Genomic DNA, 494,438 nt, shown 5'->3' with positions numbered 1-494,438 from the left:
ACGATTTTGAAGAAATTTAATACAGAGATAGACTAGAGCTTGGAAAATGTTATAGGCTACCTTTTAGGGTTGAAATAGGGGATGGAAGTTTGTATGGGAATTCGTCATTTTCGGAGATAAAACTATAAAACTTTGTATTTAGGCACTTGATAATAAGCAATTTATAAACATTTGTTCGAGCATTTTTGAAACTTTGACCTACATGGAGATGAAATAAGATATTAAAGATTGTAAGGAAATACTATTAGAGACTGTCCACAATGACAAGGGATATCCGCTGAATCCTAGAAGAGCGCCACCAGGACCGTAAAGAGCAGTTTGTATGTGTATTATTTGCAAAGTATCCTAAAAAATTAAAATGATGTTCAAAGTAACTATTCCACGCGGACGAAGTCGCGAATAAAAGCTATTAAGAAATATTTTATTGAAACATTGTCTCTGTGTTGGTAAAGAGGTAAGAACATAGTCAAAAAAACATAGTAAAATGTTTCCAGCACTCGATATAATCTTCATTACAACTGCAGAAGCTTATGACTAGATACATCCTCATTCACTCCCATCTAGTGAATGGAGTAGTGAGATTAAAAATAGCCTGGGGGATATTTGCACAATGACACCTCAATGAATGGCGCATCCGGTATAGGGCACACCCCGCCATAAATAGGGCACCGTGTCGAGAGTGACGTAGCGGATGACGTCACATGGCCCATGAAATTGGGTCACCGCCGGATGACATCTACAAAGATAATACTGTGATTGTAAATGATTTTAAAGCAGACTTTTGAGTGCCACTGAACCTCGGATGAAATCTGATGATAGTATACTTTTAAGTACAGAATTTGAAAAGGGGTGCATTTAGGGGTAGATATATGTATTGGTTTTATGGTAAAAGTATTTATTTACTTTTGATACTAAATTAATCTATGACACTTGCTAAATAACTATAATTATTGGTTCTACTTGTGAGTACGCGGATTTCTACTATTAATTGGTTAAAAAGGGTACTCGGACCAGTCCTGTAATGGTTATAGACAAATGGTTAATGGTAACTAGGACCGGACCGATCAATGGTTACTCGCGTACTGCCTTACTAAAGGCAACACATGGTAATTAGTAAGTACTAAGCAATATTTGTAATATAACGCTGTTCGATGGATTTACTTCGAACAGAAGTTTTTTTTTATTTGCAGTCATTTCGGGATAGGAAAATCTTTCCATTTTGTAATGGGTTTTCGTAGAACATGGAGCGTCAAATATAATATTACTTTAAAGATAAAAGATATTATATGGAGTTCTAACAACTCAGATATCAATAATAAAACATTTAAGTAAAAAGATTATAACAATATCAACAACTAGCCAAGCATAATTCGATGTCAACTCGGTATAAAGAATGCGCATTGTAAATCCTATTGGAATAAACCATTTTTAGATTTCCGTACCAAAGATCTGTATGTATTTGATGAGCCTAGCTATCAGTTGAATTGTGTTGGATGTTTATAACAACAAATAATAAAATACAAAAATGGCCGCTTTGCAAATTTATGTGTACAAAAGTGTCTAACAAAATCCTGGTGTTATTTTATAACATGGTACAGAATTTTTGTGTTTAAATCCGACTTGCACTTAGTTGCTTAAGTTTAGAACAGTCTCTTTAGCATCACATAAGATTATTTATTAATAGCATAATATTAGCGGGAGGCTCCTTTGCACAGAATGCTGGCTAGATTATTGCTACCACAACGGCGCCTATTTCTACCGTGAAGCAGTAATTTGTAAACATTAATGTGTTTCAGTCTGAAGGGCGCCGTAGCTAGTGAAATTACTGGGCAAATGAGACTTAACATCTTACGTCTCAAGGTGACCAGCGCAATTGTAGTGCCACTCAAAATTTTTGGGTTAATCAAGAATCCTGAGCGGCACTGCATTCTAATGGGCTGGGCGTATCACTTACCATCAGCTGAACGTCCTGCTCGTCTCGTCCCTTATTTCAATAAAAAAAGTAATTAGTTATTATTCCACGCAATCTGGATACTCATGAATGAAGTTACCTATTTTTCGAGTTAATCTGTATTTTATGTATATATATGTTATTTTCATAAAAAAATATTAATAAGATAAACGATACTCTGAAAATGCTTATCCCAAATACTTAATAATAAAAATATGTCACGAGTTTGTTTGTTATGCATTCAATTGGGTAACTTGACACTCAAAGATTTTAGACACCCGGGTAGAGAAATCTCGAAATTTTAAGAGCCCCCGAGACAGCGCAATCGGCAGTTAAAGCGGACAGAGTGACGAGCATAAGTTAGTAAAATAATACTGTTAAGTAAGAAATATACTCTAGTTAATAATTAAAACGAAATAAGTTTGGCCTAAGTCATCACAAAAATATAAGATAAGCTTTATAATGCAAAATATAAAATGGTTTTTTCTTTCAACAATATTTGCGGTTTATTCTTATGCAATCCAACAAGTGCCTAGCTTGGTATACGAGAATTTCTGTGGCAAAGTTTAACTACGATAAACAGTTCTAAAGTTGAAGAAAAGAAGGTTCTTTAAAATGTGACATTTTTGTTTTGACGAGGCATTCATCATTATGAATGTACGTATATCCTTAGAATTCTAATGAGGTACCGACAAAAGAGGTTGAAGCACCCAAGCACACATCATTAAGAAAAAATACAATGTAACAATGTCTACATAATATACTGTATTAAAATTTGTCTTAGAATGTTTAATTTCCCACACAATAAAATATTATTTGGCTTGCTTTCATAACCAACACGGGAAATAATTGACAACACGGGAAATTATCTACCAAGTCAAATAATATGAAATTAAAGCAACTTTTTCTCATTGCGACCATGTGGAGTAAATAATAGGAGTATGACCCCTGGGTGTCGATAGAAGGGACTAAGGGCTTTTTGTTGTGCGTGACTACGATGGGATATCGCGGGGTTATCCGAGGTCCCAAGAACAGGGCGAGGACTCGACTATCCTAAATTCCGGACACATGCTCTACTTCCGGGAGGGCGACCAACTGTCCCAGAGTGGTGTCGGATTCCTTGTGCACAAGTGTCTCGTCAGCAACGTAACTGAGCGTGTCGAATAGAGTAGCGTACTTAATACTTAGAATTACTGAACGGTATTCGCTGAAGGTCATTATATTCAGGTTTGCGCTCCGACTTCGACACACTCAGACGAGGAGACCATGTATGAGGACATCTCAACAGCCACTCACACTCCTAAGACCCGCTTCAACGTTGTCATGGGAGACTTCAATGCAAAACTGGGCAAACGTAGCTTGACGCGCGGCGTTGAGTTAGAGTGGGGCAATTTGGTTATGGAAATCGGAACGAGGCCAGATGCTGGCCGACTTCATGGAGAAGGAGGATCTCTATATAATATACTCCTTCATGAAGCTACAACTAACGCAAATGGAATTGGATCAGCCTCGGTAGTGCCACCAAAGTTGAGATTGACTACATTATGTCGACCAAAAGACAATTCAATTATGTCTTTTTCACCAATCAGTGGAAACTGGGAATGATCACCGCATTGTAAGAGGCACATTGAATATCAATCCAAATCTAGAGAGGTCTCAAGTGGTGATCCAGATATAAATACCCAGAAAACTTTCAACTCGAATTGCAATACCACTTCGAATGCCTTGGTGTCTGCGTTGACGTGGGCTACTAGGCAGCGTGGCAACTGTTCAAACGGCAGTGTCTTAGTTCTTTAAGGCCAACCGTTCAAAAAGAACCAGGAAAATCTCAGACTCTACCCTTAAATTGATGGATGTAAGACGCCAATTGGCCCTTCAGTCCCCGGATGATACTTCCCAGTATAAGCAGCTAAATAGACAGATCTCCAAGTCATTGACTCGCGATATACGCCGCGATAACACTGATTGTGTGAAGGCGGCCATAGAGGGGGAGGCCGTTGTCCAGCAGTGAACGTCTTCCGGCTGAAATGACTATGATGATGAATATAACTTTATGAATATAGAACAAAAAATAGTTGTATTTTGTATATTTAAATACAGATGAAACGGATAGCAGGTTAAGCCAACTACCACATATTTGAATATCAGCACCAATATTCAGCGGTTACTGCTAAATATTAGTGCATCGCACGAAGCACGTTTGCGTAGGCGGCGCGTAAAAGATCAGGTGGACTAAGACTGATACTGATCTTTTGTTGATGAGCTATAACTTGATTGTAAATTTAAACCAGTAGTAGTTAATCTTCAACACCAGATCAAAAAAGTAGAGGAGAAGAGACAGAATCAGGTAAATCTCGCAAAGTTCATGACACATTTTGGGATTGCTATGATGAGGTAGCAAATGAAAACAATTCTAGCCAGGTCCAATATGAAGAAACAAACGGGATAGCATATCAGCTTGATTTATATCTTAATACACACTGAAGAAGAATTAAATAAACTGAAAATGAACTAAATAAAATATAATATCATTAACTAAAAATGTATTTTTATAAGCCAGTATTTAGCTGGAAAAGTGCAAGTTTTTGAATGGTTAGATAGCAGATATCTGTTTTATCAATAATAGTTAATCTTTATATTATAAATTGATGGAGTTTTCACTTCTGTCATGTGGTCTTAAGCACAGATCATTTAAATTAAATTTGTAACCAAAATTTATGCACAATGGAGGACTCGAACCGGCGACCTCTTGGGTTCTGTCCAAGCGATGTTTTACTTATTATCTATGTTTTACCTTTTTTGATATTTTTGTTTTTGTAAGTGCTAGAGTACTCGAAAAAGTGATTAGAACGGCTTAATCATATGCTGCAAACCGAGGCCTAGTATATAACTTGAACAGCATTAAGCAAAAAATTCAAAAGAGTCTGATAGAGAATATTTCCTTCCGATTCCATTTTTAAAATTTCACTACAATTGGTTAATTTTTGAATGAGGAAGTTGCCAGAAACACAACCATATTTTTTTAATTTTTAACTCTTCTTTTTTAGTTGATGCTGCTTATCCTACTGATGATTGCTTTACTTTAGGTGGACATCATGAACCTCTGTCACTGTTATGACGTTACTATTTACATATTCTGTTGAGCACTCATTCAACAACTCATGTTTATACTGTATAAAAGTATGGGGATGTTACAAGAGTGATCTTTCTTATTTTTCTATCATGATACTATAACCAACACATTTAAACCAACATCCGTGTTTTAATACCCCTTATTACACAACAGTTGCATAAATAACTATTAAAACTATAAGCTGTACAGTAAAAATTTGTATAACATTTTAAGCATGTATTTGTTGTATATTTTATGGTATAGAAAATTTGAATTTAGTTGGCCATTTGCACTGTTTGAATGTCCAAACATTCAAAATAACTTCATTATGTAAATACTTCTTAGATTTGAGTACCAATATGTAATTATAATAACTGTATAACATTTTTGCAAGATTGTTAAATAATTATTTAAAGTAAGATATATTTCGTACCTTGTATTGTTAAATAGTTATTTTAAGTAAGGTATATTTCGTGCCTCTTAATGTAAGTTACAACATACTTACAATGGTATAATGTTCTCAATGATAGAGACCATGTCTCTGTTATAAGATATTTAGGTAACTGCAGTTATATATATTTAAAAATTGTGATTTTTGGTACACCTAGATATGTTAAAAACTTATAAATATATTTACGTGTCTATTGTCTAAGAATCAAAGTAGTAAAATAGTACTGATAGAGGATTCTGATTCTGACTACATAAAACTTACCGTTTTCTCTTTGTTATTTGTGTTGATGGTCGCAGGAGGTTGACACTGACCTTCTAAGTTCCAAAACTCAAATCAATAAGTAGCAAATTTAAAGTTCAAACCACAAAGTAGACTCACAATTCGCGGACGCGGTTCAAGAAAGAGATACAACTTTTATAATATATTGAGTGAATTCAAGTTTTGACGATTCTAATAAACAAATTTATAAAAGATAGTTGATACGCATAACTGATAACTATTGATATTACTAAAAGTATTCTTTTCTTCCTACTGTAACTGTAACTTCTATGGAAGACACAGTACACACCACAAAATAATAAAAGTAACACTTCTTCAACAGTCAGTCTTTGATAGTTTTTGTACAATTAATAACATTATTTTCAAATTGTAATTTGTAATTCCTAGCTTTCGATTTCATCTCAGTACTTTTTTCTGTCAGCTGTCCGGCTGACACTGACAGTAGTTCAAGATTATAGAGTAAATAGTAAATACATTCTTCGCTATAGTTCGTGGTTAGCCGGACTGCATTCCATAGTCAGCTGTCAAAAATGGAAAATAATTAGATATAATGACAGACTTAGGATATGCTAAAGGTCTAGATAGAGTGAGCCGTAAATCTACCTACGGCTAAAGGTTATAAAATATGAGATGAGCAAATCTAGATTCGCCTAAATGTTAATCAAATCGAATTTATTGTCAATTATTATTAAAAAATCAGTCTAGTAAACAAGATGCATAATTTAATTATAAACAGTAAACCTTAAATAATTAATACGTCTTGAATCTAGAAATCTAGATAGTCTCTTGCTGGTAAACAACCGATAACAACAGGACAGGAATAATACTTTAGTAAGTTTAGTGTATGTGACAAACTACGTTTTACATCCACGAAATGAATGACACTTTGTGTTAGTGTGCGTGAATTGCTCAAAACCATGAACTCTTATTGCGATTCAATTGACAACCTAAAATGAACTGCTTTGCTATTTCGTACCACGATGTGATTAGAGCTATCTAATTTAGGTTTTTTTTATGGAATAGGAGGACAAACGAGCGTACAGGTCACCTGTTGTTAAGTGATCACCGCCACCCATAATCTCTAGCAACACCAGAGGAATCACAGGAGCGTTGCCGGCCTTTAAGGAAGGTGTACGCGCTTTTTTTGAAGGTACCCATGTCATATCGTACCGGAAACACCGCACAAGGAAGTTCATTCTACAGCTACGTACTACGTACGTGGAAGAAAGCTCCTTGTAAACCGCACTGTGGAGGACCGCCACACATCCAGATGGTGAGGATGATATCCTAACTTGTGGCGTGTCGTGCGAAGGTGGAATTCGGCGGCAGGAATTAGGTTAAACAGCTCTTCGGAACACTCCCCGTGATAAATGCGGTAGAAGGCACACAATGAAGCGACGTCTCTACGCAACGCCAAGTGATCCAGCCGTTCACAGAGCACTGGGTTCCCGACAATTCGAGCTGCTCTGCGTTGCACGCAACGTTGACGTCAAATCAACTGATTAAATCGCAATGATGTCAATTGAATGTCAAAAATGATATCAACTGTATCGCAAACTGATTTAGTTCGTTCATTCATTCGTACCATGAGGTGTTATTTCAACCTAAACTGGATAGCTTATTTGTCAAAGTAAGCGATTCGAAAAAAGTTGCTACTTCCTTAGAGGAAAGTGAATCATGTTGTTAATAACTTTTAATAAACAGAGAAAACATACAGAAAAGGAATTTTATTGGTGAAAGATGAGATGAGAATACTTTATTGGACTTTTTTGTAAAACAAAATACTGAAAATAAATACCTAAAATGAAAATACTAAAGACGAGGCAGTAAGGGCCCGGGCTATAGTCTATTCGCAAGAATTAATTAGAAAAAAATGTACTCTGTGGTCCTGTCAAATCAAACATCAATGGAGGTGCGTAATGCGTTCTTATGAACTCGTTATGTTTACGAAAACACCTTAGCAAACATTTAATTTGTAATTCAAAGAACTATATTTATTTATATTACTATTATTTAATAAGTAGAAAAAAGGGCTTAATGGTTTATAATTTGACAATATAAAGTGATTTTAAAATTTGTTTGTTGTATTTTCTACGCAAAAAAACGCTAAAATCATATCATTTTAGGTTTCGAAACGCAATTTTATTCTTCTATGCGATCCAAACGCCATTCAGTAAAAGGCAATTCATGGTACGAATTTTAGTGATTCAGCTTAGGTACCTAAACTGAACTGCCTCGGATTCGCATCGATTATTAAAAGTTAATGGTAGGCCCTCAGGTTGGTTCTAAGCTCAATTTTTTTCGACGTTTTCACAGCTGTCATAGTCTATCTAGACGTATAAATGATCTAAGCAGTAAACATCTCCCTCTTCTAAAATTATTAATATATGTAAAACAAGTAGTAACTACTTGTTTTACGTAAGTATACTATATATTACGTTTTTTAGAATATGTAATACTTTTAGTACAACTTAATTTCAAAGTTTCAGCTTGTAATATTACATATTCTTTGGCCATACACCCAAGAATCGATTTAAATAGAAGCCACAATAATTATGATTTATGACTACTTGCAGCCAATTCATACGTCAAGGGTCAAATAATAATTAAAACAAAACGGTTGTCTGCACGTTTTATATTTTCTCACATATATATATTACGTCTCACATATAAATTATTGTAAAACAATAACAGCAAAATCACTGCCATCTTTTGAAATCCAAGCTAACTTTATTGAAATTTATAGTGTGAATGAAGAACGCTTAGAAGAACCATTTGATGTAAATTGCTAAAATTTGTACAGATGGCGCTATTTCGCTAAGTTTTGCCAGGGTGATTTTAAAATAATAAGACATTCGAGAGGATGTACATTATTTAAGTTATCTACATTTCAATCTTCGATTAGAATGATAAGCACCGAACTTGTCATATGCAAATTTGGTTCCGATGAATGAAAATGCAAAAATAAACACTAAGAATAGTGCACATATTATAGGACATAAAATAGCGCCAAGTTTGTTGGTACGATCAGAATGATCCGATCCAATTTCCGAGTCAGTTTCGCTGTTGTGTTTAGAGTCCTTGGTCATAGTTGCCTGCAAAGAAGGTGTCATTATACTTACATACTTCAAAACACTGAAAATATTACATTTGGTACAGTTATGTTTGGTTAGCAACTAAATAAGAATTAAACTATTTTAATATATTTTTTTATCAAAATACACATTAGATAATATAATTATGAATATCCTTATGCGATAGAGGTACGCAGATATGGAGTATTGCTATCATCTCTAGTCTGGCGCACCCCAGAATCAGCTCGATCCTTTTCACCACGTACAAGCAGCTCGAATTTTCGAGGACCTGTGCTCTGTGAATGGCTGGATCACTTGGCGATGCGTAGAGACGTGGCTTCATTGTGTGTTTCCTACCGCATTTATCACGGGAAGTGTTCTGAAGAACTGTTTGACCTGATTCCTTTCGCCGAATTCCACGGTTTTTAAGTAATGAGCTTGTCTCCAGGACGATACGACATGGATTTGATTTTGATTGTTTTCTCTCTTTAGTATAGTATTTTTGTAACGCTTTAGATTAAATCTGTAATGTTACATTGAATTTAATAAATACACAAATAAATGGGTAGCTTCAAAAAAAATAGCGCGTACCGTTTTTTAAAGGACCGGCACCGCACATGTGTTTCTTCTACTGTTGCAAGAGACTGTGGGCGGCGGTGATCATTTATTATTAGGGGACCCGTACGCCCATTTGTCCTCTCTTCCATAAAAAAAAACATACTTACCCAAAATCATTAAATTTTATAACATCTTATAAATAATTTTACACACTTGCATTCTAGTAGTAGGTACCCTGAGCACACGAGTAAATAAAACAGGTTACTCATGTGCTCTGAGTGTAAAAAAACATTTTTCTTATGAAAATAAGGGACGAGACGAGCAGGACGTTCAGCTGATGGTAATTGATACGCCCCTTCACATTACAATGCAGTGCCGCTCACGATTCTTGAAAAACCCAAAAATTGCGCTGGTCACCTAGAGACATAAGATGTTAAGTCTCATTTGCCCACTAATTTCACTACCTACGGCGCCCTTCAGACCGAAACAGTAATGTTTACACCTTACTACTTCACGGCAGAAATAGGCGCCGTTGTGGTACCCATAATCTAGCCGGCATTCTGTGCAAAGGAACCTCCCACTGGTATACATATCTGTCTGTGAGGCAATTTCGTATATCTGGATGTATCATCATAATACATAAGACACTAAACACTATTGATGTCGACGTGAGACATTAAAACTTTTAGAAAGAAGAATCCTAGCTCTGGTAAACTAAATTAATTTTAACAAACCTCTTATGATTTAATTTAGTCTCCAAGTGTCTTAATATAATGGTACTATCGCTCCAATCCTGTGCAATACAATTATTTTGCATTAAATTTAAAACGTCAAATGAATAATTTTAATCAATCAATTGAAATTATTTTCTCACTTCGTAAGTTGGTTTAAAAAAAAAGAGGCTTGTGACATAGACTACATAGGCAGCTAACTGTTTTTTATTTATGTACTTCATAACATACTTTTATTTCATACGAACAAATGAATATATAACAGGATGCCGCAGTCGCTCGTCGCACCGTTTCATACTTTTATTTCATACGAACTAATGAATATATAACAGGATGCCGCAGTCGCTCGTCGTACCGTTTCATACTTTTATTTCATACGAACAAATGAATATATAACAGGATGCCGCAGTCGCTCGTCGTACCGTTTCATACTTTTATTTCATACGAACAAATGAATATATAACAGGATGCCGCAGTCGCTCGTCGTACCGATTCATACTTTTATTTCATACGAACAAATGAATATATAACAGGATGCCGCAGTCGCTCGTCGCACCGTTTCATACTTTTATTTCATACGAACTAATGAATATATAACAGGATGCCGCAGTCGCTCGTCGTACCGTTTCATACTTTTATTTCATACGAACAAATGAATATATAACAGGATGCCGCAGTCGCTCGTCGTACCGTTTCATACTTTTATTTCATACGAACAAATGAATATATAACAGGATGCCGCAGTCGCTCGTCGTACCGATTCATACTTTTATTTCATACGAACAAATGAATATATAACAGGATGCCGCAGTCGCTCGTCGTACCGTTTCATACTTTTATTTCATACGAACAAATGAATATATAACAGGATGCCGCAGTCGCTCGCCGTACCGATTCATACTTTTATTTCATACGAACAAATGAATATATAACAGGATGCCGCAGTCGCTCGTCGTACCGTTTCATACTTTTATTTCATACGAACAAATGAATATATAACAGGACGCCGCAGTCGCTCGTCGTACCGTTTCGCTGCGGCGATATATATTTGAGCGAAGCGAGGTAAACTAAGTCTGTGTACATAAACAAAACAAAATTAATCCAAACAAAAACGATAAGAAGAATCTATCGCCAAATTGGGGCAATATGAGTTCAAAAATTTTAAATTTGGTCCAGAAATGGCCGAGAAACAATTTAACACAGAAATCAATTGGAGTCACCCGGTGGGAGCTCCGCTCAGCTTCGCTTAATAATAAAATGAAATAATAAATTCCAAAAGAAATGTATGACTTAATGTAAGAGTATAATATGTATCATAATATAGATATAAACATTGATAATACAAAACCAAAGCCTGCCTTCATATCAAGAGCAAGGCTATAAATCCAATTTATAGATTTATCGACTTATTAAACGTCCAAAGCAAAAATCATTGTTATGAGAACCTTTTACATTTGTTTCGTCACAAATTGATGTTGAAGCGATTGGTCCTATAAAGTATTTAATAAATATAACATATTCCGACAGTACGTAACAGAGTTAGTGGTAGTCTGGTAACGACGCGTTTAACCCACATTTTAATCCCTGGCTCTATGCCTTGCATTCTGCATAGGTAGGTACATAACGGAATTAAAACCGAAGATATTTATCAATCAGTTAAAATATTTGTTTATTTCCACAAATCAATAAGTGCTTCAAAAATTATTCTGATTTAAATTGTAATGCATTTTTTTTATAAAGTACAGGTCCGCCGAGTTTTTTGAGTTCAGGTTTCTCAAGCGTTAGGCATATAGCTTTACCAGTAGGAGGCTTCTTTGTACAGGATGTCGGCTAGATGATGGGTACCACAACGGCGCCTTTTTCCGTAGTTCCTGTTACGTTAAGCAGTAATGTGTAAGCATTATTGTGTTTCGGTCTGAAGGGGGCCGTAGATAGTGAAATTATTGGGCAAAAGAGACTTAACAGCTCATGTCATGTCAAGTATCAATTACCATCAGCTGAAAGTCCTTCTCGTTTCGTCCCTTATTCTTATAAAAAAAAGCAGATTTTGTTCGTGACATTCAATAAGTGATTCTTAAATCCTTTTTTTTATTAAAATTTGAAATGGAAAGGGACTATTCTGAAAGTAAATGTTTTGAAATGAATAAAACTTGTGCTTATGAGGTAACATTAGCTCAGGCTTTAATGAGATTATTAACGCGGGCAAGACAAAAACCATGAGTAAAAAATTCGAATGTTTAGTTTTCTGATATTTCATCTTCTAAAATTTAACCAATCGTTACGAAATTTAGGAAACCGAATGCTTCTCTTTCTGATAATAAAGAAATTATTCGGCCTGTTTAAATTTTCCCGCTTATTGCGGTTGGATTTGCTAGGCTTCTGTTTAAGGCCCACTGACCTCTACTATATTCCACTGGACTGGCGGTCGTCAAAGTGCGTTTGTGCCTGTCTGATATTCGCCCTTTTGGCGCTGTTGGCCATGTAGCGAGAGTCTGCGGTACTAAAACTAGTGATGACAACCTCAGTAAACATCGATAGATGGTGGGAAACTATTTACAAAAAAAAATGTGTACTTTAGTACGTTGATACTTGAAGTTTAATTCAAAATGCAAAAATAATTCTGAGTATTGTACGTTCCTTCGCAGCCTTTGTATTATACGTCAAAATTAGTTCTCTGGACGCTCGCGAGTGGCGCAAATAGGCACAATAAATTTGCTGTCAAATTTAAGGAACAGCCTGTCCAGTGTTATTTATACAGGTCAGTGTTACGGTCTTTATGATTAAGCTATTTTAGGTACTTTTTGAAGTAGGTAATGTGAAACTTACAAAAACAAATTATTAAAAAAATCAAAAGAGGCGTCAGTTACATCACTTATTACGACTATTATTCCGTCAATTACAAGGGGTAGCACTATTGTCTGTGGTGGAAGGCCGCTAAATCTTTGAAAAGCGGGACTAAGGCTTCACATTCGAAGAAGTAATTTTTTTATAGGGATGTTTTCCTAGATAGGCGACGTCTCCCAATCTACCTTCAAAAAATCGATGCAAAAGGCACTAAAATGCATCCAAGTCAGGGTAACTTATAAAATGTGTCAACTTACGCAAATATACACCATGGATCTTAAACTTATTATACTAGCATAATAGACAAACAGTAGCCTCATTTTGGCGAGACTAAAAGATCAGAATTGAAGTAGAATCAGTAAGTAAAGTGTGAAAGCTTTCTTTAGTTGGATTGTTGCTATATGTGAAACACAATCAAACAATAACGATAAAAACACTAACCCCTTTATTCATAATAGTCTGCTAACTTAAAGCATTGCTAATTCTCACTCTGTCTTCTTCTATTGACCTAAGTCAGAATGAGAAAAAACACTCCTAAGCGGCTGTTTAAAGTTAGCGGACCATTATGAATAAGGGGTAAAACTAAATCGCGGTCCAAATTGACAGGAGGCTAATGGACACGAAATTGTTTCAAAATGATTTCATGGTCTTCATCTATCCCGTCTCTTTCTCACACCTAGGTTTTTATGTAAGGATAGTTATCTCACTTTTACACAGGGTTCGACTATAATAGTAGGTATACCTAGTTTATGCCATCGACACGTACTTAGCGGCTCTGATGTGCAGCCCAAATTATGTGGCGTGATTCACACAATGCACATATTCACATGCCACAATTTACATGCAATGTCAATAATGTGCATGCACCGTGACTTAGAGTATGCAAGTTACATACAACAAACGGGGGTGAAATTTCACTTACTGTGATCTGTATTCTCTGTGCCAATATGCAATGTGTCATATATTTTAAATATTGCATACAGTATTTAAATTCTCTTTGATTGCATCTTAATTTCAAGCGAGATATTAACAATTTGCAAACAATCTTCTTTTACAATTAAAAGCATTAGTTTGTGCTGCGCACATTGTTGAAGATGAAAGTGGAATTATATGTCTTCGTGTTTTCCTTCATGACTGTTTGTTTATTTATATCCCTTATCTTCCTGATGATACACATTGATCCTGGATTGAAAGACTTGCCGAAAAAAGCTGCATTGATGATGAAATTTTATTCAAAAGAGAATATCGATACAGAATTATTGGTAAGAGTGTTGTTTTTTGTGATTATTTCTCTAAAAGAACATAAAAGAACTGTTACTGAAGACTACAGAATGGAATTCAGTTATTATAAATAACGAAAAGGCTTCATCAAATGTCTAATAAGCTATATATCTTCCACGAAATAAGGTGTTAATTGGAATGAATGTCTTAATAATGAGATTGTGAGTTTAGTTGTTCATTGCACGTCAATGGTATCATGAAAATTCTTATGATACAATGATCATCATAAACTGAAAAGAGGGAACAGTACAGGTAATTATTTGACATCTACCAACGTTACAGAAACTTACAACGTAATTAAGAAGACCGGTTTAATCAAAAATTTGCACACGCATCAAGGACTCATATTTTAAAATACCAACACACACGTTAAAAGAAACAGTCTTTTAATTACGAGTATTTTGATGGTGTTTCGAAACTATTTAAAAGAAATGCCACATTTTATTTTTAATATATCTCAGGGCGATAAACTGTTTTGAGGAACTTTAGAACTATACCACTTATGAACCATGTATGCAAGCTGTTATCTAGGGCTATCACGAATCGTCTTGTGCGGAGGTTTGACAAGTTCCAGCCTCCCGAACAACCCGGATTCTGACAAGGCTTTAGCACCATAGACGACATACATACGCTGCGGCAGGTTATACAGAAGACAGAGGAGTATAACCAGCCACTATGCTTGGCGTTCGTGGACTATGAGAAAGCCTTTCATTAGATCGAGATCTGGGCGGGGCTTCGATCTCTCCAGAGGTGCCACATTGATTATCGGTATGTCGAAGCGCTGAAGTGTTTGTATGGGAATGCCACCATGTCAGTCCGTCTCAAGAATCAGTTCACGAAGTCTATTCGACTGCAGCGGGGTGTCAGACAGGGCGATGTCATATCGCCGAAGCTGCTTACCGCTGCGATGAAAGATGTCTTTAAGCTTCTGTACTGGAGCGCACTGGGTATCACTATCAACAGAACGAATACATTACTCACCTTCGATTCGCAGAGCATATTGTAATCATGGCTGAGAGCATGGAAGATTTATGTCATATGCTCGATGGCCTTAATATCCCAAGGAGTAGGTCTCAAAATGAACACGGACAAGACGAAGATCATGTCTAATGTCCATGTCGTACCTACTCCCATAACAGTTGGGAACTGTACTCTCTAAATTGATGACGAGTACGTCTACCTTGGACAAACAATCAAGTTAGGCAGGGCCAATATCGCGAAGGAGGTCACTCGTCGAATCCAACTCGGATGGACAGCGTTCGGGAAACTCCGTAAAATGTTCTCGTCCTGAATACCACAGTCTGTAAAGACGAATATTTTTAACCAGTGTATGTTGCCAGTGATGAATTACAGCACACAGACGTGGTCGCTAACTATGGGCCTTACGAGAAAGCTCATGGTCGCTCAGAGGGCAATTGAGAGGGCTATTTTTTTATGGAAAAGAAGACAAACGAGCGTACGGGTCACCTGGTGTTAAGTGATCACCGCTGCCCAAATTCTCTTGCAACACCAGAGGAATCACAGGAGCGTTGCCGGCCTTTAAGAAAGGGGTACGCGAGTTTATTGAAGGTACCCATGTCGTATCGTCCCGGAAACACCGCACAAGGAAGTTCTTTCCAAAACTTTGTAGTACGTGGAAGAAAGCTTCTTGAAAACCGCACTGTGGAGGACCGCCACACATCCAGATGGTGGGGATGATATCCTTACTTGTGGCGTGTCGTGCGAAGGTGGAATTCGGCGGCAGGAATCAGGTGAAACAGCTCTTCGGAACACTCCCCATGATAAATGCGGTAGAGGACACACAATTAAGCGATGTCTCTACGCAACGCCAAGTGATCCAGCCGTTCACAGAGCACTGGGTCCCGACAATTCGAGCTGCTATGCTCGGAGTCTCCCTGCAAGATCGAAACAGAAATGAGGAGATACGTAGAAGAGCCAAAATATAGCCCAAATAACGTAGCCCTGTGATTGTAAAACTGAAGTGGCAGTGGGCAGGGCATATAGCTCGACGGACAGATGGCCGTTGGGGCAGCAAAGTCTTCGCGAATTGCGAAAATTTATTTTTTACTCTTTAGTTAATTATTTTGTTTCAAGGTATAATATAAATGTAATAAGCATGTGAATTATAATTTCAGCCTTCTGAAATGTACATAGACTTACAAAACATGGAGCTAAGCAATAAAACATATTATAAGGAAATGTTGAATACATTTTAATAATAATGTCGAATATAGATATTATAGTAATAAAGACAATTTCTCAATCAGAGTGTTTTATTAAAAACTGGCTTCCATCTAAGGTGTATATGTCATGATTATCTATTATATTATTTATATCGAGACTCTAAAGTCTAAACAGTTCAGTAGCTTTTTATAAGCTTCTTAGACTCAGCAATAAATTAAAAAGAATTTTGTTTGAAATGACTTGTCAGGCCTTTTATCTCCCACGAATCTTTGGATTTACGCAATGTGAGGTGTTACGCCATGGGAAATCTTGTCAATGCTTGTTCTAGTGATTTAGGAGACTCGATGTCGGCGTATCGCTTAGAGCCATGTCTTGTAAAACTGACCATATTTTGTTGTCCAAGAGTTTTTTAGAACTAGGCAAGACAAGTCCCAGACATCAGTAATTCAAAAGCCAGTCAAGGTGGGTAGTTCCCGCCTTATGACCAGGACCAGTTTTTTATTATGAACAGACGACGTCAACAAATCAGCTACTGAACGTAGTGGTTTGATTCTCTTTGCCAGCTAGTATATAAGATAGAATTAAAGACATGTGTTTATTACCTAGGTACACTAATAAATGGAGAGAGCCGTTTTTTTCATTCAGTGTGTAGACCCGAAATAATTTTCAGGTGTATGCGATAACAATCGTGCTAATGGTGTTGTGTTACAATTAATATCGTCTTTGAAATTGAATACGGTGCTCGAAAGTATTAAATCGCCTTCCATGACGCATCCGGCCTCAGTCATTCCTTAAAATTCTATGGAAGGACATCAGTGTTAAAATTTTCTTTGTGGAAGGAGAGATAGTGAAAAATTAGGAACAAACTCTAAACTCGTTCAATTTTGTCTAAACCACAAATTAGAAATGGATCACCTTTCAAATGCATCGAATCTTCTCTGTCATGACAAAATTTATGTTGTATCTTGTCAAATGGTTCGTAAAAAATAATTAAATCATGTCCCGGGGCAAGGCTATGATCGTATCGTTTGCTATTGTCCTACTAATTACATTTGGAGTCATGGTATTTCTGATGACCACAATTAATCCTCAGCCAGTACCCAACGGACGAAGATTTGAGTTCGTAAGTAGACTATCTATAATCTATCTATAACCCAAATCATATTTGTATGTATATGATCTTAGTATATCACACTGCATTATATATTTCAATAAGGGCACAAGGGCTGATCAGGCTTAGGTCGGCTTAGGCTAAAAACATGCCGACGATGTCTCGCGGTCGCAGTCGCCTCCTCGATACCTCGAAGTCGATCTCCCGATTCCTACCTGGTGCGAACAAGTCGGTTCAGTCACACCAGAATTTTAGTTAGCAATAAATGAATTAACAGCTTACATGTTGATCCACATGCTAATGTAACTTTCTTCCATTTCTTGGCTAAAATGTATCTGTTGTAGTGCTTTTTGTGCCGCTTACTCATACATCTACAAGCACCTTCTTTTCCATTATATAATTTAAATAATAAATTAACCAAGCACGATAAGCCAAGAAGGATACATAAAGGAAAGTATTCGGGGCCTGAAGTAAGCAACGGGAGTATCAGATCTTTCTTGGGTGGGAGGACCGATTTGATCAATTAATTACAAGCCAGATCACATTGATGCTAGAAATCGGTCGCGATTTAAAAACAAAATATTTTGTTTTCACGTAGGCATCTTCATTTGAAAATCGGTTTACAATATGCATTTCTAATTTAGTTTTTACAGCCTTCTATATGGTCGCGTCCTTATAGAAGCCTACTTCTCCTACCATGTAACATATTTTATGGTATAATAATATTTTATTTCAGATTGTTGAAAAATATTACGAGGGTGACGCAAATCAAGATGATGGATTTCAATATGGACTAGAAAAAGTTTCAAATGAGTACAAATTATCTGGCATTGATATTAAAATAGATAATGCAGCGTATAAGCACGATATCATTTATGATAAAAATATTCAATATGTTGTTCCTCCGATATGGCCGGATGAAAACGATACCGTATTCATACAAGAAAAGGGAAATAAAGTCAATAAAACTTTAAAAGAATTTAAACTTGTGCCACCGATAAAAGGTTATAGAAGATCTATTCAAGACAAGGTTCACAGAAACCGAAATTGCGCAAATTCATTGGTCCTAAAAATAGTTGACGACAACGGATACCCAAAAATAGAGATAAAGATGGGTAGAAAATATAATAGCAAAAATAGTTCTAAAATATATAGGCGTCAACGTGATAAGAACGAATTTAATAATTTATCAAGTGCTATTCATAACAGTGATTATATTGAGGAAAATTTCATACCAGTGGAAGTCAATGATGGTATAGTTCTAAATATTGTAGGAGGTTCAGATGAGTTTTATACATCTGACGAATCAAGCGATAAATTGGGAAAAACTATTGATTCAAAAGAAAATGAACGGGTAAGTGAAATAGAGGAAAATCTTCAAGGAAATCAACAAAATACTACTGATTTGTCAGTTAATTTAAGTATAAGCTCTGTATCACCGAAATCAAGTAGAAGTAGTACTAGCAATGAAGTAACAGACCAGACAACACTTTATACTGATTCAACAAACGATACAATTTCTACCAGCAAACATAACGTGTTTACTTATACTGATAATAATTCGATGAACATTATTAGCTTGTTATAAAAAGAAAAACAACGGCTCACACTTAAAAATCGATTAGATCCACTTCATAATTAACCGTTTTAAATTCAGCCATATTATAAATTTTTGATTTTTTTTAAATCGCTGTTTAGACATGTAATATAATTTTAAATAACTTAGTAATGCTTTTTACTACGAACAAACACTATCGGTGTGATAACAAAAAAGTTAAACACATGTTTTAAAAAAGTTCCATTACATATGTACAGTGGCTTTCTGTTGTTGAGCGTCAATCTTTTGTAGGTTATAAGTTGAATATATAAGAACTAAAATTGTGAATTGTGATTTGTTAAGCGATTGCCACTGTAATAATTAATAAAATAAATCTACACATACAATAAAACAGTTTTTATATATTAATTATAAATTGTAAGCTGTAGCTTTTAGTGTTAATTAATCCTTTTTAGATATCATAATATTGAAAATACTCTATTTAATTCTAAAAATATGTAGCAGTATTTAATATTTACGCCTGAACTTCTGAGGCGCCTACATTTGTTGCGGTGTGAGTTTGCTATTCAAGTTTTCGTTAAGTTAAAAATTAATTTATTATTTACCGGATTAGGTCATATTAAGTAAATTAAGCAATTGACTAAAAAAATATTTTAGACTATTTTTTATAAAACACTCGCCTATATAATATGTAAAAGAAATTCTAGATGTGAATTTCAAAGACAACCGTCAAATAGAAAGAAAAAAATTACCAACTATGGTCAAGCTCCTGAAGTAAGTCGTGCGTTTTAATGCTTTTATCAATGACGCAACTTAAGGTTAGCGGGATAATATATCTATAGACACCACATTTATGTGTAAAAAATACAAATTAGACCGGGGTTGATAATTTTTGAATCCAATAAAAATAATTGGTTTGAAACCCATTGGAAAAGGATGAGAATATAACAAAAATGAAAGGAAAAATAAATTACAGGCGATCTGGGATCGGGAAGTGGAAGAGGGGGATTTAAGGGTAAAAAAGGTTTAATCTCGATTTCCGAAACTACCAGTCCTATGGAAAAAAAGTTAAATAGCAAAGTTGTAGGTAATAAAAAGATCTACAACTTTTGTGTTTACACTCTTTTCACTTAACCTCAAAATTTATGTGAAAATTTTTAATAACCAAGTTTTTGGTTTTAAATTTTTACCTTTTACAAATAAAAATCCACGAAAATTGGTTTAGAAGTTGTCTGTTTTATAAAATACATTGTATTTTTTTTAATATTTATTTTTTCACCTTATTTTGACTTAATATTGAAAAAGAAAGTTTCGACAAACCGAAAATTCTCACGCCTAAATATAAGCAAAAATGTAGTTTTTTGTTCTCTACTTTTCGACGGTGTTAAAAATTATACATACTAATAATATTTTTGGAATGGGCGGTAGTTTTTGACTATCAATAAGTGATATCGCTTCCTTCATTGAATCAAAATATTTGAATTTGAATACATAATATAGTATGGTAAATATTATGTATTCTCAGAAAATGCAAAGAAACAAAAAAAAAACTCGAATCCGTAAAAATTTATTTTACATACAGTACAACAATTTTGTGGTATTTATTAAAATTTACACTTTTTACGTATTTGAAAAACGTTAGATTCCCTGTTACACTAATAACCAAAATTAAACCAAAACATGTAATTCGAAAAATAAAAATATACAACCAAATAAGTTATTAAAGTCAATTTTTAATTACACATTTACTTAATTAACTTATATACGAGGCATGCCTTTTCAGTTTTGTCGTTTGAATAAAAAAACACAACTAGAACCGTATGGTACTTTTTATTGTTTTTCAAAGTATTCACTGCGTAGCTTAATACACTTTTCCATTCGCTCTAACCAGTTATTATAATATTTATTCCACTTTAAAGTGACGTGTTCAAAATGGCTGACTCGAAAGCGTCGACTGCTTCTTCACCGGACTGGGACCTTTGACCACGAACACTTTTCTTAAGTTTAGGAAATGTAAAGATATCGTTAGGGATTAGGTCAGGACTGTATGGAGGATGGTCAAGGATTTCTACTTTTTCCTGCTTTTAACACTCAATCGTTTGACGAGCGCTGTGTGAGCTTGCGTTGTCGTGGTGCAGGATGATGCGTCGCTTTGAGTTAGATTTTCGAAGTTCGGCGATGACTTGTGGTAAACAAACTGTGGTATACCACTCTGCGTCAACTGTTCTACGATCTTCAAGTGCAATAGTCGCTACATGGCCGGTTTTTCCAACGAACGTGGCCACCATCTTCTTTGAAGTGCTTGGAGGACAAACAACTTTAGTCGGCTTTGGCTCGTCTTGAAAGACCCAGATTGTAGATTGTTGTTTAGAATCAGGATCGTGGGTATAGATCAAAGATTCGTCACCACAGATGATGTCGTAAAAGTGATTTGCCTTTCAGTTGAACCTTTGCAGAGTTTTCTTACACCATCTGACACGGGCCGTTTTGTGATCGTCGGAAAGCAGATGCGGTATCCAACGACAAACTAGCTTTCTCACACCAAGCGTTTCATGCAAGATCTTCTGAATGGTTGTCCCTGAGATGCCTAATAGAGCCTCTATCTTTCGATACGTGACATGACGATCATCGAGACTTAGTTGTCTCACAGCAATGCTATATCGATAATCGAAAAAACAGGCGTATCGAACCTGGGTTGAGACCCTGGGCTCAAAAGATCCGAACTGAAAAGTTCTAAAGAAGATATATATAACCGTGCCTCCATATTCTTTAAGCGGCAAATTGTCAAAGTAAGTTGTCAAGATCGGCGAGCAGCTTTCCAGTTACCCAACTGGAACATGCAAGTTTTGGTCGTTGTCGAAAGCTGCTCTTGGTAACGTCAACCAGCCGTCCCTGCCGCCGTTGCACATGGCCCATACGGCAAAGGAGAAAACCGATCTCTTGTGCGCTCTTTTCGCCTACAACTCGACTATTGACGACAACAGAAAAACCATCCTGTTGGACGTCAAGAAGTCGAGCACGCTGGATGGCATTTCTCCAATCGTGCTTAGAACGTGTGCCCCTGTGTTGACGCCGGTGCTAACGCGTTTATTCCAGTACTCTTATTTAATAGGCGTAGTACGGCTTTCGCCATGATGCCGTATACACGGGCCATGCAGGTATCTCTCGGGAAATCGTTGACTAGTGCCAGTAGAAACTTGTGTCTTCTACCGAGTCCTCTCTTGAGAAGGTCGCGAAATGCGGTAAATTGAACTTTTTCCAATTTCACCCCCAGAAGACTCAAGTTTACGCTTTTACCACTATAAAAACACCATTTGTTGTATCACCGCTCTTCGACAACACTCCCCTTAAGGTCTTGCCTAGTATCGGAATACTGGGTCTCGAAATCTCGAGCGATTGCATATTCCGCGGCCATCTTGAGGGCACAGCCAAATTGTCTTCAAAGAAGCTGGGTGTCATTAATAGAGCGCGGCAACACTTCAAGCCAGCCCACATTCTAGCGCTCTACAGAGCGCACGTCCGGCCACTCATGGAGTATTGCTGTCATCTCTGGTCTGGCGCACCCAAGTATCAGCTCGATCCATTTGACAGCGTGCAACGCAGAGCAGCTCGAATTGTCGGAGACCCAGTGCTCTGTGAACGGCTGGATCACTTGGCGTTGCTTAGAGACGTCGCTTCATTATGTGTGAAGACAGTTGTGTGCGGTAGAAGTACCGCATTTATCACGGGGAGAGTTCCGAAGAGCTGTTTAACATGATTTCTGCCACCGAATTTCACCTTCGCATGACACGCCACAAAATAGGATATCATCCCCAATATATGGATGTGTGGCGGTCCTTTACAGTGCGGTTTTCAAGGAGCTTTCTTCCACGTACTTCAAAACCGTGAAGTGAGGTTCCTTTTGCGGTGTTTCCGGGACGCTACGACATGGGTACCTTCAAAAAAGCGCGTACACCATCCTTAAAGTGAGAATGTGGGCATCGGTGATCACTTAACACCGGGTGATCCATACGCTCGTTTGTCCTCTTATTCCATAAAAAAAAGATAGATTTGCTAACATTTTATAATGACAAACTTATTTATTTAAGCGTAGGTGGGGCAAATGGTAGACCCGTTGAGTTTGACACCGGTGCTCCTAGTGAACCTCGATTCTCGCCACCAATGTACGATCTCTAACTCATACGTGTACGTTTATGCGACGCTTTATAAGGTGGACAATGCTCAAGAGAGTTTAGGGAGGTGACCCGTACAATAAATATGCTCGCTTTTCCTTCTCTTACTTTAAAGATCTAAATAGGCATTTACAACGTACTCAGGTACTTTTTTTTTTTAATTTATTTAATCATAAATATATGCACAGTAGGTACTTAAATTTAACATCTCGCTAAACTGTTGCAACAGTTGGATGGTGAGTTAACGCTCATAGACAATTCTATATAATAGAATTGTCTATGAGCGTTGTGCATCTATAATAAACTAGCTGACCCGACGAACTTTGTTCCGCCTTAGAGGCAATAAATGAGCAGATTTAATTAATTTAATTTTTTTATTAGGATAATAAATATAAGGACTTAAAAAAATCAAGTTCGTTAATGATTCTTTATTGGCTATGTATTTTGGTGCATGAGTTGCACTCTTCAGTGAAACACCTTGTGATACACGACATTTACAACGGGCGTTCTAACCCGCGAACATGCCACATATAATTAATTGACCATGGGATTTTCTAGATTCAGACCACAATCTTTCAAGAATTGGCCTTGAGATTTGTTAGTGCTCATGGCGAATGCAAGACGGATCGGAAATTAAAGATTTGCGGGCTAACTCGACATGCAAAATGTTCATGAAGTAGTTGCTGCAGATCATGAAGAATTGCTATTATCATTGCTGCATTGATCTCTTCATGTCGTTGTTCCTCCATGGTGCCCATGAAATATAATTGTTAAAATGTATGGTGTGCATCTTCGAGAGATTGCAATGATCCAATTCGATGGTGAATCTGTCCGTGTATCTACAAAATCAAAAACAAAGTCCGTATTACTGATTTGTAAACACTTATTTTTAGAATTAGCATACATAATACATAGGAATAAGTATAGTAGGTATGTTATTCTTCTACTGTATTGTGTGTAAGAATATAAATAAATTAATACCCTGAATGTCGGAATAAATCGTCGTTCTTAGATAATGTCTGCCCCAAATGAGGACATTTGGAAACCAACATTGTATTTTTGAGTATTTGCTAGAAAATGTCGTGATTCGGTAGTTTCCCAATAAGGCAGCACAATCCTGGCGTTTCTCTGAAAAATACTTGCAAACAACGTCCATTGACCCAATTTGAACGCTAGTATGCAAGCGGTAATCAGTACTGCAATCGTATCGAAACGCTGCTCGATTCATATCAGTATTTCATAAATTTCATCTTGTGCATCGAAAATTATCTAGTTGTTGATCTCTGAGGTTTACTGGCTGCCTCGATTTGCTCTTGTGATTCAGAAACACAACGTCGAGCCCATACTAACGCAGTGCTTTTTACCTGCAATTTCTTGTTCTTCGTCAGTCCAATTCGCAATGTGTCGAATCCTAGTTGCATTACGTCTATGTCGGGAAAGATGGCACAGTAAGCTAATAGAAACTCGAAACAAACACACCCACCCAATGACATTCTATACATAAGAACGTCATTGCACCCACCAGTCAATTTTAATAACATCACGTGCACTGACAGTTCTATTTTATTTACTCATGTAGCGTGAAACTAACAAAAAACTTCATTGAATTCTTTCTATTCTCGACATGTCGTAAAAATGCCAATCCATACAAAATGTATGAGAAAATAAATGTTTTAATAATAATATTTTTTGTGATTTTTTCGATATTTTATTACTTTATTATTCGATACTTATTATCCTATTCCGGACTAAGAGAAACCCAAAAAATCAAAACAACAGAAAAATTGATCTAGCCGTTCTTGAGTTATAAATGGTGTAACTAACACGACTTTGTATTATATATATAGATTATACCTAATTTGTTCGTTATATACACTACTAGCTGATTACCCGCGACGTCGTTCGCGTACGTATTTTTACACCTTGGGTTACATTACTGGACTTTTAGTAGGGATCCCAAATTTTTTGAAAATATGATATAGCCTTTAACACCCGGGGATAATGTAGCTTCCCAACAGTGAAAGAATTATTCAAATCGGTTCAGAAGTTGCGGAGCCTATTCAATGCAAACAAACAAACAATGAAATCTTTCCATTTTATAATATTAGTATAGATTACTAATTCACATATAACATTACACACATATCATTACTTAGTTATCAGTTCATAATATTCCTAAAAACATAGTAAAATCTTACCTGTATACATATAACTAAACTGTACTACTTTAAATATTAAGACTCACTTATTTTTTTTCTTATGTACTAATTTCCGTAATATTTCCCCGTAGTAGTTACATATTTTTGGTATTATATACATATTCCTGTTATTTTTTCTAAAATTCTCCCTCAGATTAATAGGGTTTTTGAATCTATTTGCAAAATAAATTTCTTTTGCTATTAAATAGTTAACTTGGCAGTATTTTTAAGTCTTTAAATATATTTTCATAATTTTTTCTAGCGAGTATGGAAATTACGATGATAAACGTGATTGCACTAAAGATAGATTGGGTTTATGTTAGCTTCAACTGGCCTGAGAATACAGATACTTCACGGTTTTTAAATTAATTGTCGTTGTTGCTTCGTTATCCTGTCGTATTATTTATTAAGAGCGCTAATCATATCGACACGGAGACTCGTAAATTAGCCGCTTAGTATTTGAGATTGTTTCTTTGTTTCAAGTAAATACAGTGACAGTGTCCGTGTGGCAGTTCGCGATCGGAGATTGTGTCTACTGCGAAGTTCTCACGTGCGGAGTGCGGCCGACAACCGGCCTGCCTTGGACGGCCTTGCCAATTTACTTTTGCTTGATATTGCTCATTCGTATGAACATAGTGCGTACTTTATTACATACTTATGGTCGTGTTATATATCTCTCTGGGGTCGGTCCCTCATGTCTGAGGATCGTGGTCAGCATTATGGTTGCATCTGGAGTGGATGACCTGCCTTCATCGGATTCTGTCTAGCGTGTCTCTCACAACCGTGGAGAATTCGGATAACGAGTCTTTAATCCGTCCATCATTTTGGAGAACAACCGCATCAATTTATGCCTCCCTTTTGTGTTCTATATATATATAAGTAAATTTATCACTGTAAGAATAAATATAAAGTTTTTTAAGCATTCCACGACTGAATGTTCGCTTTAAGAAAGTAATTCTTAATCCACGATCCATTATCAGACCATTTATGAAAACAACTAATGGGAAATTTATTGTTAGGGCAACATCTTGTAATCTTTAAACTAAGTCGGTACTATACCAGTATGTAACAATATTTTAATTGAATCTGCTACACCTCTTACTAGGTTTCAAAACTTAGAAAACCCTATCAAAACCCAAATAAAGTCTTTCTTTAAATTAGCTAGTTAAAATCTCACAAAAGTGGTTAATTTTCTTGTGATGTATAGCGATTTATTTATCATAGTTGCGAGTGCCTAATTTCTATCAGTCAAATTTATTTTATGCTTGATATATCTTTTCTGCATTTATATGTCAATACTTATATAATATCATTATTTATCGCGTATGTTAAGGAAACTGTCAAAAGTTCTAAATAAAAACTAATGGCAAACGTTGTTTTGCCATATAAATTATTTTTAGAGTTAGACCGTTTCTTGGACATTGCAATAATACTTTATTTTTCTAAAACAAAATAATTTTTCTAAAATAAACGCAGCCTAAGTTATTCCTTATTACATCTGCTACCTGCCAATAAAAGTCCCGTCAAAATCGGTCGAGCCATTTCAGAGATTAGCCGGAACAAATAGACAGACAGACAGACAAAATTGTATAAAAAATATTTGGTGTATGTATTCATATTAAAAATGGTTATTTCAATATTACAAACAGACACTCAAATTTAATTCATATCTACATCAAACAATAACCGGTAGTACGTAATCTTCGAGATGTAAAATTCCAGATCAATATAAAATTCACATATTATGATATTTAAATCCACAACTCATATATCTGTTGCCTACCTACTAAATATTAGATATATAACAAAAAATATTGATTAAATCGATAAAAGTTGTTATACATATTTACAAATGCACTTTGGTTGTGCGAACGGTGTTTAGCGAGCAGGTAACTTTGTTGAGTGAGTGTGGCGACCCCGTTTCTCAATTGAACACTTTTTGATCTTGTTAATGTCTGAAGTACTTTGTATTAAATTATTTATTATTTCTTATTAAGGCTTTATCATATTATTTTGCTTGAATGTTAGTTATGTGAGCTTGAATGATAAGAAAGAATTAACTTCAAATCGAATTGAACAGCGAAAAGGTGCCGTTTTTTAAGCAAACTTCTTCGGTTTTTTAGTTAAAAAGAGGATAAACGAGAGAATAGGTTTTTTTATGACAGAAATGGACAAGACAAGTAGGGCGTTCAGCTGATGGTAATTGATATGCCCATTACAATACAGGACCGCTTCTTGAGAACCCAAAAATTCTGAGCGGTATTACAATTGCGCTCGTCACCTTGAGACAGTCTTGTTAAGTCTCATTTGCCCAGTAATTTCACTAGCTACGGTGCCCTTCAGACAGAACCACAATAATGCTTACACATTTTTATTAAAGATACTTACCTACTGATTTTAGTATCAAAAAACGATAATAATCTTATTGAATCTTATTTTGAATTACTACTGAATTACTGATTTGCGTAGGTATAGGTAATTTGATGGTGTCGGAACATCCATATAAATAATGACAAGCACTGTAATGTCAAAAAATGTAGATGTCAACTGCGCAAAACGTTCCGTTAGTACAAGATGACTTATTATTTAATAAATTATAATATTTTATTTTTTTTGACTCACATATCTTAGCGCCTAAATATTTTTTGTATAAACATCGTATAAACTTAAGTTTATAATTAACTAGCTGCCCCGACAGACGTTGTTCTGTAGATAATAAAAAAAATACTGTTTTGTAGGAATTTGCAAATAATATTTCAAAACATCAAGAATTATTTCGTAAAAAATGCTCCCTGTTGTTATAATGAAATTGTTTCACAGCAGAACTGTCAAACCGCGCGTCAAAAATACTCTCACAGAAAATATGTCCAAACGAAACAAATATTGGAAATAAAAATAATTATGGGTCCCAAATCGAAATAAAAACTATCCTATCTCTTAAGTTGGACTAAACTGCACTCCATGAAGTAATCCCCATTGAAATCCGTTCATTAGTTTAGGAGTCCATTGAGGACAAACATTGTGACACGAGATTTATATATATTAAGATATAAACTTGTACTTGTACGATGCCTTTAAATTATGTGGGACCATTCTCGCCATCCTCCTTTGATCAATTGCCACCAAGTGACCAGTAGGAGGCTCTTTTGCAGGATGCCGGCTAGGTTATGGGTTACCACATGTAATGATACCAATGAGACCATCTTATGTCTCAATGCGACAAGCGCAACTGTAGTGCCGCTCAGAGTTATTTTTCAAGAATCCTGAGCAGCATTGTATGCCCATTACATTAGGGCGTATCAATTAATATCAGCTAAACATCCTGATGGTATCTTTCCTTATTGTCATAAAAAAAATTACGTAGAAACAGCAAGATAGAAGAAGAAAGCGAATAAATAGCCACTGTAACCGATTTTACGGAGAAGTCGTAAACAGATAGAAACCCATGGCATTTTATTTTGAATTGGTCACGCATTCTCGGGCTGTCAAGTCGTCTATATGATAGAATGTTGATATAAGAAGAAAAGATGGTGTAGAAGTCACAATTATTTTATGAAATGCCACATAGAATTGCGCTGTTCACTAAGTACTGTTCCCCAACAATTTGATTTTAAGTTCATTTTGAATAAAAAAGATCGTATAATATTGTTTTCCTTTTAAAGTCAAAGTCAAATGAACTTTTTTCAATTATAAATACATAAATTCATTATATTTAATTATATATAATTAATTCAAGTATAAATATAAATTATCGTATATTGGATGCATCAACCTTTAGAGTTTGAACTCATTGTTTGTGTAAGGATGCTTCGTGAACATGGTCGTGATTACTGTCACAATTAGTAATTGCATTCATCAAATACAATGATTTATTAACTATAACAGGTCGTCCTCAAGCAGCACATATTTATGATATAAACATAAGTTTTATCATTTTAATTAAAATATAGCCTTAGGCTAATAAGTAATTTAATTTTAATTTGATTGATTAAGTAGAGTGAAACTAAGAAAGTGTCACTTTTCTTATTGTTTTTTTTTTTTAATAGGAGGAAAAACGTGCCTACGGCTTACCTGTTGTTAAGTGATCACCGCCGCCCACAATCTCTTGCAACACCAGAGGAATCACAGGAGCGTTGCCGGCCTTTTAAGAAGGTGTACGCGCTTTTTTGAATGTACCCATGTCGTATCGTCCCGGAAACACCGCACAAGGAAGCTCATTCCACAGCTTTGTAGTACGTGGAAGAAAGCTCTTTGAAAACCACACTGTGGACGACCGCCACACATTCAGATGGTGAGGATGATATCCTAACTTGTGGCGTGTCGTGCGAAGGTGGAATTTGGCGGCAGGGATCAGGTTAAACAGCTCTTCGGAACACTCCCCGTGATAAATGCGGTAGAAGACACACAATGAAGCGACGTATCTACGCAACGCCAAGTGATCCAGCCAACAATACTAGGCGAGGCTTTCTATTAATGGGAATACACTATGTCATTGTGTTCTTTACACTTATCACATGTTTGTTCACTGTTCACTGAACTACATTACACTTGCTTTTCACTACACTAACTCAGTCAGGTTTATTTAGATCTTTTGAGTCTTCTAACTAGGTTCGTGTTAACTAGGAGCTGGATTGCTTCGGTATTTACATGATGGCGAAGTCTTAGCAAATGAGGTTTTTTTTTTAAATAATTTTTACGACCTAATCTACCTTGAGGTCACGATGAAGGTCGTCGTAAAATAAAAAGTAACAAGAATCTTAAAACAAAAATAAAGTAAGGTAGTTAAATGATTGATGAAAATTAAGGTCTCACTGAGAATTATAATAATAATTATAATATTGACACACTTTTCCACAAATTATCTTGTCCCAAACTAGGCATAGCCTGAACTATGGGTACAAGGTAGGTCTTGTTACCATAGGTGGTAACATACATAAATACAAATTAACATCCATAACTCGAAACGAAACATTCATATTCATCATATAAATGTTTGCACCTACCGGGATTCGAATCCGGGACCTCTAGCTCAGTAGCACTAACCACTGGGCTGTAGGGGTCGTCAAATGTTTTAATTACAATAAACCATTGTAGTGTATATCACTCTATCGTAAAATCACGTGTGTGATGAGTTTAAAAACCCCTGAACAAAAAAGTTGAACACTTGTTTTAAAAAAAAATCTATTACAAATTTGTGTCTTTCTGTTGTTCGACGTTCAACAACCTTTAGACATTGCTTATATTTAAACACGAGTCGAAGTTGGTCTAAGGTGTGTCTAACGGATAGATCATATTCATATGGGAGACTTATATGATCACAGATAAACAGCTGACAAAAATTTCATTCCGTTCCGGAGCTTGGGTTCAAACCATTAAATACCCGACAAATATTTTTAATAAATTATTTAATTAGTTATTTATTACAACAAATTATTCACAAAACCCGCAGAACTTAAATTAGTTTATAATAATACTATTTTGTAGAACTTACGTCTAATAACGGATTTACAATATTTAGTATTTTATTTTATGAATAAGTAAAGAATATTATATTTAAATTTTTAATTTGTTAGGGTTGATTAGGGTAATAATGTAGCTAGAAAAGCAAGGGCGGTAAGAAATAAAAAAAAAACTCTTCACTCTTTCAAAAAGTTCGCGTACATTTAACCATCATACTGGCAATAGACATCATGCATTCAGCCCGAAATTCAATTTCGTTCTTGAAAAAAATAATTAAAAAAAAAAGATGAAAAAAGGCGGGAATAGAAAACTTTTACTTTAAGTATTGTTTGTTTTTGGGATTTTTTTATAATTACGTGCTAATTAGGAAAAAAGCATGAGTTCTGCAAGTGATGAAGATATATGCTGCACTCCCGATTCATTGAAAATGGAAGCTGAAGCAGCAATCAACAATATTTTATTATTATAATGCCAGTTTTTTTCTACTTACCTCACAATCGAGATGTAAAGCATAGTAGTTAGCTCGGGTGTAAGCATCAATTGCACCCTCGAACTATAGTATATTGTAAATATCTCGGGCTGCAATTGATGCCTTACAGACCTTGGCTACTAATCTACTATTATTTCCAATATTATTAATTGTTTTGTATGGAAATATTTTCTATTAGATAATTTATTGACGCACGGTTTGACAGTTCTGAAACAATTTCATTATAACAACAGGGAACATATTTTACGAAATAATTCTTGATGTTATGAAATATTATTGACAAATTAATAAAAAACAGTGTTTTATTTATTATGTACAGAACAACGTCTGTCGGGTCAGCTAGTAGAGTATATAAGACTATATATAATTTTCATAATATTACAACTTTTGTCATCGGTTTTTGGCGTTCTACTAGTTACAACACAATATTTAAAGTATAAATTTTATTTGCTTTTTGTACCGAAATTAAAAATGACATTTCCAGTAAATTCATTTCTATTAAAACGAACCACTGATGATTTTGCACACTAGCTATCCTTTCTTTCTGGTATCGATGTGAAAGGGCTTTACCCACGAGGTAGAGCCACGCCTACTCCGCTTCTATCTATTTGGACTGTATGCCCTTAATCCAATTTCTTTGAATTTAGATTTCAAGACAAACTGAAAACCATTTTGGTATAATATGATTTGAGTTTTCAATAGAAAGTTTTACTGAGGGCGTATTAATTACCATCAGTTGAACGTCTTGCTCGTCTAGTCCCTTATTGTCATAAAAAAAATCAAGGCCCAAACTAGACAGCAACCCAAAAAAGCGGTAATAAAAAGAACAACGGTTGGATGCAAGTTTTGAAATATTCACAATTTATGTTTAAGCCGCACCGGCAAACATCTATAACATTTAACAAAAAACTTTCAAATTATAAAACCTTCACATACCTCGTATGCATCGTCCAATTTATTGTAATGATTTATTGAAGGTTACAAAGTAGTGTTATGTGTGCGTAAGGCTATTTGGCTAGTATAGAGAGATCGATAGAGTTACCCCGTGGTACAAACCCCCCCGTTACCCCATTCAAATTCAAATTCAAAATTCAATAACACTTTATTCATGTAGGTCACGGAAATGACACTTATGAATGTCAAAAAAAAAATATTGTTTCTTATTGAATTTACCGCTACTTCGTAAAGGGTTGAGCTAATGAGAAGAAGTAGCAAGAAACTCGTTGCCACTCTATCAAGTCAAGATTTACATTTTAATTGTTTTACAAATCATTTCAGTTACAATATATGCAAAGTGACGCAACAAAAATACTCAAATGTCAAAAACTGAAAGGCTTACACGAGTAAGTCAAAAAAAGAAAAAAAAAGTAAATTAATACTTATAAACACACGAGTTAATGAGTATAGTAGATGCATCAATACACACATACCGTAAATAAATAGAGGCATTATGTGAGCATTTCATAAAATAAAATATATAATAACTTTAACTTTAAAGGAAATAATAATAATAAAAAACACATCAAGAACACCTCCCGGTAACAAGACCATTAAAAGGTTTTGTTTAAAAAAAACTATTTTGAAATGTGATCTGCTGACATGTTCAGTTTTTTTATAGATTTGATAAAACTCGTGAGCAACTTGCTTACTAGACACTCGACTGATTCACGCCCTCGGCTACGGCTCGGGCTATAGCCCACAGCCTCGTGTATATTGAGCAACTAAGCTCATTTGTACCATAATATACTAAACATTTTTTTATGTTTTTAAAGTGATAACCCTTCTAGGATTAATACACAAATTAAATTTGAAAACAAAATTTAATGAACGATGCGGGACTCGAACCCACGACCTCTGGCGTTCCGTGCCGGTGCTCTCCCAACTGAGCAAACCGTTCGAGTGTCGTGTCGTCATAAAATCTTGTATGCTTTGTTCAACTCTCAGGTTGTGGCTTCATCTACAGGATCTACTTTGCAGTTGATAACCTGCCCAACCCCAATATTTGGGTTCGAGACCCGCATCGTTCATATAATTTTGTTTTCAAATTTAATTTGTATAATATACTATTACAAGAAAACAATTTTCATTCTGTCTTAATATTGAAATGAGATCAGGTCAGTAACAGAGCTTATTAGAATGTTTTTAATTAGTTTCTCCTCAAGTAACGTGCTTTGTTTTCATCTCCGGCACGTTAATAAATATTCATTAGGGTTTCACAGTTTTGCTCTCATCATACGAAGAAGATGAATTGAATTTCTTCTTTATCTATAAAAATTTTCGTGTCACTTTATTTGTCCGCGATGAATCGTCATGCTTGCGGCGGGAACGATGGCTGGTCCATGCATCAACTCGTAAACGGGTGTTGCTTGTGGTGCCTGGTGGACCTGCAATTACTAATTATGACATTAATCACGCCTAACATGTTACTACACTACACAATACAGGAATCCACGATAAATGGAGAATGGTACAAAACATTTCAACAAATTAAATTTGAAAACAAAATTTATGAACGATGCGGGATGCGAACCCGCGACCTCTCGCGTTCCGTTCGAACGCTCTTCCAACTGAGCCAACCGTTCGAGTGACGTATCGTTGATAAGTCTTTTGTGTCTTGTTCAACTCTTAACTTAACTACTTAAACTAACAAAATCAGTAAGTGAAACATATTATTACGACCCAAATAAAATAAAAGTAAAAATATCCGTTATTTTTAACCGACTTCAAAAAGCCTCCTCATTCTCAATTCATCGGTATGTTTTTTTTAGGTTTGTTACCTCAGAACTTTCCATTGAGTGAACCGATTTTAATAAGATTATTTTTTATTATACTTCAAAGATGGTTTGGTGAGAATTTGGTTCGTTCCTAAGTATGACAAAGTAATGGAACTCTTCAATTCTTAGGAGCAAATTAAAGATACTCAGCCGATTTTTTTTTATGCTATCTGGATATTTGAATCACCTACCGTAACGTCGTTATGGTAAAGTACCTGATTGTCGTAGTCGAATATGATGATCAATGGATCTCCTAAATTACTTACTTACTCCATAACTTAGTAACGGTGCGATCTGTGGCAGAATTTCTGTCGAGTTGTAAAATTTTGTAGATCTACACATATTAAGACGTGTACATCAGATTCACTAAAAATAAGAAAATAAATAAAAAAAAACCGACTTCAAAAAAACTATTCCAAGACAATAACCAATATATTTAATATATCTAATAATTCTAGTAACGATTATTGTTATTTTTGAATCGGTGTCCTCCCGCCGCGGCCCCGCTCTCGCCTCTCGCCTCCTCACGTCACGCGTGCGATATAAGCACATCTCACCTATAACTATGTATGTAGTTACAAACCTAACTTGGCTGACAGCGACTCCAAAAATAACAATAATCGTAACTAGAATTAGATTAATTAATTAGATTGTGTAAAAATGTGCAATTATTTTTATACTTTTTAGTGCATATTGTATCTACTGTATTTGAAAAGTGTTTTTGAAGTCTGTTGTTTTTTTGTATTTTTTTTTACTTCAGTAACATTAGAAACTTATTCTAGTTCCAATTTATAATAATATCCGGTCGACCGAACCGCGGTCTTCTGCTTTCCGGATCACCCAATGTCCCATCTGAGCTATTATAGTCTTGTATATAGTGGCCAAATTTACTTTTGTATTATAATGTTATTAAAGCTGTTTCTCATTAAAACACGGATAAAACTACATTTTTTAAAATTGAAACCTATTGTTATATATATATTGATCGATTTATCGCCCCCGAAATTCCCTGTATACTAAATATTATGAAAATCGTTGGAGTCGTTTCCAAGATTCACATTATATATATTACATATACAAGAATTGCTCGTTTAAAGATATAAGATATAAGTTATTCCAGTTATTTAAAAAGGTAATTAAATTAGTCCCTTACGGTCGTTACCTTCCCTACAATATGGCCGATGTCCGTCATGATCGTGAACAGGGGCTGATTAGAGACTGTAGTGTACTGGATGATCCTGCCATCAGACACTCATGTTGTTCAAATTAAAGTTATCTTATACAGCTGGACGCTACGATGGCAACACTAGATGAACTCACGAGTAAAGAAAAAAAGCTACTTAATCCCAAGAAATCGCCAAAATAGCGCATAGTTGAAACCATTTCTCGACTGTTTATATAAAGCTTTTTTTCTTATATGAGAGGGGGCAAACGGGCAAAAGGCTCACAGGATGGGGAGAGGTGAGGCAACCGCCCATGGACATCCGTAACAACAGGTGTGTCAAGATATGCGTTGCCGGCCTTTAAGGTGGGAGTATGTTTTTTTCTTGAAGGTCCCTAAGTCGTATCTGTTCGGGAAGACCGCCGCCGCCGCTGTTCCGATGAAGAACAAATCGCGTGGTTGTGGAATGCCAGACGTCTACGTGGTGCGGGTGGTACTTTGCACGTAATGTCCGGTGGTGGAATTCGGCCGCTGGAATCAACCCGAACAGCTCCTCTGAGCACTCCCCGTGATAAATGCGGTAGAAGATGCAGACAGAACCCACATCTCTACGCAATGCCAAAGAATCAAGCCGATCGGAGATGACTTGATCGTCGATTAAGCGATTGATCGAAGCTTATATTTTTACAAAAATATAATTATAATTTATATATCTACAGAATATGAGAAGAAAATTCATTTTTCCATTACATTTCTATTTTTTACAAACAGTGCAATAAAAAATCACCAAAATACCCCTTACAGTTGGATGGCTCCATGCTAATCACACAATCTAGATACAAATTGTACGAACATTTATTAATTGTATACTATTTAACATGACATAGTTTTGTAAAGAAAATTGTATTGTGTATGTAATAAATTAAAAATGCTTCTAATTCTGAATTAAAATAATGGCGATCTTGTACGGGAGAGGGAACCTAGCCCCGCTCGATTTCTCAAGTCCGTCCAGGCTAGGTCCACAGCCTTAACCTAAACCATAAAAAAAAATACATGACTCACCTTTTGAGGTGTTTATTTGTAAGCCGATTTTGCTTATAAGAGGCGCCATGTAAGTCTGACTGTTATTGAGCAGAAGTCAAAAGTAAGGTATCTGCGGGGGGCTTGAGGGATGAAGGGCGAGTTTGCGTAGTGCCGATTGGCGCGCAAGTCGTATTCCGTCCCCCGTACCGATACGGCACCCCGGCAACTTCCAGTGTACAGTCATGTTCTAAATTGAATTGTTATTTACTGTTATTTTATTGTTGTTTATTGTTAAGTATGAGTTTGTTTGTTAAATACACACACACTCAAGCACACACGCGAAAATATACTAAATGACATAATATCAGTAATTAAAATCAATAAAATATCCATTTTTCTTTTGCCTCTTCGTCATTTAACTCAACCAATAATTTTGAAGGCAAGTCGTTTTTACTTCGGATACAAATTCAAATAATGATTCAAAAGAGTGGCAATGAGTCTTTTGCCACTTCTTCTCGTTAAAGCTCAAAGTTTCCCAAAGTGATGGTAAAATTGTAAAAAGCCGATGTGTTATAGAATCTTACTTTGTAGATTTGTAGAGGTATACAGTTTATGCGTAAAATATAGCCAGCGTATAGGTACTTGCCAGAGAGAGTTCGTTGCCTAAAAACTATAATAATATACATGGAGTTGGAGAATAAGGTAAATAATTTAGACAGGACAGAAGAGATTTACCTGTGACTTAAGATGGGATAAGTCAGTATTGAAATCTCCATCTATTGTATAAATAAAATAAAGCAAAGATTGACTGCTTGTCAATAACAGAGGTTAATAAAAAGCGGTTGGTTTTCAAGTAATACTTCTCCTTATAAACAGTTGATATCATTTTCAATCTGCAGACGTCGAGCGAACTATTTCAAAAGTTATAAACTAGCTTCTCAATCAAATAAAGATTATTATTTATTTATTGATATATATAACTTCATTCACTCTCAGTTGAAGACGATTAATTTGATTTGTACTTTTAGATATCGTTAGTCTTCCGAACTCGATAGAATAGATGATATTATCAATCAAATGTGGATAAAATAATGATTTTTGTTTTTTAAATAGTCTAGAGCTACAAGTTGAAGACTAGATCAGATTGGAAAGTGCCTGACTCCCTTTGCTTATTTGAATAATTGAAAATTCCAGCGTTTTCTTCTATACCTCTTATTTAATTTAGACATTCCCTGCCATGGCTATATACTTTTAGGCCACACCGTGCATGCGTTATATATAACTAGGACGAGGATTTACTTTATTTCAACTTGAGAAGTCACGTCAAGTTAATAAATATACTTTCATCTTCTTTATAATTACCTGGTAGCAGTAGCTCATCATCATCTAGCTCATAGTAGTCCGCAATACAGTTTTTAAAACTAGTACGGAGGGTAGATTGAAATCTTTTTGTTGCACTATATAGTAATTTATTATTACTTCTTTTGTAACTGGCTTAGTAACTCGATCGGAACGTTTATTATATAAATGCAATTGTTTTTCTAGTGAATATTTGGAAGTACCAATGTCTTAGTAAGTACCTTTTTTTCGCAATGTTTTATATCATTTCGTAATGAGACGAAGTGGCAAGAAACTCATTGCTACTCTTTTAAATCTAAATTTACAGCTTCATCTCTTTACAAATCATTCAAGTTACAATATATTATGTAAAATGATGCAACAAAACTACTAAAACGTCAAATACTCAACACCTTACACGAGTAAGTTAAAAAAGGAAATGTAAATTAATACGTAAAAACAAGAGTTATTGAGTACAGTAGATGCATCAAACCACACACACCGTAAATAGATAAGGGCGAGCATTTCATTAGCGATTATAAAAAATATAATAACTTTAATTCTAAAGACATAAGGCAGAGTTTCTGTTTACAGGATGATCCTGCCACCACAAGTAACAGTAGTATAGTCGACCATATTTTCGGGAAGGGAACGACCCTTCCCACGGCGTCGCCACAAGCAGGATAAAACCTGTCACGAAAACGCAACCAAATAACAAGAAAATAATGTCTGGCGTGGCTGACTGCTTACGCCTTGACAATCAAAATCACTTACAGTAACAATAAATTCGCTTTCTTTTTCTATCTTACTGTATTGATTGAGACAGCGTCAGTTCACAGCATACCTTCGATCACAGACTACATAAATACATAATAGTCAACAGTGCGTACTTCATCCTGCAGGAAATATTTTACAATCATAAGATTGTAAAAAAATATATTTTAAATATTTTAATTTGTAAACGAATGATAATTGTAAAAAAAAACAATTTAAATAATTTTTCGATCTTAGATTAAAGATAGCTGTCTCAGCTGCACTTCAACAAAATACCGCAGGCGTAGTCGCATAGTGCGGCAACTAATACTATGCCCACGTGGGCGTACTCGAGCCAGTCTCGAACAACGTGTTCTGTTAAAATTTACTATTAATAATTGAAACTAAAATGTCGGGATGCGTGGTAAAAGTCGTAAACACAATTATACTACTAGAAATAAGAAAGACCCTGTGATATCATATCATCAGTAAGTATTTTGTATTTTATTAATTTCAATATAGAACAACACGAAGCGTATGTTACAAAATTTAAAAGATGCCATTGAGAGTCAAGATGCCGCGCACACAAGCATCTAATAGTTGCCCTAATAAAGAAGCTATAAGCTAGTTATAAGGTAGTTCGGTATCTAGTTGCAGCGTAGCGGAGACATTTACTTGAAGCGGAAACGGAAATAAAAAAACACCTTTTATTATATACGTCAATAAGACTATATCCAGGCTAACTGCTACAGCATCAGAAATTGCCTTGTTACTGAGTAGCTTATCCTACGAATAAATAACGATATCTGTCAAACACGTGGCGATCAGTAAAGCTGCATCAACTTTACGTAATCTGTACAATATATCTTATTTAATTGCATTTAAGATAAGCGAGATACACGTTTCAATTTTCATGCTTCATTTATGTTTTATGTTTTCGTGGCAGATTTTGGGTAACTGGAATAAAAAATAAACAGTGAAATTCTGTGGAGCTCTTACGGAAACATAATATATTCTTGGAAGTTATGGAAACAAGGCAGTAGGAGGCTCCGTTTTACATAATGCCGGCTAGATTATGGGTACCACAACGGCCCCTATTTCTGTTGTGAACCAGTAGGTTATAGGTTATAGGTGTGTTGTGAAGCAGTAATGTGTAAGCATTATTATGTTTCGGTCTGAAGGGCGCCCTAGCTAGGGAAATTACTGGGCAAACGAGACTTAACATTTTATGTCTCAAGGAGACGAACGCAATTGTAGTGCCCAGTTTTGGGATTTTCAAAAATCCTGAGCGGCACTGCATTGTAATGGGCAGGGCGTATCAATTATATTTGGCGATCATATATTAAGGCTGGTTTGCACGAACTAACTTAAGCAATAACAATCATGTTAAATACCGGTTATGTATATAATTGAGTTGCGCTATTTGAAAAGTTTTCGATGACGTCATAGCCTTAACATTACTTAAGATTGGACGGTTACCCGTCCAATCTTCGCTGGTTTAAGCTATTATTAATGTTAAATAGCTGAACAGGAACCTGTCAAGTTTCAAATAAATATTCGATATTGATTTGATATTTCACTTTTTAACTTTAACTATACCGAGGAATACGATGGTGCAACACATTCTGCAGTTTATGTTAAAGTTAGCGTTACTGTTAACGTTGAATTTGACTTAAACCTTAACATTAACAGCTAATGTTATGCAACCCAACACTCACCTCATATATTTATACGCAAATTTGTTCACTATTAAATACCTAATTTTATTACATAATTAGGGGAATCGAGTAGGTAAGGGAACTTTTAATTCTCCTTGAAAAATTTTTTGACCATGGATTATTGTTCATTGATCTGTCCTATAGGCAACTGAATGAACTGACCGTTTCTTGGACATTGCAACATTAGTTTATTTTTCCAAATAAGTCCCGTCAAAATCGGTCCAGCCAATTCAGAGATGAGCCGGAACAAACAAACAGACAGACAGACATTTTTTTTATAAATAGGTTATTTTGGTGTATTAGTATTGTACCGTATATATATAATATATTTGCATGCAAGTAGTAGAAATCAATATTACAAACAGACACCCCAATTTTATATATATGTATAGATAAGATATAAAATCAGTGCACGTTAAAAACTACCACCGATTCGAGATAGTATGCCTCAGACTTGACAAGAACGCAAGAAACTCAGCGGGCTTTTTTTTAAATTTAGTTACAATATATGTAGTTAATAATATCGTACAATAAAATTTATAATTAAACAGCTTGAGGGCTCTCGCTCCATTCCCATTGGTATCAAATCGTATATGTTATAGTAACCTTTACCACACAAACGATAGTTAACAATTGATAGAAGCTTGTAGTAACAATGACAGCAGTACGGTCAGCAATAATTAATTCTCTTCAATGGATTTCGTGTCTTTTATTTAGTACTAATTATTCTTGCCGAGTGTGAGTGAGAAAGAATGATAAGCGACGCCATTTTTGATTATTTTGTCTATCGATTCGGTCCATATCTACATGTATTTTATTATTATATAAAAAATACTTTTCAAGTTTCAATATTATGAATTGTCGTACATGGTGTCAAGACAACACGCAATGGTCATCTAAGGCCAGATTTCAGTCATTGCACTTTGCAATTTGTTTTGAATCACATACAATATTCACTCCAGTTAACGCCCTTATGGCCTAAGAAATAAAGTTCTTTCATTTGTAGTTAAGTGCGTTACTATCGGAACGCGTGTAATTTTATTGGTGTAAATAATCTATAGATTAAGTTACAGTCAGAGGTCAAAGAGTTATTAATGAATTAAGTAAGCAAATAAGTTTATATTTAATCTTCACTATTACTTTACAAATAATTCAGAACATTTGATGAATTTGATTAGAAATCGTAGAAATTGGCTCAACTATAATGAACTTTAATTAGTACGAGGTCAACAAAATCATGGTTACCCTAATTATAAAAGCATTACACCAAAGTATACGTCATAGTACAAGTCATACTCAGAATTTAATAAACAACAAAATGACACTGGTTTTTATTATTACTTCAATGTATGATCCAAGTTGTGGTAAGATCTGTATGTATATAAGTTCTTGCATGCGTTCCAAGCCGCTCTCTGAACACAAGGAATTCCGTCAGTTGCCCGTCTTTTAGAGGAAACAATTATGCTCAGGCATACTCTAGACATCATCATCATCATCATCAGCCAGAAGACGTCCACTGCTGTACAAGGATTTCCACGACGATCGGTCCTGCTCTGCCCGCATCCAACGTTTTCTGGCGATCTTGACCAGATCGTCGGTCCATCTACCTGGGGGCCTACCAACACTGCGTCTTTCGGTACATGGTCGCCATACGAGGATTTTACTGCCCCACCGGCCATCTGTCCGTTGAACTATTTGCTCTGTCCACTGACACTTCAGTTTCGCAATCATTTGGGCTATGTAGCTTGAAAGACTCTAAAATTGGAATTATAAAATGTTTTAATTTGAATTAGATAAAAAGCTTCGAAGAGAAATTATCACGGAGTTGCGAAGACAATAGGGCGCTGGTGACGCCTTGCGCAGCAGAATTCTAAAAAATATTATGTAAGCTGGGGCGCCAGGGTCAAATATTGATGACCGTATGTAGAAAATATTATGTGAGCTGGGGCGCCAGGGTCGAATATTGATGACCGTATGTAGAAAATATTATGTGAGCTGGGGCGCCAGGGTCGAATATTGATGACCGTATGTAGAAAATATTATGTGAGCTGGGGCGCCAGGGTCAAATATTGATGACCGTATGTAGAAAATATTATGTGAGCTGGGGCGCCAGGGTCGAATATTGATGACCGTATGTAGAAAATATTATGTGAGCTGGGGCGCCAGGGTCAAATATTGATGACCGTATGTAGAAAATATTATGTGAGCTGGGGCGCCAGGGTCGAATATTGATGACCGTATGTAGAAAATATTATGTGAGCTGGGGCGCCAGGGTCAAATATTGATGACCGTATGTAGAAAATATTATGTGAGCTGGGGCGCCAGGGTCAAATATTGATGACCGTATGTAGAAAATATTATGTGAGCTGGGGCGCCAGGGTCCAATATTGATGACCGTATGTAGAAAATATTATGTGAGCTGGGGCGCCAGGGTCGAATATTGATGACCGTATGTAGAAAATATTATGTGAGCTGGGGCGCCAGGGTCCAATATTGATGACCGTATGTAGAAAATAAGGCAGTCATACTATTAGGAACTGTCAGGAAGGAAATAGGCATTAATGTATTTAGCTCCGCGTAAGTTTTGAATAATTTATTTTCAAATATTGTTCAAATTTATTCATTCAACATCCCGGTCGTTCTAGAATGCGCCGTCTCGAACATTGAACCTGAACTGAAAAACAAATTTAATATGAAATATTCGTTCTAGTTTAGACAACGGTTATTTACTCGTATATCGACGTACGGACTCTTAAAATGAATTGTAATTTAAATTTGGCTTGTTATGAATTTACCATTAAGATAAAAGCCACATTTTGTGACTTTTCGTTGTCATAAGGTGATGGTTCTGTAGCAAGCTAATTAATAAAAATATTGTATTACAAAGAGAATTCAAAATACTAATTAGCTTAACAACGGGTATTGCGTAAAGCAGCGGCCATTTTAAGAGAGAGAGCACAGATTAGATATAAGTATCTTATAAATTGAAACAGACAGATTTGGATCATAGATGCCTGACAGATCTCTTGAGAATTATTATTGATATCCAATGAGATTCTATGAACATATAATCTATACACATATGGCATATTATTCGCAGTCTGATAGTAGAACGGCAAAAGTGTGCTTTATATGCGTTCACTGTTAAAGACAAGTTAAGCACACTTTTCTCCGTAGTCGTGTGTCAATTGTCACTGTCCGAATCGGGTTCTAAATTCAACAGACGTAACCTGAACTGAACATGTTTTATGCTCATTGACCAAGACCAAGTAGTCGAAACTTATTAGGGTGTAATTTGTGGCATATTTCGATTTTGTTTTTCTAAGACCTGATTTATTTATAATATGTATTGAAATTCATTGTTGATATCAATTATATTTGATAGAATTCTTCACAGAATGCCTACTAGATGGTTGCCTCAGTGCGAGCGGCACCTTTTTCTTGTGTAGCTATAATGTACAAGCATTTGGATACTGGTTTACACTTTACATCTTATGTCTCAAGGTGACGAGCTCAATTATTGGGATACTGCCAAGAATTTTGTGTTTTTCAAGAACCCTAAGCGGTATTGCTTTGTTGCAGATCACTTACCATCAGATGATCATATTGCTCGTGACGTCAGTATTTCTCATAAAAAATCATCTACTGCTTTTTTATATAAGAGGGGGCAGGATGCTCACGGGATTGGGAGACGTGAGGCAACCGCCCATGGACATACGCAACCACAGGAGTCAAGAGATGCGCTGCTGGCCTTTAAAGTATGCTCTTTTCTTGAAGGTCCGTAAGTCGTATCGGTTTGAGATAACAGCAGCTTGTAATTGATTTCACAAAGTATCTGTGTGAGGTATGAAATTTCATGCAAAATGCGCGGTTGTGGAATGCCAGACGTCAATGTCGATGCGGATGGTACGTTGCACATAATGTCTGGTGGTGGAATTCAGCTGCTGGAATTAACCCGAACAGCTCGTCTGAGCACTCCCTTTGATAAATGGGGTAGAAGATGCAGAGAGAACCCACATCTCTACGCAAAACCAAAGAATCAAACCGATCGGAGATGACTTGATCGTCGATGATTCGAGCCGCTCTTCGTTGTTTGCGGTTAAATGGAAGAAGTTGGTGCTGCCGCCCAAAGGTGGGAACAGTACTCCATGTGAGGCCTAATTTGCGCCTTATATAGTTGCAGGCGGTGGCTCATACTGAAGTACTGTCTTGCCTTACTGAATACACCATGCTTTTTAGAGGCCTATAACCAGTTGTGTCAGACCATATGCTAAGGCGAAGGCGTGAACAGATCTCCCTGCATAACTAATATTCCTGGCCTGTTTTTATCGCTTGTCTAACAGCTGTCTATAAATTATGTAAGGAATTTTAATTATGAGATTGATAAAATTTTAAAAGAATACTCGGCCTAGTTTTGCCCACAAATAGCTAAAATGTTTATATTACCATTTTAATGTTTAAAATCATGTGTAGTTATAGATCGCCACTAATTAGTGCTTGACTAAGCATGTTTTGCAATTCTGATTATTGCACGTTAATTGGACAGCAAACATTTAATTGCTATCAGTCATAGTTACAAATACTTGTGTATTTGCTGATGTCGTAACATAATGCACCATTTATATTAATTTGTTTCAGCCGTCAGCTAACCTTGTAAAGTTATTCTGTTTAACAACAGGATAGCTTTTTCCCAGTGGGATACTCCTTTGCACAGGATGCGGGCTAGATCATGGGCACCTCAACGGCGCCTATTTCTGCCGCGAAGCAGTAATGTGTAAGCATTATTGTGTTTCGGCCTGAACTTAACATCTTATGTCTCAAGGTGACGTGCGCAGTTGTAGTGCGGCTCAGAATTTTTGGGTTTTTCAAGAATCCTGAGCGGCTCTGTATTGTAATGGGCAGGGCGTATCAATTACCATCAGCTGAACGTCCTGCTCGTCTCGTCCCTTATTTTAATAAAAAAACTACTCAATTCCTCCCAATAAAAAAGCAAAAAGAGCGCAAAAAAAGAATGCGTTAAAGAAAAAGAAAGACGCGTCTTCTTCGAGAGAAGAAGTTCTTCTTCTGTGAGAGATCAGAGTGCCATTTCTTTCCGAAGCGGTAGTAGTATTAGAAACGACATCAAAAAGAATTCTAAAGGAATCAATTTTGAGAAAATAAATGCCTTTAAAGGCGACGGTCCCGGTCGGTATCCGGTCGGAAGTATTATCCGGCTAAGTTTGAAGGCGAAACGTTTATATACGAATATTTATTTTTAAATATAATTTTTTACCTCGGCCGAGTTGTCAAAATATTTGTAAAATAAGGGACGAGACGAGCAGGACGTTCAGCTGATGGTAATTGGTACGCCCTGCCCATTACAATGCACTACAATGGCGATCGACACCTTGAGACAAGTTGTCAAGTCTCATTTGCTCAGTAATTTCAGTAGCTACGGCGCCCTTCAGACCGAAACACCATTATGTTTACCGTTACTGCTTCACGGCAGAAATAGGCGGCGTTGTGGCATCCTTTGCAAAGGAGCCTCCCTGGTATGTTTTTTAAATCTTGAAACTGAGTAAACTTTATTGAATCGATCGAGAGTATTTGCTTGTGTTAGATCTGCGTAATAAATTGAATAATTTATTTGGAGCAGCCCGTTAGGACAGAACAGATGTATATTAAACGGTTTACGAAACACGCGCCAGTTGACGACAACATAGGCTATGATCACACTGAGAGAATTTGTAAATGTCTGAAGGAATAGTCACTTTAAGTATAGAATTAACGGTATTCATTTTTATATAATATGTTTTTACAACTATCATGTTTAAGAAGCATCCTTACACAAACAATGCATCCAATATGCGATAATTTATGTTTACAGTACATTCTTTATTACTCTTTATGAAATGGCCTTTATTAATCCAAAAACAGTGACTATTTTCTTAATATACAGCGATGAATCTTTTTAAAAAAGGAGCATCGTTTTTTTAATTAATACTAGCTGACCCAGCAATCGTTGTATTGCCATATAAAGTAATAAGAATCAAATCAAATTTTTGGGGTATAATAAATAGATAACGACCGATTCTCAGACCTTCCAAATATTAAGTCGTATATAAAATCTACCAACCGTAGGTAACTAAAATTAAGTTTTTTTATTACCTCCGGAGAAAGTTAGAACGATATAAAGATTTTAATTAGTTATTTCATTTCATTTTAAACTATTCTTTCAATTTGATTTCTGAACGACGGGGCACACATTAAAGGAAAAACAAAATTATTGTTTTTATTTAATTCCGAGCATTTTCATATTTATTGACCTTTTAAACCTTCTCTGGACTTCCACAAATAATTCCAGACCTAAATTAGCCAAATCGATCTAGCCGCTCTAGAGTTTTAGCAAGACTAACGAACAGCAATTCATTTTTATATATATACATATATACTGATTAAAATATGTTAATAATAATAATCATGGCTAAAGATTACACCACGTAAATAGCAAATCATTGTCATATGTATATTATTGAATTTAATTGTATGCAGAAGGAAACATATAAAAGACACACCGTCCAGTACAAAATAATCTGATTTTCTATTTATACTCTCCATTAACGGCTATTTTTATACTTTAGTAATATTTCTAGTAAGACACCTACGCACCGCTTTTATATAAAAATATTACGTTCATATAATTTAACATCAGGTGTTTAACCGTGACATAAACGCGACATAAGTGCCCCTAGCTTTATATATTATGTCAATATTTATTTGACGTTTGAGTGTGTTTGTTGCATCATTTTACATTTTACATATTATATTGTAATTGTATGTAACAAATTTTTAATAGTCTACTATCTCTCAAAAAGATTAAGTCGCTAAAAACATTTAAACGTGAGTTATCAGACTATATTGTTACAAAGTTTTTATAAAACACATGTCTGAAATTATTTGTTATGTGACAGTGACCTCTAAAAGTGTGTAATCATAAATTTTGTGAAGAAGAATAAGTACTATAATGTATATATAATATTTACTGAACATCTAAAGAACGGCGTATAAATTATTACATCATATTTTTATGTTCTCATGTAAGTGACGATATTATGTTTTTAATGAGAAATAAATATCTTTAAACCTAATATTGAAATGATTTGTAAATCTTGATATAAAAGAGTGGCAATGAGTTTCTTGCTACTTCTTCTCATTAGCTAAACCCTTTACGAAGTAGCGATAGATGCAATAAGAAAAACTTTTTGTTTTTTGACTTTCATAAGTGTCATTTCCGTGACCTACGTGAATAAACTGATTTTGAATTGATTTGAATATGAAATTAGTATAACACTCAGATTAAGGATTGGTCTCCGCTGCTCTCCAACTAGAGAGGCGTAGTCGCACAAAGTGCGGCAACTAATACTACGCCCAAGTGCGCGTACTCGAGCCAGTCTGGAACAATTTGAAACGCTGACATGCCAAATGTTCTGTTAAACTTTGCTAATAATTGAAACTAAAATGGAGGGTTGCGTTGCAAAACTTTGTAAAAATAATACAACAAGAAAGATACAGGGATCACATATCATCAGTAAGTATTTTGGGTTTCACTAATTTCAATGTAAAATAACACGAAGCCTATGTTATAAAATTGCAAAGATGCCTTTGAGTGTCAAGATGCCACGCACACAAGCATCAAATAGTTGCCGTAATAAAAAAGCTATTGTTGTATAGTGCGATATCTAGTTGGACCGCAGCGGAGATCAATCCTTAATCTAAGCTATTATATTTAAAACACACACTTACGCAGGTATCGCATAGAAAATGTGTGGAAATAATAATTACGCTAATTGTTTTTCGTGCTGCAAACTTTATAAAACTGATTTGCAAATAGCTACACTTACGTTATCAGTTAGACATTGTCAGCTGAGACTAAGCACGTGTCAATTGTAAACTGATAACCAAATACATTCTCAATACATCTCGGTTACGTAAAATATAATACGTAGTGGACCTAGAACTGAACCTTGTGCCGTGCCCTCCGTAGTTATTTCGGCGCTAGTAATGAAACTATTGAACTTGATCTTAAATACTCGATGTAGTTTAGTATTAGTTTATACTCTTGACCCTCTAGGAATAACGGGAAGTATCGTCACACAGTAATACCACCACACGCAACTTATTGTTTCAACAGCATAATGCAGAAACATTTTTGATTTAGCTTGATCACTGGAAATGAAAAATGGGTTATATAGTTATCCAAAACGCAATAATCTTATCTAATATATAAAATTCTCATGTCGCGGTGTTTGTAGTTAAACTACTTCGAAACGGCTTATTGGGTAGGTCTGAGAATCGGACAACATCTATTTTTCATCCCCCTAAATGTTAAGGGTGGTCCACACGAATTTTATTTTTTTATTTTTTTGACATTTTATTTTAAATTTGTTCGATTATGAGTCAGCATTAAAAATACATACAACTTAAAATTTTCACCCATCTACGATCAACAGTTACTTTTGTATCGCGATTTTAATATCGGCAATACAACGTTTGCTGGGTCAGCTAGTATATATATAATATATTCTCGTAGACTTAACAATAATGATATTCAATATCTTATACTCGTAGCTCAGCAGACAGGAGTCTATCAGGAGTCTGGAGGACATCTAGATTTATGTATATCTAGATCTATATATATATATATATAATAAAAATGGTCTTTGTTTGAGGCTCTTTCAAGCCACTGATCGGATGGACATAAAACTACCAAAATTCGATGCAAAATTTATCCTATATGGTTTATGGCTACTTATTTTAAATTAATATATCAATAATAATATTATTTTATTTTAATTCCTTTTAAAATTCGCCCAGCGAAGCGGGCGGGAACGGCTAATACCTATTTTCACTTCAAATAATCCAGTCAAAAAACTGAGGTGATCATAGACACGAGTATTATGTTCAACAGTAACAAATATAGTAATTAATTAGGTAATAATGACAAGATATCGTGAACAATCGCTACTGGCTAACTGGCTGTGAATTTATTTAGATATAATATATTCCGAATTTAGTATCTGTTATGGTTCGCCCATTATTAGGCAGCCATGGATTATAAGGTCGATAACCAACTAATAAACATAATATTATTATGATAAATACTATACTGATGCATAAATTTGGTTTTAGTATTGGAATCGGTTCTAAATTTTTTATTACATTTCATTTAAAACATTTATTTATGTAAAACATCACAAAATCCACAGAAATTAAATTAGGTTATAATAATACTATTCTGTAGAACTTAATTCTATTAATGGATTTACAATATTTATAATAAGACGTGGTATTTGTGCGTGTGGTTTGGTGAGAGTGCGCGTGTGTTGTATATGTGTGTGTATGTGTGTTTGTGAATTACTCTTAATTTAGCCTTCCTTTAGATTTTTATTAATGTCTGTATTGAAGTGTGTATATTCTTGTAAATATATTTGAAGTAAGAACTTCTTAAAAAATGTTAAACTCGCATCAGGACACGTGGCCTGATCGAATATTCGTAAGACATTCGTTGAAATTATGGATGAAAGATTTATTCATCTAATTATAGTTCGGCTATTTCAACTTAGTGATCATACTGTCATTGGACCAGTCATTCATATGGTGATCAATCATTATCTCTTGCATTGTGTCGAGGGATCGAATCTTAGCCGTGAAATATTTTTACTGTTTAATTATTTGGTTTTCAACCTTCGTCATTAGCGAAGACTCTCCCTAAGGCGATAGTTATGCTTGTATTTCTATGTAAGTTATTATTTTTATAACTATTATTGAAGTTATACTTGTTTAGGCGCGTTATAAAAAAATGATGAGAGTGAAATTTTAAGATGCGCGCGCATTACTGTAGCTCAAAAGTAACAGGTTGAAATTGGTTCCTATAAATTTCTGACGTTTGCGTCATTCGTAATTTTTTTTGGTTCATCCATTATTAGGACAGGCAAAGGGTTCAAGGCCATACAGCCGTATTCATTATTTAATTAATGCCATCTTTGCAAGATTTTTACAAAATAGTTCTTTCTAAAAACGTAGAATAGCACGTGGAATAATGATTTTTGCTTCGTTAGGCCAAAGAAGCATAACTTCTTGCGTGCATACATAAGTACACACACACTTTTTTTGTTGTATAACTTATGATTCAAAATTCTCAACAAAATCCTGAGATTTTCATGTTGTTTATTGAGTTGTGGTTCAAAATACTTATTTTCAAAAGATTTTCAAGAAATGCATTCCCGATTGATCCACATTCGAATGTCAAGATATGATTATCAGTTTGTGAATCTCCACTTTTGAAGTTGTTTATTTATGATAATATAAATTATCTTAACATTACATAAGAGATGATAAGGTAGTGCATATACATAGCCAGGAGGTAATCAGGTTTACTGTATCTAACTATAATCAATTATTTAAAAGAAACAAAAATATGCAGTTAAAATAACATTTTATGAAATAATTTATATTATTTAAACACGACTCATATATTAGATGCAGCACCTTACCAACTAATTTGTTACGTATATTACAACCATTGTAAAATACTCTATTTGATTGAAAAGAGCCGTTGAGTTTCTCAAATGTTCTTCTCATGAGCTCAACTTTTACGAACATAATATGGTTAATTCAATTAATAAAAAGAAATATTTGTAATGACGGTTCAAAAGCGCTTAGTAAAAGCCTAAGTTAATTTAATTGAATAAACTTTATTTGACTTTGATATACCCCGTGTTTAAATATTGTGGCAGCTACATGAATTTTAATGTAATATGTCTAGTACTATTATTATTAGCTTTATATATAAAAATTTATGGTCACGTTGGTCGTCCGCGATGATCTCCTAAACTACTTAACCGATTTAAATTAAATTTTGCACACTATGTGCAGTTTGATCCGATTTGAGAGATAGGGTAGTTTTTATTTCGATTTGGGACCCATAATTATTTTTATTTCCAATATTTGTTTTGTATGTATATATTTTCTATGGGAGAATTTATTTACGCACTGTTTGCAGTTTTGCTGTGAAACAATTTTATTATAACAACAGGGAGCATATTTACACAATTACACAAATTACACAAATAAAATTTGAAAACAAATTTTCATGAACGATGCGGGACTCGAACCCACGACCTCCGGCGTTCCGTGCCGGTGCTCTAACCAACTGAGCCAACCGTACTAGTAACGATCGTTGTAAAATCTTGTATGCTTATTTCAATTCTCAGGTTGTGAGTATGGTGGTGAAATCAACATTGTTTATAAAGGAGTATTGTCCGCATAGACTTACCATACAGGGTGGTTTTTTGAGAAGGGCTGTGATAACCAAGTCGGAAACAACGAGTCTTAGATCTCTCTAAGTCGTGAAAGGAGTCATGTCCTCGATTTATAAGAAAACAATAACTGCATATTTAGTTTTTAAAATTTTCTTGAACTGTTGACGGAAATCGACCCGAATGATTTATCAAAAAAAAATGACAACCTGTTTTATTGAACCTCTGTTGCTGATAAGAATCAAACTTTGCATAGATAATATGAATAAAGGCATTCATCAAAAGCAAAATACTAAACACCCAACTAACTCACTAACACATAATATAGAAACCTAGCACACATGAACATATTAAATTTAGGTCTCGCCGAAGAATGTTTGTCTATGACAAAAATCAACTAACAAGTTACGTATCGTCATTATAAACACAGCCTTATCAATTCGCAACTAATTAAGATTGATGTGTTACTATGTTAAAACATTAATAGGACTTAAAACTACGTTGGTACCTGTCATCAGGATATTTGCTTCATAAGGTAGTCCCTTGCTTTATTAGGTAAACAGTTAAGAGTTTAACACACGATCAAACTTAGTTTCAACTTATTAAAATCGAGGTCTTATTTCTTTGATTTTGAATTGAGAATTACATTATATTTCGACTTTAGATTAAAGATTGGTCTCCCCTGCGCTCCAACTAGATACCACACTACCTAAGAACAATAGCTTCTTTTTACGGCAACTATTAGGTGCTTGTGTGCGTGACACCTTGACACTCAATGGCATCTTTCAAATTTTGTAACATACGCTTCGTGTTATTTTAGATTGAAATTAATAAAATACAAAATACTTACTGATGATATGTGATGCCAGTGTCTTTCTAATTTCTTGTAGTATTATTTTACAAATATTTACTTTCAATTATGAGCAAAGTTTAACAGAACATGTGGCACGGCAACGTCACAAATTGTTCGAGACATTATAATAATAAAATCATTTAACTCAATAACTTTCATTACACATTTCCAATGGCTTTAGACTAAATTATTCCCGAATACTTATATATTTTTTTTAATACATTTTTTTATTAAATTAATTAAAATAATATATATTTTTTTTCAACGGACAGAACAACGTCAGATCGATTTATTTGAATATATTATAATCACTATGTTTGATTAATTAACTATCAAAGTGTGCCTATAATATAAAAAAGTGTGTATGTATGCACGCAAGAAGTTATACTTCTTTGGCCTAACGAAGCAAAAATCATTATTCCTCGTGCTATTCTACGTTTTTAGAAAGAACAATTTTGTAAAAATCTTGCAAAGATGGCTTTGACAATTAATAATTAAATAATGAATACGGCTGTATGGCCTTGAACCCTGCCTGTCCTAATAAGGGATGACGAAACCAAAAAAAATTACGAATGACGTAAACGTCAGAAAATTTTAGGAACCAACTTCAACCTGTTACTTTTGTGTTACAGTGATACGCGCGCATCTTAAAATTGCACTCTCATCTTTTTGTTTATAACGCACCTATAGAAGTATAACTTCAAAAATATAAGACTATGGTGGGTGACACTGAAAGTTTTTAGAACTGGCCACTTAGAAACATTGCTAATGAAAACTTTTTTTGAGTTAAATTTTAGAGAACCCTTTGGTAACCTAATGTAGTTTATTGCAGTCATTTTTGTGAATTGGCGGCAAATCTAAAACTCTTGTTACAAGTGAAAATGAACCTAACGCGAGAAAATTTAAGGTCAATGATTTAATATGACTTTCGTTGTAGGCTTACTTAACAATAAAACTATGATACGCTGCGATTTGCATTTCTTAATGAAGCCCCATCTCGTGACACTATTCACAATTGGTTTAAGGAGTTTAAGCGTGGACGTAGCAGTCTCAATGATGGTCCGCGTGAGGGACGTCCTTTTACAGCGACTACTGAAGATAACATCAGTGCTGTGCGACGCATGAAAGTGGAAGATAAGAGAGTTACCTATCAGCATATACGGGCAAGCCTAGGCATTGGTATGAGTCAAGTTCAAAAAATATTACACGAACATTTAGGCGTTAGGAAGCTTTGTACCAGATGGATTCCCCATACTTTAACCGACGACTAGAAACACCTTCGCATGGACTGGTGTCGCCAAATGTTAGATAATCGTCATCATCACAGATGATGAAAGCTGGATACATTGCAACGAACCAAAAGGCAATCAGCTCACTGGGTGTTTCCTTTCGAGGATCGGCCAACTAAGGTAAAGAAAGGAAGAAGTCAAGGAGAAAAAGATCATTGCCTCATACTTTGGTCGGAAAGTTCATTTCGCGACAGTTGCGCTAGAAGGTGGAAGGACAGTTATTGCACCATCACTAAAGACAGTGACAATATAAAAAAGGCTTGCATTGCTATCATAATAGTGTTAGCATTAAAAAAGCGTGTGAAGGGAAAGAAATGCTCAAGATATTAGCTTCAAGACAGAGATAAATTTACGCATGAAAACCTGTTGAATCAGATTCGTTTATACAAAGAAATTGATGATTATGAAAATTATTTGCGCATATCTGATGACTGCTTTGAAAATCCACTTCAGTTAATAACGCCATGAGAAGGGCAATTTCTGTGAGAGAAAAGTTCTCTTTAGTTCATTTAAACTATCTTGACTTAAATTGTACCAAACCTCAGCTCGAAGATTTCTGGAGTTTTAAGCTCTATTCAAACTGAGGCTACTACAAACTGGGGTGGAAGTCGCTCGCGCTGATTGTGTCAGCTAACTTGTATGGACTCGTTCAAATTGACGCGAGTAGTCGCTCAAGTTCAAGCGAAACAAGAACGGGTCGCCCGGCGGGATTCTTTAATCTCTCAATACATGATGTTTCTCCACTGAAGAACCAAAAATGAAACGGAAATGTCGCGTCAGTTCGAGAGGCTAAGCGAGCGAGCGAATTGCTCTAAAACGCGTCCCGCGCACTATTCGCCTCAGTTTGAACAGAGCTTTAGAAATCCAGCGATCCGTGATACATTTTACTACACACTCGATAAATATCGTGATCCTGGATCGACATCCATATCGTGCAGCATTCGACATTAAGTAGGGTTAATATATTTACAGAACACTCTTCCAGTGTGTCATAATATGTTAAGAAACTCTCAAGTTTCTTAACATATTATGACACGAATGCTGCACGATATGGATGTCGATCCAGGATCACGATATTTATCGAGTGTGTAGTAAAATGTATCACGGATCGCTGGATTTCTAAAGCTCTGTTCAAACTGAGGCGAATAGTGCGCGGGACGCGTTTTAGAGCAATTCGCTCGCTCGCTTAGCCTCTCGAACTGACGCGACATTTCCGTTTCATTTTTGGTTCTTCAGTGGAGAAACATCATGTATTGAGAGATTAAAGAATCCCGCCGGGCGACCCGTTCTTGTTTCGCTTGAACTTGAGCGACTACTCGCGTCAATTTGAACGAGTCCATACAAGTTAGCTGACACAATCAGCGCGAGCGACTTCCACCCCAGTTTGTAGTAGCCTCAGTTTGAATAGAGCTTAAAACTCCAGAAATCTTCGAGCTGAGGTTTGGTACAATTTAAGTCAAGATAGTTTAAATGAACTAAAGAGAACTTTTCTCTCACAGAAATTGCCCTTCTCATGGCGTTATTAACTGAAGTGGATTTTCAAAGCAGTCATCAGATATGCGCAAATAATTTTCATAATCATCAATTTCTTTGTATAAACGAATCTGATTCAACAGGTTTTCATGCGTAAATTTATCTCTGTCTTGAAGCTAATATCTTGAGCATTTCTTTCCCTTCACACGCTTTTTTAATGCTAACACTATTATGATAGCAATGCAAGCCTTTTTTATATTGTCACTGTCTTTAGTGATGGTGCAATAACTGTCCTTCCACCTTCTAGCGCAACTGTCGCGAAATGAACTTTCCGACCAAAGTATGAGGCAATGATCTTTTTCTCCTTGACTTCTTCCTTTCTTTACCTTAGTTGGCCGATCCTCGAAAGGAAACACCCAGTGAGCTGATTGCCTTTTGGTTCGTTGCAATGTATCCAGCTTTCATCATCTGTGATGATGACGATTATCTAACATTTGGCGACACCAGTCCATGCGAAGGTGTTTCTAGTCGTCGGTTAAAGTATGGGGAATCCATCTGGTACAAAGCTTCCTAACGCCTAAATGTTCGTGTAATATTTTTTGAACTTGACTCATACCAATGCCTAGGCTTGCCCGTATATGCTGATAGGTAACTCTCTTATCTTCCACTTTCATGCGTCGCACAGCACTGATGTTATCTTCAGTAGTCGCTGTAAAAGGACGTCCCTCACGCGGACCATCATTGAGACTGCTACGTCCACGCTTAAACTCCTTAAACCAATTGTGAATAGTGTCACGAGATGGGGCTTCATTAAGAAATGCAAATCGCAGCGTATCATAGTTTTATTGTTAAGTAAGCCTACAACGAAAGTCATATTAAATCATTGACCTTAAATTTTCTCGCGTTAGGTTCATTTTCACTTGTAACAAGAGTTTTAGATTTGCCGCCAATTCACAAAAATGACTGCAATAAACTACATTAGGTTACCAAAGGGTTCTCTAAAATTTAACTCAAAAAAAGTTTTCATTAGCAATGTTTCTAAGTGGCCAGTTCTAAAAACTTTCAGTGTCACCCACCATAGTCTTATATTTTTGAAGTTATACTTCTATAGGTGCGTTATAAACAAAAAGATGAGAGTGCAATTTTAAGATGCGCGCGTATCACTGTAACACAAAAGTAACAGGTTGAAGTTGGTTCCTAAAATTTTCTGACGTTTACGTCATTCGTAATTTTTTTTGGTTTCGTCATCCCTTATTAGGACAGGCAGGGTTCAAGGCCATACAGCCGTATTCATTATTTAATTATTAATTGTCAAAGCCATCTTTGCAAGATTTTTACAAAATTGTTCTTTCTAAAAACGTAGAATAGCACGAGGAATAATGATTTTTGCTTCGTTAGGCCAAAGAAGTATAACTTCTTGCGTGCATACATACACACTTTTTTATATTATAGGCACACTTTGATAGTTAATTAATCAAACATAGTGATTATAATATATTCAAATAAATCGATCTGACGTTGTTCTGTCCGTTGAAAAAAAATATATATTATTTTAATTAATTTAATAAAAAAATGTATTAAAAAAAATATATAAGTATTCGGGAATAATTTAGTCTAAAGCCATTGGAAATGTGTAATGAAAGTTATTGAGTTAAATGATTTTATTATTATAATGTCTCGAACAATTTGTGACGTTGCCGTGCCACATGTTCTGTTAAACTTTGCTCATAATTGAAAGTAAATATTTGTAAAATAATACTACAAGAAATTAGAAAGACACTGGCATCACATATCATCAGTAAGTATTTTGTATTTTATTAATTTCAATCTAAAATAACACGAAGCGTATGTTACAAAATTTGAAAGATGCCATTGAGTGTCAAGGTGTCACGCACACAAGCACCTAATAGTTGCCGTAAAAAGAAGCTATTGTTCTTAGGTAGTGTGGTATCTAGTTGGAGCGCAGGGGAGACCAATCTTTAATCTAAAGTCGAAATATAATGTAATTCTCAATTCAAAATCAAAGAAATAAGACCTCGATTTTAATAAGTTGAAACTAAGTTTGATCGTGTGTTAAACTCTTAACTGTTTACCTAATAAAGCAAGGGACTACCTTATGAAGCAAATATCCTGATGACAGGTACCAACGTAGTTTTAAGTCCTATTAATGTTTTAACATAGTAACACATCAATCTTAATTAGTTGCGAATTGATAAGGCTGTGTTTATAATGACGATACGTAACTTGTTAGTTGATTTTTGTCATAGACAAACATTCTTCGGCGAGACCTAAATTTAATATGTTCATGTGTGCTAGGTTTCTATATTATGTGTTAGTGAGTTAGTTGGGTGTTTAGTATTTTGCTTTTGATGAATGCCTTTATTCATATTATCTATGCAAAGTTTGATTCTTATCAGCAACAGAGGATCCTGGATCGACATCCATATCGTGCAGCATTCGACATTAAGTAGGGTTAATATATTTACAGAACACTCTTCCAGTGTGTCATAATATGTTAAGAAACTCTCAAGTTTCTTAACATATTGAGTCTGTGGAAGCAACTGGCATCAAACTTTCAATTCGATCATGTGAACAGTGAGCGGTTAGAATTGACATTGAACCCACCTTGGGCTTTCTAATTTGCGATGGTGCCTTTAGGCAAGTGTATAATGTCAAGTCTACGATATCGTAGATTATGTAGAAATTCGATTTACACAATTCTTATTATAACATTTGGGCGAAGGATCAATTGTGAAACAGTGGGCGGCTCCTTTGCACAAAATGCCGGCTAGATTATGGGTATCACAACGGTGCCTAGTTCTAACGTGAGTCAGTAATGTGTGAGCATTACTGTATTTCGGTCTGAAGGGCGACGTAGCTAGTGAAATTACTGGGAAAATGAGACTTGACATCTTATGTCTCAAGGTGACGAGCGCAGTTGTAGTGCCGCTCAGAATTTTATGGTTTTTCAAGAATCCTGAGCGGAACTGCATTGTAATGGGCAGGGTGTATTAATTACCATCAGCTGAACGTCCTGCTCGTCTCATGCCTTATTTCAATAAAAAAAGTAATTAGTTATTATTCCACGCAATCTGATACTCATGAATGAAGTTACCTATTTTTCGAGTTAATCTGTATTTTTAAATTTATCTTTTAAGTTGTTTTAATTAATCATAGGATAGGGTTATAAAAGAAACACAATGTAGCTGTTTATCACTTTTTTATAATTTATTTTCACAACATTTTTATTTAGTTTTCTTGTAAAATTTACAATAGCTTAAAACTCTTCACAAATATAGTAAACATTATGTAACCCAACGTAGCAACGCCTCCTATCGAACAAAAAAGGCAAATTGGAAGAGAGAAGTTAATAACTAAACATTATATTTTATAAAACTATAAGCTACGAAATACGTCATAAAGCGCTCCATACACTACCGAATGCGCTCGTCGAAATATTCGGCAATATAGCGATCATTTTGACGATATCTATTTGATGGCATAAACTATTCCATTACTCAACAAGGTTTTTCATATTAATTTGACTTTTTTATAACAAGTAAGTTGCTTAATTCATTAAAAAAAATTCACAGTTTTTGATTTACAATAATTGAAAGCAATTTGATTGTGCTGGTTACGTTGTGATAAAAATTCTCATAACAAAGATAACAATAACTTGCTATCTAATATTATAACTAACAAACTTTGAAGACAACATTCACTGAAAATTTTCGATCAAATAGTTAACTATAAAAGACTTCTATAGATAGATCACTATTACTATGTTACATAAAAATTACGAACGTTTAGAATACCACCGCTAGTAATAGATAAGTTTACGACGGAGAGCTTTAGCCGTTGTGTTCTAGCGTCCTAGAGAGTCTATAAGTCACGTTGTCGCTTGGAACATATGAGCGCACGCGACCTGGTCACCTCGTCTGGAGGCTCCTTAACAATTCGATATAACAATAACATGTTATTTTTTCTTAGACCTGGATCCAAATAAACTATACTCAGACCCATTAATCATTCCAACTCTGCTGGGTTTAAAAATAAGCCAAAAAGTGAATCTGCTTTAGACCTAAATTTAAATATATTAGAAAGAAATTTGTTATATCGAATCATTAAATTAAGCTCAGAACGAAGTCATGCTTATTGGCGTCTGTGTGGTCCATATAGATATCCTTTCCCTTTGTTTCAATTTAAGTCCATTCATCATACCGAAAACGTATATGCATAATTTTTGTCTTTCTCAAATTCTAAAATTAATAACAATTTCAACAAACATGGATCACACAATCGCATTCAACGCAGTAATAAAATTAAAAAAAATATTAAAAACATAACTAGCTGAAAACTGATGGTAACTATAGAAAACTAAAACCTTAAAGCTAAGATTGCAATGTCTCTCTGCAATAACGTGTACAAAGAAAGTATTTAGACCATACTGGAAACTTCGTTAAGTATTAGGAAGAGTTCAATACCAGTAATCTATGTACCCTAATCGAATCCTTATAGAGTACAATTACTTAAAATGACTTCAAAACTGACTAACTGTAATGCATACTATTGTTATTGACATCAAACATATTAAGGGCTCTTCATACAAAACGCTAGTGCGATTTATCGCCGCATAATTTTAAATTTAAATATTTTTGCATTGTATAAGCACATTTATTTTGCCGATGCATAGGAAAATATTTTGTATTTTTTTATATATCAGTTTCATTATACAACATCTAATCGACTGATAATTTCTTATAACATTATATTGTTTTTATTATATAACATCCATTCGATGAAGAGTTAACGGTAGTGTAGTACAGATTATACACGGAGGTAGTTGCATAAAATAATATGCCAATAGCTCATATAATAACAATCACAGAATTTAAAATCTAATTACTTAAGTAATACGGTTGACAATCAGAATATAAAATAGATAGAGTTGCCATTCTACTAATAAACACAATAATGATATCTTTATGAAGATATTTAAATTACTATAAATGCAGTTTTAATTATTCTGCTCGAAATATGCATACAAATATATTACTTAATTAATTAGATCGAAATTTATAAACAACCATTATAAAGATAATTTAAAATATTTCAAAAAAAACACGATCACAACTTAAGCCTGTCTCTTATATAGCGAGCAAGGCCTTAACATATTGAGAGTGGAAAGTCTAAAGGCAAACGCACGCTTAAGCAGCACGGTGTGTATACCTTTATCTTTCGACTGAAATCGGCGTACCTCAAGCGTAATACTAGTCATAATATTAAAATGGAATATAGGTTAATTTTCGTTAGCTATAATAATATTATATACTAACTACGTTACTAAGTACTGCTGGTTGTGGCTAAAAAATACAATTTCTTTTAAAAACTACTTCACCAAACGGCCGAACTGCGCTCCTTCGATCATAAAATACGGATCCATGTTTAAATAATTTCACCTCTATGTACATATTAAAAATTTGAACAAAGTCGTTCAAAAAGCAGAGTTCATGTTTACAAAAAGCAGAACGCAGTCTCAGCAAAAAATAAAATGATCAATAAAAATTCATTTGCAAAACTAATTAAATGAGATCTTAAATTTTGGTTCTATAGTGAGCAAGTAAGAAAATTCGTTCATTAAAATCGTTCATCATTGCGATACATAACTGATAACAAGTTGTACTTGAACAACCTGAAGGTCATTTCTGTCACACACAAAACAGCTGCGGTTAAATTTTGGTGCATAATTCTTCCAAACATGATTAAAAATCTTAGTCTTAGTATATAATAATATTTTTAGATTGTGCAAACCTTATCATTCATTGATTTTAATTCAAGTGGAATTAAAAAAAATTATCAGTTCGTTTTTATGCACAAATAAAAAGTATCTTTAGAGTATGTGAATCGAGCTCATCTAAATTGTAGGGTTGAAATAACATAAGCAGCTCAATTAAAATAATATTTTTATTGTTAAAAACTCCGTATGAAATAAAAGTAGCCTGAAGCAATAAATATTGGCTTTTTGTGTTTTATCGATTTCATTTGACTTTGATTTTACATTGTATAAGACGCTGGCATATATTAAAAGGCTGTCCAGGTGCATTGTAAGCTTTTGCATGCATAAATAGCTTAGGTTTTTAACTTGGTAAAACAAAATAACAAGCGATATTTCATAAACATAGCAACTAAAACCGCAGCCTACGTCGTTTTTGTGAGACATTTTTTGACGCTGAAGCAACTAGTATACGAGCTAACATGAAACTTACAATTATATTATACATTGTATACATATATCTTTAGGCGTTGGCAAATATAAGAGATGCACGTATTGGCCGGATATTGTTTATAAAATTACAATGATAGCACACAGAACGCTATAATAATGACAAGAGAGCGTTTAGAAACAGCACGAACATCGCAATTTAAAATATAAATTCAGACGGCGCAGATAATGTACGCTATCTGTGTGGATATGCCATTAGCAGATTTACAGTGAGTAATTTCGTGTTTCCAGAGATTTAACTATAAATAGCTTGGGGTTATTTTGATAATATGTCGCTATTTTAAAATCGCATGCAATTTGTTCGGTGCCGTTGCGTACTGCCCTCCTGATAAAAAACATTCGTACGTGCTATCATTCTGAAATAACACCATTCGTAAATCTATTTTAAATACAACAATAATATAACTCTACTGTTTAACTAGATAATAACTGTTAAGTATATAATAAACGTTAAACCTCGACGTTAGTCTGTACAACAAATAAATCACATTTCGCGTAGTTATACCGCCTCTATTAGGTATTTTTAAACACGTCACTAAGTACTCTGTTACAATCAATATATGACTTCTAGTTGTAAATGTTCTTAAAATATTTATGGTTCATAGAATCAACTGTAATATTATACATGGCTTCCTTTTTATATAAAATTTTTAATATTTTTTATTTCAAGCCGTGTAGAATACTAGAGTGTCTACAATAGAAGTGTATACATACAATTTTATAGATTAATAAATATTTAGTAAAATAGGTTATTTTATATATTTTGTAAGGAACGGAACCATTTGACCTTAAGCCGCCGAATTCAATACCGATTAGTAACATTTTTAGAGTCGTGAAACTTTAAGAATTATAAATTAGTTCAAGGTATGTACATATCTGTTTTAAAATATATCTTCGTTTCAATATAATCTATTATCGATGAAACGGGTGCCAGAACGATGAATTTTTGTTTGCTACTGTTTAGGATTTTTAGTGAGTTACGTTAGTATCTATATAAGGAATGAATTTAACGGCCTGTCGCTGTTAGTGCGAAACCAGTTTCCACTCAAGTCCATTTAAGACAAGTAAAGTGCTCACGCAAGGCTGTAAAGATTATCAAATGGAACAATTCCGTATTACGTAATTTACGGAGACTTTGTGAAGAGAGACATGCCACTATTGGAGACGATCTATAAAATTAAATGGCTTAGTATAATAGCTGGCTGATTTACAGCGTTACATACACGGTGAGCTGTTCGCCATACGCTGCAACACATGTTCAGCGTAAGTTAAGACATCACCAGTTCAATGTTATTGTTCTAAGTTAAATGCTTAAAAATAAAAGTAACTAGTCTTTTATAGGCAGACCATCGATTCAGGCTTTACATACGGTCGTATCAACCACGTGAACCGTAATTTTCGTACTGCCAACATATTAAATTATCAACACGAAAGGAGTACGACTAGAAATTACTTCACGTCTCGAGGGACCAAGTTACAGAGCGATAGAATGTTCGAACATCATCATCAGATTTATATCACATTACTGTCTAATTTAAATATCGCAGTCCAATTCAGTTGCCATACAAAATTTAGTCAGAACTAACTTAATGTCCACGAAAATGTCAATTTTAGACAACTTTGTAATCGCATATTACATGATCCAATACAACTTTCTTGTTATTGATAAAGTCGAACGACATCTGTAACTAAGTTCCAAGCCGGCTACATGATAATTTGGAATAATTGGCAAAACATGAGCGTCGCGTCGGGATCGGTTCTGCGGCGAACGTAACGCGAATTGACAAGAATTGATCCGTGACGAATGAGCAGGATCGACGCGAGCGCTCCGAGAGTCCGAGTCGGTCACGCGAGCCGGGCGCCGGCAATCTCACATTATATACATTGCGCGTCGACGCGTACATATACATATATTATATACATTTGGCACTAAATTCATGGTCGACCGGCGCGGCGGGCTCGGGGGGCAGCGGGGTCACGCCGAGCACAGCGCCGGGCCGCAGCAGTCGCAGCAGGCCGCGCACGCGGCGCACGCGGCACAGGCGGCACACACGCACACGAAGTACGGCTGCGGCAGCGGCGGGCCGTATGGCAGCAGCAGCGGCGCACGCGCGCACAGCTCGCGGCACGCCAGGGCCTCGATGAGGGCCAGCGTCTGGCGCCGCTCGTGGCCCATGAGGCACACCGTGGACTCGCGCACCACGCCGTGCAGCAGCGTGAGGTACCTGCCGCAAACGTACACACGTCAGGGACGAGACGAGCAGGACGATCAGCTGATGGTAATTGATACGCCATGCCCATTACAATGCATTCGGGTCTTGAAATACCCCAAAAATTCAAATGTGGTACCCATAATCTAGCCGGCATCCTGTGCAAAAGACCCACTGATAAAAAGTTTAAGGGTTTCTAATTTAGCAGCTGTGTCGATAACAAATCTGAACTGGTTATTAACTAGTCTAAATTAATTCTGGAATTCAATGTCATTTTAAATGATAAACCAGTAAAACGAGTTTCATGAAGATCTGGGAGATTGCGCTGATACAGATTTAGACGAATAAACATAAAATACCAGCATTAATTTCATTTATTGTTTTAATTAAAGGATCTACTGTTCAATGCAAATTTAAAAGGTTTTAGATTCAAATAAACAGTTTTTTACCTGTGCTTTAGCGTCTCCTCTTCTCGTCCCACGAAATGGTTTCGAAGGTAGGCCTCAAGTTTGGCTCGTTGTTGTCCCAATTCTGGGAAGTCTATAAAGAACCTCGAGCACATGTAGCGCTCTAGGATTTTTATTTTGTCGGGCCTCGCCGGCCTGTAGGCCTTCGCGAGCAGTGCACAGTACTTCAGGAGGCCGCCACCCCGGATTTCTTCCGGTTGTCGCGTCGCGATCAATTTTTCAGACAAATGCAATAGTGCTTCGTGAAAATCTCCATATACAGACTCGCCGACCACGGTCGGGTAAAAGTTCTCTCCTATCGGTAATTGAGCACATTCGTGGAATGCAATCAGCGAGTCCAATGCGATCTGGAAGGAGTCCACAGAAAACTCAAACTGGCGCCGCATCGTGTCCACGAACTTCAGTTCCACGGATTTATGGCCGCGAGAGTTGCCCAACGATATGAGGGACCAGCGATCACCGTCGGAGTTCACCCGAACCATTTTGGAGACGTAGGCTTCTTTGAGGCCGGCCGGGGTCGCCCGCCGCCGGGGAGTGGTCGGCGGCAGCAGCGTGGCGAGGTGGCCGAGGACTGCGGCCTTGACGCGGTCGCAGTGGCGCGCCGTGGGCAGCTCGGCCGTGAAGATCAGGTCGATGTCGGAGTAGGGCTGCGGGCAGTCTCCGAGCACGTGGCTGGCGGCGCCGCCATTGAGCCGCACGTCCCGCACGGTCACGCCGGCGCCCCCCTCGCTCTGGGGGGCCCGCAGGCGCGCTCGCACGCCGGCGACCAGTTCCCGCAGCCGCACGTGCAGCGTGGGAAAGTTCCCGCGGCCGGGGATGGCGACCACCTCGTCCATGACGTCGTTCAGCCTCCTGACCTGCTCGTAGCTGAGCACGGCGTGCCTCTCGCCGCCACCGCAGCCTTCTTCTGAAGAGGTGTAGCTCGATTCGCTCTGCAACAATAATAACATGGCGTAAGGTTGGTTTATCTTTTAAATAGTATAACAGTTACAGACGCCTTACGTAGCTACGACTTCATCGAAAGTTTCAGATTTAAGTGATTAACAAATATATTAATTGACTTGATATTACTTGATAGCTCTTATGCATATTACCTGACTACTTATTAATAAGAACATTAATTACGACGTTATTAATAATTTATAATAACTGTATTTATATGCCAATGCCATACTACCAATTAGAACAATTTGAACAATACATACTAAATGATATTAGTACTGCTTTTTAGATCTACAAGAATATCATTTAGAACTTAAATTTGGCGTGGATGTGGGACTCAAACCCACACCTATATTACTATAATATCACTTAAAAAATAACTAACTGATTAGATTTGAGAAAATATTATCTCAAGTCAATTCCCTATTATACAAATATTGGGGTTGAGCAGGTTATCAACTGTAAAGTAGATCCTGTAGATGGAGCAACAACCTAAGACTTGAACAAGACATACCAAGATTTACGAACGGTACGTTACTCGAACGGTTGGCTCAGTTGGTAAGAGCACTCGACCTACCCCGAGAGACGAGTCGAGAATAGTCCATAAATTTTGGTACAAATTAAAGCACATCAAAAACCTTCCTTCCAACTATCGATTTTCGTATAATAATATTTAATTATAACCATAACCAGGCGTTAATAAGAATATATATAGCTAATAACAGCAAATATTTAACATTCCAATGAGTTAATATTATAATATATGTTATTTAAATTAATGAAAGTAATCCAAGTTGTATTGCGCTAACTTAATTGCGCTAATTAAATGTTAATGCTTGTTTTATGGTCATTACTCATTATACTGACAACCTTCATTGCGCAAACTCGACTCACTACTCAAATAGGAATTGTAGCAATTCCCTTTTAGAATCCAAAATTGTTTAATATCCAATATAAGTACCAGTAAAGCCTTAAAAACAACAAAAGAGCGAGGACGAGTTTAAAGCGCGATGAAATTTATCAGCCACAAAATTGTTCATCTGGTTTGTGTCAGACACCTCCAACAAATATCATTAATGTATATTAAAACTTAACAATTTATGTATCGCAGGGAAATGATAATAACAGAGATTTGGTCAATTCCTTAAGTGATTTGATCAAATCACGGAGTTTGTTTAAAGAACAACACGGTTTTATCAAACAAATCTAGTGATTTGATCAAATGCCAGGGTTGGTTCCGTGAAATGACAATGAGTGACGCGACTAGAAGAACTTAGAATGTAAAAGCGAGGGAAGTGAGCTTCAGACTTAAGTCATACCCCGACCCGGACAGGTTAGGTGGAATGGGTTGGCGGGCCATGCCCGCTCCGAGGTTTCACCAAATAACTGTTTTTATCATATCCCTGCGATAGATATCTTCCTCGAGAATCTCCCTATCTATTCGTGAAAACAGCATGAAAGAGGGTATAGAAGTTTTTGAGTTCATCGAGAACAGATAGACAGACGCGGTGGTCGAATTTGTTATATAATATATAGTGATGACGTAACAGCTAATGTAAATAACATGTTTACGTCAGTCGTAAGGCAGATCTGACGCAAACAAAGTCCACTCAAGTTCAACCATTAGAATTTGATTCCATCGTTATTAGAATTTAATTATAGAAAAAAATACGTATCACACCCAGTAAACAACCAATCGTGTTTGTTATTCTATTAATACAAAATAAAAATAATGAAATCAGTTGTTATTCAAATGCTATTGTTGGCATAAGAAAGGTTTGAACATTTATACGTGGAGATAGACTATGACAGCTGTGAAAACGTCGAAAAAAACAGATTTTAGAACTACCCTCAATTTTGAACAATTCACGCAGATTTTCAAAGTGTCATACAAATTACGAGTATAAGACGTAGCTTGTCACGCACACTAAACTAATATTCCTGGCCTGTTTTTATCAGTTGTCTAACAACAAGAGACTTTATCTAGACGTATTAATTATCTATGGTTCTGAATTAAAATGCCCGAAGTGAAAAATAAAAAAGCCATAGGCAAAGAATATATAATAGTAAAAGTACCCATAGCCAATACATAACGTTATGTTAGGTACCTTAATTTAATGAGTTATTTACAACAAAACAATGTTTTTAACTATATTTACAAAAAACGAAGTAAAAACTATCATGATAAATAATATTGGCAGCATTTCCGCATTGGATAGCTAGGCTGATTGACCGAAATAGCTGTCAGCGCTTGGGATTCCAGAACCTACCTCTCTCTATTGGGTAGATACATTCTCTGGATGAATCCCACGTGTTTCGACACTAAACGGCACAAAGATGTAAGTCTCACTGAGCCCGACATATATGTGACGTTGTAACGTGACAGCACTAATTGAAGTAGTTTGTACATGAGATGGAGCCAGAGTATCGACGGAAGTCGCGTCCCCGCACCAGTGCCCTACCCCATGTCCAAGGCACAAGCGTCATACCGTCAGTGGTGCTATTTTCGTCATTTCAAAATCGTTGAAGTTAAGTTTAGATCCATTTTTTTATGTAAATAAGGGGCGATAAGGGATAATAAGACGAGAAAGACGTTCAGCTGATGGTGGTGCAGTGCCAAGATTCTTGAAAACCCCAAAAATCCTGAGCGGCACTACAATTATTGCGCATGTTAACTTGAGACATAAGATGTTAAGTCTCATTTGCCCAGTAATTTCACTAGCTACGGCGCCCGACAGACCGAAACACAGTAATGCTTATATACTGCTTCCAGGCAGAAATAGGCGCCGTTGTGGTACCCATAATCTAGCCGGCATCATGTGCAAAGACGCCTCCCACTGCAACACTTTCCGCAGTCTATGTTAAAGTCAGCGTTAAATTTGACTTAAATCCTATACAAGTTTTGCTCTAGATTCGTATTCTCCTATCATTTCCCTAGGACGATATCTTAATCGGAGCTGCGCGTCAACGACAAGCTAAACTAAAAAAAATCTACTACTATTAATGGGTTATCTATTATATAATGTTTTAATGTGTTAACTCAACCAAACGTCAAAATTATGCAAAATAAGCATCTCCCAGTAATTGACGTCCTATCTTGTTACGAGACTGTTCTCGTCGTGCAATTTCGCTAAATCGTAACGTAACAATGAAGATCAGGATCGGAACTGAACCGTCAATTTGTGTTAGAATCACTGACCTTTATCATACTATACGAGTATACCACTGGACTGGCGGCTATCAAAGTGCTTTTGGCCATGTAGCGAGAGTCTGCCCTACTACAACTAGTGATGACGACCTCAGCAAACATCGATAGATGGTGAGTAACATTTACAAAAAAAATTGTGTACGCTATTACGTTGATTCCTCAAGCATAAATAACACGTAAAACTAATGAGATTAATTTAAAATGCGAGTATTGTACGTTTCTTCGTAGCCATTTGTATTATAAGTCAAAATTATTGCTGTGAACGCTCGCGCGTTGAACGCGAGTGGCGCTTCAAATAGGCACAAAAAATTTGCTGTCAAACATATGTCACTCTATTGTTGAGACATTAAGGCAGAAGGCTGAAGCTGACAAGGATGATAAAGCTGTTAAAAACCGTTCTTTTTGCTCTATGAGTCTGCATTATTGTCTTCTGGTTTCACACTTGTTGAGCCTCAGGTCCATGCTTCACGTATCTACAGAATGATCAAACTGGGTCTTGGAATTGATGAGAATGGACCTATTCAGGCTGAGCAAGTTGCAGCTGGAGAAGTACCCCACTAGAAGGTGATGCTGATGATGCGTCACGTATGGAGGAAGTAGATTATAGTGTCCTGTCTGAATAACCTGATGATTTTTTGTGATTTTATTTGTGCGCTGGTGTTGTACAGCCAAAGACTGATTTTAGTTCAAATTCCATATGTAACAGTCTGTCCAGTGGTATTTATCATATCAGTGTATAACAGGACAGTGGTTACAAGAATACGAAATTTGACTTTTTGAAATAAGGTCGCTTTGATGCTTATTCTTGTTTTGTTACGAGAATTAGCCTACTGGACGCTTGCCATCGTGATCGAGCTCTAACATTACTGGTATATTAAGAGCGGCAGATGACTTCATTGATGCTTCCCATGCACCTCTCACAGACTAGTAAAAAAAGGTAGACTCCGCGCCGTGATATTAGCAACTGAAGCACCGTAATGGTAGTGTGTGTGCGGTTACGGGGGATACTAGTAACACAATTTTTTCTCCCTTGAATAATCATATATGCCCACAAATACTTATATAGTATCGTATTACACTATTTCACAACGCACGACGGCATTTTTAAAATATTTTATTGAGACGCAAACAGATCTGTCACAGACGATGACAATTCTCATAATGGCCGCCTATCGCCCTGTAGTAAATGTGTGCGTGGGGCTATGTATTTACACGTTAATCGGCTTCTTTTAGTGCTACACTGTTATGTAAGGTGACACGGAGTCCTTATATTTTTACTAGTCCGTGGTACCTCTAAATTAAATTAATCTTAAATTCATTTCGAATATTACTTAACTGTTGCAAATAGACTCGATTGCTATGACCTTAACAGTCAGTGATTACAAAAACATGTGATGAGTTTAACATTTGCATTATATCTGTTTAGCAGGCGTGAAGTTGTTATTCTAGCTTATTACTAAAATAAGTCTATGTATATATATCTAATGTTTAATTTCTAAACATTTTGCCTAGAGTAAATAGTTTTTTAAAACACCAACCATCGCTGGAATTCCTCGTGGAACGAGATTTCGTTTCGGCAATGAAACATTAACTTTTTAAGTTGTGTTGTTTTCTAATACTGTTTTAGTAATGTTTATTTTTGAGATAAAAGTAAATATTGATAATTTATTTTATAAGAAGCCGGATTTGATTCCGATAGTTTCCGAGGGATTCTTAGTGACAGATTTTTGTGCAACTTTACGAAGACTTAATGTAACTACATACTAATATTGTGTTGTTTATGTACAAAAATTAGATTAATTTTCATATGCATTTGTTTATATTTTTTTTAGGATATGGTTATCCTACTTTGGTGTTCATCAAAATATTATTACTGATTTCGCGCGGGTCTCTCATGTAAAGACAACGCAATACCTATTAGATACTGCATATTCAATAAATTAAAGTTAGTCTAACATGCAACATACCAGTGGGAGGCTCCATTGCACAGGAAGCCGGCTAGATTATGGGTACCACAACGGCGACTATTTCTGCCGTGAATCAGTAATGTGTAAACATTACTGTGTTTCGGTCTGAAGAGCTTCGTAGCTTGTGAAATTACTGGGCAAATGAGACTTAACATCTTATGTCTCAAGGAGACGCCGAGCGGCACTGCATTGTAATGGGTAGGGTGTATCAGTTACCATCAGCTGAACGTTCTGCTCGTCTCGTCCTTAATTTTCATATAAAAAACATATATCTACATCTATTAATATACAAAATCAAAAATACTAATGATTACTTTTAAACCTTCAATCATAGTACAAGTTTGTTATGGAACAATATAAGACAACTATTTTAAAGTTATTTACATAAAACATATTTTAGTGTCAAGGCACAATTAGTAAGTAAATCGTTATGGATAACACTATCGTGGTACAGATAGCATAATATCTGGAAAATAATTTACATTTGGCAATAAAATTACGTGATAAAATACTGATAATGTGGCGGTTGACCTTTCGTAGATATTAAAATGCAGGTTTGAATTTTAAGCAGTTTTTATAAATAATTTTATAGGTCCTTATTAACTTAGATAATTTAAATACGTATAGAAGAGTATCTTGTTGCTCTTAATAGTGATTTTCATTATTATAACACTAGAAATAAGGGATTGCTTGTAACTAATTCTAGTACGCTTCATAAGATACATAATAGCTTATGTAAATGTATACACTTCTATAATAAAGTCCCAGCCACTGTTCAGGCATTATCTATAAATAAATTTAAATGTTTTATAAAAAATGGCTCTGTCGTAAATCCTATTACTCCACTGCTGAATATCTAAATGATCGGACAGCCTGGGACTAGATTGTGATTATTTTGTAGCGATAGAAATGATTGTACAATATTGTATATTTTTATTGAAAAGAGGGCAAAAAAAAAAAATTGTTGGGAGAGTTTCTTGCGCCGCTTCTTCTCTCTCAGAGCGCCATTTGTTTCCGAAGCGGTAGTAGTATCTAGTTGTTATTAGGAATGACATCAGAAAGAATTCTGAAGGAATCAATTTTGAGAGAATAAATGCCTTTTATGCCTCTTGCTTTTAGGCAACGCATTACAACAGGCCAGGCGTGACAAGCGTGAAACGTATTGTACAATTTTACCTGCGTAGGGATCCACACTCACTCATTAAAACACTGACACTCACATTAAAACACTATATTCACTCTGATAAAGAACAACAACATAAATTCAAACCAACTAATTAATAGGGCAAAACGTTACATATCTTGTTAGCGCGAAGTAAACAACTACTAGCGCCATCTATCAATTTTTATACAAACTTTATATGAGTAACATCGAAAATCAGTTAACGCAGTTAGACATTCCGCCCACCAAGGATTTATCCTTTAAAAACTAAGAGCCTTCTAAACATTTTAACAACATATAATTTTACAGAAAACATAGAACAGCTGGTTCATAATAAATTACTGAACCGCCCACCGTGAACATCTCACAGAATTAAATACAAAATCCAAAAAAAACTAAACAGTTTGTGATGAATTGAACTACTCAGACAATCTAATATACTTAAACTATAAAATTAAACCTAACTAAATACCACAATCATTTTCAAGTACACTTATTTTGCTTAAGGGTCTTTTTATAAAACCATTTTTACACTTAAGAGTAACAACCCTAGTTACATTGTCAGGTCCAACATGTTTCTGTGTAATTTTGCCTAAAATCCATTTAGATGGTGGAATGTTATCATCTCTTACAATGCAAACATCATTAAGTTTTGGTTCATACAATTTTGACTGCCACTTATATCTTTGATTTAAATTACATAAATATTCTTTAGACCACCTTTGCCAAAAGTCTCTAACTATTTTTTGAATTAACTTCCATCTATCTAATCTACTAGTATTACAGTCAATATAACTCTCATCACTAACATTTAATAAAGACTCACCTACCAAAAAATGACCAGGAGTCAATGGGAGAAGGTCATCTGCTTCATTACTAATTACGGAAATAGGACGCGAGTTTAAGCATGCTTCTATTTGTGATAGTACAGTAGCTAGCTCTTCGTATGTAAGAGTACTATCCCCGATAACTTTCTTCAAATGATTTTTAGCGCACCGTACTCCAGCTTCCCATAAGCCTCCAAAATTTGGTGACTGTGGTGGTATAAAATGCCACGTTGTAGATTCCAATGTTAATAGCTCGGCTATTTCATCTGGGAGGTTCGATTTAGCTCGATCGAACATGTCGCGTAATTGATTATCAGCACCAACAAAATTTGTGCCATTGTCGCTATATAGATCTTGACAATGCCCACGTCTAGATGTGAATCTTCTAAATGCTGCAATGAATCCCTTAGATGTTAAATCCGTCACAGCCTCAATGTGTATAGCACGTGTCACCATACAGACAAATACACAAATATATCCTTTGTAGGATTTCGCACCACGTCCTGGCGAAAACTTGATATTAACTGGTCCTGCATAATCTACCCCTGTTGCCTTGAATGGCTTGCATGGCTTTAACCTTGCTTCAGGAAGTTGTCCCATTAGCTGCACTCTATTCGCTTTTGAATGTCTTAAACAAGCAATACATCTCCTGAAATGCTTTTTGACCTGATCTCTAGCCCGTATTATCCAATATTTGGAACGAATGAAATTTAACATAACTTGTGGTCCCCCGTGAAGCGTTTTGCTATGCGCATCCGATACTAATAACTGTGTAAGATGAGACTTAGTCGGTATAATAATCGGATGCCGCGCGTCATAGCTTACGTTGGCCAAATCAATACGTCCACCTACCCTTAATAACCCCTTTTGATCCAAAATTGGGCAAAGAGTATGAAGAATGCTTCGTTTCGGTATTTCCTTTCCGTTCGCTAGTAACGTAATCTCTTCATTAAAAGCAACTTTCTGAGCTTGTTTAATGCACTTGTCTAATGTCTGATTCATTTCCTTTACAGTAATAAATCTAGGTAAAGCTTCTCTCTCAGTCTTTGGTAGTATTATTCTCCAACAGTACGAAATCACTCTTAACAATTTCGTTAAACTTGAAAATCTCATCCATTCAAAATCTTCTTTACTCTCTGTAACTTTCATTGAAATTATTCTTTCTTCTTCATGTGTCTCGTCTAGTTGTAGGTTAGGTACATTAATATCAATTTCTCTCAGCCACTGAGGTCCATGCCACCATAAATCATGTGATACCATTTCTGATGGATTTAATCCTCTTGAAGCGCAGTCTGAAGGGTTGGTCTCGGTCGAGACATGTCTCCATTGATCGTAGTCCATTATAGATAGAATTTCTGACACACGATTACTAACAAACGTTGACCATTTACTTGATCCCCCCTTCAGCCAAGCTAATACTATTGTCGAATCAGTCCAACCATATAGATTTTCCTTTGATGTAGGGATCACTTGAGATATTTCATTTAATAATTTCGCTGCAAGAACTGCGCCACACAATTCCAAACGCGGAATTGAAACTTCCTTCTCTATCGGCGCAACCTTAGTCTTAGCCGACACTAAATTCACATGCACAGATTTATCCTGATCAATGACCCGAATAAATACTGCTGCTGCATAAGCAGCCCTCGATGCGTCTGAAAACGCATGAAGTTCAACTCTGCTATCGCGTGAGCAACACATCCATCGAGGTATTCTAATTCTTTGAATTTCTACCAACTCCTTCCGAAATTGGAGCCACATTTCACTCAAGTCCTCAGTTAATGGATCGTCCCAATCTAACTGTGATTTCCATATTTTTTGGATTAATATCTTTGCTTTGATCACTACAGGTGCGATCCAACCCATAGGATCATATAGTCGTGCAATGTTTGATAAAACTTGTCTTTTTGTGATTGGATATTTTACTTCTGGAATGTTGACAACGTACTCAAAATTGTCGGATTCTCGATTCCATTGAATACCCAAAACCTTCACCATATTATCTGTTTTAATAGGTAATGTGCTGCATTTATCGTTCTTATGATTGTCATCTCTGATATACTGCAACAGCTCTTGACTATTACTGCTCCACTTTTGTAATTCAAAACCACCAGACGTCATAAGTGCATTCATCTCTTCATAGATAATTTTACCTTCTTGAATCGTTTCACATCCAGTCATAAGATCGTCGATGTAGTAGTCATTTTTTGCAATTTCTGAAGCTACAGGAAACTTACTTTTCTCGTCTTCAGCCAAACGTTGTAAGCTTTTAACCGCAAGGTACGGTGCACATGCTGTTCCAAATGTCAATGTAAGTAGCTTGTAATGTTGGACGGGCATGTCTCGGCTTGGCCTCCATAAAATTCTCTGAAAATTGACATGTTTCGGATGAACAAGCACTTGCCTGTACATTTTTACCAGATCGGCAACGATGCAAATGGGATGTGTGCGCCACCTCATCAATATGTGTCTTAAGTCCTGCTGTATCTTGGGTCCAACCATAAGATTATCATTTAGCGACACATCATTAACACCTTTGCTCGACGCGTTAAAAACAACACGAACTTTTGTTGTTTCCTTGTCATCTCTAACTACAGCGTGATGTGGCAAATAGACAGCTTTAGGATTGTCCACATCATCTGCTTCGACTAGAGCCATGTGATTAAGAGTAACATACTCACGTAATACTTTTCTGTATTCTTCATACAGCCTCGGATTTTTGTTTAGTCTTCTTTCTAAAGCCAGTAGTTTTCTCATTGCTATATCCTTTGATTGTCCGTACTGACATTCAGGATCCTCATTAGTAAACGGTAGTGTAACAATGAACCTTCCATCCTTGTCCCTTATAGTTGTAGCTTCATAGAGCGTTTCGCACATTTGCTCCTCCTTAGACAATCTTTTCTGAATTTTATCTGGTTCAGCTTCTAACTCCCAAAAACGCTTGAGATAATCGTCGTTGTCCTTGATTTGCAAATGCAAGCTTGTTATTTTAGTCTTAGCCGAAGATGAATTGGACACTTGTCCCGATAAAACCCAACCAAACGCCGTATTTTGCGCGATGAGATTTCCTTTAGGGTGTTTTATCATGCCCTCTAACAAAATATTTGCGTAAACTTCAGCTCCTAGTAAGATATCAATCTTACCCGGGGTTGCGTAATTCGGATCAGCTAACTCCAAGTCCTCAATCTCTAACCAATCAGGTGAATCTAGCTTTTCACATGGAAGCATTGATGTAAGCGAACCTAAAACATATGCGTTTACTTGAATATAAAATTCTGGATTGTGGCGCGACTCTAAATATAACATAACTAAATGTTTAATATGCATTTGACCATCTCCCAGACCTGATACGAACCCATTAACAGAAGTACGTTTTAAGCCAAGTAATTGAACCGCAGATTCTGTAACGAATGAGGCTTGCGAGCCTTGATCTAACAAACCACGCACTAAAAGTCTTTCACCATTACTTGATCGAGCCTTAAGAAGTGTTGTCGCCAGTAGAACATTATTACTCTGATTTTCACGCTTCGAGAAATTAGCCACGATTCTTGGTTCTGCTGTTGACGTACGTGCTTGAATAGTATTCTCAATCCCTGTTTTGGTGACTTCTTGTGAATTATGAGTGTTCTCTATGGATCCTTCTTTATCAAAGTGCAGCATCGTGTGGTGTCTTCTCCCACATTTCTTGCAGCATGTGGATTGTCGACATTTATTAACCACATGAGTGGGCTGCATGCAGTTGAAGCACAGACCCTTAGCTTGTACTAATTCTCTTCTCTGTTGTGTTGTCTGTTTTCCAAACTGCTTACATAGATTTAAGTAGTGATTATCTCCGCATAAAGCACACAAAGTATCCGGCTTCTTGCTCTCTTGTTGAACTGCTGTGTGAAATGATTTAGTTTTAGTGATTTGCTTTTTAGGTTGAAAACTTGTTTTAACTGTTTGCTTTCCGGAATCAATCATCTCCAAACTACGAAATCTAGCTTCAAGAAAGTCCACTAACTGCGACCAGGTAGGCAATTCCTCTGTTAGCATGCTTACTTGATTTTCCCACTGTTTGTGAGACTCTACGTCCAATCTAGAAACCACTATGTAAATCACTATTGTATCCCACGACCTTGTGTCGATACCCATATTGTTCAACGCCTTTAAGCAAGCGGTAGTTGTGTCCAGTAGTTGCTTGATAGAATGCGAAGACTCTGAAGTCGTTTGTTTTTGTGCGAATAATACTTTCATTATGGCATTTGTATTGTAACGTTTGTTGTTGTAACGTTTAGTCAGTTGCTTCCAAGCCTCTTCATAATTTCTTTCAGTGGTCGGAAAATTACGCAGCAAGCTTTCCGGTTCTCCAGATATACTACTCTTAAGATAGTGTAGTTTTTGCACTGCAGATAATTTCTCGTTTCTGTGTATTAGCGACACAAACATATCGTGAAATGTTTGCCACTCCTCATATTTGCCAGAGAAAGACGGTAATTGTATTCTTGGAAGTTTGACTTCATCATATATCGGATTATTAGTTACTGAACTAGGTTTCTCTTGAAATATGTCTAATTTTTCTTTAAGTTCTGACACATATTCGGTATATAATTCCTCAAAAGTATCAAAGTCATCATTCTTGAAATACGATAAGCCATCTACTTGTTCAGTTGTAGCAATCTGAATAAGCTCTCTATGATTATTCTTAAATTCCGTATATAAATCTTCTAAAATTGTAATTCTTGTCTCTACATATGATTTGGTAACTCTTGATTTTGGGCTCTTCTTAAAGTTCGTCAATGATTTTTCTAATCTCGCAATTAATTCTGCTTGACTTTTAATTAATTTAGCAGCCATGTCTGCGTTCAAAATCACCAATAATCAAAGAATTAAATCAATCACTTATTAAATTTATAAATGATTACAAGTCCAAAATCGATCGAAACTTTTCTAAGTTGATGATATTGTAAATTCAGTAAAATATTACAAGTCCTAAATTGATAGAATTTTTCTAAGTTGATGATCTACTTGTATATTCTGTAAAATATTACAAGTCCCAAATTGATCAAAACTTTTCTAAGTCTTTGAAATACACAAGAGTCCAAAGTCCACTTTACAATTATCCCTGGTTTCGGCACCATGTACAATTTTACCTGCGTAGGGATCCACACTCACTCATTAAAACACTGACACTCACATTAAAACACTATATTCACTCTGATAAAGAACAACAACAAAAATTCAAACCAACTAATTAATAGGGCAAAACGTTACATATCTTGTTAGCGCGAAGTAAACAACTACTAGCGCCATCTATCAATTTTTATACAAACTTTATATGAGTAACATCGAAAATCAGTTAACGCAGTTAGACACGTATGTTACTTTGTTTTTAAGATATTTGAATGTATTTGGCGATAACTTCAACTCAAATTCTTATAAGCGATGGATAAATTATTTAATAAAATGAAACTATGTGTAGTTATAGTTGATATCCTCTATATTTACTTTATATACTAATAATTGGAGTCGGCTATACTGTGAAAGCTACTGAACCGATCGGAATAATACTTATACCATAAGATGGAGCGTGGTTTGGAGAGTTTTGGAAGGAATCTATATTTTTTAACTTTGAAAATATAGTATAATATGAGAAGTTATACGGAGAGAAAAAAAGAGAAGAGGAAAACTTGAATTTTTTTTTAGCTGTTTTTAGCAGGATGACGTTTTGCACACAAGAATTAAAATAAACCAGGCAATCTTCTTTATTTCCAAGCCCTGGGCGATCAAATATTACTCAAATTTGGGGTCACTATCTGATTAATTCTATATTTAAAACATAATAATATATATAAAATAAAAAATAATGTTTAAAATTGTATGTCTGTCAGTAATATCTTTCGTATAAACTGCATAACAGCTGGACCGATTTTTATTGGGATTTCCACCGGCATAGCCTTTATAAGGAGTAGCTTGGTTTGCTATTAATTTATTTAATGTAGGCAAAAGTGATTTAAATATGGACGTACAAAGTACACATGTCAGAAGTGAAACCTGCATTGCGCAGGAACCTCTAAACTGCATATGAAGTCCTAGTACATGTCGCTAGGATGACACATCATTTCAACCGCTATGAAAGATATTACTATCACCGCTACCACATTTATGTTCTCCTGGTGCCTATGTAGTAGTAATACGTCGTGCGCTTGACGTCATAATATATTAAGATATACTCGCGTCATAAATAAGACAGTCTCTTCTTCGCCAATGATCACCTGCTATCAAGACCCTGTATAATGCTTCCTTTCTCAATTTCTCTCACGTTAAATCTTATAAATTAATGTGTCTGTCTTTTTTTCTGTCTCGCTATTTCGTTTCATCGATTTTCAAATCACAACGATGCTAAAGAAGTTTCCTCTTAAACAAGGATTCCGCAAACCTACAAGCACTCTATAAACTGATAATAGGGATTTACTTAGCTGCGTTTCATTCATTATGAAAATATGTGTTTACCAGCAATATTCTACGCTGAGCTAAATAAACAATAATGTTATAGATAAATGAAATACCTTTTATCATATATGAATTTTAGCACGCATTTGAAACAGAAACAAATAATATGTTTATTGCGTTACAGAATGCTTACAGATACGTGCCTATTTTTAATTATTTCATTCAATGCATTTATTTACCGAACGTGATTATTGAGTGAATTGTCTGTAAGCCATTTCGCCACATCGCTGTGCGGCGTTCGAAATACGCAATGGACTTTACTGGATATCATACCTAGTTATTTACTTTTGCAGCAAATATAATGCCAGTAGGTATATGGGGTAACGAATATACTATAACATGCAATAAATTAATTACCAGTAGGAGGCTCCTTTGCACAGGATGCCTTCAATATTATGGGTACCACAACGGCGCCTATTTCTGTCGTGAAGCAGTAATGTGTAAGCATTACTCTGTTTCGGTCTGAAGAGCGCCATAGCTTGTGAAATTTCTAGGCAAAGGAGACAGCGTCTTAAGGCAGAAAACACGCAAACATGGTGTTTTTAGACAAGTTTTGTGGTGAAAGTATAACATTTCGAGCTATGAACACTACTTAATCCTGTTACACATATCCTTAAGTCTTATTTGTAGGTTGCTAATGCTTGTTGTTGGCTATAGTTAACACTGCCGAGCCTTTTTGAACTACTACATTTATTTGAAGTTAAACAGGTTTTTGGCATGCTGTGACGCATTTTTTTGGTACTTCTCTCAGAAAAGTTATTCTCGTAGCTTGTACTCTTTTGTGTAGGTTCATTTATTCAGATTAGTAGTGAATAACGAGGATTGTAAGCATATAAACTGTTTTCCACGCAAGAATTTTGAAAATATTGGCTTTGTTACATAGATGGCGGGCCGGCAGCCGTGAACTCATATCGCTCAAGGTCGCTGGCATTTAGTGTCGCCTTAAGTCTCAAGGTGACGAAGCGCATTTGTCGTGCCGCTCAGATATTTTTGAGTTTTTCAAGAGTCCTGAGCGGCACTGCATTGTTATGAGCAGGGTGTTCCAACTACCAAGGGTTGAATGTCCTGCTGCCTCATCCCTTACTGCTATAACTTCAGAGGTATAGTAATTAATGTGTTGCAAATATCGGATGGGCGGACACATACTGATACGTCCCACAGTAAAACAGATATAAATCGAGTAGTGAACGCGATACCGATCGTGAACTTGTGTTTCGCGTGTGAACATAACGTGTGAACCGCAGCACGAACGTTACGCCGTCTCTGATTTATAACCAAACAATGATACCAATACAATATAGTTTGACGACCTCAATGAAAGTGCAAGTCCATTCGTTCCGTAGTTAGGTAATGATGACGTCACGTCTCTAACGAAAGTTAAGGCCCGAATCGACTTTGAATATCGAAAATTCACTCTTTTTATAACCGTTTTTCTCTGAATTAATTTAACTAGCAGTTCTTATAAAAATATTATCATTCATTCATTTAAGTTCCTGTATAGCTGGGGCAGAGGGCATGTCTCTTAATTTTACTCCAGGTGTTTCCGATGCCTTTCGCTTCGTATATGGCGACCACTATAGTCCAGTGGTTAGTGACCCTGCCTACTGAGCTAGAGGTCCCGGGTTCGAATCCCGGTACGTGCAATCATTTTCTATCAATCAATTTTTATATATTTATGTATGTTTAAGTAAGTATATTGTATTAAATATATATTGTTGTCTTGTACCCATAGTACAGGCTATGCCTAGTATGAGACAAGATAATTTGTGTCAGAGTGTGTCAATATTATAAAAAAATGACAATCCACCGCAAGGTTTTCTTTGTATGGCCACGTTTGCGTTTTCCTTGAGGGTCCCAGTCTAGGGCTTGCCTCGGTATATGGTTAGGATCCCTCCAGAGTGTGTGGCATAGCCAGCTCCATTTATGGTATTTGATAGAATACGTCTGATAGTTATTAAAATACAGCGCAATTAATAATAGTTAAAATAAATAAGCCATCCTATGGCATCAAAAAAGACATAATATTTAGTATTATAGAACAAAATTTAAACTCGACTCAATTATATCTGGATATTTCTAGAAAACTTTTTAATTATGCATAGGCATAAGTAGACAGTTATAAGCTATGTATCTGTAATCCATCAGCGGATTATTTTACTTTCAATAATAAAGATAAGATAAACGAAATGATATCACAAAATAGAATTATGAAAATCCATCAGAAACACTGTTTTCATGACATATCTTTGAATTTGTATAGGAGAAAGAGAAGATTAGAATTATTCATTTAAATAAAACACTTTTGTAATTGTATCGTTGTTTTAGATTTTTGTAACTTTTGGAGTCGGTGTCATCCAAGATAGGTTTGTTACTACATACATAGTTATAGGTGAGATGTGCTTGAGTCGTGAGGAGGCGAGAGGCGAAAGCGGGTCGCGGCGGAAGGACACCGACTCCAAAAATAACAATAATCTTAACTAGAATTAGATTAATTAATTAGATTGTGCAAAAATACGCAATTATTTTTATACTTTTTAGTGCACATTATATTTATTGTTTTGGAATAGTGTTTTTGAAGTCGGTTGTTTTTTTGTTAATTTTTTTTTATTTTAACATTGGATTTTTGTGTAAAAGTTATATTTTATTATTATTTTAGCTAACCCGACATATTGGGCACCTTTCTAGAACACGTTTTCAGGGGGACGGAATTACACGCGTTTTAATCCTTTAAAAGTGTTTTATTTCAATGTGAAACACTCGCGTAAATCAAAGAAAATGCTAGAATTCAATTAAAATAATATTATATTAAGTTGTTCACGGCTTAAAAATTAACTAAGTATTTGGTTTTGAACAGCCATGCATCGAAATAACAAGAAATCTAAACAATTTGTTATATTTTTAAAGTGATAACCCTCACTCCTAGGATTAATACACAAATAAAATTTGAAAACAAAATGTTCGAGTGACGGTATCGTCATAAAATCTTGTATGCTTTGTTCAACTCTCAGGTTGTGGCTTCATCTACAGGATCTACTTTACAGTTGATAACCTGCTCAACCCCAATATTTGCATATTAGGAAATTGACTTGAGATGTCGCTATTGTATATCTAAACAATTTGTTATGTTTTTAAAGTGATAACTTCAACAAGAAATCATTGACTTTGAAACCTAATTAATGATTCAGAAAAACCATTGTCAATCAAATTCTTGTTCTTGTACAAGATTTACGTCATAATATTTTATTAGTACAAGTGTTTTTAAACAGGCGCGGGCGTAAACGAATAAAATACGTCTACAAACTATTTGTTAAAAATATTTGTTCTTTTTCTGCGTAGTAATAATGAAAACTGAAGGTCACGCCTTTGATAGTCTGTGAAATTGGAAACACAACTAATAAATTATTTCCGTTTCAAATTTCGTTAATAACTTAGATGTAATTTCCGTTTAATAAATAAATAAAAAAAAACGTTTTAAAAATAAAAACCGTCTAAACCTTCGTTAATAACTAAGATGTAATTTCCGTTTGAATAAATTAATAAAAAAAAAACGTTTTACATATAAAAACCGTCTCAATCTTCGTAATGTGTAACTTCTATTAGAATAAACAAATAAATGAACATTTTAAAAATAAATATATATATTTTATATTTTAATTTCAAACATGCTTAAAAAGTAGGTAACGAAAGCGGTGGAACAAAAAAAACAATAACATATAATATTAATTAATTAATATTAATCTATACTAATATTATAAAGCTGCAGTGTTTGTTTGTTTGTTTGAACGCGCTAATCTCTGGTACTACTGGTCCGATTTGAATGATTCTTTCAGTGTTGGGTAGTCCATTTATCGAGGAAGGCTATTGGCTAGGTTTTTTTTCCAAAATTAGGGATCCGTAATAAAATTGCTATTTTGTAACACAAGGTGTAAAATCGAAAACCTATTTTTGCGTGCGCTGCAAAAACTATTGACAATAGAACAAAATGATGTACAGGCTATAATATAGGCAATATTTTATTACTTATAAAACTATCGCGTGAATTATACTTTATATGGCAAAACAACGTTTGCCGGGTCAGCTAGTATTATATATTTTTGTGCAAGCATTTATATAATGAATATGGATGTTTGTTTCGGAGTCATGGATGTTTATATGTATTTATGTATGTTTATTTGTATTTTTGTATGTTTAAGTAAGTAACTAAATAAATCGTTGTCTTGGAACCCATAACACAGGCTATATATGCCTAATTTGGGGCAAGATAATTTGTGTAAAAAAGTGTGTCAATATTATTCTTCGGTCGAGGACGCGTTTAACCCTAAGCTCTAGGCATTATTTTTTAATTATGATACTGTAAAAGCAAATATCGAATTGTACACCTTTTCCTTTTTTTGAAGTCGGCTGGAAAATAAAAGAAGATATTTCCAGTCGAAATAGTTATATCAATAATTTTTACCGTTGTTATTCGTTCTCGTAACAATATAACATATTATCTCTTTCTAACATCATCATCATCATCATCAGCCGGAAGACGTCCACTCCTGGACAAAGGCCTCCCCTAAAGATTTCCACGACGATCGGTCCTGTGCTGCCCTCATCCAACGTATTCCGGCGATCTTGACCAGATCGTCGGTCCATCTTGTGGGGGACCTACCAACACTGCGTCTTCCGGTACGTGGTCGCCATTCGAGGACTTTACTGCCCCGACGGTCATCTCTCCGTTGAACTATGTGCCCTGCCCACTGCCACTTCAGTTTCGCAATCATTTGGGCTATGTCGGTAACGGTAACTTGGGCTATGTTAGTTCTCATGCGGATTTCCTCATTTCTGATTCGATCTCACAAGGAAACTCCGAGCATAGCCCTATCCATTGCTCTCTGAGCGACCATGAGCTTTCTCTTTCTATGAAACCATTCAAATGTGCTCAAAGATCTGTATTGTTATATTCAGTCGGCATACCTTTTCAAATACCTTAATCTATATCTATATATATAAAAATGAATTGCTGTTCGTTAGTCACGCTAAAACTCGAGAACGGCTGGACCGATTTAGCAAATTTAGGTCTTGAATTATTTGTGGAAGTCCAGAGAAGGTTTAAAAAGTGAATAAATAGGAAAATGCTGCTAAATTAAATAAAAACAACAAATTTGTTTTTCCCTTGATGTGTCCATACATAATTTCTATGAGAGAATTTATTGACGCACGGTTTGGCAGTTCTGCTTTGAAACAATTTCATTACGACAGCAGGGTGCATATTTTACGAAGTAATTTTTGATGTTATGATATATTATTGACAAATTCATATAAAAACATTATTTTATTTATTATATACAGAACAACGTCTGTCGGGTCAGCTAGTAGTTGATATAATTTAAGAGGTTATTTCTGTCCTTGAAAAGGTTTTAAAATTGAATTGTATTTCACAACATTCTTACTGTGTTTTTATAAGGAAACAATTGGTGGAAATTGTCTTGCTCTGGGAAAATTGAGTTCTATAAACAATGGCAAATACAAAATTATAGCAGTTTTTACTGGTAATATTGTTTTCCACTTGAGTCATTAATTCATTACATCGTCTAAAATATAAATCTCAAGATAGGTAAAAATTTTAATTTTAATAAAAATAACAACTTTTGTTCATAATTAGATACAAAATATGTGTGTGCACTATTCTTATATCTTATGAAAGTTTTAACTTTTAAGTTCGGTCAACCGTAAGATAATTTTTTTTAGGAATATTACAAAGGCTTGAAATAGACTAGAGTATAGCAATATTGTATTATAAATTCAATTTTAAACCAATTTTTTAGTCGTGCTCAAATGAATTTCGCTCCATAAGTCGCCAATTAGTGACGATATTAAAACTACTTTCAAATTTTAAGCTAAGAATTACTTCTGTTTTTTTTTGGGTTTCGAATGAGGATTGTCCGTTCGTCTATGAGACAGCTGAACAGCTTGGAGTAATACATTGTGAAAAATCTAAAAATCTTGCTTTCGTAAAAAATCATATTGCTGATACTAATTTTCAATAAACTTAAAGGAGGAATGGTGTGAATATGTAACAATAAAATGGATCGTACTTTTTTTACAATGATTGTGATTACCAGTGGGATTACCTTTGCACAGGACGCCGGCTAGATTATGAGTACCACAACGGCGATTTTTTCTGCCGTGGAGCAGTTATGTGTAAACATTACTGTGTTTCGGTCTGAAGGGCGCCGTAGCTAGTGAAATTACTGGGGAAATGAGACTTAACATCTCATGACTCAAGGTTCAGAATTTTTGTGTTTTTCAAGAATCCTGAGCGGCACTGCATCGTATCAATTACCATCAGCTGAACGTCCTGCTCGTCTGGTCCCTTATTTTTATAAAAAAAAACATCTGCCATTCACAAAAAACTTCTTTTACAAATATTTATGTATTATTTTTTTTGGAACACACACTGATCGAGACAATACAAGTACTTATACTGGGACGGATATCCGCGTGCACTTTGCGATAACGTAATACAGTTTGCATAGATGCTTTCGATTTCAATGAAACAGCAGAAGTAAAGCGACGTGACTCCACGGCACGGAATACAAATACGTGTTGCTTCATACTTTGGTCTAGACATCGTATTGTTTATGGCACTCGTAACACTACCGACGAAACTCACAGCTGATTATAACGACGCAACATTTGTGTCTGAGTCGGAGGTAGCAATATTCTAATGATAATAATCATTATAATATTGACCTACTTTCACACAAATTATATATTTCTTTATGCCAATACAGGACGAGCAAGACGTTCAACTGATGGTAATTGATACGACCTGCCCGTTACAATGCAGTGCCTTTCAGGATTCTTGAAAAACCCAAAAACTCTGTGTGACACTACAATTGCGCTCGTCACCGTGGGACATAAGATGTTAAGTCTCATTTGTTCTAGACCCAGGTTCGGTTTATTGTGAAGGTCAAGTATCTTATTCTTCATGTGCATCTCCATTACTAGAGGTCAGCAGTCACTTTTTTAAACTTCTCCTTGTCCATGGATAAGCGGAATAGTTCTTGGACTGTCTTGATGGCAGTCCAGCCCCTTATGATTCTGAGCCATATACACCAGACAACGATATATTTAATACTAGCTTACCCGGCAAACGTTTTTTTGCCATATAAATTGTATTGATCTTTTGCTTGCTAGTTGATAAGAGATGGCGCTAGTTGTATTCATTAGTAACAATCACACTTCTTTTATATTGTGTATAATTCACACTATAGTTTTATAAATTATAGCCTATTTGTTATTCTGGTGTGTAAGCTATATTATTGTAAAGTTTCATCAAAATCTATTCAGTAGATTTTGCGTTAAAGAAGTTCAAACATACATCCAGACATACAAACTTTCACATTTATAATATTAGTAGGATAATATACTTACATAATTAAACATATATACACACACGTATACATTTATAATCATCCAACAAACATTGCACCAACGGAATACCAACCACTTGAACTTGGAGAACGTTAAATTTAAATTGTACTTAAAATGGACGAGGCGGGACTTAACAACTCGGACGGTTGCCTCAGTTAGTAAGAGCGTTCGCATGAAACCAGAGAGGCGCCGTTTCGAATCCCGCATCGTTCATAAACTTTGGTACAAATAAAAAAAAAATTCCTATATTTAATCCCAGAAGTAAGAAATATCGAACTGTTTAGAGAACATCAATTCTTCTTGGATGGATCAATAAAAAGTAAGAATTCGTAATATGTTTTCAGTTACTTTTATTTGTCGATTAAGTCGCCATTACTTAATACCCTTGGAATATAATAATATCAGACTTTAAATTCCTATAGTTAAAAACCATTTATGCTTCACACCACTAAAACCCTTTTCTTGTAGGGACTACGGTTACATATTCGAGTTCCAGTCCTTTCCAATAATCCTTAACCAACAGGCAAAAATCTTGAGGGGCTAGGTCATTTGAGTATTTATTTAGGCATACAAACAAACTACAATAAATTTTGAATTAAATAATATAGTATACAAAATATATATATATGTATTTACATATCTGTATGTAGTTCACTAATAGCGTGCACAGCATGCTTTTTACAAAGGTAACAAAATTTTAGTAAAAAGTATGGAGTAGGTACATGTCAGATAGTCTTTATAATATTATTCAGTGAGCTTAGGATTAAACGCGTCCTCGGCCGGAGAATTTATTCAAACTTAATTATTATTATTTTAGAAAATGACTTATGCCCACAAATTGGAATTGCGGAGAAAAACCGGTTCAAGGGTCAATGTTCAAGGTCATGCAAACTAAATCTACGCGGCTTTACAGTGGAAAGACGAAGTTATGGATAAAGAAGTAATTCAGTAGCTATTATTGAGTGTTTAAATAAAACACTTAAAGGATTAAAACTCCTGTAATTTTCCAGAGCACGTTTTCAGGGGGACTGGTCTGGAAAGGTCACTAAGCATCGGGTTTGCTAAAATAATAGTACAAATGTAATTTTAACGCAAAATCTGTTGTAAAAACACAGTTACGCGCGTTTTAATACTTTAAGAAGTGTTTTATTTCAATGGTTAATCAAAGAAACTTCTTGAGTGTCAAAATATCAGAGCGCATCGTTCAATGATGTTCTTCAACACGTTACTCGCTATTTGACGTACTTTCGATTTCGTGAGGCCGCGGCTAGTAATTAGCATGGCCTCGGCATACGTGAACTGCGTAATACGGAACGGAACTAGAACCAATTCAGAATACCGTCGCGGACTTGAATACGAGAACACTTACGTACAGATTATGGTATAGGTTTTCATTACGGACATAACTTCGATGAAGAAGAGGTTTACACTAAGGACGCTGTAGACTAGTTTTCCTTTTTGAAGTGAAAACTTCTTTAGCTGCGTTGGGCACTTTTTGGTACGGGAAAATATTATGGGTTCGCGTCACCGACGTGCTCATGACTAGCGCCCGCGATAAATAAATTATTAAAAAATAAATATTATATATAGTTGGTTTGATATTAGGACGTGTCACTTTTCCGGTGAACGTCTTGATATCGTCATGTTTTCAAATAAAAATGGCATTTGTTTTGTAAATCCAATTTTGTATTTTATTAACTTTGGCTTATCAAAGAATGCCTTATCAATTCCGTTTTGATAAACTCATTAAGTCGTAATTAAGTATATTGATTATCTTAGGTACATGTGTACTTAAAAAATTTACGAAAAGTAATTTAATATATGTATATACAGGATGTCCCAAAGTTATGGGACATGAAGGGAAAGTACCTTAAATATCGTAGATAGGGTATTTTACTGAAAGAAGATTTTATCTTATTTTTAAAAGTTAGTAATTCTGCATTCAAAGATTTTCTAAAAATTACTTGCCTCGTCTGGGAATCGAACCGACTTAAATGTAAAAAAAACACCCCTACTTTTATGATATGTAATATGAGGAAGTAGTCAATTAAGTGGGTATTTTTTTGTAAATTAATTAATTAAATGCTCAAAATGTGATCCCTCCTATCTTACGCAAATTGCCAATCTTTTAATGAGCCCGCAGCCTTTTGATTTTCTTATAATTTTATGGTGAATACTCGATATGGCACAATTCTGTTTGTAACTCGCCCACGTTCTCGTATCGCTTTTAAAGTAAAAAAAGACTATGCTATAAAGTATTTTAATTATGAAGTGGGTACTTGTTTACGAATAATCAATGCTATCTATGGAATGATAATATCTCTACTTTTCGGACGTCGTCGTCGGCAATAAATAACTTTCTTGAAATTTGACTCAAACATTTTACGTTGCTCCTTTCTTTTAAAATACTATGTTACTTAAGAAGAGTTATTAGTTTTTGGCTATTCTTTCGATTGGCATCGCAAAAGTAGGGGTGTTTTTTTTTACATTTAAGTCGGTTCGAGTCCCAGACGAGGCAAGTACCTAATTTTTAGAAAATCTTTGAATGCAGAATTACCAACTTTTTAAAATAAGATAAAGTCTTCTTTCAGTAAAATACCCTATCTAAAATATTTAAGGTACTTTCCCTTCATGTCCCATAACTTTGGGACACCTGTATATATGAGCCTTAGTTGAAGCGTTTCTTTATTTATTACCATTTTTCTAGGGTAACCAGGACATACATACTCTCAATAGTCGTTAAGTTGGACAAATAGTGATTTGTTCATCTGTCAGTCCCATTCAAGAAAGAATTCTTAATGTTTTTGACAGGATAAAAATCCAATTCCGAAAGAGATTATTGTTATTATATACTTCCTTCACGAATGTTGTGAGAACTTCAAACACGCTATTATTGCGAAAGATAACAAAATACTTATAATATGGAATAGACAGAGCCCATAAAAATAAAAAATATATTTACTTTTGTAAATATTCTAAATCGTGTTTTTATTATGGCTCCTAAACTGATATTCTCGTAACCGTATATACAATTAAGATAATTTATACATCTGGATAGTCTCTTGCTGTGAGACAACCGATAAAAACAGGTCAGGTTTAATACTTCAGTGTGCGTGAGAAGCTACGTCTTACACTTGTGATTTGTATGACACCTTATGTAAGTGTGCGTGAATTGCTCAAAATACAGTTCAATTTTAAATTCTGATTTTTCGACGTTTTCACAGCTGTCATAGTATATCGAGAAGTAGAAAAGATCTTAGGTTTACAAATAGTATTCAGATGGAGTCTCCAATGAAGTAAATAACATTTGCTTGGAGATTGATGAAACATTTATTTTTCGCGTATGAACTTTGAAACTCATGCAAATGAATACAATTGTTAAATATTATAATACAATAGTTTTGTTGAATGGATCACCTCTGGTAACAATCTATTTATTATTAGGCGCCGTGAATTTTGTGCACACTTCGATATCTATAGACAGAAAAGAAATGGCGGATTTGTGATCTACCAAAAAGGAAGGTTCATGCTGGTACGGTAATGCTGGTAAAAAAACGTTGGTAGGGATCCAACGTACAGGAATATACCTAACACTAGGTGCTATTTTTTTAACAGTTTTCTTTATTTGCGTGGCAGCCATTTTGAAAATACAGGTTTTTATTTTAGATAATTTATACATATAGATAGAGCCTATTGCTGCTAGACAACCGATGATAACAGGCCAGGTTTGTTCCTTAGGAGTGTGTCTTTGATTCCCGATTTGTATGTCACTTTGTGTTGGTTTAGTGCATTGCTCAAAATAGAGGTTAACTTTCAACCTCAATTTAATATTCAAAGACGTATAAATGATCTAAGGTTTTTCTGTATAGTTTTTGTGCTTTATGTGAAATAGCTCGCTTCGAGATGGACTGCAGAGTCTTAGTAAAAGAGGCCCCGTTGATTACTCTTTAGATACGGAACCCTGAAATGTCTTTATAGCAACGTGTATTACGATCGTTAAAAACATTCTAAAATCGTAAGTTATGACGTATTATGTCATCAACGTAAAATGTATAGTAATACCAACTTATCTGTGAAGTGGCAGAAATAGGAACTACGGTCGCCATGTTAAAATGTAATTCGACTGCCAGTGTCTACTACTTTCGAGTGTTCCGTGTGTTTTATTGCGATACTTCTGAATTTTAAGCGTTTAATATATAATATTTAAAATAACAAAATATTAATATAATTAGCAACACTAAAACGAAGATGGCAACACCCATCAGTTCACAGATAAGTTGGTGACACTGTACTGACTCAGCTCGGTAGCAACTGTCACCTGTCACGGGCACAAAACATGACGTTAAGGGCATGTTCCGATATGCACTGCGACCAATGTACAGTGTGACGTCAATTTAGTATACTGTGAAGCCGTTCCTTTATAGTTTGTTATACTGGTTACTATTTAAAACGGAACGCAGTCCCGTATACTTTCAGCCGCATTTTTTTGTCGTAACATTCAATTGAGTGTATTAAAGTTTTCTAGTTCATTAAAAAGAAAAAAGTTGTTGGAGTACTGTCAAATTAAAAATATTTCAATTAATATTAATTGTAAATTGAATTTATAATATAATAAAAGTAAGTAGTTTTTTATTAAAAAGAATATGTTTTGTAATTCTTCCATTTTTTATTTATTAATCCAAATTAACTACAGAACTTTATAACTTTGGGATTAAACTGTAGGTATTGTTTATAAAACGTTAGGCGCTCGAATGGTTTTGACTGATCACGTGATCAAAGTACTGCAAGTACCTTACCTCGAAAACGCCAGTGCTCACAGTAGAATATAGCGGCGATTTATGACGTCATATATTTCCCTAGGGTACTGCGGCAGTATACTGGCAGTCCATAACGGAACGAACTTTTCTACAGTGATAGCACTGTCAGTGCTCGCAGTGCATATCGGAACATACCCTAAATAGATAAAAAAATAACAATAGCACAGATTGAACATTTACAATATAGTTCTTTATTCAAACCATCCTATGCCTTTTCGGTTTTTACAGATTACATCATTCATTACCATACCGGGCTTTATGAAACTAAACAAGTTTGGACCGTTCTACATTTACATTAAAGGTTAAATTCCATTATTTCTAGATGTGAATATGTTGATTATCACACTAATGGTAATTTAAGTTCTTATGAAATGTCATTCTCTTTTGTGTTAAATCGTATGTTATTATTTTGTAGAATTTGATTTTTTTATAAAAATAGGGGACAGAAGATTAGGGCGTTCACCTGATGGTAATTTATACGCCCTAACCATTACAATGCAGTGCCATTCAGGATTCTTGAAAAAACCCAAGAATTTTGAGCGGCACTACAACTACGCTAGTCACCTTGAGACATAAGATGTTAAGTCTCATTTGCCCATGTAATTTCACTAGCTACGGCGCCCTTCGGGCCGAATCACAATAAAGCTTACACATTACTGCTTCATGGCAGAAATAGGCGCCGTTGTGGTTCCCATTATCTAACCGGCATTCTGTGCAAAGGAGCCTCCTACTGGTAAATGTACGCAAATAAGTTTAAAACAGATTCAAATCTGGGTTCATGGCATAGGCCTAGTTGATAGAAGAAATAATAACTGTAGGCTTGTTCTAGGATTTATAGCGGTACAGTTGGCAAAAAAAGTACACTTAAAATTCAATCGATTCGATCCGATCTTCAATTGACCTAAAGATTTTGTGTAGGTAATTAATATATTTTTATTGCACATTTATGATTAATTAATCTCTATTGACTCGGCGTATACTAAATTAAATTTGTTTAGATTGGAAAGAGCGACATCTCAAGTCAATTTCCTAATATGCAATCAAATGGGTTGAACAGGTTATCAACCGTAAAGTAGATCCTGTAGATATAGCCACAACCTGTGAGTTGAACAAGACATTTACGAACCAAAACCGTCACTCGAAAGACTAAAGGAGAAGAAGCTGGCCACAACTTGAGTTGCAAAAAATCTAGGTGAAAACAGGTTCTATTATTTAGTACATAATATTACCTCAATGCTTATTATATTGTTAAAAAGTAATGAAATATAATCATTATTAATTAATCGTTACTTATTCACTGACGCAAACTTATTAATGCTTCCAACTTTGCAACACGGACGTAATTTGTAACACTGCTTCAACAGTCAACGAATTTTGAAATGAACACTAAATAGAATATTTCATGATTCTTCTAAATATATCCGATGGTTTTGCGTTTTAAAACTAGTTAATATTTATATCTTGCCCATTACAATGCAGTACCGCTCAGGATTCTTGAAAAACCTAAAAATTTTGAGCAATCGTAGTAGGTAATTTCGTTCGTGATGAGATATGTCTCAAGGTGACTAATGAAATTACTACTAGATGTTAAGTCTTATTTGCCAATTTCACCAGCTACGGCACCCTTCAGACCGAAACACAGTAATGCTTACACATTACTGCTTCACGGCAGAAATAGGCGCAGTTAAGGTACCCATAATCTAGTCGGCATCCTGTGCAGAGGAGCCTGATGAGTGGTGAGAAGGTAGAATTTGGTAGGAGAAACATTTCAAACACCTCTACGCAATGCGTTATAGGCATATCATCTACAATGGAATTGGGCATCTACCTACTTAAGATCACAAAAGTTAGAAAAGTATATCAGGACCATAGGAATCTATTGATGATGACTAAAACAAACAGAGCAGGGCCATGAATGGAGCTACCAGGAAACGAAATTCTAAAACCGTGTCTCGAGTATTAAGTTTTTTCAGATAACTTGAATTGAGTAAATTATACTTGAGTTGTCACATAAATCTCGAGGCACGCGATTCTCACTAGGTCGTAATTGGTATTCATTCACAATACAGCTGATTTTCCTGTACATGACCCCTCGCGGCGTAAGGGCATTTATGTTACGAAATGGAACTATTGCTAAGAAGTAATCGTACCCACTATTTACCTTTAGTTGAATCAAATTAATCATCTATTTGTTCTGAGCCAATAAAATTTAATGGATTACCAACACTACGTCTTCCGGTATGTGGTCACCATTTGAGGACTTTACTGAAATATTCATACAAAAAAATTTAAATAAAAAAAATTAAGGCTCTCGGATTGAAATAAAAACTATATCACATGTCTCAAGTCATATAGTAAATACAGTGTGCAATATTTAATAAAATCGGTCCAGTAGTTTAGGAGTTCATCGCGGATAAACAACGTGACATGAAATGTTTGTATATACAAAGATTAAAAAAGCAATCTATAATCTTAAATAATTTCTACATCTAGATAGAGCCTCTTGCTGTGAGGTACCAGTGGGAGGCTCCTTTGCACAGGATGTTGGCTAGATTATTGGTATCACAATGGCGCCTTTTTCTGCCGTGAAGCAGTAATGTGTAAGCATTATTGTGTTTCGGTCTGAAGAACGCCGTAGCTAGTGAAATTACTGGGCAATTGAGACTTAACATCTTATGTCTCAAGGTGGCGAGCGCAAATGTAGTGCCGCCCTAAATTTTAGGGTTTTCCAATTATCCTGAGCGGCACTGCATTCTAATGGGCAGGGCGTATCAATTACCATCAGCTGAGCGACTCGCTCGTGTCGTCTCTTATTTTCATAGAAAAAAGGTTGCGAAAGACAACAGTCTTCAGTCAACTTCGCGATACATAATTCACATAGTTTTTGTGTAGTGATAATAGGGGCCAGCAGTTCGCCGCTATCTTTTCGACATGTTCATATCTGTCACAGTCTTTCTAGATGTATAAATTATTTAAGTCTGCTATAGTATTTTAATAGTCAGTAACACCTGCGCGGTTAATTATCTACAGTGTGTTGTATTATTGATTATACATTTAATGAATATCAATAGAGTATTTATGTGATTAAGTCCATTAATATAATATGGGTGATTTGTTAATATAATTCTTGCTAACGTTCGCGTCATTTCAGTTATTTTTTAATATAACTGTTTGCTGTTGGCACTTGCCTTAAACTGAAATAAAATAGTTTCATATTCTTTTACTTACTTAAAGTAGCGCTTAGCATTTAATGAGATTTTTAGTGAATAAGTAGCCGGATTTAAATAAAAATAAATCAAAAAACTTGTTTCTTTTATACAGGATGATCTAAATAGTATTTTACACTACTTCCAAAGCAACCTTCTAACTATAAACACATCTAAAATCCCGTACAATTTCTTTAAAGCAACAAACAAAACTATTATATTCCTCCTTCCACACATTTAAGAATTTTACAAATCAAACAAAAAGAATTATTTATTTATTTTAGAATTTATTAAGTTTTTGGTTATACTATTGATTCTACATATTGACAAAATAGAACAAAGTTATCATCTTTTATTGGTACGTCGCAACTCGCCAAACATTTTCCGATCCATTCCACGCTGCGTCCGTTTTATATTCAAATTCAAATATTTTTATTCAACACAGAATTACTACCACCCATTCCAAAACTAAAGCCTCAGACGTATAACTTTACCTTTACGTTAATATACGTTACCTTTACAGGCGTATACTCAATAATTGCGATTAATTATTTTAATTTAAGTGGGTTGTTTTGTGTATTTCCTTACTAGCTAACCTAAATCAGAACTTAGCTGAAACGTAAGCCGAAGTTATCATGGTAAACATCGTTATTAGGAACGTGTATAAGTTTTTCATTAATAATTAATGCTTTATATTTTAATCAAATTTGATTGCAGCAGTATATCGTTACTCGTAAATCTCGCCTTAAATACTTTACAATCTCTTAACATTGAACGAAATGACCTAGATTTAACGCATCCTGTGTATTAGAAAACAACAAGGATGAACCAATCACGACGCTGAATTATCGCGTGATCTTAAATTCCTCGAATCTCTGAGCAGCCGTATAAAGGCCAAACTTGTTGATATTTTTATGTGCCTTTGTTGATAGTGTTACACGATTGAAATTTTATTTCACTTTAACAAACTTATCGTTTTTTTTTTACAGTAATTTACATTTTTTTCAACGATTCCAACGAGAATATATAAAGAATATTTGATCCTATCTCAAACATTAATGAATCTAATGATTCAAATAAATAGTTGTTTAAAAATTTAAAATTTTTAGGACAAGTTGATTATTATAAATTTATTATAATTAAATGAGATACCAGTGGGAGGTTACTTGCACAGGTTGCCAGCTAGATTATAGGTACCACAACGGCGCCTATTTCTGCCGTGAAGCTGTAATGTGTAAATATTATTGTGTTTCGCTCTGAAGGGTGCCGTAGCTAGTGAAATTACTGGGCAAATGAGACTTAACATCTTATGTGTCAAGGTGACGAGCGGAATTGCATTGCCGCTCAGAATTTTTGGGTTTTCCAAGAATCCTGAGCGGCACTGCATTGTAATGGGCAGGGTGTATCAATTACCATCAGCTGAACATCCGGCTCATCTCGTTCCTTACTGTCATTAAAAAAAAAGAAAGTCCAAACAACTTGTTGGAGGACTTTTCTTTGATCACGAATATTGGTTGTATTTTACATACCTACATGTCGCTCAGTCACAGAGATTTATTTAAGATATAAGACTTAACCTACGACTTAGAGATTTAAAAGTCAACATAGCCGTTTTACAGTATTACGTAGTAAATTTAATTCCCAATTGTCTGCTAAAATGCAGATCATATTGTTAATCATTCGAAGAAAGTGGTTTTAGACATTTAGAGGCCGATACCAAAAGGATGAGCAATCTTCCTGCAAAGTGTCGAGGTGCAGTTGGAATAGCCAGTACAAATAATATTAAAAAGTATAAATGACCTATATTTCTATACATTTCAGCAATCCTAAATTTGATACGATTTAGCGCAGCGCGAATTGATAACATACTTCATTTTTAATCGTAAACAAACAAAAAAAATCGGGTTTAACCTAAATAGTCTGACTAGACTCCATATAACAAATAAAACTGAAAACAAAATTTTATGAACGATGCGCGACTCGAACCCGCGTCCCCTCGCGTTTCGTGCGAGCGCTCTTTCCAACTGAGCCAACCGTTCGAGTGACGTATCGTTTATAAAATCTTGTATGCTGCGTTCAACTCTTAGGTTGTGGTAGTTTTATTTGTGCATTAAATCCCAGAAGTGAGGGTTATCACTTTAAAAACATAAGAAATTGTTTAAATATATTTAAAATAAGTAAAACTTTTAATGTATTTTAATTTCGAAGAATCAATTTATTATGGTTATGATTACATATTTAAAGGTGTCTTTTGATAGGTAAATTCTTGATTATAGAATCGAATTGAGTCGCAAAAACAGGTTTAACATTAGCGCTATTATCACTATTATATAAAGCTATATAATATATGTATAATATATAAAGTTTATTACTTTCGATAAAGTAATAATATCAGTTACGCCATATCATTTCATATCACCGTGCCGTTATTTTGCTTACATTTAATTATATTTTATACAAAAAGGCGTGTTCTTAATTTTTTATCTAGAATATCGCTATAACACTTTAATAGATAATATTAACATTTTCATATTAAAACGCTTAGATCATTTATACGTCTAGATAAATTGTGAAATCGTCGAAAAAATTAAGTCTAGAACAAACCCCTATTTAGAGCAATACACGGACACTAACCCAAAGTGTCATACAAATCGCGAGTGTAAGACGTAGCTTATCACGCACACTAAACTAATATTTCTGGCCTGTTTTTATCAGTTGTTTAACAGCAAGAGACTATCTAGACGTATAAATTATTTAAGTAATAACGATTTAAAGAAAGGTTATTTAATAGGATATATTTAAAATTGTTTATGTTTTTCACAGTACATGCTGCTTTTTTGTTACCGTACGGTCGAACAAACAATATATTTAAAGGCTTTATATATTTTCGAAATAGCACTTTAAAATCAATGTACGTCAAACTATACCACTTTTTAGATAATATATGCAAATAGCGTCGATAAAAAATATCTTTTAGGTATTTTGTTATAAATAAATTTCTTAATTGAGGCAAACAGAGGCCCATATTTTATTAGTTACAGTCTTGTAATCTATGTTTGTATGATACAATTTAATTAATTTTAATAGGATAAGATTTGCTAAATATAATTCATAATATGGTACATAATAAACCTCGGAAACAGTCTGAGACAGCGTGTTTACCGGACAAGTACTTGAATGAATCCCTGCAAAATTGGCGAATCTAGTTTTCCCGCTATCATATTCAGGATATTGTTTGAGATCGAACGCAGCCTTACCAGGACGGATGATGTCCTTTTCTTTACGATAGCATGGCAATCATCCGTCCATGCATCAGCATACATGCCTGACGCTGAACAAAACCGCGGCAAGCCCAACAGAATCCTGAAACTATTATTACACTGCACCCTCAGCGTGTCGAGTGCCTTTTGAGTGTAGTTAGTCGACAGGCCTCCCGTGTAGAAGGTTTTACAGTAGGCTTTAAAAAGCGTAATTTTTGCTTCCTTGCTACATCAGACGAACCTGCGGGCAGGCAGCGGGCGAAATTATCTATATAATATCTATTATTAAAACTGGCTTTATCATTCTTTTACATAAACTTCTTCAGCCCATTTAATCTTATCTGATGCTATTTATCATAAAGTTCATCGTTTAGTGCATATCAATGATATTTTATTTACTTTTGTTTATTAATAAACAAATGAATAAGATTTTCTGTTTTCTAGAAATAAAATAAGTATATTTAAAGGGCTCAGTATTAAATCTGTATGAAATAAATAACAGGCGAATTAAGAATTTGATATTTTCTTAAAATATCGCCAGAAGATATAAAGATAGATAATACGTTATTCCAACAATCTCTTAGTTGTAATGGATTTCAAAATTGCCATTCTAATATCTGAAAGTGCCATTTTTTTGTTAAAGATACGAAAACAATCAGACGAAAAAATAACTAATCAAACATCATTTCAGAACGTTTTTGCTTAAATAAACTATTATTTATTTCATACGATGAGTAAGCTGAGGGTCAATGATGAAACTGATTTAAATACAATAACTATTCTAAAAACAATACATTAATGAATTAGCAGAATATATTGTGTAAGAACGTAAGCATACGGCGATATAATATATTGCAACTCGAGGCGATCTAGTCTAATAGCTAATGAACTATTTTCCTGTGAATGATAATGCACGAATTACTAGGCTGCATGCCACTTGCTGACAAACGTACGCGTTCTCACGTACCTCCTGTTCATACCAAACCGTAATCGTGTCAAACCACTGATAAGGGAACCACTTCCTTTCGTTACTGATTTTCATTTTGCTTCTAGAAATCGTCCCAGTACAAATTATTATTGTTAGCACATTAAATTTTGGTAGCTCTTCTTAAAACGATGAACATTTGAGAGAGCATTAATCAAATTAATAAAATAGAAAATATACTAACATGTGTCACAAAATTCAAAAGAGTTGTTAAAACATTTACGGGTAGGTATGGTATAAATTTCACACGGTTTGGGAATGGCGTGACCACCTTCAGTGGCCCACAAGCTATTTAATTACTAAGTTCATTTTATTGTCACGAAATTTTATTAAAAGAAGAGATCCGCTGAGTTTCTTTTACTTTCTCGACTTTAATTCAATTTTGAATAAAAATATATTGATTTGAATAATTAATTCATTAAATGTGTGGCAATCCGTATCAAGATACGGCCTTTTTATTGTAAACATTTATATTTTTAAGCCCGAAAAACACTAGAACTATGACAAAAGAACAAAAAATGACATGTAATCAAATGCATTCTTGTCATTGGTTTTCGACTTAGTTGCTCGAGAGGGGTTGGCCATTTTATAATTAAAAGATGATTGACACTTTGAAATTGCATTAGTTTTTAAAATTGATGGAATGGATGGATGTTCTTTTAAAATCACGTTTCATCAGTTTGAAGCAAACTTTATTAATTATTTGGCAATGATCGCATTTTGATCGTCATTCTCAGACGGATTCATCCTTAATACTACATATTACAACAGTGTTGCCTACTCATTACTAATCAATTGTATAAAATCGAATACATTAGTAACTTTCATTTAAAATGAAGACTCACGAAGCGCGACAAATCGCGTCGTATAGCCAACTTATTACAATGTTAATTAAAAGGAAATGTTTACTAAACACTGAAAACGGTAAGAACGCTTTGTCAAAACTTATTCTTAGTTAAAAGAGTTCAGAAATTAGCAACCTTATTGGAAATAATAAATTGAAAATTAAAGCATCGTTTTAAAGTTTATAACGTGATTTACCGCCACAGTTTTTGGCATTCGAATCGCATGGCATAGGTCTACGAGCTGTACGCTCCGAATATTTGAACAGCGTTCGAGACAGATCTCGTGACAACTCACCGTACATCCCACACACGCTAATTAGAGAGACAATTTTCTGTAATCGGCGCTGAATTGGATCATTGCCTAATCACATGATAATTCTTACCTTCAGGTCATCGAGCATATCACAGGCAGAGATGAGGGACGCGGTGTCCGGAGTCACTTTGATAACGCCCATCGTAGTCACAATACTTGAGTTAACAGAGAACCGTACGGACCTTTTACGAGAACGGATAAAAGCTTAATAGCTATCTATTTTTATGCGAGTGACGCGTGGTTATTTTTCGGGACAACGCGTGAGACGTACTCACGCAATGACCGAGCCGCGCGGACTGATTACTGTGCGACCGCTCCGAAGCGACGAACGACTTGAGTCTACTCGCGAGTCGCGACTCGAGTGAAAGGATCCTGACGTCACGGCCGTGATAACGCACGCCGACTTGTTGCTACACCTTCCCTCTCTGTCATATTCACAAGTGCATTTCTATTTATGTCTCGCTCACATTAGTTATTTGGTTTTACGTATTCACATACTGAAGTGCGGATTAAATGGTAGCTGTTTGTAAGTTGATTTTCTATTAGGTAAAATTATAAAGCCGACTAACTAGGGTACGTTATGTTATGCAGCTCCTGGGCTAATTTACAGGTTATGAATGGCGTAGCACGTGTTCCCTGCTACATTACTACGATCGTAGTTGGTTGTAACTTGAAGTTGCAGCATTGCCATAGACGAACAAGGGGGACTGACTATTTTTGGTCCAGCATGTTGTAGAAAATTTGAACTTAAGTTGAATAAAAAAATATTACTTAAAATGTATTATTTTTTTGTTGGAATTGTGTATTTTCCACAAGCGTCTTCGTAAGTAGAATGGCTGAGAAGGCAGTGAATTAGTCTACCGTAAAACTGTAAATAATTATCAATGTAATAAATAAGTGTTTTTATGTCATTCGTTTTGTGTTTAAACTTAAATATATGAGAATACTCATATGCTCTTCTAACGAATGATTAGCTGATAATTTACGTTTGTTATGTAGATATGTAACAACAAACGTATTTAAGGACTATATTTGTCTGACTCGATTAAAAATAACCTCAAGTTGAATTTAAGTTGATTAAGGGCATTATTCAGCTGTTTATAAATGTAGCATTAAACCAGTCCAATACTTGATATTTTTGTTTAACAAATGACGCTCTTTTGGACACTGTTATTTTATCAAAATCTGGAAGGCCAACGATGTATGGAAGATGGTTACTTTTGAAACGAGTTTTCAAAATATTTTATTACTTTAAAAGTTTATAGTCATTAAAATTAGACGCCTTAATATAATACACAAAGTAAAACCGTACATTGATATTATTTTAAAGAATACTTGATAAATATTCTATAAACAATGTCGAATCTATAAAAGGTGTTTATATAATTTTTGCCTGTTTGTCCGTTTTTATGTGTGGGTAAAACGCAAAACCTACAGAGTAGTTTTAATTCTATTTTTGCATGAATATTAACCAGAGATCGCGATAACATAAAGGATACATATTATAATTTTATCGTGTCAACGCCGACCACAGATCGGTAGGGCTGTTGGGGTTGTTTGTATGCTATATACGAATATTATTCGGTATTTGTCATAATATTTGCTTGTTTTGGAAAGATTCAGTGTTTTGTTTTGCCTTTAAGGTGGGAGTATGCTCTTTTCTTGAAAACAGCAGCTGGTAATTGATATGTCAAAGTCGCTGAACGAAGAAAGAAATAAATAATAAGAATAATATTTTTTATACAAATAGTAAGTATATATTTATATAAAGTATTGCCCCATATAGATAAGAATATAATATATATATATATGACACCTGTTGTTGCGGAAGTCATTGGGCGGTTGCCTCACCACCCCCATACTGTAAGCCTCTTACCCAAATGCCTCCTCCTATATAAAAAAATAATGTGTTTATAGATATTTATGTTGTAACAAGTAAAAAAGTGTCAGCTTAAAGGTATGAACAAAATACTGGATTTAGTTGTTTGTGGAAAATACCAAGTAGGTTTAAAATAACACCTATCTCAAAGGTCTCCATATAAAAGTAGTATGGAATGTAAATCTTTATGAATACTTGTTGGGACAAATAAACTAGAATTGAACCAATTAAGTTCAGTTTGTGTGTATTTCTTATTATTTTTATTTTCTCACTGGATTGATTGTAATTATCTAAAAGCAATTTATTACATTATAATAGTTGTTGAATGAGGAATTTATATAACTCAAATAATTTTGATTTTATTTTGTTTAAAGGCCGTTTATGTTTCGTTATCTTTAAAAGGCCCTGCACAAGGAAGTATCAGTCACTTATTTTATGAAAATTGATTATTTCAGAATCCATTTTTACATTTACCTTTATAACAACTACCACCGCTACAGAAAAAAATGGCGCTCACGGAGACAAGATAATGCGCAACAATCTCTGACAGTATTTTTTAGCGCTCTTTAAAAATCTTACTATAGTATAACTATAGTGTAGTAATTTAGTGTGTTTGACTGTTTAAACATTCAAATTTTTTGACGCAAATCTCATTTTCCACTCTGATGAGCTTCTTTAATATACAAGTGTTTTATATTATATTTCTCATTGTAAAACAATGTTAGGTTAATACAAGCTTCAAATTCCAGTTATAGACCAAGAGGTACAGCTATATAGTTGAGCTATTGACTCAATCTATTTTTAACTGAAAATTGTAAAATTTCAAAACAAAATTTTATGAACGATGCGGGACTCAAACCCACGACCTCTTGCATTCCGTGCCAGTGCTCTGCCAACTGAGCAAACCGTTCGAGTGACGTATCTTCATCCAATCCTGTATGCTTTGTTCAACTCTCAGGTTGTGGCTGCATTAATTTATAAATTTTTTAATCCTAGAAGTGAGTGAAAGTTATCACTTTAAAAACATAACAAATCGAAAATTGTAAATAGTCACAATATATTGTATAATAAATCATGTGTTTCTGTGTGTTAAGGCAACAGATAATTTCGATTATTTAATGAATGAGGTTTATCATTGTCGTTAAGTCAAGAAGACCTGCTACGCCTCTTTGGTTATAAACAAACCTGCTTGGTTCCGGTGCTCTCAAAGAGGTTCAACCTGATGAGACTACACAGAGTCAAAATACGTAAAATAATAATTGTTGTCACCGGTCACTGTCCCTTGAACAAGCCTCTATCTATCATAGGTGTAAGCTGTGTTACCAGAACACTTAAAAGCTGAAACTAATATAAAAAAAAATATAAGCTCATTGAAAATTTACTTTTGGAAAAAAGTTACGACCCTCTATTGTTCATTGCTATGCCTTACGAGGAGCATGTGATAATTATTTAGTACTACAATTTGTTTAATCGCTAAGTCACATGTAGCGCAATTTAAATAAATAAAATAAATAACAGACAACCCTTTGTGCAGAGGATGCATGGAGGCAGGAGAAACGCAAGAACACGTGCTTATGGAGTGCAGGAGTGTGGCAGAAATACACAAATACTCCAATCATCAACATTGCTTCCGGATGCCTACAGAAATTTAAAAAGACTACTAGACTTCTGGAACGTTCTGGGCTGATTGGAGTCAGAAGACATACAAACACGCACAATGGGCCAATCAAGAGGCTAAGTGTGTAAACAGCCCAGCTAAACTAACTAAATAACTAACTGCTTGTTTAAACTAAATGTTATAATAGAACTTATTTTATTAAATGTAAACAGACCATAAATCATAAACCCGTATTTGACGAGAATATGCGACATTAACGCCATTTACGTCCGTGACGAAATGAGAAACAATTTTCATATTTTCGAGCGCTTAAACTTGTCAGGTTACATAGTCCCCCATCAATCATATGGATTGGTTGACGCGATAATACATTCATATTAGCACGGTTTATATTTACTAAAACACAAATTGTTTCAGCAATAAATTGATACATTAACACAGTACTTTGTTTTAAATCACCAATTTTTTAAATTACTACTCCCAAGGCACCTTTAAGCAAATGACTAATTCCCTTCCGAAAGTCCTTTTCGAACGTTAATTATAGCAAGTTATTGATGCGGGTATTCCGCGCTACCGACATGATAGTGACAATATCAGTATATCAATTCTTACATTTCAATTCCATCTTGAAGCCTTACGTTGTCATGCTTAATAGCTAATCAGGTTTTGAGAAAAATTTCATAGAAAAATATTTATACATATTATGTTGAAGTCGAACTTGGCACCACTAAGTGTGATTGGGAGTGCTTAGTCGCTCAACTAAAGTAAGTACAAGAGGGAGGCTTTACACAGGAGCAGGCTAGATGGGTAGCACTGCCGCATTTACTTCTGACGTCCAAGAGTAGAGTGCAAACACTATTTGTGCCACAGCAACTAAATATATACAAACTAAACTCATTAAAATGCTGTAGGTACTGTTCATGTGTTTGAAGTTTTTGAATATTGTTCTCAGGTTTGGAACCCTTAATATGAAGTTCACATTAGACTGGAGAAAATTCAAAGAAGTTTTTTTTATATATAAGAGGAAGCAAACGGGCAAGAGGCTCACGGGGTGGGAGTGGTGAGGCAACCGCCCATGGACATCCGCAACAACAGGTGTCAAGAGATGCGTTGCCGGCCTGTAAGGTGGGGGGAGTATGCTCTTTTCTTGAAGGTCCCTAAGTCATATCGGTTCGGGAAAACAGCAGCCGGTAATTGATTCTGGTGATGAGTTTTTTAAGATATTTACAATATAAGTGTTATAAATATGATATAACTATAATGTTATGATGTAAAAGGTATCACATACTACGATTACAATACGACGTCAAATACGACCTTGAGCGATATGATTTCACGGCTGCCGGCCCGCCATCTATGTTACAAAGCTAGCAATATTTTCAAAATTCTTGGGTGGAAAACAGTTTATATGCTTACAATCCTCGTTATTCACTACTAATCTGAATAAATGAACCTACACAAAAAAGTACAAGCTATAAGAATAACTTTTCTGATAGAAGTACCAAAAAAATGCATCACGCCGTGCCAAAAAACTTGTTTAACTTCAAAGAAAAGTTCTATTTCAAAAAGGCTCGGCAGTGTTAACTATAACCAACAGCAAGCATTAGCAACCTACAAATAAGACTTAAGGATATGTGTAACAGGATTAAGTAGTGTTCATAGCTCCAAATGCTATACTTTCACCACAAAACTTGTCTAAAAACACCATGTTTGCGTGTTTTCTGCTTACTCTTCGCCTTAATTTTATAACGCTGAGCCATAAATTAATTAATCTCTATACTAGAAAAATGTATGTATCTGCTGTGATGTTATCATAGGTACAGTTGGAATAATTCAGGTTTTAGTTTAATCGATTTTATAAGGATTTTATTTGAATATTATCAATAATTAACTGCTGCCCGCATTGTCCTTCGCGTGGACGCTATAGAGCAGTAAAAATAGTGAAGATATATATAAGTGTATAAGTGTTTTGCCCAGCCATACAAACAGATAAAAAGACACACGGAAAAACAGGCAAAAATTCTACAAAGTATACTTTTTTTGCTTCGGTATTTTAACACTACAGGCATTTATAAAAATATTCAATGCAGGCATAGTTTTATTTGGTTATGATGTCATATGTAGAGATACATACTGGAATACCAGGCCTTGATAATTTGACAACAGAGACAACGCTTACTTCAGTAAGCGTTTAAAAGCTATCAATTAACAGAATACTCGTAAAACAAGAGCACTTAACTCTTGATGCCGTTCTCTTTAATCCAATATTTTGACAAGATTAAACTGTCAGGTTTTATTATCCGAATGGATGATATTTCATAAAGTTACGTTCAATTAAATTTTATAACAAACGTAGGCTCATTTAAACACTGAATGTGATGATGTAATCCGCGACAATTTGTGTGAATTTTATCCACAATTACACACGCTAAGTAAAATTTTTCAAAGTAAACCGTTCAAATTTAATTTGTCTAATTTATCCCAGAAGTGAGGGTTATCACTCTAAAAAAACAACAAATTGTTGAGATTTGAAAGAGCGACATCGAAGTCAATTTCCTAATATGCAAATATTGGGGTTGAGCAGGTTATCAACTGTAAAGTAGAACCTATAGATGTAGCCACAGCCTGAGAGTTGAAGAAGACATCAAGATTTATAAACGAGACGTCACACGAACGGTTGGTTTAGTTGGAAAGAGCTGTTCCAACAAAAAAAAAAGTTGTTGTAAAAAGATGTTAAGTCTCATTTGGCCAGTAATTTCACTAGAAACGGCGCCCTTCAGACCGAAACACAGGAACGCTTCCACATTACTGCTTCACGGCAGAAATATTCGCCGTTTTGTGATAATTTGATAAACTTCATTGGTTTTTAGTATTGACGGAGCCTTGACTTGCGACCAATAAAAACGAAAGTATAGTAGAACTGTGTCAGCAATGTTGAACCAAGGTAATACGATATATAGGACATACGCGATACATAAAGTATAGCATATTATCCGAGTTAACTGGGCCCTTCTAAACTATAAGGTTTAAATAAACTATTAGTAACATTGTTACACCGTTTGCTTATTATTAAAGTGCAAACGCAGCGTTAACTGGACTTTGAAAATAACGCATGTGTCTCGAGACAACCGACATAAGTGATAACTTAAATGAATCTTAGTTGAACTACTCATATTCAAATTGTTTAACTTGATATTACTTAAAAGGTACTCTAATTATTTTTAACACATGCTTTTTTGTTAAATTAAATATTAAAGTTTTTTTATAACACCAACATTACAAAGCAAAAATATATAGTTTGCATTCCGTGCCACTAAATAAATTAAAAAATAATTACAAAAAGGATTTTCATTTATTTTAAAACAAAAAAAAACATAAATATAATAAAAAAACTATGTTACCGACTTCAAAGCTATCAATATGTAGCACATACAAATAATAGTATTTTATTAATATTAAAGGTCAAGGTTTGCATAAGAGGTGTGTTAAATTAAATTTTTAGTTATTTGATACTTTTCAGTTTTTGAAGTCGGTTTTTTAAACGTAGTTTTTTTTATTATTTACGTTTTAGTGTCAGTTAATAATCATATATAATCAACTTGAATGAAAACTTCAAAAAAACCGTATACAGAAAACAATTATGTCATCCAGGTAGACGAAAATTTTCATATAAATGTTCATAAAATGAAAAAACTACTAGGCCAAACTATGTAAAATTTATGGGACCAAATGGCATCTATTTCGCATCAAACAAAAAAAGAATTACGTAAATCGAATCATAAATCACAGAGTAATCGGTGTACATACATAAAAAAAATAAAGATCGAATTGATTACCTCCTCCTTTTGGAAGTCGGTTAAAAATACAAGTGAATGTTATTCTTATAATAGAACAATAAATACTTGACAAGTCCTTTTACGTATATTGATATGATAGTTGTAAGGAAATATATTTTATTCTTTGTTACAATTATTCTTAAATAAGTCCGTTAGAATTTTGTGTACCTATATACATTAATATTATATTTATTTAATTATATAAAAGTATTGGCACAATTGTTTTATGGCAACAATTGGCTTATGGTAGCTAGTACAAGCAACGAAATGTTTACATTGTGTGTCATCTAAAAATCTTGCAAAAACGGCTTTGACAATTAAATATTGAATATAAACGAATATATTCCTATATGGGCTTAAACCCTTTGCCTGTCCTAATAATGGTTCATAACAGAAAAAAATAAAACGAATGTGGCAAACGTTAGAAAAATTCTGAAAACTTTTATATAATTTTTACAAAAGTAGTTATGGAAATCTTCCTTAAAATATTACTGAGTAATTTGACAGTGTAACAGTTATTTAAAACCATTAAATTATAACGTTTAAGAATTGTTTCAATTGTGTTTTTCTGACGGAAGTATAGCGTTACTTAACAAAGCGGGGTAACACTGCTAATCTCATAAAAGGTTTTCATTTCAAAAGTTTTCTTTTTAAAACAAGCTATATCTTATTCTGAAAATTCAAATATCGCTCAATTTATACCTATTTGAAAGGGGTGAATAAAAACTGGTCCGCAATCTTTGGGAGCCCGCCATATTGGATTAGCAATGACGTCACTTAGATGACCATGCTTAATCAACGAAACTTCAGTTCAATCAAATCAAAAAGAACACTAAAAAAGGAGAACTTTTATTATTGCTCCATTTAAAATTGTGACAGAATAGACAACTTGATAGTATTCAAGGTTGTATTAATGAAGTCCTTGTAAATATTTATATATACCTACAGGTAAGAAATGAACAATGGGCTCCATGAATTCAAGTAGATTACACAAATAAAATTTGAAAAACAAAATTATATATATATATATATATATAAATTAATACACAAATTTATTTGTGTATTAATCCTAGAAGTGAGGGTCATCACTTTAAAAACATAACAAATTGTTCAAGTAGATTGTTTGAATGACTGCTGCGAGTCCTTTTTTTTATTTTATTTTGTGTTATGTCAGGTTGAAGTTATAACTTTTACGAAAGTAAATAAAAATCTGGGGTGCGCCAAGTTAATCTATTTAATTCAAACTTATAAGATTATTAATATTATATGGTCACTGTACCATTTTGTGATGTTAGCTAATGACGTTATAACTTATGAAAGAAGGACCCTTACGTAGGTAAATAAATTAACTGTCTTGGTATACAGGATGTCCCAAAGTTATGGGACATGAAGGGAAAGCGCCTTAAATATCGAAGATAGGCTATTTTACTGAAAGAAGACTTTATGTTATTTTTAAAAGTTAGTACTTCTACATTCAAAGATTTTCTAAAAAATACTTGCCTCGTCTGGGAATCGAACCGACTTAAATGTAAAAAAAACCCTTCTTTTATGATGCCAATCGAAAGAATGGCCAAAAACTAATAAATCTTCTTAAGTAACATAGTATATTACATGGATCTCACAACATTTTACGGTAAAAGTGCTCTTCTTCGGTGGAAGAGTTGCGAGATGTTTTTGATGGCTATGTTGTAAGAGTAACGTCTTTCCATAAGAGTCCTAAACACTATTAACATTAGCTAATTTAAAGGAGTCACGATTATGTATCATACGAAGAAGGAAATTAGAATATAATATAATTCAGTTCGTAGTCAAAAGTACAGAACACTCAAACATCGATCAAGGAAATTGCTTAATACCAGTTCTCTTAATTGAATAATTATTGTGGTAATAAAGTTAAATTACTTGAATATGTACAACAATGTATCAGATATTTTAATTGTTATTTTAAGCTTTAAAAACTGGCTGTGTTGCCGTGTGCGTTGAAGTCAGCTTTATCAAGGTTGCTAAGACAAAAGCCATTAAGGAACAGTTGAACAATATGTCAATAAATATTTTCCTATTCAGCTTTGAACTTTGATAATTAAGACTTCGACAATTCGACCAGATAATAAGATAACGAAGTAATTAAGTTTTGAAAATAAATCCACGTTTAAACTCGATTGATAGTAAAATGAAAGCGAATGCTACGACTAGTTTTTTTATAGGTGGCAAACGGGCAACAGGCTCATGGAATGGGGAGAGGTGAGCCAACCGCCCGTGGACATCGCAACAACAGGTGTCAAGAAATGCGTTGCCGGCCTTAAGGTCCCTAAGTCGTATCTGTTCGGGGAAACCGCAGCCGGTAATTGAATCCACAAAGTATCTGTGCGAGGCAAGAAATTTCTTGTAAATTTCTTGCAAAACGCGCGGTTGTTGAATGCCAGACGTCAGCGTGATGCGGGTGGTACTTTGCAAGTAATGTCCGGTGGTGGAATCCTCTGAGCACTCCCCGGGATAAAGGCGGTAGAAGATGCAGAGAGAACCCACATCTCTACGCAACGTCAAAGAAGCAAGCCGATCGAAGATGACTTGATCGTCGATGATTCGAGTCGCTCTTCGTTGAATGCGGTCAAATGGAAGGAGCTTGTACTGGGGAGCACCCGCCCAGAGGTTAGAACAGTACTCCTTGTGATGCCGAATTTGCGCCTTATATATAGTTTCCAACCAATATTTTTATAGGCCAGGTTGGCCTTCTCTACCAAGTGACCACGGAACTTTCATCGGTTTTTCGTCACCAAAAATCCTAAAGTAATAAATTTGGTCCAAATTTTTTTTTATAGAAGAGGAAGGCAATTGAGCATAGGGGTCACCTGATGGTGGAAACCGCAATCCATACTCTCGTGTAGCATCAGAGGAAACACAAGAGCGTTGCCGACCTTATAAAAAAATCTCAGTTATGTGTATATATATACAATCATATAATAATTTAAATTTATACCATGTTTCTTTACGTCTATCGAATTTTAGTAACAAGTTCGATGTACGCGAATACAAACATAATATATTTAAATAAAACACTTTCAGAATGATTAAAATGTCTGTCATTAATTGATTGAAAACCGAATTAAAAAAATTGTCGTTAGTAGAATTCTTATTATTATACGACTAGTGTGTGACGAAATGTTAATGTCCTGCAATGATAATTATAATTCTGTTTGTACAACTCGTAGCACTCTAGGATGGCAAAGTCTTGGACTTTTGAGGCAACCCATAAAAACAGGCGTACACTCGCGATTTGTATGACGCTTTGTGTTAGTGTGTGCATTGCTCATAATAGAGGATAACCCTAAACTCAATTTTTTTTTCGATGTTTTCACAGCTGTCGTAGTTCATTGTATCTAGACCATAAACTAAGTATACTAGCGTAATAGACGATGCCCTGTGTGTAAGTGTGATAACTATCCTTACATAAAAACCCAGGTGTGAGAAAGAGACGGAATAGATGAAGACCATAAAACCAATTTGAAACAATTCAGTGTCCATTAGTCTCCTGTCAAATTGGACCGCATTTAATTTTAGTGGTTTTATCGTAATTGTTCTGTGTTTTCGTGAAACCCTTTTAAAATCTGTCTCGGTGAAATGAGGAGAGTGCTTGTATGTTACTCGTACGCTTGTATAATAAGTTTATGATCTAGACGCATAAATGATCCAAAATCTTGAAGTTTAAATCTAATTTATTAAGCACAACTAAAAACTTTAAACTCAATAATTAGTCCAATTTCTCGCCAGGATTTAAATTAAGAAGGCTTAGTAGCCGCACCTCTCACGGATCTCTTGGCTGCCCTTGAAAGGACAGCCCACACGCGGATACGAAACCTTTGCGTAGCTAAACAAGCTTTAATGATAACGTAAATTAAATTGTTAGAACGATGACAGCCGTTTGATAAATGAACTTCATAGAATAGACCAAGAATAGAGAAGTGACAAAGAGTAGGTATGTATAATAATCAAAGAATCTATATTAAACATAATAACTATCAAAGCGAAGCTTTTAGGCCCGATATCCACCAAAGCGGATAGGAGACGAGAGGAGATAAGCCGCGAAGCTGTCAGGTTATTTCCACCAGAGCGGAGAGGAGATGTGAGCTGTGTTTATAGGAACGCAAAGCGCACGAGCGAAGCTAAGCGGAGAGGAGATGTGGAAATAACAAAATCTGATTGGTCTTCAAAATAAATCTCATCTCCTCTCTGCTTTGGTGGATACCGGGCCTTATACGGACTTTCGGGCCACTCACCGCGCGGGGTATCTACTCGAACTAAGCGACACATTTAAGCGATACACGAGAGTGTCAGATTTGGGACCGTTACACGATATACATAAGTATTCAGAGTGGCACTGCCACGTGCTAACTAAAATCAAAACGTAAACAGTTTTCGGTATGGAATGACGGTTTCGAAAACTATTTATTTAAAAAAAAATTGAATACCTCGAGTATTTAATACCTTACTGAGATATTCTTATTTATTCATGTAGCAGTGAAAGTAATTAATTATTATTAAGTAAAAATTGCAGTACCAATAAGCGCCGGATCACAAACACTTGACTTTGTGAATGAATATATATACCTAGGAAAGCTGATATCCTTCAATAAAATAAGTCATGAAGAGGAAATAAACCGACGAATAAATCTAGCCTGGAAAAAATATTGGAGCCAGAAGGAAATTTTAAAAGGAAACTACAGCTTGGAATTCAAAAAAACGGTAATGGAATCCTGTGTTCATCCAACTTTGTTATATGGCTGCCAAACATGGGTGTTTACGAAGAAAATACAACACTTAATTAGGACATGTCAGCGCGGAATGGAAAGAAGCATGCTTAAATTAAGAAAAATTAATAAGATACATAGCCAGAAGATAAGGAAGAAAACAAAATTAACTGATGCCTTAAATCAAGCATTAAAATTAAAGTGGCAATGGGCCGGACACATTTCCAGACTAACAGACGCTAGATGGACCATTCAGACCACAACATGGAAGGGACCTGTAGGAAAGAGAAATGTGGGCAGACCACATAAAAGGTGGACCGATGAGATAAGAGAGACTGGCGGAACTAATTGGCTCGAAAAAGAAAAAAATAGAAAGGAATGGAGGAGGCCTTTACCCAACTGGGATCCATTTGAAAATAATCAAGAAAACTAACATAGTGCATGCATTATAACTTACTAACATAAAAGTTAATAATAAAATAATCATGTTTGTCGACTAACCGTACTAACATACTAACACTAAAATGTAGAAATCAAATGGAAAATCATTAATAAAGGCTTTATTATTATTATTATAAGTAAAAATTGCTACTCATGAAAATTATATTTTGTTGCCGCGTCAAAATTTATTTTGACATTCCTACCATGATATATCATATGCGAACATCGGTTCCCATTTATGTACTTGAAAATTTGCATCCATATGAAGCACCGATAACGATACAATAATTATATAATTCAGGCGTATTATCCTAACCACCTTCTCAAAAACAAAGGAAATGAACGATAGCAGACAGAAATCATAGTGATTACATTTTTGCACCTTATCGCTAGATGACGGTAGAAATAAAATAATTTTTATGTTCTCTGAAAAAGCTTAATGAAGTTTTCATATTAAATTCTTGCCTAGAGTTTGTTATTTAACTTTTTGCATGCTGAAATAATAAAGTAATATCTGAATCATAAGAAACTTTAAACAACATATTTTACTTTATATCATTCATTGATATCTATCATTGAATCCGGAAATAACCAACCTAAAGATAGAGAAAAAAAAATTCTCCTCACCCTAACGTCAACGTAACAACTAACGTCAGTACATAATATTATTTAAATGCAAATTTTTATTAGAAGCGCTAAAGTAAATGAATAAAATATATACTTACTAATATCTTAATTTATTATCTCTAGTTATGACGACATTCCTTTTTAAATGGATTCCACTTTTCGCTTGAAGTGTAAGAATGTTATATCTTGTAAAATTGACGCATGGGGCGGTCTACCAAGAAGCATACGGCGCGGCGTGCAATAATTATAAGTTTGAGACTTAAAAAGAAGAAAATAATATAAATATTAGTTTCTAATAATAAAAAACACATCATTAGATTTTAAAGCATTAGCAAATATAGAACATTATATAAGAATTTTCAATCAACGTAATTTTTTTCTGCTCCGCTGACAGTTCATGAGGGATCCAACGAAAACAAAGCTTTCGAACTTTCAATTCTTCATGAAAAATTTTCTGAATTTGGCTCATACCAATCCCCAATAGTTCTCAAATTGTCTCATAGGTACCTAAGCCGCGGGTTCTTTAATTAGCCGCTGAACAGTAGCCACATTATTTTCGTTGACGGCAGTTGAAAGCCGCCCTTCACGAAATTCGTCGTGTAAAGAAACCCGACCTCTCTCAAATTCAGCAAAGCATCAATGTGATCAAGCAAGGTTCTTTTTTCCCAAAAGCATTTTGAAGACGAGCGACTCGGTCTTGCGGAGAGAGAGTGAACTTTTAAGATCATACAAAATCATCGCTCTAAAATCTTTTCGACTTTATACCATTTTCGTTGCGTACATAGAACTTTGATGTGTAATAAAAGAAATTGACAAATGATTTCCCGCCAATAGTTTTTTTTATTATTAAGAAGGTTGCAACGTTTCAAAAATATAACATTCGAAATTCAAATAGTTCCCATTAGGTAGAAGTGCAAATCTTTTAGTGTGCCCCATGTGTACAAATATTGGGGCCTACTTTAAAGTTGATAGCCTACGCAGGTTATCAACATTAAAGTAGATCCTTAGATGATTCCACAACCTGAGAGTCGAACAAACACATATCAAGTTTTATGAACTTAATGTCACTCGAACGGTTTGCCCAGTGGAAGAGCAAGAAACGCGAGAGATCGCGGGTTTGAATTCCGCATCGTGCATAAATTTTGTTTTTTAATTTGTGTAATTAATTCCAGAAGTGAGAGGTATCACTTTAAAAAATTGCAATTTGTTTATATTATATTTGTTAAAGTGTTAAAAGATTCATTTAAACGATTCAACAAGTAATGAGACTTCGCCCCTTCAGTATTTATCATTCCACTTTCAGCTCTCGAGGCTTTAGTAGGTCAGAAGCTAGAGCACTGGCATTTAGATGTTTACTCTGAACCATTTTCAAGATAACGAATGAATGAATAATTTAAAGTAACAGCTGTAACCTCGAATATCTAATCGTGCGATTTATATTACACATGATAATTCGAAGTAGGTACAATATGTTTTTGCATGTAACTTAACATTGACCCAGTTTTCGACAGTGTGGTTAAGTATTAATTTAAATAATCTTTATAAATATTAATGATTTAAGGCTCAGTTCGAACTTTGTAATTGAATTATTTAATAAGTTTTTAACTGAAAGATGAATTATTTTCGTTTGAGATTTGATCAACTAAGAAATAACTGAAGTTTATATACTTTTCATTAATTAATTCTAAATGAAAATTGAAAATATGGAAGTATTTAACGACCCCTATATACTAGGGGTATAGGGGTAAGTGGTTAGTGACCCTGCCTACTGAGTTAGAGGTCCCGGGTTGGAATCCCATTAAGTGCAAACATTCATATGATGAATATGGATGTTTGTTTCCGAGTCATGGATGTTTATATGTATTTATGTATATGTATGTTTAAGTAAGTATATTATATATGATATATCGTTGTCTTGTACCGATAGTACAGGCTATGTCTAGTTTGGGGCAAGATAATTTGTGTAAAAGTAAAAAAGTGTCAATATTATTATTAATATTATTTAACATTAACTTTAATTTACTATCATAATGGGCAAGTATGTCATACGGTTATATTTCAATTAAACTTTAATTCACTTCGAGACATTAAAACTTAAATGAAAATGGATTCTAATATCTAGCTTGAAGTATGTAGGTAATATTGATTCCATCTTTTACTGCTATTATAATATAATAAATTGGTAATTGAAAATGTTCGTCGCATTGCCGACTATAAAATAAAGGTACCTAGTTAAATGTCTAGACTAAAAATGGAGTCATATTGGAAATTTTATAGCGATAAAAATTGTGAAAAAAAGTGTATGTGTTAGCTCCGTCGCACGACTGCAGTTTACTCCTCAAGAACGATTGTCTTTGAACAGGTACTAATCAAAATCAAGTCTAATGGAGTCGGTAACAAACAAACATACAGCAGAAGCTAATAAAAGCGTATTAATTAAAAAATCAAATAAATCCTTAACGCTCAAAATATGTCAGAAAATGCCCAAACACAACTCCTGTTAAAAGCGGAACTCAAAATTCCAAATTCCATTTTGGCACACCCTAATAGGTATATTGTACTACATGTGTAAGCTATCACGAAGTATACTATGTATGCTGGCTAAGTATATATACACACACACACAATTGAGGTGAAAGGTGCGCGAGAAATGATCCGCACCAAAAACGTTACTATCCCATTTGATGAGTAGGTTTTACTATCCATATTTTTCTCATACCGGGCGCCTTATATGAAAGTCGATTCTTAAGGAGTAAACTCCAATAATAAATAAATGACGTTGGAATTAAGAACAAAGAACAAAAGAACTTAAAACTTACAGAACGATGATTTAATATGATCAACAATCTCTTTAAGTTGATCATCCCAATCTACCTTTTTAATACGCTTTTATTAGCTTCTGATAACGTATGTTGGTATGTAACGGAATCTTTTAAAATGATTTTGACCCTCTTCAAAACGTCGGATTAACTCGAAATTTGGCATACTTATTAAGGACCGATGACAATTCAATATAAAAAAACTAAAAATTGAAAAATAAATAATAGTTTAAAAAAATCTAAACACATACGCCTTTATAGAAAATCCTAATAAAAAATAGAAAATAAATCTTAATAAATTTGAATTAAAAATAGTGTAAGAAAAAATGTTTATATTGTAAAAAAAAGCGTGGGGTGCTTTTCAGGATATTATCAAAATAACCCTTCTACTCATATCTGTTCATAAAATATTTATAACTATTTGATACCATGTACCCCGCGTTTTTTTTTACAATAAAATCGTTTTTTCTTACACAATTTTTAATCTAATATTTATTTTCTATTTTTTAGTGGGTAGAGATAATTCTCTAATAGCGTATTTTCTTAGTTTTTTTTTTAACTATTATTTTTTTATTAAATATGTAAAACGTATGATCGATCGTTAGAAACACTAACGATCCTTCTTGCTATTAACAACATGTTGTCGTTAATATAAACGTAATATTGTGATACTGGCCGAACAGGATTCAATTCTTGTTATGTAACCTTCACAATTTCTAAGCCTTTGACCGGAACTTGGCATACTGGAATTTGTTACAGCAAAACAATTACATAATTAAGTATTATAATCTATATATATAATGAAAAAGGTCTTTGCTTACGATTCAATCACGCCTTAACCAATGACCGTATCGACATGAAACTACCATCATTCGTTGCGAATTTTATCCTAGATGGTTTATGGCTACTATATATATATACTAGCTGAACCGACAGATGTTGTTCTGTAGATAATAAAAAAATTACAGTTTTATAGGGATTTACCAATAATATTTCAAAACATCAAGAATTATTTCGTAAAATATGCTCCCTGTTGTTATATAATGAAATTGTTTCACAGCGGAACTGTCAAACCGTGCGTCACTAAATTCTCTCGTAGAAAATATGTCCATATAAAACAAATATTGGAAATAAAAATAATTATGGGTCCAAAATCGAAATAAAAACTATCCTATCTCTGAAGTTGGACCAAGCTGCACTCCATGAAGTAATCCCCATAAAAATCCGTTTTTTAGTTTATGAGTCCATCGAGGACAAACAACGTGTCCCGTAATTTATATATATTAAGATAATTTTTTATTGTTCAATTTATTTCCTTTACAAATTCGCCCAGCGAAGCGGCGGGAACGGCTAGTTAATATATATAATCATTTAATTATTACGATTAATGTAAAATACTTGTTATTTCCTTTTATAGTGATATCATTAATTATAAAAATTAAATTTGTAACCAATATTTATGAACGATGCGGGACTCGAACCCGGCGTCCTCTCGGGTTCCTTCCGAGCGCTCTTACCAACAAAGTCAACCGTTCGATTCACGCATGGATGATCTTGATATGTCTTGTTCAACTCTCAGGTTGTGGCTCCATCAAGAGCGCCACCTCAAGTCAATTTCTTAATATACAATTATTGGGGTTGAGCAGGTTATCAACTGTATAGAAGATCCTGTAGATGGAGTCTGATGTTACCTACGTGACACACCGTGCCCATTACAACGCAGTGCTTTGGATTTTTGATTGAACGAAATTCGAAATTATTCAAATTCAAATATTTTTATTCAAAATAGGATTTAAAATCACTTATTGGACGTCAAAAACTACCCACCCATTCAAAAGAGACTGCCTCAGACCTGAGAAGAATGGGCGCAAGAAACTCAGCGGGCTTTTTTTTAATATAAAATATGGATTACAATGTGATATCGTACAATAAACATTTATAAATAAAGAGCCTGAGGGTGTTCGCTTTATTCCCAGTCCGTGGTGTCATTAAAAAAATCGTTTATGCTATAGTAACCTTTCCCGAACAAACGTTGTTTAACAATTCTTTTAAATTTCGTAACACATTTGTATTGTACATTTTCTGGGATCATATTGTAGAAGCATATACATCGCAAAAGCTAATTAACTTAATAAGCTCCTTAGTATAATGTATGTTAGTATTACGGCATCCTTCAAGCCGAAACTCATGAATGCATTTGTTTATGACAATAAGGCACGAAACGTTCAGCTGGTGTGGTAATTGATACGCACTGCCTGAAGCATGTGCATATAATGTGCATACACAAGTTACTAGAGGAAGGCTTCTTTGCACAGGATGCCGGCTAGATTTTTGGTACAACAACGGCGCCTATTTCTGCCGTAAAGCAGAAATGTGTAAGCATTATTGTGTTTCGCTCGGAAGGGCGCCGTAGCTTGTGAAATTACTGGGCAAATAAGAGATAAGCGCTATTGCGGGGGCGCTCAGATCTTTGGGTTTTTTAACAATCCTGAGCGGCACTGCACTGTAATAATGTAATAAGTATGTAAGTGATGTAATAAGGAGTAACTTAGGCTACGTTTATTTTAGAAAAAATCTTTTATTTGAGAAAAATAAAGTAATATTACAACATGCAGTACCATTACCAGTGGGAGGCTCCTTTGCACAGGAAGCCGGCTAGATTATGGGTACCACAAAGGCGCCTATTTCTGCCGTGAAGCAGTAATGTGTAAACATTACTGTGTTTACTGAAGGGCGCCGTAGCTAGTGAAATTACTGGACAAATTAGACTTAACATCTTATGTTTCAAGGTGACGAGCGCATCTGTAGTGCCGCTCAGAATTTTTGGGTTTTTCAAAAGAATCCTGAGCGGCACTGCATTGTAATGGGTAGGGCGTATCAATTACCATCAGCTGAACGTCCTGCTCGCCTCGTCTCTTATTTTCATTAAAAAAAATGTCCAAGAAACAGTGAAACTAAAAGAAACGAAACTCTAAAAATAATATATATGGCAAAACAACGTTTGCCGGGTCAGATAGTTCTAAATATTATTAAACAATGTATCTAAGCCGCCGACTGTGTTGAATGAATATCTATTTGCTTCGCATATTTCCCAGTGGTACTGATACTCGCACAATATAGAACAAAAAACAAGGCCTATTAGGAAAACAAGGCCTCAATGAATGTCAAACAATAACAGATCGGAAATTATTAACGAGACCAGCGCCAGTTGTTGTAAAGATTCAATCATTCTGAGAATATATCGCATGATATTTTGTTGTTTACGCAATCATTAATTAACTCAACCTTGCTTAGAGAATGCATTTATTATGGGGGTTAGGGGATTAATCATAACTAAATGTGTCAAATGTGTTAAAGTTAAGCCTTAAGATTAAGAACTGGTCTCCGCTGCGCTCAATGTTAATTAATACTATGCCCAAGTGGGCGTACTCGGGCCAGTCTCGAAAAATGTGTGACGCTGATGTGTCACATGTTCTGTTAAACTTTGCTAATAATTGAAACTAAAGTGCTGGATTGCGCAGTAAAACTTTGTAAAATAATACTACAAGAAATAAGAAAGACACTGGGATCACATATTATCATCAGTAAGTATTTTGTATTTTATTAATTTCAATGTAAAATAACACGAAGCTTATGTAACAAAATTTGAAAGATGCCTTCGAGTGTCAAGATGCCATAAACAAGAATCTAATAGTTGCCGTAATAAAAAAGCTATTGTTCTTAGGTAGTGCGGTATCTAGTTGGAGCGCAGCGGAGACCAATCCTTAATCTAAGAGTTAAGCTATGTTTTGTAGTATTTTGCTTGTTCCGCGGTTATCTGGATGGCAAGACCAAATTATCCTTAAGGTATCCGTGGGGTAATCAACGGGGCAGTAAAGTCCTTGAATGGCGACCACGTACCGGAAGATGAAGTGTTGGTAGGCCGACGAGATGGGCCGATGATCTGGTCCAGATCGCTGGAATAGGTTGAATGAAGGCAGCACAGGACCAACCGTCGTCCCTTTGCGGGAGGCCTTTGTCCAGCATTGGACGTCTTCCGGATGATAAATATGATGGATGACAATGGAGCAAATCATTATACCAAGCCACATTTGAACGCTTTAAATGTCGCAGGTCATGCCACATATAAGGGGCTATTTCTCTCAACTCTGATCTTGTGCATCCTTGCGTGCAAAGTCATGGCATCATTGTGTGTCAGAGCATCTTGACCTGATCCTTCCATCATCATATCGCGCGCTACAAAATTTTCTGTTAAAAAAATTCCTCTGTTATGTGGGCGGCAGTAATCACTTACCGTCAGTTGGAACGTCCCCTGTTTGACCTTTTATTCCGTCAAAAGAAGAAAAAAGATAATTATATCATTATTATTCAAATATTATACTTTTTGTAAGTATCGATAAAACACACCTTTAAAACAACTTGTTTAAATTAATTTGGTTTTTTAAGAATAGCATAATTAAAGACATTTAATAGATTTTACGCAATAAGTATTCATTTTTGAAGTGAACACTTCGTTAGCGGCGTTGAGCACTTTTCTTCGGATGGGTATAAAATGTTAACTCGCGTCAGGACACGTGGCCTGATAGAAAATTCGTGAGACAGACATTGAAATTGTGGATGTAAGTTTATTTTTCTGAGAGATAAACTTTTTATTGTAAAATAATTGTAATAGTTCTCAAGTGATAATTTTTTATTTAATATAAGTTCACAAATAAAATTTTGTTTAAAAACGATGCGTGATTCGAACCCATGACCTGTCGCGTTCCGTGCAAGTGCTCTCCGTTCGAACGGCTAGCTCAGTTGGAAATTATTCGTTCACGCGTTCATAAAATTTTGTTTTCAAATTTTATTTGTGGTTTTATCCGGAAGTGAGAGTTACCACTTTAAAAACATAACAAATTGTTCATATAAGTTTTCATTTTTATGTACGATAGCGCAATGAAGCATTTCGTGCGAAATTATTCAATAACCATTCCAAAATATTCAAAATCCACAACGTTAATGTTCAAGTTTTTACTTCTTCGGGTACTCCCGGAGTGCAACCCGTATTTTTTAATTAGAGGGTCAAACGGGAAAGTCACTCACCGACAGCAAGTGAGATAGTCGCCCTTTGAGATATTGTGTTGCCAGCCTTTGAAAAAAAAGTATAAAGGTGTAGATCTATAAGTAGTATCAATTCGGGAATACTTTAAGCGGCAGATGATTTAGACTAATATATAATAGTACATACAATAATAACGCTCAGAACCATAGTTTCATTCATAGTTCCTGTCAATATAGAAGTAACATTATAATTAATGTGTGCGTGAGCGTCACGTACTTACATTCGCCAACACGCACACAGACAGCCAAATAGACAGGTTACAAGTGAATAGACATTTATGACATAGATTTAGGGAACTAAATCAGTAAATTGTAAGCAATACTAGATTATATGTAATAAAGAAAGAAGAAATAAAATTTGAATAAGGAATTTAATTTAATATAACCTAGGATACGATATCCATATTGTTGAAATCATAAATTTGCGTGACGGCCATCTTGGATTTAAGAAAACAAAATGGCGCGTAACCGAAAATCGTGACGATTTCCTATAAAATTTCTCTCATATCTCGACAAAGAAGTTTCACTTCAAAAACATACCGACGTATCGAGAACCTCTTCCTTTTCTGAAGGCGGTTAAAAAGATTGGCCGTTAATGTTCTCACGAGCTCAACTTTTTCCAAACAAATGGTAAATTCAGTAATTTAAAAGAAATATTTATAGTGACTATTCAAAGCGCTTAGTTAACGTAACTAATTGAATTAAGATTATTTGACGATTAGATTATGTGGCGTCGTACATTATAGCCTCCTTTCAATATCTACCAATAAACACAAAAAAATATCCCAGCGGAGGAACTCGGGGTATGTAGTACTTTCATAGCTGGCAACATATTTTTTAAATGGCGTCTGTTTTGTTTACAAAATATGTTGCTGTTTTGACGGATGTTATAAGCTTAAATTAGAAATTGTGAAATAGTATTTAGGAGTGAAATGTGATTTCCTTATCATAATTTTTATTATAAGACGCTTCGTGACTTTTTCTCTGCACAGTCACGGACGAGTAAAAAAAGAAGGAGTCCGCTCCGTGATATTGCTAATATCACGGAGCACTATGCTAGTGTGTACTGTTTGTGCGGTTACGGGGGATACTAGTTACACAATTTTTTCTCCCTTAAATAATCATATACGGCCACAAATACTTAAATAGTATCGTTTTTACAATTATTCACAACGCACGACGTCATTTTTAAAATATTTTATTGAGACGCAAATTGATCTGTCAGAGACGATGACAATTCTCATATTCTCCCGCCTATCGGCCTGTAGTAGTGTAAGTGTGTGCGTGGGGCAATGTATTTACACGTTAATCGGCTTGTTTTGGTGCTATACTGTATATATGTAGGGTGACACGGAGTCCTTATTTTTTTACTAGTCCGTGTGCACAGTTAGTAATTTTTCAATTAAATTTCGCGCACTGGTTGTACTGGAAGTTGAGAGAATGTTATTATTCTAAGTAATAGTCTATATACCCCTCAATAAAGCTTAGTATGTGTTAAAACTGTAATCAAAATCGCGTTGACCATGACTGTGAAATTCACGTGAATGTTCTGATAAAAACTGACAACTGATAAGAAATGATAAGCGGCTTCGTAAGTAATAGTAATGACTGTTCAGTCAAGGTCAATGGAATTTTCTATACAACAGCATAGTTTTATAGAAATAATCATTTCGCAAGCGTATTTAGAAAAAAAGTAATTGCTTCTAGATTTGAAGTTACTGTGTTATATTTATTATTGTTAACTCAAAATGGAAAACACCATGCTGTAATCGAAGATACATAAGAAGATAAACATGAGGCTCACACCATGGAAGACGCCATGGAAGTTTCCGCTTACCACCAACTGAATTAGAAAAGTGCGCAAAAAAAAATAAAATGTTAAAATTTGATAGTATTAACATTTAAAACAGAGCAAAAAAGAACACTGGAAGAGTTTTTTGCGCCGTTTCTTCTCTCAAAGATCGCCATTTCTTTCCGAAGCGATCATTGAGCAACACGGGCTATCGTGTAGTACGCGATGTAGCCGTAATTGAATCCATAATTAAAATCACAATTTTTTTATATTTCTACATGAACAAATTTTTTAAATTTATATTTACTTTTTTTTGGAAAAGATGGACAAAGGAGCGTACGAGTCACCTGGTGTTAAGTGATCACCCCCGCCCACATTCTCTTGCAACACCAGAGGAATCACAAGATGTTGGCGGCCTTTAAGGATACCTTACGCGCTTTTTTTGAAGCCATGTCGTTTCGTCCCGGAAATCGGAAGCTCAAATTTTAAATGTTTGTTTTATATCTTCAAACATATATTATATAGCTGATACCCCGCGACGTCGTTCGCGTACATATTTTTACACCTTGGGTTACATTACTGGACTTTTAGTAGAGATCCCTAATTTTTTGAAAATGTAATATAGCCTATAACTCTCGGGCTACTATAAAGCTACATTATGTAGCTTTCCAACAGTGAAAGAATTATTCAAATCGGTTCAGTAGTTTCGGAGCCTATTAAATGCAAACAAACAAACAATCAAATGTTTCCTCTTTATAATATTAAGTATAGACTAGTATAGATAAAGACCGGTATTGCATCTCTTGACGATCGGTGTTCCGGAATGCGTTTCCGGATCCGGTGCCTAACCACTTCCGAATACGTATTCCCTCTCCATTCCCTCTTGCCCGGATGACCCCCTCATATAAAAAATAATATGTGTAAGTATTTTTTGTGACACGTCCTAATATTCATTAAGTAATTTATTCGTTTCTAAGATTTTACATACCCCCTATGTCGTACGAAATGGGGACTCGTTAATTGGTCACATGTCAAGTCGACCTGTTATAGCTGTTAATAAAACATTGCATTTTTTGGATGCGATTACTAATTATGACAGTAATCACGACCATAATGTTCTCAAAGCGGATGCTTTCTCAAAAAGGATCTTACACAAGCAATAAATTCAAGCTCTAAGGGTCGATGCATCCTGTGTAAGATACTTAATATATTCATTATAATGAAATATTTTATATTTAAAACTAACTAACACGATTCATATATTGGATGCAGCACCTTACAAACTAATTTGTTATGTATATTACGGTCATTGTAAAATATAAAAAAAAAAAATTTTTTACTAAAGAGTTGCCGTTGAGTTTCTTGTATGTTCTTTTCACGAGCTCTTAGCTACTTACTTACTACTTAGCTACTTTTCCGAACATATCTTGGAGTGCAGATACTTCACGGTTTTTAAATTAACTGTCATCATTGCTTCGTTTTCCTGTCATATCTTATATCTTTAAACGAGCAATTCTTGTAGATATATATATATATATATATATATATATAATCTGAATCTCGGAAACGGCTCCAATGATTTTCATAAAATTTCGTATACAGGGGATATCGGGGGCGATAAATCGATCTAGCTAGGTTTAAATTAAAAAAATGTAGTTTTATACAAATAACATAATAACATAATGCAATTCGATAAAAGGATTTATTGCCCATTGTAAACTTATTTTTTTATGGAAGAGAGGACAAACGTCATCAACATCACCGCTCTTCGACAACACTTCCCTAAAAGCCTCGCCTAGTATCGGAATACTGGGTCTCGAAATCTCGAGCGATTGCCAATTCCGTGGCCATCTGGAGGGCAAAGCCAAATTGGCTTCAAAGAAACTGGGCGTCATTAATAGAGCACGGCAATACTTCAAGCCGGCCCACATTCTAGCGCTGTACAAAGCGCAGGTCCGGCCACACATGGAGTATTGCTGTCATCTCTGGTCTGGCGCACCCCAGTATCACCTCGATCCATTTGACCGCGTGCAACGCAGAGCAGCGCGAATTGTCGGGGACCCAGTACTCTGTGAACGGCTGGATCACTTGGCGTTGCGTAGAGACGTCGCTACATTGTGTGTCTTCTACCGCATTTATCACGGGGAGTGTTCCGAAGAGCTGTTTTACCTAATTCCTGCCGCCGAATTCCACCTTCGCACGACACGCCACAAGTTAGGATATCATCCTCACCATTTGGATGTGTGGCGGTCCTCCACAGTGCGGTTTACAAGGAGCTTTCTTCCACGTACTACAAAGCTGTGGAATGAACTTCCTTGTGCGGTGTTTCCGGGACGATACGACATGGGTACCTTCAAAAAAAGCGCGTACACCTTCCTTAAAGGCCGGCAACGCTCCTGTGATTCCTCTGGTGTTGCAAGAGAGTATGGGCGGCGGTGATCACTTAACAACAGGTGACCCGTACGCTCGTTTGTCCTCCTATTCCATAAAAAAAAACGAGGGTACGTGTCACCTGATGTTAAGTGATCACCGCCGCCCACATTCTTCTGCAATACCAGAGGTATCCCAAGGGCGTTGGCAGCCCTTTAAAATAATTGTACGCGTGTGTAAATGAAAATAAATAAATTTTAATAAAATACTACCTATTGATAGGGGTCTAAGTCGGTACCTGCCCGCATCTTTTGTCAATAGGTAGTATGTTATTTACATTTAAGGTGTCAGGTTTGCATAAGAAACGTTTTAAATTAAATCTTTATTAAGTTATTTTATACATTTCAGTTTTTGAAGTCAATTTTTTTAAACCTTGGTTTTTTTATTTTTTACTTTTTAGTATTTGCAATAGGTTGTTCTGTAAACTACAGTAAGATTTCGTTGCTTTTTATATATTATATTTTTTTTTTTTAAGTAACTATGGGTAGGCCTACAAAAGGTGCTGCGCGACTTGAACAATATAGATCCCAAGAAATAGGAACAGCAAAAAGCAATAGACTCCGAAAAAATGCTGTTTAAAACTCTATTTCACGTTCTTGTGAGAATGAAATATCGTGAAGAACGTTTGTTAGCTTTGAATGACAGGTAGCCTAACACCCACTTATCGGGACACGGGTTAGTACTTAATAATATATAATCAACCTAAATAAAAAGTCCTAAAAAATCCGTACACAAACGCTAATTATATCATCCACGTACACAAAAATATTCATAAAAAATGTTCGTAAAGTGAAAAGTACTGGGCCAAATTATGTCAAACTTTTATAGGAGACATTCCGCAACAAACTAAAGATGAATCATGTAAATCTGATCATAAATCTCAGCGTAATCGGGTATATACATACATAAAAAAATACTAATCGAATCGAGAACCTCCTCCTTTATGAAGTCGGTTAAAAATTGCCGTAATAAAAAAGCGCTGCGGAGACCAATCCTAAATCTAAGTAAATAAGATTCATTTTTGAAAATCCTAACTAAATTCAATTATTTTAAAACCTTATATTATGTTAAAACTGGTAGCAAAGCTCTAATTTAGCAGATTTACCTTTGAAAAATTGGTAGAATTTATTCTCGCAAATATTGAATATTATTAATTTCCAGAACCTCGCGTCCCTCAGACAAAAGTCTTCACAGATAGAAATATAACTCCGTAATTCTATAAGCGTTTCTATTTCTCTTACTAATTCTATTTCTCGACTAAAGAACCTTAAAAATATCTAAAAGTTGTAAACAACGCGTCACAAAGACCGTGTTAAGTCTACGCATGCCCTAATTAATTCCAGTGCAGTAGGTATGTGTAGTGAAAGGCCAACCGAAGGTCAGGAGTCGGGACTGCTCCGAACAACTGATATCGAAGTTGACAGTTGAAGGGGAACAAGTGACCTTACTATAATAACTCTCTATATTATGCTTCATTAAACCTGATTTTCTATAGTTTCTATAGGCTCTGAATAAATTAAAAAGGAGACGGATTTCTGGGCTAATTTGTAATAGAATCGATTAATGTGAATGTGTTTAATCAATTTAACACAAAACCAATTCAATAAAAGTACATAAATCAATTAACATAACTTCGTTGTTAGTAAAATAAATTAAATATCAACAATTATAAAGAAATCTTAAAGTCGATTTTTATTCTCGTTTTAGTGACGAATAAAATGGAACATTGATTACTATAATCGATTTATGTAAATGAGGTTAAACAATTGAATAGAAATGTACAAGGATGTCAGCAGCAGCCCTCTATGAGAACTGTCAGCTTATTATTCTTCATGGCTTCTAAAAGGACGCACTCAGTCAAGATATATAAGTTGAAAAACTTATTTTGATTATATTTTAGTATACAGCTCTTGAAGAGAAAGGGAAGCAACACTTAAATATTATTGAATTGTATTTTAAGCAAACAGACGGCAGGCTGTTGTGCACATGCAATGTCTATAATATGGGACATTAGTTGGGCAAGGTACCAAGATAATAATACTACTACCACAATTCTTAGATGATATTCTAATTTTATTAGAAAATGAATAAAAGATATATTTTTTTTAAAACATCGTCTTTATCGTCGTCATCGTCATTTTACAATAAATAGTTATATGTCTGCAGAATATGAGAAGAAAATAAATTTTTTCATTACATTTCTTTTTTTTATAGGCAGTAGGAAAAAAAAACTCACCGAAAAACCTTTTACAGCTGGAGCCATGCTAATCATTCAATATAGATAAAAATTGTACGAAAATTTATTAATTGTACACCAATACTATTTAACATGACATAAGTTTGTTAGTTTTGTATAGAAAATTGTATTATGTTTTATTTTTTTTTATATGAGAGGGGGCAAACGGGCAAGAGGCTCACGGGATGGGGAGAGGTGAGGCAACCGCCCATGGACATCCGCAACAACAGGTGTGTCAAGAAATGCGTTGCCGGCCTTTAAGGTGGGAGTATGCTTTTTTCTTGAATGTCCCTAAGTCGTATCTGTTCGGGAAGACCGCTGCCGGTAGTTGATTCCACAAAGTGGCTGTGCGAGGCAAGAAATTTCGATCAAAACGCGCGGTTGTGGAATGCCAGACGTCTACGTGATGCGGATGGTACTTTGCATGTAATGTCCGATGGTGGAATTCGGCCGCTGAAATCAACCCGAACAGCTCCTCTGAGCACTCCCCGTGATAAATGCGGTAGAAGATGCAGAGAGAACCCACATCTCTACGCAATGCTAGAGAATCAAGCCGATCGGAGATGACTTGATCGTCGATGATTCGAGCCGCTCTTCGTTGTATGCGGTCAAATGGAAGAAGCTGGTACTGGGGAGCACCCGCCCAGAGGTGAGAACAGTACTCCATGTGAGGCCGAATTTGCGCCTTATGAAGTTGCAGGCGGTGGCTTTTAGTGAAGTAATGTTTGTAATTAATTCAAATTGCTTCTAATTCTGAATTAAAACTATGGCGATCTTGTGCGAGAGAGGGAACCTAGCTCCACTCGATTCCTCAAGCCCATCGGCTCGGTCCCCAGCCTTAATCAGCCCATCATACCGAAACACAATAATGTGTGCACATATTTTCAGCTCCACGGCACAAAATATTTACATAGTCTGACGATATAAATTAATTCTGTACATGTACATATATGCACAATTATTCAAATTAGCATAAACCTTGGTGCTAAACCCTTCATTATCAAATCCTGTGCGTCAAATCATTACCTGTATCATTATTACCCGACGCGTTAACTGTGTATCCCTAATAATTCTAATTAGCATTTAATGTTAAGTTACTGAGATCAATGTCGGAAGTAGAAACGGTGTTAACAGCTTGTTTAAATACTTTAACTAATTGTTTTAATCGCAACTATAATTAATGTTTTAAGGGAATAACATAAACAGGTGTCTATTTCTTAAGTATGTTACAAAATATATATTGTGCCACTCAGTCTGTCACGAATTAATTACTTATTTATGAACGGCACCTAAAGTTTTACGGCCTTACAAATAAACTTGGTATAAAATAATACCTGAGAATATATACATACATACATAAAATCACGCCACTTTCCCGTAGGGGGAAGCAGAGACCACTTCTTTCCGCTTGCTACGATCCATACCTACTTGTTTCGCTTCGTCTACTTTCATTATTCCTTTCATACATGCTCTCCGGCTTAGGGTACTCTTGACCTGGACTTTTTTCAAGACGTCCCTGATTTGATCTTGAAACGTCCGCCTAGGTCTACCCCTTCCAACACTTTCATTCACACTGGCCTTATACACTTTCTTCGTCAATCGTTCTTCATTCATTCTCTCGACCTGTCCAAACCATCTCAGCATATCTGAGAATAAACCAAGAATATGCAACATGTTGACTATTTCACTGACAACACTGTCCATACAATGATAATTCTGAAGTTTTCCGAATGACAAACAGCCTTGCAAATAAACGCGGGAAACGCTATTCGTCCGAATAAACTAATCGTAAGAAAAATGTCTATTTGTAAACATTTTGCATTTTCTTTGTTTATTCGCGGTTATAACTTTATGCCGTTGTTTGTAAGGCCGTATACGTATAATTCCTATAGATATAGATACAGGGCGTAATATATAAGTATGTATGTATAGCGATCAACGATATACAATACTTTATTTAAAAGATTGAAGATATATAGGTATTGCATGTGCGACGTGAACGATGGCTGGTTCACTCATGAACGAGCGCTGCTTGTGGTGCATGGTCGACCTGTTATTGTTTATAAATCATTGTATATACTTGATCGTATTACTATAATTATGACATTAATCACGACCATCATGTTCACGAAGTATTCTTACATAAACAATGAATTCAAGTTCTAAATGTTGATACATCCAATATACGATAAGTTATATTTATGAAATTTATTTTTTATTGCTTTTTATGTTATGTATATAAATACAAAAAAATTAAAACGCTTTTTAATGAACATGATTCATTTTATATTGGATGCAGCACCATACAATTTTTTTTTATGAATATTATAATTATTGTAAAATACTCATTTATTTTAAACTTCTGTATTAGACTTCTGCCTTTTCCGAATATTCAGTAATTTAAATTAAATATTTGTAATGACGATTGAAAAGCCTATTTTAATAAAGTTTATTGATCATGTGGTCTTTGATTTTAGTTACTGGCTTATTGAAAATAAGTGGACAGTTTTAGTACTTATGGTGTATTTGATTGCATAGATAGTAATTAAAATAACTTGTAAAATGATGAATTTATAATTATTGATTTAAAAGTGGGTGTTCAAGTTTATTGTGAGTTCTTCTTATTGCAGATATACTTTTACGAAGTAATAGTGATTTATTATTATTATAAAAATAAGGGAATCGAGACGAGCAAGACAGCAACAGAGTCAGCTGATTGTAATCGATACGGCTTGCACATTACAATGCAGTGCCGCTCAGCACTAGGTACGGCGCCCTTCAGACTGAAACATAGTTATGTTTACACATTACTGCTTCACAGCAGAAATAGGCGCCGTTGGTGGTACCCATAATCTAGACAGCTTCCTATGCAAAGGAGCCTCCCACGTGTAAAATGTATGTCATTGACCTCCGTATGCACTGACCTTACAACACAGCAGACTCCTAAAAGTATATATATGCAATGCATACAATGCAATGAACCAACTGAACGTTAGCGGGCGCGGAGTACTGATTGCTCATTGGTCATGTAACAATCGCAACATAACGTTATTGGTCAGGACTGATTCAAAAGGTATCCTTCAGACCTGAAGCCTTATCCACGGCAGTCCGCGTCCCGCGCTACCCACTAATACAAGTACGATTTTTACATCGATTCCTTCGTTTAAAAGTAGTTTTCCGTAAGTTGAGGTACAATTTTTGAAAGGTTTAATATGTTAATATTTTCCTGCAGAAAAAACTGCCTTCATCCAAATTTAATATATCTTAACATCGATTTCTTTTCGTATATAAAAATGTTTTATAGGGTCAGATCATATTAGCACTTCAATGGGATGTTGATGCCACTAAAAACAGAGCCCCATCTAGGTACTCATCTAGTCATTTATATTTAAATAATATAAATATGTGTGTACTTATGTAGACATGTAAGAAGTTTTACTTCTTTGAAATAGCAAAACAAATACGGCTCAAAAGTTGTAAGATATACCTACTTTTGACGACTTATGACTTGAATACAGACTTATCGCAACAATATGGCCGCAGCACAAATTAAAACTATTTTTATAAATAGAATACTCTAACGTCTTGGTTCCTATAGTTATTTATTTATATTATGTGTCAACAGTTTCACTTGCTAAATAGATATCTTTTCACAAGAATAATGACGCAAAATCGCGTATTTTGTAAAAGATAGGTAGAGTACCTTATAGGTAGAGTACCTTATAGGTATATAGGTAGTTATCACATTTATCCCAAAAGGAGTTTAATTAGTTGATTACACGAAGACTGTATAACTAAAAAATAATTACTATACAATAAATACAAGAAACAGACGAATCACAGACGGCCCCATAAACTAACGACCAGTAAAATTGTCAAAATATAATTGCCTTGACATTACAACACTGACCTCTACTATTTATCACTGGACTGGCGGCTGTCAAAGTGCTTTTGTGAATGTTTGATATTCGCCATTTTGGCGCTGATGGCGATGTAGCGAGAGTCTGCGGTACTAGTGATGACCTCAGCTAAACAAACATCGATAGGAAAACTATGTACAAAAAAAAATTGTACTTTATTACGTTGATTCCTGAAGTATAAATAACACGGAGAACGACCGAAATTAATTCAAAATGCATTAATACTTCAGAGTACTATGCGCTTCTTTCGTAGCCATTTGTATTGTATACGTCAAAATTAGTTCTCTGGACGCTCACGAGTGGCGCTTCAAATAGGCACAAAAAATTTGATGTCAAACATATGGAATAGCCTGTCCAGTGTTTTTTTTTTGTATTTATACAGTGCATTACAATGCTACTAAAACCAGGCCGTTAATTTGCAAGAAATGACATTTATAAAGATGACGCCACAAGTCACAGTTAACTTTGACATCCGGTCGAGTTCAACGGACATTCCGACATAATTACCGATTGTCACTCGCGGGCGGGGCCGTCTCTATGGGCACAACACAATCTTACGATGTTTTTAAATTTGTTATCTGTTTTATAACAATATACAATATTGTGGGATGTTTCGTTTAATTAATTATTATTAGAGTGCAGACATTATCAGGTATTTTTTCCATATTCTTTATTCAGGCTAGTAAAGGACGTGAATCGGGCTCACTTAATAGTATGAGGTCATGCCCCCTGCATAATATCAATACTGCGGATAAAATACGTAAAACATTAAACAACTGAAGCCGAAAGTACATTCGGAACTTCACAGTCATAAATTTATTAATGGTTGGATAAAAAACTTTAAAATACCACAAAAACATTACAAAAACCCAATAAATATATATCATACATTAAATACATTATTTCAACACCATGAAATAAGATTGTCAAACATGATAACTATTTGAACAATAAAAATCATAAGTGTTATTCACAAACTACTATTTTATAGTTATTTTCTTTTTAAATCCTAGATAATATCTATTATATAAATTGCCGTACTTAATATTTATACTTGTCAGACACCTATTCTTAATCATAGTCTAGAATCTCGTTACGGTTCTAAAATGGCTAATACAAAAACAAAATCAGTTCCGATATCTCAATGTCGTCAATACAAAATAGTCGACTTTACTGCAATTGTGATCGAAGTTTCTATTTCCTAATAATATGTTAAATAAAAAATGCAAAGGTCATCGTCGCAACGATAAATGATACGCTTTCAGAAGTCTTACAGTAAAATCTTTAAAAAAAATGTTAAACAAGGTTCAAATTTCCGTGAATATAGTCAACCTTGGACACCGGCTTCTATTACTAATGAAAGGTGAGACCACAGGCGACTTTCGACATTACTATACAGGGACAATGGAAATATGATACATAAAGTACTGAATTGAAACACGTTCAATTTGCAGGGATTTTTGCGTAAACACTGCAAGGTACGTGCTTTTTTTAGATCGGCATTGAAGGGAACTTTTACTTATAAGTCTTGGGTTGTTTATGTCGGTCAACCTAAATAGACCAGACCCTGTCATGCGGAAATGCATCTTTGTGTCTAGTTTCCAGACCCAAACACTCAAACATTGTTCCACTTAGATGCCTTCGGCGAAACAGAATAGCGCATTATCTCACGGCATTTGCGCACATATTCCAGTCAGAAATCTGTAAAAATTATATCTGTCCTAGTACACACGCCCGAGGCAGTATTTTTTATATACATAATATGATGACTTCTACTACATTAAAGGCTGTAGGTGTAGTTTAAGGATGGGCAGACGTAATAAGTTACAAACTTGAAAAAGCGGTCATATACGAATATGACTTCCTTACAGATGAAAACAAAAATTTTACTAGAGTCTATTAAATTCGCGAAATAAATTCTGCGGTGCGACATTTTGCCATCAATATCGTTGCAGGCGCTTTAGGGATTTTGAACTTGAAGTTTGCTTTATTGTGACCACAATGTGCATAAATAAACTTGAAAATAACACAACGATTTTCGGACTTTTTACCCATCAAATAACAGGATCCCAGATGGATGGGAAATAGGAAATGTATCATTTGTGTTCGTCGTGTGGTAGCTTGGGTTCGTGAAGTATATTGATTTTTGTATTTTTAGTATTAGATGACGCTTTGAAGATTAAGGGTTGACACATACCGACCGGTAATCTTAAAGGGCTATTTTTACACAAGTATATAAACGACTAGCTGACCCGGCAAACGTTGTTTTGTCATATAAAGTATAATTCACGCGATAGTTTTATAAGTAATAAAATATTGCCTATATTATAGCCTGTACATCATTTTGTTCTATTGTCAATAGTTTTTGCAGCGCACGCAAAAATAGGTTTTCGATTTTACACCTTGTGTTACAAAATAGCAATTTTATTACGGATCCCTAATTTTGAAAAAAAAACATTGCCTAAAGCCTTCCTCGATAAATGGACTACCCAACACTGAAAGAATCATTCAAATCGGACCAGTAGTACCAGAGATTAGCGCGTTCAAACAAACAAACAAACACTGCAGCTTTATAATATTAGTATAGATAAAAAAGAAAATGAATAATAACAAATATCAATATTATTATTACTATTGGGGAAAGTAGCGCTCAAATTTGTGGATCTGTCCCCTACATGTGCTGAGATGGGTCTCAGCACATGTAGGGGCACAATAGGTCATCGTTAAGACGTGGGCGTCTTAACGATGACCTAACTCGATGAGGTGGGGAGATTTCCCTTGCATAATCGGTGTTCTTAATTGTACCTAAATCACATCCTCAAGGCCTTTGTATGATGACCTTTAGGAGGCGCAGAGGGCTCAAATGGGTTAGATCCTCTACCTGGAGTCTGAGGCACCCCTCTCTCACTGTGGCGATGGCATTAGGATCTTCGTAGGCCTTTTGTCACAATCTGCATGGGGTGGATAGTTTACAGTGTTCTGAGAAGAAACCTGTGGAATTTCCTAATTGATCCTGGTTAACTTAATGTAAAGCCTTGCCCATCCCCGATTGTGGCCTACGTAAGAGCAGCTAAGCTTGCTTAGCGCCTTGTAACCAGAGCCAATGACAAGCTGCATCGCGAGTTTCCTGATTATCATCATGATCATGAGTCTATGGATTAGGGATTCACAGAAGGGTTCAGGTCCCGCGAAGGTTTTATAAACTCCTTTTCCAGCTCATCGGACATCACGAATCCTTTGATATTGCGTAATTTCTTGTTTACAGTGCCGCTTGACTGTCTAATATTATTGCGATATTCTTTGACCTATAGGTTCTGTCAAGGTTCAATTGTGGGCACCTGTCGATCGCATATAGCTCAGCTTAAAATGGCCTCCTTGCCAAAAACTTCATAGTGTTTAACTTCAGGGCCAAACACTCCAGCATCGGTACCGTCTCTTTTTCTGCAGCCATCCGTCAACCACTAGATGGTGTGTTTTTCAAAGTTTATTGCGGTTAAATGTAAATGTAATGTAAATAGCAAGAAAACGAAATGTATAAAATTTACCATACCAAATGTAAAAAATGTGAATGCGTGTGTCTTGTTAAATGGTGAGGTAATAAAACCGGTGGAATTTGCTATATTTCTTGGCATTGCTCTGGATTCAAAATACAATGGGGCCCAATAAATTGGTGAACAGACTTAGGTCTGCAGCATACGCGGTTAAAAAGATTAGACAATTAATCGACGCAGATATAGCGCGACTAGTTTACTTTAGTTATTTTCATAGTGTTATGTCCTATGGTATATTGCTATGGGGCAATGCTGCCGATATCAATACCATCTTTGTGCTGTAGAAAAGGGCTATTCGCGCTATTTATAACCTGGGTCCTAAATATATTCTTCATAATGTTATGTATGTACATAGTACGTGTCGTGCGAAAGTGAAATTTGGCAGTGTATTGCGGTTTTCTGGCATGTTTGGTGATATTCATCATCATCATCATCAGCCGGAAGATGTCCACTGCTGGAAAAAGGCCTCCACCAAAGATTTCCACGACGATCGGTCCTGCGCTGCCCTCATCCAACGTGTTCCGGCGATCTTGACCCGATCGACGGTCCATCTTGTGGGGGGCCTACCAACACTGCGTCTTCTAGTACGTGGTCGCCATTCCACGACTTTACTGTCCCAACGGCCATCTGTCCGTCGAACTATGTGCCCTGTCACACCGCCACTTCAGTTTCGCAATCAATTGGACTATATCGGTAGCTTTGGTTCTCCTACGGATCGCCTCATTTCTGATTCGATCTCGCAGGGAAACTCCGAGCATAGCCCTATCCATTGTTATTTGAGTGACCATGAGCTTTCTCATAAGGCCCATAGTTAGCGACCACGTCTGCGTACGGTAAGTTTGGTGATATTATTAACATAAAAATATATACTAGTCACCTTTAAGTTTACGACACAGAAAGTGAGAGGTATTTACCTCACTGAGTCAAGCGCTAAAGGATTTTACTCTAATGGTCAATAATCAAATTCTATTAAAGTTATTAACTTCAGTCATTCACGAGACGTAAATGGTTTGAAAGGTTAAGAGCTGTTAATAATAATATTATCTCATCACTGTACAATGTTGCATGTTTACTTGTCATTGGCTATCAATTTAAAAATACTTGTAATTGTGTTGTATTCATTTAGATAAGATGAATTAAAGTTATATTATTATAGCACTTACGTCAGTAGATTGGATTGTCGTTATTTTGCCATATTATCTTACCTGAAAACAATAAATTATTTATTAAAAACAATAACAAGAATTATTCTTTTTCAAATACTCATCTTTTTAACCGACTGTAAAAAGGAGGAGGTTCTCAATTCGTCAGTATGTTGTTTTTATATTTGTTACCTCAAAAGTTTGGACTGGGTGAACCGATTTTGATCATACTTTTTTTATTTGAAAGCTGGTGCTTCCCGTTTGGTCCCATTGTAATTCAATCCCGTTTGGTCCAGATCTGACAATGGCAACCATGAGAAAACCATAAAAGTCTTTAATTTGCTATAAGTATGTGGGCGACAAATTTACGAATAATTCAATATCGCGCCAACCGATTTCGATAATTTTTATTGGAAAGGATATTCTTCAAAGGAAGTTTGGCGAGAGTTTGGTTAGGTTCTGATTATGGGATCCATGACAAAGTAACGAAACTCTTTAATTCTAAGGAGCGAATTCACGATAGGCTGGCGGACACCGTCCCCAAAAATAACAATTATCGTTTCTAGAATTAGATTGTATATAAATACGTAATTATTAACATACTTTTTAGTGCCTATTATATCTATTGTTTAGGAATATTGTTTTTAATTCGGTTGTTTTTTTGATGAAATTTTTTGAATGTTACTTTAGTTGCTGTTGTTCGTTTGCTAGTTCGGGTAAAGCCGGGTCGATTTGACAAGTGTCTGACTTGTCAAATAGAACCGAGGCGAAAGACAGAAAAAAATTTACCAGAGCAACTTATATTATACTACCTCATACCCGCTACTTCGTCCGCGTAGATAATAATAATAATAATAAAGCCATTTTATTCCGACCTAAAAAACAATTAAGATTTGAAAAACCAATAATCTTAAGCTATAAAGTAACAACTATAAAATGTCTATTAGTTCGGCGTGCCGATTGGCAAAGGCAACTCTTCTCCAGTCAGGTTCTGCTGTCAATAGTATTAGCGTAGATAAAGGGTTTTAAAAATAATAAGCAAGTTTGGAATTGAAGATTATCTCGTGTCCTATTCCAGTTCCGGTTCCCGTTTTCGCTCCCGTTCCTGACATTATATGAATCTTATTTAGAGGAAGATTGCTATGGCAAACTAAACCTACTATTGGTATATGTATTATATAACTCATCGGCGTGAATTTCAATTTGAATGTTTGAATCTCCGTTGAAGCATTTTAACAATGATACTAAGCATCTTAAGAATGATACATCATTCACTCAGATATAAAAATAAACAATTTAAAATTTTGTGTCTAAATTGTAAGTTTTTTTTTCAGCACATTGCTTCGGAACCCGAGAGATCGCGGGTTTGAGTCAGGCATCATTCATACATTTTGGTTACAAATTTAATTTAATTAATATGAAGCTGAAATATATCCTAGTCTATGCTAACGAAGTAGCAGGCACAGCTAGTTACATATAAGCCTGTAGACTAATCAGTAATTTAATTTGACTTAAAAAAATAAAATAAAGTTAATTATAAAAGGCATAAAAGGCATTTATTTTCTCAAAATTGATTCCTTTAGAATTCTTTTTGATGTCATTTCTTATACTACTAGATACTACTACCGCTTCGGGAACAAATGGCGCTATGAGAGAGAAGAAGCGGCGCAAGAAACTCTCCCAGCATTCTTTTTTTTGCGCTCTTTTCAATAAAAATATACAATATTGTACAGTCATTTCTATCGCTATAAAATAATCACAACCTAGTCCCAGGCTGTCCGGTAATTTAGATACTCAGCAGTGGAGTAATAGGATTTACGACAGAGCCATTTTTTTATAAAACATTTAAATTTATTTATAGATAATGCCTGAACAGTGGCTGGGACTTTATTATAGAAGTGTATACATTTACCCTTAAAGCTATTATGTATCTTATGAAGCTATATAGAGATACATTAGCCATGGTTGCCGCACTTACACACGTCATTATCTAAAACTAACGAAGAAAGAAAGACATAATACATTTTATAATGTCAGACTGACATATATCCTAGCCCTATGACACATATAAACCTGTAGACTAATCAGTAACATATTTTAGTAACTGACTGTTAGCGTTACCAACATATTTATAATTTTAATTCATTTAAATTTCTATATTTGAATGATTTTATTTAATTAACATGATTTATTTAATAATCAATTATATTGTTAAATTGTAATAATCTATTCAAATGTAAAATGTAGACAGTCAACTGACAACACCAATTTGACGTTGTCAGTTGACCACGAATACAGGCATTCAAATTGTAGCACAGGTACGAGGTGGTCGATTAAAATGTTTTTAATTCTATTAATTATTACAGTAATTTGTTACTAAATACGATCTCTAATAATCATAATGTTTGATCTATCTAAAACAGTGAACGGTGCTAACAATTTATTTCATCTCTCAAACACCAGGACAAATACTGGTATACGTACGCCACTGCACAGAATGTTTGCTCTCCATAACTCTAGATTTAATGATGTAGATATGTTTTCGTGTTCCTCTAAAACTTACAAACTCAGAATAAAACAAATCCTGGCACAAACAGAGTAAGCTAGAAATCACGTAATTTTATCTAAATTGTAACAATGTCTACAACTGCATTATGTTAGATTTATTTATTAACTGGTTGTCTTCAACTAAGTGTAATGTAAGTGTAAATTTAAATATTAAGTGTACTTAGTGAAACTGTTTAAGGAGAGATCCTTGTGTTCATATTTCTATTTTTACTTTATCTACTTTATGTTTAAGGATGTATCTGTATTTGTTTCCAAATAAATAAAAAAAATAAAAATATGACACACATCGATTTAAACTTTTAATGTGTTCCTATAATTCAAGAATGGTTTGACTAATCTTAGTTAAAATAAGTATGTACATATAAGATTTTATAATTGCGCAAGGTATAAGGTACCACATGAATCATAATCCATGTGGCATATATTAATGAAAATCAAAGTAAGATTAGCTCAAATCCTATGGAATCTATAGCCATTTTTAATATAATGCTAACAGGGAAGACGCAAGTCTAATAAGCCACAAGAAACTGGAACAGGACTTAGGGAACTAAATGTATAAATATTTTTAACCCACCTATGTAATTGGGAAGAGACGTATTTCAGTCAAGCTTTTATTATAAGCGAAACCGTAAAATGTACTTCATTTTCATAAATTTGAAAAAACTTTCTATAGGTATTTACCCCTTAAATAAAGGGACTTAGTGAAGGCACGATATTACAGGCCTCGGTGAAGGCTTTATCAAGTCAGTGTGTTTGCTTTTTATCCCCTACCTTCAAATAATTATATCCTTTGTTAAAAATGCGGAGGCCTCTTTGGGTACCACTATATTTCTAGAGTTATATTTTTTTTATTACTTGGAAAACTTCTTTAGGTGCCTAAACGTGCTCACGTCACCAACATGCTCATATAAATGTATGTCGGTAGCTATATAACTTGTCTCGTAACTGAGTTTTCATTTTTGTCGTCATTTCATTTCATCATTTATTTGTAGTCTTATGATGTTACAAATCACAATAAAAGTTCTCTATTTCTTGCCCGCATGCTGTGACGTACAAATAATTTGAATTAATAACAAGTTGTCAAAGAAATAATATGAATGTACACAATGTCAGTAAATTGGTAAGTATCTAAATAATTGAAATGGTATGATATAATGTCAAGTGATTAGTAAAACATTTGTGAGTAAGCTTAGATTAAGGATTGGTCTCCGCTGCGCTACAACTAGATACCGCAGGCGTGGTCGCAAAGTGCGCTGATAATACTACGCCCAAGTGGCCAAACTCGAGCCAGTCTCGAAAAATGTGTGATCTTGACGTGCCACATGTTCCGTTAAACTTTGCTAATAATTGAAACTAAAATGGCGGGTTGCGTAGTAAAATTTTGTAAAAATAATACTACAGATTTCAATAAATATTCGTTTTTACTATGATAAAAACATTATAAATAACAAACTTTCATAATTTAATTTTGATACATGAAACTGGCCTATTTTAGAATTAAAATAGTGACAACCCTAGAGTAACAAATTTAGGCTGAAATCGATGAATGGAACTGCGGAAGGTCACGCCAGACTTGCAATGACCTCTAGCGACCTTGAACCCAACATTTATGCACCTCCACTCCCCGACCTCCCACCCGCCGAGAGGCTTCAAATATCAAAGTTCACTCGTAACCGCTACGCTCGCGATGATAACAATTCGCTCGGATATACCAATGTAATAACACAGGTAGTCTATGCTACGTCATATCCGGTCACCCAATAGCGACGTATTATAATCAGAATATTTCTTTATTGGTGGCGATAAGGGCAACCACAAACTATGAATATAGTTATAATATTAACATCATCAAACGGAAGACGTCCACTGCTGGACAAAGGCCTCCCCCAAAGATTTCCACGACGATCGGTCCTGCGCTGCCCTCATCCGGAATACGTTTTCCGGCGATTTTGACCAGATCGTCGGTTCATATTGAGGGGGGCCTATCAACACTGCGTCTTCCGGTACGTTGCTGAAATCGAGTAAATATTTGAGTTTTATTTATATCTATGTAATTACACTTTGATTCCGATGAAATACATAACATTTTTAATCAATACGTACAGTTTAAACTTTTCAATGTTCAAAATAGTTTCAAAAATGTTGTTTTAAAGAAACATTTTTGTTTCTTTTGATCTAAACTTGATATTAAATATAACCAATTAAATCGTCATAAATAAAATTAAATAACAGTAACCAGAACTAAACCTTGAGTGAAAATTTAAGAAGGTATTTATAATCGGATTTTTAGATGATAAATATGTTAATTACTTGTATTATCACTTCAAAACTCTTTTGTAAACAAGCGGTAAAAAACCACTATGAACATGCAAGCCGAAGGTAAACTGTTTTGTTTTGAGTCTAAAAACAAACAACGGAAGGCGATTTATAGGCATTTAAGACATTAGTGTTGGGGTTGTATCACATAACGTTACACCATAAGTCTCCTTCTTCATGGAACAGAAAGACATATTACCAAACATCGCGTCACCTGATGGTATATGATCGTGTTACCGACCGTTAAAAGCGTTACCGACTTTACAAAACAAAATTTATAATGCTTTACGGCTCGAGTTATAGTACTTGTTGTCGGAAGATGATGTAAACTAAATTTCGTCGAATTTTCCGTCCTATAAAATAATATAGGATGTTACAAATGTAAATCATAAAAAATGCCTAAAATAGCGCGTAAGTTCCAGTAACACTAGGAAAAGCCTTCTAGAATTGTGAAGATACATCTTCAACTGAATATAGGGAGTTCTCGCAGGAGTTGTGCCCACATTAGTATCACTAGCAACAGAATTCTACCACCGAGATTACGTCAAAATGCCAAATTCCAGCAGCGGCATTCTACAACTGAGCGTTTTTGCGAGGAACTTCTTGCATCGCACACTTGCCTCTTCCGAACCGATGCCACTTAGGAACCTTTAAAAATAGAGCATACTTCAAACTTTCAGGCCGGCAACGTATCTCTTGATCCCTGGCTTTGCGGATGTTCAAGATTACTTTACATTAAAAAGTTTATCTCTCTGAAAAATCAACTTTCATCCATAATTTCAACGACTGTCTTAGGAATTTTCGATCAGGTTACATGTTCTGACGCAAGCTTAACATTTTATACCCATCCCAAAAAAAGTGCTCAACGCCACTAAAGAAGTATTCACTTTACAAAAGCTGCAACTGTCCGTAGTTGTAATAGAACAATGAAACGTTTAGAAAATTGTACACGACACATTCAATGTACAATTTTCCAATCGTCATACAGTATTACTTTCTGAACTTTCACCTTAAACAGCCGTCAAAATATTGAAGTATAACTTTTAGACTATCGACAAGTTTTGGTTCCATCCCTATGCCCACCAACTGAATGGCGTAGGCGTCAATGGAACCGTAGGCGGATAGACAGGGATAGCTGTTAGCATAGTACCGGTGTGTGAGGGAGGTAGCGGCTGGGGGGTTACTCCCACGTGAATGGAGGGTGGATGAATGACGCAATCGAAGCGATGCTATAAGCAGTATGTATGTAAACACCGCCTCGCTTCTTACGAGTTGAATAGAAGCGATTATTAAAAAGAGATTAGGTTTATTACAGCGCTGTCGTGGATTTGTGTCGGTATTTTGATGGATTTACGTTTTATGACTCGCGGATTGACGTTCAGTTGATTTTGAACGCGGGTTAAATTCACTCAGATCGTTTTAATGAAAATGGTTAAATAAGAACGCATTTTGACATAAACATATATTTCTCCAATTATTTATTTTTTAATTTTAAACAATTTTTCTAGCTTTATTCCTTTCATTATAAGCCTTATTCTCTTAAAAAAAGAGCTTCTATACTCCGCCGAATACCAAGCCGCACTAACAGTCATATGAAGGTGATAGACGACAGCGGGGACTGTCCGTATGTTGGCCATATAATAGAAATAAATATGTCCCTTCGTAGTTATAATTACTAACACAATTAGATTATAAGTTTACTAACAATGGATCTCTCAAAATAAACGTTTTATTTAGTATTATTATTAGGTAGATAGATATTATTTTGACCAGTATGGAACTCTAAACACTGTACCTAAATTTGACTCACACTTGGCTGGTATATTATAGAGTTTCGTCTCCTAATTGTGAAATTTTTATACAGTAACAGTAACTTATACAATTAACTGATCAACAATATTTCCAAGTCGTTTTTTAAGTTAATGCTAATAACCATTAACTAATAACCAGCCAGTTCAATGTTGATAAACGAAGGCAAGACCTAAAGTGATCCCTTTTATCAAGTGACTGTGGTACGTTTTAAATGGAATGTCGGAACGACGGCGGAACTATTTCACTTAAACGTACGTAATAAATCTTGTGGTGGTGGTTTTAAAAAATGAAATAGGAGAAGAATAAAGGAAATCTATGAGTATGATCTGGAATCTCTAATTCGGCATCGGTTTGGGATCTTTGAACTTCTGAAAAAATAAGTTCGTTCAGAAGTTTTTGACTTCCTCTTCTGATGAAACCTATTCTAGTTCTATATATAGATCTCTATTTACGATATCTATCACCTTATTTTCCCAAGGTCAAAAGATTTCACGAGACTTCGCTAAAAACGCCAAGCTAATACAATGTTTATTGTAAAAGCAATAGAGTCCATAATCTACGTACGCACGTAACTACGCACTTCTGTGTACGTATTTTGGCATAGGCCGTGACGTCACGACGCGCCCTCTTACGTCATGAGTGCGTCAATTCGCCGAATAACATAATATACCAATTTCACTTAACATATAACATCACATATTTTGTTTAGAAGTAATACAACATTTAAGCGTAAATAATAGTGATTGATATGCAAAGCAAATTTAATTATAAATCAGTAGTGTTCTAGGGAAAGGTTTAGGTTTTTTTTATGATAATAAGGACGAGACGAGCAGGACGTTCAGCTGATGGTAATTGATACGCCCTGCTGGATTTTTTGAAAATCCCAAAATTATGAAAGGCACCACAATTGCGCTAGTCACCTTGAGACATAAGATGTTAAGTCTCATTTGCCCAGTAATCTCACTAGCTACGGCGCCATTCAGACCAAAATACAGTAATGCTTACACTGGCAAAGTCAGAAGGTCAAAAGATTTTAAAATCCGAACTAAAATTACATTTATGGTGGACTTCTTAATAATATGAAATGCTTTGTGCGATTACATAACTTTGAAAATAGAACACATAATATGGGACGCAGACATTGAAAAGCTATGTGGGTAGTAATCATGATACCACACTAAATTTTTTAGTATAAGCGCTGTAATTTATATCATATATATATATATATATATATATATATATTTTTTTTTTAAGTGTAGTGTTGGAATGTATTTGAATAATAATATCGCAATGCGGGAAAGGAAGGACTCCGCGCCGTGACATTATCAAGTGAAGCACCGTTATGCTAGTGTGTGTGCGGTTACAAATACTTATATAGTATCGTTTTTACACTTTTTCACAACGCACGATGGCATTTTTAAAATATTTTATTGAGACGCAAACTGGTCTGTCACAGACGATGACAATTCTCATAATGGCTGCCTATCGGCCTGTAGTAGTGTAGGTGTGTGCGTGGGGCTACTACTTTTATTTTGCTCCCTAAATATTCATTCAGCACTCATTATTATATTGTTACACTTTTATTTTTAATTAACTCTCTCGTATTATTAAGTATTTAACATTGTCGTACAGCGGGCAATGGAAAGGGCTATCCTCGGAGTTCCCTTGCGAGATCGAATCAGAAATGAGGAAATCCGTAGGAGAACCGAAGTTACCGATATAGCTTAGATGGTTGCGAAACTGAAGTGGCAGTTGGCAGGGCATATAGCTCAACGGACAAATGGCTGTTGGGGTAGTAAAGTCTTTGAATGACGATTACATACCGGAAGACATAGTGTTGGACCCCCACAAGATGAACCGACAATCTGGTCAACATCGCCGGAAATCTTTGGGGGAGGCCTTTGTGCAGCGGTGGACGTCTTCCAGCTGATGATGGTGATGATGATACATTTAAAAATTTTCATCTATATAGATATTAGTAGCAAAGGTTAACCCTTCTAACTTTGAATTAAAAAAAAATCGGAATCCGGTAAATTTATGTTAAATGTTACTTCGTGCATCTAATACAATGAGAGTCTGTGGCGCAGATGTTATCCCGATTGTGACGTAATCTAATCTGCTGGGAATAAACGCGCCTGCCTATTTCTGTTTCCAGGGTTCCGTATTAGACCAGGATTGATAATTTTTTAAACGAAAAATATTAGGATGAAAGCCATTGGAAGAGAATATATGAAAATTATAGGAAAAATAATTTACGGGCGGTGTGAGGCTGGGAAGTGGAAGTTGGAGCTGGTTTATCTTTTATATAGTTTTTTTTAGTTACAGAATAAAAATATAAAACCTTCAAATTTTCGCATAAATTATGTGAAAAGTGTGTAAAAAACAAAAGTTTACCTACAACATTACTATTCAACTTCTTTCCATAGGATTTGTAGTTTAGGCAGAAATCGAGATAAACCGTTTTTTACCCTTAGCACAGATAGATTCCAAGACAGTATCAAAGTTCAAATAAGATCATACTCTAATAAATTTCTGTTTAATCTGGATATTGTCTGATTGTGTGTAAATGATAAGGAAATAATATAAATATTATTGCTTAGTGATGATTAAAACCAGGTATACTGCACATAATATTTAGATCTTTAGTTAAAGTAACTTCAATATGTTTCGTGTGAGTCAGTTGGCCCTTCTGTCATTTATTAGCATTAACGCGATTAGACGTGACCTATTTAAACTAGAGCGCAGGGTTTTCAGTATTAATTACTTATTGTAAATTTTAATACGTGAAAAGTCTGCCCAAATATAATGATAGTGAGAATTTCGGGTAATTTTTATAACTACCCCGTCTACACTACCAGTGGCAGGCTCCTTTGCACCGGCGCCTATTTCTGCCGTGAAGTAGTAATGTGTAAGCATTACTGTGTTTCGATTTAAAGGGCGCCGTAGCTATTGAAATTACCGGACAAATGAGACTTGACATCTTAGTGTGTCAATATTATTATTATTATTATGTCTCTAGGTGACTTGCGCAGTTTAGGACCGCTCAGAATATTTGGGTTTTTCAATAATCCTGGGCAGCACTGTATTGTAATGGGCAGGGCGTATTAATTACCATCAGCTGAACGTCCTGCATGTCTCGTCCCTTATTTTCACACACACCTGTCCGTGGATTTATAAATAGCTCTACGGACCTCGTAGCAATGTGGCGTAGCAAGGAATGTCTAACACTGTATGGAGGTTACTAGAAGATACACATTGCCAGTGTGTACTATCGAGGATCAATTTAACTACGAAGAAACCACAATATAGTTAAAGAACAGTAGCTTAAGTCAGAGGTCTCCTTGACATTTATATCTACACCTGGGCGGTGCGCTATGGTTGGTACATGGAGGATGGCGAGAATGGACCCACATAATTTAAAAATTAAGGAAGCATCGTACAAGTACAAGTTTATATTAATTATAAACATAAGTTTATATATAAATTATATAAAAATTATTGAGTCAAAAGAAATAAATTATAATAATTTATCAAAAAATAAGTCATCTTGCATTAAAGGAACGTTTGACATCTACATTTTTTTGACATGACATTCATTTTATATGGATGTTCCGACACCAACAAACTATCTATACCTACTCAAGTCAGTAGTTCAGTAATTATTAAAAATTAGATTCAATAAGATTATTATCGTTTTTTGATAGTAAAATCAGTAGTTAAGTATCTTTAAAAGATTCGATACCAGCTTGAAAAAAGAATGAATTGTGAATCCTCAATAATTAGCACTTGGCCAACCTTCCACATAAATATTATTTTATCTTTTAGCAGATAGTAATTAGGCATAGATATAAGATACAAATTATTGATTGAACAATAGATTTAGATTAATAATTTTAGGTTATATTTTACTTTTAGCTGTATCTTTTTACTCCCACTTTTTAGACTTACTTACGATTTGCTTTTTTGCTAGTTTTGTAACGTTCTACAATTTTTAATAAGTTTCCATGATGAACGCCACTTCTTTCAATGGGTCTCAAAATACATGAATCCTCCATCGCCATCCTCCTTTACCCCGGACAGCGACTTGTCGCGGCAGCCGACGACGTACGGCGTGGCACTCAATAGTTTTGTCTTCCCATGATTGCTTAGCGGCCGCGTAAATCATGTGTATGTGTGCGTGCGTCGGTGATGTTGTTAGTGCTCATATGAAGTTTAAGTACTACTGTTCTACAACTGTATTATTAAGAAAATTTGTGTCATAAGTGGACCAAGCCTACTCCAAGTCAGTCCACATTCTAGTGCTCAAAGCGCATAGTATTGCTCTAGTGTCTGGTCTGCTGGATCCCACCAGTTCGAAGCATTTGACAGCGTGAAACGCAGAGGTACTTAAATTGTTGGGGATCCAGTGGTCTATAACTTGGAGCACATAGCCTTACGTAGGCTTGTCCCTTCATTGTGTGTCTTCTACCACATTTATCATTAGTATCTTATTGTCCCGATTTCTCTTCCACGAATAACCAAAATACTGAATGAGTTTCCTTGCGCGGTGTTTCCTAAATCAAAAAAAAAGCGAGCACACATTCCTAAATGGCGGGCAACGCTCCTGTGATTCCGTTGGTATTGCAGGAGAATGTGGCGGTGATCACTTAGCATCAGTTAGCCCGATCGTTTGTCGTCCTTTTTTATAAAAAAAATTAAAGGCAAACTGCTTGTCAGATTTTCACGCGCCTTTTATTATTTATGGACTATTTTTATTAGCAACGAAGCTAGGCGTCATAAATCATGTATCGCTCGCTTAAACTCGGGTTAATAGAGAAAAAGAAAATAATCTAAAATTGCGGCTAGTACTTGCAGTTACATGAGTACAGTTAGCAAAAATAGTAATGCTTGCTTTTATCTCAATTATGTGTCATTTATTTTGTATTGACTTTAATATATTTTTATATTAAATTGAATCAATGATCTTGCTTAGGTAACTTTTTTTATGGAAAAGGAGGACACACGAGCGTACGGGTCACCTGGTATTAAGTGATCACCTGCGCCCACATTCTCTTACAACACCAGAGGAATCACAGGAGCGTTGCCGGCCTTGAAGGAAGGTGTACGCGCTTTTTTTTTAATGTACCCATGTCGTATCGTCCTGGAAACACCGCACGAGGAAGTTCATTCCACAGCTTTATCATTTGACAAATTTAAATATAATCAATGCAAAGTAACGGAACAAAAATACTTAAAGATTTCAACTTACTTGAGGAAGTAAAGAAATAAATTGTAAATAAAACATGTGTGCAATTCACAAGAGGTAGAAGTGAAACCTTCAAAAATGATGAAGAATTTTATTATGAAAATGACGAAAAAATCTCTACAAACGTTTCATACGTATAAAAAACAAAACGATTGTTGTGATGCCTTTTTCATGCTTTGTACTACGCATGCGCACACAAAGACGTATTAACACAAGTACAAAGCTGAGGCCCAAGCAACCACTGGGAGTTTTCCTTGGTAAACACGAGAGGAGGGGGTATGAAGCAGAGCACAAATAGAACCACGACCACCATTGAACAACAACGGGTCAGCACTTGAATACTAATTTTAAGATGTGCATTGTGTATGAACCTCTAAACTGCATATGAGGTCCTTGTACATGTTGTCACATGACAGGATGACACATGATTTTAACCGCTATGAAAGACATTACTATCACCGCTACCATACGAGGGGCACACTGAAATGATCGGGAATAGAATATTTCTGATTGAGTTACAATAAAACCTTTTCTTAGAATTTGAATACTGGCCTCTTAGAACCTTAATGACATTCATACAATTAAAAAAAAAGTTCAAAAACAAAAACTATGTAGGTTTAAAGTTGACACGTCGTTGACAGAAATGGAGCTCACGCGTGAACATTTTCGTGCCACAATTTATCACAATTTTCGTCGCGGCTTATCCCAAGGTAAATGTCTCAGTGAACTTGTTTCGATTTATGATGTTGAAGCACTGAGTCAAACGACAATATACCGCTGGTATGCCGGGATCCGACGCGGTCGTGTGTCGCTCAGCACTGTTTCTTCTGCAGGTCGACCAAGAACAGCGGTCACGCCTGAAAACATCGCAGCTGTGCGAACTATTGTATTAGTTGACCGTCATGTGACATACGAGCAGATTCAGGCTATTATCAGTATTTGAATGAGTGCAATTCAGTCGATATTACATAATGAACTTTGTGTGTCTGACGTCATCGCCAGAATATATCAAGGTATACTCGCGGTCATACATAAGACAATCTCTTCATCAACTATGATCGCCTGGTACCAAAACACTGGTATTTTCTTCCTATTATTATTGAATCCTATCTCATTTTCTTCCAAGTTAAATCTTATGAATTTATGTGCCTGTCTAATTCTCTCGCCGGCTGAGTCCTATACATTTACCTGTTTGTGTCTATATCGTCTCGCTTTTTCGTTTCATCGAGTGTCAAATCACAACGATTCTAAAGAAGTTTCACTTAGTAAAACATAGTTATTGCAGAACGTACATGCATCGATCCACGTACTCTGAATAAAGTATTATTATTATTAAAAAGGTATAACATGAACATTTTATAAGTCCTAAATGTACAGCTAGAAATTGAAGCTGTGTTTTTAAATCATAGGACTTCTTCATTTTCGGAAACTTGCTGATACCTAAAGCAACAAATCTTTTTTTATAAGTATACACAATTAAGGTAAATTACGGCTTCGGTCTTTCTATTGATTATGATTTATGAGTAGGCCATCTGCTTCCATAATATTGTCAACTACTTGACACAAAAAGCTGAATAATAAAGGTAATTCATCAGTTCGACAAAAGTTTTATAAATGGTGTCGTGTTGTGTTGTGACGTAGGCAGTAAGCTTACAATAAAACAGCCTGTCATTGCTATTTACATAATGACAATAGTTATAGCGAACTCTTGACGTTTTCCAAACTGTGGGATGAGCACAAATGCAGGTTGTGTATTTATTTTATTCAAATAACACTCGATAAAACGCGACAATAAGCACCGAATAAAGATTCCCATGTTCTTCAGTTTCATATTAAATTATCGTCAAAAGCTGATTGAAATATAAATCAAAGAAAAGGTATTCACTATTTAATTCAATAAATCAATTTGATTATTGTCAACCCTGACGGAGAGTCAGTAAATTCGGTTTGCTACGTTTTAAAACAACGGGAACCAGGAAATACATTTAGCAATGATACGGCGTTCGTAAGACTTAAGAATCTCTAGTGAGGGGAACATCACTATCGATAATTTGTGGTATAGATGAGGATATGACACAAGAGGATTGCAGACCTTACTAAGCACCATATAAACGTACATGTAAATTGAAAAAATAAAAACACGCCATTTATTTTCGATAGTGAGGATCGATCTTTGGGTTCCGTGGCAAGAGTCTACAGTTCTACTTACTACGTGAAATTACTGGGCAAATGAGAATTAACAACTTATGGGTTAAGGTGACGAGCGCAGTTATAGTGCCGCTCAGAATTTTTGGGGTTTTTCAATAATCCTGAGCGCCACTACATTGTAATGGGCAGGGCGTATCAATTACCATCAGCTGAACGTCCTGCTCGAATCGTCCCTTACTTTCATATAAAAAAAATTAAACAACAAAATCCTCCATCATATCTAAATCTGGTGTGTGGTGGAATGCTCACCTTTCCATTGCATTTCCCGATCACTCAAAGACTCCTGTAAAATGCCATTATTGGGAGACATGGGTTATGGTACCTTCCTTTTGGTCCCTTGTAACCTTTTCCGTAGTGGTGGTATTTGGTGAAATGTTATTACCTATGACATTCAAAAGAGTCATTTTGTACCCAATTGAATAAATCTGATTTGTTTTATTTGTATATTTGAGTCATCAAAGTTATGTTAACAGTTGTGAATTTAGCTGAACAGTGAAGAACTTTTGAAAATGAAAATATTCATGAAGTTTGTGCTGACAGTCTTTTAATGGATTTTTTTCAGTACTAGGTATGTGTTAATTTTTGAGGGTAGTACGCAATATTAATATTTAATGCTCCTGTTAAAATATTTTAAACGAGTATCTATCTTACTTAACGTTATAATTGAAGGGTTTTGCAGAAACTGAATAATTACCGTACACAAGCGTGGGTACAACATTTAGGTCGTCTCTGGTCTCCGATATCGATGATATATTGTCGCTGGGCTATCGCCACACCCACACACGAAAGCCCAAATTAAACATAAATCGTGTTTTGCTCTGAAATTGTTTAAGGTCGTCATTTTCTTGTTCCATGGTTTTGAATAACGGAATTTAAATGCTACGAATTTGTCCAGTTTAATTATTTAAATACGCTTAGCCAATATCGATGTTAATTAGTTTTGAGACTTTGGTTGAGTTAGAATTATATTTTTTATTAATATAACATTAAACTCAAAATAGTTTTATCACTTATTTATTGTTATTAATGCCATAAATGTAATGTAAAATATTTAATGTTTTTTATTAAAATAAGGGACGATGCGAGCAGGACGTTCAGCTGATGGTAATTCATAAGCCTTGCCCATAACAATGCAGTGCCGCTTAGGATTCTTGAAAAACCCAAAGATTCTGAGCAGCACTACAATTGCGCTCGTCACCTTGAGACATAGGATGTTCAGTCTCATTTGCCCAGCAATTTCACTAGCTACGGCGCCGTTCAAAACAAAACACAGTGATGTTTAGAAATAACTGCATCACCTTAGAAATAGGCACCATTGTGGTTCATAGACATAATCTAGCCGCCATCCTGTGCAATGGAGCCTCTCACTGGTAAAACAATAGACATCTAAAGATATGAAAAAAAAAAACAAGCACATATTAAAAACAGAAAATGAAATATTATGATGATGCAATCATTCATTACAATTAACATAAATACATGATGTAACTGGATACATATAATATACAAATTAAAATGGCTATCTTCATTACAAACTTTGACACTCAACAATATTGCTTTTTCTGACACACAGAGTCCTGTATGATTTGCCGATAAATTACCCTGAATACATAGAGTTGCCGACACGAAAATGAACACGCAACAGATATAGAAGAAAATATAGTTATTATTTAAGAATTAAAATAAGGTTATCGATGACAGCATTATTCAGCCTCCGCAAGTAGATCCCGTTTACGAGTATGACGCATAGATTCATCGCTTCAATACCATTATATGCGATACAGGTGTTTGGGCTCAAACTCTAACAATTAAAGATTACTACGTCAAGGAATCTACTCGCAAAATTTCTTGGTTCTGGGTATTTGAAAGTACTCAATAGAATTCATTATCGTTCAGAATTTACTAACCTGATTGATCGATAATAAATTCGATTGTCAATATACTATATATATATATATATATATATATATACACATCAACTAAAGATACTAAAGAATATATAATAAATAGTACAAGTTACTTGTACGTTTGTGTTTTTTATCGATGGGTAAGGTACAACCCTAAAGCTATTTTAGACTTTCATTCAATAACTTTACGTTGTTACGAGTTAAACTTCTTACAATCGAACCAACATAAATATTGGTTTTGCTTTTTAGCTTCCAACTTCATTTAGTGACGTTACTGAAGGTTGACAAGCGACTTTATGGAACTTTAAACAAGTATTTTTAGTGGCATAACATATTCGTTTTAGTTGACCTATGTCTATCAGTATTTTACGACTAAGTAAATAAATACGTACATATATACAGCCTCTATTTGGTTTGAATAGTAAACCTTCCAAACAGTAAAAAAATATTACAGATTACTCTCCTTAAAACCGTATTAATTTAAGTCCTCTCGTTATGGATGTACGGTTTCTTATACTTGCAACCAAACTCTGCCAAAAAAAAAAACAAAACCAATCCCTCTGATGTTATAAGAAATATACCAGCAGGGACATATGTTCATAGAAAATAAAACCTAAACGGAGGTGACGTAAGAAAATCCTAATAAATTCATCGGGCAATCTAGCCCTAACACAAACAGCAAGTTTAAAAAACACGTGTTTCAATACTCGTTGGGAATAACTCGTGGATTGTGGTGACAGCCGGAATCCATTCGGAATAATACAATGACAACAGGGACCGGGAAAACCAACACGACGTTTGAAGGAGGTTAAGCCCATGTGTACCGTGAGTGGTCACGTACGCTGCTTTGAGTTGCTGAGTTCTGGCTGATTTGATGGAATCCTGAACAATTTATTGCCTTTTTTGACAAGTTACTTTCAATGGTTCGAGAGTATTTTACAAGGTACCTCGATTCTATAGAAAAATCAAGAGAAAAATTAAAACGGGGAAAGAATTATTTAAAGAATAACAGTGGTGGTTCCAGATTATCCACTTAGATTTCCACGTATATAGTCACTCATCACGAAATCTCTGGAACCATTAGAGCTAAAGACTTGAAATTTGGTAGGAATATCCTTTTCACCGAGTAGAGGTCAGCTAGGAACGGATTTTCCGTCTGTCTGGTCAGCTAGTTCTTTTATATGATAGATGTTTGTATGTAAGAGGAGGACAAACGAGCTTACAGGTCACCTGATGTTAAATGATCACCGCAGGCTAAATTCTCCTGCAATACCATTACAGGAGCGTTGCCGACCTTTGTGGAAGGTGTAAGCACTTTTTCTGAAGGTACCAATGTCGTTTCATCCCGAAAACACCGCACAAGGAAGCTCGTTCCATAGCTTTGTGGTAAGTGGAAGAATGTTCATTTTGATCCGCACTGTGGAGGAACACCACACATCCAGGTGGTATCCTAATTTGTGGCGTGTCGAGCAAAGGTGGAATGCGGCGGCAGAAATCAGGAACAGCTCTGCGGAACACTCCCCGTGACAAATGCGTTAGAAGACACACAATGAAGCGGCGTCTCTAAGCAACGCCAAGTAATCCAGCTGTTCACAGAGCACTGATTTCTGACAATTCGAACAGCTCTGCGTTGCTCGCGGTCAAATGGATCGAGCTTATTATGGGGTGCACCAGACGTATATGTGGCCGGACCTGCACTTTGTAGAGCGCTATTTAATATATTTTATTTAAATAAGTAATATATTATTTAATTTATTAGGAACACAAATAGCTATAAAAACTTAAACGATACTTAACATAATTATGAAGAGCCAATTTACAATTATGAGTAGTAGTTAACATAACAAGAACTGAGACTATGAAGGTGCGTATTGTAGTCTATTACTGTACAGAAGAAATCCCTATATAAAAGTATTGGTTGCTCACCAAGTTCAAATTCAAATATTTTTATTCAAAATGGAATATGACATCACTAATTGAAAGTCAAAAACCACCCATTCCAAAAAGAATGCCTCAGACTTGAGAAGAACGGGCGCAACAAACTCAGCGAGCTTTTTTTTTCATAAAATATATGGTTACAAAGTAATATCGCACAATTTAACTTATTATTTAATAGCCTGAGGGCGGTCGCTCCATTTCCAATTTGTGGTATCATTAAGAAAGTCATTTATGTTATAGTAATCTTTAGCATACAAACGTTTTTAACAATTCTTTTTAATATCGTAATTCTTTTGTTTTGAACATTTTCTGGGATCTTGTTGTAAATGCATATAAATCGCCCCAAAAAGACTCACTAACTCGAATTAGCCGAGTAATATTCATTATAAGTTTATGTCTGTTCTTGCTGTTAACATTGTGGTTATGACAGTTTCTAGCAAAAGTATTTCTTTAATAGTTTGGGTAATTATAGAAATCTTAGTAAATCATGCTGTCGTAATTATCAAAAGGAATATTAAAAAGGTGCTTGACAAGATTCGGAAATATGTTTTACGATATCATACCAGTGGTAGGCTCCTATGCACAGGATGCCGGCTAGCTTATGTATACTACAACGGCGCCTATTTCTACCGTGAAGCAGTAATGTGTAGACATAACTGTGTTTCGGTCTGAAGGGCGCCGTAGCTAGTGACATTACTGGGCAAATGAGACTTAACATCTTATGTCTCAAGGTGACGAGTGCAGTTGTAGTGCCGCTCAAAATTTATGGAGTTTTTCGAGAATCCTGAGCGGCACTGCATTGTAATGGGCAGGGCGCATCAATTACCATCAGTTGAACGTCCTGCTCGTCTCGTCGCTTATTTTCATAAAAAAAATCATAATGGTAATTATTTTCAATAGTAATCGACGGTTGATTTATCAGCAATACAATTTCTTATAAGAATCGGTAACAACGAAAGAATGAAGACCAGAATACACTGGTTGTAGTGGTATTTTAATCATCTAGCAATTTTTCAGAAGTCATCATACAATAGAGTTTCATTCAGACGTAGAGCGTAGCGGATTTAGAACAGCCGCCCACCTACGGTTAAATATAGAACCTCACACTCCAGGCAGCGAGGGCGCCGTAACCGGTGGGGAAATGCAACTCTTGATCTACGAGAGAGGTTTTTGCATCTGTTATGAATGTACAAGATATGTGAGAAAAAGTGTAGGGTTGATACAATGATTTTTCATATTAATTATATGTTTCGTGTTAATAAAGTTTTCTTCTTAATCACTAGATGTTATAAAACAAACTCCACCGCCGCGTCTGTCTGTCTGTATATTCGCGGTAAACTCTCTGTCTGTATGTTTGCGATAAACTCGAAAACTTCTTTTTTTCTATGAAAATAAGGGATGAGACGAGCAGGACGGTCAGCTAATGGTAATTGATACCCATTATAATGCAGTGCCGCTCAGGATGCTTGAAAATCCCAAAAATTCTGAGCGGCACTACAATTGCGCTCGTCACCTTGAGGCATAAGATGTTAAGTCTCATTTGCCCAGTAATTTCACTAGCTATCCTTCAGACCGAAACACCGTAATGTTTACACATTATTGTTTCACTGCAGAAATAGGCACCTTTGTGGTACCCATAATCTAGCCGGCCTCCTGTGCAAAGGGGCCTCTCACTGCACCTATCTTCACACTGTTTTCACCAATGAATATTGTGGTTCTCGAGAAAGGTTTTAGTATATAATTTGTTGAGTTTTTATATACTTTTTCGTATTAATTAACGAAATTTGGTGCAGATGTCGGATAAAATATGACGTCTGGGAGCTTTGAACAAAAACGCTGTCTAACCCGTTTGAGATTTAACAAAATAATGTATGGTGGAATTATGTATCTTATATATGTCTACCAAAAAATCCGCGATGGAATATATCTATCTCTTAAGGATAGCATACTTAAAATTGAAAACATAAAAGTAATTGTGTTAATAATTTTCTTTTAAATATTTTTATGTCTACTTAGTTGATGCCAATATACAATAACAATCAATATTAAGACCAATTAGTAACATTGAGAGAGTTTAATTATCTGAAATTGAACTTGAACAACCATTCAACCCAAATTGAGTCAAAGTTTAACTAACTCCCGAGACAATCAACTCAATAATCGTACGTGTTAAATCCATCTTACATTATCTAGAGAGATAAAAGATATTCAAATTTATGTGAGTCATCGGCAGGTCAGCATGGTGAAACCTGAAGCGATTAGTCTTTGAGACAAGTGCTTTTAACAATCTTTTCTATAGACTTGGTTATGCAGCCCCAACAACAGAAACGCGAATGAAGCCCTATCATTGAGCAGAAAAAATCAGGGCACTGTCGCCTAGATAAGCGCTTCAGTGTGGTCGGAATAAAAAACGAAAGAACTTGCAGATTTTTCCCCGAGACCGATGAAACGCCTCTTCATCTCTGCAATTGGGGTCCACTAATGCGTAAGCGTAACACCATCCTTGGTAACTACACCCTGCTCCCAAATGATGTTTAATACTCGCGTCAAGAAGATACTGCGGTTCGTAAAGGCTGCAGCACTTGACGACGAGCTATAAGTATGAGTGGTGAACACAATAGTTAAAATCTGGACGCGGTGTTACTAGGACCCAAATAGGACTATCCAAATAGCCACCCTGTGCAAATATTAAGAATAATAATAGACTGATATATACATGTATGTTGTAAATTTTAAAATTTTGGCATATACAATTATATTTGTTCCAGCTTTATAATGGCCCTGTTGCGGCCCATACACTACTGAACGGGGCTGCGCTTGGACCAGTGGATAAAACCTTATATAAGCTGTCCGTAATCAACCTTTGTGGAATCATTGAATGTATATCAAGTAAGTACCGCATCATCCCATTTCATTTTATTAATATCTACCAGTGCTGTGAAACATATTATTTTTTTTCGTTAATCTATCGCATGTCGCATTACAGGCGGCCGCGGAGTAGGGGTGATGTTGAATCATCAATTTCAACTACTGCTTCCAAGTCAGGCTGGCCGACTAGTCTAAGGCGCCAGATTTAAGCTGTGGTTGCCGAGGGGCTAAATATATATTTATAAAAATATCTTTGAATGATTAAGTTGATATTAATGTTATTTCGTGGAAAATTTAAAAATTAAATTAAACTAAATTTAAAAATTAAATAACTAATAATTATGGTTAGTGACCTTAAAACTTAACTTAAGCTTAATTTTATAAGAATTTAAAAAAGAGAAAAAGTTTTATGTTCGTAAGTTTTGTCTTTCTAATTTTTTATTTTATTCTATTCGTGAAAGTCCATGTTTGACATTCATATAGAAGACAGGGTAATAAGCATGTGTCAACTATAGTTTTCTCCTCTACTCTCAAATAATATTTATTATAATTAGCAATCTTTAGAGATTTTATTCTAATAACCCGAAGAGCTGTTTAACCTGATTCCTGCCGCTGAATTCCACCTTCGCACGACACGCCACAAGTTAGGATATCATCCCCACCATCTAGATGTGTGGCGGTCCTCCACAGTGCGGTTTTCAAGGTGCTTTCTTCCTCGTTCTACAAAGCTGTGGAATGAGCTTCCTTGTGCGGTGTTTCCGGAACGATACGACATGGGTACCTTCAAAAAAAGCGCGTTCACCTTCCTTAAAGGCCGGCAACGCTCTTGTGATTCCTCTGGTGTTGCAAGAGAATGTGGGCGGCGGTGATCACTTAACACCAGGTGACCCGTACGCTCGTTTGTCCTCCTATTCCATAAAAAAAAATAACCTAATATACTTATGTATACTTTACGTTTATTGTAATTGAAATGATTCGCAAAACGAGTAAATGTTAAGTTTTTTACCACTTATTCTCTTTAAAGCTCAGTCTTTTCCGAAGTGTTGGAAAATGTAAGAATAATGATTGTGACTGATCATTAAGTTATATTGATTTGATTTTATTTTTATGATTACATTACTATAATTTTTTTGGGATTTATTTAACAGAGGCAGACAATCACATTCTCTTGCAAAAGCCGTTATTACTTCGTATTAAGTAAAAAGCGAATTCCATCCAAAGTTATGCTACATTACCCAAAGTCTGTAATGCGGTTGATGGACGAAATTTTTAACAAGCTTTTGTGAACGGCGATTAAAAACTTACGTTCGAACTATCACAAAGGTAAGCATTTAATGCTATTAAACCGGTTTTAAATTTTAATGGTTTAGGTAATGTTTTTAACGAGTCTTTCAATAATTTTATCTTTAATTTAAGTATTCCTACAGCCAAGACCATTTTGATGAAAACAGAAAGAACCATTTTGCTAGAAATCCTACATACGTTTTTCTTTGCACACGATCTTCTAAAGCATTTATCACGGGGAGTGGTCAACCTTCGCACGACACGCCACACATTACGATATCATCCCCACCATGGATGAGTGGCATTACTAGACAATACGGTGTTAAATGAACTTTCTACCACGTACCAAGCTGTGGTATGAGCTTCTTTGTGTGGTCTTTCCAGAACGATACGATATCTTCAAAAAAAGTGAGTACACCTGTCTAAAAGGCCGGCAACGCTCCTGTGATTCCTATTCCATAAAACGATTGGTAGCTAGGTGGGTACCACAGCGGTGTATTTTCTATCACCAAGCAAATATTAGCGTTTCAGTTCGAAGGGTGCAGTAGCCAAGGAAATGTCTGTGCAGCATGAGCTGGAGAGAAATCAGAGCTGAGGACAAATCTAAACGACGATGCAGCGGGCAAAGAACAACAGGCTTACGTAATGGAACGTGGTGATACCACCGCCCATGGACATTCGCTACACCAGGGGCCAAGAGGTGCGTTGCCAGCCTTTAAGGTGAGAGTATTGTCAACGTTTAAAGGTCCCTACGTCGTATCGGTTCGGTCAAACTGCAGCCAGCAAAGAAGTACTGTGAGGCAAGAAATTTCTTATAAAGCCCTCAGTTGTTGGTCTAGAACATAGTTTCTCAACCTTATTTTGCTCACCGCCCACTTTGAGATATGTTTTTTCTAGAGCCCCCATCTTAATTTTAAGTGTATTTTTTGCCTTTTTAGACTATATTTTTTAATCTACCCACGCCCCATCTGCGCCATCTTAATGCCCCCTAATTTTCTCTGGGTCTTCTACTGCCCCCCCCCGAAAGTCTCAAACGTCCACAAGGGGGCGTTATCGCCCATGTTGAGAACCTATGGTCTAGAGTTTTAGTGGATTCATAACTCAGATGATATGCAAAGACATAAAAGTGAACGTTGGTAGTAAAAAGCCTTTTGTGTGTGAAGTATATTCATAGCAAAACTGCTTATACCTTTCTAATAAACTCAAATAAATCTTATAAAAGTATTGTTACGTACAAATATACATAAAAAAGCAAACTTTTGTATAAAATGCTCCGGTTCTTATCTTATACTGGATAACAAATTACTAGAATAGCTCGGTTGCACGCTTTTTCAATTAGCTAAAAGGTAAGCTTATCAGTTCTAGAGGCTCATCCTCTACGTTCGTGTTATTAAATTATCGTTCACCGGGAAAGCCTTTTGATATTATCCTTTGTTCCTGAAACACATTATCCAGCAACTACTTCGTCTTCTGACCATTTTAGATTATGTCCGATCAATAATATAGAGGATATTAATTGAACCAACGCCACCACAATAAGCAGTATTATAATAAATGCATATTGATAAATATGGATATATTTTGCTGTAAGATTTACCAAATAAACGTTACCTTTTGCTAATCTTAACTTTTGTAAAGGGAACAAACTAAAATTTGTAAATGGAATATGTACACAAATGTAAAACATTCCTTTGACCATATACAAATCAAATTCAAATATTTTTATTCAAAATCACTTACTGAACGTCAAAAACTACCCATTCAAAACAGACTGTGAAGAACGGGCGGAAGAAACTCAGCGGGCTTTTTTTATAAAAATATGGATTACAATGTAATATCGTACAATAAACATTTATAATTATAGAGCCTGAGGGTGTTCGCTTCATTCCCAGTTTGTGGTATCGTTAAGAAAATTGTTTATGCTGTAGTAACCTTTCCCACACAAACGTTTTTTAAAATTATTTTAAATTTCGTAACACATTTGTTTGTACATTTTCTGGGATCATATTGTAGAAGCATATACATCGCCCAATCAAAGACTTACCAATTCGAATTAACCGAGTAGTAAGCATTACAAGTTTAAGTTTTTTAACCGCATATGCTGCGGAATTAAGTCTATTCGCCAATCCTTCAATATGGGGGCCCCATTGCAATTTGGAACCAAGAGTAATGCCAAGATATATAGCAGATTCCACTGGTTTTACCACCTCTCCGTCTAATAAAATATTCGCATCTACGTTTTTGACATTTGGCGCGGTAATTTGTATATTTAGTTTTATAGCTATTTAACAACAAGTTATTGGCGCTAAACCAGTACACGATGTCAGATAAAGCATTATATATATATATAGTTTATGTCTTTTCCCGAGCTCTAGACTATCGCTGTACCAAATTTTAACAAAATCGGTTCAGTAGCTCCGGCGTTAAAGCGTAACTAACAAAATTACATTCACATTTATAATATTAAGTAGGAATGAGAGCAATATCAAATTATGGATCTTCCGAATGAAAAATTAATCAAATTTGTCTAGAAACGACGGTGTTCATGGGCAACAACATGAAATACACACAACCTCATATTTTTTTTTTAAAGTCGGTTAAAAAATTATTTTTAACGAAAAAGTACTGGCGATACTTTATTTTATTTAATTTATTTTTTTTAAATATGTGAAATTGAAATGGAATGAAATAATTGTATATTTATAATTAAATCAACTATGTAGTAATATGAGTTCAAGACAAGCCACCATTCAACTTTTTATATATTTCACCATTTTGTTATGTTTTGTGTTCTTATTAGAAAACGCATGTGTGTGCTATTTACAATTTATGTTTTAATTTATCCTTTTAATTTTAGTATTTACTTTTGAACTGTCACAAACTTGGAAACTTGTAATTACCATTAAAAATTTCGTGAAGTAATATGTAATATTTGAAATGTAAGTTTTCCTAAAATAAAAAAAAAAACCTTATTATGCATGTCATCTTTGGACATGACTTGCGAATACAGGTTGCAACTACAAGTCTTACGGCCATTCCCAATATACTATCTACAGATAGAGATAAATTACTTCATTCTACTGTCAGTAATTAGCTGTCAATAATCTGAGGCTGTCCCAATATAAGCGATAAGTCATTCTTATCGCCTTATATTGGGACGCGTGAATTGCAATTTCCATACAAACTTCTATCGCCGGTAAGTTATACGTCGTCCCATTGATAGACAGCGTGAGTTACCGTCGATAAATTCATTGGGACAGAAAAGTCAACGATAGTTACGATTTTTTATCTCAAGTAAGAGATAGACTGAATATTGGGAAAGGCCGTTAGCCGCTCAGCAGCATTAGTGGGGTTCTCATTATGAGTAAATAGTTTAGTGTAGTGAGGTAGTGAGGCAATGTGTTCGAGATCTGACCTTAAGACAGCACATTCACTGGCTTTGTAACACATGCAGCTCGCCTCGCGCGTACATACTCGATCGTATCACCTGCACCTCAAATTATATATTTCAAATGGAATGTGGATTAACTAATGTGATTATTAGTAATGCAGAACTGATAGCAAACTGTATATAAGTAAATTTAATTTATATACTCGCGGGAGGGATACGTCCCAGCGCTTTAATCACTTAGCCTACGGTCCAAATGACGCATTATCCATAAATCTTGGTGTGTTTGTTCAACTATCAAGTTGTGGCGCCATCTACAGGATCTATTTTACAATTGGTAACCTGCCCAACCCCAATAATTGCAAATTAGGAAATTGACTCGAGTTCTTGCTTATCTAAGCAATTTGTAAAGTGAAATCCTCACTTCTGGGATTAATTATATTTAAAATTTGTAACCAAAATTTATGAATGATGCGGACATTTGAACATTTTCTGGGATCTTGTTGTAAAAGCATATACATCGCCCCACAAAAGACCTACCAACTCGACTTAGCCGAGTAGTAGGCATTATACGACTATGTCTATTCCTGGTGTTAACATTATGGTTATGAAAGCTTCTATCAAATTCACTTATGTGCCTATGAACATACATAACATTATCAAGAATATATTGAGAGGCAACAGTTAAGATGTTTATTTCTTTGAATTTTTCTCTCAATATTTCTATCAGTCTTTTACTTTTGTTACAATTTAAATAAGATAACAATATATTAAAGAATAAAGCAACTTAAATGATGAAATGGAATGGAATATTCCGTGTTAGAAGCTGAACAAAGGTCAATCTACTCTCAGTTTAGTTAAAATTATATTTTCTCGTAATAAAATGTTCTTTAAGCACAAAAAAACTGACAGAAATTCTTCAACACAGATCTAAAACGGATGGAGCTTGAAATTTTGCATAATGATTTATTAAATGTGGGAAGACTATTATAGTGGGAGGCTCCTTTGCACAGGATACCAGCTATTTTATGTGTACCACAATAACGCCTATTTCTGCTGTGAAGCAGTAATGTGTAAACATTGTTGTATTTCGGTCTGAAGGGCGCCGTAGCTAGTGAAATTACAGAGCAAATGTGACTTAACATCTCATGTCTCAAGGGCAATTGTAGTGCCGCTCAAAATTTTTGGATTTTTCAAGAATCCTGAGCGGCACTGCATTGTAATGAGCAGGGCGTATCAATTAACATCAGCTGAGCGTACTGCTCGTCTCGTCCCTTATTATCATAAAAAAATTACAAGTCAGAACATATAGCAGGGTTTTACGGAAATTTCACTCCTAAGGAACAGATGAACGGTTTTATGAAAGTCCGTAATTTTCAAAGTAAGAGGCACAAAGTTTCATACACCTGCTTATAGTTAGAAATAAGGTGGTTGGTGCTGCCTGGTGCTGATGTGGGCAGCGGTGATCACTTAAGGTGGAACGCTCGTTTGTCCACCTCTTCCATAAATTATACTTAATTAAAATGTTTGCGTTTTTTTTTAAAGTTTGTTTAAAATTCTTTACGAGAATAAATATCTGAATCTAATTATTACACTTTAAACGATTGAGGAAAATTTTAAAAATTATTAATTCAATTCAACAAAAGGCACTAATGCGGAAAAGAATAATTTTCCGCATGCTAAACACAAATGCTACCTATTGAGCAAAATGTAAAAAAAAATGTGTGGAATATTATCTGCCACTAAGAGTGAAAATATTATCTGAGTCATTACGCATCATAGAAGAACCAAAGCCATGGCATAATTCAATATCACCACGAGTACATGGCTCTGCGCCCGTCACTGCCTGCAACATTTGATAGGATCCACCTTGATAATATTTTGGAACAACAGAACATTTACGGCTTAGTAGGATAACTGACCCACTTACACTGGTTGAGAATTCTACATCTCTTTAAGGCAATAAATAGGCTTTGAGGAACTAACTGAGATACTATAAAAGTCCATTTAGGGCGGTTCCCAATATACTATCTACAGATAGAGATAAATTACTACCTTCTACTGTCAGTAATTAGCTGTCAATAATCTGACGCTGTCCCAATATACCCGATAAGTAATTCTTATCGCCTTATATTGGGACGCGTGAATTGCAATTTCCATACAAACTTCTATCGCTCGTAAGCTATAGGTCGTCCCATTGACAGACAGCGTGTACGGATAAGGTATACCGTCGATAAAATTATTGGGACAGAAAAGTCAACGATAGTTACGATTTTTATCTCAAGTAAGCGATAGTCTGAATATTGGGAGCGCTATATCAAAGCATTAGTCTCGATTTCCATTCCAAAAAGGGTGTCAGAATTAATGGACGTGCGATAAGCAGATGCACATAAGCACCACAACCTAAAACATATTCGCTGCTTTGCAAAAAAAATAGACGAAACGACTGTAATGCCCCTTATGAATACCAGCTGTCTCTCAGATATACAGAAATAGCAGACCTTCATTTGCACCGATCCTGACATGGCTGCCAGCTTTATTCTACTAGCATCAAGCTTGACCTGGTCCCTTTTAAAAACATCAATCTGATCGTGGAATTTACGTCCAAGGTCTATGTTTCAAACCCTACCTTCACATTTGACCAATAAATATCAGAAATAGAAACATATTTATTTACCACTAGCTGATACCCCGCGATGTCGTTCGCGTGCGTATTTTTACACTTTGGGTTACATTACTGAACTTTTAGTAGGGATCCCTAATTTTTTGAAAATGTAATATAGCCAATAACACTCGGGGATAATGTAGCTTCCCAACAGTGAAAGAATTACTCAAATCGGTTCAGTAGTTGCGGAGCCTATTCAATGCAAACAAACAAACAATCAAATATTTCCTCTTTATAATATTAGTATAGATATTATTATTATAACACTAGAAATAAGGGATTGCTTGTAACTAATTCTAGTAGGCTTCATAAGATACATAATAGCTTTAAGAGTACATGTATACACTTCCGTAATAAAGTCCCAGCCACTATTCAGGATTATCTATAAATAAATTTAAATGTTTTATAAAAAAAAACGGCTCTGTCGTAAATCCTATTACTCCACAGCTGAATATCTAAATGATCGCACAGCCTGCGACTAGATTGTGATTATTTTATAGCGATAGAAATGGCTGTACAATATTGTATAATTTTATTGAAAAGAGCGCAAAAAAAGAATGCTGGGAGAGTTTCTAACGCCGCTTCTTCTCTCTCAAAACGCCATTTGTTTCCGAAGCGGATCAATTTTGAGAAAATAAATGCCTTTTATGCCTTTTATATAGAGTGACAATAACATAACATATTGCAACAACAATTAGTAAGCGTCATGATGTTACATCAGTTTGTAAAGGGGCTTTGACATGGGGAGAAGAACTGATAAGAAACTCCGATCCATCATTTAAATCATATATTAACAAAACAATTTGTTATGTTTATAAAGTGATAACCCTCACTTCTGTTCTTATTCTCAATTTTATTACACAAATAAATTTTGAAAACAAAATTTTATAAACGATCTGGGACTCGAACCCGCGATCTCTCGCGTTCCGTGCGAGCGCTCTTACCAACAGAGCCAACCGTTCGAGTGACGTATCGTTGATAAAATCTTGTATGCTTTGTTCAACTCTCAGGTTGTGGCTTCATCTACACTCTACAGGATCTACTTTACAGTTGATCACTAGTTAATATTAAAAAAATTATAAACGATGCGAGACTCGAACCCGCGACCTCTCGCGTTCCGTGCGAGCGTTCTTACCAACTGAGCAAACCGTTCGAGTGACGTATCGTTGATAAAATCTTGTATGCTTTGTTCAACTCTTAGGTTGTGGCTTCATCTACACTCTACAGGATCTACTTTACAGTTGATAACTAGTAAATATTAAAAAAAATTAGCGTTGAGCTATTGAATTGTAGTTGGCCTCGGCAGAACCATTCATCATTATCTCCTATATTAACTGCTATTCTATAGTTAGCCTTCTCTGTCAAACAAGTATAAATAATTTCCTAAATTTGTGCTAAGTGAGTCCTAGTGTACTGTCTGGTATTTTATTAAATAATGAAGGAGGGCCCTTAACCCTAGCTAACCTGATTACACGTACTGTTTATAATTTACTCTTGAATTGAATGAATTCAGATCACTAGTAATAGGCCTTTTATTCGTATTTTTTTTTTATGAAAATAAGGGACGAGACGAGCAGTGCGTTCAGCTCATGATTATTGATACGCCCTGCTCATTACAATGCAGTGCCGCTCAGGATTCTTGAAACCCAAAAATTCTGAGCGGTACTACAGCTACGCTCGTCACCTTGAGACATAAGATGTTAAGTCTCATTTGCCCAGTAATTTCACTAGCTACGGCGCCCTTCAGACCGACACACAGTAATGCTTACACATTACTGCTTCAAGGCAGAAATAGACGCCGTTGTGCTGTGCAAAGGAGCCTCCCACTGGTATATTGTGAGAGAAGGTTTGAGAGAATTCACTACATATTCTTTGTTATTTTTAATGTCACCTACAAAATAAATCAATTAAAAAACTGATAAAGGAATTTACCTCTATTTTTATTTTACTATTTAATTTTTGCATAGTTTATGAGATAGTATTCTAAATATGATACTTAAAAGAATGATAAATGGACGCGTGATCGCTAGGCATCCGGTTTCGAGCGTAAACACAACATCCTTACATTTTGCTACTTTTTGTCAACAACCAAACCCACACTATTACAATATATCAACAACAAATGTCACTCACGGAAACCCGGATACTGGTTGCGGTCAGTATTATACACTCTATACACACAGAATAGGGACCAAAACTTCTCGGATGAGGTGCGAGTTATAGCGTTTTGCTGCTGATAAGTTTCACTTCAATGAATGTCAAGGTTCTTATAAAGCCTATAACTAAAGGAATCGAGTTGAATCTATAGATTTAAGCAGGTGAGATGCACTACAAAACAAGTTCTGGCAAAATATAACACGATACAGCGTTCTGAACCGGCGGTAAACCCGAAATATGTAAACTTGATTTTTATTTTCGTATATTACCATAACTGGTATTGAACAACTTGCGAATGTTTTTATTTGTGTATTCGTATTTGGTAGATCGTAAAGCGAAACAGGTGAATTGTTAAAATTTCAACGATAGATGCCAGTTAATTAAAAAATCGTAGTCGTCTTATCTCCTTAACCCAATAGGTGCAGGAAGTTAACCAGGAAAATCTTTGTACAACCTACTAAACTGAACTGCTTGTCGGAATTTGTAGTTATATCTTTCCTAGAATGACCATATAAGGCTACACTAACAGGTTTTCATCGAAATTGGCTCGGCAGGGAGAGTGACACGAGCAGTAAATGCAAGTACATCGTAAGGGGTTAATTAATAAGCTGACAACAGAGTCTCGGGCACTATTTGGAGTGGCTCGCTCAGGCACGCAATAGGCGAAAAAAGTAAGGTAAATAAAAGAAAATCCCACTGAGGTTCTTGCGTTAGAATTAAAGACTACGAGATTTTAAAATCCAATTTTAAAGCAATATTGGAAGAAATTATTTCTAAATAAATTTTTATATATTATTTTTAAATGTCAAAACCCATGGACATGCAATACAAGAAGTGGGAGTAATACTAAGATTAAAGGCATTCATTCCAAACTCTGACTCTGTCAGTACAGAGTATGACTATTAATAAGACACGGGACTCTTATTAATAGTTCAAAATCAAATCAAAAATGTTTTATTTCGTAGGTAAATTGCATAAAACTTGTAATTTTTTCATACAGCTCGTTCGGAAGGCAGATTTCCTCAGAGAAGAACGAGCAAGAAACTCTAATGTTGCTCTTTTCAGAATGGTATTACAGGTTCTTATCTTCAAATAAATTTACAAATCATTTCATTTACAATATATGCAAAGTGATGCAACAAAATACACGAACGTCAACTTCTAAATGTCTAACATGAGTAAGTCAAAAAAATGTAAATTAATAAGGAAAAACATAGTTGATGAGTTCCCTAATTATTATTCTTCGAGTACGGACACTGATGGTCAAGACGCAAGAGTATCAAAAATAATAAAACAGCGTCAGGAGGCAGGAATGATAAAAATATTTGATTGAATTTATTGCCCGTTTTAATATTGATATAGATAAGGCAACAACAGACTCTAGAAAGCATTATAAGGTGCGGTGAGACAAGGACGACTGGTTTTAGGCGAGACACACACGTGCATCAAACTATCACGTACACATATAGCACAAGGTGACCGAATTATTAACTTGTATTTATTACACATATATTTAAGTGTTTCGTGCAAATCTAAAATTAGTTGTTAGCGTAATTATTGCATTATATTTACATCAGAATAGATAGTTCTGTACAATATTTTACGATTGCTTATTTTTTAATCATAAGTTTTATTTTTCTTTGTCTTTCTATATATTTACCTTCTTCAACGGCACCTATTTCTGCCGTGAAGCAGTAATGTGTAAACATTATTGTGTTACGGACTGAAGGGCGCCGTTGCAAGTGAAATTACTAGGCAAATGAGACTTAACATCTTATGTCTCAAGGTGACGAGCGCAATTGTGGTGCCGCACAGAATTTATGGATTTTTCAAGACTCCTGAGCGGCACTTCATTTGAAATGGGCATGGCATATCATCAGCTGAACGTCTTGTGAATAACAACCTAAATACACAGATTTCTCAGTAGCGACAGAGCTTGTAAAAAATCTATATGCGGGATCAGCGACGCAGTGGGGGCAGGCACTGTCTTTCTATAACCCCATACTTTTGCAACACCACTTTATAATAGAAGTAAAATAAATCTCATTGACGTACCATACACAACTACACTCCCAATGGCCTATCAAAACGTCGTCAAAAAACGTCCGAGCGGCGTTGTATATACGAATAAATTTAAATATTGATTCAAATTAACACCTTATTTCGTGGCAGTAATTTTCAAAGTCTATTGAATACGCTCATTAGAAGTAACACTACGTCACGCGCGAGACGGACGCACGAGGCTTGAACATTTGTTTTACCAATTGAAATGTAATTATTTTGCAAATTGATTGAAAACGTTAAGTTACTTCAACAATTTTGTTCATTTGAACCTGAAATACGACACTCCATCCTTTTTAAGTTTGAATATGCTGTGATTTGGACAGTTCTTCACTGAACACTTTGTCATTGCGTGGCGTTGTATTCAAAGTGCGGTCGAAACAACGAAAACTCTGCCGTGTAGGCAGAGTAATACATAATAGACACGTAAACAGAGTTTTGCTTTAGAGTGAGTTTTGTTTATTGTATGATAAATTCTATAAAAACTAAACGAATCTTTTTTCATAAAATGTATTACAACCACCTAATATTATCTGTGATGCTGAACAAGTCTCATTGTATGTATTTGTCACAGCTCATTTGTACAATACAAGTATTCATAATTGCGTATCCGGTTATTTGTAGTCAAAGAATCGGGGGTTCCCCGGCACTAGCGATAACAAAACAAGCGCTTACGTTACAGAGATGTTAAACACATCGCTATCAGTTGGCGAGTCATCAATGTACCTGAAATGATAAACCTTTATTAAATAGCTATTCATTTACGATTTAAGATTGTTTACACTATGTATTAATAGGGGGCAAGGTCCAAAATACCCTGACTCCTTAATATATGCTCAGACATCGGCTTAGAAATGAAACGAGAGGAATAGAGAGACATACCAGTGAACTTTTATATTTTTGAAGTAAATCTTCTTTAGAATCGTTGTGATTTGAAAGTCGATGAAACGAAAAAGCGAGACGATAGAGACATGAGCAGGTAAATATGTATAGGATTCAACCGCTGACAGAGTGTGATAGAATGCATTATACAGTGTTTTGGTACCAGGCGATCATGGTTGAAGAAGAGATTTTTCTTATGTATGACGCGAGTATACCTTAATATATTCTGACGTCATGCGCACGAAGTATTACTACATAGACACTAGGAGAACATAAATATAGTAGAGGTGATAGTAGTGTCTTTCAAAGCGGTTGAAATCATGTGTCATCCTTCTACATGTACCAGGACTTCATATGTAGTTTAGAGTTTCATGCACAATGCACATCTTAAAATTAATATACAAGTGCTGAACATCTGGGAGCCAAAATTTTTGAAGGTTTAATTTCTACCACGAGTGAATTGCATTGCAGTGTAGTGCTTTCTTCATTCTTATATTTATAAAGAGGACTTACACTAGGTCAGGTAAGGTCGGTAGTCCTTTTTCGAATTGTTCGAATTGTGTAATGTAATCATTACACATTACATAAGTCATAATCTATACAAGCTCACTGAATTTAAAATTTAAGAAAAAAAATATACTGAAGCGTCTTTGAATATTGAACATAATCAAAACATATAGAATATCTAGTTGAGTTTTCGTAAGCTAGGAGTCGTTTTTAATTGGCTGCCACATTGACACGACATAAATTTGAAATTGGAATCTCGTATGATTGGTGGATACTCGCGGGACGACCCTTATCGGATGATTTATAATCTGTGCCTTCATTTACGCAGTTTACTAAAATGGCCATGAAATTTGTAATTAGCTTTCTTATAATTGAAGCAAATACTTGCCTATCTATAAATATTCCAATTGCCCATTAAAGAAATCAGCCGGACAGGAGGCAACAAGGTCTGTAGGCACAAGGTCTGGTGAGTTGGGCAGATGACGGAGAGCTTCCAACCCTAGTTCTTGCAACTTGGAGACAGTCTGCTGTGCAGAATGAGGTCGCGCGTTGTCGTGCAGGAGCAGTGGAGACGAGCGATTGACCAATACTGGTTGCAGTGAAAGCAAAGCTGTGATGAATCACACCGGCGCTAGACCACCACACAGAGACCATCACTTTTCTAGGGGTAAGTTTTCGTTTAGGGCATTGTTTAGGTGCTGAATCAGGATCCAACCAACTTGCTGAGCGCTTGCGGTTATCAAACCGAAACCATTTTTCGTCCGAGGTAACAATGCGGTTCAAAATTCCTTCATTTGTGTGTCTGTTGAGCAGTGCAAGGCACGTCTCGACGCGTACTTCGCGCTGGCGATTTGTCAAGCTTTTTTACCTTGCCAATTTGGCGCAAATGGACCAATATTATTTTGACGCTAACGTTGAAAGCTGCTGTTAATTCAGCCGTAGATTGTGTATCATCAGCTTCCACAATCGCCTTTAATCCGTCATTGTCGACCAAAGTCTTCGGACGACCGCGAGGTTCATTTTTCAGGTCGAAATTTCCAGAACGAAAGCGCGCAAACCAATAACAGGTGGTGCGTTTGTTTGTAGTGTTAGCTCCGTAAACGTCGTTGATGCTGCTTACCGCTTGTGCCGTATTGCTGCCACGATGGTACTCATATTCCATAATTACTCGAATTCTTAACGTATCCATGATGACAAAAAATATTGAAATGCGATGAAAATGTAACACTAATCAATAAACAAATGACTACTTTTGGATAAAGAATTCCATGTCTGTACAATAAAATTAATTTGAAATTAGAATTCTTAGCCAAACAAAAATTATTTTGATTTTAAATGGCCAGTAATGCAGAACGGCAATTTCATAGGTAAGGCCTTTTATTATCCTAACCATCTGGATTAGTCTAATTTCTTCAGTTTGGAAATTTTGGATTTCAAACAACTTTATTCGTATACATAGTTAAAATTAATTTAAAATTTCTTGTTAAAATTGAACCATAGATATACAAGAGCCTCTGTATACTTATAGCTACAGCTTAGTAAGCTTTTTCTTGAGAGCATGAAATTGGAATCTAAAAATAGATGAGGCGCTAGTTTGCACCGCTAGCGTGCGGGTTCTGATAACAGAAACGTTTTAGGGTTGCGCAGAACGTTGCTGAAACTTCTACTTATTTATTTATTCAGGTTTTGTGATTGGAAACAATATAAATTAATAGAATAATACATGTAACAAACAAATATAGTATAAAAATAACATCTACAAAGAGAGTGAGTGCTGATTGTAATAATTTATAACAGGGGGTAATTATTTATAAAAAAAAATGGCAGCCGCAGATAAAGTATATGTTTAAAGTATTGATTTGACATTTTGCAATTGAGTTGTTTTCTACAGAGATATTTTCTATGTTGTCTTGTATGTACATTGTTTAACGGATATCCATGAAAACAGATAGATACCTATCTGTTATCACAAGTATTTAAACACCGAGATTAATGGCCGCTGGTTAGCACGTTGTGTGCTGTTTTTATAAGAAAAATATTTATATAAAAAAACCAAGCATGGCCTGATCGTAAGTTCTATTATAATGCAGTGCCATCAGGATTCTAAATTCCAAAAATTTTGAACTGCATCGAAATTATGCTCGTCAGTTTTTTCATAATGGTCCGCTAACTTTAAACAGCCGCTATGGAGTGTTTTTTGTCATTCTGACTTAGGTCAATAGAAGAAGACAGAGTGAGAATTAGCAATGCTTTAAGTTAGCAGACTATTACGAATAAGGGGTTAGAGTTTACTCAAAATTAGTAAAATAACTTAATCCTTAAAGTATTAAACATATTTTTGAGCACCCCAACATTATATTTTGTTATAAGAATCAGACAGAGAGTATGTGAACCCCATCCTTATAACCCAACTCGTCCTTATCCAATTTTTTAATACATTTAGCAATGAGTTTAAATTACGCCTAGCTGACCGAGTATCTACGAGTATATTGCTGATCTGGAATAACCAACGTTTTGCGTGGGCTTGCTTTTACGAGTATAGGTGGTGTTTTTTGAGATATTATTTAACTTTACTAGAACTAATGTTAATTTTAAATACACTGTTGTGTGAGGCATTTCTTTTCCCAGGAAGCGGAAACTTATAATTTTCATTAAGTGATTGTAAAATTTAATTTTAAATAAAGATATTTGATTTACAACAGGTTAAATGCTTACTTATGTATATAGTATAGCCGAGTGGTTAGCGATCCTACCTACAAAGCTAGAGGTCCCGGGTTCGAATCCCGGTAGGTGCAAGCATTTATATGATGAATATGGATGTTTGTTTCCGAGTCATGGATGTTTAAATGTATTTATGTATGTTTATATGAATTTATGTATGTTTAAGTAAGTATATTGTATTAAATATATCATTGTCTTGTAACCCATAACACAGGCTATATATGCTTAACTTGGGGCAAGATAATTTGTGTAAAAAGTGTGTCAATATTATATTATTATATATTATTATATATAAAAGTCTCATATAAGTTTTTTTTTGTTTTTGACTGTATGTATAAATAACTAAAAAATATAATAAAATTATATTCTGAACAAATTAGTTTACAGAGTATTGATTACATATTAGTAACTTTTCAATTTTATATGTGACCAATTAATAGCTGTTATATTAGCTAGCCAATTATTGTATTAAATATATCATTGTCTTGTAACCCACAACACAGGCTATATATGCTTAACTTGGGGCAAGATAATTTGTGTAAAAAGTGTGTCAATATTATATTATTTTATATAAAAGTCTCATATAAGTTTTTTTTTTGTTTTTGACTGTATGTATAAATAAATAACTAAAAAATATAATAAAATTATATTCTGAACAAATTAGTTTACAGAGTATTGATTACATATTAGTAACTTTTCAATTTTATATGTGACCAATTAATAGCTGTTATATTAGCTAGCCAATTACATAATTATATGACGAATCATGCTTGATTGGTCACCGTTTATTTCATATTTATTGTTTTCAGCACTAAAGTAATTTCTTAATTTCAATTTATTGCAATTACATAACTACATTCCTTGAATATAGCATCTGTATATATAAAAATGAATTGCTGTTCGTTAGTCTCGCTAAAACTCGAGAACGGCTGGACCGATTTGGCTAATTTAGGTCTGGAATTATTTGTGAAAGTCCAGAGAAGGTTTAAAATGTGAATAAATATGAAAATGCTGCTAAATTAAATAAAAACGACAAATTTGTTTTTCCTTTGATGTGTCCATACATAGTTTCTCTGAGAGAATTTATTGACGCACCGTTTGACAGTTCTGCTGTGAAACAATTTCATTACGACAGCTGGGTGCATATTTTACTAAGTAATTTTTGATGTTATGATATATTATTGACAAATTCATATAAAAACATTATTTATTATATTATACAGAACAACGTCTGTCGGGTCAGCTAGTTTGAAATAAATGATTGTACAAAGTAGTATTATGGATAGCCAGTTTGGGTGTCGCAATTTCGTCTGAACAGCAAACCGGAGACCCATATATTTATTTGAGTCGTCAGTAACATCGTTAATGGCTCAGTAGCACCTTTCTAATATTTTTTTAAATATCCTATTCAATTCATATTATCCAAAACGGCGGCACATACTGTTTTCAAAAGAAAGCCAAGATCCAATAAAAAATATTGTTCTTTCACTCTCTTATATCACATCTTAGTTTTTATTCCATATTTTATAAAGATAGGATGTCGATAAAAATGAAAAACGCTTTATTTATGAAACTTAGAAAGTAAATAACTGTTTTATTATGTTTACAATAATTAAGTACACAGAAACATCACAAAGCATAAATAGATCTTGGCTCTAACAATGCCCATTATTTTAATTATTAATGTATTTTTGTTCTGTCGTTTTAACTTGTTTAGTTCTCAGATTAACAATAAAATACTACATTCCTACCCTACAGGCAAGCCTAATTTACTTAAAAATAATTCGAACTTTTATAACATTTGCACTGAAAGGTCGATTTAATTTTGGGAAGTCCGCTACTCCCGAAGTTTTATATCGCTGGGGAAATTTCATAATAATTGTCACTTTTGTGGATTCGCTTTTGAAAATCAGTGCTATTAAAGTTTATGTGTTTATAAGAGTTCATTTGATTACTTCTTTTCTCAGCGAATTCTTTTGTGTAATTCAATATTGAGTCAACAGGAAAGAATGGTCTTTTATTTGTTTAACCTATAAAGAATATTTGAAGTCAAACATATGACGGGTGTACAAATTTAAACTGTAGTAAAATTTATGGACGATGCAGGACTCGAACCCGCTCCTCTCGGGCTACGTCTCAGCGCTTTTACGCCAGAATTAAATCCCGGTGAAGTGAAAAATATAACTTAAAAATAACAAACTGTTTATAATAAAAATTTAAAATAAATCATGTGGTGTCGTGGGACACCGGATAGGAAAGAAGTTCTTATAAAAATATAAATTTTACTGATTTACTAAAACAAAAAGGCAGTTTCCATTGAATTCCACTGTCTAAAATAAAAAAAGTGTGTGTATACTTATGTATTCACGCAAGAAGTTATATACTTCTTTGGCATAACAAAACAAATCCTTAAAATTATTTATTCGTCGTGTTATTCTACGTTTGTAGAAAAAACTAAATTGTAAAATACGTGAAATAAATTATTGAATATTTACGAATACGGCTGCATTGCCTTGAACCCTTTGCTTGTCCTAATAATGGATGAAGAAACAAAAAAAAAAATGTCGCAAACGTCAGAAAATTTCTGAAAAATTTTATTTTTAGATCTTCAATAACATCAAAAAGGTACTGTAAACGTCATTATGTTATGCTTTTATGTCAATGTAATTTTGCAGTTATAAAACCTATTTAAATATGATTTAAATATTCGCTTATTGTATTTTGGTATGATTTGGCCTTGTTACCAATGCTATTTGTCAGAAATGTGTCAAATGTCAATAATTGGTACTTGTCAATTATTTATATATAAATTATAATCAGCTAGATATTTTCACGTAGCAACGCTTCGACGTACATGAAGAGAGTTACGTTCCGGACTTTTCTTCCCGGTTAGGGTACCCCTCCGTATCGTCCCATAATCGTCGCGTATGTCTGTCTGTCTGTTCGCGATAAACTCAAAAACTACTACACTGATTTTCATGCTGGTATCACCAATCGATAGCGTGGTTCTCGAGGAATGTTTTAGATAAAGTTTGTTAAGTTTTTGCATACATTTTTGTATTCATTGACGAAACGGACGGGGCTTTCAACGAAAACGCTGTCTAAAATCTTTGAGATATACTCAGATAGATATAAAGAGTATGATGGAATTGTGTATATTTAACAGAAAAGTCCGCGAGAGCATATGTTAATCTCTTAAGTAGCTATAACATACTATATTCATTTTAATACTTAAAAATTGGTAAAGCGGTATTATAAGAACCAATAATTTCCGAATCAAATAGCATATTAAAATACAATTCAATTTTGTATATTATAGTACCTGGTTAATGGCGCTGGTTGAACTTAATCCAATAACACACGTATACAAGTCAGCTTTTACTAACATCTGTCGAAATACTAGACCCACCCAAGACCTAGATCGGAAGGGTACTAATTTACAGCAATAACGGGCGGTGCTTGATTTTATATTATGTACGATAATAACTGTTCAATGCTCTTTCGAATTACCAACGTGCAGAGCTAAATGTTAATCAAATCACTTGCTAAACGACAATATTCATATTCTCTCTGTTATGTACTTAGTTATAGGGCTTCGATATATTATCGTGATAACCATCAGCTAACCAGAGGGAGGTTCCTTTGCACAGGATTCTGTCGTCAAGCAGTAATGTGTAAGCATTATTGTGTTTCGGTCTGAAGGGCGCCGTAGCTAGTGAAATTACTGGGCAAATGAGACTTAATATCTTATGTCTCAAGTTAACGAGCGCAATTGTGGTGCCAATCCTGAGCAGTACTACATTGTAACGGGCAGGGCGTATCAATAACCATCACATGAATGTCCTGCTCGTATCGTCCCTTATTGTCATAAAAAAATAATCAAACTAATCCTTTGCGCTCAGGATTCTTGATATTTCCCAAATGTGCTCATCTTTGAGACATGAGCTTAATCTTAATCTCACTATCCCAATAATTTCTGTTCAATCTGGAGCTGTTCACACCGAAACACAATCTGCATCCTGTCAAATGAAGCGTCCGATATATAGAGTACAATCAGATCATTTATACGTGTAGATAGACTGTTTTTTATAATTGAGGATGACTGTTAGCCTCTATTTTGATCAATGTATGCACACTAACACAAAGTGACATACAAATCGCGAATGTAACACGTAGCTTGTCACGCACACTTAAAGTATTAAACCTGGCCTGTTTTCATCGGTTTTCTTACAGCAACAGGTTTTATCTAGATGTATATTTATACGTTAGATAATTTTATCTCGCTTCATAATATTATATGCTCTAGTTTTCACGAAAAGTTATTCATAACATTTATAATATTATATAATAGTTTGAAAAAAACTAAAGATCACGCTAAAGAGCAAAAAATTTTCTCTTTAGTATTCGATAATATCCTAATATTAGATAAATCGGTTACAGATAATGGTTGAAATTTAAAATTAACATCGATTCCTGCCCTATCGACGATATATTTACAAATTGAAAAATGGAATAATTTTATCAAATCAATTAGTATTGTCATCGGTCCTCGATAAATCTATGAAGTTTGAACGAAATCTGGCCGTTTAAATTGGGTCAATATCGCGCTAAAATGAGTCGGTTACAAACAAATATACATACAGGTGAAGCTTATAAAAAGATGGCTTTCATTGTCAAAATGAGTAGGATACAGAATATAAATTTATCGTAGAACACAAACTGAACTGTTTGACTTTGGGTGACTTTGAACAAAAGGCCGGCACCGCACACGTGACTGAAGCGAATTGATGAGATTAACACTAAATAGTACTACAATTATATACACAGCCTGTGTTAACTATGAACATGCTCTCAAATAACTCAATTATTATCCTCAATGCGTGATTTCATCCCGTGAGTAATTAGTTTACAATCCTTACAAAGATAAATATATTCTGATAACAGCCAATTTATGCCTATTCAAATGGAAACGCAGTGAGGCTTTGATCGTAAAATAACAATAAACATAATATAGTTTTAATTTGAACTAATTTTACTACTATAAATATTACTTTTGAATGTATACAAATGTATATATGAAATCGATACCGTGCGATGTCTATATATTGTTTTGACATTTAAGCGTATAGGATTTAAATTTACCTTTATATAATTATTATGAACTAAATTATTTGTATGTTTATGTGTATTTTGTATTGGTGGACTTTGAATAAATAAATAATTAAATAAATCCTCTATAATTTTATTTATATAGATTTCAGAATCACACGATTTCGTTTCTTGACATAATATATACTAACAAATACGTTAGATATATTTATTATATAAATATATAAAAACTAGTTAATTATTAACATGGATAAACTTCAAAAACGTTTTTGCAGTGATATCAAAAGAGGTGGACCTCTGACTCCGAAACTAAGTTAAACTCTGTATCTTCCACTGATTCCTCGACAAATGACAATGATAAATAAAACATAATTATATTATTATTAATAAAAAATTAATATGTGAGTGTTTCATTCTTAGTAAGTAGGTTACTGTATGGGTTATTAATATATATGTCGCAGGTATATTGTCAAAGCAGTGATATTACAATTTCACTAGTGATATTATAATTTTACCGGTAGAGTGTCAATCGACTTCATTTAACGGCCTGGCTTTAGTGACATTGTAATTTCATGGATACACTATGTCTACTGTGCTATAGTGATATTAAAATAAATCTAGATAGTAACAAATGAAGTTAGCAGTGTGAGACGTCGAGCGTTCTGATTGGTCAATTGTTTTAAATACGAAATTTGCATAACAATAATAGTAAACATTGGAACGTGTATGCAATTTTCCATCTGTGATTATTGTTGAAATAGCAGTGTCCATCCGGATTTATCCGGTAGCCTCAACAAGGTCAAAATTGATAAAACTATTCAGCATATAAAGCAGGGGCGTAGCTACCGCCGTATCAGCCGTATCAATTATACGAAAAAAAGGCAAGGAGGGTCCCGGCCAAGGCACGCTACGCGACTAGAGTGAAGTGATGATAACCAGCGTTTTCTACTGTAGGTGTCTTTGCTTTCCATTTGATAAGAACCACCGATCGAAATGTCCATACTAAGCGGGGCCCTTAGCCCTCTATCTTATTCACATCCGTATGCGTGACGCGTGCTGTCAAAGAGCGTTGATCCGACAAGCACGGTATTCTTCATTATTTACGCGCAAGATAGACACACTAATATGCATAATTACTAAAATAAAAATAAAATAGCCTTCATTATTACTAGTGACTTAATTTTTCTTATAAACAAAACTTAGATTAGCTTAACTAGTAATTTGTCTCTCAGTAAAGGCCTACTATAAGGACTTCCACTTTATTTGGTCTCTAGCTACTCTCATCTAGTCTGGTCCTGCTATCCTTTTAAATTCGTCCTCCCACCTTCTAATCTGCCTACCTTTCCTTCGTTTCCCGTCTCTTGGATGCTATTATGTAACGGTTTCTTTCTTTTCCCTCAGAATGTGTCCAGTCCATTTCCACTTTTGCTTTTGACACAACTTGTGCGCGTTTTTGAATTGTGTCCGGCTCTTAATGTTCTCTAACTTTACTTTCTACGAGACAAAGTAATATGCAAAATTAGTTACTTATAAATACTTAATCATCATCAGCATCATTTTACTGCTTGACAATGGCCTCCCCCAAAGACCTCCATGACGATCGGTCCCGAAGACCGATCTATTACATTTTATATACCTATTCCGGCGATTTTGACCAGATCGTTCTCCTACGGATCTCCTCATTTCTGATTCGATCTCGCAAGGAAACTCCGAGGATAGCCTTCTCCATTACCCACTGAGCGACTATGATAAATACTTAATAATACGAGAGAGTTAATTAAAAATAAAGGCATAATAGTATAATAATGAGCGCATGAATATTTAGGGACCAAAAAAAAAACTGTGGTATGCCCAGCTGTTCACTAAACACAGCTCAATTAGAGGCATAGCACTAAATACGAAATCCGATCAACATTGCAAATTATATGCTGATTCTGACAACTAATAAAGGATTACCCGCATTGCGATATTATTATTCAAATATCTAGTTACGAACATAATCTAATTTAGTTGTTTACATTACGTTTTATTTGGTATTGCAGGCTTTTATTGCAATAACTGAAAAAATAGGGTTATTATAACTACAAATTGTTAAATTTATTAATTAAAGTGTTAAATTTATGATGAAATACTTACCTATACCTATTACTAAAATTATATATAAAGATTCAATAATATTTAGTTCTACATTCTTAAAATCATAAGATTAACATTATATTATGTACATATATAATTTCAATGTATATATGTATTATTTGTTTTGACTGATCACTCCCTATCAGAACGAGCGTGACAGCTCAGTGTCATTCCATTTTCTATAAATTGTTCAGTGCGCTCAAAAACGTTTACTCTTCAGAAAGTAATGGTTAATAATTTATATCGAGTGAGCACAGAAAAGTCTTATAATCAGTCTTACCATCCGTTGAGACCTATGGCCTTTCTTCTATTGATGAAATAAATAAAAACGATTTTTATCATACGCTTAAAATACACGAATCTCCATTTATATATTATATTTAAGTAGTATACAGCGTGATGCTTCAATAAAACAAATTATAATAGTTTAAAAGATAAAATACCTGAAAACGGAATTAAAGAAGAATTTGTGAACGTTAGAAGGAATCATCGGATTCGCATCGAGTGTCATATCTGGCGCAATATTCTATGACAGCTATCTATTGATGAGTGGATTATCTCGTTAGCGTCAGTAATCAGTTTATTTAAATTGCCACGGTTGAAGCAAAGGTTATATTATGTAACACGTACATATTAAGGTTTGTTATTCAAGTCGCTAAACCATTTACACAATAATAAATGTCTAACCAATTATTAAAGATTAAGAAACCACTGTTTATAGGTACGTTACTAGAACACATAACTTTCAGTTTATACCTCATAAAAATTACGTAACGATAGCATAAGCAAAATTGGATTTTAAAACAGAAATCTGAATTAGAAGCATATAAAGTGTTAACGAAACCGCAGCAAAATAATAAAAAGTAGGAAATATAGAAAGCGACAAAACGAATGCACAAAAGATTTACAACAGCAGAACGTCCGTCGGTCAGTTGAGAATTTCGTAACGTCGGCCCCGGAGGTCAACGATGCAATCTGAGTCTGGGTTATTTTGTCTGGGTGAACTTTTATAGCTACACGACATTCCGTTTTTAATATTTTATTTTATTTTATTTTGGCATCAAACAGTCACAAAATTACAAATTTAATGTTATATAATTACTGAAGAGGAGACATATAGTGCCGAAAATTTTAATGTTAAATTAAATACCTAGTGCTAAACATAAACATAAAGAGTTAACAATTAAAAAGAACGTGTACAATACAATAACTTAACTATATTTTATTAATTAACTAACAATAACTATATTTTATTCTCTATTCGTAACAAGATTACAAAAGTTTGAGAATTAATTTCTTTCTAAATTCTTTATAAGGTAACGCAAAAACATCCATATCAGAAAAATCTTTATTATAGGAGTTAGTGGTCGTGGTATAAAGCTATTCAAAGTATTTTTTTTTTGTGTGTAGCGTGGTGGAACAAAGATATTTAATTTACGACAGGAGCGGATGGGAAGTTTGGCGCGTGATGTAAATGATATTTTAGAAAGTAGATAAGGACAGTCAATCTTATTATTAAGAAATTTATAGATAAATATAATATCGATGAATTTACGACGATTAACTAAGCTAAGAATATTATATTTTTCAAGTGAGTCTGCATAAGAAGGAGTCGTATTATTGGAGTGATAGTTTAAAGTGTTTATAATTTTCTTTTCTATTCTTTCATGGAACTTATAGTTAGTTTGATGTCAAGAAGACTTGATGAATTTCTTTGTCCACTTATATGCGAACACTAAAATTTTCTATACCCCACCGTGTAGATCGAATCTAGGCTTACAGTCCACGGTCAAGCGCATTCTTGAGGAGTACAATTTAATAAATGGTCGCATTGAGTTGGACGTGTTTCATGACTCTTTATATAGTTTTAAACTAAAGATTTGGGAGCATTTAAGAATTTAGTTTATATTATTGTTATTAATTATTGTAAAATTTAAAGTCATGTAGTATTTTTCAAGTCTTTTAGCAAAGCTATGTGCACCGTAATTGTTGCCGATATCAGACTCGTTACCATGTATGTATAAAACTAGTTTGTAAGAATAATATGTGTAATGTGGTTGTACTTAATAAATAAATTAATAAAAATAAACGCTAGAGGTTGCTACTTTAGGATAACTTAATATGTTATCCGTACAAAACAAATGCTGTGCAAAATTCAAAAGAATAGTTAATAAAGGATTGTGTAGGAAAGGTTACTTCCACACTTTAAATTGCATCATAGTAATTATGGCTTAAACTCTCCCCTACAGCTAATGTTACAATTATATAATAGTATTTTCAATATAAATGATCTTCTTTTGAAATTTTCTTATTTAAAAAAAAAAAAACAAATTTATATTGCTCTCCAAAATTAGTAGATTTTCAAATATCACATGTAATTAGTATAGTAATGTTGTGCCTACCTATAATTTAAGTACATTTAAACTATTTTATTATATTTGTATAATTGTCAGTGCATAAGTTAAAAAATTGTATTTAGTTGGTAAGCCTTTGTGAATAAATAAATAAACATAAATGATTTTCTTAACGATACCACAGTCTGGGAATGGAGCGGACGCCCTCAGGCTATTTAATTATAAATTTTATTGTATGCTACATGATACATTGTAACTAAATTAAGATGCGCCCATTCTTCTCAGATCTGATGATCAGCGGCGGCGATCACTTAACACCAGGTATCCTATGTCCTCCTTTTCAATAAAAAAAAAACCTGAGGCTGTTCTCATTTTCGAAAGGATGGTGGTTTTTGACGTTAGATTAGTGATTTTAAATCCTATTTTGAATAAAAATATTTGAATTTTAATATCCTTCGATAAGGAATAGACATAAAGAATAAAACCGGTTCCTGTGATTCTAAGAGATTGTGACAGCCTTATCAAGTAGGTAAAATAATGTTCAATAAAGTATCAACAATTGATATACAAAATAGGATTTTAAATCACTTATTAACTTTAAACTTAACGTCAAATACTACCACTCTTTCGAAAATATATGCATCAGACCTGAGAATCTTTTTTTGAATAAAATTTCGTTACAATTAATTTATTAAATAAATAGCTAGAAGGCGGTTACCCCATTCCCAATTTATAGTATCCTTAGTAAGTAATTTATGTTGTAGTAACCTTTACCATACAATCGGTTTTTCAACAATACTTTTAAATTTCATAACATATACACCCAACTTAAAGAGTTTGCAACACTGAACTGTCATAATTTATGTACAAGTATACATAAAATATTATGAAATTGCCGTAAGAATTTAATATCGTGGTTAACATTATTCAAAGGCCAAGCATATATGACTAGAAAGGTGAAAATTTGCATATCGATTCTCTCCGAAATGTTCTATTTCAGGACCCTTACTGCGATTTTGAAAGTTTGAGGGAACACCCACATCAATTTTGTAAGTTTGCTGTTACTTGTTTGCTGGTCAGATGTCTATAGTGTAATTTTATTTTTGAAGGTAGTTCTCAGTTCGTCTTCTTGATATTACCTTGCTTGTATATCTTCTCCAGGATCACCAGAGAACGAAATTCTCTATTCTTGTTCCACCATCTTTACTAGTAGCATTGCTATCTATCCATCTTCACGACTTAGATATGATGATATGAGATAAGTCGTTTTGGGAAGCGTTAAAATTTTGACAATATAATGAACAGATGCTGCCGTCTCAAATCTGATGTTGTTTCTGCCACCACTTATTCCAGTAATAAAATCTGCTCTGGTTTCAGCTTCTTCGTCCACTTCGGCTATGTTATGTTGAGTCTGTACTCCATGTGCTTCCTTCTACTTGTTAGGTTTAGCATCTCTAGGTCTATGTCGCCAAACTCTCCTAATAGGAGAATTGTCTAAAAAATTAAAAAAAAAAATCCAAAAAATGAAATACCTGTATTCTCCAAAGATTCGTGTTTAGTTCAATGTGAATCACTGGGCACTTTTCGGTAGTAGTATTTTTGAATGAATTTGAAGGGCTTCTATAAGATAATAGTATTTATAATAATAATATTGACACACTTTTACACAAATTATCTTGCTTCAAACGAGGCATAGCCTGTATATATTTAATACAATATACTTAAACACACATAAATACATATAAATATCCATGACTCGGAAACAAACATCGATATTCATCATATAAATGATTGCACCTACCGGGATTAGAACCCGGGACCTTTAGGTTAGTAGTCAGGGTTACTAACCATTCGGCTATGTGGATCGACAGAATTTGATACTAGAAATATCCTTTTCAGCGGATTCATGAAATTTTAATCACGCAGGCATGCAAATACAGCATTCGGGGTCTAATGTTAACAAGGATAATCCTATGCCAGTACTCTGGGTCTCCTATAACTCGAGGAGCTCTATATCAAAAGCGACCGAGTTTTTCAAACTGATAATCGAGTATTATATTATACCAAACAAGAAATTAAAGTCTGAAACATATTGTATAAATTGGCAAAATAAGCTATTCTGGTTTACAAAATATAACAACGTCGAAGTACCCGCATCTCAAACGATCGATGAAGGCTTACGTGCCCTGAATCATTAATATCTATAGCTTGTTTATGTCGTTCAACTATTTAAACAAGGCTTGTAAAAATTGTATAAAATATCTTTCAACTGCTGCCTGCTGGTTGTAATTTTTACTGTGAGTTTCCCGCACGGTTTATTCTTAATTTAGAAGCCATTGACCGCCTTCAATAAAAGAAGAGGTTATCAATTCATGTATATTTTAACAATTGTAAACACCGTTCTATATGGAACGATTCGAAAATGTTTTCTATGTTTAAAAGAGTATTTGATGTATAAACCAGCTCTGATAAGAAAGTGATACGGGTGAAATATGTGAATTTATCACTATGGGATTTTTTCTAATGCGCAAGCTACTAGGCCGTGACGATGCCGTGATGATTTCTAAAAGGCTTTTAAAACTAAAAAAATATTGCGTAATAGATATTTTTTATTTTCGTATGGCATAACCATACGACTACGAGTCTTATAGAACTACGAGATGATTCCAGAAGATTATTTCACAGTCGTTGTCATTATCATCTATATTTCTACAAATATGATGATTTTGTTAATTAACGCAGCAGATTTTAAAGCAGTAATATTATTTTTGACTCGTTTCTGATACAGCAGATATCCGTTGATATGCCTCATCAAAATAACCAGGTGTTATTAGAGTGAAACTAAATATAAAGTTTATTGTATAGATACGGTAGACCAGATGAAGAGAGGGTTTGTGTTGTATTCAAAAAGATATAAAAGCTTCCAGGGAATAAATAAGGCCGATTGGGTGCTACAAACATTGCGCTGTGAGTGCAGCTGTTTGTTGTGTTAATTCCGATATTTTACAGCGAAGAAGAATCCACTTATATAAGGGGTTCGTAATAATTTTTAAAATTTAAGGCGCTAATACATGTCAGTAGCCTTGCACATAGGACGCGGGCGGGTGACCAGGGTTTACTCACCAGATATATTTGTTGGATGCAATTACTAGTTGTGACAGTAATCACGACCATCATGTTCACGAAGCATCCTTACACAAACAATGAATTCAAGCTCTAAAGGTTGATGCATCCAATATACGATAATTTATATTTATACAGTTGATTCTTTATTACTTTTTATGAGATAAATTATATTATTTAAACACGATTCATATATTGAATGTGGTAGGTACCTTACAAACTACTTTATTGTGTATATTACAGCTATTGTAAAATACTCTATTAATTGAAAAGAGTGGCCATTGAGTTTCTTGCATGTTTTTCTCAAGAGTTTTTTCCCACGTTTTTCGAACATTTGGTAGATTCTGTAAATTAAAAGTATTTTTTATAGTGACGATTCATAAACGCTTAGTTTAAGCGTGATTGAATAAAATTTAACTTTGTCTTTGACTCTGAATGGACTATGAGTCCCAGAGATTGTATCCAAAAGATTTCAAAGTTAGGGTGAGGTGATGTGTAAACTAGCTTAAAATATTTATTTACTTATTAATTACTATCAAATATCACATAGTATAAGAATTGTATTGTTATAGTTTTTCTGTATGGGTATTTGTACGTGTAAAAATTTCTAAGTGCACATAACTGATAACATATTGATTGATAGAATGGATACATGGTAAATTCTACGGGTAGATAACACAAGACCAATGAACCTTAGAACTAAATAGAAACAATATCTAGAGAATATCTGAGATATAATAAATCTTAAGCCTTGTTTCTTGTATCAGTTTAGCACATCGCACTAATCAACCCATTTTTTTATGGACGAAGAGGAAAAACGAGAGTACCCACCCACATTCTCTTGTAACAGAGGAGTCACAGGTTGCCGACCTTTAGGGCTATATTTCACCGGGAAACTACTTGGTGTGCTTTAGCTGCCAAGCTAGACACCATACAGACACCAGTGTCTTGACGCCTCCGAGCTGGTCACGTTACCAAATTTGTTGCGCAACCAAACGGGACACCAGGTGAGTAACTCCCTATAGAGCTGAATACATTTTGTTCGTAGAGGCGACTGGTTGCGCCACCATGGTGGCGCCACCATGGTGGCGCAACCAGTGGTCCTGGTGAAATATAGCCCTTAGAGAAGACCCATTTTAAAAGAGCTTCGTATCAGACAAGAAGTTTCTCCGACAGTACAAAAAAGAACAATTAAAATGTTTGGACACTGATTACGACACGAAAAGTCTGTAGATCATTTTGTTATACAAGGTCGAATGTTGGAAAAATTAAATGGGAATGGAAAACCATTGCGATAAGAACAACTATTCAAATTCAAATATTTTTATTCAAAATAGGATGTGACATCACTTATTGAAAGTCAAAAAAACTACCATCCTTTCCAAAATGAATGCCTCAGACCTGAGAAGAATGGGCGCAACAAACTCAGCGGGCAACATAGTAATATAGTACAATTAAACTTCTCATTTAATAGCCTGAGGGCGGTCACTCCATTCCCAATCTGTGGTATCATTAAGAAAGTCATTTATGTTATAGTAACCTTTACCACACAAAATCAGAAAGAAAAACCTTCTGCCGAGATTGAACAACTAAGGAGGAGGAGTCCTTGGCTCTCTGATCATTGTCGAGTGTTCTCACAACCATCAGAAATGGATTCATTTGAAATTGCACTTTGCTAATCGATTTCGTAAAGGAAGAAGTTTCTATTTATCAGTGGGAGGCTCCTTTGCACAGGATGCCGGCTAGATTATGTGTACCACAACGGCGCCTATTTCTGCCGTGAAGCAGTAATATGTAAGTATTACTTTGTTTCGGTCTGAAGAGCGCCGTAGCTAGTGAAAGTACTGGGCAAATGAGACTTAACATCTTATGTCTCAAGGTGACTAGCGCAATTGTAGTGCCGCTAACAATTTTTGGGTTTTTCTAGAATCAGAGGCAGAGCGTATCAATTACCATCATATTAAAGTCCTGCTCGTCTCGTCCCTTATGGTCATAAAAAATAATGATTTAATGCATCAAATCAGTGTGAACTTTTCTTTACCTAACAGTTTCTTTTTTCTTTTTATTAATCAATTTTATTTTTTTTGTACCTAGTATGTTAACTGTTTATATCTTTATCTACACCTATGCTTTAAATCCTCTATTAAAGTTGCTGAAACAGTTAGCTTATTGCCAACATTAAAACACCCAATGTTCTAATAACCATTACATCACCCAAACGAGTGTTGTAATGTTGTACTGAATTTAATAACAACACTCCTATGTTTTTTTTTCGATCCCTTCATGCTCAAAGAGTTTGAACAGACAGCCACATTCTTATTGCTCGATGCGTGGTATCTATATAAATTTCAAAAAAAGAACATTTACGTTTCCGCGCGTTCCACACAACCAGAACGTCGCACGCCGTAAAAAATAAGTAGGTTATTCGAATTCTCGCCATTTTTCTTCGATATTTTTACTGTTTTGTTTACAAAAAATTAACGATTCATTTTAAACGCTACAAAAGAATATTATATTCGAGTGAATTTTAATTATTGCTCTATACAAAATGTAAATTCATACTAAAATAATTGTTTCATAATTACTTTGTTTATTTGTATATAATCAGTAATGGGTGATATTAGGTTACTACTACGACTGGTGTTTTAATGTTAGCAATAAGCTGCTAACATGTGCAGAATCTTTTAGAGGATTCATATTATGGGTGTAGATAAAGTCTTGTATGCAACTGTTGATAATTAGGTATTGAAAACACTCATGTGATACATAATAAATCCACATTCGTGTTTTAATACCCCTTATTTCACAAATAAATAACTATTAACCCAATATAAAACTTTTAATTAATAGAAGTAGGCACATGTAAATATTTAGCAGAGTTGGCAAATAAAGATTATTAATCTTAAAATATACTGTAGGTACAATCATCGTTGTGAATCACTGTATGAACGAAACCGCATTAAAATCAGTTTAGGATTTTTTGAAAATAGACAGACAAACGCGGCAGGACAATTTGTTTTGTTATAATATGTAATGACACAACGCCTTGGGGAACCGCGCCGCCAGGTTCCCTCGTGAAATTAATTTTGATTGTAATCCAATTTGGTGTTTCGTGCGTGTATTCTTCTCAGTACTGAGTTTTGATTTTCTAAATGATTGTAGATTTTTTTACAGTAAGAAGTAGTAAATTTCAATTTTGGAAAATAAATTATATTGAAACACTTTTAAACAGATTTTCGTGCCACAAACTAGTCATTGGCCTGTGCTATGGGTTCGTAAGACAACTATATATCTAATTCGATAAAAAAAACAAGGTGGTATTGTTTGCGGATGACACTTCACTTATATTCAAAGTGAAACGAAGCCAAGTTTTATATGACGAAATAAACAATGCTCTATCTGACATCGTGTACTGGTTTAGCGCCAATAACTTATTGTTAAATAATCATAAAACCAAATATATTAAATTCACCGCGCCAAATGTCAAAAATGTAGATGCGAATATTTTATTAAATGGTGAGGTGGTAAAACCAGTGGAATCTGCTATATTTCTTGGCATTGCTCTTGATTCCAAATTGCAGTGGGGCCCCGATATTGAAGGATTGGCGAATAGGCTTAGTTCTGCAGCATATGCGGTTAAGAAAATCAGACGGTTAACTGACATAGATACGGCGAGATTTACTAATCTAATACTAATCTAAAATAACTAAAGTATACTTACTTTAGTTATTTTCATAGTATTATGTCCTATGGTATATTGTTATGGGGCAGTGCGGCCGATATTAATACTATCTTTGTGCTGCAGAAGAGGGCTATTCGCGCGATTTATAACGTAGGTCCTAAAGAATCATTAAGAGAAAAATTTAAAGAAATAAACATTTTGACTGTTGCTTCTCAATACATTTTTGATAATTTTTTGTATGTTCATAAGCACATTGAGGAATTTTCTAGAAACTGTGACATTCATAATGTTAACACGAGGAACAAACATAAACTTGTTATGCCTACTACTCGGTTGGGTCGAGTTAGTAAGTCTTTTGTTGGGCGATGTATATGCTTCTACAATATGATCCCAGAAAATGTACAAAACAAATGTGTTACGAAATTTAAAAGAGTTGTTAAAAAACGTTTCTGTGGGAAAGGTTATTATAGCATAAACGATTTTCTTAATGACACCACGGACTGGGATTAAAGCGAACACCCTCAGGCTCTTTAATTATTAATGTTTATTGTACGATATTACATTGTAATCCATATTTTATATAAAAAAAAAGCCCGCTGTGTGATATGTGATACTAGTGTCTTTTATATTTCTATTTATTAGTGTCATTTATTAGCAAGGTTTAACAGAACATGTGGCACGTCAACGTCTTACATTGTTCGAGACTGGCTCGAGTACGCCCACTTGGTCGTAGTATTAGTTGCCGCACTTTGCACAGGCGTAGCCTGCTGTATCTAGTCGAAGCGCAGCGGAGACCAATCTTTAATCTAAGTATTTTAATTACATGTGCCGTCAAACTCAACAGCAATTATTAAGCAGTTCAATAACTTACATCAATTATTCTAAGGTATTATAGTGCTCTTAAATAATAATTAGAACAAATTATTTCAACAAAGGCCTTTGCGTTATAATTGTATATTATTTATCAACTATTTACCCGTCAATCAATTTTAACAACTTAAATGTTTTATCAACCACAAGGCTATCTAAGTAAGCATACAATTTGAAAGTTGAATGCCAAGCAAAGGTGGAATTAGGAGAAACTGGTTTTCTTTTAATTCCATGACTTTACCCACATGTTCATCTTGAAAATTATTTAATTGGATTAAAAATTATATAAAATGAAACCATAACTAGGAAGTAGATGAAGAAATTTCTGAAATTAGCAAGAACAAAAATACAGAAGAATGGGATCTATGTTAAGAATACCCTAAAATATAGTTTCATATATGTATATAATTTAGTTCTACAATACTTTTAATCTTCAAAAATACTAAGCCTGAATTTATAAATAAAATATAATAATTAACACCTACGTCTGGCACCCGGACAGTAAGCATGGCATAATGCATATTTCGTATATATTCCTCTTTTGTTTCTACGGCATATCTTTATCCTTCATTATTTCTCTAAGATACCAAAACCACTTTCAAGTATTAGTTATTCTTCGTTCTATTTCTTTATTCATGCAATCATCTGTAGTTGCTCGTAAACATATTATATTTGTTTGTTGCTGTTTGTTGAGGATTCGTCATGATTTTGGTTTTAGTTAAGTTCATTGTCAGGCCGGCCTTAGCACTTTCGTCGGATAGTTGCTGCAACATTAGTCCCAAGTTCTAGCGTCCTCTGAGAACAAAATCAAATCATCCGCAAAGAGTAGATGGTTGAGATACTCGCTATTTATATTGAAGCCATTTTTGGTCCAGCTTAGATTCATAAAGATCATCTCCAGCACTGGAGGATATAGGATCTCCTCGGCGAACACCTCTTTTAAAAGCTAATTCGTTGCCCTTAGATTCAAGTTTAACTGGTGCCGTGCTCGCTGTGTATACGTTTTTTATTATTCTGCCCTGATATAAATAGGACAAACAGACAAAATCCTATTATATACTTTTTTGGCAAGAATTCTTTTAAAAAATATTCACTCTACAGTTATTAATTTGTTACGTTATTTTTAATATATGTAAAGATTATATAATTACTATGACAAAAGCCTCCTTAATCTTATATTATTTATTAATCTTATAGTTTTCAAACTGTAACAAAAAGGACATTAAATTCATAAAGACAATATTTATTTTACGAAATGAGAGAATTAGAAAAAATTACGAACTTTGATTTATCTTGAAGAAATTCAGGAACTAATACAAAATTCTGAAGAATAAAATAATCTGTTATGGGCGGAATTTTCCCATGTTGAGAAGTAACATGTCTAAGGCTGTGTGGGTGGCAGGGGTCGATGGCCGGATGCGGGTGGTAATTTAGCGTCCTGAAACTACTAGGGATGGACAACGTTGCCAATTATCGATGATGGTTTCAAAGATATTCTGATATTTATCGAACTTTATGTAATATTCAGATGAATCTTTGACTACTACTGTGTTTTAGGTGTGTTGTAATGTGCTGTACCATCGACAAATATGCTTTTACAGGACTAATTTGAAATTGAGAGCATTTTGGTTTTTAAAACTTTAGTAATGACATAAACATAATAATATGATTTTGAAAATAAACTACACATAAAATTATCTGAGAAATAAAGACATTAAACAGATTTGTTGTTTTGACAATTTAGGTCAATTTTCTCTATCAACACAATCTTTGTGTCCAATTTAATAGTAAAAGCAAGAAATTTATTATTAATAATTTAATTTATTGTAATTTTTTAAAAATAAAATGTTACCGATAAAGATTTATTTATTTAGAAGCATTGTTTCTTTGATTTTTAAATTAACGGTATACTTATCAATATTACCTATGACTTTTTTTCGTATTAAGTCACAAATGTACTTAATTGGAGTTTGAAAGAAAAATCATACATTTTGCTTTTACAACGTATTGCTAGCAACAATCGATATATTTTTCGTGGTAAGTCGATTTTATCGATATTTCGCAAAGCAACCGCTTCACTGGTCATGTGCAATTGATTGAAAAGCATCCCAGTAGGTCGGCAGCTGATTATATCGCGATCAACACAATGTGTTACACAATATCAGATGGAAAACTCTATTATATAACAGTCTAGTAAAATTACGAGAAGATATATTAGACTATTCATGATTTGTTTTGAAGAGCTCGTGGTATCATGGTTAGGATAGGGATTTCATTCCTTTAATTGACAGAATTGTAATTTTTTTACGTCTGGATGTATGTGTTCTTACTCGAGTCAATGCTGTTAGATACTATATTAATTAAATAATAAATAAACATTTGCACAAGTAACCGACATATCAACGCAACTATAATGATGGGCAAAATAGAGAACTAGCGACGCGCTGGACTAAGAAAGAAATTATGGCTTCGAAACATCTGAGGATGGACCATTATCGATAGAATAGAAGACGGTTGGCTTGTGACAAGAGAGAACGAAACTACCTTTGACTATGGCCAACCTTTTAGTAGTCGAGAGGCACCTGAAGAATAAAAAGAACAATTAACTTGAATATCCTAAATGCTCTGAGTAAAAATAAATAATCGATAATCATTATACAATTGATAATTAATTGGATGATCACCTACTATAGAAAATCATTCGATGACAGTATTCATAGCTGTCATCATTGAGTGTTAAAGTTTACATACTATTACGGCGCGTTTGTACGAACTTACATATTTTGGAACTAGAATGAATAATTCATATCATCGAAGCTAGATAGATCAAATTCATAAGAGAACTTAATTTTAAGTGTACGATATTACTTTGTAACCATATTTTTTATGAAAAAAAGAAGCCCGCTGAGGCATACTTTTTGGAATGGGTGGTAGTTTTTGACTTTCAATAAGTGATATTATATCTTATTTTGAATAAAAATATTTAAGGCCAAGAACTGATTATCACGATCGGCTGACGATGGTGAACAACAAGTAATATATTTAAGTTCAATGAACTGAGAACAGCAAGAATATAAAACTTATCGAGCAGTCAAAGATAAGCGAAACGCAATTATTGAGTTTAACAACGTGGTAATGCTTCCTGCAGCTAATTGCAATTGCCTTTAGCACCGTGAGTGACTTACTAACTGTGAGCCGGGCCACGAAATATTACCCCGAGCGGGATCTGGAATAGAGTTGTGATCGACATCAAACACCAACATAAAACTATTAGTTTTGCGGAGTGCACGGAGACAAGAACTACATTATTTCAGAGTCATGTGCGCCTTAATTGTTGCCATATTGTAGACTGTCTACATATTTTACAGCAATTATTGAACCAGTAAGCTAATTATCCCTACATAAATACCAAAACCTACTGTCTGTATGAGCCGAGATTAACATACGAAGTCCTAGAAAAATCAACTACCTACTTTCTTCTTAAGGTGTACTTATGTACTTAGTACTTTTTAATATTTTGTTTAAATTTATGTATTATATTAAAGTGGTTAATATAATAGGTGTGTTGTAACTTGAACTTGGTTTTGTTGAAGTTTTTGTAGATTATATCGTGCTAAATTAAATATTTGTATGCAAACTGAGGCAAATAGTGATAAAATATATATGAATTACTATGAATCTCTACAAAGAATAATTGACTTTAAATTTTAATAGATAAAATATTTAAATAAAAGAATACCTGCCGGATAGACCTGTTTATGACCACTGTCCCAGAACAACATTATACCTAAATAGTAGCTACGCAATGTGTATAAAATTGTTTAAATCATCTACCTCTAATAGACAATTTTTTTTATAGTGTTAAGGATTAAATTTTAAGTATACTTTATGCATGCTAATTTAAATTAGCCGAATAGAAGAAACTACAATAAATTTAAGATTTATAATGTATACTGTATTCCACGAAATAAATAAAATTCATTTCAGAACTACCGTTCAAAAAATAATAGTAGGTGTTACGACTCAGTTCAATTGTCAGTGTAATGCTTTTTAGTAGTCGCTTACCGCCTCTCTCTTTTCCTCGAAGTTTGTGGCCACACAGTAACTGAGGTAACGAGTCTATGAATGAACTATTAACACTTAACAGGTGCCGTAAGGTCATACAAACTGCTGATTTCTCTATTAGGCTATCTATTATCCAACTCGATAGGAAATAATAGATTATTTCCTATCGAGTTGGATGAGAGTGATATTTTTTTTATTTCATGATAATTTTTTAAGATATATGTTTGATATTGCTGATAAATTTGTTTTCTTAATTTTTGCAACAACTCACATCGTTTAAAGCCGTAATCAGTCATTTTAGAATATTAAAACAGAAGGAGGCTTTTCACTTTAAACCCACATCTCTTTCGTAGTCGTCTCATCTTTATCGTAGATGTTTCGAGCCGCTCTCCGTTGTATGTGGTCAAATTGAAAAAGCTGGAGCCCTATTACCAAAATCGAAATACGAAGTTTCGGTTGACGGATCGTACATTTTCCTATTTTGAAAGTGTTTCGGATCCGAAATTATTATGATCCCAACTACAACTTCACTTTTTTTAGTTATGTCTATGGTTCCCAAAATAAATCCGTCCGCACTATTCGGATCTGATGTAGTTTGGTAATATGATTTAATTCGAAGTTCTTTCGTTTCGGACCGAAACTTCGACTTTCGATTTTTGTAATAGACCTCCTGGTACTGGGGAGCGCCCGGCAAGAGGTAAGAACAGTACTCCATGTGAGGCCGAATTTGCGCCTTGCATAGTTGTACTTTGGCCTGTAGTAAAGTTAAAGCTCGCCTTTTTTAAGTAAGTATATTGTATGAAATATATCGTTGTCTTGTAACCATAGTATAAGCTATGCCAAGTTTGGGGCAAGATAATTTGTGTAAAAGCGTGTCAATATTATTATTATTATAATTATTATTATTAATAATACACTTGGACGTAATTTTAACAACAATATTTTGACGAATATCCGGTCGGACGTCTATCTTTGGTATAAATAAAATATAATATTAATTTTCATAATAATTAATGTAGTAATTATACGTATGTAGTACATTTAAAAAGTGTTTCCTTATTATTTATATGATCCGCAATAATAATGTATACCCAACAATACCGGCCTCAGTTGGGTAATTAATTTTTAATTGTTCCGTTTGCATTCGTATACTCGTGTCAAACTAATTTAATAAGACGGACTTGTAGAATTATTTCGCTCTATTAACTAATTGTTCAATTTCTGTTAAAAATAACTCTTTAGTTTCAAATATACTCCAGTTAGTTGGTTGTTGAAGTAACAGAAACTTGGATGAAATTATTTTTAAATTTAACAGTTTAGTAAAAATTATTAAACATAATATTATTATGTGGGTATTACATATTGTATACTACTAATTGGTACAATCATTTACTTCAAAGAAACGTAGTTATAGAACTGCAATAAATTGAAATTGAAAAAATTTAATTTGTTTTTTTGTAAACCAATTATCTCATTTTTATATGAATGACCTGAATTTAAGTAATCACCGCCGGCCATTTTCTTTTACGCACTGATGCGCCTATTAAATAGTTCTGTACGCTTTTATTTTGAAGGTCGCATCATCATGGTACAATGGTTTATAGGATGGTGCCAAGTGAGGGGAGCATTGGTGTTCCGGATCGGGAGGGATTCTTAAGTAATATAAGTAAGATACATAATTGATTATAATAATTGCACACTTTTATAATAATGTCCCAGTCACTGTTCAGGCATTATCTTGAAATGAATTTAAATGTTTTAATAAAAAATGGCCTGTCGTAAGTCGTACTACTCCACAGCTGAATATTTAAGTGATCGGACGGCCTGGGACTAGATTATGATGATTTTATAGCAATACCTATGACAGTACAATATTGTATACTTTGTTAAAAAGAGCGCAAAAAAGAATGCTAGAAGAGTTTCTTGCCGTTCTTCTCTCTCAGAGCACGAGTGGTATCGTTAGAAATGACATCAAAAAGAATTCAAAATAATTTTGAGAAAATGAATGTCTTTTATGCCTTTTAATAGGATGCTCAAAAGTATAATTTGTGATGTGTAAGTAAGGACCGGTCACCTTGTCAAAGCTCTAGATATGGTTGTGACGGACCATAGGATTATTCTCTTTATTACAATTTCATCTTATTTTCTACATTGCATATTCGGTTTTCAATATGTATCCAAATCCAATCCTCCAGGTCAATGATATTTAAGAGGCGCAGTATCCTCAGTGGACACAGGTAGGGAAGGTCTCCCTGGATATTGAGGGCCTTGTGGCAACCTGCCCTCATTGCGGCGATGGCCTCACATTCCAGAAGGCTGTGTGTGGGATCCTCATAGGCCTTGGTAAAATCAACATAGAACGGATTCACTGAGACCTATTTTTCCGAGTGACCTTTGAGTTTGCAGTGCCCAGAGAGAAAGCTTGTGAAGGTTTGTAGCTAACTCCGTGACCATAGGATGTGCTATTTACAAAGTTGTGGTATGAGACGAATATTCGCTTCGTTGAGTCATAACGAATAACATTATTTGCGTAAATGTAATTATGTAGTGACTTACGGCCGTTCCCAATATACTATCTACAGATAGAGATAAATCACTACATTCTACTGTTAGTAATAAGCTGTCAATAATCTGAAGCTGTCCCAATATACCCGATAAGTCATTCGTAAGCTATACGTCGTCCCATTGACAGAAATCATGTGCGGATAAGGTGAGTTACCGTCGGTAAGTTTATTGTGATAGAAAAGTCAACGATAGTTACAATTTTTATCTCAAGTACGAGATAGACTGAATGTTGGGAACGGCCGTTATAATTATACATTGACGTCTCGTTATTATTGTGTGAAACACTTTATTATTTATCACATAACATTTCCTAGAGTATAGTATTAATATAAGTAATAAGTAGCTCTGTCCAGTAAAAAGAAACATATTATGTATTCAACAGAATATTTTATGGTGCGCAGCATATCTTCAGTTACATAACATAGATTGCAACATCAAAACATCTTTAGCAATACGATTTACACAAGCATTATCCAAATCAACTAGATCTTATCTCTCACATACCAAGCGCTGCTTACGTAAATACAAGCGTTTAGTTATTAATTATACGCCGATTACAATGTGAGACATTCTAAATTTTTAGTTGTTGACTTGTTCAATGGTACTTCTAGTAATATTTCACTAACAATACAATATCATTTATAGAACGGTGTGTGCTTTGGACCACACAACAAAAGTGAAAACTTAATGATATAAAGTATTGAATATGACGGCGTTTACGTTAAACGTCAGGTTGAAAACTGTCAGTGTCAACCTTGCGAAGCGTTATTGTCGATGGCAGTGCGGGCGGACATCTTGACTTCACTTTTGAACGAGACGGCGCCCGCGCACCACGCTTGTGACGAATCGCTCGGAATCTTCGCCATCGCGCTGTATTACGATTTTAGTTGATTTGCTGTAGTAGTCATCCCTAATTGCCTAATTACGTTGTGATTTCTTTGACAGTAATTAAAATACGTCGGTTGTGATCCAAAGACATTATTTTATTGTTTCCGTGTTCACCTACCCACATAATTGGAAGAAGATGAATCCTGGTGAGGGGCCTGCAGGCCATCCTGGCTTTTCAAATATTTTGTGAGCTTGTTATAGTATTTATACAACAGTTGTATGATGAGGGTCAAAAAACACGAGTGGCGTGGGTTGCGATGTGAGCCAGAGGCGAGTTAGTGAATGACGCCACTAGCGTTTTTTGACCTATTTCGTAATTAACTTACTCGTGTAAGGCGTGAGTAAGTTGTATTTGACGTTTGAGTATTCTTGTAGCATCACTTAACATATATTGTAATTGAAATGATTTGTGAAATCGATGAAGTAGATGTGGATTTGGAGTGGCAATGGTTTCTTGCCACTTATTCTAAGTTGTAAGTTGTTCCTAAGTGTGTTTCCTGTAATTATTGATTAAAAATGCGAATTTGTTGTTGGCCGCTTTTTCTCTTTAATGCTAAGCAAAGTTGTGGTAAATGTATTTCAACTTTGACATCCATAAGTGTATTTTTAACCAACAGGAATTAGTATTTTTTTATTTTGAATCTTGTAATTTTATTTTTAACATAATCTTCAAAATGTTTCCTCGAAAACATAATAAATATCGCATTTGTAGGTAAATAATAATTAATATCCAATAGCTACTAGGTAACTGTAGTCCTCTCTGCAACGTGACTGCTTCGGCGCGTCTCAATACAAACAACAACTTATAATTGCTTTGGGAGTTGTCTCAAGAGCTCTCGCACAATCTGTAGGGTTTTGGTTCAGCTGATTGAACAAGATCTGAGAGAACCTATAGTTATGGTTATCTCACTCACCCACACACCCAAAACTAAACACATTAGTATACAAAATATACATTTCAAATAACACGTCCGGTTTTCTTTTCTATTTTTAATTTTTCGTTATCAAATTACTTAACTCTATTAATAAATAAATGATAATTTAATGTGCACTTACAGTAAAATACAAACGGAGAAACACGAAAAATGTCGGGCCTTGATATTTGCTGTTCTTCCTGAACTTCGTTCACAGATTCCTCAAACAACATCAGGTTACTTAAGACTGTGCACAATTAAAGTCTAACGATCCTATAATATATAAACATATCCTATCCTAAAAAATATAAAATGTTGAGAGACACTCGCATCGTACGACCTATTATGAACAGCTGTAGTAGGAATGAGGTGAAATTAATTAGAATTAAGATTTTTTTTTACAAAATCATGATCAAAAAGTGTTATACAGAAAGGACTGTTCTTATTAGTGGTTCAGTAGAAGTTTCAAATCAGCTGAGGGTATTAACGATTAGTTTTCAAGTAATTTGGGGAAACTGTGAGATTTGTTTACTAAAAAGTATAGTAACTAGTAGTGGACAGCATTACACTTCTAAAGAATATTATCGCAAAAAGAAAATCTCATATTTTTTTAAACAATGCTGATTTCATATTAATAAAGTGAGAAAAATTACTTGGACGCTTATTAGCCCATGATGCGTATCGGAAATATTATGTTTTTATTAATTGTAATCAATTAGTTACAAGTATTGAATGATCAATGAATGACCAATGGTCTCTATTTACTTTTACATACTAACTTATAAGTAACTTACAAATTAACGACTGGAAGCTTTCATCGTTATCCCAAAGTCCATGTGTCAGACTGTTAAAATAACTCCAATCTTTAGTATAGCTGATGTCTATGAGTGGCGGTAAGTTTGACATATCTAATATGAAAAACCATCCCCTTATTAATCAATTTGTAAATAAAACACGTCCATAAAGCAAATAAAATAAAGAAGCTATATAATCTTTAGCACTGCTCTGCGTGGACACAGACCTTTATTTGTGGTTAATCATCATTAAATATTTACACACGAGTCGATCATTAACTTAATTGGAGTACTTGTTGTTATTCGTCTCACATATATTTGAATATTCCATAAATTTCAGTTATTCCAAAGGACATTTAGCTGCGAGTATTTTAGATTGCTTGTTTTTTTTTTAAACATTGTTATAGTTACGGTTAAGTTAAAAATAACTACGTCTAAAAAAACCGACTTCAAAAACTGAAAAGTATCAAATAACTAAAAATTTAAATTAATACACCTTTACCTTTAATATTAATAAAAGACTTTTATTTATATACCTGCCTATTGATAAGTTTGAAGTAGGTGCCAAGCCCTAAACAAAATAAAACTTAATATTATAAATAGCTTACTTACTGTAATTATTTAGGTTGTTTGGCCATGCGTGTCTAACCGCGTGGGTTGTTTTATTCTAGACGAAGCTATCCCGCTCAAAGTCACGGGTGTCGAGTGTAGGTACCTTTATTACATTTGGTTTGGCACCGACTTCAAAGCTATCAATATGTAGCACATACAAATAATAGTATTTTATTAATATTAAAGGTAAAGGTTAGCATAAGAGGTGGATTAAAAAACATTTTTAGTTATTTGATACTTTTCAGTTTTTGAAGTCCAATTTTTAAAAGATTTTTTTTTTTTACTTTTAGTGTCAGTTAATAATTATAATATATATTCAACCTGAATGAAACCTCCTAAAAAGCCGTACACAAAAAACAATTATATCATCAAGGTGAACAAAAAATTTTCATGAAATGAAAACTACTGTGCCAAACTATGTAAATTTTTATGGGACCAAATGGCATCTATTCTGCATCGAACTAAAGAAAAATAACTTAAGTCGGATCATAAATCTCAGAGTAATCGGTGTACATACATAAAAAAAATACCAATTGAATTGATAACCTCCTCCTTTTTGAAGTCGGTTAAAAAGAGGAATGACGTTAAGTTTATTTTAAGAGATTGTTGTCGTCCTAGTATATATATAGTATTATTCCGAGAGTTAAGAAAAAAGACAACTATAGAAATGTAGTGAACCATTTGCTTAAAACTGATTTCAGAATGATTTCGTCACATTAATAAAATGAAATCCATATTTCCCTGTATGTATGTGAAAATGTATTTAATCGAATACAATGCATCCTCTGTACATCACCAAAATTTCAAAATACTTTTGTAACTAAGCATAAGAAAAGGACCAAAAACCCCTACTCAAAAATCTCGCATCATTAATATATGTAATTCATTTGAGTTTAAAAATATCATAATCAGTGTAGTGTCTTCAGCGCCACAAAAGTACAGACATATTTATATACATAGACCGATAAATACAACCTTTCCGACGCGCAGAAGGCTTATAATAAGTACGATTGTTTCAGTGTAATTAAATCAAGCATTAGTATCGATAAATGCGTATTATGAACGTTTATGATAAAAGCCTCCGGCAATAAAATATAATGTAAACACACTGACTACTTATAGCAGAGGTTGAGCGTCTGATATTAATGATACTTACATTCTTAGATGTTCGTTTGTTGAAAGTAATCTTATATTATTTTAACCTTTATTTATTCAGGCTACCAAAAATATTTTAAACGGTGCCTCAGCCCATCCACACCTTTGCCACGCGAGATGCGGAAATGTTGGAAAATGCAGTAATTTAAATTTTTGGGGTATAAATAATAGATGACGACCGATTCTCAGACCTACTAAATATATCGTACATAAAAATTTATCGTACTACAATAATCATTATATTAAAATAGAATAGAATAATATTAAAATCGCGATACAAAAATAGGTGTTGATCCTAGACGGGTGAAAGTTTGAAGTTGTGTGTATTTTTTAATGCTGAATCATAATAAAATAAAAATAAAAAAAATTGTCAAAAAATATAAAAAAACATATTAAGGTATGAAAAATAGATGTTGGCCGATTCAAAGACCTACCCGATATACATACAAATTGGTTTAGCCGTTTTGGAGGAGTTTGGTAACAAACACCGGCACACGAGAATTTTATATGTAAGGTTGTATAAATAATAATACGATCGAAAACTCGAAAAAGTAAATTATAATGTGCTTTTATTAAATGTTTTTGCTGTATAATTCTAAATTATATGTTATGTATTTTTTTTTTATGTCCCGGTATTTATTATTAGTTTTTAATATTAATTTTGATATTATTATCATGAAAATTTTAAGTACAACTACTACTAGTAAAGTTTCGTCATACCTCTGAAAATCTATCTGGTTTTTCGATCTGGTGTGTCTATTGACTAATAAAGTTGAATGCTGTTCAGCGGGTTCCCTTGTATTATTGTAGTGCTGCCAAAGACGACAAATAACACTTCTATGAATGCCCAAATGCCGAGATACCTGAGATTGATTACTTCCCGCTTGCAACATCCCCACAGCTCTTTAAATTTCATTTGCCGTCAAATTACGTCGCTCCAAGATGTAAAGAATATCTAACAATTCAACTTTAATTAAACGGTTGGTAAAATTATAAAATCGAGACTAAACTTAGAAATACAAACGCACTTAAATTCAAACAAATTCCCTTTCATTTAATTTTATGAAAAAAAAAAACAAAACTATCGTTTTTTTTACAACCAGCCAATATGTCATCAATAACAAAAAAGTTTACATACCTTTGCACTTTGAGTGAATAAAGACTTAGAAATTAATTACTTAATATAAATGGTAAATTTGTAATATCATGCATGTTGCTTAGACTTTTTTGATGTGTATATCTTACATAAATACACCGTAATCAGAAGAACCTTTTTCCTATATGTTGTGGTTACTACCTAACTAATAATGATATATTGTGATTGTTAGGTGACCAATAATGATATTTGTGATTGTTACCTAACCGATAATGATAAGTTATGATTGTTACCTGACGAACAATGATACTTTGTGATTGTTACCTATCCTATAACGGTATGTTGTGATTGTTACCTAACCAATAATGATACTTTGTAATAGTTACTCAACAAATAATGGTATGTTGTGATTGTTACGTAACCAATAATGATATGTTGTGATTGTTACGTAACCAATAATGATACTTTGTGATTATTACCACCTAACCAATAACGATATGTTGTGATTGTTACCTGACCAATGAGCATTCAGTAACCCGCGACCTCAGTAAGTAAGTAAGATCTTTAATTCGTGACAAGGGTAATACAATATGTCCGAAGAAACATGTCCTAACTGAACTTGTCCAAAGTGAACATGTCCTAAGTGAACATGTCCTAAGTGAACATGTCCTAAGTGAACATGTCCCAAGTGAACATGTCCTAAGTAAACATGTCCTAAGTAACAAAAGTGTTATAAGCACGCATAATATGAGAAAAAAAAGTCAATTTGATAGGTTAATAACTTCATCTAATGCATAGTTAATGTTTAAAATCCTTTTGACAATCTAAGCGTGATCAAAAATTACTCTAAACGTGTTTTGCATGTTCATGTATTATTTATAATAATCCTACCTATTTCTTTGCTACCTCACGCCTTAAGTTGATAATAATTATCTGGTATAATAAGAGCAGGTACCACAACCGCTAGTTGACCTGGTGTTTGCAATTCAAATTTATTCAAAATAGGATTTAAAATCACTTATTTAACGTCAAAAAACGCCATCCATTCGAAAAAGTATGCCTTAGACTTGAGAAGAACGAACTCAGTGGGCTTCTTTTATTTTTCATAAAGTATCCTTATAATTTAATATCATATAATAAAACTAGCTGTCCCAGCGTTGTATTGCCGATATTAAAATCGCGATACAAAAGTAACTGTTGATCGTAGAAGGGTGAAAATTGAATTTGTATGTATTTTTTAATGCTGACTCATAATCAAACAAATTAAAAAAAAATATCAAAAAAACTTAAAAAAAATTTCGTGTGTTTGGACACTTAACATTTAGGGGGACGAAAAATAGATGTTGTCCGATTCTCAGACCTACCCAATATGCACTCAAAATTTCATGAGAATCGGTTAATTAACACTATGACATGAGAATTTTATATATTAGATTTATTATTTAATAGCATGACCTGAGCAGCGACCGCTCGGTCGCTCCGTTCCCAATCTGTGGTAAAACTTTCCCACATAAACGTTTTTTAACAATTCTTTTGAATTTCCTAACACATCTGTTTTGTACACGTTCTGGGATCATGTTGTTAAAGTATATATATCGCGAAATAAAAGACCTACTCGTTTGAACTTAACCGAACAGTAGGCATAACAAGTTTATGTTTGTTCCGCGAACTATATCGGAATCCCATCAAAAACTCACATCATAGATGTTTCAGGATATCCTTAAAGTGACTGTATCTATATCTCAGTATATTTATATACATTATGATTCCTTATATGAGATACAATCGAACAATTAAAATTCAGATAAGTTACTTATTGAGTCTCATAACTTACCATTCAATTAAAAGTATATGCCTCAAAACTGAGAAGAACGGGCTCATGAAACTCAACGGCGTATTTAAAAAAAAAATAGGATTACAATTAATTTTATTCATCAAATAGCCTCAGGGCGGTCCTTCCCAACGTTTAATATAATTTCGAAAGTCATTAATGTTTAATTAATAAACTTTTCCAGCAAAGATGTTTTTAACAATTCTTTTGAAAATTTATTGAATTGGCCGTTATTTTGCGGAAGTACACAACTTTCCGAATGTTAGAGTTATTTCTTCAGTGTTAAATCAGATAGGATTTTACTGTAACTAATTCACACATTCGAAAGGGCTTACTAACTAACCATAGTCGCATAATTACAAATATAAACATACACCAACACATATACGACCACTATTCCAAATCAAATCAAATCAAAATCACTTTATTCATGTAGGTCAAGGAAATGGCACTTATGAATGTCAAAAAAATTTTTTTTCTTATTGAATCTACCGCTACACCGTAAAGGGTTGAGCTAATGAGAAGAAGTAGCAAGAAACTCATTGCCATTCTTTTAAATCGAGATTTACATTTTCATTGTTTTACTAATTATTAAATATTAATTGGACGTTATTCCAGAAAAACGTTCCAAACGACAATCATGTCGAAAGTGAGTTAACACACAAAACTAGTCCCGTGATTCATATTAACAGACCGACAAAAAATGGTAGCCCTACTGTTACTCTTTAAATGACATCATGACATAGTAGCCCAACCCATATGTATGGAATACACTAATATTTATTCAACTTTAAACATGAATTCCTTAAAATGTGATATTTGTGGCTTGGCACGTTTTTCAGGAACTACATCCAATTACCACATGTTTTGTTCTCAATTGTGAAATTATTTTGGCTGCGGCTATCGAATCTATAAGATCACTTTAGAATATATATAAAAAAATTAAAAAACAGCCTATTGTAACCTAGGTATCTGTTAGGTTTAGGCACGTTGACAACAGGGTGGTGTCGGCAATTGGCAACAGGCAACCTAGATACAGGGCGAGCTACCCACGACAGTCGCCACGCCGGGCCGGCGCCGGTATCGACGTCTGGTGATTACAGGCTTCAATTATCACGACGCCCTCGCCCATCCGACCCGACGCTACCCTTCCCTACATTTAAATATACCAACTTCACCAGTGGGAGGCTCTTTTGCACAGGCCCGATTATGGGTACCACAACGGCGCCTATTTCTGCCGTGAAGCAGTAATGTGTAAGCATTTTTGTGTTTCGGTCTGATGGGCACCGTAGCTAGTGAAATTACTGGGCAAACGAGATTTAACATCTTGTGTCTCAAGGAGACGAGCGCAATTGTGGTGCCGATCAGAATTTTTCAGGGTTTTTCAAGAAACTTGAGCGGCAGTACATTGTAATGGGCAGAGCGTAGCAATTACCATCAGCTGAACGTCCTGTTCGTCTCGTATTGTCATTGAATGTATTGTCATTTAAAAAAAGTAAAGGATACTACTAGGAGTCTCTACTTTTTTTTTACATAAGAGGGGACAAACGGGCAAGACGCTAACGTAGATGAGGAAACCGCCAAGGACATCCGCAAAACCAAGAGATATCTTGCTGGCCTTTTAGGTTGGAGTATGCTCTGTTTTTGAAAGTCTAAGTCGTATCGGTTCGGGAAAACAGCAGCCGGTAATTGGTTCTACAAAGTGGCTGTGCGAGGCAAGAAATCTCTGGCAAAACGTGTGCTTGTGGATGCTAGACTTCAACGTGACGCGGGTGGTATTTAGAATTTTGACGAAATGCCCGGCGGTGGAATTCAATCCGAAGAACTTCCCGTGATAAATGCGGCTGAAGATGCAGAGAGAATCAAGCCAATCGGAAATGACTTGATCGTATATAATTCAAGCCACTCTTCACTTACGAGACGATGCTTCATTGTGTGTCTCCTACCGCATTTATAAAGGGTCCTGTTCTGAATTTATGGTTGTGTGGCGTTCTTCGATAGTGCGGTTCTCTAAGTATTCTTCCACGTACAACCAATCATTGACAAACCAAAAAATGAAAAGTATTTAATTATTAGAAAAATTATAAAACAAAAAAAGTGAGGCCTTGTTTAAATGCATCGACATGGGAGAGAACTTCACCAGGGGTGGGAACAGGAAATTAGCTTCCCTTAGCAGAATTTGTAATTCGGTTTTGTAGTGTTATTACTTGTATTTTGTCTTGATTCTAAACGGCATCGGGAAGGTCGTGTCATCATTCATATCATAAAAGCCTAATTTTTTATTACGGTTATCATCTGCATTAAACCTAAAGGATACAAGTAAATAAGATAACCTACTTTCTTCCTTCTTGGGATAGATTTACTGACGAAGTCGATGTGTATTGTAGATATTGCTACGCGGCTATAACAAGATCTTACTTAAGAACAATTTCAGTGGAGTTGACATGAACTAGTCATAAACATATTCAGAGTATCCACAGGGTTCCTACGTTCCTATGTAGGTCGGGGTAATGACGTCATTCTATTAGCAGACAAGTACTTGACGTCAATGAAAACAATCACACTTGAATCATTCGTAGTGAGTGGGAGGGCTATTACTTGATTACTATTGGAACAAATTAACATTTATACACAAAGATATACTAAAACACTTAGGCTCAATCCAGCATAAAGAAAAAAATTGAAAGAAAATAATATCCACAAAATTTAGTGTATTAATGTACTAAAACAGCATCAAACGATTATTGTTGCACCTCCATGCATTCAGTACTTTTGTATGTATAGAGATTATACTTGAAAGTTCTTTTAAGTGTTATTATGCGAAGTATAATATTTTATTATATTTATTACATAGTCCAAACGATTGTGAAACTGAAGTGGCAGTGGGCAGGGCACATAGTTCGACGGACAGATGGCCGTTGGGACAGTAAAATCCTCGAATGGCGACCACGTACCGGAAGACGTAGTCGTAGGCCCCCCACAATATGGACCGACGATTTGGTCTAGATCGCCAGAATACGTTGGATGAGGGCAGCGCAGGACCGATCGTCGTGGAAATCTTTGGGGAGGCCTTTGTCCAACAGTGGACGTCTTCCGGCTCATGATGATGATGATTTGAAGAAGTGTCTCACCTGGTCGAAAGTAATAAATGTATCCTTAATACCAGACATCAGAGTATGCTCTGGGCTTGAACGTCCCTAAGTAATTTCGGTGTGATTAATTTCACTAAATGGCAGTGGGAGGGTAAAAGTTCCTTTGTGGGTTAAATTTAACATTTTGTCTTATTTTATTTTTTTCATTGGAAAGGAAGACAGACGGGCGTACGGGTCACCTGCTGTTAAGTGATCGCCGCAGTCCCTGCTTCTCTTACAATACCAGAGGAATCACAGGAGTGTTGCCGCTCTTTACGGAAGTTGTACGCGCTTTTTCTGAAGGTACCCATGCCGTATCGTCCCGGAAACACCGCACAAGGTAGCTCATTCCACAGCTTTGAAGTAGATGGAAGAAAGTTCCTTGAAAACTGCACTGTGAAGGAATCGGCGGCAGGAATGATCCACCGATCATTCCATCATTGATCACCATCAATCTTAATGTCCAGGGTTGAAAATCGTCTGCTAGTACCCTGAACAGGTACATCACCTGTGATATATGCCGTAGAACTGCCTTTTTCTCTTTTTAGGTATACGGTTTTCCATATAAATAAAATGATAAAGGTTTCCATTTGTGCGCACGACGGAAAAACTACTGGGATGATTTACATTAAGTCTTCTAACTTTAATTCCTCAGACACTTGGCCTTAATCATAATTTTATTGCGATATCCTCATTAAACATAAGGTTGTTAAAGTTTTAAAGTTGTTAAAGAAACAATGATTTTTATAAGCACAAGCTAATAATATTTAATTCGTTACGGTAAGCATTGAAACTCCTTAACGTGCAATTAATACTTTAAATGAATGGATTTAAAGTGTTTTTGAAATTTGAGATTCAGAGCTCCAACATTTTTAAATTAAATTAATTTATTCATTTGTAACATAACAAGTGTGCAAACTTATGGAATACTTATTACTTTTATATGTATATGCAACTAAAAATGCTATTGCCCCACGAAAATGTCGACCTGAAATGGCAACGAAATATTAATGGCAATTATTTACATTACATTTAGTTGATTAGTATTGTTGAAGATTAAAATAATTTAATTAAATTATTCTTACAAAAAAATCCAGTCATTATAAAATTTAAAATGATAATAATCAATAAAATAAAAGTACAAAATACGTCATTCGGATGGCCGATTATTGTTTCATTTTACAATTAACATGAGTTAACAGAAACATGAATAAGTCACGGCTCAAAATCGTCATCGCGACGTTTGAGACGCAACCAATAATAATGATATATGACGCGTATTCATTGATGATAAAAATATGGAAATTATTCGTTTTTATGGATAAATGAGCGTACTGGTCACATGATATTAAGTAATCACTGCCGCCAACCTTGGATCATTTATACGTCTAGTTAGACTATGACAGCTGTGAAAACGTCGAAAAAAGTAGTCTTAAGAACTAACCTCAATTTTGAGCAATTCACGCACATTAACACAAAGTGTCATACAAATCGCGACTGTAAGACGTAGCTTGTCACCCACTTATTCTTGAAAGGTTGGCAGTCAGCTTTGTAATTTTAAATTTTTGTTCTTCGCGAAGCGAAATAGTTCTGCCGCACTCGCGATTACTGTCAACTCTCGGATGTTGCGCAGCCAAGACTTTGTTCTGCTCCTCTTCTTCTGGCAACTTTCCCCATCATAATGAGTTGTAGGAGTTCGTACCTCACGTGCCCCAAATATGTGACTTTCTTCATCTTGATGGTTTGCATGAGTTCTCGTTTTTTATTAACACGGCGCAGACCTTGTGAGTCCAACTAATCGCCAGCATACGTATGTTGGTGATATGTATAGACGTCTATATGCCCACATTTAAAAGCTTCTATACGTTTCCTGAGGTCTTCCTTAATAGTCCACGTATCACATCCGCATAGAAGCTGGCCTGCTTTTACCGGTTGTCTAACAGCAAGACACTATCTATCTAGAAGTATAAATTATCTAAGCCGCCAACATTGTCTTGCAACACCAGAGGAAACACAGGCGCGTTACCGGCCTTTTAAAAAGGTGCTCGTGCTTTTTTGACGGTACCCGTGTCGTATCGTCCTGGAAACACCGCAAAGGGAAGCAGAGCTTAGTTGTAGGTGGAAGGAAGTTCCTCGAAAAAAACACTGTAGACAAACGATATTATAATTTATTATTTAATTAATTTAGTGTATTAAGTTAACCGTTTTATCTTTTATTATTGAAGTGAAATCTTCCTTAGCCGCGTCGGGTACTTTTTGGACCTCGTGAGTTCGCGTCACCGAAATGCCGACAGCAGTATATCTGTAGCTATACAGCTGACGTATTTTGCAACGTTAGAGCTGTGTATATCTTATAAGTTAAATTCAATGGATTTAGTGAACATTTCAAAGTGTATATTATACTGTGCATTGTTGAAATAATATTTTTGTTAGATTAGCATGGTAAATAATGTTTAAAACATTACGAAATTTCATATGTTATAAACATTATGAAATTTCAAATTTTACTACTAAAACTTCTAAGTTTTCTTACTTCTTCAACTTCACTCTCTACAAATATAAAATGTTATTTTTGCAATAAAATTAGTTGTCACGTAATGGTATGAGTGTAATATAAAATATAATAATAATAATATTGACACATTTTTACACAAATTATCTTGCCCCAAGTTAAGCATATATAGCCTGTGTTATGGGTTACAAGACAATGATATATTTAATACAATATAATTACTTAAACATACATAAATACACTATACAGGTCGACATGTCCCAGAGGAATCCAAGATCTATCTACCATCATGACTATTCAATTATAATAACGCTAGTTTAAATCCTTTAGAAGCATTCTGAAACGTACTTACGTCATTAATACTATGTAATGAAATAGTCAACAGAATAACACACTGCCTTCGTTTAGTAATACAAATCGCCCGCTGGTATACTAGCTGTTAAATTAGATTAACACATCAATAACTATTACATTTATTTGATCATTTATCGTCAAACGGCCGTTCCCAATATACTATCTACAGATAGAGATAAATTACTACCTTCTACTGTCAGTAATCAGCTGTCAATAATCTGAAGCTGTCCCAATATACCCGATAAGTCATTCTTATCGCCTTATATTGGGACGCGTGAATTGTAATTTCCATACAAACTTTATATCGCTGGTAAGCTATACGTCGTCCCATTGACAGACGGCGTGCACGGATAAGGTGAGTTACCGTCGATAAGTTTATTGGGACAGAAAATGCAATGATAGTTACGATTTTTATCTCAAGTAAGTGATAGACTGAATATTGGGAACGGCCGTAAATTGATTAACTTTCTCCTCACGCCTTATAAACTTACATGTAACCTTACTTATAGACTTTTGCATAAATTAATTACTCCCAATGGCCTATACTGTGTATTTAATAACTGTTGTAGTCAGTCTAGCGAAACTCTCTAAGAAATAAAAAATAACTACGTTTACAAAAACCGACTTCAAAAACTGAAAAGTATCAAATAACTTAAAATTTTATTTAATACACCTCTTATGCAAACCTTTACCTTTAATATTAATAAAATACAATTATTTATATGTGCTTTTGATAGGTTTTAAGTCGGTACCAAGCCCTAAACTAAATAGAACTCAATATTATAAACAGCTTACTAACTGGAATTATTAAGGTTTTCTGGGAACGCGTGTCTGTCCGCTTGGGTTGTTTTGTTCTAGACGAAGCTATCCTACTCAAGGTCACGTGGGGCGAGAATAGGTACCTACTATTACATTTGGCTATATATAAGTAATTATACTTTTTATGAGAAATAACATTTCTGTATTTGATTGACGTAGTGATTGATTTCAAGCGCGATACGAAATTAACCGCAGACGAAGTCGAAGACAGAAGCTAGTTATATGTATGTTTAGTAAGTTTAATTAATCTATTTCATAGTTATTTTATATTCTTCCAGGACATACCTGATGCCGAAGAAGAAGAAGTGTTCTAGGGCTAGAATTCAAAACATGTACCTGTAACAAAATAAACAAATTAATTAGAAATGTTTCTTGGTGGTAGTCGGTAAATCTGCATCTAGTATAGTATGAAGTGAGGTTTGCATTCAAAATATTTGAAGTTCATATGCTGCGGTCAAATTGTCGCGATAAGTCGAAGATTTGCGTTGTAACAACACGTCCAACAAACAATTCGTTATATCGTTATTATTATTATTATTATTATTTAATTGTATTTTATCTTAAGTCTTAAAAATATTCATAGTTACTGCAGTTGTCTGTACGAAGTTTGAATTAAAAGTTCAACAGGAATTTTCAAAATAAATTCATTGAAGAACTTCAAACAAAACGAAAGCCTTTAGCTATATATTAACACTAGCTGACCCGGCAAACGTTGTTTTGCCATATAAAGTATAATTCACGCGATAGTTTTATAAGTAATAAAATATTGCATATATTATAGCCTGTACATCATTTTGTTCTATTGTCAATAGTTTTTGCAGCGCACGCAAAATTAGGTTTTCGATTTTTCACCTTGTGTTACAAAATTGCAATTTTATTACGGATCCCTAATTTTGAAAAAAAAAAAACATAGCCTATAGCCTTCCTCGATATATGGACTACCCAACACTGGAAGAATCATTCAAATCGGACCAGTAGTACCAGAGATTAGCGCGTTCAAACAAACAAACAAACAAACAAACAAACAAACAAACACTGCAGCTTTATATATTAGTATAGATAAATATATTTTGATTTGATATATCAGCAATGTTAGAACGATGTTAATAAAAACAATGTTAGTAGTTCCGTGGAAGCACTTAGGAAATACTTTTATTTCGTACTAAAGTCAGTCCATTTAGCGGCAAAATCTTACCAATAACCGTAACATTTATACATACGATTGGGCAAAATAAAGAGACTGTGTTATTCTGTAACACTGCCTTATTCATACGAACATTCTGGGAAATATTAATTTTAAGATTTTTTTTAAATTTTTTTTTTGCTATTTACTCTTGATTCCTATTAAACAATTAAATATAATTTATAACATTATCTTTCTTCAGCCCTGGTACAAGATAAAGGTTAGGAAGGAGACTTCTCAAACCGTACCATATCATGACCGTGCTTTGTACGGATTCGTACGGATCGATGACGTAATGACTCACGACTTGGACTCCTTTTTCTACTGGATTTTAAACCAATTTCATAAAGGAGAAGGTTTTCAATTCGATCGGTATTTTGTTATTTATGTACACCGATTACGCTGAGATTCATAAACCGATTTACGTAATTATTATTTAGTTCGGTGCGGAATAGATGCCACTTGGTCCCATAAAATACATAGTTTAGCCCAGTAGTTTTCATTTTATGAAAATGTTTATGAAATTTTTTGTTTACGTGGTTGATTGATGTACGAGGAGTTTTTAGGAGTTTTCTTTAGGGTTGATTATATATTATTATTAAATGACACTAAAAAGTAAAAAAATAAACAAACTACGTTCACAAAAACCTTTTGTTTTGTTCGAGACGAAGCTATCCCGCTCGAAGTCACGCGTGGCGAGTGTAGGAGGTACCTACTATTACATTTGGCTTGGCACCGACTTCAAAGCTATCAATATGTAGAACATACATTAATATTAAAGGTAAAGGTTTGCATAAGATGTGTATTAAATTAAATTATGTAATACCTTTCAATTTTTGAAGTAGGTTTTTTTAAACGTAGTTTTTTTATCAACAGTGTATCAAACGACAGGTTGACGCCTTTTGTCGACATTTGAGAGAGTTGGTCAATGACAAAATGAGTATTAGGCTTAAGTATATTAATTGGATTTATTTTTTATGATTTGACGAAGAGATGTGACAGGACGCGCAAGACTATTTACCTTATGGTTAGTTTGAGTAGCCCAGTTATTTCACTAGATAGGGCCTTTAAACCTAAGGCCAAATATTTGTTACGAACTAGTGCTAGTACACGGCAATCCATGGAATGAAAGTCTCCAAAATTTTTAAATCTAAGAACCTGATTAACCGAGTTATACTGAAACGTGTATTTCCAGAGTTGAGACTTAATACTTAGATTGGTGTTACCATTTGCGCTACCAAACACCAACATCAAACTTTTATATTTCATCCAATTTTCTATACACAATAATTGTTCGTTTAACTAACTATGATAATTAGCTAGTGACCGGTACATTTCGCTTAACCTTTCGCTTAACAAATGCATACATACAAAATTTCGAATCAATTTTAAAATATTTTTTGTTAATTACGAAATTTGTAGAAATTCGTTTTTTTCCCTGTTCTTGGAATTCATGAAATAATGTCACAGCAGAACTGTAAAACTGTGCGTCAAAAATGTGTCAGAATTATAAATTCAGATATTTTTCTAAAACGTTCCTAGCACTGTCATGCCACGATAGTATATCATCAACAGATTGCTATTGCTAATAATTATTAATAAGAGCATATTACGAAAATGCGGCGACATTTTATGTGATTCTACGATCCTGCAGCAATTACTTATACCTTGTGAAATAGTTTGCCTGGAAATTAGTATAAATTATTCAATTGGCTAATATTAAAATGATAGACCCTGGAAGCCAACTACTTGCTAGATGTACAAGCATCAGCTAATTTAATCGTTACGAGAACTTCAATTCCAAAGAATCTCTAATAAAGTCTTCATCTAAATTAATTATTTACTCTATTGAGCATTTCAAGCTAATACCAAAGAGTACGGATGGAGACTTACGTATTCTCATATGTACATATATATAGACATGCGTGTCTCCAGAGATAAACAGAGATTACATACATAGATTTGAACATGGTTTTAACACATTTGCCTTTTTACTTCTTCTAGCCGGAGTTTTCAAGTTAAAAATGAAAAACCTATCTTATCACTTATTAAACGTCAAAAACTACCCAACCGAAAACGTAGGTATGCCTCGACAAGATGGACGCAAGTTCTCAGTGGGCTTATTTTTTTTTAAATAAAATTTTGTCACAATATAATTTGGTACAATACTATATTTTTTTTAAATAAGGGATGAGACGAGAAGGACGTTAAGCTGATGGTAATTGATACGCCATGCCCATTACAATGCAGTGCGGCTCAGGATGTTTAAATATCGCTCCATCCCCAAGCTATGGTATCATTAAAAAAGTTATCTACGTGATTGTAGCCACATAAACACAAATACACATTTATTTTGTAAATTTTAAGGGATCATGTTGTAAATGCATACACCCAACAAAAGTTAGCATAAATTATCCCTTAGGAAGAGCGTAGCCTTAAAACGAAGAATGTTTATAAACCCCGCCAGAATCCTTGGCGTTGCGAGAAACTTAGTCGCACGTATACAGTCGCAAATACTGAACTGAGAGAACAAACGCTTAAATCACAGTAGACATATACCGTCCATCACACACCACATGCGGACTACAAATCTTTTGCAAAAAGAAGTAAGTTCTAAGTGCATGATTGAGATCTCACGGGCTTTAGTGTGTATGTCTCGTACATAAATAATGCTACATCATTGTAAAACACAACAATAATAAAGTATTCTTCATAGGCTATACATTAAAATCATTGACCTGTATAAATACCACTGGACAGGCTATTCCATATTATGTTTGACAGCAAATTTTTGTAGCGCCACTCACGAGCGTCCAGAAAACTAATTTTGGCGTATAATACAAATGGCTGCGAAGGAACGTACAATAATCTGAAGTATTTTTGCTTTTTGAATTAATTTCGTTCGTTTTCCGTGTTATTTATACTTCAAGAATCAACGTAATAAAGTACACTATTGTTTTTGTAAATTGTTTCCCACCATCCTTCGATGTTTGCTGAAGTTGTCATCACTAGTTTTAGTACCGCAGAGGCCAAGAGCGCCATGGGCAAATGGCGAATATCAAACAGGCACAAAAGCACTTTGATAGCCGCCAGTCCAGTGGTAAATAGTAGAGGTCAGTGATTAAAATCGTTTAATTCCGTGATTGACGTCACATAGTCAAAAAAAATTGCGACAGAAGCACTGTAAACCTGAACAATGCTCCTTATGACGGGAATAGACGGATTTAATCTAGCGTCCCATCAGAGGTGTTCTTGCTGGATGCCATCGATGTAGACTGCAGATGTCAACTAAATATTGATATGACCTTCAACGTCCTTGGATTTTGGCGCGTGATTCCATCCGCGGTTGGCGTGCGAAGACCACATCCGTTTTGCGCTGTAAAATACAGTAAGTACGGACGTATTCGAGAATAAAATGTCGATAATAAATAGGAATCAGCCACATTTTTGGGTTCTGTACAATGACACCGCGTAACATCAGTGTACCAATACATTAATGATGAGGATGTTTTGAAAGAAAGGGTGATATGATATGAGTGTTAACGAGCAGCATATAGCGGTCTTAATCCGCTCAATGATAAAACATTCAATTCAGAACTTAACTTTTATTAAGTATGAAAATCACTTAATAAATTTGTTGTTAATTCTCCTGGAAACGAAGAAAAATTCGATACTGATTAAAATGAGAAGACAGAAAATCTCGAACAAAATTAACATCCAAAAATTTAAAGGCCTGGCAATTTTCTTGCGGCATACGAACCAAAATAAAATAATAGATTAATCTCTCCGTTTTCAGTAACATAAATTTCAACAAGCAAAGCAACATATAATTAATTGTTTGGCCATCAACAAGACTGACTTGTCTGTTAAGAACATATTAAGGTGGGTATAACAAAACTAGAAACTAGGTCATAATATAGAATGAATCTGGATAGAATAGCGTACATAGAAATAAATCTATCGGCGAGTTATATTTACGAGAAACCATTCCACTTAGAGTATTGTCCTCAGGAAACATGGGTTTAATAAAAATTTAAATTATTGCTATAAATTTCCCATAGCGTTAGTATTAGAATCCCGCGTTGCAATATAAATATGTGACATTTATCTAACTGTTGGTCTAGCTTTTTATAGTAATGTCTTTATAATAAATAATGTTTCTCCAATACAGAAAGTTTTACAAGAACTTAAAATGGAAACTATTTTGTTTTTTGTATGACAGAAGTGTAAAGTAGAAAAATTCGGGAACTACGAGTGTCTTTGTTTCAAAAAGTTTGGAGAGGTCATGCATTGATTGCCGTCTGCGAGACTAGAGTGAAATATGTGTTAGTATAAGGCTTGGCAGAAGAATGACTCACCGTCGTATCCATTAATAAAAAAAAACACACGTAACGTATTCCGAAGAGAGCTGTTTGATCTGATTCCAGCCGCCAAATCCCACCTCCATCCATGACATGGATGTGTGATTCCTCACGATTCCTCCACAGTGCGATTTTCAAGAATTTATGGTATATGCAAAATATGGATGATATGAAAAATGATATTTACAGTTTACGCGTTATATAAAGTATTTACGCTCAAATGCCCGTCGTTAAACTCTTTTGTACAATCTGTGATGTGCTCCCATGCAGATCGTTAGCTGAGCACATTACGCCGGCAATCGATCATATTGTCGATGAGATAATAGCCACCATTTGAGCTTGTTTTGTCTAACGACTGTTGCCAAACAGAACCTCAAGTGATTTGGCATGTCGTCGTTAGTCGATTTAGCTGTCAAGCGCTGGTTTACTCTACTCTCGGGTCTTTTAACATTACGTATAATAGAAATAGAATGTAAGGCTTACAATATATCAAGACAGCCTCAAAATTAAATACTTAGTTTGAGTAAACAGTGAAGGGATAATATTCCACATTTAAGTAGGCTCTAAGAGTAGTCATTTCGCATTCTCATAAATACAGCTACTGAATAATTCTGAATTTAATAAGTATACAACACAAGTTCAACTTCAGCTTATTTTCTATATTCATAATGATATTACACGTAATCTACGAAAATAGGATATGCCATTATCAATCTGACATTATGATCTGATAAGTTCATAAGAAGCAGACCAATGATAAAGAAAGGCTGTTTGACTTCTTAATGCTGTCATACGAATTAGTTCACGAACTAACTACGTGAAAGAAGAATAGTTGTTTAAATTTAAATCAGTGTTTCATCAAAATTACTTTTGCCTTTTGAATTAGGGTCAGAATCAAAAAATCCTTCATCGAAAAAGAATTGCATACCCGAACAATAGAGTAGGTAACTTAACGTAAACACAAACTCCGAAAGATAATGAAAGGCAGAAAAGAACGGGCCGCCAAAAAAAACGACTGCAGAATTAAAAAGATCTTGATCGCCAACAACAGATACTACAGATTAATATTGAGATATCGCGTAATAAATAAGGCCAATAATTATTGCTGCACATCTCAGTTTAAAAGTGAAATACCAACAAATCCTCAGTCACCTTGAGTCGCGTGATTAGTCTATTAAGTCTTTCAAAAGCATCGATTTCAATAAATACAATTAGATATAAATCACCGCGATTCTCGTTACGTAAACTTCAAGTATTAGTGCTCTGACAGACCACATCTTCAAGGCCGGGCAACTGTTTCAGAGAGTGTACGTTTCGAAACTGCTTTGCAAAACTGTACATACGAATCGGAATAAATACTGTTATTATACCTCGTAGTTTATGTTTTCTGTGACAAATAGTTTCTTCTCACTGAAATGATAATTTTCCGCGACACAAAGAAGCCTTAGAACATAATATATAACTATGAATTAGGCTAATAAGGCGGTATATATTATAACAGATTTTAGTTCACCCAGATAAAACGCGTCAAACCAACTCTCTTACGGCCTTACAAATAAATTGGCATAAAGTTATAACTAAGCATAAACCAAGAATATGTAATATGTTTAGAAATAGACATTTTGCTTACGAATGGTTTGTTCGGACGTATAACGTCCGACGGACGTATCCCGCGTTTATTTGCAAGGCAGCTTGTCATTCGGAAAACTTCAGAATTATCATTGTATTGACAGTGTTGTCAACGACATTGTAAACATTTTGCATTTTCTTTGTTTATCATCAGTTATAACTTTATACCAGATTTATTTGTAAGGCCGTTAGTGTTTACTACTATCTCCATCAAGAAGAGGGTACTGTGAAATTCTGTATATACATTCCACGCAATTCGACAAAAAGAAATAAATAAGATAAACTAACTATGAGCTTGAGCATTGTCGAATTTCTTACCATATCGCGATTACGAGGTGGATATTTTTATGCCCTGCGGCGACTTTTTCTGCTGTGAAGCTGCAATATTCAAGCACGCCGAATCTGGTGAAATAAGTGGACTAAACCGATTGATTTAACGCTTCAAATTTACAGGTGAAATATAGTTTTATATAATTTTCAGTTCAATCAGTATGTATATGCCATCATAACAAAATCCCAGAACATTTAAAAGTCAAATGTATTACAAAATTCCAAATAATTGTAAAAAACTTTGTGTGGTAAATATTACTATAACATTAATGACTTTTTTAAAGATACTACAGATTGGCAAAGGAGCGAGCACCCCTCAGAAGCCTGTTGAGTTTAGCCCGTTCTTCTCAGGTCTGGACTTTCAAACAGTCATTTCATATCCTATTTTGAATAAAAATATTCGAAATTATTAAGTATTTTAAGAAATTCCTCCAGCAAGCTTTTTTATTATGAACAACGTCTGTCGGGTCATCTAGTATTTATAATATTATGATCTTAAGTGGTGCAAATTGGGCAAGCTCCCTATTGAGTTATGGTTGTTTTTATTCCAATCGGTAACAAACAAGAAAGTTAAATTTAAAGAAATATACGCCTAAATCTACTCATACTAGAAATGAGCTAACAAGTAACAACCTTGTAATGCATCATAATTTAATTATTACATTTTAAAAAGCAATAAGGTTGTGGGATGTCAAATTTGTTTTCAAATCAATTTCCAAAATGACTTAGTAGTTTGCATTGATTTGATTTTAAATATAAAAAAAATATTGCGACTTATAATTATTATAATGATAACAAAAGCTCTGTGCATATTATTCCAAATAAACAAGTTATACACATTGTGCTAATGTTAGCGAATTTCTTACTGTTGCGGTTTTAACTAATGTCTTACGGCAAGTTAGCCGTAACGTTTAATGTTTGTTTCATTCGAAATAAAACTTGAGAAATCGTGAATCATAAGAACGTATATCCTTACTACGCAGCGCATTTGTCAGTGTTTTTGTACTGCGAATAGCTTTAATAACGTAGAAGAATGATTGGTCTTCGCTGCGCTCCAATTAGATACCGCACTACCTAAGAACAATAGCTTTTTTATTACGACAACTATTAGAGGCTTGTGTGCGTGGCATCTTTCAAATTTTGTAACATACGGTTCGTGTTATTTTACATTGAAATTAATAAAATATAAAATACTTGTCTCCCAGTGTCTTTCTTATTTCTTATAGTATTATTTTTACACAGTTTTACTACGCAACCCGGCATTTAAGTTTCAATATTATTAGCAAAGTTTAACAGAACATGTGGTACGTCAACATTACACATTGTTAGAGACTAGAGTACGCCAACTTGGGCTTAGTATTAGTTTCCGCACTTTGCGGCTACGCCTGCAATTTCTAGTTGGAGAGCGGCGGAGACTAATCCTTAATCTAAGTTTAATAATTTAATATCTCAATAATAATCTGTACAATATTGTATATTTTTATTGAAATGAGCGCAAAAAAAGAATGCTGGGAGAGTTTCTTGCGCCGCTTCTTCTCTCTCAGAGCGCCATTTGTTTCCGAAGTGGTTGTTGTATCTAGTAGTTATTAGAAATGACATCAAAAAGAATTCTAAAGGAATCAATTTTGAGAAAATAAATGCCTTTTATGACTTTTATACCTTTTAATAGAATTTTGATCTCTAACAAAAATTCAACTTTCTTAGTGCTTACTACTATCGCCATCAAATAAATGGTATTGCGAAATTCTGTATTTACAGTCCACTAAAGTCAATTAAAGGTGTAATTAAAATAGGTAGACTAAAGACACTGCTACAAAAGACCAATTTAAATTCAAATATTTTTATTCAAAATAGGATTTAAAATCACTTATTGAACGTCAAAAATTACCACCCATTCAAAAGAGACTGCCTCAGACCTGAGAAGAATGGTCTATCTTAGGTCAAACCTGCCAGCAAATGACCCACGACAGATTTATAATGTCTTTGACATGTAAGTAAATTAAAACAGTTGAGGTTATCTACGTAAAGTTCAAATAATGGTTATGTACGGTTCACTAGTATAAACTGTGTAGCGGCAAAGTTAGGATGATGTAGATACCTGGATTTGTCAAGAAAATATTAGTTTATAGTACCATGCATGAACTAGAATGCAACACCAAAACTTTTACGAATAATAATTTCTTGCCGTTGTCAGCCTTTTTTAACCGTCTTCAAAAAGGAGGAGGTTATCAATTCGATCGGTATTTTTTTTATGTGTACCGATTACTCCGAGATTTATATTCTGATTTACGTAATTCTTTTTTCTCTTTGTTTGATGCGAAATAGGTGCCATTTGGTTCCACAAAAATTTTACATAGTTTGGCCCAGTAGTTTTAATTTTATGAACATTTATATGAAAATTTTCGTCTACCTGGATGACATAATTGTTTTGTGTGTACGGCTTTTTTTTTGGAGTTTTCATTCAGGTTGATTATATATTATTATTAACTGGCACTAAAACCTAAAAAATAAATAAAAACTACGCTTAAAAAACCGACTTCAAAAACTGAAAAGTATAAAATAATTAAAAATATTATTTAATACACCTCTTATGCAAACCTTTACCTTCAATATTAATAAAATACTATTATTATTATGTACTACATATTGATAGCTTTGAAGTCGGTGCCAAGCCAAATGTAATAGTAAGTACCAAAACTCGCCACACGTGACTTTGAGCGGGATAGCTTCGTCTGGAATAAAACAACCCACGCGGCAGACACGCGTGGCCAAACAACCTAAATAATTACAGTAAGTAAGGTGTTTATAATATTAAGTTTTATTTTGTTTAGGGCTTGGCACTGACTTAAAACCTGTCAATAGGTAGCATTGCATAAGAGGTGTATTAAATAAAATTTTGAGTTATTTGATTCATTTCTGTTTTTTGAAGTCGGTTTTTTGTTTTGTTTATTGGTAATGAGATTGACACAAGAAGAAGGGGTAACATACTAATACCTGACAAAGAATTCCGCATCATGAGTAAGTAGTCATTTAAAAAATGTATGGTACAAGACAACGATATATTTCATACAATATACATACTTAAACATACATATAAACATCCATGACTCGGAAACAAACATATACATCATATAAATGTTTGCACCTACCGAGATTCGAACCCGGGAGCTCAGTAGGCAGGGTCACTAACCACTGGGCTATATAGGTCGTCAAATCTGTAGTAAGTCTAAATTATCATTCTCGAAACAGGAGCCAAGGCTGTCAACCACGTTCGCTGCTCTGTACTGCTTTTTAATTTGTCCGAGTTATAGGACTGTTTGTTCCTATCGCGTGTACGCCTATGGCAAATCCAGTTGAAACTTCATCCTAGCAGCTAAGGAAGTAATTAGTTTAAGTTGGAAGCTTACGTCACGAGCTAAGATTCTATCTGATAATTATCTTGTCGTAGAATTCTTATTATATTATTTTATACTTATAAAACTTAGATTTAAAAACACATTGACTCATTAAGGGGTTTAAGTTTCTCAAGCCTTTTTTCATCTTTATTTGCCCAAATTGCAATTTATTGCAAAACAATTGAAATATTTTGACATAAACATACTAACAAGTAAAACTTCCTACGGGCATTTATTGAAATCCACAATTTAACTATTGATTAACTTGTATGGTCTAAATTTAAAATGGCATCTAGCATCTTAGATTAAGGATTAGTCTGTGCTGCGCTCCAACTAGATACCGCAGGTGTAGTCATAAAATGCGGCATCTAATTCTACGCCCAAGTGGGCCCCTCGAGCCAGTCCCGAACAATATGTGACGTTGACGTGCCACATGTTGTTTTAAACTTTGCTAATAATGGAAACTAAAAGGCCGGGAAATAATACTATCAGAAATAAGAAAGATACTGGGGTCACATCATCAGTAAGTAGTTTGTATTTTATTAATTTCAATGTAAAATAACACGAAGCGTAGGTTTCAAAATTTGAAACATGCCATTGAGTGTCTAAGGCTTAGCATATATTTTATTGCAAAATAAGCTAATAACAACAAAATTCAACAGTAATTAAAAGACATCTAAGCTTACGTAACCACCTGCCTCTATGCCCTCTCAATATATTCGCTAATTTTATTTACATAACTATCACCTGCCTCGTATACACACATATCTAAACTAAGCTAACCTTTGCAACTCTCCCTCAAACAGATTTATATAAAGTAATAATTAACTATAAAAACGACGCCATAGCTTGTGACTTCGAAGTTTTCCTAGAATCGAAAAAACTATATTGTTTTGCCGTACAAGTAAAGGTGTAAGTTGAGGTAACAAGTAAATAAACTGGAAGGACGAGTGTTGTGTATTTAATACGCTTAAATAAGGTCTGCCTATAAAGGATTCGTTTCTAGAAGTTTCCTATTTCATACCTTAGTTAACACTTTGTATTCTGCAAATTTTGTCTAGTGTGAGTTTAGCACGTCTGGATAATGATTTTAATTTCGTTTTCTTTTTCTATCCATATACAAGTACCTAGTAGATTGTGTATATGTAGCAGGATTGTAGAAGCCGTGATATTATAATTAACCGGTATATTATCAATCGAATTGAACGGCCTGGTTTTAGTTACATTGTAATGTCACGGGTTCACTATAGAGATAATATAATAAATCTAGTTATATTACAAATGAAGTAAGCAGTGTAAGACGTCGAGTCAATAATAGTAAAATTTGTTGAAAATTCATTGGAGCGTGTCAGCAATTTTCCATCTAAAATTATTGTAGAAATAGTAGTGAACAAGGATCAATCCAGTTCTAGCACTCGCCAGCCGCTGCCGCGGCAGGCTACGCTCGGCTTGTGCGTTGTGATTAACAGTATATTTTGTTTTTGGGACCTACTAGTGAAATGTTATTATAACCAGGCCGTTAATTTGTAAGAATTGTATGAATTCGATTGATAATCTACCGGTTAATTATAATTTCTCTAGTGAAATTATAATATCACGGCTTTAACAACATACCTGCAACATAATTATATAAATTGCGTAATTTTTTTAAAGATTTATCGATATTGCATGTTTAATACACCAATCCGTAAAAATTAAGTTTAAAATGTTTTAAAATGCAATATATAAATTTAAGGAGAGCACAGATTTGTACTACACAATGGGATACGAAATAAAGGCGTAAGGATTTAGAGGCAATGTTTTCTCTATTATATTTATGAACACATCTTAATATTCATCGCTCAATAAACTCACATTTGAATTATTAATTTTCCAGAACTGAGCGCCGCAGAACTTCTAGAACAATATGTAACTTGCCTCTGTGACTTATTTGAACTTTAACTTGAAGGTTCTACAAGCTTCAAGCAGGATGACGCATCAACTGCTGCCATTACATACATAACTTTGTGATTGTTTCCATTGTAATTAACAGTTATATATATTAAAACCTGTTTAACAGGAAATAGTACTTAAATGTATGTGTGCTAGGAACGAAAGTTGCTCAACTAAAGGTACTTAGTATTAAGGTGGGTTAAAACTAAGCTTACGTTTTTATAAGGATTTGATTTTTTAGCGACGACAATGCTAATATAAGCTATTAAACTTATTACCTTTAACAAGATTTTCGAAAAAATTATGTTTATGCAATTAATTAACCATTTTTACAATAATAACCTCATGCATAATAAACAATATGGTTTTACTCAAGGTCTCAACCACAGATGCTAGTATAGAGTTAATAAGAAATATTTTGGATGCTTGGGAGGATTCATGTGATGCGTTAGGAGTGTTTTGTGATCTATCCAAGGCATTCGACTTCGCATCATGAAACCTTACTTCAAAAATTTCACCCCTATGGTGTTAGAGATGTTTCACTAGATTTAATACAATCGTACTGGTGTTATAGGATTCAAAGAGTAGACATTAATGGAAAAAGATCAACTGGCTCTATCATACCGATGGGTGTACTTCAGGGCTCAATCTTGGGTCCTTTTTTGTTCCTGGTTTACGTCAATGATTTACCATACCTCATTCAAAATAAACATGATATTATACTCTTTGGTGACGATATATCTTTGTTATTTAAAATAAAACGCCAGCAAAAAACTTTCTGTCAGGTTGACGACGACATTGCTGAAGTAGTAAATTGGTTTAATGTTAATAACTTACTTTTAAACGAAAGGAGAACAAAATGTGCAAGGTTTACACAAATATAAAGCACCAACCAACACCTATAAAAATTAATAATGACAAACTTGATGTAGTAGAAACGACAACATTCCTAGGCATTACATTAGACTTTAAGCTACAATGGGGTGCTCACATAAAAAATTTATGTAATCGACTTAGCTCTGCAGTATTTGCGATAAAAAAAAATTAGGCAGCTGACAGATGTTGAAACGGCTAGACTTGTATATTCTTTCAGCTTCTTTCATAGTGTCATGTCTTACGGAATTATATTGTGGGGTAGGGCTACAGATATTGAAAACATATTTGTGCTGCAGAAAAGAGCAATTCGAGCAGTCTATAAAATGCGTTCAAAGGATTCATTGAGAGAAAAGTTTAGTGAAATTAATATTATGACAGTACACTGCCAGTACATATACGAGAACCTCCTATACGCCCATAAAAATATTAGCCAATTTAAAAAGAATAGTAATGTACACAGTGTCAATACTCGAAACAAACATAAACTCGCAATTCCATCTACTAGGCTACGTAAACTTGCTAAATCTTTTAAAGTGGATTGTTTTATATTTTATAATAAACTCCCAAATGAAATTAAAATGTTACCTATTAAAAAATTTAAATGTATCGTAAAAAATAAATTAACATCTAAGGCCTATTATAATGTGATAGATTATTTGAATGATAAAGAGAGTTGGAATTAATGTTCTAAATTTTGTTAATGAATTTAGTTATACTCATTTGAATGCTATTGTAACTTTTGTACTTCATCCTGACTTGCACTAAATAACTTATAAAGTTTTACAGTGAATAAAGATTTTTTTGACTTTGACTATATATTTAATTGTTTGGTGTCGAGACACTTAGCACGTGGGGCCCAGAGGCGCTGAGAATAGACAAAGTACTATCTTCTCGCCTCAATAGGGCTACTGGCACCCTAAGCGCTAAATAAGCTAATTTAAATATATGCATCGTTTAAATTTAAGCAAAACAATGCATCAATTTACTCAGTTCAAAGCAGGCTCAACAAGCAGAAATATATTTCGAATAGCTAAAACGGATTGAAAGCCCATACAAGTCCTTATCTCATATATTCCGCAGCTCATTGTCCATTCTCATCTCGGAGACTATTGTTGAGGATCCCGATCGATACCAACAGGTGACGTCTTCATACACCATATCGCAACTGTATTAAGCTTACGTTCAGAGACGAAAATAAGCTTTATTCAGGTTCAAGGAGTTGTTTGTTGAAATCGAAAAAGATTAGGTCTGTTACCGTCACAAATTTTGATTAATTGGTTTTATTTCGTACCATAAAGTTAGTCCTGTATTTATCGATACATTTTGATTTAAGTTCTTTCAAGAAAGAAAGAAGAATAAACGCCACAAGCAAAAAAGACCACCTAAATTGTATAATATTACTAGCTGACCCAGCAAACGTTGTATTGCCATACAAATTAATAATAAGAAAAAATAAATATTTAAAATTTTTGCTATTTTTAATTTTCTCTATCTGTAAATAGTATATTGGGAATGGCCGTAAAACTACCACAGTACTCACACTAAGGCAATTTTGTTATACAGTATCTTTATGGATATGTGACGAACCCTATAGCCCAGTGGTTAGTGACCCTGCCTATTGAGCTAGAGGTCCCGGGTTCGAATCCCGGTAGGTTCAAACATTTATATGACAAATATAAACGTTTGTTTCCGAGTCATGGATGTATATATGTATGTTTAAGAAAGTAAATTGCATTAAATATATCGTTGTCTTGTACCCATAGTACAAGGCTATGCTTAGTTTGGGGCAAGATAACTTGTGTAAAAGTGTGTCAATATTTATATTATCTTATAATATATATAATTCTTGTGTGCGTGTGTATGTCACTGAACTCCTCCTAAACGGCTGGACCGATTTTGATGATATTTTTGTGTGTTCCAGTGAATTTGAGATTGGTGTGTGTCTTCAGGTGGATTCGAGAATGGTTTAGATTCACAATTAAACTACAGCCTAAACGGCTGGACCGATTTTGATGATTTTTTGTTTGTTTCAGTGAATTTGAGATTGGTTTAGATTCTCAATTCCGTCCATATTATATAATTCTCCTGCTCATGCGTATGTTAGTGAATTCCTCCTAACGGCTGGACCGATTTTTCAAATTTAAGACGTGTGTACAGGACAACGTCTGTCGGGTCCACTAGTATACTATATTTATTTGTGTTAGAATTTGAATGACTTCCCTTCCTTGTTCGCAGAACATGCATTAGTATTGACCGTTTTTTCCAACGCATAAGAATCCTACCATATAATCATCAAAAAACTTCAAACATATCTGTTTATACACATCTTAAACTTAATTCAATTTCTTATATTTTTTTACATTTCAAGGTAGCTTTATATTCGCGTGGCGCATACTAAACTTGTAAACAATGTACTTGAAGCAACTTGAAGAATGTGTGTTCACTGTGACAATAAACTGGCAACATAATGTAGTTTAAATATGCAGTTAAATAAACGAATTCCGGTAGAGTTGCCTTACTGTTCTCTCTTAGAGCGCCATTTCTTCCTAATGCGATTATAGTGAGTATTGATTTAATTGATACAAGTAATTTTCTTCTTCTTCTTCTTCTTCGCGTGCCTCTCCAACTAGCGCAGGTTGGCGGTCAGCTTTGTAGTTTCAATTGTTTGTGCTTCGCGAGGCGAAATAGTTCTGCCGCACTCGCGATGCTAGTCTACTCTCGGATGTTGCGCAGCCAAGACTTTTTTCTGCGACCTACGCCTCTTCTTCCGGCAACTTTTCCCATCATGATGAGTTGTAGGAGTTTGTACCTCTCGTGCCTAAGCACGTGCCCCAAATATGCGACTTTTAAGTAATTTTCAATGAGTCAATATAGAAAAAAGAAATGACTATTACTGGAAATCAACAGCAGCAATCAGGTTCCTTGTCTCTAACCTAGCATAAAATTATATCTCTGGAAGGACTGACTTCTTTGAATTATATAGAGCTGGGGCGCTAATGCTTGAACTGCTGGCGATCTACCTCAAAATTACTACTACTAATTACTACGATCGATCGAATCTGAGAGGCTTCAAGTATGTGTCATGAAGGATTGTCGTCTAGGTAGAGTGTCACGATGACATAGATATTAGTTTTGCGCACAATAATATGCATTTTTTAAGTCAAGGTAAGTATAGGTCTGCTCTAAAATGTCAATGAAAAAACTCATAACTATTCAAAACTGCGAGTTTATTGGTTCTTACAAAACAAACGCGTTCATGTCATAAGTTCTAAACTTAACTAAAGAGTGACTTCGGATGTTGAATCTGCATGATATTGCATGTCCTGAGCATACTTTTTATTAAGATGGTACGTCATTACCGGTTTTGGTTACCTAAAACATAATTTGTGAATAGTTCTATTCGGATTTTTATTAAGAGATCGACTTAAAAAGCGATCGACCGTTTGAGCACCCCTGATAAAGAGGATACATGGTTCTTGTCTGGTTCTGCGTAGGCCACATAAAATTGTATAATAATATATTAAGTTGTTATATAATTTAAAAGATGTACTGGATGTTTCTTATCACTTCTTCTCCCCATGCTAAAGCCACTTTACGAACTGATGTATCGTCATTACGTTTACCAAGTGTTGTTGCAATATGTTATGTTATTGTCACTCCCTATGGTAAATAAATATATTTCTTTTCTATTCTTCTGTAGTTTATAATACTATGGTGAGTTATACTGCCATCAATCTTTCCAAACCTATCATTTAATGCGATTACCATCTTTGTTTGAATAAGTCATTGTGTTCCGGATGTATATAATAATATATAAGATAGTATGTTATTTAGGTGTTTGTGGTATAAATAACGATTCTCGAGGATTGTTAGAGTAAATATTTAAACGTATGCTATCATATATTGTTCGTGGTCATTTTTTATTCTCGCTTCGCTTGATATTATGTCGGTGTATTAGAATGGAATAGATATATATTTATACACTATAGTGAGTGACAAGAACATAACATTATCAGGACGCTCTTTCGGCTAGATCATAGGTACCACAACTGCACCTATTTCTGTCGAATTGTCGTGAAACAGTAATGTGTAAGTATTATTGTGCTTCGGTCTGAAGGGCGCCGTTGCTAGTGAAATTACTGGGCAAATGAGACTTAACATCTTATGCCGTTAGAAAGATTAGAGAAGTACACGAAAATTGCGACCTCTATATTAGTATATATAGAAATAAGGGATTGCTACTAGCATTAGTTACAATTCTAGTAGGCTTCATAAGATACATGATAATAAGATAAATACAAGATAAAACCGATATAGGGTTGCAATATGCCAATCGAATACAATGATTGTAGTACGATATATACTATTTGAGAAACGGCCATCATCTATTTTTTACACCGACCTTGTACTGTCAGTAATTAGCTGTCAATAATCTGAGGCTGTCCCAATATAAGCGATAAGTCATTCTTATCGCCTTATATTGGGACGCGTGAATTGCAATTTCCATACAAACTTCTATCGCTGGTAAGCTATACGTGATCCCATTGACAGACAGCGTATAAGGTGAGTTACCGTCGATAAGTTTATTGGGACAGAAAAGTCAACGATAGTTATGATTTTTATATCATCATGGCCACAACCGGAGATGACTGAATATTGGGTACGGCCGTTAGTGAACTGACCTACACAAGTATGTACTAGTATTAGATCTTTCTACGCAGTTTTGACAATAGATGGACATAAGCAAGCCTCACATGAATGCCACCACGATCACGCTCCGGACAATAACACAGACAACCTTGGAACTGTTCCGCCATTGAGCATTGTAACGACTACGATAATTACTGATGAAAGCACAGCGCTAAAATGTTGCATTGATTGTGTAACTACACAACACACAAACACCAAAGAGGATGTATATACTCATAATAAAAGGCTGGAGTGCCTTAATAAAAATTGAAAATTAGTTGGTATGAAACGTTCAGTAATTTGACATGTTTTTTTTATAAGAGGGAGCAAACGGGCAAGAGGCTCACGGGATGAGGAGAGGTGAGGCAATCGCCCATGGACATCCGCAACAACAGGTGTCAAGAAATGTGATGATCCGACCTTTAAGGTGGGATGGCATGCTTTTCTCTTGAAGGTCCCTAAGTCGTATCCGTTCGGGAAAACCGCAGCCAGTAATTGATTTCACAAAGTGGCTGTGCGAGGCAAGAAATCTCTTGCAAAACGTGCGGTTGTGGAATGCCAGACTTCAACGTGATGCGGGTGGTACTTTGCACGAAATGTCCAGTGGTGGAATTCGGCCACTGGAATCAACCCGAAAAGCTCCTCTGAGCACTCGTGATAAATGCGATTATAGATGCAAAGAACCCAGGTTTCAGAAGTTTGAAATAACAGTAATTATAGTATAATGCGATTGGCGACGAAGTATAATCCGGTTAAGTTTAATAGCACAGCGAACAGTTGCTTTTAAAACGTGGATAACGGCTATCTCCGTTTTTTACAAGATTATAGTCGTCATCTGTCAATATATCAATTAACTGCACGTTTCATACAATCGAGTGAATCGCTTTTTTCTTAGAGATTTCCGCTGGGCTCACAAACACAAATAATCTATACATAAGTAGTCATTCGATGATTATATTTTATTACATGAGGAGAGTACACACATAAATTGTAATAAAAGTTTCACACAAAACTACATACTCATATTGATTCCATAAAAAACACAACACACAAGTATTTAAGTGTGCTAAGACATGAAGACAATACAGATAATAACACCGTTAAAAATTTGTATGTATGCATGTGGCAGCATTGAAAAACCAACTAATTGTTATGGTTTTTCGACATTCCAATTAGTACCAACATTAGTTATAATAATATTAATGCAATAATTTGCAACCTGTTAATATAATATTGTTTTAGTAATTATATTTAGTGTGTTTTTAGTGTAACTTTATTATTTAATACTCGAAACAAACATAAACTCGCAATTCCATCTACTAGGCTCCGTAAAATTGCTAAATCATTTAAAGTGGATTGTGCTATATTTTATAATAAACTCCCAAATGATATTAAAATATTACCTATTAAAAAATTTAAATGTATCGTAAAAAATAAATTAACATCTAAGGCCTATTATAATGTGATAGATTATTTGAATGATAAAGAGAGTTGGAATTAATGTTCTAAATTTTGTTAATGAATTTAGTTATACTCATTTGAATGATATTGTAACTTTTGTACTTCATCCTGACTTGCACTAAATAACTTATAAAGTTTTACAGTGAATAAAGATTTTTTTTGACTTTGACTTTGACTATGAAGTTGGTAGTTTCGTATTAGTAGTGTAACTGTTACGAATTGCTCTCAGCTATTGGGCACTTCTTATTGGGGCAGTCGAAAGTATCGGACGTGCTGGCCTGCTCGTTACCCGACTGCCCTATTGTTATAAATCATTTACCCCCTTATTCATAATAGTCTGCTAACTTAAAGCATTGCTAATTCTCACTCTGTCTTCTTCTATTTACCTAAGTCAGAATGAGAAAAAACACTCCTAAACGGCTGTTTAAAGTTACCGGACCATTATGAATAAGGGGGTTAGTGTTAATAGTTGTGATTATAGTGAAATAATAGAATATATATTATATTCAAGTGGTTCGTCAAATGTGTTTTATTATATAATAGTTACACTGGTAAATACGGACGAAGTCGCAGGTATCAGCTAGTGTTATGTACGCTGGGAAATCCATCTCGTTTCAAACAAAGGTGTTGTAGGGTCGTGCGGCGTGCGTCGTGCAACGTGTACTATGCAGTATCGACAATACGAGCGCGGCCTTGGGTTCTGTGAAAGGCGAACACGAGCTAAGTTCCTACGCAACACCTCCGATACGAAATATTTTTTAAAGCCTTATTGAGCTATCTGATTATGGTTTATTTCCAAGTTGTGCAAAAGTAGAGCGAAGTTCTTTGTTTGATATGACTTATATCTCTTTTTGTTTGCCCAGCTCTTGTTCTTTTTTTACCAGTGGGCTCCTTTGCACAGGATGCCTGCTACATTATAGCCACCACAACGGCGCCTATTTCTGCCGTGAAGCAGTAATGTATAAACATTATTGTGTTTCGGTTTTAAGGGCGCCGTAACCTGTGAAATTTATGTGGAAATGAAACTTAACATCTTATGTCTCAAGGTGACGAGCACAATAATTGTAGTGCCGCTGCACTGATATGGGCAGGGCGTATCAATTACCGTCAGCTTAACGTCCTGTTTATCTCGTCCCTTACTGTCATAAAAACTTCTTTATTATCATTTATCGATCATTAGATGGATTTGACCAATCCATCATCGTACCTTTATACTATAGATAACCGTGGCTTTTAAATTCTTGATATGAATAAATATTTTGAAATTTCCGGCCGATGATCGAAATTGTAAATTTAAAGATAATATTGCATGCACAATCTCTAATCTAATCATCATCTTCTCTTTATGAAAAAAAGGGACTAGGCGAGCAGGACGTTCAGCTGATGGTAATTGACACGCCATGCCCATTACAATGCTGTGCCGCTCAGGATTCATCAAAATCCCAAAAATTCTGAGCGCCACTACAATTGCGCTCGTCACCTTTAGACATAAGATGTTAAGTCTCATTTGCCCAGTAATTTCACTAGCTACGACGCCCTTCAGACAGAAACACAGTAATGTTCACACATTACTGCTTCATGGCAGAAATAGGCGCCGTTGTGATACCCATAATCTAGCTGGCTTCCTGTGCAAAGGAGCCCTGTGCACTGGTAAATCCATTTCGAACACTCCATGTCCCGGCTTAAATGCACGGATCTTTATAAACAGAACACTAAGGAAATGTACACAAAAGTGTTGTGCTATAAATCTGAGTGCCAGCTAAAAATATTCTATTCTCAACGTTTTTATGAGCGACTAAACACAGGTGTATATATCTTGGAAATATAAACCGCATTTTCCTCTTTGCTACAAAGGAAATACGATGTTAGAAGCAACGTAAATAAATGCATGTCATTTTTAATGATAATGCGGAGTCTGTTTTGTCACGATTATTGGATAAAGGATGGGTTTCATATATCTGAAAGCACATTAGTAGCATCGACGACGAGAATATATTGTTGTAAACAACCGACATTCTTCTTAAATACACTAACCTAAACTATAAAAGAAATACTTTTATTTGGCGAGCAAGCAATAGCACCAACAATCTGTCAAGTAGTGATAATAATCTAGATCTCTTCTAAAATTTGAAAAACAAAATTTTATGAACGATGCGGGATTCGAACCCACGACCTCCGGCGTTTCGTGCAGGTGCTCTAACCAACTGAGCTAACCGGTCGAGTACCGCCTCGTTATAAAATTCTGTTTGCTTTCTTCAACTCTTAGGTTGTGGCTTCATCTTTATGTGTCATTTATCATGTTTTTCAAATTTTATTTGTGTATTAATCCTAAAAGTGAGGGTTATCACTTTAAAAACATAACAAATTGTTTAGATCTCTTTCCCTTTTTCTTTTGATTTTTCTTTGATTCTCTGTTCCTTAGCCAACAAATTATTTACTAATAACCTTACATAGTCTTAAGGCAATAAATTAAGCTGTAACCCAAAACACTGTATTTATATAAATGTACTTTTAATTACGCGCGAAAACGCTTGTAGGTGTAATGGTGGCCAGTCATGACGTCATCACTTTTCAGAAATCAATGATAACGCTTCGCTGTAATATAACAACTAAAACTTCAAGCGATTATTGAGCCGTGACGTCATTCATCTTTCAGTTGACATGGCCGGTTACTATTTATTCATATATATATATATATTTTTCACTGTATTTTTGGATGACATAATTAATTGTGACAGTAATCACGACCATTATTTTCACGAAGCATCCTTACACCACTGACTAGTAATAAAAGAAGGACTCCGCGCCGTGATGTGGAGCACCTTTACGCTAGTGTGTGTGCGGATACGGGGGATACCAGATACACAATTTCTTCTCCCTAAATAATAATATATCCACATATACTTTTTTAGTATTGTTTTTACACTTTTTCACAACGCACGACGGCATTTTTAAAATATTTTATTGCGACACAAACAGATCTGATACAGACGTTAACAAATCACATAATGGCTGCCGATCGGCTTGTATTTGTGTAAGTGTGTGCTTGGGGCTATGTATTTACACGTTTACCGGCGTTGTTTTGGTGCTTCACTGTAATGTAAGGTGACATGGAGTCTTTCTTTTTTTACTTGTCCGTGTCTTACACAAACAATGAAAAGCTCTAGTCGATGAAAAAAACCAATGCCAAAGAATTTCAAACACAATTTTTTATTATTATTGAGACTTCAATAACACAGATTCATTAAGATTACATTAAGTATTAAAAAATTAATGCATTGGTATTTGTAACATAACTTATCTTCAGGATAAGTTTATTTGAGACGCGAATTCCCACTGCACACGTATTGTCGTTTATTATAATAATATTCATTGCAACATTATGCATCGTTTTCGTGCCCTAAATATCAGTGCATCGAACACGGTTAAAACTGTTGAAATATTCTACATCTTAAGTTTATATGCTATACTTTATTAAAGTATTTCTAATACATACATACTTAGTCTGGCTATAAATACTGTTACAATTAAAAATAAACAAAATATTACATTTGAATTTGGAATCTGTAATTTTTATGTGATTGTTTATTGAGTTTTCTCATTTTGGCGCCAATACATTGTACAATATTTTGCGATATTAAAATAGGGTGAGGTGATAAAGCACCAGCGATCCACGACCAAAACTTTGGTATCCCCTATATTTTTTTTAAGGTTTCGTTGTATTGTAATTTTGGTTGTTGGTGAGAAAATAAAATTATTATTATTACCGTTGCCAGCCTTTTAGGTAGGTGTACGCATTTTTTTGAAGATTCTCATGTCATATCGTCCTGGAAACACCGCACAAGAAATCTCATGCCGCAGCTTGGTTGGTGCGTGGAAAAAAGTACCTTGAAACCGCACCGTGGAGGAACGCCACAAATCCAGAAATGATATCCTAATATTCAGTTGAAATTCAGCGGCACCAGTCAGGTCATACAGCTTTTCAAAATACACTCCGTGATAAACGAATGAACCCGGTAGAAGACTGAATTATTTTTTTCTACCGTGAAGCAGTAATGTGTAAACATTATTGTGTTTCGGTCTGAAGGGCGCCGTAGCTAGTGAAATTACTAGGCAAATGAGACTTAACTTCTTATGTCTCAAAGTGACGAGCGCAATTATAGTGCCACACAGAATTTTTGGGGTTGTTCGAGAATCCTGAGTGTTATTGCATTCTAATGGGCAGGGCGTTTCAATTACCATCAGCTGAATATCCTACTCGTCTCATCCCTTATTTTCATTTAAAAAAATGGATGAACACGGTAGAAAACTGAATTAGACTGTATTGTTCTACGGAAGCAATCAATTCGTGTTTAGAACTAAGATGATTGTGAGTGATTCGTGCTTAGCATCAATACAGACACTGAATGTATTCAAGTCCTTTCGTAATCCATTTGATCACTTATTAAAGTAATATTGTGTAAGAATATGCGCGGGCTTGTATCGACTGTCGTGTTAGAACCAGTACCCACTGTGTCAATCACGACTGTAAACACGAGCCCATTCTATATATCGTACTACTTGTTGCCCGCGACGTCGTTCGCGTGGACACTATAAGCAGCTAAAGATCTGACTGCATCTAGCATTACCAGTGGGAGGCTCCTTTGGAACGGATGCTGGCTAGATTATTTGTACTACAACCGCGTTTATTTCTGCCGTGAAGCAGTAATTTGTAGGCTTTATTGTGTTTAGGTCCGGTTTCGGCGCCGTAGCTAGTGAAATTACTGGGCAAATAAGACTTGACTTCTTATGTCTCAAGGTGACGACCGCAGTTGTAATGCATACATACATACACTCACGCCTTGTTCCCGTCGGGGTGGGCAGAGACAATAGAACGCCACTTGCTTCTATCCTTACAAACCTCACGCGCTTCCTCTTCATTCATTACTCTTTTCACAAATGCTGGCCGGTTGCGGGTGCTTCGGACCTTTCCTTTTCTCAAAACGTCCCCAATTTGGTCGACGAATAGTCTACGAGGTCTCCCGCGACCGACTTGCCCACACTCACTTGCCTTATTTATTTGTTTCGTCATTATTTCTTCACTCATTCGCTCCAAGTGTCCAAACCAGTTGTAGTGCCACTTAGAATTTTTGGATTTTTCAATAATCCTGAGCGGACTGCATTGTAATGGTAGGGTAGTGTAGTCCCTTATTTTCATAAAAAAAAGCGTGATAATACATACCTATGTTTCCCTACCTCTTGTGCAATACTTATGCAAAACATGAAATAAATCTTTGCTTTGTTAGGGCATACAGGTGAACAGACAAAAATTGTTTAACAAGCGCTAGCCCTCACAGGTGATCTCTGATCAGCGGCAGTGATTACCTTTTTTTATGAAAATAAGGGACGCGACGAGCAGGACGTTCAGCTGATGGTAATTGATACGCCCTGCCCATTACAATGCAGTGTCGCCCAGAATTCTTGAAAAGCCCCAAAAACTCTGAGTGGCACTACAACTGCGCTCATCACCTTGAGACAAGATGTTAAGTCTCATTTGCCCAGTAATTTCACTAGCTACGGCGCCCTTCGGACTGAAACACAGTAATGCTTACACATTACTGCTTCACGGCAGAAATAGGCGCCGTTGTGGTACCCACAATCTAGCCGGCATCATGTGCAAAGGAGCCTCCCACTGGTAAACTGGTACCTGATGGTATACTTGTCCTTCTATTACATAAAAAATAAACCAGACCAAAACATAATATACTAACCCAGCTTCGATATGACACGCGCACCAAGTTCTACGACCTCCATTGTGTCGAGTCAAGGTTGCGTTTGTACGATTTCCTATAATTGGTAAACAAAAAATATTGCTTATACCACAATATACACAACTACATACAATTATTTTTACAGATCTTTTCATAGAATTTTGTTAAATGGGTTTAACCTTTTATAAAATCTGTCTGTCCGTCTCAGGGTTTTAAACAAATTCAACCATATTAGTATTTTAACAGCAATTGAAAAATCTTGTTCAACTACAATGTATATCCAACTCAAATCTTGTCGCACAAATAATGGTACACTAGTAGAATATAATATATGAAGACAGATAGAACAGTGAGTGACTTAGTACTTAGATTAAGGATTGGTCTCCGCTGCGCTCCAACCAAACACCGAAGGCGTAGTCGCTTTCTCAAGCTGAGCCAGTATCGAACATAGTGTGACGTTGACGTGCCACATGTTCTTTTAAACTTTAGTCTTAATTGAAACTAAAATGCCGTGTTGCGTACAGAATATATTTGTACAAAAAATACTACAACATATAATAAAGACACTGGAATCACATATCATCAGTAAGTATTTTATTAATTTCAATGTAAAATAACACACATTGAGTGTCAAGCTGCCACGCACACATGCATCTAATTCAAATTCAAATATTTTTATTCAAAATAGGATTAAAAATCACTTATTGAACGTCAAAATCTACCACCCATTCAAAAGAGACTGCCTCAGACCTGAGAAGAATGGGCGCAAAAAACTCAGCGGGTTTTTTTTTTTAATATAAAATACGGATTACAATGTAATATCGTACAATAAACATTTATAATTAAAGAGCCTGAGGGTGTTCGCTTTATTCCCAGTCCGTGGTGTCATTAAGAAAATCGTTTATGCTATAATAACCTTTCCCACACAAACGTTTTTTAACAATTCTTTTAAATTTCGTAACACATTTGTTTTGTACATTTTCTGGGATCATATTGTAGAAGCATATACATCGCCCGACAAAAGACTTACTAACTCGACCCAACCGAGTAGTAGGCATAACAAGTTTATGTTTGTTCCATGTTAACATTATGAATGTCACAGTTTCTAGAAAATTCCTTAATGTGCTTATGAACATACAAAAAAATAGTTGCCGTATTAAAAATAAATATATATTTTTTAGTGTTCTTAGGTAGTGCGGTATCTAGATGGAGCGCTGCGGAGACCGATTTTTAATCGAAAAGAACATATTGCAACAACACTTGGTAAACGTCACTACCCCAATTCAGAAGAACTGCTTAGAAACTCGCAGCCTATCTTTTAGTGCTATAGTAGGTACTTATTGTGTTCTGGATAGAAAGATCTGGCTGTGGGTGTAATTTCAAACAAATGGAACATTTCGATTTAACTTTTTAAAGCGATACCCATAAATCCAACGCGCACTTTTGTGGCCTCTAAATCGGTTTTTATTGTTGAGAGAGTTATGAATATTTCAGCAATCCTTCACGAAATGAAATTCGAATCCATAAACTTTTAAGAAAAATTATTTACGTAAGCACAAAACTTAGAGACACATAATATTGTATTTTAAGTAAAAAATACACCTGGAAAAATACAGCGCATGATTGCTAAGTTCTAATAGATTATTTTACATAATATAAAGCCCAAGTAAGGCATAACTTAGTACTAAGCTGGTATTACTTAAGTTATAAGCTTGTATAGTTAATAAGTTACAAAGTTTCATGTTGCATGCAAACTAACTCAGGATTAATATCAATATTCGTATCGGCTTCACATTTTCATATTAAAAGTTTACCGGCCTCTATACCTTTATTCATTTATACTTACAATATTCCATGACAAAAGCCGAAAATAGAAAAAACATTGCTTAATTGCAGAGCGCTGGGATGTAACCCGAAAGGTGCGTATTCCATTCGATTAGATTTTGGTACAAATTGAATTTGTATATTTAATCCCAGAAGTGAGACAGATATATAGGCTTAAAGAACTGTCTGACGCAGAAGACAATCTTCACCAAGAGAATTGTCATGCAAGTCATCACACAGGGACAAAACTTCATGAGAACCACAACCAGTCTGTCAAGAGCGTATGGATCGAGAAGATGTTCAGCTGGTGGTAATTGATACGCCCTGCCCATTACAATGCAGTGCCGCTCAGGATTCTTGAAAAATCCCAATAATTCTGAGCGGCACTACAACTGCGCTAGTCACTTTGGACATAAGAGTCTCATTTGCCCAGTAATTTCACTAGCTACGGCGCCCTTCAGACCGAAACACAGTAATGCTTACATATTACTGATTCACGGCAGAAATAGGCGCCGTTGTGGTACCCATAATCTAGCCGGCTTCCTGTGCAAAAGAGCCTCCCACTGGCCTTTTCATTCAGAACTGACATAATAATAAATACTACACAGTAAAAAGGTAAAAAAATATAGTTTGTAAAATTCAATTAACAGAAGTTAATATAGGCAAGGTATTAAAGGGCTATTTTGCGTGAAAACACCTTTAATTCAAGCCGTTCAAAGCACTGTGAGGAAAGGAGGCCTTTGAATGTCTTTGTTGGTGTAACTTTTCCTCATGATGTTTTCTTCTCTGTAAGAGTGTCGAATACCGAAGACACATCGGCAATCGAATCATTATTTTTTAATGACAGTAAGAGACGAAACGAACAGGACGTTCAGCTGATGGTAATTAATACGCCCTGCCCATGACAATGCAGTGCCGCTAAGAATTCTTGAAAAACCCAAAAATTCTGAGCGGCACTACAACTGCGCTCGTCACCTTGAGACATAAGATGTTAAGTCTCATTTGCCCAGGAATTTCACTAGCTACGGCGCCGAGACCGAAATACAGTAATGCTTACACTTCTCTACTTCACAGCAGAAATAGGCGCCGTTGTGGTACCCATAATCTAAGGAGCCTCCCACTGGTCTCAAAGTGACGAATGCAGAGAGCGTATTACGATCTCGTACTATTAGTACGATCTCAGTATCGCGTATCTGAGATGAGTATATCCAAATGTGGAATTGTACAGACAATGACTCTTCGATATAAATCAGCTGTAATGTTAAAAACAAATTCTAAATAAAACGGTTTCGTAATAGGGCACAGCATAGTTCGAAGTTTATTTTTTAAATGTTATATCTATTTGTATAGTAATACAAACATTTAAAATGTCAAGTCAATTATCCGGGAATTTCGACACTTGCGTCTGCGTGTGTTCTTTACTAGCTGACCCGACAGACGTTGTTCTGTATATAATAAATAATATTTTGTTTTTATATGAATGTGTCAATTATATATCATAACATAAAAAATTACTTCGTAAAATATGCACCCTGCTGTCGTAATGAAATTGTTTCACAGCAGAACTGTCAAACCGTGCGTCAATAACTTCTCTCATAGAAATTATGTATGGACACATCAAAGGAAAAAGAAATTTGTTGTTTTTATTTAATTTAGCAGCATTTTCCTATTTATTCACCTTTTAAACCTTCTCTGGACTTCCACAAATAATTCAAGACCAAAACTAGCCAAATCGGCCCAGCCGTTCTCGAGTTTTAGCGAGACTAACGAACAGCAATTCATTTAAGTATATATATATATATATATATATATATATATATATATATATATATATATATATATATATATAGAGTAGCAGCATTTTCCTATTTATTCACCTTTTAAACCTTCTCTGGACTTCCACAAATAATTCAAGACCAAAATTAGCCAAATCGGTCCAGCCGTTCTCGAGTTTTATCGAGACTAACGAACAGCAATTCATTTTTATATATATATATTGCAGTAACTTTGAATATTACTGGTGAAATAGCTAAACTCTCAAGCCGATAGACCCTTTCACTAGGCTACACGGCTATTACGAAACTTGTACATTCTTACAAAGATCTGGTTTCATCATAATTTGAGCATTAGGTATTACCTACATAGTTAATCATTGGAAGAGTATTCCGGGTTGCGAGGTTCGGTTGAATTGGCTTTGATCTTTGAGAAGAATCTGTTTAATTTGTAAGAATCATGCCTGTTCTGTGCCCAAACGTTTGCTTATTCAGTATTTTTTTTTAATTTGACGACGTTAGCGATTGTTCCTACTAAGCTAGAGGTCCCGGGTTCGAATCCCGGTAGGTGCAAGCATATATATGATGAATATGGATATTTGTTTCCGAGTCATGGATGTTTAAATGTATTTATGTATGTTTATATGAATTTATGTATGTTTAAGTAAGTATATTGTATTAAATATATCATTGTCTTGTAACCCATAACACAGGCTATATATGCTTAACTTGGGGCAAGATAATTTGTGTAAAAAGTGTATCAATATTATTATAATTTAATTTGTTGTATACAAAACTATGCATCCATACTGAAATAAAATATAAATAAACGACCTATATAAGTTTGTAAAAATTTAAATAAGTGTTTAATGTTATTAATTGTAATAAATTTTTGAAGTCATATTGTTATTAGTTTTAAGTAGAGATGAAACGGATATCCGGTAACTATCCGGTATCCGGCCTATCCGGCGGCCTTAACACTATCCGGCCGAATACCGGATAACTACCTACTATTCGGCCGGATAGGCATCAGGCCGAATTAAAAAAAATCTGTATAAAAAATATATTTTTAAGTAATTATTTGCTTTATTTAGTTAGTTTTAGTATCACTTAGGAAATATAATTAGTTTTAGTTGTAAATTTTGAATCACACCATAGTAAATGAATGTAATAGAAAAAAATTAATTAATTAGTACTCATACTGCACTAAAGGCAAATTATGGTGGATAAATACTAATTTCTCTACATTGAGAGGTTGCTAACTTCGCTCATTAACGAAAAGAACCGAATCTAACCGAGTCTACTCGATAGTTCGCGCCCCGCCTACGCAAGTCTGTGTTTGTGTGTGCGATACACCAATCGGCTAAGTTCCGCCGGATATTCGGCTATTCGGCCATATGGTTGGCCGAATATCCGGTATCCGGTATTCGGCCAAACTGCTATCCGTTTCATCTCTAGTTTTAAGTACTGATATTATGTCATTTAGTATACTTTTAGTTTTTATCTTAATTAATTATTTATAATATGCGACGAGTGTAATACACGGTAAAATCCGAATGGGTTTATGTTTGTACTTAAATTTAAGTAAAATTGAAATTATTTTTTCTGTGTCTAGATAAATAAATAAAAAAGTATATAATAAAATCAAACCGTCACGTCTAATAATTTCAATAAATTTAAAAGAAGACTATCCATCAACCGGGGATTAACATTTAATATTTATTCGTTTTTTTTTTTAACTTTTACTGAAAAAAATTATTACGTGCATCTCTTATTACGTGTTCATCTAAATATAGAATCGAAGTTGGGACCACGAGATTCTGACATGCAAATCAAGAGTCCAGAGCAAACAACTTCGCCCTTGAAGTTGTATCCGCCAACGCACATATCGATTTTACACGCACACACAATAAGGCTTCGCGTGCTCACGACTATCGTCACAACTTCTTTCGTCTCGCACGCTATTTTACACCGTATTATTCAATATTAGTTATGCTTATTGCGTGAATACTGTAGTCGTTTAAGGCGTTTGTCGTAGGAAGCGTACCTGTAATTAAGTAGAAGTATTAGCGATATGACCTTGTCGAGATTCGTTTTCTTTGACCGAGTGCCGCGCGGCTTGTTGACTTGTTTGTTGATAGTGAAACTAATGGCGTACTTTTACATAAAGAAACTTCAGCTTCTTCTTGATATCATACCAACTATCTTTTTAGGATTCCGTAGCAAACAAGAAACACTTCTATATTAACCATATCGTTCGTTTATACTCAGTGTTGATTATTGGAAATTTATAAATTATGGTCGAATATATATACTTATTTTAATATTTAGGTAACACATAATGTTAATTTTTTTCGGTCATTAAGGACAAAGTAAAACTAAAATGACCGATGTAGTTACTTTCTCCCTTGAAAATGGAAGTAGGCGGGGCACGTGGCCAGACACACTGACGACAGATGGACACACAGAATAATTAATAATGGCAGGACCTCGAGGCATTAGAAAGAGAGGCAGGCCTTTTGGTAGGTGGACAGATGAAATAGTGGTGGTGGCGGGGCAAAGTTCGGTAGAGACTGCAAAAAACAAAACCAAAATCGAATTCTTTGATGGAGGCTTTTGCCCAAACGGGGTCCATACAAACCAGGGATAGTAACTATGAAGTAAGATTAAATAATTGTAATTTTTGCATAGAATCAAGTAAAGCTTCATTTTTATTTTATATTATTATTATATAATACATAATGGAAATAAATCTTTATCTCCTCTACTCCATGACGTAGGGTGTTGTTAGATAGATGTCAGATCTTCGGGCAAAATTGCGAAAGGATTTAATTCCATTCTTTTAATCTTTGAAGTTTTGAATTACTAGTTTCAATTGTATATTTAGAGTGGGTACTCCCAGCCATACATGTTTTGAAGAAGTAAAAAAATCGATTTAATTTGGCTGCAGTACCTACTAGTCTTGATCTATCTAATTATCTACGCAACGGAATGTTTCAACATAACTACTTAACTAACATCTGCAAGGCATTCGATTTTTGAAAATGTGCATCATAACAAGAGAAAAAAGAAAGAAAATATCGAAATAATTTAAAAAACTTAATTTAAAAAAACGCGACCATTTTATTCACGTAAAATATGTAAGTATATAAGATTCGCTTTTAAGCCTAAATTTTGCAACATGGCGGACTTCGTCCCAAATGTAAATATGCATCTTATAATAGGTATCTTTATTCACACTGATACAGCAACCAAAGAGGAGGACTGTTTAATGTATTGAGGAAATTAACAGTCAGCGGTTATGACAATCCAATAATAAACCACAATTTATAATAAAATGAAAGATACTATAGTACATTAGTGCATCGGCCAGCAAAAGAGGCAAATGGAAAAACGTGTACATGTGGGCTGAGGCAAACATACGCAAGGCAGATAGAAACTAAAACATTGGATAAGTAACCTCCTTGGTTGCCATGTTTCGGAGTAAGGGATTCCATTTTTAAATTAAAAGACAGATATCTATTTACTTTGTAATTTATTTAGCCGCTAAGAAACGACATATTATTTATAAGCAAATTTTTTAGATAAGAAAATTTATGTCAACATATTATTATATGGCTTTTCATACATCTTTTTCCGGCAGCTGCTCGCATGTATTTCGTCAGTACAGCAATTTCGATTTATCTCAAAGATAATGCTCAAATTTTTAAGTATGCACATCGCAGGGACATCCTTTCATCTATGAATTAGGGCATTGGGGCAATTGGCTATCCATCTAGAAAGCCAATTGCCCGTATGCCCCTTCTAATATACTTATATAAAAGTCTGAACTATAAATAAACAAATCAACGTAAAATAATTGGAATTCAACAGATCGGACAAAACTTGTAACCCAAACTCAACATCGCTCTGAAATTTTAATTCAAAACCTGTCTTGTATTTAAATTATGAACTGGCCTTTACATTACAAACAAAACTTTAGAACCACCGGAGAAACGATAACAGGCAAATTGTGATCAAAAATAGAAATACTCTTAAAAGCATTCGTCAAACTTTTACTATAGCGTTTGAATGATAAGTATTAGATATCTGTTTTAATTTGTAACCTTTATACTGTATATTAATTTTATCCATGTACACTGTGCTCGAGAATATCTTAACCTTAGATTAAGGATTGGTATCCGCTGGGTTCCAACTAGAAACCGCAATACCTAAGAACTGCGTTTTTATTACCGAAACTATTAGATGCTTGTGTGCGTGGCATCTTGACACTCAATGGCACCTTTCAAATTTTTAAACATACGCTTCGTGTTATTTTACATTGAAATTAATAAAATACAAAATACTTACAGAAAATATATGATCCCTCTGTCTTTCTTATTTCTTGTAGTATTATTTTTACAAAGTTTTATAACACAACCAACTAACCCAACAACTTTAGTTTCAATTATTAGAAAATTTTAACTGAACATGTGGCATGTCAACGTCACACATTATTTGAGACTGGCTCGAGTACGCCAACTTGGGCGTAGTATTAGTTGACGAACTTTGCGACTGCGCCTGCGGTATCTAGTTGGAGCGCCACTGGGCCCCAGATTAAGGATTTGTCTCCGCTGATACAAAACCTTAATCTATGGTCTTATCATATTTTTCTGTATGTGTATGTATTTGTTTCTTTCGATATTATGTGGTTTCGGAGATTTTTGGGATTTCAGGGGTGACTGAAGTTGACAAGATTGGCCATACCAATATTGAAAACATTTTATTTTTTTAATAAATAGATTAACTTAAGGCATCGCATGAAAACGGTCACTGTAAATGTAATTTAACTTTCTCATTGAACTGAAGTCTATGTACTAAATTAAGTGATTCCCGACTCGTGGTCACACCAGTGTGACTACGAGTAATTTTTTTTCCTCGTCGTCACACCAAGGGTTTTACTACACCCTGCTGGTAATTGATATTATAAGTGATGTGTCAATTTCTATTCTCATGATCTCGACATTCTCGATAATTTAGAAAATGAATGACTATGCACGGAAAATGTTTTTTTCCTCGTCTTCACACCACGGGTTTTACTGCACCTTAATTAAAGTAGTATTTCCGTAAAATGGCCTAAAGATATATAATTATTAAAAAATTACTAGCTGACCCGGCAAACGTTGTATTGCCAATTAAAATAATAATAAATAAATAATAGTTTAAAAAAACTAAAAAACACGCTTTTTATAGAAAACTGAACTAAAAAATAGAAAATAAATTTTAATAAATATAAATTAATAATAGTGTGAATAAAAAAAAATATTTTATAGTAATAAAAGCGTGGGGTGCTTTTTAAGATATTATCAAAATGATAATCACTCTACTCATATCTGTCAATAAAATATTTATAACTATTGACACCATACACCCCACGCTTTTTTTAAATAAAATATTTTTTTTTATTCACACTATTATTAATTTATATTTATTGAAAAAAAAATCAATTTTTTAGTTCGTTTTTCTATAAAAAGCGTGTTTCTAAGTTTTTTTAACTATTATTTATTTTCTATTTTTTAGTTCGGTTTTCTATAAAGAGCGTGTTTTCGAGTTTTTTTAAACTATTATTTTTTATCAAATTAGTGTAAGGTCCTCGATAAATTTACAAAGTTTGAACGAAATCTAGCCGTTTAAAGTGGGTCAAAATCGCGGCCAAAGAAGTCGGTTACAAACATACAGGTGAAGCTAATAAATAGTGTATAAAAACAATAATCAAAAGTTTTGGGGAATAAAAAATAGATGACGACCGATTCTCAGACCTACTTAATAGATCGTAAATAAAATTTAACATACTACAATTATGATTTTCGATTAAGATTTTAATTTTATTATTATTATTTATTATTATTAATTATTATTTTATTTTAAGTGTATGTGTACTTATGTATGCACGCAAGAAGTTATACGTTTCTTTGTATAAACGAAGCAAAATCATTAAAATGATTTATTCCTCGTGCTATTCTACGTTTTAAGAAAGAAAAATTTTGTAAAAATCTTGCAAAGATGACTTTGTCAATTAATTATTAAATTATGAATACGGCTTGGTATAGGCTTGAACCCTTTGCCTATCCTAATAATAAACGAAGAAAAAAAAACTAATGACGCAAACGTCAGAAAATTTTAGGAACCAACTTCACCCTGTTACTTTTATGTAACAGTGATGCACGCGCATCTTAGAATTTCACTCTCATAATTTGTTCATAACGCGCCTAAAGAATAACTTCAAAAACAATTTTAGTTTCGAGAGAAACGCCTTTTTGCCATGTCGAGGGTTGAGCACTACCTCAAACGCTTCGCTTATGAGGCGTGCAATTGATTGATCGCATTTTTGATGTATTAGGTTTTTCTTATAGGCTTTCAACATCATTGGATTTTTTTTATGGAATAGGAGGACAAACGAGCGTACGGGTCACCTGTTGTTAAGTGATCACCGCCGCCCACAATCTCTTGCAACACCGGAGGAAGGGAGGAGGAGGCAGGAGCGTTGCCGGCCTTTAAGGAAGGTGTACGCGCTTTTTTTGAAGGTCGTATCGTCCCGGAAACACCGCAGAAGGAAGTTCATTCCACAGCTTTGTAGTACGTGGAAGAAAGCTCCTTGTAAACCGCACTGTGGAGGACCGCCACACATGCAGATGGTGGGGATGATATCCTAACTTGTGGCGTGTCGTGCGAAGGTGGAATGTGAATTATTTCGTAGTAACATTAATTTACAGGAAAAATAAAATACTGGCTAATTGCCTGGTTATTTCCGATGACATGCCGTTCGATCGTACATTTACCAAGAATGGAATAACAGTTCTCACTTAATATAATTCGGATAAGAACTTATTACTTAAAGATTGGATAAAAGAAAGATTATTGATAATGGACTAGATGGTTTACTTCTTAAGAATCGTTTTATATATTGCGCACGATATAGAAAATAGATGGGTATTAAAATCAAACGTTAACAAAAAGTGAATGGTTACATTTCTTCTGCGTATACGCAGGGTTGCCAACCGTTTATACGCAGATTATAATAAGTAATATAAGATAATAATCATATTGTACACTTTATCATTTACAATCTATAATCACTAATAGATTATGCTAAAATAATCATAATATTATGCTAAGCACAAAAAATACCTATTTTAATTTATTGAGCGAAGCTGAGCCGAACTCCCACCGGGTGACTCCAATTGATTTCTGTGTTAAATTGTTTCTCAGCCATTTCTGGACCGATTTTAAAAATTTTTGAACTCATATAAAGCTTTCAAAATATTCTAGGTTATAGTCGAGACAGAATTTTGAATTTCAACTTGATTCAATTATTATAATTAAAAACAAATGATTAACAAATTATTCTAAATTAGCAGACGCTATTTATATTTATTTAAAAATTGAGCCGATTGATCAAATCAAAATAGGTTTTAATTTTAACGTTGCTATCAATCGAGTGTGATTCGACTGCCAGGTTGTTAATTATTGTATTTGCAAATCAGCACAAGCTTCTCATGTGACCAAATAAGGCGCGTATTCCTCATGTTTAAGTATGGCGCCAAATTACAAAAGATTATTTTTATTGTTTTAGTTTGGATTAATTTTGTTTTGATATTCTACATTGACTTAGTTTACCTCGCTTTGTTCAAATATACGCCGCAGCGAAGCGGTATGACGAGCGATTGCGGCATCCTAGTAAAATAAATGATACTATTTTTTAGTAGTCCGTACTCTTTATTAATCTCCATTGAAATCAAATATACTCTATTTCTTCAAATAAAGGTTGGCAACCCTATGTGTAATATACTCGTACATCATATAGGGCTCCCCGCTCCTCAGTCCCGGCGATTTCAATGTTCATTTTGATAAAGATGACGGATTAGGGTTAGTACAATTTCTGAACGAAGAACTCAAATTAAATCTTGTTACTGGTAAAACCGTAAACTTATTATACTAGAAAGAAACGTAATATACAAACACTCTTCTCATTACGTCGAGACTAAATTTAAAATGTTCATGTGTGCTAGTTTTACAGATGTGTTAGTGAGTTAGTGAAGTGTGTAGTATTTTGCTGCTGGTCAATCCCTTTGACAAATATTGATAAACGGCGTCATATTCACGTATACAATATTTTAATATATATATCTTAAAACTATATTTACAATACTATGAGTACATAAAATTTAAACTATCATTATGTGGAAGCGTACCAAGAATACTGGCAGCATTTCTGCGTTGGATAGCTAGGCTGATCCGTTGACCGAAATAATAAAATTCAATTAAATTAAAAAATTAAATTCGAATAAATCCCGTTCTACAATGATTATTATCTTTAGAAAATAGATACTTTACTGCGTATATAAAATTTTTATATAAATTTCTTGTATCGTATTTTAGTTTTCATAAATCTTTTGTCGCAGTATTTAACAATGATATTACTATTAACCGAAATAAATAATGTAATATAAAAAATATATTCTTATGTACCATAATTAAAGTAATATATATCAAATTAATATGAATATATGAATTCATTTACTTCCTTCGCCTTATTATAATATATATATTTTTAAGATAATAGTTTTAAACACGTTTCAAATTATATTTCAAACTAGTTGACCCGACAGACGTTGTTCATCAACAGCAAGAATTATTTCGTAAAATATGCTCACTGTTGTTGTAATGAAATTGTTTTACAGCAGAACTGTCAAACCGTGCGTCAATAAATTCTCTCATAGAAAATATGTCCATACAAAACAAATATCGGACGACGGGGACACATCAAGGGAAAAACAAAATTGTTGTTTTTATTTCATTCCTAACACTTTCATATTTATTCACCTTTTAAACCTTCCCTGGACTTCCACAAATAATTCAAGACCAATATTAGCCAAATCGGTCCAGCCGTTCTCGAGTTTTAGCGAGATTAACGAACAGCGATTCATTTTTTTGTATATAGATATTATTACTATGACAAAAGCCTCCTTAATCTTATATTATTAGTTTTCAAACTGTAACAAAAAGGACATTTAATTCATAAAGACAATATTTATTTTCCGAAATGACAGAATTAGAAAAAATTACGAACTTTGATAAGACTAACGAACAGCAATTCATTTTTATATATACAGTTAAGTTACATCGTTAGAGTTTTAATAAAACGATTCAATAAATAGCTGCAATGAATATTTAAATTCGTTAGTTTTTATTAAAGATTATGTATAAAAGATTCTCGAATAATTGAACAGTCGAATTAATTGCCTAAATCGGTTAAGCATTCTCCAACTCAAATGTGTTTACACATCTCGTTTCGCTCCGAGTAAAACACTTTTATTTAAGCGTTGAACACAAATTAAAATTAAATCGAATTTTGCTGCACTTGATGTTAGCCTTAAGCTCATCCATTGATTAGAGACAAGAAATAAATAAATATAAATTAAATAATCTTTCATAGGGAATAAAATCTACGATGGTAATATTTTGTAACTGTAAGGAACCCACAATAACAGAGACTCAATCGGATTATATTTTAAATAATTTACGAAATTCAAAAAATAAATAAAAATAAAATTTGGAGTGGTAGCACGGACTAGTAAAAAAATAAGGACTCCGTGTCACCTTACATAACAGTGTAGCACCAAAACAAGCCGATTAACGTGTAAATACATAGCCCACACTTACACTACTACAGACCGATAGGGGGCCATTATGAGAATTGTCATCGTCTGTGACAGATCATTTTGCGTCTCAATAAAATACCATAAAAGTGTAAAAACAATACCATAAAAGTATTTGTGAGTATATGATTATTTAAGGGAAAAAAAATTGTGTAATTGGTATACCCCGCAACCGCACACACACTTGAATAAAGGTGCTTCACTTGCTAATATCACGCGGAGTCCTTCTTTTTTTACTAGTCCGTGTGTGGTAGATGTAATTTTAACATAAATGACATTGTTAATGATACCTTGGTGAAAGAGTAGCCGCCTTCAGGCAATTTATTTAATATTTTTGAAGCAATACTCTTGGCGCGTTAGGGAAAAATTATCAGACTGATTTTTTACGATGCGCGCGCTCACCGTCACGCAAATTCGACACCTTGACGTTAGCTGGTCAACTAGACCATTTGTATCATACTTATAGCTACCAAGCCTCTTTTAACTCATATGTCTACCGAACCACAACCAATAGGCGAGAATTAAATAAATCTCTATATATAATTTCAATTTATGTATAAAATTAATTTAATGATATTTAATTACACGTTATTTAAGTAAATAATTATGAAGTATAATAATATTGTCATTGGTTGTATTTAATTTGTTTTAAAATATCACGATGAATAATTTTTTTAAGGATTTTTGTTTTATTACGCCAAAGTAGAATAACTTCTTGCGTGCGTACATAATACACTCACATATTTTACAACGGCCGCCTATTTCTGTTGTGAAGCAGTAATGTTTAAGCATTACTGTGTTTCAGTCTGAAGGGCGACGTACCTAGTAAAATGCCTGGGCAAATGAGACTTATGTCACAAGTTGACGAGCGCAATCTCAGCGGCACTCCGTTGTAATGAGCTGAACGTCCTGCTCGTCTCATCCCTTACGGTAAGGAAAAAAAAATAATTTTTTTTTGCGCCCGTTCCTCTCAGGTTTTACTTTTTCGAATGGGTAGTAATGATAGACAAAGGGGAGTAGTATATGATAGGGAAAGATTTTGAAGTTTATTAAGTGTAATAAAAATCATATTTTGAAAATTTTTGAAAATGAATTTTAATTTGAAATATACGAGTTTTAAACAGGCTGTAACATTCAATAAGTGATTTAAAATGCTATTTTGAATAGAAATACATATGTGAATTTGAATTCGGAATACATGAGTGGATTTATTATGTGTACACCGCTTATATTAGTTTGTTAGTAGATCTTGAAGAATTTAATATTATTCCTGTGAATAATATAAATAAAATAGTAATTATAGGTAGTATTATTATCCGTCGTTATATCACAAGTTTGTATCTCAATAGAGCCTCATTTCAGATACTTCCTGGTGCGGCTTGTGTAAGAATTATGCGGAGTTCTGGTGAAAGGACTGGAGATCGGTGTGCCGGTCGGTGGCTGAGTTACACTCAGTAATTGTGAGAACAAATACTGCGCTGATCTGTGTCATTATGTGAACACCATCGCAATCAAGAAACGGAGCCTTCCAACAAGTGCCAACGAACTTATTTTGTTACTTTATAAGTCTTTCCTTAAAGTTAATAAATATTATGACTGTTCATTGTCAGTAAATTTAATACACATACACAAAAATCGTTAGATTTTTGCTCTAAATGGTGTTTTTCATTATAATAACACTAGAAATAAGGGATTACTTGTAACTAATTCTAGTAGGCTTCATAAGATACATAATAGCTTTAAGGGTAAATGTATACACTTTTATAATAATGTCCCAGCCACTGTTCAGGTATTACCTATAAATAATTTAAATGTTTTATAAAAAAAATGGCTCTGTCGTAATTCCTTCTACCCCAAAGCTGAATATCATGTGATCGGACAGCCTGGGAAGTAGATTATGATTATTTTATGGCAATAGCAATGATAGTACAATATTGTATATTTTATTAAAAAGAGCGAACAAAAATAATATTGGGAGATTTTCTTGCGCCGCTTCTTCTCTCTCAGAGCGCCATTTGTTTCCAAAGCGGTAGTAGTATCTAGTATATTAGAAATGTCATCAAAAAGAATTCTAAAGGAATCAATCTTGAGAATTTATTTGGAAGACAAGTAGAACATTTAAACTATATTATAATATACAACTATATAAATATAACAAAACTAATTACATGCCTTCGTATTTTGTTTAGAAATATTACTTGCATGCATTTTAAATTATAAATGTAATATAATATATATTATATACAAAATTAAAATGTAAAATAAAGGAACTACTTTCTACGTACCTACGAGCACATAACTACCGACGCGCGCAAACGGGCCCAACCTCGAACAGTCATTCGCTCAACACAACGCATGTGTCACTTTTATTCTATAGGTAGATAATTTATTTGATTCGTAGTAGTCATCTCATACTATAGAATAAAACTTTGAGCTACTCCCCGATATTCTGTGACAGTAGTGCCCTCACAGTTCTATGTTACAGCAGTTTTAACTTTCGCAAGTTTTAAGATAAGCAAATGTTGAAAAAGCGAATTGAAATAATGTTCGTACACTCCTCAACTACATTTTGTGTCGCTTGGACATTTGCGAATATTTTTCTCATTATACATATATTATTATATTTGGTATTAATTCAAAGGCGTATTACTACGTCTAGATTACCATAGGTAGAACAGTTATAATCGTAACACTAAGTAGATATTGATCGCTGTTATTTATAGACTAGATCAGGGCAAGGAACCCACGGCCACTTATTGCTGGGAAAGATCCTGATGTAAGTAGTAAACAAGTCGGTGTCGTCTTCTAATCAAACTCAAAAATATGTTTATTATTTTGTATCTCACTGTGTGTAGATAAATAGAATAGATTTTAGGATACAACTGTTAAAATATCTTACTTTTATCTCAGACAAAAAAAAAATTATTGAAGTAGGCGTTACTTTGCAGAAATCCATAATTATCCAAATGTTTTAAGTTTTCTTTAGTGTTAATTCCGCCAATATTTGTCTTTAAACAAATCGACACGTGTTTCGCCTCTACAGGAGGCATCCTCAGGACATGTTGACTCGCGAAGCTCTGGCAGCTCTGGCGGGTGTTGCAAGAGAATGTGGGCGGCGGTGATCCCCTACCACCAGGTGACCCGTACGCTCGTTTGTCCTCCTATTCCATAAAAAAAAAAGGCTCTGGCACGTGTTTAATGACATATATTGGCGAAATTAACAGTAAAGAAAACTTAAAACATTTGGATATCACAGACTTGCCACAGTAAATTTGTTTCGTTAATAAATAAATAATATTGAAATTTAAACAATGTAAACATGTTGGTGACGCAAGCTAGAATATTGCTCCCCTTCAGGAAGTGTTCAACGGACCCACAGATGTCTTAACTACGAAAAATCTAAAACGTATTTGAACAAATATAAAATATAAATTCTTCACATTATTAAAAAAATAAAACAATTTTTAGACAAATATTTTTCTCTAGCAATAAAGTTTGGCCATTACGACTCGACTTCAAGCTTAGAATTAAACAGTTGAAAGCTCAAAACTTTGTCAATTGTAGAAAACCAGAGAATTTTTACGTTAATGAACATTTACCTTATTCTTTATTCTTGCATTCTCAAGGAAAGATTAAGGTTATTTTAGAAGCTTAGGTACATAGATATTTTATACGTTTAGATAGTATTTTGTTGTTAGACAACTGATAAAAACAGGCCAGGTAAATGCTTTATTGTGCGTGACAAGCTACGTCTGACACTCGCCATTTGTGTTAGTGTGCGTGCATTGCTCAAAATAGGGGTTAAACTGATTTTTTTTCGACGTTTTCAAAGCTATCATAGTCTATCTAGACATATTAATGATCTAAGCTTAGGTATATGTAATCTGGGGGAGGTAAGAGAAAAGGATCTACCATCATTCAGGTCCCAATTATCATCCTAAACTGCAGCGCGGCAGAATCAGCGGCAGTAGTTCTAATCGATAACGAACGAGTAGTGGGGGTAAAACCACATACCGGATTGGGGGAGAAAGAAGAAGCTTCGGTGCGGAAGGCAATGGGAACTATCTTTCCCAAGAGAATTATCAGGCAAGATCTCACCCAGAAACAAATTTCATTACAATTTGATTAATTCCAGAAGTAAGGGATATCACTTTAAATAATAGAAAATTGTTTTAAGCTATTGCATAGCTTCTATCGCGGGCCTTGAGCGTGGAGACCGAATCCAGAAATTCCGTAACGAAAATAACCTAACACTTACTTACTAGATGTATATAGATATTTCGTCACGGTCATTGCAGTTGCCGTGGAACAGCGGTTATCACGTATGCTTTTTTGTGCAGAATGTTCCAGGCTCGAGCCTGGGGTACGTCTTGATTTTTTTTAATTTCTTTATTTTTTTTATCACGTTTTTTTAATTTTTATTATTATGACAAGCATTTTTATTTAGTTTCACCTGTCCCGCTGTCTGTCTGTAATCAAATCTTGCAAGTTAAATTTTACTCACTTCCCGTTTGCTTTTTTTTTAATTAATTTTAAAAAAAAAATACTGCATAAATAAAATAAATAAATAATTATAATTGCATAAGTTGATAAAAAATGATACGCAATAGCTTTACCGCGGCAGTCCCCAAGTGCCACACGTTTTTTTTTTCAAGTGTCAAAAGAATTAGAACTAAAAACTAGATCATTTAAATCTTTGAGTTTTTAGTATTTATTCCAATAATTGATATTAAGATGTCAAGCCTAGCGAAACTCTCTAAGAAAAAAGCGATTCACTCGATTGTATGAAACGTGTAGACGATGAATATAATCTTGTAAAAAACGGAGATAGCTGAAATCCACTACGTTTTAAGCAACTGTTCGCTTTCAAACTTAGCCGGATTATTCTTATTTGCACATCGCCATACCACAGCCATACTACAGTTACTACTATTTCAAACTTATGTCAAATCACTGCACGTTTTATACTAAACTAAATTTGATTTTACCTTAGGCAGCCCTGCCTCGTATTACGTAGTATTTACATCCTCTTTGTAGATGTCTAAGTGCGTTCTTGAGCTAAACCGAAGAAGAATTTCGGGCGGGTGTCAGGTGCCAAAAAATCAATATATTCACATTGTACATAAGTGACCGAGGTCAAGAAATATATTATTTTGAATTTTATTCTGCCTGCCGATTTGTCTATTTGTTTGTGTTCGCTAATCTAGATAACTAAACCGATTTGAATGCTCTATTCCCGTAACCTTTAGTGTTAGTTTCATTTCATCGGATTACAAAAAATAATGATATTTACAATATAACTAATGAACTTGTAACTTGTTGACACTATGACCTTTCTACATATTCTAATTGTATACATATGATATTATGTCACCCGTTTAAAACGCACTACATACATCATAATCCCATAATCAATAATGGTACTTGTGTAACAGAGTGATCCAATTAACTGGACGTACAGGCGCGCAAATAATCCGATAGCTTTGTATTGCTGGAAGTGTAGAGAGAAGTACAGTCGTGTACATAATTAATACTCGATGTCATTAATTAAGATGAAGCAATTATGCATATTTATAATCATTTATATTTGAAAAAATATATACTATAGAAGACGAATAAGACATATTCTAAGGAGCGACATTTTAAAAGTTAGAGGTTTTTAGAGTTTTGTTAAAGGTGGAAAATCAAATATTATTTTATTGCACGTCTGGGAAAACTGAAGTCAGCTGATGGCTTTCATTGAATTAACTATTTGATTTACTATTTGGAGGGCGTTATGTAAGAAACTGATACGCTCAAGTTTTTAAAGAGAATAGTCACACCTAGTCGCTTGTTTGTGATGTCGAATTGTCTGTTCTTAATGGGGTTTTTCAATTCGGCTCTGAGAGGAAATTTGCGAACCGATTCATAGTACGACGAAATCGAATGAATCCGAGTACCTACCGTCCACCTCGAACACACAAGTTGACGTTTAACTTCATCAAACGTTTATCAATAATATTTTTTATGACAATAAGAAACAAGATGTTCAGCTGATGGTAATTGATACGCCCTGCATTTTACAATTCAGTGCCGCTGAGGATTCTTGAAAAACTCAAAAATTCTAAGCGGCACTACAATAATCACGCTCGTAACATTGAGACATAAGATATTTAGTCTCATTTGCCAAGTAATTTCACTAGATACGGCGCCCTTCATACCGAAAGACAATAATTCTTACACATTACTGCTGCAAAGCCAAAAAGGTGCCGTTGTGGTACCCATGATATAGCCGGCGTCCTGTGCAAAGAAGGTGGCTGGTAAATGCTCTGAGTCGCCTATTACGACACCCTTGGGCCTGGGGCTACAATATATAATGGGCCTAAATATATAATTATAATTTGTAATACCTGTACAATAGCGTCCATGGCCATCCTCTCGATGTCCACGTGGTAGAAGTTCAGCTGCGGCGCGTGTCTTCTCCGCGGCCGGATGTCGTAGTATGCCAGGACGTCGTTGACGGACACCACGGGACAGTCCTCCACCGTGCTGCAGCCACTGCTGACGCCGTCCACTCCACTGTCAGAGTCCCCCTCGCAGAAACCCTCCTTGGAGTCGCGCCGGTCGTACTCATAGCTCATGTCGTCCGCCACGATGTCCGGGATCTGTTTGTCGTACTCGTAGCCGACCTCGTCGTCGATATTCAGCTCGTCGATGTCCGCCATTTTGAATTTTATGCACTTTTTGTCACGAATGTCCACTACATGGTATGCTACGCGGCACTTTGTCGTTCTGAAATTAAAGAGAGAAGAATATTTAGTAACATACATACCATATTACGCTAACAAATACAATACCGATTCAAAGTCGAAGTCAAAGTCAAAAATATTTTATTGACATAAAATCAACAGAATAATACCTATAATTCAAATACATGCTAATTACACAAAAGTTTAAACATATATATTTTAAAAATATGCAATCCAGTCAAACAATACAAGGCTGAACCATAAAATCCATAAAAAAATAACAACTATAATACTATTCAATTCCACATTTTAATATCGTTTACATAATCTTCAATTCAATTCGATCATTGTGTGTAACTCGAGAATTAATTTTAAACTCAGTTTTAATTTAAGTACCTCGCAAAGCGCTTTGATCTTCGTAATGACTCAGGTTCAAATAAAATAAAATTGACAAGAGTTGCAAAATCAACTATAAGAAACTGAACAACTGTTGAAACAAAAATAACTCTCGATTTCACAGGAATATTATCTCCATTACACATTCACGTTCACCCATTGACACAAATCCGGGGCATTCGAGACACCGGCAGCAATAACCTCTTAAATACTGGTTTATAAATGTTTCAAATAAATTACTAAATACCGGTTGTGAAGCGGTCGTTAGAAAGATTGTGCATTAACAACACCATAAACAACCAAATATTTTTATTCAAAGAAGGATTTTAAATCACTTAGGTATTCCACGCCAAAATCTTCCCACCCATTCGAAAATATAACTCTCAGAAGAGTCTTATTTTTATACGCTTTTTATTAGCTTCACACAGGTGAAATACATACAGATGTATGTTTGTTTGTAACGCGCGTTGTCGTGATTTTGACCCATTTTAAATGGCCAGATTTCGTTCACACTTCGTAGATTTATCGAAAACTCAAGACAATACATAGTATATCAATAAATCCGTAAACAATATTTTTCTATGACCAATTGCCAACCGCTTCGATTTTACCACCCTATTCTTTTTCGTCTCTTATAGGCTGCAAGTCCTAAGTCATCTTTTAAAATACGTGACATGGTTCTAGGTGATATCTTCATCTCGAGAGATAAAATCTTTTGCTTTCGGACAGGATTTCTTCGAATTCTATTCCGTACTCCTTAGACCACCATTTTCGTACGAACAATACGTGGACGGCCAGATCTTTTTCTGTCACAAACAGAGGAGGTCTCATTGCACCTTATAATAGCCCGGTACACAAACATTTTAATACCTTCCTTCATACCTAGTTACTCTGTGTAATGCAATCACAGCTATTCGGTTCTCTATGTCACCCCACTCCATTTTAAGATCATTAAATATTGTACAATGTAATGTCGCCAAAATGAGAAAACTCAATGAACAATCATATAAAAATGATAGAATCCAAATTCAAATGTAACATTTTGTTTATTTTTAATTGTAACAGTATTTATGGCAAGACTAAGCTTATTATAATAATGCCTTATACAAGTCATAAAGTAAAAAGCAAAAGTAAGGATAATTCTAGTTCAAAAAAAATAATAACTTTTTCTACTCAGTATATTTAACTTAAAAGTAAACTGTGTAAGCCTTTGTCAACATATCCTGCTTCGATAAAATAAAAACTAATAAATACTTGTTCCTTATCTTCACAATATGTGTGAAGGAGACGCAACGAGGCAATCTCACTTGTTGCTTTGCCCTTGACATGGAAGGTGGGTCAATGAAATGGGGCCACCTCTTGTGTACCAGGACACAACTGGGGGAGAGAGACATATTTAGGTAAATGTAATGCAAACGACGATCTGTCTGATAATAAAGTCTGTCACGAGGAATTGTTATAATCTGTTTTACATTATTCAGAATGAGATAGTATTTTTTTTTTATGAAAATAAGGGACGAGACGAGCAGGACTTTCAGCTGATGGTAATTGAAACGCTCTGCCCATTACAATGCAGTGCCGCTTAGGATTATTGAAAAACCCAAAAATTCTGAGCGGCACTACAACTTCGCGCGTCATCTTGAGACAAAAGATGTCAAATCTCATTTGCCCAATAATTTCACTAGCTACGGCGCCCTTCAGACCGAAACACAGTAATGCTTACACATTACTGCTTCACGGCAGAAATAGGCGCCGTTGTGGTACCCATAATCTAGCCGGTATCCGGTGCAAATCAGTATCCCTCTGGTAATGGTAGTAACAGTTCTCTATCTAAAGAGAGGACGGCAAAATAGAGAGAAGTCGGAAAAGGCCTATGCCAATGGGCACGCAGACTTAAAAAAATATAGTAGAATGCTGGTGTCATACAATATTAAATACAGCCTCATTTATCATACATAATTTTAGTTTGTATGATATTAGCTGTATGATAATATGTAGTCTGAATAAAAGGCTTATTTATTACTATCATAATGTGGTAACAGTTTTGGTGTTAGTTTTAGATGGCCCGTGGGGCAGTAAAGTCCTAGAATGGCGACCACGTACCGGAAGACGCAGTGTTGGTAGGCCCCCACAAGATGGACCGACGATCTGGTCAAGATCGCTAAAAAAATTTCATTGGCAAGCATATTGATTATATGCCTAGTTTAATAGTTTTGGTTTTAATAAAAATCAAACGAGAAGTATACAGTAAGGATAATTTTAGTTATGTTCGCGCGATATGCTCGCTTGACGTCATAGCATCGCGTGCCGCTATGAGTGTGTGCAGTGATCTGACGTCACACAGGTCAGTGACCCCGTTCTGCAGCGCCTTGCTAAGCAACTTAATATTTCAGAAACTATACAATATTTTGTTGCCTACTTATTTTCATTTTTATAATAATTATTGATCCGCTGGAACTTTGAAACATAAGATAAAATTTATTTGTTATTTTTTGTAAGTGATAACCCTCACTTCTGTGATTAATATTTGTAAATATTTATAATTATTACACAAATTAAATTTGAAAACAAAATTTATGAAGATTACGTCACTGGAACAGTTGGCTCAGTGGAAGAGCGCTCGCACGGGACATGAGAAGTCGCGGTTTCGAGTCCCACATCGTACATAAATTTGGTTTTCAAATTTAATTTGTAATAGATAAATTTATATGAGAAATGAAGATTTTACTATGACTCTGACATATCAGAAAAAAGGTCCTCTTTTTTAATTAAAATATTTCACGACTGAAGATAACTACAGCAAGTTGAACGACAAAGTGTGTGCTCATAACTCTAAAGACCACCAGTGGGAGGCTCCTTTGGACAGGATGCCGGCTAGATTATGGGTACCACAACGGCGCCTATTTCTGCCGTGAAGCAGTAATGTGCAAGCATTACTGTGTTTCAGTCTAAAAGACGCCGTAGCTAGTGAAATTACTCGGCAAATGAGACTTAACATCTTATGTCTCAAGGTGACGAGCGCAGTTGCAGTGCCGCTCAGAATTTTTGGGGTTTTTCAAGAATCCTCAGCGGCACTGCATTTTAATGGGTAGGGCGTATCAATTTCCATCAGCTTAACATCCTGCTCGTCTCGTCCGTTATTTTCATAAAAAAAAAACTCTAAAGAAGCATCGGAATGACCATCATCATGATTGTTATCATCGTACGTAAATTAGGATGAATGCTTGATAGACAGACAGATACACTTATGTAAAGGAGTGAACACACACTTATGTAAAAGTGAACTTATCGTAGAATACTCCGCATAAGTTGGACGTCTAAAGTGACTAACGCAGAGGTCCTTGTCCGAATGCAGAAGAACAAAGAGTTAGTGAGAACCATCAAACAGCGTAAGATCTGCTGCAAACTATTTTGATGGGGAAAATTTCTGGGAAAAAAGGTGTTGGAAGAAGAAATATGTCTTCGCTCAGAAATATAAGGGAGTCGACTGGCATCAAGACAGTCTAAGAAATATTCCGCCTAGCCATGAACAAGGAGAAGTATAAAAACTTACTGTAATGACCTCCAGTAATGGAGAGACACGTATAGAAGAAGAAGAAAAGAGTGAATGCTTCAGTCTTAGTGTATGTAATGTAAATACTCTTAAAAAAACACTTTTTAAGAAATGTACCGTGGACTTCTTAGCAAGGCTCTGCAAACAAGACTTGGTAAACAAACAACTACCTCAGCCTTGTTCGCAGGGAAAGTTCTGGACTTTATAAAAGCTGACCTAATCTAGCTCAGATGTGAACGCCTTGGATTACAAATTAAAATTAGTTTTAGGGGACAAGGCCGGCTCTAAACAAGATCTACATAGAGTGTCTAATTTTCCCATAGAGAAAGTGCGCAAATTCATACTTTCCTGGTCAGACATATTAAAGTATAAAATAATATGCTTAAGTTGTTTTTTTCGATTTTAATTATTTTTAACCAACTTCAAAAAAGGTGGAGGTTCTCAATTCGTAGGTATTATTTCTTTTTCAAGGCGGTGTCAGCCAATGTATGGAGTTATACATAGTTATAATTGAGATGTGCTTGAGTGGTGAGAAGGCGAGAGGCGAGAGCGGGACCGCGTTACTTAAAATTAGATTAATTACTTAGATTGTATAAAAATACGCAATTATTTTTATCTTGTAGTGCATATCATATGTTTTGGAATAGTGTTTGTGAAGTCGGTTGTTTTTTAAAGTAGTTTTGTTTTTTTTTAAGTAGTTTTATCTACTCTAGATTTAACTAGTCGTAGTTGCGTTTAGTCCGACAAGTTGTATATCGAATATACAATCTGGAGACTGCCTACCATATTTAGGATCTAGCATAAGGAAAAATTTTATGAGTGGGTTTTCAATTTTTAATAAGTTACGGAACCAAATTAAACTAAATCAACTTTAACACTAGTGGTATATTTATATAAGTTCTTAACGGGGTAGGCACTGCCTTATTGCCTATATGCACGCCCCTTAGTTTTCCTAAACATCACTTTGTAACCGACTTCAAAAAAGGAGGAGGTTCTCAATTCGTCGGTATTATTTTTTTGGTTTATAACATAATTTATGGCCGAGCTAGGTATTTAATTATTATATTCATATTTAAACACCCATTACCTAAATTCTGATTTGGAAATTTCCCGAAAATTGTAGGAATACAGCAGAGTTACAAGTGAGTAAATATAAACTTAACACTAGAACAAGAGTTTTGCTCGAAATGGGCGAATTTATCTTCCTTGGGCTTAGGAACAAACTAAGGTGTTGCGGATAATGAGAAAGATGATCGAAGTTGTCAGGTGAAACGACGCGTGAAAACGAAAGGTACGGCAGCCTGTCTGTTTGTTTATTCAATCATTATGTATAAACAAGTTTAATATTTATAAACATCTTTTATTTATATGGCGCTATCGGTGATGTTTACTACCTGCTCCATATAATGTGTTATCTGTGTACTCTTTGTCTACTATATAATATCCTTTATATATAATATTGATTGCCAATCGTGATGTGCGCCATCTGATGGAAGGTTTTATCAAGTATAATTATGTTTTTAGGCTTAAGACAAATAAATTTACCAGTGGGAGGCTCCTTTGCACAGGATGCCGGCTAGATTATGGGTACCGCAACGATGCCTTATTCTGCCGTGAAGCAGTAATGTGTAATATTGTGTTTAGGTCTGAAGGGCACTGTAGCTAGTGAAATAACTGGGCAAATGAGACTTAACATCTTATGTCTCATGGTCACGAGCGCAGTTGTAGTGCCGCCCAGAATTTATCAGGAATCCTGAGCGGCTCTGCATTCTAATCGGCAGGGCGTATCGTTTACCACTAGCTGAACGTTCTGCTCGTCTCATCCCTTATTTTTATAAAAAAAAACTCTACTATCAAATGCTCCCCATGTTTGTCCGTTGGCAACAATTTCTGGTAGTAATACGAGTTAGCTGTTTTGAGTGTAAATATTTTAATATGGGGCAAAATGTCTAATTACCTTAATAATGAAGAGAAGAATGCTTGCATTAAATAAAATTCACGACCGAAGCAGAAAGATAAGCTTGTTGCTGAAATAAGTATAAAATCTATGAATTTAGGACAACCATGCAAATAGTTATTGAAAAATGTATAGAGTGCGATAAATATCCATTCTTTACTGAATACATTGTAATAACACACGTCATAAATTGCAAGAATGCGTAGCGAAACTACACAATAATGGCCAATTCATTATGAACTTTACTGGGATGAGGTAAGGCTCCAATTGAATCGTTATAGCGCAATGTAAATTTTGCAATTATTCTAACGTTTTCGTAATGACGCAAAAGATATCGAATAGCAATGACGGCTTTGCTATCGAACTAATTGAATATTGTATTTTCTTATTTGTATTCTGTGGTGGAGATGAATTTGCCTATACCTTTCAACCACACAAAGATATCTAGTAAAACAAACGACTTACTGAGAGATAAGATATTTAAAAAAAAATATGCAAGAGGAGGACCTACCAGCTGGTACATCATCAGCCGAATGATGTCCTCTGCTGGACAAAGGCTCCCCCAAAGATTTCCACGACGATCGGTCCTGCGCTGTCCTTATCCAACGTATTCTGGCGATCTCGACCAGATCGTCGGTCCATCTTGTGGGGGACCTACCAACACTACGTCTTCCGGTACGTGGTCGCCATTCCAGGACCTTTCTGCCACACCGAATTGGTCGAACTATGTGCCCTGCCAACTGCCACTTCAGTTTTGCAATCATTCGTGCTATGTCAGTGACTTTGTTTCTTCTATGGATCTCCTCATTTCTGATTCGATCTCGCAGGGAACTCCGAGCATAGCAGCAGGTTACCTGATTACCGCGGCCCATACTCTTTTTGTAGCGCCATAGAAACCGCAAGATCGAAAACGAATCTTTTTAAAACATTCAGACTACTTAAACAATTTGCAATTTCAATTAAATGTTTCTATCGTCTCATGGACTAGTAGATTGTTGACTCTGTAAAAGATTAATCAATAGAGGTACTTAGTCATACACTTACCAACGCAAATTGTGACAACAATAATACATTAACACCGAACATCAGTCAACCATTACCTGTTATCAACGACTCTGGATCAATCAAGTACCCAATGTTATCCATCACACTTGTAATGCCATCATAAATACTTTACGATGCTTTTTTATAACCCATATGCGCACAAATGCCATCCTTAAACTTCATTGGAATATGCGATAAGCACTTATACGATAAATTATACGAAATTAATAAGTTATAGTAGTGTGATTGTTTTATGCTTTCACGCACACAATCATAAAGTTTTGCACTCACGCAGTCTGGTCGAAAGATATGCCTTCTAAGGCTTATATTATCCCGACCATTATAAAGGTTTGCAAGGTGCACGATTAAAATTCAAATATTAATCAAAATAGGATTCTAATATTACTTACGGCCGTTCCCAATATTCATTCTATCCCTGGTTGTGGTCTACTTGAGATTAAAATCGTAATTATCGTTGAATTTTCTGTCCCAGTAAACTTATCGACGGTAACTCACCTTATCCGTAGACGCTGTCTATCAATGGGAGGACGTATAGCTTACCAGCGATAGAAGTTTGTATAGAAATTGCAATTCACGCGTCCCAATATAAGGCGATAAGAATGACTTATCGGGAATATTGGGACAGCTTCAGATTATTGACAGCTAATTACTTACAATAAAAGGTAGTACATTATCTCTATCTGTAGATAGTATATTGGGCCGTTAATGAACGTATAAATCTACGATCCGTTCGAAAGATATATCTCAGATCCAGTGGGTCTCTTTAATTCAATAAAATTGATTCATTACATAATCTGAGGGCGTTCACAGAATCTACGGTGTGCTATCTATTTTTGATTTGAAGTCTTTGAAATTTCATAACACATTTATTTTGTACATTTTCTGGGACCGTGTTGCATATCGCCCAACTAAAAAACTTATCAGTACGAAGGTATAACAAAGTATGTTTGTTCCTGGCGTCAACATTATGTGCCTAAGTACATTCATTACACTATCAAGAATATATTGATATTCTTTAAAACTTTATTTAAATTAATCTTTAGCGTGAGTAACTCTCTTCCGCAGCACAAAGATGGAATGAATATCAGTTGCATTGCCCCATAATACGGAGGGACCTGTGCCATCCTATGTCTAAGGCTATGGCATTATATGGCAAAATTATATCCTATAATTTTATGCAAAAACTAAAGTCCGTCTGTCTGTAATGTCTCACCTTTTTAACCGCGAATGTTGCAATTAGAATAGTCTATGAGCCAATACTCAATATGGAGCCCATTGTTGTTAGGAATAAAAAGTAATGCCAAACAATATGGCTGATTCCACTGGTTTAACCTCATCGCCGTTTGACAAAACATCTACATTTTTATCATTTAGCGCAGTAAATTTTATATGTTTATATTTTATATGCTTGCTATTTAACGGAAGGTTATTGGCACTTAACTAGTACAAGATATCAGACGGAGCTTTGTTTACTTCGGCATACTTAACTTGGTTTCTTTTCACTTTTAATATGAGTGAAGTGTCTTCCGCAAACAATAATAATGCGTTCACACTCCATTGATTCTAGTCAGTCTATGGTTCTTATTATTACAAACTCACGTACATAGTTGATAAGCTTACTAGTATATTTTTAATAATTTTTACATTAACTGTTTCAACGTCAAGATATTAAGAAAATTTTATAATAGACTTAAAGTATAAAACATATAAGTAGAATGTGCAGACGTAGAGTTGTCTATTACTGGGTTGCCAGGTATGAACAGGTATGTCGATGGGAGTATTACTTTCACTTGATAGGATAATTAATAGAAAATTAAAATTAAAACACGTTGTTATATTTTTTTTTTTTATGAAAATAAGGGATGAGACTAGCAAGACGTTCGGCTGAGGGTAATTTATAAGCCCAGGCCATTACAATGCAGTGCCGCTCAATATTATTGAAAAACCCAAAAGTTCTGAGCGGCACTACAACTGCGATCGTCACCTTGAGACAAAAGATGTCAAGTCTCATTTGCCCCGAAATTTCACTATTTACGGGGCCCTTCAGACCGGAACACAGTAATGCTTACACATTACTGCTTCACGGCAGAAATAGGCGCCTTTGTGGTACCTACCCATGGCAAAATCTAGCCGGCATCCGGTCCAAAGTAGCCTGATACTGGTAAAAAATTTCAACGCGTGTGGAAGTGAATTAATCACAAATCAAACACAATTCAATCTATACCACTCTTTTAAATTAAAACTTGTCTTATTCTGTCAACACAATAGTCTTCAATTTTCTATATCAGTTTTACAAATAGATGTTTTGAAATGTTTTCTATTTACGTTAAGCCTCGAGTCGTCTTAGAATAAATCCGGAGAGACAAGATTGCGGGTTAGAACATTAATATTTGATCAAAAACAAGCAACGTAGAGATAATCTTTTACTATTGAATCTGTCCATTTATTTACTTTGAAAATGTTTGTTTCTCTAAATAGCAGACGATATTATTATGAATAAAAGTAAATCAAATTTATTACTATATACTTTGTCAATGTGTGTGTTAGCTTGTGATTTTATCACTGACCTCTACTATATACCACTGGGCTGGCGGCTGTCTAAGTGCTTTTGTGCCTGTTTGATATTCGCCATTTTGGCGCTGTTGGCCATGTAGCTAAAGTCTGCGGGACTAAACCAAGTGATGACAACCTTAGCAAACATCGATAGATAGTGGGAAACTATTTACAAAAAAAAATGTGTACATTATTACGTTGTATCTTGAAGTATAAATAACACGGAAAACGAACGTAATTAATTCAACATGTAATGTAAATATTTGAATTTGAATGATAAACAAAATATAACTTTTTATCATCCCTGATATAAAATCAAAAACAATATTACAATTATTTTAATTCGTGCGTAAGTATAAATAGCAACCATAACCTAAATCAACATTTATAAACATACAATAAGATGGATTAACCGGAATGCTGGCTCGACGCCAATGCAACAAGTGGTAAGGTTCCCTCCCAAGTTCAAGGCGCACTCAATGACATTATATAACACAGCTGTTCAACGCTTGCCAAAAATAACTACGCTCGTATACTACTCCACCTGACGGGGAAGTTTAGGGCTGCTAAGGATGATAGGGTTGTCAAAGTCAGATCTATTGAGGAGATTCATGAAAATGAAGGCATTGTGCAGAGGACTTACAACGAAATTGGTAGTAGGTAGGCAGTATCACCAGATGGCATTTATTTACCAGTACTTCAATTAATACAAGATGTAGGAACTTTTATGAGGAAGAATCACTGAAATCGAGTCAAGCTGTTGAGGAATGTCTCAATCCATAAGGCTAGGATGATCAGATCAAATATAGAATATTTATTATTTCCAACCACAAATCAAGGATTTGAAGACAGAAGTATCATTTGTTAAGTACAACTGATGAAATAGACTATTTTAAACTTATAGATACGAGTATCTTAATATATATGTATTTCTTTTGTGTTGTGTTGTAACTGAACTCCTTCTAAACGGCTGGACTTTTAATGAAACTTTCTTTGTGTCTTCAGGTGGATTCTAGAATGGTTTAGATTCACAATTGAACTACCTCCTAAACGGGTGGATTGATTTTAATGATTTTTTTTGTGTGTTCCAGTGAATTTGAGATTGGTTTAGATTCTCAATTCCGTCCATATAATATAATTGTCCTGCTCATGTGTATGTTAGTGAACTGCTCCTAACGGCTGGACCGATTTTTCAAATTTAAGACGTGTGTACAGGACAACGTCTGTCGGGTCCACGAGTACTATTATATAATTTAGTACCACAGCTCTACAAAGTGAAGTTCTTTTTATTTAGTTACTTTCTTTTATATCACATACTAGCTTTTACTAGCAACTTCGTCCGCGAAGTGTGAAGTGAAAATTAAGTAACTATGGAATAGTTACTTTGGGCAGCATTTTCAATTTTTAGGATTCCTTGCAAATAATACACATACAAACTGCCCTTTACGGTACTGGTGGCGCTCTTCTATGATACAGCGGATATCTCTTGTCATTGTGGACAGTCTCTTTAATAGTATTTCCCTACGAACTTTAATATCCTATTTCATCCATGTAGCTCAAAATTTCAAAAATACTAGAATAAATGTTTTTAAATTACTACTTATCAAGTCCCTAAATACAAAGTTTTGATCTCCGAAAATGACGAATTTCCATATAAACTTTCATCCCCTCTTTCAACCCCTCCATTTATTTTTTTCAGTAAAGGTAGCCTATGTTCTTTTCCCAGCTCTAGTCTATCTCTGAATAAAATTTCATCAAAATCGGTTCTGTGGTTTAGGCGTGAAAGCGTAACGAACAAACTTACATTCACATTATATTATAGTAGGGATTTATGTAGTCGATTTTTATTTTTGAGATGTTCTTCAACTGTACCAAGTATCAGGTATCGCGTCTTTAATACAACAAAATTGTTCGCGCCATTTCAACTATTGTTACATCATTTTATAGATGTTTGAATTTTAAGTTAACTCAAAGACGGGAGTGCTGCGTGAAATGTGATATTGACGAGATTGTTACCGCGAAGCGAAACACTTTCGTATGTAGAATACACTGAATGTTAATGAGGCAGACAGACATATAGGTTGTAGTGTGCTATCTACTTTATATGTATATTCAAATTCAAAAAACTCTTTAGTCACTGTAAAACTTTATAAGTTATTTAGTGCAAGTCAGGATGAATTACAAAACTTACAATAGCATTCAAATGAGTGTAACAATATTTATTAACAATAAAAGAAACATTAATCCCAACTATCTTATCATTCAAATAATCTTTCACATTATAATAGGCCTTAGAGGTTATTTTATTTTTTATGATACATATAAATTATTTAATATAATGACGGTAAACTGTGAGTGCATATACAAGAACCTCCTGTTCGCTCATGAACATATAATCCAATTTAAAAAGAATAGTGATGTACATAATGTCAATACTCGAAACAAACATAAACCCGCAATTCCATCTACTAGGCTCCGTAAAATTTATACATTTTGTTTTCCTTTCATTTACAAGTAAGTTATTAACATTAAACCAATTTACTAATTCAGCAATGTCGTTAACTTGACAGATTTTTTTTGCTAGCGTTCTATTTTAAATAAAAAAGAGATGTCGTCAGCAATCCGTATAATATCATGTTTATTTTGAATAAGATATGGTAAATCATTGGCGTAAACCAGGAACAAAAACGGACCCAAGATTGAGCCCTGTGGTACACCCATTGATATGATAGAGCCAGTTGATCTTTTTCCATTAATGTCTACTCTTAAATACGAATCCTACTTCTTAAATACGATTTTATTAAATCTACAGAAACATCTCTAAACCCATAGTGGTAAATTTTTTTAAGTAAAGTTTCATGATGGACGCATTTGAATGCCTTGGATTATGATTTGGAGGATATTTTTTATAGATAAGAAGGACAAACGAGCGCATATCACATGATGTATAGTGATAACCGCCGCCCATTATCTCCTACAATACCAGAAAAAATACTCGCTTTTGGCTTGGTTTTTTATATTGTACCGTCCTCGAGACACCGCTCCTGGAAGCACATTCCATAGATTAGTTATGCGTGGCAGAAAGTTTCTTGAAAATCGCACTGTTGAGGAACGCCACACACCCAGACGTTGAGGCTTATTTATTACTTAAATCTATTAGAAACAAATCAAACTAAGCTGGTTTGAAACTGACTTCATGGAATCATCGTCATTTTAAAGTCAAATACTAGCAAAACATAGAAAAAACTAAGTAATAACCACAATAGACTAAATAATATCTGCATAAACTTATATAAACAAAAATGTTGTCATATCAATATATACCTTAGTTTTCTGAAATGTTAACTTTGTTTCAAATGTAATTCCTACAGAAAAGTAGTCACTAGCCTCGTACTGGTCGGTCAGGAAGGAAATCCTTAAATAAATGGTGATTTTTGCGTACAGTATTAGCAACTGTAACAGTTTTATAAGTTGTTTATTGATTTTTTTTTATGACAATAAGGGACCGAGGCGAGCAGGCCGTTCAGGTGAAGGTAATTGCCCTGCCCATTACAATGTAGTGCCACTCAGCATTATTGAAAAACCCAAAAACTCTCAGCGGCACCACAACTGCGCTCGTCACCTTGAGACATAAGATGTTAAGTCTCATTTGCCCAGTAATTTCACTAGCTAAGGCGCCCTTCAGACCCAAACACAATAATGTTTACACATTACTGCTTCACGACAGAAATAGGGGCCGCTGTGGTACCCATAATCTAGCCGGCATCCTGAGCAAAGGAGCCTCCCACTCATAAATAATAACCTTGATAGCTAACACTAAGACAACAAATTCAAATGAATTATTATAATGTTTTCGTAAGTGAATACCGTATTTATGAGCTAAAAATAAATGAAAGCTGTCAATGGCATCAACCGAGAGATAATGTAGAAAGAACACAGCATCTAAGATTTGAATACCTGTCAGTTCCAGGCCGACGGCATTATGACAATTGTAAAGTGCTTCAAGTCTCGAAGCTTAAAATAACATATTCATCCATGATTGTTTTATAATAATATTAATAATAATTCGACCACATCTTTAGACAATCTTGCTTAAGTATCTGACCCTCAAGCAACCGGGGCATAAAAATAAAAGGGATATCCCACGCCCAAGGGTGCTGTAAGAAGCGACTTAGGGCATTTACCAGTGGGAGGATCCTTTGCACTGGATGCCGGCTAGATTATAGGTACCACAACGGTGCATTTTTTTGTCGTAGCACTAATGTGTAAGCATTATTGTGTTTTTGTTTGAATCACCCTAGCTAGTGAAATTACTGGGCAAATGAGACTAAAAGACGAAACACCTAGATATATTATATTAAATACGATTAAAACGATTCAAGAAAAAGGCTGAGAGATATGAAGCGAAAAGCATATAATATTATTGTCATAATCATGTTTTTTAAATCTGCGAGAGAGGCAGCACAGCAGTATATGTTGTGTAGAAAAGGCAATTTTGTTCAGGCTATGGTATATGGAAGTCTCACCAAAGATTTGCCAATAACGTAGATACTAAACGTTGTATAACATTAGATATTAGGGTTCAAATTATGTTCTCATAATTATAAATGTAATATTTCTCAGTAACTAATTAGGTTCAAATGTTATTCGAAATATCAACCAGTGATATTTACTTGTAAAACATTATGATCGGTTTATGTTTATTAACTACATATTTGTAAAATATTACAAGCAATGACTTAAAAAAATACTTACGGTTTGCGCTCCGGAAGTGCCGGCAGAAGTGAAAACTTGAACATTAACGTGTGATGCATTTTTGAATATTTTGGAATGGTTAGGAAATCTAATTTCGCACAAATTGCCTTATTTATCAGTATAAAAGTACTAGCATTTATGTGGTTAAGAACAATATTTATTTATTGCGTTATCGTTCACAAAAATGACAATTGATATTAAATTAAAAATTTAACACTTCAGGACTATTACTATTATTTTACGTTAAAAAGTTTATCTCTCAGAAAAATCAACTTTCATCCATCATCTCAACAACTGTCTTACGAATTTTCGATCAGGTCACGTGTCCTGACGCGAGTTTAACGTTTTATACCCATCCCAAGAAATGTGACCCAATTTTCCTCAGGAGCCTCCTCAACAGTTTTGTGATAGTCAACATGCCGTTGCAACTTTATTTTAAATTCTTGAAACAAACCTAAGTCTGATAAAAATAAAAAGGTTTGAGTCAATAGCATCCAAAATCGCCGTCTGGATTGTTTATTGTATGCATAAAGGTAAATCGAATATATTCCAAGTTTTTAAATGGAAATTTAAATGCAAGAGGTGAAACTAAATATTGAAATTGGTAACAAATTGTTTTCTTCGCGTACGTGTCGTTTTTATAATGCTTCTAATCGGATAATATTTTAGTACAATATGTGGCTTAGAGTTTTACATAATTTTCCTCAACATTGCTAGTACTGATATCCAGTCTATCCAATATAACAACATTATATTCAGGAAGATTGCGAATATTCTAATATTTCCCGGACAGTTGTTATTTCTTTATTAGCCAGCTCTATGTCTGCATTCTTTTCATGGGGTTTGCTGCTGTATTTTGTGCCGGATACGATACAATATATGTTATATATCGCAGAGAATATTACCGAATATGATACATAGACTAGACTAGCTTTTACCTGCAACTACGTCTGCGTGGACCTGCATCTCTTAATTCATCTTTAAATAGATGTTTCATGGTTTATCTCCGAAAATAACGAATTTCTATGAAAACTTTCATCCCTTATTTGAACCCCTTCATGCCTTTTTTACAACAAAGGGTAGCTTATATGTCCTTTCCCAAGCTTTAGTCTATCTATGTACTGAATTTCATCAAAATTGGTTTATTGGTGTTGGTGTGAAAGCGTAACAAACAAACTTACATTCACATTTATAATATTAGTAGGGATTACCAAGCGATGCAAGTGAAATTATTGTTAATTTTGCCCAGAAGTGGATGAAATCACATGAAATTAAGAATCGATCAAATAAGTATATGTTTGTGAAAGTAAATAATTTTAAGATTATATCGTATTTGTTGAGGCACCTTCAGAGCTAAGCAAAACGTAAGCCGCATCGTGTATGACATAACGATGAGTGAATTATACGACTTCCCTATTAGTACGTCCACAGAAATAACTCATTTACATAATCAATACAGCTTCACTTGACCTGTCGTCGCTTTAAATACTTTAAATCTTTACAAATTTGTAAACGATAATGTTTCTGTAGGTATATTTTCTTTCTGAAGATAAGTATAATAAACACCCTGATTAAATAAATAAATATTGACACACTTTTACACAAATAATCTTGCCCTAAACTAGGCAAAGCCTGTACTATGGGTACAAGACAACGATATATTTAATACAATATACTTAATTAAACATACATAAATACTATACACATCTACGACTCTGAAATAAATATCCATATTCATCATAAAATTAATTAGAATATAGGAAGTGGTAGAGATATGGACTTTCAAGGCCGCAGTAGACAGAGAATGAACGCCCTTGAAATGTGTTGTTGGAATTGTATGCTGCGATTACTATGGACGGCCGTTCGCACAAACTACTATAATATATTATAAAACAAATAAGATAGAAAATACTCAGAGTCTGTATACAGTCTGCTTACAGCGCATAGTGCGATACGTTGGCTATGTCGCAGAGGAGCAGCCAGCCTTGACGTTTGATGGTGATGGGGAAAGTAGAGGATGAAAGACCTAGAAGCTGTAGTCGGCTGTAGAGAGAAACACATGGAGACAGCTCGCTGACCGACCTAATATGAGCCACGATCCTTACCAGTGAGGGAATGACTAAGGCTGAGAACTAAAGAGCGAAATTAGAATTTGCCCAGACTTTACTTACGTATAACTTAGTCGAGTGTGATAAAACGCGAACTTGGCTTTTGCATTGGGCTGTCTTAGATTATGCTCAGCATTAGATTTTTAGAAGCAAATTGACTATAAAAGCGGAATAAAAGATTACGCTAAGCTTAAACTCAACTAAGTCTTACGTAAGTAAAGTCTTAGCAAAGTCTAAGTATGTCTATAGATCTCAGCCTAAGAAGTGGAAAAGTGGTATTTTACTAACGATGGTTTTACATAAACATAATACTTTTCAAAAGATTAAAGCGCGGGGTTTTGAAACAGTCCTCCTGATATCGTTGACATAAAAATTGTTTTAACAATAAAAAAGGTTGTGGAACTTAGCATAAAACAATGCCATTCGGTGTTAGTAAAGAGTCGCATTCTTAAGTTATTCGGACACGTCTCCCAGCGCGAGAGTGAGTCCATTGAGCGCCTTGTCGTGCAGGGCAAAGTGGAGGCCGAACGCCCGAAAACGCTCTGACAAGAATGTCACGAAAAAGAAGGAACTTGACGAATATAAGAAAAGTTGAATTGATGTGGTCATGTAGTGATTTGTACTTTTTATATCGGTCAATATTTTAACATCTATCCTGACTTTCATAGAATAGCAATTCCTTATGCTATTATAAACCATCCAAAAAAAATAAAATACACTCGCCAGAAGCGAAATCTTCACCATGGCAAGGTTAATTAAACGAAATACAACTATTTTAGTGTTTTATATTAGTAAAGAAATAACATTACACAGTTCTTCAATGTGTATTTGTGGGAAAGATATAACAATTCTTCATCAACTTTAATGATCCAAACACCATTTCAAAGCTTATCTTTTCCGCTATTAATGAAAGATAGGCAAATGTCTAAAATAATTTAAATTTAAACGCGTCACGTAATTGTAAATGTGGTTTTATATTAGATTTTGCGTAAAAGTTACATTTTTATTATTATTTTAGTTACGACCCTACGTTTCAAGACCTTTCCAGACCACGTTTTCAGGGGGACTAAAATAATACATCTTCATAAAAAAATTGAAAAAAAAGCACAATCCGTTATCATAGTTAATTCGTTGTTTTGTGATTTTGGGATTACTCGTACAAACGATTTAAAAATACGCCATCTGTTATCGTTTTGTTAAACTGTTTCAGTATGACCATTCATTGCGTGTGAAGTATAACCGTCAACGTACGAGTATAATTACTAGTAAAATTTGCTCTGACTGATTGCGCTCCCTTAGCCCCGATTTCGACAACAACACTACAAACTGAGTTTAAAAAAAAACGCAGTTTTACTTAGACTAGATCAAATGCTAGTCTTGATCTGGATTAAAGACAAAGCGATTTCACTAATATATTTTAAGCGCGCACATGAAAACTTAGTTAACAACACGTCACAAACAATAGAATGTATTAAATAGCTGTCAAAATTGTCACCGAACAAAATACTGTCAAAGCTCTTGAACGTGATCAAATATGTTAACCGTCCAAAATTCGACGGTCAACATTTAAACGCGTTTAGCTTTAACTGCGTTATGTTTGTTTTGGAGATATACGAATTGTATTAGTTAAAGGTCTTCTAATTGCGTTCTACTTCAACGGTGAAATCAGCCCTTAGTCGAGTAAGGCCGACTTACTTACGAGCGTTACTTGGCCGAGCATGAATACCCACAAAATATAGAACTCAGCGCATCTCAATGTTTCCACAACAAAAATATTGAAACGCTCAAGTCCATGTATTATGAAAAAATGTGATGCTGATCCTTTGAAGGTAAAATACTTAAATGTACAAAAACGTCTCAAGAAAACCTGCTTCCAAACAAGGCATCTAATGAGCTGAGTTACGTTTTCATTAAGTCCGAAAAACACAGATCATTTTTTGCTACAAATAAATGGTGAAACATAGAGAATAGTTTTGCAATTTCTATTTTATTTCTATAATAGCATAGAGATTGTATTTGATCGGTGAAATATGAGCATGCACGAGAACTAGCTGGTCAACCTTGGAAGTTAAAGCGCTCACTTTTGTTGCTAAGGCCCGGAACACATAATCGATCATAGAATTATATTATTTATGATAATTTAATTTAAAAACAAACATTATTGTGAATTAATTGCATTACATTTATAAATGTAATATGGATGATGATAGCATCATCGATAGGAAGATATTCTTAAAATAATGGCATTATAAAACTTCATTAATAGTTTTAGAATTACCGGTACAAAGACGTTTTAGTCTTTCTAATTTTAGTTGCCTCTGAGACATTAGTTAAAATGAAACATCGATTTTAATGGACGAGTCTTTGAAATGAAAATTTGCACTCTTTTTTTCTCTTACTATGTATATACTCTTAATAATCCAAGTTATTGTAAAAATAAAAATAAATTAAGTTTATAAGACCTTTTATAGAATATCCGCAACAAAAAGCTACTGTATATGTGAAATCTTATCAGATTGTTATATTGTAAGAAGTTGCATTAATAATTTTTTTGTTTGCAAAAATTTTATAATGATGATTTTGGGGTTTCCCGAATTGATTGTGAACAATGGGTCTTATCGATCTATTTCATAAGACTTACTTTATTTTTAGTATCTACCAACAACAACGAACAAACCCGACAGAGAATAACATTATACAACCAGATATCTCACTCATCATGAAATAACGCAAGTTGTCGTCACGGGCGCAGATTCGCAAGTACGTTCACAGCCTTACCATACACTAGTTGCAAATATGATTACAGCGCGACACCACAGCCACACTAGCACTTACTTATCAACACATAAAGTCAACAATCCCTTGCAACAACTCGATAACTAGGACACACTGATTGACATTTCAAATGCTATTTTGATCATTTATAGGATTTTTATGTAAGAGACGACTTGGCAACTCTAGGCTACGTGCCACTAAATACCACTTTACATAATATTATAGAATTTACTGGCAATTTAGAATGCACGATTGCTAATTGTTTAATTGAATACGATAAAATAATTCCATGACATAAAATGGAATTATTTATCTAACTAAAGACAAGAATGATAAAGAAAACACTAAATATTAATGGTGGGGTGAAATACAAAATTTCATATCAATTCGTTCAAAAGATGAAAAATTGGCATCAGTGCCATCTATCTGGCACTAATGTAAATGTTTGTCTAAGTGGTCATGTCGCCCTGTATATATATGTGTGCAATGATTCTTTCAATTGGTTACTGTTCAACCGTGAAGTTCTCGAGTTTTATGTGAACCTACGTATTATATAGCTGTAAAGGTAAGAAAAGCTTTCTAGAACCGGATCACGACCGACTTCAACAAATTGCATTCTATTTCACCAAAATTAGTAGTTCAATGACATATCCATGAACAGAAAAATTTCATATATTTATAAATTTACCACATCAATGGCGATGTGCCGTACAAGAAGATGCTCTTGGGCGCCACGGGCTGCCTAATATCGGCATGCCGTATCATTCGTCATGCCAGCATTAATAAAATCATCCCCTGGGCATTTGCCAGCTATTTTAGAGCCAAAATGGTACTACGCGCGGCGATGGCAAGCGTCCTGATGGAATAACCTTCGTAGCTTGGCACGGGAAGGGCGCTGGTGTGGGACGCGACTTGCGTCGACACTCTGGCTCCTTCTCATGTCCAAGTAGCATAAGTTGATGCTAGGGCTGCTGCTTCGACAGCCGAAGACAGCGAACATCTCAAATATCTTGGTCTCAGTGAGTTATACATCTTTGTGCCGTTTGGTTTCGAGACACTTAGCCCTAGGGGCCCAGAGGTGCGGTGTTGAGACACTTGGCCCGTCGAATGCGAGTAGAATGTACAAAGTACTCGTCTCAACAGGGCTACTGGAGACCCAAACTCTTACAGCTATTTCGGTCAACGGATCAGCCTAGCTATCCAACACAGAAATACTGCCAATATTCTTGGTACCTACATTTCCTTATAATGATACTTTTAATTTAATCTAATCATAGTATTGTAAATACAGTTATAAGATTTGTATTGTTTGAATACATTTATAACAGCATTTTAAATAAATAATATGGAGTTATTACAGTGTATGGCCGCGTGGGAAATCTAAAAGAGACGAGAAATCCCCTCAAATTGGATTTCTTTACGGTAATGACGAGTTTCAAAACATGTCACTTTTCTCTGTTTTGATGCTTGCAAATTCCATGCTCTTATAATGAGGACTGATGCTTCTTCAGTGCAATAAATTTTGTCAATAACATTACATAACATAAAGAATTATTTCGTAAAATAAGCTCCCTGTTGTTATAATGCAATTGTTTCACAGGAGACCTGTCCAACCGTGCGTCAATAAATTATTTTATAGAAAATATTATGTCCATACAAAACAAATAATGGAAATAAAAATCACTATGGGTCCTCGAATCTCTTAGGTTGGACTAAACTGCACTCCATGAAGTTATCCCCATTAAACTCCGTTCATTAGTTTAGGAGTTCACCGGAAACAAACATCAGGACACTGGATTTATATATATGTATTAAGATTTCACGCTTATAACCATTATCAATGATTATCCAAGTTATAGGACGCGTTCCCGATTCTAGGTGTCAAGTAACTGTCAGCTTAATAGACCCGAGCCCAGCCTGAGCTCAGTACGTTCAATCATAGTTATACCCACACTGGTCACATCCAGCTGAACTAAGCAGTCATTAAATAAAGTTGATATATGACGCCGGGTAGTGAATAATTATTATTTGATTCACTCCTCTCTTCTCATTACTCATCTTCCTCTACTCCTTTGTAATGTTGAAAGTTTAATGGTGCCTTAAAAAGGTATTTTTTAATGAAAATAAGGGACGAGACGAGCAGGACATTCACTTGGTAAACAATACTCGTGCCCATTACAATGCAATGCCGCTCAGGATTCTTGAAAAGCACAAAAATTCTGAGCGGCAATACAATTATTATGCTCGTCATCTTGAGACAAGATGTTAAGTCTCATTTGCCCAGTAATTTCAGTAGCTACGGCGCCATTCAGACCACTTACATAACACAAGAACACTTACATAACATTTTTGCTGCACGGCAGAAATAGGCGCCGTTGTGGTACCCATAATATAGCCGGCAAAGGAGCCTCCCACTGGTATGTCAAATAGATTTTTTTTTAATAGTATCCGGGAATGGAAACTTAATAAATTATTTGAATTGTATTAAATAATTAATATTTTTTCAATTAATATAGATATTTCTAGGGATCTGTGTAGAAAAGTAAGTTTGAAACTAATATTTAATATAAGCTTTCAAATAAATATTTTTAACAATAATAAGGGCACATAAACAATATAGTTCGGTCATCTAGGGATCCTGAAATGGAAAGAGGGAGATAGGTAGCTATGTTAAAACTGTTACAATAAATAAAGTATATATACTAGAGTTAAGGTGAAATAGTTGTGAAACATATAACGTTAACATAACATAACCTCTACAGTTATTTTCATTGTCTAAGCGAAAAACATGCATGCAAACTCTTTTTATATACACACATTTATGCATTAACTTTATCTGCTCATTTATTAAAGTTATCTATATCTATATAATATATAAAAATGAATTGCTGTTCGTTAGTGTCACTAAAACTCGAAAACGGCATCAAAAATCGGAACAGACCGATTTGGCTAATTTTGGTCTTGAATTATTCGTGGAAGTCCAGCGAAGGTTTAAAATGTAAATAAATATGAAAATGCTCGGAATTAAATAAAAACAACAAAATTTTTGTTTTTCCTTTGATGTGATGTGATACTTAATTTCTATAAGAGAATTTAATACGCACGGTTTGACAGTTCTGCTGTGAAACAATTTCAGTATAACAACAGGGTGCATATTTACGAAGTAATTCTTGATGTTGTGATAGATTATTATTAAATTCATAAAAAACATTATTTTATTTATCATATACAGAACAACGTCTATCGGGTCAGCTAGTCTATATAATATATAAATGAGAATGTATGTTTGTATGTTCCCTAATAACTCCTAAACTATACGACCGATCTCAATGAAATCTTTTGTAATAGATTTGTTGAAGCTCAAGGAACGTTTACATATATAATTTATATGGCAAAACAACGTTTGCCAGGTCAGCTAGTTATAAATACTCAATGAAATTTTGTCACAATATGTTGCTTTGCTTCGCAAGAAATTCCCTCAATATAAAACAAAAATTTCGATAGTCAACAAATGTTACGAAATCTTTAAAGTTATTAATTATCTTCGGAGATAATTAGTGAAGACGTTCCTTTACATTTTAAAACAAATCATTGTTCTCGTACAATAGATTACATAGAAAAACGTTTTAACTTTGAATTAGGCAAGCAAATTGCGTATTTGAAAACAATGTGGATGTTTTGAAGACAATTATACCTATTAGCTACCACAAAAGATTTTAAATTATACTGTACAATACTAGAATAGAGAAACCGCACCGAAAACTGTTAAAAATTCTTAATCCTGAATAGGAATCTTTTACCTTACTTGCTTATTCTTGTTTCATGGGCCTTAATAGCTTTTAATAGAATAAATTCTCATCGAAGATAAATTTACTAGGATAGGGTTGAAAACAAACGCAAAAACCCTCACATAGCACACGATGTTAAATAATTCATGATACTCATAGTTCTGTTGTAACAATTTTGTCTCAGCTGCTATATCGATTTATTTAAATAAAACACTTTTAAAGGATTAAAACGCGTGTGATTGTAACTGTTTTACATTAGATGTTTGCGTAAAAGTTACATTTTTATTTTAGTTAATCCGACGTTTCAAGACCTTTCCAGATCTCGTTTTGAAAGGTCTTGAAACGTCTTTTACGCAAACATCTAATTTAAAACAGTTACAATTACACGCGTTTTAATCCTTTAAAAGTGTTTTATTTAAATGTGTTACACTCGCGTTATACAAAGAAAATACTATCGATTTTTTAGCAAAGTTTGCTAGTATAAAATATGAAACACATTGACAAACATTCGGAAATCATATTCAACTAGCTCTCGTGAATTGATCTCTACGAACATTTAGCGATTATATCAATGATGTACTGACTGCAGAAGTACCACAACAAGAAGACATCCAGGAAAGGATTGGTGTGAGTAGTAACCGGGGAACGATGTTAGAACCGACGCAAAAAGAAGACTACGATCTCTTTCTATCCCTCTGGAAGAACCGCGTTGTTGATCTTATTGTAAAGATATGATTTCTAATAAAATTTGAAAAACAAAATTTTATGAACGATGCGAGACTCGAACCTTCGACCTCTGGCGTTCCGTGCCAGTGCTCTAACCAACTGAGCTAACCGTTCGAGTGACGTATCATCATAAAATCTTGTATGCTTTGTTCAACTCTCAGGTTTTTGGGTTTTATTTGTGTATTGATCCTAGAATAAAGGGTTCAATGGTTTCAAGTGGAAACGTGCGTAAAAAATATATCAAATCCTTAGCTTTGTTTTACAAAGCAACCGCAAAAAGCTTACTAATATTAGAACACTATTTGTGGGCGTATCGCAAATATTGATCGCGAATTTGTACTTAGATATGCGTAAAAGATTAGCTCGTCGCACAGTATCTGATATGGTCGGCGTGGGCGTCCATATCTAGGTTGTGTAAGTTTGCTCGCGTTTCAGGCTAAAAGGGTTTTCTGTTGTGTTAGAACTTCACCTGCTTCTCTTTTCCTAAAGAGGCTAATCGAAAAGATTGGAATGACTTTATAAGTAAAATGTATCGCATAGACAGAGGTTACCCTACCAGATTTGTGTAAGTATATCATACTAGCTCATACCCCGCGACGTCGTTCGTTTACGCACAGGACTGACAGCTGAGCACACAATGTGTGTTCTGCAAAATCGTAGCACATTATTCTATCATCAGTACTTTTCGCAGCGCACGCATTGTAAAAAATATTTTAGTATTTTTGACGGCTTGAGTTACATTATTGAAATTTTACTAAGGATTCAATTTTTTTTTGAAAATACAATATATCACCCTGGGTCTATCTCCGGTGTACCCAACAGTGAAAATGTTTTTCAATTCGGTTCAGTAGTAATGGAACCTATTCAATGCAGACAAACAAACAATCAAACATTTCCTCTTTATAATATTAGTAATAATAATATAGAAAAGCAGCAAAACGCTTTTTGTTAAGCAAAATTCTATGGCATATTGTCATGTCCTTTGTAGTGAATTTGTAATGAAAAACAATAATGATTAAAAAACAATCACAATATATTTTTTTTTATTTGCTTTTACTTTGTTTTTCGTAATAGTTTTTGGTATATACAACGTGTTACAAAATACCCCGAAAAAAATATAATTAATTATAAAAGCCAATTATTTTGACAACCCTAGCAAGCTGTCATGTCAGGGAACCAGATTATTAGACAGAAAGGCGTACTATTATACCTAATAATTGTCTACTTTACTAGTTTTTCTATTTCTCATTCATAAATATTTGCCAACTCAATACAATGATGTCATTATACTCAAGTACTGGCTTCAAAAAATGTCAAGTTGGAAAAAATGGTTATGTGAAGGACAGAGTGTAGGTATTTCTCCTATTGCCTAACGGTTGCCGAGATGGAACAGCGTGTTGGATCGGTTTTCGCATCAATAATACCGATGGTGCGAAATGCCACACAAGCCCTATCCCGACGAGCGAGGTTGTGTATTGAGCAAGGCGGAGCACACTTTAAGCCGTTTCTGTAAAATTGACGTTTATTATGAAAAAGTAAGTGTTCGTTTAGGTTAGTTCTTTTAAAAATTTTGTCGTTCCGTGAATTAGGTATAGATGTACATTCTGCGTAGTTTACTCTTTAATTTTACTGAAATAGGGTTTGCACATCAGTGAAAATAATAATATTTTTTTATTTTTTTGGGGTATGTTATACAGCGTTACTGTGGTTCTTAAATATTGTGAATGCACATGTTATAAGGCCCCATTTAATCTCCTTTCGGCTTTACGGGTAGTTTTGTAACACCCTGTATATCAAATCAGTTTATTGATTTATTAGCTCTAGTCATAATTGGAACGAAGTTCCTTACGGCAGGCTTGGAGGGGATAGGGATTTTGCTGCGCGACCGAACTGAAAAAAATGTGATAGTAAAACCGTAAGAAAAAATCCGTGGAAAAAAGTGCGTGGAATAAAACCTTTAAAATAGACGTGCGCAGGCGCGACAGTCGCATACACAAGCGAGTAGTGTATATATTATCAATATTATTATATTAATATATGATAACGATTATAGCAATATTAGAACGATTTTTTTGCAATTTGTGTCGATTCTACATTAGCCGAAGGAACTTCGTTCCTACCTGGTGTCCCACGACATTTTTTTCTGTATTTTGTATATAATATACACATTGACATGGATGCATAATAGTTATTGCATATACAAGTGATTTATTTTTGTTTTCTTTTATAAAAAGAGTTAAAAGAGGGCATACATTAAAAATATGATTTAAATATTAAATTACTAAAACAATATTACCACGAGATTAATTTGTTCCGTATGTAAAGGAAAATGAAATGAATATTTATACGATTTGAGATTGAAACAAGTTTAGACCGTGACATAAGCTAAACACGTTAGCATTTTTGATTACATAATTTGTGCACAAACATTTAAATATATTTACATAATGTTGCTATAAAAGATGCATTAAAGCGGTATTAATTTTGAACACTAAAAAGGATATGTTCACCTTGCATAACACCTATCTCTTATTATTAATAGTTCAAGTTTGCGCACATGGCAACAGGATCCTGTTATAAAGCAATTAATGCAAATGCTACTTACTATGTTTCTAAGCGCTATAACTAAAAACGGCTAAAATTGTATGAATACCGGAAAAAAAAACAGAAAAATGAGTTTTTCCTGTAACCATACAAAAAATATTCCTGGATTTCTCAGCTTGTGTCATTAAGCCGGTACAGTTGCTGAAAAGAGAATATACTGTGGACCACTAATGTAATTTTTATAAATTGATTTATTTATAAGAAAATATTTTGGAAGAGTGAGACGTTTACGTGATACAATTCTTGAAAGAGCTGAATTCCCTCCCGTTCCCCTTTCACGCCCTCGCGCTCGTCCTGTTGTGTCAGTACAGTTTGCAGTTTCATTACAGTTAGGTACATGTCTTGGTATTTTCGTGCTATCACTGATTTGTTTTTGAAGTTTTCAATGTTACGTTATGATTTTCTTGCTCTGTGTCGCTATAATAGTAACTTCTTCGAGAAAAATAATTACTTTTTTTACTCAACCCTGATGCTTTCATTGATTTTTCATCATTATAATAATAGTAATCAGTATCACAACACAACACCTGTTTACATCAATGTATAATACTGAAAAAATAAGTCGTTGTGTATTTATTAATAATAATATCCTAGGGATGCTTGTTTTGCACACCGTACCAAAGCGGTATGTGACGTCATCGACGTCAGTTCCAGAGATAATATAATCGTGTAGTAAATTCTGACCGTCACCGTAATTGCGCTCGTCACTTTGAGGCATATAGACGAGATGGATTTCCCCGGGTTCATAACACTAGCTAATATATATAGTAACCATTAGTTGGTGTTTCAATGCTGCCAAATGCATACATACAACTTTTTAATGTTGTTCTTATGTAAGTTATGCTTTTGTTGTGTTTTTTACGGAATAAATATAAGTAAGTAGATTTAAGTGAAACTTTTTTTTAAATTTATGCGTGTTATCTCCTCGTGTAATAGAATATAAAAATCAAATGACATAAAATTCAATTCAAGTTTGTCAGCCTAGCGAAACTCTCTAAGATAAAAGCTATTCAATCGATTGTATGAAACGTGCAGTCATAGATAGATTGACAGATGACGGATATACTCTTGTAAAAACGGAGATAGCCGAAATCCACTACTATTTAAGCAACTGTTCGCTTTCAAACTTAGCCAGATTATACTTCGTAGCCAATCGTCATACTGTAATTACTACTATTTCAAACTTATGTCGAATGACTGCACGTTTCATACAAAACTAAATTTCAATTCCTACTTAGGCTGTCCCACTTCTTATTACGTAGTATTTACATCCTCTTTGACATACGATATTAAGCACTGACCTCTATATAAATACCACTGGACAGGTTGTTTCTCGCGAACGCCCAGAGAACTAATGTTGTCGTATGCGCAAACACAGGCTGCGCAGGAACTTACAATACTCTGAATTATTTTTGAATTTTGTATTAATTTCGTTCGTTTTCCGTGGTTTTTATACCTACTCCAAGAATCAACGTAATAAAGTACACATTTTTTTTTTGTAAATAGTTTCCCACCATCTATCGATGTTTGCTGAGGTTGTCATCACTAGTTTTAGTACCGCAGACTCTCGCTAAATGGCCTACAGCGCCAAAGTGGCGAATATCAAACAGGCACAAAAGCACTTTGACAGCCGCCAGTCAAGTGGTATATAATAGAGGTCAGTGATATTAAGTCTAATTATTCCTGTAATTTCACTAGCACCCCAAACCGAAACGCAGTACTCGTAGCTAACACCTGTGTAAAAAAATTATCCCGCTGGTAAAATAACAATGAAAAAGCTATTAAACACTTTAGGAAATTGATGGAAATAAATATATCGTAGTTATTATTTTTTTATGTACATATTTAATGCGGTTTATAATTGAAGTATTGTATAGGTAATACGTACTAAGTCTGGCAAATACAAACATTAAAAATTACCTTGAACTTTAAATAACATCGAATCTCATCTAAACTCTAAATCGAGTACTAATTAAGTACACAGAACAGCACACGACTACCTTCAACACACTGACCTATAGCAGAATATATTTAATTCTATTATTTGTATGCGAAACTATCATCCACTGTATTTCAGCCGATATTCAAAGGCTTTTACTATTTAGTTTATTAGCATAGGTTTTTATACAAAACTAAACTGTCTAGGCGAAAAATAATAGTTTTTTTTGCCAAAAGTTCACACTGTTGTAACGGATATTTAGAACGAACTTGTGACTTATACAATAGTACCGAAGTATGCAGATTTATACAATTTTTGGCATAAAATCAGTAATTTAAACAAAAATATTTAAATATAGGAAATAATGCTACTTATAAATTAAAAAAAATTAAGTAGACTGTATGAATGGTAAACTCAATAAATATTAGTAAGCAAATTACCCGCAAAATTTAAAAAAGTTTATGTATGTTTGTATTTCTATCTATATCATTCGTAGTCTTTACATCAGCTAATGTAGTGTTTTAAATGTAAAGATCACAAATCTATGGTTTTACTCGGTTTCCCTCGGACTTTCAGCCACTGCATTTAAAGATATCTTTAAAGACTCAGCGTCCGCGTCGGCAAATTGCCTAGACCATGTCCTCTTAAATTAAATACGAGCACCAGTAAGCCTTTAATTAGCCAACCTAGTTGGTTTCCGCTTTGTAATCTTGTTCAGTTTTGTTGTAAAGTCCACTGTTAACATAAGATACACAATAGCTTTAAGGGTAAATGTATACACTTCTATAATAAAGTCCCAGCCACTGTTCAGGCATTATCTGTAAATAAATTTAAATGTTTTATAAAAAAAATGGCTCTGTCGTAAATCCTATTACTCCACTGCTAAATATCTAAATGATCGGACAGCCTGGGACTAGATTATGATTTCTTTATAGCGATAGAAATGACTGTACAATATTGTATATTTTTATTGAAAAGAGCGCAAAAAAAAGAATGCTGGGAGAGTTTCTTGCGCCGCTTCTTCTCTCTCAGAGCGCCATTTGTTTCCGAAGCGGTAGTAGTATCTAGTAGTTATTAGAAATGACATCAAAAAGAATTCTAAAGGAATCAATTTTGAGAAAATAAATGCCTTTTATGCCTTTTTATGCCTTTAACTAACGAAAATGTTCAGCATACAAGTTTCACAGCAAGATCTAAGTCAGACTCTTAATATACACATATACAAATTTAAAAAGAGAACGTTTTGTTACTTTATGATATAACACGCGGCGTGTGCTCTTTTGCCAAAAGTTATATTACACAGCATTAAAAAAGCGGCCAAGTAACATAATATAAAACTTCTTGTAGTTCATTGTAACTTTGACCGGTGTTTTAATAATGGTGTACTTATTTTTAATAAAAAAAAACTACTAACTAGATCTCGTTCCAACCAATTTTTGGTGGTTGTTTGCATGGTAATGTACATCATATATTTTTTTTAGTTTTATTATTCGCTTATTTTAGAAGTTACAGGGGAGGGTGACACATTTTACCAATTTTGAAGTGTCTCTCGGAAAATGAGGAACCCCCATTTTCAACCACCAAGTTTCAACAGTATAGTTCTTGTAGTTTCGGAAAAAAGTGGCCGTGACATACTGACGTACAGACAGACATGACGAATCTATAAGAGTTCCGTTTTTTGCCTACAAAACCCTAAAAACCGCGCATCAAGCCGATAGAAAACAGCTCCGTTCATGTATGATCTTATCTGTGACCATGCGAGACAAATTATTGACAAAGATAATGAAGTACTTCCTGTCGCTGATCTCCGAAATGCTCGTAAGCAGTTACGACATAATATATTGGGTTAGGTTACGACGATCTGAATAGTTCTACGATACCAAAACACATACCCCCTTATTCATAATGGTTCGCTAACTTTAAACAGCCGCTAAGGACTGTTTTTTCTCATTCTGACTTAGGTCAATAGAAGAAGACAGAGTGAGAATTAGCAATGCTTTAAGTTAGCAGACTATTATGAATAAGGGGGAAAGACTCAAAGATTCTTTATAAAAATACACTTTCTTTAGTACTTCATTTTGAAATGCATTCAAACCTCTGTTCTAATGCTAAGTAATACATGTTTGCTTGCAAAACATTAGCGGTGCCATCGATTTTCGAAATTATATGTATTATATGGTATTCTTCACAATTTGTTTTATTTTTAATACGCTTTTATTAGCTTCATTCATATGTTAGTATGTAACGGAAACTTTGAACATGATTTTGACCCACTTCAAAACGTCGGATTAACTCGAAATTTGGCATACTTATTAAGGACCGATGACGATTCAATAAAACATTAATAAACTAAAAAATTAAAAATAAATAATAGTTTTAAAAAAAAACTTAAAAATATCGGGCTGCATGGTATGGTATCAATAGTTATAAATATTTTATGAACAGATATGAGTAGAAGGGTTATTTTGATAATATCCTGAAAAGCACCCCACGTTATTCTTTTTTAATAAAATCATTTTTTCTCACACTATTTTTAATTCAAATTTATTAAAATTTATTTTCTATTTTTCAGTGTGATTTTCTATAACAGCCTATGATTTATTAAAGTGATAACCCTCGCTTCTGGAGTTAATTACACAAATAAAACTGAAAACAAAGTCAATTTCCAAATAATATGCAAATAATGAGGTTGAGCAGGTTATCAACTGTAAAGTAGATTTTGTAGATGAAGCCATAACCTGAGAGTTTAACAAAGCAAACAAGATTTTATAAATGATACGTCACTCGAACAGTTGGCTCAGTTGGAAAGAGCGCTCGCACGGAACGCGAGAGGTCGCGGGTTCGAGTCCCGCATCGTTCATAAAAAAAATCAGTTTTATTTGGCTAATGTTAATATTTTGAGGAAAGCAATCTAGCGTGGTCAACTTAGGCCTGCTCACCCTAATACAGGTTAGGTAGACGTCGATTGCGGAAAATCTTCTAATTACAAATCATTAAATTTTTAATAACTATTCAAGTCTGGGAAATACCATATTGGAAAAATGAACAATACGCACATATTTAATTATCGTGAAGGGTAAATGATAATGATATGTTTGATGAAGAAATCAAAACATACGAAATATATAGACAGAGCAGAGACGAAGCTCAATAAGAATAAAATACATTTACTCAAAAAGTAGACTTTTCACTATTTTGTGTTACGCGTACGGAAAGTCATTCTTTTCTGCACTTAGTGCTTTGTGTTTTCGAACATAGCCTACAAATTCATAAAATGCACAGTTTTCTGCACAAAATGTTTATTTAAAATTGCTATTTTACGGTGTAAATACTATTCAAATTAAAGTCATTGAATTAACTAAATGCATGTCCTCTAAAAAATTTAATTTTAAAAAATGAGTTCTAATACTGTCTGTGATGAATATATTTTTTCACAAATATATTAAGAAAAAAAAGTACAGATTACCAAAACTATCTTCCAAAGTAGCCGTCTATGTATTTCAACTCTATGCATAAACATGTATGACACGAAAGGAAATGGAAAACTACTAGAAAACTAACAGATTTCGCTAAACAGCTGACTCACACTGCACACTTGCAGACTCGTTAGTATTTTTCTGAATAAGTAGCATTATAGTAATGAATAAATGAATTAATACAATATTTTGCCCAAATGTGATTGAAGTTTTATATTTCACACAATATATAAGAAGTGACCGGATTATTTTTATGCCTGCAGGTAACCAGATGTTAAGTGCAACAAATTCTTCGCGAGTACAATAAGTTAAACGATACCAATTCAAAACTTGATATATTCGGTAGTGGGCTTGAAGAAAGTGGTGTTAAAAACTTAGCTGGAACTCAATCTGCAATAGTAAAATTTGAAGTTTTTATTTTCGTTTCTTTTATTTCAATTATTAAGTTGAATTTATAATTTGTACTTTCATTTCTTATTTTGTTTTATCGTAGCGATAGTATTAGTTCTATTTTACAGAAGTAATTATGGAGTATGTTTTGTAATTTTTACGTTTACCATAATTGGTTTGCGCTTAGCAAAATAGAACCAGTCCACGTGCAAACTAAGATGAGTATTTGAGGTTCAAAGTCAAAAGATAGTTATTGTTTTGCATTCGTTAAATATTATTGCTAATTCAGGTGCTTATAATGTAAAGTATGTATTTTACAATATTAGTCGAATGGCCCTATAGGTCCTTTGTATTTTTTAGGTTAATTAATTTGAAGATTTTTAGTATATCTAGCTACCTTTAACATACTTCAATTTAAATACAAATTAGTGAACTGGTTCCTTTTTAAATTAGAAATATCGGATAAGTTTTGTTCGGGGTGTCAAACAGTATTTTTTTATGATTTTGTGACTGGTTCCTTTCTGCTAAGTGATAGCCAATTGTCCTATACTTTAGAAATACTTATTGTAACATAAGATTAATACAATTTTATTGTATATGATGTGGTGTGCTTTAGTAAATAAATAAAATAAAATGAAGAGGGATCAAAGAGAGCGTTGGCGGCGGTTGAGAAGGGCTAAGTGTAGTCAGTTTTTATAAATGTACTCACGTCATGTATAAAAATATGTAATCCAAAGGTTCAGAGTTTTGAAATGTACACAATACACACGCATCAAAGTTAGAAATTGTGGCATCGTCAGAAAGCATTTTATACATTACCAGTGGGAGACTCCTTTGCACAGGATGTCGGCTATATTATGGGTACCACAGCGGTACCTATTACTGCCGTGAAGCATCTTGCGGTCGGAGGGGCGCCGTAGCTAGTGAAATTACTGGGCAAATGAGACTTGAAATATTATGTCTCAAGGTGACGAGCGCCGCTCAGAAGTTTTGGGTCTTCCAAGAATACTGAGCGGCACTGCATTGTAATGTACAGGCCGTATTAATTACCATCAGCTGAACGTTCTGCTCGTCTCGTTCCTAATAGTCATAGTTAGTTACCAGCATGACATTCAGCGTTGGAAATAATAATAAGAAAAAGGTGGAGCAAATCACTTCATTTCCTCTAAAGTCTTGCTCTTTCTATTGCGTATCGCAAGCGATAGTTGGGTGCCACAGTACAATCCTTTGTTTTTATATTTCTTTTTTATTAGAAAGAGTTACGAGAAGAGCAAAACATTCACCGGATGTTAAGTGATACGCGCAATTAAAATGCAGTGTCGGTTAGTATTATTGAAAGCAGAGCGGCACCGCAACTGCGCTCGTCACTTTGAGTCTAGTTAAGTCTCATTACTGTCTTGCTACGGCGCCCTCCAATGCGGAATTGCACATAATTGCTTCACCACTTTCATCCACCTACCTGGCAGGCATCCTATACAAAGCCTCCCACTAGTATGAGAGATGTTAGGTTAAAATTTGAAATAAGTTTTTTGAGCACCAGATATATGCCATCCAATTGGATGGTGATGGTATTTAAGCTTGGCGGAGTAATCTACGTAATAGATGTCAGCTTGATGTGTTAACAAGCGCTACCAACGCCATGAACTGTCATAAGATATCCCAACTAATAATTACATTTAATTAAGTACTGTTAATATTTAAATACTATTTAATATAATTATCACTATAATTAGAAATAACTATAACAGCATATAATATTTAGATGTTTAGTTAACTAACTAACAGTTGGTAGCATCGTCACAGTAGACGTTCGTGCCCTATATAAGCCAGAGCGCTAAGTTCGAGTGGACAGTACAAATTATGAATATAACAATAGTTATTATTGGAAACTGTAAAATACAGATATTTCACTCATCGTTGATGATAGAACGAGATCACTTGGCGTTGCGTAGAGACGTCGCTTCATTGTGTGTCTTCTACCGCATTTATCACGAGGAGTGTTCCGAAGAGCTGTTTAACCTGATTCCTGCCGCCGAATTCCACCTTTGAACGACACGCCACAAGTTAGGAGTTCCTCCGGAGTGCGGTTTTCAAGGAGCTTTCTTCCTCGTACTACTAAGCTGTGGAATGAGCTTCCTTGTGCGGTGTTTCCGGGACGATACGACATGGGTACCTTCAAAAAAAGCGCGTACACCTTCCTTAAAGGCCGGTAACGCTCTTGTGATTCCTCTGGTGTTGCAAGAGAATGTGGGCGGCGGTGATCACTTAACACCAGGTGTACGCTCGTTCGTCCTCCTATTCCATAAAAAAAAATCAATTTAATGTGCGTTTAAATTACCAATCCCTTCCACACATATTACGGGATCACTGAAAGTGAATAAAGCGCAATTACATACACGTCGCGAGTTAGAATGGTAAACTTATAGCTAAATGACCTAAAAACAAAGTTATCAAACCACACCTAATAGTGGTTTTTACTGCCATCAATCTAGAATGGAGAGAAACGCGGCCAACCTTGGCATTCCGACCCGAGCCGCTTTATCACAGCTCTAGTGCATTTAGCTCTCACGACTTACAACCTATCATGAACGTTATCAAACTCTAATATTAAGCGTTCAATCGCAGATATTGCTTGCAATTTTGGATATTATTTCGAATTTTATAATAATAACTAAACGATATGTTGTTTAAAAGAGATAACCCTCACTTCTAGGATTAATACACAAATAAAATTTGAAAAACAAAATTTTATGAACGATGCGGGATTCGAACCCACGACCTCCGGCGTTCCGTGCCGGTGCTCTAACCAACTGAGCTAACCGTTCGAGTACCGCCTCGCTATGAAATTCTGTTTGCTTTGTTCAACTCTCAGGTTGTGGCTTCATCTACAGGATCTACTTTACAGTTGATAACCTGCTCAACCCCAATATTTGCATATAAGGAAATTGACTTGAGATGTCACTCTTGTAAATCTAAACAATATGTTATGTTTTTAAGGTGATAAACAAAATTTTATGAATGATGCGGGATTTGAACCCACGACTAAGGCTTCCAATCCCGCAATACCGAGATCTCGGTATTGCGGGATCCCGCGAGATGCGGGATAGCGGGCGCGGGATCCGCGGGACTGAAATAAAGCGTGAATTATTATTCTTAATAACTCAAGTTATTAACTGTTTCGTATTTTCGTGATGTTTATTGATACATCCTTTTACAATAGAATAAAAATTTAAGGGTGTGTACGTGAATGAATCTTTCATTACAATACAAGCCTTATATTTCATACAAACCCTTAAAAGGAATACCGCACACAAGTGTGGAAGCAGAAAAGGCATTTTCTGGCCAGGCAATAGAGTAAAATACGCAGTAGTTGGCAGACGACAGTTTGGAAATGTTGTATTTCCTTCGCAAACATTTTCAGTTAATATTAAAAGCTGAAAAACTTAATAATTAAGTAATAATTTATCAGTTTAAAATGTGTTTTTTTGGTTGATTTTGTAATTTTGCATTGTGTATTTTTTGAAAACGATTTGTTTTGTTTTGCTTTTTATTCAGAATTTGTTATGTTTTTTTTTGTGAAAAATCAGTATAATTTGATTGATCTCATTTTAATAGTAATATGTACGTAAATAACTGTGGAGTTGATAAATTAATTGTTTTAAAATGTGCATATTTTCAATATGCGGGATCCCGCAAATACCGAGACCCCGCGGGATTGAAAATTCGTAGTCCCGCAAATGCCGAGATTGAATACAGGCCGCGGGATTGGAAGCCCTACCCACGACCTCCGGCGTTCCGTGCCGGTGCTCTAACCAACTGAGCAAACCGTTCGAGTACCGCCTCTCTATAAAATTCTGTTTGCTTTGTTCAACTCTCAGGGTAGCTCATAATAACTAGCGGATCCGACAGACGCTGTCCTTTACACACGTCTTAAATTTTAAAAATCAGTCCAGCCGTTAGGAGCTCACTAACATACATTCGCAGGGCAGGAGATTTATCCATGGACAGAATTGAGAATTTTCAAAGTCAAAATCACTTTATTCATGTAGGTCACGGTGATGACACTTATGAATGTCAAAAAAAAATTTTTTTTTTCTTATTGAATCTACCGATACTTCGTAAAGGGTTGAGCTAATGAGAAGAAGTAGCAAGAAACTCAATGGCACTCTTTTAAATCAAGATTAAAATTTTCATTGTTATCCAAACCATTCTCAAATTCACTGGAACACACACGAAAAAATTTATTCAAATAAGTCCAGCGGTTTAGGAGGAGTTCACTGTCAACTCTATAAAATATCGCAGTTTATTAATACATTTTTACTTTCGATTATTTGATTTGATTTCATTCTTGAACTCTATTCGATCTTTCTCTACAAAACTAGTAGCAGCGTCGGTAAAGGAGTTATTTTGTAAACATAGTTCTTTTTGAAAATTTAAATCACTCAAACACTTATCTGATCCTAGGAGGTACCCTATAAGATCGACCTTTCTGAACATTCCCTTCCACATTGGCTTAGTTTGTGCAATCAATCTACTTTTATACGCCCTGCCCTAATGGCAAATACAATGAAGTACCGCTCAGGATTATGGAAAAACCCAAAAATTTTGAGTGGTACTACAACTGCGGTCGTCAACTTGAGACATAAGATGTCTAGTCTTATTTGCCCAATAATTTCACTAGCAGCGCCCTTTCAAACTAAAACACAGTAATGCTTACACATTACTGCTTCACGGCAGAAATAGGCGCCGTTGTGGTAACCATAATCTAGCCGACAACCGGGGCAAAGGAGCCTCCCACTGGTAAAATCTCATAATAATAACATATACACACCCAAAGATTGAGAGAACTGAACATTGAAAATTAAAATGCTGAAAAACAAAATCTTCTTATATATAAAATTCTCGTAGTAAGTATATATAAATTACGTGTGATGTTGTTTGTCCGCGATGGACTCAACTAACTAATGATCGGATTTTAATGGGGATTACTTCATGCAGTGCAGTGTAGTCCAACTTGAGAGATAGGATAGTTTTTATTTCGATTTGGGACCCATAATTATTTTCATTTTCAATATTTGTTTTTTATAGACATATTTTCTATGGGAGAAGTTAGTTACGCACGGTTTGACAAAACAATTTCATTATAACAACAGGGAGCATTTTTTACGACACAATTCTTGATGTTTTGAAATATTATTAGCAAATTCCTATACAACAGTATTTTATTTATTATGTACAGAAAAACTGTCTGTCGGGTAAGCTTGTTATAATATAAAACAGATGTATATAATATGAAATAAGATTAGCATAGGAGTGATCAAGCTACCGTGGCGGTCGGTTCTAACTGACCTGCCGCAAGTGATCTAGTTCGCAGAGCAACAGGTCTAGACCAGACGAGACTCAACGAAAGTTGTTCTCACATCACCGCCTAGCGCCAAGCGCCTACCGTATTTGTTCTGTGACCTATATATCCTCGCCATTGTAACTATAGATATGAATTAAACTGCTTGAATGTGATGCTTAGTCATGCTAATTGACACTATGTGGATTTTGTTAGTTTGTGTATGAAACCAATCATATTCTATTGAAACTGAACAGTTTTTTCGGCGTTTTTTGTTGTTTCTGGGACACCAGCGGCTTTACTCTAATCGTTTCCACCACGAAGGACGTGTCTCGCCTAACGCAATTTTTGTTTTCTTAAAACATAACGAATATTCACTTGTAATTTTTCTTTTATTATTATGTTTATTATTGTATCTATTATATCATGTTTTGTAAGCACACATAAATAAATGGCATAAACTAAACTATACGTTAGCAAAGTACATCATTATTTCTATAATGTATTTAATGAACTTTTCAGTTGAGCCAACATCTGTAGGGTAGTCAAACATTAGAATTGTACCTGACATTTTCCATTGTCTATTTCAATTTAGCCGCAATCTACAAAGCTCTACGCTTTATATTTCCTCGGAACCAATTTGTTTCTTATCTTTTGTTGGGTTTATTAAGAGTATGAAAGGTTGATTGCCGATACTTCAGCAACGTGGGCGATGTCTTACGTAGGTTTGAGATTGATTGAGGTTGTAACGTGCGTATTCATCACAATTAGTTCGAGAAAGACAATTGTAATTTGTATTCGGTTATTTGTAATTACTAGAAATTAGATTGTTAGAAATATTGAGGCGAATGGTTAAATAGTAGTTTTAAGTCACTTTTTTTTTATATAAGACGGATCAAACGGTTACGTGTCAAAAAGCCAGAACTAGCCAGCAATAGTCAACTACAATATACTAAACGTCATGAGACGATAGGTCATAGATGTCTAAAAGTCAGGATAGCATTTCTCCAATCGTGCTTAGAACGTGTGCCCCTGAGTTGACGCCGGTGCTAACGCGTTTATTCCGGCACTCTTATTCAAAATGTGTAGTTCCCGACTCATAGGAGTCAGCCCTTGTCCATCCGATCCAAAAAAAAGTAGACAGTTGGAATCCGGCAAACTTCAGGTCTATTGGTATACCTAGAAGGTCACCAGTTGATCAACGACCGACAGTACGGCTTTCGCCATGGTCGGTCAGCAGGCGATCTTCTGGTATACCTAACACATAGATGGGCTGCGGCTATTTGAAAACAAAGAGGAAGGCCTGGCAGTTAGCCTGGAGTCAGTGAAGGCTTTTGATTGTGTATGGCACAAGGCGATTCTCTCAAAACTTCCATCATTGGGCCTTCCCGAGAGCTAATGCAAGTTGACCTCCAGCTTCCTCACTGGGCGCAGCATACAGGTTGACGGTTATTGCTCGAACCCGAAGCCCGTATATCGATTTGAGAATATAGCCAATATATATATAGATTATTATAAATCAAAGACATGGTCAAACGCCACTGCCTCGCCGCCAATGCATTCAACCTCGCAACACCAGGGAATCATAAGTTCATCAAACATCATTGGGTTTTCTTAATAGACCTCAAAGATACATACAATTATGATACCTGAGGCAAGAAACTAATTATTTTTATATTCACGATTACGATGAAAACCAACTCATGGCCAAAAACAACGCCGAAGGAATGTGAAATTTCTTAGTCCGTACTAGAAAATAACATGAGAACCACGACAAGATTGTGAGAATGGTAGCTGGGTAATTCTTCCAGCAATATAAATACTCTTCACGTCCTAAATAGTCCACACAATATTGTTCCGAGATCGCTGAGCAGTCGACGCTCATCCTCATAAAGGTTAGAACAACGATCAATACTGTTCTCATTGTTTGACATTAAGAGATAATAGGCATTGCATTACGTAGGCAAAATACCCACAGGTATTATAAATTGATACGAAATACATTAATTTTTTTGAACTCAATATTAACATACATATATACTTCTAACGGCGATTCGACGTTTATTAACGCGGTCTATACCTACTCACCTGGTATCAACTGTATCATGCGAACATATCCTTAAAAGAATCCCTTAGGCCGGTCTTACATTGGAAGCGGAGTCGGTCTAGCCAGCAGGCACGACCCGGCCAGACCAGTGCAGACTCGGCGTTCCTACACTGCTGCTAGACAGGAGCGAGCACTGGCTCCAGTGTAGGAGGGGCACGGCGCGTCAATGCTTGTTTTGTTCAGTCCCGACCAGACCCGCCCAGACCGTCTAGTCGGGAGTAATTCCGCTTCCAATGTAGGACCAGCCTTAGGGCTTTATTTCACCAGGACCGCAATCAGTCGCGCCACCGTATTGTCCGTAAGCTACCAAACCAGACACCATTCAGACACAAGCTGGTCGTGCCACCAAATTGGTTGCGCAACCAAACGGACACCAGGTATAGAGTTATATACATTTTGTTGGTAGCAGCGACTGGTTGCTACACCGTAGTGTCCCAGTGAAATGTAGTCCTTAGTCAACCAATACGTCCATCGAACACGACACGCCACAAGTTAGGATATCATCCCCACCATCTGGATGTGTGGTGGTCCTCCACAGTGCAGTTTTCAAGGAGCTTTCTTCCACTTACTACAAAGCTGTGGAATGAACTTCCTTGTGCGGTGTTTCCGGGATGATACGACTTGGGTACCTTCAAAAAAAGCGCGACTTATAGGCCGGGAACGCTCCTGGATTCCTCTGGTGTTTCAAGATAATGTGGGCGGCGGCGATCACTTAACACCAGGTAACGTTCGTTTGTCCTCCTCCTCCTATTTCATAAAATAAATAGGGTCGCGTTTGCCCTATAGGGTACGAAACCCTTCAAATTTGAATAACTTTCACTGAAACAGCGTGGGGTCAATATTCGATAGCCTTTTAAAAATATATTTATATTGACGGCTTTATGGTGTTGCCGATACAGTCGCAATACCAGAGAAGGGGTCAATCCATTACCGACAATGTTATCTTTATTTATCTGTTTCTTAGTAATGAATATAATATTTTGTTATTATTTATCAGGTACCTATACGAAATATGTTGGCGACCGTTTATACTTGGCAACATCTCAGCTTACTACATGTATCTGTAATTTGTTTTTGTAATGTTCGTACGTTTGGTTGGGTGAATATTGCAATTCAATTACTCCGTCATTTATCCTAAGACTGAGCTGTAATCTAACCTGATCCGGGTAATTATATTATTTTCTGATAAACATGACCTGTTATCTAGGTAAACATCACAAAATGATTGATTACGCATATAAGGCCCATAGTTAGCGACCACGTACCGTAAGTCATCACTGGCAACACACACTGGTTGAAAACCTTCGTCTTCAGACACTGTGGTATTTGGGACGAGAAGATTTTCGTCAAGCAATACTGATTTATTAATAATGTGCGAGAATATTTGTGCTTCAGTTGTTGGTAGTTAACTAATGGGCTAATGACACGCAACATGCGGGCTAGATTGTGGGTACCACAACGGCGCCTATTTCTGCCGTGAAGCAGTAATGTGTAGACATTACTGTATTTCCCTATTGAAATTACTGGGCAAATGAAACTTAACATCAAATATCTCAAGGTGACGAGCGCAGTTCAAGTGCCGCTCAGATATATTGGGTTTTTCAATAATCCTCAGCGGCACTGCATCAGCTGAACGTCCTGCTCGTCTCGTCCCTTATTTTCATAAAAAAAAGAGGACAGCTAATAAATTTTGAAAACAGTGACTTCCTTATACAATTTCTATTAGATCGGAAATTTACGGATGATTACGAAATCCGCATCTGGTACGTGCTGACGCAACTATCATTTGGTTCGGTTCACGTGTTGGAGATCGGATCGTTGGTGGATCTCATTAATAGTGATGCAATCAATCCGGCTCTCGGCATCTCATATTCTGTCATGTTCTTTTATTGCAAGTCATGTGTTAAGAAGATTGTTGCAGCATCTTTCGGAAGTTTAAATAAATTTTGGTTACCATGCTTTGCTTTTTAAATGTTTTCCATTTTTAAATAAACGGTCGGACCGGTAAAGTAGGTGACGAACAAGGCTTGCGCGTTCGTCACTGCTCGCTCGTGAGTCCTTACTGGATAGCCACTCTGTAGAGGCTGCTGCGCAAACTTACGTTTTAGATATCAGATATCTATACGGGTAGTGAGACAGGCCTGCCTAAAACTTACTCGAACGTTTGGCACAGTTGGTACGAGATATTTGTTTATTTACTACATTTCCAGCCAGCAAGGAGTACTCTAAGCTTGAATGTCCCTAAGTCGTATCATTTCGGGAATATTATCTTATATTTTGCCAAAAAATACTATTACAAATACTGAAAATTATTTTAAATGTATGTTTATTTCATTTAATTACGTCATATTTAATTTTTTAATTTTTTTCACATCAATATTTGCTAAACAATCGATTAGGCTGTATAAGCATACGATCCCATTGCCTAGTTTCGTTGTAAAAAAAAGTCCAGTTGCAAAAACGCGCACTTTCTGAAAGTATGTTGAAATTACAATATTTAATTATTTTATTTGATTTTTACTATTTCCCACAACTGTATTGAAAACGGCGTGTGTTAGGGGGAGGTTATTGTAAAAGAGTTGTTATTTACAAGCCCGACCCGAAGGCGAGACTTTTTAAGGTCACGACTTTAGTACTTTTCACCCTTGTACTTATCACAATTAACTTTTTACAGTTTATCAGTCAGATGCAGCGTGAGGTAGTATGAAAGTATTGTCAGTCAAAAATAAGACAAATTATTTAAAACAGCAAGGAAAACATAAACAGTGGCAGTCAGTTAGAACACTCTACCAGTGTGAGGCTCCTTTGCACAGGATGCCGGCTAGATTATGGGTACCACAACGGCGTCTATTCCTGCCGTGAAACAGAGAAGTGTAAACATTATTGTGTTTCGGTATGAAGGGCGCCGTAGCTAGTGAAATTACTAGGCAATTGAGACTTAACATCTTATGTCTCAAGGTGACGAGCGGAATTGTATTGCTGCTCAGAATTGTTGAGGTTTTCAAGAATACTAAGCGGCACTGCATTGTAATGGGCACGGTCAATTACCATCAACTGAACATCCTGGTCGCGTCATCCCTTATTTTCATTTAAAAAAAAACAAGTATCCGGCTTGTGGATCGCGTCAGGCGTCGCCGCAATATTATGTCAGCAATTGTAAATTAGATTCACATACACAGCATTATGAAACAATAAGAGCCGTAATAAAATCGACGCCGTCCGAGTCGTACAACCCAAATAAAGAAAAACGACGGCAGCGCCACGCACTGGTGTCTCATTCGAACACATATCGGGTCATAAATCAGAATTATCCGGACGATCCACGGCGCGTCACTATACAGGATGCTTCTAAAGACGGCGGGTAAATACAACTGTATTTTTTTAAAGAGATAATAAGTAAAACAGTATATCACTATTAAGTAAGCAAATAATATAAAAATAAATTTCGATTATACCGCCACCTTTCAACCCAATGGGAAATAATTTCAGAAAAATTCGTCAAATTTGATTGTGTCCTTCAAACAAATAATTATCTCGAATATGCGTGTGTTCTTTTATAAAAAAAAACAATGCTTAACTATATTTTAGCCAGTAGCCCTATTGCACAGGACCCCACGGGCCAAGCGCCTTTACAACAAACAGCAAAAAGATGTAACAAAAGCTACTTCAGTTGGTGCTGGGGCTGCTGCTTCGACTGCCCAAAGACAGCAAATATCCCAAATATGTAGGACTCTGTGAGTTTTATAAAATTATTTCTTACATTTTAATGTATCAAGCAGGGTTCTAGCTCTTCGTTAGGTCGGCCAGGCAGTGTCCAACGAAGTGTTTTTCTTAAAAAGCTATTCCAAAAAGATTCACTAAAAAGTTAAGAAAAATGCGTATTTTTATAGATATAAGTAATTAATTAATCAAAATCTAGTTACAATTATTGTTATTTTTTGAGTCAGTGTCAGCAATGTAGTGGTGTAACTATATACATAGTTGTAGGTGGGATGTGCTTGTGTCGCATGTGCAACGTAAGGCGAGAGGCAAGGATAGGGCCGGCGGGGTGACACCGATTCTAAAAATAACAATAATTTTAACGCAATTATTTTTTAACTTTTTAGTGCATATTATATCTATTGTATTGGAATAGATTTTTTTTTGAAGTCGGTTATTTTGTTGTTAATTTTTTTGTAAATATAAACTCATTAAAAATACTTTTTACAATGATTTTAAATAAAGCATGCCATCATAAAGATTACTGAATCACTTAAACACGTAAGAAATGTCCAAGATAAAATCGGTTTCAAATATATAAACATTCCAAACAAAGGACGCAGGCATCAATCCTCCCCGCAATAACTTAACTCGAAGTCATGTCTTTGGTTTTAATATAAATCATTTGTTGTATGTGACCACTTAATATTATCTGCAACAATGACTGTATTATTATTGCAGTTATAACACTCGGATTAACATCTATTACGTAGTTTTAATGAGTACATTAGGTTCGCCGTTAGTTTTAAGATATAGTTTAATTATTAAGTCATATATTCAAATTCAATAACAGTTTGCAACTCTGTGGTTAGTTTAATTTGAATATAATCACGAATAAATATTTGTCCTATGCCTATGCCCGTTTAGGATTCTTTTTTTATGGAAAAGGAGCGTACGAGTCACCTGGTGTTAAGTGATCACCACCGCCCACATTCTCTTGCAACACCAGAGAGAATCACAGGAACGTTGCCGGCCTTTAAGGAATGTGTAAGCGCTTTTTTTAAAGGTACCCATGCCGTATCGTCCCGGAAACACCGCACAAGGAAGCTCATTCCACAGCTTTGTAGTACGTGGAAGAAAGGTACTTGAAAACCGCACTGTGGAGGACCGCCACACATCCAGATGGTAGTAATGACATCCTAATTTGTGGCGTGTCGTGCTAAGGTGGAATTCGGCGACAGAAATCAGGTGAGACAGCTATTCGGAATGCCCCGTAATAAATGCGGATTCTTGTTTGATCCTAAGATTATGTGCGGCAAGATGCTCAATCTCATTAGCCCAGTATAAAGTCTATAATAGTAAAAATCGCACAAATTAAAATACTTTAAATGCAATAGAAGTTACAAAAGTGCCAGACCGATTAAAGTATGTACGTAATCAGATGTAAGTAATTTTACATTCAAAAATCTACATTAAAAAATTATATAACTAGCAAGAGAGCGGCCAAGACCTGTTATTATCTTTAATCACTCAATTTATCAACATCTAAGCATTCCATGATGCACCGGAAACAAATAATAACAGGCTAAAGAGAGTTGTGAACATTATGACGAACAGAACCGTAACATATCACAAGTTTTACAATCTACCCATACATAAGAGTATCACTGATATAGTGTGTAGTGATTTAATTTGATTCACACGATACACATTGTCTACGAGTACGATATTCACTTGTTATAATATACAGGGTGTTCCTTCTGTTGTATATAGTTCATTGATTAACGCGAGTGTTACACATTTAAATACAACACTATTTTAAAGTATTAAATTATGTAAGGATTTAATTAATAAACACCTTGTATTTAAAATAAACAATTTTTAAAGAATTAAAAAGCGTGTAAATTGTAACTGTGTTATTACGTTAGATTTTTATTATTATTTTAGTTAAACCGACGTTTCAAGATCTTTCCGGATCTTAAAAAGTGTAACTTTTACGCAAAAATCTAATGTTAAAACAGAGTTAATTCTTTAAAAATTGTTTAGTTTAAATACAGGGTGTTATTCTAAATTAAATTCAAATTTTCTTCATTAAAAAAATCGGCGCTAGCACGACTTTAGCGCGTTTCGAATGGATTGCAGATGAAACATGTGATATTATATCATTATATAATATACAGCAAACTTTCTATTGCCGATATTAAAATCGCGATACAAAAGTAACTATTGATCGTAGATGGGTGAAAATTTGAAGTTGTATGTATTTTTTAATGCTAACTCATAATCAAACAAATTTAAAAAAAATGTCAAAAGAATTGCCGTGGACCACCCTTAACATTTAGGGGGAAGAAAAATAGATGTTGTTCGATTCTCAGACCTACCCAATATGCACTCAAAATTTCATGAGAATCGGTCAAGCCGTTTCGAAGGAGTTTAACTACAAACACCGCGACATGACAGTTTTATATATTAGATTATCTATAAAATCTAATATTCTGATTTTTTTCTAGTAATCTTACAGTGGTAAAATTAAATTGCAAGCGTGTGTATGTGTGTTTTTCTAAATTCATATTTTAATTAATATTCTTGTCTCATTTCTATATTTAATTTAATTTTACTTTAATAACTTTAAAATAATATGCAACTGTTTAAATATTTTCAATATAATTTCAAAATATTGGTATAAGCAGTTTTAAAGTTTAAATAGAACTAGCTGACCCGGCAAACGTTGTTTTGCCATATAAAGTATAATTCACGCGATAGTTTTATAAGTAATAAAATATTGCCTATATTATAGCCTGTACATCATTTTGTTCTATTGTCAATAGTTTTTGCAGCGCACGCAAAAATAGGTTTTCGATTTTACACCTTGCGTTACAAAATAGCAATTTTATTACGGATCCCTAATTTTGAACATAGCCTATAGCCTTCCTCGATAAATGGACTACCCAACACTGAAAGAATCATTCAAATCGGACCAGTAGTACCAGAGATTAGCGCGTTCAAACAAACAAACAAACAAACAAACACTGCAGCTTTATAATATTAGTATAGATAAAATATACTACTTGAAAGCAAATAAATTAAATTCACTTTTACTAAATGCATGTCCTATAGTGTAAAAAAATTCATGCTGTATATTAAGACTTGAGGAGGCGCCGACTGTCATAGAGAATATTTTAAACACATTGTTATAGTCATAGAATAATAATCAGATGTAATAATTATTATCATACTAGACTATATTCTCCGAAATATTAATACTCTCATTGTGTTATTAATTGACTTACCTTTTAGGCTTAAAGGCATTGGTGATATCTATAATAAGAAACCCGGGATGAATTTGAGTAACCTCTTCTCTTTTGACTTCGGGTAAAAATGGTCGTCGGGTTGATTCTGTCCGGGACTTTGTTTAAATCATTCCAAGACAACCAATCAGCATTTAATTATTTCTCAAGCTTTAATTCTTACCGACTTATTTGATGTGAAAAATATGCTATGTTCCCCGCTTGGATCAATCCCGCAACCTGTTGCTCCACATACATACATGTATCCCACTTAACCAAAGAGCTCGTCAACAGAAAGGCTCAACTAATTGTAAGATGTCCATTGTCCTGTATATATATATAGGGTAAGTGCAACGATGTGTGGTCTCCTTACGGTAAAAGCCTCCTCCATATTTTCTCTTTTCTTTCCTATTTAAAGGCTAGCAATTCTCTTGACCGCTGGTATTACGGATATCTATGGAGTGCCCGTTAGCTCCCTCCAATATATTATGATATCAAAATATATCCCATTTTTCCCGTTATGGTTACGATGTCATCAGCCAGCCCTATTCTGGTGTTTTTCTAAACGATTACAGCCTTACAAATCAACTTGGAATAAATTGATACCTGAGAATAATCCAAGAATATGCAAAATGTTTACATATAGACATTTTGCTTATGATTGTTTTATTCGGACGTATGTTTCCCGTGATTATTTGCAAGGCTGACGGTGTAGTCAGAGATAAAGTAAATATTTTGCATATTCTTGGTTTATACTCAGGTAAAACTTTATACCAAGTTTATTTGTTGGGCCGTTACTGTTTTACGAGTCGGAACTTATTTACCCATTCAACTTATAATAATGGCGCAGATATTTTTAAATTTAACGCTAATTGAAAAAATATACACTTTAGTCAATTAGCACTTCCCTTATTATTCAGTTGCAGCTTTCATAAGGTTTATATGACACAGTACTCCAGCGATCTTAACCAGATCGTCGGTCCATCGTGTGGTAGGCCCCCCACAAGATGGACCAACACTACGTCTTCCGGTACGAGGTCGCCATTCAAGGACTTTACTGCCCCAACGGCCATCTGTCCGTCGATCTATGTGCCCTGACCACTGCCACTTCAGGTGCCCGAATACATTGGATGAGGGCAGCGCAGGATCGATCATCGTGGAGATCTTTGGGGGAGGCCTTTGTCCAGCAGTGGACATCTTCCGACTGATGATAATGATATGAATGACACAGTGAAAGAAGATATCTTAAGTGCAAACAAAAAGGATATCAAACCAACTTACGCCTCAACACTTGTGATTGTGACTTATAAATACTTATTGTAGAAGAAAAAAAAGAGAGTAAAGTAAACAAAAATCAGTGTAGGAAGGAATAAAGTTAGAATCGATGAAATTTGGAGCACTATAGCTAAAGTCACACTAGTCTAAAGTACCATGCGATCTGCTGTACTTGTGAAGATGCGAGTAGATTATGTTAAATTTCACAGGTAGTTTCAAAATACTGACAAAATTGGATTGGCCAGAAATTATAATATCACTGTTTTTGTACAGATCTTGTCATACAAAGTAGATTTCACAAAAGTAAACATCAATTAATTTCAAGTTGTTAGTGATTTTAATTAAACAATATGAGGTCTTCTCAAAAACATAATATCTTATTCTTAAACACCAGATTTAAACGCTGAGATAGTTCTTTAAGACTCTCCACATTGTTATTTATATTATTGTAAATGTGAGCTAGCCTCATGCAAATCCAAAATATCATACAAAAATCTGATCGAAATAAGTATTTATATATAATAGCTACGATAAAACTGTGTTAATATATTTTATTCGCCGATGCTATGACGCAATAAACTTCAATATTATGCTCGAGAAACATTTCGTACGGAATGAAAGATATTGAATTATGAAATATTTATTTCACTTCATAAGCCCTGCCGCGCGATGAAATTCTGTTGTGAGCCATTGTCATATTGACAGCTCCATCTTAGAGTATGGTAGCGCTACATTATTCAACGGCGCGGCGGTGTTGCTTGTGGTTTATGTAAAGTAAGCTGATTATATTATGATCGGAAGCTGTTTAATTTTTGAAGTAATACTTCTTTAGGCGCGTTATGAAAAAATTATGAGGGTGAAATTTTTAGATGAGCGCGCATCACTGTAACTGTAACAAAAGTAAGAGACAATTTTCTGACGTTTGCGACATTCGTTTTTTTTTTGTTTCTCTGTACGGTGCATCATTTTTTTTTATTTGTATTTACATTCATATTGGACGAGGCATTTATTATGAATCTTTTAATTTATTATACACATGAATAATTGGAATTATTATTTTATTTTTATTGATAATTAGTTGGACAGGCAAAGGGTCCAAGCCCATACTGCCGTATTCGTTAGTAATTTGTAAGATTTTTACAATATTTTTCTTTTTACAAACGTAGAATAGCAGTAAAAATAAATAGTTTAAGGGATTTTTGCTTTTTTACGTCCAAGAAGTATAACTACTTGTGTGCATACATACAAGTACACACAAACTGTTTTTTATAGGCTTTCTCCGATTTTGGTTGATTTAGGTGCTTTGGGCAGCATTTTTTATTTTTTAGGATACTTTGCAAATAATACAAAAATTTCTCTTTCCGCGCTCTTCTACGATACACCGTATAACCCTTGTCATTGTGGACAGTCTCTTTAATAGTATTACCCTAGAAACTTTAATCTCCTATTTCATCCCCATGTAGGTGAAAGTTTCAAAAACGCTCGAACAAAATATGCCTATAAATTACTTCTTATCAAGTGCCTTAATACAAATTTTAATGGTTTTATCTCTGAAAATGATGGATTCCCCTGCAAATTTACATTCTTTATTTCAACCCGTTAATGCCCTTTTGTACAAAAAGTGGTTGCTTAAGTCCTTTCCCAAGGTCTACCCTATTTTTGTATCAAAAATAATCAAAATCGAATTCGGAGTAGGGGGTGAAGCGCGACGTTGTTTGGACTTCCATACGAATTTACATCCCCTATTTCATCCCTACAGAGGTCGAAATTTTAATAACGTTAAACTAAATATTAATTGATTTTTTTATTAAGTGCCTAAATAAAAAGTTTTATGGTATCCCTTGCCCTTATATTGCCCATCTTCGATAGTGTCGAACTTCCGTACAAACTTCCATCCCTTATTTCAACCCCTTCATTTATTTTTTCGCAATAAAAGGTAGCCTATATCCTTTTCCAAGCTCTAGTCTATCTTTGTACTAAATTTCATCAAAATCAGTTCAGTGGTTTAGGCGTGAAAGCGTAACAAACAAACTTACGTTCACATTTATAAATATGAATAGGGATATAAATATAGCTACGTTGGTAAATAACTTTAATTAGTGACAATAGCGCTTGACAATCGCATCGAAATTTCAGAAAACTCTAAATGTTGTATCATGATATTCAAGGTTGTTAATGCAAACAGATACCCCCTTATTCATAATAGTCTGCTAACTTAAAGCATTGCTAATTCTCACTCTGTCTTCTTCTATTGACCTTAGTCAGAATGAGAAAAAATACTCCTTAGCGGCTGTTTTAAGTTAGCGGAACATTATTAATAAGGGGATAAGTATACAAAAAGTTTTAAGCGTAATAATGCAAGAAAACTTAGATGCGAGAAACTTAGGCTAGATTTATAGAGAGTACTAAGAATTTGCTAAGATTTTACTTACATAAACCTCAGCTGAGGATGATAAGACGTGAATTTGCCTTTTGCATTAGACTGTCTTAGCACCTCAGCATAATTACAGCTGTCAAATGACCAAAAAAACGATATCAATGATTATGCTAAACTTCGACTCACCTAAGTTTTACGTAAGTAAAGTCAGCAAAATCTTATTACGCTCTATAGTAAACATCTAATTTAATTTTCAGCCAGCTCGTTCAATTACATCAGCTGGGCTGAAAACAACGAGAAATTTCTGTGTTTTGGGAACTCTGATACGGAATTCAAGGCAAATATATTCTTCTCTTATTAATGATATATTTCGAAGGATAAGGTATAATAAGATCATCAAGAACAATAAGACGAAAAATATTCGTAGAGGGTATATCAAAATATCACTGATCATTTCATTATACCATTAAATTGGTTCATATTTCAAAAGATAATTTAATAGTGTTATATAATCGTAAATAGCAGTTATTTTTCCTTTTAAACATACCTATATGATTATATTATATCTGTTTATAAAACAAGTGTTGTTTGTTATTTATAATAATCAAAAGTTATGCGAAATTGATGATTGGCCCAATTTGGTTTCGTAACGGAAAAAATTGCAATAACAAACATTATATTTGTATGAAATTACTTTTATATTCGCTTTCTATTTAATAGTTATTATTGTTTATCGCGAAACGTGACCCAAAACGTTCTAAATATATATAATTAGGTACCCAATAAAATAACATGGATACAAATTTGATATTTTATAACTATTGTACAACCATTTTTAATAATATTCAATAGAAACAAGAAAATAGAAAATTATTTAATGTTTCTGAAAAATCACGTTTATTGTTACAATATTATTTAGTTTTATGTATAATATTAATGTTTATAACTATTACCTACTGTGGAAAATCAAGTGAAGTTAGCGAGTTTAATTAAATCATTTGTGTCCGATTATCGTAAAGCAAATTGTAACGCCATGCAATGGAGCGTCTCGCTTAGGAAAATCATTGGAAAGTTGATTTTACACGTGCAACTCGATTAGAAAATCGAATGAGAGATGAATCGTGACGCTTACACTTCAAAGGGATGTGGAATCAACAAGTGAAATAATAACAAGTGTTCTGTATGGCGTGAAAACCGGACACGTTTCGTCGGCACTCGGCACTGCTGGTGTTTGTGAGTAAGTAAATGAATGGGCACCTGGGGATGCGCGTGGTTGCTCCTGGCGAACGTGTCAGTCCACTGGATATGATGCACTTGTTTACGTTGCACAGCACAGGTTCGCGAGGAGTACAACACACGTGTGGCTTTCGCAGCTGTTAGCGCGGTACTAACGCAACTGCGATACGAATTACGAGCGCCGACTCGAATCGAATCTGTACAGCGGGCGGCTTGTCCACACTCAACAGTCGACAGTCCGTTGCTGCGCCGAGCTACAATCCCAACCTGCTTCACAATCTAACTTAGGTGGGTATGATGTAAAACTGTAACGAGGCTGATGCTATAAAACGCTCACAGATCCTCCAGAAATTTATGATCAATGATCTAACCAATGTGTAGATGAATCCTATTATTTAATTTTACAAATTTTTATCTTTTCGATAGATACATCTTGGCTGTTTGTTGTTGACGTGAAAATTAAAAACCGGCAATACAGCGTCAGTTATTTTCTCAAATGGTGTTTTATGCCAATAAAGGATTCTACAGTTCGTTATTCCAAAGGGCAACTTTACAAACAGCTGAACTGGTATTTTAGTGTTGAAGATGTTGTGTGGCATTGATAAACAGAATTTCGTACAAGCCTGTCCATACTCCAAGAACTCCACATCATGCAGCGTCTATGGTCCAGCGTACAAGTCGCATAATATGCGGTCATGATTCACGTGTAGAGAGATGTCTATCGAACGCCTTGTCAGGAAAGGGTATTAAATGGACTGACCAAATAATAGCAGGTCTGGACAGAACGACGAATTTTGAATAGAGCCCCTTAAATTAAAACAATAATTACTTATCAAAAAGTAGAAAAAGTGTGTGCGTGTATTCTTAACGCGCGATTGAAGTAATTTACGATTATTAATATAACACATATGAATATAACGTTGTTATTGAATATTAACGAATATGGCTGTATGGGCTCGCACCTTTTGCCAGTCCGATGGACGAAGAAAAATTAACGAATGTCGCAAACATCAGACTGAGAACTTTTATTTATTATTTATAACAAAGTAGTCATTAATGAACAAATACACTTGGAGATTTAAAAAAAATATCACTGAGAAATTTGAAACAATTTTTTCAACCATTAAATTATAATGGTTAAAAAATTTTCAATTGACTTTTTTCTCCTGAAAGTATTAAAGTTACTTCCGTCAGAAAAATATTCTGAGTTACCCCCAAGTCACGCCTAAAGAAGTTTTACTTCAAAATAAACACTTAAACTTTTTACAGGTGAGGTCATTATCAGGTTCTTGATTTTCTCTTTTATGCTTATATATTAATGAAAGTGTAAAATGTTCCTGGGATTCCGCCATTTTATTTGACTGATTGACAGACTATTATTTTTATTTTATATTCTATTTATAGTACATTAATACCACTCGCACATTTTAAAATTTTCATTCATTAATAAAATAATTGATAATAAGAAATTGAAGGTTATATTATTATTAGCACATATAAATATGACGTTGTTATTGAACATTAAGAAATATGGCTGTATGGGCTCGAACCCTTTGCCTATCCTAATAATGGAAACGAAAAACAAAAACCAAGAACAAATTAACGAATGTCAGAAAATTTTTGAAAACTTATATATTATTGCAATAGTAGTAATAAATAAACAATAAAACCACTTGGAGAGTTAAAAGAAATATTACTGAGCAATTTGAGATATTTTTTAAAACCATTAAATTATAACGGCTTTAAAAATGATTTCAATTGCCTTTTGAACTGAGCGTTACCGTACGCTCAGAACGTACCTTCAGAAAAAAATTCTCAGTTACCCCCAAGTCGCGCTTAAAAAGTTTTACTTCAAAAATATTTTTTTTTTACTATTTATTTACTTGTTTTGAAATGAATGTAATGTGCATTATGGACACGAATTTATTTTTGTAAAAGTTTTTTATTTTACACTTTAAGTTACAATTATGGGCAGCTGGACGGCATTTGTCGATGAAGCCATGGCATCACGGACATTATTTGGTTTTAATAAGGAGGTTCGATGTTCTTGCTTCACCACAAGATAAGTTCAATAGTAGGTACAGTATTTAATTTGTTTAGAATATAGAATAGAATTAAAAGTTTATTGAAATCAAACTACCACCACACAATTATCAAATAACAAAACAGAATGAGTAATCTTAGAATGGAAGTCTTATTATTATATAATTTTTTTATTTTTTTTATGAAAATAAGAGACAAGCAGGACGTTCAGCTGATGTTAATTGATACTTCCTGCCCATTACAATGCAGTGCCGCTCAGGATTCTTGAAAGACCCAAAAATTCTGAGCGGCGCTACAACTGCACTCGTCACCTTGAGACATAAGATGTTATGTCTCATTTGCCCAGTAATTTCTGTAGCTACGGCGTCCTTCAGACTGAAACACAATAATGCTTACACATTACTGCTTCACGGCAGACATAGGCGCCGTTGTGGTACCCATAATCTAGCTGACATCTTGTGCAAAGGAGCTTCCCTCCCCTATAGAGAAGTACTTAGACTTTCCTCAGACTTAACTTACGTAAAGCTCTGTTCAAACTGAGGCAAATAACACGCGGGATATACTTGCCTTTAGTCTTATTGTTTGAACACTATAGATATAACTTGTTTTTGGTTTTGGGGCTGACATGTACATACGTATAAAAGCCCCTAAATCAATAAAGAAAAAAAACGCGCGGGAAGCGGGACGCATTTTAGAGCAATTCGCTTAGCCTGTCAAACTGACGCGACTTCCCGCGTGTCATTTTTGGTTCTTCAGTGGAGAAACATCATGCATTGTGAGATCAAACAATCCCGCCGGGCGTCCCCCTCTTGTTTCGCTTCAACTTAGCTTTTTGAGCGACTACTCGCGTCAATTTGAACACGTCCATACAAGTTAGCTGACGAAACGGCGCGAGCGACTTCCGTACCGCATCCCGCGCGTTTTTGCCTCGGTTTGAACAGAGCTTTAAACTTAGCTGAGTGTGATAATACGCGAACTTGACTTTTGCAATGCGCTGGCTCATCATACTTTCAGCTGGCAAATGACTATAAAAACTAAATCAAAGATTATACTTAGGTACCACTCAGCTAAGTTTTACTTGAGTAAAGTCTGAGCAAAATCTAAGTACGCTCTATAGATCTGAATCTTAGAACTAAGAAAATTAATTAAATAATACAATTCGTTACTTAAAAAAGAAAAAACAGGTACTTGTTGCCACACGCAATGAATGTCACCAAATGGAGCTAACTGAATAAGCTGCACTGGCTCGGGGCCAATTTATCACTGGTTTTCAGTAGCTCTATTTTTGACTCCTAGCAGCTTATGGTATTTTTTTTTAATTATAGTTAAGAATATAAGTTTTTTTTTATTTATTAATAAAAATCAAATTAAGTATACATGGAGGTTTCAAAGCAATATAAACCACTGAGGTTTGTACTATTGCTATAGTAAATAAATAAATTAAAAATAATACTTAAATAACTTTATTTTAAATCTGAAAAAAAAAATCTAATGAACAATAAATTGTACAATCTAAATATTTATGGTTATGTATATCTTCTAACTCTCTAATCATATCTGTATTAATAAATCAAGATCTATCGTCGCGAAAAATATTTCAGAATACAATTTGTTTATAACTGCTTCTTAGATTAGGCGAAATTTAATATCTAGTTAATAATTCTAATGATTTGTTAACTTGACCCCGCCGCAGAACTATAGATAACAATATAATACTATTTGTACTATTACATACTCTTTGTTAATACAAAAAAATATACTAAAGTTTATTTTACGTTTTTTCTTTCACAGAGCCAGTTATTTCCGTAGCGGTGGTATATATTGGCGTCATAAAGAATTATTAAGAATTCGATTTTGAGAAAAATAAATAAATAAAAAATTTAAAAAAAAATTTATGACTTTTTAACGATAATTCTTCGCATAGACTTATTATGAATATAATAGCGTGTAAACGACATTACAGCCCGATAATGCGTGTTATATATTTTGTCATGGGTGCGTTAGCTAGTGGTATTTTATGACAATAAGGGACGAAACGAGCAGGACGTTCAGCTGATGGTAATTGATACGCCTTGCCCATTACAATGCAGTGCCGCTCAGGATTCTTGAAAGACCCAAAAATTCTTAGCGGCACTACAACTGCTCTCGACACCTTGAGACATAAGATGTTAAGTCCCATTTGCCCAGTAATTTCACTAGCTAGGGCGATTCAAACAGAAACACAATAATGCTTACACATTACTGCTTCACGGCAGAAATAAGCACCGTTGTGGTACCCATAATCTAGCTGGCATCCTGTGCAAGGAACCTGCCACTGGTATGATTCTGATGATGAGCTGGTGGTTTAATATTCAAATTACTAAAATGTCGAGCATGGCTGACTCTTTATGACTTCCCAATCAAAATTGGTTACAGAAACAATAGATTTGCTTACCTTTTCTATCTTGCTCTATGTCCCTCAGATATGTTCCCTAACGCACGCTTTGTTTGTCTTTACGCTAGTATATTGTAAAGTCTAAGGCTATATAGACTTTGCTCAGGCTTTACTTAAGTGATACTTAGGAAAGGGTAAACTAAGCATATTTTATTTCGTTCTTATAGTGGTTTGACAGTTGAAATAGTGCTGAGTAACTAAAACAGCAAAAGTCAAGCTCGCGTTTTATTACACTTAGCTCAGTTTTTCGTAAGTAAAGTCTGAGCACAGTCTAAGTACGGTCTATAGATAAGCGTAAGTCTAGGTTTTTCCTACATTAGTCACAAAACACCAATTTTTAAAATTTTATTCCTCCAACTCAATGTGTAATTATATTAGTATAATTTATAATATTATTAGGCGCCCCGACAGACGTCGGTTCATAAATAGAATACTCTTTTTTTAAGAATTTGTCAATAATATTTCACAACATCAAGAATTATTTCGTAAAATATGATCTCTGTTGTTATAATCACGTTATAATGTGGGGTGACGAATATAGTGACCCATACAGACTAGGTTGTGGAGTGAGACAGGGAGGACTGACGTCACCGAGGTTGTTCAATTTATATGTAAAGATGATCGAGAGGCTCAGTAGAGCAGGTGTCGAATGCTCGATAGATGGTGTCAGCATGAACAATATAAGCTATGCAGACGACATGATTCTATTGAGTCCATCGATCGGTGGTCTTGGTAATTTGCTGCGCATATGCGAAGAATATGCTGAGGAACATACTCATTTACAACTCAAAAAAGAGTGAGTTTCTTATTGGGGGGAGGAACAAAAGAGTCACATCTTCTCCAACTGTATATCTGTGCGGAGCCCCCCTGAAACAAGTATCTGAGTTCAGGTGCCTTGGACACGCTGTGACCGAACGCCTCGATGACGACAGTGACATGGAACTGGAGCGTAGGGCGCTGTCGGTCCGAGGCAACATGTTGGCTCGTAGATTCGCACGGTGTACTGCGCAGGTCAAATTAACTCTGTTTAGAGCATACTGCCAGTCTTTTTACTCGTGTAGTTTGTGGACTAACTACACGCAGAGAATATGCTGAGAGCAGTGTTGGGGAAGCCGTGGCGCTGCAGCGCGTCAGCAATGTTTGCGGATGCCCGCGTGGACTTCTTTGCGGTTATGCGAAAACGCGCTGCGTCCATGATGAGCAGACTTGCCAGTAGCACTAATGTCCTGCTCAGCACATTGGCATCTCGACTAAACAGTTCTCTCTGGAAAACTTGGAACGAGGCTCATATTAGCAATACGTGCAAGTGTTTTATAAGGTAAATTTAAGGATTAGCGATAGGAACTAACGTCGATTTAAGTCAATATTGTAACTAATAAATTATTATAAGATTTTTTGTCAAATATTGTATTAACGTGTTTTTAATTTATATGTGTGGTATGCCTGAAATAAATGATTTTATTATTATTATTTTATAATGAAATTTTTTTATAGCAGAACTGTCAAACCGTGCGTCAATAAATTCTCTCATAGAAAATATGTCCATACAAAAGAAATATTTTAAATAAAAAAATTATGAGTCTAAAACCGAAATAAAAATAATCCTATCTCTCAAGTTGGACTAAACTGCAGTCCACGAAGTCATCCACATTAAAATCCATTAAGTAGCTTAGGAAGTTCACTGGAAACAATCATCAAGACACTGGATTTACATATATTAAGATTACGCATTGCGCGCAAGTGGGTTATTCCCCGCAACATAGGATAGTAAACAAGACTGAGGAATAACAAAATAATAGTCGTCATTCTCAACGGGTAATTACGTCTAAAAATAAAACTAGTACCTCCTTCCTATCAATAACCAGTTATGGTTGATATCAGGTTCTAAGCCACACATAGATTAAGAAAAATTACTGAATTAAATTTTGTAACGTATTTGACAAGCTATTTTCACCAATGGGAGGTTTGATGGATTGATTATTATTCATATCACTTTTTTTTATGAAAATAAGGGACGAGACAAGCAGGACGTTCAGCTGATGGTAATTTATACCCCCTGCCCATTACCATTGCAAAGCAGTGCCGCTCAGGATTCTTGAAAAAAACCCAAAAATTTTGAGCGGCACTACAATAATTGCGCTCGTCACCTTGAGGCGTATAATGTTAAGTCTCATTTGCCCATTAATTTCATTAGCTACGGCGCCCTTCACACCGAAACACAGTAATGTTTACACCCATAATCCAACTGGCATTCTGTGCAAAAAAGCCTCCCACTGGTAGTATATGCTATTCCTCTAGTGTAGCAATAGAAGATTGTTGGCGGGTGATCACTCAACATGAGGTGATCTCGTACACTCGTTTGCAGCTGTGGAGCTGTTATGGTTGTGGAACCATATAAAAATCGATATCACGGCGCGTTTTGCAACTTTTTTCTTAGGACTATATTTCACTAAGCTACCATAATACCAAGCTAGCATACGAGCTGGTCGCGGTACGAAATTGGTTACGCAAACGGAAACCAGGTGATTAATACCCTATAGAACTGTATATATTTTGCCGGTAGCGACGACTGGTTGCGCCCCCGTGGCATCCCAGAGAAAATAGCCCTTACAGAAGGAACGATGGCGGGTTCTGCTTGAAGTGCCAACTCTACCTGTTATAGTTAATAAATCATTGTATTTGTTGGATGCAATTACTAATTATGACAGTAATGACGAACATCATGTTTACGAAGCACCCTTACTCAAACAATGAATTCAAGATCTAAAGGTTGATGCATCCAATATACGATAATTTATAGTTAAACAGTTTTTTTTTATTACTTTTTATGAAATGATGCATATATTGGATTTATACTTATAAACTAATTTGTTGTGTTTGTAATTATGTATATGACAGCCATTGTAAAATACTCTATTTGATTGAAAATAGTGGCCGTTGAGTTTCTTGCATGTTCTTCTCACAAATTTTCACTTCTCTTATCTTTAAGAACATATGGTAAATTCAGTAATATAAAAGAAATATTTGTAGTAACCTAATTGAATAAAAATTTTTGACTTTGACTTTGAAAGTTACGAGCGCAATTGTTGATGTATGTCGCTCTAAATTTTGTTTTTTTTTTGAGAATCCAAAGCGGCACTGCATCATGAGTAATAAGTATCATCAGATGAACCTCTTGCTCATCACTTTTTCTCATAAAAAAAAGGTTTGTATAAAAGGCAAATACAAAATTCTATTCAGCCATCCTATAATTATTCGATACAGTAAATTTCCATGAAAGCCCCATTAAGATTCCTAACATTTCAGACTAAGCGACACATCTCAGTGTCCTTGAAAGATTCGGGGTGACAATGGATGAAATATGGGACGACTTTTAATTATAGACTATTTGAATATTCATTGCTCGTCGGCCGACGTAGACGCCTAAATTAAGATCGATTTGGCTTTATGTATGTTTACCAAGCTTGTAACATATTAAGTTGTGTAGGTAGGTAGATAATATGCTTAAAGAGAATGGCTTTTTATGTACTTTAGTAGCTTTACGTCGTTCCATTGACAGACATCGTGTACGGATTAGGTGAGTTACCGTCGATAAGTTTATTGGGATAGAGAAGTCAACGATACTTACGATATTTATCTCAAGTAAGTGATAGACTGAATATTGGGACCGGCCGTAACATGACCAGCAAGCTTATCCCTATATACTATCTGTATATAGTATATTATATACTGGGAACGGCCGTTAGGTTACATGGTGGTACATGTTCACTGCAGCCCTATATTGCAAATTTGCTTTTTAAGATGATCATGTGCATGTTGGATGCCTACTATTCTGTCAAGAAAGTGCCGGGATCAATAATACACAAAATGTTCGTTTTTCATCCAAATTTATTTTATCACCTTCAAAGTAATTATGCTCCTTCAGAAACGATACACTTAAGCCAACGAATAATCCAATCATCAGAACAATTTTTAAATGCTGTTTCCGGAATTGAGTTACATTCTCGCTGCAAATTCTCTATTATCTATAATCTTTATTTCTTCTACCGATTGGAAACGGGTGCCACGAAGTGGTAATTTGAGTTAAGGCAAAAGAAAGAAGTCGGCTGGAGCCATATCTGGTGGATATGGTGGTTGCTCGATGGTATTTGTTGAGTGTTTGCTCAAAAATTCGTTCACAATGATAGCCTTGTGCGAGGGCCAAATCTGGCCATTTTCATCGAAGTTGCTCTCTTAAATGCCGCATAACGCTTATATTATTTATCTACCGTTTGACCTTCCGGAAAAAATCCGAGTGCACAACACCCGGATAGTCAAACAAAACAGTCAACATGACTTTGACTTTTGATCGACTTTGGCGTGATTTTTTCAGTTTCGGTTCAGTTGGAAGGCGCCACTCCGAAACTTGTTGACTAGTTTGCATGTCAAACTCGTAAACCCACGTCTGGTCACCAGTAACAATGCGTTTCATGAATGTTGGATATACACGTCATCCATTCCCGATACTTTTTTTGGCTGAAGGTTAAGCTGTCTCAGCTCATCATAATGGGCAAGGTGTGGCAAAAGGAAACTAGAAGCGCTGGACGAATAAGGTAATACTGGCTACAGAACATCTGGGAGGGGATCGTTATAACCTCCGTCTAACAAATGTTTGGTGTCACTGGTGGACGAATCCAAGAAATTGACGGTCTGACCTTCATGACTGAAGAGACACTATAATATAATATGTATCTTATGACGATGGTAATATGTGTAAAATGATGTCAGAAATGGAGGGTGATAGTAGAGTGGCGATTATTTTGTAGCATGAAAGCTAAAAAAGGTAAAATCTAATGTAGTAGGTAGTAGAGGTAGGTAGGTAGGTAACTAAAATTGTATTTATTGTAATTGTATTATATTTGTATGCCGATATATTGGCATTGTGTACACCAATTAATTGTTAACAACTATGTTACCACGATTCATACAAATAAATCATTTCATTTCATTTCATTACATATTTAGTATTGTGTTCTTAAGGTAAGGCACACCCAAATTAGATAATCTGTAATAGTTTCGACAAAGGAGTTTTAAAACAATTTTTAATCTTGACTGATGCTCTCTAACTTCTTGGATTAAATAATGATGATACAGAATTGGAACACGTACGGACTACGCGTTGACTACGGAGATTACGCCTCCAACGCTTTAACCGCTAGGCAAGATTTAAGAATGACGCATGATCCATAACTATATAATATACAACCAGGGTATGTACTAAGTGGGTGTCATTTACTATCGATCGGTTTTCGCCCCCTAAAAACTCTAGTATGTTTTATCCAAATTGTTAGAGCAGTTTTAGGTAATAACGACACCTAGTTTTACTTAAAACAGTCGATTATGATAAATAAATTTAAATAAAGTAATCATTTATTACAATGATAATAATCCGGAGGCCTGCACCCCCCCCCCCATACAAATTTCAGCACGGACTAAAAAAAATAGACTACTCCAGGACGCTATGCAGTCCCTGGGCGTCCACACTTAGGGCCTGTACCTAATAGTGGTTGCCCAGGCTGCCCCGCGTATTATGGAGGGGGCAAATCTGTGCTGACTCGTGGTAAACCGAGCAGAAGGGTCAAACCACCCTCCTCCACACTCACTGTGGACTTTTGCAACATCAGGGGGCTTCCCTCAAATTTAAATGCTGTCCACTTTCACATGAAGATGGCGAAGCCGGCCCTGCTCTTTTTAACCGAGACACAGATATTCTCTTTGGCTGATTCATCTTACCTTTCATACCCAGGGTATAATTTTGAACACTCCTTTATATCCTGGCGTGTGCGTTTACGTCAGGGAGGATCTCTGTTTTCGACGCCGGAGTTTCTTGAAGGATAGGACCTATCCATCATCTGGCTGCGCGTAGACTGCGATGACCATCCGCGGATCTACGCATGCCTGTATAGGGTCCATAGCGGTAACACAGAGACTGACCGGCTCCTCGAACACATCCAAATGGCTACAGATTCCGTGTTGGAGCAGATCCCCACTGCAGACATCGTGTTTCTTGGCGATTTTAACTCCCACCACGCTGAATGGCTAGGCTCACATACCACCGATCATGCAGGGAGATCTGTTCACGACTTCGCCTTAGCGTATGGTCTGACGCAACTGCACCGCAACGCACCAACGCGAATTGATGACGCAGATGTGGAAGACCACCTTTACTGTTGGACCTTCTGTTGACCTCACATCCGGACGGCTATCTAGTTTCCGTTGACCATCCTCTGGGTTCGTCGGACCACTGCCTCCGGAGCACCGTGCCGATCACATAGTATAGGTCAGCAGAGTGGGACGAGATGCGGTGCTTTTTGCATCCTACGTGGAGACAGATCTTTTTTTCGCTGGATGATCCAGATGCCGCTGCTGACGCTGTTGCTGATGTGGTATTGCAAGGTATGGAACTCTTCATTCCATCCTCCTCTGTGCCTATAGGTGGCAAGTCCCAACCATGGTTTGACCGCTCCTGCAAAGTGGCCTCTCGCCGAAAGCAGGAGTGCTATCAGGCTTGGGTCAATGCGGTGGTATCTAAGGATGTGAATTCCAGCGAACTTAAAAGACACTTCAATCATGCCTCCAGGTCCTTCAAAAGAGTTATTGCTGACGCGAAGTCAAAGCACATTGGCAGAATTGGTGAGAACTAAAAAGTCTCCCTTTGTCGTATCCCCTCGATTCGAGATAACTCCTCTAACTGCCACAGACTGTATTGGCATACTTGGCGTCGATATATCCAGCGACGTTCAGTTCCATGGTCACTTGGAAGAGAAGGCCAAACTGGCCTCTAAAAAGCTTGGTGTACTCAGTAAGGCGAGACAGTACTTCACTAAAAGCCACCGCCTGCAACTTAATAAGGCGCAAATTCGGCCTCACATGGAGTACTGTTCTCACCTCTGGGCGGGTGCTCCCCAGTACCAGCTTCTTCCATTTAACCGCATACAACGAAGAACGGTCGAATCGTCGACGATCAAGCCATCTCCGATCGGCTTGATTCTTTGGCATAGCATAGAGATGTGGGTTCTCTCTGCATCTTCTACCGCATTTATCACGGGGAGTGCTCAGAGGAGCTGTTCGGGTTGATTCCAGCTGCCGAATTCCACCACCGGACATTACGTGCAAAGTACGATCCGCACCACGTAGACGTCTGGTATTCCACAACCACGCGTTTCGTTAAAAAATTTCTTACCTCGCACAGCCACTTTGTGGAATCAATTACCGGCTGCGGTTTTCCCGAACAGATACGGGACGGACTTAGGGACCTTAAAGAAAAAATCATACTCCCACCTTAAAGGCCGGCAACGCATTTCTTGACACACCTGTTGTTGCGGATGTCCATGGGCGGGTGCCTCACCTCTCCCCATCCCGTGAGCCTCTTGCCTGTTTGCCCCCCTTATATAAAAAAAAATATTTTTTAGTGTTTTTTTGATTAAAAGTTAAGCCGGTAAAATGCACAGGAAAGCTTTACAAAGATTAAGTGTTTGTAATTATATTTCAATCATAAATGAAATAAATATAAGATATACAAACACATAACATAGCTCACTATATTTTCTACTAGTTCTGAATGTCAATAATGCTATGTTCTTTGAAGGAAATTAAAAAAAAGAACAAGTAAGTGATAATATCCCTAGGCCTTGTGATCGTGATCATAAAATGTTATGACACCGTAATGAAAGCTGACGGCCTTGGTTCTATGCGGGAGTTCAATTTTGGATTACAGCCTCAATTTACATGGTAAACATGTGATTTATTCAACGAAATTATCCGGAAAGACGTTTTTAACACTTAATATGGACAGGCTTGATGTGGCACTTTAGTCTGTATTGAGCGGGTATCCTTCTTAAATTGCTTATTGTTATGACCTTCGATCGCAAAATTGTTTACAGGGAGGTGGTAAAATCATTTATCTACACCCATGCTTTAAATCCTCTATTAAAGATTCTGAAACAGTTAGCTTATTGCCAACAATAAAACACCCAATGTTCTAATAACCATTACATTATCCAAAAGAGTGTTGTAATGTTGTACTGAATTTCATAATAACACTCCTATTTTTTTTTTTTTCATTCCCTTCATGCTCAAAGAGTTTTAACAGACAGCCACATTCTTTCTTTCAATTTAAAAAAAAAGTACATTTTGGTTTACGCGCGTTCCATACCACCAGAACGTCGCGCGACTTAAAAAAAATCGGTTATTCGAATCCCCACCATTTTTCTTCGATATTTTTATTGTTTTGTTTACAAAAAATGAGCGATTAATTTCCAAAAGAACATAATATTCAAGTGAATTTTATTTATTGCACTATACAAAATGTAAATTACTACTCAAATAAATAATTCTTTCATTAATACTTAGTTTATTAGTATATAATCAGTAATGGATGATATTAGGTTACTACTAGGACTGGCTGTTTTAATGTTAGCAGTAAGCTAACTGTTTCAGAATCTTTTAGAGGATTCATATTCTGGGTGTAGATAAAGTCTTGTATGCAACTGTTGATAATTAGGTATTAAAACACTCATGTGATACTATAATCACACTCGGCTTCGCCTCGTGAGATAAATCAACATTCGTGTTTTTATACCCCTTATTACACAACAGTTGCATAAATTACTATTTCGTAATTTGATAGACCCTGAAGAACTTTGATATTGTGAATGTTCAATAAAACATGTACTGAAAATCGATGATTTTGTGTTCATACTCGTATTGTCTAAAGATTTACTTATTCTACACAAACAGTATATTTTAAAATTATTTAGGAAATAATGTGTTTATTTATTTATTTAAGTTTACCTACAGAAACTACAACATACATTCCACTATAATTACAACATACTTAAAAAAAATGATAATTGCGATACTACTTACAGGCAATCAGACATGCATGAAACATAATAATGTGTTCAAAATTTTCCTTTATTTTTTAAGTATTACTATTACTCATTATTATGTTGTAGGATCTATACTTTTAAATATGAGTAGGTTATATGAGTTTTTAACATTTATAAAATTAATTGATTACCTGGCATTTAATGTAACTCTAACAATAATTATAATTTTAAAGTTTATTTCCTCTCAAATGGATCCTTGAATGAGGAATATGAATAATAACGAAATACTAATAGACACAGATGTCTTCTTTGACAAATTGTTGGGTTTAAACATTATTTGAAATAGATTTTTCTTAATTTGTTAGTTTTATGCTTTAATCTTAGATTTAGGATTGGTCTCCGCTGCCAACTCCAACTAGATACCGCTCTATCTTAGAACAAAAGCTTTTTTATTACGGCAACTAGTAAATTGTAATAGACGCTTCCTGTTATTTTACATTGAAATTAATAAAATACAAATTACTAACTGATGAGGATATGTGATCCAAGTGTCTCTTTTATAATACATCTCTCACAATATTTACAAAGTTTAATATGGCATATTGCACGTCTACGTCACATATTGTTCGAGACGGGCTCGAGTACGCCCACTTGGGTGTAGTACCTATTAGTTGCAGCACTTTGCGACTACTACTTAATATTCTCTGTCTCTTTATTTAATATTGAATTAACGTGTATTTAATTTATATGGGTGGTATGCCTGAAATAAATGATTTTATTATTATAATTATATTTCAATTTGATTTTATGTCGAATATTGCAATTTGTTTAATACTAATTATGTAAAAATAAAGTATTTATATAAAGGTTTTTAGTTAAATGTAATAAATAAATATTTATTTATCTCAGAAACAAACGGTTCATTTGAATGGTTTTGGAGGATTTGTTCCTGTTTCGCCCCGCGAAAAATTCGCCCCACACAAAAAATTCTTTTTTCGACCCAGATTTTATTCCAGTTTCGTCTCGAAGATGAGAACAATTAATAATTTATTATTTTATTCTTGTTTTGCCCCACTTTTAGTTCTTCATTCGCATGGGGTAGTAATTTATGTGTTTTACAAGAATGAAATACCAGCTTTCTAGTACTGTCTTAGAGCAAGTCACTATATTTTTTATCAGAAGATTAAAATAAAATAAATATATAAAAGATACGTAAAAGTACATTTTAGTAACACTGTCATAGCTCACTCCGGGCCGCTATTTACATATTGGCTTATCGTGTTGTTTCCACAGACATGCTTTCTCAATAAGGGTCTGATATTTTGTTGCAAAATATTCTTTTCCTTTAATATTTTTGCCATCATGAGATGATATCTTGAATCGACCAAGTGTAGGTAACATCTTGATGTTAGGAGCTCAAATAATAATTTTATTGTGGAACAATTAATAAACTTGGTATAAAGTTATAACTGATGATAAACAAAGAAAATGTAAAAAGGTTTACAATATCGTTGACAACACTGTCATTACAATGATAATTCTGAAGTTTTCTGAATGACAAGCAGCCTTGCAAATAAACGCGGGAAACGTTATACCTACGTCCGAACAAACCATTCGTAAGCAAATTGTCTGTTTGTAAACATTTTACATGTTCTTGGTTTATGCTTAGTTATAACTTTATATCAATTTTATTTCTAAGGCCGTATAAATCTAAATACTTATTTACATATATATTTTTCATGAAAACGAAATTTTTGGTTTGTGACTTTGTGACTTTCCTACTCACTTATGTAACGCTCAAATTGAAATGCACGCTTTACTGCATCTGAAAATCTTACTGAATCTGACGCACTCGAGTTCTGATCTGATCGGCTGCTCTAGACGTTCAAGCCTATAATATACAGGGCTGAGGTATGTTGGGACTACTTCACATGGTGCAAGTTTGTCCCTCTTATGTTATTCTAACGCACTCGAATAAATCCCAAAATACTCGCTCGGGCTCCTCTACTATAATGTTTTGTACATGGTTTATTTATGTTATGACTTATGAACATTTATGAAAGACTCATGACATACAGGTCAGTGTAGATAATAGTTGACATTCTCAAAGCTCGTTTCACGGAAGCGGAATACAATTAGGTATGTGATACTTGATTTTATTGTGGATTTTTTTATGGAAAAGAGGACAAACGAATGTACAGGTCACCTGGTATTAAGTGACCACCGCCGCCCACATTCTTTTGCAACACCAGAGGAATCACAGGAGCGGTGCGGGCCTTTAAGGAAGGTGTACGCGCTTTTTTTGAAGGTGGCCATGTCGTATCGTCCCGGAAACACCGCACAAGGAAGTTCATTCCACAGCTGTCAGCTTTGTGCAAAACTGCACTGTGGAGGACCGCCACACATCCAGATGATATCCTAACTTGTGGCGTGTCGTGCGAAGGTGGAATTCGGCAACAGGAATCAGGTGAAACAGCTCTTCGGAACACTCCCCGTGATAAATGCGGTAGAAGACACACAATGAAGCGATGTCTCTACGCAACGCCAAGTGATCCAGCCGTTTACAGAGCACTGGGTCCCCGACAATTCGAGCTGGTCTGCGTTGCACGCGGTCAAACTGGGGTGCGCCAGACCAGAGATGACAGCAATACTCCATATGTGGCGCTAGAATGTGGGCCGGCTTGAAGTATTGCCGTGCTCTATTTATGACGCCCAGTTTTCTTTGAAGCCAATTTGGCCCAGATTGCTCTGCAGATGGCCGCGGAATTTCGAGTCCCAGTATTCCAATACTAGGCGAGGCTGGAAGTGTTGTCGAAGAGTGGTGATACGACAAATGGGGTATTTTTAGGGGTAGACGCGCAAACTGGAGCCTTCTGGAGGTTAAATTGGACAAGGTTCAATTTACCCCATCCGCGACCTTCTCAAGAGAGGACTCGATAGAAGACACAAGTTTCTTCCGGCACTGGTCGACGATTTCCATAGAGACCTGCATGGCTCGTGTATACGGCATCGCCCGTGCTGTCGTCTGCATAGCAATATATGTTGAGGTGTCCAACATATCAATGATATGCAGAAGAAACAGTGTGGGAGATAGCATACACCCTTCACGCGCTTGGGATTCGAGCAATAACCATCGATAACAACCTGAATGCAGCGCCCAGTGAGGAAGCTGGAGCTCGACTTGCAGAAGCTCTCGGGAAGCCGGGAAGTTTTAGAGAAGCGCCTTGTGCCATACACGATCAAAGGCCATCGCTATATCCGGGCTAACTGCCAGGCCTTCCCCTTGCTTTCGATAGCCGCCGCCCATCTATGTGTTAGGTATACTAGAAGATCACCTGCCGATCGACCATGGCGAAAGCCGTACTGTCGGTCGTTGATAAACTGGTGACCCTCTAGCTGGTGGTTAATAATGCTCTCCATGAATTTGGAGAGCAGGATTTTTTTCAGGGCAAACAGTTTTTTTTTTAATATTTCCATTTCGTCAAATGGAACTATTGAGTGCGAGGTTGCCAAAACGATCTGCCAGATAAGTCATCTAGTAATTAAATATAGCGTTGATGTTATTGTGTAACGCAATCTGTTTCATCTGGATTCTGCTACTTTACTTAGACATTGTGAAACAGCCCCTTAGGGTATTAATTATGTTCCTGCATTAAGTTACTACTGCAAAATAAGAAACTCCATCATAGTATTACTTGTGGCACCTGTTATGAGATGGATCAATAAGAATAAGAATTTCGTCTGGATTAAATTTTGACCTACAACGACAACTACTCTCCGAAATATGAGATTTTCAATGCTGATCAAACGGGCCTCTTTATTGCGAAATATGATCCGTCCCTTGTATTTCCTCCTAGAGGGATTATTTGCATGTCGTTGTGTGTACCTACTCTATAAATAGATTCGTTACAATATTAAAATTTATCGTCTTACTTGTCGCAACTTGTCGGTATATAGGCTAGCCTATACAATATACCTTATCAGGGCGAGGATAACAATACGAAGTTTAACTATGCTCACCAAGCGAGTCTCCCTTAGTTGACTGGAGCTAACTTTAACTGATCCAGCGTAATATAGCCGAGCGTAACGGCGCAGTCTTATTCAATACCTACATAATAAAGCGCCCGAGCCCCTAAGGAAGTTTCCAATTCAAGGTATACAGAATGTAACCAGATAACCTCCGTATACGAAATGGTTTCTTCAAGCTCCCTGTAACTGAATCATTAGAACTGAATCAGCTATTGTCATTGTAGCGAGAGTTCTCTAATTGTAGAAAAAGCCTTAGTTTTTTTGTATTCTTTTTTTGGGAGTTTTGTAATGCTATGTATAGTACCTACACGTGACGTACCTAATAATGGTGAATGTAACTTATACCTACAACGATTCTAATGCTGTCAACTGTTGCAGCGAAAAAATTTCAGCGGTATCCGTCAGTCCTTTCTGTGTACCTACAGCTGGAACATCACGAATTGCAATCACATTGGGGCACCTGGAATTATAAGTTGTAATATCAATCAATCAAATAATAATATCAATAAATCAATTGGATAAATGCTTCCGTGGAAACGATCTGATGTTGAACCTAAGATGGCTTTTTTATTATTTCTATATTTCAAAATGCAAAAACTGTCCTAATGCTATATCTACGGCATAACAGGTGTCAAATTTGATCCGTTATCATGATCTCATGGGGTAGATATGGCGGGACCGCTCCACACGCTGAGGTCGCTGTGTGATGGTCGTGTTTGCCAGTCGATAACACTGTCGCCAGTTGCAGCCATTGCCCTCCAACACTTGCCGCACGTGTGTCAATTCTGCCTCAATAAATTGCCAATCGCACAAGCGAAGGGCGCGATTAATGAGAGTGCGTGGTACAGACGACAAGTGCGACGGATGGTGATGGTAATCTGCCTTTAGGTAATGATCGGTATGTGTGGGTTTTCTAAATACCGTATACTGGCTACCACTGGATTCGCGATTCACCAGCACATCCAAAAATGGAGGGTCCATCTATTTCTTTCTCTATAGTAAAACCTATCTTAGGATGCATTTTGTTCAGGTGGTCCAGTAGTTTTCTTACTCCTTTTCTGGGAACTATGGCAAAAAATAAATAAATAAAAACATCGTCTACCATAAATATCTCCACCTTTGTTGGTTTGCCATACGTATTACTAATAAATAAGTAAATAATGTCTCACGAAAGTTTTGTAAAGAGAGTGAAAGTGACGGTATTATATTATATGAAACATAACAAAAAGCTTAAGGAATACTTAACTTTAAGTATCGTCGGAGATATACTTAAATGGTCAAGGAATGACATGTAAATATATAGGTTAACATATTGACACGGGAGTGGGTCAGGGATTGGAAATAATACTCCGCTTATAGGAACGAGTCTTTATTTGCGTTCACTTTTTCTGAACTTGCGCTTCGCCGGTCTGCCGCTCTTCCTCTTGTGGGCGGCGGTACCTTCAACGCGTCACACCGCACCGAACACTCTCTTCTATCTTCTTCTTCTTGGAACACTTCCACTTTTCACTGCTTCTTCTTTTCTTCTTCTTCTTCTTCTTTACACTTTCGAGTCAGAACTAGAACTGCCGTAGGCCACGCTTAGTACGGCTTATATACCCCCGGATCCGTTCTATTTTCAAAATGATTCTCCCATTCCATCTTTAAATTTAAATTGTACTAGAAAATTCTTTTAACTATTTTTATCCTGCTTACACATTTTCCATCCCTTTTTTTCTGTTCGATTTGATCCTGAACTTACTAGAAATTTCCTTTAACTTTACAAAACCCAAAAAAATCCATACTAAGTCTAAAGTAAACACTTTTCCGCTGAGCTACGAGTATTGCTGACGGAGCTGTTGAAATTAACAATGTCTTGAAGTTTGACAACTCTCGTCATATACTTCGAAGGGTTGCTACGCAACACTGCCCCCTTCCAAGACATGATCGTCCCGATCATCGTTGCTTCCGTAGTATTTAGCCACCCGATCGACATGTACGATTTTCGGGGGACTTCGAGGGGTACGCTGGATCCTGAGAGTCACATCATTTATCCTTGTGATTACTTTATATGGTCCCTCCCAACTTGGTTGGAGCTTCGGAGACTTCCCCTTTCGCCTTACAGGATTGTGTAACCAAATCAGGGTTCCCTCTTCAAAACTAGGAATATTAGCTCTTCGATCGTAGCGGGTCTTCATCCGTTCACTTGCCTTAAGCCCAGTTGTTCTTATTTCCTCGTAGATGTCAACCATCTTTTTCCGTAACTCATCCACATATTCTGTTATACTTTTCGGAGTATCCGGTGGACAGTCTGAGAGTAAATCAGCTGGCAATTTCAATTCCCTTCCAAAATTGGCCTACGCAGGAGTCACCGTTGTCGTCTCGTGTATTGCGCTTCTATACGACATAAGAAACAGTGGAATGTACTCATCCCAGTTATCCTGATGACTGTCCACTACTTTTGCCAGATGTCGCTCCAATGTTTGGTTAAACCTCTCCACCATCCCGTCCGACTGTGGATGATATGGCGTAGTTCTGGTCTTATGGATTCCCAAAAATCTTGCAAACTTCTTGAAATACTTGTGACTCGAAGTTCCGCCCTTGGTCACTGTGCAACTACAAAGGCACACCGAATCTGCAGAAAACTTCATTCACCAGCTTCGTCGCAACGGTAACTGCTTCTTGATTCGGTAGGGCAAATGCTTCCGGCCACTTCGTGAAATAATCCATCACCACCATTATGTAACGGTTTCCAGATTTGGTGACTGGGAACGGTCCGGCCATATCCAGAGCTACTCTTTCCCACGGAGCCCCAACATTGTACAACTTCATAACTCCTCTGCTCCGGGTCTGAAATCCTTTGACAGCAGCACAACTCTTGCATTTTCGGCACCAGTCTTCCACATCATCACGGCAATGCAACCAGTAAAATCGTTCTTAATTTTTGTGAGAGTTCTTCTTATTCCCAAATGTCCACCTGAAGAACCATCGTGATAAGCTCTCAGGATCTCGTTCACCTTCTCCCTGGGAACGACCAGTTGCAGATGGCAATCCTTTCCTTGCGGGGTTTCCCATTTACGGCAGAGTAACCCGTCATGCATCACCAAACTGTTCCATTGTGCCCAGAGACTCTTGGTAGCCGTACTGTGTCTAGCCACTTCAGACCATTTTGGTTTAAGTGATCCACTTGCTAGCCAATGTAAAAGTGGTTGAAGATCCTTATCATTTTCCTGAGCTCTCCTCATTGCATCGTTGCTCCAGTTCCCATCGATCGAATCTGTTCTGATCAGTCGGATTATTGGATTTTCTTTCTCCTCCTGACGAATGCAATGTTTGCATTCCGTCGGACAAGGTCTTCTAGATAAAGCATCTGCGTTTCCATGAGTTTTTCCTCCTCGATGTTCGATTTCAAAGTCATACTCTTGAAGTTGCTCAATCCATCTGGCCACTTGTCCTTCCGGATTCTTGAATTCTAGTAACCACTTCAAGGCGGTATGATCAGTCCTTACGAGGAATTTGCGACCCAACAAGTACTTTTTAAAATGTTGTAATGTCTTTACCACGGCAAGTAACTCCCTACGAGTTACACAGTAGTTTCTCTCCGGCTTCGATAAAGATTTGCTAAAGTATGCAATTACAACTTCTTGATCTCCCCTCTTCTGAGATAACACTCCACCAATTCCAGAATTGCTAGCATCAGTATCTACTATGAATCTTCCCTCCGTGTCAGGATATCCGAGGATTGGTGATTCACATAGTCGTTTCTTCAACTCTAAGAAAGCTTGTTCGCAGTCTTCATCCCAGGAAAAGGCTCTTTTCTCCTCCGTCAGTCGATGTAAGGGCTAAGCAACATCGGAAAACCCTTTCACAAAGCGTCGATAATAAGAGCATAGTCCAAGGAATGCTCTCACATGTGTCTTTTCTGTCGGCGTCGGCCAGTCCTTGACAGCACTTATCTTGGCAGGATCCGTCGCGACGCCTTGTTCCGAGATAACGTGCCCCAAGTAATTCACCTGACGTTGAAAGAAGGAACATTTCTTTGGACTCAACTTCAAGTTGGCACCCTGCAGTTTTGCGAAGACTTTTTCGAGCTTCTTGAGATGATCTTCAAAACTTCGTCCCATAATGATTATGTCATCCAAGTAGACAAGGCAGGTTTCTCCCAACATACCTGCCAGCACATACTCCATCAACCTTTCGAAAGTAGCTGGGGCGTTGCATAATCCGAAGGGCATTGTTTTGAACTGCCATAATCCTTTTCCGGTTGAAAAAGCCGTCTTCTCCTTGTCTTTAGGGTCCAGATCAACTTGCCAGTAGCCACTTTTCAAATCCAGAGTAGAGAACCACGTCATGCCACAAAGTGAATCTAAGGTGTCATCGATTCTTGGCAATGGATAACTGTCCTTCTTAGTAACATCATTCAGACGCCGATAGTCCACACAAAATCTAGTTGATCCATCCTTCTTCTTCACCAGAACCACTGGAGAACACCATGGACTCGACGACGGTTCTATCACACCATTTTCTTTCATATCCCGAATCATGTCTTCCACTTCTTGTTCGCGTGCAAACGGAATACGTCTTGGTCTTTGCCGTATCGGAACAGTGTCTCCTGTGTCAATCTTGTGTTTCACCAAACCAGTTCTTCCGATGTCCCCGTCGTTCTTTGAGAAAATCCCGGAGTAGCGTAGCGGGAAATTTCTCGCTTTTATTAACTGTAGCTTGGTAAGATTGTCCTTACAGCTATCCAGAAGTTTCTATATGTTCACATCCTGGCTTGCAGCTTCGGTCTTCCTCCCTTCTTCACACTTTCTTAACCAAGCTATCTCCGCACAAGCTCCGATCACTGTTCCCTTCCTAATGATTTGCTTGTCCTCATGAGGATTAAACACGGGAACCATCGCAATCTGGGAGTTACCCACAACAGTCCTGGCTGGGAACCATGTCGTGTCCGATGTCTCTCTTTCTATTATAGCGCATTTACAAGGTCTTCCTCTGTCATCCCTTGGCAGGGCTACCGGGACTAGGGTCTGCGATCTCGGATTTAAAGTAGTGTCTCTTAAGCACAACACTTTCCCAACAGTTCCGCCTTTTATTGGAATTTCTTCACTTCCATGCTTCAATACACCATGTTTCATGTCAATGGTACACTGATGATTTCGAAGAAAATCCAACCCAATGATGCAGTCATCTGTGATATCCGCGATTACCACTTTTTGCCAGTACAACGTATCCCCGATTTTCATGGCCACGACCTTCTCTCCCTGGACTGGTATGCGCTGGCCGGTAGCTGTTGTGAGTATTAAGTTTACATTTTCTCGCATATGTCGTCTTCCGATGCTCTCTAGTCTTCTTTGGCTAACGACTGTACGTGAGGCTCCCGTATCCAAAGTGAAACGGCAAGATTTTCCATTTATCATTCCTTCTATAACTAAAGTGTTTCCGTCACATGTCTGCTTAACGAAGATCCTTGGGGCTTTGCTTCTACCGGCCAGCGCCCACCCCACTGCCCTGGCCCTTTCCTGCTGCTCCAGCGGTGATGTTGAGACCGTCGCATCCTTCCTACCTTGCGTTATGCTCTCACGCCTGGGGCAAGTGCTTCTAATGTGTCCTCGCTCCCCACAACCATAGCATGCTGGGTTATATGCTTGCCTTCGGCTGGAATCTGCTGGTACAATTTTGCGGAGTCTCAACGCCTGAGAATCGTGGCGAACCGTTTCCACTTCCAACGCATGTGCCACCGCTTTCTTCAAGCTGGTATGATGACTCAATCGTACGGCTGCTCTAACTTCGGCGTCCCGTATTCCATCGATGAAAACTTGGAGCAACATTTCTTCTATTGTAGCTGGCGACGACTGATATGCTTTACGCACTAGTTTCTCGGCTTGCACGGACCACTGCTGAAGAGTTTCGCTGGCCCTTTGACTGCGGTCCTTAAGTTGCGCCCGGTACACATGTTCGAGGTGTTTATCACCATAGCGTGCCTCCAACGCGTCAATAAGGTCTGTGTAGGTCACTTCCTCCTTCCCAGCGCCGAGTGCTTCCAATACGGAGAGTGCTTCGTCACGGAGCGCTAGTGTGAGGGCAGAGTGCGCTTCTTGGTCACTCCAACCGCAGGCTCTTCTGACCGTCCCCAATTGTAGCTTAAAGGCAGCCCAGGAAGACTTGCCGTCGTAGGGAGGTACTTTTAAATTTCTGCTCGATGTGGTTCCGCAGGAAACTCCTGTGTTGGCTGAAGGACAAACGACCCTCCCACTGAGCTAATTAATAGTAACTTCCATCTCTCCCATCTTCCGTTGAAAGTTCTCTTCAACTTTTCCATCTTCTTTTCCACACTGTCAATCCGGGCGATCTCTTTTTCCACAGCGTCAATACGGGTGGAGTTTTTCTGCACAACGGATAAAATGTCTTTGGAGAGGCCTTCATGCAGGCCTCGCAGCTGCTCCTCCTGTCGGCGTGCTTGTCCCTCCTGTTGGCACGCTTGCTCGTCTTTCAAGCCCCGCAACTGCTCCTCTTGTCGGCACGCTTGCTCCTCCTGTCGGCACGCTTGTTCCTCTTGCAAGCCCCGCAGCTGCTCCTCCTGTCGGCGTGCTTGCTCTTCTTGTCGGCGCGCTTGCTCCTCCTGTCGGCGTGCTCGTTCCTCTTGCAAGGCTCGCAGCTGCTCCTCCTGTCGGCGCGCTGCCTCTTGCATCATGGCGGCCATCTGCTGCAAGAGCGCGCTGATGTCTACGGCAGGAGCCTGCGGTGCTGACACGGTCGCACTGAGTCCAGAGCCGGATGTTTCGTCCTCTGCCGCTGCAGCTGCTCCCGCTCGCGTGGTCACTCCCTTCTCGTTCCTGGGCACTAATGGCATCTTTCCAATCCCACTTCTGACACCAATTGACACGGGAGTGGGTCAGGGATTGGAAATAATACTCCGCTTATAGGAACGAATCTTTATTTGTGTTCACTTTTTCTGAACTTGCGCTTCGCCGGTCTGCCGCTCTTCCTCTTGTGGGCGGCGGTACCTTCAACGCGTCACACCGCACCGAACACTCTCTTCTATCTTCTTCTTCTTGGAACACTTCCACTTTTCACTGCTTCTTCTTTTCTTCTTCTTTACACTTTCGAGTCAGAACTAGAACTGCCGTAGGCCAAGCTTAGTACGGCTTATATACCCCCGGACCCGTTCTATTTTCAAAATGATTCTCCCATTCCATCTTTAAATTTAAATCGTACTAGAAAATTCTTTTAACTATTTTTATCTTGCTTACACATTTTCCATCCCTTTTTTTCTGTTCGATTTGATCCTGAACTTACTAAAAATTTCCTTTAACTTTACAAAACCCAAAAAAATCCATACACTGGTCGGTGTATCGAACCCGGGTCTACAGCGTCTAAAGTAAACACTTTTCCGCTGAGCTACGAGTATTGCTGACGGAGCTGTTGAAATTAACAATGTCTTGAAGTTTGACAACTCTCGTCATATACTTCGAAGGGTTGCTACGCAACAATATCTATTTCTGCAATAAAAAATTCAATATTATATATAAATATAATTTAATTTAAATAATTAATCAGTAATTAGTTACAATAAGTTAAGTGTTAGAAAGATTAGAGAGTACACGATTGTTGCGACCGCTTGATTAGTGTACTTCAGTTATTTTCACAGCACCATGACGTACGGTATTTTACTATGGGGTCATGCTGCTGACATTGATATAGTGTATGCACTGCAAAAGAGAGCTGTTCGTGCTATATATCAGCTGGGTTATAGACAAGATCTCAAAGAAAAGTTTAAAGAAATAAATATTATGACTGTTCATTGTCAGTACATTTATGAAAATTTAATATACGTTCACAAAAATCGTCACCTTTTTGATCTTAATAGTGATTTTCATTATTATTCATTCATATATATTTCATTTAATTCTAGTAGGCTTCATAAGATACATAATAGCTTTAAGGGTAAATGTATACACTTCTATAATAAAGTCCCAGCCACTGTTCAGGTATTATCTATAAATAAATTTAAATGTTTTATAAAAAAAATGGATCTGTCGTAAATCCTATTACTCCACAGCTGAATATCTAAATGATCGGACAGCCTGGGACTATATTGTGATTATTTTATGGCGATAGAAATGACTGTACAATATTGTATATTTTTATTGAAAAGAGCGCAAAAAAAGAATGCTGGGAGAGTTTCTTGCGCCGCTTCTTCTCTCTCAGAGCACCATTTGTTTCCGAAGCGGTAGTAGTATCTAGTATATTAGAAATGACATCAAAAAGAATTCTAAAGGAATCAATTTTGAGAAAATAAATGCCTTTTATGCCATTAAATACATTTCAGTTTTAAAAGTTATTGATAGTGCACTCATTTTCTATATGATGAGGCTGTATGGTAGATATGACCTCAACTAAAATGAGAAGGTTTCCATCGCTGTCTGAGGAGGTACAGAAGAAGGCCCACCTCCTGTTTTAAAGAGGCTGCCACATTCATTCATTTGCTCGGAGCTTTATAAGCGTAACTTATCTTTTGTAATAAATTTCACGAAAAACTTAATCTCAAAACACAAAATCACAACAATCACAGTCGAAGACACTGACATGGCACTGACTGAAAGGACATCGGATGTTGTCACGGTAAAAAATAATCAGTCAGTTTATTTTATTCGTTGTTTTCAGACAATTATGGAATTTCCTCCTAATCAATATATTTGGATATCAAAATTTAAAAAAATATTTCTCAATATTAAGTGTTTTATTAAGAAATTAATTTGTTTTATTATTTATTATACTAGTATCACAAATAATTTATCGATATCCAGTCGATAGTGAAAATTCAGCTATATGCTTACTTAAATGTTTCCTTAGCTAAGGATACCAAAAGTGACGTCTCTGGGATAAAAATCTTCTTAGTAGATTAATGTATACTTTAGCTAAGTACTCCTTAGCACTAAGATAAGGAATGACTATGATTGCGGCGGATAAAGCGTTTTATCTAGTCATATTATTAGTTTATAAAGAAATTGTTAATTTATAGTACTTAATTTCGAAGGAGCTTAGATTACTATTCTAAGGTTATGGAGTGTTGTATGTGTCAACTGTCATTTACCAACAGCTGTCAATGTCAAGTGGGAACTTTGATTGATGATTGAATTGATGATATTGTTAACAAAATAAAATGCTAAAGTAGAGCAGGAGGATAACTATAATAATATTAAAATTATTAATAACAAACACATTGATACTTACTAAAAAAAATAAAATGTATATTGTCCGTGGACTGTCTGCAATCAGTATTATATTTCTTCCCTTTATATTACCTATTATAATAAAGAATGTATACTGGAAAACAACCCTTTCATAAACTGCGCAAAAAAGGAAAACCTGGCACATACAATACAATGAATATTTTTATTAAATATGTAAAAAGTATGTAGTCTAAACTCGCCTTGCAAAGATGTATCGCAAACACGTATTACTACCTATATACATAAGTAATAAGTAGTAATTCCTTCGTCATGCACTATCAGTGGTTATCGGCTACGATGGTAATTATAATTGCAGATAAGACCTTTTGTATAATTTATTCTCTACGAGCTCAAACAGTTATTCGGTCGTGTGTACAAGTGATAACAAAATGACGAGTGCCATACGAAAATGTACGAAATTTATTGTAAAAAATGTGAACATCATGGTGAACAGATCATCATCTCACTTTACATATTTCCCAGATGAACAGCAACCCATACAAGGTATTACTTTTCACTACTTCAATCAATTATCACTTCCCTTCTAAACCTTAACTTGATATATTTAAGTACTTATCAACTTATTTTACTATTTATTTTTCTTAATTGTACAATTCTTTTACAGAGGTCTGTACCAGTATTTTAACAATAAATAATTGAATAATTTAACTCAATGGTTTAATATCTTTTTGCCAAAGTATTACCTAAGAGTATTTAGTAATACCTACTGGAATATAATGCAAGAAGAAACTTTTTTTCTGTTGTATGAAATGTATTAAATCTCGTAATTACTTGATTTGCATTTATGACAAGTAAGGTTACTCTATTGTTGAATTAAGTGCTAGTGAAATAATTCTAATGATAAGGCTTTTCAGAAGTTTATTTCCTGTGTACTTTCCAGTGTAGATAGTTTAGTATTAATTTATATTATCTATTGCAGATGTTCAAGCATTTTGAACAACTTAATTTGCTTCATTGTCATATTTATCCTATGATATTCCTGTCACCGAATTCCACCAGTTAGGATATCATCCCCACCATCTGGATGTGTGGTGGTCCTCCACAGTGCGGTTTTCAAGGAGCTTTCTTCCATGTTCTACACACACAATATGACATGGGTACCTTCAAAAAAAGTGTGTACCTTCCTTAAAAGCCGGCAATGCTTCTGTGATTTTTCCGGTGTTGCAGGAGATTGTTGGTGGTGGTGATCACATAACACCAGATGACCTGTACACTTGTTTGTCCTCCTATTCCATAAAAAAAAGCTCTTTGACCTGGTTGGTTGTTTGACATTTCTTTCCAGTGCTAATAATTTGTGTGTGTTATAATAATTGATCAATAATTTGCCTAGAAGTAAGCATCACACTGTATGTGAGTGGCTGATTTTAATTTTCTGATCAAAGATAGATTTGTGGTGTCCATACATTCTGATTCCACATATAACCAAAATGTGGTGTGAAGCCGCTTCTGATGATAATTAAAAGTGTTCTTAAAGGCTTAAAGGTTCCTGTGATACCTCTGGTGCTTCCAGAAAGCATGGTCAGTGGTAATTTTTTACTATGAAGTGATCCATAATATGCTACTTTATTAATAATATTTTAATTTCAGACCAATATACATGTTTAAAATTAAAAAAAAAATTATTAATAAAATTACATTATACTTAAGAGTTATTCATACATGTAAAAGTTAACTAATAAAAATATAATTTTGACCTTTTTTTTTGTGTGTGTAGTGTGCAAGTGTGTGTGTGTCTGTGTATATATATATATATATATATATATATATATATATATATATATATATATATATACTTGTAGCATACACAACTAGCTACTCAGCAACTGTTCTACCCAGTCATAGGATTTTAAATAAATAAATTAACTACTAACATTATAGGCAAAGAGCCATGTACTTAATAATTATTGTGTAGTTATGAATTACAGGGGAAACAGTGAAGATGAATATGATGCAAGCAATTAACAATGCAATGGATCTCACCCTCAAGTCTGATTCCAGTGCTGTGCTGTTTGGTGAAGATGTGGGCTTTGGTGGAGTCTTCCGATGTGCTCTGGGATTACAGGTTATTCATTAAGTTTATTATATTATTCCACTTTTAATGTATTTTTGTGAATAATCTGAATATTATTATATTATGTTTCATTGTATAGAATTAAGTGTAATTTATATAGATTATTAGATACTTTTTTGGATACCATACCTACAGACATAAAAATAAAACTAACAGTCATGGGTACACAATGGGTGGTCTTAAGCAGATAACAAAAAAAGATACTGGATACATTAAGGGGGGGAGGGGGTCGAGTCAAACCTCATCTAATCTTATGTTGCAGAGAGGGGGGTCTCGGCAAATATCACGCAATGTTTTTCTAATTGAAACAAAAAAAAATATAATATTTTGATCCATTTTATCATATGGATATATTGGATCCAATAGTCTCTCTTGAGACCGTGCATGATTCTCCATGGACTGAATTAGAGTAGATATTCTTTTTTTATCACAGTAGTTACGATTTAAGTAAGTATTCTATTGTTAAATTTTTATTACACTTATAACTCTCAGCAATATTGATTACTAGTCTTAACTAGTCGTAAATAAAAGCACGAAGCAAATTTTCTTTTTCATTTTTCAATAACAATCCAACGCGTTTACGTAAGAAACCCCCATTTTGAAAAATCTCACTTGAGATTGGGGTATGGGGGAGGGGGTTGAATAAAATCTCACGACACCTCACTAGGGGGGAGGGAGGGACAGAAATTTCAAAAAAACACCTCACGTAATTTATGAACGCCCCCAAAGTTATTAAAAACAGGTATTGAGAAATTAACATCTTAAAATATAAATATTACTTTTTTTATTTAAGTTTAGTAATAATACTAACTTATGTTAAATATCACAAATAAAAAAGCAAAATATAAATATTATTATCCATATTATATAGATATACCTTCATACACATAATAATATACTATTTAAATACAATAATAATTTCAATTGGTAATATTACTAGCACTGACAGTTAAATAATATCTGTTAAACCTGGTGAAACATGAAACTGCAATAAGGTACCATCATAACATACCATGTTTATAGACTAGTAAAGAATTTGATTGATTGATCGGATGATTCAACATTATTAAGCTCATGATTATCCGCAACACCGGAGGTCAAGAGATGCATTGCTGGGCCTTCAAGTTGGAAGTATGCTCTGTTCTTGAAGGTCCCTAAGTCTAATTGGTTGGGGAAAACAGCAGCCGGCCTATTATTTATTTATTTACTAATGGCCATTCCCAATATTCAGTCTTTATCCGGTTGTAGCCTACTTGAGATAAAAATCGTAACTATCGTTCACTTTTCTGTCCCAATAAACTTATCGTCGGTAACTCACCTTATCCGTACACGCTGTCTGTCAATGGGAAGGCGTATATATAGCTTACCAGCGATAGAAGTTTGTATGGAAATTGCAATTCACGCGTCCCAATATAAGGCGATAAGAATGATTTATCCGGTATATTGGGATAGCTACAGAATATTGACAGCTAATTACTGACAGTAGAAGGTAGTTATTTATATCTATCTGTAGATAGTATATTGGGAACACACATAAGAATATTTTATACATTGTCCTCCTGTCATCTAGATGGTTTGACTGGGGATTGTACAGTCTCATTATATTATTATTAGGTACTAATTATGTAACAAAAAATAAACATTTTAGCAACAAATACTTTCCAATAGATATTTTTCTACCATATTTTTATAAGGCTCGTTTCTAATATGCTCGGGCAAGCCATTGAGTAAATAGAGATGACGTTTTTTAAAAGTTCTATCACCATAATAATTACAGACATAGAGTCAGTATTTATATATTCATAATATTCGCCTGTGGATATTGTCCTATTGTTATGACTTACCAGCGATAGACTATGCCAGTAAGTTATTACTTACTGGCATTACTATTGTAAATATTTGTTTTAAATCTACCGAAAGTATCTTACATTGATAATTTATTCCACAAAGTGTCTGTGTGATGCAAGTAATTAGGAATCTACTTGCAAAACGCGCGCTTGTAGAAAGCCAGACGTTTTTAAAGATAGTTGTATTAATAATCCCAAATTTTTCAGGAAAAGTATGGAAAGGACAGGGTATTCAACACACCACTATGTGAACAAGGTATAGCAGGGTTTGGCATTGGCTTGGCCACAGCCGGAGCAACGGCTATAGCTGAAATACAATTTGCTGATTATATTTTTCCAGCGTTCGACCAGGTAAATACTAAAGTCAAGGCATTTTCATAGTTTTAGATTAGATAAGCAAAAAAGGTACTGAAAAAAATTATTAATTTCTAAATAAAAAACGTGTGCTATCTAAGTTGGAGGCTCCTTTTCACACGATGCCGGCTAGATTATGGGAAACACAACGGGGCCTATTTCTGCCGTGAAGCAGTAATGTGTAAGCATTGCTGTGTTTCGGTCTGAAGGGCACCATAGCTAGTGAAATTACTGGGCAAATGAGACTTAACAACTTATGTCTCCAGGTAACGAGCGCAGTTGTAGTGCCGCTCAGAATTTTTGGGGTTTTTCAAGAATCCTTAGCCGCACTGCATTGTAATGAGCAGGGCGTATCAATTACTATCAGCTAAAGGTCCTGCTCGTCTCGTACCTTATTTTCATAATAAAAAAAAATGTTAGAACTCATTTATTTAACTTGTTCCTTCACTTTCTGCAAAAAAAAATTGGTCTCTCATGAGCTAAGTCTAAAATGATCTCCCAGCTTGTGAATGAAGCCGCCAAGTATCGGTACCGGTCGGGTGGACTTTTCGAGTGCGGCGGGCTCACAGTCCGCGCTCCCTGCGGCGCTGTTGGCCATGGCGGACTCTACCACTCACAGAGCCCTGAGGCCTTCTTCGCTCACGCCGCCGGACTTAAAGTACGTAGTGATTCCATAGTAAGGCCAACGAGACGAGATAAATAATGTAAACAAAGTTTCAGGGCTTCAAAACACTGTTTTTTGAATAAATTATATACGAACTAGCTGACCCAACAGACATTGTTCTTTTCATAATAAAAAAAAATCATGCGAGTGGAATTTCGCAGAATCCGTTCTTAGCCTACCTCTACTCGGCGAAAGGAATATTCCTACACGCCTTATGGTTAAAGCGATATCGTGATGACTCAATATGTAGGTCGAAATCTCTTATATACAGGGTTACCTCGTAAGTCGACCTAGATCCTTTATTTTAGTTTAGATCATTTCTGACTGATTTGACTATGAAACACCCTATCCTAAATCCAATGGTTTTCAAGATCATCTAATTTTAAGTATTTTTCATAAAATGTCCGTTTTTTTTTATTTTGTTGTATCTCTTTTTTATAATCTGAGCCTCTGGAATGTTTGTTTATACGTTTTATTTTAGAAGATTAATTGCTGTATCCATTTCAATTAAAAAAAATACAGTTACAGAATAAAATGAGTCGTGAAAGATGGAGAATAGTGAAAAATCAAACAAAAAAAAACCTAAGATGTGTTTTTCTTTAACGGATACTTAAAAAAATATATGGAAGTCTATTCGAAGATGAGCTTAAAAACATCTCCATTTTGCCAGCTATCCAAAATGGTATAACATTATAGGGTAATAGCAGTTTTCATTACAATAAACTTAGATGATAGCCTCCCCGGGCATTGTAATAAAATTATTAGTTAGTTCTAAAATATTAACAAAACCACGTAAATAGTGAATATTTATTAATTGTTTTTACATTTCATGTTCTACATGTCCACCTCTGTTTCGGACGCAAATTCTCATTCTTTTTCTTAAAGCTAGAGCTAGTAAGTTCACGATCAAATCGAACAAAGTAAAAAGGATGGAAAATGTGTAAGCAGGATAAAAATAGTTAAAAAGTGGAAAGTGATTAAGAAGAAAGAAGAGTACTAGTGTTCGGTGCGGTGTGATCTGCTGAAGGCACCGCCATCGACGAGAGCTGCAGCGGCAGACCGGCGAAGTGCAAGTTTCAAAAGTGAACGCAAATAAATACTCGTTCCTTTAAACGGATTTATTATTTCCAATCCCTGACCCACTCTCGTATCAATGTATAGATTTTGGGCTTCTTATTCTAATCGTAGTCGTCTGTATTAGAGAAACATGTTTCGTCGGAAGAGTCTGAATCAGCCGTATTTATGACAATATAACTATATATAGTGTAACTCAGTAACTATCCCTTTGTTTACATTGTTTATCTTGTCTCGTTGGCCTTAGTTAATCATATCAACAGCTAAACTTATGGTTCGACATATAAAATAGCAGAGTTATTTGAAATTGTGTTGCCTGTCGTTTAAATTCATTACAACATTAATAACCTATACTATGTCCAAGTGCGAACACTATGCTTGTATAAATAGGTACCTATTTAAATCAAGTTCGAGGCGAGATGGAAAAAGAGGTGTTTCGTGACATGGTTAAAAAATTAAACATCAGTAGTTTTTAAATATTTTTGTAAAAGACACATATTTTTGTCTGTCGGCCATTTTGGTTTTACACATACCCACTCTGTCTAAATTTCACTTGTCTATATCATATATATTACGGCGAGTATTAGTAATAGAGCAAGATAACTAATATAGATATAATGGGTTTTCGTATAGAAACAATTCTTGGTGAAATTAAACTATCAGATTTTATTTTGCAAATAAATTGTTTTATAACTTTTAAGACCTGGATACAGACTCTTATAAATATAAATAGGTAGCTGGATATAGTTCCTATATCTTTAGTATAACTTCATTATAAACTTGCAGGTTGTGATACCCCGCGGTCCAATAGCGGCCAAGGGTTTGTTGCTATCATGTATTCAGGATCGAGACCCCTGCATATTCTTGGAGCCGAAGATTCTGTACCGGTCAGCGACCGAACAGGTTCCCGTAGACAGCTACACCTTACCACTCGGAAAAGCGCAACTTCTCAGGGAAGGTGCGGTATTATATTAAAATTTCTTAGTTGCCATTTTAACTTACAAGTGGGAGGCTCCTTTGCACAGGATGCCGGCTAGATTATGGGTTCCACAATGGCGTCTTTTTCTGTCGTGAAGCAGTAACGTGTAAGCATTATTGTGTTTCGATCTGAAGGGCGCCGTAGCTAGTGAAATTACTGGGCAAATTAGACTTAACAAGTTCTAATGAGCAGGGCGTATCAAATACCATCAGCTGGACGTCCTGCTCGTCTCGTCCCTTATTGTTACAATAAAAACCTCATGTGAACTTTAGAAACACCAAATCTGGTAGTCACCAAATTACACTGCATGTTGCCCGCCGGAACTGCAATAGATCGTAGAGAGAGATTATAGAGAGCTCTTGAGTAGAATATTATGGTCTTCTGTAGTCTATTACTATCTGTCCGTTGAATGTGGTCTTCGAGAAAGTAGGAGATTGTATATCGAAGTTCGAATAGTTCTACAGTAAAAATATGTCTGGTGTGTAGGTGATGCAGCCACTCTGGTGTCGTGGGGGACCCAGGTGCACGTGGCTCTGGAGGTGGCGGACCTGGCACGGGAACGGCTGGGCGCGCACTGTGACGTGATCGACCTGTGCTCCATACTGCCCTGGGACCAGACAACCGTGTGCGACGTGAGTATCCATAGTTCTTACTCATTGATTTGTTAAATGATGGGTGGCAAAAGTCCGTGAGGAAATAAATCTGGTGGCGCGAGTTACCCTGGCTCCATTGCCCCATAAAGTATTTCTAAATGTTACCCAAACAACAAAAAATTCTGTATTTTGCCAAAATTTGCAATCTCACCTTTCTCTATTGTCTTTAGATAGATACCAATTTCATCATTGAATAGTTCGACAGTTAGGTTACAGACGGAAAGACTACAAAAAAGGAGAGGTTAGAATTTTCAATTAACGATGCAGGGAGATGAAGTTTGGCAAATAATCTAATTGACAATTTCGTAATACGTAGCGATGCGCCAATACACGCTTATATCAATGCATCAGTAAATCAGCACGATTAAATTAAAAAAAAACACTCACTTTAAACATGTTTTTTTAATTAAGCTTTGTTTATTCCGAATCACTTGTTACATTTTGTTTTTGTATACTTAAATAAGATTTTAAACTTAAATTAAAACAGTTAATTCAAAAGTAAACTAAGTTAGTAAAATTAATGCTACTTATTGGTTTAATTCGGACCCCTTTCGGGTAAAAGCCTCCTCCATATTTTTCCATTGTTCTCTATCCTGTCCTGTTTTCATCCATTCCTTTCCCGCTATCTCTTTTATGTCGTCGATCCACCGTCTCTTGGGTCTTCCGACTTGTCTTTTTCTTATCGGCCCTTGCCATTTTGTTATCTTCAGTGTCCATCTTTTGTCTTTTACTCTACAGATATGTCCAACCCACTGCCATTTTTGCTTTAAAGCATACTCAAGAGCATCTGAAAGCTTGGTTTTCTTTCTTATAATCTCGCTTTTAATTTTTTGTATTTTCCTTAGGTTTAGGATGCTTCGATCCATTGCTCTTTGTGTTGTTGTAATTTTAAACATATATTTAAACATATAAATACTTTAAAATAAGGTGAGAAAACAAATTTAATTAAATATTCTGCAAAAAAAGTTTGTAGTTCGACATTCGAAACTTATACAGTTATCTACATATTACGATTATTGTAAACTTAATGCGAAATATATTGATTTCACTTCTCTGATAAAAATTAACAACGCCGACTTAATAAACGCCATTAACAAACGTCTTATAATATTTGAGCGACTCAGCAAGCTACAAACATTTCATACTGGTACCATACTTAGACAACTATGTACCTAAAGAGTTGACTAGTAAGGCGCTGCCTCCACGAGCGAGAGAATCGCGACGAGTCCGCGCGTTTATCGTCGGGTAATTTCCACGACCGAGCATTTATTCCGCCAACGTATCGTCACGACTCGTGAAGATTCCTTGCAAGACAGCGTGTCCGCAACGACTCGTAACGGAATCGTCTCATTTTCTTGACGATGCGTTGTGCTCGCTGCGAGACCGCCATGTTCTGCGGCGAACGCGCTGATACCGCGGTTAGATACGTCGTCGTATCTATATTACATGCACACTACCACTCGTCGCATAACATCGCCGCGTGGAGACGCGTTCATAGAGAATATATAGAAATACGTGGCTCGACGATATCGCTGCGATTCTGTCGCTCGTGGAGATGGCGCCTAAGGTAATAACTGTAGCAGCTAGAAGGCTTGTTCTGAATAATTTGTTAACTGTTTCAGTCCGTGAAGAAAACCGGACGCTGCCTCGTAAGCCACGAGGCTCCACTGACAGGTGGATTCGGTGCAGAGGTGGCGGCCGCCGTGCAGAACGAATGCTTCCTCCACCTGGAGGCGCCCGTGGCCCGCGCGTGCGGCTGGGACACTCCCTTCCCGCACGTGTTCGAGCCCTTCTACCTGCCCACCCGGGAACGACTCTACGACGACCTGGTCAAGCTGCTGGACTACTAGCTACTAATGTAACGAATATTCTCTAACGCGTAAACTTCCAATTTATCTTCCATCGCAACCGTTTCACTTATTTACTTTTCAATTGCCAATGTATTCAAAGATTTATTATCCCAATGTAGGTATAGTTTTATCGACACATTCTTGAAGCGATATCTGATGGGAAGATGATGCCAGTTCAAGTGTTTAAGATGCATCGTGTTTTCGTTTTTCACATTTTTCTAATTTGGAAAGCTTGGTTTTATGCGCATTGCCTTCAAATGAGTTTTCATAGCAGTTGTAGTTCTTCCTTTATTAGAATATTCATTATTACACAGCTCGCAGTTAGCTCGGTCAACACCGCAAAGTGTAAAATATATACATATTTCACTAGAATTTGATTTACTAAATTCACTTGTTTTGTTAACGAAATATTCGGCGCAAACAGAATGACACTTCAATCGAATGCGTTCGTATTATTCTCGAAACAAAACGGAACGCACCTCTTTTGAAAGATTCTGCCAAAAGACAATTGGCACAAAATTTGAACAAAAACTGAATATTTGCATTCTATTGTTAAAACGATTATAAATGTGATGTACGCGCTGCTTATTTTATGTACCTAAATATATATAATAATAAAAATAAGTTATTTTTAATGTTTTATTTGACTTTTTTAAATATTTTATATTGTGTTCCGAAGAGCTGTTTCATCTGATTCCTGCCGCTAAATTCACCTTCGCGCGACTCGCCATAGATTAAGATATCATCCCCACCATCTGGAAAGGCCGTTCTCCACAGTGCGGTTTTACAAAGCTGTGAAATTAACTTCCTTGTGTGGTGTTTCCAGGACGATACAACAAAGGGTAACTTCAAAAAAAGCGCGTCCTTAAAGGCCGACAACGCTCATGTGATTCCTCTGGTGTTGCAAGAGATTTTGGTCGGCGGTGATCACTTAACACCAGGTGCCCGTACGCTCATAAAATGCTCTTATTGGGAAGCACACATCGTTTGACATAATGTAAACTAAAAAAACATTGACTTTTTTTATGAAAAGACGAGCAGGACGTTCAGCTTATGGTAATTGATACGCCCTGCCCCCTCTCACTAGCGTCCCCGGTTCGATCCTCGCCTGCCACGTCATTAGTCGTATTATGTTAGTAACTTTGTTTTGTTTGATTTTTACGTAGCTAAAAGTCATTTATTTTCTCAAAATTGATTACTTTTGAATTCTTTTTGATATCATTTCTAATAGCTACTAGATACTACTACCGCTTCGGAAACAAATGGCGCTCTGAGAGCTAAGAAGCGGCGCAAGAAACTCTCCCAGCATTATTTTTTTGCGCTCTTTTCAATAAAAATATACAATATTGTACAGTCATTTCTATCGCTATAAAATAATCACAATCTAGTCCCAGGCTGTCCGATCATTTAGATATTCAGCTGTAGAGTAATAGGATTTACGACGGAGCCATTTTTTTTTATGAAACATTTAAATTTATTTATAGATAATGCCTGAATAGTGGCTGGGACTTTATTATAGAAGTGTATACATTTACCCTTAAAGCATTTATGTATCTTATAAAGCCTACTAGAATTAGTTACAAGCAATCCCTTATTTCTAGTGTTATAATAATGAAAATAACTATTAAGAGCTATTATACATACCTAGCCCTTTTTTATGGTTATTAGAAACTAGTTGTGCATATTATGAGGTTTATTATTATAGCTATAGTTGAAAATAGGTTATAGTTGAATGAGAGGAACAAAGCAAAACATAAAACACAACTACATGCCCTTGAGCTCTTGTATTCCGGTGGGAAGGGTGTGGATGGCGGTGAAGTATTCAAATTCAAATATTTTTATTCGAAATAGGATGTGACATCACTTATTGAAAGTCTAAAACTACCACCCATTCCAAAAGAATGCCTCAGACCTGACAACAAACTCAGGGTTTGGTGCGCCCGTCCTTCTCAGGGCTTTTTTTTCCATCAATAAAAATATGTTTAGGTACAAAGTAATATTGTACAATCAACCTTATTATTTAATAGGCTGAGGGCAATCGCTCCATTCCCAATCTACCACAGATTCCTCATCATCATTGAGAAAGTCATTTATGTTATACAATTTTTTTAATAACGTAATACCTACTTTTGTTTTGAACATTTTCTGGGATCTTGTTGTAAAAGCGTATACATCGCCCCACTAAAGACTTACTAACTCGACTTAACCGAGTAGTAGGCATTATTAGTTTAAGTCTGTTCCTGGTGTTAACATTAGACAACATTTCATACTAATAGTGACAACACTACGTCCTATCGCTAGATTTTACGAGCTTCTTCCAGTTGACCGCATACACCGAAGAAGGTCTCGATCAAGTCATCTCCGATCAACTTGATTCTCTGGCGTTGCGGAGAGATGTGGGTTCTCGCTGCATCTTGTAGAAGATGTGTAAGTATATATCCAAGGGGTGCTTAGAGGAGCTTTTCGGGTTGATACCAGCAACTGAATTCCACCAACGGACATTAAGTCAAAATGCTAAGATCCTACCTGCATCACATTGACTTCGTGCATTCTACAAATGCAAGTTTTGCAAGTAGGTACCTAGTTACTTGCCTCGCACAGCGACTTTGTGGAATCAATATATATAATAGACACTAATCAATTATCAATGTAAAATACTTCCCGTAGGTTTAAAACATAAATGTTTAGTATTAATTAAACACCATGGTAATCGGGAACAAAGTCTAGCTGGTAAGTCAAGGCCATAAAACTAGAACAGTATCCACTGGCGAATATTAGGCTTGTATGATTACTACTCTTACTCTATGGCTTGCTCGAGGATATAAGAATCAGGCCTAATATAAATAACTTATAAATATTTTTTTAAATTGGTATTTGTTGCTAACATGTTTATTTTTCGTTACATAAGACTGTTGTTCCCTCAGACAAACCTTCAAGACGGCTTTGGAGGACAATGTAAGTAGCTATATATTTATCACAATAGCATCATGAGGTATTGTATAGTGTAGGTTTTTGATGACAATTCTCAAGGATTTTCTTTCTTTTCTTGTAAATGTGTGCCGCTTAGAGTAAGAATGCGCTCCAACTAGGTACCGCTGGCGTAGTAGCAAAGTGCGGCAACAATACCACACCCAAGTGGGCGTTTTCGAGCCAGTCTCGAACAATGTGTGACATTGACGTCCCATATTTTCTACAAGAAATAAGAAAGACACTGGGATCACATATCATCAGTAATTATTCTGTATTTAAATTAATTTCAATGTAAAATAACACGAAGCGTATGTTACAAAATTTGAAAGATGCCATTGAGTGTCAAGATGCCACATACAAGCATCTAATAGTTGCCGTAATAAAAAAGCTATTGTTGTTAGGTAGTGCGGCATTTAGTTGGAGCGCAGCGGAGACCAATCCTTAATCTAAGGTGTGCCAGCCATATTAATCCTTTTTGTCTAACTAAATCTTTTTTTTTTTTTGTCATTTTCTGCTGAATTGACCATGAGGCGCTAAGAGGTTCTTGTTAACAATTTCTAGTTTAAAGTGACTGGATGGTAAAATTGTTTCTATTAATTAACTGAACTCACCGACATCGTCGATTCTGTACAGACTATTGATGGTGGCTTATTAGAACGTCCTCCGGATCCAGTGAATTTGTTTCCTGTCTGTGTACGTGGAGGAAGAGGGGCCGAGTCCTCTTTTCTTAGTAGTTGGCACTCGTTGCCACCTGGGGGTGAGTTTTAATGGACTGCTGAATTAATATGTCAGGGTGAGACATTGAATACTTGAGGTCTGTCTGTATCTCTTTGTTCAAGCTCGTAGTCTATCATTCCATTATCATTAACACTTGTTGAATATATGGTTTATAGTTTTTATTTTCGGTTTTTTTATTAATTGAATCATTCATATTTTGTTCCCACGAGTATGGACTGCAACCTTTCGGCGCGGTCTCCACCGTAGGATTGGGGTGATTGTCTTTCTCTTAACCCAGGCATCTAAGCCAGTTTCCGGTCTTAAAGTAAATGTCGGTGCTAAAAGATAACGGGTAGTGGTGGTCATTTTCTACCTCCGGCATTATCTAGCTTTTTTTTATAGCAGTATCAGGTTAGTTAACTGCCGCCCGAAGCCCGGCGTTGCTGTTCGTTTGGCACCACCCGGATAGTACGTGTATGGTTGTGAAAGGCATTTTCTACAACACAAGTCTTCAGACCGAGAAATTGGTCGAAAAAATTACCGGATCTTTTTTTATTATACATATTTTTTTCCTCACCTTAGAATATTCGGAAAATGTGAATACTATGAGACGTGCAATTTTTGATTTTCCAAACTTGGTCACTGGCGGTATGTCATTCGTATAGTCGAGTATGGACTACGGATTTTAAACAAAATTTTTTCATTTGTTCATTTACAGTACAGGTAATATACAGTAATGGAATCTGGTTTATCATAATTTTAAAAATATCAGTGCACGTTACATCACATAGGACAGAATTAACGTCTCATATTATAATGTCTTTAAATTTTAATTTTATACATATTAATGATAGCATTGTGAAATCCGACATGTTTCGGTATAACAGTAGTGTTTAGACAATTTTGTAATATATTTTGCATGTCAATTGACGAAACATATTGGATTATAAATAATATTATGTTAACATCAAGTACAATATTTCCTGCAAATAAAATTTCATTTCATTAACGAAAACAAAGAAATTTAAAGCATGTGTTTTTTTTTTCTAAATCTTGCTTCTAATGTAAAACTAACTAAGAATGGCCTTCTTACTGATCTTTAGTTATTTATTTACTTATTGCTATTAAAATAAGGAATATAAATATTATGTGACCCAAATAAAACCATAACCATTTGTCTTATTTATTTATTTATTCAAAGTGAAAATCAATCCAAAAGTAATGCTAAATTAATAAATGAATTGGTTAGAATACTTAAAAAAATAATGTCAATCTTAAAAATAACACAAAATTAGAATTTTTTTTTATTGTGCCTTTCACATAGACACTTTCCCTTACATTACACCAATTAATGTTAATGTTAAACACTATGAAACACTTTGTTCAAACAATAAATTCCAATAACTTTTGTGAGTCATCACTTTATGGATAAATCAATTTTGTGATGTCAAATATTTACAAAGTACAACATTGTGGGACCTTAATAGCTAAAACATGAATTAGTTATACATTCAATATGTAGACAATTATTTTTCTTATAAAATATATAACATAGACAATTCAAATGCACATTTGTTTTGGGTATTATGCGGATAGTTTATTATGGGTTCAAAAATATCATAAGGTTTGAGTTCCTATGGAGTACATTTGCTATTTATCTATTAACAACACTCAACAATAAAGGCCGTGATAAGTCTATAAGGTTTTAAGGCAAAAAATAAATAGTTAAAGTTATATATTCATTTTTACTCATCCCAGGTTCTTTTTGGCCGAGAAAGTTTTAAATAGGGTCCAGATGATGGGGAGTTGGGATATCTTTGCATGTAACGTTCCAATCGCAAATACTTCACTGTAATGAGTCGACCTTCATACCACCATCCATGTAGGCTCTTGTATACTACCCCAGCATCCGCAGGTGTTGCGCATTTGACATATACACAACATGACATTCTCTCTATGTCGATATGCAGAATGTTACAATGCTCACATTTTTCAAGAATGACATCTTGAATGATCTTTACCAAGTTGGGATTTGTGTCATTTTTGTCAAACATATGACGAATCTTCAAGCATGGTGTGGGTGATACAGTGAGGTTGTTTACAGAGCCTTCTTGAGTTTCAAATGCCTGTCCCTGCCAAGATGTGCTTCTTTTCGGGCTGCTGTGGGATGCAACCCATTTCCAAACTTGACAATCCTCCCCATCAACAGATTGCACTTCCATACGAACACGACTCTCATTTTTCTGTATAAACTTGACAGCTGCATCCCAAGTTGACGCCATTTTTTCTCTATTTTGTGGAGATATTAGAGTATCTCTGACATGTCCAACAGATATGTATGGCTCACCACTATCTTCAGTCTCATGTGATATTACATCAATGATTTGTTCAACCATTGAATAGATCTCCTCACTTTTCTTTTTTTGATAGTTGAGATATAATTTATACATTCTTTGCGTACCAAGGACGACTGCAGCAATGATCCCAATGATGATGACAGTAGTTCCAGCAGAGTACAGAGTGTTAACAAACAGACAAGAGATAGGAGTGGATGGATCTGATAGAACTAATGCAACACTTCCTTTGTTTCTCTGCTGTACAATAACATCGGTTGATAGAAGGTTGATGTATTCAACATCCCTTGTGTATAAGTTCTTAAGTTGGACAACATTGATTCCCCATCTTGGGTTATGGACAAGAAGTACTTGTAAGTTGTTCAAATCCGTCCTACATTGAGTAATATCAAAAAAGTTTGCTTTTGCACGAGCCATGTCAATTATTTCACTCTCGGTCATGTAAGGTACAGCACCAGGCTTGCCACATTTATAAGCTGCTGCTCTCGAGGTTAATTCTGGATGAATGATTGTCAATAAATTTTTAGCTAAGCTGACTTGCTGTTTGGGAACACAATTTATGCCAGGTCTATTTCCTGGGATATTTAATTGACATATTGGAATATCACTATTCTGATCATCTGCTACAGATGTAATATCATTTCTCTTAACTATATACAGGAAAAATAAGCAAAAAAAAAAAAGTGCAACTAATGCAACCAGGGCAAGAGATACAAGATTATTTTTCAAAAAATTTTTATCATTTGCTGTTTTGTAATTAATAGCATCTGCTCTCGACACTCCTGTTACATATGACCGACGAAGTGTTGCACCACCATTTGTTGGCTCCCTATCAATAAATGAAGTTTTTGGTGGGTCTGACTTTAAAGCTGACAATCGCCTTGTAAAATTACTTAGATATGGAGATTCCACCTCAGGCTGAGATGTTGGAGGAAGATAGGTACTGTTTGTAGGCTGATAGGTAGTTGAGGATGAGAAATTGGAAGAATAACTACTTGATGGTCTATCTGCTAAAGAAGTAGGTAAGCCGAGCCTAGATCGAATTGAATTTAAATGGTCAGAGGAAGAAAGAGAAGAGCCATAATTAGTAGCAAGGGATGGGCGAGAGAAGATGGACGTTTTTGGTGGACTTGTTGAAACATTTTTGGGAGAAAGTGTACTGGACACATAAGTACTAGACCTGGAGTTGCTCCTCACTGGGCTTGACGACTTCTTGTCAATATCAACATCACTGTCTGATCCAGTCTCATAGTCATCCTGATCGTTAGTGTATGTCCGTGTAACACGCCGGGTTGTAACTGTTTCCACCTCTTCATGCGTTCGTACTGGAGATTTCTCCTCTTCAGATTCTGATCCTTTATCAGAATCCAGTTTAATTGGGGAATCTTTTTTAACAGGGGTGCGTCGTGACTTAGGAGGTAGCATAGCACTGCCCGTTGTGACTCGTCTACCACGTTTATCCTTCACACTACTAGAGTCTAAATCGGATTCTTCACCGCTAGAATAGCGCGCCAGTGATCTTCTGTTTTCAACTTTACTGTCAACGCTATTGCGAGGCTTGCTTTTGTTGTCTAGCACCATTTTAAGCTTTTTAACCAAAAGTTTTCTAGTAGAAGCCGTAATCGGCATAACCGGGAATCCATGTTCAGCAAGCTTAGTGCGGAGCTCCGCGTCTGACATTGAATCAACCTGATCGGCCATTGTGATATCTGCAAGTGCAACATCAGGAAAAATGATTGAATTCTAATGTAATTTCTAGTGTAGAAATTAGTTAAAGGATTGAGTAATTACTAAATACCTTACATTTGTTTCAGTCCCAACAATTACGTCAAAATTATTCATGTACATAAATTCACATCACCGGCGCGTCATCTCAGTCACACACGCTCAGACACACGCTATAAAAAAAGCAAAGACGTTACAACCACAGATAAAGCATAACAACTTGTTCACGTTCGTAGACACAGCATAGCACAGAACACTATTACAGAATAGTCCGAGTTAAATTGAACTTTATCTACACCCATGCCTACTCCTCTAATAAAGATTCTAAATTCTAAAATAGTTAGCTTATTGCCAACATTAATACACCCAATGTCCACCATTACATCATCCAAACTAGTGTTGTAATGCAATTGCATTATAATATTAAATTACACGTTTTCATAATAATACTCCTTTGGATGATACTATGGTTACTAGGACTAGCTTTTTTTAGTTAGCAGTAAGCTAACTGTTTCAGAATCTTATATAGAGGATACATATTATGGGTGTTGATAAAGTATTGCAGGCAACTGTTGATAATTAGGTATTAAAACACTGATGTGATACTATTATCACATTCCCCACATATTATCACATTAACCCACATTCGTGTTTTAAATCCCCTTATTACACGACAGTTACATAAATAACTAATTTATATTTAGGAAAGCTGACAACACAATATCTTGACAAAATCAAATGTACAATATTTTTTATTAAGAGTGGCCAACAATTATTAAGAGTACAAACGCTCGTACGTGATTATGGCGTTAAATGCAACTTTCTTTTCTTTAAAACGAATTACTGATAGGCATCTTTCATGGTATTGCAGGCTTCTAACGAAGTAGACAATCCGAATTTCAAGAAACGAATTCAGTATAATTTATGACTGTGAATATGTGAGCTGATACAAGCGTTCTGTAGAAAAACGTTGTCGCTTAAAGTGCATAACCATTAAAAGTGCTCTTTGGGTTCTTTCCACTTCCAGTAATCTTGACTTAATAGCACCACCATACTGCGATACGATATACAGGAACCAGGAAAGCCGCTGGTCGACCATAACACCCCTGCACATTGCTAATCTTGGGAAGGCTGTTTTTGTAGATGGTATGGCAAATGTTTTTTTAGCTGTATTAATTGTGGGCGAATTGTATTTCATCCAAATGTCAACTACTGCCATCCCTTGTTCATCGGCGCATCCTGACTTGACTACTGGCCCAGTTTAACCCTTAGCTTCCCATTACATAAATACTTTTCAAAAATAGCAAGTAGTGTGCCTCTAATTACAATAGATTCTGGAGAGATACAGAATCAAATGACTTTTAAAGATCCCTATGGACTGATAGGCACTTTTTTCTTTTGTCAAGGTATTCAAACAAAATCAATCAGCAAATAAAACACATTGATATTTATCTTTGCAGGTCTTTTTCCCAGTAGAAATCAACTTTTGCCATGAATTACCATAGGTAAACTCACTAGATGTAAGGAACGCCACCATCTGGATGTGTGGCGGTCCTCCACACTGTGGTTCTCAAGGAGCTTTCTTCCTCGTACTACAAAGCTGTGGAACGAGCTTCCTTGTGCGGTGTTACCGGGACGATGCGACATGGGTACCTTCAAAAAATCGCATACACCTTCCTTAAGGGCCAGCAACGCTCTTGTGATTCCTCTGGTGTTGCAAGAGATTGTGGGCGGCGGTGATCACTTAACACTAGGTGACCCGTACGCTCGTTGGTCCACCTATTCCATAAAAATACAGAAATATTGCTGTTTCAGCAGCTCAAATGGAATCTGTCATAAAAAATTATTTTTAAAGTTAGACTCCATAAGATTGGAAAACAATAACGGAGCATATTCTTCATATTGAAGCTCAGCACAAAACGAGGGATTGAATAACAGAAGACAGAACCATTCATCACAGTTCAGATGAATCTATGGAAAAATAAAGTTTTGAATCATATTATGCTGTACAAACTCTGTTTTTCTTCTAAGGAAGATATAAGTGTCTTCATAAAATATTTTTTTTACTCAGTAAATATTTTTTCCCCATTCAATAATTTCTGATTCTGATAATAGCTACGATTCCTTTATATGTTGAACTTATAATTTTAAATTAATATTCAATATAATTCTACAAAGAACTCATGTCTCAATGTGTATGCAAATTATGTAATAAATAACTGTACAAAAATAAGAAACCAAAATGTATGTGTAAACCCCTATATGTATCGGTTACGAATTATTATCAAATAAATTAAATAGGAAAAGTATCAAAATAATTTATTCCAACTTTATTGGTTATACCAAAATGAAGTGTTTTTTTTTTAATTTAATGCCAAGCTTTGCTGATTGTTTAGGTACAACTAGAGTCAAAATCAGTTACAATAGATACGCCTTAGTTTTCTGTTGTGATGTATTTCCGTTAGAGATGTTCTTGTCTCTCACACGCTTTGTTTGTCTATTCGCTAGTATATTGTAAGTATATGGATATGGAAAAACCCAACTATCGAGACGAGTATTGCCTATTGACATTTGACAACACTGTATGGTGATTGCCTTTGCAGTTTGCACTTCTAGTATAAAAAAAAAACTGGTAAAATTTGAATTCAAATTTCAAAATACAAACAAATAAAAGTAAAATAAAACTCAAAACACTACTAAATTGATACGAGAATAGTAATAACTTATTAATAATACATAAACTGATGTTTAATGTTCTGATAAACGTAAGTAGGTATATAAATTTTTGTACGTATATTATCCTGGAGAACAATATTTAAATTACATTTCTAATTACTGTTCCTGTAACTGAAAATTACTTTTTGTTATTGTTCCAGTATCTACATGGTACATTCTGTCTGTCTAGTTCAGTATTCTGTAGTAGATGCAAAATATTGAAGCGGAGATAAAGAATTCAGGTATGTTTTATACAAAATATGATTATCTTTATTTTATATAACATCCAATTTTCAATTTGATTCGGGTCTTGTGGAATTTAAAAAGGTACTACCAAAAACTTTCTGTGTCATTAAGAATAAATGCCAAGTAAAGTTATTCCATATTTAAAACATTTATCCCTTTGTCACTAACAGCTGTTCCCAATATACTATCTACAGATAGAGATAAATTACTACCTTCTACTGTCAGTATTTAGCTGTCAATAATCTGAAGCTGTCCCAATATACCTGATAAGTCATTCTTATTCTTATCTCCTTATATTGGGATATGTGAATTGAAATTTCCATACACTGCTATCGCTGGTAAGCTATACTTCCTCCCATTGACAGACAGTGTAATAATTTTCATCTCAAGTAAGAGATAGACTGAATATTGGGAATGGTCATAAATAATTACATGACAGGGAGAAGTAATTTTAAACTTGAAGTAACTATATACTGTGTTTATTATTATTTAATAAGGCAGAGTCCTAAGGGCTTACATTTAACAAAAACATAACAGTAATTAAAAGAAAATATTTTTAGTTGGGGTACAAACATTTGTTTTTTAAATTATGTTGTGTTTTTTTTTGGCAGCGGGCCCAGTTGAGCAAAATGTGGTCATCAACTTTTATTTACATTGTAAGTTTTAGTGTTTTATTTACCATATTTTTTATTCTTATAACTTGATATTTTATTTACTCTTAATTATTGTTTTGAAAATAATTCTCAATAAGTAGGTAGTTATATATCCTATCCCACAGTGCAACAGAGCCTTAAGGTCTCACGCTGGGGTAGAGCCTAACGCAGCACTTCTCTTTTCAGTCGGCCCTTCCGGGCAACTTGTTATTATAACAGTAGCTGGTAAGATAGTTTTAAGTTACATTCTGCATTTATATTTTAGTTATTAAGATCAGTTTTGCATCAACTCTGTAAGCTCGGGTCATAAATAATAAACTCTTATTTCAATTCTAAAATATTAATTTTAGTTTATATTTTTAAAAACCCAATTGCTCGCTCCCGAAATCTAACTAGGTACTTAAATTAGGAATGCTGTGATTATATCGAAATAAATAAATATTAGTTATTACACTAAAACATGCTTTAATAGAAACCTAAACAAAAAAAAATAGAAAATAATTCTCAATAAATACTTAATTTAGGAATGCTGTGATTATGGTCTTAATGGTTATTTAGTATTTTAAGCAACAGTTGTACAATGAGGGTCAAAAACACGAGTGGCGTGGATTGCGACGTGAGCCGAAGGCGATTCAATGAATGATGCTACGAGTTTAATTATTGTTTCATTTACAATTACCTGGTCGAAGAAAAAGTATTGAATGTTGTATAACTAGTCAAAAAACGGTTTTGGCGTCATTAATTGCGATGATTGCTTGCGGCTCTCATCGCAACCCGCACCACCCCTTTTGGCTTTTCTTATACAAATGTTACATAAAATACTACTTATTATGTACAGATATTGGTCAATGTAGAGTCATTTTGAAAACATCTTAAGAGGCCGTTTATATAAATCAAAACGAGCGATATTATATATTTGACGCGCCCACACACACGCGCGGTATAGTTCTTTTGCGGGTATGCGTAAGTCAGAAGTCGTCGTTGGGCTATTAAACAGTATTGATCCTTTAATATTTTTATGAGTATTTTACATTCACTCTCATGGATTTACCAATTGAAATAATATGACTGGTTATATAAAATATAGTCTTTATTTATCGCTATTTATTACATTATTCTTTAATGCACAAGTAAAAAAGTGGACAAAAAATAATACATAGCATTACTTGCTATGTATTTTTTTTTGTGGAAAAAGGTGGACTTATCTAAGAGATTGCTTCCAGCCAACCCGTGTCATGTGGGAAATAGTGTGGCGAGACAGAAAGAGAAAAAGCAGAGAAAAATTGTAAATTAAAAGTTCGAACGCTTTTGCCCTACGTCCGATACGAATCCGGGGGCCTACTCCTAAAATCGATATTCGATAAATCGTGGCATTAGTCGTGTCGAATCCTACTCTTAGTTACATCGTATTCAATGTCGAAACGATGATTCTTTTTTTGAATGAATGAAAACGATGATTATCATTTATCGGTCCTAACTCTACTCTTAGTTGAAAATGTCAGAGACGAATATACGAATTTCACAATTAATCAAACGTCACTTTTACGATAATCTCAACGACACCTTCTAGGCTGTCGATGATAATATCGTTTCAAGTTGTATACATATATTTGCCATAAAATATACATACTTAATAAATATTATTAAAATAATTATATGTGATTTACTATTCAACAGGATTTTTTTACTACTAAGTCATTTAAGTCATTTTGTTGATAATTTATGCGTAGAAATAATGCAAATGGCCGTCTGAGAAATAGTAAGTCGACGAGAAGGGTCGAGTTACTTTTTTTTACATTTTATTATCCACAAGTTTTGTATTATTTATTCAATTTTAAATGGTCATATTATATTCATTACATATTTTTTTAACATTGACATTATGTGTAAATGATACCAAATTGGTGGTGCAGAGTCTGGCATGGTCCTTAGCGCCTAAACTATGTTTTGACTTTTGACAGTAAACAGCGGCGTAGCACAGATAATGTTTAGGTTTGAACATATTTCATTCAAACTTACATCGTAAAAAAATCAAAATATTAGTCTATGGTAACGATAAACGATAAGGAATTCGAACATTTGTTAGAGTTAGGTAGTTGCGATATATTCGGAGTATTATCGTATCGTTCCGAATGTATCGTTGTCGATTTTGCGAGTAGACCTCCCGATCCGTATCCGTGCAAACATGGTCCGTAATAGTCTTAGAACTATTTATATGGTAGTTTACGCATTAGCTCCGGCTTCCGTTATCCGATTTATTTCCGTCAACCGATAGAAATAGTTCTACGACTACAACGGACCGTATTTTCACGGGTACGGGTCGGATTCGGATTGAAAGTAGTGCAAAAGTGCTCTAACAATTATAATTTAATATTAAACAATAACGGCCTTACAACATATCAAATTATACCTGGTAATAAACCTATAGTCGGCTAGCTTTCGAACAAAAGACTTAGGAAATTGACGAAAGGGGAGCTTGTGGGAGTGAATTTATTGGTCACTAAAGAACATTTTTAAAAGCAAATATCTAAACATTAAAATATAAATTATAATTCTTCAAGAAGCGTAGGTTTTGTTCGTGATGAAAGTCCGCCCTTGTCAATGCGATTCTCAAAATCGGATCGGTTCCTGCTGCCTGTGACTATAACCTACCTGCTCCCGAAGATCGTGGATAGAATCATAAAGCGCCAACTCCTGGCTTATCTAGAGGAAAGTCAGTTGATCAGTGACCCACAGTACGTCTTCGCCGTAGACGATCGGCAAGCGTTCCTCTTGTCAACCTTAAACATACATAGGTGGTGGCCACCTAGATAGGACTCTTAATGGCCAGGGCCTCTCGGAATAATGGGTCTCGAAATATCGAGTGAATTCCGCGGTCAACTCGAAGACAAAGTCAATTTGGCTTCAAAGAAACGCGGCCATTGTGAGGTGCGGTTTTCGAGGAGCTTTCTTCCACGTACTACAAAGTTGTGGAATGACCTTCCTTTTGTGGTGTTTCCGGGACAATACGATATGAGTACCATCAAAAGAGGTCGGCAACGCTCCTGTGATTACTCTGGTGTTTCAAGAGAGTGTGAGGTACGCCCGTTTGTCCTCCTTTTCCATAAAATAAAACTAATAGAGGAAGGCGTCACAAACAATCCTAAATCAAACCCATCAGACCATTGTTGGCCTTTTAAGAAAGCTTCTAAAAGGTCAGCAACGTTCCTGATATTCTTCTGGTTTTTCAAGAATGTGGTCGGTCCTTGTTTTTCCATTACATTTTTTAATATTGCCACATTTTCATGCAGCTATTACAATTTTTGTATTAACACTGTGTCTTTCAATTTCACAAAATGTTGCCTTTATTGCAAAGCACATCACACTCATAATTCATGGAATCTCATTCACATTGCCACCTGCATGCTCTCCTTCATCTCCCCATTGATATGTTATCAATGATTTAACCAGAATTATCCTACCCGTTGGCATCTTTATTTTGCTATGTGTTATTGATGATGAATCACGATAAGACTATTCATTGGTAAAGTACATAGTACGAGGGCTGCACTAAAAGTATCGGGAATGGAATATTTCCACTGTTCCTGTCATATTAAAATCTTTTTAATTGAAAACTCCTTGGTTTTAAAAATCGAATACCATTTATTTATTTAAAAAAAAGATTCTCAGTCTTGTCACAAGGTCTTTTCAAGCTTGTTTAGTCGTTGAGAAAATAGAATTGACTCGAGAAAATTCTAGAGCGATGATTTATTATGGCTTTCGAAGTGGTTTAACACAAAAACAGTGTGTTGACCGGGTGATTTCTGTATTTGGTGATGAAGCCCCATCCAAAACCACAATTTATCGCTGGTTTGCTGAATTTCAACGTGGACGTGTGAAGCTCAGTGATGATCCCCGTCAAGGTCGTCCAAAAACTGCAGTCACCAAAGAAAACGTTGATGCTGTGCGTAAACTGATTGAGGAAGATCGACATGTGACATACCGCGATATTCAGGCAACTTTAGACATTGGCATGAGTCAAATACAAATAATCTTGCATGAACCTCCTGTGCTGTGTGATCCTCAAATGCTGTATACAATACCGAATGAGGTGACGAATCCTGAATATACGCGTATGAATCCGAAACAAAAACCAGTCACGAGTTTGGGTGTTAGAAAATGAGTTAAAGCCAACAATAATTGTTCGTTCACGAAGTGTTGCAAAAAAAAATGGTGGCCACAATTGTCTCCAAAACCGGCCATGTTGCGACTAGTCCTCTTGAGGGACAAAGAACGGTTAATGCCGAATGGTATGCTAGCATTTGTTTGCCACAGGTCGTTTCTGAACTCCGTAAAGAGAACTGCAATCGCCGCATCATCCTCCATCACGACAATGCGAGTTCTCACACCGCGCACAGAGCAAAAGAGTTTTTAGAGCAAGAAAACATAGAATTATTAGACCATCCGCCGTACAGCCCCGACCTAAGCCCTAATGATTTCTATACATTCCCTAAAATAAAGAATAAATTGCGTGGTCAGAGATTTTCATCACCTGAAGAAGCTGTGGACGCCTACAAAACGGCCATTTTGGAGACCGCAACTTCCGAATAGAATAATGTGTCAAATTTCGCGGAGAATACTTCGAAAAGCAATAAATACATTTTTAAATAGTAATGTTGTGTCACTTCCTTGATTCCCGAAATTTTCAGTGCTGCCCTCGTACATGCATGCATGTTACCTACACATGCATGCATGTACGAGGGCAGCACTTGTGGTATTGACGGGTATTCTTCCGCAACTCGAAACTGCGCCTATTTTGGTGTACTTATGTGCAGTTATTTGTAACCCGTCAGACTTAGTTATTAAGGCCACGCCGAGGCAGCGATACGTAATTGTGAAATAAATGCGTATGTTGGTTGTTTTCCTGTATACTTACTTTTAAAGCTGTGTAATTTATAAACAAGGTATTTAAGAATTCTGCACTCTATAAATGGTACAACTTGGAAACAAATCCTCAATGCTTCACTAACAGTAAACCCAAAAAGAAAATACAGTACTCTTATGTCCTCACTCGAAAGCTTATATGTCAAATATGTAAAACTAATAATGTAAATATGTCTTATGTTGCAATTACAATTATTTATTTGATGAGCTTTTTTTCCTAGTTCGAATATAATTTATTTCTCACAGTTTTATTCAATTTAAAAATTTTAAATACTAATATTAATTTGATAAAACGTATGTAATGATCTGTTTATCTCCGATTTGTTACTTGATCTCGATTTGCACCTATAATTGGGGTGTCACCTAAATAGTTTTGGAGCCTACTCAATGCAAACAAACAATCAAATCTTTCCACTTTATAATATTAGTATAGATTATCCAAATAAAAATGTATAGATTAAGAAATATGTCTGTTTTTTTTTAGTGGATGATAAAAAAAATACTGTTTTATAGGAATGCACCAAGAATATTTCAAAACATTAAGAATTATTTCTTAAAAAATGCTCCCTGTTTTTATAATGAAATTGTTTCACAGCGGAACTGTCAAACAGTGCGCCACTAAATTCTCTCATAGAAAATATGTACATACAAAACAAATATTGAAAATAAAAATAATCATGGGTCCCAAATCGAAATAAAAACTATCCTATCTCTCAAGTTGGACCAAACTACACTCCATGAAGTAATCCCCATTAAAATCCGTTCATTAGTTTAGGAGTCCATCGTGGACAAACAACGTGTCACGTAATTTATATATGTTAAGATATATACAATATACCTACAGCCGAAATAAATAGGTAGGTATATATACCCTCCTTAAATTCGGTCGTAAACTAACAATAAGTGGCCAATTGTACAGTAAATTACCAGATGATATTAAAACTTGAAATATGATTTAAACTTATATTGTCCACTTGGTTAATATTACAAGAAATATTATATAATGTAAGAAATATTATATATGTAAATATTACAAGAAATATTATATAATGTAAGATAAATTGTGTAATTAATATATATTATACTCTCTGCGTGAAGATTGGGTTATTTGCTGGGAATATAACTTTTACATGAAACTAGGGTAGGCAAGTTTTAGTAGAAGAAATAGAGTATATCTGATTTCAAAGTAGGTAAATAAAGAGTTCGGACAAAAAAGAGTATCATTTATGCTTTTTTTTATGGAAAGGAGGACAAACGAGTGTACCGGTCACCTGGTGTTAAGTGATCACCGCCGCCCACATTCTCTTGCAACACCAGAGGAATCACAGGAGCGTTGCTGGCCTTTAAGGAAGGTGTACGCGCTTTTTTTTGAAGGTACCCATGTCGTATCGTCCCGGAAACACCGCACAAGGAAGCTCGTTCCACAGCTTTGTAGTACGATACAGTTAAATAGTTGTAGCCGTGTCTTAATTGAATGTCACCATTGTTAGCCACGCTGTACATATTGAAGCAATGTTAGTACCTCTATAAACGTCAAAATTACTGTTCCAGAATGTTCGATCTGATGCCGATATAGATACTTATATACTTATTCTTAGATTACCTAAATTGCGCTGCAGGTATACTCGCTATACCTATACATACCTACCTACCTATACACGAAATTTTGAGAAAAATATATTTAATAAACTTATATTAAACTTAGAAATGTTATGATGACAAAAAATTTCACAAAACCCAATTTTTCAACTTTTGTCTGTATAAAATCGCGTTGACTGCTAAATATTATTTGTTTAATAATATACAAATGACAAGAGATTAGGTATAAGACAGTCTCACACAACCTTGGTAGGGGAAAAACACGTCAACACTGGTACCCACAAATCCACACAGACACAATATGATGAAAATGATGATACAAATAACTATAGTTATGTATTTTTCGTATGAAAATACGGGACTAGATGAGCAGGACGTTCTGCAATGCAGTGCTGCTCAGGATTCTTGAAAAGCCCAGTGCTCTGTGAACGGCTGGATCACTTGGCGTTGCGTAGAGAAGTCGCTTCATTGTGTGTCTTCTACCTCATTTATCACGGGGAGTGTTCTGACGAGCTGTTTAACCTGATTCTTGTCGCCGAATTCCACCTTCGAACGACACGCCACAAGTTAGGATATCATCCCCACCATCTGGACGTGTGGCGGTCCTCCACAGTGCGGTTTTCAAGGAGCTATCTTCCACGTACTACAAAGCTGTGGAATGAGCTTCCTTGTGCGGTGTTTCCGGGACGATACGACATGGGTACCTTTAAAAAAAGCGCGTACACCTTCCTTAAAGGCCGGCAACGCTCCTGTGATTCCTCTGGTGTTGCAAGAGATTGTGGGCGGTGTTGATCACTTAACTCGTTTGTCCTCCTATTCCATAAAAAAAGCCCAAAAATACTGAGCGGCACTACAATTGCGCTCGTCAGTTTGAGACATAAGATGTTAAGTCTCATTTGCCCAGTAATTTTACTAGCTACGGCATCCTTCAGACCGAAACACAGTAAAGTTTACACATTACTGCTTCACGGCAGAAATAGGCGCCGTTGTGGTACCCATAATCTAGCTGGTATCCTGTGCAGCCTCCCACTAGTATATACCAGCTCAATCCATAACAAATGATTCAAAAATTATATCTTATAAAAATTACCATTAGACACAACATCACATAAGTCTTTCATTAAGGCAATCACAATGTTCTTACTGCACACCCGTTTTTCATTTTCCAAGATATTAGAGTTTATTACAATAGTTAAGTACCGGAGCGCAGACACAGGCTCTATTTTTTTATTGTGCGCAGTGTGGCTGTTTACATATGCAAACAAAACAGTGCAAAACAGAAAAACTAATAAAAATTGCATACTACACAGTCAATCAGGATTTTTTCCGAATGAAGTCATCGTATTATATTTCCTATCCATTTAACCAGTCACATGATCTAACCACACTCTAATTTACATAAAAATCGTGCAATCCGTTCTTGAGTTATAAAAGAACATGCCTACAGACGGAAAATCAAAGAAGTGTTGTGAAAATTTCATAAATGTTATTAAAGACAGAGGCTACACATTTTAAAGTAAAATAGATGATATACATGTACTATTAGCTGTAATCTTAATATATATAAATTGTTTGTCCGCGATTTTAATGGGGATTACTTCATGGAGTGCAGTGTGGTCCAACTTGAGAGATAGGATAGTTTTTATTTCGATTTGGGACCCATAATTATTTTTATTTTCAATATTTGTTTTGTATGGACATATTTTCTATGAGAGAATTTATTGACGCACAGTTTGACAGTTTCGCTGTGAAACAATTTCATTATAACAACATGGAGCATTTTTACGAAATAGTTCTTGATGTTCGTGATGTGAAATATTATTGGCAAATTCCTGTAAAACAGTATTTTTTTTATTATCTTCAGAACAAAGTCTGTCGGGGCAGCTAGTATTATTATATTCTTTGACATTGTGTTGATTTGTACTAAGTGATTCTAGGTAGTTTTTTTTAAAGGCATTATAAATATATTCTGTTACGGAAGGCTGGTGTTCTGTTTAAATTATTATAAAGCTATGATTGATATAATCTTTAGTATTGTTATACAAGGGAGTTGGCCTCATGGATAGTTGATTCGAAGCTGTGAAATTATACTATGGTTATTAAAATATCTGAACATATCAATGAGAACGTACTTATAATTTATATGCAGCATTCCGTTTGTATTTAATGTCCGATGGGATATTTATTCTAAGTACAATAATAATCCAATATATGCTTCGGGGCACAGTTAAGAGTAAGTATGAGGTACTAGAAATTAATGAGGTATTATAAAAAAAAATACAATTGAAGCGTTTATATTTCGATGAGATATCATTCAGATTGGAGATGGCATTTCCAACTATGTGTTCCCATTAATTTTATCAGTACGTTTGTTATAGAGCAAGAGCCCGTGGACCCCAGACCTACGTCATTTTATAAAAGCTGAAAGTTTGTCATCAGCTTTAATACTATGACGTAAGTAAAATTATAATTTCATAAACATTAAGGGTCTCTGGCAAGGGGTTGCCATGGTGGTAAGTGCCTGGCAATGAATTTCGTGCTTTTTAATAATATTCTAAGGTAATACCGATAAAATTGCACTTTATTCTTCGATGTATTTAGATCGGTATTTTACACACCTTTAGTACCGTTTACCAGCCAAAGCCACTGCAACCCAAACTCCATAATGGACCATCGTTCTTACCTGTGTTGGAAACATGCGCTGACAAACTTTCAGCTTTTATAAAATGACGTAGGTCTGGGGTCCACGGGCTATTAGACCATTATAGAGTTTTAAAGTGATTAATTTGTCTAGGCTGAATATTGTTTTATCCATCTCGAGACACGTTACAGTTCGTGAAACCCTGCTTATTATTATTATTTTAATGTTCTCTCTCCATTTATTCCTGCACTGAAAAATAACAACAGCCATATTTTGTTTGTTTTATAAGAAACGGATAGACATTGCTATGGTAACCTGTCCGTAGTTCGCGAAGATCATTCAACATTCATGTAGGTAAATCCAATCTTTATTTATATAAATCCAGTGTCCTGATGTTTGTTTCCAGTGTACCCCTAAACTAATGAACGGATTTTAATGGGGATTACTTCATGGAGTGCGTTTTAGTCCAACTCGAGAGATAGGATAGTTTAATTTTGATTTAAGACTCATAATTATTTGTATTTCTAATATTTGTTTTGTATGAACATATTTTCTATGAGAGAATTTATTGACGCACGATTTGACAGTTCTGCTGTGAAACAAGTTCATTATAACAACAGTGAGCATATTTTACAAAATAATTCTTGATGTTATGAAATATTATTGACTAAATCTATGCAAAAATAGTATTTTATTTATTATATACCGAACAACGTCTGTCGGGTCAGTTAGTAATTAATAGCTATAACTTAGCAGTGGCTGTTTATAAACTTTCCTTTCGAATTTAGTGCACTTTTAAAATTCACGTGTTTATTTTACAAACCTTTTAAAGGTATAGACTATAATATATGTATAAGGCTTAAAGTGAAATATTTAAGTTTGCGGCGGAAGTAAGGTAATGCGTACACTGCGGTGCGGCGGGTATGGTGCGTTTTGTGAAAGGACCAGCGATCGAAATTCTAAAATCGAGATGAGCGTGATATTTTTCTAGATTATTAATTGAACTCAAAAATAACTATTTGATCTGAAAGGCGTAGAGATTGCGCTCGTAATACATAAGATGTTCAGTCTTATAGCCCAGTAAATCTAAACAAAATAATTGAACATTACTGCTTCTTGACATAAAACTATGGTAGATACCTTGCTGGCATCCTTTGCAAAGAAGCCTCCCACCGGTTGCGAATTCAAACCAGTTTTTGGTTACTACAGATTGAACATAAAATATTTAACAATTTGTTAGCAATATTGGTTAGGAAATCAATTACGTAGAAGGAGAAGTTATAGATATAATACGCATATTTTTGTATTAAGTTTATTGTTAATTATTATCAAAACCTGTGTGTGCTACCGTACACTTAGATTTTATTAAGGAGTCGGATTAATTCCTCAAAGTCTTGTCCCGATTAGAGGGTCTGTTTTGCATTTCTACCATCAATGTTGACATCACGATTGTTTGCGCCGTCGATGTCCGGAGTGGGCGTGCGCACCGCTCGACATGCTCGCATTACGGTTTTCGCACTACTAGTACTATCTAGTGTCTAACCCCCTTATTCATAATGGTCCGCTAACTTTAAACAGCCGCTAAAAAGTGTTTTTTCTCATTCTGACTAGGTCAATAGAAGAAGACAGGGTGAGAATTAGCAATGCTTTAAGTTAGCAGACTATTATGAATACGGGAGTAATACTTTAGTAGTATTACTTATTCTGCGGGACTACTGACTACAGTGGTCTGAGTTTTCTCACGCAAGTCCATAGAAATCAAGGATACGAAAATCCATCAAAAACGCAACACACAGTAGCAAATCATTAATACCGCATGAGGATTTTTTACGCAGTGTGGCTAAATACAATGTTATCCATGATCCATCCATCCATTTTGCGGAAACAATGCGCGGGATTTTGTCGTAGTGCGCGCTAAGCCTTATTCGAATGTTTGTAAACAAACAATATGTCGTAACCTTTCGTGACGTGATAAATTGTCTGACTTAAAGTATGAAAGTCCAATTTGTACAGGTGGATAAACATCGAAGCAATTAAGAAAACAATCGCAATTAAAAGTTTTGCATTAATTCATGAGCCGAGATCGAGCGCCCACTTAACTAGGTTTCAATTTTTGACTTTTAACTTCAGGGGACGCTTACACTATTACTTTACTTATAATATTACAATATAACTTGCTTACAATATTAATTTCTTTTTTTAACTTGATACCTGAGGCGAATCAAGAGTTGCTGTTTGATTTATTAACAAGAATAAAATACTTAACTTAATGGATGTGTGGCGGTCCTCCACAGTGCTGTTTTCAAGGAGCTTCCTTCCACGTACTAAAAAGCTGTGAAATGAACTTCCTTGTGCGGTATTTCCGGGACGATACGACACGGGTACCTTCAAAACAAGCCCGTACACCTTCCTTAAAGGCCGGCAACGGTCCTGTGATTCCTTTGGTGTTGCAAGAGAATGTGGGCGGCGGTTATCACTTAACACCAGGTGACCCGTACGCTCGTTTGTCATCCTTTTCCATAAAAAAAATGCGTTGAATTAATTTAGCTCAAGTTAACTGAAACCGGGTTCGTGGCCTAAGTGAAATTATAACTTGAACTTGCCCCGCACTGTGTTAAACAATAGAATGTTATACTTTTGTCGTGTTCATACATTACTCGGATATTCATATTCATGATGTTTGATATTGTCGCGTAGCAACGCTTCGATGTACATGACGACAGTTATCAAACGTTTAGGCGAAGAGTAAGCAGAAAACACGTAAACATGGTGTTTTTGGACAAGTTTTGTGGAGAAAGTATAGCATTTCGAGCTATGAACACTTCTTAATCCTGTTACACATATCCTTAAGTCTTATTTGTAGGTTGCTAATACTTGCTGTTGGTTATAGTTAGCACTGCCGAGCCTTTTTGAACTACAACTTTTCTTTGAAGTTAAAAAAGTTTTTTGGCATGGCGTGACGCACTTTTTTGGCACTTCTCTCAGAAAAGTTATTCTTATAGCTTGTACTTTTTTGTGTAGGTTAATTTATTCAGAATAGTAGTGAATAACGAGAATTTTTTGCATATAAACTGCTTTCCACGCAAGAATTTTGAAAATATTGGCTTTGTTACATAGATGGCGGGCCGGCAGCCGTGAGCTCATATCGCTCAAGGTCGCTGGCATTTAGTGTCGCCTTAAGGCATTGAGAATTTCGACAGTGCCGTCAACAATACTCGTAGCTCAGCGGAAAAGTGTTTACTAAAATTTCTAGTACAATTTAAATTTAAAGATGGAAGAGAATCATTTTGAAAATAGACCCGAACGAGCCGTACTAAGTGTGGCCTACGCACTGACCTCTACTATTGACCACTGGTCTGGTGGCTGTCAAAGTGCTTTTGTGATGGCAACCGCAGCTAAACAAACATCAATAGGAAAACTATTTACAAAAAAAAACATTAGTGTACCTTATTAAGTTGATTCCTGATTCCTTCAAAATATAAAAATACTTCAGAGTGTTGTACGATTCTCACGCAGCCGTTTGTAGTACACCTCAAAATTAGTCCTCTGGACGCTCGCGAGTGGCGCTTCAAATAGGCACAGAAAATTTGCTGTCAAACACATGGAACAGCCTGTGCAGTAGTATTTACGCAGGTCAGTGGGCCTACGGCAGTTCTATTTCAGACTCGAAAGCGAAAAGGAGAAGAATGAAGAGAAGAAGAAGTAGTGGAACATATGAAAAGTAGAAAGTGATTCAGGGAGGTGAAGATAGAAGAGAACGAGTGTTCGGTGCGTTATGGTCTGCTGAAGGCACCGCCAACTGAAGAGGAACAGCGGAAAATGATGATGAACTCAAATAATGGCTCGTTCCTTTAAGCTGTGTATTACTTTCCAATCCCTGAGCCACTCTCGTGACCATATGTAACGTAAAATATAACAATATTATATATTCTAAACTATCCAGCAATTTTAAAATCCTTTAATATTTAATATTTAATATCGTCTATTGGGAACATAAGCTTATTTGTGCCATTTTATCACTAAATAATTATTAAACAAAGTCCTCCGCCGCGTCTGTCTTTCTATCTGTTCGCGATAAACACAAAAACTACTGCACATTTTCAAGTTGTCTACATCATTGGATAGCGTGGAGGAAGGTTTTAGTGCATAATTTGCTAAATTTTTGTATACATTAGCGATGTTTGTTGATGTCGGTGGAAACTAGCCGTGTCTGGGCATATTTCTATCTCTTAGGCCCGGTATCATCCTGAAGTGGAGGAACGGAGATGTATAGATAACCAACCAGATTTCGTTATTCCCACATCTCCTCTCCGCTTAGCTTTGGTGGAAATGGATCAAGTGGAGAGGAGAGGAGATGTCTCATTTTTCTATAAATTTTGTGCCGCAAGCGAGCAAGTGGAGTGGCAGTGGGGAGATGCGGTTAGGCGAGGCCGGGCGGGGCCCGCGCTCGCGTGTATTTTATATGATTTCTTTCCAGAATCGGTTTCATTAGTTTAATTATTGAAGAATTAATTGTATCTGATTTGAAATTTAGTAGGAATATTATTTTCGTCAAGTAGAGGTCGGCTAAGAACTAGAAGTGTAGATGAAGCCACAACCTGAGAATTAACCAAACCATTCAAGATTTATCAACGATACATCGTTGGCACAGTTGAAGAGCGCTCGCACTGAACGCGACAGGTCCAATTGGGTATAAATTAAATTTGTATATTTAATCCAAGAAGTGAGGTAAAAATCGCGCTATGGACGTCACGTGCAGCAACTAGTTCGTTATAAATCTAATACAAAATATGCTAGGGTTATCACAAAACTTGCTGTCACATGTTGACGTCCAGCCGTTTCGGTATAGAAAAGTTGGCAAGCATATTTAAAGTAAGAATCGACAGGTTTATAAGTAGACCGCAAGACCGAAGGTTTATTAATATTACTCTTCTGTAACATCACAGGAATCAAAAGAGCGTTGCTGACCTTATAAAACACATTAGTGCGTGGCGGGCGAGGTTCAAGCAAAGGCATCGCCGTGAGCAAAGAGTATGTAAATACTACATAATAAGAGGCGGAACTGCCTAAGTAAAAATTTATATTTACTTTAGTATGAAACGTGCAGTTATCTATACTATAATATTATAAACCTGCAGTGTTTGTTTGTTTGTTTGTTTGAACGCGCTAATCTCTGGTACTACTGGTCCGATTTGAATGATTCTTTCAGTGTTGGGTAGTCCATTTATCGAGGAAGGCTATCAATTAGGGATCCGTAATAAAATTGCTATTTTGTGTAAAATCGAAAACCTATTTTTGCGTGCGCTGCAAAAACTATTGACAATAGAACAAAATGATGTACAATATATATATAGGCAATATTTTATTACTTATAAAACTATCGCGTGAATTATACTTTATATGGCAAAACAACGTTTGCCGGGTCAGCTAGTTTGACATAAGTTTGAAATAGTAGTAATTACAGTACGGCGATTGGCGACGAAGTATAATCCGACTAAGTTTGAAAGCGAACAGTTGCTTAACACATTCAGTGCCATTGACACGCCTAGCGTGTCCACACTAATTCTTATCTGCATGCCGCCAGCACGCCGGGCGTGCTCACCGTTTTTCATCTATATCTCAAAGATTAGACAATATTATTGTCCGAAAGACTCTGAGCATAAACTTTCTGCCGTAAGCTAAAGTATTCTGAAGTGGTTCCAGGATCTGATATTTTTTTAAGGTTCATCAAAAATAATCTATTATGTAATGCCGCGAACATACCAGGCGTGTTCATCTCCAGCAGTTCTCAATCTTTTATATTATTAGGTCAATTTACTACATTTATAATGCCAATAATAAAATATAGAATATTTTTTATAAGTTATCATTTATTTTATTCCTTGGCACTTAGGTTGAACAAAAAAGATAAAATAAATTGCATAAAATATTTACCTATAATGTACCCCTTTAGGTACCTAATTATAAACGCTTATCAGCTGTTGTGTAACTCGGATCTGTTTCCTTCTCTCTCTTTCACCAATATCTTTTCATTCATCGGAAGAAGACAAAACCCTGCCCAGGATCTATTCCAATGTTATAAAGCTGAAGAGTTTGTTTGTTTGGTTGAACGCGCTAATCTCAGGAATAACTGGGCCCATTTGAAAAAATCTTTCGGTGTTTGATAGCACATTTATTGAGGAAGGCTATAGGCTACTTTTTATCCCTAAAAAGTAAATGGTTCCCGTAAGACGTGGGTAAAACCGCGGGGCACTGCTAATATTAGATACGTTTGGCGATCGTTTATAAATAAAGTCCCTAGTAGGAATACCATTTACTTCAGTTGCTTGCCAATTATTTTTTTGGTAATAAAACAAACCCGAGTGTCATAAAAAGATTAGGTGAGCCGCACATTGGGACGTTACCATGCCTGCCGTAAGGTCTGTAACAGAGAGCGCAACAGGCGGCGTCCTATTCCCACGTTTTATTGCACCACGGGCAGCAAGTCTTTAACATTAGTATAGCTCCTTACATCAGTGTTCGAAGTGTTCGACATCGGATCAATAAGTTCAAAACATTTACTGTCTCCAAATTAAAATCTAAACTTCTTAGAATTGTAGACAGATTCCTGTAACGTTTTAAACATCTGGAGTTGAAATGTTATCAGCCTATTTGTAAAACAATAGATGCGTCAGCAGTCAGCACGGCTTGTTTATTGTGTTATTAGCGATAATATATAACAGTGCAAATAATGTTTTCAAACACAATCGTCGGTTTTTTAAGAATCTTTTTGTTCCTTAATTCTTTTGTGTAAAATTGATGCGGTTAATTACTTGCGGTGCTGCTTCAAAAACCTTATGAAATACGTTAATATTGACAATATAATGTGCTATCTATAGGTACCTGCATATCATAAAGTAGGTACCAGGTACCGACCGAATGATTTACAATTTAACACTAAACCACTACGTCACAATAAGTGCACTAAAAGTTTTAAGACAAGATAAGAGAAATATGTTATCGGCTCACCTCCTACTTTTGGGCGTTTTTGTGAGGGTGGGCTATCTGCTTGCGTCGCATCATCATCATATTCCACTGTTTCTTGCACATATTTTGTTTTCCCTAAAAAATCATAAATAAGTAACCAAAGGTTGAAATTCACTGATCAAATTACGATAAATACTTACCTTGGAATCTACTAACTGCCATAATTTAACTTTCAAAAGCACAAACACTGCTAAAAACAAAATATCTCTTCAGTAACTCGAGAAAGACTGATCAATAAACACGGTTGAAGCCGAAATAACGCTTTCTTTGATTTTACCTCTTAACAGTGCCGGTGAACACGCCTAGCGTGCTACGTAATTCCATCCTGCAGTGCCGCGAGCACACCTAGCATGTTTGCGTTTTTTATAGGGCGGCATCGCTGGGAAGTATTAGAAAATCGTGGTGGCATTGAATGTGTTAAAACGTAGTGGATTTCGGCTATCTCCGTTTTGTTCAAGATTATAGCCGTACTCTGTCATTCTATTAATCACTGCACGTTTCATACAATCGAGCGAATCGCTTTTTTCTTAGAGAGTTTCGCTAGGCTGTCCGTGAGAGTCAACGGCTCTAGAAAAGAGAATTTAAACACTACGTTCAATAGACTGGAGTGCCATAAAAAATGAAAAATGTCGCTTGTATTGTATTGTACTAAATCTTGATACCAACATAATCAACTAGTGACGTAATATCAGAACTGCCAATATAATAAACATGTAGGGTTGGAATCAATCCACAATTTTTATCGATAATTAACTATACTATACAAATATGTATATAAATTCTTATATCAACAGTTACATTAATATAAATCTGATCTTATTTTAAGGTTCCCTCTGTTAATTTTTTTAAGATGGACCTAAGCCAAGTCTAACTAGTTTAAACTAGGGATACGTTTTGGTTATCTCAAAACAATTTACATAATTAATATTTTATTAATAGTTTTGTTTTGCGTTGTGTAGTAGTTTCGGTTTAGACAGTCTTTGCAATTTGTTTTTCAGATGTTGCAAAAAATGTTTTTGAAGTAAGCATTGGTCCTGATCTGAAATTATAACAGAATACATATTAACAGAAATTAGTTTACCCTAATTTTTAGGCTTTAACTATTTTTTGCACATCATATACAGTATAATATAATAAAAAGGATTTTTAAGATTAATAAACTTATTAAACAAAAATATAGATACCATATAAATGATAATAATAAAAAAATTAATAATAATTAGAAATAAAATATCGAAAATCGATAAAAAAGTGTCAAACACTACAGATAGATCATAATATTATCATTTTTACTCTAAATGAATTAAATCAATACTCTATCACTTTTAATCACTTTGATTATTTTTATTAGCTTATTAGTTGTTCTTTAGTGCTTACCTTTCTTTATCCAAAAATAATTTAGCCATGTAAATTCAATTACTCTCATCTCATCGGCCAGATTTTAAACCACATATTTTACAACTTTTTAATACATTGTATAACTTAGAAATGTCTTACGCATTTATTCTATAAATAATTAATAAAATTACCCTGAATAATACACGAATAAAGATAAAGGAAACGACAATTCGTAACAAACATTGTTAACAGTCACTTTTATTTTAAACTAGCTGACTCGACAGACGTTGTTCTGTATATAATAAATAAAATAATTATTTTTATTAATTTTAATTTGTGACAAAACTTAAGATTTATCAATCTACATAAAATAATGTGATAGATAATTAACAATTGTAGTAAATCTACCATCTATAGTTAGCTAAAATTAAGTTTATATTTTACCTCCTGAGAAAGTTATTCATTATAAACTATTCTTTCAATTTGATTTCTGAACGACGGGGACACTTGAAAAGAAAAACAAAATTGTTGTGTTTTTTTTTAATTCCGAGTATTTTCATATTTATTCACCTTTTAAACCTTCTCTGGACCTCGACATTTCAATTCAAGACCAAAATTAGCCAAATCAGTCCAGCCGTCCCCGAGTTTTAAACGAGACTAACGAACAGCAATTCATTTTTATATATATAGATGAATGACATGTCATATGACTCAAACCAAAACAAACAAAAGAGTCGAATATAACATGTTAGAGCGAGACAGCGTTTGCCACCATTATTTTAGTAAAATTTCATATATTTTCAAGTTTATTAGAGAGTTGCGCCAGGCTGGCTTTAGCAGGTATCACATCACCGACGCTTTTTAAAGTTAGTCTTCTACGAGAAAAACAACAAAGAAAGGGAAAAGGAAGAAAGTTGGCGATAGGTCATAGAAAATAAGAACTGATAATGTATCTGGATAAGAGACTTAATAGAGTGATCTTAGAAATGGAAACAGATTATTTATGCAAATTAAATTTGTAACCAAAATTTTTGAACGTTGCGGGACTCGTACCTACGACCTCTCGGGTTCCGTCCGAGCGCTCTTTCAGGGATCGTAAAGTTTGGTATAACTTGTTAAACTCTCAGGTTGTGGCTTCATCTACAGGATCTACTTTACAGTTGATAACCTGCTCAACCCCAATATTTGCATATTAGAAAATTGACTTGAGATGTCGCTCTTTCAAAACCAAACAATTTGTTATTTTTTAACAATGATATTTAAAAGTAACTAAGTATAGATAACGCACACATGAATAATTTAACATTGCAATAGCACACTACATTAAGATTACACGTCAAAAAAGAATAGTAAATGCAATTATCGCAAGCGAAAAAGAGATAAATCTAATTTGCTAATTGCTTCGTATTTGAATAGAAAAATACAGAATGTTTAATTTAAGATTGATTATAATATATAGCCACATTGATGATATCAATTATTTGTACATAAAATAATAAAAAAACAAACGTAACGTAACAAAACAAAACCGAAATGTACCGTAAGGGTAATCTTTACAATTTTACCAACGACGGATCCCAAAAAGTTTTAAGTTTAAAATTATTATTTTTTGTATCTTATATTATTTATGAATGTCTTTTTGTTGAGGGTTTATTTCAATAAGATAATGGTAGAAGAAGTAAATGATCCATTGATTCTTCTACAGTTAGCAAGGGATATACCGAAAGGGACAAAAAAACTCCTACGTAAGCAAACAGCACTCTCTGTTTACGTCCACTAACTACCCTAAAACTCTATCCTAAGTGAGGGTTATCACTTTAAAAACATAACAAATTGTTTAGATTTACAAGAGCGACATCTCAAGTCAATTTCCTAACATGCAAATATTGGGGTTGAGCAGGTTATCAACTGTAAAGTGGATCCTGTAGATGAAGCCACAACCTGAGAGTTGAACAAAGCAAACAGAATTTTATAACGAGGCGGTACTTGAACGGTTGGCTCAGTAGGCACCGGCACGGAACGCCTGAGGTCGTGGGTTCGAGTCCCGCATCGTTCATAAAGTTTTGTTTTTCAAATTTTATTTGTGCATTTTAGCCTATAAGTGAGGGTTATCACTTTAAAAACATAACATATTATTTTTGTAATTTGATAGTACAGCTACCTATAGACGCACTTGTTTATTAAAAATTATTACATTTCGTATTACATTCACTGCATCAACGCCTTTTCATATCATTTCCTAAAATACTCGTATATTGCCTCGATCATCCCGCAACAGACAGCATCAATATTTCGTCGTTTCTGTACGTTATTAAATGTCCCCACACGAGACTCGAGCCTCGTTTCGGCGTTCGGCTTGGCAATTTTATGGCATCAAATTTATTTTGTTAGAGAAATAATTAAATCAAATAAAATGTTATAATTCATAATTTCTTAACTGTGGTATGTAATTCTATAATTTTTTTTACTTTCGTAATTAGTGCATCTTTCCACACAAGAAGGCATTTTAATGTTGTACCTATATATCAAATTGTAAGCAATTCTGTCAACAACAAACGCGTGCGTACTGTTTTCGTATCGAGCGAGCGACTACGACTAAAGAGACCAATTGTCTCCATTTAGGCGATTCAATTTCGGCGCGCTAGTGACATATCTACCTCTCTTAATACTATAATATCATTGTTTTTAAAGTGATAACCCTCAGTTCTGGGACTAAGTATACAAATTAAATTTTCATTTTCAAATTATCATCATGCTACGTGTTTCAGTTTGCGATTCAGACAGTCGAAAATCGTCTTCACGGTTGAAATTTCTGTGTATTTTTTTTCGAGAGGAGGAAACTTCACCTTGCGTATTTAGGCCATGCTGGTAATGCCGATAATATGTCGGTATGGGGTTTCCGCGTATGTTGATTTAGTAGTAAGAAATAAAAACTAACAAAAAAACTATTCCAAAACAATAGATATAATGTGCATATATTTGCTCCTAATAATTGAAGAGATCCGTTACTTTGTCATGGATCCCATAATCAGAACCTAACCAAACTCCCACCAAAGTACCTTTGAAGTATATCCTTTCCAATAAAAAAAGAATAATCGAAATCAGTTGGCGTGATATTAAGTTATTCGTAAATATGTCGCTCGTAGACTTATAGCAAATTTAAGACTTTTATCATTTTCTCATAGATCCCACTGTCAGATCTGGACCAAATTGCAATGGGACCACACGGGAAGCACCAGCATTCAAATAAAAATTAATCAGAATTTTCAAAATCGGTTCACCCAGCCGACAGTTCTGAGGTTACAAACATAGAAAAACATACCGACGAATTGAGAACCTCCTCCTTTTTTTGAAGTCGGTTGAAAATAATAATATTCGTAACTAGAAATGGATTATTTAATAAGATTGTATAAAAATACGCTATTATTCTTATACTTTTCAATGCACATTACATCTTTTGTTTGGAATATTTTTTTAAATCGGATGTTTTTTTGTAAATTTTTTTTTCAATAATTGAAAATTATCTAGCACCTTTTGACGTTATTTTACGTCAAAGGTACAACTATACAGCCTACGCCTATGATAGTCATAGTTTTCGTTCAGTGGTAGATCGACCGCGCTTTGAATGCAACGCCACGCAATAACCAGGTGTTCAGTGAAAAGCCCTCCAAGTAACAGCATATCCCAACTAAAAAAGGATGTAGTATCGTATTTCAGTAAAGTGCCTCTTTATATTGACAAAATTGTGTAACTAAGTTGGCGTTTCTAATCATTTTGCTAAATAATTATATTACTGCCACGAAATAAAGTGTTAATTTGAATTAATATTTTAATGTACATATACGCATATACAACGCCGCTCGGACATTTTGTGTCGATCTTTTAAGGCGACACTAAATGCCAGCGACCTTGAGCGATATGAGTTCACGGCTGCCGGCCCGCCGTCTATGTAACAATATTTTCAAAATTCTTGCGTGAAAAACAGTTTATATGCTTACAATCCTTGTTATTCACTACTAATCTGAATAAATGAACCTACACAAAAAAGTACAAGCTATAAGAATAACTTTTCTGAGAGAAGTACCAAAAAAATGCGTCACGCCATACCAAAAAACTTGTTTAACTTCAAAGAAATGTGGTAGTTCAAAAAGGCTCGGCAGTGTTAACTATAACCAACAGCAAGCATTAGCAACCTACAAATAAGACTTAAGGATATGTGTAACAGGATTAAGTAGTGTTCATAGCTCAAAATGCTACACTTTCACCACAAAACTTGTCTAAAAACACCATGTTTGCGTGTTTTCTGCTTACTCTTGGCCTTAATAGGCGATTGGTGGTTGTTTATTTTACGTCAATGTCTAGTACAGGCTATGCGTAATACTCGTATGTGTAAGTGTGTGAGATATATATAATTTTCAAAATATAATAAATAGACATTGGCTGTTAAAATTAAAGTATTCAAATAAATATATGTAATGTGTTACTAACCCTAGAATAAGATTTTACTAACATTATATGGGCTACGGCATGTAATAAATGATATTATTATTCTTAAACTAGCTGACCCAGCCAACGTTGTATTGCCGATATTAAAATCGCTATACAAAAGTAACTGTTGATCGTAGATGGTTGAAAATTTCAAATTGTATGTATTTTTTAATGGTGACTAATAATCATACAAATTTAAAAAAAAATGTAAAAAAAAATAAAAAAAATTGGCGTGGTCACCCTTAACACTTAGGGGGATGAAAAATAGATGTCCGATTCTCAGACCTACCCAATATGCTCTCAAAATTTCATGAGAATCGGTCAAGCCGTTTCGAAGGAGTTTAACTACAAACACCGCGACATGAGAATTTTATATATTAGATATATATGAATAATAAATAACTGCTATTCTGCCGTGACTAATATTTTCATTCGATTTTTGTAAATAAAAATACACATTAATAAAATAAGGAAGTAAAAAACTAGCTTACTCCGATTACATAACATCAAGTTATGTAATGTAAAAAACGTTTACTTATTTATATCGTTTTGTTTACTTTGTAACTTTATCTTTTATTTTGATGATTTTATTTTTATTCAATTCACTCATTGTGAATGGTTAAATAAATTCTTTGACAAGGTTTTCAAATCATGTAAACGGTAAGTTCTTGGGTTTCGCAACAAAAGCGATCACTAACGCTCAGATCTATAGACATTTTTTTTTTGGTTCTGTTCGTCCATCTGGACAGGCAAAGGGGCCAAAAGCCCATACAGCCAAGATCTATAGACATAGCCCGGACTTTACTTTTTTTTTTAAATGAAAATAAGGGTCGAGACGAGCAGGACGTTCAGCGGATGTTAATTGATACGCCATGCCCATTACAATTCAGTGCCGCTCAGAATTCTTGAAAAATACAAAAATTCGGAGCTTATGTCTCAAGGTGTGAGTGAAGACACAATTGTGGTCGTCACCTTGCAAGATGCTAAGCCTCATTTGCCCAGTAATTTCACTAGCTACGGCGCCCTTCAGACTGAAACACACATTACTGCTTCACGGCAGAAATAGGTGCCGTTGTGGTTCCCATAATCTACCTGGCATCCTGTACAAAGGAGCCTCCCCTTACGTACAATTTAGCTGAGTGTAACCTTAACCATCTTTGATATCATTTTTATAGTCATTTGACAGTTTTAATTATGTTGAAGTTAAGCTAAGACAGCCCAATGCAAAAGTCAAGGTCGCGTTTTATCATACTCGGCTAAGTTTTACATAAGTAAAGCCTGATCTAAGTCTTAGTACGCTCTATGAATCACAGCCTAAGCCTCGCGCATGGTTTCGTGCATTAAAAAAAAACAGTTTGAATATCATTATACAAATTTTTTTGAGTTTTTTGAAATTTCTGAAAGCGTATATATGTCATTTATTAAAGTTATTTACAAGCTATGTATATCCCTACTGATAATCTGAATGTAAGTTTGTTTGTTGTTTTATGACGGCTAGAGCATGGAAAGGGATATAGGAAACATTTCATTGTGAAAAAATAAATGAAAGGGTTGAAATAGGGGATGAAAGTTTGTATGGAAGTTCGTCACTATCGAAGATGACACCATAAAACTTTGTGTTTAGGCACTTGATAGGAAACAAATAAATATTTAGTGCAGCGTTTCTAAAATTTCGACCTCTGTAGGGATGAAATAGGGGATGAAAATAAACGAACAAATAATGACAGCCGTATACTAGGATGTTGTCGAGTACCAATCAGTAGACAATGTTATTGACACTAAAATAGGTTACATCGTATCGTATAGACTATATAGTAGACTCCTTCTAATTATCAAGTGTCTTCCCAAAAGTTGAGGCTGAAAATTGGTGTTCCAGGCCTGTTGATGAAAAATCTTGACGCACCAAGACTATGTACAGTTTTTTTTTGTTGGTTTTTATATTTTATTATTTGATTTTTAGTTAATCTGAAGTACACTAACTGATTTGTCTAAATATATGTAGATCTACTAAATTTTGCAATGCAAGAATGAACGTTTACCAGCGGGAGGCTCCTTTGCACAGGATGCCGGCTGGATTATCGGTACCACAACGGCGCCTATTTCTGCCGTGAAGCAGTAATGTGTAAGCATACCTGTGTTACGGTCTGAAGGGCGCCGTAGGTAGTGAAATTACTGGGCAAATGAGACTTAACATCTTATGTCTCAAGGTGACGAGCGCAGTTGTAGTTCCATTCAGAATTTTTGAGTTGTTCAAAAATCCTGAGAGGCACTGCATTGTAATGGGCAGGGCGTATCAATTACCAACAGCTGAACGTCCTGCTCGTCTTGGCCCTTATTTTAATAAAAAAAGCGCTTTGCAATTTGATTACAGACAGTTTGAAACTCTGCCACAGATAGAACCCTTACTATAAGTCGTTAAGAAGTTCAATTGATCATCATATTCGACTACAATAATTATTAACCATATCGACATTACGGTAGGACGAACTAACGGTTCCCGCCACGATACACAATTATATGCAATTTTTGTTAAAGTCCGACTATGTCTTAAGGCGACAATAAATGCCAGCGACCTTGAGCGATATGAGTTCACGGCTGCCGGCCCGCCATCTGTGTAACAAAGCCAATTTTTTCAAAATTCTTGCGTGGAAAACAGTTTACATGTCTACAATCCTCGTTATTCACTACTAATCTGAATAAATTACACAAAAAAGAGTTTCTGAGAGAAGTACCAAAAAAATGCGTCACGCCATGCCAAAAAACTTGTTAACTTCAAAGAAAAGTGGTAGTTCAAAAAGGCTCGGCAGTGTTAACTATAACCAACAGCAAGCATTAGCAACCTACAAATAAGACTTAAGGATATGTGTAACAGGATTAAGTAGTGTTCATAGCTCGAAATGCTATACTTTCACCACAAAACTTGTCTAAAAACACCATGTTTGCGTGTTTTCTGCTTAGGTACTCTTCGCCTTAAATTTGAATTTAGAATAACCATTCTTATGCACCACAACACTTCATAAATGTGCCAGTAATATTCTCAAACGATTAAAACCTCTTTTGGTATTGTATTTTTTAAAGGGACGAAATAAATTAAAACTGCGTTTTTTTACAAATGAGTTTATGCATAATGCATAAATAATAATTATTGTGACCCATGCTACAATAACACAATACAGGGTCAACAATGGTTCAACATACTTCATATACCTAAATATATGTTTTAAGGTTATAATATGAATTGAATGAAATAAATGCGAGTATTCAAATTCAAATATTTCAAAGTAGGATTTTAAATCACTTATTGAACATCAATATCGACATTCAAAACAAAATATATGACACAGACCAGAGAAGAACGGGCGCAAGAAACTTGGCAGATTTCTTGTTTCAATAAAATGTATATATTAAACAGGTGGCTATTCCCAATCTATCAAATTCAAATATTTTTATTCAAAATAGGATTTAAAATCACTTATTGAACGTCAAAAACTACCATCGTATCACTAAGTCTGTCATTTATGTTATAGTAACTTTTACCACATAAACGTTTTTTGACCATTCTTTTGAATTTCGTAACATATTTGTTTATTTATTGTAAGGAACATTTTTTTTATAGGAAAATAAGGGATAAGACGAGCAGGACGTTCAGTTGATGGTAAATGATAGGCCCTTCCCATTACCCCTACAATGCAGTGCCGCTCAGGATTCTTGAAAAACCCATAAATTTTAGCGGCACTACAATTGCGCTCCTCACCTTGAGACATAAGATGTTAAGTCTCATTTGCCCAGGAATTTCACTAGCTACGGCGCCCTTCAGACCGAAACACAGTAATGTTAACACATTACTGCTTCACGGCAGAAATAGACGCCGTTGTGTCATACCTATGACCATGACCCATAATCTAGCCCCCATGCAAAGGAGCCTCCCACTAGTAAACTCAAAGGAAAATTCAATACAATAGCACTCCGTTAATCACTGGAGTTTGTGGGATTTCGGGGATCAAATTGTTAAAGCATGCCTATCAAAGGATTAACTAACTCTAGTTTTAACCATGTTGTTGTCATTGTCAAAATCAAAGTCAATTAAACTTTATTCAATCAGGCCTAAACTAAGCTGTTTTGAATCGTCACTACAAATATTTCTTTTAAATTACTGAGCTTACCAAATGATCGTAAAAAGTTGAGCTCGTGAGAAGAACATACAAGAAACTCAACGGCCACTCTTCACTCAAATAGAGTATTTTACTACGGCTGTAATATACATAACAAATTAGTTTGTAAGGTGCTGCATCCAATATATGAATCCTCTTTAAATTAATTCTGTAGATATTGTCATAGATGTCAATAGCAAGGTCAGGAGATATTGTAGTTAATAAATTGTTCCTGATGCTTCGCGTGTTTGCTTTCGATTCAAATTCAAAAACACTTTATTCATGTAGGTCACAGAAATGACACTTATGAATGTCAAAAAAAATATATAAAAATATTGTTTCATATTGAATTTACCGCTACTTCGTAAAGGGTTGAGCTAATGAGAAGAATTAGCAAGAAACTCATTGCCACTCTTTTAAGTCAAGATTTACATTTTAGTTGTTTGACAAATCATTTCAATTACAATATATGCAAAGTGACGCAACAAAAATACTCAAATGTCAAAAACTGAAAGGCTTACATGAGTAAGTCAAAAAACGAAAAAAAAAAGTAAATTAATACTTATAAACACACGAGTTAATGAGTATAGTAGATGCATCAATACACACATACCGTAAATAAATAGAGGCATTATGTGAGCATTTCATAAAATAAAATATATAATAACTTTAACTTTAAAGGAAATAATAATAATAAAAAACACATCAAGCAGACCTCCCGGTAACAAGATCATCCACCCACCATTGATCAACACTCAATAAACCCTCTCAAATTCTTTTAATAAATGCAAGAATCCAAACATGATATTTTTTCGCGAGGAATAAACTCGCTAGTCGCTAACCACTTTTCGCGGGGACATTGCGATTTACATAATGCATAATTTGGTTCTATTTTTAGTGTTAGCAATTAAAACAAAGAAACTATTGTGTGTAAAGTTTATTATAAATATTATAAAAGTTATTTTTCGATGCACGATACTATGAAGTTTAAAAATAACGCATTTAAATTTTTTACATAATTCTTATTCTACGATGCATGTATACTTTCACAAAATCTTTGATGCTATAAAATAAAGGTACCTCTTAATGCGTCCATATTTAATGATGCATATTTTGAATAAATTTTCGATGTAATCCTGAGAAAGATACCTATAAAATAAAGTTTATTTTTCTATGAATAATTTGATTAAATTTTTGATGCAATTAAAAAACAAAGCTACCTGTAATTGCATAATTAAAGTTTATTTTCGAGTGTAGTCATATGTTGTGCACAAAAATAAACGACATACCTACCGGTGTTTTTTTTTCTTCGGTTCGGTTATTTAACGGTGACACAGCACCCAACTATCAGTCGCGAGAATTCATTGGGCGCGGTGAGCGGTTAGTGTTACCTCGTATCACGTTCACAGTTTACGGGCCTTTAGTTTTTTTTATTTTCACATAAGGCTTACGTCGGGTGTACGCTGTGATAATAAAATTGTTCATGTAAGTATCAATTTGTATGAAAACATTTATATCTAGGTTCTTTAACTGTGTTGAATAAAAAATGTAGTGTATAAGTATTTTTTTCGATTATCACACATTTGGACTGATTAATAACATTGATTTATATTCAGTAAATGTTAGTGTTTTTCGATCAGATAATCTCAAATTAAATCGAATATTTAATCGAAATATATAAAAATGAAATGCTGTTCGTAGTCTCGCTAAAACTCGAGAACGGCTGGACTAATTTAGGTCTTGAATTATTTGTGGAAGTCCAGAGAAGGTTTGAAAGGTGAATAAATAGGAAAATGCTGCTAAATTAAATAAAAACATCAAATTTGTTTTTTCTTTGATGTGTCCATACATAATTTCTATGAGAGAATTTATTGACGCACAGTTTGACAGTTCTGCTGTGCAACAATTTCATTACGACAGCAGGGTGCATATTTTACGAAGTAATTTTTGATGTTATGATATATTATTGACAAATTCATATAAAAACACTATTTTATTTATTATATACAGAACAACGTCTGTCGGGTCAACTAGTTTATAATAATTAATGACACGGACTCAGTTAAAATATAACGTGTTAACGTGTTTTAATTCATCAAAGAGCATTAAATACAGTTTTTGCTAATAATGAATATTAAAAATTGCATAACAATTTATTTCTGTGATGTAAATATAATTTAATCATTATTAATGGGTCTGGACAGAGTCTTTTCCTGTTAGACAACCGATAAAAACAGGCCGGGAATAAAACTTTAGTGTGCGTGACAAACTACGTTTTACACTCGCGATTTGTATGACACTTTGTGTTAGTGTGCGTGAATTGCTCTAAATAGAACCTCTATTTAGTTCTAAGCACAATTTTTTTTCGACGTTTTCACGGCTGTCCTAGTCATAGACGTATATAAATGATTTTAAGGATAATGTTAATCAATATAATATAATTATATGTGATTATATTAACGTTTTTAGCTACATTATTTACAATTTTTTATCTTATGATTTCTAACTTAAATGATAAATGACTAAAATTTATTTTAACTGTTGGAAATATTAATCTTAATATTTTTAAAAATGTATTAAGGCCTCAAATTATTGTAATTATACAATTTCTTAATTTCTATTTTATGAATGGAGTCAATACGTAGGTTCTAGTACTAGCTGGAAACACTCCGCAAAAATTAATTTCCATCAGTTCGTATTTTGTACTTTAACAGGCCAAATAAACTGTTCTGCAACATATATCACTAATTATTGTAATAAATCTAATATATAAAATTCTCATGTCGCGGTGTTTGTAGTTAAACTCCTTCGAAACGGCTTGATCGATTCTCATGAAATTTTGAGTGCATATTGGGTAGGTCTGAGAATCGGACAACATCTATTTTTCATCTCCCTAAATGTTAAGGGTGGTCCACGCCAATTTTTTTTTTTTTATTTGTTTGATTATTATAAATACTATAGATAGATTAAAAATACATACAACTTCAAATTTTCACCTATCTATGATCAACAGTTGTATTTAATATCGGCAATACAAGGTTTGCTGGATCAGCTAATAATATATTATAATAATTAACAATCGTTTCTAAATTTGATTTTCAATTCAAACAATTTCATTACAGTGGGAGGCTCCTTTGCACAGGATGCCGGCTGTATTATGGGTACCACAACGGCGCCTATTTCTGCCGTGAAGCAGTAATGTGTAAGCATTACTGTGTTTCGGTCTGAAGGGCGCCGTAGCTAGGGAAATTACTGGGCAAATGAGACTTAATATCTTGTCTCAAGGTGACAGGCGCAGTTGTAATCCGCTCAGAATTTTTGGGGGTTTCAAGAATCCTGAGCGGCACTGCATTGTAATGGGCAGGGCGTATCAATTACCATCAGCTGAACGTCCTGCTCGTCTTGTCCCTTATTTTCATAAAAAAAAAGCATATCTTTCAAAACTATTTTATAAAAGTAATTAAATGTTTAGCAATTATAAAATTAGGTGAGCCACAAAAAACAGCATTTAAATAATTTGATCAGCATACAAACATTTTGTTTGAAATAAAAAACACCAGGCAGCAATCTTTGTTCCGCCAAGTAATTTTGATAATGGTCAAAAATTAAATCATAAATAGGCAGTTTATAATAACAGGAGTTTACATGTAGATACTTATTTTCTTAAGTTTCGATCGTCTACAATGACCTATTTAGTTAACTTACGTGCAATTTTAGTCATTGAGGTCATTAAGCATCTCATTCTTCATGAAAAAAACCAAAAAAATAATCATAAGAGTCAAAAAAATTCAAAATATTCAATGCAACAGCCGAAAAATTGGGCATTTTCATAAAAATATTAAAACTCGAATATCTCGAAAACGGTTAAGTTTAGGATGGGGGGTTCCATAGTGAAATCATACAGAAATGATGTGTACTACACGCCCTTAACGCATCTAGGTCGACTTTTCCTGTAACCCTGTATATTCAGTCCGCAAAATAACTACTTGGTTAGCAAGATTTCATGTTTGATCAGCTGATAAGCAGTTTATTTTAGTGCCTTGTCTTATTGCCAATGAACGAAATGATTGGATAAAAAGGAGGTGTGACTGTCCAGTCCATAATTTATAAAAATTGGTTAGGTTAGGTTATGTTAGAACAGTTAAAACAACGCACGAGCCGAGCGTAGCGGGCCGCGGCAGCGGAAACGAATTCTAGGCGTAAAATTTTATTAATGAGCTATTGCCATGGCAACTAATATAATTAATATGCTGTACAAAAATAATGAAAGCCATCCAGAATGTCATAAATTGCTGATTGATTTTGAAATGTTTGCTGGCTATGAGTGGCTGATCAATTAGCTATTTCTGCTCACAGATTATATTTTGCTGCTCACAAAAATACAAAAATACTGTGCTTACCATTTAAATAACACCCATATAATTATAATGTGTCTATGCAGTACTTATTTCTATGGGGTATCTAGCATGTTTGCTAAAGAAAAAATCTTAAATGTACGATTGGAAATTGAAGTGTTCGTATAATTTATAAGTAAGAAATAAGTTTTATTAATTTTTAGGTTACTTTTATTCATTAATTTATAAGGTCGACAACGCTCTTGTGATTATTCTGGTGTTACAAGAGAGTATGGGATACGGTGATCACTTGCCGTCAGGTGATTAGGCTCGTTTGTCACCCCCCTCACCCATAAAAAAAATTAGTTCATTACAGTTAAAATTTAAAACAAAATTAATGAACGTCACTCGAACGGTTGGCTCAGTGGAAAGAGCTCTTGAACGGAACGCGAGTTTGAGTCCCGCATCGTTCATAAATTTAGTTTTCAAATTTAATTTGTGTAAATTGGATTATTTCACTTTAAAAACATAACAAATTGCTTAATTTTGCTTAGCTTTGAAGGCATCTTTAGGTAAGTACTAAAAAGATTAAAAACCGCAGATAAGTTTGATTCTATAGAGCAGTTATCTCTGGCTGCGTCTTGCTGTCGATATTTTCAAACCAATAAGCGCTAAAAGCATTCTTATTAATAACTGTACAAAGCTCAAAATAAAATAAAAACACACTGATACTGAAACAAACTTATTCAAGGATTGCACGTTACTAAAAAAACCTATAGATACTAACTACTATAGAACTTTTATACTACATTAATTCATTTCTGAACCGGTCGTAAGTTATGCACAAAAAATATTTTATTTCTTGTTGGTTGGAATTTTTTGCTTTGCTTATTATTGTTGCTAAAATGATTTGTGTACTTTGATACCACTTATATAATTAAGAGTTCCGTACGTACTCTAATACATAGTACAATGCAAATACTTATTTTATCAAATAATTAGTGTACTTCAGTTATTTTCACAGCATCATGACGTACGGTATTTTACTATGGGGTCATGCTGCTGACATTGATATAGTGTTTGCTCTGCAAAAGAGAGCTGTTCGTGCTACAATATCAGCTTGGTTATAGGCAGTCTCTCAAAGAAAACTTTAAAGAAATAAATATTATTACTGTTCATTGTCAGTACATTTATGAAAATTTAATATACGTTTACAAAAATCGTCACCTTTTTGCTCTTAATAGTGATTTTCATTATTATAACACTAGAAATAAGGGATTGCTTGTAACTAATTCTAGTAGGCTTCATAAGATACATAATAGCTTTAAGGGTAAATGTATACACTTGTATAATAAAGTCCCAGCCACGGTTCAGGCATTATCTATAAATAAATTAGAATGTTTTATAAAAAAATGGCTCTGTCGTAAATCCTATTACTCCACTGCTAAATATCTAAATGATCGGACAGCCTGGGATTAGATTGTGATTATTTTATAGCGATAGAAATGATTGTACAGTATTGTAAATTTTTATTGAAAAGAGCTCAAAAAAAAGAATGCTGGGATAGCTTCTTGCGCCGCTTCTTCTCTCTCAGAGCGCCATTTGTTTCCGAAGCGCTAGTAGTATCTAGTAGTTATTAGAAATGACATCAAATAGAATTCTAAAGGAATCAATTTTGAGAAAAATAAATGCCTTTGTTCTTTAAAGATAGAAAATTACGTACCTGCGTGGGACAGATCCCGGAAGTAGTGAAAAGAGGATGTAAATACTACGTAATAAGAGGCGCGACTGCCTAAATAAAAGTTTTAATTTAGTTTAGTATGAAACGTGCAGTGATTTGATATAAGTTTGAAATAATAGTAATTACAGTATGGTGATATGCGACGAAGTATAATTCGGTTAAGTTTAAAAGCGAACAGTTGCTTAGTTTAGCTTTGCTTAGTTGTTAGTAAAAACGTTTATTACTATTTCCGGTTTTTACAAGATTATAGCCGTCATCTGTCAATCTATCAATGACTGCACGTTTCATACAATCGTGTGAATCACTTTTTTCTTAGAGCCTTTCGCTAGCCTGGTGAACTTATTTTGGAAAGTAATCTTATGAAGGTATAAGTCACTATTCAATTTTTTTGTGTAATCTGCCTACATTATTTTTTTTTTTCAAAGAATGATGCTATTGGTCAGAGAGAAAGTGACGTAAAGTATGACAACAAATTTAAATGAACGTAACCTTTCATCTTGTTTGTTGTTATGATCTATGACGTCATAGTACATGACAAACAAACGCGCCAAAATGGCATTTATAGTGTCCGTGTTGGTTGGTTGTTTTCAACCATTTTTTTAAAGGTTGTTCCACTCTTTCCTACATTCCATAATCAAATCGACTATGTGCTGATACATGAACAGATCACAAGGTCCCAGAGTACTTATATTAACACAGCGGAGGTAGCTTGGGAAGTATATCATCACCGTGGCGCATTGGGTCCTGAATCTGGGTTTATTCCTGTGGGACACAGGCGTGTTCTTATTACGTATGCATAATGGTCTTCTACGGATAAATCGCAGTATTCATTACCAACCAATCAGCCAAACTAAAATATTTTATTTCATAGGTAAATTACATAACACTTGAAATACTTGTCATGTTCTCATACAGCTCGTAAAGCAGATTTTGTTAGAGACGAACGAGCAAGAAACTCTAAGGCTGCTCTTTTCAAAACAGATTAGACAAGTTCTTATTTTCAATTAAATTTACAAATCATTTCAATTACAATATATGCAAAGTGTTGCAACAGACATACTTAAACGTCAAATGCTAAATGCCTTACACCGTTACACGAGTACCTAAGTAAAAAAGATGTAGGTATCAATTAGGGTTGCCATCACTACTACATATATAGTATAGTATCCTACTATTTAAGGTGTCTACCGATTATTATTTTTAATTATATAATACTAGCTGACCCGACAATCGTTGTTTTGCCATATAAATTGTATTGATCTTTTGCTTGCTAGGTGATAAGAGATGGCGCTAGTTGTATTCGTTAGCAACAATCACACTTCTTTTATATTTTGTATAATTCACACTATAGTTTTATAAATTATAGCCTATTTGTTATTCTGGTGTGTAAGCTATATTATTGTAAAGTTTCATCAAAATCTATTCAGTAGATTTTGCGTTAAAGAAGTTCAAACATACATCCAGACATACAAACTTTCACATTTATATTATTAGTAGGATATTAGGCGACACATCTATATTTTATCAACATACAAAATATATTATTTTATTTTATTCCCTGTCTACTATTTTTTTTTGGTACTGAATCCAAAAATACTATATGTGGTCCGAAAAAAAATTGGCAGCCCACATACACATACCGTAAAAAAATAAAGGCATTATGCGAGAATTTTATTAGCTATTATATAAAAATGAAATCATTACTTTAATTAAAAAATTACATATGTTACTTGTATTACAGTATCATTTATATCTGCATCTTGGTCGGAACGGATCGTCTGCGCCAAACTTAAATATTAGCAAAGTCTATGTAAACAGTCTTAGCTAGACTATTTAAATAGTCTTAGCTAGAGCATGTTAAATGCTAAGCAAGACTAATAACATAAGAGGATTTGCTTAACGCATCCTACTAACAACATCATATCATATAATATGGACACAACCTTCAAACGATGCTATATTTTGACCTAAATATCCCCTTTGTCAATTATCCTGTACTTTATTTCAAATAATAATAAAAAGCGTGTGTGTACTTATGTATGCACGCAAGAAGTTATACTTCTTTGGTCTAACAAAGCAAAAATCCTTAAAATTATTTATTCCTCGTGCTATTCTATGTTCGTTTGTTTTCAAAGAACAATATTGTAAAAATCTTGCAACGATGGTTTGATAATTAATTATTAAATAACGAATACGGCTGTACAGGCTTGAACCCTTTGCCAATCCTAATAATGGACGAAGAAACCAAAAAAAAAAAACTAATGTCGCAAACGTCAGAAACAAGAATTTTAGGAACCAACTTCACCCTGTTTCTTTTGTTTTACAGTGATGCGCCTGTAGATTTATAACTTCAATAATACAATTCTTGGTACTACTCGATTCTATTCCCGCTTATGAATTAAATTTCAACTCTTGCGCAACAAAAAATCACGTGAATTCCATTTATTCCCATAATGACACAGGACAAATTTATTGGCTATTCAATAGGACGCCATTCTCAGTTAAATAAATTAGGTACAATGACACGAACTTTTCTGTTTTACATTAATGTTTTTTTTACACTGTGACGCGAATTGACAAATTACGTCGTAATAGTAATACTATTATGCGTAATTACATTGTTTATATATTTATTTTTCCATAATTTATTATTTAGGTACATTAATTTTAAAGCAGAAATAAAAATAGTTTGTGTATGATGGTTTACATTAAAATAAAACCAAATACTAGGTGTAAGATTTCACAGTGAAACTTTTTCCACGTGACAGCTAGAACTTTCTAGATTTAAAATATGTTAAAATTGTCTGAATATTCTGTTAACTTTTATTATCAATTTGTCGATTTTCGACGGCTTTTTCATTTCTTTTATGAAAATAAGGGACGAGACGAGCAGGACGTTTAGCTGATGGTAATTTATACGCGCTGCCCATTACAATGCAGTGCCGCTCAGGATTCTTGAAAAACACAAAAATTCTGAGCGGCACTACAATTGCGCTCGTCACCTTGAGACAAAAGATGTTAAGTCTCATTTGCCCAGTGATTTCACTAGCTACGGCGCCCTACAGACCGATACAATAATGTTTACACATTACTGCTTCACGGCAGAAATAGGCGCCGTTGTGGTACCCATAATCTAGCCGGCATCCTGTGCAAAGGAGCCTTCTTCTGGTAAATTCTTTATAAACACATTTCATTCTTTATATATACACATTAAAACGTAAACCAAACAAAAAACTAAACTTGAGCTTCCTCAAATCTGGTCCAGCAATAACAGTAGATGTCTATTGTACTTCACTTGTGACACAAGTATTCCTTCATGATAACGTAAGTTCTCACAGGGCTAGAGAAATTGTTTTAACGCTACGAGAAAAATCTACTACTCTGTAGAAACCTTCCGACAACCTCCGTACTGCCAGTCCAACTACTACTACCAGCCAGACGAGGCGCAGTCCGATTACCTTTTTCTGCGATTTGGACAAATTTTTACAATTTTCTGCTCCAGAAGCATTACAACATCCCCTCACAGAGTTTTATTTGAGTCCACGAAATTGTATAGATAATGAGGGTAAAATACGGATATTTAACAAAAAAAATATTTGTATTTTTCTGTACTAAATGGCAATTTCATACTTCAGCAGTTAATAATACTACTCAAAATTATGGATTTTTAAATAAGTTGGGGTTGTCTGTAGGTGATCGACCAAGTTGATGATGATGGTGTGAATTAATGCAATCAGCAGGTATTTATTAGATGCGGCGCTACGATCATTGTCTATTGGGACGATTTGTAAATCAAAACCGAAACGTACACTCATTTGCATGCTTTGCTTTTTTCTGCCATCTGGAAATTGTGTTCAAAATTAAATAAAAAAAAATAATTCAAATAAAAACGTCCTGAAGAAAGCGATTAAGCGGATTAGTTGTCCTAATCTAAAGTCAGGAAAAAGATAATTGAAAAACGCAATTAATACTAAATTTACTATGTAATTTTAAATTTAAGAGACGGTGTAAATAATAAAAACAAATAAACGTGCGATTGTACGTAATACAAGAAAAATGAAATAGTACATTATGATGTAATATATGATATCGTTGACAAAAAAGTAAATAAGTAAAAAGCCGATCACACGATCCAGTTTATGGCTGATTATTTTATTGTAATTGTTTTTAGCGCGATTGTTATTTGTGGAATGGTGTTTGGTGAACAGTGATCGTTTGTTGCTATGTGGAACCTTAAACAACTAATGGCTTTTTATTTTTTATGCGAACTCGTTTAGTATTTTTAGCAATTTACTAAGGTATATTATAAAGGTATATTTATTAAAGTATATTATTATTCTCGTCCCAAGTACCTACCACAGTTTCTGAAGACGAAGGTTTTCAGCCAGTGTGTGTTGCCAGTGATGACTTACGGTACAGACGTGGTCGCTAACTATGGTCCTTATGAGAAAGCTCATGGTCGCTCAGAGGGCAATGGAGAGGGCTATGCTCGGAGTTTCATTGCAAGATCGAATGAGAAATGAGTAGATCGCGAAACTGAAGTAGCAGTCGGTAGGGCACATAGTTCGATGGACAGATGGCCGTTGGGGCAGTAAAGTCCTCGAATGGCGACCACATACCGGAGGACGCAGTGTTGGTAGGTCCCTCCACAAGATGGACCGACGATCTGGCCAAGAACGCCGGAATACGTTGGATGAGGGCAGCGCAGAACCGATCGTCGTGGAAATCTTTGGGGGACGCCTTTGTCTAGCAGTGGACGTCTTCCGGCTGATATGATATTACAAATGAGTCATTGATAATGATTGTTGATTATAAACAATCATTCAATCATTATTATTGATTGCTTTATTGGAGTATTGCTGTCATCTCTGGTCTGGCGCACCCCAGTAACTGCTCGATCCATTTGACCGCGTGCAACGTAGAGCAGCTCGAATTGTCGGGGACTCAGTGCTCTGTGAACGGCTGGGTCTCTTGGCGTTGCGTAGAGACGTCGCTTCATTGTGTGTCTTCTACCGTTAGGATATCATCCTCACCATCTGGATGTGTGGCGGTCCTCCACAGTGCCGTTTTCAAGGAGCTTTCTCCCTCGTACTACAAAGCTGTGGAATGAGCTTCCTTGTGCGGTGTTTCCGGGACGATACGACGTGGGTACCTTGAAAAAAAGCGCGTACACCAACCTTAAAGACCGGCAACGCTTTTGTGATTCCTCTGGTGTTGCAAGAGAATGAGGGCGGCGGTGATCACTTAACACCAGGTGACCCGTACGCACGTTTGTCCTCCTATTCCATAAAAAAATATCAATTTTAATAAATCATATCAAATTAAAAATTGATTTAAAACAGTTACAATTTTAAAAGCTCACTTAATCATAACACAAAGTGAACCGTGTCGTGGTTTGTGTACACGGGGTTGTTCGAGCGACTACGTTTGCCTCTCGTAAACCCTGATGTAGGTCATAGTTAGCGGGCTAAAACAAAGTTTTATATTTCACAAACTGAATATACACTCTGCGGTAGTTTTGCTACAAATACGCTACCAGAAATGTGCACGTGAATTAATCAAGCAGGACAAGCCACATGTGAAAATTCGAGAAAATGCTAAGCAGTTTCTCACCGTTATTTTTATAGAGGTAAACTTTTAAGTCACGTATTCACTTGGGAACAAAGTCGTGAGACATGTCGCCGCCTGTCGCGGGACATTACGTGCGACTGTCGTCCGACACTTCGCTCGTCTACGTTGCCCATCAAAGTTGTGGTTGAAATGTCGCCCTAGGGGGGTAGTGTAGGTATGTGCGTCTTTCGCAAGGTCTTGCATTTGTTTTTAGCAAGGTAGGCACTGTATATCTAACTAGTCGTAGTTGAGTTTTGGAATATGCAGCCTAGAGTAAGTAAGCTTAACACATAAGTACTTATTAGCCATTAACAATCATGGCAATCAAGAACATAACCCAATTATGCACAACCACGATACTCGGTTGATGTCCGCTGGTAAGTTCGAGGTTCCTAGAATCAATAACTACTACGGAGATAGGACTTTGAAAAAACGCCTACCTTATCTATTAAACAGCTTGCCTGAGGACATCCGACTAGAAACCAGTAAAAGAAAATTTAAAACTAAACTTAAGAAATATTTGTTGTCAACACTGCCTTAAAATTAAATTTTTTATTATATTTTTTATCAATATTTGTTATTTACACTTGTATAAAATCAATGTTCTAATAAGCATTAATGTATTACAAGAGACGTGATCCTGCTGAGAAACTGTCCAAACAGTTTTGCGGGACTATGTTAGCTTATAAGATTCTTTCTGTAAATGATTAATAGTATAAATAAAAAAAAAATAGAGATTACCGTAGGTAGGTATTTAGTATCTAGCGTAAGATCTTATTAGGTTGTTAAATGTTTGGATATAGAATATATAAAATATATGCACGCCCCTGGGCTTACGTAATTATTCATCAAAGCTTTCCAAAATGAAAAAAACCGTTTTGGGTTTCTGGGTTTATTCTTTATGATTTTTTTTTTATACGCAATGGATTACTTTGATAAGAATTTCAAAGCGCGTACATATCTAAAAGACCGGAAACGCTCCTGTAATTCGTCTGGCGTTTCAAGAGAATGTGGGCGGCCGCGGCGGTGAACACTTAAGCATCAGGTGACCCGTACGCTCGTTTGCCCTCCTCTAACCTCGAAAACAGGGCTCTTTCTTAAACAATTATTTCTGATAACCTTGACAGTGATATTGGATATTGTCCGACATGACAAAGGTCCCATGAAAATTTAATTTGCATCGACGCGATTCAAACGAAGCTCGAAGTACCGTGTAAATGAAGTGAGTGATTTACATCCCGGAGGTCTTCCTTTGACCCTTGATTTACATATTGCAATCTCTTTACTTCCAGCGGTAGATATAATAATACTTGATCGTGCTACTCAGTATTATCAGGAGTTGTTTGTGGATTGATTGGTAAAATATTGTTGACTGTTTTATAATTGAAAACTAAGGGAGAAAAATTACAAAAAATATTTGAAGTTAGGTAACTGAAATTAATAAAATAATAATTTCGTCGTGTTTGCACCTCTTTTTCCAAGATGGCGGCCAGGTGAAAAGGGCTACAACCCCATAAACTTGGGGTTAAGCTTTTCAATGGACTACTACTCATTAAACCCAACTTTTTCCAAAGTACTGTAAAATGATAATATGTAGGTACATATAATTTTGACATTCACAATTATTGTCCTTGCTTTGACCTCCATGAAATGGTTTTATGTAAATTAGTATAAAAGCTGATAAACTAAATTAGACAGTAAAATAATTACAACGTTCATAAGGTTAGGGGAGAAAATTAACTTAAACAACCATTGAGATTGGTGTCACGTAATTTACACGAGTTCCTATTTAATATTTTACTCATATACCTACGTGCATCACGTGCTGACCTTCTGGCCTGTTGATACTCGTAGTGTGTTGTTTGTCCTACCCGCATTAATATTTACGTAAACATTACCTGTAATATCTGCGTATAAACACATTATGTTTACGAACATTGTATCGACCATTCTTTATAGTCTATCTGGAATTATATAAATCTACTACACTACCCCCGTGTGCTAAAATCCTCTTTTAATTGGTATAATATCATAGGCTAACTGCCGTTCCCAATATTCAGTCTATCTCTTACTTGAGATAAAAATCGTAACTATCGTTGACTTTTCTGTCCCAATAAACATATCGACGGTATCTCACCTTATCCGTACACGCTGTCTGTCAATGGGACGACGTATAGCTTACCAGCGATAGAACTTTATATGGAAATTTAAATTCACGCGTCCCAATGTAAGTCGATAAGAATGACTTATCGAGTATATTGGGACAGCTTCAGATTATTGACAGCTAATTACTGACAGTAGAAGGTAGTGATTTATCACTATCTGTAGATAGTATATTGGGAACGACCGTAAAATAAACAAAAAACTGACTAACTGCAGCTTGAACTAGCACACTAGGTCACTGTAATGGGCGGTTTTAGATTAAAAAAAAACCTTATAATTCCGGTTTGCAGCATGGAACTAGGAGTCCGACTGGTGGGCGTTATACTCCGGATCCTCTATGTGCTGACAGCCCCGCTGTTCTGGCTTCTAGCGAGAAACACGAAGTCGGTGTCACCCATCAGGGACCCAATTTTGCTGAGGAGCGCCACAAATCTCGTCACCGCTATACGTAATGGAGAAGTGAGTGAGATTTAAGCTTTAAAAGTTCTAATTAGTTGCACCAGAATCTATCCCATCTCCTCCCGTGGGTGTCGTTTGAGGTGACTAAGGGATAGAAAGAACGGAGAATGGGCAGCAGCATTCTTCCGAGACCGCATCAACAGCTGCGCTAACCCGCCTGCCAAGCGCGGCGATTCATCATCATCATCATCATCAGCCGGAAAACGTCCACTCCTGGACAAAGGCCTCCCCCAAAAAAAATCCACGACGATCGGTCCTGCGCTGCGCTCATCCAACGTATTCCGGCGATCTTGACCAAATCGTCGGTCCATCTTGTGGGGGGCCTGCCAACACTGCGTCTTCCGGTACGTGGTCGCCATTCGAGGACTCTACTGCCCCAACGGCCATCTGTCCGTTGAACTATATAGCGCGGAGATTATGGCAACAAATTTCTTTTTTCAAACCGATCACGACTGTTCGTTCGTACCTATAGGCCTGAATCTCAATAGCGGGAACAGGTGCTGATTTTTGTTTTTGGAGGAGGATAAAGAGCTTATTACCCATCGTTAAGTGATCACCGCTGCCCATATATACTTCTGCAATACCAGAGGAATTTTGGAGTTGGGTACCTATGTTGTATTGTTCTGGAACACAGCGAAAGGAAGTCAGCTGGTGGTTATTGATACGCACCACTCATTACTATGCAGAAAGGCTCAAGATTCTTGAAAAAAATCAACATTCTCAGCGAAACTACAATTGCGTTCGACACCTTCAACTTTTCTCCAGTAATTTCACTAGCTACGGTGCCCTTCAGACAATAGCGTACGCATTTCTGCTTCCAGACAGAAAAAGGCGCCGTTTTGGTACCAATCTAGCCGGCATCTTGTGCAAAGGAGCCTTCCACTGAATAATGCCTTCATTCCATGGATTGGTTTTTCACCAAGCAGGATGATATCTATGGTTGTGGCGTGTCATGTGAAGGTGAAATATACTGAAATAGATGTTACATAACTATACAAATTATTTAAGTTTTCTTTAGTGTTAATTCACGGCACGAGCCAGATTTTGGCGAGACAACACGTCCTGAGGATGCCTCGTGTAGAGGCGAAACACGTGTCGAATTGTTTTAAAGACAAATATTGGCGGAATTAACACTAAAGAAAACTTAAATAATTTGTATAATTATGGATTTCCGCAACGTAACGCCTTATTCAATAAATTTTCTATGTTACATAACCTTGATAATTTATAGATTTGGGTCTAATAGTTACATGACTTCTACTACACTAAATAGTTTTTCAAATTCAGGCCTCAATAATTGTTTTTGCAAACAGTTGACAAGTGAAAAAGTCACTTACGCATTCATCGGTCGAATCCATGAAGTGAACCTGCAGCTGAACGCCGTCGTTGATCAGAGATTCCGTGAGGCTATGGAGGAGGCTCGGGCTGTGGATGGAGAGGTAGCAGCCGCCAGGAGCGCGGGAACACTGGACCAGTTGTTCAAGAATAAACCTCTGCTTGGGATACCGTTTACTGTAAAAGAGAGCTGTTCGTTGGCAGGTGAGTGTTTTTTTTTATGGAATAGGAGGACAAACGAGCGTACGGGTCACCTGGTGTTAAGTGATCACCGCCGCCCACATTCTCTTGCAACACCAGAGGAATCACAAGAGCGTTGCCGGCCTTTAAGGAAGGTGTACGCGCTTTTTTTGAAGGTACCCATGTCGTATCGTCCCGGAAACACCGCACAAGGAAGCTCATTCCACAGCTTTGTAGTACGAGGGAGATAGCTTCTTGAAAACCGCACTGTGGAGGACCGCCACATATCCAGATGGTGGGGATGATATCCTAACTTGTGGCGTGTCGTGCGAAGGTGAAGGTGCTGTGCTTTGTATATATCTTTTAGTACACTAGCTGATTTGCTATCTATTTTTTATTTTTGATAAGCAAAATCATGATTTTTTAATGCTTTAGCTTCTATAAAGTTGTGAATTTAAGTAACCTGTTCGATTTTAGCAGAACGTTCAGCTGTTGGTATTTGATATGCCGTGCCCATTAAAATTCAATGCCGCTCAGGATTCTTGAAAAACTCCAAACAGTCTGAGCAGCCCTGCAATTATGCTCGTCACCTTGAGACATAAGATGTTAAGTCTCATTTGCCCAGTAATTTCAGTAGCTACTGCGTCCTTCAGACTGAAACACAATAATGTTTACACATTACTGCCTCACGGCAGAAATAGGCGCCGTTGTGGTACCCATAATCTAGCCGGCATCCTGTGCAAACGAGCCTCCCACTGGTTTCCCTGCGACTGCATAAAAAGAGTTCGATAAACCAGCTCATTATATGAAGTCGAATAATATTACAATCAGCGATGTGAAGTGGACCTGGGTGCTTAAACTTCAAACAACTTTCCAGGACTATCAAATGCAGTAGGGTGTGTAGATTGGGAGGGACGCCGTGCGACCAGCGACGGTGAAGCGGTGGCCCGGATGAGGAAGGCTGGAGGGATTCCGTTGCTGGTCTCCAACACACCTGAACTATGCCTGGGCTGGGAAACCACCAACCTGGTGACAGGGACAACGAACAACCCTTATTGCATTGCGAGAACATCGGGGGGTTCGTCCGGCGGTGAGGTAAGGCGATCTACTTACTAACTCCCGAGAGTAAATATACTTTTAGTATATAACAAATAGTACATACAACAAATGACGCTTAAATATAGATTTTTTTTATGGAAAAGGAGGAAAAACGAGCGTACGGGTCACCTGGTGTTAAGTGATCACCGTTGCCCACATTCTCTTGCAACACCAATCACTGGAGCGTTGCCGGCCTTTAAGGAAGGTGTGCCTACGCGTTTTTTTTGGAACTGCATTCCACAGCTTTGTAGTATGTGGAAGAAAGCTCCTTGAAAACCGCACTGTGGAGGACCGCCACACATCCAGATGGTGGGGATGATATCCTAACTTGTGGCGGCAGGAATCAGGTGAAACAGCTCTTTGGAACACCCCGTGATAAATGCGGTAGAAGACACACAATGAAGCGATCTACGCAACGCCATGTGATCCAGCCGTTCACAGAGCACTGGGTATCCGAGCGAATTCAAGCTGCTCTGCGTTGCACACGGTCACATTGATCGAGCTGATACTGGGGTGCACCAAACCAGAGATGACAGCAATACTTACAAGACAGCAAGACATGGCCACATATGCGCCTTAGATGGCGGGGAGACATATATTATATATCTCAGTTAGTGTTCAGCTAATTGTGTACTTAAACGATAACATAGTTTCATCATTATTTTTAATCTGAACAGGATTTTTACGGAGTTGACGGTTAGTTCGGAGGGTACTAAAGCAGCGGAACTACATAATTTTACTACTTATGAATCTTTGAGCATTTAGAAATTAGAACCAATGTTTAGCCAAAACAAAAATATCCCCTCTTGTAAATCTAAGACTTAGATTTACAAGAGCGACATCTCAAGTCAATTTCCTAATATGCAAATATTGGGGTTGAGCAGGTTATCAACTGAAAAGTTGACCCTGTAGATGAAGCCACAATCTGATAGTTGAACAAAGCAAACAAGATTTTATAATGATCCGTTACTCGAACGGTTGGCTCAGTTGGTTAGAGCACCGGCACGGAACGCCGGAGGTCGTGGGTTCGAGTCCCGCGTCGTTCATAAAATTTTGTTTATCAAATTTTATTCACGTATTAATCCAAGGAGTATATAAATATGGTAGGTGATAGTAATGTCTCCCTTAAAATTTTGTAAAATGTTTGGTTTTATAATATTAGTAAATAGATGTATTGTATGCGGAATTGATTCGATATATTTGCTTAAATTACTATTCATTATGCTATTGACCTTTTAATATATTGATTGCATTGTAACACTGTCGTCGTACTGTGTTGAATATATTTAGAATTATTTTAATGTTACCGTGTTGTATGAGCTAATAATACAGTTCCCTGTACTAACTGACACCGTGCGGGCGTCACGATTGGGCTGATCTGTTTTGTATGTTACCTACTTAGATAATTTATAAGTCTAGATAGAGTCTCTTGCTGTTAAACAACCGATAAAAATAGGCCAGTTTTAATTCTTTGTGTTCACTCCCACGAACTTGTAGGTACTTCGTCGGTCTGCCGCTATTCCTCTTGCGGTGCCTTCAGTAGATCACACCGCAACGAACACTAGTTCTCTTCTATCTGCTTCTCACTGGATCACATTCCAATACTTTTCACTACTTCTTCCTCTTTTACTTTTTACTTCCGAGTCTGAACTAGAACTGCCATAGGCCACGCTTAGTACGGCTTATATACCCCCGGGTCTGTTCTCTGAAAATTTCTTTTAACTGTTTTTATCCTGCTTACACATTTTCCATCCTTTTTTCTCTGTTCGATTTGATCCTGAACTCACTAGAAATTTCCATTAATTTTACAAAACCAAAAAGTTCCGTACACTGGTAGGTACCGAACCCGGCTCTCCAGCGTCTGAAGTAAACACTTTTCCGCTGAGCCACGAGTATTGTTGACGGAGCTGTCGAAATTATCAATGCCTTGAAGTTTGATCACTCTCGTCATGTACGTCGAAGCGTTGCTACGCGACAATATTGAAATATTCGCCCGTATTTTCAGAGATGTAGATATAAAGATTTTTTATCTACAATTACAATGTGTAGTATTTAAAGAGGCAAAGTTGAAGTTATTTGTTATTAACTGTAACCAGACATACCAATGTTCGAAAATATATCGTTTTTATATGAAAAATTCTGCCTAATAAGCTGCATTTTTACTATTTTCTTCTGGCTTACTTTCTACATTTCTGAAGGGTGTTTTGTATCACACTGGTTCTTTTTTTTAATCTCGCCCGGTTTTCTGATTCTCTCAGGGCAACTATTTCTTAGATGCCCATGAAAACCGTAACCTGATCACACGGTCTGCGATGTCGGTTGCATTACCTAGCTTTCAGGCAGAATTTTAATTTATGGACAACTGCTTTATAAGTAACCTGATTTAACCGGCGTTGAGCACTTTTCTTGACAACTTTACAAGTTAACACAAAAGCACTATAGATTTTTCCGATAGATTTTATATCATAATTTATATTAGGTACACCCATGCATTAAATCCTCTATTAAAGATTCTAAAACTGCCAGCATTAAAATTGCCAACATCAAAACATCCTATGTCCTAATAACCATTAGATCATCCAAACGAGTGTTGTAATGAAATTCAGTACAACATTACATCATCCGTTTTTCATTACAACACTCGTTTGGACGATGTAATGGTTGCTAGGACTGGCGTTTTTAATGTTATCAGTAAGCTGTTTCAGAATCTTTTATAGAAGATTCATATTATGGGTGTAGATAAAGTCTTGTTCAATCGTAATAAATTAAAGTAAATAAATAGATAATCGCCTATAAGAGGTGAAACAGTCATTATATCTCCGATAAAGTTGATTAAGCCTTGATTGATTTTGATGCTTTCTACAAACCTATTTGGGCACCATTGAAACGGCCAACTTCAGTCAGTTTTCTTGTGTTTAACGTTTGTTTTCGGAAGTTTCGCTAACGTCCACTAACGTGTTGATATAGAATACTTGGGTATTAAAACACTCATGTGATACTATTATCACACGGGGCTAAGCCTAGAGAAACCCACACTCGTGTTTTAATACCCCTTATTACACAACAGTTGCATGAATAACGATTACTGGTTTTTTGCACCGTGTAATAGATAGCAATAGGGTGTCTTGTATAATTATTTGTCGTATTGCAGTCTGCGTTGCTCGGGTGCGGTGCATCGGTGGCGAGCGTGTCGTCCGACATCGCGGGATCCATCCGCATCCCGGCGGCTTTCTGCGGTGTGTTCGGACACAAGCCCACCCCAGGTAAAACCCCCACCACCCACTGGTGGAAGCACCACAGATCGAAAAGAAAAAAACTTACAATGTTACTACTAACATTACGTCATCAATTTAAATTCTAATCAAGCAAAATTTTCACATAAATTAAGTGAAGACTGCCCCCAACAAACAAAATACAAGCTATGTGAAAGACATAAAATACTGTTTTTATCATTCCTTCTCTAAATAATTTTATTCGCTCAAAACATTGAATGAGAAGCACTTTTAATCACTATTTTGGTGTTTGAATTCAGAACACAACAATATATTCGACCTCCATCTCAATGCTGTACAACCTCCTTGCGCAAAAAATACTCGATACAAACTTCTTGTTGAAATAACAAATAAGGTTTGATTCGTCGACATTTTTGACAAGAAGTATTAGAAGAAATAAATATCGATTCATATCTTAACCATTCTTATAATATAAGACAATTACTCATGAATTACTAAAATTCGGGGTTATTTTTTCATTTTATTTTTATTGAACTGTTACGAGGGCTGCACTAAAAGTATCGGGAATGGAATATTTCTACTGTTCCTGCCATATTACAATCTTTTTAATTGAAAACTCCTTGGTTTTAAAAATCGAATACCATTTTTTTTAAAAAGATTCTCGGTCTTGTCACAAGGTTTTTTCAAACTTGTTTAGTCGTTGAGAAAATGGAATTGACTCGAGAAAATTCTAGAGCGATGATTTATTATGACTTTCGAAGTGGTTTAACACAAAAAAAGTGTGTTTCCCAATGGATACCGCATTTGCTCTGTGAAGAGCAAAAAGCGGCTCGCGTTACTTGGTGCGTCAGAACTCTCGAAAGATTCCACGCAGGATCCTCAAATGCTGTATACAACATCGTATCAGGTATATATCCTGGATATATGCGTACGAACCCGAAACAAAAAACCAGTCACGAGTTTGGGTGTTCGAAAAAGAGTTAAAGCCAACAAAAATTGTTCGTTCACGGAGTGTTGCAAAAAAAATAGTGGCCACGTTTGTCTCCAAAACCATGTTACGGCTATTCCTCTTGAGGGACAAAGAAGGGTTAATGCAGAATGGTATGCTAGCATTTGTTTGCCACGGGTCGTTTCTGAACTCCGTAAAGAGAACTGCAACCGCCGCATCATCGTCCATCACGACAATGCGAGTTCTCACACCGCGCACAGAACAAAAGAGATTTTAAAGCAAGAAAACATAGAATAATTAGACCATCCGCCGTACAGCCCCGACCTAAGCCCTAATGATTTATATACTTTCCCTAAAATAAAGAATAAATTGCGTGGTCAGAGATTTTCATCACCTGAAGAAGCTGTGGACGCCTACAAAACGGCCATTTTGGAGACCCCAACTTACGAATGGATTGGTTGCTTCAATGATTGGTTCCATCGTATGGAAAAATGTGTCAAATTTCGCGGAGAATACTTCGAAAAGCAATAAATACATTTTTAAATAGTAATGTTGTGTCACTTCCTTGATTCCCGATACTTTTAGTGCAGCCCTCGTACTATATTGTTCCAATTATAATGTGCATTTTATTTAATTTCATCTTCGGTTTTTCTTTATTGAATGTCTATTTTCGCTTAAATCCTTTTCTTTCGCGTAGTCATGGTGTAAAGTTATATATACTGTCTTATAGTATGCAACTCTTGAATAAAACGGTTTTATATCGAGGACCATGAAGCACTTCCATCGCTCCATCTTTTAAATTAGGAAATACCCGACACTTATTTACAATTGTCAACTGTAACTGACAACAGTTCATTGCCATCGGTGTAATTTCCTTAAGTTTTTTTTTTCTCTTTGTTCAGGTAAACACATCTATACATTCGAATATGTTTATACTATACTTATATTTTATTTAATTTTTATAAATATTTTATTTCGTGTCATCCGCGTAATTAGTCATAATTTGATTAGAGATATTATTAGAAAGTACACTCTTGTCATTAATATAGAGCAACAATAAAAAAGGGGTAATTGGGATGTTTTAAAAATTCGAAGTAACTTTGATGCGAATTTTTTCATTGGAACTGCTTCAGAGAATTTTATAGCTGATGTAAGAGTCTATCTTCTTTAGTAAGTCGTGTGTATACTGTTCTCTTTTGACCTACCTAACAGTTTTTTATGATTTGTTTTTTATCAAATGCCTAAGAGAAATCATGAATCAGGAAAGTTACCGGCCCTAGTCACCGGCCCTTTCGGTAGATGTGTGTTAATTGAGGACCGCTGTCATATTGTGATTTGGAGTTTTTCGTGCGACTTGGTTCTAGTCCGGTCGAGTCTGATTTATATTTTAGAATGTTAAGAGTAGAATAAGCTGTAAATAAATCTGCAATGAATCTGAAAAACGTATCTGTTATATCATGAATCATTGAAGATCATGAAAATTAGTAGTGCTTGACGCGTTTTACATTTTATTTGAAATTAGGTTTGGTGCCATACGAGGGACACATACCGACCTTGAGTGACCCCCTGTTTCCTCAGTACCTGTCAGTGGGGCCTCAGTGTCGCTTCGCGGAAGACTTGTCCTTGCTGCTGCGGGTGATGGCGGGCCCTGGGGCGCTCGATGAAACGCCGGTCAGCTGTGATAAACTGCGGGTGTGTATGGAGAGTCTACCTGGTGATGGTGACGGACAGTGCTAGGTGGTACAGTACTGTTCCCGGTGGCTGATGCAAAATGAGAAATTCTTCATTTTGGATTTCAAAGTCCATTTCATCCATGCAACTGTTAACTGAAAAATTTTAATAATTATAAACTATTACATTTACCATTGGGAGGCTCCTTTACAAAGGATGCCGGCTAGATTATGGATACCACACTGCGCCTATTTTTGCCGTGAATCAGTAATGTAAACATTATTCTGTTTCGGTCTGAAGGGTGCCGTAGCTAGTGAAATTACTGGGCAAATAAGACTTAACATCGTATGTCTCAAGGTGACGAGTACAATTTTAGTGCAGCTCAGAATTTTAGGGTTTCACAAGAATCTTTAGCGGTACTGCATTGTAATTGGCAGAACGGATCAATTTCCATCAGCTGAACGTCCTGCTCGTCTCGTCCCTTACTGTCATAAAAAAAATATCTGTTCGATTTTCGTAAATGCCCTTCCGTAATGTTTCTTTTTATACAGGTTGCATGAATTGAATGCGCTAGATGACTGGTCTGTTTGCTGTCAGGAACATTATTCCACGTACAACTAAACTATGCAATAAGCTTCCTTGTACACTGTTTCCAGTACAATACCACATGGCTACTTTCAATAAGAGGCTGGCAACACGTGTTCCTGTGTCCTCTGATAGCATCCTCACTCTCTGGATGTGTGTCGTTCCTCCTCAATGCGGTTTTCAAGTAGCTTTTTTCCATGTACGACGAAGCTGTGAAATGAGCTTCCTTGGGCGGTGTTTCCGGGACGATACGACATGGTAGCCTTAAAAAAGCGCGTAAACGTTAAGGAAGTTAAGGCCGGCAACGCCCCTGTGATTCCTCTGGTGTTGCAAGAAAATGTGGGCGGCGGTGATCACTTAACATCATCCATAAAACATATATATTACAAAAAAGGTCATAAGTGCTATATGATACCTACTGTATAGAACAAAACACAGCGAGTGTTTATCAGTCCAACGTTTTAGCAGGATATAGCCCATGAGCGGATGTTAAGCGACACAGGAAGTCACTAATGCGTTGTCGTTTTAAAAATTATATGAATACATAAGGGGCAGTTTTTTGCCAAGCTCCGGTTGCAAGAGGTCGCTGCTAGGTCTTTTTCAAGATACATTTTATGAAAAACATCATTTCTCGGCACTAAATACCCATTAAAACTGGTTTAATGTCTTTTTTGAATAGTGTGGATAGTTAGTGTGATATATGTTGATTGGGAAAAAAATAAGAAATAGCTGGAAAAAATATGTGTGGTAACGCCAGTTGTCCAAATAACGAGAGCCTTTTCCTTAAACCCTTACACCTTTATCTTAGCAACCTAGCCGGTACAAATTAAGAATAACACCGCGAGCCGCGACATCTATGGTCGTATGGCGTAACACACATACCGTCAAGTAACCGCACGCGAAAGTTGAGCATCCGAAACATTTAGGTATAAATCCAGAAAATCCTCGTATTTCTGTTGATTTGCCGCCGTGAGATCGTAGTGATTTCTTCGTTAAGTGTTCCTCGATATATATATTGTGGTTCGCCAGCACACTCAGGCGCATATAGAAGCATCCAGGATTTTGCAGAAGAGGTGAGTACCGGCTATTCCCTTTACTCCAATGATTCCTATTCTGGAGTGTAGGAGTGTTGCCACATACCGGGCCAAACACCTGGGGTCACCGAGGACTCTCCCCGAGGTCATGGGTGACATCAGAGGTTTGATACAATACCTTGAGGAGCTGGGGTGGCAGGATTAGCCGCCCACCTCACCACGCAAAATAGGCGCGCTGTAGACGTCGAGTTGCGGATAATAGCCCGTGATAACCTATAGGTTATAACCTATATTCCTATTCTGTTCACCTGAGTATCCCTTTTATTAATACAGTCCATTTTAAATTCCCTGGCGCAACCAATGTGTACAAAGTTGAATTGGCGGTCAAAACATGCACGCATCTCGCGGAAATCTGTGCCGGCGTTACAACTAGACGCAGAACAGGACAGACGCATGTCTGAACACCGTACGTGCGTACGTTTTTGCACCGCACTGTACGTAGCTCTTAGTACGTACGTATATGACAAATTCTGCTGTGCTCTCAGCTGCTTGGACCATATGCTTAACCTAAGTGTTGTCGTTGATGCCGTGCAGGTGTTCTACAAGATGGAGGCGGGTCACTCGCTGGCTCTGATCGAGGTGGAGCCCGCTCTCCGTGACGTCATCGAGCGAGCGGCCCTCTACCTACGGGACGAGTGTGGCGCCGCGCTGTGTCACGTGAGTACTTATACAATACATCGATAAGTAATTGTTTACCAGTAGATGTTGTTTGCCGCCATTTTAGTTTCAATTATTAGCACAGGGACTAGACGAGCGGGACGTTCAATGGAGTGCGGCTCAGGATTCTTGAAAAACCCAAAAATTCTGAATGGCACTACAATTGCGCTCTTCTCCTTGAGACATAAAATGTTAAGTCTCGTTTGGCCAGTAATTTAATTAATTCAGACCGAAACACAGTAATGTTTTCACATTACTGCTTCTCGGCAGAAATAGTTGTCGTTGTACACATAATCAAGCCGGATTCCTGTGCAAAGGAGCCTCCCACTAGTTATATAGTTTAGAATATCTAAAATTTAATTTATCATTAGCATTGACATTTCCTCTTATCCCAATTCTGGAACATTTTGCATGTTAGAGGCGGACTATCAATTAATTATTGTGTTCTTCTCACGAGCTCTACTTGTTCCGAACATATGATAGACGTAGTAATTAAAAATAACTATTTTTAGTGACAATATGACTTTAAGACTAATTGAATAATGTTTATTTGACTTTGATATTTATTGTTTGGTTTCTAATTCGAAACATAAATCTTCAGGATAACTTCAAAGAGCTTGAGAATACTGTGGAGATGTCAGTATCAATGTTCTTCTCCATGCAAGACATCCCCAACATGCTGCGGGATCCAGACAATCCCAAGGTAAGTTCACTAACTATGTAACGAGAATATTTAAGAGAGCAAACAATGTACTTTAGTTATTTTCACAATATCATGACGTACGGTATTTTACTATGGGGTCATGCTGCTGACATTGATATAGTGTTTGCTCTGTAAAAGATAGCTGTTCGTGCTATATATTAGCTTGGTTATAGACAGTCTCTCAAAGAAAATTTTAATGAAATAAATATTATGACTGTTCATTTTCAGTACATTTATGAAAATTTAATATATAGTGCTCTTAATAGTGATTTTCGATTTATAACACTAGAAATAAGGGATTGCTTGTAACTAATTCTAGTAGGCTTCATAAGATACATAATAGCGTCAAGGGTAAATACACATATCACCTTCATATATCTATGGTGTGTGTGGATTGATGCATCTACTGCAGTGTTTCCCAAACATTATTCTGCAATGGCCTGGTAATTTTCACTCTGTCCTTTCGTGACGAGGGCTTGGGTTTACTTTAAAAAGTATTTTATTTAAATGTGTAAAGAAAATACTATATGCCTGAGATTTTTAATGCTTGACACTGAAGCTAGTACAATCATTTTTCCTTTTCTAAGTTACTCAACATAAAGTTGTTGTGTTGTCAGCGCGACAAGAGTCTCATACTAGAGATCTTCAAGTCATTGTGTGGCACGTCGTCCCGGTCGCTGCAAGCGCTTGGCTTCACGCTGTTGCACCGCACAGGACTTTTCATCCAGGACACGAGCCGGTACTGCCGCCTGGCCGAGGAATTCAAAGATAGAATACAGGTATTTTATCTTTAGAGTCGTTTGCTTCCTTCAAATAACAAAAAAAATTTAATTATCATCATCAGCCGAAAGACGTCCGCTGATGGACAAAGGCCTCCCCCAAAGATTTCCACGACGATCGGTTCTGCGCTGCCCTCATCAAACGTATTCCGACGATCTTGACCAGACCGTCGGTCCATCTTGTATGTGGTCTACCAACACTGCGTCTTCCGGTACGTGGTCGACATTCGAGAATTTTATTGTCCCAATGGTCATGTGTCCGTGAAAGTCCCCTTGAAAACAAGATCTGGAAAGGTCTTGAAACGTTGGCTTAACTAATATAATAATAAAAATGTAACTTTTGTACAAACATCTAATTTAAAAAGAAAGTTACATGTGTATTACTATTAAATACACGTGTTTTAATCATATGAAAAGTGTTTGGGATAAATGTTTAACACTCGTGTTAATCAAAGAATTTATTTGAATAACGCAATGCCAAAAGATGAAGTTTAAGGGTGTTCTCATACAATTGGTTATTTGTGAATAGTGTCGCTACAGCTTTTTGCAGTTGCGTTGTGGTATCGACAAAATGTCGATGTGGTTACGTCGTGTGCGGACACAGACTCCGGCTTTCATAGAGGAAACACTCCTTGAATAAACGAAGTCATGGAATTCGAACAGTAAACATTGTTGTTGCTATCTTTAGTATGGCTTTTAAAAAGAAGATGGCGAAGACGACGTCGCGCACTCTATAATATGCGCCCGACCGCTTGTTCCGGTTGTGGTACATGGTATTTACAAGTTCGATGCTCCTTTGCAGCGGATGCCGGCTAGATTATGGGTACCACAACGGCGCCTATTTCTGCCGTGAAGTAGTAATGTGTTAGCATTACTGTGTTTTGGTCTGAAGGGCGCACTAGCTAGTGAAATTATTGGGCAAAGCAGAGTGAACATCTTCCAGCTCAATGACACGAGCGCAATTGTGACGTCGTTCAGAATTTTTGTGTTTTACAAAAATTCTGAGCGGCATTGCATTGTAATGGGCAGGGCGTATCAATTACCATCAGCTGAAAGTCCTGCTCGTCTTGGCCCTTATTTTAATAAAAAAACGTGTAAGAAGACCCTAAGACTGTATCGGTTGGTGATCCAGAGAGTGCTGGGCGCGGACGGCGTGCTGCTGTACCCCGTGTTCAGCTCGCGCGCGTACCGCCACGGCCAGGTGTTCACGCGCACGTCGGGCTTCTGCTACAGCATGTTGTTCAACGTGCTGGGGCTGCCCGCCACCGCCGTGCCCTGCGGCCTGGCGCCCGACGGCCTGCCGCTCTCCATCCAGGTGTGTACACCCTGCACCACGCACTCACACCTGCACCATACATTTATTGAAACTTTTATCTACACCCATCCTTAAAATCCCCTATTAAAGATTCTAAAACAGTTAGCTTAATGCCAACATTAAAATACCCAATATCCTTATGACCATTACATAATCAAACGAGTGTTGTAATGAAATTCTTTACAACATCACAACACTCGTTTGGATGATGTAATGGTTACTAGGACTGGCTTTTTTAATGTTAGCAGTAAGCTAACTGTTTCAGAATCTTTCACATTATAATGAGGTATTAAAACACTCATGTGATACTATTATCATAAACCCACATTCGTGTTTTAATACCCCTTATTACACAACAGTTGCATTAATAACTATTAACATTCGTTTACAAGAAAATACTTAACATTTTATTCATAACGAGTTACCGGAGCTTTAAAGCGTTGTTATTAGATGCTTGTTAAATTAAAGTAAATAAATAGTTAATCGCATATCAAAGGTAAAACACTCATTATCTCTTCGATAAAGTTGATTAAGCCTTGATTTTTTGTTGCTTTCTACAAACCTATTTGTGGGTACCGTTGAAACGGCGAACTTCAGTCAGATTTCTTGTGTTTGGACGTTTCTTTTACGAAGCTTCGCTTACGTCCACTAACGTGTTGATATAGAATACTTATCGAGATCATTATTATTGACAATATTTAAATGAATAATATTTAATAATACTGATGAAGTTAAAGTATTAAACGAGCATTATTATAAAAAAAAATGTTTAAACAATACAATCATAACACGTCATCAGTTGAATCAAGAAATGCTTAACACCTTTCAACCTTTTTGTCTTTTTGTTTAATTCTTGTTGAATCATATTCGGCATAAACCTTTATACAGGCTTTAAATTGAATAACGTAAACGTGCTTATGTTCAAAACAAAATCGTTAAGCTGTGTATAATCACTGATATTGTGTTTACCCTTTTTTCTTCAATTCGTCTGCTTTGCAACTGTTACAGATTGTAAGTTTAGGCTTCGTAGTTACTTATTCTGGGACACCCAGTATAGTGTAGTCCAAAGATATAATAAAGATTAACTCTCCATCATCTTATTTTAGGTGATCGCCGCGCCGCACCAGGATCGGTTATGTTTTGCCGTCGCCAAGCAATTGGAGAAGGCCTTTGGCGGGTGGAACTTCCCGCAGATGATCACCTGAGTGGTCTCTCGGCTGTCCACTCAATATTACTCCGCTGCTAAACCCCGCGTTCAGTCTGTGTGAGTAACGTTATGTTTGTGTTGTGTCGCTGTTGACGTTTCCGTTGTGGGCGTGACCAGACTTACCGTTCGGCCTCTTGCAATAAGCCAAAAATTATTTAAGATGTATTATTTGTAAGTTTGTATGTTCATTAATATAATTGTTAACCGTTGAGTTATTGTTCTCAACCATCATTGTCTGTTTCTTGGGTAACACATCCAATGTTTAAAAGTTTTCACCAATGTGGTATATGTACGGTTATAAAGTTAGAAGCGTAAATATATGTATCGGTTTTATGGATTTTTTAAGTTTTCATATAATTTCAAAACAAGCATATATCTGTCTACTCTTGTGTACATATGAAAGCATGCATGCAGAAATCTGGTATTTTTACAAAATAAAGTGACGGTTTTTAAATATTTTGAAGGGAATTTTTGCAACTTATGGATTTGTTTTGCCAAGGTTACCTATATTGTATAATATTAAGTGTAGTGTAGTTGAATAGCTAGTCTCAGGTTTAATTGATTATGTTTAATATAGTCTTTTATTTTTATGTGGTATAACTAATATAAGAAAATTTATTGCAAATAAAGACGGGAATGATGTTATCATAATAAAAAATAAGTTTTATAGACCCTAAAGATTATACACCTTTATTATAAGTGTAAGTACGTACTTACATTAAGGTTTAATAGGTACTTCCGTGTGAAGATTTTGTATATTTTATAGAAACCATATAATAGTACATTACGATACTGCTGCTACTGCGAACTGCGCAAAGTAGGTCGTTGGATGACAGGATGACCTACGTAAGCACGAGTATCGTATACTATTCTTCCTATTAAGTTTCGTAAAGTTCCACCAATCTAATTATTTTCAAACATTCCCGCACGCTCAGCAACATTCCCGCGCGCGTTGTAAACGTGTGGTAAAGTGGTACTTTGCGAACGCAAATGCATGCGCAAAATGAACTTTGCGCACGATAATAGGAAAAGTACAGTACCTACCTACGATAGCATTTGTCGCTGTGATAAATTATGGGAGAGAGTTCTCGCCCAACATTGTGAACGGTCGGCCATATAGTATTAATATTGGTGTCTCTTTTATTCATACGAGATCTATATTATCTATTATACTTTTAATGGAAGATATCTGTCAATATTTCGTCGCTTTCTCGGCAACGTTGGGTGTTTAGGACTGTGCCTTTAGGACATTTATTCTAGTACATATGTAGATAGGAGGAGGTTGGCAATTGTTGTGTATTCTAAACTAACAAGTAGGTGCCAATACTGCCGTAAAATGGAGTCTAGTTCCCTGAATACTGAAGTTTCCAGTTATTGTATCAAATAAAAAATTATTTTTCATATCAACTGGAATTAAATTAGACCATGTTTTTCTGTATTATTTTTAACGGCACGATATCAGTGTGTTTTTTTAAATGTTCATAAAATTGTTCTATTAATTATTATTGTGATATAAAAGTGTTGCCAATTCCGGACTTACATCAACATAGGTAGATACAATACTTTAATGGTTGCATTTTTATATCAAAAATTCAAATGAATTCTTTTTATCAGTATAATATTGTTTGTTTATTAATAATGTAAATATTAGTTAATGTTAGTGAATATCAATATAGTCTTTCTGGTGTTTTGATTGTACCACTGTATTTTGGAATATTTGTATTAAATATTGAAATTAACTTTACTAGATAATATTATCTTAATAAAACCATTTATCTAAACATGTGTTATAATTTATTATTTAGATATTTTTATATATATCTTATAGTATTTCAATGGATAATTTTTTTTTTCATATTTATATCAGAACTCTTTTCCTCTCCCAACGAACATTTTTTAATTAATGCAGACTATTTTCAAATAATAAGTAGGCACCTTTACTAGATGCCTGGTTTCTGAAGCCACCTAAATACACACTGGTTCATACTAATCATTTGATTTTTTATTATATAAGAGGTGGCAAACGCGCAAAAGGCTGATGGGATGGGGAGTGGTGAGGCAACCACCCATGGAGAATGGATGCGTTGCCGTTCTTTAAGGTCTTCTATTCTTGAAGGTCTCTAAGTCAGTCCCCGGTTCGGGAAAACAGCAGCTGGTAATTGATTCCACAAACTGGCTGTGCGAGGCAAGAAATTTCTTGTCGTGGAATGCCAGACGGTGGTGGAATTCGGCCGCTGGAATCAACCCGAACAGCTCCTCTGAGCACTCCCCGTGATAAATGCGGTAGAAGATGTAGAGAGAATCCACATCTCTACACAACGTCAAAGAATCAAGCCGATCGGAGATGATGATGACTGACATCAAACAAAATAAATATTACCAGCAGAGTGTGAGACGTGACGTAATCTGTTACGAATAAAAAGTTCTACAGGTATCTAATCAATGAAGAAGTAAGGTGCGAGTAGGGGGAGATTAAATGAAACAGTTCGTGTGAGAAACATTTTATTTGCAGTTGTAAAAACTGTACAAATCCTAACAAACTTACACATTATCAACTATTATGGACCTTCACATGGCACTGCTGATGACAAAAGCCAACTTATCTCCTTTCCAGAGAGTCTACATTCGGTTGCCAGTTATCTAATACTGTTCTAGCCCGTTACGATGCACAAACCTGCCAATGTCATACATTCGTATTTATGTCAAAACTTGTCAATATTTTTGGACAACGTTTTTATGACAAAATGTTGCCTAAAAATTGTGTTCACTAATACTTTAAGTGGCTTTTGTCTCCGCTGTCACTTCGTTAACAATTACACGTAAGTCGGAAGCAAATCTGCGGACTCGAATTTGTTCTTATCGTTAAGTTAAATCTGCGACAATTACTTTACAATGTCGGAAGCACCGTTTTTGACACACGTTTTGAATACACCGGGTATAGACTAATAAAAAAGAATAAAATGGAATATTAGACGCACGGCTTGTTAAATAAATATAAATAGCTTTATTTTACTTTTATTGTGAGTCGGAACTCTTTGACTCACTTATTTCAGTATCCATCTTATTCTTTTTCAATTGTCTATATTTCAAATTTCGGGGATGTTTTCAAGGTTCACAAACAAATACTCTAGATTTCTAAATAAAAATATTTATTGAATGTTGTGGTCTTAATAAACATCCCCAAAAATTATCAAAGTCAATATGATTAGTGGTAACTCACCACTAATCATATTGACTTTGATAAGGTGATAAGCCTACATAAGGTTAAAACCAAAATAAAACAATAAATATAGATTACGAAGCGATTTTACATTAGCGCGTACTTCATAAACAACAAACAATAATAATTATGATCAACAATTTGTATCTACCGCGGTATTATGTACACTAACGACTAAACTGTGTCGTATAAACAAACAAACAAACATACTTTGATTATACATAGCTCGTTCAAAATAAGGGCGCCGACACACCTGACAGTTCCTATACTCATTTTTTGTAGGCTGTGGTAACCTGCTCTTGGGAGCTAGTCCTAAAAAAGCTCAAACGTTAAATTAAGGCGCTCCATAAAAAAAGCTACCATTATTGGATTATTTAAGAGTAAAACACTATATTTTTTTTAATCTTTACATTGCTAATATGTCAAGTAAGTTATGTTCAATACCAATAATGGCTGTTATTTGGTGAGACATAAATATGAGAACCGACAGATGTACCGATCCCTCAATATAATAAAATTAAATAATTAATTCCTATAGCGACTGCAAGCATGAAAAATGAAGATAATGTGGGATATAATAATTATAATAACAATAATTAAACAGACAAAAAATACCTCTCATCGTCCGTATAATAATTTATTACTATTCAGAAACTGTGTAAAATATGTAATATACATTGAAATTATAATACAATAATTCTAGTTATGAAATCATTCCCCTTTAAATGGATTCCGATTTCCGCTTTTAACTTGGAGTGTGTGAACGGTTTAATGGCAATATTGACGCATGGCGGGTCAAGCGAGAGTGGAGCACTCATGTTCGCGCGTTATAGTCAAAGTCAAAAATATAAGCCGTACAATATACATACATCTATATAACTGTGTTGCACACTTTCTCACTGTTTGACAACTAGTTAAAGTAAAATTAGTGGAGCAGTGATTGGATTATTTTAATTCGTATGATTTTAAAAATGCGATATGAATGCATAAAAGAGGTTTATTATATTATGTATTTTAGTAAAACTTTTGCTAATATTCTTTCAGAACTCATGAAGAAGAATTAAGAAATACTTTATTAAGTATTTATTATTGATTAATAGAAAAATAGAAAAGATTGTGTTTCAATAACTAGACATATTATTATTGTACAAAAGTAATGGTAAAAAGAAAAACAAAATTTGGTATTTTAAAGAAAAAATAAATGAAAAGATTGTATACTTAGTAAGTAGTACTTAAGTAGCATAAGATAATATACATAAACAAATACAAATTATTAAAAAATGCAATCAGATTTTTCTCAAATGCAGAACTTTATATTTAAGAAAATAAGAAATTTCTAATAATTATGTGAATTTAAAAATGTATAATACAAGTTAAAATTACTTACTCGAATAAATTCTACAATTTTGATAAATCTTACAAATTTATAACAATATCATTAGTAAGGTCACTTTCATCACATTTATAAAAAATGAGCAAAATTTTATTGAAATATTGTTCAATCATATTGTTAGGCCCGGTATTCCAACCAAAGCAGAGAGGAGAGGAGATAAGCCACGAAGCTGTCACCGCACAAAATTCAAAATCCCTTCTCTCCTCTTGATCCATTTCCACCGGAGTTAAGCAGAGAGGTGATGTGAAAATAACGAATTCTGATTGGTTATCAAAATACATCTCCTCTCCTCTCCGCTTTGGTGAATACAGGGCCTAAGTCTTGAGTGATCTGAAGAACGAAACTGTTCAAATATTATGTAAGCCCTCACATATTTCAACAACTTTTTCAATTCCCGTTACAAATACATCATGCTACTACTTAAATCAGTTTGGAAGCCGCATCGAACATTTTTTTTATAATGTCTAAATTATTAAAAAATGTATCATCAATGTTAGTTATTGATTGAATAATAAATGGTTATATTCTACAGTAATCACATCGTGAGATTGATTAAAGTGTCTTAATAGAACAATGATGTTTGACAAGCTATGATGTTTTCCTCTACTATCACTAGATGGCGCTTTTTGGACGCCATACAAATCGTAGTTAACTTTCGCGCGATCGAGTTGGTATAAAATCGCATACTTGGCACTCTGTAGTGCTAAAACCATAGACTTGGAATAACACGAAAATGCGTAACCAGTTTTGATTTGGCAATGTGTGCGTAAGATAGTAGTTAGTTTAATATTCAAAATACTAAGAAGCTAATTTCAAACGTGGCTGACCGCTTACGACTTGTGAATAAAAATCGTTTACAGTAGCTATAGATACGCTTACGTTTTTTATCTTGTTGTATGTCCGTTAGAGATGTATTTCTCGTACGTTTGTCTATACGCTATTGTAGTCTATGGCTAAAACAAAGAGTAAATAAAACTAATGTTCCACGCTTCCAGTATTCTCAAAACTATTTATATACCAGACAATATTGGACAAATTTAAATCAAAAATTGTATTTTAACCTGTATTCAAAAATGTCAAAGTGTAAAATAAGTCAAATGTTAAAATTTGGTCGGCGATATCATATTTTACATAAATAATACAAATGTTATATTATAAATAATGCCAAAACATTACTGCCGAAACCCAGATTTAATACAGCTCACACACGTCGATATATTCATTAAATATATTAAATAACAAGGCATAAATATCAATATTGATAGTAAATCTTTGCCTGCCAAGTTAATAATAACATTTCAAAAACTGTATTTACAAATCGATTTTTTATATAATTAAAAAATAAATAATTCGTTGTAATACAACACCGATCGCAATAAATAATATATATCTAATAATTCTCAACATCTAAATACTAACCATCTCGCTAATAAACCTCTAAACATCAAAGTAGTTGACGTCATCGGCGTAAAAGATCCGCCATTTTGAAAAAGTAAATGACAGCAAGCGACGCCATTGGTTGATGAATTTTGACGTCGGACCGCTTTGTTCTATAACATATAAAGTGGTTTATTAGAGAGAGTGTATCTCAGGGGGTTAACAAGGGACTAAATAAGTTAAATGTCTACGATTCGAGGGAAACAACATCTCGCGTCGAATGTAACCAATGTTGTGTAGACATCCGTCAGCACGCGCTCATATCGGTCGCGTGAAGTTCGCGGGGAACATTCCCTTCTCATTGGTTGACTCCTTTATACCCATCAGCCACCCTTCCTCCTGAAAGGAAAGCATAAAAGAAATATTAATAGTACAGCAGTTTTACTTAGTCACACCTTTGGAAGAAATAGCAACTTTAGTTGCCCGCTTATAAAATTCATTTTTAGTCGTATTCAGTTCGTAGCTCCGATAGAGTCGCCATAAATGGATAAATTAGTTTAAGCACAGTACAACCCACTCACACTCACGTATCGGGTAGGTATTTTAAAGCTACTTACTTACTTTTGATTTTAAGTACTAGAATCAATCTAACAAGAGCCTAGCAACCTTAAAACGCACGATTGCATTAGAATGAATGAACTAGTTTTTACTACGATTTGTAAGACATTGGCGAACGGCGCTAATCGGTTCGATCAACGAACGAACAAAAGGACGATACGAGCAGGACGTTCAGTTGATGTTAATTGATACGCCCTGCACATTACAATTGAGTGCCGCTCAGGATTCTTGAAAAACTCAAAAATTCTGAGCTGCACTACAATTGTGCTCCTCACCTTGAGACTTAATATGTTAAGTCTCATTTTCCCAGTAATTTTACTAGCTACGGCGCCCTTCAGACCGTAACACAATAATAATGCTTACACACTGCTGCTTCATGGCAGAAATAGGCGCCTTTGTGGTACCCATAATCTAGCCGGCATCCGGTGCAAAGAAGTTTTTTACTGGTGGTTGTGGTATTGAATAAATAATTATTACCTGTTCTTCGGGGTCATCGTACTCCACCACACGGATGACGTCTCCCACCTCGAAGGAGAGCTCATCGCTGTCTTCACGTGTGTAGCGGTACGTGGCCCGCACGCGGTACAAGGTGCCCGCAGGTAGACCCGCCAGGGTGGCTCCTGGACAAGATGGACCATAGACATTACTATTACTGAATGTACTGCTACATCCGTTTCACAGAGGCGGCCTTCTCATCAGGAAGACACTCTTATGGAAAGCGTTGAAACAATGATATTTATTCACCACTAAAGTATTTTTTTATGAAAATAAGGGACGAGACGAGCAGGACGTTCAGCGGATGGTAATTGACACGCATTACAATGCGGTGTCGCTCAGGATTCTTGAAAAACCCATAAATATATATACAATAAAATAAAAATAAATTAATAAATAAAATAAAATAATTCTGAGCTGTACTACAATTGCAGTGGTCACCTTGAGACATAAGACGTTAAGTCTCATTTGCTCAGTAATTTCATTATAATCAAGAATTTATCAGGAGTCCCGACCGAAACACAGTAATGTTTATACATAACTTGCTTCACGGCAGAAAAAGGCGCGGTTGTGGTACCCATAATCTAGCCAGCTTCCGGTGCAAGGCAGCCTCCCCTTTCTCTTTGTGTTTTGCTAAGCGACCACGCGCCTTACGGCCGTTTTGAATAACCCATCTATCCTTAGTTTAACTTACCAGAGATAGACAAATCTATCATTTTACGCTTACTTATATTTCAATAATCCATCGACAGATAGCATTAGATTATAACTAATAACTATCTATATAGGACATAACTATAGATAGATAAGATCTTGTCATTAAACGGTGATAGCAATCTATTAGAGATGCGTTATTGAAAACGGCCGTTAGTTATTCGGGTAATCATTTATAGTGTAATAAGCCTTTTTAATTTAGATGTTCTTGATTATAGATTTAAATCTATTAAAGGGCAATTATTGCAGACAATTTGGTATTTTAATATAAATGCGGACCCAAATGCCCACATAAGAAGAATGTACTTTTTAATTTATGTTTTTGTGTTGTGTTGAAAGTGTGAATGTCACACCTGGGAAGAAATTGAAAACTTTTGTGTGAGGTTAACCAACTCGCACTGGGCCAGCGTGGTCGACTAAAACGCTTAAAACTTCAAGCATAGAGCAAACGCCCACCCTGAAAGATATCAACAACGCGTCTCATGACCACTGGTTCTGCGGATGTCCATAAGCGGTGGCATCAGGTGAGTCTGTTGCCCGTTTTAAATAAAACTGGCCTTGAACCCAGGGCTAGTTTTCACGCAAAATAGGCTCACAGTCTTGTTACGGAAAAAAAGACCATAAATACCTTTACCAAAACACCTAACAACTTGAGATGTGATTGAGACTCGCTACGTAAATAACCGTTGGAACTTCTCCTCTAAACCGTGTTATGAATAACGGACCTTTCTGAGGAGCGCCTTGCGTTCGCTCAGGGTGTGAGCAGACACAGTGAGCGGTGTGGGATGTGGATTTGCTTTCGCAGCATTCGATTACTTTTCTTCTTGAAACTAACAACTAATACATTGAAACTTTCAAATAGATTTAATAAATTTTATAAGGCCTTCACGACACCATCTGATAGAGCTATCTTTATTGTTCTGCAAAATATTTTCATTATATTGCTTGTTATTTCCAATAGATAAATCAATCAAATGCCACAAAACTGTCAAGACTTGCGTAGTACCTACTGTCCTCTAATCATGTTTGAAAGCCATACTAAGTATCTTAAGTAACATAACATTAATTATGGAAATTAATATTTACTTGTATCGACGCCCTTTCGCAGTTGCCCGTTATCATGCAAAAATCAGTGATATTTACACTTATGCTTTTAGAAAGATAGCGAAGAAATTATAATGAAACTGTTAGATTTTTATCAAATTTGGTAAATCTAGAAATGAGTTACACGCATTTACAAAGCCACACCACTCCACAGCGAGTAAGAACGACAAACAAAGCATAAATAATTCATATATATACAACATCCTCTGCCTGTAATCAAATATATAATATACATATATACATAGTCAAAACGTGTTAAGATAAAAGTAAGTAAGTACCTCTTAAACTTATACAATATAATGTCATCAAGTTCAACTACCTGTTAAACAACATAAGAAAATTGTCTTCCCTTTAATTAAAGAGTATGAGAAAAGTTTTAATAGATATTATTTGTTTTATTCTAATGAAACTTATATTTTTGATTTACTAAAAAAAAACACGGCCAAATAAACTAGCCAACAAGTTCAAAAACCTGTTAATTCTTAAGTTAAAGTCCAAAAAACATGAACAATTCCAAATCATTCATTCGATTCTAAATGACGTGATTTAAAAAAAAATATATCGAGGATGAATTAGTTCATACAATAAAATTACAATTGTAAAAAACTATGATAATTCATATTTCTTTAATAACTCCCAAAACTAATCAATTTAAGAAGTTGATATTCAATAAGTGAAATCACATCCAATTTTGAATAAAAATATTTGAATTTGAATTTCGCTAAAAATATAACACTCTAGATTTCTAGAAGTTTTAAATCACACAGTCACTTAAACGATACATATATATTTTATTTCATGCACAATTTTCTCAAATATTTTTTAATGTTTTATGAAAATAAGAGTAATATTATATTACATTACGACTTTATATTTATTAATAATCACTTACCGACGGGTATGTCGTACACTTCGTCGCTCTTCGGCACTTCACTATCCGTCTCTTTCGAATCTACCTTATCCTTGCCGTCGTCTTGTCTCTTTTCCTCGACGTTATTATTGACAGTTTCGGGTGTAGTCGGCCCTGAGGGAATTGTTTCTATAGCCTACGTACTACATGACATACACAATCGAGCATTTCAAACCAATACTCAGTGAAAATTATTCTCATTCCAGAATCTTTGGGTGATAGAGTACAAGTTTCAGATATGTGCTACCGATTTCATCCAGTGAGTGGAAAAGTGACAGGCAGGATAAAAATAATGTGCAATTGGAAATTGGTACTTTCTTTAAAAATCCGATATAATGGATTATAGTGTAATTTCATTCCTCATTTATTAGATTTTCACTAATATACAAAGTGAAACCACTACGGCGGTACTAAACGGGCAACAAAAACTGCGGTTCAATATTACATCGTGACGTACGTGAACAATTCATACAACTTACCGACGGGTATATCGTACAGTTCTTCAACCTTTTTATCCTCTTTCGACACTTGTTTGTCGGTGGCGTGTCCGTTGACTGCGGGCGGATCGTTCGGTTGTCGTTCCTCGCTCGCCTGTAGCTTCTCGGTGGGTTGTGTCTCTTCGCTCGCTTGTAGCTCGTCGGTCGGCGAGGCGAGCGAACGAGGCGACGGTGTCGAGCGGGCGGGCGACGAGCGAGACGGCGGGGAGGGCGGCGCTACACGCACACACACACACACATACGTACAAACACATGCCCACACTCTACAGCAACGGTTATACCTACTCGTATTAATTAATAAGGGTTATATCTAATATGAGTACATTATAACTGTTATTAATTTTTATATAATATTTTTTGTGTTGCCATAGCATAGTAGTTTAGTAAAGTTTTATCAGTTTCAGTAATATAGTATCACGTGCTAATTGCAATAGTAAACTTAATGTATGTTTTATAATACATATATCTCATTTATCTTTGATATTTAATATTATTAGTGCACTGAATTTTTTTTAACTCAACTTAACATTAACATAATATTTTTGATTGCGTGTTGTGTGTTAAAATAGTAAAAGTCAAAGTTTTTATTTGCATAAACATGTTAGAGTGCAAATTTTATAAAATACATATTTATATATTATTATACATTACTACATCATTAGTTATTAACATTAATATAAATTTAATTCAAATTTTAAACTATTCTATTATATTGTTTTTATTATTAGTAGCAGTATTATTATAAATATCCGGACGACCGAGCCTTGCTCGGATTTTTAAGAATGTACAAAACTTGAACAAAAAAAAAACTAATAGGACATCTGGATTCGAACCGGGGTCTTCTGCTTTCCGGATCACCCAATATCCCATCTGAGCTATAATAGTCTTGTATATAGTGGCGAAATTTACCTTTGTATTCTAATGTTATTGTAGCTGTTTCTTATTCAAACATGGATAAAACCATTTTTTTAAATTGAAACCTAGCTAGATCGATTTATCACCCCCGAAATCCCCTGCATACTTAATTTTATGAAAATCGTTGGAGCCGTTTCCGATATATATATATACAAGAATTGCTCGTTTAAAGATATAAGATATTATAAAAAAATGTCAATATTTTAATTGAAAATATTCGTCTAATGAAGATTAGCAGTTTTTACTAAGGTATATGTTCAATCAATTTAGATGAGAAATTACAATATGACGATACCTCTCTTATTATCTTTGGGGTGTGATTATTGATTTTTATGCACTTACAAAATTATTTTATAAACAATTTTATTTCTAACTAAAGTTCTCAATCGTTCTGTAAAGTATCGGCTACACTATAGAATAATATGTATGGGCACGTGATTAAAATTATTATAGCAATATACCTAATTTGTGTCATAATTATTATGACATTTTATCATTAGTCAAGATAAATTAATATTTACTGCACTGCACACTAATACTGCGTTAATATAGAGTCAATTAATTATTAAATAGAACAAACGAATTTAGTAAACCAATCAGACGAACTAGATACAATCAATCGAGCAAATAAACCAATCAAACTCACTCTGCACGGTGTTGGTCGGCGATGCGGGCGCGTTCCCGTTGAGAGAATTGACGTTCGTCTTTATGATGTTGTTCGGAGTCTTCTTGTACGAGCCGCGCTGGGACTCGGTCGCCAATTTGTCTGTTATCGCTTCTAGCTCCGCAAACACCTATTATTATTTTATTTATTTATTAAATTATAACATACAAACGTCAACAAAACCCTAAAAAACTGTCCTGCAGGTATAAATATTTACATATTTCTATATATTTAACTTAATACTTTAAATACTAGAATAACAATATTTACAATGGTTATGGAAGGGTGCTTAAAAAGTATTTTTTTAACTAAGTTTTAAACCTAGATTTATTTGGCTCGAGGCGGATGTCCATAGGCAAACTATTGAGTAAATATGGTAAGCGTTTTTTTAAAGTTCTATCGCCATAATAATTTGCATATATTTCTATCGCCATAATTAGTTACATTTTAAAAAATATACACGGTACCTTATTGATACTATCAAAGAACAGAATTACTTGGTACTACCTGAGGCTAGAACAAATTATGGCATGTCTATTTATGAGGGCACACGATTTCTTAACAGTCTACCGACATCGCATAAAAAGATTGAGCCGTTTAGTATGTTTAAGTTAATCTAAGTTATCAGATCACACCATTTCAAAATGCTTACAAATTGAAACTGCTCAAAAAAAACCCGTGTAGAAGTGAAACCTTCAAAAATTTTGGCTTCAAGCTAATGAGAAGTATTTAAAATTTTAGGTTTTAATAATTATCATAGTGACACATATGAAGTCCTGTTACATGTTGCTAGGATGACACATGATTTCAACAGCTATGAAAGACATTACTATCAACGCTACCATATTTATGTTCTCTTGGTGTCTATGTAGTAATACGTCGTGCACATGATGTCAGAATATATTTGGGTATACTCGCGTCATACATAAGACAATCTCTCCTTCAATTATGATCGCCTGGTACCAAAACAATGTATAATGCTTCCTATCTCATTCTTTCGCCGGCTGTATCATATACATTTAACTGTTTGTGTCTCTATCGTCTCGCTTTCTCGTTTAATCGAGTTTTAAAATCACGATTCTAAAGAAGTATCACTTCAAAAAAGTTATTTTTTTTATATTTTTTGTAAAACGCCAGTGACCTTGTACCGTAGATGCGTAACGAACGGCGAAACAAATTATTGTTATTTATCAATTAATAAGCGTCTTAAAGAGTTTTTAATGAGAAATAAGTATCTTTTAACCTAACAGGGTTATTCGCTGGCACCGATTCAAGTCATAACCACCTTTATAGTAATATATTATAACATATTATATAGATACAGACAAAATTGCGTACCTACTATGATGTTTTTTCGTGCTCATACAGTTCAAAATAATATCTTGATAAAATTAATTGATCAGATAAACGTTACAGTCATGCGCATTTGTTAAGGTAGTACTCTTTTATAACCGGAACCAAATACAACAGGACACGATAGATTCCCAGATTCGAAAAAAGGAATACGCTATTCCATTCTGCGGAAATTCATTTCAAGCTTAGCATTTATCATTTAAAAAATTGAGCAAAATAAGATGATTACTTTCTTTGTTATTTGTTGGCGTTGTATTTTTATTAATATTCCGAAGGGTTTTTTCAACTGATTCCTGCTGCCGAATTCCACCTTCGTACGACACGCCAAAAATTTGCATATCATCCCCACCATCTGGATGTGTGGCGGTTCTCCACATTGTTTTCAAGGAACTTTCTTCCACTTACTACAAAGTTGAAGGAATGAGCTTCCTTGTGCGGTGTTTCCGGGACGATACGACATGGCTACCTTTAAAAAAAGCGCTTTCACTTTCCTTAAAGGAGACGGCAACGCTCCTGTGATTCTTTTGGTGTGGCACGAGAATGGGGGAAGCGGTGATCACTTAACATTAAGTGACTCGTACGCTCGCTTATCCTTCTTATCTTATAAAAAAATTGGCCTGTCACCTCAAAGTAATCAATCAAAAGAATACCTTGGAACTCTCAAAGTGGAACAGCTGCTCCGCTGAGAACAGCGTCTGCAGGTTGTTGACATAGAAGAGCACGCGCGAGTCGAACAGCGCCGGCAGCTCGTCATGCAGCTCCGAGTTGAGGACCTCGTACGTTCGTTTGGCTTCCTCCAGCTGCTCGCGTCCCCTGGTTATCTGCGAGTTAACATTTCTGACAATAAGGGACGAGACGAGCAGGACGTTATGTTCAGCTGATGGTAATTGATACACCTTGCCTATCACAACGCAGTGCCGCTCAGGATTCTTGATAATCCCAAAAATTCTGAGCGGCACTACAATTTCGCTCGTCTCCTTGAGACATAAGATGTTAAGGCTCGTTTGCTCAGTAATTTCACTAGCTACTGCGCCCTTCTGATTTAAACACAATAATGCTTACATGTTACTGCTTCACGAGAAAAATAGGCGCCGCCGTTGTGATACCCATAATCTAGCCGGCATCCTGTACAAGAGGAGCCTCCCACTGATAAAATCATAAACTTTTCTAGAGTTATTGTGGATTGTTATATTTAATCAAGATATTTATTCTGATATTTGTTTTATTTTTGTTTACATGTGTAGATAACAGAATTTTTTCGGTGGGTCACAACTGATGTAGCTTCATGATGATAACCAAGTGTTGTTGCAATATATTATGTTATTGTCACACCCAATGGTAAATAAATATATTTCTATTCTTTTCTTTAAAAAAGTATTTTATTCAAACAAAACAATTCCTATAACTATATTTACAATACTATGATAACATAAAATTTAAACTATCACTACGGGGAAGCCTACCAAGAATACTGGCAGCATTTCCGCGTTGGATAGCAAGGCTGATCCGTTGACCGAAATAGCTGCCAGCGCTTGGGTTTCCAGTAGCCTTATTGAGGCGCGTAGATAGTACTTTGTTCATTCTCCGCGCTTCTGGGCCCCACGGGCTAAGTGTCTCGGCACCAAACGGCACAAAGATGTATGACTCACTGAGACCGACATATTTGCGACGTTTGCTGTCTTCGGCAGTCGAAGCAGCAGCCTCAGCACCAACTGAAGTGGCTTGGATATGAGAAGGAGCCAGGGTGTCGACGTAAGTCGCGTCCTAGACCAGCGTCCTTCCCCGTGCCCAAGCCATCAGCCTCATTCGATCACTACGCTTGCCATCGCGTCGGGAAATACCATTTGGCTTTAAAACAGCTGGAATATTCAGAGCGGCAAATGCCCTGCGGACGACTTCATTAATGCTGGCGTGATAACTGATACAGCCAGCCGATTTTAGGCGTGACGCCCAATAGCATCTAACTGAACGCCACATCTACATTGTTGTGGTTCATTTAGTTTTATACCTAGCCGAAAAAGTTGCAATCAATATACATTCTTGATGGCTGGAAGATGCTGGCCGACTAGTTATAAACATTACAAATGGCAAATAGTACGTTTCTCACTAAGGGTCTTTTCAGAGACTCAAATAACAAATTTGGTAGATATGACAGATTAAATTAGAAATATTTCAGAGAAGAACCAAGTTTGTCTCAGGGCTAACAACTAAGAATGTACACACATTGAAACATGCATTGCGCATTCCTTATCTTAGACAAGACAATCAAATCACGTCGCGTCACCAAGTAGGGCACGTGTCTTGAGAGCGGAACATGAATACAAAAGCAGGCTCACCTTGACGTCATCCCGTCTCTTGGCCGCGTTCGCCTGCAGGTTCTGGAAGCTGTGTCTCTGGCTGTCGTAGTCGACCAACTTGCGGCCGCGTTTCTCTACTTTTTTCTGTAACATTAATTTATTTATCACCGAATTGTAGAATATTAAGTTAGATATATCTGAACATTAAGGTTAAAACATTGAGTGAGCATTGCAGGGATAGTAAATTTACGTTTCTTATAAATTTAAATTCAAATATTTTATTCAAAATAGGTTTTAAAATCACTTATAATAATTTAGAATGTCCAGAGATGATATTAAAATAAAATCAGTCTTTGTTAAGCAAGCGGTCACAAGACAAATTAGACCATCTTTTTTTTATGGAATAGGAGGACAAACGAGCGTACGGGTCAACCTGATGTTAAGTGAACCGCTGCCCACATACTCTTGCAACACCAGAATAATCAGAGGAGCGTTGTCGACCTTAAAGGAAGGTGTACGCGTTATTTTTTGAAGGTACCCATGTCGTATCGTCCCGGAAACACCGCACAAGGAAGCTCATTCCACAGCTTTGTAGTACGAGGAAGAAAGCTCCTTGAAAACCGCACTGTGGAGGACCGCCAAACATCCAGACCGTGGGGATGATATCCTAATATGTGGCGTATCGTGCGATCGGTCCATTAATAATATCAATTTTTTGCCGAACCACAATACTCAGGTATAATTTAGTTTAATAAAATACAAACATATTTATTACAAATTAAAACTAGTGGTGGTAAATACGGTGAATTCTCTATATAACATAAGTTCCACTCACCCGGACTTCAGGGAACTGGTTAGTGTACGTGTTGAGCGGGATCAACACCTGGTCGCCCAACTTATGCGAGAAGTCCTGCCATAACATCTCCATGTTCTGTGCCTGCACGTACAGCAAGTCGTGGCCGGACCAACTGCTCTCGTACACTTCCGTTATCGCCTCCATCAGCGACTTGGACGCTGTCTGTACCGCTGCAAGTTGAACGATTACAGTGGTTGCTTCCGAAATACTACAATACTACTAACCTAACTATGCCACATCTGACAATATCAATGGGCTTAAACTGAAAAAAATATTTTATCTATCCCACTTCTGACACTACCATTCGGACATAAACTGAATAAATCTCTTTTATCTATCCCACTTCTGACAATATCATTCGGACATAACTGAATAAATCTCTTTTGTCTATCCCACTTCTGACAATATCATTTGGACATGAACTGAATAATTAATCTCTTTTGTCTGTCCCACTTCTGACAATATCAGTTGGACATGATCTAAAGAAATATCTATCGTCTATCCTCTTTTCGATACTGAAAACAGCATAATATTCCACCGGATGAACTATTCGCATACAATAAGCTCAACAGCTATATAATAATAATACTATATATATAAATATTAATTAAATACAAATAAATATAAATAATATATATGTATTTGAATGTATTTGCTACGGTATACTACGCAAGATTATCACTTTATATTTAATACAATCAACAAAAGCACAAGGTTGGGCAAAATTTTAGAACATTGAAACAAACAAGATAAAAAAGTAGCTAAAAACACGGTAAATATTTTTACAATGAATCTTAACATTTAGGTTACAAAGAAAAACTTACATAAAAACCGAACGACCAGCGAACTCATCCGAGACTGATGATTATTAAAATAATTAACGTTTCTCTCTCATTCATCATCAGCAGATTATTGTTACAGAGAGCATCACTTATATAACTGCACGGATAAAAAACGTTACATCATCCGTGCAACCTCCACCTTTGGTAGTGGCCCAAAATCTTTTATCTGTGATATATTTTTCAGACTCAATCTATTTCTCACGACATGCGCGTAAGTATTCACGTGAATGTCATTTTCAGGCACGGTAAACAACAGAAAATTAACATGTAAAGACGAGTTATAGAGACTTAAATTTTCTTATAAGTCTAACGTATCATTAGATTACAGAAAAATCGAAGAGGAGAAAAGACTCCACACATGGATATGACCACAAACAGGTGCAAAGATTGCAATCAATATATTTCGATCTTAGATTAAGGGTTGGTCCCCGCTGCGCTCCAACTAAATACCGCACTACCTAAGAGCAATATCTTTTTTATTACGGCAGCTACTAGATGCTTGTGTGCGTGGCATCTTGACACTCAATGGCATCTTTCAAATTTTGTAACATACGCTTCGTGTTATTTTAGATTGAAATTGATAAAAAACAAAATAGTTTCTGATGATATATAATCCCAGTGTCTTTCTTATTTCTTCTTTCTATTATCTTTACAAATTTTTGCTATGCAACTCGGCATTTTAGTTGCAATTATTAGCAAAGTTGAACAGAACATTTGGCACGTCAACGTCACACATTATTAGTATTAGTTGCCGCACTTTGCAACTACGCCTGCGGTATCTAGTTGGAGCACAGCGGAGACCAATTCTTAAAATAAGATTTTGATATAGTGGTGCCGTAAATCTCGTATTAAATTTCCGTTGTAATAATATACGTACTTTGTTGTTCCGATATCAATATGTTGAAGAAATTCTTACCTCGTATACATCTTATGTAATTGTTGAACTCTTTCTGCAACCGTACCGCCTGTTGGTGCTGCCGGTTGAAATTCTGAAGGTGCTCCTCGAATATGTCGTCTAGGGTCCGGTCTACTTTGCCCAAGTTTTGTAATAACTGGAAACAAAGAAAATACATCATAAGACGATGGGGTGCTGGTTTACGCAAATTATCTCTATACACCACAGTTGGATAGAAATATGCCGCATATATAAAGCCGAATGAACCTAATACGAACTTCGGTCAGACATTCGGTAAAAATCTAAAATTCGGCCGAGTTTCGGTTAATTTTCGGCGCACCCGCACTCCGCGCACCCCGCGTGAGTAATGGCTGGTCGGGGCTCATTAGCAAATAGGTCATCATACATGAGGCGTGCATTTTTGTTTACATTTAACATATAACATTATATATATTACGTGTTCTTAAGTGTTTTTATTATTTTTATGTGTTACTTATTGATAGGATTGAAGTCGGTGCCAAGGCAAATGTAATAGCAGGTACCTACACTCACCACGCGTGACTTTGAGCGGGATAGTTTCGTCTAGTACCCCTAGGTAGCACATAAAAATAATAGTATTTTATTAATATTAAAGGTATAAGATTTGCATACAAATAATTAATAATAATTTTGAGCTATAAAGTCGGTTTTTTAAAACGTAGTTTTTTATGTTTAGTTTTTTCTTGTACTGAATGAGCCCAACTCCGACGGAATGCCGAAGTTAGGTTTAACCGAATGTAAAACGAAGTTCGGCCGATGCCTAAGAATGAAATAATTTCCAGAAATATTAAAACTTGGTGATTTTGTCAATCATCTCATGGATATTGTAATAATAAGCAAAGCAATATCTCTACCGGATGTGTCTGGATCAAGAATCTCTGTACAAACATCAAAACGAGATTGAGTATAAACTGTTCCGTTGCCATGCGTCTTAAAATTAAGTTCGATGTAACTAAACTAAAGATTTCTATTACAATCCCACTATCAACACGATGACACGATAAAAACATAACCTCGCTGATGTTTTGTTCGTAATGAAGGTTGACAATTCAGTAAGTATTTAATCTATAAATTATTTATTCCGTTTTCCTGCCTTAAATAAAACAACCCTTAAGTCCTGAGCATCGTTGTCTGTTTGTCTTTCGTATATTCGCTTTGACAGATGCGGTATCTAGTAAAATTACTGGACTAATAAGACTTAAAATTGTATGTGTCACAGTGACGAGCGCAATTGCCTTGCCGCTCAGAAATATTGGGTTTTTCAAGAATCCTGATCGGCACTGCATTGTAATAAGCAGGAAGTATCCATTACCATCAGCTAAACGTCCTGCTCGTCTCGTCCCTTATATACATTAAAAAAACTGAATTATACATTGGTTGTTTGCGTAAAAGGAAAATTTTTATTATTATTTTATATAACCCAACGTACTTTCATAACATTTGCAGAGCACGTTTTACGGCGGTACTCAACAGAATTGGTACAAAAATCTTATGTAAAATATAGTTACAATTACACGCGTTTGATTTCTATAAAAAGTAACGCTAGCGTTAATTTTAATTAATTAAAAGGCATAAAAGGCATTTATTTTCTCAAAACTAATTCCTTTAGAATTCTTTTTGATGTCATTTCTAATATACTAGATACTACTACCGCTTCGGAAACAAATGGCGCTCTGACAGAGAAGAAACGGCGCAAGAAACTCTCTCAATTATGGTAACAATTATTACTTTTCCACTAGAAAAAAGCTCTCATAATTGAATTCTCAAACTCTTCAAACGCGCATAACCGCAGACTAAGAAAACATACGCAACAATTCAAAGAAAATTCAAGATTTTTATTGCCTACGTCCTTTGCTCTCAATTTAGAAGACCTTGGAATAACGCAGTGTTGACGTTGCCATTGCGAACTGCGTATAACTGATAGTAAATTTATCAAAATATATTTATATTATTCACCAGTTTTCAGTTTCTTGGGAGGATCCTTTGCGCAGGATGCCGGCTAGAATATGGGTACCACAACGGCGCCTATTTATGCATTGAAGCAGTAATGTGTAAGTATTATTATGTTCAGGTCTGAAGGGTGCCGTAGCTAGTGAAATTACTGAGTAAATGAGACTTAACATCTTATGTCTGGAATTGACGAGCGCAGTTGGAGCTCAGAATTTTTGGGGTTTTAGCTGAACGTCCTGCTCGTCTCGTCGCTTATTTTCATAAAAACATACTAGTAAATGAAGAACGTGATAAAATAGGCGCCGGGAAACAACACCTATATTATTATATAATTAGCTGACCCAGCAAGAGTTGTATTGCCATATGAAGTAATTTAAAAAATTCAATAACCTAAAGTTTTATTTTGGAATTATAGGTTTGGAATGATTTTAATGGAGCAATTTTTAAGTTCCTTGTCATACTTAAGAATTGGTGATATTTCAATGTAAATTAGTTCGATAAACATTTTTTTTAAAACCTCCTTGACATTGGACTTTGACATCTAAATTTTCACAATAGTTTTGAATTCGCCTTCATCTATCCGCTCTACATGTCAAAATGAAAATGACGAGCGTAACGCAATGTGGCTCTGAATTTTGGATTGTTCTAGAAACCATAGAGGTACCTACTGTAATTTATACAGCAGTGTGTTTCATCACCTTACCATCAGATGAACGTATGGTGCGTGTCTCCTAAGAAGTGTGTTAACATAAAAAAAAAAACCATAGCAGCTCTACATATCTATACCATATAAATAAAATTGGAGTGTCTCTTTGTAATATTGCAATAACCGTTTTTTTCTATATGTATTTGAACATCTATACGGTACATACACAAAAACAACATTTTTTACAATCTTTATCTGTCTGTCAGTCTGTTTGTTCCGGCTAATCTCTTAAATGGCTGGACCGATTTTGACCTTTTATTGGCAGCTTATGTAATAAGGAGTAACTTAGGCTACGTTTACTTTAGAAAAATAAAGTAATGTTGCAATGTCCAAGAAACAGTTTAACTCTAAAAATAATTTATATGGCAGAACAACAAGTTTGCCGGGTCAGCTAGTATATAATAAATACTATATCTACAAAACAAAATAAATCACAAGAAGCCCACACAGAGGCTCAACAACAACATAGCTTTCTCTAGTTCTAGGAATTTTAATCTGGTTAAAGGCAAACGACATCCCAGTGAACACGGAGACACGCAAATGGTATACGATCAGTGATCACTTACAAGTGCAAATAGAAAGGCACTACGCGTTGATGGAATAGCTGATGACACGGGCTTAAGGCTGCTCGTCCACTAGGCACTGCGAAATAGCAGTGCGTGAGAAAAAAAAATTGATACAAAATTGAAACGTTGCAAATTACTACTGTCCCCGACTCTGGCTATAAGCATGAATGATCAATGTAAATAGTAAAAAAAACTACGTTTAAAAAAACCGACTTAAAAAACTGTACGGTATCAAATAAATAAAAATACACCTCTTATGCAAACCATTACCTTTAATTTTAATAAAATACTATTATTTACATGTGCTACCTATTGATAGGTTTGAAGTAGGTAGAAAAATTTTCATAAAGAGAAAACCACTGGGCCGAACTATATAAAATTTTTATGCGACCAAATGGCAACCATTTGGAGTCAAACTAAAGAAGAATCACGAACATCGGATCATAAATCTCAGAGTAAGCAGTGTACATACATAAAAAAAATACCGATCGAATTGAGAACCTCCTCCTTTTTGAAGTCGGTTAAAAAGTTAGTGAATGATGTTATAGTACATAGGGTTACACTGTTATCTGTACACTTAGACATATTTTGTTAATTTTTTATGTGGTTTATCTATTAGTGTGCGATTATTGGGTTTTCGAATAAATATTTCGTATATTTTATTTCTATAAATAAAAATTGTATATTTTATTAAAAAGAGCGCAAAAAAAGAATGCTGGGAGTTTCTTGCGCCGCTTCTTTTCTCAGAGCGCCACGTGTTTCCGAAGCGGTATTAGTGGTTAGTATAATAGAAATGATATCAAAAAGAATTCTAAAGGAATCAATTTTAAGAAAAATATATGTCTTTTAAGATCTATCGGAGACGAGTGTTAGATCTGTGTGTTGTTATATAATATGAAAAAGGAATTGATCTAGGATAACAAAACTCGCGATCGGAGGAATGTTGTGTTGCTTGATTATGACTTAGATTAAAATATAATACTTTTAAAGGATAATAAATCGTGTTATATATATTATAACTGTTTTAAAAGTTACATTTTTATTTTATTAACTCGACGTTTCAAGAACTTTCCAGATCTCGTTTTCAGGGGGGACTGTAATGTAATGTACACTCACGTTGACTGTAATGTACACTCACGTTGATCAAAGAAAATACTATATGACTTAGATTACTATATTCTGTTAGTTCGTTAATGGGTTTTATTACAATTTAAACATCATCTAAAAATATTCATCGAGAAAGGAAGCGTTTCTCATTAATTGCGGTTACAATTTAATTTCTTTAACACGATTTCCCCTCGCATTTTTCTCGCAACAATTTGCTGGATCCGCACCCTAACGCAATGCTATCGCGATCGAGTGTCATCGACCGGCTAGCCTGCGCTCGTCACTCATTGACACAACACGTGCTTCAGTGATAACATTGTTACAATTTATTGAACTACTCTGACTTACTTTGCAAATCAAACGGCCACGAACATATCTTTTCATTCTCCGGATTAATACACTTGAGGACACATTTAAAGGAACGCAAAAGAAAGTGTACTTATAAAAAAAAATATAGGTATTTGCGGCAATTAAGGGTACTACTTTGGTTTTTCCTTAAAACTTATTTGAAATTAAAAAGGTCGAGAAAATTATAGGTCAATTAAGAAAATCAACCAAATAAAGGTAAAATAACATAAATAAACAAACACTTTTGTGTGTAACATATCTTTTTTTTTCATAAAGTTAAGAAAGGTCTTATCGTGGGTTATAATCAATACTTAGTATTGCCCTCTCTAGCTCTTCCAACAGTTTCCTGCATACTCCTAAGAAAATTAATAATAAAATCTTGAGAGATAGCGTTCCAATTTTCATGACTGCCAGCAAAATTAACGCTAGCTACTCGATAGCATGTGGCAAGAAGGAGTCCTCTGGCAAGTATAATTTTAGAGATAAAACGCAAATAATTTATATTATTATTCGATAATAAGTGTTTTTCGACTTAGAGTTTATTTATTCCAAAAATTAAAATTGATTTTCAGCTGCTTAAGCTTTTTTTATTGGAGAAAAACTGTATTACCCGGTTAAATTGAAAATGCTGTTTACCCTCATATAATTTACAGTAAGGTACTAACTTAACTTGGTAGGTATTGAGTTTGTGATAATGCACGCCCTTATACTACGGCCGTAGTTCAGTTTAGCGTTTAGTTAGTCCCGCTAGTATGATGAAACTTAAAAATCCAATCCCTCAAGTTTGTATTGATAATTTCATTAGGAGTATGCCAAGGAGATTGGAAACACTTAGAAGAGCTAGAGGTGGCAATACTATGTATTGATAATTATAGCCCACGTTAGGACCTTTTATAAGCTTTTAGAAAAAAAAACAGAATAAAATATAGCAAACTAAAATGTTTAGTTTAATTTAATTTTTAGTACTTACCTTATTTTGTTAAAAGTCCATTTTTCTCGACCTTTGTAATTTAAAATGAACATATAATAAGTAAAAACCAAATGAATAAACTTAATTGACACAAATTTCCATAATATTATGTTGTATACATAATTTCTTTGGCGTTCCTCTAAATTTGTCCATGACTGTAGTACCCATATATAATGGTCATGGTGTTGTAACAATGTCATTTATTATAATGAGACGTCGCGAAAATAATTGGTCGAATTGTTTTTTTTTATTAAATAACCTTTCCGTTCAACACTCAAAAACTATTTAAACGAGTCGTACTTAAAGTAAATTTTGAGAAAACTATATCGATTTCTTGGAGGGTCATATCGCCATGACTTCGAACTTTATAAGAACCATTTGTTTTTATATTTAATAAGGGACGAGACGAGCAGGACGTTCAGCTGATGGTAATTGATACGCCCTGCCCTTTACAATACAGTGCCGCATCAGGATTCTTGAAAAACTCAAAAATTCTGAGCGGCACTACAACTGCGCTCGTCACTTTGAAAATGTTAAGTCTCATTTTTCAGTAATTTCACTAGCTACGGCGCCCTTCAGACCGATACACAGTAATGCTTACACATTACTGCTTCGCGACAGAAATAGGCGCCGTTGTGGTACCCATAAATTAGGCAGCATCCTGTGCAAAGGAGCCTCCCACTGGTAAAAAGTTGTTACTAAACCGAAGATATACGAATGAAAAAATATTTATATTTAGCGAACTCAACGTTATCGTAGCATCCGCGTGACGTCACATCCGCTATTTCCTTTCGTTTTCGATTGTCTGTGACCGATGCCTCCGATAACACGTATTGTCTTTGCGCACGCTTCTACGTAACTGTATCCATGTTATTAAACTAATGAACTATTACAAATTGTGAAAACGATAAACAGTTATAGTATGTTCTTATTGTTTCGTTAGATAGACGTGATGATTTTAACATTTGACAATAGCATACATTGAGATTATATGCTTGAATGTGCACCCGTTCTTCTCTTTGTAACACTTTAACAATTTTTTTATGAAAATAAGAGACGAGACGAGCAAGACGTTCAGTTGATGGTAACTGATACGCCTTGCCCCAAAATTTCTGAGTGGCACTATAATTTATTAATTAATTTAATTACCCAGTAATTTCACTAGCTACGGCGCTCCTCAGACTGAAATATAATAATACTTACACATTACTGCTTCACAGCAGAAAAAGGCGACGTTGTGGTATTCATAATCTAGCCGCCATCCTGTGCAAAGGAGCCTCCCACTGGTAAATAGATAGTAGATTCTAAAACAGTTAGCTTAATGCCAACATTAAAATACCCAATGTCCTAATAATCATTACATCATCAAACGAGTGTTGTAAAAAATCAGTACAACATTACAACGCTCGTTTGGATGATCAAATGGTTACAAGGACTGGCTTTTTTAATGTTAGCAGTAAGCTTACTGCGCCGTTGTGGTATCCATAATCTAGCCGTCATCCTGTGCAAAAGAGCCTCCCATTGGTAAAGCTATGCCATGTCTAAAGAGTCCTCCGTAAGTAGAAAGGGATCTAAAGTTTTCACTTCACGTTTTAGTTTTTGGATTAGATATACTTTTTTGACGTATATCATTAAAAAATTTAATACAAAAGAACCATACGTGGGTACGTTTGTGTTTTCCTGGGGATTGAGACACAAAGAACCACTCTTTTAAATCATTTAATATTGTAACATTTGGATGTACAAACAAGCTTATAATTAATATCTGGCCAAGCTGGACATCCATCCAGATGTCGAGCATGCGCTCTTATACTCAAAATTAAAACCTAATACACACCAAAATACAATTTTGGAAGAAGAAATAAAAACGTAACAAAATAAACTTAACAGCTAAATGAATAGTCAATCAGTGAAAGAGTCCTTCCTCTCCTCTCTAATCAGGGGCATTCATATCATATAGGCAATTAGGCAGTGCCTACCTCGTTAAAAACCTAAATAAATATAGCACTAGTGTTAATAGTTATTTATGCAATGTTGTGTAATAAGGGGTATTAAAACACGAATGGGGGTTTATCACACGAGGCGAAGCCGAGTGTGACAATACTATCACATGAGTGTTTTAATACCTAATTATCAACAGTTGCATACAAGACTTTATCTACATCCAGAATATGAATCCTCTAAAAAGATTCTGGAACATTTAGCTTACTGCTAACATTAAAACACCAGTCCTAGTAGTAACCTAATATCATTCATTACTGATTGTATACAAATAAACTAAGTATTAATGAAAAAAAATTTTATTTTAGTAGTAATTTACATTTAGTATAGTGCAATAATTATAATTCACTCGAATATAATGTTCTTTTGCAGCGTTTAAAATGAATCGCTCATTTTTTGTAAACAAAACAATAAAAATATCGAATAAAAATGGCGGGGTTTCGAATATCCTACTTTTTTTTTACGGCGCGCGACGTTCTGGTAGTGTGAAACGCGCGTAAACGAAAATGTTCTTTTATTGAAATTCATACCGATACCACGCATCGAGCAATATGAATGTGGCTGTCTGTTGAAACTCATTGCGCATGAAGGGATAAAAAAAAACATAGGAGTGTTGTTATGAAATTCAGTACAACATTACAACACTCGTTTGTATGATGTAATGGTAATTAGAACATTGGGTGTTTTAATGTTGGCAATAAGCTAACTGTTTTAGAATCTTTAATAGAGGATTTAAAGCATGGGTGTAGATAAGGTTAATTTACTAGCTACGGCAGCCAGTCTACAGATTGCATATACGAAGCAAGCAGCGTTTCATACAACTTATGTCGTACTGTCGGACTAAAGCACAACTTACTACTCGTTACATCTACAGTGCCTTGGTAGAAAACCAATGCACGCCCCTGTCTCAAACCCAGTCTAAATTGTTGAATATTTTATCACTAGATTACAGTTTTGTATTTTACTATAATAATAAGCCACTCTTGGTAGTACTAATAATACAAAATAAATAAAATCAAGGTTTATATGTTAATTAATACAAATTATGTAAACCAATATTGTTGAAGGCCTAATATACTATCACTTGTTTAAATAATATCCCGCAGTTAGTTCGCTCTTGTGATCGAGTTGTATACTTAGTCTGAATGACAGCATAAGTTAATTCATCCCTACTTAGGCTAGGGTTACTATGGATGCGAGTTCTGACGAAAATTTGTTCTGACGAGTACGTCCGACGTACGACGTCGTGCATGTTCTGAAGCGTTCGTCGTTGCCAGTGTAAACACTGTCATTGGATACCAGGCATTTGTTTCTTCTGACGAATCCGTCAGAACTCGTCAGAACAATTTTTCGTCAGAACTCGCATCCATAGTAACCCTAGCCTTATATGTATGTAATTATAAAATATCATATTACAAATGTGAATGTAAGTTTGTTTGTTAAGCTTTCACGCCCAAACCACTAACAGATTTCGATGAAATTTAACACAGAGATAGAATAGAGCCTTGAGATTTAGAACCTATTGTTGATGAAAGTTTGTATGGAAGTTTGTTATCATCGTAGATGACTCCATAAAACTTTGTATTTTTGGCACTTCATAAGAAGTAAATAAATATTTAGTCTAGCGTTTTTAAAATTTTCACTTGTGTAGGGATGAATTAAGGGATAAAAATTCGTATGTAGGGAAGGCCAAACAACGTCACGTTGCACGCCTAACTCCGAATTCGATTTAAATAATATTTGGTACAAAAATAGACTAGACCTTGAGAAAGGACATAAGCTACCATTTTTTTTATATAAAAAAGGCATAAACGGCTTGAAATTAGAGATGAAAGTTTGCATGGGAAACTTTGTAAGTAGGCACTTGACAAGAATTAATTTATAAACAGTTGTTCGAATATTTTTGGAACTTAGACCTACAAAGGGAAAAAAGTAAGGAAATACTATTAAAATGACTGTCCACAATGGCAAGGGATATCCGCTGTATCGTAGAAGAGTGCCACCAGCAGCGAAAAAAGCAGTTTGTGTGTGTATTATTTGCAAAGTATCCTAACAAATAAAAAAAGCTGCCAATAGCAACTATCCCACGCGGACGAAGTCGCGGAAACAAGTAGTATTTAATAATTTTAATCCGATTATGTACATTTATAAGACAGCAATAAATTTACCAATAATCAGCAAGCTTTTCGTCACGTTCTTGTTAAATAATATATTCAAATTGTGACTTTAGACTTAAACCAATTAACCTTCAACGCAAGAGCTGTAATAATCTTCAATTTTTAACACTGATTTATGCAATATCTTACATAAAACATACTATATTTTACACATCATAATCATCATTTCAGCCGAAAGACGTCCACAGCTGGACACAGGCCTCCCCCAAAGATCGCCATAACGATCAGTCCTGCGCTGCCCTCATCCAACGTATTCCGGCGATCTTGACTGGATCGTCGGTCCATCTAGTGGGGGGCCTACCAACACTACGTCTTCCGGTACGTGGTCGCCATTCGAAGACTTTACTGTCCCAACGGCGATCTGTGCGTCGAACCATGTGCCCTGCCCACTGCCACTTCAGTTTCGCATCCAACTGGGCTGTCCGTGAAACTAATCGTGTATTTAGCTATTATTTTAAAATTTCAACGGTTAAACTTAAAGCAGGGAACGCAACTCATCGGTTTTAGCTATTGTAAACAATTGTATGTTAGAATGACACTAAGTTGTTCGCGATAGATACTAAAGCCACACCACCAAACAATGTCGCAAACGGCTATCGGTAATTAATTCGTAGAGTCGTAACACGAATATCACGTTTCTGTTATGCAACTAAACTTCATTGTTGACGTGTTCATACTTCATACTATATTAATACAATCTATTTATATTATTTAGGTACATCTAACACTCCTTTGCATAAGACCTATTGAGATTTACAGGGTTTCTGTTGACTAACGGTCGTTCCCAATATACTATCTGCTGATAGAGATAAATTACTACCTTCTATGTCGGTCAGTAATTAGCTACCAATAATTTGAAGCTGTCTCGACAAGTCATTCTTATCGCCTTATATTGGGACACGCGAATTGCATATTCCATACAAACTTCTATCGCTCGGTAAGCTATACGACGCGTCGTCCCACAGTGTGTACGGATAAGGTGAGTTACCGTCGATAAGTTTATTGGGACAGAAAAGTCAACGATAGTTACGATTTTAATCTCAAGTAAGAGATAGACTGAATATTGGGAACGGCCGTTAGCGTCAAAGATGTTTGACAGCAGTGGCAGTCCTAAAAAGTGGTCAACACATTGACCTCTACTACTTACGACGGGACTGGCGGCTGTCAAAGTGCTCTTGTGCCTGTTTGATATTCGCCATATTGGCGCTGTTGGCAATAGCGAGAGTCTGCGGTACTAAAACTAGTGATGACGACCTCAGCTAAACAAACATCGATAGATGGTGGGAAACTATTTACAAAAAACATGGTGTACGTTATTTCGTTGATTCCTGAAGTGTAAATAACACTGAAAACGAACGAAATTAATTCAACATGCCAAAAGTACTGTACGCTCCTCTCGCATACATTTGCATTATACGTCAAAATTAGTTCTCTGGACGCTCGCGAGTGGCGCTTTAAGTAGGCACAAAATTTTGATGTCAAACATATGGAACAGCCTGTCCAGTGGTATTTATACAGGTCAGTGGGTCAAAATAATAAGATGCTGACGTAAGTAGCTAATGTATTTTTCCTCACATAGTCTCAGAATTTTGAACTACAGGCTTGCTTAATTGATGAGTGCTCCAGAAATCCTATCGTCAGACCTAGGTGGTCGGAATTTGGCCGATGCAACGCTTAAAAAATAGTAATTAAATAACGATAATTATTATTCATTAGTCGTCCAGATTCAGTACCTTCCATTATGATTTCGACGTGACAATGTTTTGCAAAAACATTTTAAAAACTCTTGCTCAAACAGAAGATATGTTTTATATGTAAATCGTTCTTATAAGGGTTAATATTCTGTGTCATTTATGCTCACTACGTCCTGTACCACAATATTGAAATAAAAGCCAGATAGCAACAAAAATAGACATTTAAGTCCAGGAAACAGGTTGCTATTAAAAAAAACATAGCTACGATAAAAGTATCATTCTTTTTATTGTAGGCAACCCTACCGTATTGGTATAATGTGTGAGTTTTTCGGGTTTACATGTGTTTGGATGAACTAAGGGTAAATTTATTGAAACCGACCGATACACTGGGCAACGGTGACACAAGAACTTTGTAGAACGGTCATACAGAAATATATTTGGTGACCGACATGGCACGCAGCCAGCAGCGACAATACATGAATGTCGGCCAGCGTCACTCAAACACCACGTGAAGGCTCAAGCCAACCACCGTAGTACTTCCTAATACGCATATAACTTACACGAGATGCCATCAAGTGCTCTCGTAAGAATTCGTAGCAAGAACGAAGCGAACTGTTTCCGAGTTTCACTTCATGCCACAAACTATGATACCATCACCAACTGGACATGTAGCGTTTCTGTACAGTACGGAATTTAATACCTTTATAAAAGCGCGTACACTTTTATAAAAAGCCGGCAACACGTGTGATACCTTTGCTGTTGCAAGAGTATCGGGGCGGCGGTGATCACTTATCAACACGTAACCCGTTCGCTCGTTTGTCCCCTTTGTCCTCCCCTTCCGTAAAAAAACATACAAATTACATCGGCTTTGCTTATATGTGCTTAACAAAACGCTGCTGATTAAATACAGAAAGCAGATAACGCGGATTATTGACGTAATCCTCGTTTTTTTTTGCTTTAACCAGAGTATGATACTTCTGAACTTTCTCCGCTGAAATTAAACATAGCGCGTGTAAGTTATGATTGTAAGTCTTCACTATACATACATACAAAGTATTCTTTGAAAAAGCAAATAATTATATTATAAAGTTTAACAGATGAACATAATATATATCTAGCGAAGCTAATATGTAGCGTAGATGTTATTTTGCGGAAATCCAGAATTTAGCGAGTCATCATCTCCTGAGGATGCCTCGTGTAGAAGCGAAACACGTGTCGAATGGATTGAAGACGAATCTTAGCGGAATTTCCATTCAATAAGGCTCTTAACATTTGAATGATTGAAATCTAGTTGAAAATGGATGAGATATCAAGGGAATTATAACTTCAGTTACTTCAAGCAAAGAAGCCCGTGACGAACAAACCACAGGTCAGCATCAATAATGCCTCATTTGTACGCACAATAAAATCTAATGTATGTTATGTATGACATTGTTCGCAACTTATCTTATCGCAACCGAATGACCGATTCTATTGTGAATTGTATTCTGTTTCGCTTCGTATCTCATTTTCGCAGTTGCGTGCATACTATTAATTAATAATTCCTCTCATAAAATTGTTTATGGAGCAACATATATTTATAATCTTCGATTTCTTAAGGCGAAGAGTAAGCAGAAAACAAGCAAACATGGTGTTTTTAGACAAGTTTTGTGGTGAAAGTATAGCATTTCGAGCTATGAACACTACTTAATCCTGTTACACATATCCTTAAGTCTAATTTGTAGGTTGCTAATGCTTGCTGTTGATTATAGTTAACACTGCCGAGCCTTTTTGAACTACCACTTTTCTTTGAAGTTAAACAAGTTTTTTGGCATGGCGTGACGCATTTTTTTGGTACTTCTCTCAGAAAAGTTATTCTTATAGCTTGTACTTTTTTGTGTAGGTTCATTTATTCAGATTAGTAGTGAATAACGAGAATTGTAAGCATATAAACTGTAATTGTAACATAGATGGCGGGCTGGCAGCGGTGAACTCATATCGCACAAGGTCGCTGGCATTTAGTGTCGCCTTAAAAGAATTCAGATTGGATGGTGTTCGATTTAAACACAGGATTTTTCCATTTCATATGCTAACACAAAAATTAAGGTTCATTCTGTTTTCTGAAGAAGGGCCGGATATTTTGCTACGTAAGTTAGATGGTTCGACCTTCGCGCTCGGTGTCACCTAGCCATCGGCCTTGAAGGCACTCAACACACGTTCCGGCAGCATGACAGTCCACGGAACAGGTAATTGATGACCGAGAACTAGCGACTGCAATCATTCCATAAACATTCTACACTCGAAACCAATACAATAGTACTTTATCATTTTATGAGCCACCGAATATAAGTCATCTGTGCTTTAAGATGTCTATGTTTGATAAGGAAAGATTGAACAATAATATTTAATGTATTGTAGTTAGGTTAAGGTTTAAAGAGTTTATTTCTCAAGAAGAACAAAAGTTCACTTACATGAGAACAATGATTCTATATAAATATAAAAGAAAACATAAATTTTATAGTTTTATAGTTACGGTGACTTTAAAGTTAAACAATAATAAATTAAAAACATAGAAGATACAACATAGAAAAATAAGAACATAGCGTGTTCTAAGGTAACAATCTATCTATTGTGATTGACAGTGCTTTTTTGTGATTGACAGTTACGATAGACTAAACAAACTCTGCTGGGTACTAATTTCGCTTTCCGCACGTTAAGCAATGTTGAAGAAAATAAGATTAAATTAAAACAGAATAAGGAGGTTCCCTGCATACAGTTCCTTACATGCCAACTAAAAGTGAGACACTAATAATAAAAATAGTTAAAAAAAACACGCTTTGGTTGAAACGATACTGGTTGAAATTTTAAATGAACATCTATTCCTGCCCTATTTTGCAAATTGAAAAAAAAAAACATACTGACGAATTGCGAACCTCCTCCTTTTTGAAGTCGGTTAAATGGAATAATTTTATCAAATTAATGTATTCTCGTCGGTCCTCGATAAACTACGATGTTTGAACGAAATCCGGCCGTTTAAAGTGGGTCGAAATCGCGCCCAAATGAGTCGGTTAAAAACAAACATACATACAGGTGAAGCTAATAAAAAGCGAATAAAATGACATTATAGCGTAGGGCACATACAGTTTGGGTCAATCTACAAAAAGACGTGATCTGAAAGACAATGATAATAAAATAGGAAACTGTTTTATGATGTATTTTACATTTATGTAATAAATTATAACATCTATATGTTCAAATGTCTGTACACTGGGCTATCCCCGTAACTTTTAAGTAAGTTAACTCTGCAGACAGTGCATACCTTCATTGTATGTTGGTAACATACAATGAGTGTATAATAATATGAAATTTAATAAGTATAATTAAGTATTTTAAAGAGATAATACTGCAATATTTCCTTAATTTATAGAATTAAAAATTATTTTTGTCTCGCTTTTGTTGTGCACTATAACCAATTTGGTTTATCGATAAATACAGATAGACATAAGACTGTCATATTCAAAATAGCAGTCAAGTATGTGGAATAACGTAAAATTAGTACTAAGTACTTAACTAATAAAACAGTTAGCGCGTCGCGACAGTGACTGCAGTATAGAGTCGGGATATAAGTGAATTTGACAATAATGTTTTGATTCAGGAGTAATTGACTATTGACAGGATAACCCAATGTCAATAGAAAGAGAGTTAGTTTGTTACGTAAATTTCCCTGCCTGTGCCGTACTGCCCATTTTCTTGCCCGGGAAACTACTACGTTTTATTTTGAGTTCCCATAAAACTAATGTTTGTCGGGGCTGTCTGTAAAACATCAGCAAACCAATTGATAGATAATGATAGTTGTATAGTTTCTCTGAGCGAATTAACAGATCGTTTCAGAAAAGTCATAGCATACGAGACCACGTGTCTTTTCTGTCACAATCAGGTATTACAATATAGACACTGACTTAACAAAAGTTGAAAATAAAATCTATTTTTCATAAATAATAATTCAAACTCCAAAGTTGGAGTCATATTATGGGTAATTATCTGATAAAACAGATAAAAACTTCTCCCTGTTCATGGCTAGGCGGAATAGTTCTCAGAATGTCGTTACGCCAGTCCACTCCCTTATGTTTCTAAGCCAAGACTTCTTTCTCCTCCAACTCTATTCTTAACACTAGCAGATAATTAGCAAAAAACTGTAATTCTTCTACTTTTAAGTAAAGGTGGTTTACACACCAAATTCAATGTTCGCGTTTCAGAATGACATTTGAATTTTATTTACAGCTTATTATTTTCAACATTGTAGACAATTTGTCGGCGAACTAAGCGCTGCTATGACTCGTAATTGCTCGCCGGTGTTTAACAAGTTGTAAATGACCTGAGAATAGCAACAAACGTGACCAATAGCCGGTCCAGTTTCACAACAACACACGCAGATATTTCCGGAGCAGTGGACGACTATAGCTAGTGTAGCTGAAACCGCAAATATTGCAAGATAATATATCGCGGAAATATGAGATATGGGTACATGGTCTTAGGAAAGTCCTAAATGGCGACATTATCTCTTGAACGTAATGCCCTCTACCGTTTCCATTTCACCCCCTCGCGCTCCTCCTGCAGTTGCGTCTAAACGGTTTGCAGTTTCATCAGTAATAATAATAATAATAAGCCTTTTATTGATTCCAACAATTTGAATACGTCAAATTATCTTACTACGCGCATAATATAAAAGTAATGTTATTGGAACCCTATTTTGAGTATTAAGGCCTTCTCCTGCTTACTCCATGTATCAATCTTGTGTGCTTTTCTCTCCATTCTTTTCCTGCCATTTTTATTATTTCATCTACCCATCTGTTTCTTGGGCGGCCTCTTTTTCTTTTGCCAGATGGTCCTTCCCAAATTGTCGTTTCTACTATTTATCTTTTGTCCATGAATTTCGCCACATGACCTGCTTTGTTTTTGCAGTTTTTTTTTGTTAATAATATTTCTGTAGTTCCTGTTGTTCAGTCGCTATTGTCGTTCTGTCAGAAAGATAAATACTCTTTGCATTCAACCTAGATGCTTTCATTGACTTTTCATCATTATATTACTTATAATCAGCATTAAAACATAACATTTTTACATCAATCAATAATACAGAAAAATAAACCGTACTTTATTTATTAATAATAATATTAGGAAATTAATTTAGTGTTGCTTGTTTTGCACACCGTAACAAAGCGACGATGCGACGTCATCGACGTCTGGTCCCGAGATAATGTAATGGTAGTATAACTTCTAAGCACAAGCAGTTCTTGTCATAAGTCATTATTTTTCAATTACTTACCTACTCAAAACAAGCTTTATTCGCAGTATTACCAATTCGTTCTTATTCGTGATTTGTAGTAACTAGTAAGATATATCTAGAAGTATCACTTAACCTAGGTTATGTTATAACAAATACAAATTCTCAATTTCTTCTTCTTCAAGTGCCTTTCCAGTACTGAAGGTCAGAAGCCAGTTTTTTAAACTTCTCCTTGTTGGTGGCTACGCGGAATAGTTCCTGGACTGTCGTGATGCCAGTCAACTCTCTTATATTTCTAAGATTTCTTTCTCCTCCAACTCTATTCTTAATACTAACAGATAATAAGCAACAGCTTTTTTTTTTAAATTATAACTGTATTCCTTCTCCCCTTATTTCATTCATCAAAGATATACTTGGTTTAGCATTAATAAGGCTGGGCAACATACAAGGCTATACGCGAGTATTTGTAATTGGATGATCATTAACAAAAGTTATACATACATATAGAACTATCTTAGTATGGAGTACCGGGGCCTATACACTGATTTCAACCACAAAATTACAATTACATTAAAAAAATTAGGTCAATTGAATATCATGTTACATGAGTGCTAATTGATTACATAATAATAATAATATTGACACACTTTTACACAAATTATCTTGCCCCAAGCTAGGCATAGCCTGTACTATGGGTACAAGACAACGATATATTTAATACAATATACTTAACAATATGTTATGTTTTTTAAAGTGATAACCCTCATTTCAAGGATTAATACACAAATAAAATTTGAAAAACAAAGTTATATGAACTATGCGGGATTCGAACCCACGACCTCCGGCGTTCCGTGCCGGTGTTCTAACCAACTGAGCTAACCGTTCGAGTACCGCCTCGTTATAAAATTCTGTTTGCTTTGTTCAACTCTCAGGTTGTGGCTTCATTATTTTGTTTTTCAAATTTTATTTGTGTACAATATACTTACTTAAACATACATAAATACATAATATAAACATCCATGACTCGGAAATAAATTTGTATTACTAATGTATATAGTCTGTAGGTAAATCACACATGGTTTATGCCTCACATAAAAACACTGATATGTCGGAATAACAAAATAAACGATGAAATTTTATACATGAAACCAGCACTGTTTGAATCAACAAACATAAAGCGATACGTGTTTAATGACGAAACCACTAGTCCTAACCCGGTCATGTGTATCGTAGAAATACCCCAACTTGTTAAACTCGTTTTGGCAACGGGAGTTTCTATATCAAGCCGAACAGCATTACAAATGGTTTTTTTGGAGAAAACATGAGTTTAAATTCACCTAGCAGAGTTAAGATAGGTTAAAAGGTCAGAAGCTTACATTTTTATCCAAATTGATCCTAATTAGCAACAGAGTCCATTGGTCGAATAATACCTACAGGTTGTTTTTTTTTTAAATAAATTGGGTTGATTTCCGTCAAAAGTTCAAAAAATATCTAAATATGGAGTTATTGGTTTCTTATAAATCGAGGCCATGACTCCTTTCACGACTTTCCTCTAAATCTCGTAGTTTCCGACTTGGCCATCACCGCCCTTCTCAAAAAACCATACTGTATATTCCACTTATGGACTGACAAGTGACTTCATCACGATATCTCTGACTTGAATTTTGGTAGAAATATTGCTTTTTAATTTTAGCCGCAAAAAGTGTTGCGGCTAAAATGCTGCATGTTAATACATAATATATGAATAATTCAGAAGTACATTCTTGTTTTATTTCTTTTTTTTAATTGGTTTATATTTCAAATTTATTAGAGTTTTTTTACCATGAATACAAAGTCTGCCGGGTCAGCTAGTATAATAATAGCTTTGGGGAAGTTGATCACATAGATGAAATGTGCAACGATATACCAAGGAATTTTATTATTTAGGTGTTTATATCCAAGAGCAATACGGCAAGAGTTGGGTAAGGTATGCCGGCAGCTATTCAGGCCAATAACAAGATGCGGAAAGTATTAATCTGTCACACAGACCCATATTAAACTCCATTCGCTTAAATTAGATCAAATTATTTATATATATTTAGATACACTGAAAGCGCTCCTGGAAATCTTTAAGAAGGAGAGAAGATTGCTAAGGTTTCTGGAGGAGTTGGGATGGCAGGAATAACAAATATATTCCCACACACGCAAAATAGGCGTACAGTCGTCGACTTGCGGGAATTAGCCAATTGCTTTGAACTGCACCAATTAGGCAAACTAGGAAAACATTTACTGTCTATCGCTCGAATTTTACTTCTGTCATAAGAATGGATATCAAATAAGGCACTGAATATTTTTCCTACTGATTATTCATCATATATACAAACTTGATAAAGCAGCAAGTGTTGGTCCAACTACACACTTTCAGATGTAGTTTTGTTTTTGTTAAAAAACAACCTGCTGTTTGAGATATAAGGCATTAAATTATTGTGGTGATCGGAAACATCAGTACAATAACAGTTCGGAATTACAGCACGGATGCGATCTCCATTGTACAGCCGACAATGGAACACATCGCTTACACGAAGGATATTTGTGTTATTGCCACAACTGTCCGCGGCTTTCAGATAATTGAGCAGATCTGCAATTTGCATCTGCATGTCCTCATAATGACCTCGGCCGACCATCAGTATTTTGTACCCATAGTGTCAGACACATTGTATAAAGCAAAACCAACATTCTCTGCGAGTGCTAAATCGTCTACATATGTAGACTATTTGACATGATTAGGCAATTCAAATGTACTATTTTACACCCTTTTTATAAGCTTCGCCTGTGTGTATGTTTCTTTGTAAGCGACTCATTTGCGCGCTATTTTGACCCATTTTAAACGGCCAGATTTAGCTCATACTTCGTAGATTCATCGAAAACCGATGACAATACATTAATTTGATAAAATTACCCCATTTTTCAATTTGCAAAATAACATTTATGTTAATTCATAATTTATTTATTAATTTTGTCATCTATCGTCGTAAATTATATGTAAGTCTCATTTGCCCAGTAATTTAAGCTACGGCGCCCTTCAGACCGAAACACAGTAATATTTACACATTACTGTGTTCACGGCAGAAATAAGCACCGTTGGTACCCATAATCTAGCCGGCTTCCTGTGCAAAGGAGGGAGGCTCCTTGGTAAAGGTTTTAAATAGTTTATTCAAGTGCCATACAAATATATTATAATATTTAACTGAAGTCATTCAACAGCTAACTGCTTTCATTCGAGTTTTCCATCACTCGAGTGCAAATTGTGAGACTAAAGAAATAAACAGTTGGTACCTCTGATATTATGTGTTGGCACGATTCCAAGTTGAATAGAATTAGTCTCCGGATTCGCTGTCAGGCCACCAGATAATATTATTCTCGTTTTATATATATCGTAGGTAGGGACGAATTAATAATGATTATTTTGAATGCATTACGCATTGGTTGAAGGACACACACATAATGATTGCATTTCACTACATGTTATAAAACAAAGTCCTCCGCCGCTTCTGGCTGTCTGTCTGTTCGCGATGAACTCAAAAGCTACACACTACAACCACCAATTTTCTGTTTTCACCAATGGATAGCGTAATTCTCGAGGCAGGTTTTAGTATATGATTTGTTAAGTTTTTGTAAAAAATAATCCATCTGGGAGCTTTAAACGGAAACACTGACTATAAACCCTTTGAGATATAAGAAAATAATGTATGATGGAATTGTGTATCTTATATAGGTCTACGGAAAAGTCCGCGATGGCATATCTCCTCTAAGATCATTCATACGTCTAGATAAACTATAACAGCTGTGAAAACGTCGAATTTAGAAGTAATCTCAATTTTGAGCCATTCACGCACACTAACAGTGTCATACAAATCGCGAGTATAAGAGGTAGTTTTTCACGCACACTAAACTAATTCCTGGCCTGTTTTTATCGGTTGTCTAACAGCAAGAGACTCAATCTAGACGTATAAATTATCCTAGGTCTGTCTATCCAGGAAAACATTTTGACAGAACAGCGTCTGTCGGGTCAGCTAGTTAAAACGATTGGAGATAAGTCATGTTTGGATTTACTTGACAATTATTATACTCAGAGACGACGATATTCAAAGATTTCATGAAAATGAGATGTTAAAATCACGTATTGTACTTCAAAATCGACCACTTATTCAAAAGCCTCGGAACTGAATGAACAAGCAAATGAAACTCAGTGGGGCTTTCAATAAAATTGGTTTTAATTAAATTTATTCATTAGCCACAGATCTAACTTCAAATTCTTAAGGTGTGGTATCTTTTACAAAGCTCTATAAACTACAGTAGCCTTTACCAAACAAACATTATTTAACAATCGTTCGGAATTTCGCCATTTTGTATTTTGTACATTTTCCGGGATCCTGTTGCAAAAGAATATACATCGCCCAAAAAAAGACTAACTTTCGACTTAGATGAAGTAGTAGGCATAAAAAGTATTCGTTTGTTCCTGAACTAAATGAGAACTCTTTGTTGAACAGTCCATGATAGCAAGAAATTCTACAATACCCCACACGGATCCCCTGTGATTAAAACATGAATCCCTATTAAACGGAGAGTGAAATTATGCACAGCTTGCGCCCATTGCTGTATTAAAGTACGCCTGAATTTCACGATATCAGTATTGATTGCAAGAATATTTTAAGATCAAAATCTATAATCACTGATGTGACTCCAGATTTCATTAATGTATATCGATTGTTAGGTTTTGGCTAGGCGAAAGCCTGTCATAAAAGAGCCTCAGATCTTATGAATTCTAGAATAGAATTTAGATTTTTTGATATTTTTACACGATTTTTATTAGCTTCACCAGACTCATTTGGGCGCGATTTTGACCCATTTTAAACGGCCAGATTTCGATCAAACTTCGTAGATTTATCGAAGACCGATGACAATACATTAATTTGATAAAATTATTACATTTTTGAATTTGCGAAATAATATTTTTGTTAATTTATGTAATTTTTCATCTATCGTCAAAAAGGAATTGATACTATACATTTTAAAATTTCAACCAAGGCGTGTTTTTTAGTTTTTTCAAACAATTTTCATTTTAATTAATTTGGGGAGGCTCTCTTTTTACATTTTATATTTTCTTTACTCATTAGTGAAAAATCTACTTCTCTAACTGATATTTATAGATTATATTTGCAAAGTAATGGATGATTTCGGGATAACAATAATTATTCATAAAGGCTCCTATTATATTTTAATTATAATTCAGGTATAAGTTTTTATGTATTTATACATAATATATTGTGAAATAAAAAAATATTTATAAGAATTGAATTTAATCAAAATTAATAGTTGAACTATTTAAAAAAACCCATGCCCAATTAAAAGATAATACGACATGTTCTTTGTGAAATAGGTACTTATTTCGATATCTTTGGGTTGAATTTTCACAACGAATATAAATCCGACAAACAGAGGAAATAAACAACATGCATAAAAGAGAAGTTTTTAAAAACATAAAGTTGCGATAATTCATAAGAATTCATTCAAGATGACTGTAGCGTTCGCTGATAATCATTTCTGGCACATATCCCAAGTATTTCTAAGACTTTACAACATTTGTAAGAATCAAGAACAATTCTATGAGATGATACTACAATTTTTATAATTGTAATCGTCATCCCCACCATTTGCATGTCTGGCGTTTCTTTTTTTTTTTGAACTTTCATTTCTAACTTTCTTCTTTCCCGGACGATACGATACAGGGAAAGGCAGGTAACGCTCTTGTCATTCTTCTGGATGTGCAGAGGAAAAAAATGGGCGGCGGTGATCACATATCATCCGTGATCCGTATGAGAGCATTTGTCCGCAAATAAAAATCAAAAACATCTTCACATTTTCACAATATAATTTGTAATAAGTATTTACCGGTAGAACAAGTAGTTCCAAATTGTAACATAAATTACTATCAAGCATAAGATTATTAGCGAATGGTAGGTACTTAATGTGTGACCTTAGATAATTTATACATCCGAATAGTCTCTTGCTTAGAAATCCCATAAAAACAGGCCAGTTTTAATACTTTCGTGTGCATGACAAGCTACGTCTTACACTCGAGATTTGTATGACACTTTGTGTTAGTGTGCGTGCATTGCTCTAAATACAGGTTAACTTTAAAATCAATCTTTTTCGACGTTTTCACATAGCTGTCATAGTTCATAGACGTATAAAAGACTTAAGATTTACGGCCGTTCCCAATATTCAGTCTATCTCTTACTTGAGATAAAAATCGTAACTATCGTTGACTTTTCTGTCCCAATAAACTTATCGACGGTAACTCAAGGTGAGTTCCACAACAATCCGTACACGCTGTCTGTCAATAGGACGACGTATAGCTTACCAGCGACAGAAGTTTGTATGGAAATTGCAATTCACGCGTCCCAATATAGGGCGATAAGAATGACTTATCGGGTATATTGGGACAGCTTTAGATTATTGACAGCTAGGTACTGACAGTAGAAGGCAGTAATTTATCTATATCTGTAGATAGTATATTGGGAACGGCCGTTAGACCAATGTCCACATATTCTATTATTATTTCAACAATCAAATAAAGCATATAACAGCTCTATTCAATTACCTACGTTGCGTCGCAAAGTTATCATATAGTATGACACGTGACCTTGTGGTACTCTAGATACATGGGCTAATGTGGCGTATGTAATAGTGGAGTAATAATATAACGCTTTACAGCTTAACTAATAATAATATGTACAGAACTTAGTATATTAGCGGTGATTCGATGGCTACAAATAGTCATGAGGTTTAAACTGACGCAATCACTTAAGTTATATATTACTTAAGTTCGGTTTAATCAACTATCACACGAACACCGACAATTTTTTTTTCTTAAAATAAGGGACGAGACGATAAGACGTTGAGCTGTTGGTAATTGATACGCTCTGCCCATTACAATGCCGTGCCGCTCAGGTTTTATGAAAATGTCAAAAAATTCAGAGCGGCTCTACAGTTGCGCTCGTCACCTTGGGACAAAAGATGTTAAGTCTCATTTGCCCAGTAATTTTACTAGCTGTGTAATGTTTACATATTACTGTTTCACGGCAGAAATAGGCGCCGTTGTGGTACCCATTTTGGTGGTTGTTTGGGGTAGCGAAGTAGCATGTCGCAAAGTGCTCAACGCGGTATTTTGCAGTTTAGCTAAGATTATACTTATTATTGAATTGAATTTGCAACAAATTTCAATTTATTATAAAAACTTATTTTATTAAAGTATTGAAAGAATGACGTTATTCCATTTAAGGCCAAAATGAATTAACTGCATTATTCAATTAATTTGTTACGCTTTATCATTGACTGATCTCAGCGCGTTGTTAATCGCGAAAAGATATATGACAATATATTATTTTGCTGCCTGGGCACCAATGCACCCTTAGGAATGTAGTTTCAATAGGTCAGACCAAATTAATGTATACATTGAAGGTAGGCCGAAGTTAATAAGACTGAATAATGTAGGAGTAGCAGAAAGAAAGCTGCCATGACCGCAAAAGCAGGGACTGTTAAAATAAGAAATTTGAATAAATTTTAGTAGAACCACAAAATGATTAGTAGATTTACTTCAACCAATACCAATTTGTTACGTGAAAAATTGACGATTCTAGACCAATACAGTGCCTAACAGGATCTTTGATTGAATCCTTAATTTTCAGGCTGCATCTTAATAATTTGCAGCCCAGTAATTTCATTAGCCTAGGCTCACTTGGGCTAACGAAATGTGACATGGGATAGGGGGATCAAAAGATTTGCGACGTCACATACTAAAATAAAAAATGCTATTTATTTATTTATTATTACAAGGAAACATAACAAACACATCACAAGAACTGAACCATATAGGAAAGAGATACAAAATATAAAATCTAGATGCGTCCTAACACATGTTTCACAAATACAATAATAACAAAAAGAAAAATCATAGGTCACAAACGCAACTAAAACTCGAAAGCTATAATATGTAAACTAAAAAATAAAAAAAATATACTAACTTGATATTTATTTATAATGCTTATAAAGGATTAAGTCATCGACGCGCAATATGGACTTAAACTAATAACATCGAAAAAATTTTACGTCACAGCAGGGGGTGTGGGTTTTACAAGTGGGACCACCTGAGACAAGTACGGGGGATGTGAAAAGAATATTGTTCGATATAGAAAATAGTAGTAGATAAGTAAACCCATTAAAAACTTCTCACACCTACAGTCCGTTGAGGTCAGTCACCCGGGTCCTTCTTCAAATCAAATCAAAATCACTTTAATGATATAGGTTACGGAAATGCCACTTATGAATGTCAAATGTCTTATTGAATCCACTGCTACTTCGTAAAGGGTTGAGTTAATGAGAATAAGTAGCAAAAAAACTCATTGCCACTCTTTTAAATATAAATTTACATTTACATCGTTTTACAAATCATTTCAACTACAATATAATATGTCATATAGTCAATGCCCTACACGAGTATGTCAAAAAAGTAAATATAAATTAAAGCTAAACAAAAGTTATTGAGTACAGTAGCTGCATCAACCACACACACCGTAAATAAATAAAGGTATTCTGTGAGCATTTTATAAGGGATTATATATAAAAATATATATATATATATATAATAACTTTTAAGAATCTGAAGCCGAGCCTCCGGCAACAGGATCATCCTGCCACCACAAGCTGCGTTCATTCACGAGCATGACGCAGCCAGCCATCGCCTCGCTCAACAACATTTTCGGGAAGGGGACGACCCGTCCCATGTCGCCGCCACAAGCAGTGACATTAAAGCGAGCCTGGCATTCTGTGAGCATTTATTAAGCGATTATAAAAAAAACATATATATAATTACTTTTAAGAATCTGAAGCCGAGCCTCCGGGTTCACGAGCATGACGGATGCATGCACGCATCTTATTATATTCACGTTTATAAATATATCTCTTGTTTAACTTCTCAACTAGAACCGGTACCCAATACATAATATGAATTACAAGTATTTTGAAACAATTGTGAAGAGATCGCCTTGTGTCTCACAGACGTCAGAGTGGCGAACTTGAGCCGCTATTGTTCATTACATTTATCATGTACGGACAACGGGTAACTGTATAGTGTACGATACTATACCTTACCACACATGCAAAAAGATGTTTATGCATTGCAAATAGCAAATAGTAGGATTTAACGCCTTGTCAAGGCTTTGTATGTTATGCTACATGAAGTGTAGTATCTGAGAAGTGTATGAAGATTTATACGAAGCATTTGATATGATGTGATTACAGGGGTTAATTTCTAGTTCGTTTTTTGGAAACAGGTCCGGGTGAAAAAATAAGCAAACTGTATGGGATTACTTGTGTGTATGTCCGTATGTCACAGGAGATTTGCTCCGAATCTACTGCACGGATTAGTTTGAAATTTGGTACAAACAAGAAAGTGACGAAAATTATTAATATTAAGGAGCACTTTTCAAATAACCGACTGACCGTCCCGTATATTGTTTGTCTGTTTTAAGTACTTATGTATCATTATAATAATATTTAAGAGAATAGACGTTTGCACTTCATTCGCCCCCACAATTCAAAAACCATTTACTTATTTCAAGAAAAAAAACAAATAGATTTTAACTTGTAGAGAAGTAAAGTTAAGGCAAATTAAAAAAACGAAATAGGATTTATGAACCTTACTGTAAAGCGTGACATGATGATTAATATATGTACTATGTATCATATCCTGTCCACGCGAACTCGACTCGCAGTCGTCTGGTTACACTGACCTCAACTATATACCACTGGACTGGCGGCTGTCAAAGTGCTGTTGTGCCTTTTTGACATTCGCCATTTTGGCGCTGTTGGCCATGTAGCGAGAGTCTGCGGTACTAAAACTAGTGATGAAAACCTAGCGGGCAACATAGATGGTGGGGTACTATTTACAAAAAAAATATGTATTTTATTACGTTGATTCTTGAAGTACAAATAACAAGGAAAACGAACGAAATTAATTCAAAATGTAACAATACTTCACAGTATTGTACGTTACTTCGCAGCCATTTGTATTATATGTCAAAATTAGTTCTCTGGACGCTCGCGAGTGGCACTTCAAATAGGCCCAAAAAATTTGCTGTCAAACATATGGAACAGCCTGTACAGTGTTATTAATACAAGTCAGTGTCTATTTATTATGTATATAGGGTAATCATACTAGCTGTGAATAACAAATTCAAGATGGGTCCGTTGGTCCAGTCATATAGTTGTCACTAGAGAAGAAGGTCAGAACTTTGATTAAAGTATAAAGTAACTGTGGCTCTACAACAAGATTTTTTTTATACTGGCATTATGATAAATAAACTACTACCTGTATAGAGCAAAAAAACATAAAAACTTGGGCAAGAAAGATGCTTAAAACATAAAGGAGGCCAAGGATAGGAGAAAAACTCATTAGCAAAGAATAAGAAAAAAACTGGCCTATAACGAAAATTGTTAGTGCTCTAAGTTTTGTTTCAGCTAATATTGTAAACGTATATACAACAAAACTAATATCGAGAGGCTATTTATGTCCTTTATGAATAGATTAATTCTGGCTGTAACAGTGCCGGAAGCGTTTTTAAACATTACGCACGATCGAGCCAATATTGCCGACATTTATAATATAAGTATAACAATGCAATAACACATGTTTCCCAACGAGCGCAACATGTATATTACACAACTCTCAATTACCATTGAAACTGTAATAGACAAATTAATAACAAATAAAGCAGGTGAGGCGTGAAAAACGGCAATACGTTGCATGACTTTCTTGCAAATATTGAGAATTACTACTGCCTATGAATTTCTTGCATGTATTTTTATGTATTCTACGTTTCGCTTTTGATGATGAAACAAACATTAATCTATAGGCTAAAGCAGTCTGACTCAATGCGCAAAAGTAAACATATACGGCCTTACAAATAAAATTTGCATAACGTTATACCTGAGAATAAACCAAAAATATGTAAAATGTTCACAAATAGACATTTTGCTTACGATTGCTTTATTCGGACGTATAACGTTTCTCGCGTTTATTTGCAAGGCTACTTGACATTTGGAAAACTTCAGAATTATCAATGTATTGACAGTGTTGTCAGCGATATAGTAAAAATTTTGCATAACCTTGGTTTATACTAAGGTATAACTTTATGCCAAGTTTATTTGCGCGAGAGTTTCCGGGTGACATGGACAAGAACTCATAGCATAGGACAATATGTTAGCGCTCTGAGTAAGTATGTTTTTATTCGATTTGTTTATAATTTATTTATTTATGGTCCAATTAGCACGGCAGTGAATCGGTGAAAGTACCAATTAGACGAAACACAAAAAAGGAAATTTCACAAACCAAAAAAGGAATATTAAAGATTGGATGAATAAAACAATTTCAATGCTCTCTGCGTAAATTAGTAGTATAGAAACTAGGGAAGTCCACCCATCATTGAATGGGTCCCATTGAGCATTTTTGCCCAAAAGCGCGTTGAAAGATGACAATGAACGCGGTATAGGTGCCATGGCTCGGGCAATGTTGTGATGAAGCGGGATTACGAGAAGTTTATTTTTTCAAGGGCGAAGATTATTACATTTAGGGACACGTATACGACACAATTGCTCATAAAGATCTAGTACATCAACGACTCCTAGTAAAACTAGACACATAATTTTTAGCTGGTCGCAAGTCCGCCTAACCTCCAAGGAATTGAAATCTGGACAATCTAAGAGAAAATGATATAAGGGGCAACAACAAGCTCACGCGATGGAAAGTAGTGAAGCAACTGCCCATGAACATCCTCAACACCAGAGGTCAAGAGATGTGTTGTCAACTTTTAAGGTGAGAGTATCCTCTAAACTTGTAAGTCCCTAAGTCGTATCGTTCCGAAAATCTGCAGCCTGTAATTAATTATACAAAGTGGCAAAAAAGCAAAAAGATTCTCGCAAAACGCACAGTTGTTGAATACTAGACGACTTTTTTTACACAGTTTTACACTACAGTTTTTATTATGATCTATACATAAGGATATAACGATATCGCCGGTAGGTTATTGTACCCAAAATAATCTCAAAGTTTTCACAGAAAATGAATAGAGATTATTTCTCTCTCCAAATATAAACGGAGAAATAAAACAAATATGGCTATAAGAGTCATATAATAATATAAGAAAATAAAGAATTGTTGCAATCGTCAAGATTTTAATATATGTATTTTAGTTATTATTGAACGTGGGGTTACTGAACCTGACGTCATAAGAACAAAAATAATAAACACTTTCCAAGTTAAAACAATTAGTTTATAAGACAAATAACCTCTTAACTTCATGCCCGAATCGTTATTAATTTTAACTCGTTTCCGACTATTAGTTATAAAGAAAACCGATACAAATTTTAAACAATAATTAAGAAATAAAAAGTCTACTATGCTAATTATTGTTGTTTCCTCGATAATGTTGACCATGGGAAGCATAGACTTACGAACATAGAACAATCCGCTAATACAAGACATGAGAAATAAAATAAAGTGAAAATGGCACAATTGTGAGTACAACGACCGCTTGTAAACTTGACACTGCCTGCGACTGTAGTAACGCCTTATGTAGCCGTCCAATCAAGTCGATTGCATTGATAAAATTATAAAAGACGGAATTTCATCGCAATAAGCAGGGAAGATTTATTTCTATAAAATTTTAAAATTTAAACATGCGACGACTAGAATTTGTACGAATATAGTAGTGAGTAGTATTTCAAATATTTTTTGGGTTAATTTACCATGATTATGACGCTTTCTTGCGTGGAATATTTTCAGTACTTTTAGTTCAGGAGTTCGCAGTGATTTTTTGCGCAATACTGCGACTATATTTACTTTTTGTCATATAGAGAGAGTACTGCAAAAAATTATAAAGCGTATGTGAATGGAAATTATGGGAAAGGTCGACCTAGGCGTATTAAGGGATAATAAATTAACTATCTCAGAACCGTGTATATAGAGCTCTGTAATTGCTACTTAATCTAGGAAACAGCAGGAGTTAATAATAATAAATAAATAATGAAACATTGGCAATATTTTCAAATAAGCTTATGAAACATGTTAGTATTCTAGAAGATGGTCCGCTGAGAAGAGTTATGACGGAGTTATACGATGCTTTTAAGCTGCAAAGTAAATTTTAATTCATTTTAACTCATAAGAAGTGCTTTGTAACAACTCCAACCAATGGCCATCCCATTTAAATAGTAACGCAACAGTTAGATACATTCTCCATCTGCTAAAAGTTTAACTTTATGCCAGCAAAAGCTTGAACTCAACTTCGTTTCATCGAAAGTATTTTGGAGATTGTGCGTGAAACGGAATGGCGAAAATAGAAAGCAACGGAAGATCGAGATGTGTGCCGCGACACAGGTGTCTGAGAGAGGGAAAGCGTGCGAGGGGGACCGACGACAGGCGGAACTTAATTTATTACCAAAGAAAAGGGACAGATGCGCTGTCCAGTCCAACAGCTTACTGGAAAAACTTACTAGTTTCCAATGAAACTTGAGATGACCTGGTTAATAGGAATACGATAACTGTCACAGTTTTTCAACAACTATTTCGTATGAGTAGGTGTTGCAGGGAAAGATAAATGTAACTATGCCATAAAAACATGAAACAGTTGATGTGATTTTCTACAGCACTAAAATGAAAAAATACTTGGAGTTCGTCACATTTCTAGACACGTTGTTGAGACGACAGCCAACATACTTGCCTCAACAATTAACTTGCAAAAGTCTTGTCTCGTAGAAAACCTAGCCTACAACAGATAAAATACACACAACACAATATCAACATAATTATATTTCTAGTAGATTATTGGAAGTGACCCAAATTTTTTCATGTACAATAAATTTTAAAGTTAGTTTATTGCAAAAACAAAATGGCGATATATATCTGAGCGAAGCGAGGTAAACTAAGTCTGTGTACAAAAACAAAACTAAATTAATCAAACAAGATTTGATCAATCGGCTCAATTTTTAAATAAATATAAATAGCGAGTGCTAATTTAGAATAATTTGTAAATCATGTTTGTTTTTAATTATAATAATTGAATCAAGTCGAAATTCATAATCTCGACAATAACCTAGAAAATTTCGAAAGCTTTCTATGAGTTTTTTTTTAAACGGTCCAGAAATAGGCGAGGAACAATTTAACACGGAAATTAATTGGAGTCACCTGGTGGAAGCTCCGCCTCCCTTCGCTCAATAAGTTCTTTTGAGTGATAAATGTGCAAAAGTGAGCCAAGAAAAAAATAAATGTCGAAAACATCTCAAACAAACTACGCCTATTTCATCACACTACTACATCTTTTGGCCTGACATTTGCCGTAGACGCCTTCGGACGTTCACTAACCGCATTCCGAGCATCGATAACTAGATAAATACATTACGAAACGCAACGTAGGAACAATGGCGACACAGAAAATTACTTTAGGCGAAATTATCTAAATGAGTCTAGTGACTAAAGTCATGAATGGAACATATAGATCGTGGCAGTAAAACTATTACCAAAACTTCGTTTGGTTCCTAATTCCTGTAAATATTTCAATTAGGAAGACCAAAATAATACACAGAAACTAGCAGGCTTTGTAAAACATCTACGAGTATGTCGTTACATTATATAGGTAATGTTTAGACTAATAAGAAAGACTATATGAGCGAACTGTATGCCTCAATGCAGAACGAATGAATTTACATCCACTTGAAATGAGAGCCTGATGGGAAAGCTCATGGTTGCTTAGAGGACAATGGAAAGGGCTATGCTCGGAGTTACCCTGCGTGATCGAATCAGAAATGAGGAGATCCGTAGGCGAACCAAAGTCACTGACACAGCCCAAATCATTGCGAAAATGAAGAAGGCAGTGGTGGGCAGGGCACATAGTTCAACGGACAGATACCGTTGGCGCAGTAAAGTCCTCGAATGGCGACCACGTACCGGAAGACGCAGTGTTGGTAGGATCTCCACAAGTCAAGATCGCCGGAATCTGTTGGATAAGGTTAGCGCAGGACCAATCGTCGTGAAGACCTTTGGGGGATGCCCTTGTTGATAACTGCATTATACATCATTTTCGTTCTTCACAATGCCGCCACAAGTATGCGCATTATGTGTCGTAGAACACAGAGCGGACTAATGAGATATAAATGTACGATCGAGTCGGACGTCGACGCGATCCAGAAATATATTTCACAAACACATAACATACATCTTGACCCAATTCTATTTGGGTCGGTAGAAGACTAGTTTTTCATCTCAATATTTAAACCTAATATACGTCTGTAAAGCTACCGACTTTTATCGGCTGGCTGTTAAGAGACAGCTGAGATTGAGCTGAACTAAAATTCAGAATACCCCTGCAGGCTGACAGACATTAAGGCTGTAAAAACGATCCCGCACAAACAGTTAAGACAGCACAAAGCTCAACTTATGAATATTTTCTACTCATCAAATGTAACTGATAATACTTTGAAAACAATGTCAATAAACTCTATATTTCTGTGCGCTTAATTCAAATGTGGAGGCAGATATATTTCAGTTTTTGTTTACAGGTCCATTGTTTATTTTCATAATATTCATTGCAGTTTATTCATTCATTTACATTCACATGGCAGAGAGCGTCATACCAGGATAGGATAGGTAGTGCCATGTTGGGTCCTCACGGATTGGGCCGGCACGCCCGGAGAAATACCACTCCCCCACTCGAAACCAGCGTGAAATAGCGGCTATGCCGCTGTGTTTCGTCCGGTGAGTGAGGTATCCGGAGGCCTACACCCCCCACCCAAATACAAATGGCAGCACAGACTAAAAAGAGACTACTCCAGGACGGTACCAGGCTATGCAGCCCTGGAGAATCCGTCCCTGGGCGTCCACAATTAGGGCCTGTACCTAACAGTGGCAGCATGGGCAATGCTACCCCGCGTATTCTGGAGGGGGCAAATCTGCGCTGCCGGCAACGCATTTCTTGACACACCTGTTGTTGCGGATGTCCATGGGCGGTTGCCTCACCTCTCCCCATCCCGTGAGCCTCTTGCCCGTTAGCCCCCTCTCATATAAAAAAAAAATTGGGCAATTAAATATAATATGTAATAATGAATTCATTCTAGTCCTATTCATTTATTCACAACAAATGTGAAAATTTTGTAGTTTGGCAAATTATTTATTTAGATTTTGTTTTTCTCTGTCTGTGTTACGAAATTCAAAAGTAATGGTTAATATAGCATGAATCAATTTCTAAATGATAGGATGACCTTAGGAATGGAGCGACCGCCCTCAGGCTTTTTCTTTAATGACATTGAATTATTACTAAAATGATTTAAAAAAGAGGACTTTTGAAGACATCTTGACATACGATAAGTGATTTTAAATCCTATTTTGAATAAATATACATGGATTTGAATTTGTCAACATTCCTGCATTTAAATTGAATCAGACATTCTTTTGAAGGTAAGTATTAAATTTAACAAACAAAAATATTTTCGATTGACTCCAAATTTGCAACAGTTTCATAGACAGAACTTTGCTTTTGCTTATATACTGAAAACTAATCTGTCTGATTTTCACATTTACGTGAGAAAATTTAAAAAAAAAAGTAGTTTTATGTAGTAAATATATTTTCAGATATAATAAACATGAAAGGAATGCGATATTGCCAGCTTTAGAAACAATGAAGCCATTAAATGAGTAAACATGATTTGGCTTGGCTCCGAGACACAATTAAGCGAGATTAGAATTATTATTGTATCAGTGATAGTCGAAATATTCACTGCTGCGTTGCGACCTTGTTTTCGATTTCGTTCAACCATCTGCACCGCTGAAGTGTACCGCTCCGATTGTTACCAATAAATGACATAATACCAGCATTGACAATAAAAACGAAAATTATAGAACAGCTGTACTCAATTTGTCCTTTTATTCAAGGCAAGGTAGGCGTACCTACCATTAATGTTACTCACAAAAATTTATTAAACGAACTAAGTATACATTTCCCTTATAACGTTTATTTAAACGCGATTACAAGCCTCGGTATAACAGGGCATGTCTCTGTATAAAGCGGGGATTTCCCACATACATATTTATATTCTGCGAAATTTATAATGACGTTCACAGTTCATTATTAGGTTCGCTACCTTTGCACGTGTTTCGATTGTGTTATTATAAAATTACATTATTTTATTAAATGTGTTGTATTGTGTATTAAAAACCTTAATAAAATAGTAAAACTAGATAAACAATTGGAAATACTTGTTACGTATTGTGATTAAATATTATTGTTACGAATTAAAAGTGTGTAAAAAGGCGTTATACGGAATTAATACGCGGTATCCTATAACGCGGAACCAATTTGGGGACTAACTGTATAAAGAACGAACGACACATTAACGGCCGTTTTCAATAACCTATCTATCCTTAGTTTAACTTACTAGAGGTAAACAAATCTATCCTTTTACGCACACTTTACATTTCAATGACCTATCGTTAGATAGCATTGGACTATAACTCTGTATCCGTAACTAGAGATACGTTATTGAATACGGCCGTAAATTGACAGATTGAACAAAAGTGAAGTAACTGATATTAAAATCATCCGTCATTATCATGATAATATATACCACACAGCATTCTACAGAAAATAATCCTTAATTCGCTGAAAATAAAGATCATTTCATAATGTTGTTGTCCATTGCAAACAATTTACGATGGTAATTTCAACACATCCCGTGGATGGTATTTTAAATTTGGGCATAATGCGATGGTGCAGCCTTATCAAAATCCAAATCTAATACAAATTGTTGTTACTAAAACTACATCATGGTATACAAATATTAAATATAGTTTTAATTAATTAGTTTTTTTTTATGGAAAACGAGGGCAAACGAGCGTACGGGTCACCTGGTATTAAGTGATAACCGCAGTACAGTCTCTTGCAACACCAGAGGCATGCAGGAGCGTTGCCGGCCTTTAGGTGTACGCGCTTTTTTTTGAAGGCACCCATGTCGTATCGTCCCGGAAACACCGCACAAGGAAGTTTATTCCACAGCTTTGTAGAACGTGGAAGAAAGCTCCTGGAAAATTGGCACCGTGGAGGACCGCCACACATCCAAATGGTGGGGATTATACCCTACCTTGTACATTCAATAGATATTTTTTCTAGACAAGAAGTAATAACGAAAGACACAGGAGTTTTGTAAGTCTTTTTGATTGTATAATATAGAGTCACAGAAATAAATTATTAACTGACCGTTTGCCCTATCCCTAAATCATACGTCAATCTGCATATCCTTACAATAATAACCTTAACAGCAGACTTGACATTCACAAACTTCCAAAAACTGAAATAAAACGTGTTTTAACCAAAACTCTAATGTCACTGTACTATGACGATACTAAAAAAGTTCTGACCAATCAGTACATTGGATGAGCAGTCTCTATATATTCAAGTACCTACATTTCCGTTCACATAGGTTGACACACATACAGTTTCTTACACATGGAAAGTAAAATGAATAAAGTAAAATTATTTTTAATTTCTTTCAAATTTATTTTAATTTTATCCCCACTCTGTTTATTGACTCTTTAGCCTTGGTAGATGAGCGGGGCACCCAGTAATACGGATCCACACCTAGTACAGGTGCCCTTGCGACTAGCTTGTTCATTTCCACCTCGATGAAAAGGTGTCTTTTAGTCCCTGGTACGAGGTACAAGCGTGGCCGATTTTCTCCCGGCAAGACGACTTTTGTCCATCCTATCTAAAGCGAACTTTTCACCCACGGGGAAAAAAACGTGAGATAAGTAGGACTTTGCCACCCGCGATTATCCTAATAATCCGCGGGTGAGAATGACTTACTTTTCTCTCTAGGTGCGTAATATACTATTTTATTTAGCTATTGTAACAAATAATATTATGAATAACCTTAAAATGAAAGAATAGAGATACGTCTAGACAAAACTAGATAAAAATTATAATGACAATGAGCCTGCTGGACAACTTGCGTCAGAGTCATGAATATTGATCAATAAGAGAGCCAAATATATAATCAATCAAACAATATATAATTTGATTAGCCACATTAACATAATACACAATAGCGTCATCAACGCCATGTGCTTATAATATGGTTTTTCCCTATCAATATTACTGTATAGTTCAGATAGACTTAAAATATACCAGTATATTTCACCAGTGGCTCCTTTGCACAGGATGTCGGCTAGATTATGGGTAGAACAACGGCGCCGATTTCTGCCGTGAAGCAGTAATGTGTAAACAATTCTGTGTTTCGGTCTGAAGTGTGCCGTAGCTAGTGACATTACTGGGCAAATGAGACCTAACATGTTGTCTCAAGGTGACTAGAGCAATTGTATTGCCGCTCAGAATTTGTTTTTTTTTTCAACAATCCTGAGTAGCACAGCATTGTAATGGACAGGGCGTATCAATAACAATCAGCTGAACGTCCTTCTCGTCTCGTCCCTTATTTTCATAAAAAAAAAACTACTTTGAGATATTCTTCTCACTCGCACACTTCGTTTGACTTCTATTCAATTTCCAACTACGAAATAATAAAACAGAGTGTGATCAAAATAACTTCAACGGAACTTTAGAAATCCTATCCTAAATATACAAAGATTTTTTGGAGAAATTTCTTTAAAAGAAATTATTTATTTCAGACAGATCATAAGGCGACTCTACAATTCCCGCGACAAGACACTCGAGCAATCGGACACTACACTAGTTCTCAGACGGGAATAGTCTCATCCCTGGCCTGGCCGCCGTCCATAAAGCTGTGCTTTTCAAGCCTCAACACATGCCACTTTCAATCTTATCACCATTCATTTAAGACCGCTTTCCCTAAAACATCGCAGCAGATGAGTTTTTGAATATATTCGTCGCGTCTACGCCGGGTATTACGTAACTGAATTTCACGATGGACTCAATACTTCACCGTAACTCTTCCGGATGACGGATTGCTGATTATACATAAGCCCATTATCTTAGATCATATTATAAAGTACAAGGTCAATGTGACCTTGAGGCTTTGGTAACCGTGTCATGGTTTTGTCAGAAGAGTGGGAATCTAACTCTCGCTTTCAATGGAACTGCAGTGTTAGGGCATCTGCAATTAAATTAAAAGATTTCTATTTTTAGCTTAGAACTTCGGAAAAGAAAAGACGTGTTTTAAAAAAGTTATATTACATATCTGTGTCTTTCTTTTGTTTAGCGTTCAACAATCTTTAGACATTGGTTCGATTTAAACACGAGTCGAAGCTTGTCTAAGGTGTGTCTAACGGATAGATCATATTCATATGGAAGATATAGATTATATGATGACAGCTGTCAAAAATTGAGTTCCCTTCCTATAATTGTTCCTGATCACTGCAGTTCATGGTGTGTTTAACGACGTTTTAGTTAAACACAAGCTGAACACTGTTTTTTAATAGAAAAAGATGATAAACTTCATTTTAGACGTCGTTATCTCTGTTAGGTTACTGTCTAACAAAACACGTGTCTAAGCCATGTTAAAATTGTTTTTTTTTTTTTGTAATAACACCGCTACTGTTATGGTACCTACATTTTGGTAATTCTGAAATATTATCGATATTAGGGCTTCCAATCCCACGGCCTGAATTCAATCTCGGTATTTGCGGGATTACGAATTTTCAATCCCGCGGGATCTCGGCATTTGCGGAGTCCCGCATATTGGAAATATGCACACTTAAGGCAAATAAAACAATGAATTAATCAACTCCCCATTTATTTACGTACACATAACTATTAAAATGAGACTAAATAGCAAATTCTGAATAAAAAAACAAAACAAAACGTTTTCAAAAAATACTCAAAGAATATTTAAAAATCCACCAAAAAAAAAAACATATTTTATACTGATAAATTATTACTTAATTACTAAGATTGTCAGCTTTTAATTTTAACTGAAAACATTGCCGAAGGAAACAACATGTCCAAACTGTCGTCTGCCAAACTAGTGCTACTATTATTCAGTCCCGTGATCCCGCACCACTCGGGATTGGAAAATGGCGCATCCTTTTACCATTGGAAGCCCTTATTGATATAATTATTAAAAACACTTAAACACATACACTCATTCATTTCTGTGTTCATTTTTGTGTTTTTCCTCATTCTGACTTAGGTCAATAGAAGAAGACAGAACGAGAATTAGCAATGCTTTAAATTAGCAGACTATTATGAATAAGGGGGTAAGTCACATTAAGCGCTATTTTAATGAAGAATAAGAAATTATAAACTCATTTCATAATACAAGTCTTATTCTTAACTATAGATCTTTTGTGAAATAGTTACAAATAATTTCGAGAGTTCACGTAAACATTAACAATATGTTTTTGAAGATCCCAAAACCAATTTATGGATTAGCAAGATTGACGATATGAGCAAGACGTTCACCTAACGTTAATTGATAACGCCCTGCCTACTAGAATGCAGTGCCACTTAGGATTCTTGATAGAATGACCACCACCATAATAATTCTGAGCGGCATTGCAATTGAGCACGTCACTTTGAGACATTCCTAGCGCCGAGTTCTAACTTAGCCCACACAAAGGAGGCCCTCCTTTCTTCCCCACCATGTGGATGTATGGCGTTCCTCCACAGTGTGGTTTACAAGAAACATTCTTACACGTTCAACCAAGCTGTGGAATGAGCTTCCGAGGTGTTTCCAGGACAATACCACACGGGTACCAAAAAAAGGGCGTACACTTTCTAAAGGGCCCGCGACGCTCCTGTTATTCCTGTGGCACGAGATTGTGGGCGGCGGTGATCACTTAACATCAGGTGACTGTGTCTCTTCCATAAAAAAAGACATGTCAGGTCTCATTTGGCAATCTAACAAACGCGGGTTTTTGTAGAGAAAAAATTGCTGATCAATGGTAGTAATTAATAAAAAAAAATGGAATAATAGTAAACGTAAATATGCTGTATCTACAACGCGAACGTAACAACATCGGCGAAAGGATCCATTATATTTTAGAATCAGAAATAATCCAGCTCCTTGACAACACTGATATAGTAACAAGACTAAAACGAACAAAACCTTTTGATTTAGTGTAGTGCTAGTGAAATACCCCCTTATTCATAATAATCTGCTGACTTAAAGCATTGCTAATTCTCAATCTATTGTCTTCTTCTATTGACCTAAGTCAGAATGAGAAAAACATTCCAAAGCGGCTGTTTAAAGCTAGCGGACCATTATGAATATGGGGTTTAGTGTAACACAATATAAAAATAGTGATATTATAAAAGACACAAGAGCAAAGTGACTTCACCTTAATAGAGACATTACGAAATGTGCTAATGGACACATTCTTTGTTTAATCTATCTAGCAGTTTAAGTTGAAGTCAAATTCCTTATTAGTCTAAGTTAAGGCTAGATTGTAATGCAAGTGGGGCAACATTATAATAACTATATTATTATGTTCCCTAAAAAAGAAATAATAAGATCAAACAAAATAAGAAATGATGGGAAAATGTCAGCCAGTAATATCGACGGCTGGTTTATTTCATAACGTTTTAACACGTACTACCTAACTCGACTACATTGCCTTTTTCGTAACTCGTTCGTGACATCTCTATTAGGACCCCACTTGACACGTCAAAAGTAACTTTTGCAATAGACTATATTAATATTATGTTTATTAATTTGAGTAGGTGGTTTGGAAAAATCACGAATTCATTGGATACATTGAAACAAGAATAAATAAATATCTTATTATTTACCGATACATCAGGATGCACATAATCGAATGAATTATCATCATCAGCCGGAAGACGTCCACTGCTGGACAAAGGCGCCCAATTTCTTTGCTTTCTTTCCACGACGATCGGTACTGCGCTGCCCTCATCCAATGTATTCCGACGATCTTGACCAGATCGTCGGTCCATATTACGGGGGACTACCAGCACTGCGTCTTCCGGTACGTGGTGGTCGCCATTCGAGGACTTTTCTGCACCACCCGTCAGTTTCGCAATCATTTGGGCTATGTCGGAAACTTTGGCTCTCCTACATATCTCCTTATTTCTGATTCGATCTCGCGGGGAATCTCCGAGCATAGCCCTCTGAGCGACCATGAGCTTTATCATCAGGCCCATAGATAATAATTGCCAATTAATAATCTCATACACCGATAAAATTAAAATTAAGATTAGTCATTCAAATGTTAGAAACATCAGCTTGAATTTAAGTAAATGCCTTATATATGAACTAGACAAGACGCACAAATATTAAATATAACATTAATAATATATTGACCTAAAACATTTAATTCAGTAATGTTATAAAACTTATAGAATTAAATCTAGGTGACATTGATGTCAAAGGATTCATCAGGTAACATAGTGGCGAACATAATCGAATAAAATAAACCTGTTCTAGATGTTGTTTTGCATTTAAAACCACAACAACAACACTATAAAAACGTAATCGATTTCTCGTTGCAGATTCTTTGCATTCAAGTGAAGATAGATTGAATACTTAGCTTTCTTACACTTTAATATTTATACTTGTATATACAGTTTTAAGGGCGTTTGATGCATCTACTGTACCTAGTGTATTAACTGTTTGAGTATTTCTGTAAAGCACAGCTTTGCCTCTTCTTGGCAGTAAAAAGTTTTCATAAGTATCATTTCTTTGAAATAAATGAATTTGGCTTAATTTTAATGTTATTCTTAACATGTGCAGATTTCAAGATAAACAAATTGCTTATTATAACTTATTGTACGAAATGGAAATGGAATGGTAAATGATGACCTGAGCCTATGTACAATTGCTGATGCCGGAGAAATGGAATGTGCCTTTTTAAAGCTACCAAATAATAACGAGCTGCCAACACTGCAGAAGCAAATGTGTTGCAAAGATTTACTTGAAAAGATGGTAATGCTACACAGTATGATGCCAATTACATAATATCTTCACGTCCTCGAGAAGATACATAACACATAATCATAATTTCTACATTTAAACAGACGACTATATTGAAACAGGTAAGAAAACGCAGGAAATACCACCTTTAAAGATTTCACATCCACCTAAAGTACTTCAAGAATATATTGGTATCATATCCGAATGCGTGGGTTCGGCCATTTACCTTAATACTCTGACTAATACTGCTGTTTTTGGAGTGGATCCAAATATGATATCCGCTGATATGGAAAAGCCTTTATTCCATTAATTGATCGGGTATAATAATAGCGATTATTCACATACATCTGGCAAATTGGCCAACGAGACCCAAAATACGTTTATAAGTGACGAAAGTCGTTTGAGTTATATCAAATATTGTATTTTCCTCTCATTGCATAATAATATTATGGGCGAAGTGAATCAATTATGATATGCCGCTATTGATACATCAGCTCAGAATGGGTCAGGGTGGCAGAGTATGACATGGTAGATGTCATTTATTTTTAAAATATAGTACCTACTGAGATCCCTAGATGACTACGGGTCCCATGACGATATTTGTGCTTCTTTATATCAAATAAGTGATGCGACGAGCAGGACGTTCAGCTGATGGTAATTGATACGCTCTGCCCTATACAATGTGGTGCCGCTCAGGATTCTTGAATAACCGCAAAAATTCTGAGCGGCACTACAACTGCGCTCGTCACCTTGAGACATAAGATGTTCAGTCTCATTATCCCAGTAATTTCACTAGCCACGGCGCCCTGAAGGGAAACAAAGTCTGAAGACCGAGACGAAGTAATGCTTACACATAACTGCTTCACGGCAGAAAAAGGCGCCGTTGTGGTACCCATAATCTATCCTAGCATCCTGTGCAAAGGAGCCTCCCACTGATAAACTGTCTTTCAAATTGAAATACTTTATACGAGGTGGGTAATTATGGATCCTTCAGAAACTGCAGCGGTCTGTTATATTATTTTACAAAGCCGTTTGTGAAAATAATCCGGACCAAAGATCTAAGCAGTCCTTTAAGTTTGTATGTTAATAGTCTAAACAAAGTAAGTCTACGTATGATTTCAGAGAAAAGGATATTGAGTACAAACGTAACTTGGCATCTATGCAAAGTTACGTTTGTACTCAATATTCATTTCTTTGGAAATTCTCTAGAATTTAATTCAAAGAAACAAAAAGAAATTGAATTGCACCACAATCAACATTAATTGAAAATGAATAAATACAAAATATAGATGTAAACAATATAGGTAATTGGTGAATGTTAAATTGCAAGAACGTGTAGAAATGAGCCTATTCATGGTTTATTGATGAAGTGTATTAGTGAAACGAAACAAAACAAATAAACCGTAAAGTCGTAAATACGAAATGATTATTATTGTAAATACAACGTAGGTTAGTAATATTTTTGTAGATCTATTAAGTATCTTTTTATGCACGGACGAGTAAAAAAAGAAGGACTCCGCGCCGTGATATTAGCAAGTGAAGCACCGTTATGCTTATGTGTGTGCGGTTACGGGGATACTAGTTACACAATTTTTTCTCCCATAAATAATCATATATGGCCACAAATACTTATATAGTATCGTTTTTACACTTTTTCACAACGCACGACGGCATTTTAAAATATTTTATTGAGACGCAAACTGATCTGTCACAGACGATGACAATTCTCATAATGGCCGCCTGTCGGCCTATGGTAGTGTAAGTGTGTGCGTGGGCCTATATATTTACACGTTAATCGGCTTGCTTTGGTGCTACACTGTTATGTAAGGTGACACGGAGTCTTTATTGTTTTACTAGTCCGTGTTTTTATGCTCAATTCAGGTTGATTTCGCATACTCTATCATCACATAGCGTAACTGAGAGATTAAGCAGAGGATTGTATGTGAAAAGCACTAAGCAAAATTTGCTTCGACTTGACATCGGGTAGAATTTCTTCAGTAAGAAGTTACGAAACTATAAGTTGTAGCAGGAGTACATTACTTTATGTATCATCAATTAAATTTTCTTAACGCAGGCAGTCCATGAACACATGAAAATGACTTACAATTTTTGATACTCTGGATTTGATTTTTGCACTTTTCGTAGGGATTTTTATTTTTTTAATACTTAAAGTCAATCTTCGATGCCAATATGGCTTCCTATTTGAGTTTTATTAGTAGTAATAGTTTTGAGTTTATCCTTTACAAACAAAAATACATGAACATCTATTTTCTTTACAATATTACTATATATTGCACAAGTAGACAAAGTTGAGATACATACTTGTTTAAGGCTGTTTTACAGACATAAAGTTATATGTGACGAGAGATTTCCTCGAGGGCGAAATGTTTACGAGGAATTTAGGACAGTGAATGCAACTCGGCGGAAACCGCAAAACAAGAACTAAATTGAGAAACCTACTGCAGAATGTTAAACAATCAAATAATACAATAATGCTTTCTCCAAAGCAACCTAACCTAGTAGGTACCTAGAATATAGATTATTTATCATATATAATTTATAATATGATTAGCAAAATATGAAGAAACATTTAAATTGCCAAAAATCCCTACTAATATTATAAACTTGAATGTAAGTTTGTATGTAACGCTTACACGCCGGAGCTACTGAACTGAGTTTGATGAAATTTGGTACAGTGATAGACTAGAGCTTTGGAAAGGACACAGACATAGACAAATTTTATCCCGGAAAAATCCATGGTTCGGGGGATTTGTGGAAACCTTAAAATCAGGTCGATCAGCTATAACTATAACAATATGTAGAAGGTTTAGTTTGCCATAGCAATCTTCCTCGAAATAAGATTCATATAATATGTTGGGAAAGGGAGCGAAAGCGGGAACCGAAACTGGAATAGGACATGAGATAATCCTCAATTCCAAACTTGCTTATTATTATTAAAAACCCTTTATCTTCGCGGACGAAGTCGCGGGAATCTGTTCGTTAACATATAAAACTAATTTTATTTTACTACATTAGCGATTAAGAATGTTGAATATTTAGAGAAATTGTTTACTAGAGGTTTCTTTCTAGAAGTTACATAAAAATTAGGTCAACTCATCACATATCTTTTGCCGAGGTAATGACATACAATCAAGGATCACTATCGCTTGAAAAAAGACCATTACAGTGGTGCAACAAAGTCAAGTAGCCCACTGATCTCTCCGTGGCAACGGCAAGCCGCATTCCGTGCAGATATTTGCAATTTGCCATTAGCAATTCCCAACCATAAGTGTGTCACGCTACAAGTTGAGCGTTCGTGAAGAATTGAAACATTTTTATTTAATAAATATCTGGACGGCCGAGCCTTGTTCGGATTTTTAAGAATGAACAAAAGTTGGACAAAAAAAAAACTAATGGGACTTCTGAATTCGAACCGGGGTCTTCTGCTTTCCGGATCACCCAATGTCCCATCTCAGCTATTATAGTCTTGTATATAGTGGTGAAATTTATCTTCGTATTCTAATGTTATTGTAGCTGTTTCTGATTAAAACACGGATAAGACTACATTTTTTTTAAATTGAAACCTAGCTTGATCGATTTATCGCCCACGAAATCCCCTGTATACTAAATTTTATGAAAATCGTTGGAGCCGTTTCCGAGATTCAGATTATATATATACAAGAATTTCCCGTTTAAAGATATAAGATAGTCCGGAACCGAACTGTTGTAAGCTATTGATATACCAAAGTGGACCAATTGGCAAATGCCGTGGGAAGTGGGCGAATTGTGACGAAATTCTTCGTTGATATATATGTTATACGTTTTGGGCTGGTTAATAAGTATTAGGATAAGGTCGGTGCCACACATAATGAATCAGCGAAACAAGCTATGGAGCGTTAGAGAAAGAGTACCGGTAGTTTATCGTTAATCGTTGGTGTGAACAAGGCCTTAAAAGAAATTGTGATCAACATTAATAAAAATGCCGTCATTGGTCAGAAAAACATAAGCGAACATTATGTACCGAATAACTACAAAGAATTATTTAAGTACGACCCTTCAATACTTCTACAAAAATTGTTAACAAAATTGTTTTCTACTCATAAGGTTATAATTTAAACTACTTATATTTACAGTTACGTGCACTTAAGGCGACACTAAATGCCGGCGACCTTGAGCGATATGAGTTCACGGCTCCTATGTAACAAAGCCAATATTTTCAAAATTCTTGGGTCGAAAATGTAACCTTTTAACAGGCGCAAACTGCTTAATTGCTTACAATCCTCATTATTGATTATTAATCTGAATAAATGTACCTACATAAAAAAGTAAAATCTATAAGAACAACTTTTATGATAGTAGTATACTAAACAAATGCATGATGCCGAGAAAAAACTTGTTTAACTGCAAAGAAAACTGGTAGTTCATAATAGCTCTGGAGTGCTAACTTTAACAAACAATAAGCATTAGCAACCTACAAGTAAGATTTAAGGACATGTAACAGGATAAAGTAGTGTTCATAGCTCCAAATCCTCTATTTTCATCACAAAACTTGTATAAATACACCTTGTTTGCATGTTTTCTGTTTACCCTTCGCCTTAAAGAATTAGCATTACAACTCAAACTAATTCAAACTGTTGGTCGCGTAAAATGAGTTAAGCAATAAGGTTAATGAAAGTGCTAGCTAGCTGAATAATCGCGTGGGCCACGCGTGGGGTAACAACTCGATTAGTGGGTGAGATTTACAAGGACGCGACCTACACGATAACCACAACACAATATGTATATTTCAACGATACTTTTATGGGTATACGAGAGTTGATAGATTCTTTAAGTTTTTTTTATGACAATAAGAGACGAGCAGTAATTGATTCGCCCTGCCCATTACAACGCAGTGCCATGCCGCTCAGGATTCTTGAAAAAGCCCAAAAATTCTGAACGGCACTACAATTGCGCTTGTCCCCTTATACATAAGATGTTAAGTCTCGTTTGTCCAGTAATTTCATTAGCTACGGCGGCAGAAATAGGCGCCCTAGAACATCCTGTGCAAAAGAACGCCCCACTGGTGAAGGGTACTCTATCTATTCAGACACTAGCTATCCACACATAATAGGAAACTCGAAAATACAAATCACACTAATGCTACACTACAATAAATCAAAAATAATTTTAAAACCAATTCAACTTGATACTGCCTATATCTATTCAGCCAATTCAGTTGAAAATTTCACAGAAATCACGAAATTAATTATAAATCATGATACCAGCGTGTTATTGTTATAAAATAATTTAATTCAAAGTATGTAGTTTTTAATTTTCAACCGTATTTCACCACAGCACACCATGTCAATATGCAAAATTTCACCCGCATCGCGTTGATGTCTGAGATTCTACAACCGCGCGTTTAGATAGTCTCCTTACGTCACACAGCCACTGTGTTTTCATCGTGTAGTCTACCGAATTATCGGAACAATTTGGAATCCTTATCCCAAATGTCCTTTTGCGGCTGTATTTTACTTTCGGTGCGCCACTAGCGCTTTTTCCCACCTTATATAAAATAGTTAAATGACCAGTGGACCATAATTTACCAGGGCTCCTTTGCACAGGATGCCGGCTAGATTATGGGTACCACATCTGCGCCTTTTTGTACCCTACAGCAGTAATGTGTAAGCATTACTGTGTTTCGGTCTGAGGTGTCCGTAGCTAGAGGAATTACCATCAGCTGAACGTCCTGCTCGTCTCGTCCGTTATTGTCATAAAAAAAATATCATTTTTTCTCAATACGATAGTAAGATTGACGAACAAAATATTAATATTATTATCAGCAAAGGTAACTTGAAAAAATTGGTCGGAGGATTGGTCGGGTGATGATAAGAATATTTATTTATGTATGCCATTGGATAGTAAATTAAGTTGTGTTACATCACAATGTCACAGACTAAAAACGATGTCACAGGTCGAAAGCCTTAACAATATTAGATACACTTGTTTGACGACCTGTATAGCCGAGTGGTTATCGATCCTACCTACTAAGCTAGAGGTCCCGGGTTCGAATCTCGGTAGGTGCAAGCATTTATATGATGAATATGGATGTTTGTTTCCGAGTCATGGATGTTTAAATATATTTATGTATGTTAATATAAATTTATGTATGTTTAAGTAAGTATATTGTATTAAATGTATCATTGTCTTGTAACCCATAACACAGGCTATATATGCTTAACTTGGGGCAAGATAATTTGTGTAAAAAGTGTGTCAATATTATTAAACTTGTAGTGCGTTGATGCGTGAATAGTTCAAAATCGAGGTTAGTTCTGAACTAATTTTTTTTTGACTTTTCACAGCTGTCATTGTCTATCGACACGTATAAATGATCTAAGACGTACATATAACAGATAGTAAGATTATTGACAAAGTTTCACAATATACTATCAGAGGAGCCCTTGATTCATCAAATCTCTCAAGATAGTGAAATTTTCATGAAGGTTAAATCCAATTTTCGATAAGATAAAATGCCTGAACCTGGTAGTAACGTAGTTAGAAAAATATTGAGATATAACTGAAGGCCAAGATCTTGAAAAACGTTAAGTTACATAAAATTTGTAACCAAAATTTATTAACGATGCGCGACTCGAACCCGAGACCTCTCGGCTTCCGTCCAATCGCTGTTCCAATTGAGCCATGCGTTCGACCGACATACAGTTCGTCATCTTAGTACGTTTTTTTCAACTCTCAGGTTGGTGGTGTCTGGGATTAATAAAATTAATGTTGCCACAACCTGAGTGGCTGAACACTTGGCTCAATTGGAAGAGCGCTCTCACTTGGGAGAGAGGTCGCGGGTTCCAGTCCCGCATCTATACTAATATTATAAAGCTGCAGTGTTTGTTTGTTTGTTTGAACGCGCTAATCTCTGGTACTACTGGTCCGATTTGAATGATTCTTTCAGTGTTGGGTAGTCCATTTATCAAGGAAGGCTTTGGGTAGTCCATTTATCGAGGAAGGCTATAGGCTATGTTTTTTTTTCAAAATTAGGGATCCGTAATAAAATTGGTCTTTTTTTGGCTTACTCTTGTAAGGCATTGACTATTTGACGTTTGAGTATGTTTGTTACATCACTTTACATAGTATATTATATTGTAAATGAAATGATTTGTAAATCGAAAAAAATGTAAATCATTATATAAAAGAGGGGCAATGACTTTCTTGCTAATTCTTCTGATTAGCTCAACCCTTTACGAAGTAGCGGTAGATTCAATATGAAAAAATATTTTTTCATTTCGTTGTCATTTCCGTGACCTACGCGATTTTGATTTGATTTGAAAAACTTTACACAGAGGCCACTACAAAATTAGTTTTTGAGAGACATGTTAAAAGAAAGTAACTACAGAAGCCCGTTTAGTATTCTGTTTGTTTAGAACATTGATGTTATTGTCTCGTTATCAACCCGCCAATGAGGACGAAGAAAGTCATTTTGAACAAACGAAAAATGACCACAACGTCGAATGTGTATCTACATTTGCTTCTACAACTTTCAAATTGACTTTTTATTTATTTTGTTATGACCATTTACAATTTCTCTCTCTTCTATTTTCTATATTAAGTATGAGTTATTTGCCTGCAACTTGGTCGAAACTGGATTTTTGCACTGAAAACTACTTTAGCGGCGTTGAACTCTTTTTTTGGATGGGCATACAATTGTAAAACTCGCGTCAGGACGCGAAAATTCGTAAAACTATCGTTGAAACTCATTCATCACAGTTAATTTTTCTGAGAGATAAACTTTGTAATGGAAAATAATTGTAATAGTTTTGAAGTGTTAAATTAAAAAAAAATGTAAACGCCGTGAAGCGCGGCTTCTACATTTTGACTTCCATTTATGTCGTTTTATTTTCTTTGATTTTGAGATATCATTATATTATTGGGAGTGTTCTATTAACTATCGCCAGGTTCGGAAGATAACTTACATAAAAAGATAATGAGAATTATTCCTTCTTTATCTTGCTTTCTTTAATAAGAAGGAACAAATGTGAGTGGGAGGCTCTTTTGCACAGGATGCCGGCTAGATTATGGGTACCACAACGGCGCCTATTTCTGCCGTGAAACAGTAATGTATAACCATTTTTATTTTCGGACTGAAAAAAAAAATTATTGGGCAAATGAGACTTAATATCTTATGTCTCAAGGTGACGAGCGCAACTGTAGTGCCGCTCAGAATTATAATGGTCAGGGCGTATCAATTACCAGCAGCTGAACGTCCTGCTAGTCGTCCTATCTTACTGTCATTAAAAAAAAAACAAACACTTGAATCTAACCTTTACTGTTGTTATTACATTATGGGAAAATATGCATTTACTTTCACTACCAAGAGCTGCAACGGATATAACCGTACACCTACCGTGAACCAACGGGATTGATGATAAAGTATTCGTAAAGAAAACAATATAGCGACACGATGGACGAAGTTCGTAGTTCGCACCCATCAAAGGCGTTCCCATGAAGACACAATAACAGTTAGTACAACTGTTCAATCGATATTGTCGTATCGATAATCGTACGTGAGCTTGAACAGATTATAGAGTTAACAACACTAGAACTACTCTACCCGGCCTATGGACTTGCATCTCGAGCCATTAAATAAATTAAAAAAATATCTACCCATAGACTAACAATATCCTAACGTATAGACAAAGCAGACATAATACACAAACAAAATTTGTAAACAAAATTGGTTAGCATACAAGATTTTTTGACGAAACGTCACTCGAACGGTTAGCTCAGTTGGGAGAGCACTCGCACGGAACGCGAGAGCTCGTGGTTCCGAGTACCGCACCGTTCATAAAATTTTATTTGTATAATGCATACAAGGTAAGCGTACCTATTGTTACTGTAACCGATTTTAATTTACAAGTCATAAACAGTCAGCCATGCTTGACGTTTATAGCTGCTTAGTATTTTGAATATTAAACCAATCAAAGCCAGTGAACGCATATAAAATATTACAAACTGATGTATTATATATCGTATCGTATATACTTCATCACGTTTACCAAGTGTTGTTGCATTATGTTATTGTCAATCCCTATGGTAAATAAATATGTGTTCTATTTCTAATTAACACACACGTTGAGAAATCAAAATTGGTCATACATTATCGGGCTGTCGGGTCATCTATACGATAGTAAGAATAAGTATTTAGCTCTACCGACATGTGACCAACGTATTACCTTTACCTGTGGGAGGTTCCTTTGCACAGGATGCCGGCTAGATTATGGGTACCACAACGACGCTTATTTCTGCCGTGATGCAGTAATGTGTAATTAAGCATTACTGTGTTTCGGTCTAAAATTACTGGGCAAATGAGACTTAACATCTTATGTCTCAAGGTGACGAGCGCAGTTGTAGTGTCGCTCAGAATTTTTGGCGTTTTTCAAGAATCCTGAGCGGTACTGCATTGTAATGGGCAGGGCGTATCAACTACCATCAGCTGTACGTCCTGCTCTTCTTTTCCCTTATTTTCATAAAAAAAGCTAGAATACCCCAGTTAAAAAGTTTTGAATCATAAAATTTGTTTATTAAAGCCTATTACTAAATAGAAAAAGGTACTAAGCTAATTCAGTTATTTATTATATATTTTTTTATGGAAAAGGAGGACCAACGAGCATAGGTCACCTGGTGTTAAGGGATCACCGCCACCACGTTCTCTTGCAACACCAAAGGAATCACAAGAGCGTTGCCGGCCTTTAAGGAAGGTGTACGCGCTTTTTTTGAAGGTACCCATGTCGTATCGTCCCGGAGACACCGCACAAGGAAGCTCATTCCACAGCTTCGTAGTACGTGGAAGAAAGTTCCTTGAGAACAGCACTATATTTTATATATTAATCACTGCTGGGCAAAATCCTCCCCCTTCGTCGTTGTTGGCATATACATATAATATAAGAACTTGGCATTGCAACTTTTTGACAATCATCGCAAACGAACGACATCGCAATGTAGGTGTTTTTTGCAATTTCAAGCTATCAATAAATACCTCACATTATTGTGTTTTAGTTTCTCAATGAAAAAAGAAAATTTTATAATTTCTGAAGCTGTAACGTCAAATTTGAATAAAATTCTACCAATACTTATTTAGAAAGATCGTGTCGCAGGCCGCATCTAAACGAACCATTTTTCTGTTTATATGAAACTAGTAATATATTATCGAAATATATAGCCCAGTGGTTATTGCCTACTGAGCTAGAGGTTCCGGGTTCGAATCCCGGCAGGTGCAAACATTTATGTGATAAATATGAATGTTTTTTTCCGAGTCATGGATGTTTATATGTATTTATGTATGTTTAAGTAAGTATATTATATCAAATACTAGCTGACCCGGAAGACTTCGTACTGCCTCAATCGATAAATAAAAGACCTTAACTTTTGTATAAAATAAATTTAAAACAAACAAAAGGAATCATTTTCTAAGTGTTACCCGTGTTTTAAGGAAGTTTATTTTTGACCCCCTCAGAAAGTTAGAAAGATTTAAAAAAACGACGGGGGACACGTCGGAGGTTAATCAAAATTGTTGTTCTTACATAAAAACGGGGATTTTCATGTTGATTCAAACCTTTGAAACATTCCCTGGACTTCCACAAATAATTCAAAACCAAAATTAGCCAAAAAGGTCAAGCTGTTCTCGAGTTTTAGCGAAACTAACGAACAGTAATTAATTTTTATATATATAGACTAGTGGACCCGACAGACGTTATCCTGTACACACGTCTTAAATTTGAAAAATCGGTCCAGCCGTTAGGAGGAGTTCACTAACATACACATGAGCAGGAGAATTATGTAATATGGACGGAATTGAGAATCTAAACCAATCTCAAATTCATTGAAACAAACAAAAAAATCATCAAAATCGTTCCAGTCGTTTTGGAGGTAGTTTAATTGTGAATCTAAACCATTCTCGAATCCACCTGAACACACACAACAATCTCAAATTCACTGGAACACACAAAAATATCATCAAAATCGGTCCAGCCGTTTAGGAGGTAGTTCAATTGCGAATCTAAATCATCCTCGAATCCACCTGAAGACACACAGAAAGTTTCATCAAAATCGGTCCAGCCGTCTAGGAGGAGTTCAGTGACATACACACGCACACAAGAAATATATATATTAAGATATCGTTGTCTTGCAACAAATAGCACAGGCTTTGCCTAGTTTGGGGCAAGATTATTTGTGTAAAAGTGTGTATATTACTCATATTAATGTGTAAATTCAAAACATACAAGCGTGGACATGGCAGGACAAGTGTAAACTACCTCCCGATAAACGAGATGATATCACAAACCGGTTGACGGACGCCGGACTCCATAGATGCGGCCGGCAGTTGCTCACACCACCAAAGGTACCGAGAAATTCCGAACTATTGGAGATATCGTAGCTTTCTTCTTGTTTTTATTTAATCTCTGTCGTATTTATAGCGCCCTGGTAGTTTTACTTCCTAATATTAAGGGAAACATGTACCTAACCTATGGAGTTAATATTATTATTGCAATGATTATAGTAAAATGTCAAATATCAACGTATTATGAATCTTATCAGGATATCACCATCTGGATGTGTGGCGTTCCTCCACAGTGCGGTTTTCAAGGAACTTTCTTCTACGTACGACGAAACAATGGAATGAGCTTCCTCGTGCGGTGTTCCTGGGACAATACGACATGGGTACCTTTAAAAAAAAGCGCGTACACCTCCCTTAAAGGCCGGGAACGTTCCTGTAAATCCTCTGGTGTTGCAAGAGAATGTGGGCGGCGGTTTTTTCATCAAAAAATCTTAGTAGGCCACTGAACTAATTTAAGTGCCACTTATTTAAAATCCCAATTAAAATAAACCCAACATTCATTCTTGGCGATGTAAAAAAGTTATGCGTTTGTCAAATAGATTTATTTCCAACACTGGTGGCTCAATGTTTTATGAACGCCTACAGTATGATAATAATACTTTCAAACGAATAGTGACCATCATACGAACCGACGCCGTCAATTGCGTGGGTCCTAAATCCATATTCGTCAATATTAAGGGGCTTTTTACATTCAAATATTTTTAATTAAACAGCCATATTTCGATATTTTACTAACATGCCATTTTTGAGCAGGCTAACAACTGATACAGTAATGGTAACATCTAAGATCATTTATAAGTCTAGCTAGACTGTGTCAGCTGTGAAAACGTCAAAAAAATTAGTTTGGCAGTTAACCTCTATTTTGAACAATGCATGCACACTTAAGTAATAAACTCGGCCTGTTTTCATCGGTTGTCTAGCAGCAAGAGGTTCTATCTAGACGTATAATTTTTTTAAGGGTAACACTGATAACTGAGCCACCGATCACATCCGCAGAGCAAAGAACATCGGAGGCATTAACTGCGTAGTTAGTATATAGTCGTTTGTATTTTTCCTACAATACAGAAGTCAAAAGAAGTGGAGAATGATTAAGGGAACGTATATAATTAACAGGGCTAAGAGTCTGCTTGTTAAACGAGAAGTGGAAAGAAATTCATTGCCACTCCATTAAACCAACATTAACAGCTTAATCGTTTCACAAATCAATTTTAATTACAATATAGGTAGATACACTATGACAGCTGTGAAAAAGTCGAAAAAAATTGATTCTAGAGTTAACCTATATTTTGAGCAATGCACGCACACTAACACAAAGTCATACAAATCGCTAGTGTAAGACGTAGCTTGACACGCACCCTAACGGCCGTTTTCAATAACCTATCTATCCTTAGTTTAACTTACTAGACGAAGACAAATCTATCCTTTACGCTTAATTACATTTCAATAACCTATTGACAGATAGAAATGGACTATAACTATATTGGACAAAACTATGGATAGATAAGATCTTGTCATTAAACGGTGACAGCAATGTATCCGTAACTAGAGATACGTTATTGAAAACGGCCGTAAAGCATAAAGTCTGGCCTGTTTTTATCGTTGGTCTAACAGCAAGACTATTTATTTAGACGCATAAATTATCTAAGTGTTAGGTGATGCAACAATAATACTCAAACTTAAAAATGAGTAAATAAAAAAAAACACAAGAATTTAAAGTATTATAGCTAGTCCCCAACTTAAATATAAATTAAATATATCGATTTATTTGTCGCGAGCACCAGCTTCAAAGACAAATTAATTCTTTGAAACCTTAAGTAATGATATAGTAGGTGGATATATCCCAAGAAGAGTCAAGCATAATGGATATTATTTTCGAAAGGATGACCCGAAAAATGAAAAAACAAGTTTTTTACTAAGCAGTAACGGTAAACAAGTATATACCGTTTATATCAAGTAGTTAATGGCAATCGAAAACCTATTGTGCCGCTGAGTCAGCTTGTAGCGTTTTTGCTTTCTATTATAATTTACTTTAATAACTCGGCCTATTGGTTGATTTTGGTGTGTACCTGAAGGGTATTCAACGATAACCTTATTAGTAAGCGGATGGCTCCTTTGTACAAGATGCCGGCTAGATTATGGGTACCATAACGTAAAAATTACTGTGTTTCGGTCTGAAGGGCGCCGTAGCTAGTGAAATTACTGGGCAAATGAGACTTAACATCTTATGTCTCAAGGTGATGAGCGCAATTGCAGTGCCGCTCAGAATTTCTGGGTTTTTCAAGAATCCTTAGCGGCACTGCATTGTAATGGACAAGGCGTATCAATCACCATCAGCTGAACGTCTTGATCGCCTCGTCCCATATTTTCATTAAAAAAAAATTTTCCGACAGCCGTCCAACCGTCAATATCAAATTGAATGTTTTGTTATATGAGTATTGAGTGAGACTGAGATGTCTAACAGTAATATTTTGTCGTTAGGTTTTAACGGACAACACATTATGGAAGAATTTTTTATGTAAGACAAGAACAATGAGAGGTCACCTTATGATTGGTCACAAGTGATCACCGCCGCCTGCGTTCCCTTGTTACACCAGAAGAATCACAGGAGTATTGTCGGAAGGAGAACGAGTTTAAGTACGCGCCTTTATTAAAGAAACCCATGTTGTATCGTTCTGGAAACACCTTTCAAGGAATTTGATCCTGAAGTTTCGTAGTATGTAGTAGAAAGTTCCTTACAATCCATCGGTTCTGTGAAGGAATGCCACACATACAGATGGTAGGAATGATAATTAAATTTAATGCAGTGCATAATCAAGTTGCCCTCTGGATCCCCCACAATTTGAGCAGTTCTGTGTTGCATGTGGTCAAATGATTCAAACTAACAATACTGGGGTGCAACAGATCAACGATGAGAACACTACTGAATGTGAGTCTGGTGGAAATTTTGCTCTAGAAAATTATAAGTATTGCCACTCTAATCTAATATATAAAACTCTCGTGTCATGGTGTTAAACTTTGAACTCCTCCGAAACGTCTTGACCGATTCTCAGGAAATTTTGAGTGCACATTGGGTACGTCTGAGAATAGGACAACATCTATTTTTCATCCCCCTAAATGTTAAGGGTGGTCCACACGAAATTTTTATTTAGTTTTTTTGACTAATTTTTTTATTTTTTTTTTGATTATGAGTCAGCATTAAAAATACATACAACTTCAAATTTTCACCCATCTATGATCAAGTTACATTTGTATAGTGATTTTAATATCGGCAATACAATGTTTGCTGGGTCAGCTAGTATTATATAATAACAAAGAGTACAGTGTGAGTGATAACAACCCACAGTTAGCATTTCGTTTAGTTTTGCAGAACCTATTGAGATAGAAAGATACAAGGAAGGTTATATTTGTGTCACTGTCTAGGGCCGGGAATTCTTTAGTTTGCTATAAAAAGCTTGAGGTTAAATTATAAAATTATTTATTTTGCACATCTTATATTTTCTTACACAATATCAGCATCTTCAGGTCTAATACAGAAATGTGCAACATTATTAGTAATACTTAGGATTAGCTGTCTTATATCAAGTATAAGAACATCATTTACTCAAGAAAACGATCATCATATCTGATTTCTTCAAAAAGGTAAAAAATACACTTAAGTATGATTGTCAAAATACACATTTTACTATTTACCATTACCAAGAAAGGTTGAATTTGTATTAAGATGTTGCAAGAAACACATTGCCCCTCTTTTAAATTAATATTACAGCTTCATCATTTAAGTATGTAAATTATTTGAATTACTATCATTGTGAAGAGATAAAACTTAAGCTTCAGTCAGTTTTTATAGAAAAACATTACTAAATATTTAACATAAAGTAATAATTGCAACAATATACTGTCTACATATATATGTAGGAGTGTCACAATTAATTTCATTATTACAATTTAATTTCATTTCATTAGCGGAGGATGCACACCATTTTCCTAAAATTGAGTAAAGTGATTTAAGTTTTCTTTAAGTCTCGTGCCAGATTTTGGCGAGACAACACATCCTGTGGATGCCTCGTGTAGAGGCAAAACACATGTCGAATTGTTTTAAAAACAAATATTGGCGGAATTAACACTAAAGAAAACTTAAATCATTTGTATAATTATGGATTTCCACAAAGTATGGATTTCCACAAAGTAACACCTAATTCAATAAAGTGATTTAAAGACAATTATTATGTAATATTTATGCCAATTATTGTAAGTTTATTATGTATAGGAGTTTTAAACCATAAATTTAAATATTTTATTTCTTAGAATTCATTTTATTATATTTTATACTTGCAGCATACTTTGGTAATAACATAGAAGTTTTAAATATGATAACCAATAGTGTTAACTTATTTAAATAGGTATATATTTACTTAGTATTGTGCCTACTCACTATACCTAGATAGTTGACATGAATAAGTTTCAGATGAAGACTATTTGGATGTCAGTCTGTTCAAATGGGCTTCTTGCCAGGTAGGGTCAATATCCTAATAATACACATGGCATAACTACTAGGAAATTTTAAATTTAACCTCAGCTAATTTATATGTATGCAAAGACATTTTAAAACATTCACCTAAAAATTTTCAAAGTTAATATAAACCTTCATGGATTTTTTTTTTGTAAATTTTTTATTTGGAGAAATTTTGGAACATTACACATAATAGAAAAAATACAAAAGAAATTTATAAATACTGTGTAATGGACTGTGTAATCAGGCCATCATTTGAGAATAAATGATGTGCTATAAATAGCATTCTACGAACCCTGGTCCAGCTATATCCTATACAGATGATACGTTCAGCCCATGGGAAAACCAAGTCAGCTGAGTGGATAAACAAGACTTTTAGATAGCAATGCGTAAATAAGTACCTTACTGACGTAAAGTCAACAGCTGAAATTTGACCTACGATTGCCGACACATGCAACCTGTACGTACAAATGTGATCTTATCATTCAGTCTCCAGAGCGATGAAATGCAAATCTCAGAGACTTTCACACAACTTGTAATAACGATAACCCGAAGCGGTATCCAAATCGTATATAACTTGAAACTATAAATACCTTTTCTTTTGCACGGCCAGCATGTTTTTGCACTGATTTCGCGATTAACGCACCTTTACTTTCTGCCATTGTTTACACTATTTCATTACCAATTGTCTTTATTTATAATGCACTATCAGACTGCAGTCTGCACCTGATCTTTTGAATCGATTGCAATTATCCGTCACACGTCAAAATCCCAGAGCAATGAAATTAAACTGACATGACAAAACCTCCCACTACAGCTGGCCGATGACAGTCTCGACCACATTTGACAGTTGATGTTATACAGATAAAGAATTGCATTTAGCTTTTCAAAAAGTTGTCTCTGGTAAGTCATGTGTTCATGTTAGATATCGATAATTATTATAATTATAATAAATTAAATGATATAATTATCATTGCATTAATGTTAATGATTAATGAAAAGATCCCAAAAAATGCTGGTCGTGTTACAAATATACTAGTACATTTTTTTTGTTGGAAGTAGGAACAGCTGACAATGAACTAATCATATTGGAGACTGGAGTTAATATAATCTTTGGCTGTTATCCGTCAACCCTTTGGAGATTAGAATAATTCAAATTTTAAAATTCAAATCTTAGCTCTTACTTCTTACCCTTTTTTTTAAAGTTATTGTTTAATTAGATTCAAATAAACAATATATACAATTATTAGGTATAATAAAAGTGGACGAAGAGACGGTTGAATATTATTATATTTACCTTTTACTGTAACTTATTTGTATTTTTTGTGGTTGTACGTATTTATTATTTCATATCTCATAAATCAAGAAATTGAAACAAAAAATAGTTACAGAAATGGTAATATTTTTTTTCAATGAAATGTGATGGTAAATTACTACTAACATAATATTCTACTATCTTTCATAATATTTTAATTAGGAGCCGAAAACAGAACTGCAAAAAAATGCAATTGTGGAAGCTCGTAAAAAGGAATTGGAGACATATCAGAGAGCTCTTGATATACAATGGTTGAACAGCCGCATGGAAGACGGGAGAATGGGTCGTTGCCTAGCCCTAATCAAAAAAGAGGCTGAAATGGAAAAAGATTTTCAAGAGGTATGGTATTTTTTAAATCAATAGTTTGGTATGGTTTCTAAGAAATTAGAATCAACATTCTCTCTATTGTACTTATAAATGCTTTATCATATTGGCTTTGAATATCACATTTGTGTATTAATTAAACAATATTAATTTATACTTTCTTGCAACACCACAGGAACTCATAATGTTTACTATGTAGTAAGTACCAATTTTGCTGTAATACCGGGCTTGTTAATTATTAATGTCCATAGAGGGTAATATGATATTATGTTTGGTTGTTAGTTTTAGAGTGCAAAACAACATCAATTTTAACAGCCATAAAACTACTTTATAAACTTTCATAATATTAAATATTATTATCTTTAACTTAAAAATATTAAATCCATAGCTATTGCATATGCTATAATTTTAAAGCTGATGAGTTTTTTTTTATGGAATATGGCCTTTAAGGAAGGTGTACGTGCTTTTTTTGAAGGTACCCATGTCATATTGTCCCGGAAACACCACACAAGGAAGCTCATCCCAGCTTTGTAGTACGAGGGAGAAAGCTCCTTGAAAACCGCACTGTGGAGGACCGCCACACATCCAGATAGTGGGGATGAAATGTTTGGATGTGCCAATCTCTAGACTTCATCCTCATGAAATTACAGAACGGTTTACACACTTACATACTCAATATAACAAAAACAGGTTTGATTTAGCAATCGTCATATTTATTGAGTTGGGAGATTAGTAGATGTTGAGAAATTTTCTCTAAGATTATATGAGTATTAACAATAAGACATCTAGTTTAAGGCAGAACTAGTTAGTCTTTTTGATTTATTACAGAGAACGGATCATGCAGCCATTGTGAATGCAAGAGCTGAGAAAGAGACAAAACTTGCCCTTGAAGTAGCCAAAGTCCGTAGAGAGGCAGACTGTGAATTGTTGCGGAGACATTACCTCAGAGAGCGTGATCCCAGCTTGAGGCAGTTGTGCAAGAAATTACAGGCTGGATATGTCTGTCGAGATCTTAAGCAACAGATTCTTCATAATGAATATAAAAGGCTACAGGATAAGGTAAAATGTATGACAATTTGTCTATAAAAATAAGAATGAATTTTGTTAAGTACTTGGGAAGCTAAAATACATTAAATTACTAAAATAATAATTATCAGTTAACTGTGGCGTCATTTATTGCCGTCCAGATGGATGGCAATCCAATATGATAAATAAAAAATTCCATCTATCTTTATTAGTAATATAATATACTCCTGCCTACCTACCTCCTCAGTTCACAAACTTTTCTCTGTGTTGTTTTGTTAACAACTTAATAGAAAAGAAAATAATCATCATTATTACTACAAGTTTCTTTTATAATCTATTGCCTGAAAAATATACACTGCATCTTCATCTTTTAAGTAAAAAGTTGTCCTTGATGTCAATTTTATGAATCTATCATCAATTAGGATAAATATACAATATTAAGTTCTTGCATAGTCCTGGATTTAGTTATCTGGTAAATGGCTTACTGTTTGCTAGATAAATATGTGTGGCATTGTATGTGATATGGCAGGTTTTTCTTAAAAAACTGTTTGAACACCCCTACTGAGTTTGAAGTGTGTTCATTCAAATTGTTCTGGAAGATGCATATGAATCATGTAACTTTCTTCTGCTATTGAAGTCACTTGTTTTATCAGTGTTTTCATGTCAATAGGATATGTTTATTAATACTCAATTATAACTATTCTATTATAATTACATAAAAGGTGGGTCAAATTACATGAATATCTGAGGTTGTGCTCTGGTCAATATCAACGGAATACATCGGATGATCGCTTCTCAGAACCGATTGTCGTGGAGTTCTTTAGGGGAGGCCTTTGTCCACCAGTGGGCGATGCAGGATGATATGATGAAGGTCCTGCCCTGCCCTGAAATATGTTCAGGGGAAGTGATGTCTGGTTGAAGTCTTATGCTTGTAAATCAGGCACTACTTGTTTTGCTGAATGATTCTGTCATTGTCAACAAAAATTTAAGGCCATATTCATAACTGTGACAATGAGTAATAAACATCTTAAAAATTGCACATTTTCTTTCCTTATAACAATATTTGGTATATAAGACTGATCCATTTTTTTTATTTCATAATTTCCAGACCCAAGAGTTATCAGCTAATAGAGTTATTTTGAGTTCTATTTGTAATAATGAAGAAGCAAGAGAGAAGGAGGAAGCAGAGAAGATAGAAAAAGACAGAAAGTATCGGCTGGAACTCCAACAACAATTGGTCAATAGAGAAAAACAGAAACAATGCCAGTATGAGGAAACACTTATCGAGAAAAAGATGCTGGAAGAAATAGAGAGAACACTAGCAGATGAGGATCATCGGTATTTTTTTTTAAATTCAATTATAATATGAGATCTGGGATTTCTATGCAATCACGATTGCATGTATCAGGGAGTTCTTTTGGAACAATATTATAGTTCAAGCGATCCCATCACCATTGCTAAGATGCATCCTGATATCACAAAAACCTGACACTAATACAATGTACTTGCCAGTGATGAGATTCCTCTTTTGTGACAAACCTCACTCATCATCAGATGATAGTGAAGAGTCATGCAGTTTGTGTCTCGCAAAAGTCCTCCCCTTAGTCATAGTCGCCTAATATTAACATAGAAAATTATATTATATAGATAACACTCTTAGTGTTAACAGAACTTGACAATAAAAAGAAAATTAACTTTTGGAAGGACAAATTTTTGAGCTAATTCTACAGTCGAGTTTATCCATCAAACATATCTTGGGAGCGAAATTTCACTAGCATTGACTTGTATGGCATTAAATATCAGTGCGTTTTGCAAGTTACTTGCGCGGCTCACAGGCATTTTATTTTAAGTTTTAAGAAGACAAAGTAATATATATATATATGGTCACATTTTTTTTAATGGAATAGGAGGACAAACGAGCGTACGGGTCACCTAGTGTTAAGTGATCACCGCCGCCCACAATTTCTTGCAAAACCAGAGGAATAAAAGGAGCGTTGCCGGCCTTTAAGGAAGGTGTACGCGCTTATTTTGAAGGTACCAATGTTTATCGTCCCGGAAACACCGCACAACGAAGCTCACTCAACAGCTTTGTAGTAATGTGGAAAAAAGCTCCTTGAAAGCCGTACTGTGGAGGACCGCCACACATCCAGATGGTGGGGATGATATCCTAACTTGTGTCGTGTCGTGCGAAGGTGAATTTCGGCGGCAGGAATCAGATTAAACAGCTCTTCGGAACACTCCCCGTGATAAATGTGGTAGAAGACAGACAATGAAGCGACATCTCTACGCAATATTATAAAATCAGAGTCGCCTATACTTGGCCCGTGTCTTATTCAAATTCAAATTCTAATATTTTTATTCAAAATAGGATTTAAAATCACTTATTGAACGTCAAAAAATACCACCCATTCAAAAGAGACTGCCTCAGACCTGAGAAGAATGGGCGCAAGAAACTCAGCGGGCTTTTTTTTAAATATAAAATATGGATTACAATGTGTTGTCGTACAATAAACATTCATAATTAAAGAGCCTGAGGGTGTTCACTTTATTCCCAGTCCGTTGTGTCATTAAGAAAATCGTTTATGCTATAATAATCTTTCCTACAAAAAACGTTTTTTAACAATTGTTTTAAATTTCGTAACACATTTGTTTTGTACATTTTCATGGATCATATTGTATAGCATATACATGGCCCAACAACAGACTTACTAACTCGACCCAACCGAGTATTAGGCATAACAAGTTTATGTTTGTTCCTCATGTTAACATTATGAATGTCACAGTTTCTAGAAAATTCCTCAATGTGCTTATGAACATACAGAACATTATCAAAAATGTATTGAGAAGCAACAATCAAAATGTTTATTTCTTTAAATTTTTCTCTTAATTATTTTTTAGGACCTAGGTTATAAATCGCGCGAATAAAGCACAAAGATGGTGTTAATATCGGCCGCACTGCCCCATAACAATATACCATAGGACATAATATTATGAAAATAACTAAAGTATACTAATCTCGTCGTATCTATGTCAGTTTACCGTCTAATTTTCTAAACCGCATATGCTGCAGAACTAATCCTATTCGCCAATCCTTCAATATGGGGGCCCCACTGCAATTTGGAATCAAGAGTAATGCCAAGAAATACAGCAGATTCCACTGGTTTTACCACCTCTCCATTTAATAAAATATTCGCATCTACATTTTTGACATTTGGCGCGGTGAATTTAATATATTTGGTTTTATGACTATTTAACAATAAGTTATTGGCGCTAAACCAGTACACGATGTCAGATAGAGCATTGTTTACTTCGTCATATAAAACTTGGCTTCGTTTCACTTTGAATATAAGTGATGTGTCATCCGCAAATAATACCACCTTGTGTTTTTTTTCTACAAGGTTAGGTAGATCATTTATATAAATTAGGAAGAGGAAGGGTCCAAGAATAGACCCTTGTGGTACCCGCATACCGAGAGGAGCCCAGGAGATCTGGAAATACAGCAGAAGGAAGTTTATTCCATACTTTGATTGTATGTGGAAGAAAGTTCCTCGAAAACCGTATTCTAGAATCTAGGGGAAGATCACTTGCCGCCTGCAGTATAAACAAACCCACACGACTTGGGGACCTTCTAGCTCATACCATAATATCATATTTAAAGCCGACAACCCATTTCCAAGACCTCTGGTAAAGCAGATTTCCACTGGCTGATGTATTCTCAAGCTATTATGTGAGCCGAACACCCATTTGCCCCTTGCCCAAGAGGGCCTTTAAAAAAAGGTTTTGTTTATCAGCAATAATATTCTCTTTTTTTTGCTTGCAGGGAGCTAGAACAAAAAAGGATTCAGAAAGAGAAATTGCGAAAGGAAATGGAAATATCTAAGAGCACCAAGGAGGCATGGAGACAAAAACAGAGGGCCATGTTAGTGATCGAGGAGCGGAATATTGAGGCACAGGCTAAAGCTGCATCAGACAGAAGTGCTTCTATGTAAGTTGTATATATGAAGCTATGTTGCTCTAACACGTCGTTTGAGAAAGATCCATTGATGCTCAATGGGATTGAGATCGGGACTACGTGCTGGCTAATCTAAACGGTGGATCCCGACTTTTACTTTAATAAGCATCTACTTCGTCCGCTCGGTGTGCAACAGTGACTTCCATAAACAGAAGCATTTCCTGTAACAAATAACACGGGCTGTACATGACGAATTAGGAGTTTTGTGGTGTAGGATTGTTCATTTATAGAGCTATTTTATACGAAAACTAACTCTCAACCTTACCTCTGCATAACACTCCTGGTCATCTTACGACGTCGGTCCCGACCAAATAAAGAGATTCTGTCCTGATCAGGAAATAAAGTCTTGCTCTATATGTCTACATCTGTCGATGTTGCACAATTTTAGGAAAATCACCTTGCAATATGGTGCTAATGGAGTGATTTAGGACCTAGTTGGTTGTACAGAAATTTTTTGAGTGCTCGAATATTTTTGCAAGTGGCAAAAGATTTTTGTTTCCTTCGTAAGTCACTGTCGGTTACAAGAAACTTCTCTATTTCTGTCATTTAAGACATTTCATTGGCTTCCATTTTGTTGTAAATAACATTCATAAACAGTGGAAGGCTTCTTTGCTAGATAAATCTCATTAACCATTATCCAGCGATGCTGCGGAATGAGCTTCTTTGTGCGGTGTTCCCAGGACGATACCTCATGGGCACGTTCAAAAAAAGCGAATACCCTTTTCTAAAGAGCCGGCAACGCTCCGTCGACTTCTGTGGTGTTGCAAGAGAATATAAAAAAACAGTATTTTCACTAGCTTCGCCTTTCAAACCGGAACACATTAATTCTTCTGCTTGACTGCTAAGGGGCATCCCTTAAGTGCCTCCGCGCATTAGGCGGCCAGGTCGCTGCGGCCAACTATTTCTTCGGTGACATATGCAAGTGCGCGCACTAGGCGACCAGCGGCCAGCGACCACGTGATGGCCGCGCGGCCAGCAGAAACATCGCGACTCAACACGCGACCAGTTAGCCGCCGCGACCAACGAGATTCACCATTTTTCACCATTTGAGATCAGTGTGCGCGCACTGGTCGCAGCGGCCACACGTGTTTTGTGAATACAGGATGTTCGATACTGAGCGATTCATTATCGAAATTCAAAACAGAGAAGCTCTATGGAAACAGTCGTCGGATGATTATTCGAATAAAAATTTAAAAAGGCAATTATGGTTGGAGCTGACTGATATATTTGGTGGGGAAAATTTGGAAGAAAAAGAAAACGGAGAACTTGGTAAATATTTTCAATTATGTTTTTATTATTATTATATGAAAATGCCTAATACTATTTAGTTATGATGTGAAAGCCAGTCTGTCTTGCCACGGAAGCTTTCCCGCATTAATAAAGTAATCTGCGAATTGATTCCTCTATTGAAATGATGTTCTATTAGCTCTTACATTTTGTGCAGAAGGTATATCATTCATGGTACTTTGTATATGCAACGTATCTTCAAATCTGTATCCATCGTTTGATCGAGCTTGGACTATAATAATTGCAAGGTTTGTTCCTACATTGATGGGACGATGAAAAATCCTCCATTTGTTCGACAATATCCCAAAAGTACACTCTATATAACGACGTGCACGAGATAGCCTGTAGTTAAAAATTTTCTTTTTGTTGTCTAAATTTCTCCCAGGATATGGTCTCATTATGTTTTCTGTTAGCGGGAATGCTTCATCGCCAACAAGAACAAATGGCATGGATGGACCATTTTCTTCTATAGGTGTCCCACGCGGTACATTCAGATGACCATCCATAAGTTTTCTGTAGAATATTGACTCTTTAAAAATGTTTGAATCACTGCATTTGCCATAGGCTCCTACATCTATATAAATGAATTTATAATCTGCATTCCATATCGCAAGCAATACAAGTGAGAAATAGTTTTTGTAATTAAAATATAGTGAACCGGAATGCGCAGGTTTTATTAATTCAATATGTTTTCCGTCAATGGCTCCAATGCAGTTAGGAAATTGTGCATTGTGTTTAAATCCTTCTGCCACTTCTAACCATTTTGACTCATGTGGTTCAGGAAACGCAATGTGTTTCATAAGCTGCCATATTTTAATACAAACATCATACATAAAATCCCGCGCTGTGGTGTGACCTATTCGAAAGTTATGACTTATTTCTGCAAATGAACACCCACTTGCTAAATATCTGAAACAAAAAAAAAATTTTTGCAGGATTAAGTCTTCAAAAGAAATGGAAAAATATAAGAGACACCTTTACGAGAGAGTTAAGAAGGCGCAAAAAGCGGTTCAGCTGCTAAGCGTACATCAGCTTATATTTACTTTGATCAATTACAATTTTTAATGCCAACCTTAGAAATTAATGAGACCAGTGCAAGTTTATCAGAAACGACGCCGGAAGAAAACGATAATCAAACAAATGAGTTGACTGATACTCCTGAAAATACTCGCAAAAAAACAAAGAAAATTACTGACAGCGAAGACTGCACTTCACGACAAGTGGATAAGCTTACAGCAGTGTTAGAGCAGAGCAAGACAAGGAGATAGTATTCAAGATTATGATAAAATGTTTATGTTATCTTTATTAAGTGGATATAAACAAATACCAGAACTATTAAAATCAAAAGCTCAAATTGAATTGATTCAGGTAATAGATAAATATAAATGCAATCCTCAATTTACTGGCTATGGATTTCCAAATACTTCTTTTGAACATAGTCAAGGTCATACAGGCTATTACACCCGGCCAAGAACGGAAATTTACTCTCAACCAAATCCATCTACATTGAAATATTCCCAAAGTATATATCAACGTCAAGAAAGTCAACCTCGTCCATCTTCTTCCTACTCCACAGCTTCTAGCGACCTTACTTTCCCTCACTCAAATGAA

The 494,438-nt window shown here is 35.3% G+C and overlaps 7 protein-coding genes and 1 long non-coding RNA gene across 14 annotated transcripts; 4 read left to right on the top strand and 4 right to left on the bottom strand.

Annotated features, from left to right (window-relative positions):
* Positions 1-17,399: 17,399 nt before the first annotated feature.
* Positions 17,400-19,493, top strand: LOC126975727 (uncharacterized). Its single transcript, XM_050823733.1, has 2 exons — positions 17,400-17,588; positions 18,313-19,493. Exons 1-2 carry the CDS (start codon positions 17,463-17,465, stop codon positions 19,162-19,164), a joined length of 978 nt encoding a protein of 325 aa, XP_050679690.1. The 5' UTR covers positions 17,400-17,462; the 3' UTR covers positions 19,165-19,493.
* A 38,844-nt stretch (positions 19,494-58,337) lies between these two features.
* On the bottom strand, positions 58,338-307,432 carry LOC126975723 (terminal nucleotidyltransferase 5C). Of its 2 annotated transcripts, XM_050823724.1 has the most exons (4): positions 307,273-307,432; positions 255,506-255,887; positions 64,077-65,026; positions 58,338-63,642 (listed from the first exon to the last, which is right to left on the bottom strand). In XM_050823724.1, the coding sequence occupies exons 2-4, from the start codon at positions 255,818-255,820 to the stop codon at positions 63,393-63,395; spliced, it is 1,515 nt and encodes a 504-aa protein (XP_050679681.1). In that variant the 5' UTR covers positions 255,821-255,887; positions 307,273-307,432; the 3' UTR covers positions 58,338-63,392. The 2 variants fall into 2 exon arrangements, with proteins under 2 accessions (XP_050679681.1, XP_050679682.1); XM_050823725.1 differs by lacking the exons at positions 255,506-255,887; positions 307,273-307,432 and adding an exon at positions 99,611-99,757.
* Positions 307,433-333,805: 26,373 nt separating this feature from the next.
* On the top strand, positions 333,806-343,995 carry LOC126975726 (2-oxoisovalerate dehydrogenase subunit beta, mitochondrial). 2 transcript variants are annotated; one of them, XM_050823732.1, is made up of 7 exons: positions 333,806-334,346; positions 335,776-335,925; positions 337,989-338,132; positions 338,638-338,793; positions 340,660-340,831; positions 341,339-341,484; positions 343,128-343,995. In XM_050823732.1, exons 2-7 carry the CDS (start codon positions 335,803-335,805, stop codon positions 343,353-343,355), a joined length of 969 nt encoding a protein of 322 aa, XP_050679689.1. In that variant the 5' UTR covers positions 333,806-334,346; positions 335,776-335,802; the 3' UTR covers positions 343,356-343,995. The 2 variants fall into 2 exon arrangements, with proteins under 2 accessions (XP_050679689.1, XP_050679688.1); XM_050823731.1 differs by having other exon boundaries at positions 333,809-334,346; positions 335,789-335,925.
* Positions 343,996-348,215: 4,220 nt separating this feature from the next.
* LOC126975719 (inner nuclear membrane protein Man1-like) lies at positions 348,216-351,313 on the bottom strand. 2 transcript variants are annotated; one of them, XM_050823717.1, is made up of 2 exons: positions 351,200-351,313; positions 348,216-351,105 (listed from the first exon to the last, which is right to left on the bottom strand). In XM_050823717.1, the coding sequence occupies exon 2, from the start codon at positions 351,095-351,097 to the stop codon at positions 348,788-348,790; it is 2,310 nt and encodes a 769-aa protein (XP_050679674.1). In that variant the 5' UTR covers positions 351,098-351,105; positions 351,200-351,313; the 3' UTR covers positions 348,216-348,787. The 2 variants fall into 2 exon arrangements, with proteins under 2 accessions (XP_050679674.1, XP_050679675.1); XM_050823718.1 differs by having other exon boundaries at positions 351,195-351,308.
* Positions 351,314-353,997: 2,684 nt separating this feature from the next.
* Positions 353,998-411,753, top strand: LOC126975721 (fatty-acid amide hydrolase 2-like). Of its 2 annotated transcripts, none has more exons than XM_050823721.1 (11): positions 353,998-354,078; positions 395,040-395,208; positions 396,522-396,747; positions 397,601-397,818; positions 400,973-401,084; positions 403,526-403,695; positions 405,888-406,010; positions 406,612-406,713; positions 407,331-407,492; positions 408,625-408,807; positions 409,914-411,753. In XM_050823721.1, exons 2-11 carry the CDS (start codon positions 395,041-395,043, stop codon positions 410,010-410,012), a joined length of 1,563 nt encoding a protein of 520 aa, XP_050679678.1. In that variant the 5' UTR covers positions 353,998-354,078; position 395,040; the 3' UTR covers positions 410,013-411,753. The 2 variants fall into 2 exon arrangements, with proteins under 2 accessions (XP_050679678.1, XP_050679677.1); XM_050823720.1 differs by lacking the exon at positions 353,998-354,078 and adding an exon at positions 382,256-382,386.
* On the bottom strand, positions 370,905-371,347 carry LOC126975731 (uncharacterized). The gene is made up of 2 exons (XR_007731781.1): positions 371,065-371,347; positions 370,905-370,999 (listed from the first exon to the last, which is right to left on the bottom strand). It is a non-coding gene; the product is annotated as an uncharacterized LOC126975731 (long non-coding RNA).
* A 1,864-nt stretch (positions 411,754-413,617) lies between the features above and the next one.
* Positions 413,618-485,661, bottom strand: LOC126975725 (myc box-dependent-interacting protein 1). 3 transcript variants are annotated; one of them, XM_050823727.1, is made up of 10 exons: positions 485,457-485,661; positions 428,186-428,321; positions 426,407-426,597; positions 425,611-425,715; positions 423,925-424,095; positions 421,904-422,051; positions 420,325-420,558; positions 419,828-419,959; positions 417,100-417,242; positions 413,618-416,403 (listed from the first exon to the last, which is right to left on the bottom strand). In XM_050823727.1, the coding sequence occupies exons 1-10, from the start codon at positions 485,523-485,525 to the stop codon at positions 416,323-416,325; spliced, it is 1,410 nt and encodes a 469-aa protein (XP_050679684.1). In that variant the 5' UTR covers positions 485,526-485,661; the 3' UTR covers positions 413,618-416,322. The 3 variants fall into 3 exon arrangements, with proteins under 3 accessions (XP_050679684.1, XP_050679685.1, XP_050679686.1); XM_050823728.1 differs by lacking the exon at positions 420,325-420,558 and having other exon boundaries at positions 485,457-485,660; XM_050823729.1 differs by lacking the exons at positions 419,828-419,959; positions 420,325-420,558 and having other exon boundaries at positions 485,457-485,660.
* Positions 485,662-486,054: 393 nt separating this feature from the next.
* Positions 486,055-493,892, top strand: LOC126975711 (meiosis-specific nuclear structural protein 1-like). The gene is made up of 6 exons (XM_050823712.1): positions 486,055-486,259; positions 486,341-486,517; positions 487,331-487,561; positions 488,637-488,866; positions 491,349-491,513; positions 493,763-493,892. Exons 1-6 carry the CDS (start codon positions 486,257-486,259, stop codon positions 493,890-493,892), a joined length of 936 nt encoding a protein of 311 aa, XP_050679669.1. The 5' UTR covers positions 486,055-486,256.
* The last annotated feature ends 546 nt before the right edge of the window (positions 493,893-494,438 follow it).

The sequence above is a fragment of the Leptidea sinapis genome, chromosome 37 (genome assembly GCF_905404315.1).
Source record: "Leptidea sinapis chromosome 37, ilLepSina1.1, whole genome shotgun sequence".
NCBI classification, from domain to species: domain Eukaryota; kingdom Metazoa; phylum Arthropoda; class Insecta; order Lepidoptera; family Pieridae; genus Leptidea; species Leptidea sinapis.
This window is presented reverse-complemented; position numbering and strand designations above follow the sequence as displayed.

Coding starts and splice junctions, on each gene's coding strand:
- LOC126975711 (XM_050823712.1), top strand. Junction 486,518..487,330: donor TGGAAAAAGATTTTCAAGAG/GTATGGTATTTT, acceptor GATTTATTACAG/AGAACGGATCATGCAGCCAT. Junction 491,514..493,762: donor TCAGACAGAAGTGCTTCTAT/GTAAGTTGTATA, acceptor AAATTTTTGCAG/GATTAAGTCTTCAAAAGAAA.
- LOC126975726 (XM_050823731.1), top strand. CDS start 334,232: ATGACGAGTGCCATACGAAAATGTACGAAATTTATTGTAAAAAATGTG. Junction 338,133..338,637: donor TTTTTCCAGCGTTCGACCAG/GTAAATACTAAA, acceptor ATGATCTCCCAG/CTTGTGAATGAAGCCGCCAA. Junction 341,485..343,127: donor ACCAGACAACCGTGTGCGAC/GTGAGTATCCAT, acceptor TAACTGTTTCAG/TCCGTGAAGAAAACCGGACG.
- LOC126975721 (XM_050823721.1), top strand. CDS start 395,041: ATGGAACTAGGAGTCCGACTGGTGGGCGTTATACTCCGGATCCTCTAT. Junction 406,011..406,611: donor GTGGCGCCGCGCTGTGTCAC/GTGAGTACTTAT, acceptor ATAAATCTTCAG/GATAACTTCAAAGAGCTTGA. Junction 407,493..408,624: donor AATTCAAAGATAGAATACAG/GTATTTTATCTT, acceptor TTGGTGATCCAG/AGAGTGCTGGGCGCGGACGG.
- LOC126975725 (XM_050823727.1), bottom strand. CDS start 485,525: ATGGCAGAAAGTAAAGGTGCGTTAATCGCGAAATCAGTGCAAAAACAT. Junction 422,052..423,924: donor TCCACTTTGAGAGTTCCAAG/GTATTCTTTTGA, acceptor AAATAATAATAG/GTGTTTGCGGAGCTAGAAGC. Junction 416,404..417,099: donor ACGATGACCCCGAAGAACAG/GTAATAATTATT, acceptor CTTTCCTTTCAG/GAGGAAGGGTGGCTGATGGG.
- LOC126975727 (XM_050823733.1), top strand. CDS start 17,463: ATGTCCCGGGGCAAGGCTATGATCGTATCGTTTGCTATTGTCCTACTA. Junction 17,589..18,312: donor ACGGACGAAGATTTGAGTTC/GTAAGTAGACTA, acceptor ATTTTATTTCAG/ATTGTTGAAAAATATTACGA.
- LOC126975719 (XM_050823717.1), bottom strand. CDS start 351,097: ATGGCCGATCAGGTTGATTCAATGTCAGACGCGGAGCTCCGCACTAAG.
- LOC126975723 (XM_050823724.1), bottom strand. CDS start 255,820: ATGGCGGACATCGACGAGCTGAATATCGACGACGAGGTCGGCTACGAG. Junction 65,027..255,505: donor CCATGGACGCTATTGTACAG/GTATTACAAATT, acceptor TTATTGTTGCAG/AGCGAATCGAGCTACACCTC. Junction 63,643..64,076: donor GAGGAGACGCTAAAGCACAG/GTAAAAAACTGT, acceptor CGTTTGCGGCAG/GTACCTCACGCTGCTGCACG.